The 559,032-nt window shown below is 33.9% G+C and overlaps 27 protein-coding genes, 1 long non-coding RNA gene and 1 pseudogene across 74 annotated transcripts; 18 read left to right on the top strand and 11 right to left on the bottom strand.

Annotated features, from left to right (window-relative positions):
* The first annotated feature begins 3,704 nt into the window (after window positions 1-3,704).
* Window positions 3,705-15,405, top strand: LOC128177731 (zinc finger protein 608-like). Of its 4 annotated transcripts, none has more exons than XM_052844563.1 (6): window positions 3,705-3,839; window positions 8,839-9,404; window positions 9,635-9,785; window positions 10,118-10,205; window positions 10,600-13,776; window positions 14,225-15,405. In XM_052844563.1, exons 2-5 carry the CDS (start codon window positions 8,949-8,951, stop codon window positions 13,769-13,771), a joined length of 3,867 nt encoding a protein of 1,288 aa, XP_052700523.1. In that variant the 5' UTR covers window positions 3,705-3,839; window positions 8,839-8,948; the 3' UTR covers window positions 13,772-13,776; window positions 14,225-15,405. The 4 variants fall into 4 exon arrangements, with proteins under 4 accessions (XP_052700523.1, XP_052700524.1, XP_052700520.1 ...); XM_052844564.1 differs by having other exon boundaries at window positions 14,228-15,405; XM_052844560.1 differs by having other exon boundaries at window positions 10,600-13,763.
* A 1,052-nt stretch (window positions 15,406-16,457) lies between these two features.
* Window positions 16,458-32,413, bottom strand: LOC128177730 (microtubule-associated protein futsch-like). 3 transcript variants are annotated; one of them, XM_052844558.1, is made up of 4 exons: window positions 32,213-32,413; window positions 23,920-24,012; window positions 23,526-23,558; window positions 16,458-21,772 (listed from the first exon to the last, which is right to left on the bottom strand). In XM_052844558.1, exons 1-4 carry the CDS (start codon window positions 32,355-32,357, stop codon window positions 18,063-18,065), a joined length of 3,981 nt encoding a protein of 1,326 aa, XP_052700518.1. In that variant the 5' UTR covers window positions 32,358-32,413; the 3' UTR covers window positions 16,458-18,062. The 3 variants fall into 3 exon arrangements, with proteins under 3 accessions (XP_052700518.1, XP_052700517.1, XP_052700519.1); XM_052844557.1 differs by having other exon boundaries at window positions 23,526-23,561; XM_052844559.1 differs by lacking the exon at window positions 23,526-23,558 and having other exon boundaries at window positions 32,213-32,412.
* A 750-nt stretch (window positions 32,414-33,163) lies between these two features.
* LOC128177733 (uncharacterized) lies at window positions 33,164-37,066 on the top strand. Its single transcript, XM_052844566.1, has 4 exons — window positions 33,164-33,360; window positions 34,019-34,059; window positions 34,795-34,924; window positions 36,383-37,066. Exons 1-4 carry the CDS (start codon window positions 33,274-33,276, stop codon window positions 36,482-36,484), a joined length of 360 nt encoding a protein of 119 aa, XP_052700526.1. The 5' UTR covers window positions 33,164-33,273; the 3' UTR covers window positions 36,485-37,066.
* A 1,915-nt stretch (window positions 37,067-38,981) lies between these two features.
* On the bottom strand, window positions 38,982-78,872 carry LOC128175542 (semaphorin-2A-like). 10 transcript variants are annotated; one of them, XR_008242697.1, is made up of 21 exons: window positions 78,739-78,872; window positions 71,660-71,811; window positions 64,856-65,048; window positions 57,605-57,698; window positions 57,140-57,191; window positions 56,911-56,976; window positions 56,196-56,303; window positions 54,604-54,697; window positions 51,947-52,099; window positions 51,387-51,508; window positions 51,183-51,291; window positions 50,434-50,485; window positions 49,726-49,879; window positions 47,899-48,091; window positions 47,251-47,363; window positions 46,247-46,401; window positions 44,447-44,532; window positions 43,800-44,033; window positions 42,313-42,424; window positions 42,147-42,197; window positions 38,982-41,754 (listed from the first exon to the last, which is right to left on the bottom strand). XR_008242697.1 is itself a non-coding variant. In XM_052841279.1 (20 exons), the coding sequence occupies exons 3-19, from the start codon at window positions 64,974-64,976 to the stop codon at window positions 42,318-42,320; spliced, it is 2,013 nt and encodes a 670-aa protein (XP_052697239.1). In that variant the 5' UTR covers window positions 64,977-65,048; window positions 71,660-71,811; window positions 78,739-78,872; the 3' UTR covers window positions 38,982-41,754; window positions 42,313-42,317. The 10 variants fall into 10 exon arrangements, 9 of the variants coding, with proteins under 9 accessions (XP_052697239.1, XP_052697247.1, XP_052697241.1 ...); XM_052841279.1 differs by lacking the exon at window positions 42,147-42,197; XM_052841287.1 differs by lacking the exons at window positions 42,147-42,197; window positions 78,739-78,872 and adding an exon at window positions 45,858-45,935.
* Window positions 78,873-93,574: 14,702 nt separating this feature from the next.
* On the top strand, window positions 93,575-150,552 carry LOC128175645 (ras-specific guanine nucleotide-releasing factor 2-like). 7 transcript variants are annotated; one of them, XM_052841431.1, is made up of 33 exons: window positions 93,575-93,967; window positions 95,531-95,818; window positions 112,406-112,447; window positions 114,191-114,306; window positions 117,392-117,539; window positions 118,851-118,928; window positions 119,244-119,497; window positions 119,688-119,767; window positions 120,056-120,249; window positions 121,389-121,499; window positions 122,166-122,283; window positions 128,218-128,372; window positions 132,131-132,148; window positions 133,812-133,890; window positions 134,665-134,870; window positions 135,365-135,447; window positions 137,748-137,771; window positions 139,698-139,773; window positions 139,966-140,156; window positions 140,672-140,847; window positions 141,103-141,786; window positions 142,327-142,468; window positions 143,310-143,342; window positions 144,390-144,559; window positions 144,808-144,911; window positions 145,043-145,135; window positions 146,213-146,302; window positions 146,772-146,869; window positions 147,084-147,366; window positions 147,646-147,725; window positions 147,854-147,971; window positions 148,329-148,397; window positions 148,651-150,552. In XM_052841431.1, exons 2-33 carry the CDS (start codon window positions 95,546-95,548, stop codon window positions 148,768-148,770), a joined length of 4,506 nt encoding a protein of 1,501 aa, XP_052697391.1. In that variant the 5' UTR covers window positions 93,575-93,967; window positions 95,531-95,545; the 3' UTR covers window positions 148,771-150,552. The 7 variants fall into 7 exon arrangements, with proteins under 7 accessions (XP_052697391.1, XP_052697390.1, XP_052697393.1 ...); XM_052841430.1 differs by having other exon boundaries at window positions 93,576-94,603; XM_052841433.1 differs by lacking the exon at window positions 137,748-137,771 and having other exon boundaries at window positions 93,576-94,603.
* A 2,676-nt stretch (window positions 150,553-153,228) lies between these two features.
* On the top strand, window positions 153,229-163,657 carry LOC128175211 (uncharacterized). Its single transcript, XM_052840663.1, has 4 exons — window positions 153,229-154,141; window positions 157,018-157,255; window positions 161,694-161,742; window positions 163,630-163,657. Exons 1-4 carry the CDS (start codon window positions 154,118-154,120, stop codon window positions 163,655-163,657), a joined length of 339 nt encoding a protein of 112 aa, XP_052696623.1. The 5' UTR covers window positions 153,229-154,117.
* On the top strand, window positions 163,604-166,310 carry LOC128175210 (uncharacterized). The gene has a single exon (XM_052840661.1). The coding sequence runs from the start codon at window positions 163,751-163,753 to the stop codon at window positions 165,830-165,832; it is 2,082 nt and encodes a 693-aa protein (XP_052696621.1). The 5' UTR covers window positions 163,604-163,750; the 3' UTR covers window positions 165,833-166,310.
* Window positions 166,311-177,727: 11,417 nt separating this feature from the next.
* Window positions 177,728-223,467, bottom strand: LOC128176438 (ras GTPase-activating-like protein IQGAP1). Of its 3 annotated transcripts, none has more exons than XM_052842770.1 (43): window positions 223,142-223,467; window positions 220,679-220,778; window positions 214,203-214,359; window positions 213,854-213,931; window positions 212,186-212,262; window positions 211,667-211,734; window positions 211,308-211,399; window positions 210,788-210,809; window positions 209,299-209,477; window positions 208,783-208,870; window positions 207,942-208,102; window positions 207,717-207,810; window positions 207,343-207,543; window positions 206,349-206,512; window positions 204,144-204,225; window positions 203,640-203,803; window positions 203,433-203,523; window positions 203,070-203,237; window positions 202,445-202,587; window positions 201,986-202,156; window positions 201,230-201,313; window positions 200,556-200,627; window positions 200,082-200,151; window positions 194,807-194,893; window positions 194,582-194,703; window positions 194,074-194,372; window positions 191,350-191,424; window positions 189,025-189,174; window positions 188,337-188,477; window positions 187,760-187,844; window positions 187,275-187,439; window positions 186,508-186,534; window positions 185,563-185,693; window positions 185,065-185,197; window positions 184,370-184,472; window positions 183,935-184,073; window positions 183,533-183,620; window positions 181,796-181,905; window positions 181,403-181,517; window positions 180,175-180,341; window positions 179,947-180,078; window positions 179,647-179,755; window positions 177,728-179,153 (listed from the first exon to the last, which is right to left on the bottom strand). In XM_052842770.1, the coding sequence occupies exons 1-43, from the start codon at window positions 223,182-223,184 to the stop codon at window positions 179,034-179,036; spliced, it is 5,067 nt and encodes a 1,688-aa protein (XP_052698730.1). In that variant the 5' UTR covers window positions 223,185-223,467; the 3' UTR covers window positions 177,728-179,033. The 3 variants fall into 3 exon arrangements, with proteins under 3 accessions (XP_052698730.1, XP_052698731.1, XP_052698732.1); XM_052842771.1 differs by having other exon boundaries at window positions 185,563-185,630; window positions 223,142-223,466; XM_052842772.1 differs by lacking the exon at window positions 186,508-186,534 and having other exon boundaries at window positions 185,563-185,630; window positions 223,142-223,466.
* A 65-nt stretch (window positions 223,468-223,532) lies between these two features.
* Window positions 223,533-236,408, top strand: LOC128176442 (protein FAM81A-like). 4 transcript variants are annotated; one of them, XM_052842785.1, is made up of 7 exons: window positions 223,533-223,646; window positions 231,526-231,933; window positions 232,034-232,282; window positions 232,594-232,836; window positions 232,931-233,041; window positions 234,297-234,320; window positions 235,364-236,408. In XM_052842785.1, the coding sequence occupies exons 2-7, from the start codon at window positions 231,559-231,561 to the stop codon at window positions 235,577-235,579; spliced, it is 1,218 nt and encodes a 405-aa protein (XP_052698745.1). In that variant the 5' UTR covers window positions 223,533-223,646; window positions 231,526-231,558; the 3' UTR covers window positions 235,580-236,408. The 4 variants fall into 4 exon arrangements, with proteins under 4 accessions (XP_052698745.1, XP_052698748.1, XP_052698746.1 ...); XM_052842786.1 differs by lacking the exon at window positions 223,533-223,646 and adding an exon at window positions 230,536-230,558; XM_052842787.1 differs by lacking the exon at window positions 223,533-223,646 and adding an exon at window positions 231,299-231,316.
* Window positions 224,115-229,885, bottom strand: LOC128176441 (protein FAM81A-like). Its single transcript, XM_052842784.1, has 6 exons — window positions 229,516-229,885; window positions 227,701-228,235; window positions 227,223-227,471; window positions 226,310-226,552; window positions 225,887-225,997; window positions 224,115-224,532 (listed from the first exon to the last, which is right to left on the bottom strand). The coding sequence occupies exons 2-6, from the start codon at window positions 228,136-228,138 to the stop codon at window positions 224,317-224,319; spliced, it is 1,257 nt and encodes a 418-aa protein (XP_052698744.1). The 5' UTR covers window positions 228,139-228,235; window positions 229,516-229,885; the 3' UTR covers window positions 224,115-224,316.
* A 1,063-nt stretch (window positions 236,409-237,471) lies between the features above and the next one.
* Window positions 237,472-254,964, bottom strand: LOC128176439 (heterogeneous nuclear ribonucleoprotein K-like). 10 transcript variants are annotated; one of them, XM_052842778.1, is made up of 16 exons: window positions 254,814-254,964; window positions 249,664-249,753; window positions 248,311-248,420; window positions 247,007-247,063; window positions 246,150-246,193; window positions 244,593-244,665; window positions 244,384-244,497; window positions 243,647-243,775; window positions 243,266-243,453; window positions 242,748-242,957; window positions 242,460-242,519; window positions 242,148-242,272; window positions 241,598-241,704; window positions 240,598-240,666; window positions 240,325-240,494; window positions 237,472-237,875 (listed from the first exon to the last, which is right to left on the bottom strand). In XM_052842778.1, the coding sequence occupies exons 2-16, from the start codon at window positions 249,674-249,676 to the stop codon at window positions 237,848-237,850; spliced, it is 1,497 nt and encodes a 498-aa protein (XP_052698738.1). In that variant the 5' UTR covers window positions 249,677-249,753; window positions 254,814-254,964; the 3' UTR covers window positions 237,472-237,847. The 10 variants fall into 10 exon arrangements, with proteins under 10 accessions (XP_052698738.1, XP_052698733.1, XP_052698735.1 ...); XM_052842773.1 differs by having other exon boundaries at window positions 242,136-242,272; XM_052842775.1 differs by lacking the exon at window positions 254,814-254,964 and adding an exon at window positions 252,758-252,898 and having other exon boundaries at window positions 242,136-242,272.
* Window positions 254,965-259,165: 4,201 nt separating this feature from the next.
* Window positions 259,166-277,087, top strand: LOC128176478 (pleckstrin homology domain-containing family D member 1-like). The gene is made up of 14 exons (XM_052842860.1): window positions 259,166-259,382; window positions 260,659-260,752; window positions 264,134-264,223; window positions 266,639-266,715; window positions 267,367-267,458; window positions 267,732-267,784; window positions 268,411-268,505; window positions 268,867-268,960; window positions 269,825-269,985; window positions 270,382-270,472; window positions 271,503-271,544; window positions 271,859-272,009; window positions 272,212-272,346; window positions 274,060-277,087. Exons 1-14 carry the CDS (start codon window positions 259,213-259,215, stop codon window positions 274,215-274,217), a joined length of 1,503 nt encoding a protein of 500 aa, XP_052698820.1. The 5' UTR covers window positions 259,166-259,212; the 3' UTR covers window positions 274,218-277,087.
* An 8,203-nt stretch (window positions 277,088-285,290) lies between these two features.
* On the top strand, window positions 285,291-292,856 carry LOC128176374 (NAD-dependent protein deacetylase sirtuin-2-like). The gene is made up of 15 exons (XM_052842651.1): window positions 285,291-285,580; window positions 285,769-285,860; window positions 285,973-285,997; window positions 286,395-286,553; window positions 286,653-286,759; window positions 287,135-287,191; window positions 287,312-287,380; window positions 289,357-289,480; window positions 289,668-289,733; window positions 290,070-290,125; window positions 290,402-290,478; window positions 290,709-290,766; window positions 290,894-290,958; window positions 291,044-291,110; window positions 291,468-292,856. Exons 1-15 carry the CDS (start codon window positions 285,556-285,558, stop codon window positions 291,801-291,803), a joined length of 1,383 nt encoding a protein of 460 aa, XP_052698611.1. The 5' UTR covers window positions 285,291-285,555; the 3' UTR covers window positions 291,804-292,856.
* Window positions 292,857-293,096: 240 nt separating this feature from the next.
* Window positions 293,097-301,847, top strand: LOC128176373 (uncharacterized). Of its 2 annotated transcripts, XM_052842649.1 has the most exons (6): window positions 293,097-294,340; window positions 294,945-295,099; window positions 295,373-297,378; window positions 297,530-297,764; window positions 299,212-299,313; window positions 300,700-301,847. In XM_052842649.1, exons 2-6 carry the CDS (start codon window positions 294,958-294,960, stop codon window positions 301,218-301,220), a joined length of 3,006 nt encoding a protein of 1,001 aa, XP_052698609.1. In that variant the 5' UTR covers window positions 293,097-294,340; window positions 294,945-294,957; the 3' UTR covers window positions 301,221-301,847. The 2 variants fall into 2 exon arrangements, with proteins under 2 accessions (XP_052698609.1, XP_052698610.1); XM_052842650.1 differs by lacking the exons at window positions 299,212-299,313; window positions 300,700-301,847 and adding an exon at window positions 297,815-297,930 and having other exon boundaries at window positions 297,530-297,782.
* Window positions 301,848-307,901: 6,054 nt separating this feature from the next.
* Window positions 307,902-313,543, top strand: LOC128177500 (uncharacterized). The gene is made up of 3 exons (XM_052844220.1): window positions 307,902-308,077; window positions 311,619-311,676; window positions 312,627-313,543. Exons 1-3 carry the CDS (start codon window positions 308,075-308,077, stop codon window positions 313,259-313,261), a joined length of 696 nt encoding a protein of 231 aa, XP_052700180.1. The 5' UTR covers window positions 307,902-308,074; the 3' UTR covers window positions 313,262-313,543.
* Window positions 313,544-318,296: 4,753 nt separating this feature from the next.
* LOC128177751 (protein FAM184A-like) lies at window positions 318,297-325,909 on the top strand. Of its 5 annotated transcripts, none has more exons than XM_052844590.1 (5): window positions 318,297-318,686; window positions 321,325-322,287; window positions 322,832-322,855; window positions 324,663-324,944; window positions 325,699-325,909. In XM_052844590.1, the coding sequence occupies exons 2-5, from the start codon at window positions 321,502-321,504 to the stop codon at window positions 325,828-325,830; spliced, it is 1,224 nt and encodes a 407-aa protein (XP_052700550.1). In that variant the 5' UTR covers window positions 318,297-318,686; window positions 321,325-321,501; the 3' UTR covers window positions 325,831-325,909. The 5 variants fall into 5 exon arrangements, with proteins under 5 accessions (XP_052700550.1, XP_052700548.1, XP_052700553.1 ...); XM_052844588.1 differs by lacking the exon at window positions 322,832-322,855 and adding an exon at window positions 323,684-323,707; XM_052844593.1 differs by lacking the exon at window positions 322,832-322,855 and adding an exon at window positions 323,684-323,707 and having other exon boundaries at window positions 318,298-318,686; window positions 324,663-324,818.
* A 1,252-nt stretch (window positions 325,910-327,161) lies between these two features.
* On the bottom strand, window positions 327,162-334,715 carry LOC128179102 (uncharacterized). The gene is made up of 3 exons (XM_052846600.1): window positions 334,609-334,715; window positions 327,548-329,538; window positions 327,162-327,448 (listed from the first exon to the last, which is right to left on the bottom strand). The coding sequence occupies exons 1-3, from the start codon at window positions 334,614-334,616 to the stop codon at window positions 327,366-327,368; spliced, it is 2,082 nt and encodes a 693-aa protein (XP_052702560.1). The 5' UTR covers window positions 334,617-334,715; the 3' UTR covers window positions 327,162-327,365.
* Window positions 334,716-363,511: 28,796 nt separating this feature from the next.
* On the top strand, window positions 363,512-371,346 carry LOC128175308 (chitin synthase chs-2-like; annotated as a pseudogene).
* Window positions 371,347-385,497: 14,151 nt separating this feature from the next.
* On the top strand, window positions 385,498-408,502 carry LOC128177628 (uncharacterized). The gene is made up of 28 exons (XM_052844426.1): window positions 385,498-385,640; window positions 386,215-386,350; window positions 389,694-389,759; window positions 390,613-390,840; window positions 391,598-391,712; window positions 391,824-391,971; window positions 392,128-392,248; window positions 392,355-392,547; window positions 393,542-393,686; window positions 394,027-394,252; window positions 394,369-394,530; window positions 395,452-395,594; window positions 397,784-397,976; window positions 399,015-399,070; window positions 400,334-400,483; window positions 400,839-400,947; window positions 401,766-401,819; window positions 401,955-402,481; window positions 402,627-402,804; window positions 402,900-403,037; window positions 403,190-404,142; window positions 404,274-404,516; window positions 404,625-404,704; window positions 404,813-404,918; window positions 405,038-405,191; window positions 405,386-405,710; window positions 405,823-406,023; window positions 406,137-408,502. The coding sequence occupies exons 2-28, from the start codon at window positions 386,252-386,254 to the stop codon at window positions 408,044-408,046; spliced, it is 7,023 nt and encodes a 2,340-aa protein (XP_052700386.1). The 5' UTR covers window positions 385,498-385,640; window positions 386,215-386,251; the 3' UTR covers window positions 408,047-408,502.
* Window positions 408,503-413,120: 4,618 nt separating this feature from the next.
* Window positions 413,121-445,400, top strand: LOC128176025 (probable helicase senataxin). 3 transcript variants are annotated; one of them, XM_052842011.1, is made up of 27 exons: window positions 413,121-413,359; window positions 413,940-415,333; window positions 415,478-416,587; window positions 416,765-417,181; window positions 417,514-418,228; window positions 419,007-419,120; window positions 419,956-421,820; window positions 424,145-424,319; window positions 425,630-425,641; window positions 428,269-428,405; window positions 430,016-430,142; window positions 430,473-430,703; window positions 431,886-431,995; window positions 434,809-434,958; window positions 435,220-435,372; window positions 435,847-435,952; window positions 436,746-436,853; window positions 437,470-437,591; window positions 438,476-438,556; window positions 438,682-438,852; window positions 439,460-439,567; window positions 440,116-440,291; window positions 440,915-441,010; window positions 441,227-441,367; window positions 442,337-442,444; window positions 442,907-442,994; window positions 443,362-445,400. In XM_052842011.1, exons 2-27 carry the CDS (start codon window positions 413,975-413,977, stop codon window positions 443,479-443,481), a joined length of 8,100 nt encoding a protein of 2,699 aa, XP_052697971.1. In that variant the 5' UTR covers window positions 413,121-413,359; window positions 413,940-413,974; the 3' UTR covers window positions 443,482-445,400. The 3 variants fall into 3 exon arrangements, with proteins under 3 accessions (XP_052697971.1, XP_052697973.1, XP_052697972.1); XM_052842013.1 differs by having other exon boundaries at window positions 416,765-417,073; XM_052842012.1 differs by lacking the exon at window positions 425,630-425,641.
* Window positions 445,401-446,860: 1,460 nt separating this feature from the next.
* Window positions 446,861-461,557, bottom strand: LOC128175459 (RNA polymerase-associated protein RTF1 homolog). Its single transcript, XM_052841091.1, has 16 exons — window positions 461,396-461,557; window positions 459,966-460,070; window positions 459,495-459,627; window positions 458,852-459,032; window positions 457,208-457,422; window positions 453,539-453,746; window positions 453,189-453,272; window positions 452,863-452,953; window positions 452,659-452,741; window positions 452,305-452,500; window positions 451,721-451,798; window positions 451,282-451,403; window positions 449,902-450,037; window positions 448,672-448,758; window positions 448,296-448,470; window positions 446,861-448,017 (listed from the first exon to the last, which is right to left on the bottom strand). Exons 1-16 carry the CDS (start codon window positions 461,471-461,473, stop codon window positions 447,911-447,913), a joined length of 2,079 nt encoding a protein of 692 aa, XP_052697051.1. The 5' UTR covers window positions 461,474-461,557; the 3' UTR covers window positions 446,861-447,910.
* Window positions 461,558-461,647: 90 nt separating this feature from the next.
* Window positions 461,648-471,191, top strand: LOC128175458 (zinc finger FYVE domain-containing protein 1-like). Its single transcript, XM_052841090.1, has 11 exons — window positions 461,648-462,510; window positions 462,780-463,281; window positions 463,731-463,936; window positions 464,205-464,302; window positions 464,679-464,787; window positions 465,066-465,163; window positions 465,613-465,727; window positions 466,110-466,280; window positions 466,972-467,146; window positions 467,683-467,790; window positions 468,638-471,191. Exons 1-11 carry the CDS (start codon window positions 461,764-461,766, stop codon window positions 468,868-468,870), a joined length of 2,562 nt encoding a protein of 853 aa, XP_052697050.1. The 5' UTR covers window positions 461,648-461,763; the 3' UTR covers window positions 468,871-471,191.
* Window positions 470,930-476,064, bottom strand: LOC128175460 (vesicle transport through interaction with t-SNAREs homolog 1B-like). The gene is made up of 7 exons (XM_052841092.1): window positions 475,853-476,064; window positions 475,296-475,354; window positions 474,622-474,732; window positions 474,305-474,364; window positions 473,913-474,086; window positions 473,180-473,241; window positions 470,930-472,880 (listed from the first exon to the last, which is right to left on the bottom strand). The coding sequence occupies exons 1-7, from the start codon at window positions 475,950-475,952 to the stop codon at window positions 472,790-472,792; spliced, it is 657 nt and encodes a 218-aa protein (XP_052697052.1). The 5' UTR covers window positions 475,953-476,064; the 3' UTR covers window positions 470,930-472,789.
* A 9,293-nt stretch (window positions 476,065-485,357) lies between these two features.
* Window positions 485,358-511,480, top strand: LOC128176100 (NAD-dependent protein deacetylase sirtuin-2-like). Of its 3 annotated transcripts, XM_052842170.1 has the most exons (17): window positions 485,358-485,538; window positions 487,408-487,439; window positions 487,636-487,663; window positions 488,886-489,041; window positions 489,797-489,903; window positions 490,582-490,638; window positions 490,945-491,013; window positions 492,296-492,419; window positions 494,015-494,086; window positions 494,504-494,559; window positions 494,848-494,924; window positions 496,467-496,524; window positions 497,218-497,282; window positions 497,593-497,659; window positions 498,470-498,554; window positions 504,011-504,066; window positions 509,174-511,480. In XM_052842170.1, the coding sequence occupies exons 1-16, from the start codon at window positions 485,526-485,528 to the stop codon at window positions 504,049-504,051; spliced, it is 1,107 nt and encodes a 368-aa protein (XP_052698130.1). In that variant the 5' UTR covers window positions 485,358-485,525; the 3' UTR covers window positions 504,052-504,066; window positions 509,174-511,480. The 3 variants fall into 3 exon arrangements, with proteins under 3 accessions (XP_052698130.1, XP_052698131.1, XP_052698132.1); XM_052842171.1 differs by lacking the exon at window positions 504,011-504,066; XM_052842172.1 differs by lacking the exons at window positions 487,408-487,439; window positions 487,636-487,663.
* LOC128176102 (uncharacterized) lies at window positions 492,667-493,767 on the bottom strand. Its single transcript, XR_008242746.1, has 3 exons — window positions 493,254-493,767; window positions 492,975-493,094; window positions 492,667-492,819 (listed from the first exon to the last, which is right to left on the bottom strand). It is a non-coding gene; the product is annotated as an uncharacterized LOC128176102 (long non-coding RNA).
* A 140-nt stretch (window positions 511,481-511,620) lies between the features above and the next one.
* LOC128176101 (uncharacterized) lies at window positions 511,621-518,936 on the bottom strand. 3 transcript variants are annotated; one of them, XM_052842174.1, is made up of 2 exons: window positions 518,848-518,936; window positions 511,621-512,627 (listed from the first exon to the last, which is right to left on the bottom strand). In XM_052842174.1, the coding sequence occupies exon 2, from the start codon at window positions 512,616-512,618 to the stop codon at window positions 511,995-511,997; it is 624 nt and encodes a 207-aa protein (XP_052698134.1). In that variant the 5' UTR covers window positions 512,619-512,627; window positions 518,848-518,936; the 3' UTR covers window positions 511,621-511,994. The 3 variants fall into 3 exon arrangements, with proteins under 3 accessions (XP_052698134.1, XP_052698133.1, XP_052698135.1); XM_052842173.1 differs by lacking the exon at window positions 518,848-518,936 and adding an exon at window positions 513,318-513,401; XM_052842175.1 differs by lacking the exon at window positions 518,848-518,936 and adding an exon at window positions 513,207-513,328.
* A 374-nt stretch (window positions 518,937-519,310) lies between these two features.
* Window positions 519,311-537,436, top strand: LOC128176512 (transcription factor IIIB 90 kDa subunit-like). The gene is made up of 20 exons (XM_052842914.1): window positions 519,311-519,478; window positions 519,685-519,749; window positions 519,902-520,096; window positions 521,125-521,202; window positions 521,563-521,736; window positions 522,164-522,195; window positions 522,488-522,560; window positions 529,426-529,575; window positions 530,172-530,265; window positions 530,474-530,609; window positions 531,892-532,003; window positions 532,369-532,626; window positions 532,963-533,021; window positions 533,460-533,544; window positions 533,875-533,936; window positions 534,901-535,115; window positions 535,297-535,339; window positions 535,596-535,728; window positions 536,073-536,165; window positions 536,379-537,436. Exons 3-20 carry the CDS (start codon window positions 519,910-519,912, stop codon window positions 536,411-536,413), a joined length of 2,019 nt encoding a protein of 672 aa, XP_052698874.1. The 5' UTR covers window positions 519,311-519,478; window positions 519,685-519,749; window positions 519,902-519,909; the 3' UTR covers window positions 536,414-537,436.
* LOC128176511 (BTB/POZ domain-containing protein 6-B-like) lies at window positions 525,967-528,779 on the bottom strand. The gene is made up of 3 exons (XM_052842913.1): window positions 528,639-528,779; window positions 527,657-528,111; window positions 525,967-527,313 (listed from the first exon to the last, which is right to left on the bottom strand). The coding sequence occupies exons 2-3, from the start codon at window positions 528,109-528,111 to the stop codon at window positions 526,281-526,283; spliced, it is 1,488 nt and encodes a 495-aa protein (XP_052698873.1). The 5' UTR covers window positions 528,639-528,779; the 3' UTR covers window positions 525,967-526,280.
* Window positions 537,437-538,351: 915 nt separating the features above from the next.
* Window positions 538,352-550,529, top strand: LOC128177103 (phospholipase DDHD1-like). Of its 2 annotated transcripts, none has more exons than XM_052843653.1 (14): window positions 538,352-538,974; window positions 539,739-539,897; window positions 540,144-540,272; window positions 540,394-540,532; window positions 541,097-541,212; window positions 541,831-541,937; window positions 542,360-542,471; window positions 542,691-542,767; window positions 543,239-543,303; window positions 543,639-543,717; window positions 544,807-544,956; window positions 545,525-545,771; window positions 546,557-546,694; window positions 546,800-550,529. In XM_052843653.1, the coding sequence occupies exons 1-14, from the start codon at window positions 538,530-538,532 to the stop codon at window positions 546,949-546,951; spliced, it is 2,115 nt and encodes a 704-aa protein (XP_052699613.1). In that variant the 5' UTR covers window positions 538,352-538,529; the 3' UTR covers window positions 546,952-550,529. The 2 variants fall into 2 exon arrangements, with proteins under 2 accessions (XP_052699613.1, XP_052699614.1); XM_052843654.1 differs by having other exon boundaries at window positions 545,525-545,681.
* Window positions 550,530-559,032: the final 8,503 nt, after the last annotated feature.

A 559,032-nucleotide genomic window follows, 5' to 3' on the forward strand; every position in this document is an offset into this window, starting at 1 on the left:
TTGGATATTTTCCCTTTAATCGATTTCAACAGCATTTCTTTCACAGGTATGTGTATTTTCATAAAAAATAATCAAAAAGTAATGGAAGCAATAACTTGGGACAGACTATAAGTGATTTTGTGTAGAATTTATGTTCTTTTGTATGTTTGGTGTTTTGTTGGATTTGTGATGTTGTTTGGTTTTTGTGAATTTTTGTTGGATTTGTTGGCTTTGTGACGATGCAGATTTGTGATGTGTTGGATTTGTGAAATTGTTTTGGATTTGTAATTTTTGTGAAGTGTCAGATTTGTGATGTGTTGGGTTTGTTATGTTGTTTTGGATTTGTGATGGTTTTTTGAGGGGGATTTGTATTTTTTGTGATGTGTTGGATTTGTGATGTGTCAAAAAGAATATGAAACATTGGCTAGCCTGGTCTAATCTGTGTTCCATGATGATACAGTAGCTGCTGACAACCAACAAAACAGCTGTTGTATAAATAAATTAAGGCAATAGCATAGGTTGTTCAAATATCATGATGAAGGATTGACAGTGGCCAAATACCACTGTAAAAGGTTTAGAAAGACTGGTGTCCAATTACATCCAAGGAATCATGTAATCAGTATTTAACAGACTAATGTTAAGTAAAAATATTTGCATTTCAACCAAAAGTGATAATAATATGAAATTTTAACATTAACTGTAAAACTAAGTACATGTTACAATTTCTATTCATGTTTATTTCGTCGGGTAAAAAGGTTGGACGGCTTATAAATTTGCTGTAAGAAATAATCGTGTTTGGAAAACAAAATGAAAACAATGTGTCGGATATATATTTTTTTTTTACATTTTATGACAAAGTTAATATTACACGTTGTGTTTAGATTGTTACAAATTTAGAAAATAGAGAATAGATTAAAACCACAGGCACCTGATGTTTTATATTTTTTCTTCTGAGAAAAATATATTACCTTGGGTGCCTGTGGTTGGAACTACGCCATATTCAGAATGAACATTAGTTAAAACAGTTTTTTTTCTGTAGACTAGTTATAACCCTGGGTTGATACACTAGACTATTGATGAGGCGATCGTGTGACAGTCCTGGATAATCATTAAGTTGGTTGGGAGTATCGTTTTCTGGGGAATATTACACCTTGATGGCAAACAAGAAATCTGGAAACGTTTATGAAATATCAATTTTATGAAAATAATGTATCGTAAGAACCTATTTAATATGTGTATATAAAATCATACCAAAATCAATAAATCAAAAATTATTTTTAGGTCCAAACCTGCGTTAGAAAGATGATAGGCAAATGTATTGAGTAACAATTGTATAGATGATTTTTAGGGATGAGGTCTATGCTCTTCCAGATCCATAGCAGACAACCAACTGATTAATCAAGTTGAAATCAAACGGGAATTAAGAATCTGATTGCATCCACCCCAAAAACATGAAAACCATTGTGTAATCTGAAGAGAGAATTATACTAAAATATGAACGACTTTGATTATCTAGAATAACCATTGTTTTTCCCCTCCACGTTTCTATTGTATGCAGTGTACGTATTACCATCACCCCCCCCCCCCCCCCCCCACCCACCCACCCAACACAACTTCGAGCTACATACGAACGTGAATAGTGAACAAATTCGATTTGTCACTGTAGCGTACTTTTTTTTTAAATTTCATTACAGTATTTAATTGCGAGTGAGAAAATGAGTGGGTAAATAACTAATTAATGGATATCCAAAGTGGACACCCTTTTTGACCGGAGTTTAAATCTAATTTTCTAGCTGTCATTTTTATGCTCAACCGTTAATTTGTTTTAATTTTTAAAAATTTCTTATGCCATCCTTCTTTTTATTTTCCTGTTTTAACTATAAACTGCACGGACTTCTTTCTCTTGGAAGCATCGTGGATCAACAGTACTTGCACATAGCAGATCGATAACTGGTATTTCCTTGATCACACCAAAGCATTACAGAACAAACGCCAGGAAATAATTTGATATCTTACTCAATCATGTGAAAAATAATACTTTCTTTATATTGAACACATTTTATTCAATCAGACAGCGGAAACCGGCTATGCACGGGACTCCGTGTACTTGTTTGCACGCAGTCAGTGCCCGTTACAAGTACGTAGCAGGGAGGAGGGAGTGGGGCAAGGTGGGGCTACCCCAACAACTTAACAAGCAAAATAAAAACTTGCTTCGTCAAATGAATCTTCAAACACCGTTTATTGTGGGGACTGAGTCAGTCATGGATGTGTCATATCTTTAAAAAAAGTGATCTATATGTTACGATTACCTAAAATATTAAGTTGTCCATAGAAAAAAAAAGGGGGGGGGGGGGGGGTTCGTGTGAAAAAAATAATGCTCAAAAATAGATCTGTATATTATTAGATTCCACTCAATCAGCGGGAAGTTAAAAGCGCTGTTCAAATTAAATTGTCACCAGTAATCGGATTAAATGTACTATCGAGTGGCAATTACGTATAGTAGTCCCAGTACATTCATATTTTGTTATATGTTAATATGACAGATTTGGTATCTTTGTGCTATAAACGTTTCTCAATCTGCCACCTGTTCACATATAATCACATACAATTATATATATTTACGATAGAAATACATCAGTAAAAATGCATGTATATTCATAATAGACGATTAAAAAAAGGGGGGGGGGGGGTACATGTATATAAATGCAAGTATATAGTTGGTGATTCCCTGTAGACCAGAAACTGTCATATTTTTATCACGCACGATTCCATTTTTAACGTTATATACATGTATGATAAATAATAGGAGTGTAAAGGTATTTCCACTATAATCTTGATATTATCAAGACCTTTTGTGGGCGAAAAAATAAAAGTAAGCATATTAGTGGGTAATATTGCAGCTATCGCCATTTGAAGCTTCTATTAAACCATCTGATTTGCGATCAATTTTGGGAAACGACATTAAAATCAGAAACCATTGGCTTCACTGGAAGAAGTCTAGAAGATCGTTGTTTTTACTTTAGAATTCTAAATATTTCAAATGCAACTGAAGCTACTCGAGAAGAGATGAATGATTTACAGGCGCGTAGCATCGGGGGGGGGGGGGGGGGGGGAGGGGGCCTGCCACCCCCACTTTTTCTCGCAGCAACTAATTTTTTAAAATTTACATATAAAAAATTGAATGATCATGGAGTTGCCCCCCTCCCCCCCCCCCCCCCCCCCCCCCCACTTTTTTGGGAGCATGTAAAAAAATTAATATGAAAATAAGGAAATTAGGATTGAAATTGAAGTTATATACTAAGCCAAATTACGTAAGACATGTACACATATATATGTGAAATCCTTGGGAGATAACTTGTGACAGTGTTAACTCTCCCGGAGAGTTTCCTATCTGGCTTTTTCATACATACAGATGTCCCGCTGGCTTATGAGAGAGAGAGAGAGAGAGAGAGAGAGAGAGAGAGAGAGAGAGAGAGAGAGAGAGAGAGAGAGAGAGAATGAATTGTCAAACGATGTCATTTTTAAAGAACTTTTTATGCAAACTTCATACCCTATGGTAAACAAATATCTGTTCAGCCTGTTTAGTGGTTACTAATTTTGTTCTGCCCGGTAGCTATCAACGGGAAATAAATATACAATCGCCTTGATCGTTCAGAACACAAAACTCGCAATTTCATTGGCCGAGGAAAATAGCTCTTAACCAATCAGATCACCATACTGTACACTCTAGTTTAGACAGTAGGAGCTGAGACGAACAAAGAAGGCCCGATTAAAAATCGTCATCTGTCGCAATGTAGACAATGTCTGGATTAAAACGAACTCATTTCTAACAAGGGACATCTTTATTCTCTCCATCAACAGTAAGTATAATTTGTTTTTTGACCAGACTACCATGTAGTTCGTGGAAAGAAATTAGATTGGTGAAGTGTTTCCCGGCCATATCTGTGTGTGCGACTGGGGAGTACTGTTGAACTCGTAATGCACGTCCGACGGCGTTACAAGATCACAACGCAAAAATGTGGAAACTGACGACATTTTCTAGACTATGTAAGAGTGGACTTATGTTTGGTTTGTATGAAGACTGTTTCTGCAAAAGATATTGACATAAAATTAGCAGATCAAATGTGTGCGTATTAGGCCAAGCAAATGTAAATGTGTGAGGAATTTTTACAGGTCAAACAGTTCTTTAAATGGCAGTCTGTAACTCCTAACGATATGCGGATTTCTCTTTCTCTTTTTCTCTCTGTGTTATTTCAAATATGTTTATATTTAGACAGGGTTTGTTACTTTTTGTTGTTTTTTAGGTTAAGCAACCAGGTATAGTAAGTGAACAGTTGACTTTAATTGCCTATCGTTTAAATAGTGAATTAATCATGTCCTTTACCAAAAGAATGTGTTAACATACCAGAGTCGCCTAACCATGACCCACTGGGCCCTTGTACGTACGTGTGGAATACTCTCTTTTAAAAGTTGTATTTAATCTTTAAAAATGTTACGCTATAGTTTACACGGCCAACAACTGGCTCTGAATAAAGAGCAAGGATTTATAAGTTACATAGCAGATCTTTATTTGTGTGCCTGGCAGTCAAGCATACAATCCCCTCTATTTTTCACATATCAATGCAGGTGTAATGTTCTTAAAGTGGTTAAAAAGAAGAAAAAGGAAAAAGGTCCCTGTCTGGTCAATGTAATTTATTCTGTTTTCATATCTACACCTATATATGGTGGGGGGATTTAGTCCATACAGCTCTATTTAATTAGGGAATAGTGAGAATCGAATGCAAACAGATAGGATCATTATACTCATGAAATATTAATGAACAGGTCTTTTTAAAAGGAAAAAAATATTCAATTAGCGAAAATTCTTCTTTGAAATTCTGCAACAATACTTGCAGTGTTACTGTATTTTTTGATATATTACGACAAGCAATGAAAATTTTCTGTTCAGTTGTATCATTTCAAAGTCCTGATTAGAGTCATAATCATAGTACATAATTAAAAGAAATGTCAATACCTACATCAAACAACCCAAAAAGAAAAAAGGAAGAAAAGAGAAAATTCTAATTGGCTTAAAAATTGAATACTAGTATAATGATTAATTAATAAATTGCAGTTAGTTATTGTAAAACTTTTTATTAGACAATTTTTAATTAATCAATGATAATAGGCAAATTAATATTACCGGGTGTGTGAAAGAAAGAAATGCAACAAACCTTCCTTATAATTGTCACAAACTTAATAAGCAAAATCCGGAAGACATGCATTATGCCAAATTTGTTTATAGGTTCTTATTTTGGGATATCGGTACTTTACATTGAATTGAAATGAAATAACTGGTACACTAGGTATGACTAATATTTAATATTATTTCAAAAACAATGAACTCTCTTAGTATACGTATACTCAGAAATTCAACATGAATTACTACCGGTAATTGAGAGAACATTTACACACAAAATAATCTGTCTTCAGGATGTGAAAAAAAAAAATGTGGCTATTTTCATCATAGCTATTTGACAGGATGTATCATTTGAATGTCAGAAATTCATTTCTAGTCTCTTTATAGCACTGAATTGGATATTTGCATTTTTTTATATTGAGGAATAACATTGTGAAGGGGAAGGGATATAAACATTTAGTAGTATTACTGATTCGAGGGGTACTTTTGTAATCAAATAGAGATCATTCTAGGCCTGAAAAAGAAGCAATTGATTACTTGATATCGCCTTTGTAGCTTTAAATAGCCCCGATATTGGCAAGCGAAACCTGTTACTTGCGTGAAAACTTCTCGCTCACTCATTTTAAATAAACTGAGAATGCATTTGTTATCATGTACCAACCTCTGGAAATTTACAAGTAATAAGTACAAGTAATTGATTGTTGAAGAGTATGATGGAATTTTAGGGTTGAGGGGAGAGGGAGAAAGAGGTTGGGGGGGGGGGGCTCTACATGGAGGGTGAATAAGAGATTCAGGAAGATTATCTCTTAAAACATATATATTACATGGATAACAATGAGGCCAATGGTGCATTGATTTTCTTTCCCAAGTGATTGTATATGTGGCCATGCAGCTATCAAGTTATGAGGGAATTTACTACTGCATACTAAAATACATTGCTGGGGGGAAACTTAAAGCATTATCATCTGTACTGTACTTGGTAGGGATTAAGAAAGACATGTGTTGTACAGTTTGGCAGGAGTATTAAGGTTTGTGTTTTTTTCTTTTACACACCTCTATGAATAAGTCTGAAGGCAGTGCCAGTTATGTGTGTAAATAGCCTTAAAATGATGTTAAGTGATATAATCTTTACCTGTGTAGAATGAAACTCGATAAATAAAGCTTTAGGTCATGCCAGATAATTACACCAGGCGTAGTCGTACATGTGTACACACAGAGGCGTGTACCATGCTTCAGTTCTCTTGATACTTCTTGAGGACGCGCTTTGTGTGTGTACAGTGTATGAATTACAACCGATAGTCAAATTGTGGGATCTTAGAGTAGCACTAGCACAGTCAGTTGTTCCGCGGTAGGAAGTTGGTATGAAGTACACGCATCATGACATATTGTATGTCAGTTCTATATCAAGTACCTTGTTGGTATAACATGTCATGTACATAGCTTTCATATAGAGGTAAATATTTATTTATTACATCAGCGTTATGAAAAACTTAAGTTCATTATCATGTGATCATCAAATAATTCTTCAATTTGTTGATTTAAAGGCAAAGCATTTGATCATTAATCTCGATCAGCAGTTGTTTTTGATGAAGTGACAAATTTTTTAAAATGTTTAAATGCATTACACAGAGATAGCTTATGTACTCCCACGATTACCAGAGAAGATTTTACTTAGTCATGTTAACGACAAATTTACTGGAAATGTGATGCCCGATGTGTTATGGTAGTTGAGCTTTAGTTTACCTGGCATGAAAAGCAGTTTAATAATCTCTTTAACACAAACAACCCGTCTACTTCATACACACAGCGTTTTTGTTTGTCTTAGTATTTATTATAACGCTGCGCTTATATATACTCTACAGATGATATTTAGAATAGTGACCAGACCTCTTCTTATTTCCACCACTGAGATGATAAAATTGATATGGGTACACAGTGAATGATCTAGCAAGTAATTAGCCTTCCAACATTATGATTAATTTTGATCAGTTATTTGATGTATTCTGAGAAACGACATCCCTAATCCTTTGTACACAGAATATGGTACATTACATCCAGGGCATTTATTCTATGATGTCAAGTGGTATGTATTTTCCAGGTAATCGGCTCTGTCAAATTGACAACAGGGGTACAAGTTCCCCATTGCAGATTTGTTGTTGATCAAGTTCACAGCATCAAAAAGTCACACAAGGTCATTTCCCTCTCAAGAGAGGAGTGCAGTTTTTTTAAAGGAAAAAATTGGTTTTCTGAAGAAAAGAGATTTGTTTTCTCTCAATTTTTTTTCCTTCAGTTTCTTTCAATTTTTACATGTAATTACCTCAGGCTATTCACACTTTTTATGAATGATTTTAATACATGTATATATTTAAATCTTTATTATTGCAATAATCTTCAAGCAGGTTGTTAATTTGAGACAGCAATTACCAGTAAAGGTGTCATGTGTGGATAATTATGCTATCTACTCAAGTTGAATGTGGTGGTTTTTAAGAAGTTGTCAAAATTCTTCATGATGGTTGTAGAATTGATCAAGTCATAGATTAAAGACTGTGCCAGAAATTTAATTTAAAGCTGCATGGTCCAATTTTATTGCTATTACAGTATCAAATGATTTTATATACAGACCATTATCTTAAAAAGTTATAGACTTTCGCCTATTTACACTTGCAGAATCGGTTTCATTTCAAAGTTAGAAATATTCAAAGTACCCGGTAAATAAAATAATTTCTTTATGGACATACAAAAAAACCCAAACCAAACTGCATCATGGAAATGTTTAGAAAATAGAACTGTTTGGTTCAACATCAGTGGCGAATTTTAATTTGAGGCAAATAAACGTGCTGTCACAAATTTTGTACATCATTTTTTCTTTAAAATATGACTGAATTGACCAGGAAAACTACTGCATTATCTTTTATTATACACATCTTAGAATAACCATGGTTTAATAGCGGTCCCAAAATTTTTATATAAAATCTGACCAAGCAGGTTTTAAAAAATCCTTCAATGATCATAGACTTACCTTAATATAAATCATATTCATGTATATTGTTAATGATTGTCGTTGAAAATATTACGTTTAGTCTCAAGGCGACCGACTTCTTTTGTGCCATAATTAAGCTTCATGCAAAGTCAGGATTCTGCTCTGGGTGTGTCCATTTTAAACTATCTTTGGGTAAATACATGTGTTTAGTTTGGGAGTGGTTTTCTATTTTCTAGCTCTTCCTTGCAGTACATGTAGTGACTTTCTGTGTGACAATATGTGTGAGGAGTGGGTAGTGGGGACATGAGGAACAAAGTCTGGTTTTAATTACATGTATTATGTTTCTAAGATCTTTCAAAATAACTTATTGTTTTCAAACCAGAGTTGATTCTTTGTATTACATGTGTATTGAAAAATTTACTTACAATGTAATGTAATGATGACTGTTATAATATGAATCATATAAACTGTGAATAGTTTAAGTATATTGTCAATAAGTCATGGAGTACATATAGTATATCATTTAAATTGTTTTCAAATCAAAAGGTACTCTGCATCATTATATTGTTTAGAGCACTTTGCTAATTTACACAAAATATAGGTAGGGTAAGTCGTCTTGTCTGTTGGGAGCTTTAACATTTAGAAATGACATTTTTACAAGGCTATACACTTGATAACCTAAAACTTTCATTCATTGCAGATTTGATTTGTGCTGTGGAAATTGAAAGCAGATCTTAGATGGATGAAGGACACACCCGGGGAAAGATTTCCACCCAGTTCTCCCTGGGACTGTAACTTCCCTCGAGAACGATGAGTGCTGAGCACCAAGCCACCGTTGATAAAGGCTTGAGAATGAAAATAACCAAACGCACAAATAAAAACTCAGCAGCCATGAAAAACGAAGGAAAAACGGAATCTCAGAAAGGGGGGGATCAGAAGAACTCTCAGGGTGATAGAGGAGAAGGGGGAGCAAGTGGTGGCACGGCCAACGGGGGGACAGGTAAAGCTAACCCAACCGGGGAGAAATCCCCCAAAGTGAAGGGTGTTCACAAAAAGGACAGGGGGAAGGAATCCAAGGGAGGCAAATCCAGTGAAGGGGGGACAACTGGGTTAGCCTCAGTGAGTGCATCACTAGATAATGCTTTTTCTCAAGTTTCACTGGAACCAAAACTAGGGGAAACCGCTGATCCATATGAGTTCAATGCCAAAGTTGAGGATGGCATCAGTATTCCTGTAAAAAGCAAAGGAAAGGGAGACAAAGAGAAGGTAGGTTTGTTGTGATTAAATGGATCTCAACTAACCATTGTAAACTTACTTTGACTAATTAATATATATGCAAGTCAAATACTGGCACATGTATCTTCAAACAAATGTCAAAAGATTGAATTGATTTCTGATTTGTCTTTACCAGTATATTGACTTTTTTTTTTCAATTTGTCAGCTATTAAGCATGATTGTGTATTTTTCGCCAAATGATTATCACTGATCCGTTTCAGGGTGAGGGTAGCAGCGATGGGGTGTCTGACCAGTGTGTTGGTACGGATACTTGCTCTGTTGCCACGGAAACAGAACCAGACTGTTTGGGTCCCTGTGAACCAGGTACACATGTCAACCTGGACGGCATTGTGTGGCAGGAGACAGAGAATGGTACATTATATCAGGTCAAAGCTGGCAGTGTATATGTGTGTGGTGGGGGGGGGGGGGGGTGCACAAAGCCAGGTCTGATTTTGTAGAGGCTGAATCAGTGTATGATTATCTGGTGTTTGTTCTCACAAGGCAAATGTTCCAGGATAATTTTGGAAATGCATGTGTAAAATTAAAATTGCCTAGGATATGGGCACAATTTAATTTATGGTCCTGGAATTGGATATTTTGTGAATGAGTATCTCACAATCTCTTATTTTAATGATGATTTTAATATTTCATTTCAATACAGTTACATTGTATGTTCTTACAACATTTGTACTATTCTTTTGTAGGTGTCTTGGTTGTAAATGTCACATGGAGAGGCAAAACCTATGTGGGAACACTGTTGGATGCCACGAAGCATGACTGGGCGCCTCCAAGGTACTAACAACTTGGTTTAGAACTGCACCCTGTATCAGTTTGGTGTAAAAAGAACAATGTATTCTATTTACAACTGATGCTTTATATTCATGTTTACACTAATAAAAATTCATTGGGATTTTTGTATCCTTGTATGTTAATAATTATGAAATTTTATGAATGATTGACGTTTTTGGTGATCATTTTCAATCAAACATGTTTCTATATGAATTACAAAGGAAATTGATACTTGGAAAAATATTATCCATGGATAAATGGGTTTTGTTCATTGCTATTAAACCAGCATTTAGAGAATGAAAAATGTTTAAACATCTGTATTGTAGTATTTACATCTGTGAACTGAACCAGTGGAAACTATTCCAATTGTATAATTTTGAATTCTTTTGTTTTTCAGACCAAACTGTGAATCGCCAGTGAGTGACTTTGAGACAAGGACCCCGAAAGGCAGAGGGGCCAAGAGGGGTCGTGGTAATTCTACAGGGACCCCAGTTAATGAAAAACTTATGGAAGGGAGGAAACTGCGTAAAGGCAGACGGGGGAGCGCATTCACAGCCCCACCCAGCCCTGCCAAATCGGACATCTCAACTCCAAGTTCTGGCGTGAAACGTAAGGGACGCCCAACAGACATAGATTTATCTGGGGAAAAGTCCAACAAGAGGAGTAGGTCTTGTTCCCGTGGAAATTCAGGCGAGGCCGAGAGTCCGTTGTCTGGACTACTGGAATGTCCTGAACCCTCATGTAATAAAAAGTATCGAAATCCAAACGGTCTCCGATACCATCAGTCTCACGCTCATTCCTCTGTGGGAAGTGGGGCGGACCTTGACGATGAATCGCGAGACATGATGGATAACGAGGATTCCAATCTGGATGATCTGGATAGTAACCTTGGTGATAACAACTGTGATGTAAATTCTAGTGCTATAAATAATGACCTCAATCCACTGGAAATGGAGGAGGAAAGTAACTGTAGTATCAAAAGAGTAGAAGATGAACTGTCTCGTGATGGTAGTGCAAATAAGACCGAAACAGAAGAGACCGATAGTGCTACTGTGACTCAAGTTCCTGTTAAACCAATCAAAAAGGACATCATAAGCGTGGCTCCACACATACAACCCACACCTACAGTGGCTGTGGCAACAGCCACTCCTTTCCATGTCGCATCTACACAACAGGTTTCACCGAGTTTTGGGAACACACTTTCACAATCAAAATCTGTGTCAACTGGCTTAGTAACCCCAATCTCTGCTACCATAGTAACAGGCACTCCTATACAGGCCTCCTTGCCAATGAACGATCAAATGGCAAAGCCGCTCATCAGACCAAAGACTGGAACTGGTCATCCCCGTCCTATCATGCCTTCAAATTTCATTGCCTTGACAACTAACACGGCTCACAGTAGTTTGTCGCCAGTGACAACACATGTTCCAAGCACAACACAACTGAAGCCAATTCAACCAAAGCCAACTGTAATGGGAGAAACGCCACCTGCTAGCACTGTTCTCCTTGGCCTCAACAAAGAAAGGAAACAGAAACCAAAGAAGAAAGCCAAGGATTCCGTGTCATCACCAATATCCTCTACATCAGCAATATCATCTACAACTACACCTACCTCATCCTCACCTTTTGGGCCAAGTCACAAAAAGTCTCTAGGGAAGTTAGATGGTGGCAAGCATGAACCTCAAGGTGTAATAAAAGTAGCCCCTATCATAGCTAAGCCACTCGAGATAAAGACAGAGAAAAGTGACCCTGAGCCTATTCGACCTCTTGGTGCTAATGTGGGAGTGATTCAAGCTCAGGTTCATCCAATGAAAGGAATCGACCTGTCATCCAGGAATTCTGAATCATCCCCAAGTGTTTTAAAAGTGACACCCTCTCTTCATGTTTCTGAAAGCAATAAGAGTATGTCAGAAAATGTGCAAAGTCCGGCATACTCAGACATCTCTGATGCAAATGACGGGGGATCACCAGGTCCCCCGCCCACTAGTGATAGCCCACAAATCAGAATCGAGGATCAAGTGCCAATCAACAAGTCGAAAGACTTGCCTGCTGATGGAAATTCTGCGTACAGCATGTATGGACAGTACTACTCCCAACCGAATTACATGTTACAAAATCTCTCTCCTTCAGCCCACAGTCCATCAGGCTCACAAAAACCTCCTAGTTCTGGATTAAACAAAGACCATACAGGAGATTCTATGCAATCCTCGAGTACGGATGCACCCCGAAAAATAAAGGAGGAGGTGAAAGACGACAAGAGAGATGGCGGTGAGGCAGGAAAGATGGAGCCTGTGCGTCCGTACTCTCAGTCCGATTACCATCAGCTTCAGCAACAAAAATGGATGCATATGTATTACATGCAAGGTATGCCCCAACAGTATCCTTACATGCCTAACTATGGACCAATGATGGATCCAGCTTACCACATGCATATGATGCAGACAGACCAAATGTATAGGCAGAATTTTGAGAAGATGATGGATGACCCACGCAGGATGGCAGAGTACATGAATGGTAGAGACTACAAACCAAAGTCAGATGATGGAGGCCCAAGGTCATCGTCCGCAGGGCCATCTAGCTCTGAAGGTCACAAGAATAATTTGGACAACAGAGAAGAAACTTCTGATGAGAGAGCACGAGACAAACAGAACGAGAATCACCAGATAATGAGAGAGAACCATGATCTCAAGACACAAATGGATAGAAATCGAGGGGAGCCTCCTTCTGGTAATGACAGGGTTCACCCAAGACTGACCGAGGAACAACAGAGGCGACAGGCCATGTTCCAACAACAAAAACACATTGAACAGCAAAAGCGTGAGGAACAAAGACGATCAGAAGTGAAGACTGAAAAAATCAGTGACTCTAAACGAGATGAAACCCCAAAACGGGAAAGTGAATCAAAGACAAAACTAGAAAATTCTCGTGGATTTGACGAGAAAAGCAGGGGACAATCATCGATGGATAAATCAAGAATTACAGACACTCCAAAATCAAAAATAGGAATCATGGGTAAAGACTCCAGGCCACATACCCCATCATCAACACTTCCATCTTCATCATCAGGGTATTACAATATGTACCATAACCAATTCATGCAGTCTCCACCCTACGGGCATGTACAGTTTGACCCCTCACATCCCATGTATCAGAGAGGCATTAACCCCAGCATGATGTACCCTGCGGGGGGCTACATCCAACACCCCTCACAGCTGGGCTACAGGATGGGTGAGGATTCTCTGGACAAGGACCCAGCTAAACCAAAAGTGCCATTGGAACCAGACGTCAAAGTCCCTCCAGAAACTACCCATAATGCTTTGTACCATTCAGGAAGTAGTCATAAAATTCATGAGCTTCAGGAAAAAGGACGTCGCAGTCCTCACCGGGCCTCTCCGGTGCTGGGAAAGTCCGACAGTACTGTCGCTGTGCCTCCCGTGTCTCTTTCAGGGTCCGTTGATAAAGGACGGGAGTTCAGCAAGTCTCCACCCACCCAAAGGCATGTTCACACCCACCATCACACTCATGTTGTAGAGGCAGCCTATCCTATGTATCCATACACAGGTAACTAAAAAAAGTACGATTCACTTTTTTATATTTTTTAATAAGTATTTGATGCATTTACTTTCATTAAATGGAACTTTAATTTTAAAAGAAATGAAGTCTTGTTGCATTTTCAAAATTTGTCACTAGAATTTGGATATGAAAAAAATGATTGTAATTTGTTTATGAAGTTCTGTACAATATTTGGCCTTAAAATTTAGAAGAAAAAAATTTATTGAATATGTTGATTTAACGTATGTATTTATATTTGGATAGCAAGAAACATTAAATTGGAATGATGATTTAATGTACAAATTTTGGCCTTGAAATTGGGATTATATGAAAGTTATTGAAATATGTATATATACACGTTGATATAATGTAATGTAGGCCTTTAAATTTGGAATATAAAGTATTACTGTATTAATGTATTAAATTTTTAATAGAGAGAATTATTTGATATATTTGTTATTTTATTTTAGCAGGTATTCTTCCTGGACCAGTCAGCCAGTCATCCACACCATCCTCCAGTTTAAGTCATCCTTCGTATCCACCCTCCAAGTAGTCCTCCTGTTGACCCCCTCCCCCCACATAGTCTGTTTCAACTAGTCACCTTACAACAAGTAGTTCAGCCTAGTCAACAGTTATCTTCCCCTGAACATCTCACAACAGCAGCAGTTATCTTTTCTTGAACTCGGAATTCAATTTTATTTTCTGCAATCATTTGAAGTATCAACGTGAACAGATTAACAAGTGTGTTTTCACTTGTTGTCTTATCAGTGTTATTTGTGTTCAGTTGTATTTTATGTGCTAGTGTCAAATCGAAGAAAATAAAATATGTTTCAATGGATATGCTAGCACTATATAGACACTTGTGTAGGTTTTCCAATTTTGAATGTAGGATCAACAAGAATTTTTAAAAAAATTCTTCTAGAAAGTATTGTATATTAAACTTTCAAAACACTTTAATTATATAAAACATTTGTGAAAATTTTGCACAGATTTTGAATCTTTTCACCCGAGTTTAAATCAATTATAGACAAGTTCCTTGATTGCTATACATATATCTTTATATGAAGATGCCTAGTATGATACAATACAGATATTTTTCATAACTATGTGCTAATAGAAGTAGCCAATATGACAGTATTATCACATTCTGAAATGTTGATTACATGTGTATACTTGTGAATCAATGTGGATAATCGAAAGTTGGTTTTTTTTTTCCTCACCAATCATACACACCACATTCTGACAATGTAATAGTTTTCAACAAAGTTTGTGGCTGCAATATACACATCACATTTGAATGTGATTTTCTTTTTTACAATCTTAATATTGTATATTCCTGTTGACTTGGGATCGTTATTTGACTTTTGTCCAGTGAGGGGTGTATTGTACGTGTACCGAGTAGTAGCAAATTCACTGCGAGTGAGACGAGAGCATGAATGAATGTGCAAGTTTGATAAGAATGGCTCTAAATATATATACAAATTTTGGAATTTTCCAAAAATGTGTTTGTGAGAATTTTTATATATGTAATCACTAGCTTGTACAGGATATGTTGATAGATTTTATTACAAAGAAACTGCAGCTTGCAGTTTAGCATCAGGGCATCTGTGAACCCTGTTTTATATATTGAATAAATTTTTCTGTAAAAATATTCCTGTTATGCTTGTCTATAAATTTGAGTTGCTTCCCTTTCTGTTGGGAAGAAAATGTTGACCAAATCCAGTACGATAACAACATGGTTGTTCGGAGCAATATTTTACTGTAACTTAACCGTGAACAGACTTTTCAAATTTTTCCTGTCAGAATAGTTTCCCCTACATTTACCACAAGTATCTATTTTCAAATTTATAATGTGCTCACACAGAAATTAAGGATCGATGGACAGCAATGTGGCATCACTCTTTAAAAAAATTAAGCACTTTGAAAAGTTTTTTCAAATCGCATTATATTTGGGACAAAATGAGCACACTCTGAAAAAAATTTTCAAGTCATGATGTGTGTACATTAACATTTTTTTTTATCATCATTACACTTGATTCGTTGACTATAAATCACAAAATATTGTCTTTGTTTTTAACCGACTTCGTTTAATTCAGATAGTGTTTATATTTCTTTGTAAACATTGTTCAAAGATACAGTGCAATTACCAAAATAATATACAGATTGATTTCTTCAAGAATGCATCTGCATCTTTCCTTCTAAAACATCATATTCCAAACATACCTGTATATCTTTCTATAACTTGCATAACTCAGTGCTGTGGTTTGAGCAACTGGAGGCGGCTTAACGGATAATGTTTGAGAAAAACCAATATTCCTTCTAAAAATTGTCACAGACTACACGAAATTTTGCCTTTGCATACTTTTGTTGTGATCGAAGCAGTTTTTTTGTTCCATCTAATTATTGAACAAGATGGTTTTAATTCTGTTTATCTAAAGTTCATACATGTACTGTATACAGGGATATATTCACTCCTATTTAATTTTCACCCCTTTAGCCCTAGTTGTCAGCAGGCAAATTTAAGAATGGGCAAATTCTGATTTCTCAAATGATCTCTTTTTAAAGCGAACAGTGTCTGTGCAAATTCAAAGCAGGATAACTCTTTACAAGTGTAGAAGGGCGAAAATTACAGAGAGAGAAAATAAGCAATTATACACTATAACGTATTCATACTAAATGTTCTTTGCAATAAAAATCAACCAGTTATTAAATGAAGGCCAGATTTATTTGCTTTAATGCACAGTGAGATATTGGCACAAAAATGGTTAAGGAATGAAAAAAATGACAAACATTTTATAAATATGCGTACAATAAAAATTTACAAAATGTAAAAAAAAAGAGAAAAGATATCGACAACATAGCACTATCATTCACAACTACATGTATTAATACATCAAATAAGGTGTTATCTTTTATACATGTTGAAAATAATGGTACATGTAGTAAGTCACCAGCTAATGTTTTTCTTGAAAAAATTCATGTCAAAGACACAATATCAAGCCTTGTGACTTGCCACAACTTATTACAGATGTTGCTTTGGTTAATACACATTTTCATCCATGATTGAAATATGTTGAACTTATAATGCATTTACAGAGCCCTCATTATATGATAATAAAACACCTCCTGGTTATCTGAACTTTGACATTCGAGGTGCACTGGTTATCTTTACACTCAACAAAAACAGTAAGTACTGAAAACCGACACTTCTGATTACTAGATATTGTATTTCCTTGACTAGATTTATATTATTCTGTTGACAAAAATCCTATTGAAAACCAAACAAATTCAGTCTTTTTCTTGCAGAAAACCCATTCCTCACAATACAACATATACAATTTAATACATTTATTTCAGCAGCCACAAGTAAATTAAGAACCAGTCTGATCCTTGTTCAAATAAAAATCTGCACCTCACAACTCCACTTTTCGCTACAGTGATAAGTAGAATATTAGTTGCACCACGTAATTAATCTCCGATGTGCATGTCATATACTGCATTACAACAAAACCATGTTACATTACAATCACCTCACATTTTACAATTACCTTATTTGCATTACAATTAAATATTGCTCCGAGTCACATTAATGTTACAACAGTCAGGTGCTATATCAAAGTTAGCAGGATTAAGTTTTCACAAAATCCACAGTCTGTACATGGCAAAACCTACAAATATCATTTGTACTGTAAACATGGTAATTGGACTCGCACTGCAGCAGACACAAGTTATGTATTACTCTCTTTTACTCATACATTCCGTTACATATCTGACAAGCTTCATCTTCCAACAAATAAGAAATAATCCAAATACAAGAAAAAACAAAAAAAACTAAAAACAAAATTGAAAAACTAATTTGCTTAACAACCAGAAGCTCAGAGACTGACCTTTACTTGTGCAGTTTATTTTTCACTTGAAACTCAAAGAAATGGAAGCGAAAATGAATTATTGCATCAACACGAAAAAAATCACAAGTCTTGTATCACACCCATTATATGACTCTCAATCAATGACATGGACCCATCATTTCTGAATATAACGAAGAATTATCACAACACAAACCATACGCACTGCCTTTTCATCTCCACAGCATACACTGCATTCAAATATAAAAGTAACGAAAAAGGCCATCAAAGCAAGCACTACAATGAAACATGTCACAACTAACAAGTGCTTGATAAACAAGGAACATTTTATGTTCCGCTGAAACTTCACACACAGAGAATTTAGGCACAGTCAACTAAGGAAGCTTGCACTTACATCGTCATCAACCGATTTCATGCATCATTACACATCTGTAATCTTTCTTCAACTGCACAGTTCTAACCTATAGGCCAGACAGCAGGTCTCATGCTCTTGGAGCTGTACTGTACATCTGCTTGCAGAAGGTGCTACCTCAACTTTTAATTCTGTCAACCTCTCTTGCTTTTCCACCATCCACTGTCTGAGGACATCTGTATCGTAGGTGGGAATCAGTGTGACTTGTAAGTCTGGCTCCTGCCATGATGCCTTAGCATCTAGGAGAGCATTCAGGGTTTGAGTGTTGGGATTCATGGAACTATATACATAGTGCTTAGCTCTGACTCTCTTGAAAAACTCCACATCACATGTGGCAGGATTGCCATGGTTAGGGATGTAGGCCAAATCCATGTAATAAGCATGCAGGGCGGGCATGGATGGCATCTTTGTAGCTGATGGAGAGGCACGAGTAGAGCCGGTGGCAGTGGCTGGTCTCTTCGAGGCTGGTTTAGTTTTGGGCTCTCCCACTGTTGCACTAGCCGGCCGGGGCTTGGAAGTGGTAGAGGAGGATGTTTCTGTTCGAGATGTGTTCAACTTCTCTGTTCTCGTGGTGTTTAGACCTCCCTTCTTTTCCGTCAGAGACTTGGAAGTTGCAGCCCTGCTAGTTGATGTCTTATTTGTTGTATTTGAACTTTTGGCTGGTTCTTTACTTGAACTTGCTGGCTTAGGGTGTTTTCCATTGGCCACTTTTTCAGTCTTCTTTACTTCAGCCTCTGCTTTTTCTTCAGGTGGAGGTGGGGATGGTAATCCCATAGGTCTTCCCCAATCTTTGTCTGCATCAAATTCGCCGACGTCTTCTTCCCCACTATCACTCTTGGTTTCCCCTTCACCATATGGATCAAATTCATATCCTTCCTGGCAAGGAATTTGCCTCATGCTAACTGGGTCTTTTGCAGGTTGATAACCCATACTAAGCTGTCCATGGAATGGGTCATCTGAAGCAAAAGGTTTCTGTTCTGAAGAAGGTTGATTTATCTGAGCTTGGTCTAATCCGTTAAATGGATTGAGACCCATTCCCATGGAATCAGTCATTCTTCCATGGCCTGCATCATCTTCCTCTCGAATACTGTCTAGTGGTGCTCCATTGGCCTGATAATTGATTTCCCTTTGTATGCTATTTTCGTTTTCATGAAATCCATCGTCAAATATGACTGGTTCAGTGAAAGGTTTATCCTCTGCTGGGACTTCCTGGGGACCACCACCATGAGATTCGTCATCCTTTTCAGATTCACCTTTATCTTCAGCCTCACTTTTTTCTTCAGATGTATTGGTCTGTTCCGACATTTCATCTACCCCTTCATCTTGGTTTTGTGAAAGGTCTGTGAAACCCTTGTTTTCAAATGCAAATGGAGAAACATCCTCTTCTCTGTCAATTGGTTTGGCATCCTCCTGACTACCTTGACTCTCTGGGTCAGCCGTCACTTCTGCAGAATCACCTTGACTATCCAACTCATCAGCCGAGTCCTCGCCATCTTCCACCTCTGCATCTTCCTTGTCCAGTGCATCCATGGTAGCAGCTGCTGGCTCCACAGGTGACTGTAGAGCTCTGTCTGCACTAATTGCATCAACTGATGTACCTTCATCATCCATCAAATTGTCAGAAAATTTATCAACCTGGCCGGGAGGAACAACATCCGGTTCTCCCATCAGGTCTTGTTCTGGCTGGCTGAATGATTTAGCCATGTCATTGGGAAATGCTTCTGGGATTACATCCGGCTCTTGTTGAGAGAATGCCACTGGTGCAGAAGGCTGGATGAGATCTTGCTCATCTGGGACAGTATTATTCTTCATGGAAAATGGATCATCCATTAGGTTTTGTTGCTGTGCTGGGACTCCACTGTCAGTTGGTAACCCTTGTGAAACATTAGAAATTGGATCAAAGTCCAAAAGATTTCCAGTGGCTGCTACCTCTGGTTCACTTGGGACTTTGACATCTTTTTTATCAGGCTCTGCTGTAACGGGAGGTTTTGCAGAAGCCTCTGATGTAGGGGTTTTCGGTTTAGTGGGAGTAGCAGTTTTGTTTTTGACTGGACTCTTTCTGGTTTCTTTCTCAGGTGAAGCCTTTTTAGGAGTAGATTCAGCGACTGGTTTTATATCCTTTTTGGGTGTTGACTTTGAAGGCGTTCCTTTATTGGAGGACTTCTCCTCTGGAGGCTTAGAGGTCTTTTTTGGTTCTACTTTTGCTTTCGGTGCAGTATGTTTTGGAGATTCAATGGGTTTAGCTTTGTGCTTGTCTACAGTTTTATTTAGGTCTGACTTGGAGCGTTGGACATCTTTCTTCTCTGGTTTAGTTGCTTCAGCTTTACTGGACACCTTGGTGTCACTTACAGACTTTGGTGGAGCTTTATGATCAGTGGAAGGTCTTGCTTTGCTTTGGCCATTTAGAGATTTAGAGGAAGCAGCTTTGGTATCATTTGGGGGTTTTGCTGCAGCTTTTCCAGCCTCAAGAGAGAGTCTTCCTACTGCAGGTTTGCCAGAAGATGGTCTTGTTGCTGCAGCTGGTGGTTTCTTCCCGGCTCCTTTTGAAGACAAGTCTTTAGCACTGCAACTAGGGAATTTCAAAAAGTCTAAATGTTTCACTTTCTCTAGGCCCTCAGCAATTTTGTGCTGAGGTGCATTTCCAGGGAATAAGATTCTGATGATTTTTTCACTGGGATTAGCTGGTTTCCAGACTAAGAGAGCACAAATGGACACAAGGTTTGGCAGTGGCATGCCTTGAGAAATTCCAAAATCTGCACCATTTTTCTGCCATTGTTGTAAGAATTCCTTCAACTCTTTGCTATCAGCGACTGGATTCAGAACATACATATCCAAAGTGCCATGTCCTACTTTATGATAAAGGTTGACAGGTGCTAGTGGACTACTGGAGTTGGCTCTTGTGCAGGGATGAGGAGCAAGTCCAATCTTCTTGCATGCCTCTACGATGCCTGTGCCCTCTTCAGCTACATTGATTTTCAGACTCGCCAGTTTCAAACCATTCGGAGAGGCTGGCTTCTCAGATGCATTCATGTAAACATATCCTATGTCAGTGCTGACTTTTCCTTCTGATTTTCTTTGTAGTAATGAAGACATACCAAATACATTATCAATGCCTAAGTGGGTAATCAACATTGCGTCTATTCTTTCAAGGTGTCTAGCAAAGTCCCAGAAGCATGACTTTCTGCGGAATCCACCATTGATAAGCAGGTTGAATTCTCTCATGGCAAATAGAGCCGAGTCGCCTTCACAACCTGGGAATATATACATGGTGGGGCTAGTGAACTTTAAACTTCCTACTAGGTCTGTGGATTTCATTAAATCAGTTATGGTCATGGGTTTGACAAAATTTGATATGTAAGCAGCAAACTGGATAATTCCATGATGGTTTGTCTGTGTCTCTGTCGGAGTAACAGTAAATCCGTGATCTTTAAATCCAGCAACTTTCAGGAGATTAACTTGTTTCCATTCTCCCTCCTGGTGACATTGAACACAGAACTTCTTACTCTTGACCTTGAGCTTGGGGTCATTCAGAACACTGACGACCTTGGAAACGGAGAAGATGTCATCCTGTAGGACCCATGCCCCACTGCCCTCCATGTAGGGTCCAGCGAACACCAGGTACTTGTACGGCATGTCGATGCTGAAGAAGTTCTTCAGGGCTGCGGTCAGGGTCTGTAGCTGGGGGTTGACCAGGATTTCAGACGCCATCATCTCAGACCTGTGGCGAATGACCCTCTCTCCTGAAAGGAAAAACACACAACTATAAGTTTTGATGTGAAATTTAGCAGACAACTTAGGAAAGAATATTGATGTATCAAACAAGATTAAATATAAAGAGTCAATAATATTCAAGCAATAAATGGACATCCTGTCTCCTTGATAATTAAACCCCTTTTAATTTACAAGACTGAAAAAATATTCATTTAATGTGTCTGCCATCTACTGTCAGGAAAACACTAGCAAATGAATCCCTCCACAATTAATCACAAATTTTAGATATATTATACATGTACTGGTATTGAACAGTTCTTTGCAGTTGTTACTAATTAATAAAGATAACAATTTGTCAAGAAATTTTACAAAAGGATGATTTACAACTTATAGTACATATATATTGTTGCAATATAATATATAGCACATTACATTTTTTTTAATCCATTGAAAGTCACATGCGAAATACTCATATAATGTCTAAGTAAACATTAATTATAGTTACACTTATGTTCAATGACCACCTACTAATGTATATACAAATAACAGGCTAAACTGTTCTGATACTTATGAGCACTATAAAGCACTTAGTTTGTTTATCAAAATCCAAAATAACTCCCAAAGTACTATATTTTTTATGGCTTTAAATGTTCGTTCATATATCTATACATATACATGTATATTCTAATTGATATGGAAGTCAAGACTACTACATTGAGGAAATGAAACCCTGTTTGGCCTCTGGTGGGTGCTAATTAGAGCAAAGACTACAGGAAGCAGAATGAGAGCACTGTAACAGAAATGGGAGTAAGCTCTTACAGATGTAGGAGTGTAGAACAATTCACCAGATGATCAACAGAAGCTCACCACATCTGTTGTCTGTCAGGACATACTGCTGTAATCAGCAGCTGAAGCTCAATCAAGCCAGATCTACCCCCCCCCCCCCTCCCCCTATCTACTCTCATGTTTACATATCCAGTCTGCATGAAGCAATGATCCAAAAGTTCACCAATGAATTTAATTCCTTTAGTCTCCATGTCTTCTATGCAGTGAAATTTATAGTATAATAGTGTGTATTCATTCATTAGAGTTTACAACAAACATGCATCAAATCAAAGCATGAAGAACATTTTTGATTTGCTCGTTGTATATAGGGAATACACATTTACTATACAACAAAATCATACTACATCTATAACAAAAATTAACATTATTGTACCATAGCCCAAGGAAAATGGAAAATAAAAATTTGACAAAAAAAATAATTTCCTGTTTGAAATAAAAAAAATATGCAAAGCGGGATTTGTTCCAAGGTCATGTTCGCAATACTGCAGGAAATTCTTTCTAAAACATCTGTAGACTTCAATGATGTCATTTCCCACTTGGCACTGCACATTTTGGTACTTACGTAATTTTTTTTTTAAATTTTTTTACTTCCCTTTTAGGCTTTTAATATACAATTTTCTCTTTGCTCAAAAGCACTTTTGTTATAAATATAAACAACCTTTTCAAAATGCTTTGTAACAGCTAGTCAATGTGTTGTACTCAGAAAATCATGTTACAGAGAAAATACACAATTTTCTGCTCTTGTACTAAAGTTTTCAATTTTCTGCTTTCTTAATCAAGTATCCTTCAGTGATCACCTGACTACCACCAACTTGTGCCATTTACTTCTGATTTTAATTAACCACCTGTCTAATTGATTTCCTGCAGTAAAACAAACACCTTGTGTAGACTGGAGGAGAATTTCTCTGTCCGACAAAGCTAGCAAAGTTTACTTACTAGCACCATCTTGGTGCGGTCCGACAGGGTATACTGCTAAAAATGAGTGATTTATTAGAGACTCAATCCTTCTAGTATATTCAATCTAGCATCAGCATTACATAAACCTACTTGCTCTGTTATATGTGTCTAGCATCTATATGTGTATTAAAAATGCATCTGTAGGTCAATACAGGACAAGATTGCCTTTTACCTACACTAAGACTTGTAAGTAATGTCTAAAATATTCCAATGCATCTATTATTCAATTTCTGCTCTATATATGGTAAGACAATGTGCATTCATTACCACTATGTCAATATTCTTAGTTCAGAAAAACCTTGTTCTGTTCAAAATGCTTATATCAGATTGAGGTGGAGAGACATTGAGACAGAGAACTGGTGAGACAGATTACCATTGATCCCCTCCTCTCCCAGCGCTGCCCGGTTGGCGATGCCTGAGAGTTCCTCATTGATGTCCACATCCTCTGATCCCCAGTACTTGAAAGCTACAAAACAAGATTCAAATCTCAGTAAGTCTTAAATAGGCCTGCCTCATAAAATAAGTTACACCCATGTCATTTTAGGTTTACTTTAGACCACTTCATATCCATACAAAGTGTAAAATACACTCTTATTCTAATACTGGTACATGTACATGTGCAAATTAAGGTACATAAATTGTACATGTAATACATTTACCAGGTAAATGTAGTACCTGTACATTATGTATTACTGAGGAGTGGGAAACCAATGTTTGTGCCCTAATTGTTTCAACATGTTGTGGGGGTGTATTAATTTTCTTAATTTCACTTTAATGAAAACTATAAGCAGATTACTGTGGATGTAAATTTTTGGAGGAGAAATCAGTGAGAATTGAGCTACCACAAACATTAATGATTCAACTGTACTCCAATTAAAACTCTAAAAATAATTAATGAAACATTAAGCCAAGATGTAAAATACTGTTCATGCCGAATTATGTTTCAATTAAATGAATACGAGGCTGTGATGACGAATATTGACCCTTTAGGTCAGTCGCTCTATGAACAATGGAGTGCTGTCCTGAATTAATTAGTACAGCTAAATAAATTATGTTAATACAACAGAGATTCATCAAATTTCCTTGCTTTGTTATATTTTTTTTGTATGACTCAATGATCAGAAAATTATGTTTGTCTTGGCACCAAAAAGGCATATGACAATGCACATCTGAAGCCAAGGGAACTGGCAGACTACACTTGACAGGAAGTGCTGTATCTGCTGCATCCTGGGATACATTACACAGACAACTCCCAAAACAAGTCCATCTGAACAGATCGAGACACCAATTATTGGGGATGTTCCTGGGTATTATGTACATAGCCCATTACGCTGGCTATTGATTTACTTCTACATTCGGAATAAAAAGCTTCAATTGACAAATAGTGTTTTAAACACGAGACATGATCTTTATCAGCTGTTGAATGCAATCTGAACAATGCTGAAATGTATTATTTACTTCTAAGCACAATTTCAAGCGATATATCTTGTAAATGCTTTCATACTGTTGCTGCAGTAAAACTGATATTTGACATATTGGAGAAATGATTTAAAAGCAATTAAAAGGTTAATTGGTATAACAAATGTGGTTATATATTGATTATGAAAAATTACATCAATGAAGGAGGGAGATTTAGGAAAGGTCACATTCATTTGAAAACTGCCAACATGGCAAAAGCTTTACAATTCACATTGTTCTAAATTCTTCCTGTTCAAGTTTTTAGACATTATAACAAAAGCATATGAACAGCATATTTTCCCTTCTTAAATTCCTCTATAAATATTTGGGCAAGTTTAGCATCTAATGAAAATGTAATGTAAAGATACAATGTTACAGATCTGTAAATAATACCCAATTTCACCTCTATAAGTCCTTCAGATAGGTGGTCTTTAGTATTACATTTACTTAATATTCAAAATTACTAAATTTCACATGTTTTTTAGTCCATAGTTCTATCAATGACTCAGAAATCCACGATTTAAGACAAAACATTTCATAGGTTTGAGGCTTTTTTTAAAAATCCTCAACATGACATATACACAAAGCTAGACAATAAATAAACAAATTCAGATTATTCTACAGTCTACTCTCACCAATTATACAACTATGTTAGCCATGATTATTTTTTATGCTTATCAATTTAAAGTTATTATTTCAAATGTAAAGGAAAGACTATTTCCAACAAAGAGTCTATAGAATTTTCAATGTGAAAGGTGTGACATTCATTCAAACAATGATATAATGGTGAGAGCTCTGGGATAGTTGCGTGAGGTTTCGTAGGTAAAACACAGAACCCATTGAGGCCGATATATTATGCGTGTTAGACATTAGTCACCATTGATAAAAACTCGGCAGTCAGCGGTGGAAATAGGAGCAAACAGGTACATTCCAGCGAATACCTGGGTAAATACTCACTACCTGTGGATATTGGAGTGAGAAACCCAAGCACTTAACACACCTATGTCATTCATAGAGCTAAACAGATTTATGGTGATTTTAAAACTAAAGTGATCTCCAATGTTTGTCATTGTCAAATTTCACCTGTGAAAACTGTTCTGTCAATTCCCTGAATACTTAATTGTCTGCACACTTGTCAAAATTTGCAATATCCTTGTCTTGATTAAATAGATGGAGTATTTCAGTTGGGATTACTGGTTTTTTGGGGGGTAACCTTACCTATCAAAAAAAGTCAATGTTATTTTAGCCTCATATCCTTTTTGAAACTCAATGAAAATTGAGGCAAGTACATTGTATTTCAAGGGAATGAGAACAATATGAGTTCTGAATGAATAACAAAGTATCAAAGGAGGATATTTTTTCATATTTCTAGTAAGAAAATAATATTCTTTAAAAAAGTTTCTGAACACCATATACATTGCTTTCTGATTCGGTGGTGCATCGACAGCTTAATTTCTTTTAATATTTCATTTTGACTTTGAGAAGTGCACCACCATTGTGCATATACAATAACCTCCGCAGATCTATTTAAATCTATGTATGATTTAGAGGATTGTGTTTACTTATAATCTCCAGAACTTGGTCCCCCCCAAAAATTTATAGGCGCCCTGAAAGCCAGCCACTTAAGCCTCGGGACTGGCTGACTTTATGCCTTGGAGATAATCTATTTGTTGTTGGATGATAAATAAAACTTCCCCTGTCCGTCAACTGAACTGTCGAAAACCCATTTCTTCAGAACAAGCCTGTCGTTACTTGTAAGGGGGTAAGTCTTGAGATCGAAGTTGGGGGGGAGAGACCTGGCCGTCCCGAGAATCATGTCCACCCTAAGGAGGAAAGTGGAGGAGAAAGTGAGAGAGATCAGATTGGTAAGATGTCCATTTCTTTCCCTGTCCAAATTCTTGTGTCATTTTTGATGGATATGTGGTATACATGTATATTGGTATATTACATGTAGTACATAAAACCACAATGATTTGAACCATTCTGTGACACAACTTAATTCACTTATGTATGCATGCATGTATGACTGACTGGAATTTTGCACATGTAATTATTGATGATTGGGTACCCTTATCTCAGTAATTTGTAACTGATAAATCAGCCATGTGTTGAAGTTTAGCTGATAACAGAAGATATGTGTTAAAGTTATGTAAAGAATCTTCATCAATTTCAAATACTGATAAAAATCCATAGGATGTATAGAAATACATGTACAAATATCAAGAATTTGTATAATTCGAAATATTGAATGTTTCAAATGTTCTGTCAAAAAATGGATCATATCAAGATGCCAAGAATTTTTTATGACCAGCAAGCACTGATTGATGAAAAAATTTCTAGCATCGCGTAAAAGTTTGTGCGCTTTGAGATGGATGGGCCAGATAAATTTTGTCACCATCCCCCTATCCCCGCATAAAGAGTAAGTACCCAATGTCTGTTTAACATGGCAGTTTATGGATAATCACAGGTAATCAATTGATTAATGGATGTGTTCACAGACCCTGACATCAGATGAGAGGCCCACTGCTCAGTGTGGTCACTGTGTGACCTTACTCTGGCCCTTACTTCCTCACAAACACCATGTTGACACTGAATACCATCTCCATTCTATCATCTAAATTAAACGAGAAACTTTTAGAGAGCTTGTGTCAATTTTAGAATTATTATCAAATTTCTACCAATTTCTTTGATTAACCTGATATCAAATATTAAACTTCTTGGGTTATAAATAAGATAAAAGACAAGATCCAGCCAAGAAAATTTTGCTTCAGATCAGAGGTCCATATCAAAGAGAGGTTGCATAATGTAGCAATACATGTACAACTTCTCTTACCCCCCTCCCACCCCCCCCCCCCCAAAAAAAAAAAAACAATCATTCAATAGATCCAACTTTTTGAGTTCAAGATATTTGAAAACCATTAGAGTTTTAACCTTTTACCAAGTTTGTTGTGATACATGTAGCACAGAGAGATAGACGATAATAGGTGATGACATCTGGCATAGTGAACAATTCTGCTTATAAAAACAATGTTGCTTTATATAGTTTTGTAAAAATAGGGGAGAAAAGTATTCGATTGATTTAGAGTCTCTTTCAATAAAGTCAGATGGGGTTCACCCAAATCAGAGTTAGATGGTACAATAAAGTAAGTGGACAGGAAATTTGAAGAGAAATACTCAGAGCCTCTTGATAATGGAGCTATATTAAGACTTGTATCACTTCATTTACATCATTGAAATCTTTTTGTCCATGCACAATGTACACATATGCTGCAAGAACAAATCTGATAAAAATGTCAAATTATAAATCTGTTTGAGTTCCAGTGACATGTTTCAAGTCTGCAGTTTTTTTCTACATTAACACATATTTAGGAGACAGAGACAAAAGTTTGGAAGAACGCCCAGTTATAAACTAGCTAGCTAACAATTTTTTCCCCTCTCATGATTGATCTTTAAATCCTTTCGTTAAGGATTTCCCTCTAATGATATACCACACTGGTAGTGCTAATTACCCATGAAATATATTGCCCTGATTAACATTGAGCCCTAAGTCTGGATTTTCTATCAGATTCTTGTCTTTTATAGACAAGATAGAACTGTTATCAGTGCTGGTGTAAACACGTAGATCTGTCATTCCAGTTTGCATCTGTGCATAACTGCAGCAAGCAGCCTCTGGAATGCATGCCCCTTAGGGTAGGGAAGATCTCAAAACATGAAAAAGATAACACAGATGGTTTAGGAGTCTGGATTAATGAGAAGTGTATCAAACTCTCTTAAATCCTCTTTACTTTTCTTCTTATCTAGGGATTTTAATGTGTAGACTTACATATGAGTAAATATATATCTGTTACCAAAGGTAGAAAAGTATCTTGGGGCATCACAACTCACAAACAAGGACACAGCTCAAAAACTTCAGTTTAAATATAAACATATCAAGGGATATCTCAGAGAGCATCTCAAAACTTAAGCTGGGCTTTTCAATTTCAACCCATAATCTGATTTTTGGCCTGCATAAAATAGCAATATATTGATGGATTATTTCCTGATGAAGTCACTGATCCCTAATCACAGTCATAAGGTCAAGACCCTCAGGTTAGAGCCAGCAACATCTGCACCTTAACTAGGAACATGATCCCAACAGACCTGTACTGGACAATAAACCATCTGGCAGACATGTTTATGATAGAGCAGAGTAATTAATGGAAGTTATAGAGATGCTTTTCTGATCACTGAATCCAACAAGCCAGTCTGTCTGCAATTCTTTTACAATGACCTTGACCTTTGACACCTACAAATAATAACTTACCCAAGGCAGCAATTCCGGCTGATCTAGACTTCTCCTAATATTATTTACAAAATGATTTACAGCAAATATTGGCACTGACAGCTATGATTATTCATCAATAAGCAAATATCTACAATTTCGTATCATTGTCACTTGATGTGATCAGCATGGCTATTTTTATACTACTTATGTCATTATGGGAGCAATCTGATATCAATGGAGCTTGATAATGGATGAAATCACTCACCCCATGAACAGATACAAAAATCAATATATACAGCAATACAGATTACAATAGTTTTCTGTCACTTTACTAATCCTTCTTCAAGTTTTGACAAATAATGGTTGTAGAGGAAACTTAATCTTTTTAATTTGATTGCTGTGTCTGTAAAATGCTGATTTGTTTATGTATATATAGTTGTGGCCCAATTTCAAAACAAGGTCGGAACTTCATGATGTGCACATTTCTGCTTTTGCATCCTTCATTCATCTAATGAGAGCTTTGAGTCCTTGTAATATGTTGTATTCTGATTTTTTTGCCATGATGGCATGTTTTTGGAGGGGTGGTAAATGGTAATGTTTTGAGACCCCTGTGCCTTTACATGTTCTGTGAAGCAGAAGAGACAAGCAAGCTCTGAAGCAGTGAATGATCAATTGTTAGACTCCTGTTTCTGCCACACAAACCAGAGAGCTGATTCATCCCCAGTCAACCTTCTCATCTCCATACAGAAAGCTCTGAATTGGGGGCAAACATACAATCTGACTAGTTAATGAACAGTAGGAAAAGCAATCTCTTCTTGTATCGCCGTTCTGAATTATTTCTTTAACAAGAGAAGACAGCCAAGTTCAAGAACTTGACATTACATTGTATTTTGTTTCACGATAGTCTACTAGAGCTAGAATGCACAAAAGGAACATCTTTTCAATGGAATGTAAAAATATAGGATGGATGGGAGTGAGGGTTGATTAAACAAATAAGTTCATCATGAAGTTACACACAGCAAAATGTTTTCATCTAACTCCTGTCCATGCAGTCTTATTTACACAACATAAAACTTCTCTTCACTGTCTAACATCATTCATGGAGAAGATTTCCAGCTTCAATGAGAGAGAGTCTAAACACTTTACATCTGTTTCTCTTTCACATTCTTCCAAACTTGTGTTGATTCGAAGAGCAACAAACCAAACCCACTCGAAAAACAGTCAAATCTTGACCTACTCTGTACCAGAGTGTTCCAAATCCTGGGGTTGTCAATAAGAATATACCAATATTCCCCTCTCAGATTCAAGAGATCAGCTGATATGTCAATCAAATCAGCTCAAAAAGTAGTGTAATCCTATACCAGCACTGTGTGTGTGTGTGCAGTAGATACCGGTACTAGCTGCGCCCATTTTTCACTGTCACAGCTGCCACCATTGATATTTTCTAAACACAGTTACTTACAAAACAGCCCCCTTACAAAGCAGGTTGTGTTACTTCACAGTTTCCTTGCTTTACTCCAACAAAACTTTTTACCTGCAGGTGTTGCATTACAGTTATTGAAATTCTGATAGCAAGATTGTGTTGCACTTCATATTTAACGGAAAAACTAAAATATTCAATATCCCTGCACAAAAAAGAATCTGTTCTTCTCTTATTTCTTCTAAATATGTGCATCACAAAAATCTGCTAAAAAGTAGGTGGGACAAAAATTAAAGTATAATGCACTGTGAGGACCTGAAGTTTGCATCACATGAAAGTTCTGTTAACATCCATGCCATGTGTGTGATCAATTTATATTCTTGAATACACAGAATTTCCATTGAAATACAGCACTTTACACATTTACTCAGCCTCTTAAGAAGCTTTTAAGCTCTCACATCCAACTGTATGACTTTTGTCGGTCTTTATTTTTTCCCCCATCTAGCATAAAATTTTAAAGAGCATAATGTAATCATACATGTGCCAGTGAATTAATTGACTGCCATTACTGCAATGGCCAACGGAGAGTTTTGTTTTTATTCACTGCTGTTAATTGCTGGTGCAGTGTCTTCATCCTCCAGTGAACTTGTTGTGATTTCTGACTCTATAGGTATGGTTTAACAGATAACTTTATCAATCTACTATTACACAAGGGGTAAACAGAGAAGGCAGAGTGAAAAATCAACTTCTTTGGTGATAAACCATTGAGCTGTTATCATTACAATTAGAGAAAACCCGCTGGGAGGCTGATAAATAGGACGATCTGAAAGCCCAACAAACACTTCCCCCATCATCAGAGAGTTTTGAAACATGGTGGGCTGATAATACAGTTTAGTATCATCTCTCATAATAAGTTATATGTACCACTCACACTGATAAACAAAACAGAATATGCCTGACAGCGTCACTCTGTACAAAAAGGGGTGTGGAAAGTATGAGTGTACTTTTAAATAAAAGCAAAAATATGCCATATTTTGCCTGGGCTTCAGAGCATGTCTATCATGATTAGGATACGAGACAGCATTTAAACTTTGTCAAATCTAGTTTCATTTTCAAAAGCATATGAATCATCCCAATCGATTAATGTAATGCTGGCAGTCTGAAAAAGTTATGTCCCCAGACAGAGACGAGTATAACAGCAAGGGAATAAACACACATTCTGTTATTGCAATGTTTGTTTACACATACACCGGCGTACAATAACAGTCGCCGAGGTGCTTTTTTTCACTACTCCATTATCATAATCTATGTCAGCCTGGATTGCAGTGACTCACGCCCGTCAACACTCGACAGAGCTGGAGATCACTACACACAAACCATTTAATTCTTTCTTTTTTTATATTACAATTTGTATAAGGTCCGAAATTTCTTTTTATAACTTTTGCTTTCATCTAGCATTATTTTTATAACAATCGTCGCATAAATTGTCACTTTTGAAAAAAAGGTATATTTGATGTCACCTACCTCGAGTGATCTCTCCTAAAATTTGAGTTTTCTCATCTTCTGTGCTGGGTTCCCCAATCACAAGCAAAAGTGCCGCTCCCTTATCCACACCTGGAACAATGCTGTCACTCCCCGCGATAGCGCCTGAACCGTTCTCAGACTCCATCTTTTCTGCAATAAACCGGTGCGAGCTCAACAGGAAGTACGTTCACTTTCGGGGAACTTCTGTTGTTATCGCCGTCTGTCACCAGATGCTGTGCAGTGTTCCGAATATGCATTAGGTCATACTTTCTATCATACCGCTAACAATATTGAGCCGAACAATTTTACATCAGAGGTTATACTAAATATGAATAGATAAACAAATACAAGTGTAGGATATTTAGGAGCTTTAATTATCACATGCATAATGTTACTCATATAAAGTGTAACGTATTATAAGTGCCAACTATTTTTTTAGACATTCAGATTATGGATCTGTGACAATTTATCAGTCAATGATATAATTTAACAGGGCTTTATTGGTCTATTCACAATATCACTATTTTAGAATTTTTATTTATACTCATTAACACGTTACGTACGTGTTGACTAATTAAAGTGGTTAAAAGAAATATTAACAAAATAAATATTATCAAGTCAATAAATATATAATTGAAGAGAATAAAAACCATTATAAATATTTCATAGTACTCGATAAAAAGTACATTGAAAGTAAATTTAAAAGAAAGTTGAGCTATCAACGTACTTAGGTATAGAAACGAATTCAATCAAGAACGATTTGTCTAATTAGCCATTATAATATTCATACGCTTACATTTGAGCTGGGTATCCTTTTTTGGAGGGAAGAGGCGAATTAAATCTGTATTCTCTAGAAAAACAGTCGGTTAAAATAAATACTTCTTTTGCAAATTTAAATGCATAACACATAGATAAAGTTAGTAATGATGAAATGTCTACGTGATTATTTTTTATAGCGGCGTTTGTTTACTGTAAGTGAGTAAATTGGTCGATAGCAACCGAATAGGAATAATTTCACCCATTTATGTAAAAAGAAGTTATTACACACTAAAGCCTCCAAAATGAGTATGTCAACAACTTTAAGGTTCGAACTGAACACGGGTAACAATATGAAGGATGCGTTTCTAAAACAACAAGAAAGGATTCAGGTAAAAGTCTACAAACATGTTTCGAATTTTCTCAGATATATATATTTTAGGAAAGATAGCGGAAGAGAGAAAGAATGAGAGAGAGCGAATCAGATAGACAGGAAGAAGAAAAAACTCATTAGTAGTATGCCAATCGTGTAGTGATTGGTTATGTGTCATGTGTCTGCTTCTGGATTTGATCTTTTCAATAACTATTCCTTAGAACTACTGTCATAAGGACTGATAGGGTTGAAGTTTTAGTTTACCATATTATCAACAATTTTGCAATATCATATAGTGCATGGAGTACGTACCTTCCAAATTCAGAAAAAAAACATGATACAGTGCATTTTTACGTCATTTTTTGTATTTAATTTTATGTGTTGATAAAATGATGTAACAATGCACTGGTGAGAAATGGTGCTTGGCATGTACTGGTCGCATGCCAGTAGTTAATTGTTTTTAAATGGTAGTATACATTTAATTATACAATTCCCTTTGCATAGGGGCCTGAACATATACAGGTAGATAAACAACTTTATTTGACTTGCAAGCATTCATAGTTTATTATACACAAATTATGCACAAAATATATTTTCACATACGAATGTTTTCTTGTAACAATTCTCAAAGATTATAACTCTATGCATAGTTGACATATTTCCTCCTTTATTTGTAGAAAGATGAAATGATGGCAGAAAGAGAAAACATTGTAAGATTGTAAGTAAACGGAATCAGATTTAATTTGATATATAATGATCAAATATAAGAGTATTTTTTATAATATACATTCTTGTCTATTAATCCTAAATTTGTGATAACTGTGTTTCAATCATAAAATTAGTAATGGATCAATTTTTTAAAACGAATTCATGGGTTCCATACACTCACAAATATTCAATTTACATTCCCAACAAATTATGAAACTCCATAAGACTCATGACTGTATCTATTACATGTATATGTACGATTGAGCAAACCAGCAAGATTTAATGCCCATGAATCTGGAAATAATTTCAAATAGAAACAAATCAAAACAAAAATATATACTAGTACTTAACATTGTATAGTGGTGATTTTAGGTAGAATGCCCAAAATGTGAGGTAATAGACATTCTTTTATTAATTTTATTAATCAAATTTTAATTTTAATAATGTATACATGTATATTGACATGTACATGTATATGTGAGAAAAAAAATTGTTTTAACCAATATATCTAAGATTAGTATACCTATACATGTACAATGTATTTGGAAGACTGCTTATAAAAACAACGTATACCGGTATATTATTTCACCTGTTGTATATTGGATCTTTTAATTAATATGCTATATATTTATCTCAAAGACCTTGAAACCTGCTCCCTTCCACAGGACTGTTAATACAGATTTTACAGTACCCCTATAATTAAATTCTGGTTTTCTAACTGATTAATTAAATTGTTCATATTTAGAGAGAAAAACACCAACTTGCGAGCAGAGTGGAATGAGAATTTAGAAAAAGTTTCCTGGAATAAAAGAATCCAAAATGAAAACAAAAAAATTCAAGATGAAGTCAGACTTGCTGCAAAGGCAGCTATTGCGGTAAGTTTAAATAAAGCTTATTCAGTTAATTAAACTTGTACTATACCAATATCTTGGTAAGTTCAAAAGTTTATTCATGCAGTTAAACTTGTAATTTGCCAAGGGAGGATAGGCTAGTTGGTTGGTTTGTTGGAGTACCAATATAAATTCAAAAGGTGGAGGAGGAAGAGGGTAGCAAAGATTTTTTCTCTCAGATGACCTATTGTGATCCATGTTAGTCAGCTCATCTTAACATCTGAATATATTCTTGAAAGAAGTCCTCACTTCTGTGTATTGGATCAGTTCAAAACTCCAAACTTGTTGGTGAAAATTCACTGGATATCAAAATGTATATTTTGTATTTACATGGGCATAATATGCAGATTTTTAGTTAAAGGAATTATCAGGCTATGACATGAGGTCAATGTATTTACTGGTAGTTGTAGTTTGATAGAGAAATATATCATAAATGGATAATTCAATGAATTGAAAATAGTAAAGACCTTGCGAGCAGAGTGGAATGAGAATTTAGAAAAAGTTTCCTGGAATAAAAGAATCCAAAATGAAAACAAAAAAATTCAAGATGAAGTCAGACTTGCTGCAAAGGCAGCTATTGCGGTAAGTTTAAATAAAGCTTATTCAGTTAATTAAACTTGTACTATACCAATATCTTGGTAAGTTCAAAAGTTTATTTATGCAGTTAAACTTGTAATTTGCCAAGGGAGGATAGGCTAGTTGGTTGGTTTGTTGGAGTACCAATATAAATTCAAAAGGTGGAGGAGGAAGAGGGTAGCAAAGATTTTTTCTCTCAGATGACCTATTGTGATCCATGTTAGTCAGCTCATCTTAACATCTGAATATATTCTTGAAAGAAGTCCTCACTTCTGTGTATTGGATCAGTTCAAAACTCCAAACTTGTTGGTGAAAATTCACTGGATATCAAAATGTATATTTTGTATTTACATGGGCATAATATGCAGATTTTTAGTTAAAGGAATTATCAGGCTATGACATGAGGTCAATGTATTTACTGGTAGTTGTAGTTTGATAGAGAAATATATCATAAATGGATAATTCAATGAATTGAAAATAGTAAAGACCTTGGGTCTATACTTGGGGGTAAGGGTGGGGGGGGGGGGGGGTCTTGTATACAAGCACCTGTGGATGAATGTAGTACTCTTTTAGGTTAGTATGCTTGGGCTATCATCATTGTATTCCCTCCATAATTTATTAGTAGAATTTCTTTATAAGGTTCAAGACTCCAACTCCATAACCAGGTATCTTCTAGATGGTCGCAAAGTTTCATGTTTACAATACACTCAGGTGACTGTTAAGGCCCTTGGGCCTATTGTTTATAAAAGTTATTTTTCTGTTTTAAGATGTGCAAAGTGGTCTGAAAAATGCAGCTACTGTACAAATAAAATTAAACATGAACATGTGAACTGAATTTTCTTATCTTTAGAAGTTTTGTGTTTTTAGGTTCGAAGGAAAGCCCTGCAGCAACTTATCCAAAAAGAGATTGACATGTATGAGCAGGAACTTAGCTTACTGGGTAAAACTTTCTTCAAACAAAGGATATGAATCTCTACAAGTCTGTTATCTAGGACTATCACTCTGGCTGTGAAACTTTACTTGTTTGTAAATGAGAACTGATGGAATTCTTTGTGAAAATGATTTGTCTCAAAGTGGGGTATATCAAAACATTTTCCAGCATTATTATATATTTTTTTCCCTGTTGATATGTGCCTGTTTTTTAAATTTAAAAAAAATTGCCTGTATTAGTTGCAGGTATAATATTATACTGCTGATAATGTATTTTTTATGTAATTTACTCTTCCTTAAGATTATATGTTGTGTGCCTTAAAATTATTTACTTTTCATCTGGATTATCATATTTAATGCATAGATTGAATTTTTTAATCTATTTCATATTGCCATATAATATTGTTTAAGTCACTGTATGTTTCTTTTTAACCCAAATCTTCATTAGATGTACTTTAAAAAAAAATGTAAAAAAAAGGTTAAAATTTATTTATAAAATATTAATGATTGAATATACACATTGTGCTGAGACTCGGGTGGTCTTCAATGATTACAGAACTTTAAGTGTCAAACTGTTATGTTGACTCTTGAAATAAAAATGTTTCATTTATGTTACAACAATGTAGATTTGTATGTGGTATATTCCATAGAGTTGTGAAAGTATAATATACTGTAAACATATTATATTTAACATGTTTGATATTTGGCAAAAAATTATTTTTTAACAAGTTTATATCATGGATTTAAATTAGCATATTTTGTAATGTGCTTATTCTAATACATAAATGCCTGACATTTAGCAATGTACTTGATTAAGTGGAAGCAGCTTACTGCCAAAAATGCTTTAAAGAACACGGCCAAATGTAATATGTTTACAGTTGTGCACACCATAAGTCCTAATGACAGCCTTCAAAATTTAAATTGCATTGGCCAAAGTACAATATCCAGATATATTATACAATTACAGTCTTTTGATGAGGTCAATTTACCTAAAGAGAAAATCGACCAAGGACAAAATCCATGCAAGGTTGATATACTCTCATTGGGTCTATAAAAACATAAATTGACCACTATATGCCAAACGGTTGTAATTGTTTTATTGTACCAAATCTAAAACTAGTATTTCTCATGATCATATCAGTAAAATACTTGGTTCACCATATTGCTTTTTTGACATCATAATATCACACCAGAGCCTGCAAGGTTCAACACAATCATGTGACAACAATTGACTAATCATATCTTGGGGGGGGGGGGGGGGGGATGATGTAATAATTCCTGCTGCTTTGAGTATGAATGTACCTGATCTTATACTAATGATAGTGTGAATCTATCTAATAAGAGGTGCTGAAACAAATAAATTGCCCCTTATGATACAGAAGCCAGATGTACCAGTGTTATATATATTTTGATACTGCGAAATATTGAACTTGGTTTCAAAATATTACACAATATTTTGCAGGGTTCAAAATATATTACACAGGTACTCATTCATTGGTTATTGACTCCTACAGTACAGTGCACCAATTCACATCATAGTGTAAATAATGATTGTATGCCACAATGGGAACAACTTCTTACAACTTATCTACCACCCTCTCCCTTTCCTATATTTCCCAAATTGTGCAATATCCTGAATACTGCACCATCTACCCATAAATCTCCCTATCCAAGCATCGTAAGTAAAATAAATGTAATGCACAGCAGAGCAATTCATATCCTAATATTTAGCTGATAATTAAGGTGTTATGGGCTACCGGTCAATGTTAATGTAGACAAAAGTACATTATAATCAAAATACTTTCACCATTTCAGAATTTTCAAATTTCATGATATTTAACCAAAAAATTTTTGGAAAGGTAAAAATTATTTTAAAATATCAGTGGGATTCAACTCAGGAGTTAGATTGATAGCTAACCCTCAAATCCATTGCGCTATGCTGTTGGGAAAGAAAAAAATATACTTGATTTTATTGTTTTTATCGATAGGAAGTAAGTCATCTGATACCACCTGAAGGTCCATGAGCCTGTATTTCCGGGTTATCCCCTTGAAATATTGTGCCTTTAATTTGACAACATTGAAGGGTTTTTATCCAAGGATTTGTGGCTTTTTGACACATGCACTTGGCCTTATAAACATATCTTTTTTATAAATAAATATGTATAGTTTCCCTTACTATAATTTTAGTAAGGGAAAATATCTATCATTAAAAAGAAATGTTTTTAGCTTCAGTTACCAGTGCTCTAAGAGTACTGTATACAGCGTTATTTTCGCCCTGTGTAATTTTCACACTTCTACACTTGCAAGCAGTTTTGTCCTGTCTTGAATTTGCCCAGACTTTGTTGTGTTTAAAGAAGGATGATTTGAGACATTGGAATTCGCCCAGTCTTAAATTTGCATGCCCACGGACAACAAGGGTGAAAGTGGTGAAAATGAAACAGGGGCAAATATTTCCCTGTATACTGTATTAAAATGTGTAATTTAAGCCCCCAAATATATATGCAAGACAAATACCAATAAAACCTTAAACACAAAACAATGTCATAAACTTTATTCAAGACATGCAATAGATTTTATAAATTAAGTAAAATAATGATCTGAACAAACTCAAGGTTAAGCTCTTGGATGAAAGGAAAAACATTTTTACATGTAAAATTACCAAATTCAAATCTCTTAACTTTTACATCTGTGAACACAAAGTATATTACAGCTGTAATGATGACCAAAGATTTTGTACACAAAGGAGACTACATCAGAGATTCTGAAAAAATGCAGTAGACCTTATGTTGCAAATGTAAAATGATCCTTTGAATTTATGCCTGAAATAAATAAACACAACTCTTTCTTGCAGCAGCAAGCTCCAATTATAAAAAATGCATCAAACACTGATCATAGATTGTGAGTGAGTAACAAACTGTGAACAATTAATACATGTACCAGATTAACTCTTACTTCGTTTAATATCAAGGTTAATAACGATTATTTGTTGATCTATCAATTTTGGAAGTACCATCAATATGACATTACAAACTTTGTTTCATGCATTTATAAACAATATAAATTTAATCAATACAAATTCTCAAGTTTTTTAAAAATTGAAATGCAGACTATACCAGTACTTGTATCAATAATTAGATTTAAATGCACATGCATTTTCCCATCATAAGTACAAGCATTTTTCCATCTACCAGTTATTGAGTTAATATGTTTATACATGTATTGAATAAATCCTAAATTACATGCAAAATATAAACTTAAGATCTGAATGTTTATCTTGTTCAAATATTCTGTTCAAATCATTTCAGTTTGAACATATGCCTAAACATCAAATCTGCCAAAGTTTTACTGATGCAATTTAGTTAATGACTGATTTTGACTACTAACAAAAACTTAAAAACAGAAGTTTTCTTCATTATACCAAACATATCGCTGGTCATCTTGCCTGCACTGGTTATTAAGTCTAGTAGATACTGCACCAGTACTAGGGATATGAAATTCAAGGCTGATGCATAAATCTACTTATATTTCTAAAGTTGCAGTCTTTTACTTTATGTAACTACATGTATACCTCTGAATAGCAAGCCACATACCAAGAAGCCTCAAATATGAAATTTTAATTAAGTCTTGTACATACATAGTTTGCAAAAAAAAATCCCAGTTATCAGTTAACATGGTTAAAGTATCTGTAAAACTTGTGCTTTGTAGTTTAACAGAGAAATAACAACGATGGTTCGAGATTGCAGAATGTGGAGTGTGTTAAAAACTTGTAAATCCGAAATACACATTCATGTGTCAATCAAATGAACTTGCAAATGAACACAGTATCATATGGCAAGATATATATTGCAACCAAAATCAGATTCATTACTTGTTGAATCTTAAATCTTTTTTATTTGTTTTTAATTACCTGACCTTGAAAGTACTTGTACACAAGATACAGAACTTCATTATCATTCTGCATTTATCAATAAGTACAAATACACTAGTTCAAATTAAGAAAAATATGATTAAACTTCTACAGAGGTTGTTGGCTTTGAACACATACATATTACAAAGAAATTTGTATATCACGAAAGTCCACTAAAAGCCTTCTACAGTGCTAGCTGTTCTGAGGATGGAATAAGCACTAGCTTTAACTAAACTTTAAGGCATTATATAATGCATTATTGTGTATTGTCCATTGGCTAAAAAATAATTCAAACTAAAACATAATACAAATTCACATTATTTTACTCGACAAGTAGATTTCAAGAAGAAAATTCTTCAAAGATTTCTGCAGATACCAGTAGACTGAAAACAATGAAAAGCGTAAGTTATATCATTTTGTTAGCTGATTAATTACAATACTTTTAATACATGAGACAATAAAAGTTTAATTACATTTTATTTATTCATGAGTTAAAAGTATTAATACCAAACTTAAACCTTAATACTTATTTGTTAAAAAAACTAGTGAGTTGATTGTGAGGAGCTATCACTTCTTTAGGTAAAACGGCAATTAATACAAGGCAAATCTACTCGTTCATACTGGAAAAACCAAATTCTAACATAAAATGACCCATTTGCTACTGGCCAAACAAATAAACAAAAAATGCAAAGATATAAACATATGGCTAACTCACTATGGAAGCAAACACTACATGTAGCAAATTTGATTAAAGCTTTGATTCTAGCATGTCCACATTGCTATCACAGTGTATTTATCTCCCCTTTCAATGCTCGGGTTGAGTTTCTTAAGTGGAAAACACAGGTATATGTTGTATTGGATTCCTCTTGAAGTGGACAACACAGCTACATTTTGTATAGATTCCTCCTCACACACATCAATTATGGGATTTATCTCTGACTAGACAATTCTTGCGTATAAATACTGATCCTGTGTAGATCCTGTGTTTCTTGAATCCACATCAATATGAAATATTCTCATATAAATGGAAGTTAGTCGCATTGCGCATTACAGCAACTTTTGTAGTACCATGAAAACAATTTCCGTGCTCAACAATAACACAAATGTTGATTACACACACACAAACAGATAGACACATGTACTAACACACGCACATATCCCGGTATGATGCATGTTTCCATGGTGACACTTATTCAAAATGGCAGAAGTTAAAAACAAAAAATTTTTGAATGACTTGGACATGTTCCAGTAATAGTATATGACCTGGAATAATCTTCTTTCACAGTTCTCCCTCAGAAAAGACTGGAATTAACCAGTTTGGATTGATCCAAGCCCATTCACACTGATGTAAAGTTTCATACGAAATATCCTAAAATCCAAAGTTGAATGCGCATGTATTTACCTAGAAGGAAAAAAAATTTATCATTGATGAAAAAAGGCAGCTATAGTTTGACTTCATTCCAACTTTGTACATTACTGGTAGTTTAAAATTGTAGCCAAGTGGTCTTACATGCAACAAAATATCTACAGAAGGCAATTCATATAGTTACCTACTTTTGATTTGTTTACAATGACTTTGCACACTGATATTTACTTGATCACACATTTGCCTAAACATGGCGTTAATATCACTTAAGTAATGAATTTTGATACATGTACTACATGTACATATCTTGATTTGAAAATGAATATTAACAAATTCTGCTGAAATTAAAGTATTTTATCATCTCAAAAGATATTATAAGAAACAGCGTTAAAACATATGTAATGAAAATATTCTTTCGTGAACTGTACCTGATGGAATATGACATTTTATCCGAGTAATGTGTTTTTCTTTCCCCCTTTCTGAGATAAAAAAACACACACAGCTTGTTTGATAAAAAATTCCATCATAAATTATTTCAGATCATGTGTTGATTACAGGTTATATGACTGAATAAAGAAATGTCTGTACTACTACCTTTGTTAGCAAGATCCTTGATTGCAGCTGGCAGAGTATTTTTTCACCTGATCAAAGACTTCACACCACTCTGTAAACCTAGCTTTCCAGGCATTCTCCATGTCCTCGTTTGCTAAATAAAGCAACATGGTTTGAGTTTAAATATTTCAATTTTTGATACATTCCTTTTTTACAAAAACAGAGTTCTAGATTGGGCAAACAAAAAGTCCAAGGTTTGCAAGGGTACCTGAGTATAATACAACCTAATACATTTAGTGATTCACATGAATTAATAGATCTGTTCAGTCAAACTGAAAGACTGCATTTAAAACATGAATATGGAACTTCAAGAGAAGCAAAACTTCAACAATTTTCTTATCTTTTAATCCTGGAAGATATTTATCTACTTCAAGGATTTTATCAAGTTTCTTTTCCATGGTATAACAATACATGCATACATAGTTTTAATCTCACAGAAATATCAACTCTCACACAAATATCAATATTCAATGAACCATTGAATTTTGAGAGTGTCATTTTGTTGTGGATTGCTAACTTTTTTTCACAAGTTCATGGGGACATATGAGAGGTTTAGCAGACCAACGGGTATGTACTTGTACGTGTAGGTTACAAGTTAAAACTATGCATACCAGCTCACATTACTTTTCTTGTTTAGCAGTTGTAACGTGTACATGTGCATGTAAATGTTTTCCTCTCCAACTAAACTGAGAATTTTAGTCACAGTCAAAAATTAAGAATTCTGCATGTGTTAATTTTATTATACATCATTGTTTACATATGTATATTTTCATTTATCACAGATGAATAAAATAACAGTCATTGCATGTTTTGGAGATATGTGTATTTAATCTCCAATACTAGTAACATATTAAATATTAATGAAAATTTATGTTTGTTGACATCAGTATTCGCATTTAACATTCATGCTTAAGGAAAACAAACATATTTGTTAAAATAAATAGACAACAGGGAAACAGGAGCTACAAGTTCCTCCTTATGGGTACTTTGCAATTCACAATTATGTTCATTCATGTACATACATGTAGAAATTCGTCATTACACAAACTGATGACGTAATGCACATATTTTCCTTTCTACACATACATCTACGCGTTCACGTTGGTTTGCTAAACCTCTCTATTATCAAGTATTTACATGTATGACTACTGAATTAAAACTGTGAACCATAATTCTGGAAGATGTAAATTCATGAGTGAGGGATATCCAGAATATCCATGAGAAAATAAGTTGGTATGGGACATCCGTTGATATTAATGTGGATTAAAGTACATGATAATAAAAATACTTTCACTGGTTTAGAATTTTCAAATTTTACAATATTTACGGTAACTCCTTTTGGAAAGGTAGAAATTTTAAAATGCCCAGCGGGATACGAACACATGACTTTCAGATTTGTAGTGATGCCTTTGGGTCAAGTTACTGTTATGCTAATGCATATTTATATACCGGTAGTTAATTGTACTTACAAATCAGCAATGTAACTTTCACTGTATTAAGCTTTCTGTCTCCAAGATAAGCAACGTATGTTCCTTCATCCTTCTCTGTAGCTCGAGACAGAACCAGATCCTGGTTACATGTCTTCATATTGTTTGTATCCAACTTCACTTCCTCATTTGTTTTGTTATGTCGCCATGTCACCTTCTTTCCATCCAAGGTAAAAGGATAGTAATGGGGCAGAGTGGTGGACAATCCACGGCCAACTGTAATCAGAATCAAAAGTCAAATAACAGCTTTGTTGTTTTCAGAGGAATTACTTAATATAGCCTTTCTAAACCTGGGGTCTTTGGAAGGCTACTGTCCCTCATCAAAAAAGTTACCCCAAATGAATGTGTTTACTCTCTTAGGTATTCTTAACCCTCAAAGCTAAGAACACAATATATAAACTTCCTATTGCTGTGTCTGTGTATTGCATAACAGAATTATTAAATTTAACCTAAACACCAGAAACCATTTATTACACATGTGAAATGATTTTCCTGATACACGTATTGCCAAAATGTTGAAAATTTTCCAGGTTTTAATCCCAGGACCAAAATGTGGTGTAATAGCTGATACAGCATGTAAACATTTTAGATTTTCACTTCTTAGCATCAAAGGAACATCTTTTGCTTACCACTTCTATCGGTTATGTCTTCTCCTGCTTTCTTGAAGTAATCTTCCATTAGCTTTGGAATGCTCTCATGAGTGTATAAATTCATACTAAAATTACCAAAAGATTTCTTAGTGTATTTCCCCAATACAAAGCAAGCAATGAGCATACTTACTCTTTTCAAAATTAAAACCTTTACCATGATACAGTTTTGTTAATATTTGAGAATGGTGAATACCATATTATTCCTTAAAACTAATCACAAGAATTATTCATTTTAAACTTATCTGGTTTTACCTAAATGATTAAAAGTTCAATTCAATTGCTGTAGATTCCTAATGAAACGTGAGGAATTAATCTCCGTGTAAAATCGCAAGAAGCACATCTCGCGAATTTTAAAATCTCGCTTTTATTTTTCGGACATATGTAAATTACACGAAACTATGATAAAATTTCGGAATTTGCGATTTTGTGTTCTTGTGACTTGATGGGAAATGGTTGAATCGTGGAATTAAGTACTCACGTAAAATAAGAAATCTACAGTAATACTCTTTATTGCTGACTTTAGTCTACCTGCTCCAATATAGGGTACTAGTTTTTTGGACAGCAACTACCATTATATCAATTCCAGGCCAATAATTTCCTTTAACTACATGATCAAATTAAAAGGTCTTCCAATAAAGATATGATTTAGGAATACATGTTAATTACTGGCTAATCTTTCAATCTATGTACCTGTACATGTAGAATTGTCAAACATAAGAATTGTGGTAAGAAATCAAACTCTACATAGATCGTGCTCATAAAAGGTAATGCAAAATTTACACATGACAAATAGAAATACATGTGATTATCCAAGCCCCAATCAAACTTTTTTCAAGTAAATTAAGCATGCAATGATAGGATGCTGTTAGTGTAAAGCTGAGAATACAATGAATTAAAATGATGTGATCTTGCCTTGTTTCAACATCTAGTCTTATCATTTTATATAATCCAGAGTTCTTTTAAGTGATAAACCATTTTTTAATAATTATATTTTTGACTTGGCTGTTTGATAACTGCAAAATATTTAAGAAACTAACAAGGCAGCATAGCCGCTGTTGTCTTTCTCTAACAAACTTTTAAGCTCAGGACTTTCTGAACCAATATCACTATAATTCTTATATAATTATAATGAATGTAATTATGATATCAGTAATCCAATTGGAAAATAAATTTTAACAAATTTATAAAAATAAAATAAAACACAAAATTAAAACATATTAATTTTATGACCATGAAACCATCCTTAACCCCTCCTACCCCCCCCCCCCCCCCCACCCCATCTAAATGTCTTGTAAAAAGAGGAATGACAATTGAGCAAAATGAGTATGATGAATGTTTTTTGCAAAACTTCACAGATTCAGAATTCTACACGCAACGTTTCATTCCTTACGGAAATTTATTGATGAAACCACTTTTGGTGTTTTGTCCAATGATATTTAATCCTTTACTATCAAAAACCTGAGGCATGCTATAAAAACACAACAGATCCTCAATTAATATAAAATCATGCAAGGATTTAATACAATTAAGTAAGTAAATTAATGTAGATTTTTTTAAACAATGGAATAAAAATATATACACAACAAAAGGAAAAATATCTACACAATAACAAAATTACAAAAAAAAAAAGTTATTCTCAGTTTTCAAGACAAGTACTTAAAAATCATACGGCATTCACATGAAAAATTGCCACAATACTTAACACAAGACATATGCTTCAATTTGATTTGCAAATGCTCATACCACCATATACTGACATTGGAATATATTGATTCTTACCCTGGTTTCCTGACTTGACAAACTCCGGCGAAGATGCTGCCTTTCCAGGTGCAGTATGGGTCATAGAGACAGGCGTCAACCTTGTTGTACTTGTCGCACACAACCACACCAAACTGTTTGACAGACGAGTCTGTGCTGATGTACAGAGTATCATTCTGAAAACAACCAAAATAAAATAAAGGCAAGGTCAGAATAGTAAAGGTAAGGTCAGAATAGTGAAGGCAAGGTCAGAATAGTAAAGGTAAGGTCAAAATAGTGACAGTAAGGTCAGAATAGTGAAGGTAAGGTCAGAATAGTAAAGGTAAGGTCAAAATAGTGACGGTAAGGTCAAAATAGTGACGGTAAGGTCAGAATAGTGAAGGTAAGGTCAGAATAGTGAAGGTAAGGTCAAAATAGTGACGATAAGGTCAGAATAGTGATGATGAGGTCAGAAGGAAGGTCAAGGTAAAAAAAATATGACTCAGTTGCTCTCATTAATTTGCTATGCACATTGCTGGAGTTTTCAGGGTCAATTTTTCCTTGGATACATCAATCAAAACAAAATAATAAAATTTATTTTTTAATCAACAAATAATTCAACAGGTTTTTTTTAACTGAGATAAATCCTGGTTTTAAAACAATGAGCAATGGATGAAAAGATGGATGGACAGAGGGCACACATGAGAAACACTGTATCCATGGACATACATACATGTATATGACAGGCAAAAAACAGCAATATTATACCTACTGATTTCAGAACTTATAAATAATTTCTTAATTATTATTAATTTTTTATCTATTGGCCATAGATAATTTAATCTATCACCTCTTATCAAAAACTTCACAAAATATTTGCAATACTGAATCACTAATATTGCAAATATTTTTTACATTAATTGGTAGAGCAGAGCCAATTTATTATCTTTTTTCTCTTACAAGAAACAGATCACAAATTTGTAAAACAAGTATTATAATACAAGAATTTTCATGGCCGTAACAATTCATGATGGATTGTCTCTTACCAGGAACTTCATATCCCGGATGCCCTCATAGCTGGTCAGGGGAGAGAACACAGTAGCTATAGCCTGTTTCTTGCCGCTGTCCCATGAGTGAATCTTGTACACATCACCAGTGTCTGAAAGCACAGGTGTTCCATACAAAATATGTCATACAGATAAATCATTGTGGTTTCATTTCAAAGAAATACAACTTTTACAACTTACTAGTACCAGACACATTAGCATTTCTCTTTATCAAGACACATATATACTAAGTACAGTATATCTACTGTAAACGTACTACATTTGGCGGTGTATTCTATTTAGCGCTTTTGGCGGAATGCGGCCCTCCGCTAAATCAAGTACATCCCTAAATGCCATACATCTATGTATAAGAATAGTCACATTCAGGAATAAGCAAATTCAAATCCATGCCAACTTGTTCAAAAACTAATTTCCGCCAAATATCGTACACGCCAAATACAATACGTTTACAGTAAGTCATTATGTAAATAAGTACATGTACCAGTATTCAAAGTCATACAAAGATATCATTAGCAATGCACAGTCTCTGCAACCTCTTTTTACTACACTTCAAAAATTCACCTAGTATAAACTTAATTAAAAGTGTACAGTTTTCTAGCGTAGCATTGTGACATTTTAAAATCTTACTGGAGCCAGCATACAATATGAGGGACCCTCCCTGTTGACTTCGCTCTTTGTCTATCTGCAGCACATGCATCTGAATGTCGTCCAAGAAGACGAGGGGAGCACCCCCCTTCTGTTGTACAGGGGCATCCTTCAGTGGATACTCCATCATAAAGTTCTCCTCAACGTCCTTCAGGGTCTTTGAATTCTCAATACACTGTAAGAAATAAATAAATCAATTAATAAATCCATTCATTACAGGATAGTCATAGAAACATATGTTTGAATTAGAAATTTAAAAGCAAAATTTATAAATAATTAAAATGAACTCCAACATTTAATAACATTACTGTACATAAAGCCTTGTGAATTTCAATGCTGTTTATACATGTATTTGTTCTCATAATTTTTAAAAATAAAACAAAAGTTTTTTAAAATTGAAATGCATTTAATTACATTTGTCAACTAATCAATTATCAATTGAGAGTAATTAATTACATTTGGAAAAATCAATGTAATTGTAATAGCAAGTAAATGACAATATTATCAATTTGAAAGTATTAAATTACATTTCAAAGTTATTGACCCCAACCCTGTCTGGAACCATTTAAATCAGTGGGGGCTAATATTCATGCATTAATCATTGTACTGATACTTTATACAGGGTTATTTTCGCCGCATGTAATTTTCCCCCTTTTATACTTGCAGTTTCTTTCCGTCTTGAATTCGCCCAGAAACTTTTGTGTTTAAAAAGAAGTAATTTGAGACATTGGAATTCGCCATGTGTTAAATTGGCCTGCTGACAACAAAGGCAAAAAATGAACGAGGGCGATTTTTTTCCCTTGTACAGTACATGGATTGGCTGTTTTGAATAATGAATACAGAGAGTACTTAACATAATTTCTTGAGGATTTAAATTTGCTGTTAAAGAAATTCATGAAAATTGAACCTTATAAAATTAAATATTTCAACTTATAAACAAAAGCAAATCAAATTTTACAGAATGAAGGCGGAACTTTAAATCTAATTAAAATTAGACCGTAAATCTCTTCTCTACTGTACGTACGCTATACAAGCAGGGTTTGACACTAACAGTAGCCAGCTAGCTGTGGACAACTGAAACTTGATGTCAAGCTACCAACAGTACATTGTAATACAGGTTGTCCTGTGGGGCTACTGAAATTTTCAATACCATACTACCACTGGAAGCAATGTGTTAATATTTTTAAAATGTAACATACAAATTCAGAATATTCCCTACCGAGATTTTGAATCGTCGTTGCGAGATAACTCGGTCTCTCTACTATGTTGTTGTTCGACATTGTTTTGGACCGACTTATCAAAAATCTTGATTATCGAAGTGTTTGAAACATTAGTGAATTAACAGAGAATGCATGCAGTGCACCGACGTATAGGCCTACTTGCCTATATAAAATTTGTTTCTTCCATTATGGTAAAAAAAATCATCTTACTTTTTATTGATAAAGTTACAATTTTTCTCAAGAATACAGCCAGAATGCAGGATTTGGCATGTTTATTTCCAAAATTTTCCGGGGTGTCCCCCAGCCACTAAGTACATCAACTCAGGATGAGGCTTTATACATAACTTAATTGTATGTTTACCAGGTACATGCACTGATGTGTCTCAACAAACATTTGCAACCAAGAAGTAGTTGAGAATATTGCAAGTTTTACTTGAATGCCTTTGAAAATGTTTCATAGTTTACCAGTTTCTCGTTCTACAGCTTTTTTATGATAAAGCACATAACAATTGATCTTTGACTGATTTTACATTACTTCTGAATAGCTATATTTAAGATGACCCTATGTTGTTGATAGACAACCACTAACCTTGCCGGGAGAGCTGTCGGCAGGGATCTTTTCTGCGGGAAGGGGGGAATAGACAGAGGTCAAGGTCTCTCTGTACTTGTACACTCGGTCAGCAAACCGGTCCTTGACAGACTGCACAGTGAAGGCACAGATAGCTGAGCCTGACGACCCATTCCTGGAACAACATAACATAATACAAATGGCTAAGCCTGACAACCCATTCCTGGAACAACATAACATAATACAAATGGCTAGGCCTGATGATCCATTCCTCCATGAAACAGTAACAACAAAAGATTGATACGAATAGCCAAATAGCCGGGCCTGACTACTCGTACCTGCATGAAACAACAACAACAAAAGATTGATAAGAATAGCCAGATAGCCAGGCCTGACTACTCTTACCTGCATGAAGCAACAACAAGACAGATCAACAACTTCCTTGCTTTAAATTTGTTTGTGTGATAAATCTGATTTGGGTGTTTCAAAATACCCATTATTGTTATTTCAAAAATCAACAGTTAACCTGCAATGGTATATAGTTGATAAAAAGAAACGTTATCCCTTTTTTTCCCCATATTTTTCACATACAAATATGAATAGGTCATTGGAGTTTTAAAATTGACCATATCAGGTGAGGTGGACAGCTTCAAGGAGTTTACATGTAATAGCTATAGTATACAATGTATCAAGCATTTTTGTTTAAAACAACTATAAATCTTGACTTACGCAGACGAGATGAACAATGCATAAAAAGTGTCATTCACCAACTGAACATCCTCTGAAAAACAGAAAATATCTATCATTCATGAAAGGATGCTTTCTTCATCTGAAAAAATTATTCTGTATAGAATCAGTTTTCAAAATAAAAGAAAAAGAGAGCAAGCTCATTTACCCTATGCTCCCCCAATACCAGGTATCTGAGTGATACATATTATGACCCTTAATTAATATGTACCGGGGGGGTATATATTATACATATTATGAATGACAAGGTATGCATTAAATACACAAAATGATTCGATACAGAGCATAACTTGCAAAAAATAATCAGCTTAAAACTTCCTACAAATATGCACATCTATACCATTATCCTTAATGACTAAGAAAATTTAAGTTCAAAAGTCCCTAATTAAATTCCAAAAAAATAAGCGAATCAGAATATTCTGCTAATATGTACATCTACACATTGTGTCCTTAATTCCTACAAAGTTTTACAAAATTCTGTCCAGCAGTTTAAGAGGAGTTGCACTTACTAACTGTTCATTGATATATTTGCACATCTACACATTGTGTCCTAAATACCGACAAAGTTTTATGAAATTCTGAGCAGCGGTTTAAAAGGAGTTGAGCTTCCAAAAAATGGACTGACTGACAGGCCAGTCAAAAACATTGAGCTCCTTAAAAGTTGAAATTTTGAAAGATGAGTACCAGTAAAGACTCTTTCCAATTAAAATATTTTCAATGTTTCGACTTACGAATTTCATCAAAGTAAAATGGAAATGTTCCCGGTAAGGAACAGTTAAGTCTGGCTTTCTGATATGTTGTCCATTTGTTGACAAGTAAACTACTTCCTCCCAGGTCTTTCTGCAAAAGAAACATTTATTCAAACTTGAGCTTTTTTCCTTGTCCTCTCTCTCTCTCTCTCTCTCTCTCTCTCCTCACCTCTTTCTGCCCCTTACCTTACAGACCTGTGCCACTCTAGATACAATTTTTTTCATAAAACCAGTGAATTCTACTGCAATTTCTCGGAAGAAGAAATAAACAACATCATCAACTTCAAAGGATGCCACAAACTGGGGCTCTACAATTTGAAAATTCATTTAAAAAAATAATTTTCAAAAGCATCAATTTTCAAAATTTCATTAAATTTTGATTTCAATTTCTAAAATCTTCAGCTGAGAGGTTAGTTCATTTACTTTTCAAATTAAGGTGGAATGCTACACCCAAAATTCATTTTATGGATTACTAAAGTATCATTTCTGAAACATGGTTTCATTATTCAAAGAAGGATATATGCTCTGAATTACATGTATTTAATATAATTTAATTGAATTAAGAGCATACATCCTTCTTTGAACAACAAAATCATGTTTTAAAAATGATACTTTAAAAACTCATACAATAAAATTTGGGTGTAGCATTCCACATTAACATTTGTAATTAATAAATAAATTATTCCTTTCAAACATAGGGTTTTATTTTACTGCAAGAGCATTAACTCTGGTATCTTTCAGTTTACCATTGAGCCAGTGAAGAGGATCAGCATTCTCAAGCTTATCGCTTAATTTAGTCGAATCAGACGTGATCAGTTCGGGTCTAGAGATGGTGGCCTTTCCATTGTCATTGATTGTTGCTGCATAGAGAGCAGGCAGGTCACCCGGATTACCAGTTCCTGCAAGGAATTTGAATGACTCAATAGTTGCATCACAAAATGTTCTGACCGATTCTAAAAAGTAATCAGAGTCACATAAACAATTTCTCTGACATCACTTGTAACACTTCAGGATAAAATAACCAGTCTCATGTATCATGCCAAACCCTGTATATGGTACATTTTATTATGATTTAATGTGATTGCCAACACAGTAGAGAATGAATGTGTGCCAATCTGTTACTCTGGCTGGATTGTTTACACTAGATGATGGTTACCTGCTGGCAGCGTTGTTTACTTGTTAAAGATCTAGGTCACCTACTGCCTGCAGACACATTCTTGGAATCATCACAGATCAATATGAAGGATGTTTCAAGGGTGCTTTTTTTAACCCAGTTTGTAGTACAGAGACTTTTTTAAAACATCAATTGTATTTTTATTTGACACTGACTTTAAAGATTTATTGATAAGCAGAAATAATGCTAGAATCTCTTGAATTAATCCAATTTACTGATTCATTACCAGAAATATGTTTGTTAATGAATGCATATAGATGCCATGAAAAATAAAAGTGAAACAGTCTCTGTTGTTTTAATGAATATGTTAAATGCTTTGACAAGATTTCGCCTGCTTCGTTTCACATGGGCTTGTGTCTTCTATACTAATTAAGTCTGAATGAACATAAACTGCTGTATAGATTTCTGCATGGACAGAGACTTATTGACATATACTGTTGTAGTGTTGTCTGTATGGACAGAGACTTACTGACATATACTGTTGTAGTGTTGTCTGTATGGACAGAGACTTATTGACATAGACTGTTGTAGTGTTGTCTGTATGGACAGAGACTTACTGACATAGACTGTTGTAGTGTTGTCTGTATGGACAGAGACTTACTGACATAGACTGTTGTAGTGTTGTCTGTATGGACAGAGACTTACTGACATAGACTGTTGTAGTGTTGTCTGTATGGACAGAGACTTACTGACATAGACTGTTGTAGTGTTGTCTGTATGGACAGAGACTTAGTGACATAGACTGTTGTAGTGTTGTCTGTATGGACAGAGACTTACTGACATAGACTGTTGTAGTGTTGTCTGTATGGACAGAGACTTAATGACATAAACTGCTGTAGTGTTGTCTGTATGGACAGAGACTTACTGACATATACTGTTGTAGTGTTGTCTGTATGGACAGAGACTTACTGACATAGACTGTTGTAGTGTTGTCTGTATGGACAGAGACTTATTTACATATACTGTTGTAGTGTTGTCTGTATGGACAGAGACTTAATGACATAGACTGCTGTACTGTTGTCTGTATGGACAGAGACTTACTGACATATACTGTTGTAGTGTTGTCTGTATGGACAGAGACTTACTGACATAGACTGTTGTAGTGTTGTCGGTATGGACAGAGACTTACTGACATAGAATGTTGTAGTGTTGTCTGTATGGACAGAGACTTACTGACATAAACTGCTGTAGTGTTGTCTGTATGGACAGAGACTTATTGACATAGACTGTTGTAGTGTTGTCTGTATGGACAGAGACTTACTGACATAGACTGTTGTATAGTTTTCTGTATGGACAGAGACTTACTGACATAGAATGTTGTAGTGTTGTCTGTATGGACAGAGACTTACTGACATAGACTGTTGTAGTGTTGTCTGTATGGACAGAGACTTACTGACATAGACTGTTGTATAGTTTTCTGTATGGACAGAGACTTACTGACATAGAATGTTGTAGTGTTGTCTGTATGGACAGAGACTTACTGACATAGACTGTTGTAGTGTTGTCTGTATGGACAGAGACTTACTGACATAGACTGTTGTAGTGTTGTCTGTATGGACAGAAACTTACTGACATAGACTGTTGTAGTGTTGTCTGTATGGACAGAGACTTAATGACATAAACTGCTGTAGTGTTGTCTGTATGGACAGAGACTTACTGACATAGACTGTTGTAGTGTTGTCTGTATGGACAGAGAATTACTGACATAGACTGTTGTACTGTTGTCTGTATGGACAGAGACTTACTGACATAGACTGCTGTAGTGTTGTCTGTATGGACAGAGACTTACTGACATAGACTGCTGTAGTGTTGTCTGTATGGACAGAGAGTTACTGACATAAACTGTTGTAGTGTTGTCTGTATGGACGGAGACTTACTGACATAAACTGTTGTAGTGTTGTCTGTATGGACGGAGACTTATTGACATAAACTGTTGTAGTGTTGTCTGTATGGACAGAGACTTACTGACATAAACTGTTGTAGTGTTGTCTGTATGGTCAGAGACTTACTGACATAAACTGTTGTAGTGTTGTCTGTATGGACAGAGACTTACTGACATAAACTGTTGTAGTGTTGTCTGTATGGACAGAGACTAACTGACATAAACTGTTGTAGTGTTGTCTGTATGGTCAGAGACTTACTGACATAGACTGTTGTAGTGTTGTCTGCATGGACAGAGACTTACTGACATAGACTGTTGTAGTGTTGTCTGTATGGATAGAGACTTACTGACATAGACTGCTGTAGTGTTGTCTTTGGGATCACGAGGACAGGCTGTGGCCTTGGATGATTTACTGGTAAATTCATAAGAACCTGTAGTTACCTAGAATATTTAAATACATCATTTTGAAAACATATCTATGAACATTAAGACATAGGTGGTAAATACTGTTAAAGCAGAAAAAATTGTAGTACATGTACTGGTAATTAAATTTCATTTAATATGTTGATAAAATCAATCAACAAAATTTATTTATATACATGTATATACAAAATGGTTAATTATCACTATATGTTCAGTAAGGTATTTCTGCAACAACTTAATCAAATCCCCACGTAACCAATCAAATATTATTGTTTTCAAGTTTCACATTTTTAGACCAACAAAATTTTCTGATATTACTGTAGATATCACACACATTTATAGCAATGTTTAATTCAAACATCAGTTCTATCTGATAATGTGTATGGTACATCAGACAAAGTCATTAAAACATCTCTTATTACTTAATTGCTATAAATAACCATATTGTTCAATAGCTTATATCAAGGTCCTGCAATGATTTTTTAAAGAATGACACCCTTATATAATATTTTATATCTTTACAATGTAGTTTTCTTATAGCATTAAGGCACTGACTAGCTATCTATTAAGAATTTAAAGAGCATTTTTTATGACAAAATATTGTGTGTCCTTTTGGCAGCCGTTTGCCCACCCGCCTGCCATTTTCACCATTTCAATAACTGGATTTTTCCTTTGGAAAACCTCGTTAAAAAACCTGAGAAATGTTCCTTATATAGGGTGACGGTTTATGTGTCAAATTTTTAACTATACTGCAACAAGGATAATCTTATATTTAGGCTAATAACAATACACATATGTAGTTTATTTGTTATTTTTTTCTGATTACCAACAAAATACGATGCATGGATAACTACACAGGCACTTAGAAAAATTGTTCATCCTTCATTCACATATCGTTCACCGTGCATCAGCGTTTACTTTGAGCTCACGTTTGTGCTCTGCATTTTACTCACAGTTCATCGTTTCATTACCGCTCAGCTTTCAAGTGGAAGAGTAGAATGTTTCAGGGACTTAAGTTATAGAAAAAATGCTGTAATTATGCATTTTTATTGTGTATCAGGTATACAAAAACCCTGTCAGGCCTTATTTAAAGTTAATTGATGTTGAAATCCTGTGATTCTGATTTTGTTGCGCTAAATGTAGGTCCATCAAGAATAACAAAACTTTCATGCTAGTGTTATCATCACAATAACTTCAGAAAATGTAACTTATGAATTTTTTATGGTATAATTACGATTTGTTTCGTGACCACCACTGTGTAAAGTTATCGTACATTATTTTACCATAATTAAAAACATGCATGTGTTTTACTTCCATTTGTCTACTGTATCCAGGAAAATATTTGCCCCCGTTTTATTTTCACCCCTCTCGCCTTCGTTGTCAGTGGGCAAATTTAAGACTGGGCAAAACTGTTCACAAGTGAAGAAAGGCGAAAATAACATGGGGCGAAAATAACCGTGTACCGGGTATACAGTATTTACTTGCACTGCATTAGGTACAGTACTGTTATAATTACATTGTACGCTGCCGTGTACTGTGATGGAGTATTGGCATCTGTACCACAGAAAGACAGAGTGAGGTTGTCCACTCGCACGACGTACTTTATATAATTCTGACAGTATTCCTAAAACAAAAATAGAAGATAATACATGAATTTATTATTATATCACATAATAAACATAATAAATATGTTTTTCATCATCACATACAGTCATTAATATTCATAGGCATCAATTTTACAATATGTTCAAAAAAATTACACTTAGATTAGGCTACTTTTTTTAACTTTAGTCTGTCCCAAGATATTCATGCCAAACATTTTCTTTAATCAGACAATGTTCATCCAATAGTATGTTAAAATTCCAAGATTTCCCTTTTGTCAGGTTTCAATACATGGCTCAATTATTAAGTCTATATGGAGATTTTGCATTGCAAAAGAGATGAAGGTACCCGGATGTAATGTTGAAAAAATGTGCGAGGTATTCCGAGTGACATCTGAATGGAAAAAAAACATTTCCCATTATAAATTTCCATAAGAAATCTGTTCCTGTGAATTTTACCACATGAAAAATGATATGTCAATGAAGATATCTTGGATATTTTCCTTTTCATTTCAATTGCACTTCTTTCACAGGTATGTGTATATAGAAATCCTCCAAGAGTACTGCATAAATATCTTGGGACAGACTATAGATGTTTTTCAAGACCACTTGGTCACTTCAGACACTTACATTAGACTTTCCATTGAAAAAACATGGTTTCCTATTTGATTCAGAAGCTGGAACTTCTAGTATTTTCTATATGGAAAAAAAATCAAATGATAAGAAATAATGAATGAACGTACAAGTACTAAGAAACAGCGAATAGAAGAAAATACATTTATCAGTGCATCCATGTTATAATTAACAGTTTAAATACATAAGATCACATTTTTAATACAGCAGACCCACAACTACTTACCACGCTATCTGAAGCATTGATATTAATTAAACTCAACTGTACTAAACGGTTCCTGGAAAGAAAAAAATACAGAAACGATCAGTCAATGCTGTATTATCTAAAGGAAAATGAGTGGGATATGAAATATTCCTAAAATCAGATTATTTATTCTTTTGTAAGTTGAATATATGAGGCTAAATTTTATTTTCAAATTGTCATGATCATGCAAACCGTGAAACCAGTTCGCAACTGACTTAATTTATTTTTGTTGATAAAGCTATAACAATATACAAGCCCATATACACTTTGAATATATTCTTCAAAGAAATCAATCCAAAATGCTGACATTAATGCTTATATATGTAACTCCATCATCAGATATTCTCTCTAGAATTTATGTTGTAAGCGAGTATCATCCAATTCCTAAATAAATATTTTTTTATTAAAATGTAAGGGTATATAAATATGTTTCAAGTGAAAACTTACCTAGCACCAACAAATAATGACCCTGTGGCATTGTCAATATATAAATAACTGTAGTTCCTGATGCTAGGATTCAGGAATGTGTGTATCATCAAATCTACAAATTTAATTAGAAAACTGTTAGATCATCTCATTCATCTGTAAAATACAGTCAATCCTTAGGAGGGCTGGGGGGTCGTGGCCATTTTTTGACTGTCTTGATTTCCATTAGAAGAAAAGCTCTATATAAAGGAAAATACATGTACTTAAATTTAAAAGCTAAACGTTATGGATTTTTTCTTGACTACATCATAGTTAATAGCTTAACAAATCATATCTAAACATTTAAGGTAGATCTGATGGCTAGTTTTATTGACCACCCAGCCTCCTTAAAATAGAGAAACATAGTAACACTATTAGTACCGGTACGACCATTATTTGTTTTACACCGGTACCTAATTTCATTATAAACCTGATTCAGAAGAAAATTTTCATTCGTTTTCACTATAAGTATATATTCAGAACTTCCTATTTTGCTACAATAATGATTCACGGTAACTATAGACTCTGTACCATGTTTGCCAAATATTTTATTGCATATGACTTCAGGTACCTTATATCAAACTTAATACATGTAATTGGAAAGTAATTAGTATAAGAAAATGCTGTTTGCTGGGTTAAAATACTAATTAATATAGATAACTTAAATTGACCTTTAATTTTCTTTGTGAAATGGATATCGAGACTTAATTGGTTTTAACATTTACAAATGCTTCAATGCCAAATCTCATTAAAAAGATAAACAGGGTTTGTAGTGGGTTTTTTTTCTTTATTTATTGAAATATTGCTACACATATCTTTACCTATGCAGAAACCAGTGACCACCCACAGTTGTGGATCATCCAACCTCTAAGACCAAGGAACTCCTCTCCTTGAGATACAGGAGAGAACAACATCAAAAACATCAAGAAAACCTCTAACAAACACGATTATCTTAAGATCACTGATCTTCCTAATTGCCAAATGGCTTCTGGACCTTGTTCATAGAACCGTACTCGTTTGTAGGGGATATCAAGTTTTTTTTACGTTTTTGGGTTGTAAGAATATCTTATTTGCCTTGAGAAGGCCAGGCACTTTTTTGACTCATTCAAATGTCACCTTAGGTCTAAAATCTTTCTGAAATTTCATTAATAGTTCGTTAATTTCATGGGCAGTGCCAGCATTGGGGCATTAAAATTTATGCACTGAATATAAAGTTACAAATTAAGCTCTGAAGTTTATACTATGAGAAACTTGGGAAACAAAGGCGTGATTATTCTTGAAATGAAGTCATACTGGCAGGGACCCAGATTCTGTAATGCTGAGAAGCAAAGTATGTCACAAACAGTGCCTACTTTATTTTTTTTCCTTCTCCCTTTGAGCATCTTTAAACAATATTTCACATGTATGTGTGTACACTTTGTAGGAGAACTTCATCTGAGGTAAACTGTGCAAGATTATAGACAGACAAAACTGTCCTGGAATGACTTCACAGTTCTGATTGTAGTTTTGTGTCCTACACTTCTTATTCCTATAGAGACAGTCTAAAACATCAACCAGTTGATTCATGAATAATGAACTGCAATGGCATGGAACAATGAAAAGGTAAAGAGATGTTAAAGAGATGGAGATCAGACTATTGAACAGTCTGGTGTACAGAAATATACCGGTATATCTATAAACCAACCATATGGCTCACAAAATCAATAGGGTGTGTAAGGAAAGAAATAAGAAACCTTTATCCAGCAAAAATGAAAAAAAACTCATCTCCAGCATAAAATACAAAAGTAAAATCAATACAGCTTAATATGTATCATCATGGCTTCCACAAGCTGACTGCCCGATCAAGCTTGTCATGTTAGAAGTATTCTCTTTACATGACTATGCAAGCAGACAATTACATTTGAATTTATGTGATTTTTTTGGAAATGGTAGAGGCAGTGACTTTAACAGACATTTAAACCAATAAATTTTAGCTGTAATCAAAGTTCATCATTTTAAATTTACACTGTAGATCTATGGAAACCAGTATTTCATCTCACTGCAGATTTTTAATATGCACCAATTTGTCTGAAAACAATGTCTGGTGACCGAAAAAAATAAAACCTCCCACAGATTCTTTGCTAAAATCAACATTCCTGTACCAGTTCAATTGTGCATTTACAAAATTCATTTAAAATGTCAGAAAAATAATAATACAGTGGAGCATATGGCTAGTTGATTTGGCTTACAATGTATAATCACAAATACCCTTTTATTTTCATAGGTCTGCTTTTTATTTTCATAAGTCTTCTTTTTTATTTTCATATCAATAAGTCTTCTTTAATAGCCCTTCTGACTTGTAAAGTAAATGCTAAGCAATAGAGAATACTTATAATTAATTCATTAAGTGTACATAACATAGAAGTAAGCATGAAAGACTTGGGATTAATGGTTTCTTAATCTTTGCAGGTTTCTATATCTCTAAACTGACTCTTTTCTTTATTCACAAAACATCTAAAACAAATTATGCTACGTTCTGTGCATCATTGCATGACCTAACTCACATACACAGTCTCTAATTCATGTACAGCCTGGCAGTGTTATCTTTCCACCTCATAAATTAACTATTATCGATAAGAAAGTAATTTGGTAATTGAAAAAGTGATGAAGTAGATTAAACATACAAAGGTGAGATAAGGATAAGCAGTTAAGAAAAGAGAAAAGAAATGTAAAGAGACTGGATAAAAATAGCAGCCAATCACAAATTGTCTGGGAAATTTAATTTGTTAGAGCTGCTTGAAGATCAGTCAAGTTATACAGTGTTTCATTCATTTATAAATTGGCTTGTTTGGGGTATTAAAAAACTTTATGATATTTTCTTTGCAACATTGTTTATTTATTTATTTATATACTATAACTGCTTACAACCAAAAAAACCTGGCATATTGCAAACAGTAGAATTGAAGCATATATTCTTTTTATCAAAACTTCCAAAACAATTCTTTAAATAAGTTGAGGAGACCTGAATAAAGTAAATAAGCCATTCCCACAACTGTAGAGGAGGCACATATCTTTCATCCTATGAGAGCTAAATATCAAAATATCAAATTTGAAAAATCCAGCAACTGATGATTAACATCATTGCATGCAATTCACACATAATTTCATGAGCCAACATGCATTAAACTTAAGCAGGTCGTGCACAGACAATTATCTTCAAAGTGCAAAATTTAGAGTCTGAATCACATTTAAAGCATAGCATTCATAAAAAATATATCAAAGATCATATCAAGTCCAATTCTGTTTACTTCATACACATATTTCTAATATAATTATTTCTCATGAAAGATGCATGATTAACTCAAAAAAACCCAATACAGCTAGGTTATTCTTAAGAACAAACAAACAGAGAAAATTTATAAAGAGGCTTTTAGGGACTTCAACAACTATGTTTAATGAACTCTCTGAGTCTACAGAGAAGGTAGATGAACAAAGAGGCAAAAGAAATGGTGATGGATCAAGAGTAAGAAGCCATACTAGAAGTTTGTTTTTCAGATGAACCATTGCAGGAGAAAATGTGGTTGACTACTGGTGATGAACTCAAATGCTTACAATTGTAAGTATGTAACATCACCAGAGAGCCCTCCCACCAGAACCCCATGTACCAGGAAGAATGAATAACTTTCAATCTCCAAAAGAGATGAGATTTAGTATCAAAGTAAGCCATCTATTGTCTGAAAAAAAAACTTATATTTTTTGGAGTGTTGGATCATGCATACCTGGTACTCACATCTTGCAGGGCTAGCTGTCAAAATGCACCATTGACAAGCTAACAAACCCTTTTCTTTGAAAAGAATTGTTGTCTGAGAAAATTTTGCTTGAAGTAGCATTTCTGCCATGAATCGGTAACCCAGCCACACTTAATGTATCATCATTGATGAATTTCTTTAGGCACTGGGACACGTTTATGGATTCTTCATGCAGATAATATTACCGTAGTATTCATATTTGTTGTATGACTCAAAATTGTGCAAATTTTGCATCAACCTACGTATTGCAAGCTAAAAAAATCCCTATTTTTTAGTTCCACCACCAAGCAAAACCTATTTACACTTATTATGCAAAAGTTGTAATTACACAATATTCATGTAATAAAACCAAAATACAAATTTTCCTAATGGGTGAACCTGGCCCCACCCACACATGTAGGCTGACGGAGAACTAATCGCCTAATTGATCACACTGAGGCATATCCATTGATGAATCAGTCCTACTGATGGGACGATTATTTCTCGTTTGTCACGAAATCTACTTCATTATCTTAAGAGAGAATTGAATTCTCTGGACTGACTTTATTGACACTGTCCCCACTTAATCAATAAGTGACTGTCATAGTACTCCAATCCATCAAAGGGGGAACCATATTTGTAAATAAAAGTATGTAATATGAAACCACCGACACCCCCCCCCCCCTCCAACCCCACCAATACTGCTGCCTCAAAACACAATTAGAAAACCTTTTCTATGGGTCATTTTAGTTACAAGACCTTGCTTTTGTTATGAGAATTATCAAATTTTAATATACAAAATGTTATTCATCATAGTTTAAGATCTCACTTTTGTGGTAAGTGTAATCTTAATATATTCATGCAAATGCTATATGCTATAAATTCAAAATATGCTACATTGCTTAACCATCAGGGAAAAAATGAATGAAAAAACTTCTGTATAATTTCTCTCAGCATGTCTGCATGCATTGTGACCTCAATACTGATCTTCCTGAGAAACATCTCCTCTTGCGTATTTTTATCATCTGACTTTTTCCTCAATACCCCATCTGCCTTTTTGTATCCTTAATTAAAGATCAAACCTCAGACAATTTAACAGATACACGAAATATCACTGAAAATGTGTTGATCCGGTGCATCGTATAAATGTCTACCAACAAAAATATCGGGCTGATTTTATCGTGTAAACTGTAAAATAAGCCTGATTTAGAATAGAATTTTTCTGTAATCTGTCCCTGGGTACAGACGTTTTGTTGTATGGCTTTTATCTGAGGTGACAACCTCACAACGGGAATCTAGCTCCACCCCTGAACCTCCAAACTTGTTCTCAAGATATTTTGATGGCTATAGCTCTGCAATGGACTGAGAAAATCTCCAGAATTGAGACATTTTTTGCATACAAGTTTTAGTTCTCACACACTTTATCGAGATTTTTTTCTTTTTTCTAGAGTTACCAAGTTCTAAAATTCCAGTTCCCATTTTTCAGCACCCCCGCAATTCACATTTTGTACTTCTCAGACAAAAAACATCATAAAAAAACATTAGAGTTGAAATCTCTGTTCTTGAACAGCAATTGATAGCTCTAAGATAATCATCTTCTGATAACCAAGAAATATTAATAATCAGGAACAGCAACCACCATCAAGATCTGATGTTTGCCAAGAACCCACGCCATTGTGGTTTACATACGTAAAACCCTCAACCATTTCTATCTCTAACAATTCACCACTTCCCCATACAAACATAAACCACTTTTCTATGCAATTATATTCCCCACTTCTATCTGCATCCATTCACCATTTCCTATACAACTATCCAATACGAATGTATTATTGATGATTGCTTGTTATCACTCATTTCCTATCATTGAACGCACACATTTGACTGTGCAAACTATGAAGCACATTTGCATTGCATCCTTGTCCGACAATATACTGAAAATTATTTTGTTCATCACCTACTAGTAATTAATTCAACAAATTATATTTACAATGTCATGACAGTGATAATACATGTAAAATATAACAAAGTAACACAACTTTTGGCTTAATTTAATTGACCTATATTCAATATCTTGGGTTCTCAAGGAGTGTAAGTAGTAAAAAGTATGACATCAAATGGCAGTTGAACTCAATCAAAAGCATTACATCAATGTGCTGTTGCCTAGCAATTTATATGAACTACCAATTACCTACAGAACTCTTTGGTTATTTCATTAAGTAATTTTTTTAATATTACACTCAGAGAAACAGCATGAAACTTGGATAGTTCTTAATAAATCACACATTTTCCCTGTCTGATATCAGTACCTAATGCTTCAAAATTCTTTGTTCCAATTAGATTCAGTTATACATACAAAAAAACACCATGGGTATAGCAAATGAGAAAATATTGAAAGCCATGAGTATATATGAATTTGTTATATTCAGTAGTATATTCTCACTATATAACTCTATATAGACGAATAGTCAATAATTGTAATATCAGCTCGTCCGAAAAATATTGACCGGTCAATATTTTTTAGATATTGACCGGCTAGGAATAATATCTAGAGAACATTCCCTCTATTTCAAATAATCGCCTCTGATTTGTTGATTCGTAAACGGTGACGTAAATAATTCTTCGCGACTCCAAAACAAGGTGACGTCATAATAGACAGTCAGTCAAGGCAAGTAAACAACGAACGCGCAATTGCAACGGTTTGCTATCATAACGGATATAAGGATTTGCGAATTACTGTGAAGTAAAATCAGGTAGAACACCTGTCTGATAATTCGTACGGTCGGCGGAATATCACAAGTGACCGTTTGATGCTGAGGATATTTTGGAAATGAACTTTGCACAAAATTGAATTCGTGAATTCTTTGTTGAGCTGAGAAAATTACGGCGATCTGTTTTCAATTAATTTCTTAAATTTTGGTTTGTTTCTTCATATAACAAAACAAATGTTGACTGTGTTTTCGGGCAACATTGATTATATTAGCCCCCTTGGGACGAAAATATTGCCCTCCGCTTCGCGTCGGGCAATATTTCGTCCCTCGGGGGCTAATATAATCAATGTTGCCCTCAACCCCAGTCAATATTTGTATAATATATTAATGTGCCTTGATTTTCCTTGTACTAGTATTAATAAGTATCGGTCATCCTACTTTCGATTGGCAGTTGAATTGCCATTACATGTTTTAATTTTTCCTTACACTTTAAATGTTTTGATACTCAACTTTGCCAGTCAACCATCTAAAACCCATGTATATGTACGTCACTACAGGTACTTCTTGATTGAATGCACATAAAGTAAACCTTTACCATTCAGAATGATCAAAATTATAACATAAGAAAATACTTTCAGTAATGAATATGTATTTGTTACATTATGTAACCTTCTACCGGTATATTTAGCAGCAATGAAGGCAGTGTTCTTTCTGATGATTGCATGAATTTACAGTTAATATCTGAATATCAATACCTTTTTCTTTAAAATGGTTGGATTTTTGGGCCTGTCCCAAAGCAGTCATGTACAGAAGGAAGAAAACACAGTGTGTAACGAAATCCATCACCCGGCATCTCACAGAAATCCGGACTGCCATGGTTCACAATATCAGTGGTAGAATAAGAAACAGTGGAACTGGCAGTCAGTCAGGAATGTTCCTATACATCATCTGAAAAAAAAGACCAAACAATTAATTACTGCAGGTTTTGTGCATAAATCAGTGGGTAAACAACCATCAGTGAAACATGTCAATTACCGCACAGTTCGAAACCATTTAAGCCACATACCGGTGCCTCTTCCCCTCCCAATTCCACACAACAACAGCATAGCTTATATTTTTAATGATATCTCAGGCGGTCTATTTCTGATATATTGTTCACATGCATACGTAATTAGGATACTGTCATGACTTTTTCCTCATTTATATATATGGAAATAACTATAAATTGACAAAACTGTCATGTGATCATATTTGAAATAGTGAAATACACACACTCGTTCTCATTACAGCCTTTTATGGCAATTTCTCATCTCAAAATAGTTAACATTTTTTGAGTACATGTACTAACACCCAATGTGTTCTATAACCCTTTTCATTTCAAACCACAAAATAAACCAAAACAAAATACCAGCAGTACATGCACAGAATGATACGGATAAGGTTGTAAAGTACTCTGATTAATTAGTGATCACTCATAATCGTTTCCTTACAGTGCTTCTTACAGTGACATTACCCAATAGCTGACAACTAAATTCACTCTCACATACAGCCAATTCAAACAAACTGGTGCTCTTGTTTTTGTACAAACTTCCTTTAATCTAAATAACATTTACTATTGTAATTATAAACTGTGTATAGGCCTGCCTTTTATACGCCTGCGAGTTCAGTACATGCCATACATTAAACCTATTTTATTTTTCAGATAATTAAATGTTTTATCAAGATAGTGCTGAAATACACATAATGGTTCTGAGCATGTAAAAGACCAAACCTCATTAAAAAGATTTCTCACGGATGATTTTGGCAATTGAGTGATATTATCGCTAAGAAAAAGTCTCAATAAAAGTTCTTGTTCCCACAAGTTTAGATTTGTAACAAGACAGAACTCAAAATAATTGTCACTTCTGCAATGTTCACTGTCATAATCAAGTCTAGTATGTTTAAAATAACCTTGACCCTGGAGCAAGATCAAACTCTTTTCTTTCCAGAGTAAACCTACATGTGGACAACAAAAGTCAGAAACAATAATCTTGACTTATAGGTCATATACGTTAGGAAAAGCTGAAATATGACCCGATATATCAATTTCATCAAAAGCATTTACCCTTGAGATCTACAAGTCACATGACCTTAAACTAAATCAGTTACTTCCCCATCTCAACAGAAATCTGAGTGAAAACAGAAAACAGAGTGGAGATAGATATAAAAGTCCATCACAAGAGGTTTCCATCATTCTCAGAGAGTACCATACATCAAAAACAAAGCATTGTTTCCTAAAACTACATGCCTCCTCTTGGACTTCAAAATGTGAAACAGATCACTAGATTATATAAATATTATAGTACCAAAGAACAAGAGTGTGACATTATCTTAACTACCATCTAACCAGGAAGAGATGTTCAATCACATGTTGACCTATATATTGGTCTTCAACATATATGTCTGACCCACTTACCGATTAATCTATAGACACATCAGTTCCTTGTTTTTTTAAAATGTGTCGATGGGGTTTTATGGTGGGAATTAAATATCTGGTAAAACTTCATGGCAATGTATTGATTCTATCTCATAAGGAATTTTTTTCAATATGACACATCCTCATCTTATGAAAACGTCAAATATCTGAACATGCATCAAATGATACAAAGATGACAGCTCAGAATTTCTCTCCTACTCGAACTCAGGAAAAGGAAAAAAAAAATTTTTCCTGTTCATTGCCTGATGTAAAATAAAATAAAATAAATTATCAAGTTTTTATTCCAAAAGTACATATGTGGTCATGATAAGGATGGGTCCATTCACTCCCTGGTATATTTATTCCACAGGTGTGTCAATTGAGAAATGCTTGTTAAAAGTCAACATGTTGATAATCCCACACAAATTTGTCATAATGTGTTGAAATTAAACCTAGTATTCAGAGAAGTATGAAAATATACTTTTCAAAATGCTCTAAGATCCTTTTTCAGCTTTTGGCATTTAAACTAATAGTAAACATCCACAAAAGTTTATCAGATTTAATTCAACTACATAATTCTATACAAATTGTTCATGTACCCTCTCTCCAGGAAGTCCACCATTATTTGCACTTATGTTAAGTGCCTTATAGAAACTGCTTGACGGTATCTATCAGAAAAAATGAACTCTACCAGTATCCATAAAATGATTTTTGATTCCATAACCCATTACATCACCTGAAAATTGGTTTGATGTAATTCACATGAAAACAATCTAACAGGTGCCCCCATGGAGTGAAATTTTCTGATCTTGATGATGCTTTTCAACAGGTGAATGTTTTACAAAATGTACATACCTATTACATAATATGCACCTATTACATCTATGCACCCAAAAAGCTCAAATCAAAATATCTAATAAGAAAATTGCAGATATTTATTAACACACACTCAACAGTATAAAACTTGTATGAAGAAAACATCAAAGCTGATTCTCTTACAATTTTCAACTTTACCCACATTTCTGTTATCACCTAATATTAAACGACATTTTTATGACCTAGGGCATTAACAAAACCTTTGCCCTTTCTGTTTGCTGCTTGCTTCACTGCAAGAAAAATAATGACCTGGTATTAATTTCCTTTTTGAAGTGCTCCGTGTCATCTGTCAAACTTTTCAACTAGGTCAGTAAAAGCTTCAGCTTCTTCGTTATACACTATATACATGGCCTTGTTAACAATAGCCTCACCTCTGTTTGTGCCATCATAAGAATATGAGAACGCCTTGTCCATGTCGGATAACTGAAGAGGTTTTGGGTGTTCCTGCTTCTACAAAAGTGGCAACTCAATTTCACATCAGTAATTGGCAAACAGCAGTGGAATTAAGACAGCCATATGCATGTATTGTTATATCACATCATATCCCCAGTCCCTTTAGCTATAGTACCTGCATGTACTGAAAGTTTTGATCTTTGGTAACCCTGATCACAACAGACCTTTATTGAACTGAGAAAAGGAAATCCATCCCAAATTCCACAGACTTTCATATCACTCTGGACTTCCTGTCCTTTTTTCAACTTCCTCTTTGTTGGTTTAATATTAATGATTCTCTTGATCCATTCAGACACTGTACATTTGAAATAACTTTTGTAACAATATCATTGGATGGTGATTTTTAAACACTAACTGCCTTTAAAGCTAATTTTTACCATATAATCTGTGACTTTCTGATCATCAAAATGACTGAACATTAGAAAAAATGTGAACAAATTTAAATACATAATGTTAATTAAATTTTAAAGTCTGATCCCAACACAATCTTCAAGGCCACTTTATTCAAGTGAAAATATCAGAGTAAAACCTTGGATTCAAATTCAAAGTACAATTCTTTGCCATCATCAACACAAAGAGTTTATCAAAAAATAAGAAATTTATCTTTAATTTCTTTTGAATGCTTAATTGACATTCATATAGGTGAGGGCCAGTCAGTTCACACCATATCTCCACATAATCATCAAATCCTAGCAACTCTTTTGATCTACAAACAAGTGAAGTAATCATACCTGCAAGCCAATTCCTTCCCTCAAGGTTGGTTTTTTTTTCAGAATTCAGATCATAATTTTGTTACAATCCCTGCTCTCTGTGTAATATCTTCTTAAAATTCATCCACTTATAATAACTTATTCATAATAACAGGTGGTTTCCACAAAAATCTACTCAGTTATAATGACCTTCCAAGAAATGGAGATGCAACATATTGCAGGATTGCAACTGATGCCATCTTGTGTACAGGTGATTTGCTGTGAAATACCTGGGTTATTTCTACCTGGTTCATCAATACCTACCCATACCTGTTTAGTAACAGTAGTCAGTGGCCCAATCTCACTGCAAGCACTGTGCAGTTTTATATCAGGCTTAACCCTGCATCTTTTGCTTGATTTATTCTCTTCTTCTTTAATTAATTTGGATGCGGCATACAGAGTATTACACATCAAACACATTACATCACATGTCTGGCTCTAGAGAAAGATTGTAATTCATTGCCTGAGGAAAAAACTAAGAAGTTTTAGATAACACACACTCTCTCTCTCTCTCTCTCTCTCTCTCTCTCTCTCTCTCTCTCTCTCTCTCTCTCTCTCTCATTTACAGTATAAAATGATTATTTCATTAAATCTAACTGACCTATGAAGATTTATTTCAAAACAACAAGAACTTCCATCAATATTAAAGTGTTCAGAAAAACTGTACTTTTATTATCAAAGGGTTTTAATTGTGAATCAACATTCTTTCAAGCCTTCAATATAGCAACCACAAACATTAAATTGGTCTGTGTACGTAGATGAAACATTTTCAAAGTTTTCATTTTGTTTCTGAGTCTAGTGCTTCCTCAAATTACTTTGAAATCAAAAGATATTTCATTTCATACATGAACTTGTAACAAAATCCTCTCAATATATGATTATTTCTCAGCATAATTTTATAATAATCATGCTATTTCTGATACATCTCGACAAATGTTTACACGGATATTATATACAATGCATAAATATAGCATAAAAATTACTTCATATAATTTTTCAAATTTCACTTTCCTTCCTTACTTTACATAAAGCCATTAACATTCATACCAGCATGCATATCTAAAAATATTATCGATATTATATTGCTTAACTGAGAATTTCCAGAACATGTATGCACAATTTCACATTGCACTTTGTTCTCAACAGTACACATGATTTAGTCTACAATCTACACCACACGGCACCAACACCTCTGCTATCTAGATCATACAAGTTGGTATGAAAAGCAAATGATTATTAGTACAGATAGATGCCCTTTGCTGTACTAAAATCAGTTTTAGGGGAAAAATTAAAACATTTTAAAACATGAAAAATACCACGGTTAGCACTGAATGTATGTTATTTTAAAGCAACAAATTGAACCTCTGGGAACATTATAAAATTCAGGACCTCCAGTCCTGATTGAATAAGTACAGTACAAAGCACTAAGCTATTATTTTTTCCCCATCATTAGATTACAAGTAGATTTGGCCGGTCAATGCACCCTGTGTTGGGCATAGTTTACCTTTTAATGACTGTAATTAATGAGATTTTTTCAGTGCCTGTATATCTGGTTACCCTAATTACCCTGGGAGCCTGATGGTACATGTACATACCCTGGCCTAACTACCCCAACTATATTTTCACTACCATCGGTACGTCCGGTAAACTCATCAATCACTGTACCTGTACTGCGTGTCTGTTATTTAACAAGATGGAAGCCACTGATGGGATCATTACATACGTCTCTCCACTGAGATTGTCCAGCACACCTGAACTCAGGTGCAACATATAAAGTTCAGATCATAAAACCCAATGGAAAGTTGATAGTTTTTTAACGGATTCAGCCTCAACCCATCACATTAAAAATAAAGAAGTTTCTTTCACAGCATTGTTAGAAAACCTACATAAAAGCTTATGTACATTGTTTACTCTGATCCAGCACCTGTGAGTATGTAATCGATACCTCAGACTAAATTTTTACATATTATAACCACCCCTAGAAACTGTGATAACAACCAAAACCCTGTGTGGTCTGGCTTAATAATTATTTCATCAACAAAAATTAAGTTTACAGCACCACTCTGTACATTGATCCATCTGTTACCATGTTGATGGTATTCCCACCCTCATCTAAAACTATGATACGGCTTACTCGAACACCAACATCCTGCATGTTTTATAACAGTATGATTATGAAAAATCAATCATGTGGTACATGTACATGTATTACTAATAAGCAAATGAGCTACATGTATCAAATGATCTGAGATGAATGTTATTTACTGCATAGAACAAACCTCTTCATTATTAAGAGCATGAGGGAAGGTCCTATTGACATGCACTTCAAAATGTTGAGGAAACAATAAGAATCAATAATGAAAAACCTGGCTTTAACAAGGATGGACCCTATAAATTATGATAATTTCCAAAAATTTAAAAACCTAACACTATTCAAGGTTTGAGTCACGAACATTTCAATGACAAAGTATTCTGTAATGTCACGTTTTAATGTTAATTAAAACAAAATTTAAAAATCATCAACATTTAATTGCATCAATATGAATCGGGGTTAAAATTCTTTCATTCAAAACTAGGTAAATTAAAATGATACAATACCTCTAAAAATGTGGTCAGTTATCCTATATAATACATACTTTATCAAATGTCACTGTCTTTTGAAGTATTGGAGTCAATGTCTTTTGAATAACCGTTAAAATCCAATTTAACAACGAGAAACAAAATAATGACAGTCATTTACACCGGCCAAAACATCAACACTAACTCTAATTCAGCTTTATCTCTTGAGAACATGTTCCACGTGATAAAATGTCTGGGCAGCCATATGGTATGATTAAAAACAATTCATTTTCATATGTAAACATTAAATTCTACACTTAGTATTCAACCGTACGTAGCTGAGGGCTATATTTGATTCTACCTCAAGGTGAAGCAGACAACTCTGTATAAGTTACATGTCAGACATAAATCTCTCTCTTTCTTTCTCTCTCTCTCTCTTTCTGTCTGTCTTTTCTTTTTTTTCTTACCTCATTTGTTGATCAATAAACATATGGGTGATAATCCAACATATAACAGACTGGCAGGTCTTTTCCGACAACCAGGGTGAACAAGGATGTTGTGTGTGTGTGTGTGGATCACTCTACAGGAAGCGAGTCGTCATCACGCCTTCGCCTTTACCCTACAGCAAATCAAAAAATGACGTTTAATCAGCCTGAACAAGTGAGGTTTTCTGAAAAAATTGCAGGGAATTTATATATTAAGTGATAATTAAAGTACACAGCAAATTGATCTCAAACAACCATTTACTTTCATTACTATAAATTTGACTACAATTCAGTATCTTCAATTGTATGCAATATGTACGGTATACACACTGTATTCCGAAATACCTCTAATGCAACTTGGAGGATTATACATTAACTGATGTAGCGCAATAACGACACGGCTACAGCATGTTAGTTGATGTCTACATTTTTTTTTTGTAATACTCTTTTTGTAATAATGTTTATACACTCAACACTGAGTCTGCAAAAATGTTTAATTAATGTTCCCTCTGTTTACTGCATTCCTGCCATAGCTAACTCAAACAGGAACACCCTTCTGAATGGAATTAATCAATTCTATGAAGATTCTGGGAAAAAGAACAATGAAACCTCAATATTAATCACTGTTTTCACTTAAAACAAACAGTTAATGGGATGTTAAGGCAGATGAAATTCTTTCTAAAGTTAGATTTACAAATCTGCAATTCTTGAAAGCGCCAAGACCATTTTTAAATTCTTCTTTCAAAATTTTATAACCATGCTAAAAAAAAATATTTTACAATTTGCACATATAAAAGAAAACAAATCAAATACATGTATAATTTAGTGTTTTGAATGGCAAATATGGATCTACATATTCATCAAGTTATTCTTTATAAAGATGACACATAATAAATCTACATACTGGTACATGTATATACTTGAATAACATAAAAATAAATGTATACATATTCATGCATGCATTTATTTATCATTAATGTTTCAGAAAGATCATATGATTATAAAACACCAGTTTTGTATTTAAGCAACAAGTAATGGTCCAAAGTTTCATATTAATTGTTGTTGTTATCATACGACACAACTTAGCAATCTGCACTAGTCATAAGGCATATCAATAAAAATAGAATCCTGAGACCAAAGTTAATAGAAGTCACTGGTTCTCTGCTACATGAAATAAAACTAAACAATGATACTGATTCCAACAAATAGGGGTATTGAACAATCCTAAGGGTATTCAAAAGAGATTGAAGGTACACATATATAAACATGAATTGACAGAAAATGTTAAAGGAAGAAAGAAATGGACATAAAAACTTAGAAGAAGTTCTGGTACAAAAAAAGATTAAAGATCTGACATCTTACAAGTCAGCGTGGTATTTCATCAATATACACCAACAGAACTGTAACTGGTGTACCTGGTATATGTGGTATACAGGTATATATATTGCAGGTGTCATAACAGTATTTCACTGAAGGTTCACGTCAAAACATGGCTGAGCCAAAATAATTCCCGAATTTTCCTTTGAATTCGGAGCGGTTCCGCACGCGACAGGAGCTGATTTTGTTTATGAGATGAAAAACAATGTGTAAGAGGTCTAACTATCCCATTTTTGTAATAATGCGAGGTCATTTGAATTTTTGATGCGTGTTGTTTCCGGAGGGGGGTGAAAAGGCCCGAGCTTGATTTTCAAGCACATGTGTAACTTCGAGGTAAACAAAGTCTCACGCCTTGCTGGATGCACATGTGTATTTTGCTAGAAAATTGTAAATGAAGCGTTGTTTAAAAAGATGTCAAGAGGATTTTTTCCAGAAGTTCGATTTCAATTTTTAATCTGTATCTAAAGTTGTGTAATTTTGGTAAGAATATATAGTAAAATTTAATACTGTAGTGACACCTTTATATATTAACAATAAGTTTATAACTGAAGTAAATACACATTGAGGAACAGTGATGCCAAAGTGAAGACTTACATTTATGAATATATTTGTTTTAAAAGAGGCCCATGGACCACATTGATCACCTGAGGAACATTAGGTATGATAAAATCAGCTTGATGGAATCATAATACAAACTATCTGGACAATGTTGTATAATACATGTAGATCCTCTATAAATAAAAATCCATTTTCCCCCTTGGATATTCTTATTCTCATTACCATTCGTCCCTTTTCTAACAGGATAATTTCATTGTCATAATTCATGTGGAGCATTGCAGTTCTCAAAAAGATCCTAAACAATTGTTTATGTATATGGGATATAAACCTACATCAAACTATGAGCCCCTCCTGACACTCATGAACTGTCCTGAGGCCAAAGTCTACACAATTTAAAAGAATCATCTGGCTGATAGGTTTCTGAGAAGAAGAAGAATTCCCTTTGCCAAAGGGTGCTTTGTGCCAAGTATGGTTGAATTTGGCCCAGTAGTTCTTGAGAAGATGTCGAAAATGTGAAAAGTTTACGGACAGACAGACGGACGGACAGATGACAGAAAAAAATGTGATCAGAAAAGCTCATATAAGCTTTTAGCTCAGGTGAGCTAAAAACAATATTTGCAAATATTTTTACCCAAATAAAAGTTTAATTTCTTGTAGAACAACTAAAAAACAACTAAATCTTCATTTGATTCACTGCAGATGAATAATGAAAAGGACAAGATCATGATTTATACAGTCATAGCATCAAATTTGTATCCTATTTTATGGCAATTTAAAAATGCCAGTGTGCTTAAATCACGTGTCAAACAATGTAAAGCCCTGGTTTTGCTCACTGAGAACATTGATATTAGCCCTCTCTGTCACTAGCCACATTATATACAATCAGATTCATTACATTTTCATTGCTTGTTAACATTTCGCATGATTTAACTGAATGACTGAACCACTGCATCTTCTGATAACTTTGGGGGAGAGCTTAGATAGGCAGATTTATACATAATAAAATATTGTTGAAATTAACTTAATCTTCTGATAAGTAGTTACTCCTTGATAAGAATAAGGTACTGGAATACCGGTACCAGTTCATGAATGTGTCGCATGTTTGTTCCACATGACTCTGTTGTCACTGGCATCCAATAAGTTGAGGATTTTGTGACCTTAATTCTGGTTATCAATTAAAGCAAAATAATTTTTACCTGGTAACATTTTTCTCAAGCAAAAAATTTGAAAGTTCAACAGAAAGATAAGCAGGGTTTGGAAAGGGGAATAACTCAATTAACATTTTTTTAAACTAAAAATTGAGTATCTTTATTCCTCCTTTCTATAAAACAATAAAAATCAGTCAATGCAGAAGCACTTGACCTGATGCCAACTCTAAAACACTCATTAGTTTTGGTTAAAGCCAAAATAAAGTTTACAGCACAATTAAGACAAGATTAACATGCCTTGGACACACAGTGGTTGCTTCAAACTCTCTGTGTTCTCTTTTTGTCGAAGACTTAAAATGACCAATTACTTTGGCAATGGATAGGGCATACTTGCCAACCTCCAGCATGTGAAAATCTGGTCATGACCAGATGTGGAAAGTAAAAAATCTGGTCATAGCGCGTAACGACATTCACGATATACTAATCATGCATTTCATAGGTATATACAATAGAAATATGTGTTAAAACTTATGTGTATTACATGTACTTTATTGCAAAGAAGCATTTTAACTAACAGTTGCTGATTTTGAATTTTGTAAAGTGATCTAACACAGAAAATAGTAGGTTGTGTTCAGCTGAAAAAAAAAATGCAAAAAGAGTTTCTGCTACATTAACCTTGCTTTTGAACTCTGTAAATGATGGCATGAAAGTTGTAAGCGACTTGGAAGACTTTTGTGTATTAAAAAGCATTCTATACATGACTTAGCGTTTTTGAATGTTTAGTCAGATCATTTTGAGCACAAAATCCAATATTCAAATGTGCGTTACATAGAACGCAAAAGCCTCGTTTTGTACTCGATTACTTTGTTTTACCTATGGAAATTCATTTTCCCAGATATGTTGATAGGTAGCGACAAAAATATCGTTTTCTTTTTGTTGGTTTTGATTCCGTTGGCCCCGATGAAGACCTTTTCTTATTGGAAGCCATCAAACTTAATGATTTAAACCTTCGCTTAGTCAAAACAACTCACGATAATAATTACACTTATTAAATAATGTGTCTACTAAAGCCATCGGCATTGTTTACGCGTTACGTAAATCCAAGCTTAGCTTGGGTTGATAACTGGAAGTCAAACGCGCAACGTAATTTACGAACCAAATCCGGAAATCGGGAGATTTTCGGGTTGTTCGACAAAAATCGGGTGAAAAGCATGACCCGCCGGGTCATAAAAAATAATCGGGTGAAGGGTTGAAAAATCGGGTGTGACCCGACGAAATCGGGTCAGTTGGCAAGTATGATAGGGTTTGGCTTGACTTGTTACAGAGCTTTTATAAAAGTAAGAAAGGTTAAAGATATCTTAGTGTTTATACATATACCAGTAATTAATATGCTTGATGGGACTCCAATGTCTGATGGTCATGCCAAAGTTAAATGGTCTTCGCCAATTTTTAAAATACCTCAATGGCTTGACATGCCAAAGTTTGATGGTAAGAAATGCAGTCGCCAAGGTCCGAGGGTGTGAAATACACCAAAGCCTAATGGTCTTAAATAGACACAGCACAAATATTGTTCTCTTTATTCATCATTCCTCACAATGAAATTGTAATAGCACACACAAAAGTAAATTGAATGTAGAATAAAGAAGAAAAAATTATGTTATTTTATTTTCAGCCCCAACTGGTTTGATTGATTAGATTTGATCATCATTGCCTAATTAATTCATTAACTCTTAATTTTCATTTCTCCTCCCATTCTCCATTTTTAAATAGATAGCAGCAATGTCACCAATGATATTGCCATGAAGTGACTTTACAAATATATTACGACAACATCCAACTTTGGCCTTGCAGGCCATCAGGCTCTAACACAGACCTTCGGACTTCAGCATGACCATCAGACTTTGGAGTTTGTATAATTTAAGAAATTTAATTAAAGAAAAAGTACTTATTACATGTACCAAGGTTGTCTGATTTTTGACACCGACTTACCCTCAAAATTATTTTTTTGTTTTGTATAACTTGTTCCCACTTTAAAATGTATTGAATTGAATTGTGATACAAGTCTTGCAACCCATTTTGTATTGTGAAGGGGGCATTTAAATTTTGTCTCAACAATCATTTTTTGATAGAATAATCAAATATATTTACATTTTTAACTGTCTTTGTCTGTGATAACATTACCAATCAATTTTGAACCCTAAAACCCAAGAACTTCATGAAACATGAGACTGTGACACAAAATGGGCATGTCTTATAGCATAACAGAAAAACGGCATTGGCAGCACCGTGTAGTAATACATAGCATGTGCTACATTAAAAAATAGTGGTTTTAAAATAATGTTGTTTTAAAGTGTAAAAATTGGAAATAATATGAGTAATAAGAAATCATTCTTTGAATATTATGAGGTGATATTTTCGGTCGGAATGTGGTCAAATCTATCATAAAGCCCTTTGAGTTTTATTGGATTTGACCACGCCCTGACCGAAATTATCACCTCATAATATTCAAAGAGTGATTTCTTATTACTTAAATATAACACCTGTTGGCATAAAACACTTGTATGAATTTGATCTGAAAGATAGATAAGTTGCAAGACAGCAGTGTACTCCATATAACTTTGAGTTGAAATACATTGTGTTATTATCTTCTTATGATGCTATAGTCTGTCCCAAATTAATGTTTTGGTCACATACACATACCTGTGAAAGAAGTACAATTGAAATCGATGAAAGGGAAAATATCCAAAATATCTTCATTGATATATTATAATTTTTAACTCAGAAAAAATCACAGGAATGAAGTACATTTCTTTAAAGATTTATAATGGGTAATGTTGACATCTATATTTTCTCCATTCGGAAGTAACTCGGAATACCTTGCACAAATTTTCAGCGTTATCATCCAGGTACTTTTAAGCAAAATCCCCATCAATTCTGTATAGTCTTGTTCGACCGGAGGCCAAGCTTCCTTTGTAATTCTCTGCTTGTCAGAGATTTACATAGACAGCCGAGCTCTTTGTTGAACCAGGCTGCATAGACTCCTATATTTTTAATCATGTATTTAAACCTGTTAAGTCAGACAGGTCCAGTTCAATCTCCTGATTTAGCTATATAGCTTGAATAAGGTAGCTTAATAAAGCTATTTTCTCATACATTTGTTTTACATATGTAATTTTTTTAGCATGTAAAAAAAAATGAAAGTGATAGTTTTCAACTTTGAACTGTTCTGTAAACAATGCATGTAAAGATCATGCATCAAATAATGTGTCTTTCAGAGACTTTGCACTTAAAGCTTTAGAAGTTTTGGGGCAAATGATTCATGACCATACAGTTACTTGAACTTACATGCATACTTCTTGATTGAAATATAGCTCAAAACTGCAATGTTTAAATTGTCTTTAATTATGGTTACTTTTTAAAGGTCCATAGTACAAATATGAACAGAAAGTAAATTGCAATTTTTTTGTCTATTTCTTACCATTTTTATTTGTGAAACACTGCATGTAAATAGCTTTATTAAGCTTTTTAAGTTATAGTATTTAAACATCAATCAAGAGATTGTACTGGACCTACTAGCGGGGACATCTCAAAGGAAAAATTTTGGAAATTTTTCATAGTTTTGAGTGACATTGTTTGAACTCCAAGGTTTATTATAGTAGGCATATAAGGGATAAACATCATGGCATCGGTATTAAAGAACATGCCCCTGATTTAGTGATTTTTTGCATAATTCTCTATGAAAATGGTTACCCATGTTATATCAAAGTAAATGATCAACTAATACCATATAAGGCGTACATGATCATGATTAGCTTTGAGTCAGTTGACGAGATGTGTACTATACATGTTATTTCTCATTTTTGAATTAACGTATTGTACGTCGTCGAAATCAATCATTATTTTAACTCTGCAGACACCGGACCCCGATAGTCATATACAGATTTCACATTCTTTGAAAAATCATGCAAATATACACACCTTTTTCTCGGATCTCGCTTTGAAATAATATGCATCCTAATGATCATAACCATGATTGGCAATGAGGAGAGGTTTAACATTCGGAAAACAATCGATCATATAATAAATCTGAGGTAATCCGAATGAATAAGTCTCGTTCAACCAGACGCTCGGCTGTCTCCGTATATCTCTGCTCATCGGAGATTTACGGAGACAGCCGAGCGTCTGGTTTTCAGGCCCCAAGATGTTTAGGTCCAAGCAAAGACGTTTAGGACCCAAGATGTTTAGGCCCCAAGATGTTTAGAAGAGACATAAATGAAATGTTATTTATGTCTCTGTTGTTTAGGTACCTGTTGTATTTAATATACTGTTTAATTATGTATCTCTTGAGCAGCTTTAAGCAAATAAATGCATTTTTGTTTGGAGAAAATTAATTACATAAAAATTGCGATGTCCGAGCTGCCATTATCATGATTATGTGATTCATGACTAAAACACAAAATTAAAGTTATATGAGGGTATGCATTATAGTATTCAGATTTGAAAATTGGTTTGCTGCCTATCATCATTGAAATTATACAAAGTTTGAATATTTAAAAAACAATCTTTTATCATTGATGCTCTTCACACAGCAGCAGATTTACCGATTTATAATTAAGAATAAAATCCCTGAAGCAACTCTCTGCTCAAAGTTTACACAAGTTATTTCTGTAATCATTCCAGTAGAAAGATATCTCGACAATTATACAACTTGGCTGTTATAATTACGCTTATTCTGAACTATAGATGCAGGTGATGAATATATTTCTTAGGGATATTTTTGGAATATTCTTTTAATGAAATTTAATTAACAGGCATGCAAAGCAAATACACATTAAATTCATGTTTGAGTTAATTTATTATTTTCAATAGAAAACCCCATATATGTACAGAATATGTGATATTTATAACAGATTAGATAAATAATTGCTTTAAGAATACTTTATCTCGTAATTACAAGACAAGATCTCTTAATTATGAGAAAAGATCTCGTTTGTTACGAGTTAATTATCTCGAATTTACGAGAAAAGATCTCGTTATAACGAGTTAATTATCTCGTTATATTACGAGAAAAGATCTCGTAATTTCGAGAAAAGATCTGGTTATTACGAAAAAAGATTTGTATTATTATTTATTTGGTACGTTTCTGAAAAGACCTCCAAGTCGACTGGTTCACCCTTTCAGTCTATCTTAATCTTTTCAGATTTAATAAATTGTTCAGTTGATCTAATAATCTAATCTAATAATCAATTTGCTTTGCTCCTCCTTCTGAAATTTCTATAAAACTGCTTGGTCCGATTTAAATTTTGTGTACGCTTTCAAACGATGATTATGCTAAGTATGTGTATAATAAAAGACATTGCAGTAGTTCATACACTTTACATAAAGAGAATAGAACAATGAAACGCGCCATTTTAGATAGATCTTTTTTCGTAATAACGAGATAATTAACTCGTTATAACGAGATCTTTTCTCGAAAATACGAGATAATAAACTCGTAATAACGAGATTTTTTCTCATCATAACGAGATCTTTTCTTGTAATAACGAGATCCTTTCTCGTAATTAAGAGATAATTAACTTGTAATAATGAGACCTTTTCTCGTAAAAACGAGATAAAAATATTTTTTTTTTACGTGACCCTATTCGTTTTTCGTACATATGCCTGTAAAGTGATCCTCCATATTGCGACTTACTTCCTGTCGCAATAAACAATAAAATTAATTAGAACTAATTATGATATTAAAATTTTTAATCTTTCTCATAATTGATACCAAATTGTGTAGCGCGATATTGATAGGTTAGAGAGTTAACAACGAATCTGGACGTATATAAGTTCGAATTCCGTTAGGGCTTTTATTACTTTTAACTTTATAAGAAGTGTTAAAACAATTCTTTTTGTTCAAATGTTGTAAAATTTGACAATCTGACAACCTTAATTTCTAACAAACAAAAAACTTCACTCGGACCCCCCCCCCCCCCCCCCCATGCCTGAAAAAATCCTTGATCCATCTGGAACACAACATGCAAACTACATCACATACATGTACATGTGGCAATCGGAACATGGCTCAGCCTTTTCCGTCAAGTCGATGTCCCGACTGGTACATGTGGCTAGAATGGAGTTATTTCCCGTTCACCATTGCAGAATTTTATCTATATAGTATGAATACGGGACATATGTGACCGGGAATGAACCAGTGGTAATTGTATGGGAGGGTGTTGGGACACCTGTAGCATTAATCGTTTTTTAATTTAAACTGCTTTTGGATTTCAAGATACATTTACATGTAGGTCTATTATGAATATCCACAGTGTTCGTATAATTTATTATTTTATTTTTTTTTATCACATTGTAACCTCTATTAAAATAGTACCGATCATGGAATTTTCAAGTATATAATTTTGTAAAAAACACCGCATAAATCCCGCTTACATTCAAAAACGTAAGGGTACTAGAGAATCAATATTGAATGTACATGTACTTTTGTTGCTTCACCCTTCCCTTTTATATCATAAAAAGGATATGCAACTATATCCAATATATGGGGAGACCTTCAGTATTCTGTGTCCTCTTCTAGTGGACATGATGCCAGCCATCTTCCCAAGTCAAGGGTTTCTGATCCGCTGTGCTCTACATCAGAAACCCTTGACTTAAGATGAAGATGGATGCCAACTGGGTTTTGGTTTTGTTCTTTGTAGGTTTTTTTTTTGGGGGGGGGGTGTTTTGGGGTTGTTGTTTTTTTGGGGGGGGGGGGTGTGGGTTTTTTTTGTTTTTTTTTTTACATGTCTTTATTATTTACACCATCCAAAATGTCCTCTATTCAAACATTTTGAGAACTTCATTTTGTGACGTATTTTTCGTCGTCTTTTGATCTGTTGGTCACTGGTTCGACACTTGCCGAGGCTTTTGTATTGTCATAAATTTCAAACGGTCATTATGTTCTGAATAAGATGTTATTTCATACATCTCAATATGTCAAACTGTTTCATACCGGCGTAATGTATTTTGAAATGCATGGTAGCGACAGAATATATAATTCAGGGGTGGGGATGCGGTAGTTTTCAAAATGATTGGGGTATATAGGAAAGAGGTTGAGGCACTTACGTCACACAAAACTCATTGCCACTCTAAACAAATGGCATTAACAGACTAATGTGTGACAATCCACAACAATACCATCCAGTGTCTATACTAGTATACGGTTTACCTACAAGGGTTGGGATCCCAACCAATTTTAAGATGTCTTAACTACATGTAAGTAAATGTCAAAAAATATATTGGCCATTCATAAAAAATGAAAGATTGGAATGACTGATTTGATTTGAACATGTTTTTATTGTACATAAATACATTTGGGATTGGGTACAAGTTCCATTACTTAGACCGCCCTCTCCCGGTACAAAGATAAAATACAACAGTTGTATACGCAACATCAGTAAAGGCCAGTGGATCAAATGGCAGTTTACATATCTGCAATTAACATGTTTATAATTAACAGTGGTGTACTAATAGTATACTAGTATTAGGATCAATTAAATCTTTGAGTGTTTTTTATATAAGTATAATCTAATGTAAATTAATGCTGTTTTTTGACACTTATTGCACTCTCACCCCACAGTGAAACATGGTTATTGACAATGTTTAGATCTATGAAAAAATTCATGAAATAAAACGTTTCTAGCATCTTTATATTTATTGCATGTAAAAATTAATGGTAAGTACATGCATCTTGGAGCTTACCACACGAACAGAGTGGACTGTTGATAATATTACATCGAAATAAATCATTATTTAGTGCACAATTGTGACTAAGTCAGGTATGAATAATATTCAAATATCTATTAACATAAATAAAAAAAATTAGGTCTAGTTCTACAAGTAAGTACATTTTTATTTTTAACAGGAACGTGTATTTTTTCCCCTCAGAAATACGAACGGAGTCACTTTCACGGACATCTGTTGAAAGCGCATTCCATTCAATTTATACAATTCCAAACGATCGACATCTTGGTGTATAGTCTATCCCAAGTTATTGCTTCCATCATTTTTTGATTATTTTTAATAAAAATACACATACCTGTTAAAGAAATGCTGTTGAAATCGATAAAAGGGAAAATAACCAAGATATCTTCATTGACAAATTATCATTTTTCAATCATTACAGTTCACAGGAACGAAAACAAATTTCTTACGGAGATTTATGATGGGAAAAGTTTACATCTTTTCTCCATTCGGAAGTATTCGGGACACCTCGCACAATTTTTCAACGTTATCATCCGGGCTTATTAATGGCTGATGCAATGCAAAATCCCCGTAGACTTTTTATTTTGGGATGTGTATTGAAACCTGAAGCAGTAGAGGGGGCGTTTCAAAACAGATAATTTGGACATTTTTCATATTAGTGATGAACGTAGTTTGAACTCAAAGGAATTTATGCTTATCGAAATATCAAGCGAAAAGTGGTGGAAGCAAAAACTCGGGACAGAGTATAGAGTAATTTTGCGCATTTCTGTAAGTATAGTTAGATGCATTAACACGCTTTTTTGGAAAAATATCCATTGCATAACTGGGTAAAATGTTTCCGTCAATTTTATATGCATTGTTTTTAGCCTGGATATTTTCCTTCTACGATATCGATAAAGCGTTCCACCTTGTTTCAAGGTAAAGATATTCCCAAAATCAAAAATACATTGTAGGTAAACCTGTAACAATTTTTGCTGCAATCAATTGTATTTTTTCTAATTGTTCAGAATCAGTAGTTATCACTGACAGAACATCCGCCCTATACATGTACATCAGATGCATATTCTATCTGACGCCTTATTAATGAAGTATATAATGTGATGACCAGTGATTTTCTGTTAAGTTTAGAATTGAGTTTTTTCATCAATCCCGATTTCTTTTGATAGACTTCAAATGAGATGACCAGTAAAGGTAATAAGAAAATATAACACCTAAGTGCTTATACGGGTGGATACGAATTCCAAATCACATCCTTGAAATTTTAACGCAGGGGTTACTCTATTATGTTTATTATAAAAATAAACAGCCTTAGTTTTTAAGGATTAAAACTCAAGAGATATTTCTTAGACCAAGCTTCTGAATTTAAAAGATTTTGATTTAAGTTGAATTCCATATTGCGTAAATTGATTGGAGCATGTTGAAAACTATTATCATCTGCAAAAAGTCTGCAAAATGTTTGCATGTTATCTGACTGGGACCACATCTTAAGGGGGATGTGCTGCCATCTTTTACTTTTGAGAATAAGAATGTAAAATTTCTTGAACTGGCTTGTTTCTGACCAAAATTGACCAAAAATGTTGCCTAAAGGTATAAAAGCACTAAATATGAGATTCTACATCTTCTTAAAACAGCTGTCAAACTGCGCAGCTACAGAGTTATTTTGAAGATTTAAAAATCAGAAAAAAAATATGAGGGGGGATTCATTGCTGTCCTCTCTACAACCATTTGTTGAGAAAAAGATTGAAATTTGCACATAAATGTAGAAAATTTGCCTCAAAATAGGGCACCGTATTTTTATCTGTCGGCATGGTATCTATTTTTAGAACAAGAAAATTCCAGGCTATACTTGCAACTCCTGTGTCTATGGAGGCACATTGACATTATATTTTCATTGATTAGAATAAATGTCAATTCAAAATAATCTGAATTGAATGTGACAGACATCTCTATACCAGTTCCAATTGTATTGTTTTAGCTCTATTAGTTTAAGTTAAATTCTCTTTAGAAGTAGGATAGGGGTCCAAAAAATTAATTGCCTTAAAGAAAAAACATATTTTTCAATGAAAATATAACTCTAATGTACCTCCATAGGCACAGACAAAAATATATCCTGCAAATTTATGGTTTTTTGAGACTTATTATAAGAATAGTACCCTCATTTGAGAAAAAGTTACAACTTTAATAAGCAAGCTTTGACCTTTTTCTCAACAAATACTATTTTCATATTTTTAAATCTTAAATTTTAGTCTGTAGCTGCGCAGTTTAAAGTGATTTGCAAATGCATTTTTCTACACTTGTATGCATAATTTGCATACAAAACAACATGTTGAACGTCATATTTATTGCTTTTGTATCTTCTGACAACAGTTTTAACAAGTTTTAGACAGAAACAAACCAGTTAAAGAAATGTTTACATTTTTATTCTCAAATGTAAAAGATGGCAGCACTTCCCCCTTAAAACGACTATCTATTTCCAACATTAAACGTCATATATATACATAGGGCATGTAAAATTAAAGTGACGTTTCAAAAACCCTGTTTACAGTAACCACATTCTCAATAAGTTCATTAGAAAGTGTACTGTTTTGGAATAAAGATTTTGGCTGTTTTTAAGCTACATGTAATTAACCAGTTATAGAATGAGGAGGGTGGGCTTGTGAAGACCTCTACGGCACTTAAATTGTTTAATCAATTGTTCTGTACATCTTTAAATCAGCAGAAAGAATGTATAAAAAAGAAGAACTAAGGATGGGATAGTTCAATTCTTTGTAAGATGTTAAACCATGCGCAAATGCACAATTTTTTTCCGGAAGAGGGTGATGGTGGGGGGGGGGGGGGTCCAACGGTTGTTTGAGTTTGCCCGGGAGGGATTGTCTGTGGCATATTTTTTGTAATTTTATGTTATTTCAGGATACCTGAATTTTCGGGGGGGGGGGGGGGGGGTGTCTGGACCCCATGACTCCCCTCTAGATCCGCGCATGCTTAACCGTCCTTATTTAATTAGAGAGGGGACCCCCCCCCCCCCCCTCCACTCACCAACCCCACCTGGAGACTTGATCTTCATGTGAACATTGCCTTCTCTTACCTTATACATGTACTTAGTTTTCCCGAAAAATGCACCACAATAAAGAATCAAGATTTATTTTTAAATTCTAGTGTATTTTTCTAAGAAAATGACCCAGAACAATTAAAAATACTTCATAAGTCTCTATGCTATATATTTCAAGATTAGTTTTGAAGTAATATTTAGATGAAAGTGACGACGGACTAAGACTGCTTTAAATACTAGTATATGCTATCAGAGTACCTCATGTAAACTAACAGATAAAAAAAGGTCCATGTCTTACATCGATCACATTATCAACAATGCTAAAATTCTTTGAAGTTCATTGCAAATGTTAAATCATTTTATCATATGATAAATTAATATTTGGCTCTCTGATTGGCTGAAATCCAACATTCTAGGAAAGTTCATATGCACGTGACATACGAGGTGAATAGTATACAACATTTCATTTCTTCTTTTACATTGCTACGATTGGTTATCACCATTGCTCTCGTCCAATTAAATTTCGCATTTCTCACTGGGTTCAGCAATTTTAACATGAAGTTAAAAAAAAAAACTAAGATTAGATAACAATCAATTTGTTATGCATGTATCAATTTGTCACTGAATCATATAATAAAACAATTATTGCTTTTTTCGATCAATGCAATGGTTTAGCAACCTTTGGGTTCTATTAATATTATAGATCATCTTGGGTAGCTAAATCATCGTACAGATCTCAAAACAGCAATATTTGTATAATTTATCTCTTAAAAATGGAGAAAAAAAATGTTTTTCTTAAGTCTTCGCATAGGCTCGGTTTCTGATCTATTTAACTAAACCTAACAAAACGCGAATATATTTTACTGTGTATATGTATTTTGACCCGCTTTTGTACTCTTCTCAAACCCATAGTGTTATGTTTGAAAATAGCTTTAAACTATATTGCACTTGCTAATTTAAGAACTTTATCCAGGTTGTCGCTGGAAAAGTACATTATAAATTATGATATTTCTCAAAACTATGTAGAATAAAAGTGCATAAGTTCATGATGTAAAAAAAAATTAGAAACACGATAAAAATTATATCAAATTTAAACGAACCTTGTGTAAGAGAGAGAGAGAGAGAGAGAGAGAGAGAGAGAGAGAGAGAGAGAGAGAGACAGAGAGACAGACAGACAGACAGACAGACAGACAAAGCATTTCTGGCCTTGGCTGAGACATTTTGGAGATATTTAGATACAGTGTAGGAAATAAAGTACAAACAATTTTCAATCTTAATGTAAGTTGTTGATGCTTTCTAGTTTTTGATGAAAACCATATACACCTTCTTCGTATGGAATGAGATCGAGTTGGCTTTGTTTCCTCTTTAACACGGTTGATGCCATGGGAACACACTCAACTTTAACTGTAATTAACGGCGAACAGTCTAAAACAGGATCAAATGGATGCAAATCACGACACTTTAGAAAACAGTGTGGAATAGCATGCTCATCGGTTCTAAATGTTAGCTGATGTTTTCCGCATCCGGTCTCCATTAGTCATGTGATAACACCGATATCCAATCACAATTTTAACGACGATCGCTAGATATCACATTCTTTGCCAATTACCCGCTTTTTGTATCTCAATTTGCAGCTTTCCTTCCAAAAATATCGATAGTACTTTGCGGCAAATGGTTTCCATAACGAGAATAAAAACACAGGAATCGAGAAAATGAAAGCAAAGACACGAGTAACGGCGAACGGATTAATAGAATCCCAAATTTTCCCCCTGGGCTTGTAAGGACAATTTCTGTGGCTGTAATCAGATAAAGTTAGCTCACGATAAGGGAGGATGATTGTTTCAGGTTTCTTCACAGAGAAAACCACAACTTGTCGCAGTTAGCATCACGACTAGGGGTTTTGTTGTTTGTTTAAATCAGATTTCTTTTCCATCGTTTATTTTCAACATGCAGTTTCCATGACAGACGATTATCAAAATCCAGACCTTTTTGTTTAATGTTACTTTACGCAAAATATCTAGTTCTCTTGATTGGGGAATGATCTCGTACAACGCAATTCGATTTTTATTACAATACATCGCAATGCAATATGGTGTAACTAGGTAATGTTACAATTATTACATTAATATGATAAGTGAACAAAATAACACATTTAAAATACATAATCATGCTTCCCCAATTTATCAAAGTCATATAGATGTTGAATATCAAAATACATGTATATAATAAAGTATATTTATTACAATTTAAAGATCGTTGGATGGCCGTGGCTTGTTTTAGACAATTTTGAAATCTCTTTCTTAAGATATAGAAAAATATTACTTGCTGTTAAAATATATCAATTATTTTTTTTCAGTACTAAATGATATAGGGAGATCTAATTGGTTATTTATTGAATACCCAGTCTCCTTAAAGATTATATGTTCCGTAAAACAATAGAAAAAATTGTGGGGTACAGTGCTTGTGGATTGCCAAGTCTTTAGAGGTTTGTTGGGATGACATTTCGTGGTAACCGTTGAGCTTGTTATGTACGCATGATTACTCAAGGTATCACACCGGTAATCGGCCAATCAAATGAACTCAATTGTAGTTCCACATATACTTCAAAATTATTTTTTTCCTTGACTGCATTTTTACATTTTCCTTTACTCAGTTTTAAAATTTTTTGTACCACTGAGTAGGATATTTCATGTATTTTGCTAGGTGATGATCTTTTTTCACAGGGACTACTTCTTTCAGGGCACATGCAGCAGCTTCCTGGGGAGTGTGCAGTCTCTTTACATACAAATGGAAAACACGTGGTTTTGTGGGTAGACCTTTTTGGAGCTAGATATTTTGAGAAAATGCCGTATCGCTTGCCCTTTTTATGGTGGTAGCTGATGAGATAGGTAACAAATAACATTTCCTCCTAATATTTTGTCATGAGGAATACAAACTGATTTTTAAGAATTTTTTCCCCTCTAAAGTGCTATATAGTGAAAACAATTACCGGTGTGATACCTTGAAGACGGAGTGACGATTCGTGGGTCGGGAGTCCCCACGAAATCAACGAATAATGAGTCGCAGTCCAAAATCTCTGCAGTTTTCCTGGCCTTTTTAATGATTTTGATATTTGACGAGTTTTCCTGGCACATCAAGTATCAAAATCGTTAAAAAGGAAAGGAAAACTGCAGAGATTTCGGACTAAATGAGCCCCTTCGAAAGTCTCGTTCAATCATACGTTTAGTAGCAAAGCTTCGCTTAGAGAGACAGTGTGGTTGAACGAAACCAATTATGAAATCTTATTTTAAAAATAACGAAAAAGCAAAATGTATTTAGAACCATTTTAACAAGGCCTTGGACTTTCCGTAGGACGTAGCTATCATTTCTTGCGTCAAAACATGTTAAAAATGACGCTGGTTTCAAGTAAAATATACACCAATTGCGTAGTCTTAGCTCAAAAGCCAGACAAATCTTGTTGATTTCAAAGAGCAATGGCCAACAATCATGAAATAGACAAGCCTACGTCACAATTTGACACCAACTACCCAAAGTCCAAGCTCTTGTTAAAATGGTTCTAGTAAAATAATGGTATTGTGTTTCTTTGCATTGAAACCCTTTAAAAAGAAAAAGAAAAGAAAAAAACATGTAAACTATAAAGAAAGATTATTTAATACGTGTATTTTACTGATTTTTATGCTTATAATTTGATTAATAATTGGTAGATTGATTTTAGACCACTATACGATTACTGTGCTTAATAAATATCATAAAACATGAACTGACTTATGATTTCAAAAGTCTAAAGAATAACAACAGAAGGATCACAATGGTCATGATACAATACATTACTTGTATGACACAAAGATATAATTCACCTGCGCAAAATGCAACGATATATACTATAGAGGATGAGATATGTAATAGTAAAACAGTTGTAATAGAATACAGCTGAATGAAACATTCTTCAAATAAGATATATATATATATATATATATATGTACATGTAGAGCACATACTAATTGGCTAAAGAGTACAATTATTTAACTTTATCTTTAGAGTGGTACGTGAACATACATGTATTATACAAATACAATGAAGACTTAGTATAGAAAGTATATAGTTTAATATTTCAAGGCTGAATGCAGTTTCAAAACATTTCAAAGTTTTCATTTATGTAATTTTTATCTTGATTTTATGACTCATTTTGGCTTGAAACTGTGGAAGTAATTAGTCTGATATGTATGTATACTAGTATGCAGAAAGATGAATTGTTAGCCCAATATTTACCAAGTAAGCGTATACGCCTGTAAAATTTTGTTTACGAGGTCGGCCATATGAACCACGCCTGTTTGTCTGTTTATTTTTGAAGTAGCATATGATTCAATATCACAGCTGATGTTTACCAGGGAATGTTCGTGTAGATCAAAATCATCTTGTTTTGTGCAGACAAAAAGTTGCTCACTTTGAAGATAAATTCATTTTAGATCGAAGACGGGAAACGTAGTCCGAGTACATTTTGGTTACGTTTCAAGCTTGGACATATTTTTGCCTTCGGGTTGTATCTAACTGTTGGGGATTAGGGTTATTTCGATTGCAAAGAAAAATATGTATTATATCCCACAAATACTACAAGTTAAAGAAAATAAAGCAAAAAACATCGTATCACAACACTGCAAATCTCTTAACGCCAAGCACTTAACATACAAAATACGTACATGTACATCGCCACAACAAGACCTATTCATCAACTTGAAAATGAATATAGAGAAATAGAACAAGCAACAATTCATCTATTGATAGAATATGGGCCAACGAACCGAATAAGAAACAGAGAGAGGGGAAAATCGTAAGTATTGTTTTAGAGTAATAGCTTCCCTCCTGTCTTCTCTGAACGTGTATTCAAGGTTAAGGTACAATTTATACAGACTCTATGGAACGTTTGAAGCAGTGCTGTAAGGAAAGTTAATTTTTGTATGCGTTTATCAATGTAAGTATTAACGAAACTCATGAAGACATGCAATCGTTGCAATGTAAAGAATATAATTAATATAAGATATACTTAAAATGTATCTTTAAATGATAATTTGCCTCATATTGACCTCAATCATGTCAATATCAGAGAAAAATATACGTCATGTCAGCTTATAGATAGGGAAGATATTCTATCACTCAATGGTTAAAATTAAAAAGAAAATAGCACCAAGATTCTGGAGTAGTTTTTATAGAGATGTTTCCCATTCTAGTACTGTCTGCATATCAATGAATTTCTCTAAGACTTATTTCTTTGCAAAGAAAAAAATCTTGGTCATTGTGTTAAGATTTAAGAGATTTTCCTTATATAAAACTGTGCCGGATAAATAGGTCTGTGCCATTGTGGCATTTTTGATCTCATGCACTTAAGATGCAGTTTCGTACAAACCCTAAGAACATTGCCTAGAGAGTATATAAGCGCTTTTATTTTTGGTGTGTCTCACCTGACAGGTAAGATATTTACCTTCAAAAATGAATGTCCCATAGGAAAAAAGTAATTCCATTAGAAGAACAAACATTCCTGCGAGAAAATATTGAAAATCGTAAAGTATTTTCAAAAAATCATTATTAGGAATTAAATTCCTGCAAGAATTTAATTCAGATAGGTAATTTTATCTATAGAAAATTAATCTCTCCATCGGATTTTAAAATCCTATGGGATTTTGTTCAAACCTATCTAAATTTAAATTTCCATAGAAAGTTGTTTTATTCCGCCGAGAATTTCCAAATATTCTACACGAAAACTGTCTTTTCCTATGGGAAAAATTATTTTCCCGTAAGAATTTATATTTTGAAGGTAAATATCTCAACTGACAAAAAATCCCATAGAATTTTCTAGAAACTCTATATAGGAATTACATTTCCTACACTTATTTAATTCGGATAGGTGATTTTACCTATAGGAAATTGATATTTCCCATCGAGTTTTAAAATCCTTTGGGATTTTGTTCAAATTATATCGGAATTCAAATTCCTATTGGAAGTTGTTTAATTCCTCTAGGAAATTCCAAATATTTTATTAGAAAATTGTTTTTCTATGGAAAAAATATTTTCCTGTAGAAATTTATTTTTTGAAGGTAAATATTTCACATGACAGGCGAGATACATCAATAGCAGAAGTGATTAATAACTCATTAAGCAATAATCTATTATATTATGTATATGTATTTCAAATTTTTCGATACATGCACCTTAGACGGATGCAAAAATGTCGCCAAGGCACTGACGTACTATTCCGACAAAGTGTTATATATTCAAACATCTTCATCACGAAAAGTATACCTATATGTAATAGATCTAATAGTTGAATGTACACTCTGAAAGATTCCTATGTTAAAAAAATTACCAGTAGGTTTGATCATATTACATGTAATATTGAGAGAGAGAGAGAGAGAGAGAGAGAGAGAGAGAGAGAGAGAGAGAGAGAGAGAGAGCAAGAGAGAGAGAGAGAGAGAGAGAGAGAGAGAGAGAGAGAGTTATTGGGTGGAACATTGAGCACAATCGTTCAGATCAGTTGAATGTCGTGTGGATATATAATTATCCGTTTCAATCATCAAGTGCCACCATGCTGTCTGCGCGAACAAAGTGACTGAAATGCAAGGTGAGACATCTTGAGGTCGAACCTTGATTAACCTGCAGCTCATCGTTGTCTTTTATCTGGCAGTTATACATACATGTACATTCCAATCATTATCTAGGTTAAAGAACGGCAGAGAAACGAACAATTCTTAGAAGTCTTGAAAGTGGGTACTTGAGAATTATTTTTAGCAAAAGAAGGGGACAACGTTTGTCCGTTTGTTAGAAGGTTCATTAAACATATCGCCACACCAGTTTCACCAATAAGTAAGTTATATCATATTCCCGACTAAGAGCGTATTTAAAGGTTTTAAAGCGACGACACACAATTCTTCATACAAATTTACATAATTATGAATACAAATATAAACATTGAATGTTTATTTTTGGATGTCGTCCTATAACACACAAAGTGGTGCATACAAATTATCATACCGCGATAACGCGCGGTGTTCAATTTGTCTGCACCACCATGGTGTGTTATAAGACCAACGACATCCAAAAATAAGCATTCAATGATTAAATGACCGAGAGAGTGTTTGCTTATCTATTTTTTGTGATCGCTAGCTTTGTTTTGTTTTATTGAAATCGAATACTTTTTACTTGTGAACTCCATTTATCATCGCTTTTCGCTACTTAGAATCAGGAACCAGAATATATAGATTATAAATATCAAATGATCAACACTTCTTCATTTACCAAAAAGGGCGATGATTTTCAAACTTGACAGAGCCTCCTGGATCTAGGTGGCGTGTAATGTTGCTTGGCCTTAGCAAAAATTAATGTTTTTGGATCAACTGCATGGTGGAGGAATACATGTAACTGTTTTTCTTCCGTTGTCATTCTTGGAGTACCCAAATACAGCTGATATATTTGGATGTTTTTTTTAGATAATAGTTTACGACCAAACATATATGTTTAGGGCAGATCTGATGGTTAATTTATCCATCCAGCCCCTTAGGGCACTCTAGTACCTTGATTATTAGGATGAATAGGCACTGCGGATGTATTTTCATAGGGAAAATCATATTACAGGTGACTTAAAAACATGGTGCTTTTTTGCATATATATTCTGTCAAATTACTATTTAAGCAAAGACAATTTAATAGTTGAATATTTATAATATTTGTTATTCATAACAACAGAACAGTTATTTATATTCTTAAACATGTTACCACAAAGAATAGATTTTTACAAAACAATTAAAATATTTCGATTAGTCTAATTTCTTTCCCCGCGGCACCTTCGATGGGAAAAATTATAAAAATCTGTTGCATCACGAAGTCTAGAATCATACAGCGCGATGTAGGCAATACATGTAGATGTTTCTCAGAGCGATCGTTAACCCACTTAGAAAAGGGGTTTGCAATTTGTGTTTTTAAACAAACAACATCAGAAACAATCTAGGTTAAAATCAGAACAGAGAGGCTGTTTTAACAACACCGTTATTGATATTTCTAACAATATTGCGGAGAAAATCGTTATATAAGAAACAGTGCTACCGATCATTTAGGTCGGGTATGCATCGAGAACAAAGCAAGATCGCACCGTCAATGACAAAATCTATAATTTCTAGCGGATACACCATTATGCACACGAAATGGCTCTGTGAAAGCTGAGAGAAACGTCGCAGGTTTAGGATTTTTTTTTCATCAACGAAATCGTATCACTGCGTCGCGTTCGGAGAGCAGTTTGGTTGTAATAGAGTGAAAATGATTGTCCGGAATTTGATATAAATTTGCGTTAATGACATTGTGACGCGCGGTGTAAAATCAAGGCGATGACAACTGATGTATCGCCAGAGTAGCAAAGGGACAGGTGCAAGTGGTGAGTGTATGTAGGAAAATCTATTGTCTTTGTGGAAAACTATAACGTCATGTGATTTCAACGGCTTATCGACAAAAGCATTTCACTGCTGCAACTCGTTGTATACAGAGTAGATGTTAAATTTACGTGCACCTGAACGGTTTGTCAAAGCGCGCGAGCTGATCGCGTGCAGATTGGACATTTACTTTAAAACAATGTAAATAGGAAACGAGCGCTATATGTATTATTAATTGAATTGTATACTGTGTAAGAGCACGAAGGAGGAAATATTTGATGATGTTAGAATATACACCTGTTGTTTCATACATCGATTCTGGTCGTCTGCTGGATTTAAGCATAAATTAAATGATATAGAAAGAGTCGCCATTCTGGTTTTAAAAAAGAATTGTTTGTGACAGAATCTGATTTTAGAATTTCACTGAGAAGTTTTCTGCTGTGATTCGGAACATTGATATATATCAACATTAACGCAATACAAGCCGTTTGCGTAATTTTAAGCCTTTTCTCTGTTATCCGTCATTTTCAACTTATCGCGACGGACAGAAATTCATGTTTAATGTAATTGATGGATGTATTTTTTTCATAATTTGCCATGATAACGAGGAAAAATTTACCAGAAATTACAATTGCCTAGAGGTAAGTAGTGCATATTTTTTTAATTTGCCGACCTCTCGTAGATCTATTGATTCAATTCACAAAGTATCTGATATCACTATGTAAAATATTTGAAATCGTTAACAAAAGAAAGACTTTGACATGAAATTATACAAAATTAATAAGGTTATTGATCAGGAGAGAGGCTCTGATGTTTTCTCTCTACTTTTAAGTACCACACCGGATGGTAATTCCGGAATGTGTCTTTTAAAGCGCTGTGATTGATGTTACAAAATGTGAAATTGTCACTGCAAGCCAAAGCGAGCGTCGCCGTTTTCAGAAGAGAGAGAGAGAGAGAGAGAGAGAGAGAGAGAGAGAGAGAGAGAGAGAGTTAAATGACAAGCTATCCAAAGGCTAATGGAAAAGAAAACCTCGCTACTGCGAAGCCTTTTTGTATTTCTTGTAGAAGCAAAAGTATAAAAGGAAATAAAGTGAAATTAATTATACTAGCGTTTCAATAACTTCGGATTAAAAATGAGATGGGAAATGTCGGAACTGTTGAAAAAAAATCGATTAAGAGATGAAACGGGGTTGAATTATTTGTTTCATTTTAATCAAACCTGGATTAGTTTATTACGTGGATAACTAGACATTATATGGTGGCATGTATGATGTGCTGATGGAGAGGCGGAATAGCATCACACTGCAGCCTATGGTAGCCTTAATAATTCCCTGCATCAAATTAGCTGTAATTTCCCAGGGGCATTATTAAACTATATTACTTTCTACGAATAATGGAGGAAAACAGTCAATATTTTCAGATAGATATACATGTACATACTCTTTAGAATGCAAAATTTAATCATTTAAAAAATCAATACGGTTTTAGTTGAAGAAAATTTGATGCTTGAAAGTCTCAAACTTTTTTGTTTAATTATTTTTTTTTTTTGTTTTTTGTTTGTTTTGCAGTAAACACTTGAGGCCATGCAGAAAGGTATTCGGTTTAACGAAACTCAACTGCAATATCTGGCAGCCAAATCCCGCCGAGAGAATACCATCTCCGGGTACCTGCACAAGCGCAGTAGTGACACGGGGAAATGGCAACTTCGGTACTTCGTATTGTACCAAAACTTACTATTTCACTTCGAGAGCGAATCAGCTCAAAAACTCTCTGGGGCTACTCTATTGGAAGGAAGTTATTGTGAAAGGGTGCTGAATCCGGCCGCACTTAAAGCCGTCAAAGACACAGAAAAACAGGTATGGACCGAAAGCATCGACAATAATAACAATATGTACTTTCATGTCGTGCGTATTATTTGTAGGTTTACACAACCTAACTGAATTATATCTTGCCAACAGGTGCGCGGTTTGTTTGTTTTTTAACTCTGAAGTGGTATACTTAATAAATGAAGTCAAAACGGTTACGGTGATCACGCATAGACAAGAAACAAAACATTCATAAAAATAGAACGAAGTATGCATGTGTTTATTATTACACAACTGGAACAAAACCACAGTTATATTCATTGTTTTTCGAAAGATCTCTTCGCTGCGATGGCCTTTTTTCCAGTTGCCATCGTAATATGTAAACTAATCTATAAAAATAGCCGAAATAGATGCTGTAGCACAACGTATACGTTAAATCACCTGAAGCAACTCAAATTACGTTTATAGGGAAGAAGATTATTTTCTACAACTGCAGATAACGCAAGTATTTTTAACTTGTTAACACGAAGGAGCAAGTCATGATGATCTTTTCATTTTACGTTTCGTTTCAAGCTATTTGTAGAGGTTTATCTGAAATGCAATTATGAATTTAGCGTAGTATATGTCTTGCAGTGTTGTAAAAGGATGTGAATTGTCTTTACGCGTGGTTTTGGACGGTCGTGAGCATGGCGAACAATACAGTACCATGTTCCAAATGACTACTCTTTTTTTCCACTTTGAACAGACAATTTGGAGACTCAATTTGGAATATAACATATATGCTCTAACTTCCTGCATGCATAGTGAACCATAGACATGTATTCAAACCATAAGAAAATGATTAGTTTGTTGGTTCATACGAATATTACGGTTGTTAGCATTGCTGACAGACAGACAAAACTTGCATTAGTAGCTTTTTCAGCATTTCAGCATTACATATACCCTCTTAGAACGCAATTGAAACATCAAAGATATCATTTTTTTTTCATATTTCACATTTCTTTAATTAATAATTCAAGTACGGGAAATTTTGAACATGAATTAGTATGATGTAATGTAGCTGCAGGTCTGTAGCTAATAGTCTGGACCTCCCAGGTCGTCCTTCCGAATTTTTCCGGACCGGGAGTTATATACAGATCTGCAGCTAGAAGTCATGACAAAGGACCAATTCGTACACACTATAGTATCTTAACTTGGTCGTGTCATTGGCTGATTGGTTTTTTTTTTTCCGATCTAGTTTTAATCGTATACTCCAGTAAGCGTACAACCTCTATTGAGCAGTTATCAGTTTTATGACAAATAGCTCATGCAGTTTATATATGAATTGTTTATCATTTTGTGCAATTTTGATTCTTGTACAGACTTGGATCTTTCTCCAGTTAATTCAACCTACCAAACGATTTTATTTATTTATTTAAAAGAGAGAGAGAGAGAGAGAGACAGAGAGAGAGAGAGAGAGAGAGAGAGAGAGAGAGAGAGAGAGAGAGAGAGAGTTCCCAACTAAGCATTATCTCCGATGAATCTAAATAGTATCTAATGACAGACCATTGGGCATCTATAAATCCGGAATAGTCGCTGTATATACGGGAGCTTGCACGCTGCACGTCTATGTTACAGTTAGAACAGTGTTACATTTGCTGATTAGTATTCTGAAAGTAGGTGACGATAGTCATGCATATTAACTTTCGGAAAAGTTTAGTATTATTTTACATGAAACTGCAGATATTATCTTTCTCACACACTAAATGGAACAATACAAAAAAGCAGCAAGGATTTAGTCATTCTGCTCTCATATTTGGACTATGATGTAATCGGGAAAAATAATCTGTACATCAATCCTAGTAAGGTTTTATACATTTATACAACTTAGGTATACGGGTCACTTTTCTTCTGAAGATGTCTCACTTTTTCTACAAAAACTTGTGCTTACGCTCTCTCTCTCTCTCTCTCTCTCTCTCTCTCTCTTTCTCTCTCTCTCTCTCTCTCTCTCTCTCTCTCTCTCTCTCTCTCCGATCATCGTTGTATACAAAAGTTACAACTGCCTACGTAATAAATCTCATGCACGCAATGCACTAGTTTGGTCATCAGTTACCGTTTATCACTGCAATAATTTCTACATTTACTTAGTTTTGTGTACAGTCCAGTATATATCAGGACAGCAAGCAGGTGCTCATCGTAAACATGACCATGATCATTATATATCGATTAATCGATAACCAATCAAACTTTATTGACTTTGTCGTCTGTTGTTGTCTATCCATGAGTTTATGTGATGTACATGTATATAAACAAAAAATGGGTATGCAGTAGGTACATGTACACTTATTAGTACGTATTTTTGCAGAAGATTGAAAAGTGCATACCGACACCTTAATTTACCATACCGGTAACATGATTTACCGTTAATTAACACACCTTTATGAGTTGAAGTGATGTAATCATCCATTGAGAATCACCAAAAACAGTTTTGGAAGAGTACATGAAACAACAGGCCCTGGGGCCATAAAACTGAGACGAGCTTACATTTGATCTAAGTGTCATGTTGTAAATTTTGAATAAATTTACAACATGACATGAGTCTCACTTTTACAAAAGGAATATACAGTGAAAAAGTGAGACAGATCAAAAGTGAGCTCGTCTAAGTTTTATGGCCCCGGGCCCAGAGAGAGTCTGTGTTGGCTTAGGATCCGTCCCCTGTAAACAGGGCGTCCGTTTCGTTTTGTTTGGCCGTTGGGATACATAAGTAGCGATGTTGTGTTTGACAAATCAATATTTTACATTGACGAATTTATAATACCTTCGACGTGACAGTTGCTAAAAACAGCGTCATTTTCCGGGCGGAAATTGTTTATTCCTCAATATTTGCTTCATGGCTCTGTTTGAACGCTAGTGTTGAATATTCCCAGGAAAACAGAAAAATGCATTGGGAAATTGGTATTAAAAATCGCGAATGCGAGTCGCCTTTCTGTTCTTAGTATTGACTCCCTGTTGCGTTTGTAGCATTGGTAAAATGTGATGCATGCGACGACTCTACAGAAACGGAGACCATCTAGCCGTGCCATAAATATCATAGAAACCATTTTTTAAAACTGTAAACTTCCGCACCAAAACAGTGTACGGAGGAAACTCTAGCTTTCTTGTATCTTTTGAAATTGCATAACATGTTTGAATCTGGAATTTTTCCTTTTTTATAAGTGTTACTAAAGGTACATACGTATAAATTAGAACTTTCGATATTTCAAATCTGACTTCAAATCATAATATAGAAAATATACAACTGTATATGGTAGGGTATTCAGCCTTGTTTGTGCCGAGAAAAAAACATTGGTATATGTTGGTAGTTTTTGTTTTGAATGTTCGTAACTTCTTTTGATATGTAAAAGTATTTATATGCAGTTGATTAATATTTCGGGTTTTTTTGTGTTTTTTAAATATATTAAACTGTAGAAAAGTATGCAAGATACCGACTGGATTTGTTAAAAAAAAAACTACAGAAATTTAATTTCATGTAGAATACATCCATGAGTATCATAGAGTATTCTTACAACTTGGCACAATCTGGCGAGCCGCTGGGAGACATGTACCTTTCAGTAGAGCCTCGTCTTTCCTTTTAATTGGAGAGTCGTCTTTTAAATCACGTAAACAGACTGAATTTCGAGAAACAGAGGAATCGGTTGATCAACCTTCTGAAGTAATGGAGTGCTTTGTCTTTCGCTTAAAAAATCAATATTTGGATCTTAACCGTATTGTCTGTTTTTTTCCTCTGAAAGTTTCCAGTATCGAAGATTGGTAGTCTTCAAAATTTACTTCTTTAACCAAACGATCCTCTGTCTCGCTGATAATATGCCAGTGTTCAAAGCAACCTAAACAACAAATAATCATGTAAAGTTTTTCAAGAGGTTGGACTGACTCCATGTATATCTGGGAGTATCGTATGGTAGATAGTCCATGGTATTGAGACTCTTTGGCGGCATGAACACAGATTGCTTGATTTATTTTCCCTTCGCTATACTTGATGTAGTTTCATACATGATGTATTTCCCCCTCGCTACAGTTTCCATGAAGTAGTTTCCCTTCGCTATAGCATACTTGGTGTATTTCCCCCTCGCTACAACATACATGATTTAGTTTCCCCTCGCTACAGCATACGTCATGTAGTTTCTCTTCGCCACAGCAACTAGTTGCTGGGGAAAATATTCATTACCATGCAAAGAAAAAAAAACAGAGTAAAAACACAGTATTAAATCAACTAAATATCACGACATAATTTCTCTGCATATATCATGGTTAACCATAAAACTGGTTTTGGTCACGGTGAGAGGAAATTTTCCTCTTCACAAATTATTTTTAAAAAGGCGCAAAAGAACAACGTGGTTGTTGATAAGAAAACTGCAATGTGGATGTCGTCTGTTTCTTTATCGTTTTCTATTGAATATCAGTCTGAATCTGCAAATCGCAGCAAAGGGTTTTCCGTCAATGAATAAAGAGAGGAAACGGATAATGGGAGTAAAATATAAATAGGACGATAAAACTGCCATTAAATAAACAGCATTAATACTTTCTTTGGTCGAGAAATTGTTCCTGCAAGACTTGAAACGGAAACTTTGGTATTTTTGACCGAACACAACCATAACGAGTTTATTTATAACTATGACGTCAACATCGGTAGATGACCGCTACCGCGAAATTAAGATGGTATGGGACATCTTTCGATATTAATGTGGATTAAAGTACTATGAAATTGAAAAACTTTCACCGATTTAGATTTTTCAAATTTTACAATATTTAACCAAAAAATAGCTTTTAAAAATATTTGAAAAGGTAACAACTGTAAAACCCCCAGCGGGATTCGAACTCATTATATACATGTTCGTAGTAAACCCTTTGACCCACTGCGCTACGGGGTTAGGTGACCATTTTGGGAAAGAAACTACTTATATAATTACATTTTTTATTGTTTATTTCGATAAACAATACGTCACAACATGGAAGTGTCCCATACCACCTTAAGTCACTTTGAAATCATTGGTGTGATTTCAAGGAAACATATTTTGACGTCAGGGATAAAAGATATTATCTTAATGTATACATTGTCATTTTAGCAATTATTTCAGTAGAGCATGTTGTTATCAAAAGTTTGTTTTGGGTTTGCCATTCAGGTCAGTACATTGCTATCAACAACAATTATTAAGAGCTGAACTGAAAAGGTACCTTTGTATTAAAACATGTGTAGAGCTTTTAGTTTGTTGTTATCTTGACATATATTTTTATCCATCATTTTTCATTCTTGTAGTCGACATGATGAAAGATGTAATAAATTGAATTTCTTTCTTGAGCAAATTACTGAGCCAAATGGATTATATTTGCAAAGACAATTCCCAGCATGCTAAAGTACATTAATTAAATGGGTGTTGATTTCCAAGTTTATAACAAATGTAGGGACATTAACTGAGGCTCTATCTCCTTGTCTAGCCCATGGCATTTGTTTATACGTGATAGAAATGAATGATACCCGTCTGAGAGTCGCTCTAAATGCAGTTTATGTACAGTTGTTTTAATAACGCCTCGAAGTATTTAAGTAGTAGTAAAAGAGTTTCGTTATGTACTGTATGAGGAATGTTCATGCAGAATTTGTGTTGTTCACAACATACTCTAACTTGCATCAATTTAATATATGGTAGAATTAAAAAAAAAACTTAAAGTAAACAAACCAGTAGCACTATAATATATCTGTAAAGGATTCTTAAATGACATCCTGTACCATAATGGAATTTTGTCAGATTGAGTCAAAATTGTCAGCTAGAACGTGATACACGAGTAATTATATAAGGTATGAAATTGTTGTCACAAGTACACACACAACAGGAGCGCATGTCATTGCTGAAGGGTCTAACAATTTACTAATAGAGAAATGGAGAACTATTTCCAGTAACCAAGGTGTCACAAGTCACATAGCTGCTGTCGGACGTTTGTGGAACGGCCGCGTCCCTGGCGAACGGAGATTTTATAGAACAGCTTCTAACGAGCCACTGGAGCTTATCTCGTTGAATCAGTGTAATGGGGAAATTAGCATTATCCAATACTTCGCCAACGGCATTGGCTAACACTGCTTTTTGTTTTGTATAAATTGCCTTAACGAAATATGGTTAGAAAATTTACAAGTCGCTCAGAAAATTGCGTGATTCTAACTTAAATTAATAAACGAAGCACATTCTGTTGTTCATCAATACACAAGTAACAGCCTCTCTTTCTCATTAACATACACCATGATGTCCCTTTTAATTTTCTAAACTGAAGTAACTTTTTACATTCCGATGTAGGGCTGAGGTCCTATTGCTTATCCCTACGTCTTACAATAGTTAACTTCCCAGTGACCGGTAATATCAAGATTATTGATAGAAGAATTGTTGTCTATTGTCCCGTCGAGATTTGTTTACTCTGATTGTGACGTCACAAGTTACTGAAATGACTATTAAAGAACTACGTTCATTCATTTTATGTATTGATTAAAATTTCGTTTAGAATTATCTTGTTATTTATTTATTAACGAATGCATTAAAAGGTCAGGTACACGTGATATATCATACAGTAGGAATTCTATGAAAAAATACCCTTGACACATTTTTCCAGAAACAGCTAAAGTTAGGGGGTTATTGTTCAGATATACTAGTAAACAAAAAAAAAAAAGATTTGTATGAAAAATAATAATAATGATAATAAAAAACATTACAATCACTATAAGGTCTTCCGTTGTAACGGAAGACCTTAATGAATAAGGAAATCTTTTGTTCCGAAGAAAAATATTCAAATGCATAATAGATGGGAACCATTACAAATAAAGATATTGTCAAGACATTCGTGTTTGGCAACTTGATGCGATTGCCGCCGATTCAGGCGTCATGCAAAGACGCGCTTCCGAGAGACGGTCACAATAAGGTGTAAGGCAGCAGTGCTCTGGTTGTATTTCGTTTGCCCCAAGCCGTATCGCGATATATAGACAGTCATTACTGTTCGCGCACCTGCCGTCACTGGTTGTAAATATTAATTAAACATATTCATCCATCTTCAAAGCCGTATGTACGCGAATACGGAGATCAGCTGGTTGCTACTTAAAGGTTTATCCAAAACTTCTACAGATCTGCTGGAAACTAGTGTACTTCATCAATGGTGATGGAGCTTTTAACCATAACTTCAAATGTTTTTCCCCTCCGATTGCACATGCGATACGTGTGTAAACTGATTAAAAAATATTTCTAGGAGGGGTGCAGGGACATGGTGAACAAAATGTTTCTTGGGTATATGGAAAAAAGATTGAATGACGTTGCATTAACAGCGTTTTATTCAGGCCAACCAAAGTTGCCCGTTTCAAAGTTTTGATAGAGTATTACAAATAACCTTCTTCGGGGCAATTTTTCATTGTCGTGTGACCCATTTTATATTTTTGTTGCGTCTGGCAAAAGCATTGATTTGGTGGTAGAGATTTTATGAGTTGTACAACATTGGAGGGTATATCTAGATGATTTTCAAAATACTGCTATTATTAATCATGGCAAATATGGATTATAAATCTAGTGCCTTCAAGGTTGTTCTTCATTCCGTAGTTTTATTGCTTATATGAGCTATTGTGGCATATCAAGAGTTTTTCAGTTTATTTTGCACCTTAACGGCAAAATGAATGAATGCAGACGTTTTCCCGGTTTCAGAATTTCGCAAGAATAGTTGATTAGCTCCGCAATAAACTGCGGTGATAATACTTAATTTATATCACGTGCTTTAATGGCCCTGGATGTTGGAACAATTGCTTTATCGAAATCGGAACAAGTTTATGAACCCGATCTTCTGTCGTCAGCTATCGGCAACAGCGAATCAATAAACAATGATTAATATGTAAGGAAATCTCAATCAATTACCATAAAACGACTGTAATTCAAGTCCTAGACGCTGTAGTGTGATACTAGATTTGACACTCATCCAAACATGGCTCTTCATAGTGCTAATCATTAGTTTCAAATGAAGCTGTCGATAAATTTTACTTATAAATTTTCATTTAAAATTAGCTCTTCATTATTTTATTGATTATTCAAAACACAATCCGATTCGCGGTGAAACTAATGGATCCATCAATCAAAGGGTCATAGGTCAATGTCCATTAAGTTCAAACCACAATGGAAGGCGATGGTATGATCACCTTCTATCAACTTCTTCCGTTTTCAGATGGTCGATTCGTGAAACTGCATTCATGCTTTAGCAAATTAACATTTATTCAGATTCATAGAATTGAATCCAAATTAAGTTAGAATTTTGAAAGTCAGCATATCGCAATTTTGTGATAGTAGGTCCTAGAGTCGTTGTTCCAGTTGTGGTAGCAATACAAATCAAAGTCGGGTGACAAAATTAGATTACGACTCTATTCGGAATTTGTCTGCTGTTGGGGTGTTTATTTGCTGCTGTTGAGAAAGGTCTGAAGCGCCAAACTCACACCTCGTCTGCAACCGAGATAGAATTCCCGCGGATTGTGTCACGTGATAACTCTCGCTAGATCGTTGGGACCTAATGTCGTTAATCATTTCTTCTGAAAATATCGCTGCTGTATTGAAATAAATGACCAATAAATGTTATTGACCTTCAAACCGAAATTCGCCCCAAAACAAGACTTTCCAGAAATTACTGCAAAGAGTCTGAACCCAATTGATTTCACTCGAGACAAGGTACTGGTATATGCAATCGTCCTCGGTTGCATTGTATATTTTTTTTTTTGTTGGAGTAACTTTTTTTCTAATGACCGAAATTTTAAAGCTTACGATATCTTTCCCATTGGTTAGCGAAGGACGACGAGACCAATCGGTTACTAACCTTAAAACATGCATGCTCTCTCTCTCTCTCTCTCTGACTAAATTGCGATTACAAGGACTCTCTCTCTCTTTCTTTCTCTCTCTCTCTTTCTCTCTCTCCTTGTGACTAAATTGTGATTACAGGGAAAACTCAAAATCTGTCTCCGACATGAAAGAAGCTCTGCCCTGTAATTGATTCCATTCAGATTACATATAACATTCTAAACCCTTGTAATTACGAAATTTATAAATAAGATTTAACGCAACCTATGTATATAACAGTATGCTAGCGACATATGTTTTATCTATATCATTGTCATACCGTAAAATTGATAGAAATATTCAAGCATTTGATTTACAGTGAAAACATGTAGACGGTATTTCGACCGCAAAAAATGGCACATTTTGATACGTTCTTCAAAATCAAACACGTGTGTACAATTATCATTTGTCTGTAATTATACTAGTTATATATTTGGACTGGAAATGTCAATCGATGTTGCCTCTGTGGCCAGAATCAAATTTCCTGGAAATTACGATATTTATATATAAGTTTTTCATCAATTATCTCAATGACAGTCAGTTGGAGATCAATTTAACGAAATTAAAATTTCAAAACCAGATACTGGATCACGTTTTTTTTTAAGGAGTTTAGAATCAAAACCAATACTAGGCAGTGTTTTGATGAATAATTTAAAGCACAGACAAGGGTCCGCCTTATACAATGGCAAATCGGCGTAGGTGTCGTCTTTCAGGAAGTTTCCCCAAACATCTGTTTTCTTTTCTTCGTGTGAATAAACAAACTGATGCTATGAAATGCTCGGAAAATGCTCGTATTTATTAAGCTATAAATCGTTAACTTTTTTCACTTTTATAAGGTTTTGGTTGTTTTTTTTTTCTTTCAAAAATTGGGTTTTGGAATTCTGTCGAAACTCATAACCCTTTGCCAGCATTAGAGATGCATGCATAACAGTCCCAATCTGAGCAGGGAATATTCACTTTTCTTTACAATATTACGATATACAATGGCTGTTCAAAAATATGAATAAAAGATAAAAGTCGAGTTGTAATTTTGGCAACTGGTTACTGTCTAGGCCTAATTGTTTATTGGTTTTTTCCCGAGCCTTGTCGAAAAAGCTCGACTCGAGGAGATTCGATTGCGAGAAGAGGTGGCAAGGGGAAGTTTCGTAATTTCGTGTAATAATGAGTGTTGTTGCATTTTAGGGCTCCTATATATTGCAAAAACATATGAAATGTTTTATTAATGTGTATTTATAGTTAAGCATATATTTTATGCCCCACATTTAGCAAAATCAGATGCGAAACTAACATTAACATTACTGAAAACTGCTAAAACTGAAAGTTATCAGGTTAAGTTACTGAGTCTGAAAGGATTAAGTTTCTGAGTGTGTAAAGCTGCCATATGTAGTCAAAGTCTCTTTTTAAACAGTAAAACGTATCATATGAAAAACCAAGGAAGAGTGAAAGTTGGGTAAGATAATTGAATAACTTTAATAAGAGTAGAGGAGGAAAATTCTGAGAGTAAGAAAGATTGATTAGCAACATACTCATCATTAACTGCTGATACCATGAATCACGATTTCCAAACAAATTGTCAATTATCGCATCTGTGGGCAAAAAATCGTAGTTGAATAGATGAATTGTTATAGAGTGTTTTTGACAATAGTGGTAAAAAACAAATTCCAGGCTTGTAAGAAATCATGTTGGAAACTAACTTACTCCATGGTAAATTCAGGGGAAAATTAACTGCATTATAAGGGTAAAAAAGGCTCTCTCTGTAGCACCTGCAGCATCTCTGTCTATATGAAGCACTAGGGATTTGTCCGAATTAATTTCAAATAAGAAATTGAATTTGTTGGAGCTATGGAGTAGAAGAAAGGCTGTAGGAATTTGAAGTGGTACGCAATGTGATCCATGCTGGGGGAAATGATTTTGGATGATTAGCTTATAATTAGAAGTTGTTGAGAAGATTCTATAGATTAGAAAATAATTATGTTTAATGTTTCATAAATGGTGAATATTGGGTATTAGAAATGCATGTTTATAGCTTTGAAAAAATGCTTACAGCATGTACATTGCAATTGTACATCTAAGAAAAGATGATTTTTGAAAAACTAAATTTCTCTCTTTCTCTCTCTCTCTCTCTCTGATTTAGCGTTCAGAGATCAGAGTCTTCTTTGAAGTAAAAATGGCAGGCAGTAGCCTCAGTAATAGTGCTTTTGAAGGCATGATTTACATCAAACTATAGGTGGATGCTTGCTTATATCTGGAGGATAAGATGTAATGAAAAGATACTACAGCTTCATTGATATTCTGTGGTACTTATTTTCTTAGATTTAACAAAATTTACAGTTTTAAAGATATGTGTTGTAAAGTCAAGGACAATATTCTATCAGTAACATCCTTTGTAACATATATAATTTCTATGAACATTGATTTTGTGCAAAGGATCCAACTCCACAAAAATTTGTATGAAACAAAAAATGATGAAATCTGAAAACACATCTAGCTTTTCTTTAGAGTTCTCTAAATAGTTCCAACACTCTTTACTGTTGAATCTTTGAAACTCATGGTGCAAAAGTTTTTGTAGATTTTATCCCCCCCTCCCCCCTTTGTCCATGAATTTATAACCTTAAATAATTAATTCCAAACAGAATATTAATTTTGTATTTACACAAGTAAATGCAAAATTTTACATCCTATATTATAAACCATTAAAAAGCTGTGAATGAAATGATCACCCACACATTTCAACAATTGACCACAGAGAAAGATTCTTTATTATTTTTGTGCTAAATCGCTGAAAGTCGACCTTATTGCCAACTTGATTCTTGAACCTGAAGTATTGTGAAGTACAATGCACCCAGATTTCATTGTGATTAAACTAACCTTCTAACCAACATTAGGAGCCTAGATAATAGGGGTTAAATTATGATTCAGCAGCCAGTAGTACACTAAATGTTATAACATGATGATGTGTTATTTATACTCCGTACTTTCAGTAAATATTAAAATATTGTAACCTTCTAACTGCAAGTAAATCATGAGCATACCAATACTTAATTCTTTGTACATTCTAGCTATTATTTTGTCATGCTGCTGAATTTGGATGAAGTTACTCCATCTGTATTGAATGATGAAGTAAAGCAACCTGAGAAAAATTGTATTTTTTTAATACGGGGTTGTTACATAATTCACAATCTGAGTAATTCATGAAATTGTGCATTTCATGTGAAGAAAGAAATTGCTTTCAACAAAAACAAGTTTCCTATCATAAATCTTTCTCTGTGTTTTTGGCTTAGTTAGAACTTAAAAGATTTCTGAAGTCTGATTTTCTCTACGATTTGCCAGTGTTTTTTAAATGCTTTTAAAAAGGAACCTGTGGCTTTAGAATTGGAGCGAATCTTCAGTATTTCGGTCACTTGATTTGATATACAAAGTAGTTTGTTTGAAAACTTACTAATATAAGTATACTGTGGAATCATTAGAATTCGAGGTGGCTCAATTTTCATGGTATTCGTGGGTAGCCCTCACCCACGAATTTACACCCTCCACAAAAACTAATATTAATAGATTTTGTTTTCCTACTGAAACTGAAAACCGTCGCATCCACGAAATTACATCCCCTTGAATAAGCAAAAATCCCATAATCCACGAAAATTGACCCCCACGAAATTAAATGATTCCAAAGTTACAGTGTGTAGCAGTGACCATGATGTTTTGACCATTTTGACCATTATGGTTAAATAGTACAGAGGATTATCAGGATTATGTATTTGCTATGCCCCGTCATATTTTGGACATTATGAATTTTTTTCTTCAACCTATATATTATAACCGTTGAACAGCAGTACATTTTAAGTTTTGCTTGTATACATGCAGATCTAAGACCCTGGGATTAATACTTGACAGCATGTACGGGCATTATTTAGCAAATCAATACATTGTGTTGTAATGTACATGTAACAGGTGGATTATTTTCTTTTGCAAGATGGATATATAAAAGAAAACCTCCAAAGCCAAACAATAGATGCAATTTTTTCAATACACTGCAATCGGTATGGTAGAAATAAATAATATTCACTGAATGTCAGGATTTTTTTTCAAAATGTCTTCTGGTAATGTTAATTAATGTCATGCCTTTGATTAATTAAGCTGCAAGAGATAATTACTGCAGTACTTTTAGGTACAAAGTTGTCTGTCGGTTGGGGTTGGAAAATTCATCAGGTTCTATTGACTGAAAACATGTAGATTTCTGCCGACGAAAATAAGGATGATTATCATCCAGTAAATGGAGAGATCTGAAGCACTTCATTTATTATTGTGAGTCAAAATATAAGGTTCATGAATAAATGATGAATCTTCTTGTTCCATCAGTGACAAGTGTCTGTGTCATTGATTTTTAAGGGCACCCTGATTGAGAAATCGTCACTGCGGGGATAGATTGCCTCTGTTCTTTATAAACAATTTGCTATTCTGCATTGTTTTACAAAGACTTGGGTTCTCTTGAACAATCATAATTGAGCCAGATGCCTCAATGAGATCAAACTAGTGTATGATGAATCTATAGATTTTGATGCAATATTAATATAAATGGCTGTTTTGTATTTGCAGTGTGATGTTAAGCTCAGAATAACAGCACATCATTTTGAATAGCAGTACAATGTACTTGTCTATTAACAACTTTGTTTCACACTTGACTTAAATCGTTAAAAACAGGTTTTTGAAATAAAAATGAATACTGTTAAGCAACTTTTATTTGTGTGCGAGAAATTTCACAAGTTTTGCTAGAGTTTTATCGCAAATATTTCTTGCCGCAAGCCAATTATTATCGTTTGGTTGTTATAACAAAAAGGGTGTTGATAAGGCTTGGTTGTGAAAATAAGTTTAAGTCTGTTGAATTGTGAAAAAAAGTTGTGGCAAATAAAAGTATACAGTAGTTAGTTAGTACAGTAAGTTACAGTAGATAGTATTAACAGTATATATCTGTTAATTGACAGTTGTTAAGAAAATAGAAACGTACTTCCATTTATGTTCCTAAAGTTGCATACATGCAAATGTATCTACCTTGCTATAAAAATAGAAAGAGAAAAGCCAGCAATGTTGACTTTCAATAATTTTTTGTTTGACATGGAGTTTCATATTTTCCTATTTTTAGAATTGAAAAGCCAGTAATGTTGACTTTCAATAATTTAAAAGTCATTGCAGTTCTGAAAAGGACTTTTATATTTTCCTGTTAAAGTTCAGTTTTGACCTAAAATTTATTTATAGTTATTGGTTCATGCAGTTTTCTCAAATACACAGGTACATGTATTCATTGAATACTTACAGTAATAAATACATTTTCTATACGATACAGCTAATTTTACAATATCTATATCAGCTTTCTCAGGGCTTAAGCAGATTTTGCAGAGTTGATATATACCGGTATATCCTGCTATGCTCACATGTATATATCAGGCTCATATGAAAATTTAAGAAAACATTTTGTTGCTAGAACAACAAATGCTACATGCCTGTCCTTATCACATATTACATATACTTGTGGACACCCTCTTATTTTTTTCACTTCAGAATTTGTTTGCATAGTTTGCCATTTTTGTTCAAATTCTCTGTAAAATTGCTTTTATGCAATATTGCCATTTTTGTTCAAATTCTTTGTAAAATTGCTTCTATGCAATATTTTTCATAATTGAATTATGATGAAAAGAATTCCCTCAGATTACTGTACTTTAAAATGTTCATACTGTTCTTTGTTAAAAAGGACCTAGACATATATGAGTACCAAAATATTTAGTGACGGTCCTGACTATTGTACATAACATCATGCAAATAGATATATGTGCCAGCTTTCCAAACATAATGAAGTTCTGCTAATATACATATAGATAAGCTTGACATTTTGAGTCCAGGGAAAAAATCAATGTGATTATGATATGCTAGCTACTGAAATAGATCTATTATGAGATTAAAAATAAATATGATTCTGAATAATAAGAGACTTCATATCTTATATAATCTTTAAACTTTAACCAAATTGCATCCAAATATGATACCAAATTTTGCTATCAGCTTGATTGATTTTTATTTTAAAGTTGCATTATCTGCACTTTTTGTGGAGTAGACAATATGCCATGCATTTGATTATTAAGTTGTAAGCACCCATGAATAATGAATAATGTTAGCCTAAAATCTGTTATGAATTGGAGTGTTTGATTCTCAGGGATTTCAAATGCTTACTCTCTCTTCCGTTGTAAAACCATACAGCATCATTCATCATTGGATTAGATCAACTCCCATGATGCATTAGAAACCTTGAGGAGTGTTCGATTAGTACTGTGAGACATACCTTAAAGGAGTCTATTGTATCTCCTCCTGTTGTCTCCCTCAGGGATCAAAACGCTACAGAAATTCAATATGGAATGTATGTTGTATTGATTTTGAGTTGAGAAGTTTAAATTATGTGTGAATTAAGGTTGAATTTTCCCACAACTTCTCTGTTGCAGAGAGCAGCCATCATTCCTTGGTATCAATTGTTGTTTCCCTGATGAATTGTAAAAATAATTGTCTTCTCTCTGTGTCTCCTTTTCTTTAGATTATTTAAACGAATTGATGAATCTTTACAGCAGAGATTTGTTTTGAGCAATAATAATAAATAATATGTTTATGCATCTATGTATAATGGTTAATCTATAATTATGAATATTTATGAATTATCTTCCTTATTTGGGAACTTGATCTGTTCAATCTTGTTAATTTTTTATTTCTATATTAACCATATTTAAAATAAATGGAAATAAACCTACGATATTAAAAGTGCAAGCTAGTGAAAATGTTGTGGTTTGAACTTTATGAAAAAAAGGTATGTTTGAAAATCACATATATCTAGCCAGTGAGTAATTTGCAGTGAATATTGGTAAGTTTTTCAGTCGATAAGAACAGCATAGAAAACCTAGTCCATCGTTTGCCAGATTTTTAAATGAGTTGTACAAACCCCATGGATTATTTCTTCGGAGTTCATTTCCTGCTAATTTCCTAACCTCTTGTAGAAATTACTTAGAAACATCAACTTTTCTGATCACCGGGGCACTGATGTGTCAAATCTTGATATCAAATATTCATGGTGACTTTTGAGGACTACAAGCCTCTATTTCCATGACAATCTTTCAGACTGACTTGTACAATAACAAAATTTTTATTGTTAGGTAGACTGTTTCAGGAAGTCATGTTTGATGGCATGCAGAAATGCTGCAGTTTGATGAATTAAAACAAATTTGCAAATAGCAGTGCTCAAAGGGGGTTTTGTATGTATACTATTGGGAATCAAATCAATTGGTGTGATTAATCACCCTGATCATTTTCCACTTGATGATGGGCAATTTTAATGCAATGGAGTCCTGTTGATAGCATAACAAATGTGAAGGTATATGCTCAGCTTCTGACAATGACATCTATTTTTGGAAAGTTAACCACTTAGGCATACATGTAGATTGAACAAAATCTCCAGAAATCATGAGTACATCTAAAAAAAAATAACTTGATGACTAAATTAATATATCTGAAGTAAACCATCAGCTATTCCTACCATACACATAGTGGATTTTGATGAAGTTTAAAGTTATGGATTGTTCATTTTCAAAGTATAAAATGATAAATTTCTTAAATAGTACATCATTAATCAAGAATTAAATTAACGCAGCTGAAATTTATTCCGAGTCCTCTTGATCCCACAATGGCATTTCCATACCATTTATGCTGCACATTACAGGCGATTTGATTTTTGTAGAGTCTCCCGAAACACTGGGCCGGATTATTTCACAAGTTAGAGGTAACTAGATGTTTGGTTCTCTTTCACTGCAGCCGTAGATTCTGCCAGGAGGCTTTCTATGCACAAGTTGTAGAATTTTAACAGCCTCTACATTTTGGTTTTCACCTACAGCACTGTTTTAGAAAAACATCTTCATTTATTTCTTTTTTCTCCTCAGTTTTTTTTTCCATACCACTTTTATATTCTTGCATTACACACATTGGTGCTCAGTTGTTTTTCTCAAGTTTTCTTCTTGGTTTTAAGTTTTCTATTTTTCTTGAAATAATTGATGAGAGTATTCATTTGGTAGATAAATCATGATTCTAGAATAGTTTTCATTGGGTAAAACCATTCGGATTTACTTGCTTTGATTTGTTAAGTATCTACAATTAGATCATGCTCTTCTTGCTCCAAATCTTGAATTTCTATTTCAAAATTAGGCAATTAATTAGCATGATTTAAGTCAAAACTATGCATGCTGATTTTATCTACAATCTTTTGAAATTGATGTACAGAGATTTAAGAAAATATTTCTTGAATATTATTGTAACTGCAGAACTGAAGCACTACTGGAAATTTTGGTATTGGTTGATGATCCATCAACCAAAATTTCCCATCAAGCTACAACTCAGCATCTAGTATTATTGTTCTTTGCCCTGTTGTATAATATATATATAAAACAGCAAAGGGAGATGCTTGATTGGTAAAATTTTGTTTTAAATTTTAAAAAATCTAAATTGCAGGATTTACAATCAGGACTTTATAATTACAGTACTTGAACCTTAGCGAACCTGCAGATATGATTCCTCTGAATTTTTTCATTAGTATCGTAGTTAACCATTCACTAAAACATGTTTATTGCAGATTACATATTTGCCACCAAAATCCCAAGTACCTGGTATAACCTCCAAGTTTCTGAGGTGGTAAAACCGAAGTGTCAATAAAAAAGGCCTGTTAGTATTTGTTTTCTGTCAGTGTAACAAACTGTTCAAGTCCTTCTGATTCCAAGAAGACTGCTAAACTAGCTGAAAAATATTGATTATGTATTTACAATCATAATGTCCAATGATCAGTGGGCATTAAAACTTGATCCCCGGAAAAAAAAGTTCAACTACAGAACGCAGTGTGGGAGTATTGTATTGCAGATGGAAATGTACAACACCTTGTTTGTATCTGGAGAGGTCAAGCCAAGGGCTAATGAGTGTGTTTGTTTATCAACATGCATGGTCGCCTTCGGGCCAATGAAGGGCGCAAGTCCATGTAATTAATACCTCAGCGCCAGGCGACTTTGGTGCAGTCCATCATTGCTTGACATTAATTAAGTAATTAAGTATGGTAGAAGTAGACTATAAACACTGTTAGTGTTGTTGACGGTTGAAACATGACCCTCAGCAGCTAGTAGATCCCGGCATTACTCAGTCAGCCTCAGCTATAGTGTTTGTCACAGTAATAATGGCTCCTTCTGAATATCACATGATACATACATGTATTTGGTCCTTATACTCCAGAATAAAAGCTGAAGATTCAGAAATTGCAAGTTTATAGGATGGAATTTAACTAATAAACATAAATTTTGTATTCATTAAACCCTTATCTATACTCTTTCCGGTTGCTTTAAATTAATATGCAGACTTTATTGTACTATATGGCCATCATGATGCTTATGATTACCAACAACATTCATATTTTTTAATTTCTTTTCATTTAATGTATTTGTCCTATCTTTAAAGGAAACAATAAAGATGTATTTTTTTTTCGTTTCAGTATTGTTTTACTATAACTTACAAGAGCCAAAAAAATGAGATAACCAGGCAGATAGACTTCCGCTCGGACACCGAGGCAGAGTGCAATGCCTGGATCGACCATGTCAAGCGGGCTCCGTAAGTAACCAATGGAAGGGTATCGTTGTCGCATCATCCAGCCAGCTAGTGCACCACACTAAAACATCATTCTAGGGTCATTATCACTGTATAACCTTAATATTGTTGGTCCAAATTTCCATAATCCATAAAAAGATTAGAAAATCCATGATTTTAATCCTTAATTGCTATTTTACAGCATTAGTGCATAGCTCATCGGTTCTTTTGAGTAATGTGACACCTTTTAAGTATTTTTCATGCATTCAGAATTGGTGTGTCTTAATATGCAACAAATTAATTGGATAAAAATTTTTAGAGAAAGAAAAAAAATTCTCTGTATTAAAATTTTTATGGAAAATAAGCTTCTACAGAAGTGAGGATCATTTACCTAAATATGAGGGTAAACAGGCAACCAATCACTCAATAATACAGTTACCCGGTATTCATCATGGACATGTGTTAATTAAGCCTATCAGATTAGAGACTCTAAGTCATAATCAACCAATCACTATTGATCATGAATATGTGTAGCCTATCAGATTATAGAGACTCAATGTCATAATCAACCAATCACACCTCGGAACCAATCCCATTCTACTAGAGTTATTTATCCTTAATCGTGCTAATTATACACATGTACTTATAACTGGAATCTAGTACATGAGTATAATTAACAGAATGGAGGATTAGGAACTCATTGCATAAAAAAATTATGTACCACCACAAATCAAGGGGAGATATAGTATATTTAATTAGTATGACATATGTGCTATACAATTGATGGTATATAGTGCAGTAGAAGGTACATGTACTGAGAAAAAGAAAACCCAACACATTTAACTAAAATTTCCAACATAGAGCTTGGAAAGAAAATCAGGGATCATGTTTCTGAATGTAGAGCATTGATTGATCATACCATGAGAGCTCTCAGTGCTATAATCATCAAATAAACTAGCTCATATTCACTTCATGTGTAGCAAATCATATCATTTATAAAAAGGCTTTGAGAGCACTTGATCAAAAACCAATCGCACTAACAGAATATGAAATACCAAATTCCAAAAAAGAGGTTTGGAATGGCAGGGTACTTTGTTGGAAGCCATGCAATTGCGAAGTAAGGATTTGTCAAAGTACACTTCATTTAAGGTAATTGCCTGTAATACCTTATATATGCTTAAGAGTACACCTCTCAGTTGATGATATAATATGCGCAGTCAACAATTGACTACCTGGAAAGACTCATCACATTGAACTGAAAAGACAACAGAAATTGATACTGAATTACCATGGTGACCATACATACCAGCGTTGATAAGCAACGGACATTCTTACGTACACTTACTGACCAATTCATTTAGAGTTTTTCTTGTTTTCATGAATATTTATTGTTCTCAAACTTTCAATGAGAGAACAAAATTCTTTAGTTTTCGGAAATACAAAAATAAAGATCATGTTATGAAAACATATTGTTGAATGATGCATAAACACATTTGATTAGGATCCCTTCATGAAAGTGTTAAGTAGCCAATCAGAATAGGGCATGATTTATACAGTTTGAACAAGAAAAAATTGTGAGTCGGCCCATGTTTAGTAAGCATGCAAATGCAAGACTGGCCGTCATATGTTTCTGATGATATTGCATCCTGAGCTGGTAACTGTATCATATAGAGAGTGACCTATTGAATCAATAGACCATTTAGTCAACCTGTATTACCGTGACACACCGTTATTTCGAACTAGATGGGACTGTTTAAAAACTTTGAGATATCAAAGTATTCGAGATATCGAGAGTAGAATACTTAAAAAATAAGTAGTTGGGACTTACAAATCACTTCGACATAAATTATACAGGTTAATGACATTCAGTCTGAGTCCATATCATACAGACAGACCACATCATGAATTATTACTGAACAATCATATTACCATGAACGATATAATTTGACCGTATCATACAAATTGACTTGTTCATGAATCATTCAGATAACCAGAAAAGAGGGCTGGATGGTCTCACAGGGGCCAAGCCCGTTTTCACATTAATTTCAATGTAACCATAAATGGTTAAATGGTTACATTGAAATTAATGTTAAAACGGGCTTGGCCCCTGTGGATTGTCTTGGCCATTTTTAGACAAAATAATGTTCATCTCCTTAAGAAGAAAATCTCCATATAAAGATTACGGAAAATATTCAAACTTATTAAACTAAAACACAATGTATATGAAAATAATAATTCATAACTTTAAGACTATGTTCATCTCCTTATGAAGAAATCTCTATGTAAAGATTATGAAAATATTCTAACTTAAAAAGCTAAAAAATATGAAAATAATGATTCATGACTCGTAATTTAAGGTAAGTCTGCTGGCCAACTTTTGACCAGCCAGCCTTTTTAAGCATAGATACAGATTAAAATAATTTATGTTTAAATGGTATTAAATGCCTTATCATAAGTTATTCAGATTATAAACATTGTGAATCATACTGATTGACCATATTATTTCATGATAAGTATGAATTTTAATTAAGAATCATAGAATTGAAGTTACATATCCTTCACTCCAGCCCTCGAAAAAAATTCCAAGATTTCAAGTAGTCCTACCAAAAAACCGTCTTTCAGCTCTTATAGATAGTTCATATAAAAAACGTCCAGGACAAACAACCAGCAGCATAAAAAGATAGATAACAAGTCCCAATCTTTATTCTTTAGGATAAATGCAAAGAAAAACAACTCTTTTGTATGTTTAGGAAGTGACCTGGCACTGAATTGAGAGAATTGATTTTATCTTAATGCATGGTGACTAAGCAAAAAACCAAACTAAAATGTGATTTGTATCAAGCCTACAGAAACATATGGTTCATTTTTATAGACGATATATCTGCTTCTGATGCAGGGTCACATATTTTGTGTTATTAAATTATTGTGTTATGTTCTCAATTGTCCATTATTGAAAATTCTAAATTCCTGATGAAACTGACATATTGGAAACTCCTGTCAGGCTGTTTAATACTACAGGTTATTTCTCTTTGATTTGGTGCAGAGAGGACAGAATTTCCATGACAGGTAGAGTGAGGAGCTCATTAACGATCCTATTAATCATTGTCAGGTACAGCAAGGTGCTTGAGCAGCGAGAGGAGCTAGAGCAGAAACACCTTCACCTCCTGCAGATACTGGAGAGTGAGCGGCAGGCTAAGTGGCACTATGTCCAACAGACGGAGGAACTGGCCACGTCAGTCAAAGAACTGCGGGCAGAGGTACTGGGGAGGGGCACAGATGTCAGAAACAGTAAAAGGGTGGGGGGGGGGGGGGGTAACAAGATGTCAGAAACAGTAAGGGGGAGGGGCAGACAAGATATCAGGGACAGAGGGAGGGGTAGACAAGATGTCAGAGACAGAGGGAGGGGTATACATGATGTAAGAGGCAGAGGGAGGAGAGGAGAATGGGCAGGAATGATGTCAAAACAAGGGGAGGGGATATATGACATCAGAGAAAGGAGGGGTCATACATGATGTCAAGAATGAGGAGAGGGGTAGACATGTCAAAGACAGAGGAGGGGGCATACATGATGTCAAGAATGAGGAGAGGGGTAGACATGTCAAAGACAGAGGAGGGGGCATACATGACGGGGGCATGCAGGATTTTAGATGAAAGGGGAAAGGGTTGGCAGACATGACGTCAGAGACAGAGGGGAGGGGAAGGCATGACGTCAGAGACAGAGGGGAGGGGAAGGCATGATGTCAGAGACAAAGGAGAGGGAGCAGGCATGATGTCAGAGACAGAGGAGAGGGTTGGCAGGGGTGATGTCAGTGACATAGGGGAGGGGGTAGCATGATGTCAGAGATATAGGGGAGGTTGGGGAGGCATGATCTCAGAGGGAATATAGTAGACATGATGTCAGAGATGGTGGGGAGGAGGAAGGCAGGCATAATTTCAAAGATAAAGGGAAGGATATAAACATTTCATTTGGAAAACATGCGTGCACACTGAAGTTAGGATTAATAAGCAGATTTGGTCATTATTTAGACATGTTACTTAAGGTCAATTCTATGTAAGAATTAAAGATTTATAAAAGGGTCTGGCCACGCATAGTCACCAATTTTCCTTATATTTCATACATGGACACACCTAAGTGAAAAAACGCAAAAAACCATTAATAGTTGGTTGCTAGGGGTTACTGTTATTGAGGCTAAAGATAGAAAAATAGCAATACTTACCTACTTGTGTGGCCACCAAATTTTGATTCTTACATAGAATTGATCTTAATAGATAAGTAATCACTACACTAAAAATAATTTTTTTTCACTTAGTGTATGCTGTAAAAAAATTGGTATGCAGTTCTATTCTAAATTTAGTCAAATAAAAAGAAAGGGTTATCTTCCTAAATGCATGCAATATACTGGTCAAAAATAAAGTCATGACTGTCAATTTCAAAAGTATTGTTTCTGTTTAAGTTAAGTAAACCTTAAGTTAATTTAAATTTTCTTATTAAGTGGCTATTTGCATTCCTCATTACTCATTATGTATGTTGTTCAAGTTTCAGATTTTGTGTATTTTTTCTTTGACAGCTTCAAAAATACAAAAAAGAGAGAGTGTCCACCACCAAGGTAGATGAAGAGACAGATGAAATTAAAAAAATCAAAAAGGTGAGTTATTTTATGTTTAATATTTACAACTATCATTAGCAATAATCAAACGAAGAAGGCAACATATTTATTATTTGATCATTTCAATGTGAGCTAGGCCTAAAAATCTAACATTTTTTCAAAATTATTTTTGTATGATTTATATATTTTAATTCTATTTATTTAAGAAGTGTTATTTATATTGTTTATTAATCATTTGAAATAAGGAGGCAAGGAAACTAATTTTAAAAGAATCAAATATTAATATTACTTATGCATATAGGGAATTCGAAAAGAATATTTGCGTGCTGACATTCTATAAACATCCTGTCACAGGTTCAGAGTTTCTTCCGTGGTTGGTTGTGTCGAAGGCGATGGAAACAAATTGTGGAGCTGTACATCCGTTCTCCGCACGCGGAGAGCATGAGGAAGCGGAACAGCATCGTGTTCAGTATGGTGGAGTGTGAGGAGGAGTACAATCGACAGCTCTCCACCCTCGTCACCTGTTTTCTCCGCCCACTAAGAATGGCCGCCTCCTCCAAGAAACCACCGATTACCCATGAGGACGTCAATTCTATTTTCTTGAACAGGTAAAATTTGTACTGCTTGTTTGTTTTTTAAAAGTTGTCAAAACCCTTTAATCAGAATTTGCTGTCTAGTTTTGTTTTATAAAAAGCAGTGAATTCTGTTTCAGGTTAATTATTGAGAGATTAGAGCTAAAGTTGAATTTGTTTATTGACATGATTAATGATTAATACATGTACTTTTTTTTGGAAACAGTGAAACCTTGCTATTTTTACATCAAATTTTCCTGAAAGGACTTTGTGCTCGACTAGAAAACTGGCCCACTTTAGTTTTAGGTCAGTACCTTCTTGTCCAGTTTTCTGTTATATTAAGTGTATCAATCCTTATAGCTGCAAGTGAATTTTAGATAAGAATAAGTATTTCATTAAAATAATAATGAATATCATAAAAGAGGATTCTGCATGGCTTTCATTTCACCATGTTCAGGATCAAAAATTGTTTTATGATTACAGCGAACAGTTAATCTGTAGAAAATATTGTTTCATGTTTAGTTTAATAGATTGATAAAATACCATGATTCCACAACTTTATCCTATTTGAATTTGAGATTTTTGTACATACAGGAGATCTGTTTGATATGCTGCTCCCAATGTTGTGTATATACCAGGAATATGTTAGAAATCACCATTATAGTCTTCAAGTTCTGGCCGAATATAAACAACGACCCGAGTTTAATACTCTTCTGAAACGCTATGAAGAAAAACCCATGTGTGAGAATCGTACATTGGAGATCTTTCTTACATATCCTATGCATCAGGTATAATGTTTTTTAAGTGAGTTAAATTTATTTTTTGCAATCAAATGTACTATTAAAATAATATTTATATTTAGATAAAAACAGCACAACCAAATTACCTTTTCAAACTTATAGAACTCATGTAAAATTCCATTAAGCCACTTATTTAATTTTGTAAATAAGCTGCACTGAATTATCTTTTAATTAGGGCCATGCACTGCGTGCGTCCTATAGTGATCAGTCTGTCTCTCTGTCCTTATGTCTGTCTATGCATATCAGATGACTTGTCCGGTGCATATCTTCTCTTCCCTTTGCTCAATCTAGCTCATACTTCACTCACATAGTGTCTATGGTCATAGGGTGTGCAGTGACCTTGAAATAAAGTTTGTAGGTCAAGGTCATATCAGACCTTGCTAAAATCCTATTTCAGAGGATATATACTTTCCACTTAGCCTTATTTCGCTCATACTTCAAATAAACAGAGCTGATGAATAAAAAGTGTGTAGTGACCTGGAACCAATTTTTAAGGTCAAAAGTGAAGGTCATATTGCAAAATTGTATAAAAAATCCTTATCTGGAGCATATCTTCTCTCCCTTTTCTTCAATCTGCTCTTACTTCACTCGTTTAGTGCCTTTGATTTAAGGGCATGCAGTGACTTTATATGATGTTTGAAGATTAAGTGTCAAGGTCATATCAGATCAAACAAAAATCTTTTTTTAGAGCATATATATACTGTCCACTTAGTCCTTTTTGGCTTATACTTTTACTTAAACAGAGCTTTTTGGTTAATTGTGTGCAGTGACATTGAACCAAGTCAATGTGAAGACCATAGTAGATCTCTTTATAATCAGTTTTATACCATAGATTATTTCCCATTTGGTTAATCTGTTAAGATTGAACAAAAATGCCTGTTTGTAAGTGGTAATGAGATTAAATTAGACATTCTATGCCTGTTGGAAAATTTCGAAGTTATAGGTCAAGGTCAAAGCAAATGTGCTGTTTATATTTACCCCATATGTATTTTATGTGGAAAACTTTAAAAACGACAATGGTTTTCGTGGTTTTGATAACCTCCTCAGCTATTTAAGGTAAAATATGATAGGAAAATTCACAGGACTTTAACTTTGGTGAGTTTGGTGATATTTATTGATTTTGACAGATCCCTCGCTACATCATCACCCTTCATGAGTTGCTGGCCCATACCCCTCATGACCATGTGGAGCGAAAAAGTCTGGAGTTTGCTAAGAGTAAGCTGGAGGAACTCTCTAGGGTGAGCAATTGGTCTTTGTCTATATATAGAGACATTTTAAACATGTTTATTGGTTCTGTTTATTTAAAAAGAATATATTCTTGGAGATGACTACTGGCTTTGTGTCTATAAAAAGAATCTTCAAAGATGAGAACTTTTTTCTGTGTCTATGCATTGATATGGACTCCCCAAACATAGTCTATGCATGTGCAAGGTTCCATAACTCATAAATCTGGAAACCATTTGTTTATGTCATTGAGTTTGGTGTTAATGTTAGAAAATACATGTGAAATTATATAGTGGAGTAGTGTTATTTAATTTAATTATGAGAATGATAGACTCAGACTCAAAATTAGAAAATGAAGAGTAGATCATACCTTATATCCGGTAATTTTCAAGATGATCTTGCTAACTTTTGTTTTTTTGCGATCACTTTTACATCATGCAAAATATTCTATACTCAGAAATCATATCCTCTATTATTTGCTTTCAGAAAAATATGAAATCTCAAAAATTGACTGATGAGAATTTAAAAAAGTTAATATATATTTTCTCCATTTTTGCAGATTTTGTGACATGCTTAAAAAAAACCCCTGGATGTACAGTAACATATTCTTGTAACATATTGACATCCCTCTTATAGATTATTTAACACTGATTTTATAGCCGGTCAGTATTGTTTTGTAGATTATGCATGATGAAGTGAGTGAAACAGAGAACATCAGAAAGAACCTGTCCATTGAGAGGATGATCATTGAGGGCTGTGATATCTTACTGGATGTCAATCAAACGTTTGTCAGACAAGGTGAGCTGTAGGGTACTCACGCTAGCCCCCTCTTCACCTTCTTCACCTCCCAAGCAACTGCACTCCTTGTTGTGTTTGAAGTAAACTCGTTATTTCAACATTGTTTGGACAGTTTTGAAAGTGTTTGAATTTATTTCAGTCTTTTAGTTTTTGAAAACATTACAGAGTGCTTGAACTTGAAGGTTGAAGAACTGTGTAAAAAGTACTTGAGTTTCATAATTTTCGATCCTTTCACCTATTTAGAATTATTTTTCATCCTGTCACTTTGTCCTGATATTACTCCAAACCCATCTATTTTGACAGAGTGTTCGAAAGATGAGGCATATGCATACTATCCCGTAATAGTGATAATCCAAGTGTTTTGACAAAACGTGTACAAAGAGCTGGTACGGTGTCATTTGAGATTTTGGTACTGCTGTCATATAATATTTTGAACCCCAAATAAAATATTGAACCCTGGGTTATATTGAATATTGGATGGCTTTATTATTTTATTGCTGGTCCTATCTTCACCAAACTTGGAAGGATGATGCATCTTGTGATAGATACTTACCGGTAGGCATTTGACAGCCTCATTGTTAACCTTACCTCAGTGAGCTCTGTAAAATTTGATTACCTATATTTTTTATGTAAAGATTAAAAGCCTGTAGGACCCATAATCAATTTATGACATGTTTAAAGAGTAATTCTATGTCATCTGATATTTCATCTTTGATACAGTCGAGCTTCAGATATTTAGATGCCACGTTATGACATTCAAAACAGTAATACATGTATTCAAGTTTGCAAAAGTCCCTGATTTATTCAAACTTTGGATCTGTGGGTTACTTGTTTGATGACGTATCCATTATGCCAATTTTTCAATGCAACTATGTTAAATCTGTTGCGATGCTCTGTCATAAAAAATGTGATAGTGTGTATATATACCAGGTATAGGCTCAATATTGCCTCGTTCCTACTAGCATTAGCTAGTAGCTTAACCTTTTAGCTTAGTTGGTAGAGCGTTGGTTTTTAAGCTGAAGGATCCTGGGTTCAAGCCTAGTTGTTGTCATTCCTCCTCTTCTGTTGCAAAAGTAGAAGTCATCTGATGTGGAGTACTCTTGATACCAGTTTCAGTTTGAATTAGTGTTCAAATTAATTGAGGCCCTTTTGACAGATGATTTAGATTAATTTAGAGTGGTATAGGACACCTCCATATTGTGAAGAACATCCTATCGAAATAAACAATAAAATCAAATATAATTTTCTAAATATTTTCTTTCTCCAAATTGTTACCCAACAATGTTGCACAATGGATTAGAGAGTTCACTATGAATCTGTAAGTCATGAGTTCCAATCCCACTGAGGCTTTTTATATTGTTACCTTTCTAAAAATTTCAGAACGTATTTTTTTGGCCAAATGTTGTAAAATTTAGAAATTCAAAACAGGTGAAAGTATATTGATTATAATGTACTTTTATCCACGTTAATATCAACAGATGTCTCATACCACCTTAAAGCTGTTCTAAATATGATTGCCATGGCTATATAGGGCAAGTTCTGTCATCACAATTTAGCTGAGGGCAATTGTTAAAGGGGTCGTAAACAGAAAGTCCTCAAATAGTGTAAGTAAAGAGGAGAGAGAGAGAGAGAGAGAGAGAGAGAGAGAGAGAGAGAGAGAGAGAGAGAGAGAGAGAGAGAGAGAGTCCCACAGTCCCACAAATTTTGCTTAATTTGACAAAGCATGCATAATCTCTTTGATGGTTAGTAAAATATTGGACATTATTTACAGATATTTTGACTCATCTGTCTTGCAAAAGTAACCCCTTTATACAAGTCCACCATTATTAAAGAAAAAGGACTTGGACAAAATTTGACTTCAAATTTTTATTTTTCCATTTTCAATGTATATAATGATAAATATAGAAGTTTATGATATGCTATGTCAAAATTTGAAAGTCAAATATCAAGTTATAAGCAAGATATAGAGTTCATAATTCTTTGTTTTGTAAACAAAGCTCGAATATTGTCATTTTTTACCTATCTATAGTATGTGGTGTAACTTTCAATCAAATGTATCTTTCTTTTGTTGATACATTGTAGTAGTATTTATGAAGATACTGAATTAGTTTAAATTGTTTTTTACGTGCCATTTTGTCGAAGAAATGGTAATTCTGTACAATACATTTTTTGTAAACAGCTTTGTTTACATAACAATCAATTTTTACCACTTTATCTCGCTTGTAACTTGACTTTAACATTCATTATTTTGGTCAATGCTTTAAAATGCACCAGTAATCCATATTATACATAATTTTTTTTTTTTTTTTATCACTAATCGTGTCCAAGTCCCTTTAAATCATGCTCCATTTTATAGTCATTGCAAATCAAATAACTAATAGTATTGAAATGCATAAATAAAGTTTACTGTTGATAAAATGCTTCAACAATGAGCATTCGCGTGAATTTCACTTGCATTTGAAATTTTTCTGTCATGATTCTTTGTGGGGGTTTTCACAAGAGACCATGTAAAGAATTTCTATGCTAATATACTACATTGTTTTCCCTTGGACTGAAATGTCACACTTTCATTGGTTTAAACATAGCACGTGATTGCCTCATATATCTCTATATTTGTTCAGTGAGAAATAATATTAGGCAGTATAGCCGCCATTGGCCAACGCTTCGCTTACTTATTTCGACATTTCATAGTATTTAATACATAAAGCGCATGCTGTAAGTTCTTAAAGTATTTGGAGTAGTTGCCCTTTGAAATTCTTTAAAATTAGAGTAGTTGCCCTTAGAATATTGACGTCACATTATTTTGTCTGGAGCAGAGCAAAATGGCAGCGTGGACATTTGCTCAAATCTCTGCAGAGGAAAGGGAGAAAACATTTAAAACTGAATTGCAACAAAACATTGTAAGTAAACATGGGTGAAGCAAAGATTTTTAAAGAGTATTTGAAAGGTGAGATTGAAAATTTTGAAGAGTTTCAAATATGCTTTCAATGAGTTAAATATGGATGAGACTTGTACATGGCTTTGCGTAGATCATCGCTATTTGTGAATAAATATGTCGTTTGATAGTCCTCGAGAAAACCAGACACTTATTAGGTTATAGTTACTGACTCACTACGGAAATATATTGGGTTGATCAATCTCATAGACGGCTCGGCTTCGCCTCGCCATCTATGAGATTGATCAACCCAATATATTTCCGTAGTGAGTCAGTAACTAACCTAATAAGTAATAATATTCACCTGACCAAATTCAGTTTGATAAGTACTAGGTATGTAATACCCCCTACCCCTCCTCCCCATAACATGGCCTGGGGTATATAGTGTTACCTTGTTTTGTCTTTCTGTCATTCCATCATTTTTCCTTTGTCCTAATTTCTCGTTTCATCATTCTGTCATCATTAACATTTTGTTCATTAATTAATGGCAACAGTTGGACATCTTTAACTCAAATTTGATGTATGAATGCATCATAAGTAGGTCAAGTTCAAATTTGGAAATTACATTTTTAGTTTCTGCACCCTTACTTTGGAAGGGATGGAGATAAAAAGTCAAAATTGCATATACAGGTATTTTAACAGAAAATGCAGGTCAAGCAAGGTCCGATGATTTTTGACAGAATTATGCCCCTTGAGATAGAGAAGTTTTAGAAATATCACAATTTCCAATCATTACCTCAGCTACAAATGTACATAGACAAAAAAGAAAAAAGAAAAAGAAAATTTCAGTGCAAACAAATGTAAAACTAAATATAATGGCATTTTTTTGGGCAATATCGGCCACCTGCGGGAGCATTACGACACATCTAGTCTGAAATAAGATAAGGTGGTCATCTGGAATTTTTAAAAAGAGAAGCAGTTTATTCAACTATTATAATAAAAGATTCAATAGTGAATAAATTCATGTGGTTATACTTTTGTGGCAATTCTGTATTAGTGTTGATTTATAATCATTATTTCCATTGGAAATAAATGATTACAACAGTGAAAGTACATTTTCTCTTTCTTGTTTGTCATTATTTGCATATGCCTAGTGTTTACTTGGGAAATATTGATGTCTCTTTGGGTATGAACACAGTAGGATGTGTGAACCTAAGCTATGAGATCAAGTCAGTTCTCGGGTTCATCGTCTGTTTTCTGTCCAGCAAGGCTCGGCTAACATCTCTGTCTCATTTAATCAATTCCCAGAAGAGAACCCTTTTCCCACTGAAGTCATCCTTTTGAATATTATTGGAAAGAAATATTGATCTGTTTAGGTAGAGGTACATTCACACATTGGCCATTCATTGCACTGATTGCTTAGATTTTCTCTGATACTGTTCAATGTGAAGCATCCTATCTGTTATGTAAGAGTTGTGCGCTTTTTTACCATATGCTGTCAGCAACTGCCACCATATTTTCATGTTTAAAGTGTGGAAAAATACTAATTTGAATTTAAGCAGATGTTTGCATGGACAGTAAACCCCTGTTTTGTACAAATATGGATATAGCCAATTCATAGATGTAGCAATTTTCCTTGTAAAATTTTATGGTTATAATGAACTGTAATGAAGGAATATACAAGTGAAATGAGTTGTGTTTACAATTAGAAATATTAAAGTGGAATTAATATTTGTAAGTATGCATGTCATATTTAGAATTACTGGTATAACTCTCCAAAGTAGAGCAGATATAGAATTAGTTACTTTGTTAAAAAACCCAGCAGTCATCTTTCATAAAGCATGTCAATTGGTAATACTGTATGCAGGGTTATTTTTGCTCCATGTTATTTTTGCAAAATGGTTTCTCCCTGTCTTGAATTCAACCAGACAAAGTTGTGTTTAAAGAGTGATAATTTAAAAATTTGAATTCGCCCATTCTTAAATTATATTCGCCCGCTGACGACGAGGGCAAAAGGGGCAAAATTAAAACGGGGACGAATTTTTCCCTGTGTACAGTATTTTTTTTTTTTTTAAGAATAAGATCTACAGATATAAAGAAACATTCAGATATAAAGAATTATCAAACAGCTTATGAACTTTTACTGGTTGATAAAATTTCAAGCTTTCAAAAGTCTGGTTTTTGTTGTCAATTTGGATCAAAATAAAAGGGATGCTTTATCATTTCACACACTGAAAAAATGGCTGAGTGATAAATTGAATATTGGTAAGCTGATGATTACCAAATGACAGGTTGATAAATTAGACAAGTTTTTGAAAAATCTATATACTTTGATGCAATTACCTTAGGCACGAGTTTGAAAAATTATTTTCATAAACATGTTTAATTTCAAGGTGAACATATCATATCGAGCTGATTATTGATTAGACATGAATATAATGTAAAAATATTGATCATTTAGACACGTATCACTTAATCATAATATAATATCATTAAGTAATATATGGTGATTAGATTGTGGAGATGCATTTCTAAAGTGTGTTTTCATAACTTAAATGGCTGTTCTGTAGCAGTTATTTTACACAGACTCCAGCTATCACAAACATGTTTTATTTTTGTATTTTTATAGGCTGAATAGCCTGTAACGGAGCTACAGAACAAGGCTGTCCCAATTAAGATTTAAGACTATTGATTTTACATGGAGTCTGCTATGTGCTTCATAATACAGAGTCCGATTTATCCCTACACAAACCAATTATTGGAAAATCTCTACAAATATTGATCATGAAGATCTATACCACACATATCTGTCACATCAGTAACGGGGAGAGGGTGCACTGAGTAAGGGGAGACAAATTGATCCTCCAGTGTACTGCTCCAAGGGTCACGGGGTGGCCACTAGGTGGCGAGTTATTCCCAGTATCCTATGCACATGCCCAGAGAGACATAAGACTACCAAGTCATTGAACCTCAGTCAACGTCTAAGGATCATAAAAAATACAGCAGATAGATAGGACTTATTGCACCAGGGAGTTATACCATCTCTCTTTTTTCTGCAGGTCCCCTAATCCAGGTCTTTAATGAGAAGAGTAAGTCGAGTTGGAGCCGCATTAAGGATCGCAGGGAGAAGGAAGTCATTTGCCAGGTGTTCCTCTTTACCAATCATATGCTCCTGACAACTCGGGCATCCAATGGCAGGCTTCATCTAGCCAAAGTGAGTCTATGTAACAATGTGTTTATCAGCGTAGAGATGTCAACGTTTATGGAGTAGACAAGTCGTAATATTGAGTCCGAGTACGCTTATTTCAATGACAAGTCTTGTCAAGTTAGGAAAGGTCTATATCAATGACACGTCTCGTTTTAGAGTTGAGATACACCTATGACAATGGAAAATCCCATTATGTTCTCCAAGTAGGTTTATAATTGAATTTGTAGGTTAAATTAAGTTACAAGTAAATCTGTGTCAAAGAGTAGTTCCCTTTATGTTGCAAATGATGTTACAAAGGGACTTTTTTGGTCAGTGGATATCAAGGGCAGTTTATGTCTAAATTTTTTAGTTTTAATGGAGACTTTTTGTGTTTGTGTAGAACATCTCTTATTTGACGATGTATGTTTGAAACAGTAACATATTTTGACAAAGAATGACTGAAAGAGGCATGTCATTGAAATAAACAAAGCCTGGCTTCAAGAAGACAATTATGTCACTGATGTAGACACACACAGACTTAAATAAGGCATGTTATAAATATAGACACCCTGACTTAGATAAGGCATGTTATAAATAAAGACACACAATTTAAATGAGACATTTCATTGATATTGACACACTGATTTAAATAAGGCATGTTATAAATATAGTCATAATATGGTTAGATAAAACATGTCATTGATATAGTCATAATATGGTTAGATAAGACATGTCATTGGTATAGTCATAATATGGTTAGATAAGACATGTCATTGATATAGTCATAATATGGTTAGATAAGACATGTCATTGATATAGTCATAATATGGTTAGATAAGACATGTCATTGATATAGTCATAATATGGTTAGATAAGACATGTCATTGATATAGTCATAATATGGTTAGATAAGACATGTCATTGATATAGTCATAATATGGTTAGATAAGACATGTCATTGATATAGTCATAATATGGTTAGATAAGACATGTCATTGATATAGTCATAATATGGTTAGATAAGACATGTCATTGATATAGACATACACTGACTTTCTTCGCCTATATCAATTTTGTCACATCCAAGTCAGTGTATAATGTCTATACCAATGGCCGGTCTTGTTGACTCAGTATTCATCTATATGAAAGACATGATTCAGTGTTTGTCTTTATTGTTAAGATGTCTCATTTAGTATATATCTATGTCAGAGACATGTCTTGCTCAGTCTATGTCATGCAATCTCACATTTAGTCAGTATATGTCAATGTCAGATACCTATTTCCTTTAGTAAGAATGACATGCCTCGTTAAGTCTGCTATGTCTATGTCAAAGACATGCCTCATTAAGTCTGCTATGTCAATGACATGTCTTGTTAAGTCTGGCTATGGCTATGTCAGTGACGTCTCGTTTAGTCAGCTTTGTCTATGTCAATGACATGCCTCGTAAAGTCAGCTATGTCTATGTCAATGACATGTCTTGTTAAGTCTGGCTATGTCTATGTCAATGACATGTCTTGTTAAGTCATCTATGTCAATGACATGTCTTGTTAAGTCTGGCTATGTCTATGTCAATGAAATCTTGTTAAGTCTGGCTATGTCTATGTCATTGACATATCTTGTTAAGTCTGCTATGTCTATGTCAATGACATGCCTTGTTTAGTCAGCTATGTCTATGTCAATGACATGCCTCGTTAAGTCTGGCTATGTCTATGTCAATGACATGTCTTGTTAAGTCTGGCTATTTCTATGTCAATGACATGTCTCGTTAAGTCAGCTATGCCTATGTCAACAGCATGTCATATTTATTCAGAAAAGGATCTATCAATGTCATGTTTTGTTTGTTCTATGTCTGTATTAATGACAACCTTTTTTGGTATGTCTATGTTAAGTCACTATCATGTCTAGTCAACATTTGTCCTGGACATTGATGCCATGCCTCAATCAATAAGTGTAGGTCTGTGTCGGTGACCTGTGGACTATATTTGTAAGCTTTAAATGAAGTAGTTTCCTGTCAGTGTTTATTATAAATTTCCAACTAGTACTGGCAACAGCTGTTTTGAACAGTTGTTTCACCACAAAACCCTCAACTCCTGTTAAATAAAATGACATTTGAATACATTTCACATCTAAATTGTATAAATTGTAATGAAAGCATTAAACTGCTGTTTGTCCCATCTTTGACCTTGCCAAAATTAACATGTACTAGCTTCCTGGTTCAAATGCTCATGTTTATCAAAACTGTAGCTGAAAACATCATTTCTATCATAGTTATTTACTAGACTGTCTTTAAAGTTCTATATAAAGTAAACAATTCTAAAAAGGAGAAATTATTTTTACAGTATTTTTAGCATGTTCCATGAACAATATGTTTAGTGTTGCTTTGTGTCTGTTATCTTTAACCATCTGCATACTGAGGACAAAACATTTTATGTGAACAACACAGTAGACAACTGTCTGCTTTGTTGCAAACAGGAACTCTGTACATTTAAGTAAGAGAGAGAGAGAGAGAGAGATAGAGAGAGAGAGAGAGCAAATATTGGATATGGAAACATTCATCTGAATTGTAGTCTGGGTTTTTTTTGTTTACATAAAGATAGCCATCTTTACTGTGTCAGGTTTATCCTTGTATTGATTGATACGTTCCGTCAACCAAATATCTTGCTTAATGTGACATCCATGTGTGTTTAAGAGTTTTTCAACTCTTGGACATCTGCTTCTGACAGATTGGATGGTTCATTGATCCCTACCTCATACAGATGATATGAATTGCACATGCACATAATGTTCATCATTTCATATGTGAACAAATATAACCTTGTGTTAAGTCTGCTCCTTCCCTGCTGCTGCACAAGCAGACGTTTTACCGTGAGGCCGGCAGGCTCCCAGAATTTTGTCCGGTCTAGGCGCGGTGTCAAGGGCACTGGAATTGTGATCCTTTGTAGTGCTATCGTTTTTGCCCTGTGAATGTGACAGGGGGCTGAGGTAACAGTTGGCATGGGCTGACACTTCACCGCTACATCAGTAAACAGGATGTCAGCGTAATGATTTCACGTTAAGTTTATCTGAAATTGGATTTTAAACTTCATATGAATATTTAATTGAAAATGTTCACAATCTCAAACCAACTTGTTATTATTTACATAAGGTAAGATATTTTGGTGGTGGTGAAATTTCTGCTGATTGCCTTGTTTGACTAGGATTTATTCACAAGTAGAGTGAAAAAAAGAATTAATATTGTGTTATAAAGTTCTAAAGCTGAAGAGGATATATTATACTAGTACTTTACAAACAGGATTGCTATGGTACCAAGCTTTACCTGGGGTTACTATATGTGTAATTGAATTGTATGTATTTAATGATAGTCCAGTTATTTAAGGGAATTGATTTCTGGATATGGAAAAAGTGAATCAATTCTCATTTTGTAGTTGAATCATAAATTGAAAAATGTACTGGTTAATTTTCTGTTTATTTGAAAGGAATTGGTACAGATTAGTCATAAACATAACCAAAGACAAAAAGTTTTGTACTGAATATTAACAAGATGTGTATCTACATTTTCTGTTGTGGTTTACAGTGTTGAATGTACAAACTTTTGTCATTTGATTAAGAAGTGACAGTAAAAAGGAAGACCATTTTAATAAGTTTTTTACATATATTGATTGCTTTAATGTTTTTTTCTGGTACGATTTGTCGAAAAAAAATGCCCTGATTGTTTTTTTTAACTTGATCTGGATGTTTTTAAAGAATAGACTTTAACTTAAGATCTGTTTTCCTTCCATCTTCAGATTTTGCCTAAAAGGCAGGTAAGAAAGCGTTTTCACCGTTGACATCACCATGGCAACACTGTCATCACTGGCACCTCTTTACTTCATTGTGTAGAAAAAAGACCAAAGTGTTTGGTTTCTGTTTTATTTCCACTCAGTCTCCACAGTCTCCACTTGTACTACCTGATTTAGTATGGTCTGTATCTGAAAACGTGAAAGCCCTCCTTAAAAGCTGCAAAAGATTTTTGAGCATTAAAAAGTTTCTAAGTAAAAAAAAACTTTCATGAAATAATGCAAAATATAGAGGAATTAATTTCCCAAAAAGTATGTTAATTGTACTTTCAGTGAATTATGATTCCCCCCCCCCCCCATTCCATTTTTGTCGTGTTAGTATATGCATTTAGAACTCTAGAGTAACCATTCTCTAACACTTGTAGAGCTCAAGGTTGTTTTTTCCAGCTCTGATCTACAGGATGGCATGATCTATCAGTCCCATCTCTTTAGTATACATTCCTGTTACTCTTGTGTTTCTTGCTGAATGATCTTTAGTAATTGATAGTTGTATACTCAAATCCATTGCATGGACCGTCATATTGAGTTGATTGCAACACCATACTTATAATTTATAGCTGTTAACTTTTAACATTTCATTTAGTTTTCAGATTCTCTTAACAAGCCTCTAATCTTGGATATATGCATTTTAATATCTGCAAAATAGTACTAGAAATTTTCTTTAGTTTTTAGGTACTAGACAAATACCTGTTTTCATTCCAGAAACTTCATGTATACAGTTTCACAGCAAGGATTCTGAGCCAACATGTATATAGTACATCTTGTAGCACAATGTGTAGCACATATCACTGCCTGGTAGACAGTGCTGAAAAACAACACACTATATCTTGGTCCAAAAACCACAATGTTCATGCTCACTTTGTAATGGCCAAGGTCAAGGCAAAATTACTTGAATAAATCTGGATAGCCAAAAAGATATAGATTTAATTTTTCATCGTCTAATGTAATCTGAATATGAAACATCATTGCTACTGAATTCTCCAGTGCATGAACCAGTACATATGTATTACCATAGAAACAAAATGTATCATTTCTACATGTTATTAATTCAAGGAATGGACTTTTCTATGAAATTCAGCAGAATTGTCCAAAAAAATAAATAAAACTCTATCAGATGTTGCCACATATTCATCTAGCACCTAGAGCAATTCAACAAAACCCTTTTATGATCTTGTGTGTATGGACTTTCATATTATTTCGTATATATTCAAGGTCTAGCTGGCGTATTGATCATTATCTGATTTTAGAGTTTTCATAATACTTGTATGCCTTTGTAGATTTTTCACTTACAGTCATGCAATAACATTGTTCTAGTTACATAAGCATTGTTTTTGTCAAGGGTTAAATGTTTTAAATCAAAAACAGTCATATTGACACATACATATAAATGGGATATTTGTGTAAAAAATTCATATTAAGTATTGTATAATTTTAATACAAATGATTAGTTATATATAAAAATGTCTTGTTTTTGTCTGATAGTAATGAAAATTGTTGCTTTTCAGAGGTTGTATAATGTTGCATAGGCTCAGTGTCATATATTTGGAGTTTCTTGGTAATGATTTTTTGGGGAGATCAAACCTAACATTTTGAATTTTAGTTTTAGATGATGTATTTGCTTGTGTTTCAGCACTATGGGAAGATCCCACTTATAGACTGCACTCTGATTGAAGATCCAGGAGCGGAGCCCTTTATAAATGACCCGGACAGTAAGTCGTTTGTTGTCTGACTTATAAGTCTAGTACTGTAATCTGTTGCAGCGTTATTTTTGCCCCATGGTTTTTTTTTTCCGCCGTTTTGCCCTGTCTTGAATTAACACAGACAATGGAATTTATGATAGATTATTTTTCTAATTAACAGTAATTAATAAATTGTTTCAAACTTGATCAGTCTTAATTTGCCCACTGAAAACAAGGGTGAAAAGGGTGAAAATAAAACAGGTGAATATATTTCCCAGTATACAGTATGTAGTACCATATTATTCATCTTTCTCAACAGTGAGCATTGAAATAGTAATTTGGTACCTTTCAAAATATAGACCTATTACAGTCATCTCTCAAAACTAGGCTAGCTATTTACCAAGTACTTTTATTGCTGATATAATGTATATGTATATCATAAAAACAAAAAACCTGGTATATTCATTTTTCCTGGAAGAAAGTTTTTTTTCAGTCTCGATCAATACGGGGTAACAAGAAATTGTAAACTTAGTTTATTGTGTCTCTCAGATAATTGTAGTACCACTGCAGTCATAACAGTGATACTGTTAAGACAATTATAGTTTGCACATGATATGTGCATAACTGGTCAAATCCTTCTGATTGACAAAAGAAAGGTAGTAACTGCAGCGTCGTGAAAATCAATACTTGTATCTATACTCTTAAACCTTTATGCAATGTTATTGCCATTTCATACTTACTGTACTCGTCGGAGATTTTATGACTAGAGATATTTTGGTCACATCTTTTTTGTATCTGTTATAGCATCTTCATTAGACTCTATAGACAGTCTGCGTAGTGCTGGATCTGTTAACACCCTGATACAACCGAGCGAAAAAGAAACCCGCACCGATTACAATGGACTAGACTTCAAGATCATCGTGGACACTAAAAGCGGCAACGGAACGTCAATTACACTAGTAGCAGCCACACGGCAGGAAAAGCTAGCGTGGTGCTCCGATATCAGTCAGGTAATATAGAGATATTTGGCAGTCTCAATCTATTTACCCAATCAGAACATCTGGATTATACTAAAACCATTCATTGTTTAGGAAAAAAAATTGTGTTAAAGGTTGCTCGACATAATGTACTCCACGTCTGAACCCATGGGTTTTCTGTCCGTTACACTGAAAGCAGTGTAATGGATAGAAAACCTGTGGGTTCCGGCAATGAGTGTACCATAATATTTTTAGATTGCCAATTTTTTGCATGAATGTTTTGTTTTGAATTATTCTTCATCAGTTTGGAGATGAAAAGAAATTATTTTATAAAATGATATCAAAAACATTTGGTGGTTATACACTGATTACAAATGAAAGCTGCAAAATCACATATACTGTTGCAAGTTGTATTTTTGGAGTTAACTGTTAAACTTGTATGAAGTGTGTATTTACTGTAATATTTTTCAAGGATGACTGTGTAATTTTGTTGGGGTTGTAACCATATACTCTTTTGCTATTGTCAGTGCATAGAGGATCTACACTACAGTGATCTCTTGAATACCTCAATGAGTGAATCATCCTCAGTCACCATGCCTCAATCTGTCAGGTGAGTGTACCTCCATTTACCTCACTCCATCCTCACTCATTACAGCTCATACACACTCATCACACACAGTAATCAAACAGTTAAACTGAACCTCAAAACTTACGGATACTTCCAGGCACTGACTGGTCTTATCTTACTTATTAAAAAAAATTAATATAAAAAATATAAAAATTAAATTGAAATAAAGTTACCAGTATTGCGCAGTTGCAAAACATGTTTGGCTTACTGTTGATATGTACAGCTGATGCACGTACAAATAAAGATCAAATAGATAACTTAGTCAGCTATTATTCATGGAATCATATCAACAAAATGAAATTTTTGTAAAAACTTTATGGGTCTGTAGTTTATGTTTGGAAAACAAAACAAAAAAGAGGAGGTGACACTTGATTAGACATATTACATCTTTCCCTTTATGTCATGCCAGTTTTTCTTGGCCTGCATGTTCTACAACTAATAGTTTATTTATCTAACAGACTAACACATGCATGCTATCTTTCCTATTCTGACCTTACAGGATATAATGACAATCATAAGTTCAGTACACTCATATTTACTTATTGTTTTATATAATTATTCTTCCAATAAAAAAAATCAGGCAATTCAATTTTAATTTTCTTTCCAAGGTTTTTAATACATTATACATTTGGAATATAATAAGTTAAGATTAAAAAGATTCAATGAAAAGATCCACAAATGAAATAATTAGAATATTTTAATTGATAGCAAACTCTTATGAATATGTAAAGAAAAGGGTTAATTAATTGTTTCCCCAAAACTGTTAGATCTGTATCAAAAATTAAATAAAGTTTAGGCTTGAGTGTGAATGGAGAGACAGATGCCTTGTCTATCTCTGAAAATCAATATCTGCACTTACAAAGCTTTTATTGTGTAAGTTTTTGCATTTAAGTTCAGCTTACTACAGCATACTTATTTTTAATAGATTTTTTAGTCTATTTGCCTTCTCTGCGTTTGCAAAATAATCAAACTATTTGTCTCCACTTAATGTTTAACTTACCAGAAACATTTTAAGCTGATTTTTAAAGTAAAAAAATATCTGTTACTAGTAGATTGAGAATTGTGTTTTACATTATATATGAAGAATTGATCTAACTTTAATTTTTAATTGGATATAAAGAATTGATATAATTTTAGCTTTTAATCATATATAGAACCGTGAAGACAAGCACCAATCTATCTGAAGCCATTTTCATTTGTTAATTCATGCAATCATTTCTATATAGCTTGTATATTTTATGCTCAAGCATTTTTGAATTAAAAAAAAAGAAAACCTAAATTTATTAATTTTTCACATCAAACTACATGTAAGTTTAATGACTAAATGTAAATGTTTCGCCTAATTTATAATGGTGAATGCATGCATAATTTACTAACTATTTACACACCATGAAAGTGTGATCAACCAAACCAGTTAATTCTCTGCAATGTTCTGGTATTATTTCACAATAAATTTTAAAAGTTAAATGTTGTAAAGTCCCCTATTAACAACCAGGTGCTCAGCATAATAATCCCTGTTATAAATTACTAGGTGGTTTGCTTGCCTGCACATTAATATCAAGCTTGGATCATCACAACTGAATCAATGAAGTTTTCTGTTCAACATTTGTCTGTCCTATCAAAATGTACTATAATTATATTATCAGTTCTTTTGTTTCAATTCCTTACTTAAATACCAAGAAATCATTAAAATATGTGATGGCCCATTTTTTTGTGAATTTTGTAGGAAATCTTTTCCATGAAATTTATAATCATCTTTATTAAATTATAAAATTTGATGTTTATTCACTATTATGAAAAGCAAATCCATGAAATTACTTCCCTGCAAGCCCTGCATAAGAAAACTTTGATGCATATGCACAAAAAATTTGGACTTCCAAAATTATGAATGATTCAACAGTATCATTGCTTGAATATTATTTAGAAAATTACTTTTTCTCTCCATTAACCGGTATTTGATAATTGTGGCTTGATAATGTTTCATTGAATTTAGATTAAAGCTATGAAAGAAGTTGTTTATGAGCATGCAAATGGCATAATGAAATGAGGATTTGCTCTATTACATGGTAAGGTTTCATCAAATTCATCGTTGGAAACCACGGCAAGTCTGGCATATGCTGCGAGACTTACCATGGGTTTCCGACGATGCATCAAATTTGATAACTGTTAGCCCCTCCCTCCCCAGCTTGCCCTTCAGCTTGTGACCTAAGCATCAGGTGAGCTATGTGGCCCTCAAGCTCTGTTTTGTTTATTCACTAGTTTCATTCTTGCATGCATTTCAGATACATCCACAGCACTCAGATATGGTGAGTCCATGTTTTGCCACTACAGGTTGTAGTTGTGTATTGATTTTTAACCGCATGTGGAAAGAAGGGCAAAAAGCAGCAATGGTCGCAAGGCTAAAAATAACGCATACAGATCGTAAACAAAGAATCTTGGAAATTTTTATATTGATTTTATTTCAGTATATGCAGTTTCATTTTTAAAAAAGATTTTAAAATTATGTGACCATGCAATTGCGCTGAATTTCTACTACATGATCAACAAAGGTTCGCTCGAAAGGTAGTTTGAAGATTTTGCAACCTGTAAGACTCTCTTTCAAAATTAAGACATGTTACAAATCACATTAAAAAGGAACATTGAAGCAAGCATTTTTATCAGATGTTAAAAATTTCATTAAACATTAATTATTGAACAGCTGGTAAAATTTCGATAATGAGGATTTTTCCTATTTTTCTCAGAAAAAGGATGAAATTGATACTCCATATTTAGATAATGCAAACCATGCAGCTCAGATCATTAAACTCTTAACATGAAAACACAATGAAAATTCAATGATCTCATCTGAAGGCTGTTGTTTAAATCCAATCAAAACTTGATAAGACAAATTTGTAAATAGCTTCTAACAGTACAGTGATCAAAGTCTAGAACTCCAGCATTTTATTAGTTGTAAGCAATATATGAAGTTAATATTTATTAAGCATAGCTAAATTTATGTTAAAAAAGGACAATGAACTGAAATTAGAGACAATTGTTTACTTGACACTCTATTGATTTCATTATCGATTTAAATATTATAGAGTTAAGGTCTGACCCTCTTGAGACTGCATGCACACTTAAATTTCAGAGCATATGGGAGTAGAGTTAGAGTCACTTGCTATTTTTTCTGTAAAATTTTTAAAGAAGCAACTATAATTTATATTCTTGTAATAATTAATAAATTTCAATCGGGCTCATTAGTCAGTAAATGCAATTTCCCCTGTACTGAAAATCTTATGATATTGATCGACCTTCTTGGATTTTAATAGTAGTACATATTCTCTAATTTAAAAATGCAATACATAAATTGAAATACATTTCTTTATACAATGAAAATTTCTCAAAATTTAGAAATGGGTATTTATTATTGTAAAAAGGGACCTTAATTCAGATTGTTAGTATTTCAATATACTGGTCTGTCTTAGCTCTAGTTGCCATTTACATTGTCTATATACGGTAAACTCATAGGAACATAGTGAAATCTTGGATATATTTTGAAGTTTTGTAGAGTTTCATTGTAATTGGCAAACTTGCTATCCTGTTAATTACGTTTATTTGTTTCACAGATATAACGAATTATAGATATGGCAAAGTAAATCCACTGGTCCCTAGGAATTCATTTTGTCCAAGTATTACTGTACTCAGTGTTCTGTTAGTGCAGTAATAGAACTGCATCATAGAGTTATAGATGTCCCACTAGTGCGGCTGTGTTATACTTATTTTGTTTTGTACGTATGTCAATATCTGTTACTTCTCTGACTAGTTTTAACTGAAAATAATGTTGATATGAATTCATTCTTTGATTATTATGAGGTGATCAAATACAGTCAGGCATGGTCAAATCTATCATAAATTAAGCCCTTTGGGATTTATTGGATTTGATAAATTTGACTGCATTTGATCACCTCATAATACTTAAACAATGATTCTTAAATATTTTTTGTAAAAGAAATTTCAGAATATTGGCTTTAAAGGACACAGTCTACTAAACAGAAGTGACTTGCATACAACATTGAGTTTCAGAATCGAGCATTTCTTCTCTTTTAACGATGGATTTTTAGCAAAGTTAAAAATGTATTGCTTCACTTGTTGTAAAAGCTCATGTCTATAGTTTTAAAAATGTAATTAAATTCTTTGGGAGGTGAAATTGCCAATTTCCATGGTAACTGTGTATGGATTTTTTCTGATTATAGGTCAGATCGTAGACTGTTTCTGGATGATGTGGACATCAAATTCAGCCGAACTCTCAACTCCTGTAAAGTACCACAGGTATGTCTACAACATTGGTCCTCACTAAAGATTTGTTATTTCAAAAATGTGTTAGGATTTCGAGTAAGTTTTTAACAAACAAATTAAATGTAATGAAATCAGAGATGTTGAAAACCTGAAAAAAATGAAATGTTTAAATTGTTTTAGTACAATTATTACACTATTTGAATTTATCTTGTATTTATTTTGTAGATTCGACATGCCAGTGTAGAGCGTCTTTTGGATCGTCTGACAGACCTCCGATTTTTGAGCATCGACTTTTTAAACACATTTCTCTTGACATACCGAGTGTTTACTGATGGTAAAACAGTTCTCGAGGCTCTGAAGCGAGTCTACAAAAACCCAGAGAGTGGAAACCTCGAGTCAACCCTGGCATCTTGCCAGTACGTATATTACATTATTTTTTGTCTAGTGATATAATATCATATCACATAAAAATTAAGTCATAACCTAGGACAAGTGCATAAGCTGTAATTGAATGAAGCATTCTTTTGACAAAATGATAGTTAAGAGTGGAACAGAATTACACACTGTATTTGCTCTATAACAATATACATGTATGTATAGAAATATATATCATATCGTAAACTAATATTTCTAATTGGTAAATGCTGATTGTAGAGGGATGGGGGAAATCACTCTGAGATATACTTTCTTTATGTGATAATTTATCACTAACTTTGTATATTAACATTAAAAAAAGATATCAAGGCATTTTACACAGTAATACACGTACCTGTTTGCCAATCTGAGTTTTTGATGAATTTATGATATCGAACAAATATGAAACCACAGCATATACAATTGTATTAAGTATCATTATTAAATTTACAAAGCATTTAGTCAAACAATATTTTGTCTTGATCTACATGTATTGATTAAATTTCTGAATTTGAAGGTCCCAGTCTGAAACCAACCTGTTTGCTGGTGGAAGCCCTCCTCAAGAAATCTCGGGGGAGCTGCCCAAAAACACAACTCACCTGGTGAAGCCGTGCCCAGACAACCGCCGAATCAGCACCGGGAGTATGCCAATCTATGAGACAAGGCTTCCCAAGCTGACTCAGGAGTCTTTTGGTAGGGGAGACCTTAGTTCACCAGTGCTAGACTAAGTGTATTAACATTAAATATTACACACCATTTCAAGTTGCTAAGAAGGCAGAATTTGGGTGATGATGACACTTTTTAAGGTAGCAGAATTCATGCTAAATGTTTTTCAAACGGTAGAGGCGAAACGGTTATGTGGCAAGTCAAGGTTACAACATTTCTCAACTTTTAGATATAATTTATCTTTAACCAAAACAATAAAAAGTTGAATAATTCTATTTTCAGCTGAATCAGAAGAGGAATCATCTGGGGACACTGGTGAGAGTGATGACGCACCAGACACTTCAGCCCTCGTAATCCCTGGGGCCCAGACGCTAGCTCCTCTTGCCATCTCAGAGAACCTGAGTGAGAATGATGTCCAAGGAATTATCTTGCCTGACTCCCTGCGCGGTGAATCCACAGCTGATAATTTTGACGAGCTGTACAAAGCAGACACAACTGTAGCCACCACTGTCTCAACAAGCTCATACACACTCAAGTCCACTACTAGCTCCGACACCCTGACCCCAGGAACCAGTCCAAAACCCTCCCCCAGGGTCAGTCCAAGGGTGGTGGTCAACGACCAGTCCTGTCAGACCAATGGAATGAGGTCACCCAGCCCTCGACTTGGTGTTAAGTCGGGCTTCTCCGGAGAATCCTTGTTGGAGTCGTTGTCCCAGATCATATCTCCGACCTCGCCTAAATCATCCAAGCCGATCCGCATACCTTCGCCGTCATCTAGAAGTGGACCTACCTCTCCAACGTTCAACCTTCCGTCGTCCCCACTTCATGGACGTACCTCTCCACTGCTTCGCCACACGCCACGATCTCCTAGTCTCAGTCCCAAGCATCCACGACGTACGCCGTCCCCGATGAGTCCCAGCATGTCGTCCCCTAACATCATGACACCCCACAAAATCAAGCAACCTTGTAAGTAAAGATGGACAGGAAATTTGGTATTATATAAATAGTGCCTGTTTGGGAGGGTAAGAGTTGAAATTGACACCCCTCGAAAACCATTGTCAACCGACGCAAAGTGGAGGTTGACAATGGTTTTTGAGGGGTATCAATTTCAACTGTTATCCTCCCAAACAGGCACTATTATTTTGTTATACTGAATGTCTTAATTTTAAAGAAAACATCACTGCTTTTAGATAGGAATAACATGAATTCTAAAGCGAACCGTACGCGCATTATTTTCGCGCATGTAACAATTCGTAATGTTACCCGTTGCTAAATGCGTTGCTAACGCTGAGGGTAATAAAACAAATTATGAACTGCGTCTAAACCAATCATATTTCAGTATTTAACTTGAAAGTATAACAAAAGCAATTGAATCATTATTGATATCATGAAGTTGAACATACATACAACAATGAAAAAATTTTGATTGTTTTATTTTTCTTAAACTAATGTTTGATGTAGATAAAAATTTTATACATGAATTCACTACATAATTGTGTTCTTCAGTTCTGGGAACTCGTGGAAGCCTAGAGGCAGAGTCCCTCATCACAAACACTCGTAGCTGTAGCCTGGTGTCCCAGATAGAGGGCTCCCCTCCCTCAGCCAAGGCAGGCGTGGTGGTCAGCTCCCACCGCAAGTCCAAGAGGAGGTAACTCATCCCTGTCTTTCTCCCTCTGTGACCCTGACAGTGTTAGTGTGTGCTCTCTATGTCATCAATCTTTTGAAATCAGATTCTTCACTGAGGATAATTATAAATATGCTCTCGCTTTTTTAACCAAATTTTTATATTTTGTGTTGTTTGATCTTGAAATTTTACCTGCTTTCACTTTCAGCAGCTTTTAAATTGTATTTCTTGACTGATGCAAGCTAAGCTAACTATCTGTAAGGCTTGTGTGCAAACTTTTACATTAAGTTCACCTTTGGAATGTTTAAAATGTTGGTATATTTGTAAAAGAAGATTTCCTTTTGCATTAAGTATTTACTTTTTACTCCCCAAAATCAACCAAACTGCATTGCAGTTTTTGACACCTGATACAAAAAAAATATACCATGCAGTCAAATTGAAATACTTCTCCTTTGCAAAACAAATACAAGTGTATACGTTTTACGAATTTTTGTAATTTTGTAAGTATGAAAAACATAAAAAGCTGGTTTTGAGCATGGAGGGCCGCAGATTGTTAATAATTACTGAATAATTCAGTGGGCTAGGGCTATATGATTGGCTGATTTTGAAAATTTAAACCACATAGTGTTGGGTATCATGATAATTCGCATTGCATTTTCAGAATAAAAATATCTTGCACAACATCACCACTACAACACTTTCACTAGGTTACAATTATGTTGAACGAAGGTAAATTATTTTGATTTGCCTTTCCTGCACACGGTACAAATATTATTCATGTAATTATTTGGTGTGTGGGATTGTGGGTAAGGTCTCTGTGGGCCTCTGTAAGTACGTTCTGTTCAGTGTGTCTACCCTTTTACAGAGCTACCTGGACCAGTTTTAGCCCAATGTTCTGGTAGGTATGAGGGACATGATGTAGAAGGCCAGAATCGTACTGAACTCTAGTCCGATAGTTATAGTCCATTAGTCTAGTTACACTACATAGTCACGCTAGACACTGTTATTTATTGCTCGTCTCTAAATTAACTCTATACTAACTTAGAGTAGGGATTTCATTACTAACTTCTTGTTTTTAACAGGGAACTGAATTGTCACAAGTTGGTTTAATTATTAACAACTGTATATGTCTGTTAGCTTTCATTGGCTGTAGTCTGACATAGAAATAGGTTACTATGTTGTGATTTTGTGAGCTTTTGTTCGTTACAGATGTGCACTGCAGTTTATGTGGTATTCTTTTATGAATTTGAAAAATAAAGATTTAATTGGTTATTTTTTACATTTATCTATAAAGATTTGCAATTGGAATTCTTTTTCACAAAAAAAACCCCAGATGTGGTAAAATACATGCTATTATTTTTGGTCCTTCACATAATGACCATCTTGCAGTCAAGAATAATAATATTGAAATAGTATATTGTCATTAATGTATTATAGGCCTAATGATTTATGTTTTGAAAACACAATCTCATTCTGTTCCACATCATTCATTAAATGTCATTCTTTTTTATCTTAGATTACAAAGTCAGTATCAATACTTGTTTTTAATGTGAAATGGTATCAATACTTAGCAGTCAATCATCAATTCTACCGAGCCAAGTTATTTCTCTTTTATAATAATAGATGTTCTCATTTTGTTATTAGACAGATACATATATTAATATGTTAGTCTATTGTTTCATATCATCCAATGTCTGGAATTGTTACTTTTTAAATGATGTATGAAAAGTTTATGAAAGAAAGGATCCAAGTAACCTTTATTTGTACAAATACAATAAAATGATGACAGATTATTAAAATTTTATTAATTTGTTTGAAGACCTATCAATGTATTTCTGTTTTTTACATCTTTATTATCTCCATTACAATTGAGTGAAATTTGATGATGATGATGATGATGATGATGATGAAGACAATATGTTAATGATATGTTCTCCTATCCTAGGTCCAGTTCTTCTGCTGCAGTGGCTGCTTTTGCTGCAGCAACAGCTGGCTCAGTGACCCCAGACCAGCAACAAGCACAAGGTCGTCTGCAGCAGGTCTCCATGGCAACAGGAGGTCAGCAGACGGCACAACAGAAACAATCACAATCCTCTCCTCGCTTTCTTACCTCAGGTACAATGTTAAAACAATTACTTTGACCAGGAAGAATGGTCAAATATACTGGATCAGGTAGAATGGTCAAAAGATAAATAAATCAGACAAAATGGCTAAAAGATATGATAAATCAGGTACACTGTTTCAAAGTTTTTATGAATGGGGTTGAATCGTCTATTTTGCTGTTTAACATTGTCATCAATTACAGTTTTTGATAAAACTTCATAGAGATTTTTTCGTGCATCTGATTCTTTTTTCTATTTTAGAACAATCAAGCAGAGTGGTTAAGAAGCGTGAGTCTGTGATCAGCACTGCTGCTACCATGAGAGTCCTGAACATCATCAAGCACTGGGTCTCCAAGCACCAGCAGGTAGCCATGGCAACAGTTAGCTGCTGGCTTTATACAACTGTGGCTGACCTTAAAAATCATTTGAGATTAAAAACTATTTAGTCTTATCCTATACTCTGTAATATAATGAACTTTAATGTTCTGTTTGATAGGACTTTGAGTGTGACAAGGAACTTAAAGCAGCAGTGGTCGACATGCTTCAGGAGATGGCCTGCAACACAATGCTGAACCCAGCAGAACACAAGGTACTTTTAATCCAACTTTTTTGGAGTGCTGCAAAATGTTTTGAATATATCTTGTCCAAACCAGTCCATTCCTGTTTCTTATATATAATATGCAAAATTATAGATGTAGGCTCCTCTTAGTACTGCAACTGGGGTATATATACCGGTCGAGAAAGTAACGGTCGGTTGCTTACCGATCAGAGCATTCAGGTTCTACACACTTTAAAATGCATGAACTACACACCGTAGTAAAATGTTTTTAATAAAGAATAAAGGAAACAACAATCAATAAAATACAAAATACATTTATTCTTTGAAAGAATTTCCAAGGTATCCGTTTTATTTTACAAAGATAGTGCTGCCTTTCTTCACATGCACATTAACAAACACGTGTGTCGTTCATACAGAGTTCATAAGGTCTGCATCTTTTTAAAAACCCCTGCAGCACTACATCCAACACAGTAGCTAAATCATGGTAAATCCAAGAAAGTAACATCGTAACATCGTTTCCATCAATTTTTACAAAAACACTACGTTTCTAAAATCTGTGCGATCATTGACATTGCTTGATCTGCCACAGTGTGTGGTTGCGCATGTGCAGTGTTATAACATACACAGGAAAACGGTCTACAATTATTGAGGATTTTTGAAGTATATGTGCTTAGATTTCGGTCTGTCTTGTTTTGTCCTTCATTTGATATTTCTTGCCAGTGCAGTGGTTGTCATATTATTTTTGTTCAAAACACGTTTTTACACGTCTTTTCGTCCAAGGTAACATTTCGGGTGTATGAAATACCTGAATGAAAGGAAGCATGAATATAGAGGGTGTGTAGCGATGAGCAAAACAATAGAAATCGACAACTAATATGGTGGTACATGTAGTCGGAGATAAAAGGGAATTAATGCATATTTTTGAATTCATGTCAGCTTTAACAGTGCCACATATGACATAGCAAGTTTTATAAATTTTGAGTTTCACGAATTGGTCACTTCATGCATAAGGAATGAGAATTTTTTATGCAATATGAATGAATGTAGACAGTAGAAGTCCCAACAGTGATCATTGGATCCTGAATTTTTGCCTTTTCGTTCCAACAGGTGGCCCTATCGTTGCTGAGAACAATAGCTAAAGACTCTGCTGAACAGAAGAACAAAGTGGACCTGGAGAAGTTACTGCAGCCACCAGAGGTCAGTTCCGATACTTAAGTGTGTGCATGGTTGGGGGTTCCTGAAGATTTAAAGAGAATTTGGACTGTTATTATGTATGAATATGGAAAAAGTGAGCCAGACAAAATGGTTCTCCACACCTTTGGGTAAAGTTTCTCAAACTAGCATCAACTAATAATTTATTAAAGGTATATAAAGTAGCATGTGTATGCCTTTAAAATGACAGGAAAAAAAGGGAAATATAGGTGGGGCATAATTTTCAAAAAATATTGTGCAATACAATTCTAAAACAAGAGTCCTTGCTGTATTTGAAATTGGGATATTCATGTTTCGGTGTACTGTCATTAAAAGCATTAGTCATAAGGTGTGGAGGACCCGTATACTCATGACTTAAAACACTGCAAGCTGATTGACAACAATGGGAGGGAGCTTGGTGTGTTAAAATTTGTTGTATAGTTTGTTTATGTTTAACTCTCTTTGTTTGGAACAGATTTCTACAAAAGAAAACTTTGACACCCTGTCAGCAATGGACATAGCTGAGCAGTTAACCTTTCTTGATCACAAGATCTTCATAAGCATTCGCAGCGAGTAAGATATAATACTTTCCTTCCTATATCCTTCTCTCTAATTTTTTTTTTTTATAACAAAACAAAACTCAACAAAGTCAAGTTTAATATTTTCATAAGTACTGTGAAGTGCACTGGTTATAAGTTGCATATCGCCATTTTCTTTAATACATAATGTAGATAAATAATACTTGGCATAGAAGTTTAGAAACAGTGTAAGAACGTTTTTGTTTCAGGGAGTTACTTGGTCAGACCTGGATGAAGTCAGAAAAGTCAACAAAAGCTCCCCATGTACTGCTGGTCAGCAAGCGATTTAATGAAGTCAGCCGATTGGTTGTCTCGGAGGTAGTAACTCGCACTGTGCTTCAGGAGAGGGTGGCCTGTATTGAGAAGTGGGCAGCGATTGCAGACATTTGTCGGTGCATGAACAACTACAATGGCGTCCTGCAAATCTGTGCAGCGTTTGTCAACAGCTCTGTGTATCGAATGAAGAAGACCTGGGAAAAAGTTCCAAAATCAGTAAGTTCAAAATAACTGTCACTTTTAGTTGGATGAATAAAAACAATTATCTAGTGTTGTAATTTGCAACAAAATATGCAACTTTCCTCTTGCAGTTTTATAATTAAAATCTTGTAAATACTAAATATGCTGGTACATATTTTTACTAAGAGTACACAAATACTTTAAAAATATCTAATATATAATAACAGATATTATCAATATTTTTTTAATCTAATTATTATTTAAAAAATATGTATTTCAACAAATGTGACGTAAAACGGTTGTTGTTTTTTTTAGACTAAGCAGACAATAGAAAAGCTTCAAGATTTAGTGTCTTCCAATGGAAGATTTAAGAACATGAGAGATGCTCTGCACAGGTAAGACACTTTGAAAAAATATTATCCTGGTCAAGGCACCAAATTATTTTTTTTTCCGTGGACATATTTTTTCTACAAAATGTATACAAACTCAAAGAATAACAACATGTTGTACATTGATCCTGTAGATGTGACCCTCCCTGCATTCCCTACCTTGGGATGTACTTGACAGACCTGTCAATTATTGAGGAGGGCATACCTGGAAACACAGATGAAGGGCTCGTTAATTTCTCCAAAATGAGAACGGTATGAAAACAAAGATATTTCAATAGTGAAGGATAATATTCCAAAGCTATTGCCAGCTGCCCCCTTTTTTGGATGAATAAAGAATAAACTTAATTTTTATTCTAATTTTCAAATTGTCAATAAAAAATGCCACTTTCAGAATAGTGTTAATAGTTTGGATTATTTAACATTATACAGAAAATGGTATCATCAGTTATTGTATTTACCTTTTGGCAGTAAAATTGTTTTTGAAATGACGATTGTAAGAATAAATACCCTTTATACCAAATACTTTGCATTAAAAAATTATTATAAAATCCAAAATATAGATATGGGTTTTTGATATCAATGTTATTATGTACCTGTATTCTACTGCAGATAGCACATGTGATTAGAGAGATTCGGCTTTTCCAACAGACACCTTATAAGATAGAACACATTCCAAGAGTAAGGAGGACATTTTTTTTCCAAATTTGAAAAAAAATCATGAATTTGTTTTTTGCCAAAACTTAGATGAATGTAATGCATAAAACAAGTATATGATTCATGTATAATCATATCATTTTTTTTTTGTAATATTTCTCTTGTTATGTCGTAAAAATACTGTTATTTGAACGTAGAAAGTAACAAAAATATAGAATTTTACAAATTAAAGTGTCATTCAAAAAAAGTCATATGATTATTTTCTATTTTGCACCAGGTGACCAATTACCTGCTGGACGCTAATCGTCTCCTTGACGACGACCAAACATACCGGGCTTCCCTGGAGATCGAACCCAAGCAGTCTCGTTTGTCCAACGTCTCAATCAATCCGTCCTGACGGAACAATATCACTGGGACTTCCATTGGAAAAAGCCAATCAGCAAAGGGCTTTTACGGGGGATCAGGATTCCCTTTCAACGACCCATTCCAGACTCTTTCTTCTGTGGTTGTCAAGGCATTCCATGCATAGTGGAGAAACATCGAAGATAGGATGTAGCTGTTGTGAATTTAAGGTGTTTTAAAAGGCTTTTCAGATTGCATTTTGATTGATTTTAAGATGTGCTTCACATCCAAGCATTGCGTATGGCATCTTCTGTTGGTAAAAACCGGTGACTTTCCAACTTTGTCTGAAGTACCAAATTAACCAGAAAACTCAATGATCTTGGATAATTCTTTTTATTTATACCCCAAAATGACACACCATCAACTGTGATCAATCAGATTTTTTAGGAATCACCATGGAGACACATTTTATCACACAAGATGAAAAGACAAAAGGATAGCTGAGTGATTTTTTTCTGCAATCTCTGTGAGCAAAGCGAGTCCAGGTTGTTGTGTATGTCAACAGTGATCTCATTCGATTTGATGTTCGTGCCATGGTGATGAGGCAATTTGTGGCGTCTCTTGTCTGTTTTCAGCTGTAGTTAACCAGTTGTTGTCATGTCCATATAGTCTCACTTGATATTCTATTTATTATATACTTGTTATATTTCTTTTACAGTTTTGACACTGCATTTGTGAAGATTAACACTTGCTTTAGACTTAGACAAAGTTATTCAATTTCTGGATTTGAATTGTTTGATTTTGGTTTGTAAGGCTGTCTGAGATTGGAGCACATTTGACCCTGAGTGGTGTTTATGTTGTGTGTCACGTTTTCTAACATTTATAATATTTGTAGTAGATAACTTGTATTGGAAAATTTTATATGCTATTTCCTTTCAGTTTTGGATGCACTAACTAAATCTTAACTAAGATAACAAATTGTAATTGGTGTCTTTGGTAATTGGTTTGAAAGAAAAGTTTGGCAATGCTCTTTAAATATTTTCTCCATTGAAAATTACATTCCAGTATTATGATCACCATACCCCAAAACTTTATTGGGTCATTCCAGATCTGGGCTGATTAGCTATCTGCATTTTACTAAACCGATGCAAAACTTTTTAAGTATGAAAACCAAAGAGCTGAATTATGTATATACACAAAGAGTTTGCTCTCAAATATATCTAAGAACCACAAAGACTGAATCAATGTGATACAAAGCTAACAAATTTTATTTTAATTACACACCAACTTAAACCAAACACAACATTTGACCTGCAAATAAGAAATGCTTTAACCCCATGAAATTGTTATCAATGATAAACACAAATGTTATGTCAGCAACAAATTTTTATAACAAGTGTATTAAGTGGTAAAGAACACTTTTGGAGCATTATTATAATATGATATTACTGTAAAAAGCAAAATTGGAATCAATTTTAAGTACCAGTATGTTGGGTAAAGAACAATCTCCTCTGGTTATGGATGGGAGAGAAAATTCAGAGTTTTAAAAACTTTAGACAAAAAATTACATGTATATATTTATATGGTTGTTTAATCCATGTTTTCTAAGACAAAATCGTTTAAATTGGTGGTCCAAGCAATTCCATTCCCCAAAGCAGTGTACACACTTTTTCAGACTTATTATTGTTGTGCTTTTTCTCTAGCCCTTCCGGAAGCAGCCTATATTATTATTAGTTGAATGAATGTACTGTTTTTATCTGACATGACACTGTTTATATATCTTCCCTGTCAACTGTTACTATATATATTTAATTCTATTAAAATCTTTCTTTACAAATCCGTTTTCTGTAGTTTATCATATTTTTTCGCCTTATTTAGTTGCATACCAACCATGCCATAGATAATATTAATTAAAAGTCATTGAACAGAAACTGGAACATGCCAACGCCCACTGCAACACAACCCAAATATATACTCGGTGTTTATTTCCCCTTGTGTTTGCATTTGAAATTTATGAGGTTCAACTTTCTATAACACGCCTGACTGATACTTACTCGACTTGATAGAACCGTTTCAACAAGAGTTTAGACTTTGGGCAGTACCTGATAAAGTTCGATTTGATAAAGGCGGAGTCTACACATGGTTAACTGTCCAGCCATTGGCTAATATATATGCATACATTGAACGCAATGAAACTCGTCCGACTTCATCCAGGGATGTATATATTTTGCTGAAACAGCGTCAGTTTCACACACCAGAACAACGGTTTTGACAGTCTATGAATATTAATGAAGTAATTAACGAATTAGAAGAAAGGAGGTCAATGTTTGACAGCTTGTTTTGATGAGCAAATTAGATAATAACATCCCACCGAAAGTCCAAGCTCTTGTTAAAACGGTTCTATATCCCAGTGAACTTGAGATAAAAGATACCACTGAGTCTGCGTCATTTGTTTCATATTTGGATATTTCACTGGAAAGGGGCGTTAATGGTAACGTAACAACAAAACTTTATGATAAATTATCCTGATGACTTCAATTTTTCTATAGTCAACGTTCCTTCCTTATGTAGCAATATACCTTCATCACCTGCGTATGGAATTTTTGTCTCTCATTTAATTCGGTACGCAAGGCATGTTCCTTGTAACCACAAATCAGAGCAGACACGTAGATTGAGACAATTTGCACTGCACAATATGAAAATCGCTATCTTCACATAACTGAAAGGTAATTTTCGGTCATCTGGAATTCATTCTTTCTAGAAAATCTTCTTATAACCACGCCGAGGCCATCAACCGCCTCCACACCCCTGGAACAAATTCTGCATCTGAGTCTGGAAATGCATTCTTTGTTATGGATGGCGTAACCATTCCATCAAATGATTTTGTCATTTATATCACAGCATTTCCATCCTACATATTTATCCTATTTCACTTAGAACATCGTCAGTATAATTAGTACTTTAACATATTTGTAGCTAAATATTACTGATATTAGTAATGTACATGTAGAATAACAATTGTATTTACCACATTCCATTCAGGGAAATTATTTCAAAATATTCAAAACGAGATTTTAACCTTTTACTTTCGGTAGGATGTTAGTATTTATTTCTTGCATCAGAAGAAGTTTGAAATGATTAAAAAAACTGATAAAAATTTTTTCCTTATGGTTGCATTCAAAATCTACGACGTTCAATTTTCTATGAAAACATTTTGGCGCATCATCACAAATAAAAACGTCATCGCGCGTTTTGAAAATGTTTATTATTTGTAAGATTAAATAAAAGGTCCAAACTTACAAAACCAGTTTGGTATGTAAAATAATTATAGAATCATATCTACTAGAACTTTAAAAATAGATTTTGCTCTACCTAGTTTCTGGCACTATATTTTTAGTCGCGGAAGCAAACCGGTAACTTGTTAAGGAAGGAGTCTTTTCTGGTTTTCGACTTGTCAAATGTAAATTTGATTGATTGTTCATTAAATCAAGATAAAAGGAAATTAAAATAGTATATTTTTCTTTCTTTTTTACTATCATACAACTTGGCATAGAAAAATGTAATCAATGTTTAGAATGAAACAAGGACTATATTTTTGGCGTAATTTTGGCGTAGGAAAATATCACGTGTTGCGCAATTCAGAATTGCTGCAGATTATATATATAAATATAATGAGTCTGTTTTAGCTTTTTAAAAACAATAACAATAATGTTGGATTTTTTTTACTAATGTGAACTAATAATATGATACTTGGGTTTCAGAATATGTTTTAAAATATGATTTGTCTATCAAATAACATTTTTATAAGCTTTTTAAAGCGCCCATTCTATACATTGATTTTTGTGAAAAAATCACTAAAATCAGTTTTTCTCTCTTATGAAACGGTCAATATATTAGCTTTTCTGTCAATTTATATCTTTATATAAAGTCTTCATAATACATAAAAATTAGAAATATTTTATTATCGGAAGCATAAAAAAAAAAAATCAAAATTTCTTCAAAATTTAAGAAAATTAGAGGAAATGCGGGCTAAGCAATATCAATTTTAGTATAAATATTTATTCCAATTTAGTAGTATAAGCTGATAGACACTCTCATGGTCTATGATTTCATTGAAGATTTGAATCTTCAAATCTAACAAATGTCTACAGAACTATAAAGAGCTACACTTACTTTTATCACTCTTTACGTTGAGGAAAAAGGTAGTGACCTTGACCTGACCTTTATCCGAAAACAAAAAGGTCAAATTTAATTAAACTGATAGAATCATTAAGTAATATGATCCGTTTGACTGTGTCAAAATTTCATGCATTTCTTATTATAAGAAGTATGTTTGATAATGAAAAGACTCCTTCCTTAATATAGTTATTCCATGTATGTTTCATATCCCTGACTAAGAGCATCTATTATGATTTTAAAGTGACGGTTCACAAATACTGCATACAAATAAACAACATGAATATAATTATAAGCACTTTTGCTCATCTTTCATTATTATCATACCGCACTAAAGGTAGTTGTCTGCACAGCCCAGGTGTGTTATAGGACCGACAACATCCAAAAAGAATTAAGGCTTATTCCTTAACTGTTTTCCTAGTGAAATGTGCACAGATTGCGCTGTCTTAGCTCAAGAGCCAGACAAGTCTTGTTGATTTAAAAGAGCAATGCCAATGGCTGAGTGGCCAACAATGAACTAGACATACCTACGTCACATTGCTGTTTGACACAACTACCCAAAGCTCAAGCTCTTGTTTAAATGGTTCTAAATCAGACGAATAGTTGAATTATGATTGTTTTATAATTGCTTGACAGCAGGTTTGGACAGTGTTGGATAGAAACAAGCAAATTCAATGAATTTTTACATATTTAATTCTCAAATGTACAAGATGGCCGCACACACATCCCTTTTAACACTTTATCCGATCAAAGCCATGAAATGATAATTTTGAAATGTAATGAAACATGATACAAACTAAAGCTACAACACCGCGTCTACGTCTGCATGGAAATAAAAAGCTGCGCAAAGTAATGGGCACTCTATAAAAATAGTTGTACGCAGCCTTGCTCGATTATTCATGGTTGAAAAATTTCCAGGTAATCCCTGATTTTAAGTTTAAACGTTACCACAGTTTAGCCTTGGTAATTTTTTATGAATTACATCTTTTATGAAATGTTAAACACTGACAACCCACCCATTTAAATGTATCATGGTCCAGTGCAGCTACTTTTCAAAAGATAGAGTAACAGGTGTCGGTAACATATATTTACCTTAAAAGAAGTAGTCCTGATGAAAAACGACAATGTACTCTTCTTTATTAGATTGTATTCGTATATTTCCAAGTCCATGAGAGACGACTAACTAAGGTGAAAGATGTTTTTTTTCAATTCTTAACAATGAAGTAATGGACAGCCCAACTACTATCCAGGTAAATTTGTTTTTCCTTATTTAAAACATTGATTACAGACTACTCGATTTTATTAATAATCCATTTTTTGTTTTGTTGTCTTCCTTTTATGAATAACCTAGACAATATACCTTTTTCTGTCTGTCCGTTCGTTCATCTATCTATCTATCTATCTATCTATCTATCTATCTATCTATCTATCTAATTATCTATCTATCTATCTATCTATCTATCTATCTATCTATCTATCTATCTATCTATCTATCTATCCTTTGGGTAATGAGTATATTATATTTGATAAAACAGATTTTTGACATCATATTAGTTTTTGGAAATGATAACCAAACTTTTTCTTTATCTAAAATTGTCTTAGTTATTATACCCCCGCTCCGAAGGAAAGGGGGTATACTGTTTTACCCTTGTGTGTCTGTCTGTCTGTCCGTCTGTTCGTCCGTAACAAACATTTCTGTCGCATTTATCTCAGCAACTATTTATCGCAGATGCTTGAAAGAACTATATATGATATTAGTCAAATTTGGCCCCCAAAATTCGCTATTCGGTACATTTACTTGTGTTATTTTGTAAAAGAGTTCACATGAAATATGTTTTTCACCCATTTATTTGATTTACATGCACTCACTGGTAGTATATGACGTCAGAAGTGATGCTATTTTTATAATTCAATCAAAATCAACCAAACTTTGAGATTTTTCTTATCTTTTTTCGAATGGGAAATATAGAGCGACTCTTTGAAGAAGAACGAACTTTTGTCACTTATAAGTATTGGAAAGATACATCTTTGGTGAAAATATTTTGTTTGTTCAAGTAGTCGCTCAATGTTTCCTTAAAGAAAAACTGCCTCAAAACAAGCCGTTTTATGCTAAAAATGAGAAAATGGCGGGAAAAGGTAAAATTTATGATGTCATATTTTTAAATTGTGGGCACTAAAATCAAAATGAAAATTATGAAAAAACTTCAAATGTATATTTGTACAAATAAAACAAAGAATTACAGTAAAATGACAATGTTCATTTTAGGGGGCCATTTTAAGCTCAAACCATATAGTCCTTTTTACACAGTGTTTGTTAAGGCATGCCATATCGTGGGATTTATTTTTGTACCAATCAGACGTCAACTTCCTGTTAAATGACGACTTTGTTTTATTTTAAGCAAAAATTTTAAAACAAATTTTTGCCAAAGAATTCTCAGCAACTGTTTATCGCAGATGCTTGAAATTTTTACACAGTATTTGTATAGGCATGCCATATCGTGGGATATATTTTTGTACCAATCAGACGTCAACTTCCTGTTAAATGACGACTTTGTTTTATTTTAAGCAAAAATTTTCATACAAATTTTTGTCAAAGAATTCTCAGCAATTGTTTATCGCAGATGCTTGAAATTTTTACACAGTATTTGTATAGGAATGCTATATGGTGGGATATATTTTTGTACCAATCGGACGTCAACTTCCTGTTTAATGAGTACTTTGTTTATTTTTAGCCAAAATTTTCAAACAAATTTCCGTCAAAGATTTCCCAGCAACTATTATCGCAGATGCTTGAACTTTTAACACAATATTTGTATAGGCATGCCATATCGTGGGATATATTTTTGTACCAATCAGACGTCAACTTCCTGTTAAATGAGTACTTTGTTTATTTTAGCCAAAATTATCAAACAAATTTTCCTCAAAGATTTCTCAGCAGCTATTTATCGCAAATGCTTGAAATTTTAACACACTATTTGTTTAGGCATGCCATATCATGGGATATATTTCTGTACCAATCGGAAGCCAGCTTTCTGTTAAATGTCGACTTTGCTTATTTTGCATATTCACATCAGAGCGGGGGTATCACTAGTGAGCATTGGCTCACAGATGTCTTGTTGCAATTGTTTTTTTTATCGGATGGCATGCTTGATGAAACCTAAGTGATAAAAATATAAATCAAAATAATATAGACACAATGCTCAATGATGGTTTTGTTTTATGTTTCTATAATCGGATGCTTGAGTTACTGAATACAATAGGTCAGACAGCGTGAATTACTTTTTACCAATTAACTTAGGTGCAATCGTTCTTGTTTCCCACCAGTGAATGTTATTTGAAAGTCTCAAGCAATCTGAAACCATAACACTTGCAAACAGCGTTATATACCGTGTCATGACCATAAAAAGTTGTTTTTTATTATATACAAATCCTTGAGTGCCTATTCAAAGAAGCTGTGCTTTATAGATCCACCCTGTTATAATCAGATAACATACTGGAAATACCAAAACGTGGAGAACCCTGGGAAACCGAGTAGAATCGGGAAAAGATTGTTCATCAACGACGTGAAGACCAGGACGATGATGCAAAAACATTCGACATAACCTACCAAAGAGTCGACGAAAGAGTTTTCTATTCTACAAAAATGGTATTGGTCTAACAAGATATATGTCAACCAACGCTCAGTAGTAAAGACCCCGCTCTGATATAAACACAGAATCATTTAATAGGAAGTTAACCTGGGATTTTCTCTCCAACATTAAAAATTTAAACAAAAACATGACCCAAACTTTGTTAACACAACAAAGAATTGTGAGCTCTGTTTATCGAAATCGTAACCATGCCCCTCTTTAATATCAACTTTCATTTCCACACCTGTAGAACTCATATATATAAATGGTTTTGCTATTGAAAATGTATGAGAAGCACAAAAGTATCCCTTTATATCTGAAATATAATCAGATAATTTACTTGTGAATACAATTATATTTCATAATTTTGAAGAAAACTTTGTCTAATAGAATTTGCAAGCTGTAGGGGAGCAAATAAAAATTGTGAAAAGTTTAAATACTTTAGAATTACAATTAGAATTAACATTTTCTGAAGCTTTAGTGTTTTTATCTTCAAGATGAGTACTAGTAATCCATCTTCTGCAAAGCGGCCAAGAGTCAGATTGGAGAGAGATATTAATACTGACGAAACAGCTAATCATTCCGAAGAAAATACGCACCCTTTCTTTGCTAGTGATACAGTTGAAATATACAGAAGACAGGGGAGAACAGCAGCAGAGATCGATGAAGACAGGGATGGTAGTCATCAGAAGAGACAAAGTCGTAAAAGAAGAAGATCTCAATCGCCCTCACATGGTATATCTCACTAACGTTCCAATTCATTCTACTACTTCTTATTTTGGTAAAGCTTAAGAGACGAGGTTGGAAGTTTTTGATTCAGGTCATACTTTAGGTAAATATTACTGACATCGGTAAATTAAATGTAGAATAACAATTATATTTACCTCATTCCATTCAAGTAAATTATTTCAAAATATTAAAAACGCGATTGTAACGAGCACAGTTTGCTTCATACGCGTATAAGCTTTCTTTTGACATAAAAAAAAATCGGCAAAAGAATAAACCTATTAAATGACTTAACCTTGCTTATATTAAACCCAACGAACTTTTGTAGGTAAAGGATGTACATTGACATTTAATCAATTCTTTGCCATAATTTCTTTGTCATAGGTTAAGGTCAAAGCGAATCCTATGAAATTGTTATAATTTATTACTTAAGCGGGAACCTTTGAGAAAGTCACCATCTCGATGATCTCTAGTTAGTGTTTATTGTAGGTGCCTTTTGCTTTCCAACAAACACCCTATTTGTTTTTGGTTGACTACATTATTTCCGTTTTTGACACATTGATATGTAAGCTATTTTCAAAGTGCAGACATGTCCATAAGTGTTCTCCTAATTTATTAAATATATTGAGTTAAATATCTCTAGGATGATGGACAAAAGTTGTAGATGTGTATGAAGGCGTTTAAATTTGTCTGACACAAAAGGCAAGCTTTGGCCCAAAATTGAGTAAAATAAGATTGGGGTGTTTCGTGGTTTTCATTGAATACTAGTGTCTCTTTTCTTAAAAAATATTTTATAAAGACAAAAAAGTTGATAAACCGTGAACGTTCATCTGATATCGAGAAAAAGGAATTATAGTCATCCAAATTAGAGGCGCTCTAGACCTCTAATTTGGATGACTATAGTCTTTAAAATTAATTACATTCACCCCTGAGAAATATTTGTTATAAAAGCAAAATGTTCATCCTTTTATTTAATCATCAAATGATTGATTTTTGATCATAATTGTGGAATTATGTGACTCCTAGCTTAACGTAATTCTTAAATAATGCATGAGACAAATCAATTGCTTATTTGTTTTAAGAAATATAAACCATATCATATCAACTGGGTATGCTTTTGGTATTTTTACGTATGATTGTCTTAATTTATGGTACTCGTTTCTTGAAGCTGAACACTAGTTATTATCCGCCATATTTTTCTTCCATACAACCCCCATATAAGCTGCAGACATTTTGACAATTCAAATTACATGTATTTCGTATATCTTTTTTCTTCTTCTTTTAGCTTTTGTCCATGAACGTGCGTATTGCGTTGTGTGTGTTTTTACAATGGAACTTTGAAAACAACGTTACATATTATTTTTTAATTTGGTATAAGGCATTTTTGGGCTGAGGAGTATATATAGTGTAAATAACTTAACTCCTGTCCAAACAGGGTCCTAAGAGCAGGGCCAAAATTTGACCATTCAACGAAAATTGTAAATTTTATGTACCGCGGGGAAAAGGTTTTGTTCTAGGACGGACCAAAATGGTCATATAGTTTTTTAAAAAGCATAAAAATCTTCATCTTTAACCAACTGCATATTTAGAAGAGGTTTTTAAAAACCCTCTTTCAAAATTTCAGTCATATTTCGCCCTGTAGTATAGTTATTTTCAAAATATCACAAAAATTGAAATGTAACAATTCTTTACACAAAAATACCCATGGTACTTGTGTCAGGGTTCAGGCCCTAGGGTGTGGCCAAAATGGACATATGCTAAGTAGTGAAAATGTAATCAATTACGGGTACGTTTGGAACGACAAGTTTGTTTACACCTACATATACACGTACCAAAATTTGGGTTATGTTAAGTAATCTGTACGTGTAAGCAAACGAGCAAAATTATTACATTCAACATTTTCAACATGTTTAGTTTACTCTCACTGTTTATAAAATAACTCGATGAATTTGATGAAACCAAATGCACAGTCGTCCTCAATTTATCGTCTGCTCTACATAAAACAACGCTTGATATACACAAAGTCTATATTTTTATTTATAATGCTACAAGATTTCACCTCCCTGTGCTTTTGATTCTACTGTATACTTTTTGTACAACTTGTAGAGTTTCGCGGATTGCAGAAATTATGACGTAATACATATAAAATTAGGGGATCCCCCTATACTCTGTCCCAAGATATCCTAGATTCACATTTTGCTTGATTGCTTGATATTTATAAATACACCAGGTTTCAAACATTGTTCATTCAAAAGTAACGATCCTGTACGCTTATCAGGTACCTATACAAAATGCTGAAAAATGTGATGTCTACGGGGATTTTGTATTGCAGCAAGCCCGGCTGATAACGTTGAAATATTGCGCGATGTAATCCGAGTGTATTCCGAATGGAGAAAAGATGTAAACATTCCCCATTATAGATCTCCGTAAGGAATCTGTTTTCGTTCCTGTGAATTTTTCCGAGTGAAAGATGATAATGTGTCAATTAAATTATCTTGGAAATTATCCCTCTCAACTATTTCAATTGCACTTCTTTCACGGGTACATGTATGTGGCTTTTTTTTTTATTAAAAAAACGTCCAAATGTGCTGCATAAATATCTTGGGACAGACTATAGTTACACGTATTCATACACGTAATAAATTATTTCAATAGTGGTTTGGAATGTATTTCATTAGAAGAATTAATAGTAGTTGCACTTCAATTTTGTATGTTAAGTATTTCTTATAATGAAAGACATCCCCAACTACTATAAAAAATAATTACTTCAATAGTAGTTGTATTTTAATAGTGGTTGCAAAGTGATTCTTCTAATGAAAAACACCCCAACCACTATTGAAAATATTTATTTCAATAGTGGTTTTATTTCAATAGTGGTTGCAAAGTGATTTTTCTAATGAAATACATTCCCAACCACTATTGAAATAATTTAATTCAATGGTGGTTTTATTTCAGTAGTTGTTGCAACAAAGCCCTCTACTTAAACTTTGAAATTCATTACCCCTGTCTTGGGCATTCAGATCGTAGGGCAGGGCCAATTATAGCGGTATCGTGAAAGGCATATAATATTTGAAAATCTTTTTTTTACTTACAAAGAATTGAAAGATAAATTGATGCACACGTCAGATGTTCATGAAGCCTTCAACAAAATTGTGAATTTCATGGCTCCTGGGTCAGATGTTCAGGCCCTTTGGTGGGGTTAATATGGCCATATATTCAAAATGTATTTAATTAAGGAATAAGGAATCATTCTTTGAGTATTATGAGGTGATAGTTTCGGTCGGGGCGTGATCAAATCCAATAAAGCCCGAAGGGCTTTATGATAATTTTGATCACGCCCCGACCGAAAGTATCACCTCATAATATTCAAATAATGATTCCCTGTTACTTATATTTATATAATTTTAAGCCATTTTACGATTAAATATCAAAATATAAATAAGCAAACCCCGCTGGCGCCCCAATTATACGCCATTTGAAGTTATAGGTTATATAGTATAATGTTATCACAGGCAAAGACACTGGAAAGTGTAAACATTCAAAAAATCTTCTTAACATCCACAGCAGGGGGATGAACTGAATGCATGGCGATAATATTCATGAAACCCTCTGCCTAAACTGTGAAATTTATTACCTCCATAGATCTGAGCCGGTGGTTCGGGGCCTGGGGTATGGCTAAGGCCAACATAAGAATATAATGAAAATGTATTGAATTTTATAATATAATTTTATTTCTCCTTCACTTCCACAGTCGGCGCGCATTATTACATTCATAATGTCCTGTTCTTGACTCGTAAAATTTGCTGCCTTTGGGGGAGGGATTGAAGGTTTAAAATGGGGGGGGGGGGGGGTGTGTACGGGTGTATAGTGAACATATAGTGGTAAGCTATTGTCGCTTGTTGTGAGTACGTTTAACTATAACAATATTACAATTTTGAAATCATCTTGAAAACCATAAAGTAAGCTGTCATTTGGCCATATTAAATTAAACACTTGGCAATATTATAAACCAAATATGTGTTCTTTATTAGGAATCTAATTCTATTTCCTGTGTGTTGTATGCTTGCAGTAATAAAATTTGTGAGTTTTGAGTATTATAAATGAAACCTGATAATGATGATTAGGGCCTGCAAGTCTCATTTAATCAAACTTTTACAATGAGCTAGGATACAGACAATTCCTCCGACCTCAATCATCCTTTATAAGTTTTTCAAACATGCAGTAATAAATGGGGGGGGGGGGGGGGGGGCAGTCAGAATTCGGATTAAATGAAAAAATGAGACCCACTGACAGGTCAATCTCAGGGCTATGGTACTCAGGTAACCGCCAAGGCCTGTAGGCCTCTTGTTTTATTTACTATCGAACCGCATTTTAATATAAAAAGCTTTATTCTTTTTTTCTTACTATGCTACAATATATTATACTTCATTATATTTGTATTACATAGGTAATCATGGCACAGATGTTAAAATGGCGAGACGATTTACAAATCCCAGGTATCTCTCTCTCTCTCTCTCTCTCTCTCTCTCTCTCTCTCTCTCTCTCTCTCTCTCTCTCTCTCTCTCTCTCTTCGTTTTATAATTCCCTTTACAGGCCGCACTGCCCAGTCTGAGTTATAACGAAGCTTATATAACACAGACATACTAGTACACGGTTTAATACTGAGAGTACATTAATATGCTGCATTCACCGTCTGTTGCACACTCTATCTGAAAATCGCTTACATCACTTGTCGAAATGTGATATCGAAATATTTCAGTGTTTTCCTGTCATTTGTTTCGTTTCAATCGGTGTTTTACCATAGTTGACGGAATTTAATGGCGGTGCGCTTTATCGCACTCTGAAAAATTGCGCACTTTGTTATAAGATTTAAATTGCTTTAATTTTAATTTGGGACCAATACAACGCGCTTTGAAAAATATAAAAAAAATTCAAAGTGCGTTGATATCGACGATATATTAATGACTTTTGAGAAAAAAACCATTCAGGGTTTAGGTCGAAATATTTGATATACTATATTTTTATAAACTTGGTATGAAATAAAGTGACACGCGCCTTTATCACACCCCTGTATCATCACCCTTTAATACACCTTTCCGGTACATCTTTGTACTTTTTATTAGAATTATTCCGGACCTTACACTTTTTTCTGTGCATATCTGAAGTCGAAACTATTATAATTACTTATTAGGTTAGTTACTGACTCACTATGGGAATATATTGGGTTGATCAATCTCATAGTTGGCGAGGCGAAGCCGAGCCGTCTATGAGATTGATCAACCCAATATATTTCCATAGTAAGTCAGTAACTAACCCTAATAAGTGTTTTGTTTTCCCGAGGACTATCAAGCGACATATTTATTCACAAATAGCGATGATCAACGCAAAGCCTATACAAGATGCCTAGCATCTTGTCCAATTTAACTCATTTAAACTCTTCAAAATTTTCAATCCTACCTTTCAAATACTCTTTAAAAATCTTAAATGCCAATCCAATAATGGCACAATAACCTTTGAACACCCATTTAAAGCCAGTGTTGCTCAGGTGAGCGATGTGGCCCATTGGGCCTCTTGTTTCAACTTAAAAATGAAAATAAGCATTATTAATTCAAATACATAATAAAAACAACAATACATGGCAAAATCTGTATCACATCCCATATCAACCCACGACCAATATCAGCCCTCTGGCCTTTGGCCCTCGGATTTTGCCATTTATTATTCTCTGTATATACAATAAGTCATTAATTGTTCATGTATTTACCTTGTTGAGCTCGATGAGATATATTTGAAAAGGAACCCACTGTATTCTCAACTATTTTTATAAACATTTTCTCGATTATTTTTTTTGTTCATATAAACTTACGTAGTTTGATAATTTACACATACACATGTAATTAAAGAACAAATATATGGGCAGCAGAAAATGCAAAAATATATTTTTAAAATAATAATTCAAATTCAACTATGCAAAATAATATCATTAATGACTATAAATACAAAACAAACGTCTTCTTTTTAACATAAATATACATAAAATCAACCAAAGGTATCTTTATACAAATCAAAGAAACAAAAAGTAAAACCAACATACAAAAATGCAAAACGAACAGACATCAACTTAAAACAAGGTGTGTGTGTGTGTGTGTGTGTGTGTGTGTGTGTGTGTGTGTGTGTGTGTGTGTGTGTGTGTGTGTGTGTGTGTGTGTGTGTGTGTGTGTGTGTGTGTGTGTGTGTGTGTGTGTGTGTGTGTGTGTGTGTGTGTGTGTGTGTGTGTGTGTGTGTGTTCGGAGGGGGGGGGTAGTAGTCGGGTGGGTGGGTGGGGTCGATCAATACGATTATTTAGCTACTCTCAAATTCCAATATTCAACTTGCTTTTTCAGATTCGTTGGTGATTGTATTCTCAGGTAGGAAACTCATCGCATTCAAATACTATTTGTATGTTAGTGTATATTGATGCTGTGGTGAGCAATGTTCCTATGAGCCTCTTGTTTAATTTTTAGGATGAAAAATGTACCTTGTCTGTCGAGGAGTGTCTATGAAGGACTTTGTGAGAAAGTAGGAAATTCAACAAAGGTGAACTTCAGAAGGGAAGTAATTGACATTACTGAGGACTTATTAAGTACTAGTAATGTATGTTTTGAAAACAGATGCTACAAATTTAAGTTGAGTGGAAGTTTCCGTGAAGGATTCAGACTAAAGACTTCTGATATAGATATGCTTGGATGGTGTCTAAGTGATAAAGTCGTTTCCAATCCTTCTCAAATCTGTCTCTACCATAACCCACACCACACAGTGATACTGATGGAGTGTGATGATCTACCCCCAGGGTTTACAAGACTGAAACTCATTGTTCCAGGTCATGTTTTTCATGAAATATCTTGTGTAGAAATTAATGATGAATTATATGTTCCTAATTATTCATTCACCAAAAATATGGTTAAAACATTAGAATCCACAGATTTTAATAGGACATTTTACCATGGACCTGCCATATCTATGGTATCTGCTTTACTGGAAACCGATATTGTTATTTGTTTGAAGTCAGACCACTGGCCAGATACAGCCAAACCATGGATACAAAGATGTCAACAATCAGGTTGGCCGGTAGAGACAGTTGTGTCACAAATAGTGAATTCTGGCTGCCATGTTGTACCTATTGGTAGTACATCTGATGAGAATTTGGAATGGCGAATCTCATTTTCAAATGCCGAACAAATGATTGTATATTCACTTAATCATTGCCAATTTATATGTTATGGTCTATTAAAAATATTTCTCAAGGAAGTCATCAATGAACAAAGCAAGTCGCCAATATTGTGTTCATATTTCATAAAAACAGTTCTATTTTGGGTCATCCAGAATGACAGAACTCTTAAATGGACCCCAGAGAACCTGCTTTGCTGTTTCTGGAACTGTTTCAAATTACTTATTCACTGGGTCAATACAGGTTGTTGTCCAAATTTTTTTATTCCACAGAACAATATGTTTAAAGTAAAAGTCACTGGGCATGCACAGGCTGCATTATTTGATCAGTTATATGATTTTTATGCCAATGGGATTGAGTGTCTGTGTTTAAGTCCAACAATCAAACTTTATTTTAATGATGCAATCATCAACAAAAATTTGCCATTCATGCAGGAAACAAGTAGATATCTGAATGACGTTCACGTTTTAGAAGAATTACAAACAATAGGAAAAATTGTAACACCACTTACTGTAAAAAATTTAGAAGAAGTTGTCGTGTTCATGAACAGAATAGAAAAATTTCTCAAAGGAAATATCACAAAATATCAAGCAGCGATAGTGCAATACATGACAGCATTAATAATTCGTTATGCTGGAATGATACTACAACGTATGTTACAAAAGAAAATGTGTAGAAAACACACTTATTTGACAAAAAAGTGGGCATGTTCCATGTTTAAATTTTCTTCTGCAATAGGCAGTGTGCCTGAGCATCTTTATCTAGCCATGTACTATTATGGAGACGGTCAGTATGAACAATCACTGAGATGTACACAGAGGGCAAGACCTTGCTCCGTGGAAGTAAAGTCATTTAATGCTATGATGAGAAAATGCATGATCTATTTCATTAATATAGGTAATGCGGACACGTTTTTCGGTGAGCTTGTGATAGAGCAGAATGCAAACGAAGAGATTAGTGGTAAATCTGGCGAATTAATCATTCCTTTTAATGTGATGTTACACATGATGTTGATACTGAATTACCATAAATTAGGTGCGAGAGTCTTGGCACAACAGTCTCTACAGGACCTCCGCACACTGCTGCACAATGGTAAAAGGTCACATGTTCCCACCATATTTAGAGAAATATATCCATACGTTTACGCTCGGCTGCGTATTTATGGTGATCCATACTATGATGTTCCGTACGCGGACATATCATGGCAGATACTTGGGATTTGTCAACATATCTGTGGGGACTACTTGGGAGCTCTAAACTCATACCAGCGTTCACTGGCCGTTAAGTCGTTTCATAGAATTCACAAGGCAACTTATCTAAGAATGCTAATATCACTCTTTGCTCTTATACAAAGCCGCTCAAAATACTGGGATGGTTAACCGCCAATAAGAGTTATTTGTAATACGAAGTACAGCTGCAATAGATAGCCCCTTAAAGCGTCTAAAACTCTTAAGAAATCTCATGTTTACATACGAGTTTACTAGCTGTGACTTTGATAAATAATATGTGTGCTTTTCAAAGAGCATTTCATTCTCAGTGTCAGGTAAATCAGCTGTGCTATGTGTATGTGTAAATACGATATGCATGTATATACATTATGATGTACTGTATTTTTTACAACTTCACTTCGATATCGGTTGTATATATTTTTTTAAATATTCATCATCAAGTATTGTATACATACTATGCTATACATGCTATACATTTTCTGAGTACCATTTGTTTTTATCCATCCCATTGTTTTTGCAATCAGTCATGAATTATATTTTTTTCGATTTCTGAAATGACACTCATAAGCAATTTATTTCCAGTCACTTCACTCGACGCCAAATCAGTGTTTCGATAGTTTGTTTTTAAAAAAAATTAAAGTAGAAAAAAAAAGAAATCTAATTTATCAGGAATATTTGCTCAGTGTATAACGGTAATCATATTTTTATTGAATTATCAAAGTGGTTGCATATCATTTATTCACTTACAAATTCATTAGTAAAGCATAAAAAAAACATTTGTATAGATTATTTGTACTAGTTGCTTATAGTCATTTATTTTCGTGGTTTTTTTTTTCTATTTTGTTATAATTATCTTCATCCTCTTCTCATTCAAGCATTATGTCTTAAATTGTCAGACAATATATGTATTACAATTTAGTAGTTTATTAAATCCAACCGTTGTAATGAGTCTTGCTAAATTCAAATTAACTTTTTTTTAAATTAAATGAGTGGTGTCAGACAGTATGAGCATGCACAGTTGACTTATAAAAATCGTAACAACAACAACTCCCTAAAAAACAAAAACAATTGAAAAAAAAAAACCACAGACACACACAAAGAAACAAAACAAAACAACAATAAAAACTTAAATGAATTGAACATTCCAAAATACACATATTTAAGACCTAGGACTCCTGTCCCTTATACCTCATTAAAATTTTAAAATGTTACCATAACAACAGTCACAGCACAAATTATTTTACATATTTATTGAATCATGAAGCCAATAAAACATCACACAAAATATTAACAACTCGAAAAAGGAAAATGGCAAAAATTGGCCGCATTGCATTACCCCAGGGTCAGAGGGAATATCCGGGATACCAACTTAACAATGAGAGTATAACGGGCAACATATGTCGATATTAATGTTTAGTTTAAACAGTATTTCATTTCAAAATGAAATAGGATCGGAAAGCAGGCATGGTTTAGTTTTGTCCTCTCCTTACAAACAAGATCAAGATAACACTGTGAAATTAAACAATAATATAAGTATGGTGCATGGAAATAAATAATGTTCAAACAGAAGATATTAATGTGGATAAAAGTACATTATAATTGAAATATTTTCACCGGTTTAGAATTTTCAAATATTTTACAATATTTATATAAAAAAAAATAGCTTTTAAAAATAACAAGATTCGGTCATTATTTAATAAATCTGTATCAGAGTTTAATTATAAACTACTTCACAACTTGTTGACCACGAATCTATCGGTTAGTAAATGGGATAAAAACATTAAGTGGAACTGTTATAATTGCAATAAGCCAGAAAATATAAAACATTTAATCTACGAGTGTGACTTGATAATGCTACTTTGGCGGAAAATGTCTCTGATACTAAATATTGATGTCACATGGAAATTGATTGTCATTGGTTTTATTTTCACGAGCAACAGATATACGTTTATCTTAGACAACACTTTTCCATTCATTGCATGCAAAATTTACAAATAAAAAATGAAACGTAGAATCTTAAGCGAACATGTGTCACCTGAGGGTATGCGCTTTTTTTAAAAATGCGCTTATGCAATTGTATCTTACTGTATAAAAATAAAAATGTGTAAATTTAAACTTTAGCATTCTTGAAAAAATTATCAAATAGTATATGATATATGAAATATTGTAAACTTTATTAATGTAATATTGTAATGTACAAGAGGGAGACCTGCCCCTCTTCACATATATGCAGTAGGCAATTTTGGACTGTGTGATGTTGTTGCTAGTCCTGCCGCATATTTGCTTTATGTTCCGATTGTATATTTATTGCTAACAATATTTTATTGAACAGGTATGTTCTGCAAATATATGTACAATGTTGATACGAATATTATATCAATTGACTGAATGATACCTCCCCAAATAGTACTCTTATTTTACTTTACTATTAACACTGTGCCGGATAATTAGGCCAGTGCCAAGGTGGCATTTTTGTACCCGCTTAAGATACAGTTTCGGAAAAATCCATGTATACCAAATGATAGACTATTGTCTAGAGAGTATAAAACCACTTTTGTTTTTAGTGTGTTTCACCTGACAGGTGAGATATTTACCTTTAAAAATTAATATCCCATCGGAAAATGATAATTCCCATAGGAGAATTGATTCTCCTACAGGAAATATTGACAATCCTATAGGATTTTTTAAAACTCCTACAGGAATTATATTTCCTACAGGAGAATGGTAATTCCTGTAGGAATTTGATTCAGACATGTAGTTTTTCTGTAGGATATTAGGTGTTCCTATAGGGTTTTATCAAATCCTATCGGAATTGAAATTCCTATAGGAAGTTCTTGTATTCCGATAGGAAATTTCAAATTACCTATAGGAATATTGTTTTTCCTATGGGAAAAATTATTTCCCTATAGGAATTTATTTTTGAAAGGTAAATATCTCACCTGACAGGTGAGATACAATGATAACAAAGGTGGTTGTTAACTCTTTAAGCAATGGTCTAACATATGGCATATTTAAATTTATCGATATATGCAGCTTAAGCGGGTGCAAAAATGCCACCTTGGCACTGGCATAATTATCCGGCACAGTGTTTATTACTTGTATTAAAATGTGTTAATTCATATTTACGTCTATTTACGCTTAAAAATACAATAATAAATACTGAAGAAAATAGATATTTTGTACATTATATATAGATAATGATTTATTTATATCGCTGAATAGCATTACTGATCCAGGGGGCCCCTGGCACCCCAGGTGATGTATATCTAGAGAGCCTCTGCGGAGGTTTTATCTCGCATCCAAATGTATTGTGTTGAATAAATACATACAAAAAAAAATAACTCGAATTTTTTTCCACAAAAAATCAAGAATGAGAGAAAATGTAAATGATGACACCTTGAAATGAAAATTTAAAAAATGAGAAATAAGAATAATCATTATTTCTGTTCGTTTATAATGTGTTCAAAACACAGGAGCAATGAGAAGCGTTAATTGACGTTGCGAAAAGTTTGCGGTTGCGCCGGGTCACTGAACGAACGCTCGTCGATCCGCTTACCAGGAATGATCTAATCATGCCATGGACAAGACATTTTTCACATTGATTAATTCTATCCTTATTTACGTTTTGCTGAAACAAGGGTTTATCTTTTTTCATTATTAAAAGAAGAAGAGAAAATGTCTCAATAATTTCCGAACAAACCTTGTATAAAACGAATACAATCAACAAGATTTTTGAAAGCGGCGTTATAATGATAATTCCGGTGTAACGACGAAAAGTGACCCCCGTAGAATATTAACTGGGGGTTATTTTTCTACGTAGAAAAATGACCCACTCAGTTGTAGAAAACTTGAATTACATCGTGAAAATTTTGGCCTTAAAGACATTTTTCTCCGTGTGGGTTGTAGAAAAATGACCCGTAGAATATTGACTATTTTATTACATATTCTATGTTTACGTGTTTTAGGTTCATTCTTTTTCCTTAGGGTGGATACAGTGATAGTGATAGTGGTGATGGGGTGGGGGGTGGGGGGTAAATTGCCTGTTTGGCACTTTGATTCTTATATCGTGTAACCTTGTACGAATAACCAGCTTGAGTTCGCTTTTCTGATCACCTGTCATTGTCTATCATCATCATTTCAGTCTGTTTTTTTTAATTTTTCAAAATAGAAAAACCATGACTGAAAAGGAATGATATCAATCTTAATGGAAAAAAAACTCGTAGAAATTGTAAACAGGTAATGATACCAATAAATTTACAGAGGAAGAGAAAATTATTCATCATGGTCTCTATCACAATGAGGGTTTTATTATTTACCATGGGTCTGAAATAGGCACAACTCATCACATGCATGAATTCAGAAATTTTATCCGCGGGGGGTCCGATGGATATATATGGGAAGAGGGTCGAGGCCCTTTATACGTAAATTTAATTAGTAACCTTAATAAATTCGAATTCCCCATCCCTTAGATCCGCGATCGATTGCATGCGTCATCTCATTTATATATTTTTAACAATCAATTCTTTATTGCTACAACGTGTTTAAAAAGAATGTATTTTAAACAAATATGAAAAAACCATGCCATGCTAATACAATGGCAATCAAATTCTATTAGAATCAATCACTCATAGCTGTAGTCAAAAAATATGTTCCAATAGTTTTGTTTGGTTCTCAGACATTCAGTGTAGCTAAATACATGTAGAGAGATACTAAAAAATCCGCTTTATTTGTCGAAATTTCACATCTGTCGTCTGTGCTTTTTCTTCTAAAATTATGCAATACGTAGTCATTTTATTTAATACAATTTATGTGAACTGGTGCATGCCACGGAAATAACACCATAAGGCGTTTTACTTAACTTAACTCTTTTATAATATCAATGCACAGTTGATTGTTTTTCTTTTATAAACAGTGATTTGATCTTTGTTAAAAAAGAAAATATTAACGATAGTGTCAACAGAACGGCCGCCATTTGTTTTTGTTTTTTTAACAAAAATATTTTTCTTTAAATGAAAGCTGCGATGCATAGAAAAATTGTCTTATTGAACTAGACGATCACAGTTGCTCAGCAGAGACACGCGGCTACTGTTTTTATTTCATATCACATAACTGATTTCCTTTTAACGACAGGTAAAAAAAATCAAATCTCAGTGTAAAGATTAAAACTAACCTAAAGTAAGAATCTCTTACCGCTCAGACCATTAGATTAATAAACATTTGTAATGATATTGAGGACTGACAAACTTAGAGTAAGAATCAATACCTACATACAAGAAAACATAATTGTCATTGTAATCCATCATTTTAGGGACCATGGTTTCATGTTTGACACATAGGTGCTTGAAGACAGGACCGACCCCCCCCCCCCCCCCCAACCCCCTATCCTTTTATGGCATACTTATAATCTGATGTATACATTCATTTCCCAGTCGTGAGAGATAAAGTAGATGCATCGTTACAATTTACATTATATAAATAGTGCCTGTTTGGGAGGGTAACTGTTGAAATTGACACCCCGAAATAACCATTGTCAACCGACGCGAAGCGGAGGTTGACAATGGTTTTCGAGGGGTGTAAATTTTAACAGTTACCCTCCCAAACAGGCACTATTTATTTTATTATACTGAATGTCTTAATTTTAAAGAAAATTTTACTGCTTTTATATAGAAATGAAGTGAATTCCATGGCGAACCGTACGCACTTAATTTACGCGCACGTAACAATTCGTTGTGTTACCCGTTGCCAAGTGTGTTTCTAACGCTAAGGGTAATTGAACGGATTACAAACTGCGTCTAAACCAATCAGATTTCAGTATTTAACATGAAAGTGTAATAAAGTGTTATGTTGTACTGTTCTTAAAATGTGAAATTTACCTCCGGGGGGGGGGGGGGGGGCAAAAATGTGGCCTTGTAGTGAACGTAATTTTTTTTTTAGGTCTCTCCAGTAACCTTAGGAAATCTTATTTTGATAATTTTAAAATAATTTCCTGTGCATTATATGCTTGTAGAAATAAAACTATATGCATATTAAATGCGTTAAAACTATAAGTGAATATTAGTATTATAAAAGATTGACATTAATTACATGGAAATTGACAATTCAAAATATGAGTTTTCATTGTATTTACCAAAAAAGCCCCGGTACATCTTCTCAAACAAAGCTATTGTAATGAAGCATCATTGAACGAATTTACATCGTGAATTTCATATGTATGCATCTTTCATTCACTAGATCTTGACCTTAAAGGCCTGCAGGTATCTTTTTATCAAACGTTTACAATTTTTGGCACTTGGAACTAAATGCAAAGATGAGACCCTCTGACAGGTCAATCTACGAGCTATGGTACTCTGGTGACCGTCACGGCCTTTGGGCCTCTTTTTTCTCCTTACAGATGATGTATTTGACTGAACCGATTTATTACAGTATGTAATTTGAAATAAACAAATTTATTGTAAATGAATTTACAAAATGTGCCTTAAATTTTTATTTCCTTACCTATTTGTATTACGTTTTGCTGTAATTGGTGATAGATTGTTAAAGTCGATGTATAAAGATATTTCTTTTAATGAGACTGTAAAAGGCAAGGAGGTGGAAATACCTTAATTCCCTTCTTTCTTGGTGATTGGAGTGAGAAACATACATACCTTTAGTGTGTTTATGTACCTTTTAAGTATATATGTATTGAAAGATAAACAAAATATATTAGTAATTTCTAGATCTCTGGTCGGCTGACATTCAACATTGAATTTCACTAAATTAAGGGTATGGAGTTTTTCTTGCTTGATGACAATTATTTCTGTATTAATTTGTCACTGAATCATTTAATGAAATAATTATTGCCGTATTTTTCATCAAAACTATAATTGAGTAAAATATTCACTTCGTCCTTCGTGCTTGGTTGAACCTCTCGGGTGATAAATCATCGTATTATCCTTAAAACAACCCAACAATAAATTGTTAATATAACAAACACCAAAAAGTTTTCATTTTATTTAGATTTGTAAAATATTATGAAGAATGGAAGATATATCTCGTCTGTCAAAAGCCGTCTTTGTCGGACTATGTAAAAAAAAATATGAACTCCAACAGAAGTGAGAATCAGGCGGGAAGTGGAAGACACTGCTAATGGGTTAATGAGAGCTATAAACAATAAGGAGGGATACTTTCAGAAAAGGAGTGGTAGTTACCGCGAGGGATTTAGACTCACATCGTCCGACCTTGATATGATGGGTTGGTTTCCAATCCAGAGAGTAATCAGTGACCTCTCTCTGGTCAGTCTCTACCGTATTAACCAAGACACGGTGGTTTTGATGGAATGTGATGAATTACATGTTCCATCAGGGTATACAAGATTAAAGGTGATCGATTGATATGACGTTAAGGTGAGATGCTGCTGTATTACAGTAAATAGTGAAAAGTATGTTTCCAGTTCTTTGGCCCAAGAAATGAATCTTTTTATCTACAAACAACTTAATCCACTTACAGCTTTATCTTTCCAGCACGGACCTTGTGCTACGTTTATACTTCAAAATACTGGAATAGATTTTGTGTGTTGTTTTAAATCGCAAAGATATTATTGGCCAGATATAGCTAGCCCATGGATACAGAGATCCCAGAAAAGAGGTTGGCCGTCAAATACAATCATATCAAATATACTGAGATCCGGTTTTTTTGTTGTACCAATTGGAAATAGTCCAGACAAGCAATTGGAATGGAGAATCTCATTTTCAGAGGCAGAGTATTCACTTGTATGTTATTTGAATCACTGTCAATTTTTATGTTATGGTATTTTGAAAATATTTCTGAAGGAAGTCATCAACGAGCAAAGCAGCTCGCCAATATTGTTTTCATATTTTATGAAAACAGTTCTATTTTGGGTCATCCAGAATGACAAAACCCTGATCTGGACCCCAGACAATTTGTTGTGCTGTTTCTGGAACTGTTTCAAATTACTCATTCACTGGGTCGATAGAGGTTGTTGTCCAAACTTTTTTTATTCCTCAGAACAATATGTTTAGAGTAAAAATGAATCCACATTCCCAGTCTAAATTGTTTAATCATTTGTATGAATGGTATGGAAAAGGAATGCAGAATTGTGTTTTATTAAGCCCTACTGTGGGACAATATCTCATTGAAGCCCTTGAACAGAAATCATTAGTATTTAAAACAAACGAAAATAGTTTCAGGACTTTCTCTGATTTTGAGATTCATGCTTTACAAGAGGTGACCGAGTTTAAGGTATATTTGAAAAATCGGCGTGATTTAAAGGATGTTGATTTGTTCATGAATCAGGTAGAGATTTATCTTAAAAGACGTTTAACAAAATATCAAGAAGTTACAATACAGTACATGACATCACTCTTCTTACGTTTTGCTGGAACGTTAATACAGGATAGACTGCAAAACAGTTGCAACAGGCACACTTATAGGACCAGAAAGGTAGCGAGTTCATTGTTTAAACTTTCATCTACTTTAGGTTGTGTGTCAGAGATTCTATATCTTGCCATGTACTATTACAAATACTACGAGTACGAAAAATCACTAAGAATTTTACAAAGGGCACAAGAGAGAATGTGTCGGCGATACGTCATATACAAGGGTGATTGCAATGTAGAGATGTACAGATATGCCTTGCCAGGGGAGTCTCTGAAAGGCAAAATGAGACAAGCATTTGTTGAAAATGTTATTTTATGGGATAGATAGACGTACATCAGCGAGCTTGTTCCTGAGCAGAAGATGAATCAGAAGAGTTATGGAGTTGATTCTGGTTTATGCTGCCCCCCACTCGTAATGCTACACCTGTTGCTGGTACTAAATCACCACAAGCTGGGTGATACAGCCAGCTTACAGCAGTCTTTACAAGACCTCCACACACTGATGTTGTGTGATGAAGGGCTACATGTACCTGTGCCAATGAGAGACATTTCATGGCACATACTGGGGATCTGTCAACAGGTATGTGGGGACCATAGAGGCGCTTTTGACTCTTACCAGCGTTCACTGAAAGAACGTCCTTTCCAGCAGATCCAAAAAGCCACCTATCTTAGAATGCTACTATGTCTTTTTGCATTTTTAGCCACACAGCCTTAGTTTTAGGATATTTATTATATGTTAACCCTTCAACGATTTTCAGATTACGTATTTTAGTAGCTTTAGCTGACCGAGGCAAAGTAAGGGGTAGCTTATGCTATGCCCCTGGCGTCAGCGTCCGGACTTAGTTAAAGTTTTTGTTGCAGGTCCTGTATCTTAAGTAATACTTGCCCCATCTTCACCAGACTTGCATTGATTATGCATCTGGGCCTACTTGATGGCTTAAAAGACTTGGATGCTGAATATGGGCCATGAATTTCAGATGCTGGAGGAGGTTAAGAATTTTGGAGCAGGTTTAATGTTTTAGAGCAGGTGCCCTTTGATGACTCTGTCCTAGTTAATTATTACTGGTCCCAAGTTACCAAACTTGCATGGAGGGTGCATCTTATGATATTTATGCACTTGACAGGCTTGAATACCGAATTTTAGCCAAAGGTTCTGGATGCTGAATAAGGTCAAGGTTTTTGAATCTGGTTATAGGTTTTGGAGAAGGTGCCTTTTGATAGAAATTCCTAGTTATTATTGGTTCAATCTGTCCCAAATTTGGATAGACGCATTTTGTGATACTGATGCACTTCACAGGGCTGGATGCTGAATCTGAGCCACAGATTTTGGATGCTGCAGGACGTTATGTTTTTTAGGCAGCTCACGTGTTTAATAATTAATATTACTAATTAATTAATAGTGCATGGTTGTTTGAAATATATAAATAAATCACAGAGGTAGCTTCAGATACAGAACGTGACCTTGATTTTCTAGTTGCTTAGACAGGGTTGAAATTTTAGAACAAATCAAATTGTGTTTTGCTCTAAGAGCTTGTTATAAAACGAAGTAAATGCTGACATACCTTGTCAGACTCACACAGTTAATACCGGTATAACTATTGGTGTGTAAATAGAGGTAGTCTCAGATACAGAGCTTGATCTTGATTATCTTGATACTGGAGCAGATGCAAGTTTTTTTTTATGCAAGTTAGTTAAATGCAGGTTTGAATGTTGAAAAAAAAATCTATCCAGAGTAACTTTCATGGTACATATAACTTTGAATTTGAAACATAAGGCTAGCTTTAGATACACAGCCTGATCTACATTATCAAGGATGCTAAAAAAAAACCTTGCACTACCTCACTCAAACTTGCTTGATATATATGTTTGTTGTTATATGATATATTATGAATCATATGACATTGTACTATATGATATGAAAAGGTATTGTATAATATAATACAATATTGTATCATATTTGTATGATATATTAATGTAAAATACTATGATATTGTATCAATTTTTTGTATAATTTAGTATGATAGTGTATCATATGATATTGTATCGTATGCTATAATCATTGTTATCTATAATATTGTGTGATATTATACCATGTTGTATAAATACAATATTATTGTATCAAATGATATTGCATCGTATGTTCTCATTGTCATTTTTATTACTGTATGATATTTTACAATTTTGTATAAAATAATCATGTATTATACTGTATCATATGTCATTGTATCATATGAAATATTACTCTGCAGTATCATACCCTATTGTATCATACTATACAATATCATTTTTAAGATTAATATTATTCAATACTATATTGTCCCATACGATGTTAGACACAATTTTGTATAGTATCATGGGATACGATATTGTATTGTATAGTCTTGTATTATAAAATGTAAATATTGTATCATACAAAATAATATGAAATTTACATATATGATTATTATATAATTTTGTATCATATGATTTATATGATAATGCGTCAAACCACACTTCAGTATCCAATGTTTTATTAAAGATACTTAAATATGGTCTCGTGAGGGTGATGCCTCATCTAGGTGAGCTTGTAATCTATGATTACCTATGTCTATTATATAAGGTTAACCCTTACTATAATTCAATTACAAATGGCAGCTACAGTGTCTTATTAAGAGCCGATTGTTCACGTTTTGTTCACTGCTATATTTAATTCTCGATACAACTATTTTGTATGAAAAGCATCCTGTTCTATAGATATTTAAACTTTTTCCCTCGCCATTTGATTTTGTGTCTTGCTTCTCTCGGCACTAAATCTCACAGTACTCCAAAAAAGTTTACCAACATTTACTTACATATTTTAAAGAGTGTTTCTTTATTATATGATAAGTATTATGACTGTGATCAATATTTGCATTTCAAGTTGGCTCCTATCAGGTGTATTCAACCCGGTAAGGTTAAACGATGTCAAGTTCTTTTTCAGTGAGAATGCAGTATTAAACTAGAATTCATATCAATTATTGAGGGGAATATTAACATGTACATATAATACCGAAGTTTTGTCAAGATTGTGGAACACCATAGTGAAATCAGATAAAATATACATTCTACAACCTTTACAAGTATATGCTAAAATTTAGTGTATATTTGTTTGTAAGTATATTGGTATTTTGAGATTAAACAAGGAAATTTTTTAACAGTTTCTTTTATACATAATAACATGTTTCTAGAAACCATTGTCACCCCTGTAGTAATTCATTTTCTCAAATTTCACGCTGGCTTTGCGTCTCCATTTTTTGTATCTATGGCATAATTCACTTCCCTTTTTATCGTATAAACTGAACATATCATATATATTGTGCAAATACTACATGTATTTCTTTAATGTAGGATTAAATGCCAAAAATAATATAAGATCAGAACTTTCCTTTCAACAAGGTATGTCTGCACATTTATTTTTTCCATGGATAATTCACAACTGAATAAAAGGATAAAACAAAACCTTTATATATATATTAAGTTTTTTAAACTCTCCCTCGAACATCATTTTCATTCTCAATTCTTTATCAACCTGTGGATAGTATCAACTTTGATAAATCATTCTGAAATAGAGAATGTTATTCTACCAATATCTTAATTTTTTTCCGGTTGAAAGTGAAGACAAAACTTTTACAAAAACATTAAATCAACAAAACAGGTTGACAGTGTCATTTATTGTTGAATAAAACTGATCCATGCCACTGAAATAGCACCATTAAAAGACTGTAGGAGATGACATTTCGTATACATGATTTGTTCATTGTAACAAGTACAGCAGAGGAGCAATACATATTTCTTAACAGACAAATGTATCCAATGACCATTTGTCATTTTTAATATTTTTAGAAAGATACAGGGCAGTATGAATAGAGTCCTCATAGCACATGTTATGTATAATATAAAAAAAAAGGAAATGGTGTTTTAAAAAAGGACAAAACCCCTGTATGATAACCAATACTACTGTCATAATATTGAGTCAGCACACAGTTTTAAATGCAGTGGAATGTGTTACAAATATTGGTCCAAATATGTAGGTCATAAGATTAATGACCATAGACTAGAGCTAAAGAAAGAGACAACACTATATACTTTCCAACATGTTTAAAGTTCAAATTTTTAAATCAAACTTTGAATTTTCTTGCCCTGGTGGTAGAAGTTTAATGTAAAAAAAAAAATCGTTCTATAATGAAGATAGGATAGTAATATTATTAAATTACTAAAAAATTTATTCCATTCAAAATTATTAATAAAGTGTTAAATCCTAGGCTTTAACAACTGAACGAAACACTGCATTTAATATAAGAGATTCTGCAAGCTGAGATTTACTATACTGTGAAAAATACAAGTACATGTATCTGTTCATATCTAAAAACAAAAAATAAATCATTTTTGATTGAACACATTACAGCCTTCCAATATAAGGAATTCTTCTATTTATATAAATATTACAATTCAAGACAATATCCAATTAGCTAAAATGTACTCTACTTCCTCATCAAAACGGTACCCAAACAATTTACAAAAATCAAATCTCTACTTCTAGTAAAAGTTTGGCAAATATTAAGAAATATAACATATATTACTGGCAATAAGTAACTCTTGTTACCAGATTGTAAAACAAACTAAAGGTTCTTTGCAAAAGCAGATCTACATGCAGTTTACATATATTTAAAGAATGATATTTAAATACTGGATATAAATATTCATGACCATGTAGCATGTAATTTAAAATTGCATAAAATAAAGCTAAGAAGGGCTCAGTGTTGGCTGTCCTTGGTCTCACACAATGCAGCATAACATGTTTCACTTGGGAGAACTGCAGTCTTCCCATCACAGTGTCAAAGCATTACAATCCGTGACAAGTCAATGATGTTGGACACAAGTTCCAACAGTTTATTGCACATAGAAAAAGCAAGAATATTTCCAAGTTCTTTTGGGAATTCCTGAACATCTTGTAAGGATTATTTTCCAGCACTGTAAAATTTTTTGTTCAGAAGGAAGATGAGCAGGTTGACGTTGACCTTGGCGTCGTTGAACAGTTCTATTACAGCCACTCCCTCATACTGTAGCTGCAGCAAGTCCTAATTTAAAACATCAACAAGACCCTGATCAAGTTCATCTCATTACAATATCTGGATTATGAAATATTTTAAGGTTAGATTCTGATGTAAGTTCATTTAATTACAGATTATTTGGCGTGAGGATCATAAAATATTTTGAGGTAAAGTCAAAATCTCTTTGTAGTATAAAGAAATTATTTAGAAGAACAACAGTCGAATATAAATCTGCCATTGAACCTTGCTTAATTTCACTTTAATTGTCTGCAAATTAAGAATTATTTATTTAAGTTAAATCTTGACTCTTGTCTCTTTTATGATTCTTGGGCCTGGTTATATTGAATAATGTAAATAATATTTCTATTTACAATTCATTTTTAACCGCATTTTGTGAATAACCAAGTGATTTTTTATTAGAGAGTGAACAAAAAACATAACATCTTTACCAATGCTCTTCATGCTGTTAATATGTCTTGAACATCAGAAAGTTTCCTACAACAGTAGCTTAGAACTTTACCTGGAAGACTAGGTCAATCTTTTTGACCTCCATTCCTAATAATTTGGCCTGAACTTCAAACACGCCAGGATCCGCTGTTTCTTTGATCTCAAACTGCATATTCTTAAACCTGCAAATAAAGAATGTTTTGTTTACAAACAATGTCACCTTCACTCAACATATTCAATTATTCTATATAGAATACTTAGTTGACATGGTTACAATATTTGCTATAAATAATTGGTTTGTAGTGGTCCCATTTCTTTCAACATACTAACGAGTGAACTTGATACTTGTATGTAAATCACTGAAATTACTCACTGATTGGTTGGCAGTGTGCCAATTTCAAGAATAATTCCTTTCTCGTGAAGCTTAGCTGCACTGTATTTCAGCGATTCAAAATGTGCTTTCTGTGAAGCATCTCTTCTGAAAATACCTCTGGACTTCCTATTACTAAAGACAACAAAAGAAGTAATGAAGTTTTCATTTCATATTGTATATACTGTAGCATAAATATCAGTAAATGGAAAAAGAAAGAGATATTCTTACTTTCCCTTTTGCTGGAGATTCTCAATGCACTTTTGAACATATCGATTATAGTAGTCAATCTGAGATTCATAAAACATCCTCTTCTCCTGCAAGCTTCTGACTGTTTCTCTCACTCTCATCAGTTCGTGCTTTCTACTGTTTCTGTAATTTCTTTGATTTCGAATGTCCTACAACAAAGGGTAGCAAGGATTTAAAATCATAATGATTCATGACCTAGGATTTTCCCCCTAAAGTCTTAAAATGAAATTTCGTGCTGTACCAATGCCAGTGAAGGACATTTATGGTTATTTGTTGGAATAGTCCAAGAACAACTTTTAAGACACTATTTTATTTGATTATCCAAAAGTAAATGTCTATCACAAAGTATGTCTAATCAGTAGAGCTTTATTCCCTCTAAAGAACTGTGTCATGAGGATCTTGCACTTGGAAAACAAGGTATCTGTGAGCCAATGCTCACTAGTGATACCCCCGCTCTGATGTGAATATGCAAAATAAGCAAAGTCGACATTTAACAGAAAGCTGGCATCCCATTGGTACAGAAATATATCCCACAATATGGCATGCCTAAACAAATAGTGTATTAAAATTTCAAGCATCTGCGATAAATAGCTGCTGAGAATTTTTTGACAAAAATTTGTTTGAAAATTTTTGCTAAAATAAACAAAGTCGTCATTTAACAGGAAGTTGACGTCTAATTGGTACAAAAATATATCCCACGATATGGCATGCCTATAAAAATACTGTGTAAAAATTTCAAGCATCTGCGATAAACAGTTGCTGAGAATTCTTTGACAAAAATTTGTTTGAAAATTTTTGCTAAAAATAAACGAAGTCGCATTTAACAGGAAGCTGACTTCTGATTGGTACAAAAATATATCCCACGATATGGCATGCCTTAACAAACACTGTGTAAAAATTTCAAGCATCTGCGATAAATAGTTGCTGAGATAAATGCGACAGAAATTTTTGTTATGGACAGACAGACACACAAGGATAAAACAGTATACTTCCTCTCCTTCGGAGCGGGGGTATAAAAAGCAGGGAAAGACTTCTTAAAATTAAGCATCAGTCATCCATGATCAACATTCTGAATACCAACTCATTTTGAAGATCATAGCATTGAAACCTTCTAAAATTAGACTTTAAAAAACATAGTTTTAGAACCCATTTTTTTTTTTAACAGAAAATTGGTAATGAATGCAATAGAGGAAAATCAGCTCTAAGTTACCTGTGCAATCATGTTGACAAGATCTTGGTAACCATTTTTGCGAGTGACTACTTCATGGAGCTCCAAGTTTTGTAGATTCTTCTTGACCTTTGTTTTCATCATGCTAAGTGGCATTCTATAAGCATCAAAACAAATTTATCATGCAGTTAAAATTTTAAAATTAGCCTCTATTTTGAAGCATTGTAATGTGACAAAATTATCTTTTCTACATCGTTTACTGTTAACCAGCACTTATTGACTTCTTCTTTCGAAATCATCAGGTTAAAGAACATGTAATTTTCAATAACTATTTTACAAAATTAAATTTTTCAAAGTGAGAGGTACTGGCAATGGCAACAAAAATCTGTAAATCAAATAAAAGATGGTTAAATTTTCGGGAGTCGCTCTTCCTACCGAGTATCGCCAGACATGCTCTGCTGTCGCATCAATCCGCCCTCACTGTCAATCTTAGCTCTATGGTCCCTATCATCTCTCTTCTTCACCAATGACTGATGCAGTTCTTCCTGTAAAGAGTTATCAAGTGAATATACGTATGGACACAAATGGATGGTCATTATTTAAAGTGTGTACAGGTGAATGTACTGCACATAGCTATTAGCAAAATTTTCCCATGGAAGTAATTTTTAATGCGAAAAAGTTAAATTTAATCATTTAACTGGTACTGATTAACTTTTTTAAATACAACCATTATTGAACAAAACAATTTCCATCATTTATCAAGATTTATTTGTCAATCTTTCACTTTAGCAACTATAAAGCCTTACTGTTCTTAATATCATTTCTGGTACTCATTTAAAAAAAAGAAAAGAGCCTTGTAAGTTTATTTCTACTCTGTCTGACTAGACTACCGTATTTTTCGGGGCATAGGCCGGTATTTTTTTCCTCCGATGAGCGAGCCCCGGCCTATCCCCCGGGATGGGCTATTCTTAGACTCAAAGTTAAAAAAATTTAACAGTAAAATATAAAATCCACTGTTTTTATCCGTTGTACTGTTGTAGCAATTTTATTATGAGGGTTGGTTTTTTTTTCATCCGTTTGAACTATTGTTCGATAGTTGTCCCGTTGATAAGTTTTGTAATGACATCGTGAGTAATAAAATGTACAGTACTGTACAAGGTATTTCTTTACAATCCCAATCAAAAGAATTTTTTCCCACGTTCGTGTATGAACCCTGGAAACTATTATTGCGTAGTAAAAAAGAAAACGAAACCGGGTAAAATGTAATATGACGGAATTTTGGTGAATTCTTCATTTCTGCGTTCGTAGGAATCACTGGTCTTGGGTGTAGAATAAATCAAATGCTATGTGTTTTTACAATTAATTTTCTGTTGGATGAAATAACGGTATTCTGGTGTCGTGTGTATATACAAAGGTGTGAAACCCGTGACTAAAACACAGCCTGGGGGCACGTAGTGTACACCGTTACACTTCATTGCATTAACTGTGTTTTTAACATTACAACTTCTCTGCATAACGGCAAGTCACTATTTAATTAATTAATGGAAAGAACACAAATTAAATATTTTATGTTTGGTAATTCGTTTTCTCATTCATAGGGATTACAGGGGATAACTCTATTTGGATATGAAACCACGTTGAGCTAATGGACGCCATACCCCGTATTTACAAGTAGCTTTCAAAGTATAACTTGATTAAATGAGATTTAGCAATAAGGTATTAATAAAATATAAAAGGTTTGGTAAAATATTATACTTAGTTCTACCAGACAGAACCACGGAGGTTGGTGTTGCAATTAAATTTACACTATGTAAAATTACGATACACAACGATACACCGACGAATACGGAAGAGACCAAACAGCCACAAAACACAGATTAATTTTTAAAAATTGCTTGAAATATATATGTTAAGCAAATTTAATAACTTTAATTACTCTTTTGACTTTCTACATCGATATTCTGAAAGTATATATTTAATACGGTGACTTTCTTAATCAGCGGTCATACTTTCACTATAGTAATCATCGATTGAAAATCGGCTTATCCCCCAATTAGGCTAGTCTAAGGATTTTTCTTGAATTTTGTCTAAAAATTAGCAATTCGGCCTATGCCCCACATCGACATATGCCCCGAAAAATACGGTAGTTCCCTATCAGACTAGTTCCCTCACCTGTTCCTCTGATGCCGGGCTGTCCAGGATCTGTAGTAGGTTATCACCGGTCTGACAGGCGATCACGTCCACCACCATTCTCTTTGTCCTGAACATAACACACACAATCTATATTGCTTCAAAAGCATGTGATGAATATAGTGACAATGTATTGGTTGGAAAAAGACATGCATTATTTTCACTTATCAAGCAAGTGCTAAAATCAATAAGCTACAACTTCTAAAAATATTGACAAGAAAGAAATTAATATCCCTGTTTGTTATGCAAAATAAAATTTGATCTAAATGGTTTTTTTCTTTCTTCATATACTGAACCTATATTTTATACAAAACCCTCTGTACAAGTGTGAACAACTCTATTGTTCATATAACTTCCCTGGGTCATGCATGACATTCTACAAACCTGACAAGCAGTTGTTGGACATCGGCCTGGTCATCCTCCGGAACCTCGAACTTATTGCTGAGGGTAAGCGAGATCTCCGTCTTTCCTAGCTGGGTCTGTAACATCTTCCGCATTTCTTCATCCTCGGGGAGGTCCGTACCTGATTCAAACAAAAAAACTCTCAAAATTAATAAAATTAGCAATACAGATTTATTGAGGTCATTTATCTCCAAGCCCTTCTCTATACAGTAAATATGATGAAAAAGAACATGCTTAGGATAAATTCTCAATTACAGCAAAGTTAGTATCATTCCCCCTGTTTTGAAACTTATTAGAGATAAACTAATTGGTTGTAGACAATTAAATTTACAATGAAACAAAATTGGTCATCCCTGGCAGTTATATTTTACAGTACATGTATCACAGTTTTCTGACAGACTGAGCAGTATGTCTTACCTAGGAGTTCGTCCACACTGGGGACCTCTCTAAGGTCCTCGAGGAGTTCGTGAATTGGATCCTGGGGATCTGGAGCTATCTGATCCTCATGATGTAGTAGCAACTGTTAATGGTGAACAAGATAGAAAGTTAAGGTGGTCATGTTTATAAGTATATCACATACTAGTATATTGCTTAAAATCATTAAGGCATTCTGATATTCATTTTACATGTATGTTTAATGTCACTTAATGCATTACATCTGAGGAAGGAAGACAAAATTCAAGCAAACAAAAAATATCAAAAAAGTTATTATTTATTTTCACAAATTGAATTAAATTATTGTATTTGAGTTGTATACATATATTTAATATTAATATTGAGTTCATATATTTTAGTCTGTTTCATGATTTGCTTTAGTCTAGATTTTGAAAGGCAACCTTGGTTAGTATCCCAATTCAAGATTGTTAAAGGTCCCAAATGTATAATTAATATTCCAACACACAACAGTTTTTTGTTGCTAAAAGTAAAACTAAAATGGAAAAGTCAATTTTTAGAAATGATTTTTTCAACCCCAAAATAGTAATTCTATCAATTTATATGCATGACTGATATTAAATGTACTGATGAAATCCTTTTGATTACCAGTACATGAATCATCTACAGCTCATGTTGTAACACTTTTCAGGTAATACCTTTACAGCCTGAAATCTCACCTGATGAGTGTCAATAATTTCTTGAACAGAGATGTATATGGATGGTTTAGCAATGGTGACTATGTCGGAATACTGGTCAATGTGAAAGAAATCCTCGGGCTCTGGGACGTCACAGGCCTCCACACAGTATTTCCTGCAAATCAATGATTGGTTTAAGAAGTCTTTGTCTAGAATGTTACCATTATTAAGTACATTTTATTTGAATGGTCTTTGGTTCCAAAACAAGAGGAACAAACCGTTTTCATAAGTTTGGTTAAAAATAATGCAATTTCTAAAGAGCAACAATATCTAGGAGGCATGTTCACCATTGATGCCATGCTAGGATATTTTCATTCCTCCTACTATGTTATTTTCATTCCTCAAACTAAGGTAAGTTTTAACAAATAAAGAAATACAGCAAAAATTTTAAAAGTTACTCCTTAGGAATGTTTTGTGTTGTTTAATTTCTACTACTGTTTTTTTAATTGAATTTTACTTGAAATTGACTTAAGTACTTACTTGAATTTTTCATGAGATTGTCTGATGTAATCATTCATGGCTGCCAAATAGGAGCTGTCACCACCAAACTGGAAGTCGTGAGATAAAAAGTGTTTGTATAACCTGGAGATCAGTTCCAGACTTTTTGTATGCTTTTGAAAATACATAATATGCGTCACAAGTACTTCAAAGAGGAAAGTCCCTGGGAGGAAAATATATACCGTAATACATATAGTACCAAAGTATCCTCAAAATCTTTTAAAGTCTTTTTAAATATCACAAATAAGAGGTTTTTTTTTTTTATCATATGTTATACTATATACCTAATTATTATTCATTCACAAATTTTACTCCTTGCTAATTCAAAATATTAAGTAAATGCTCAACAAAATAAAATTATTTTTAGGTGCTTTATATGATGAACTGAAACATGCCAAATACCAATAATCCAATCATAGAACCCTGTGTAATAAAAGCAATTTTGAAAGGCTTTACATCTCCCAATATATAATGCTGCCTGGTTGGATGAGTACTATATATACTATACAATGTACAGGTTATAAGATGGAAGTTAATATAAGAATGCACAGCTTCTTGAATCACATTTCATTCCCCCATTCACTGTAACAGGACACTTTCAATGCATGTGTAAATATAATCAGAAACGGTGCTTTTCATCTTCAATGTCACTGACATTGGTAGAGTCCTTTAATATACGGATGGAGTTAAGAGCTATAGATGTGAAGAAACTTGAGCATTTGTGCATGCTTATCATTAGGCCACAACTCCCCTGACTTCATATTTCAAGCATGCGCCTGCGGTGCTTTTAAAATTTGAACATCTTTAACCAGATTATACCAAGGAGATTCATTCGTTAAGACAAGCGCACTCTCATTGAGAGTCATAATTTTTTAGAGGCTTTGCAAAGATGAAGAACAGGAGAATAAAACAGGCAAAAATACATACATCTTCTGAATAATGTTCAAACGATGTCTAAAAATGTCATTTGTAAAGATGTTTTATTACATTAATGATTTGACATATTACTAAACATATTTCGAAGTAAATGTAAAATACAGATCATGGTATTTTAGATTTATTCTTAAACGGGAACTTATTCAAGAAATATATCTTTAAAATTGAATTTCTTGTGTATACATGTACATATTACCAGTATGTGTTGTTTTGCTTAATGAAATTGCACAGAGAGAGAGAGAGAGAGAGAGAGAGAGAGAGAGAGAGAGAGAGAGGAGAGAGAGTAAAAATGTTATTTATCATACAAAACAGAAATATCAAATATGCTTGCAAACAAGGCATTATGTGATGACATACAACTCTAAAAAACTTGTTTCTCAAAGTTTATGTGTAAAATATAGGTTGCAAGAATGACAATCCATGGCCTTTGTCTTAGCTAAACAGTAACTTGTACAATTTTGAAAAATCTGTAACTACCAAGCGAAATAGTCTGAAGATACTGGTTGAAAAAGATCTAGAGTTACTGTATCAAAAGATCGATGATTTGAAAGCTAAAAGATGAGCAATACTCCCCTTTTAATTACGAGAAGGCATGATACATAATTTAACTGCCAGGAAAATTTTTGAAATACCTTTGCAAATTACCGATAGCCATGTTTAATAAGCTGATGCATCTCCAGAATGAGTCTGCTGTATTCTAGGTCTCAACACTAGACAGTGACCAATAGTAAACATTGTGTGACAGTGACATTACCCACCCCTTTGTTTGATGCAGCAAACTGCAGAATCTTGGCCACAGATCCCAGGTTTCTTCGTTGGTCATTGGACAGCTGCTTGTCCGCCTCCACATTAATTATGTCAAATGCGTCAGGTGCCACAATAGCAGAGTTTATATATCTATAGTACAGCAAGTTCCCAACAATCTAACAAATAAATATCATCTAAATTAAAAAAACATTAATCAACATCAAGAAATCTATCAGGATGATAAACTGATAAACAACCATTACCCTGCAGAAAATAATAATCATTAAAAGCACATAATGTACGACAAAAAGGAGCTAATGACAAAGTTATCTGACCTGTGCGCAAATTGTCCAAATTTGTAATTTTAAAGTACACACATCTTGTGTCATATCAATTTAGTTGAGAATATCAATAGAAATCACAACTTCATAAGATCTAAGAGCTTGTAATTTAACTGTAGAAATGAACTGTCAAGGGAAATATTTTTGTCACTCACCTTTAGAACATCTTTTTCTGCAGCTTCAGGAAATTTCTTTTCTAAAGCTGCTTTGAGCACTTTTGCCATATAACGCATTCCATATCTAAATAGCAGATTAAAGATTTATCAAACTATTCAATGTCATCTGTTTTCTGGTTACCAAAAAAGCATAGAATTTTCTTGAACAATTATCTCAAAATCATATCTAAAAAATTTTTAAAAATGGTCATCGTAGAGGTATAAATTTTTCTGGCTCTTATAATTTCACTATCATTTGATTGATTGCAGTGTTCCATCATAAGGAGAAAACGTCACTTCAATAGAAAATTTCTCATTTGCAATTGGTTTTTCACCTTGCATTATTTTTGTCTAATCACTGACAGGTTTTAAAATTGCCCTCACAAAGTTGTGATTAAAGAGAGCTTGCAGTTCTCAAAAAGACTCATTTTAAATCTACCATATTCATTGTAAAACAATGACATTGTTAAAATGGAACAAATAAAAGTCAAAAGTTGAAATCTGAAAAGATGAAAAACTCCCTACATACAATATATTATATGTTCAGAACCTCAATCATTTACAAAAGTAAACCTACGGAATTTTATCAAGTGATGTGAAGATTGCGTTCAGGAATTTATCGGTGACTTCCGTTAGACGTGTAATGGACTCAGCCAAGACAGCTTTGACCTCCTCATGCTTGAGTGCTTGCTCCGTTGTAACGTCATATGGTAAACCACTGAAATAAACATATATGAAAAATCAACTATAAGTCTATCTACTTTACTGCAAACATAGTCCTATTTTAACTGTTCCTTTATTGCTTCTAACTTTACGTTATTAACTTTACTTTTTGCCAATATTATGTTCTACATGAATCATTTTTCATTGTGTGGTGCTTACCTGGTTACACCTGTGTGGTGCTTACCTGGTTACACCTGTTGACATTCACCTGTGTGGTACTTATCTGGTTACAAATGTCGACATTCCCCTGTATGGTACTTACCTGGTTACAACTGTTGACATTCACCTGTGTGGTACTTACCTGGTTACACCTGTCACATTCACCTGACATTCACCTGTGTGGAACTTACCTGGTTACAAATGTCGACATTCACCTGTGTGGTACTTACCTGGTGCCACCTGTGTGGTAATTACATGGTTACACATGTCGACATTCACCTATGTGGTACTTACCTGGTTAAACCTGTGTGGTGCCTACCTGTTTACACCTGTGTGGTGCTTACCTGTTTACACCTGTCAACATTCACCTGTGTGGTACGTACCTGGTTACACCTGTGGAGGTCTCTGTCTGGTTGACCCATGCTTTGTACACCTCCACCGGGTTAGTGTTTATCCTCAAATTCTTGTCCTCGATCACCTCAATTATAAGGGGGTTCAGCATTTCTCTCAGGGAATTCTGTCCTCTTTGGTTTCTAAAAAAATCATAGAACAAAAAATATAATCAATGATTAACTTACATGATTAATAACATCATAATCAATGATTAACTTACATGATTAATAACATCTTATCAAACTTTTCAAAATATAAGTATTTTATTTATTATTAGTAAGTGTAAAATTTGTATTCTGAAATTAATTTCAATTAGGAGCATATATATTTACAATAAATTTTAATTAAGCATGTAAATATCATTTGAAAACTAAACAAGTCTTTAAATCTTACCAAGTTTACGTATAGTACTAAATCTTATGCAATCAGCAAATATGTTTACATTTTCATAATTACATAAGGACACATATAAAGTAATAATAAATAAATACATGTTCTATCATTATTTTAACACCATTTGTATTACACACATACTAAGTATACTTGGGGAATAGAATATTTATAGATTTCTTCCATTTGAATATAAAATATAAAATACATGTATCATGAATTTGATATTGAACTGTACAATGTTTATCTTCAATGTTATACACATACATGTAGCAAAGATGTAAATTCAATTTGTTTACAAATCAAAAGTACAGTAGTTCTTTAAAAGTCCATCTCTGGCATTGTGAACCTGTATATCATTATGTGTATATTATTCATATAGAACATGTTTTCCCTTTTTTTAATAAAGCCAGTGTTGACTAAATGAATTCTAGGCCTTAATTGTGTATGATTAAATAATGGTTAAATGATATAACTTCACAACATGGAATGACTCATTTATTTCAAATGATTTTGTGCGTATGCTCATTCTAACCTAACATACATGTACTGGTATGTTGTTTACTTTACAATTTTTCTATTGAATAACATTTACAAATAATGTGTATAACTCAACAGCCCTAATTCTGTATACTAACCCAAACTCATCACTGTAAGACAGAACTGCTAGTATAGTGTTGCATATAACTTAGTTTAGTAAAAACAATTAAATCATTAAATGATTTTAACCCTTTTAGTTTTAGATGAATCAATAACCTTCCCACCATCTCCCCCCCCCCCCCAAACTTTTTAAGGTCATATCCTTGGACCTATAAACTTTTTTAAACAGAAATGTTGAATATTAGGCAGTGTAGGGACATGTACCATTTCTTTTAATACCTAGCAGGTAAATTTCTGTTGGACTTGGGACAGACAAAAAATAATTAAGTACAAAGAATCTTACACAAAAGTATGTTGAAAGTGATCGAAGTGGTTTCATATAGTGTAGAGACAATACCTCAAAAGTTGTACAATATCAGAATCATCAGAGATAAAATTGGTATGAGATCGGTAGACACACAGATAGACACACAGATAGGGATTACAACATGCAATGATTTCCACCTGGCCGTGTTAGCAGAGTAAATCTCGGGCAACCTGTAACAAAGCTAGTGATACGGTGACTGGTGACTATCACTTCAAAGTCCTCATACAAACAAAACTGTACAGTCAATACAAGCAAATGGTCAACAAAATGTCAATCTAAAAGTTCTCTTTATTTATGTTGTCATTTCAAAATTGAATACAAATATGAAATGATACACATAGCTTAATATGAAACAATTTTTTCAGTACCGGTATATACATGTATATGTATTTGTCTTTTGGCAATGAAAAGCCTTTTTCCTCAGCCTTTGTCGAGACAATATTTTCTGTTTCATGGGAATTAAAGTTATGAGGGAAAATGAAAATATTTTGAAAAGAGAGGTTGTTTTACCAAAGACCTCATTTTATTTGAAAAAGTTTAACAGTCAAAAGGCAAAAAAATGAATAAAGAATCGATCAAGCTCATAAGAGCAAGTCTAAACTTTGCTATAAAAAAAATACAAACACATTTGCCTTATATCAACCAAGAACCAATCTCTAACTCACAAAAACCACTTTTATCTACAGTGTTCCCAAATGTCCCACAATTTAACAGGACAAAGACCGAACATCAGCTATACTTTGCAAAACGTATTTATTTCAACTAAAATAAGCAAACAAAACCCAAAAACTGAATTTTACTAATGACACGGCCTTGCCTCTTACACATTTCAAACTTCATACTGCTTTACAAACACAGTTTCAAGGTCAGTGTTGATATATATTTGTGCATTTTGAAGTTTTAGATGGTGCAGCAGAAAAATGAGGAAGAAAGTAGTTTTTATAGAATATTAATTTACCTGTTGAAGCCGACTATCATTTTGACAACTAATGGGTTTCCTGTAACAAAGTCGCTCATTTTATCCACCTTGGATCTGAAATAAATGAAATTTACAGAATTAGTTAGTGAAAAACAAGTTCAGTGACAATTCTAAAAGTGATACAGCATAATTAGATAACAAACTAAGGACAACACTCTAAGTACATTCCCTTTTGGTTAACTTTGAATTGACTTTAATTTCATAAGGCCTTGACAGCAGACAAATGATTTGAATAATAAAATGTAAATTTAAAATTTCTTCTCTTTTTTAATTAAAAAATATAACCTTCTGGGGAAAAAAAGACTGAAAAAAAGAAACTGTACAGTAAAATTCTCTTTTTGTGTTCAAGCTCCAAATAAAATGAATTCTGTTCGTGTCTTTAGCTTTCTGCATTATTTTGCCTCTCTCAAAAGTTCCATTCCCCTCTTGTAAAAAGATTGATTCATAATTTGAAATAAACTCATAAACTAATAAAATATTTTAACAAGTTTATGATAATTTTCTTTAATAAGAGAAGGATGAGCAATTAGAATGTTCTGTTTTTCTTTTTACTCCCAGCAGAGGAGAAGAGAACTTTACAGAGGTGTAATTGCTGTATGCCTAATGGCCTCGTGCAAACTTCAGTAAGAAAATTCATACAACAAAACATCCAAGAACAAACTCCATAGTGAATATCTGCCTAAAATGAATTAGTTATTACTTATTTTATATTAATTATTAATGTCACAGACTGTGGGACAGACACTCATGTTACTAATAAGGGTAAACCCAAATTTACGATTTACTGGCATCACCAGACCATTCTATAAAAACCAACAATTAAGATAAGAAAACAGCAAGTCACTAAACACTACTGGAGTTGGTTCTGATTGTTCTCCTGTACACCATGGAGATAATATTTCAGGAAAATCACACAGTAATATTGGTCTCTAACATAGCAGCTCCTTCAGAAAAGTCTCCAATCAAACTCCCAACAGAGTGTAATATTGTAAGGAATTAGACCGCTGTGACATTTGGCAACCACTTAGGAAAATGAATTGTTTTTATTAATTTATGTGCATTGTCATGCAGATATACTCATTTAAAAATTGCTATTCTAATTAACATATCAAACAAATTATATCTTATATGGCTTTTTTTGGTTTTAAAAAATTTAGAAAATGGTAATTCTAAGGTCTACAATGCCTTTTCGAGTGTTTCTTTATCAAAGACAGAGTCGATGTAGGTAAAAAGTATAATTTAATTGATCACACAGAGTTTTTGATGTGTATCTTTCTTCATGTGAACTAAATGTCTGCCTAGATTATCATGCAATTATTCAGAAAGCAACCTATGTAAACTAGCAAATGTGCCTCTCAAACAATTTGGAACTAATCTGTATCTACAGTGTGGTTCTAAATAGAGCATGACTACACGATGTTGTTTAAAAACCTAATTAATCAATATTTCATTGATGGGCATGCCAAGCATCACAGGCTGTTACAGAAAAACATCTGATGTCAAGAAAGAGCATAAATACAGCATCATCCACTAAATTATAGGGCCACTAAGAGTTTCACCCAGTTCGGGGTCTTTTTTCTGATTGGTGGAAACACCATGCATGAAATATAAGCTGAAAATCAGAAGACACATGTAAAATATGGTATCCAAAATAATTCAATCCACTTTTTCCAAAATTGATGCCCCTTAGCAACAATCTTAGGTGTAAAACCCATTGTATTCTCCTAGTAGCCTTTGCATCGTTACTTTTTCATACGTCTGGTTACATTGGCTATCTCGCTGCCCTGGAATGGGGGGGGGGGGGGGGGGGAGGGGGGGGCTAAGTAAAAATATATAGGGGTCTTTTTAAAATTGTGCATTCAAATTCATTCCAGCTTGTCCAAATTTTTGATGGCATCAGTACAGGAGAATACTTTTTGGGTTTGATACAGCCATTGGTCACAAATTTTTAAAGTGCAGATTGAGCTATCATGTCTATTTTAAAACAGAATTTAAAGATTTGCACATCAATATGGGAAAATAATCTAAAACAATACAAGTGGTCTTCTGATTTTCACCTTTCATAGTATTTTTTCTTTCTAAGAATGCCTGAAGATACACTAATGATGTAGATGTAGCCCAGAAATCAGTTAAAATGTCTCTATTGATGTGAATACACAGTTCAACACTTCCACAAGGCATGTCCATACTTACAGTCGACTGTAGCATTCAATTAAATGAAACATGATGGATTAAAATTGAATTAGAAATCATGACGAAATTTTCAAAAATACACAATTTCAAATAAAGATCAGAAACAACATCACATGCAGGTTGTCTGTCATGCAATAAGCAGAGTTTTGCTGAGTGAAATATTGATTTTCTTCTATATAAAATGTTCTATGAAATATGTCTACACATTTTAAATATATTTACATTTACATGTATTAAAAGTAGACTGCATGAGTATACATTATACAAATTTCAATGGGTTGTTAACTTGTTATATGTCTATAATCATGATTTTGTGATGTACAGTATTACCATTCAATTGTAGAAAGTATCCAACAGTACTAGATTTTTAGTGCTATGACAGTGTGTACAGTATGTACTCATTTACTTGTCTATTTAATGTAAGTTAATTTAAAGTTATTCTTCCTGCCCACTACTTTCTTTCTCCCCTTTATCCAGGTTTCTGTACATTTAATCCATACCCTCACTTACTCAATTTCTTCCTCCAAAGCTTTATGGAACAGTTTCAATAGCAGGAATTCCTCTCTCTGGTTGGCTCCGTAATTAAAGAGAGAGTAAATTACAGCCTCCATGAACTTTGTCATTTTATTCTGGGGCATCTCGAAGATCAGCTTGGCTAGGTAGAGTGGATTGGTTTGCAGTAGATAAAACAGATGCTGGTAAGCCTCCAGGCGATCGTGACAGGCCTTGCTTAAGCCCTTCAGGCCCTTGGGCATATTTTGTCCATCCTCCCGATGTTTAGACAACTTTTTACCATGCGTAACAACATCCTGAAAACATTTTTTAACTTAATATTTTACATCTACAGAGTTTTTGAAAAAAATGAAAACAATCAAATCAGTTCACAATATAATTATTTAATATCTATGCTTATTTTTAATCCAACATTGCACTATAATATTTGCCAAGGTAAAGGTACTTATATATATTCTAAAATTGTTAATACACAATTTCAGGTAGAAAAAGTTTTGTAATGTACCTGTAGGGTGACCCGGTTTTTAATAAGTAGGCCAATTTTGATGTCCATCTGATCAAGGTCATCCTCGAGCTGTTTGGTGGACTTTATTTCAGAAACAACCTTCTGGCGGATTTTCTGTAATTCTGCAAAAAAAAAAAAAATCACACATTTATTGAGTGTTCTTAAAATTTCAGTTATGATACTACATAATGAATGCTCATTAAATATATGACTCATTGTTCATACCTATTTCCTCAGCATAGTCAACATCACTGAAATCCAACAAGTGTACGAATCGCTGAACTACAGGTAATGGTGGATTAGCATTATTCACTGAAAGAGAGGTCAGGACAGATATAAAACAGAAGTCAGGTATGTATAGGCTACATCACTGGAAATGATGAACATTAACCCTTGCTCTGCTGCGCGCACATATATGTGCGCATTACAGAGTGTGCGCTACCATGCGGGGCGCACATATATGTGCGTTTCAATGAAAAACAGACGATCACATTTTGTCTGGATGATTTTTTTTTATATTGCTCTTATTTTCCGGTAAAAGTCTCTGAAATATATAATACTGGTCCATAATTTTAAGATTTATTAAAATAAAATGATTACATACAGGTTTGGTTACATTTTTTTTGCATTTTTCTCCAGTAAGTAATGTGTTGTATCGGCGCCATTTTTAAAAGTGAAAGCGATAGTAGACGCCGACATTCGGTACCCTGATATGAATCAACCGATAAATTTTATCGCATGTTTATATCCCTCTTGTATTTATTAATGTTCATATCAAGTACACTTATATTTCTTTTTCTTCATTATATAATTTTTACGCATTTATTGATAGTATTTTTCTAATGTTATATGGAACATTTTGTATACAGTTAAAAATAGATGTAGGTGGATTCCACCTCGTATTATTCTTATAATTTTCAATACTAAAAGAAGAAAGAATCGATAAACACTAGCTTAATTGCCTTTCACGTTTAAAATTTGTATAACCATAACAAAACAATGGTGTAACACCTATGCTTTATTATTTGGAAATTTGGAGGGAAATTTAGTTAATGATATAGGCGTTTAAACAACGCGACAGAAATGGCTGCTGCACACGTGTTTTCGTTGTTGGTGTCTGGTGATCTAATTACGTAAATAGGAGATAATACTATAGCAAGGATAGTAAATCTAACATTTGAAAGGTATATATAAACACACCATTCTTTGTATAAACTAGTTTAAAGGAAATAACGCCGCAATCTTAGGAAGCACTTGATCTAACGGCACCGGAAGTTGAGATATGACGCGGCGATCAGCTGTTTTGTATCGTTTGGACTACCGATGATATATTGGCAAAAATATCCATTTTTATAAATTAAACAATGAAATCTATTGCTTGTTTTCGTTTTTTTAGTGTTAATACAAACTGAATTGAGTGGAATATTTGTTTGTTTCATGAGAGATATACAATTAAACCCTGTTGAAAATATGTAAACAATATGCCCTATAGACGTTATGGCCGACAGAGATAACATAATAGAAGAAATCTTTGCAGATAGCGATAGTGACGGTGAGGATAATTTTGAAGGCTTTGATTTAGAGGATTTAAATACTACAGAATTAGATGATGAATCAATTCATGCCAATTACAATGTTTTGAATAGTGAACTTTGGAATGAAGGTGATAGGACTCCCTTACCGTTAAGTTTTGAGCAGGAACCAGGTTTACAAAAAGAAGTTTCTGATTCTGATTCTCCGATCGAATATTTTGAACTTTTTTTAGATGACTTTGATTACCAAAATATCTCTGAAGAAACAAACAAATACGCTGATCAATTTCTTGCAAACAAACAATTAAAGGAAAAATCTCGCTTTAAAAAATGGAGGGATACAACATCTTTAGAGATGAAGAAGTTCTTTGCCATTGTAATAGCAATGGCCATCATAACACAAATGGATATTTCCGAATACTGGACCATTAATCCAGTGACATCAACTCCCTTTTTCCCCAGTGTTATGTCCAGGGATAGGTTTTTACTCCTTCTTGCCTTTCTTCATTTAAACGACAATGATAAATATATTCCACGTGGAGTCGAGGGCCATGAACCTCTATTTAAACTGGGCCCCCTATACCATAGAATCCTTACAAAGTTTCGTTCTGTTTACAAACCCAACCAAGCATTGGCCATTGACGAAAGTATGGTTGCCTGGCGAGGCAACTTATCATTTCGTGTTTATAGTCCAGACAAACCAGTAAAATATGGGTTAAAAGCATATGTTTTGTGTGACTCAGAAAATGCATATTGTTTGAGATTTAAATTATATACTGGTAAAAAATCTGTACAGCCATCAGAAAACGGGGCAACATATGATCTTATAATGGATTTAATGAGAAACTATTTTGAAAAAGGGCATATTCTTTATTGCGACAATTACTACAGTTCACCGCGTCTTTTTATGGATCTGTGGGTCCTCGGGACAGGAGCAACTGGAACTGTACGCAGTTACAGGAAAGGTATCCCAGACAAATTAAAGAAAGCTCAGCTTAGCAACAGAGGGGACACAGCAACCATGTCATATGGACCTTTGAGCTGCTTAAAATATCTAGATGCAAAAGCTGTGTACCTAATAAGCACCACTGACACCTCTGTCAATGTGGAAACTAGAAGACCTGACTTTATGAGAAATCATGAAGCAAAAGTTAGGCCTTCCATGGTTCATGTCTATGATCAAAAAATGGGTGCTGTTGATAGGAGCAACCAAATGGTGGAAAATTATAAACTTGGCATCAAAACTATGAAATGGTGGAAAAAACTTATTTTCCATATTATCAATATTGCAATTGTAAATTCTTATATTTTGTACAAAGAAAATTGCAGTATCAACAATGCCATGGTTCAGCGCCATTTCCGAAGAAAGCTCGTTGAGCAGCTCATCCAGAGCTCTGGAGGGAGCATTTCAACACCACTTGGACGACCTGCCCCCAGAGTTCTGGAGAGACTTACAGGGAGACATTTTTTGGACAAGTTGATGGAAGGAGAAAAACCTCTTCATCGCCAGTGCATTGTTTGTGGACCAGCAGAGAGGGAGATGCTACCCCCATTAAGACCAGGAGAGAAGCGGAAAAGGCGATGTGGCCACATGACCAGCTACAAATGCAGACAGTGTAATGTGTCGCTATGCATTTCTCCTTGCTTTGAGATTTATCATACAAAGCAGGAATTCCTTTTGGCCTACAAGAGAAGTCGATTGAGTTCAAATTCCTCAACAGAAGAGTAATTTCAATTGTATAAACTATACATGTAAGAGGAAAGCCAGAGTTCTTTTTATTGAAGGTTAATTGAGCTTTTGTTATTGTGGTACATGTCTTTTCCGCTTTTCTCTCTGTGTGAAATAAGTATGATATAAAATAGAAATGCTTTCATGATTATAATGATTATATAAATACATCAGAGTATTATTTGAATTCAGAATTATTTTGATTCTTGGAATTTAGAGTTTTTAAGAAAATTGCCCTTAGTTAGACTATCCATAAGAAAAATTTATGTTACCTGTCTAAGTTAGTCTAACCAAGGGCAATTTTCTTAAAAGCCCTGAATTCCAAGAACCAAAATAATTCCAAATTCAAATAATACTCTGTTTTACCGTTATACACAATTGCCTTAAATGGTTATTTTAAAAAACAACTGGTATTAAATAACTTTGCTTTTTAAATAGCAATTTCGTGTACATGCAAAAATATGTTAGATATATTTTTGTTGGTTTTGAAGGCCCTCAACTTGTCCAAAAAATGTCAACCACTTTTCAAATTTCTGAAAAGTTTAGTGACATGTATGTTCATATAAATGCATATTAGCTGAAGAATGCAGTGCTATGCAATGTTATGCCCGATTTATATTTTGTTGTATGAAGTTTTGTTTGAAGCTCAAGCTAACTTAGAGTACAGTGCCTCTTTAAAGTTTTGATGCTATTATTAAAGTAACTATCTTCTCTTTTTCTATCAAATGTACTGATGCATCAACAGATAAGTTGGATGGAAAACTGTGTCAGCGCTCAAGGTTTTCTGACATTATTTTTTGCTCTATGCACAGAATAAAAACCTGACCTGGTCATTTTATAACATATTTTTCCTACTATGCAAGTAATTCAAATCATTTCTGAAATTGTATGCCAATAATATTAACATAAATTTCAACAAACTGGAAGCACTGTGCATGAAAAAATGTAATTGATGAAGTAGTCAGCATAAATAACGCATTATAAATGTTTAAAATGTGGTATTGAGTTTTAACTTGCTTTGGTGACCTTGACCTCTTTGTATGTGACCTTGGGAAATATCTTCTTAAGAAACCTAGAAAAAATGCCACCTGTAAAATGATTGGTCTTAACTTTTTACAGTGATATGATAAAAATTCAATTAATGATAAGTGTGAAAATGTTCTTGAAATTGTGTCAAATCACAAGGTGATATTAGTTCATTGAAATGAAAATTTTATGACTATGAATTAATTTTGTATTATTTTGTTATTTTTGTATCATATCTAAATCAATTGTCCTTTGGTTCACTGCCATGAATAAAATTGATGCTAATTTAAAAGGAATTTTAACGTTTTTTCTGCAAATAGTAAATAAAATGGTTACCATGGCAACAATTCTTTATGAAATTAATGCAAACTTTTTCAAAAGTACAAAACAACCATGCTCTACAACTTTGGAAAATTTCATTTATATATCTTTGGAAATAAAGATTTTATGCATTGATGAAGAATTGATGTCATCAAAATGTGATTTTCCCAAAACAATTCAGCACAGGTGCTCTTTAAATTTGATAACAATATAGCAGAGCAAGGGTTAACATTCAATGACATACCATACAAGACCAGTTTTAAATGATACAAGTTTTAATCAACATGGCCACATTGAATAGGAACTAATCTAAACACCACAAACATTTGACCTTGAGCTTGATGAAAAAGTATCATCTCACCTTTGACCTTTACATTAAAGATAAATGAATAAGTTCTATTTTGTATGCAAAATGTTTGTGACAGTGTCATATGTTTGTGGGTGTTAAATTAGACTTACTGAAATGGTCATGCCTAGCTTTGTTGTATTGTTGTTATATTTGTTTGTGGCAGTGTTATATATTTGTGGGTGATAGATTAGACTTCCTGAGTGTGACATAGTCATGCCTGGCTTTGTTGTGATATTTGTTTGTGGCAGTGTTATATATTTGTGGGTGATAGATTAGACTTACTGAGTGTGACATAGTCATGCCTGGCTTTGTTGGTTGTATTGTTGTTATATTTGTTTGTGACAGTTTTATATATTTGTGGGTGATAGATTAGACTTACTGACATGGTCATGCCTGGCTTTGTTGTATTGTTGTTATATTTGTTTGTGGCAGTGTTATATATTTGTGGGTGCTAAATTAGACTTACTGAGTGAGACATAGCCATGCCTGGCTTTGTTGTGATATTTGTGGCAGTGTTATATATTTGTGTTAGATTAGACTTACTGAGAGTGACATAGTCATGCCTGGCTTTATTGGCTCTGAAGTAGGACTGCAGCTTAATAATCACTGCGAGCTACAAAACAAACCAATTAAATAGACTGTGCAAGAGATAAAAATTTCACATTATTAACGACAACTTTTAAAAGCGTTCCCAAAGTATAGTTTTAATAATCATGATAATAAGCAAATTTAGCACATTTTAAAATGACATGACAGCATTTTTTAGAATTCAATTAAGAGAAAAGCTTAGAAAAAAAGGTGAGTTAAAATAAAATATTTGTGCATAAAAACACCAAAATGTATATGATTATTGAAAATCAAATACTTGTATGCATTATAACTCATATTTTGCTTGCTGTACGACATTTTCATTTAAAAAATAAAATTCTCATTTTTTATCAATACTGTGAGTCGTTGAATGTACTTGCTACAACCATATTTGCTTTCAACATGCGTAAAAGCCAAATGAATATTTACATGGTCACAGAAGAATTTCTTTCTGCCCTGATACTCCTTCCTTGCTTTCCAGCCTCGCACCTGAGCTTGTAGCTGGAAATAAGAGAAACATTATATACATAATACTGTATAGAGGGTCATCCTGAGCTTGTAGCTGGAAATAGGAGAAACATTATATACATAATACTGTATAGAGGGTCATCCTGAGCTTGTAGCTGGAAATAGGAGAAACATTATATACATAATACTGTATAGAGGGTCATCCTGAGCTTGTAGCTGGAAATAGGAGAAACATTATATACATAATACTGTATAGAGGGTCATCCTGAGCTTGTAGCTGGAAATAGGAGAAACATATGACAGAGAGAAAACTGTATAGAGGGCTATTCTGTGTTACTTTTGTCATTGAAAAAAAAACAATTTGGTTCCATTTTAAGTACCCAACTTTATTATAATAAGAATTTAGTCTTGAATTAACCCTGTTTGAATATGCACATTAATGGCGCGGGTGAAAGGAGCCATTTTAAAATGGAGGCAAAATAAACACTAGTAACACTATGGATCAAACTTAAATTGCTAGTAACTTTTTTTCACAGATCACTTGGTGTATAAAATACTGTCTATGCAAATTATGTGTTTAATGACTAAGAAGAAAATTTTAGGTCAGGTTTTGGATATGCATAAACCATTCACACCTTAACTGCTGCTTTTTCATTATCCTTCATGTATTCCAGCCTCTCCCTGTACTTATTCTTCTGTAATACCATCTTCCATTTGGACTGAAAAGTGAAAACAATATCCAATGTACATCACTCTGATTTATCATTCCATGGTCGTAGTGCATATGCCTCACATTTAAAACAACAATCTATTTTTTATCAAAGTTTTTTTTATGTCAGAGTGAACTCGCCAAATTTCCAGTTTTTAAAAAAATTAAATTACAGAAAATATTATAATTATATCTTTAAAATGACAACATAATGTTCAGTCTTGATCCATATTAAATCCACCAACTCTCAACTGTCAAGCTGCTACCCTCCCCATACCTTAAGATAAAACTACCCAGATTAGAAGAATATGTTCTCTGAAGAATAGAGCAAGATATTCAATTAAATCCCATCTGTGTCTTCAAAGCTACAAAGCCACACAGTGCAAAAGACAATTCACGAGATAACCGAAACAATAAGATTTTATAGTCTTATGCTGAAAAACATGTTCCTTTTGCCTCAACTGCAAAATGGGTGTGCTACAATCATTTACTTACCAATGGTATTGTTAATATCAGTTTTTTTTATCAAAGTTTAATCAATCTATTACATTAAAAAAATAAATGATACAAAGATCACTGTCAATTCAAATACATGTACTACCTGTCAACGATTTATGAAGTGAATATCATTTGATCCAATAGGTATTGTGTGACTGTTTATATTAGAATTCCAGCCTTTTACCTGTATTTTAATAATCAGTGGTAACTGTCGCTTCATGAAGTCCAGCCTTTCTTTGTAAGCTTTTCTGGCCTGATAGCCTCTGTAATTTGCCTGGATTTTGACGATCAGGTTTTCATTGGCTTGAAACAAAAGTTCTCTGTCGTGTGCTGCTGTAACATCAGACACAACCCGCTGTCAAAGAGAGCAAAGATATATAAAAAAAAAGAATATCAATATGTGTAAAAAAACCCAAAAAAAAAACATTTAATTTGCCGATCAACCCCCCCCCCCCAAAAAAAACCCAAATCACATACATTTCACAGATCAAATGAGTACAAAGATATGATCTAATTGGTTAAAGAAATAGAATTCTATAGAGGCTTCATTCAAGACATATATACCTGTACAGCTCACCTGTGTCTCCACCTGCCTAATGACACAGCTCTATCCTGTTTTATCACATACACTTGTGTATCTTACCTGTATTTCCTCCTTATTTAGCTGCCCATGATCTTTGACCACTCCATCTGGCCTGGACCACTTGTATTCCTTTGTGTTAGTGTTGAAGTAGAACTTGGATCCATCCTTCAGTCGGTTCATCATCCAACCACTCCCACTTTCTCCTGAAATAAAGACCAACATTTTGTTTCCTTTATTTATTATTTCTTTTACTTTTGAAAAACCCATAACAACACACAAATACATGTACATACACATGGCAAGAATTTTAAGAATCCTTCATTACTCTCCTTATAATTGAATGATATCTTATGTACATTACATTCTAACAAATATTAAAATGGCTTGTAATTGCATAGAAAATTGCTGACAATATCAGATAAACCAAGTGTACAGTGTATGTGTACATCTAACTGCCTGTGCTGGTTACTGTAAATTACTTATTTTACACAAGTACTTAATTTCACGACTCACACTGTATCAAATTGAAAAAATATAAAATCGCGGTAACCAATTTATTGTTCTTATTTCCTATAGTTCATAACTGTCTGAAAATCAAAATCGAGATTTTAAAATGAGCAAGAGTTACTTATCGCGATTTTACGCGGAAATTCATTGCTCGCTTTTAATTAGTTATCTACAGTACCTTGACTCTTCTTGGCCTCCAGCGCCTCCTGTAGTTTCTCCAGATACATGCCCTTACAGTCTGCTATCACACTGTGGATGGCTAGTTCAGGGACGGCCATGCTTTCTAACAACTTGTCAGCATCACTTGTGTCCAACGCAGCATTTGTGCTCTCTACACCCTCTGACACTATAAATAGAAATTCTCTGTGTATGAGTTAATTCTTTCCCAATTCACTGTGAGATTAGATAGTTTCTCTTCAAAACCTGGAAATTAATACTCTTTCTGGTTAAAATTCTCAATGTGAGAACCGTATAATCTGATTAATTGAACCACATGTAATTCTTTTGTGGATTTTCAATGTCTAATTCATATATGACTTACATTTAAGTCCAAACTGTGCATCTTTATTGGCATTATCTATTGCAGTCTGAATTTCCTCAAGCCACAGTTCAGCTTCTTCATCAGTATGCCCCTGAAAAACAAAACAAATGTTCAAGCAATATATTCTTGTACATGTATATGGCATAATACAATGACATTAAATTTACATGTGCACTATCAGTAAATCTGTAAAATATGAAGTCTAACCTCGGATTTTTTGTTTTTCTCCCGCACAAGAAGCACTTGATAGCGGTAGGCCTGGGTATCCACAACAGCCTGGAGTTTGGCCTCGGGGACCTGTAAAGCCTTCAGTGTCAACCCAGGGTCCCCCTTCTCAATAGTGTTGTTTATCTGTTGTATTGCTTCGATTCCTGAAACAAAATCATGAAATCATCTCATTTCAGATTTAGATAACCACATGTGGTTTGAAGAAGCTAGAATTCAGCATTTGTAGTTAAACAAGTACATGTACTTGTGTATACATGTAAAGCTCCAAAATGCACTTAATATTTTGAATCAGATACACCTATATTTATCAAAATCAATAAATACATGACTAAGTTATGGCAGAAATAAATAAAAAAATATTGATTGGAAATTTTTCCATGTTTATGTACCACAGAATGCAGCATGTCCCTTGCTTTTCAAATTAATGAGTATCCTGATATTTGACATAAATGTTTATACAGTATAGTGTAACTGGAGACTTACTCTGGTGTTCCTCTATCACCTGGTCATTAACAACATCTATGCAGGTGCAAATCTCGAAGTGGGTCAGTAGGTCACATGGACTCTGCAACAGAAATATAGCAGAACATGTAATAGGAATTGAACTAACACAAATGCATAGTGAAGAAATCTCTATAGGCAAGAAATTATCCTAATGGTTAAAGAAAACACCAATAAGGCAGCTATAGTAAAGTGAAACAATATTTTAACTGTTGATTGAATTTCCAATTCAAAAGTGAAATTTCCCTGATAAAAACAATGATTAGTAGCACAGAAAGTGCCAGCACCAACCAATCCTATTTTCTTATACAGGATTATAATACATGGACTGAATAAGTAGACAAATGGCAATACCAGTGAAATAATTGAATCACCATGATGACTATACATGTATGGCTTGTTCTATTGATCAGCACAGAATAATAACATGAAATACAATACAGATGTGTGGCTCGTTGAATAAAATACAGTTGAACTTCGATATCTCGAACACTGATATCTCAAATACAATGGATATGTTAAAGTGATTAGTAAGTCCCAACCACTTATTTATTAAGTATTTTATCCCCGATATCTCAAATAATCTGATACCTCGAAGATTTTTCATAAACCCATCTAGCTTGAGATAGCGAAGTTTGACTGTAGTTAAAAATCAATACTAAAAAGCGGAGGGCTAACAGTTCCTTCAAATAATGTAGAAAATCTTAGTCAAATATCAATTTAAAATTTCCTTTGGGACATACCTTATCAATAGATTTATTTTTTTTCCATGAAATATTAATAAATTCACACTATTTATATTAAATTACATTTCATTTCACGTTAATTGGTCCCCAAAATTGAACTTATTCTGCAGTATTTATTTAACAAGGGCACCGCTAAGCGGAGCATCCCCTCGCGACATGAGTTATTGTGTGTAGGGATGCATTATTTAGCAACATATAGTTATGTTTATGAGAATACCACATTCTACTAACCCTCCATTACTGCAAAAACTACATTTTCTTTACCTGTACTAGTTCTAAATCCAAAAAATATCAAGTTGTTGATTTGAACTGCTTCCATTCACTTTGGATTCAAAGAAGTGAAGCGGAAGATTGATAACTCTTACTCAGAAATTTCGATTGATAACTCGTATACAAAGTTGAATTACGACATTGATTTAATGAAATAATAATTTGTAATAGTATTAATGGTTTGAAAGGCACATGCATTTTTTATTTGTTATTTTACAGAAGTGTGTGCAATCTATGATAAATATTTTTAGTTTTGAACGAATTTTGACCAATTAATATAACATTGCATTTGTTTTAATCTTTTACAATGAGGCATATTTGTGCAAAGGTTGAGGAAATTCTATTAGAAGGTTTTATTTTAATTTACTAGAAAATTGAAATGGAGTGCACACACACACACATACACACACACATACACACATACACACACACATACGAACACACACACGCATGGTAGCGATGCTATATCCCCTTCGCAACAAGTTGCGCGAGGGGATAATAAGTTTCAATCATCAGCAAATCATGTCATGGACTAGAATGGAGGGTGAGCCAATATTATCAGCCTTAGATTTTTTTTTGTACAGAAAGTCACAGGTGTATAATTTCTGCATGTGAGGATAACTGCACAGATACATGTATTTTAGGGTATTTTGTATTATGCATAATATACATGTATACATGTCCAAATCTTGAAACTTGTGGAGGAAATATGCAGATAGGTGTGAAATATGTTGAACTTAACATATAAGAGCCTGAAATATATACATGTGTAATATATATGTAAGAGTATATATGCTAGAAGCTTTCAGTATATCTGTTGTTTGTGAATTACAAAGAGATGAGAATCCTGTGCGGAACTAGTCTGAGAAAGATAGAGATCTTATTGGGAAATGAAAATTAAGCACTAAAAGCAGGACCTTATTTTTTAAAGACAGTAAATTCTTATATTTTTTTGAGAAAATATGTGGAATGATTTTCATATAAGACATTGACTGCAGGTACTGCTAATACTTACATCTGGGATCTTAAAAGATGAATAAATAATAACATCAACAATTTGGAAATATTGAAATAAAAGAAGTTATTAATTCAAACTTTCTGAGCTAGGGAACATAAAGTCCTTTTGAAGCTAAGAACCACTTAATAAATCATCAACACCATGAGGACTGACCTCGGATTTGGCCTGTTTGCTTTCCCGAAGCTGGGTTTGGTACCTATCAGCGTTGGTTTCATCCAGGTTAGGGATACAAGCCTCAGGAGAAGTGAGGGCTTTGAGCGTCCTCTCTGGATCTCTCACATCTATAGCTTCATTTATCTTTGCCACTGCAGAAAGCACTAGAACAGGAGAACATATTTTATGAAATCTCAGTGAGAAAATATGATCAATGTTTTTGTGTCTACAATAAACAGGTACACTGTACATTTATACTGAAATATTTACATTTTCAACTGTCTTTGTCTGTGGTAACATTACGAATCAATTTTGAACCTTAAAAACCAATAACTTCATAAAACATGAGTGCCATAAAATGGGCGTGTCTTATAACATAACCGAAAAATGGTACATGTATTTAGTAATACATAGCATGTGCTTCATAAAAAAATAGTGGTTTTAAAATAATATTATTTTAAAGTGTACACATTGGAAATAATTTAATCATAAGTAATAAGGAATCATTCTTTGAATATCATGAGGTGATAATTTAAGTTTGAACATGATCAAACCTATCATAAAGCCCTTCGGGTTTTATTGGATTTGACCACACCCCAGCTGAAATTATCACTTCATAATACTCAAAGAATGATTCCTTATTCCTTAAATTATTTCATAACTTACAGTATTTGTCACATACAGAGATGAACCTCTGATGTTCAAGGAATATTATTTTTGACAATATTTTTTGATCCACCAATTTGATAAAGACTGTTTCACTTCTGCACTTTTGACCAATCAAGATAGATGTTGATCTAATACATGAGAGCTACCCAGCAAGTTTATTACAAATTCTCAAAAGCTTCAGAAAAATAGTGCAGAAAACCAAGTAATAAGACTAGAAGACAGAAGGACAAATGAAACCTACGCTTTCATCCAGTTCATTGATGGAAGACCTAAAGTTGATGTCTGTGCTGCGATTTTATATACACATCTTTTGAGTTGGACTTACCTCTAACAGCAGCCGATATCTCGTCATAATCCAACTCGGACTGCTTCTCATCTCGCATGTTGTGGAACTCCTCAAAGTACAGAGCGCAAGCATAGTCGAACACAGGTGGAAGTTGTGCAGCGGGGTTCTGAAGAGCTTTAAGTAACTGCTCCGCATCACAGCTGTCAATGGCTTCGTTGATCAATTCTACAGCCCGGGCTTCTACAGAAAAAACATATCATTCCATTGTACTGTGGCTAAAATTTGCACATCTGTATTAAATGACTTTTATGATAGATTTTGTTTCTTTAATCTTTTGCTAAGTTTTTCATATGAAAAAAGAGTCAAATTGTCGTTAAGTATCAAGATAAACAAGCTCAGTGAGGCTATCTTACTCTGGTACTCTTTGTCAGCGTCTAGGTTCGCCTTGTTCACAGCTTGCTGGATTTCCTCTTTTTCTAAGGTCACCACTTCATTGCTATTGTTATTCTAGATTTACAAACACAGAAGTAGGCGAGAAATGTTGAAACTGTACAATTGCTATTGAACATCAAAGAGAAGGTCATGTACAATACATAATAAAACTACACAAAAAGTGATTTGATTTATCAATGTTCTACCTGCTTAATGTCCTTTAACTCATCGAGTCGCTGGACGTAATGATCTACATTTTCGTTCTGTACCCCTCTAATGGCCAGGCTAGGAGAGTTGAGGGTCTGTAGAATTAGGGCCCTATCACCCTTCAGTAAGGCATCCATTAGTCTGTCCAAACTGACAGTTGCTAAAAAATGTGATAGAAATGTACATAAATATCTCTATGAGAAAATCTTGTGTCCTTTCCTCTTGTTCAGAAGTACTTGCTGTCATACTTTTGAATTGAATTTCTTTGAAAATTATGTAACAGCCATTATTACTCATTTTTTTTTCTTGGTGATAAAGAGGCTATGTCATTTAAGGTGGTATGGGACACTTCCATGTTGTGACGTATTGTTTATCGAAATGAACAATAAAATAAAGTGTAATTATATAAGTAGTTTCTTTCCAAAAATGGTCACCTAACTCCGTAGCGCAGTAGGTTAGAGGGTTTACTACTAACCTGTAATGCATGAGTTCGAATCCCGCTGGGGTTTTTACAATTTTTACCTTTTCAAATATTTTTAAAAGCTATTTTTGGGTTAAATATTGTAAAATTTGAAAATTCTAAACCGGTGAAAGTTTTTCATTTATATAGTACTTTAATCCACATTAATATCGACAGATGTCCCTTACCACCTTAACTGACTTTGTTTAATACTGCACTTTCCATTTTGGTAGTAAATCACCATTGACCTAGCTTTATATGCATATTGCTCAAAATTTTACTGTAATTATGATTTACATTACATGTGTAAAAACTTTTTGTTGATGATTTGTGAAGCTGACTTAGCTTATATTATTGCCCTAAGTGTGGTTATGACTTACTATTGACTTTGTTTATATTGCCCTGGATTTCTGCTTGAGTTAGTAACTCATCATACACATCATGCTCAGCATTCTCAGGATCCAAACTCTGCAAAAAAAACATATTTATAAACAGTTTCTACATTATAGCCATCATTACATCTAGCCAACACAGGAATAATACACAAGTAATGGTACAAACAGACTAAATTTATCATTGCTGAATATAGATCTCTAAAAAGATGTCAATCATTTGTTATCATCAAGAACATAAGTATAACTAGTAGACAATAAAACATACTGTATACAGGGAAATATTCGCCCTTGTTCAATTTTCACCTCTTTCGCCCTCCATGTGATCGAGTGAATTTATGAATAGGCAAATATAAATGTCTTATATATAATTCTCTTTATTTGGGCAAATTCAAGACGAATTGAAACCGTTTGCAAGTGAAGACGTGCGAAAATAACGCAGGATGAAAATAACCCTGTAAACAGTTTTCTTGTCAACACTATATTAAAGTAAGTTGGGAGTACCTTGTTTCTAGAGATTTCAGATTTGGTCATTTTTGCCTCATACAGAGTAGTCTGGTAATTGTCAGGAAGGTCCTCAGCCATATTCACCAACATAGCAGAGGGGTTCCGAAGGGCCTTCATGGTTTCTTCGGGATCCTCTTTGTCAATGGCCTCATTGATTGCAATAATAGCTGCATGTACTGTAAGTTTAATAAAAATATTTCTATGTGAATTAATGTTCAATTAGGATTTAAAAATGCTCTGTAGGTAAAGAATCTAACTGAATTCTTTTTATATCTGGAGTAATAATAATTTATTTGATTCCAAGAGACTGATATGTGCCTTTATTTGAAAGATCTTTGAAAATATTGAAAATATGAGATACATTCAAGTGAGAATGGGAAAATGGCAAATAATAAAGGTAATCTTAAAATTAAAGGCACTGCAAATAGCTTGGGTATTTGATGTAATTTTAAAAAACTCTGCACAATTTCTCATAACATTAGAGTTTTTATTAAAGTTTAATCTCAGGCTGAAAAAAGGTTGAAATATTACAGTTTTGAGTTGCTATAGTGTTTCTTTGAACACAATTCAATTTAGTCATCTTTTTAAAAAATTACAAGAGAAACAACAAAAAAGTTCAATATACCATGCTGTGTTTGGGAATCTGATGTATATTCCTAAATAACATTATACATTTTTACACTTATGTTTGGTAACTTGGAGTTTATCAGGTAAACAGACCATCAATCAAAAGTACACTTGGTAGTTTAATACGAAGCAAAATATTTGATGTCATAAAGGATTTCTATAATAGTGATGTGTACTTAAACTAAATCAACATCCTAATATAATAGTTTCCTGTTTGAGACAAATTTAATAATGAAAGCAGAAAATTCCAAAGCCAGTCTTCATCACAACATGATGACACACATAGAATGTGGGTTTTACGACTAAAGATCTATCATGTTTATAAACACACCGCAGATTTATGATTCTAAAGATATATCGATCACTTTCCCTGCATGAAAACACGAGAGTTTAGAGCATTCACTGTGTTTACCGATTTTGGAAAAGACAATCTTGTTGGCTTTTCTTTGTGTACCTATAGTAATGATCCCCCACACTTCAAGAGGGAAACAATGCAAATTACTTAGTAAACCCCCTCCACTATCTTAACGCCAAGAGCTCCTATTCTATCACTTTAAACTAGAAGCAAGTGTTTACAGAAAATATCTTATCTCTGGCAAACATTTAAATGACAAAGATGAGAAGTGTCGGCTAAGTGTCATCTCTACCTGGGCGTGACAATTAAGTTATTCACAACTTTCATTTACTTCAAATTGTGATATACACTCACAATGCATCTGTTGTGAAAAAGTTTACCACTTAAATCTTTACTTCCTTACACTCAAAAATAGAAACTGATTTGAAGTACATTTATAAAAATGGGCCATAAAATAAAATCAATATTACCGATCAGAAGTAAAGACTACAATACAAAACTTACATGCTGCATCATCAACAGTCATCTGAAAAATAAAAATATAAAATTCAATTAAATAATACACAAAAATTCACTTAAGACCATCATAACATCCATGTATATCTTAAATGCCAAAGGAATTTTAAAAGATTTTGGATTGTTTATGCATACATACATAATCTACAACAAATCTGAAGACATTTATTTTGAGGACAAAAAGGACAAGAGCCAAAGCCCTAACATTTTGTTTGTTTGAAAATTACATGTACCCGGTAGATGCCATTTAAATTATTGTCAAAGGAAATGCGTGTGATTTCACGCTAGAGCAAGAACTATGGAATTGTGGAACTTTAATATATAACTAGGCATGTTTATATAATATCAGGGCTTAATTGATTTGAAGGTTTCCTTCTATTTTCATCATTCTCTAACTGCTAGAGCAAGTGGAGCTTCAGATTCATGTAATAAGTGGAACTTCTCAAATAATGTTTGGTATTTTCATTAACTGTTCCAGGTACAAACAGTATCCATCATATCTTGATACCTCATTTGCAAGAATTCCTCCAATTTTACTGAAGGCTGGCATCTGAATTCCATATTTCTCTAGTTCCTGTTTCATGGCACTGATTTCTTCCTCTAACAAAGAAATTTACAATATTAGCAAAACTTCCTTTTTTAAATCATTTATTATTTATTAATTTGCTTTTTTTCAAACAATGTGAACAAGAGAGTTTTAACTTATAAGTGTTTATTATGTTTTTGATCAAATAGTTGACTGAAGATGACAGATTTTGTAAACTGGAGGATATAAAACAAGAAAGTTAAAACCATAGTGATCCTTTGCGACCAAGCATTTATGATGATCGGACGGTGATTTATAATGATGTATGATGCGAACATTACCTGTGAACTGAACTTTGCCATACAAGTCTTCAATCTGAGGAGCAATGCCCAGTTTAAAACAGTACAGACTGGTAAAATAAAACAAATTCTTGATTAACATTAAATAAAATTTAGATGAATATCTAGCTGTACCAGACTTATAAACATCCAAATTCATCATTGCACATACACCAGTATGGCCAGTTAGTAGTTTTCTTACACATGCAATACATCAAACCCTATCCTACTTTCAAAAGTTTTTTTTGATATAAAATTTTAAAATGAATTTTTTCTCCAGAAATTAAATAAACTTTATATGAATTAAATTATCTTTGTGATTATTTTCAGCAATGTAAAATATGCACCCAGATCAATTAACTATGAAAAAAAAAATCTTTAAAAAAATGAAGTACATGTATATCAAATAACCTTTACTCTGCTGAATTTTAACCCTTAGATATATATTTCAAATAAATCTATCAAAGTGATTATAATTGTCTCCATTGATTGGACAAGAGGTCGCTTCGTTTGATTGGTTACCTGAGAGCATGCAGACAGTAGATAACTCGGGGCATATTTTTCCTGTCATAAACATCTGTCGTTTCAGGGTAAAATATCTATTTAAAAAAAAACAAACACAAAAGCTAATAGAGGGATCAATGCACACAGAGTTATAGTCAATACAACACAGATTATCTGTAGGGTTAGTATTTCGCCTTGTCTTGAGGCTGTGATGAATAATTCATCGTTTTAATCACACAACCCAGTGTTTTAGCAAGTTAGACCTAATGGACCACTTCAGCACATTATCACACTCTAAATACCCGTCCCTTTATTCTGGATCATAAAAATACTTATAGTCCTATTGAAACAAACTATATTGAAAATTAAATTTCAAGCAATACACACATTTTGACATACAAGAACTATACAATCATAGAGGCTTAATATAATATGATGATTAAAACTGATAGATAATCAGGAACAAAACACTTTAATATACAATTTTCTTGAATGAATTTTGCAATAGTTTATAACAAATTTTGTGCCAGTGGGGATTTAATTGTATTCATAAAAAAGAGTTCCCTTAAAAAAGTTTTGACTCCACTCTCAATAAAATGATAATTCTTTAGTATACTTCATATGGGGTAAAAGGGGTGGATTGGTACAAAGAAAAATTTGAAACAAAATGTTTTACATAAGCAGACCTAGACAATGTTTTAAAGGGGACCTGCAGTTCAATATACAACACTGATCAATTTAATATTTAAAATACTTTAAAACATAATCTAAACTGTGACACAGCAAATACTCCACAGCGAATCTTTGTAACTGTGTCTCCTAAAAACAGTTGTTTACATTTACAAACTTCCCTCGCCCGGCATAACCTCAGCCATTTCTAGGATGGCGGGAACCAATTTCAACCTAATCTTGTAAACCAAATCAGACCAAACTTCTGGTTTTTTGTGTTTGATTGCTAAGCTATGGAAACTTAGTTATGCCACCCCAAAGAAAGCTAGGTGGGCAAAAAAAAGGTGGACAGAAAAACAGTTCAACAGAAAAACGCCAGATAGATCTGCCAAATGCGATCAATGGAACTTTGTATTTGTCAGTAGAGACTCCTACTGTACATAGAGACACAGTGTGTGAATAATTCATTAACCTCTGCACTTGTCTTGCATGCTTCTATCTACATATCTAACTGTGTACATTGTATTGTCTCGTGCTTCCGAATATATTAAATCATTAATTAAAACCACATCTAACTACGCACATTGATGCTCTGTAAGGTGAAACTTGAATTAATGAAGTTCAACTCAATAAAATGCAGAATGTCAATAATGTTGTGAATTCCTACATTCTGGATAATAAAATCTGTCATGAATTTTCAATCCTTGAGATATTCTTGATTAGAAGGAGAATTGCTTTTTTTCTGAATTTCTCTTGTATAACTAAAAATAACAAGGAACCTTAACGAAAGCTTCTTTAACTGATCCCATTACTTCTTACCGTTGATCATGCATACTGACGCTTTGCACTTAGATATCCAGGTAATGTGTTGCCATATTATTTCAGTTAAAAGAGAACAATATTTCCTTGTAAAGCTACATCAAACAGATTTAAAAAACAAAATATTAAACAACTTTAACTGAAGTGAAAATTTTTATTGGTGAGGTTCAGAGAAAGAGGGAAGATGGAGAGCTTTACCTGTGGTAAGCCCACTTTCTCCATGGCAACAAACCAATGGTTGATATTATCGGTGTGTCGAAAATGTAACCCTCTGGACTGTAAAGATACAATTGTAAATTCATTTCTTAAATCAACAATAAAAATCTTTAACACTATTCAGAAGTAAAATCCACTAAGCAATTTCACAGCACTACTATTGAAAAATCAAATGTATTTATAATTTATGTTTAAACAACATTAATTTTCTAAATCACTTTTTTTTTTCAAAATGATAAGATATTGACATATATATATATATATATATATATATTTCATTCCAGAGAATGTAATGGGGGAATTCTATTAATTGTATTTTAATTTGTCTCACCTGATATCGAGACTGATCTTTGTCATAAATTTTCTTAAGGGGTACGACCTGAGGGGCCAAAAAGTGGCCCAGCTGGGCCAAATACACCCCATTTCTGAGCCCCTCCTCCAACTCAGTTGTGGGGGGCAATTCCTCATTAATGCACGCCTGAATCCATCTGCAAAAAAACACAATGGTTTAAATCTTGCAAAACAATATATTAATACTAGTATCACATATCTTTCACCTTGGTCATAATCAAACTAATATATGTCTTAGATTTTCTTTGAAGATATTCCCATAAATGTATTATTAACACTACAAATCAATGTTAGAATGGGAAACACAGTGGAAGCTTTCAATATTTCATAGATTATTTATATCATATAGTCTCAAATTCTGTGAGTTAATTTGCTATAAATGTCGGCTGTATATAGCCAAGGTCGCAAAAAACATGGCAGAAAACAACCATCATTATCATAATTTCCCCTCTGGCCTTCACCCCCAGACTACCGAAAGACTTATAGACCAGTAACACTACAACATATAGATCTACTTAGCTCCCCATTTATACATTATATGAAAGTAGTTGGGTGATCTTTTTGATACGTGTGAGAAATGGTGCAAGTGCGATGCCTCATAGGGGCGGTGTCGCTTAATAGGGATGTTACAGTATGAGAATTCATATTCCTTGTCGACCGATCAACTTGAAATAAAAATTAGGGTTGTGGTATGCTATGTTCTGTTGGCCAATCACACGGAACAAACATGTTTACATGTCACAAGGAACCCTTCAAACCTGTCGTAATGTATCACCAAGGAAAGGATTAAAAACTAGATGTAAGACCCATGGTTAGACTCATACCATCAACCATTTGTGGGAATTATTAATTATACATATATACCAGTAGATAGAGATACTTGCAGTTCTAAGTATCTCTACTTACAGCAAATCTCAAATGTCTAAAATCAGGGATTGGTTTAAAATCATGCAACTTAAAACATATCACCATCCCGGTGGACTCTGGAAAGTTTACACCACTTAATATAAGCTCTAGTTTTAAACCAATCCCATCACAGCTATATATAGGTCTGTAGACTATTAATCTGCGAGTCACATGAAACAGATTTCAGCAAAAAATGCTTGTACAAGCATCGAACAATGTTACCAAACTTGTTCTGCATTAGGACGCCTTGTTGTACAAGCTACAATTTATTCTCCTTTGGGTCACCCCACTAGTTGGTAGACCTAATCGTCAACAATTATTACAACACAACTACACTCTGTGTTGGGTCTAATTAATTTCGTTCTCAAATTTTCAAGTGCGTACTTGTGTTTATGGAATGTATGTTTGTTTATTTAACCTCTTTTTGCGCTGTAAATTTTAATCTGTTAATGTTGTTGGACTATCTGATGTGTATGAGAACTAATAAATGAAGTGTTTATCATTACAAGCAAAAGCCATCCATCAAACATGCTAAGGACCTCTAATCACAGTATTAAGAATCATAACTTTCTTTTAAGGAAACCTGTTTAAAGAAGTGAATAATTCATTTAATTGTAGTTGAAATCATGCTCTTTCCTCAGATTAGAGTCTGCAATTCCACCCTAATGATAAACATCTTCAAAGGTATAAAACATTTCAAAAGTCTTTGCAGGATTATGGAGTATATGTATATTATATGCCTCGTTATGGTATGTTTAATTACAAATAACCGAATGTATATTATTGGTAAAAAGATAACTGATCCATGATGCCAAAATTTTCCAGACCTATCATACATATAGGATACCATTGAAGAATTCTTTGGTACTTAAGGCAATTCCATCAAACCTATAGGGTTGTTGCAGAATTGCATGAAACACCTTGTGATTGGATCACTGATGATGAACACTCTATAAAGTGGGGAGCAAGGTTCACTTGTAAAACACTGAATAGGACACGAAATACTTATAATGTACATACTTGTTTCTTGTACATGTACTAGTACTTAATGTGACCCATGTCAGACAATAACTAGATCTAAAATCAGACCATAGAGATCTTTGTACAGTATCAATGCACAAAACCATTCATAAATTTCAAACTTAAAAAAAAAAAACAAGTTCTGACATCAAAATAGTTGTAAAATTATATATGGTACATAGTACTCGTGGTGAAATCTCTTATAAACACCTCGACTGAATAAAACCAACAATTATGGACCAATACGCATTTTCATCAATAAAAGCAACATAAATTGTCAATTACTCCCCCAAGCAATATACGGTGTCTAGATACGGTTAGTCTAAATCAATGGTACAAAAGCTGACTGACTGCTGACGAACTCCAGCCAGCCCATAAGGCTCGTTTAATGCTACGCTGCATTTCCACCTATCACGAGAAAACACTGGTTCTAGAGATAGGATTGAATCTACCGATTGAATGTTAGCTGTACAAATATGTCCGAGATTGGAATTCCAGCTTTCTATTGTGTTTAGGGTCACCCCTCTTGCCTGCTTTTTCATTAAATGAAGAGACACCATTTAAGACATGTATAGAGCAGGGGCAACAGATGTTGGTACACCTGTAATTAACACAAAATGAATTCTACCTGTCGACCTCTAGGGTCGCCAGAAACATTACATCTTGTTAACTACACAGACTTGAAGTTTGTTTTACATACTCCCACCTCTCACTACATCTGAGAGCCCTGCCCTAACACTATTTCCTCTCTAAACAAACCCTCCAAGACACAGTCACCAATGAAAACCAATCTAATGGCTACTCCAGTCTGCTACTCCCAAGATCCCTGAACTTTTTGGGCATTCATTGAATTCAAAAATTGTTTCAACTGAAGGAAAAAAAATTAGGCATTGAGCATCTGAAGATTCCAGCATTAATAGCATTTTTAGAAAATACCTAATATAAAAGAATCAAAGGCCTTAAGAAAGAAACACTCAGAGTTGCATAGTGTCAAGACTGAAGCATCCATTTGACATGTAACTTCTCTCTGTCTCTGTGCCCCTAAATATTTTTTATTCTTCAAAATATTAAAGGGGGTAACTTAAACTGCCTGAGACCAAATGGCTAAGAAAGGCAATTAATAGGGAAGGAGATCTTGTGATGAATTAAACTTGGCAATGGCTACTTATAATCCTGTGTTTACATCTGCAGGGTGTTGACATGGATTATAACAGTCCTCCACATGTACATGTATCATATCTACTTGCAGGATATATCAACTTCCTGTCAGCAAATCTAGCTTCCTGTCCCTAATCTGCAGCACAAAGAACAAGTTTCTGTCCTCTATCTGAATCAGACCAACTACCGCTGCACGGCAAGTCCTTGAACACAAAAGACTGATATCTTGTGCACACAAAAAAATAATTGACTTCAATCGAAATGTGCACATACTCTTTTGGTAATCAAAAGATTAGAATGCTCTATATCTAAAGCATACATCTGGAATTGACCCAACAAAGGATTGAACATGGCTTATCGTCCGTATGCATATATAAAACTTAAGTAATTCCTTTTATTAACATACTGCTTGTGTTCCACGTTCAACAAACTCTAGGGTCTAACAATAAACATGGAAATGAGCTAAAATGGCAATTGTCTGATATTCATTGTGCAATTTATGCTTAAATGTGCATGCAATAAATTTATATCTATTTGGACATCCCAAGAGACTGTCATTTAGTCAGATTCAAAATAGGTGACACACTCTGTAAAGTAAATTTTCAAAATGTTTTGTTCAAAAATTAAAAAGTCAAGATGTCTCTTCTCTTAAAGCTTATTGAATTTTATTCAGCCAGGCAAATTTATCCCTTTTATGTCAATATTATGACATTCAGATCACCTCATAATAAAATCCTGTGCTGACAAACTGAAGAGAGAGCTTGAGGGACAATTTCCTTGTGGTTTTACTTTTCTGCTTGACTGAATCCAGACATTTAACACAAATGAAGTTGATAAAATGTTTCTTAAATCTAAATCTTTGATCCAATTAAAAAGACAAAGAACCCTAGGGATGTGCAGTATCTGTTAAGTTGATTGAGCGTCTCTTTACAAACCATACGCCATTTTGTCAATAATAACCATCTTAGTTAATCTACTTCCATAAAAATATCTAACATCTCTCCCTTACAATGAGGCATCAATTAGTTAATTCTTTGATGTCTACACCCATTTATATACGCCCTATTTAGTGATTTCGACAACAATTCATGTGAATTTTTTTTTCAAGGACACTGACTCTGTTTAAAAATCTCTGTGTGGCAAGCTGAACTTTTGATATTCCTAAAAAATTAAAAGATTTTCAATGCCGACATTGAGACAAATAGAGAGATGAACAAAACATGCCATGGACAGATGGAAAAAAAGAATGTTTAAATCCAGCTACAGTTAGGTACCTGAATTGCAGATGGATAAGAAATCATTCATTCAAGTGTTAATTTATATAGGACACTTTGATATTTCAATGTGGAATTGAAAGTACACATACATCATATTAAAAAAAAAAGCACCTGCAGACGTAAAATAAATTGAATAAAGACATAAAATTTACAATTTTTTATCTTCGAATGCATTTTAAAATTGTTAAAACTCACTATCTATTTTGAACTCATGACTTACAGATCAAAAGCTGATGCGAACTATATTTAAAGTTTATTATAGTTAACATTTCCTTGTTAAATTTGAAAGAGAAACGCACAAAATGGAGGTGTCCCATACCTCCTCAATAGAAGGTCACTCAACCTCTGTGTTAATTGTACTTTGTATATATAGTCATATGTACTGTAGTGTGTAACTGAAGTTTCATTTTAAACAATTACTCTGAGTGGCACTAAGTTCAATTCTATTTTTGATTACGACAAAAAATCATTCATTCCGGCTCAATTAAAATTAACCAGTTTTTCTCAGGACCCCTTATAGTTATGTCACATTAAAAAATGATCCAAGTAGGAATGTGTACAAACAAGATATTTTCCTTATTGTCAATAAACCTGATACAGTACACCAAAACATCTACAGCATATATCATAAATCTTAAAACATCGGACTTCAAAAGGTGTAATTTTGCATGGAGTTACGATACAAAATACAACACACCTGTATTTAGGCCACATTTAATGTAATTCTACAGGCTGTGATTGGTTGACTACAGGTATACGATTAATTATTAATCAGTGCTGATCCTATGGATTAGTGTTACGCATTCTTGGCTTCCCAGCTATGTTAGCCAGAGGCTCTTGTTCTCATCGATACATCACATTTCTAATTATGGTCAATTCTACCCATAAATTTCACCTCTTCTACTTTTCTTTCCGCTGGTTTTAACATATATATACTGACATGTATAGGCAGCAATAGACGGCATTGCATGACAAATAGAAAAAAATTTGTGTCCTACCAATATATCTTTCTTATCAGTCTTACACAAAGTACATCACTCAAATTCTGTTTTTGTATTCTAGATTTCAGTGCAGTGGACACTTACTTATTCTCCCTGAACTCAAGGAACTTCAGTCATAAAAGAAAACAAATTTAATTTATTATCACAAAAAACCCACAAAGAATAATATCTAATCAGGCTATTTTTTTTTCAAATCGAGTGATTGGCAGCCAGCTCAGAAACCAGCCCTAAGGAAAACTTCAAAACAAACTTCCTTTCATTTCATTTCTTTGACACTCTCTCACAATAAATTAACTTGGTCAAAGTTGTCCCCTTCTCCAATTTTGACAAATTCCCCACCAAAGATTTGCAGAAAACTTATGGTTAGAAATGGCAGACTGGAGTAGATTAATGTGCAATGACACTTATAAACAAGGATTTAGTCATAGTGACTATACTTCCTTGATATAAAAACTCGACTTGTTTTGAATTTAAACTATGTACATAAAATACACTATGAAAGCATGGACAGATTGATGTATGTATATTTTGTACATATAATCTTCTTCCATCTTCAGTTTTAGTTTTTGCACCTCAAATGATATGCATGAAGAAAAAAAAATTCCACCTCACATTATACCAGTATCATATATGATATTACTTAAAACTGCACTTGTGATGGCTGGCAATTTTTAGCCTTTGTCTGTATATCAGTCTCCTCAAGAAGGACAGAGCTATATATGGCTATAAGAAAATATTTAAAGAACTATGTATGATATGAGTCAAATTTGGCCCATATAAACCGTGATTTTAGAAAGTGTTTCAGGTACCTTTTTTTTTTTAGAACAGCTGATATATGGTATGTTTTTCACCTATTTATTGAATTTATTGCACTCACTAGTAATATAACATCAGAAGTGATGCTGTTTTATTTTTTAATCAGCCAAAAATATATGACATATAGTCCTTTAAACTTAAAATATCTGAATTTTTTCTTTACTTAATAGTATAGTTTACAGCTGAAAATTAAAGATATAGATCTGATGGTTAATTTGTTGTGCATAACATATACACAATTACTGATATTAATTAATTACAACAATTAGAATACAAACACTTTGGCCTCCTCTAAGTGACAGAGGTACTCGTAGGCAACATTCTGTTTCCTCTGTTCATCCATTTCATCTGCTGTCATGTGGGCTCTCCCATCACCTGCTAAAAAAGGTCAAGGCCACATGAAATCTTGTTGAAAGTCAAGGTCAAAAACCAAGGTACCAGTTATGAGTATATTCATGTAATTTGTGAAAGGACCTATTCAGAATTGACATTCAGAGTTTCTTATATTATTTTGTATAACTGTGCATAAAATCTCATCATTTTCATTTGACAAAATACTACACATATTTTGAAGTACTTTTGTACCCAGTTTCACTTAAATGTACATTTCTATCTTAGTCATAATAAGACATTATAAATATATATATTTCAGAATTAGCCTGAGCAGTCTTTTAAACTTTATGTATTTTGAAATTTCAATTGAAGGTCTTTTCAATGTTGCAATGTGCACTTAAAATCACTCAGTTGACCTTGTAAATGATACTTTATAGTGATAATAAGTGTATTAAAGGTACCCAGCATAAAATTTCATTGATTTCGACAAAGTAATCACCAAGTAAATGGAATACAATCATGTGATCTTGACACGCAAATCATGCTAAAAAAAAAAAACTAACAGGACTAGAACTGGGACAATATGTCACCATTTTTTTTATGGAAAAAATCATTATTATTTGCACAATGTGTTGGATAAAGCTATGCTATCATCCTGCGGGAAGGCAGAACCTAAGAAGGAGTTTCCTGTCCTATTCATCTATTGGACTCTCCCAATCTGGTCACTTCAATCACTTCCTGTTTTTTGTGAGAACAATGGGGAAACTTTACAAATATATACAACCACCTTCTCAAGTCATTAAACTGGAAGCACTATTTATAGTGTGTTCTCATCATAAAGAAGACTTTATTATAAGTCAAGCTGTTAACAGAGATGCTAGCTAGTACATTTGTAATTAAAACCAATTTAAATATCCTAGCTTCCATATATTCTCCCCAAAATTTACCACACAACAAATTATTATATACTGTATACAATTCAGGAAAAAAAAGTTACTTTAGACTCGTTATTATTTATTAATCATTAGAAGCTGCAAATATCACCTCAGAATGTCAGGGGATCTGAGTCCACTTGTGTCCCACTGCATCAGAAGTGGACTCAGAACCCCTGGCATTGTGAGGATGCAAAAATCATTAACTTTGAAATGTAAGTGATGCCTTATTAATATTTACTGATAGCATGAACTTACTTTGCAAGGCGATAGACATGGCCTCAGCCCCAGGAACATTAAATGACAAGAATTGGTTTAGATTGAACCAAATCAAGATACTGATGAAGTGTGTGAGATAGTGAGCAAAATTTCATCTATAAATGCAAATGTCTACACTGCCTCGGGTCATTCAGAGTATCAAACATCCCCACCCACCAACCCCACCCCTTGGGTGTAACTTGAAGTATGGTGGGATTTGAATACGGATCAACCATCATGCGAGGCCTAGGGTGTTCATTTTGTGTAATCACAAACTAAAGAGACTGTGTTGGCGAGAAAAGGAAAACCCTTGACGGATGTGGCCACTTAATTTCTTCAGACACATTGTGATGCACTTTGGTTCAGGACTAGATTTACGCATAAGATACATAGTACAAACTTGGTAAAATTGTAGCTAAAAGTTTAACCCAGATCTAACCACTTCAGATTATGAAATCATAAGAAACTGAACACCACCTTTTTGTAACATTGCATATTAATCATATTAATGAAGTGCATTCTGATGACTAAGTTGGTCCTCCATTGTATTAGGCCTTGGTGCCCCTGTATCATTCTAAAATCTCAACCTGTGTATTTTCATTTTACACTCCAGTGATCATGGATCATGCAGGGTTGAAATTAAAGCTTTGCTTTAAAAGTCGATTCAAAATCAATTTTTTCCTGCTGTTTAAGGTACAACACAGATTGACACTGTGTACATATTTATCTCTCCTCTATTTATAGAGGAGCAGTTTTTTGGTCCAATATATATGCATGTACTGGTATAATATATTTTTTGATTAAATATTATAGATGGCGACATGAATTTCGAACAAAACTTGGGCAGATATTGAATTACATCAATACAAGATTTTATCATGATCTCGCAGTAACACACTTTTCATCACTCATTGATGCAGCAAGTCTCAAGTTCGTGTTAGTAATATAACAGTACAACACACATTGTGACATATGTAAATGGCTTTCAAGTTTATAATCTGTATTATTAATAAGGATCTTAGCTGTATAACATGTACAATAAGGATGTAATTTATTGGATATTTCTATAGGTCGATTAACCTACATATAATATGTCAGACTAATTAGAAAACATGTCAAGCTAAAACAGAACGGGGAATACTTTATACTTTCGTTTAGCGTTTTGGATTTAAATTAATGAAGTCAACAGGTCAATGTAAAAAAAAAAGTAAAATATACCACGGGAGGTCCGTTTTCCAGCGGTTCCGTTGTTGGAATCCATGACTGTGTGAAGCAACTGTTAATATCCAGCGATGTGTTATTATGTTAATCAACAATTACACAATTATTCACTCTGTGACACTTCACTCTTTCATCGCAACACATGTCAACAGCTGAAAATACTTCCTATAGAATTATCATCTATATATTCTATAGTTTTGAACAAATTTATAAACTTTAAAAAGAAACAACTTAACCGATGACTGTAAATACATGTAAATCCATTGCCACACACAAATGAGAATTAATTTTCTTCCTTTAAAATCCGAAAGGCTTTTCGGGCACCTGTTAGTAAGTTGAACGAGGCGCGACTGTTGATTGCGCGGCAATGTTGGTATAATTTGACCCCAGTTGACCTCGATTTGTCTCCTACCGCTAGAGGGCACAACGAGCACATTGTTTACAAATGGCGACGACGTAGACATTCAACAAGTGGAAAAAATTGATTATCAATACTTTGCAGGTAAAAAGTTAATATGGTGTTATAATTTAAAAAGTGTTATAGAGACAAACATAATTTTTGGGCACATGAACTTAAATGTCCTTTTATATCAAGATATCAACGGATAGAAATTATTTTGTTGGTGCGTTGCCAAGAGAAATCACCAAGAATAGGCCTTTTTAACCATGTTAACATCGGATCGTATTCAAATTTCTTTGATTTACACACATATCAGGTATCATAAAGAGTGGACATTTTCAAAAATTAAAAAATACAAGAAAACTGATAACTATATTTTACCAGGTTTATCTGATAATAATTGACCTACTTTCATATGCCATTCTAAAATTTTCATAATTCATTGAATAACATTTTTTATTTACACTAAAAACTATCTACTTGCGCTTAGGTCGATTATCATACAAGAGCACAATGGCCTTTCGTTGTTTATTGTAAAAATTAGTTAACTTGAAGAATAAAACTCAAACATTAAATAGATATGAATTTTATTTTAAATTCAACAGATAATATATATATTATATATAAATCATAATGAACAAACTTGAAGAATGTACTAACAGTATGGTGCTTTTTGAGTAAATAAATAAATAGGAAAGTTTATCACTACCAGAATTGAATTTATTTACATTATGTAAAGACGGCAAGTATGAAATCCCCAAATGACATAATATCAAGCCAGCACGACCAGTTTTCTGACTTGATTGATATCTTTCTTAAGTTTATCTTCCAGTAGCTTAGATTTTCCCTCTAGCACTTTCTTTGCATTTGATATACTGTCATGAACAGATGTAAAGCCTTCTCGAAATTCACGCTTTGCTTTTGCCAGTTCTTCCTGATGGTGTCGGGTATGGGTTTCAAGTCGTTGTAGGATTCGAGTTTCTACCTTCTGCAATGATAAATTCAAAAGTAAAAAAATCTTATATCTAAGTTTCATTTGAATATGTCAGTACATGTATCAGTAAATCTTAACTGATAAACAGAGAAAAAATTAAATTATTTCATACAATAATAAATAATTGAGGAATTAATACTAACTGAACCTTTAATAACTGTCATATTTCATGAAATTTAATTTTCTTTTATAAAAACTATAAGATTTAACATAACCCTAACCAGATTTGAACCAGTAACTGTCAAATCAATGTTCATAAACAAACTATAAGGTTTGACCGAATGGTCACTGAAAGACAAATTGTGTTTTGTTGAGAGGACCATTAGTCTGACAAAAAGTTTGGAAAGTGAATAGAATAAAAAAGAGCTATATATTAAAAGTTGGGCATTCTGTAGAAGTTACAAAATGGTGTTTTCATCTACTTCTGTATAAGCATACCATACACCAGAATGATTATTTTCATAGAAATGCAAGATTTAGAAAAACAAAGGAACTTTTTTCTGATTTCTTTGTGCTCTCAAATACTAGCAACTCAACAAACACCTGTCCAGTATAATAATTTTTATCTGCAAACTTTGCAAATGAAGGAATTTCTATTTCTAATATTAAGAACTGGTAATTTCTTACAGTTGTTGCATATTTTAATAGCACACATGAAACAACATATTTTCAGCTTACTTTACTCTTTTGAAATAAAATGAGATTGAAAACAGTAAAAAAAAAAAAAAAAAAAGGAAAGAAAAAAAGAAAAGAAACAGTTGAGTAATATGAAGAAATGCTGCATAGGCAGCTTAGAACCATTTTGAATGGAAGACTATCATTAATGGCCTATGTAACTTAGGCACAAGTAAAATAAGTATACTGTAAAGAAAATCACAAAAATCAAAGATAGATATATAGTAACCCCATTTGATACTGTTATTGAATATTCTACATGATTTTTTTAAGAACTGAGAATATGGAACATGTACTTAAGCTGTTCAAGCACAATATTTTTATGTTAACGAATCATTCTCCCCTCCATTTCTCTCATTTATATACCAGTACATATGGTGGTACTTGGACGTAATATAGCTGCTGTTTTAAGGGGAACAACTCTTACAGCATTGAAATCTCAATATTTACTTCATCTCTCTCTCTCTCTCTCTCTCCTTTTTTCTGTCTCTCTCTCCTTCTCTTTCTCATTCTAAGAGTCTTTTGATGGTGTTAATCTGTATAATGCATTTCATCTCTCTCTCTCTCTCTCTCTCTCTCTCTCTCTCTCTCTCTCTCTCTCTCTCTCTCTCTCTCTCTCTCTCTCTCTCTCTCTCTCTCTCTCTCTCTCTCTCTCTCTCCATATCATACTTACTGCCTGGAGATCTGAGATAATTTTTCTGTCATAGGCCAAGGCTTCCTCCAACTTTTGCATGCGGACCTCAAGACTATAAACATTGTCCTCAATCCGCTTATCCACCTTTTCCTGTATATAAAAAATTACAGAATTTAGTTTATAGAAAACAGACTCAGTCTACACCAAATGAACCAAGAGTATCATAGGTCCAGGTCCCTCATTAGTTTGAATGCCTCTGCTAGAAACAAAGCTCACTTTCCCGGAAATGTTTGTACAACTTAAAGCACCTTGCATTGCAGAATGCACCACACTAGTCCAGTTTGTCACAGGGATATTTTAACCAAATGTTCAGTATTTTTGTATTGTCATACATAAAAATGGGATGAAAGTTACAGTAGAAGCATTGAACACCCAAGCATTATGCAGACAGAGCAATCCTACCAGAAGACTTGTCCAGTTCCCCGTGGCTCTGTCCAATAGTGACATGACCCTCTCCTCAAACCTGTCCCGATCATTTTCAATGGACAGCTTGTAGGCGGACAGGGTGGCTTTGACATCACTCATTATGGCACTGTTCCTCTCCCCCACCAGGGCCAACTCTCGATTTGTGTCCTTCTTCATGTGGTTCAGCTCTGAGTTCTGTTCTCCATGTATTCTCTCCAGTTCTCCCATCATTGACAACATCTGAGGAGGAAACAAAAAGCATTGTATATATTTTATCCTCTCAGTTTAATATGCAAATCATAGTAGCTACCTAGTGCCATATAGCCTATGAACTTGAAGAAAAATGTAGCTTAGCAATAGCAGCATTAATTCAATTCATCAAATGCATTAATTAGGACCTAGATATCTCCCTTAGCAGCTAGGGTAGCAGCTATGATCTGGAATGCATCTCAGATATGTATTCTTTTAGTCCCCAAGCCCTCCCCCCCCCCATTAAACTTCTTATGATGGTTACTACCATAGATTTCAAAGATGTTTTTAGTATTTGAAAATGAACACTTATTCAAAGATTAGTGGTATATTGAGAGTCTTTTCTCATTTTAGATTAACTACCTCTAAACCTTCAGTAGTCATAAGACATATCTACTTTGTAATTTGTGGATTACAAACTATACTGGTTTAATTCTTTATCAACTTGATAGATAAGTAGATTGCAATACTTTGATCCTTCTCCTAAGCCCTCCCTTTCCATCTTAATCTCCTAGTAATAGATTATTACATTTCCACATTCAAAGATGTCTTTCCTAATTTGAGATTTAATGCATCATAGAAATCTTATTTTTGTCATAGAATAATTAATAGATATCCGCAATGACAGAATATAATTTAGATATTCTGCAGTGCCACTAACCTCTGCTTCCACCCGGTGAATGTGTTCCTTTAGGCTTTCTTTCATTGTCTGTTGTTCTCTTACAGCAACATTTATTTCACTGCGACAGTTGCCTATATCTGCTGTATGTTTTGATAGGGCCTGGTCGCAACGAACTATTCGGCTGCGTAAATCCTGCAAACTGGTCACCTGATGAACTTCAATTTTGCCAACAGCAGAATTTGTCCCTATAACTGCCATGTCTCGGTTACGTATTTCATCCTCCAGAGTCTTTACGGAAACAAATTAAAAAAAAAAATCAAAATATAATTGCTATTTGTGCTGTACAGCATCTTCACATCATTTGCTTCATTATCATTCTTTGGAATTGCTGAATTATATCTTAAATTATTAATTCATAAAGTAGTGTTCTCATATAAATCTTTTTATGTGCCGTACTGAACTGATCTGTATGATTTTATCACCATAACCAGAATTGCGTATTTTAAACTGAACTTACAGAAATATCCTTGTTCAGGCGAGACACAATTGCCGTGATGTAACTGATGTGGTTTTGAAGTAGATGTCTGGTATTTTCCTCCAGTCTGTCATTCTGTACCCGACTGAGGTTTTCGATGAAGTCCTCGCGGTTATCGAAGGCCTTCTGTATAAGTCCTTCAGTCATCCTCTGCTGGTCACTTAACGCCTTTGCCACTTGTTCTTGTTGAGATAGGACCTGTGTCTGCTGCTCCAAGGCTTTGGCCACTTTATCCTCTAAAGCCATTATCCTGCCAGACTTTGGAGTCACAACCGATCTTCCATCATCGTAAGTTGTGACTATCTTACGACGTGGACTCTGAACTCGAATCGCATCATATTCTTGCTCAACGACTTCGAACTGGTTCTTGTGATGTGAGCGACGAATCTGAGGTAACACTACCCCAGTCTGGGTTGCCATTTTGCTCAGCTGTCTTGGATTTCAAGTTTCTCTTGTGTCTTTTGGTTAAATCTTGTGTGTCTTGGTTAAATCAGCTCTTTGAATGAATTGATGCACTCTGAAAGGAAGAAACCCTTGTAAAATTTTCCTTTTAATAGATCTTTTCATTGAAATTCACCAACCGATTCTAATTTAACATCTATATACCAGTATATATAAGGGTAACTGATTTGCATATTAAAAGCTGCTTTATGTATTTATTTCTGGGATGAAATTGAAAGTGTTAAGAATTTTTTGTTTGTTGAAATGATCAACATGGTTACTGCTGAGTTTTTGCCATTGATCAAATGGTGTGTGGTGCTGAATATTGTATATCTGTGCTTGGAGTTTTAAAAACATACTCAGAAAAGTCATTAAAGTGAACAATTCAATAGATTTCAATTAATACTTATTTAAGTATCTGGTACACTCTTTAAAATTTTTTTGTCCACAGCACACTGAATATGTTTGATTTCCTTTGTCGGGATGATGAAAGACATTATTTGATCTGTGAGGCGATATTGTGCTGTGATAATGCGAGAGAAGGTATCATAAGGAAAAGAATAGAGGACCTCTCATGATCCAGCCTAAATTATAGGACATGTAGGAATCTGATTATCACCAGGGTACATGCACCCTCTCCTGTATTCAATAATCAACATGCTTAAATAAATAAATTTGTAAAGGTGACAATCAGATATTTGTATCAAATGGAGTTTGTGTTAATAATGTGAGAACGTAATTGTAATTGGTTTCAAAGAATAAAAACCCATTGTGAATATCATTATTTAGTTGTGAAACGGTTATGTACTATAAATATGGAAATTGATGATTTAAAATAGAATTATATTTAAAGATGTATGTTTAAATGTAAATGTACATGTTTTTACATGTATTGGTTCATTCTTTACTCAGAGAAGGAATCTTGATTGATATGCGCAATTTTTATGTTTCCAAACTCTCTCATTGTGTCAGAGCCATTTATTTAAAAGCTATTCCATTTGTTTAGAAAATTTCCTGTATTGCAAATAAGTTCTTTAAGTTTTTTAAATACATTATGACATACATGTAATACAGAGTGATTTACTTTACTTTAATTCCTTTTTTTTTCTTTTTTTTTAGATTTTCTTCTGTAAAATTCTTACAAATATTAATCAGGAATAAATAATGCATAATTTTTTACGTAAAAAAAAATAATATATACTTGTTAAAATCTGAAAGTGTTTTAAGTGTTTTACAATTTTAATCTGAGCAATTAAAGTCCAAAGGAAATAAATTACAAATTATATAACAATGTCAAATATTCTGAGTTAAAAGAACAATTCATAACCATCATAATATTTTCATAAGTTTACTTACATATATAATTGTACTCCTTTCACTGAAGTTTGAGTCTCAGATTGGTAAAGGATTTGAGATCATTTTCAGACCTGTTTTGAATCCATGTTTTTGATTGGTTGTCAGTGGGCTCTGTTTGTCATTGTACTGCACCAAGATCATCCCATCTCCGACGTAATACTGATGATTGACTCGAGGTATCTCTGGATCAAAATCTGTGAAAGCAGGCAAAATATTACTCACAAAGATTTCAGATTTTATGTTGTCATTATCCTTGATTTAGAAATGGGACTTTTATGGAGACTTTTGTTAAAGGAAATTTTGATCAACTGTAGATTCAATTCTAACGGCAGAGAATGGAATATAAAACACCTGTAGAATACCTCATGAAACACATACACTAATCATGTTTAAGTATAAGAATGTTGGTAAATAGTTGATGAAAAGATGTTTTATTCGATGATTTACCACTAGTCACCCTCTTTTACCTGTGATTAAATATATTCTATAACCTATGTAATTCATCCAATTTCCTGTTATGAACAATTTTCTCTATTGACATTTGATCAACTTCTTTGTAAGACACAAAGCGAACTTTTCCAAAGCTTCAGAGGAACAATTCAATGGAGATGCCATTCACGGCTTGTTCACATTTCTAGAGAAAGATAGGTCTGCACATGAAGTATAATGGTTCCTTTAAAATTTTAGTCTACTCTCTTTAGAATTGATAAATGGTTAACATGGACTATTGTGCTGTATTACTCTTGCAAATCAGTGGTTTATACTTTGCAAAAACTTGATGTGGCTTAAACTTTCCAAAAACTTATGTCGTAGGCATCAAGATTGAATGAATAAATTTTCTACTTCTAAATAATTATTCACAAATGTATAAACATTTTCAGCCCAAACTACATGTATGTCCTCTTGTATGTAAAAGTCTGAAATTGGAAAAAAAAAAGATCAATAAAAGATGTCTCTATAGATTTAAAAAAATATTTTGAGCAGTAGAGGGTGTGCGATGTTTGGGGTTGTATTCATATAGTGTCCTCAGGCGAGAAACAGAGGTAACCTTTTTAAATGTTGTTCTTCTATGTCTCCACAACACTTTCATATCTTGCAGTGGAATGAATTAATTTAATGGATGTCTTTGTCTTGGTTTTATGTAAAAGGCTTAAAATGTTTTCTTCTTCATTTCTGTTTGATACTAGGTATCTAATGCACTGAAAATGGTGGGGTATATTTAAGTTGCTTTTAGCATTCGATGAATTTAAATGGTGTATCTATAAAATATAAAAAGATTTTTTTCTACAGCATAGAAACTGAACTTTTGAGACTTGTTTTACTTTCTTTAATATGGTGAAGTCTTTTAATGTATGGGCAGGCTTCAATACAGATTTAATTCATAATATACAAACATGTACAAACATTTTACTCTAACATTTGTCAATAATCAATTTTTACCATAAGGTATATCATGTATGTGTCTTTCATCTTTAGCAGATGAAATTTCATGTAGATGCAAATAGATTAACAGCAAGATAATGAGGTTCCATGGCCCTTTGGTATTTATAATTAATCATAAACAGTATAGTGCAGGAGAAGTAAGACACCAAAATATCTGGGATACCCTGTTTACATTGTCTCTCAACAAAGAATATGTACATGGTACAATTCCATGTAAACTCAAAGGAATTACAATTTAAATTCTATACCCTTTCTATATGTTTTATTTAAAGGTTCACCTGATTAGTTTGTAACTCTTGATTTAGATATTTAAGGTTGAGCTTTTGATATCCTTTACACAGATTATTTCATCATTGAGGTAAACTTTTAAATCTTACATGTACATTATTGGTGTAGCAAAACTGTTTCATCATTGCTGCCAAGTTTCTAATTCATTTACTTAATTGTGTGAATCATACATGTATTGTAGACCAATAAAAATATACATTTACTTGGATAGTGGTTTCTGAAACATTGCACGTCATGATTTTGTTTATATGTCAGTAATGAATATATTTTTTTTTCCAGTTTTACTTCAAGAAAGTTTACTGAACTACACTCATGCAGAGAATGTCACGCCGTAACCAACTTCCTGTTCTGAGAGCTCCTTATGACACTCAAGACGAGCCATTTCAGCCCAGGCCCAGTCCTCGAAACAATGAACAGGAAACAAGAGTTCTGCCTTATACTGGAAATAACACGGAAAGACAGAGTCGTGGCCCCTCTCGGCTAGATCTACTGGAAGAGAGGCTCACACAACAAGAAAGAAACTCTCAAAATCTCGTTGACCGGGCGTTTAAAATCAAAGAGGATGTCATTGACAGTTTGAATTTTACTCATGGTACTTGGCAGGAGGAAAAACATGCCAGAAACATGTTACAAGAGCATATTCGCACAATAACTGCGGTGGTCAATCGACTCAACAGTGATATATCGGTAAGTAGACTAACTTGTCTAATGATAAGTTTTTTGCTCTGTTCTGTTGGACTTCACATCTCTGAGATAACCGTTGTTCAATCTTTCTATTCTCCAACAGCAATTAGAGGAAAGTATTCGCACTCGGGACAATGTTTCCATGGGAACCAACAATGCTGTGAAGAATCTGGAGGTGCATCATGTAGCATCTCTCACTGACCTCCGAGGACGAATCGTGAGGTGCGACACATCTATAGCTCGTCTGTCCACAGAGCTCAATAATGCAACTGCCGCCATTAAACAACTGTCCCAGCAACAAAGTGACATGCAGGGAAAAATCATAGAGAGAATCCACGATGTGGAGGCTAGGGTAAAATAGAAATAAAATATAAAATACTTTGGTTTCATCATTGTTCGTTCAACACCAATTTTTTGTGGATTCGATGTGGAGTAGATCTACAAAATCAAATGTTTTTCATAATTAGAAATAAAACATCATGACCACAGTTTTGATTGATAGGAACATTGTCAACAAATTGGCAAATCCTGAAAACTTAATTTCACTAAATCCATGAAAATTAATGCCTCGAATATGATAAAACCTTAGTATAAAGATTTTTAAAATTATGTAACAATAATTAACTAGGCAATTATAAGATTTCCACTCTGTTTCTTTTTTAGTTGGTCACAGTTCAGAACAATCAAGATAGAATGGCAAGCGAAAATAAAATGAAACTCCAGCATTTGGAGGGGGACACTGGTCAACAGATGGCGACACTGGACAGTCGGACAAAGAGCATAATCGACGACCTTAAAAACACCCTCAATATGTACCAGGCCAATTCAGATGCAGAGCGAGAAAAGCTCGAGGCTAGATTGTTGTCAAACATGGAAAGAATCTCTGCTGCCAAAGATGGTCTTATTGTAAGGACAAAAAAAAATGGTTGAGTGATAAATGCATGTTTGTTTGATGAACACTCTGAAAACTTAACTGACATTATGCTTTATTCTATTGTAGGAACGTGTTGAAAGAAAGGTTGACGAGAGCCACTATGTGACAGAAAACAGAATTCAGAAGTTGGATGAAGCAATACTAGAGGAAAGGGCCAAGATAGCAGATATAGAACATGTAAGTCTTGTTTATTTGTACCAGGTTTTTATAAATCTCTATGTATAAGTAAACAAAATTAAAATGCATGTAGGACATACAGGTCATAGAATATTGAATCAAAGGTAAATTCTGCTGTAATGTCAATTAAATTAAAATTGACTTTTATCCTTGTTATTATGAACTGAAACCTTTATACCCTAAGTTTAAATAATACATGTATTGAGTTTAATGCTGAACCAGGTATAGCATGTATAGATGGAAATTTCAATTCCTCAAGAGCTTATGGGCTCTATTTCCGAGACAGTTTGAGATTATTTAATTTAATTCTGCAGTATGAAATGCTTCATTTGAGTCTTTATCTTGAATGCTTGCATGAAGTTTACTTTGTATAAGAATGTGTAATAAATATATTTGTTACAAAAAATAGGTTAAGGTGGCTCACTACACCATGAAATATTTTCTCAAATCAGCAGAAAATTACTTGATTATCATAGTTATCATAATGGATAATAAGTATTTATGTCTCAAAGGCAAACAAATGTGCAATTTTAGAAGAAAAATTACTTTTTTAAAAAATTTAACTCAGTTAACATGAGCAAAAGCTCCGGGCGGATTCGAACTCATGATCTGCAGTTCAGAGGCCCAATATTTTAACCACTAATCTACGACGATATACAACTTAATCGAACGAAAAAAAGAGTTTAACAACTAATTTAAATTGCCATCTTGTGACGTAGTGTCTTAAAAGTATAAGTGTAGGTGTAGTGAGGTACCTTAAGAGAAAAGTTTCAGTTTTTGCCTCAGATATTGATTTCTACATTTGCCTTCCACCTGAAACACAAACAGGTACTGTAAATTCCTTATATTACGCGAGTACTTAATTCCGCGATCCCACTGGTTTGAATCAAATCCAAAGAATATAAAATCGCAAACATGGAACTTTTCTCCTTATTTCTTATAGTTTTCAACTCTCAAAAAATAATTTCGAGATTTTAAAATCTGCGAAAGACGCTTCTCACGATTTTACGCGGATATTAATTTCTCGCATTTAATTAGGAATCTACAGTACTTTTAGGATCAGTTGATGCTACAACAATATGTCAACAATGATATCTTGTCAAACTGGATGTGTTCTAGGGCAAAATGCTCTCTACGCTACAGATTTATCTAAAAGCCACTATAGTAAATTTTAAAATGGATTACAAGTTTTTGTATTAATGTGAACAAAAGGGCTATAATTTAGATAAATATGATCCCTCTGTCAACTATTCAGGGCTTTGGTCTGGGTGGCAGTAAGGTATTGTAGACCAATGGGTGGATCTAAATGTTTGTGTCAGGTGTGGCAGGCTTTTCTAACAGACCGATTGGTCATTGTCAATGTCCCTTATGTATTTCTTCATTCCAGTTGTTTTAATTAAGGTATAAAATAATGAAACTACATGCTCCACGCCATACACAGTCAACAAAAAGGAGAAAAATAATATTATCTTAAGTTTTATGCTCTAGTGGTTATTTTTCAATGAAAAAATGTACATGTATGTAATAGCTAACTAATATTGAAGTTATAATATTTCATGGAAACCAAAATACATGGATTTTGTGCATATACCCATAAACACTGTACATTTGTTTCATCTCTTCAAATTTTGGCTTTTTATATCACCTTAGCCGAAAAAATATTATCTTAAATATTGAGTTACCTGGTAGTCATTGGAGAAAGTATCTATCCATGAAATGTTCAATAGGCCACCTATCGCATATATATACAACAATCCTTGACAAATTTGCTTAGATGTATAATGGATATGATTTCACAGTATATTGATAAGGAATTAGTTTCATTAAAACCCTGTGATTTATGTAGGGCTTAGGCCTAGGTGCAGAAGAGGTACAGAATAATCTGTGGGTGTCAGAGTTTTAATTGTCAGTCCTGTGGCAGAAAACCAATAATATAATGCTTTATGGGAGTGACTCCAACTGAGTTATACCCCTTGTATTTGTTGACTTCAAGCTGTGGTGATTGTGTTTAACAAAGTCTGAAAGTTGTGATGATTTTGAAAACGTGTTTTTTAGAATGTTTACTTACAAGTGTGAAGTTCAGAGTTATTTTGTCGATAAATTATAAAGTTAGTGTAGCAGGTTATCTTAATGTAATACATGAAAAAGGTAGAATATATTTTTTTTTAAAGGCCTAATAAATTAATCTTTCAATATGTACAAGTATTCACATAACTTGCAATGTCAAGAATGGATAAGAATTTAAATTATAATAATTTTCCATTTTAAAAAGTTAAAAATGATCTGTAATCAAAAAATGATTTTATTAAATTTTTAATTCAGCATTTGGAAAACAAGATAGTAGCTCGCCTTGAACAAATGGCGGCCACACAAAAAGAAGAATTTGCTCGTCTGAAACGTGAATGTAGAGAAGGTTTCTCAACAGTTCATGAAAGTATCACCAACATGAAAACAGTGATGGAAGGAAAACGGAAAATTCTAGAGGACCAGCTACGAAAGGAAATCAGCCAAATCCGCAAAATGGTGGTCTTGGTGTGACCAGGAAACCTGTGTCTACAAATGACGACTGAAATAACAGGATGTGTTCAATCACGGTCCCTGACTGAGTTTGCATGTATATCTTATCGCCAACCAAAACCAGATCCATTCCAGTTGGCAGTGATGCCATAGTTTGAAGTAGTTAGACAATATGATAACAAATACACATTTTTGTTGCATTGTAACCAAAGATCACTCAGATAGGGCTACTGCCTTAAACATGTGCACAGTGTATGCACATTTTTTTGTTATTTTTTATTTTTTTTTATTTAAGGTTGCTTTACTATGGAATCCCCTTTTTTGCAGTATTAAGAAAAACAATCAAGTTTAACCCTTATAGTATATATATCTTACAACCTGACCACCAAATCTGGAGTATGGACTCATTTTGTGTATACCATGTGTACTCATTAGTACTAATTTTATTTAGGAATTCTGTTGTAGTACATGTACTTCCATTTAGTAATGTGGGTCAAATATATTTTGGCATTGTTGTACATATATTTTGTTGTTATCATTTTTCATCAATAAAAAACCACTTGTTATGCTTTCATCATCATGGTCATCATGCAATCAAATTCTATATTTACAGAGATATATATGTATATAAAATCTAGATGTACTGATAGTCATCTCATACTTAACAAGTGTTAGTTTTACTTTTTATTTTCCTTGAATCAAGAGGGTACACTAATACCTTCTATCAAGAGTTAGTTCCCTTTACACAAGGGAGTGTTCAACAACATCAAGTTCTTCCATTTATTTTATTTATCATGCATGTACAGTAAGCATGTTTATGTAGTTCACAATAAATTATTTAGTTTTCTAATATGTTTACTGGTCTTTCTGCCTGCTTGTGCTTGCTAGCCTATGCTTACATCCTAGATTCCAATCAACTATACACCAGTATGCATGTATAAAGCATAGTATTTATCAACCTTCAGATTTTGTAAACATCATTATTTAGATGTAACAGGATGGGAGAAATATTGAGATAACAGACCAGGATTCAAACCTGGGCCCCCTGAACCTTTAGTCAGGTGCTCTAACCACTGAGCTGACAAAGAGACGGTCAAACATTCAAATAAAAGTTAAATACAATTTTTCTTAATTTCATATCATAATATAAAAATTCTTGGACAATATTCTGTTTGCTGCTGCTATTTGTATACTTTTGCAATTCCTTTAGCATTGGAATTGATGAAACCGCTGATACATTTATTTACTCAAATTTATTACCGGTTCTTCGACTACAAATTTGCTACAATTTGAAAAATTCATTGTATTCTTTTCTACAAAATCAAAATTTTCTGTTACCACATTACAACACCACAAGAATCTTTTTAATAAGTTGTGTTTTACAAATGTGTTGGAAAATATGCTATATTCAGTATGTTGAATCATATTTTTTTATAAATTTCAAATATATGTAAGCATAATCCATTCAAGACTTCGTTTTAAAGTGGTACAAATACTCAAATCTGTATTTTTTCCAATGCAAACTTGTCAATTTTCCATTTAAAAGACCTTTATATGACATTGAGCATCGTAGTTTTAAAACTCTCCAAGCTTATGTTCCAATTTGCATTACTCTACTGCTATTTTAACTGCATACTGTAATTTCATTAATATTCGTTGAACATCATTTTCTGTGGATTGCATTGGGTTGATTCACGAAACTAACAGTTCATTGGTACATATATTACATTGATAGGATTATTGTTCTCAAATTTTTCCTTGATAACAAATATTAATTCAATCCACAAAATTTGATGCCCGTGAATATAAATGAAATTACAGTACTGAAAAATTTTCAAGACATTTGCCGGTCTCTCTATCTGTCTGCACTTTGTAGTCCTGCCTACATTATGATAGAAAAAGAAACAAGTTGACACTTTTATTATATTTAATGACTTTTGCTGCATCATTAAAACAACAAAAACATACTATAATGAAATACATATGTTAAAAGATCACCAGTATGAAAATCAAAACATAATTGTCTATATAGATATTAATCTACTGACATAATACAAAATATTTTTCTCACAGGAAAAAATGAAATCTGACATGATGAAAAACGATTGAGTGCACGCCATGACAATGACATCAATTCTGAATGAATATGAAAGGCAATGCAATACATTTCATGATTGGATAAAATGTCTATCAAGATGGTTGTTGGATTAAGAACCCATGGCAATTTTCTTTTTTCTGTTCATTTCTTCCCACTTTTTTTGAATATATAAAAATTCTTCACAGCATCTCTCAGTACTTCCCAGAGTATCTTTTAACACTAAAAAATAAAAACATTTAAAATTACCACATGAACATACAACATTACCACATGAACATACAATTAACAGACATGTTTTCAGTTATTACCAGTACATCAGCTTATTTTGTTTCCAGTACATATTAAAGACAATAACATTGACCGATCATCCTACAAATAAAGGGAGTATGCAAATCTTGCATTCCTCCTCCTCTATTCTTAGACAATATAAAAACTTAATATCTACAATCACAATCTAAGACCAAATAAAATAACTGATTTAGAACTAATGTAGAAATTGCATGTGCCAGATATACCCTGCATAACATTAACACCCCATGAACTTCCCTTCAACTGAACTGAGGATGAAACGGACTCTGATCACTTTCACATATCACAAATAAATCACACTAGAAGACAACCTCTGTAAATAACCTCTGTAAATATTAATACAACCCACAGTAGAAATATCAGTACATATGCCATGTATATTGCAAATTCCTGTAAACTTATCGACTGTATATACAGCTGTAGAACAATTCCGAGTCCAAATTCAGCAAGGAGATAAACCCTCTGAGTTTCAACAAAACTATGTAAACAGCTTTTCGATGTGTTTACAGCATGATAGTTACACTGACACATAAATCCAGTAAACCAGTTGTTTACAGCATGATACACTGACACATAAATCCTGTAAACCAGTTCATCCCAAGATCACCTTAGAAGTAATTCTAGCAGCATTGGATAGATAGGCTGGTTAGTAGCAAGCACCCATGTGAGATCAGAGAAAACTGTGATTTATTGTTCTGTGATATATATAACAACAAAATCACTAGTCTTCCAGAACTCACTGGATAGAGATTAATAAGCATTCCCATCACCAAGCATGCTCAAGTCCGAAAGTCAGTTAGGTTTAAATTCTAGCAACTAGGCATTCTTATATATTGAGGAAGGTATTCCATCACCATAGCGAAAGGAGAAAGAAGGTATAAGTTACTGACCCTAGACTTCTAGCTTAAAAGACTACAATTTATAACTCATTCAGATTACCATGCCATGAACAAAAATTCAATCCATTTTACCATTGTTTAAAATATATGATACATTCCAAAATGCCAATCTTAATAATGTTACTTCAAGTACTGAGTTAATTCCATCATGCCAAAAGACTAAAAGTTAAGTGTAACCTCAGGAAATATTGGTTATACAAAGTGAATACTATAGGAATAAAAGCATGCTCTATATTTCTCATCATACAGAAGGTTAGAATGTATCAAGTTTTATTATTGTAATTGAAGATTATTGCAAAAGATGTAATTTAAGCAAAGATTGTCTAGTCATTATAAAATAAGCAAGGGGAATATAAGTATAACATTTTCATTTTAAAATTAAGAAATGCATTGAAATCGGCACAAAACTCACCTTGAAACATTTCTGTGTTTATCAAATCATGCAGAGCAATGAAACCTCTACCTTCAACCCTTTGGCAACCAATAATCACCAGGTATGCATGTTTAATGAGGATCAAACCTCATCTAATGCCCACTACTATCTAATGACATGAAATTGTGTCATGTCACTCGTGTAAACCCACCAATCAATGAGCACATAAGTTCTGTCTCCCTAGCAACATGCTAACCACACAGATTGTCATCAAAGTCCACCTAATGACCATATTTTTATAAATATTTAATAGTGGTTTTAACCAGAAGAAATAATGGGTAGGTTTAATGTCACCTTGAGAATAATCTTTTCATGACAGGTGCTCAATTGAATTGTTACAAATGTCACAATTTACACAAACCAATACCATCAAATCCCACCTTGTATTGGACTCTCACTCAATTAGATATCATTATAACATACACTTCATGATCACAACTTTCCACAAGTGTTTGCCCCCCCAGAAATCACCTTACCTACATCTGGAGACAGCTTACAAACACAGACATCATCTGGTTATAAAAATGAATCCCATGCCAAAATTACAGGGTCTTCCCAACTTAAAGACTTGCAAATAAATCATCCTCCTTGGATTTTCATCCTCACAAACTTACCAGATCCAAAAAGATTTACTTCTCTCTATCTGACGAGAGACCACAGAACCCTTACGGGACTACAATGCTACAGTCCTACTTACCACATCTAGTAGTTGTATCCACCGCCCCCTCTGCTGTAGCGACCTCCTCCTCCTCCCCCTCCACTACTACCACCCTGGAAAAACACAGCGGCTCAATAACTGGCTGTACAAACCCAGCAAGCAGCCATCAAACAAGTCACCTCTTAGAGCCTCTTTGTAGAGATACCCTGTGACTTGTTACTAAAGGCAGTTGACCTTTCAGCATGCCTTTGCCAGCATAAGCCAATACCTCGGACGGACAGGACATTTGGCGAGGGAGCAGGAGGGGAGGGGCACACCTTTATGTGACAATCTTATTGCCCACAACTAAGATGGACACCTATTACCCACCTGCTTTGTAAAAGAAATTGGGCACTTTGAATCTGTTCATGGGTTCCAGTGATAGTGATGATTCGGTCGTTTGACCCGGGCAATCCCTCATCTATGACTATCTGGGCATTAGACTGTCGGCGTATTTCTTGTATTCGGGCACCACCCTTTCCTATTATAGCTCCTGCAAGCTACAATATGGACACAATTATTTCGGGTGAAGATAGTTACAAAATGCCAAATATTTGGGGTTGATGGTTGAATTTGACAAAGAATCTGGAGGAAAAGACTTACGTCCTTTGGAATGGTGACTTGGGTTGAGGGTAAATTTCCTTCGTTTCCAAACATCTGACCCATACCACCCTGTGGAAAGAGATTTAAGGGAGATTACTCATGGGTTTTGGAATAAGAAAGCCTATACCTGGGAGAAACCTATTCTGTTCATTAGTGAAACTGACCTGCCAGGGGAACCGAGATGAGCAAATGGGGTTTAGAGCTGGGACAGGTTTTTGAAAATGGGCACTGCCTTGATTTGATGGGAGTTTTGAGGGGAGATGACTGGAACCAACGGTCAGAGAGCCTGGGGAAGGGGCATAGGAATTGGGGTGAGGTATTGACTTACTTTGACATTTCTCTTCATCTAACAGGCTGTCTCGCTGTGGTATTTTTGATTCAAAGGCGAAGTGAATTGGTTTAAAAAACAAACAATGTTTTATAACTGTGAATATCATGCTCTAGACTTTCGACAAGTGAAAATAAACTTAAGAGAGGCAACACTGGTTAGATCCATAATCACCTTTTAAATCTTATTTTTATGAAACAATCTCATGAATATTTAGTAATGTTTGAAAATAAACTTTCGTGTCCATCCTTTAACTAAATGACTTACTTTATAGAATTATTTTTTCTTTTTCAATGTCAAATAAATTATTCAAATAATTTTATAAAATATTCTTACTTCAAATTTGTTGGTTTATGATTTAAAGATACAATAACATTTTGGTAATTTTTTGTATACATGTAGTATATATGTAGTTAGTGGAGTTTTTTTGTTGTTTTTTTTGTTAGATATTACTTCTTCCTACTCTAGAATGCAAGTTGTTAAACGAAAAAATAACTATTTTGACAGTTTAGTCAAGTAGTTATAATATAAAAACACAGTAAACAATTTTCTTAAATGTTTACCCAGATATTAACATCTCTTTTTCACAATAGTATTGTTATTAAAATATAAGAATTAAACCAATTTTTCTGGCTGTTCACTAAGACATTTACAGCATTACATATGACTCACAGAATTATCCTGGGAAAAGTTTTGTCCCATTCCTCCAAAGTTATCATAACCGTCGTCATAGCTGTCTCCTCCACTTCCAAAGTTATCATAATCTCCTCCTCCATATCCTGACAAATAAAATCAAAATGTACAGGTTCCCAAAAGCATGGCATACAGTTAATGGACTACCATTGGCAGTCAATTTGATCTTGAACTCCATAAATTAACATTGCAGTTAAAAATTGTTTTTTAATGCATTGTTTATATTTTTTCCCTTTTTATAATTTAAAGAAAACTGGAAACTGAGTTATACACTGAAACTGATTTCTCATATAGTTCCCATATTTCATCTTTTAACAATTTAATTGCTAGGGAACTTCAAATTTTTTTTTACAATCTTGTTGGAAGGGAACTTTTTTTTACGCTCTTACAATCTAGGTGGAATGGGAACTTTTTCATTTTAAGAAAATTTAAATGGAAGGGAACTTTTTCTTATCATCCAACAATCTAGGTGGGAGGGAACTTTTAACAAGGTGAAAGAAGTAAAATGTTTTCTTACTGTGTTCCTTACCTCCGCTGCTTCCCATTCCTCCGCCGCCACTTCCTCCGAAACTGCTGCCTCCGCCACTGCTTCCAAAGCTTCCTCCCCCTCCACTGCTACCACCACCACTTCCTCCACCACCAAAGCTACCACCTCTGTGAAAGAGAAAAATAAAATCAATGTATCTTTATAATTTCATTACCAAATGTCAGTATACATTCCTCTGTATGAAGCACCCAGCACCTATGAAACTCTACAATATAAAGTTGAACATTTATAGGAAGAGAGTTTGAGTTAGTTAGACTGGGACCCTATGGCTTAGTTCAGAGATCACCATCATACCCATATCCTCCCATTGGTCCACCTCCCATCGGCCCGCCGCCAAAGTTGCCACCTCCGCCCCTGAAAATAGGAAAAACCACCCATACACTATCCACCTAGGTTTTTCATCCTAGGAAAAAATATACCTCTCTCTACTTTCCTTTCTTCATTACTTTCCTTTCTTTAATGAACATTCTCTTACTATCTGAATATTAATTTAACACACTCTAGTGGATAAAATGCTGGGTATTTCCTTCTACAAACAAGAAAGATCATTCATAGTACATCTATCTCTGAATTGTAACATACCTTCCTTGGCGGTTTCCACCCTGGCGGCTTCCACCTCCAAATCCACCTCCTCCGCTTCCGAATCCACCACTGCTACTACCTCCTCCTCTACCTCCACCAAATCCACTGCCTCCGCGGCCACCACCTCCACCGCCTGACCTCATCATACCCCCACCTCCTCCTCCTCCTCGGCGGAAGTCTCCCCCACCGCCTCCACCACCTCGCATACCTCTGTGAAAGAAAATCAAATGCAATAATGATTACTAAAGGATCAACTTTACATCTTTACTGAGCATACCTTTGTCAGAGAAAAATTCAATGCAATTATCATTACGATTGTATCACATTTTATCTGAGCCCAGCACAATGTTAATATTTTCTGCATCCTTACAAGGAAAGCAGTAATCTTTTTAAAATTTTATCTCTTAACATTGAGCAATGTTAATTTTCAGCAATTCATACAAGAAATTATGAAACCCCATCATCTGGTACCTCCAGATTAATTTTGATGTTTCACATTATTGAGAGGCTGTCTATACCTGCCACCACCGCCAACTCCTCCTCTCATTCCCATGGGGCCACCACCCATTCTACCACCAGGTGGTGCACCTCTTGGACCGCCTTTGCCACGCCCTCCTTCTGATGCACTGTAACCACCATAATCAGGGACCATGAATTCATCCCAGTACAAAGGATCATATGGCTGGTTTGGACCTTTAGGGGGTGCCTGAAAAAAATGCATATAAATTTTTTGAAACTTTAAAATGAACTTATAAAATGACAGTTTTCTTACTCTGGTTGTTTTCCCTCTCTCTTTCTTTTTATTATTAAAACAACCATCACGATGCACATCTTTTTACCATCTAATTAAAAATCATTCATTGCTCAGCAACTGCACAATCCAGGAGGATTGGACTTACTGTCTGCAGTAGATCATGGATTGTCTCTATACAGTCCACCACTATCTTTGGTTTGCCTCCTATGGCGACCACACGTTCTGTGGATTCAGGACAACACTGGGAATAGACTTTGATTTGTGCTCCCGTCCTCTGTAAAAAAAATATACATTGACAATCAGATATACATTGACAATCAGATACTGCTACTGGTTTCACTCCCTTAAAAGAAATAACCATTTTTAAACATCCATGCATCTTAAGGTGGTATGGGACTCCTCCATGTTGTGACATTCTATAATGTAGTGTAATGTAATGTAGTCTACAGCTTAATTTTATAGTTTCTTTCCCAAAATTGTTATCTAACAGTGTAGCGCAATGGGTTAGAGGATTCACTACAAACTGTAAGCTACAAGTTCAATTCCTGCTGGAGATTTCAATAATTTTTACCTTTCCAAACATTAGTAAAACATACTTTTTGGTTAAATATAGTAAAATTTGAAAGTTCTAAACTGGTTAAAGTATTTTAAATTTCAATGTACTTTTATCCACATTAATATCGAAGGATGTCCCATACCACTTTAACTATTTTAACTCTTTTAGTATGAGTTGATAGTGTTGAAAGAAGCAGAAAAAACCTCTATCATTTGACATTTGAAAGAAAAATAAGATGTGTTAATTGGCTTTAAAAGATTTATTAGACAACTTCAAGATTTGTGCAAAAATTAACTTGCCACATTGAATACATAAACAGTTCATACCTCGCGGAGTTCCTTGATTTTGAATCCTGCTCTCCCAATGATACAACCTGCTTGACTTTGATGTACCAGTAGGCGCATCTCACAGTCAAAGTCATTGTTTTTGTAGTTTTTGTACTGAAAAAATCACAACAATTTATCAATCACTGTAAAAAAACAAAAGGTGCCTTATAAAAAAACAACCATTTCATCATCTTGCTGCACCAACTCACATCTTCCAGTTTAGGAATGATGTCCAGGACACATTCGAGAGCTGTACCCAGGTTAGCTCCAATGGTAAGAACTCTGCAAAAATACAGACTTAGATTACACAATATTCACATGTATCCCTATTATTGTATGCAAAGCAATGGCAGCAATGTTGGGTGCAATTTGTTCAATGAAAATTGAGAAAAACAAATTTGAGAAAAGTTGCATTTGCAGAGTGTCTTGCTCATTAATTAATAGGTTAAAGATTTTTTCTGCATTCCATTACATAAGCATTAGAAAAAGAAATCTCTTTGAAATATTCAGATATATATATAGTAATGCTTCAGTGTTGAGGAATCTGTTTCACGGTACTTCACAATGTTAATGGTGAGTCTAAGAGTCACGGCAGAGTGCAGTAGAGACAGCAAAGCACAACCCCTCACTCATGTAAAGGTCAATGAGGTCAAATGGGCGACCCTGACCTGTGTGGAACAAATGCTGAACTTTGACCCTACAACAGGCAGGGCTCTTGATTTGACCTTAACAGAAATGAGGGGTCAAGGTAAAGCTTGACTACTTCACTGGCAAAGTAGACAGAACCTTTAAATAGGTACTTAAGGGTCACATTACAACAATTTAGGAAAAGTCAAAGAGAATATGCATAAACATTTCAAACATTTACAAGACTGGCAAATTTGCAAAATATCAAGGCCATAAGGTCACTCTGTATGGGAATTTCATTTTTGATGTAGAGAAGTGTCAAGCCAATATTAAGAAGGCTTGAAAAATATTTCAGTGGCATCTCAAGCATCTGTTTTGAGAGTATAAAGCCCCAGGATTGTTTGAGCTGCTACCAAAAAACCCCCAAGAACTCTGACCCTCCCCGTGCACTATTCTGTCTGCCACAACGCCACCACTATATCATATACTGTGGGTCAGGCTCATAGCGTGTTATGATTAATTCTAGAGTACCTTCAATTTAAAGAATTTGCTATATATAGTGCACAAATTTTAAAACAAACTAGTTATGATCATCACAAAAATATAGAAATACCAACCAACCCAAATACTAGACCACCCTCATCACGAAAAACACAAACCAACCCTTTACTGTTAGAAGCTGGCCGAGTTTACACAAGGATTTCTATCACACAGCAATTCTACAGGTAGTATTAACAAGGCCAAGCAGTTACAGAGAAAGCACAGATCTGTTTACTTTCACAATCACACTGGTATGATTAAGGACTTCCTCATTTTTTTTCACAGACTGTCTAATGTGTATTAACTATTAAGTGTAAACTCGCTCAGTTTAAAAAAAAATTATCTTTAATCATTAATATATAAAAAGCTTATAAAACATGTAAAACTATATATGACATATGACAAACTAATTTAATAACAAACAAAGAACATGTAGGCTATAAATATTTTTGACTTTTGAATTTACAAAAAAAAAAGGTCATGATTCATTATATTCATGATAGCAGCTCAAGGGTGAGTTTATGATTAATCATATGATGAAAAGGAAAAAAAATGAAATGAACCAATTCTGCAATATCGAGAATTGGTGGATGTCATACCGTTCGGGACTTGTCGAGTCGGGCACTGTTACACTGGCTTTGTACTGCATCATGGGATAGGACAGACCATGTGGACCGATCCAGTGGGCGGGTCACGGGATTCAATTCAAACATTTGAATTGGACAGGGCGAGGGGTGGGAGAAAAGGAGAAAAAATTTCACATCAGTTATACAATGGGCATCAGCAATAATTTTATATCTAACGGCATGGTGTTTATATATCTACTGGCAACACTCATTCGCTCATCATAAAAACTTTCATTGGTTTTCTTTATTGTCTTATGTGAGAAACATTCCATTTTCTCTTCTTTTATATTTGGATAATGAATTTTGTTTGAATATTTTTTGACCATGGAAAAAAAAATGAGGTGAAAGACAAATGTTGATGCAGAAAATCAGATAGACATTTGATCTTCTGAGGAGCTTTACATTTTAAATCTGGAGGATCATTTGTCTGCAGAAAAGAACAAGACAGGTACATATCAATATTACAACAATGGCATAGTCATAATATACTGCAGATTATAGATATAACAAAGTCCCTGGTCTACAAGGCCCAGGAATCGAATCTTATGCTAGGATCCCAGGGATAATGTTCTATTTATAAGGATCAGACTACATGGATCTCAACTTATTCAAGGATCAGTAATGTGCATTGTCTTGAATTTTGTCACGATCAAGATCTCCAGGCCAACTTGCTCATTCTTTCTATGGAATTATTGGATCTTCTTGTTATTTTTTAAAATATATTTTCTTTTGCTTTTTTTATTTCTTTTTTTTTTTTTGGATGTTTTCCAAATAAATTTCTCATGTGACATGTGATGTGCAGTCATGTTACCATGACAACATATACTTACATCCTGCCTCAGTCGTTTGATATTGCTGCCTCCTTTTCCAATGATGGCGCCAGCATTCTACAAGAGGAAGAAAAACTGTTGTAACCTCTTGTATCTCTTCATAACGCTTGTAATTGCAACTCCTGAAATACTCTTTTAAAATAAGTTCCCCAAATTCTTGTAAATCTTAATTACACACACTTAACTAAACGCTATTTTTCTCTCAATTGACAAGGAGTGCCATCCCAACAAAATGAATTATTTGCACAATAGCATGACTTTCATAATTCTCCTACAAAGGGTTTAATTTTTCATTTTTGTTATAGTCTATCACAAACTGTTATCAACATGGCTTATCTATTATTGATAAACACTAATATCCATCCAATTCCTCTTAAAATCAAAGCCTTTCCAATAAAATCAATAACCGTATTTATAAAATTGATCCAAGCTGTAGCTCCTGGGCAATCCCTCCCAGATCAATATTTCTGCCTGTTTCACCCTAACATCACAAGCACTTCCCATTCTACGCCCTGCTGAATACCAAACAAGGCAGCCACCATATGTTCACTTAATTGTACACTTCTTTCCCTTTTTGTAACAGGAAGCAATATCAATGTGTGCAATGGACAACACTGCTTGTTCATTTCCTTGTATTTCTACTAATTACTGGATGCTGGAATTGCAGGAAGCTTGACTATGGAATCAATAAATCAGGCCCCGTTAAGGCCCTCAGGTGACAAACTTTTACCTGCAATAACCCGTTATCTGATCCTAACTTCTCTTATCTGGCTCCAATTTTTAGCAATTATTGAAAATAAAAGGGAATTTTGCCGAATGCAAGAAAAAACCCTGAAATAGTGTCCTACTGAAGCTTCCTTTTTTTCCAATGTAAAGAATAATACCATAGTTATCATTATACCCTTCAGCGAAACATTTTCAGAGAATAATGTTCAATAATTTTCACACTTAGCCAAGGTATTCTTGCATCTAATTAACATTATTCTCCACTCAGTAAGTGTTAATTACATCAAAGTACTGGAGGAATCTATAAAAGCACCGTGGCTTTCTTTCTACCTCACAATTAGACAACTGCACTTCAACTTTTCATAATTATCATGCAAAGAAGTTAGACTTAAGCCAAAAAAAAATGCTATTTTTCTAAATTTGTTCAAGTTCCAACCACATAATTAGTATCTTGTCCTTCCCACACAATTGAAAAATGCAGCATCAACAAGCTGTGTTTAACCAGAGTCTACCTAAACATTATTATCATTAGGATTCAATGCATTATGATATCTTTTAATATGCGTAATATATCCTACCTTGCTAGCCAGTAGAAACCTTAGCTCTACTTTCGGTCCATCACCCCGTCTCCTTTTATGGTCATCTTCATCTTCTTCATAATCATCATCCAAAGGACGTTTTATTCCCACTGTAAACAAATACAGCAAGTGAACACAATGGTGTATACATTTTGCATATATTTCCTAATTCAGTAAACCAGAGAAAAAATTAATCATTTAGGAAATCTTCCTTGGAGGATATAAAAGACATTAATTTTCTTGCATATTCAAAGTATAGAAAATAACAGTAAATTTATGCAAGCCCACAGTCATTCCTTCTAATCTGAATCTGAAAGACATAAACTACACTGATAGGGAAAAAAAAGGCCCTAGATTTCTTCAGAGAGATCCTTTAGTTGTGAGATGATCATTCCTATCCTCTCTTAATGTCACTAATCCTGCAGCAACAACCCACACAGAAAACATAAACTATAAATCTCCAGTTTGAAAAGAGACTCTTCATAAGACAACACAAGACATTCAGCACAGGAGAAATAATGAATGTGGCACCAAATCAATACTCAACAACTCCCACCTGATCCCGATTACCTAAGGCCATGTGGTACCCATTCTGTCTTTCTCCTTCCACATTCTTCAATCATTCTACCTGGCATCTAGAGATTCCAGGTAGCTCCACTGTCTCTCACCTGTCCACATCTACTGACTGCCCAGCTTCAGGTGACAACACATCATATACACCCTGATCAATTTTCCCTACCTTTCCTTTCTCTCTGTTGATGTGGTTGCTAGGTGACAGCCAATCAGGAGCTGCCACAAGGAAGGTGCTTGAGGTACTAACAGTATAGCTCGTCCGTCCATTGTTGTGGACTATATTACATCACAGTAAGACTATCAGATGATATTTCTCACAGCCCCTTTCCAATCAATAATAGGTACAAAGGAACAGGCTAAGTTTTGTCCAAGGATTTTTTTTTGTTTAATGCAATCATTGTTGTGTGCCTTGATCAATACAGTACAGAACACACAGCCAAAGAGTAGCAGTATTGATTTATTGGAAATTTTTTTAGTGGTTTCATCAATGTAATACACCTGCAGAAACATGAAAAATTGTCTCCGCTACACCCACACAGCACTTTTTTCACCCAAAAGCAATAGCAAAATCAAAGGGAAGCAACTTAAATCACCATTTTAATATTAATCCCACTGAATTTTACAACTCTACCCCGATGCAAAATTCCTACATAATAATGTTGTACCACATTGTTACTTCTGTGCATCATTTAAAATGCAACATCTTATAAGAAGTAAATTCAACGATTAAAAGCAGTAAAACAAATACTCTGACAGGGTTTAAATGAGAAAATATCTTACTGTCATCTTCCATGGTGTTAAGGTTGACTAAATCTCAAACTCTTGATTCCGTTCTCTTTATCCAGAAGCTTCTTTTGTAACCAAATCACTCTGCAAAGAAAACAAAAGAAACTCAACAGATTTACACAAAAAGGCTTTTAAAAAGGTAGAAATACATGAGAACGGGATTCTAAAGAAAGGAAATCAAGTATGAAACAAGCATAAAACAATGCAATTCTTGGATAAACGCTCCGATTTAAAAAAAAAGAAGCAAAAAATGTGCCCCTCGATTACCATTAGTCATGGCAAGTGTAGCTGGAATTTTAAGAGGAAGTGGCCTCTCTCGTGACGCAAGATCAAAGTTACCACTTCCAACATTTCAAATTTTCCCATATTGATTTCACCTTATCACTTGATCTTTCTGCTTCATTTCACAATTTTGCAAAGTGAGACAAGCTTAGGTATAAAATATTCAGTACTTGGTTAACAGGGGACAATTTCTGCACAGCATTTGAAAAAGAATTTCTAGTTCACCTGCATTTTTAACGCAGACATCGTGGTTTCGAGCCTTAAAGTTTACATGCACGTAACTCAGCGTCAGAGAGCAGAAGTATGCATCTTAACTAATCAGCCTTGCACAGCCTCTGCATAAATATACACTATGACTGCTTCGCAGTTTCTTTTTAAATGGTTTAAATTGATCCTCTAGAACTATTCTGTTGACAAAGCTTTTATTTGGAGACACCCTGGCCCTTTCCCCCGATCGACCTATTCCTCCTTGTTACACCGCGGTTCTTTGAAACGTTTGTCAGCATTGTTTTCACAACAAAGCACCTGCAATTTTTGTCCTGTTGATCAACATCCACAGCAAACAAGGTGAGAGTGACAGACATCAGGTTCCCAAATTTGGTCAATATTGGACAAACATTGTCGGTGCTTGTTTTAAATGGATGCCACAGAATTAGTTTTTCTCATGGTTAAATCAATAACTTTGAAACAGGTAACAAATGGTTTTTTTTCCATTGACTTACAAGAGATGTTCAAAAACTAAAAAAATATATCAAGAGATATCTTTTTTCATATTACTACAGAGAACAATGATTATCTTACATTAGAATAGAAGGCAGCTCAGACTCAAATTTATTATTCCTTAGAACTAAATGATAAGAAAATTGTCTAGTAATCAAATTTTCTGTCAGATGTATGGTTTTAAATGATATAAACTCAAAATCAATGACTACATGGGTTCCTCTCTTACTTTATGTTATTTTTATGCTACTTAATTATTTCATATTCCATTCATTTGTCAGTCATACTATTTCAAAAGTTTTTGGGCTATGTTTAAATTTAAAACCTTGGTTCAATCGTCTAGGCAAACGACAAGAACAAAATATTCAAAGAATGTTCCCAGGCTTGAACAGCCCCATTTTAAAAATCTTCAATTACCTTTGTGCTCCAATAATACAATCCAACGTTAACAAAGCTTTGGGATCAATTGTTTAAACTTCAAAAATTGTGCTAAACTTTAATTACAATACACTTTTGACATACTCAAGTGGTCTCAAATTAGAATTCAGATCTAAGCTTACACGATGTCTCTAAAATTTAACACTGATCATGAATTTTATTATTTACTAAAATTGCAGTAAAAGAAACCTTCATAACATTCTGACTGCAATATTTGAACAAACATAAAATTCATTAATTAATAAGCAAGAAAAGATTAAATTGCATACAAAAAACTAGTCATTACATTTCGACTATAAATTTGGTCTCTGATTTAAAGGGGGTGCAACTCACAAAATTGCACCAGTAGAAAAATACTAGCGTAATCTCAATTTACTTTATAAGAAGAGATCAGGTGAGATGAATTTCACATTGTACCATCATGCAGAATTTCAAGACAGACTTGTGAATATATACAAGGACAATTTACATCTATACCGAGAGTATAACATCACCTGGCAACCATATAAAATCAATACTTTAAACTCTACGGCAACTAAATAGAATATTGGCATCGTTGAATTTTCAAGCAGGGAAAAAAGTTCACAATCCCCTTTTCAATCAACTTCAATGCACACCTAAGAAAACTTGGGGTATTGTCTCCCGTAATGATTTTCCCCTCATCTTCAGGCATCTTTGTTGCTGCCCTGTTTTGAATTATTCATAGAAATTGATATAATGTAAAAAGTTGTCGTCCGCTAATGACTTTTGATATAAAAACAGCAGTGTTGTGGTATTGATTGAACAGGTGGAGAAAGCTGTCAGGTGAGAACATGCTCTCACCTTCGTCAGAGACCGGCAAGCCAATCCGACAAAATCACAGCTTTATTACACAGCTAAGAGACCCACACCAACTTTAATCAGCAAGTTTCCATATCGCCAGTTGTTGAAATAAAGATAGGTTCACTAAAGGTGTGAACTTCTCATTTTCCAGAATTATGACATCATTGATTTTTTGGTTACCTGATTTTGTCTTCTTTCCATTTGATGTTTACAAAAAAGCAGCAGCAAAAACTCCAAATTCTAGATCTAATATCTGATCTTCAAGATATCCAATTTTGATGGTTTTGCAATATTAGAGTGACTAAATAATCTGCAAGATTTAAGATTTCCTAGAACAAGTAATTAGTTACACAAGCTTCCTAATTAATCTGTTACAGAATTACACAAAACAAAATTACTCATGAAATATACATACAAATAAACAGCTGACACCGACTCTCATCTATGCAATCAGAAAAACTCTCATGATGCAACAAAAAAAATTTGAACGGGAGCACCTGTATTGGTGAAGGGTTGGTCGACAGATAATAGTCAAATGTTTCAATATCCGCTGTACAACAAACATGCTCAGGCATGACTTAGCCAATATATCTCCTGTTTCTAACTCATGCTTTCTCTAAGTTCCAACTTTCACAAAGTTCTTAAACATTTAGACTCCAATTCAAAACATAATGCAAAATTATGATAAAAATAAATTTTTATTTTATTTCCACTCCTTTCACAACCTACTAAAAACATACATATATTTTTTTAATCTATATCAATATACGCCCTAGTTCTTACTTTATATATTATCAAATTTTAAAACAGTTGAACTTACATGTACCTTGCTAACAGGCTCTCTTGGTGTTATATCACCAGCTCCAAATTTTCCGGCTCACAAAAGCCGAATAATTTAGCTATTGAAAACCAGGAAGAAGATTTTTTAACATGGGATTCCCATAATTTCTAGTTTCACTTTGATAATAGCTTGGGATAGCTTTCAGCACTTGAAATATTACACTAGGGACAATTGACAATGTCTAACCAAAGATTACATAAGTGGTATATTGTATCCATATTAAATGACACTCAATGTCTCTCTCATCCTATGCACATCTGCAGCACTTTCCAAACATTGTTGCAAAAATAAATTTATCAAAATATGCATGTGAAGTTTAAAGCCTGTCATTTTGTTAGAAAAGCATAAAGTCAAATGAAAGTATCATATCTGGACTTCATAAGTAACTTCCCGATCAGCAACTTCATTCAGTTGCAGATTTAAAGAGGGCAAAAAATTTGGATCGTTTCCTTGTTTGACAATACATGCAAACATACACCAGTGCACATCAAAAACTTGTCAAGTCATTTATGTTGTTCATTGATTTTATAATAAAATATCAAATATAGCTAGACTTCCTAGAATAGCTCAAGAAAATGTCCTAAAAACGAACCAAACTGTCGGTCTTTTGCCCTCTCTCCTTTTTTCAACAAATCCTCATTGTAATTCAAGTGTATCAACTAAAATTTCTTAATCCTGGATGGACTGTTTAATAAGAAGGATACAATTACAATACATACAATCTGTTGAACTGGAAATTATTTTTAGGGCTAGCAAGTGAAACGCAACAGAATTTTTAGAGAGATACAGACAGACACAGAAGATTTTACTTTTTTGTGCAAAGCTTATTGAATTACTTATGTCATCAATGTCAAATGAATATGGAACAAATGAACTATTATGCATAATAATGATTGTTACAAGGCTCAAAAGAATCGCAATAAATAATAGTATTTCGGCTAAACTATAATTTTTTATTACTGTCTTGGTAGTATCCTTACATGTGATAAATAAATAGCTTTAATACCTATCTACAATTTGGGATGAGGTACTGTCATACAGTAGCTGTGTCACTAAATTTTGAGCTGAAAACTCAATTATTTTGTCTTTCCATAGAAAATTGATGACCACTAGCCTTTACACATTCAAATACATACACATTCAGTGCAACACCCGAGGACAAAACTGTAGATTTGGGAGCATTACTGGCTACTGGCGTGCGATCAGTTCTCGCCGAGTACCATTTCTTGCCAGTACATTGTGACGTAATTTTTCGTCTACAATCTTATGTGTTGATAAAATGACGTCACAATGTACTGGCGAGAAATGGTACTCGGCAAGAACTGGCCGCACGCCAGTATAGCTAGCTTTCAAGCATTATTTCTAAACCAGTTCTTGGACAATTCTTCTGATCATTCCTTTTTATATTGGAGGGGGGCAGATGAAATGACTTTTCTGCTACAAATATCATGGTAAATAAGTGAGAAAATCAACGTTGTACTGATATCTTAACAATCTACGAATAGGTCAAATTATTTTTCTATAGCCTCATCTGCAACACATATATTCATAGTTATTTCTCTCACTGGTTATTTAAAAGGAAAAGAGACGCAGCCTTTGCTAATCATGTTTCCTTTTCCTCAACATCTTTTTTACATGATGAATTCGCTATGCTGATTTGATTTTTTTTTTGCCCGTTTCCACAAGTGACTCGCTTGAACATGTCAAGTCATTGATCCTCCCAATGCAAAAACCATGTGCTCGTTCATGTATGCGTCATAGTCATTATAAAATGCAGACAAAGGTTTCTTTGGTAATGTGTATTATTACCAATAAGCTACTTTTTCATCATTTTAACATAGATCGACCATTGGCATTCTTTAATAAAGACTAGCAAAAACATACAACATGCAACATTACATTACTCAGGAACTACAACTCCTGCACGAAGGCGTCAATCACAGCATAACGCACTAACGCAGATTTAAACGCTGTAGCAAATGGAAAAAATAAAGTATCGTTATATGAGAAATCAATGGCATAATAATCATTCATACAATACCTTCTGTCTTCTGCATGGATGGTATTTGTTCCTTTCTTTTCTTTGCCTCTCACAACAATTTAGGATCTACAACAAAATGGCTGCCGCGTGGGTCCAATCGTGTATGTCCGGGTTATTCCGTGAACTCATGACGACACATGAATTTTTCTTGGAAAAACGAATCGAGAAATTCCGAATAGGTGAAAAATGATAATGAATTTGATCTAATAATTTTTAAAAAATGTTTTTAAAAATTGTACAAACGACGAATGCATACAATGAGTCATGTACCGCAATTGCTCGCCTGGTTAGCTTTCAGCTTTCAGCAACCACGTGTCATGAGATTATGATATTTACATGCAACTTGATGATGCAAGTCATGCATCTTACAGCATTCTGTAAAGAGGTCTTCACCAAAATCTTACGACCGGCTGAGCAGATCGATATAAGAAATTTAAACAAAATCGATTACCAATTAAATAAACAATAAAATGGTTTCTTGGCGATTCATGCGGGATAAGAAGGTGGTCATCGACATGCGTTAGCAGACATGTGCAATGATCGCTACCTTCATAACCCGCATGAATCAGCAAAGAAAGCATTTCATTGCCGTTTATATTTACATGTACATCGATATTTCTTTTGAAAAAATTAAAGAATAGATTGCAAAAAGTATAGGTAAAATTCAATAAATTACGGTTAATGTACATCAGTACGTTAGCTAAAAGAAACAGCCAAATCGTCTCATATGAGAATTTGAGTCTGACATCATGATCATGATCATTTCGTGCAGTCCGTAATTTTTCTTATAGGTCGCTGTAGGTTTCGACCAATCGATAATTGGGGCGTGTAGATTTCTCGCCTGTCAGTTTCTGGTCAGTTTCAGTCGCTGTACATAGGTTTCGACTATAATCGATCAACGGGGCGTGTACATGTAAATTTTGGTCTGACTGTTTCTGTTGAGCTATGATGAATCAACTTTAAGTTTCCGTAAGAAATAGAGCTAGGGATTCATACTCTGTATGTATAATATTACACGTGCGTGTGCATTAAAGGGGCATAGTCACGATTTTGGTCAAGTTCTATTTTTCTGTATTTATTATTTACAGTGCTTTAGGAATGCATTCCAATGAGTTATCAGCAAGATACAGGGCTCACAATCGTTTGTCACTATAAAGCATTTTTATTAAGCATAAATAAACAGTTTCTAACGTTTAACACATTCATTTTAGATCTAAAGCTGGAATTTTTACTTCAACATTCAAAATGTAAATAAAAGCATTGTTTACATAGCAAAGAATTTTAAGCTCTCCAACTCACTTAAGACTCAACGAAGGACACTCAAATTTTGGTTGCCTATTAAAAACTCCTCACTGAACAGGCACGTAGCATCAGGGGGGACCGGGGGGGGGGGGGGCTCCTAATCCGTGGAGGGGGGGGGGGGGGCAAGTATACTTTTAACTTCAATTCAACTGTTTATTTCATTTTTTTCCAATTCATTATTTTTACATGGTCCATAAAAGTGGGGGGCCAACTCTATATGCATGTTAATTTAATTTTTTGTATGTAAAATAAAAAAAATCTTGTCAATATTTTTTGGATGAGTCTGCCCCCTTTCAAAAACGATGCTACGTTCCTGCTGAAACATTGTAAACTTAAACTTCGGAAAATGATTTTTGAATACATTCGTGACCATGTCCTTTTAAAAATGCTTCCAAGGGTGCGGACCGATAAGAGTACGTGTTGCTTTCTTTCAGGCCCAAAATGCAGACTTTTCTGACTATTTTCAAAAAAAACTTTATGGCGAATATTTAATGCATCAAAATCAGGAAAATCTATCCTTTATTTTTTCATTCTCATTCAACTTAAACCCACTAGCGATTGGTACTGACCCCCCCCCCCCCCTTTTTTTTTGAAAACCGATCTTTTTCTTATCTTTACATAAAAAAAATAAATACTTGGCCATGTAGTCTCAATTTTTTCGGACATGGTTAAAAATTATAAGGTTCACACATACTGGTAGATCAAATTTTAACATTCGTACCAAAAAATTGTCCCAGTCCCCCCCCCCCCCCCCCCCCCCCCTTCGCCCTCCCAACCGCTTGTGTATTACTGTAGAAATCACTATCACGAAATGGCCAGATATTATACAGGTGTTGTTGGATCTGGTTATTGTTGCAGATTATTTATTAAGTCTGATAAATTAGGGCCTACCATATCATCAGCATGCATTTTAAAAATGAAGATTTAAAAAGTATATACCTAAGCGTGTGAAAAAGACAATATCATACTAACAACATGCAAAATCTGAAATACCATACCACCTTAATTAAACATATTGTTTTGAACGATTTTAAAAAGTATTATCAAATTTTTGTTGTTGATTCTTTAATTTACAATAACTTAAATTATCCGTCTTAATATAAAAATATATGCATTTTACACGCATTACCCTTTCATCTTCTTTAAATTATATTGACTATATCTACCTAGCCCCCCCCCCCCCCCTTCCCAGCTTTATGAGAGATCTGATCACGCCCGACCGAAATTATCACCTCATAATATTCATTTGAAGAATTATTCCTTATTACTTATAGTTTATATAATTTTAAGCCATCGTACAATTAAATATTTAAAGAGGCCGACTTTAGTTTTCATCGCGCATGTTTCTGCTGCGCATTTACACTTGTATAATTTTTTTCGATGTCATTTATAAAATTGAACACAATAAACCAAATACAGATAAAAATATTAAATTGTTGACAGAAAAATTTATTTTTAAACGATTTTCATTGTGCATTGTGCTGTGTTGCCATTGTGCTTTTATGACGTTACGATCAAATGAAGCTTTTTGGAGTGCGTTATAAGAAATAACATAAAAGAATCATAGTACTGAAGTACTGAAAGCCGCGCTCTTTTGGTGTGTCTTTATGCATATTGTGTAGTAAAGACTGAAATCTCTCTCTCTCTCTCTCTCTCTCTCTCTCTCTCTCTCTCTCTCTCTCTCTATCTCTCTCTCTCTCTCCATATCAAGTGTATTTAGAAACCAACGAATACTGTGCTGTACTGTACATACAGAGTAGCTGCGAAAGACGCTGTATAATGCGTTGTATCATCTCTCTTTCTCTTTCTCTCTCTCTCTCTCTCTCTCTCTCTCTCTCTCTCTCTCATGCTTTTAATGTCGGCAAAGCGTCAGAGAGCGACCAAATTTTGTAAGAGGCTATAAACAATAATATGTCTGTCTAGAAGAAATTTTTTTACAGTTGCTGCCTTGAATTTTGCAACAAGCGTTATATTTTCAACCCCAATTTCTTCAACACGCAGCAAAGTAGTTCACGAAAATTCATGCGCATTGTATGTGTCCAAAATGCATAGTCTTGTATTTAAAACACGTTATTAATAAGAAAACTAAAATAAAAAGATAGACAGTTCTCTCGAAATTAAATTAAAAAAACATGCAGTTTTGACAAAACGTGGCTCTTTGTGTAACTATAATTTGGTATATCGGAAGCTTTTACTTTAACGCTGTTTGGTTTTTTGTTTACTTTTGAAGTTGTGCTATTTATAGTAACATTAGCGATTTGCCTGCCTACAGCCAGGACTCTGCTTTCAGCAGAGCCAGGCTAAAAAGTAAAAATCATATGCCGTTGAAATTTTATAAACAGAATAATGCAACAATCGGGTGTATTTTTTCTTATTTTTTGAATGAATCCATTATACCTGTCTACAATTGTGATACTCTAAATATATAGCAGAATTAATGGTGCATTTTAATATTTTGAATTGGTCCCCACTAAACACCAGACGGTAAAATTTACTATGTTTTATATATAAGGTAGAAAATGATAATACTAATCAAATATTACAATTTGAGAGAAAAAGCTATTGTAGTATTTTTTAAATCTGCTTCGAAGTGCAAAAAATGACAGTTTCCTATATATTCCTATAGTAAATGTACCTGTATTTTGACAGAGAAGTATATACGCCCCTGATTTTGAGATGGCCCCTAAATGAACCAATCGGCCAATTTTCTTAAATCTTCGCAAATAAACTAGAGTTGGTTTAAATGGCATATGGTTACAAAATAAAGAGTTTTGCTATTGTAGTTTTTCCACACAAGAAAACCCAATTCGGCCTCCTTATATATAAATTAAAAAACCCGGCTGGCTCCTCAATTTTGCGTCATTTGAAGTTATGGGTTATATATTACAAAATTGATTCATAGTGTAATCACAGGCAAAGACACTGGAAAAATGTTTATATATCAATATTAACTCAGGTGTAGGTTAAAAAAAAAATTCCCGCCAAAATTCAATGCTCATTCGGAATCTAGTGGAGTTTTCGGTATAGCAACACCCGGAAGTTGTGCGGAAATAACGCGGGTTATGACTGACAACATTCAGGAAGTGAGATGAAGTAGATGGGTTGTTTTTGTTTTTGTCGAGGATATTATCAACATGCCAGAGCAAACATGAACGGAACTCGAGAATCTCGTAATTCCAGCTCCTACGACTGGACTCAGGACATCCAGCTGCACGGACTGTTGTATAAAAAGCCCATCAACCACCAGAGCAACAAGTGGACTAAAAGGTCAGATAGACAACCTTCCGTGTAGTCTAACATTACTTCTTTGTGATTGTCAAGGTGTCAATTAATTTTATACTAGACACAGAAATCAAACAGTTCCGTAAGCATGAAAAGAGGGGCTATATTGTTATCAGCTATAACGTACGCATGTATATATGTACATGTATATATATCTATGAAAAAAAATATGTGTATGCATTCTCTTCATGCATATATGTACGACTTCAATAAAAGAAAGATACACCCTATATATGACAAAGAACTCACATCATTTATCATTCAGAAATAGCCAAAATGGATTCTCAAATTGGGTCTCTCTCTCTCTCTCTCTCTCTCTCTCTCATTGGAATACTTGAACTTTATCTAAGATGCCACCTTTCAAATTAACATCCATTTTTTTAAAACAGCATGCAGGCCAAAAGAAAACTCATCAAGCATTATAATATCTGGATAAACATTTATGTCTCCGAAGTTTTTAATTTTATTCATCCAACACCAAACCATCATCATTTATTTACATGATTTATTTATTTTGCAAACAGTACCATACTTCTGTTATAATATTTAAAATGCTTTTTCAAAAGTTAAGTTTTATAGTAAAAATTGTTTTTGTCACTCTATGTAGTGTAAGAAAGATGGACGTTTCTTTGTTATGTTTTAAGACATTTTTTGGGGCATTATATATACAAGCCAGTACATGTGCCTTAGATGTCCACCTGCATAAAGTGTTTCTGGTCATATGGTCCAATGATTTATTGAATGGTGTTTATGAATGTTACGGTTCATTGATTACCAATAAACCGTGGTCATGCCTGGTGTTACAGACTGGTACAACATACAAACATGATGAGTTATGTACAACATAGTAAAAAAAAACCAGCTTGTAAATGACAAAGATACCATGAAAAAAAGGAATAAAATGATTGACCTAACTAAATGGTACAAAAACAATGTTGAGTTTTAGTAAAGTCCAGTAAATGATAACACCATGTTTGAAATAAGAAGGGGACAATAGAAATGATAATGTTGGTGAGAAATGATAATGTTGGTGAATAATGTCTTCCCCTCACCTCAAATGAGGAACTTTCTGTTAGTGTTAGCCTATGTTAAGTGTGTTCTATATTGGGTCCTTATTATTATTACTGCATGCAAGTCAATGTACCGGTATTTCAAAATCAGTTTCTATAGTAATAGTTTTGCATATATATAAGTAGTGGTGCTTATTGATATTGGTTTAATAGACTACGGTAATAAGTTTTAAACTTGTTTTCATGTGCAGGTATTTCGTAATTAAAGATGGTTTCTTGTTATACTACCCCGACACTGAGAAAAAAGAGCTGGAGAAAAGGAAATGTCTGAATGTTCACCCTAAGGTAAGGCCACACCAATATAATTTCTTTTCATTGGACCCAGGACGCTCATATTTAAATAAAACTCTTCAAATAATATTATCATTGATTTCATGCATGCAGGAAATTCTGCATTGTTTTCTGTTATGTTTCCTCTCTATTTTTGGTATTTTAAAAATAGTTTTAATTAAAAATCAGAAACAAGATGAAAAAATATAACCGTGCGCACAAATTTATTTACATACCGCCTAAAAAGTTTGGCTATATCGGTAAAAAATAATAATTTTATCAATGAATGGCTCGCCTGCTCCTACCTTTTTTCACTGGATGTCTGACGAAGAAGAAATTTTATTGGTGTGGCCTAAGTACAATGTACCACTATAGTATTCAACACAGTGTAGATTCAACTTAACTACCATATATATATTGATTTATCAATGAAGTGTTCTGTTCTGTATTTGTTCCACACTGCCTGAAATAATTTTATAGATGCTATTAAAAATCTACCCTGCAGGTTTGAGAGAAGTTTAGGATGTGCACATGGATTATGAGCTGGTTTAAATAGTCTAAACTTTTCTTGGTTGTCGATTTAGATGATAAAATGTTGGCATTGGAGAGACACAAAAGATTGTTTTAGAAAAAATGATAAAAACAACCCACACACATGAATCCCAAATGATATTAGAAAGAGTCAGTCTATCAGGAGAACTCATATCCAAGAGAACTTGTACCCTGGAGAACTCAGACTTGCTGGGTGTTAAAGTCCGATAACAGTTACATATTTTAAATTAATTGGTAGATTCTGTTGGATTTTTGATTAAATCAGTAAGTGCAATATTGAATGAACAATCATAACCCGGTAACAATTAAGGAAGACCATCATAAGGATCCAAAATCTGAATGTTTTAGGAGCAGAAATTTTCAGCTCTATGTACCTTAAAGTTGATCAAACTGAAGAAGTAAGTTTTACACTTAAGATGTTTAATACAGTCATATTCAATGTGATCATGAAAATTAAATTTAAATATTTAGGTAGAACTGTACACGTTCTCTTGAAGAAGTGGTATTGGGGTATGAGTTCTTTGGAATTCAAGTAATGATAGAGGCTTTAGATTCCAGATTTTATTTCTATACTTCACAGAATGTCACTGACTCTCTTTAAGAAGTCAAACAGACTGACCACTGACCAAGCTGGTGATTCCAGTTTTGAAACATTATGTCTTAATTTAAAAAAATCATACAATATCTACCAAATAAATAAGATGAAGTGCTCTACATGTATTTAAAAAAAAGGGAGAGAACCAGCTTCTGCCTTGGTTTCAAATGGGCACTCCTGATACTTTCAACCACCCCCTCCAGCTGAGCATCTATATCCTTTCAGATTTTCGTCACCCATGGACTCATCTTTGAACCTAAAATTCCAACTTGCCATTTTGTTTTTCATAAGAATTTTTTTTAATATTGTTTAAGAAATGAATTATTCAGTGCGGGAAATAGTACTATGTGAGAATCATAGGATACCATACAAAAAGCATAATGTAAAGCAGTGCAAGAAACATTGCAGTTTGTGCTTCAGAGTTGTTATAATCAGATGTGTCCAAATTAAGACTCTCAACAATTTGATTAAAAGCATGTTGTTTAGTTGCTTCTTTTAATAGTAACTAACATTTTAGTATCAATCATCGATTAAATGTGCTTGAACATAAAAATCGAAAATTTTGTAAACAAACTGTTGTAGTGGCTGTTCTTGTGATATACTTCTCCAAGTACTGGTAAACTGGAATTCAGAGCCTTGTGCAATGAATATGTAAAGGTATTGGGTATGTATACATGTTCAGACTTAGTAATGTCCATGATAATTTTGTCCATTCAAGTCTTTTATTTGTTGGGATTTGTAATCACTAGCCAGTAGGGAAATGCTTATAGTTTAGAACCATGCGTGTGTGGTAAAAACCCTACATCTACCGAATACCTTGGAATCAGCTCACTACTTGGAACTTTATTGAAAACCCTAGGATCTTTATTTAACAGCATGGGATCCTTATCAAGGCCTAAAGTTGAACTGGGCCTTGTTTTATTGTCTGTCAAAAGAATTTTGTTTTCATTTCTTTTCTTGAAAACTGAATTACCTCGGAATTCAATGATAAAAGGACCCATATCTGTATGTAAATTGGGACTACCAACTAGGAAGTATATTCTGTAGAATGTTTATCGTAAGAAACTCAACAAAATCAGGGGACATATCTAACATTCCGTGTCATCTTGCCTTTTCTTATCTGTTTTGAGTGGTATGAAGTGGTCTCGTAATCTTATATGATATCAGTGCTCCGAAAATGTCTGACAGGAGTTTATGTTAAAGACAGCACAATCATATTTTAGAAGTTTGAATATTAATGTCTCTCACAGAGAGAGAGAGAGAGAGAGAGAGAGAGAGAGAGAGAGAGAGAGAGAGAGAGAGAGAGAGAGAGATGGAGAGAGAGAGAGAGAGAGGAGAGACTGTATTAGGAGTATTGCCCCACATTAGAATAACCATAATGTTATCTGGGGAAACCCCTTGCCCTCTGCCGATCTTTAATTTTGAAGATATTCATTTAAAAATTGGATTGGACAGCAGACTTGGAGTCTATGAGTGACCTCTCTCTTCACTTGTGGCTGTTGATGACTAAATCATATGGACTAAGCTTTTGGAACATGTGTTCATATATTTAGTTCCTCGAAAAGAGTAAAGAATTTTTAAGATTCTCTCTGCCCATGTTAGATTAAAGAGCTGATTTTCTACCTGTTTTTTTGTGTGTATATATTTTGGGTGATTATAACCCTTCGACATGCAATTGCTTTTAAATTGCCTTTGAGTGATACCATACTCTGACTCATCTAGATTTAAAACTTTGTGAGTGACACTGGAAAACTGACACGTCAGAAATGAATTCATGCATATGCACAATAGTAAACAATTTTATGGCAAAAAAATCACTTATTTAATTGCCATGATCTAACACTCCTGACCCCTGAGATATGTCTAACATTAAAGACCTACCATGCACCATTAATAATGCCAAATGTTTTTTAAAATCCGAGAAAAATATATGGCATAAAGGTGTGCATTTTGAGTAGATGTAGCATAATTTCATTTTAATTTCAATAAGGAAAAATCTTCCAAGACAAACAGGTATTAAAAAATGAAAATTGTCTTTTAAGTTACATTAATGGGGAAAATGCATGTTTCGTACACTTTATCAAGTTCAGAATATACTTGGATCGATTTCAAATTAATATGAAAAACATTGTAGATTGCAGTTTTATTGTATTCTACATCAAATGGAAGAATCCCTTGAAATACTTCCTAATATCAATGTGCAGTGTATCGAGAGTCCCCTTATAAAGACATTTTCTTCTTCATTGCAGGGGATTATCCCCCTTGGCGAGTGCACTATAGAAGCAGTGAGGGACAATGGACAGCCCTATGCCTTCAGTGTGGAGAGCTCAGAAATAACAGTGAGTTCTTACCCTACTTGTACAGTTATTATAGACATTAACTGCTTGTTAAAAACTTTAATTTGTAATGTTTACAAAAAATTAAAAGATTCTCAAAATGATCCTCACTTTGTGAACTATCAAAATCAAACATAATTATTGAAAGTGAATTCTTTTCTTTTTGGTAGTTGCTCTGATAAACACCCTTTTGAACATTTGTCTTTTATGCATCATAATTTTACCCTGTAGGAACATAAATATTTACATTAAAGTTCAAACCAGTTCACAAAGGATTAAGTTAGCATAGTAACTAATTAAATTGAATTAAATTGAAATTGAATTAAAAAACTGGCTTTACTTTTTTTTAAGTAGAAAGAGAGAGTACAAATAATATGTTTTAAAATATAGTAAGTCCAGTAAATATATCAAATATCAAGGAAGTATATATTAGTGTGTACATAAAAGAGACATCAAAGAGGGAAAGAAATGGTAGATACAGATGTGAGCTTTTTGAGGATGCACTCACTGCAAGTATCAGAACTAGGAAACAGGAAATTTGGGTGGAGCTGAAAACCAGTGAAACTGGGAACCGAACCATTGTTATTTTCATAAATTTGCAGTAAGCATATAGTAAATACCCAAATGGTTCAAACATTACCCACCCCATTTCTTGGAAAAGTAGACTTCAGCACGTGATATGAGCTTCTATTCATGTATGTAAATAGAACAAAGTTTGAACTTGGCTATTGACTTGAATGGAACCATTTTATTAAGGACTTGGATTTTCGGGAGGGCATTACTTTCTATTTCTTGCATCAAAACAATGAAACAGCAATGAAATAGAAAGGCCTATGTCACATGCTGTTTGACACAATTAACTACACAAAGTCCAAGCTCTTGTTAAAATGGTTCTAATGAAACCAGTGTTCACTTAAGAACAAATTTGAACATGTACGTAACCCAAATATTGACCATGCTTCCTTCTTTTTTAATTTGTCTAGGTCACTGTAAGTATGAGGACTGCGTGATTGTGAAGTATATATACTGTCATCTTTCTGCAGTTTAGCACAGTACTTTACCCTTGATTATTAATTATGAAATCATATCTAGTAGAGTATATACATGTAAACACAACATACATGTATAGAATATATTGTACAGTCTCATTTTATATATATACCCATGATGGTACCTAGGGTCCTAATATGTATGCTTCAGTGTTTTAAAACAAAATATGTGAATGTTTTATATGATTTAGCATGACACTATATTTTCATCATAGAGATTATTGTGCCTATTCACTCCATATTTATTATGTTTAATCTTTTACATTTTCAATGTGTGCATCTGCACTCTAATGTTACCTATAATTTTACATGCCTGTTTTCATTATAAGGCTGTGTGGGGAGGGGGGTGTACAGAGTTTGAGACAATGATAGTGGTTACAAAGCAGTGTGGATTTACATGATGTGGATGGCATTGTAGTGAACCCACCCAATCTGTGTGGCCCATAGAAATGTAGATGGTAGTGTTTATCCCTGCATGCAGCTACTGATGGAAGCTGTTGTGTTTTGCTACAGCGCTATCTGTTTTGTAGTTATGAAAGATTTTTAATATTAATCCCCACCACATAATGTTTTTATACATGAATATACCTTATGTTAGGATGGAATTCAAATTTACCTGGTAAATAACTGATGAAATTGTATATTGAAATCATGCATAAATGAACCTGCCAGTACTTGATAGTATTAATGCTAAACATCAGGACATTTGGATTCTTTGTCATATTCACGAAGAATTGCCATGAAAATATGGGGTATAAAACTTTCCAGTAACTATAGGTCTACCATAGTTAAAAAATCTAATTTTGATCTCTTTTTTATGGCTGTTATTTTACTTTTAAGTTTTCCTCTGCGAGAGTGGATGGTTATTGAAGAAATTATTTATTTAAAAAAAAATACTGGTACATTAAAATTAATATGATATATATAGGCACAAATAATATATCACTGAAAGGCTGTTAACTGTATATTTTTCAATGCTAAATCTTTAATTGTAATTATACTGGGCCAAACTGCTTATACTTAAGCTTTACATACACTGGTTTTCGCTTTTCATGCAGAATTCCAGATACCGTATTCTGAAGAGCAGAAGTTGTCTTTCCTTATTTGTTGTACTTTGAGTTTTCTAACTATTTGTTTAGTGAGCTTATGGATGATGCTGAATTTATTAAAAATATTCATCAATGTTTTAACTTGAATTCTTTTCCATTGAAGATAAATTTATATAATTTCCTTCTCTGTCATATTTCTCATCTTTTCAGGGATTTTTCCTCTGTCTATCTTATTAACCAATTTGTTGTGTTGAATTAATTTTAATTTTGACATAAAATGAACTTGATTTATTTGAAAGAATGTTTTGGTTTCATTAAAGGGTAAACTTCTGTTGGCAGCTGATAACAGCTTTGAGCGAGACAAGTGGATTGATATGTTACAGAAATCCAAACGCATGTTGGTACTCACTGATTATACTTAATTTTATTTCATTTGTAAAACTATTTTGCACACTATTAAAGCTTGTTAACAAAATAGTTTTTTAGCATTGATGTTGTTTTTTCAAGTTTGTATTCTACATTGTTTGTACGTATACATATAGATATGATAATTTATATTTATATATTTTTTATAATCATGCATTTTTATTACATTTTCTTTATTGATGAATGGTACAAGTATTTAATTAAAAATTTTTATCAAACAGAATTAAAACCAGTCTGATTTAAAGCAGCTCCTTGACTCACTCCTATGTATTAACTTCAGTGACAGTGGATCAAAGAGCAGCTGGTTCTAATCAGATTGGAATTAAAGCTGATATTTTTTAATGTCCTGTTGGATTATTATATTTTTATCATTTGGAAATATTATCATTATATTATGATCAAACATATGTATTCAATAAAAAAGTTACAGGCCTCAGTTATAATAACTTAAATATTTATAATGATGGTTGAATACCTGAAGTAATGAATGAATAAGATGTATAGATTATAATTTATAAAAAGGTGAAGCCAAAAAAAAAAGGGGGGGGGAAGGTTTATGATAAGTTTGTGTTTCATTTTTGTGTGATTTTTTGTGCATTGTCCATCATTTTTACTTGCCCAGAACATGGAAAAGTTCTAAGCTGGCCGATGAAATGATTCACCAGTTGGAGGAGCAAGGACTACAGATGGCCAAGCAGAGACAGGAGTATTTTGGTAACCTCACTCTTTATGACAACTTCTAGCTCACTCACATGATATAATGTCCAGTGACACTCTGCTTGATAACATTTTGTTTAATAATTTTCCCCACCTGAATAAAAATGCAACATGAGTTAGAACCATTCTACATGTATCAATCGGTATATCCTAAAGAAAGTTAACAGTTCTAGTCATTGCCGGCGATGGTTACACATACATGTGGCAATGACCCAAGGGTCTACTTTTTAGCCTCTTTTGTCTCACTAGTGCTCATTTTATTTTTGACAGACCAACTGCAGTCAGAAGTCATGGCATTGTCAGATGAAAAAGAGAAATCGGAGGTAAATCTTCGAGAGTCAAATGTTTGATAGCAAACTTGGGCAGTGAAACATTCTATAGAGATGTTCATTGTTTACTTTAGTATCTCCTCAATGTATGTAAACTTACTGACCCATGAATAAGAGATTATTTATCAAATTATAGCAATTTGAATTACAAGAAGTTTGTTTCAAATTCAGATTGTTAATATAAGATTGTGTGTATATCATATCAAATGCAACAGAGAGAGAGAGAGAGAGAGAGAGAGAGAAAGAGAGAGAGAGAGAGAGAGATTGAGAGAACAATGTGCATTGACTTGAAATAGGTACTGGTATGTTTAAGAAAGATGGAAATATTACAAAATTACTTTGGAAACATAAATATATGTGGGGGCTCAATTTCCAAGGATTTCATGATTTCTCCTTGCCCTCAAATTAACATCCCCAATAAACTATGGAACAGTTTTTTTTATTGTACAGTCAGATTCTGAAAGAATTTGATAAAAATAAATATTTAAAGCATAAAACATAATGCAAACAATTTTTGTTAAAACATTTACTTACTTGATAATGATCTGAATTAGGCATGGAGAGAGATATCAATAAAGTAAGGTAAATTTGTCACTATCAATAGTGTTCAAAATTTTTAGGAACTTGCCAGAATAAATCAGGAACTGGAAAAGGAAAAAGAGAAAATGGAAAACTATCAGAAAGAGCTGATGGAGGAATTTGAACAAGTAAAACAGTGAGTGTTTTCATATGTAAACCACAAATAAAACAGTGTTCTCATGTTAACCACAAATAAAACAATGTTCTCATATGTAAACCACAAATAAAACAGTGTTCTCATGTTAACCACAAATGAAACAATGTTCTCATATGTAAACCACAAATAAAACAGTGTTCTCATGTTAACCACAAATGAAACAATGTTCTCATATGTTAACCACAAATAAAACAGTGTTTTCATATGTAAACCACAAATAAAACAGTGTTCTTATATGTTAGCCACAGGATTTAGAGTGCATCATTATATAACTGTAGCCTGACTATTACTGTGCTGATTGCTTGGTGATTGTGTTGACAAAGTGACTTCCTCCTTATAGGGAACTAGAGGACACCAACCAGTACATGCAGGATGTGAAGCAAGACCGGGAGGCACTGTCTTCAACAATATCCCAGCAACAGGAGAGCCTTAAGGTACACCTAACTAACCAATAAGTCAAGTCAGTTACACCTAGCTAGGGAATAACTCAAGTTAAGTTTACTACACCAAGCTAATGCTAAGGTCAAATCAGGATATCTTACAGAGTTACATAGCTAATAGATAAGTCAAATCATGAAAGCTTACAGGTACACCTAGCTAGTGAATAAGTCAGGTCAGATACACCTAGCTAGTGAATAAGTCAAGTCAGGTACACTTTACTCTTACATAGGTCAGGTACACCTAGCTAGTGAATAAGTCAGGCACACTTTACTCTTACATAAGTCAGTACACTTTACTCTTGCATAAGTCAGTACACTATACTCTTACATAAGTCAGGCACACTTTACTCTTACATAAGTCAGGTACACTTTACTCTTACATAAGTCAGTACACTTTACTCTTACATAATATAAGTCAGATACACATCACTCTTACATAAGTCAGGTACTCTTTAGTAGTAAATAAGTTAGATACACCCTGCTTGTGAATAAATGAAGTCAGGTTCCCCTAGCTAATGAATAAGTTAAGTCAGGTACACTTTGTTAGTACCTTGCTATTGAATAAGTCAAGTCAGGTACACCTAGCAAGTGAACAAATCAAGTCAGGGAAACTTACAGATAAATTTAGCAAGTTAATAAATCAAGTCAGGAAAGATTAGAGGTACAGCTAGCTAGTGAATAAGTCAAATTGGGCATACCTAGCAAGTAAATTAATCAAGAATACAATGCTACTGAATAAGTCAAGATTCAGCTTTGACTTACAATTTAAAAGACCTCCTTGAGTTTCAATTTTTAGCACACCCTTTGAATTACATAGATGAAACATTTATCATTTCCAAAATATCATTATGCATTCAGAGTCTGGCTGAGGAGAAACAGAGGATTATTAGTAGTTTAGAGGAGCGAGAGAATCAGAACCAGCCGCTGCAGCAGACACACGGCAGTGTGGAGGATCAGCTGAGGAACATCGAGAGCCAGATGAGGATACTCCAGGAGGAGAAGGCGGATACAGAGAGAAGGTCAGAGTCACTGAGTATACAGCCATGGGGGTTAGATAATGCCTAGAATAAGATGTGGTCAAGTATACAGTGTATCAAAGACAGGTCAGAGTAACAGAGGATTGAGCCACAGGAATTAGATATTGCTTAGAATGAATTGTGGTCAAGTATACAGTATATCAAAGACAGGTCAGAGTCACAGAGTGCAGAGCCATAGGGGTTAAATGTTGCTTAGTATGAAATATGGTCAAATATACACTATACAGTATATCTAAGACAATCTGCTTACTACCATCAGTTATTTTGGCCTAGAATTAGCATATCTTGTCTTTGCTGATTTACTTTTAGTTGACTTCCGTTATGCCTTAGGTTAACAAAGAATATTAATAGAATTGTAATTATGTATCCTTTATTTAGATTAAAAGAAAACGAAGAGAAAGCCCACTCACTTGAAGAGGAAAAGCAACAGTTTGATGAACAAGCACATGAGCTCAATGAGACAATTAAGGTGATGCTAATATGAGTTCCAGTACTTCCTGGACTAATTTCCATAATAGATTCTAATATGCCTATTATACCCCACACATAAAGTTGGAAGGTGTACTCTTTTTTTACCTGTCTGTCCATTAGTCAGTCAGTCCGTCAGTCCTGATTTTTTTTATGTGTAACTCCTTTTAACCGCTGCACAGAATTTCAAGACACTTAGTAGGTATGAAAGACAAAATATGTAGATGTTCATATTACATGTACCAGGAAATTTTGTTGTTGTTAAATACAGAAGTATAAATGTGCATTTGTGCTTTCGAGTTTTCATTTGGTGATATTTTGGGAGTTATGCCCCTATATTTATTTTTTTTGTGAATTTAATGCTTACCCTTCCATTTATTATAAGTAGCATTGTCAAGTAATTAAGGAGCCTGGGGATGCAAGTTTGATCACTTTTTTCACTTTTATTAAAGCTATTTGTGTTCAGATATGACTCTAAAACATTGTTTTTCTTTTACTACTCATCAGTTGTCTGGCTTAATAAGAGTGAACCTTTTATACTTTTTGTGAAGCCCAGGAAATGAATATTTCAACTAGGTTTTGTATGTAGCCTCCTTCGGGGTAGGGAAACATATTTTGCACCGTCTTCTTACAAACATAAAGGTGTAGTGAAAAATTCCATATTTTGAGTAATCTTAAAAGCTTAAAAATTCTTTCTTTAAATTCATAGGCAAAGAAACTTTATGCATAGTAATACATGTAATCAGCAAGGTTACATCCACCAAAATTCTGAATTTTAATACTTGAGATGATCGCCATAAAATCTATTGGTGTTACATATATATAATGATTTTATTTATCAAATACTGGTATTTTTGAAAGGTCAAAACTTACCGGTAGTAGTTTCTTTCTATACACATACTAAAGTGACAATTGTGCATCCCTGAAGTCAGTGAGGGTTGTAGATTTTTAAAGAATAACTTTACTTTAAGAGGAAATAAAAAGAAGTGCTCAATTTTTATATTTTTAATTCTAATCTTTTGATATTATAGGACCTGAGGGCTCAGAAGGAGATGACAGAAGCCGAATTAAAGGTAAGGCATACATAGATAAACCTGAAAGATTTTATCAACATGTTTTTCCAATCATATTGATAATCATTTTGAGTTGTGTTACAAAAATAAATTACATCGTGGTTCCTTGCTTTTTTAAGAAACTGGGTAAGTTATTATAAAGTACACGTAGTGATAAGACAGCATCAGTGTATTTAAGATATTTCATAGGGAACTGTCTGTCTGGTAAAATTTGAATGGATAATTTTAACTGTTGTTAAAAGTTTAATTATTTACTTTCACACATGTTCACTGTTTATTTCTTGTACTAATTGCTCCTATTACCTGTGAACTAGGAGGAAGTGATGGCCAGAATGAATGCTGAGCGTAAACTTAGGGAAGCGGAAGAATCGTTGAGGAAGCTCGGAGTGGCTGTGGATTCACAGACGATGATTATCAAAGAAGATGTTCATCAAGAAATGGTTGTTAATGTCAAAAAATTGAAACGTGAGATTTTCTTTTTTAATTTTGTCAGTTTTAGAATACACAGAACCCACAATAAAAATTCATTTAGCAGAATATAGCAACTGAAAAAAACCCAAAATTTTATTTCCTAGGAAATTGCTTAATAATATTTTTAATATCTGGAATTTTGTCTTCTAAACTGCTCCTTAATACAATGTGTGTGTGATCCTTTTTTTTCTTTCAGAGTTTTTTGAAGGACTTGCTATGGAAGCTGAAATAGATGAGGATAAACCTATGATTGTCAAAAATTCCATCCATGCACGCAAAACATTGCAGCGACGAGCCAAAACAAACAAAATCAAGAAAACACGCTCAAATAGTAAGTCTTTGTATTTACTTAGTCTTTCATCATATTTTTAGTATTTTCATAGGGTGTTTCTTTGTGCTTTGGTTAATTCATATTTTATCTTTTGAAAAAAGAAAAATCATATGCTGCCATTATATTTATTTTTTTCTTATACATTGTAGATGCTCATACTTTCTCGATTCTTCTAGTTTATGGTACTGAAATGCATATTTATGAAACAACATGTTAATGTAAATGTATGATTTTCTTTCAATTCCAGAATCTTGTAGCTTTGACTTTGGCGAGTTCTTATATGTTTATGTTTAAGGTAGAAAACTCTGTGTGTAGAAGGAAATGGAACCTAGATCCTTCCCTTGTTAAATACTTATACCTTTTGCCGCTTATTTTGTTTGCAAATTCATTCTTTAAATTAAGTAATCGTACATGTACCAATACTTTAAAGATATTTTGTCAGATATTTAAATTTTTAGCTTTCTAAATTTTTAAAAATTATTTCATCTGATATATATACACACATGTATATATGAAAAAGCCACTTAGATTTTATAATGTAAATCTGTGTTATATAGGCAAAAACTTTATCTTGACAAAATTCTTTGGACTCACATTCCACCCCCCAAAAAACTCTAAAAAAAATAAATATAATGAATATTGATAAGAATAGGATAATGTTTGATCGGCAATTTATAAGAATTATATTTTGTTTATGAGTATAGAATGGTAACTAAATGATAGCACATCAGCAGTCTGACATATATTTAATATTTATGAATTCTGTTCATCAACCATATTCCCCTGATGTTAAATATTTGTCTTATAATAAAAACATACACCCCCAACCTCACAATACACCCTTGTGAGGTATACATTTCTATTACAAGAAAAATATATATATGTCACCCACATTGTTTTGTGTCCCACATTTAGACAATTAAACATATTTAGAGGTATCAGTTAGTCTATTGGTAGATTTCTAAATCAGTAAATGAAATTGGTTAATGGGATTTAATGTTTTTGATAACAAGTGTGTGAGAGTTTATTATAAGGTGATAAAAAAATCTCTTCATTATTTTTTAAGAAAAAGACCAATTATTGAGATTATTTTAAAGGTGAATCGAGTTACCAAAGGAGACTGAGGTATAATCACATAGTTTGAATAATTCAGGATTCTTCTTCACTATAAACTTAACTTGATGCAATTTTGTTGAGTTATGAATATTTATTAGATTACAGTTCATTAAATTTATGGTTCTTAATTGCATGGGTTGTAGATGGTGATGTGTTTTATCTACAAGTAATGAGTTTAAAAATACACAGACAACTAATCAGTTAGCAATATTTCAATTAATTAGTCACAACTTATTTCGATTGATTCAATGATAATTACAGTACATGTTCATGTACCAATATTTATTTCAACTGGCAATTTGTATTCTACAGGATTAGGTATTGTTAAGTTGATTTTCATATACAGTTGTATAATTTAAGATTCTTTCAAAGTAGCAAAACCTCACCAAGCCTAATCATGGCCTAAGTTGTGTTAGATTTATGACTAAATGAACTCACAAGTATAAAAATAAGTTTTACAGCAAGCTCTGACACATCTAAAACTCCTGATTTCTTTTCAGCAGATATAAATTCAAACACAAAAAAAAAGATTCTTTCTAAAGACCACCACCATTTCATTTTTTGATGCATTGTAATTGTTTATCCTTTACTGTTTAGGTTTGCGAGTGAGGTCATCCAATTTTGACAAAGACAAAGACGGCGATGGACTGGCCCCTATCAGGCGCTGTGTTACAACGGTCAGGAAGAACTTTACGCAATCTGTGAATTTCCCGTTAGGCAGTGGAGTTAAAGTGACTGAGGAAGAGTTCCTGTAATGTAAAATAATTTTTAATATACTCATTATGGCGGCCATAATCTTGGTTTGTTTTTAGCATAATGTTAAAACCAATCATTGTAGTCCTGACATAGGACTACATTATAGTCCAGACATTATAGTCCTGACCCAGGATTATATTACAAAGTTCTGGTAAATAAATCTTGTTCCTTTGTGCCAGCTGTAGATACTGGCATTGGCAGGAAAGATTTTCTTCCAAATGTATCAGTAGTTTTGAACCAGAAAATGTCATACAAGTTAGTTATTTTTCTCCCCAACAGTTGTTTTGTTACAAGGTTTGTTGTAAGTTTATGTATTTTCTGTCTCTTAATTGTTAAAAATTCTAGGGTTTGCTTGAATAAACAAATTACAATGTTATCTATCCAACAATTCTCCCATACATTGTCAGTGGTACAGATATATCAGTATGGGTATATATTGCTGCGTTATGGAGAATCTAGTGTCTTTTGCTATTCAACCTGTGATAACCTGAACTGTCCTCTGTGATCTGTTCAGAATGTTATAGATTTACATTGGTGCTAGGACTTGTTTTGTTTTTATGCAGTGCTTAAGTTTTGCACAATGTAATAATATATATGAGAGCATTTATGAGAGAGTGCATTTACAATGAAAGAATTTAAGTTTCTTGTCTCACAAACATTTATAGATCTGTAATATATATTGATGTATGTCAGAGATTCTTCGTTTCATGTACAGTTTTTGAACATCATATACCACAGTATATATATTCTTTTTCAATATCATATTTTCTTTTTCAGTATCATATATCACAGTACATGTATATATTTTCTTTTTCATACAGATAATCAGTTTAGTAGTACATGTACTTATATGTAAATCTATAGATGTATTTTTATACTTTGTATTATTTTGATATATTTATGTACCAAAGAATAGGAAAGTGCAACTGCTAGATCAATTGTGATGAAAATTAAAGTGCAAAAATATTGTAATGCAGTACGTAAGAAATAAGGCATCAAGTATGCATCATTTTCATCCCTATCTTTTAACCTGTGTACCCGTAATTCATTTATGGTGAAATTGGTGCTTTCCTTATCTATGCTATTTGCTATAGCTATTTAGCTGTTATATAATTATATAACATGTATTTTTAAAAGTTAGGGTAGAATCTTCATCAAATTGTATCTGTTAGAAAGGAGGAGGCAGATGGTCAGCAAATTAGCAATCAGATCTGGCTTAAAATTTCTGAAATGATATTTTTAGCCATGAACATCCAGCTCTCTTATAATCCTGTCTTTTTGCTTACCGTACTTAAGTGTTATAATACTGACTATTTTGAATATAGATGATATATTTTTATAATATTTAAAACGGTCTTTCATTTTCTCACATAATTTCAATTACCAGTTTATTCTTGTTCAACATTTCCATTCATCGGGGTCAGTTGACCTCAGATGACCTATTGCTATCCTTGTTGTCTGTTGTTGTGTGTCATTGATCGTCAGTGTTCATGCAATCACCAACACTCATCTCCTCTTGGGGATCAGAGAGTCTGTTGTTTGGGTGGGGCTACATTTAATCAGAATAATAAAATTAAAATATATTAATTTTAATCTTTTTCAGATTTCTTCTCCTAAGCATCTACATGTACATGATTATTCTTTTGCTGGTCAAGAGTGTCTCTACCAAAATGTTATCCTTCACAATTTGCTATTCTCATGTGACTCTTAACGCCTATGGGCCTCTTATTATTGAAGAACCTGCTATTTTGTAAAAATAGAGTTATTGTCTTTAAAACTGTCTCGTTTTTTTCTGAAAAGAATCTTTTTCCTTTTTAGAAATTATTCAAATAATGAATTGTAAGATGTTAAATGCACCTTTTTCGGGCATAAGTGTTATATATTTTAAAATAGTAATACACATACAAGTATGTCTATGAAGGTTGATTCTCCAGGTTTTTATATGGAGATGAGAATATACTGTTACACCCTTGTGTGTCTGTCTGTCCGTAACTTTCTGTCACATTTGTTCACAGCAGCTATTAATCGCAAATGCTTGAAATTTTTATACACTCTTTGTTCAGGCTTGCCATATGGTGGGAACGATGTCAACTTCCCGTCGACTCTGCTTATTTTGTATATTCACATCAGAGTGGTGGTATCGCAAGTGAGATTTTGGCTCACATAAATCTTGTTTCCTCTATTTGATTGAGCTGTTAAGGAGATTTCAGCCAATGTAGGTGGTAAATAATCTATTATTTATTTGTAATATTTTGATATGTTGCAAGTATGTTTTTCCTAAAACACAGAAAAAAGTTTCTATTTCATTAATATGTAGTATCGAAACTTTATGCAGACATGCCCGGTTCTTTTCTCATCTGACATTTAATAAAATTGAATGAAATGCAGATCACTAAATGGTTTTTGCATTCACTAGCTGTCAGTAATGTACTTCAAATATTTGCGAAATATTTATATTATGTTCTTTCATAACTTTGTTGAATAAAACGATTTTTGCAAAAAGATTTAAATTATGCGTATTTTTTTCTCTTCATTTTATAAATAAGCCTCTAAATAACCCATATCACAGGCGCCTGATTTTAAAACTATTTACTTTTTACTTAAGAAATCAAACGGGATATTTTCTTTTTATATTACCTGTGCTTCGTATAGATAAAAAATGTGTAGAAATTGGCCTGACGATTAAGGAGAAATCAAACATTTTTTTTATTCATTTGATATAACTGTTAAGACCCATATTTAAAAAAAAGGGGGCAGGTGTTTGATACAAGTACGATGAAATATCTGAAGTTCTGTCCACAAAATAAACAACCAAGAAATAAAAAATGTTCATGCATATAATTGTGTTATCAATAAAATTTAAAGTTTCCAGTGTCTGTGTTTGTGATAACGGACTACGAATAGTAGAAGCGAATAGTTTAATACATATCATCAGTGACGCAGAGAACCGATTTCCCCGTAATTACACGAAATGAATTTCACCAATCTAATATTTAATCTTACAGTGAAAATTTTATGAATATAAGTGATAAGAAATTTGTTATTGACTGATATAAGATAACCATTAGAACGGTCGGTTTAAAGATCGTTACAAAAAGTTCACGCGTATACACATACATGTAGATTAATTAACCCTATATCCGTTGAACATTATTTGTTAATTAATATTTTGCTGTTATTTAGGGAATAAGGAATCATTCTTAGAGTATTATGAGGTGATCTTTAGGTCAATAAGTGATCAAATTTAACGGATCTTTAAATCAAGATGAAATCGAAGATTTGGAATTATATGATAGGCATAGCATCCAAGTCTCAGTGATTATAATAAATGCAACTCTGTGCTCAGTTTTTTTTTTTTAAAATGGCAACCTGTTCAATCCAACATAATAAATCTTGATCAATAAAGAGTGTTTATTAAGACATTGTTAGAAACATTTTAACAAGAGCTTGGGCTTTGGATAGTTATGTCAAACAGAAATGTGACAAAGGCCCTGCATGGCTAACTCCTTGGTCCCATACAAACTGTGGATCTAAGAACCACGAGCATTATAATGGTACCTGAAGATGAAAGAACGCAGACAAAAGAGCCTGCATAACCACGAACTCGGTGTTACACACGAATACACGAAGGAACTTTGATCATACATACACTGGATATGTCAGAACCTCGAGTATACATGTCCTGCATACAAACTCGTGGTCCCATACAAACTGTGGATCTAAGAACCACGAGCATTATAATGGTACCTGAAGATGAAAGAACCCAGACAAAAGAGCCTGCATAACCACGAACTCGGTGTTACACACTAATACACGCACGAACTTTGATCATACATACACTGGATATGTCAGAACCTCGAGCATACATGTCCTGCATACAAACTCGTGGTCCCATACAAACTGTGGATCTAAGAACCACGAGCATTATAATGGTACCTGAAGATGAAAGAACCCAGACAAAAGAGCCTGCATAACCACGAACTCGGTGCTACACACAAATACAAGGACGAACTTTGATCATACATACACTCTATATGCCAGAACCTCGAGCATACATGTCCTGCATACAAAACTTGTTGGTCCCATACAAACTGTGGATCTAAGAACCACGAGCATTATAATGGTACCTGAAGATGAAAGAACCCAGACAAAAGAGCCTGCATAACCACGAACTCGGTGCTACACACGAGTACACGGACCAACTTTGATCATACATACACTGGATATGTCAGAACCTCGAGTATACATGACCTGCATACAAACTCGTGGTCCCATACAAACTGTGGATCTAAGAACCACGAGCATTATAATGGTACCTGAAGATGAAAGAACGCAGACAAAAGAGCCTTCATAACCACGAACTCGGTGCTACACACAAATACAAGCACAAACTTAGATCATACATATACTGGATATGTCAGAACCTCGAGCATACATGACCTGCATACAAAATCGTTGGTCCATTACAAACTGTGGATCTAAGAACCACGAGCATTATAATGGTACCTGAAGATGAAAGAACGCAGACAAAAGAGCCTTCATAACCACGAACTCGGTGCTACACACAAATACAAGCACAAACTTAGATCATACATACACTGGATATGTCAGAACCTCGAGCATACATGTCCTGCATACAAAACTTGTTGGTCCCATACAAACTGTGGATCTAAGAACCACGAGCATTATAATGGTACCTGAAGATGAAAGAACCCAGACAAAAGAGCCTGCATAACCACGAACTCGGTGTTACACACGAATACACGCACGAATTTTGATCATACATACACTTGATATGTCAGAACCTCGAGTATACATGACCTGCATACAAACTTGTGGTCCCATACAAACTGTGGATCTAAGAACCACGAGCATTATAATGGTACCTGGAGATGAAAGAACCCAGACAAAAGAGCCTGCATAACCACGAACTCGGTGCTACACACAAATACAAGGACAAACTTTGATCATACATACACTGGATATGTCAGAACCTCGAGCATACATGACCTGCATACAAAATCGTTGGTCCCATACAAACTGTGGATCTAAGAACCACGAGCATTATAATGGTACCTGAAGATGAAAGAACCCAGACAAAAGAGCCTGCATAACCACGAACTCAGTGTTACACACAAATACACGCACGAACTTTGATCATACATACACTGGATATGTCAGAACCTCGAGTATACATGACCTGCATACAAAACTGGTGGTCCCATACAAACTGTGGATCTAAGAACCACGAGCATTATAATGGTACCTGAAGATGAAAGAACCCAGACAAAAGAGCCTGCATAAGCACGAGCTCGGTGCTACACACAAATACAAGGACGAACTTTGATCATACATACACTCTATATGCCAGAACCTCGAGCATACATGTCCTGCAAACAAAATTTGTTGGTCCCATACAAACTGTGGATCTAAGAACCACGAGCATTATAATGGTACCTGAAGATGAAAGAACCCAGACAAAAGAGCCTGCATAACCACGAACTCGGTGCTACACACGAGTACACGGACCAACTTTGATCATACATACACTGGATATGTCAGAACCTCGAGTAAACATGACCTGCATACAAACTCGTGGTCCCATACAAACTGTGGATCTAAGAACCACGAGCATTATAATGGTACCTGAAGATGAAAGAACGCAGACAAAAGAGCCTTCATAACCACGAACTCGGTGCTACACACAAATACAAGCACAAACTTAGATCATACATACACTGGATATGTCAGAACCTCGAGCATACATGACCTGCATACAAAATCGTTGGTCCATTACAAACTGTGGATCTAAGAACCACGAGCATTATAATAGTACCTGAAGATGAAAGAACGCAGACAAAAGAGCCTTCATAACCACGAACTCGGTGCTACACACAAATACAAGCACAAACTTTGATCATACATACACTGGATATGTCAGAACCTCGAGCATACATGACCTGCATACAAAATCGTTGGTCCCATACAAACTGTGGATCTAAGAACCACGAGCATTATAATGGTACCCGAAGATGAAAGAACCCAGACAAAAGAGCCTGCATAACCACGAACTCGGTGTTACACACGAATACACGCACGAATTTTGATCATACATACACTGGATATGTCAGAACCTCGAGTATACATGACCTGCATACAAAACTGGTGGTCCCATACAAACTGTGGATCTAAGAACCACGAGCATTATAATGGTACCTGAAGATGAAAGAACGCAGACAAAAGAGCCTTCATAACCACGAACTCGGTGCTACACACAAATACAAGCACAAACTTAGATCATACATACACTGGATATGTCAGAACCTCGAGCATACATGACCTGCATACAAAATCGTTGGTCCCATACAAACTGTGGATCTAAGAACCCCGAGCATTATAATAGTACCTGAAGATGAAAGAACCCAGACAAAAGAGCCTGCATAACCACGAACTCGGTGCTACACACGAGTACACGGACCAACTTTGATCATACATACACTGGATATGTCAGAACTTCGAGTATACATGACCTGCATACAAAACTGGTGGTCCCATACAAACTGTGGATCTAAGAACCACGAGCATTATAATGGTACCTGAAGAGGAAAGAACGCAGACAAAAGAGCCTTCATAATCACGAACTCGGTGCTACACACAAATACAAGCACAAACTTAGATCATACATACACTGGATATGTCAGAACCTCGAGCATACATGACCTGCATACAAAATCGTTGGTCCCATACAAACTGTGGATCTAAGAACCACGAGCATTATAATGGTACCTGAAGATGAAAGAACCCAGACAAAAGAGCCTGCATAACCACGAATTCGGTGCTACACACAAATACAAGGACGAACTTTGATCATACATACACTCTATATGCCAGAACCTCGAGCATACATGTCCTGCATACAAAACTTGTTGGTCCCATACTAACTGTGGATCTAAGAACCACGAGCATTATAATGGTACCTGAAGATGAAAGAACCCAGACAACAGAGCCTGCATAACCACAAACTCGGTGCTACACACGAATACACACACGAACTTTGATCATACATACACTGGATATGTCAGAACCTCGAGCATACATGACCTGCATACAAAATCGTTGGTCCATTACAAACTGTGGATCTAAGAACCACGAGCATTATAATGGTACCTGAAGATGAAAGAATGCAGACAAAAGAGCCTTCATAACCACGAACTCGGTGCTACACACAAATACAAGCACAAACTTAGATCATACATACACTGGATATGTCAGAACCTCGAGCATACATGACCTGCATACAAAATCGTTGGTCCCATACAAACTGTGGATCTAAGAACCACGAGCATTATAATGGTACCTGAAGATGAAAGAACCCAGACAAAAGAGCCTGCATAACCACGAACTCGATGCTACACACGAATACACGCACGAATTTTGATCATACATACACTGGATATGTCAGAACCTCGAGTATACATGACCTGCATACAAAACTGGTGGTCCCATACAAACTGTGGATCGAAGAACCACGAGCATTATAATGGTACCTGAAGATGAAAGGACCCAGACAAAAGAGCCTGCATAACCACGAATTCGGTGCTACACACAAATACAAGGACGAACTTTGATCATACATACACTCTATATGCCAGAACCTCGAGCATACATGTCCTGCATACAAAACTTGTTGGTCCCATACAAACTGTGGATCTAAGAACCACGAGCATTATAATGGTACCTGAAGATGAAAGGACCCACACAAAAGAGCCTTCATAACCACAAACTCGGTGCTACACACGAATTCACGCACGGACTTTGATCATACATACACTGGATATGTCAGAACCTCTAGTATACATGACCTGAATACAAAACTCGTTGGTCCCATACAAACTGTAGATCTAAGAACCACGAGCATTAAAATGGTACTTGAAGATGAAAATACCCAGACAAAAGAGCCTGCATAACCACGAATTCAGTGCTACACACAAATACAAGCACGAACTTTGATCATACATACACTCTATATGCTAGAACCTCGAGCATACATGTCATACATACAAAACTCGTTGGTCCCATACAAACTGTGGATCTAAGAACTACGAGCATTATAATGGTACCTGAAATTGAAAGAACCCAGACAAAAGAGACTGCATAACCACAAACTCGGTGCTACACACGAATACACGCACGAACTTTGATCATACATACACTGGATATGTCAGAACCTCGAGCATACATGACCTGCATACAATATTCCTTGGTCCCATACAAACTGTGGATCTAAGAACCACGAGCATTATAATGGTACCTAAAGATGAAAGAACCCAGACAAAAAAGTTTGCGTAACAACGAAATCGGTGGAACATTGTATATACGAATACACGTACGAACTTTTATCATACTTACACTGGATATGTCAGAACCTCGAGCATACATGACCTGCATACAAAATTGTTGGTCCCATACAAACTGTGGATCTAAGAACCACGAGCATTATAATGGTACCTAAAGATGAAAGGACCCAGACAAAAGAGCCTGCATATAACCACGAACTCGGTGCTACACACGAATACACGCACAAACTTTAATCATACATACACTGGATATGTCAGACCCTCGAGCATACATGACCTGCATACAAAACTCCATGGTCCCATACAAACTGTGGATCTAAGAACCACGAGCATTATAATGGTACCTGAAGATGAAAGAACGCAGACAAAAGAGCCTGCATAAGCACGAACTCGATGCTACACACGAATACACGCACGAATTTTGATCATACATACACTCTATATGCTAGAACCTCGAGCATACATGTCATACATACAAAACTCGTTGGTCCCATACAAACTGTGGATCTAAGAACTACGAGCATTATAATGGTACCTGAAATTGAAAGAACCCAGACAAAAGAGACTGCATAACCACAAACTCGGTGCTACACACGAATACACGCACGAACTTTGATCATACATACACTGGATATGTCAGAACCTCGAGCATACATGACCTGCATACAATATTCCTTGGTCCCATACAAACTGTGGATCTAAGAACCACGAGCATTATAATGGTACCTAAAGATGAAAGAACCCAGACAAAAAAGTTTGCGTAACAACGAAATCGGTGGAACATTGTATATACGAATACACGTACGAACTTTTATCATACTTACACTGGATATGTCAGAACCTCGAGCATACATGACCTGCATACAAAATTGTTGGTCCCATACAAACTGTGGATCTAAGAACCACGAGCATTATAATGGTACCTAAAGATGAAAGGACCCAGACAAAAGAGCCTGCATATAACCACGAACTCGGTGCTACACACGAATACACGCACAAACTTTAATCATACATACACTGGATATGTCAGACCCTCGAGCATACATGACCTGCATACAAAACTCCATGGTCCCATACAAACTGTGGATCTAAGAACCACGAGCATTATAATGGTACCTGAAGATGAAAGAACGCAGACAAAAGAGCCTGCATAAGCACGAACTCGGTGCGTACCAAGGAAGAAACGCGTTTTTTCGCGATAAAACTTTCGCGAATAAACGCGTTTGTTTCGCGAGTAAACGTGTTCGTTTCGCGAATAAATGCATAACTTTTGCGTTATAACGTGTAGCTTTCGCGAATAAACGCGAAACATTTGCGATATAACGCGTAACTTTCGCGGATAAACGCGTAACTTTCACGATTTAACGCGTAACTATCGCGAATCTTTTGCGACAAAACGCGAAACTTCTATATAAATAGTGTCAATCCATTAAGAAATCTAATGAAGAACAATGATTGAAAACAAACACAGTTAATTTTCGATAAATACTTATTATTCAGTATTATTATATCATCCGTTTTACGTTGATTTATCATAAGAAAATTATCTATTTTTATATATAGATATAAATAAATCTAATGAAACTTATACAACTATTAAATGTTAGATGTTCCAAGTAGACATGGAGGTAGAACATCATTTTTCATTTGTTTGCCGACCCTGTACTTGAACAGGCACTGTATAATTATCTTTTTTTAATGTAAAATAAATATAAATTCAAACGTGAAAATCTTTAAAATCTTACTACTGATTGTCAAACGCCATGTGTGATAAATGTAGAGGACGAATTTATGTTATCTAAATTTGAACAAAGTGCCTAAAAAGTATATAATTTAAATTTATTTCAATTCACAAGTTGACTTATTTTTCTGATATAAAGCCGTCAAACTAGACGTTAACTTATGTCGCGGCGATATAACGTATATAACGTTTTGAACAATGATATTCTTTCAATTTGACAGTAATATTTAATGAAACTTTTAATTCGAATTAAAATTGTCATAATGCAAATGTTAAATAATGTATGATAATACAGCACTGATGAGAAAATTAAAAGTGCGATGCATTATGTCGTTTGAAAATTAGCAGTAAGATTTTAAAGATTTCCCAAGATTGAATTAATATTAACTTGTATGAAGTTTATCACATTTATTCATATCTAAATGTATGAAAGATTTTGTTTCATTTAAAACTAAAATGTGTTTGTTTTCAATCTTTGTTCTTCATAAAGGTCTTTGTAAAAAAATGTCAATATTTATAAAAAGTTTCGCGTTTTTTTGCGAAAGTTACGCGTTAAATCGCGAAAAGTACGCGTTTTATCGCGAAAGCTTCACGTTTATTCGCGAAAGTTACGCGTTTATTCGCGAAAGTTTCGCGTTTATTCGCGAAAGTTTCGCGTTTATTCGCGAAAATTTCGCGTTTATTTGCTAAACTAACGCGTTCATTCGCGAATTTTTTATTACCTACGAAAATGAGTTCAATGGGCTTTCGTAGACTACGCAATCGGTGTTTATTTATTTCGCTTGAACCAGCGTCCTTTTGAACTTGTTTTGATGCAAGAAATAGATAGTTACATTCTACTGAAAGTCCAAGGCCTTGTTAAAGTCAAAATGGTTCTAATTTTATAGTTGCTCTGCAATATTGGTCGGGATCGGTGTTCAATGCACATATATTATTTGTTTGTAAACAGCAACCACCAAATGACCATATAAGCTCTCAAATGTTAACCAACTACCAGGACTACTATAAGTGTTTGATTACATGTATAGTATAAGGGATATACACGTACATTTATTAGTATTATACTAGTGGTTCGTTTTTTATAAGGAAGATTGAAATTAAATGTTGACAAATAGCACCACCTGACCGATTATATAAATAGATTATGACGACATACTTTAAATACCCTATTTATATCGATTGCAAACTTGACAATCTATCAAATACCGCATGTGAGGATAGTCTTATTACTGTGTAGAGATGACAGACTTTAAAACTGAAAAAAGTAAGCATGTATACTCTCTCTCTCTCTCTCTCTCTCTCTCTCTCTCTCTCTCTCTCTCTCTCTCTCTCTCTCTTATTTAGTGGACAAACAAATTGCATGTCATTGGTAAAGATTTCATGATTATCTGTACGATATATGTTTTTCGGTGACGTTTCGAACCAATCTCGACACCTTGTTTTCTGGTGTAGTTACAGATCCAGAAAATGTCAGTAATCATTCTGATATTGAATCTAGTGGTTCAACGGAACTTCCTCAAGCTGTTTCCAAGAACAAGGACAAGGTCAGTTTAATCTGTACAAATGTGACTCAATCTAAATCGACCTATTATCTTTTTTTTTTTTACTTAAATTGAGGCATTTAATTTAACCTATCTATCTATTAAATTTGTTCAGAAACCGGAAAGGGAGCTGACCAAAAGTATGTCCTTTTTTTCTTTTACTCGCAAGATAAAACTAGATGCTAGTAATTTTTATGTTACGTGAAGATGAATATTTCGATATTAATTTGAATACGTGCATTTTAGGTTAATGGACAAGGGGTATTGGAATATAGTATATGTTCATAAAAGGGGTTATTCTATTGTGAAGGACGCTCTTCATAAATTGACAAAAAATTCAAAGCGTAAAGAAATCTTCTATTATTACAATAATAAAAAACGATCCGAACTATTGACACTATATGATCAGGATATGTTTGTTTTAATTTCTTATTTGAAAATGATCTAAATCATGGTAGATTCTTTGTAATTTGAGTACTAAAACGGACGCTGAAATGTGTAATGGGATGGAACCTCATCCTTTGTATGCTCGTGTAGGTGAACTATTTCTCCGAGAGTACATGGCAAGGGCGCTGGGACTGCGGCCGCCGCCCAAACAAATCCTATCTACGGTCAACCTTGAAGGAGTGGCCAAATTGATATCAGAGGGAAAGGTCAAAAAGGTCATCACTATGGCAGGGGCGGGTATCTCCACGTGTGAGTAAGAATAAAGTCTTCGGAAGAACACACACACACAGACAGAGACAGACAGAGAATTTTAGTAAAGTAAACCAACAAGTAATTCATTTTTTCCAGCTGCTGGTATTCCTGATTTTCGCTCCAAGGGGACAGGCGTATACTACAATCTCGACCAATTCAATCTTCCCGACCCCCAGGCCTTGTTTTCCATCAGTTACTTCAAGGTCGGTTAAGTCTCACTTATCACGTACGAGTATACCGTAACCTAACTAATATTCGCCGGCGATTAATTTTCACAGATTGCGTAGACCTGTAATTAAATTCATATACCAATAGATCGAGTTACTATGAATGGCATATTACAGGACTGGTACATGTACATGTATGATAAATTGTATATTAACTTTTTTTTCATAAACTACAAACACCCAATATTTTTGCTAATTCATCGAAATCCCGCTCCTCTTGTAAGAACGCTTAATAGTTTACAGTTTATACTATACAGCGTTCGGTAATATTTCTTGCTTTCTACATTTGGAAATGAAAATACATGTAAGAAATCGCAGTAAATTGACTTATTGAAACTGATTTGGTTTCAGGAGAATCCTGTACCGTATTACACAGTGCGGAAAGAGTTACTTCTGGGGAATTACAAGGCAAGTTTATACCCCCTTTGTGGCATTGGAATTTAACATTGACTCATATTAGTTAAAGGTATAGCTTGTTTGTAATAATGAGCTAAAAGATAATCCATTTATTTCATTTTTTTTAATTAGCCTACCCCATGCCATTATTTCATCAGAATGTTGGCAGAGAAAGGCGTCTTACTCAGACACTTCACACAGGTAAGTACAGGTATTTACCATTATTTACTATTATTGCTGAAGTTGAAGAGTTGCGTAGCGTTTCTAGTCTACACGCACTGGCCTATGATATGTTTTTAAAATTATCATGTATATTAATATCAAGTCCTGACACTTTGTGTAGTGGATAATGGGTTGGAATATTTCCCGTGACAAAAGAGGCTTTCATATCCATAAATGTACATGTAGATACGCGGGGGTGTTAAGGAAGCATATGGACAATTTAACGTCTTATTTTGACTGTTATATTAAAAATCGTGAAATTAAATAAATATTTTGAATAAGATCAAAAACTTAGTATTATCCTTTAAAACAGATGTCCGTGCAATAAAATCGGGTAGTACATTACTGCCACATTGGTGCATTATCACGTGACAACTATAAATAGCTTACGTATATTCCTTAACGTAAAATGTGATAGAACAACACTACCCCGCGGTTTCTAAAATAAAATAAACATACCAAGTGAAGGCAAATCATCTCAGTTTAATCAAAACCGCTGCTAGAATTCTATGTTCTTCTTAATTAAATAGTTATTCATCCGGCTCTCGTAAAACCTTCCCAACTTTTATTAGGTTTGCACGGAAAACGGTAAGTTCCATCAAAACAGCACAAAACATGGGATTCTAGCAGCACTTTTCAAATAAAGCATTGATCAAACTAACGATACGTATAAAATTTCAAGTTCAATATATACGGGGTAGTGTTGTTCTAGGCGGATTTTTATATCGTAAACAACGACAGAGGAAAGCCTGGCCGATAAATAAAAGCAAATTTACATACCTTTTAGCGAATGATTGATAAAACTAACTTCTTTCCCAGTATTCTTATGTTCAATTCTCAATAAATCACACCACAATACTTTATTAGAGTTCTTAGATTAGTTATATTTTGACTCTGTTTACAATGCTTTCCGATCAAATTCACACGACATTCAACTTTTAGTCATGACGTCATCAATGTGTAAATCTACGTAATACAAACTAATTTCTGAAAAAAAATTGTCTTCAGTATCTTTTATTAGTTTTTGGTCTACGTTTCGTTGCTTAGATATTTGAATATGTACATAATTAGTAAGATTTGTGATTTCACGGAATAACATGTAACTCAGATTCAATATGCTTCCTTAACACCCCCGCGTAAATATCCTTGTCCATTTATACGTCAGAAATCACAGTTTAAATGTCTATGCGCGCATGTTTGCTCTTTCTTAAAAAAAAAGAGTTGTGGGCGCTTTGCCAAAATATGCTGAACTCTACCAGGAAGTTTGCCAGTATATAAATAGTGCCTGTTTGGGAGGGTAACAGTTGAAATTGACACCCCGAGAAAACCATTGTCAACCGACGCGAAGCGGAGGTTGACAATGGTTTTCGAGGGGTGTCAATTTCAACTGTTATCCTCCCAAACAGGCACTATTTATTTTGTTATACTGAATGTCTTTTTTAAAATTTTAAAGAATATTTTACTGCTTTTATATAGGAATAACGTGAATTCTACAGCGAACCGTACGCGCATAATTTTCGCGCATGTAACATTTTTTAATGTTACCCGTTGCCAAGTGCGTTGCTAACGCTGAGGGTAATAGTAAATATTATTAACTGCGTCTTAACCAATCAGATTTCAGTATTTAACATGAAAGTATAACAATACAAAAGGCTACAGTTGTTAGGTCTACCAATGTATTGCACCTAGATATTTTCTAACGGTAAATCTATCACGGCAGTTACCGGACATCATTCATAGATCATATTTTAGTCAATTAACAAAAAGAGTTTGCATAAATTAGAAAGGTCAATTTATGAAAATTTAATACGTAATTCGACAGTTAGAATTTGTCATCTGACTTGGGTAGGGATCTCTGATCAAAGACCCTCTATGTAGTACCTCCAAACAGTTTTATTAATTCAGCCGTGATTACGGGCATCCATCAGTCAATTAATCAATTGATCACTTTACAGAATATCGATGGCTTGGAGAGGGTTGCTGGGATAGATCCAGATTTGTTAATGGAAGCACACGGATCAAATCAAGTCGGGCACTGTATAGAATGCTCGAAGGAATACACAAATTTGTGGATCAGGGGTCAGTGCATACCTTTAATACTTAACACAGCAGTTTCGTTTTACTTTGCCTGCAGGTTGATCAAACGAAATTAAAATTTTGTTGCGTTGAGAATTTTTATTTTTCACACGGGGAGCGCATGACCCGAGTATTCAAACCTGCGCGCGAAAATATTTCTCTTTGGAGCTTATTATTAGGAATTTTACAGATTGTTTAAAGAGAGACGAAATTCCAAAATGTACTATAGAGTGCTGCACTGGGACAATCAGACCAGGTATGTGTACTTACCTTTTCTACAGTGTACGTGAGGTTATATGCCACCCTGGGTCCAGGCAACAAGCCCATAAACTGAGACCCCTTGACCCAAGACAGACGAACAGACAGCGTGATTATGATGAAGTAGGCCGCAACTATTTTTTTCTCCTCTACTGTTTTGTTGTTTATTTTCATATTTTGAGTCGAACTTTTCAAAAGATCGTTAGATAAAACAATATTCAAACTATTTGAAGATGTACACGTAAAATATACTAGTACACATAGATAATTATATTTATTTGATAAAATATCAAAACAAGACGACTCCAGTGTAGTATGACCTTTCTGTTGGCAGATACCGTCTTCTTTGGCGAACCCCTCCCCAAGAGATTTTCGGAACTCGTGGACCAGGTATCAGTTGATTTAAAAAAATTACGGATTTTTATTCTTTAGTAATTGATACTTCACAGCATAGCAAATAATATCTAAAACTTTAAGGTATACCTGATAAGTAATGTTTGACCACTTAACTTAATTTTTATTACGATATGCATGAATTCCTAACTAATCTATCTCCATGGAAAACTTTAATTAGATTTACATACCGGGTAATTTATTTATTGTTTTTGAAATTTCATATCTATATAAAGTATTTCGCATAATTCTGTTGGATGCAAATATTTGCAGGATTTCGAACAGTGTGACTTGCTGATTGTTCTTGGAACGTCTTTAAAGGTTCAGCCATTTGCCAGTTTGATAATCAAGTACGTGTTTATAACTTTCACCCCATGACTCTTATATCTAAAGATTTTGGCCACAATGCAAACCACTAGAACTTTGAATATTCATCACAACCAGCTGGAGAGAGAGAGAGAGAGAGAGAGAGAGAGAGAGAGAGAGAGAGAGAGAGAAAGAGAGAGAGAGAGATTTTTAATCAAAGCAACATGCATAAGAAATCTCGGTGACTCCATCTTTTTCTGCGTTGACTTTACAGGGTTCCTGAGGAAACGCCCAGACTGTACATCAATTTAGAGAAAAACGCGTCAGAGGCGGTGCGTAATCACTTCAATTCTTCTTCTATCTCTATGCTTTCACTTTTGTCAAAATATAAAAAATTCTGTAAAGATTAATTAAAACTAAAAAAAAAATATATTCTTTCTATTGTTTTCTTGATTTTAGAAACATCCCCTTACTATTTTGGTGTTTGGCGGTGGATTTAAATTCGATGACGAAGATAATTACCGGTGAGTATACTCTCTCTCTCTCTCTCTCTCTCTCTCTCTCTCTCTCTCTCCAAGATAGTATCAAGTGTATCCCATTTGATTGTAGGGATGTGTTTCTTGAGTCTGCGTGTGATGATGGCTGTACCAGGTTAGCGGAACTTATAGGCTGGAAAGTAAGTTACATCACGTGACACCGATATCTTTACATATTGTATCTATTTACTATATGTATATACATTGTCGAATTTTTTGCAGTTGTAGATTTAGGATTTTTCAGAGGGGACAGGGGATTGTTCAATGTCTCGGTTTCTTATAAATTTTCTATCATGTAAATTAACTAACTCTCCCAAATTTCGAAGGCGGGTCGGGACCTCGGCCACACCCCTTTCTAGATCCACAAATGTTGTGATTTATGTGTAGTGTTTGTTTTAAATTTTTAAAAATTCCACAATATATTCTGATTCAATTAAAAAACAAATCGTCTGCAAGTCGTCATTTTATATGTATTTATACGTATTTGTGTTAAATAGGATGAGTTAACAAACCTCGTGGCATCTGAGCATGCTCGGCTCGATAAAGAGTTTTTAGAGGAAGCACAAAAAGAAGCCACGGAACTTCCGACGCAAATGTCCCATCAATTATCAATAAAAGCCGATACAAAAGTACCAGCCAATCAAATTCCGATGAAAACCAATCCCAGAGAATCACCCAAGCAGAAACCGTGCCATACAGAAAAGAAAGCAGAGATATCCAAAGCAACAATTACTTCTGTTTCAGCCTCGGGATCATCCAACCAAAAACCAGGCAATGACAAAAAGAAGCAACAAACCAAACTCTCCACAAAACATATGAAAACTAAAAAATGATATGGTTTTGTGGGAGAATTTCCAAATATTTTTGCTTGATAAGCAAATTTAAGGAAGGCACTTTACTTTGAGTTCGCACTCAGTATATTCATGCATCTTTTCATAGACAAACCTTTTCTGTGCATGAAAAGCAAACGGAATCGCCAATGGGCAATAACAGATCTAGAGCTGCAAAGAAATGACATTCGTTTAAATATTTTTGAATATATGTTTACTTACTGTTTATTCGAATGCCTTCAAAATATAATTTTTACATCATAAGATCATGCTGTATATTTAAACAAAAAAATGCTTTCTTTGGTAATTTATTCGGGATATGAAGGTAGCGACATTGCAGAAAAAATACAAATTTTTTCTGCAATGATCGCTACCTTCATTACCCGAATGAATCATCAAAGAAAGCATTTTATTGTTTATATTAACATCTTTCTTTTAGCCAATTGATAAATTGATTATGAAAAGTAAGTAAAATTCACTAAATTACTGTTAATGTACGTAAGTACGTTAACTAAAAGAAACAGCCAAATTGTCTCCTGTGAGACTTTGAGTCTGACGTCGTCTTGAATATTTCGTGCAGTTCGTGATTTTTCCTAGGTAGTTGTAGGTCTCGACCAATCGATAAACTGGGCGTGTCAAGTTTGGTCCCGTCACTTTCTTGTCAGTTTCAGCCGCTGTAGATTTCGACCAATCAATAAACGGGGCGTGTAGATTTCAATATGGCTGTTTCTATAGAGCTATGAATTAACTATATGTTTCCGTAAGAAAAAGAGGGAATAATACTTGGTAGATGTAAATATATCTTCGTGAACTTGATCGAAATAATTTTAGCGGCATGGAAAACAACAGAAAGCTTGGGCAGTCCTAATACTACATTCCGTACATGTAACATTGGTGTTTATACGGGTTATGAAGGAACTGATCATTGCAGAACAGTTTTGCTTGTATATCCTTCTTTTCCACTTTAATCTCTAAAAGTGGCATTGTGTACTAATAATACATACAAATGTACTTAGAATCTGATGCAAATATAACTCAATAATATCATAAAATTAATACTTTTGTGTTCCAATGACTTAATTTTATAATTTTTATTGGTTCTTCGATTATTTTCAAATATGCAACTTTCATGGAAAATAAATTATTGAGATAAATTTACAGATACTGAGTATAATTCCCCTCTATTTCTTACGAAACCTAAGGCGACTAAAACTGACAGGAAACTGACAGAACTGAAATCTAAACGCCCGGTTTATCTGCACGAAATGATCATGATGATGTCAGACTGAAATTCCCATAGCTGTTTCTTTTAGCTAACGTACTGATGTACAGTAACAGTAATTTATTGAATTTTACTTACTTTTTACAATCTATTCGTTAATTAAAAAAAAAAAGATGTAAAAATAAACAATAAAATACTTTCTTTGATTATTTATGCGGATTACGAAGGTACTGTTCATTGCAGAAAAAATTACATAACCCGCGTTAACGTTAGCGAGTTGCGTTTTTTTTAACATGAAATATCGCCACCTTCATATCCTTGTAGTAGTAGCATCTTATTTAAAAGATATTCCATTTTTTCTTCACATATTGTTAAGTTAAACATTGAGCTCCTTAGCGACAGACATCGGACAAATTTGGGGCATCAATTTAACCCAAAGGGACACAAAATGAACCCAAAAGGACTCGGGAAAATTCCAAAAGGAGCATAAAATGAATTTATAGATTTCTAATAGTACGGGGTTTTTGGTTTTTTTTTACTATGATTACACATATTTCAAATTTTATACGGAAACTAACAGGGAGATCTTCTCCAATCTGAAAACACATGCAACAGAATTAGAAATTTATTGATCAGTTCTTTGTGATACATGCATTACAACCTATGAGGATGAATGGGTTAAGTACATCTTAAATCGAATTATGCCATATGATATAATTCACTTCTACAAACATAAAGCAAGTAAAGAATTTGCATTTTTTACTAATGCAGTAAATGAATCGGCTCACGATTTCAACAATCGCTCAAAATACATATCAGTAACTGACTGTTATTAGTGGGATTGCAATTTCCTGCTAAAAACATTTGAGAAGTTGCAATATTGTGCAAGCATTCGACGAATTAATATTTAATATTTTAGAAATATTAGATGTTATGTTATCATTGGTTATATGTCACGAATATCATTATGAAAAAGATTGTCATAAAAAGCGGTCGGAAATGTTGACTTGGAAATCCCGCCACATTGTCAAATGACCTTGGGATGTCGAGCCCGATTGGTTTACAAATGAGAAAATAGTGCACAGTCTTTTTCTATAGGCGTCTCACCAAATACTTTGATAAAATATCACAGTAATTTGATTATTTTATTGAATATAACGTTGATCAAGGTCCATATATAACAATATATCAATGTGTTCTGCGGAATATATCAAGTTTTAAAATCCCTACGCAATTTCCTGGTGCTGTCTCCTGAACGAAAAGAGAACCAGTTTAAAAGACTTCGCCCATCACTCTATCCAAAGACGAACTGTATATGGTAAGGATTATTTCTTGTTTGTTTTTAATGAGTTGTCGGTCAGTGGTATTTTTATTATTACATCTTTTGATTAATTTGATATTTTATCCTTATAAATTGTATTTGCGTTTCCTTTTTGTTTATTGGCAAGTACGATTTAGCTTCACTCTTTCTGTCTTTGGACGCCATCTTTTCTCTCTTTCCATTCTCCCGAAAACAAAAATAGATGATCAAAACATGAAATTCGTGAAAGGGGACTGTATTTATTTGTTTCTGTTGTTTGAAAAGCATCAAAATCATATGAACCTTTTAACGTGACTTAATATAAATGCAGTCTTTGTCATAAAAAACTGGATGATGTTATCCAGGGGCGGATCTCAACGTTTAGAAAATTACATATTCTTAACCAAAATTGATCATCGATACAATGCGACATTTTAAATATTGTAGACTAGAAATGATTTTAAATAGTAGGATAATTGCCCATGATGAATTAATCATGAGTTTAATTTCTATAATATTATGAAAAAAACCCATATTTGCTTCAAACCTTAAACAGTTAACTGTTGACAGCATGTTTTCCACTCCAATGAGGCCACAAAATGCACAATACAATTATTTACAGATAACATGCCACAATGGACAGTGTCCCTGGACGAGATTTCCCATACCTTCACCATGACACAAACTTCTGTTCATCTCCAGACATGGAGGAGAGACCGACCTCAATGACCTACCCATATTTACCTAACCCAGGCCAGTTTCCCAGCTCACATCCAGGTATTTCAGTCAGTTGATTCCTTGATGATAAGATTTTCTCCTTTTTTCTCTTTCAGCTTTAACTAAAATGTAAATATGATGTTTGGTGTTTTTTTTTGATTTGGTGTCTAGTAGGGGAATGGTGAAAACTTTTAATGACATAATTAACAAAAGACATTGATATACATGTATAGTTAAGTATACATCGTCTTTGAATACACATTCATAGATATACCAGTATATATAACTGTGGATAGATATTTTATGATTTAGATTTTTTTCTTATCATTTCAGGACCGGAATTTCCATATCAGCGTTATGATGCCTCGCAGAACCTGGATGCAGTTAGGTCTACCCCTAACCCTCCTCCCCCACTTCTGTTCCCCCACACTTCAGAGGCCCTCAAGGAGGGTCCACCTACATCCCAGCTCAGTAATCTGGCTCACACTAAACTAGTCCCCAGCAACACTGGTGGCATCGACCTGAGCTCTTCGTCTTTGCAGGGAACTCATCTGAAGCCTGGAGCTCTTGTAGGGGGAATCCCTCCCTGCTCCCTCTCCGACAATCAGATAAAGTCTTCTCCCTGTTACAGCCCCTACTTCGGAGGCTTTCACAATCATCAAAATATGCAACAATCTCAGATTAACCAGCTAACAGAGGGCCTCTCCTATCTTCAACAGACAAGACATTTTGCAGAAGAAGTATTCTCATCCCACCATACTGGTGAAAATCTATCATATGGTCCAGGAAGGTCACTCCAAGGTCATTCTAAAAACAATGTTGATCTAGGATCTTGTCACGACAGGTCCGGTTCAATGGCTTTAGGAAGCATGGCTTCTAAAGAAAAGAGTCATTCCTCAAACTTTAGGATCAATGCAGATGCTTTCACCAAAGAAGTAGCTCACAATGGAATGGCAGACAGTCGGAAGTCAGTAGCAGCCAAAGTGTCTGATATGAGAGGACACCCTGGGCATACCACCCAACAGAATAAACCTTTACAGAATGTATCAAACCCCACTCAAAGGAGTCCTTCTAATAACAAAGTAAAATTTCTATTAAAAGGAAATCTTGGGAGACCTTATCCACTGCTGATTAACAACCCCAAACCATTTATAGACTTTTCATTTGAACCTTTCTACCAGTATGACGCAAGTTTGATTGGTGAGGATGTATATGGAATGGAATCCGGTACTCACAGTACATGGCCATATCATGAATCCAGGCGAAGATTTCCAAGACATATGAACCTCCCTGGAGGGCACTCTAATACCTCTTTCAGTGAAGCAGAGGAGGAAGATGTGTCTGCGAATCCACTGGATTTTCTGAGGGATTTTGTTTTGAATGAAAAAGGACAGCTAAATAACAGTGATCTCAAAAAACTCAAGCAGAAGCTAAACCAGCCATACGCAATAACCTCTCCGAGCTTTAACAGGGCAGCAGCTCGTGCTGTCATGACAACCACTGTTGCTGACAATGCTACCATGGTAACCATATCCATTGCAAATAAAAAGCAAGGACAGTCTAATTCAACAAGCACTGTTGATTCTGGTACTCAAAATGTAATTCCGTCTGCTGGTGGGAGCAAGGTTTCTAAAGATCTCTTTGATGCAAGAAATGAAGAAAAAGAAAACCAAAACCAATCCAATGCAACCAATCGGAACTCAGACCAAAGTTCAGGAGAGGACAACAAGGATAGGTTAGAAATAAATATCCGCATTGATGACTCTCAGTTAGTACAACACGGTGATCAGAAACGTTGGCAGTGTCATCTGTGTGAGAAGTCCTACACCACCAAACACAATCTAGTCACCCACATTTTGGACCACAACGGTATCAAGCCCCACTTGTGTATGGTGTGTGGAAAGTATTTCAAACAGTTGAGTCATTTGAACACCCATATGCTGACACATGATAATATCAAACCTCACGTCTGCTCAATCTGTTCCAAAAGTTTCACACAAGTGTCACACCTCAAAAGACATCAGGCTGTGCACCTCTCAGAGGACCGGCCTCATAAATGTGACGCTTGCGGACGGTCGTTTGTTTTTCCCGGAGAGCTACGATTACACAAAGAGAAACATGAAAAAGGAGAGGAAAATCGGTGCACTGAATGTAGTGAAGAATTCAATACAGTAAGAGCCCTAAAGCTTCACATGGGGTACCATGACAATTTCCAAAGTCTTATGTGTAAATATTGCAACAAAGTTTTTCGGTATCCAAGTCAACTTAAAGATCACCTCTTGACTCATGAGGGAGCAAGGCCGTATATATGTACAGAATGTGGAATGGACTTTCTTAAAGTAATTATGTTTAATTGCCTCTATAGTATAGGAAACAGATTATAGATAGTCATCTTTTGATAATACATGTAGGTGAACCAGTTTTAAAACAGCTATTATAACTATTGTGCTCAATAATATGCATGAATGATATCCTTAGATGTAATTTCAGGAACATCACTTGAAAGCTCATGAGTACACACACAGCGGGAAGAAGCCCTGGGAATGCCCCCATTGTGGGAGGTGCTTCAACCAGAAGGCCAACATGCAGCGCCATCTGTTGATTCACAACGCAGAGCGTAAATTTAAGTGTGAAACTTGCGGGAAGACATTCACGCAGCCACAGACTCTCAAGGCCCACATGGTGGTCCATGCAGACAAGAAACCACACGAGTGCCATATCTGTGGTAAGGAACAAATAAGTGGTCACTGTCGGCATTTGTTGCCTATCTTTAAGGTATCCCACTCCTCAATGTTCTTGTATCAAGAATTTCTGGAGAAGTATATCATTGAAATATGTAGACAAAACACAATTAAAAAATACAAAGATAATGGGAGGTCAGTGTTCATTCCTCTGAGTTATGGCCAAATTAATTTGACCTTTTTGCATCTAAAATGCAATTTTAGCCTGATTAGGATTTGTTTTTAGTATTTTTGATTAGCAAACTTTTTTCTAGAAATATTGTTTTTAATTAAGAACAATGGTCACACTGAATAGAGGGATTACGAAAAAAATTGTACGAAGCTGCATGAATTTTTGTGTGACCTTTCTGCACTAAAAATAGACAATTTCTATCAAGGAATGAATTCAATATTTGTTTTATACGATATAAAATGGTTTGGGGCAGTTTATGCTTCATAAACCGTGAAGCGGTTTATAAAAAAGCGTAAACTGTTTCAAACCATTTTATATCGTATAAAACTAATAAGTATTGAATTTGTTGCTTATAATTTAATTTTTTTACTCTTCATTGTAGATAAAAAAGGTCATCTGACCTAAAAAAAAATTTGGCCTAAAAAAGTTCAGACATTTTCTATATATTTGCATGATTTTATGCTAAATGTCTATCACTCTCTCAAAATTAAGTTTTGTACAAGTCACATGGGACCTATAGAACATGTCACAAACCTATCAAACATTAGAAATGTGAATAATGAATTAAGTATAATAAAGAGAAAAGTATACTGAAAATGAGTAAAATTGCTTGTTTCTGTCATTTTTGACTAAAAAACCTTCCGCACGAGAAAATAGTTCCCCCAAAAACTTGTTTGTTTCTTCAATTCAAAAGGATTTTCTTTATGAATGATGTGTAATTATGAAATGATGATCTTTCTGTGAGGTTTAAATTAATAAATCATATTCCTTTAAAACATAATGAACATTTGCGTAATGAAATCAAAATGTGAGGAGTGAGATACCTTAAGTCAAACTTTACCAATGCATGTGTAGAAGTTCAAAGATGGCATATGAGTTTTTTATTACTTCTGATACACATGCACAGTAGTTTTCAAACAAATAAAAAAAATCAAGATAACCATAGCTTGATACAGTAAAACATGGTTAAAGCGAACACTCTTATAATAAATTGACACTTACAGCGAAGTAATTTTCATTTCCAGAGACTGAAATATATGTTGTAACCTTGATGGATATAACGATTACGCTTATAACGAAGCAACGTTGCCCATCTATGGCACTTTGTTTTAATAGTGTTTTACCGTTACTGGTATTTTGATTTTGTTAATCAGATCGTTTAACCAGTATTCAATTATCTGGTTGTTTCTTTGTTATTGACAAGCATTCAATTAAAGATTGTTTATTTCGTATATTCATTTGTCATATTGTTTTTGCAGGTAAACAGTTTGGTCGACTTCACAATCTGCAAGGTCACATACATATGCACACAAACTCCAAGCCCTATGTCTGTTTCTGTGGCAGCTCTTTCACACTGAGAGGTACACTTATAATTTTTTTTTATTTTGATCAAACTCTGATAAATATGTATTAAAGATGTTCATGATACATGAAGAGATAGTGATAACCCATAGACATTCATTCTTAGATTATTTGTTCTCCCAAAGATAATGGGTACGCATTTTTGTAAAAGACTAACATGTCATATTTTTTGTGTCAATTTGAATATATTTTAGTATGAGAAAGTTAATGATTTGCTTTGATATGAAGCATTAAAAAGGTTGAATATAATCATACTACTTTGCGAGTTACCGTAAATTCCTTTTTTCAAGTTCATCAAAAACAAGACATTTATCAAGAATGTAAATCCCATAAAACAAACCTCTTCAATGAATGACAAATAGTGATGAATACCCAAAGTTAAAATATTTTACATGTAAATATTTTAGTGTGATGTATATCCACAATTTTTTTGGTGCCTGTCCTTGAATGCTAATTTTTTTACCATCAGGTCATACCGGTCATCATTAACAACTTCAATATTTATCAGTAACTATGATATTTACATTGTGTCCTCTCATGATAAATGAAATTAAGTGACTGTGTATATGTCTCAAAATCAAATATTTGTGAATACAAGAATAGTTGATAAATTTAATGCCAGCCTGTTACTTAGTGGAAATGTTGTGTATAGTGGTTTCCCCTTCCATTATACTGCCCATCTGTCACTATATCCCTTACTCAAAACATTTTTGATTTATTGCATTCAGCTCTGTTTTACAAATCAAGATAAATTGACATATGTGAGAATCTACCAGGCTTTTTATTCCCCCTTGGACTTTTTTGATTTTTAAACATATGGGAATTTTGCTTTATCAAAGATCTATTCAAATAAGAAATACCAAATATTTAGAGTTTTTATGATATGTAGCTATATAGTAAAATACCTATCTACCCGCAGAAATAAAGTTGGTTCTTATCTGTGGGTGTGAACTTTTAATGAACGATAAAAACTCTCAACTGTGACTCAGTCTCTATAGATTTTATAGGGTCTTCAAGTTTAACGATGTAAGACTCCAAACTACAGAATTAGAACATGGCATTTCTAATATTCCATTGAATTTTGAAGTTAATTGCACTTACTAGTTTTATTTTCTGTCAACATGATATTTATGTCACACAGAAGTATCAGCCTGTTTTAACTCTCCTCACCATTCTGTCAGCAGTAAATTCAAGATGTTTTCCAGATACAGTGTACTAATGATCAGACGAAATTAAAATTTTAGAAACAAACAATCTATTTCTAAATGTATGACAGCATTCTCACACTATTGATACTAGTAGTATAGATTTGATAGGACCTAGTTGTTATTATTTCTGATGGTAATCTATCATCATTATTTATTAATTAATTTTTTTTGTGTCAGGAAATTTGAACCGCCATAAAAAAGTGAAGCATGGACTGAATGAAAGCACGGAGAATTTGGAGGAGGAAGCAGTCAGTTTTCTGAGTGAGCTCAGCGACAGGACGAGGCCTGAGTCCGAGGTCAAAACAGAAGGACACAAGTCCAGTATCCCAGACACATTTTTATCAGACTCCGATGAAGAAAAGGATTCTGACCAAAGTAACTCTAAGTCCCCAAGGAAAGCCCGAAAGTCAATCCCCCGAAAATATACGTACAAACGAAGGTCACAAGCAGAACCTTCCAATGTCAATTACTCAGAAGACGAGGATGATGAAGATGATGAAGAAGAAGGGGAGGAGGAAGCTGAAATGCTACAGAAAAGCCCAGAGAAGAAAAAGAATCTGCGAGTGAAGAGAAAGAGATTCGAGCCGGAACGAGTGTATGCCTCCGAGGATGAACCTGAAGAATCAGGTGACGAGGATGATGATTATGACCCGAGTCAGGACTCTGATAGCATGGCAGGGAAAAAGCGAAGAGTGTGACCACAGAATGTTTAACAGACTCCCACAAACTCAGTCTCTCTCTGACTCTAACAAGCTAACACTGACTCAAAGTGTCTCTCTCTCTCGACCAAAACTAGTATTATATGCACGTTTGTATGCAGTTTGTGACCTAATTTACTCCAGGAAAATTCCCAATCACATTAATGGGGGAACAACCAAAAAAGGCAACAAGTGCAAAGATATTGTACTTTTATTTACAAATTCTATTTTTCTTTGAAAATAACCAAAAATATGTGTATTAGAGCACCAAATATGACTTTTGTTATCACTTTATTTAGATTTTTTGCAGAGGTTAGACAAATAGTATTGGTATTTTAGTTATGTTCAAACATGTTTTGCCTCAGTGTCAAATCAACAAGGAGTGGATGTTATTATTTATGAAAATCTGACGGATGTTAGAGAATTATTGGTGCTTGTTTCTAGTTGTAGGGACAACCATGTATTTTAATTTATTTCCTGTGTGGTTCTGCAAAAACCACATGGGCATCATTTACTTAACATTTGTATTTTTTTGTTTTTTTTGTAACAAGGTTACAGTCAATACAGTGTATCCAACTTTAGTTTGCATTGTCAATCAAATAGATTCCTTATTAAAGTTGACGTTGATATAGATCTTTTTTTTCTCTAAAATAAACAAATTAAACAGAACATGAATCATCCCCTGTCAAAAGCCAAACAATGCCCATCAATGTTTAAAATAAAAATCTGAGAAGACAATGCTGTGGTGTTTTCACAGAAACTTCCGAATCCAGTACATGTACATTTTTTAACATCTTCATCATAATTCTGTTCTTTAAAAGTGTAAAGAATTTTACAGTATTAGTCTTTATACTCTGAAGATGGCTTTATTAAACATAATAAGTGAAGAAGAAAATACTTATGACTTTTCTATACACAATAAGCTGCCTCTATTACATCTTCACGATGCCTAAAAAAAAACAATAAAAATTGTCAAAGAAAATACTGTATGTCAAGCTAAATATCCTTCTTTAACTTCTAACCGCATTGGAAAATTCAGAAGTATGATATGATCGCACAAGAACAATCCCTTGCTGATTTGAATCGGAAGTACCAGCGCAACATGTAAGGGTTGCTTGTGAGCGCGAGTGGAACATCACATAGACAGTGGTCCAGTGGTGATGTCATCCCAACACCCGCGTCACCGCCATCTCTCCATCAATTAACGATCGCAAGGTGTGTACATCCTTACCTGGTGATCCTAATTGTCTATAGGTAAAGGTATTTAAAAAATTTCATGTAGACAGAGTACGTTTATCTTCCTGCAAACGCAATCATGTACTCTCTCTCTCTCTCTCTCTCTCTCTCTCTCTCTCTCTCTCTCTCTCTCTCTCTCTCTCTCTCATGCGTGTTACATTTCAGATAGTCTTCAAAGCACATATAGCTGGTCTAGGCATGATGAGAAATAGCATTGATTATAGTAGTTTTTTTTAACTTTTGTTCTTTCTTGATTTTATTTTATGGAAAGCAAACAAAAAGTCGTGCATTTAGTTGGATCTGTTTGCCTTCCATATGATACTTTTTAACCCTTTTAGACTTGGACTTAGATATTATGTCCCCGATGTTGTCAGAGTCCTTTGACGGTCAACTCTATTCCTTCTCTGGCCTTTACCTCTGACTTGACCTTCTACTTGAAGTCTTTGTCTTGTACAGTTCAAAAGACACTGATAATTTAAAGGTCACCGACAGACAGACGGACAAAGCGATAGAAAAATACTGACTGTATTATAAATGGGAAGCTGTTTAAGATATACTCTCTGAAGATAATTAAGGTTAAAGTGTTTTGTAAGTTTTACCATGTAATTAAACGAAGTCATTTCAGGAAGCCGTTGTTTGTTACATAAAAGTGACATTTATTGGTGATATAGACTAAATACCTACAAGTTAATGATTATGTTATGGGACAGATGTGTGTAATTCTCCGAGTGATTGGACGAAAATGTATTAATGCGTATGGTTCTCACACAAAGCCACCATCTCCAAGAAATCAGAGAATCAGCTTTTTAATAAACCCCAAAACCAACAAATAAACATTGTGGTATCAATTAATTTGTGTCATAAAACTGAACGAGATTAAAAAATCGAGAGTTGTATCATTACCGAGGTCAAGACTCGAGGTGAATGCGTTGTTTAATTAGTGCGAGGGTGTGAAATTAAGTAATAAACTAATTAATGCAATGCATTATTCATCACATCAAATTAAATTCAAATAAGCAAACAGATTATCGTTGTGGCCACTTTAAAGTCCATAAATCTGGAATGAACATACACATAACAAAATATTATCTAACGATAACTCGTATACGTAGGTCAAACCAAATCTGCAATTATCTAAATGCAAAATAAATTTTAATCAAAGTACTGATAGTTCTGAAAAGCTCTAACCCAGCTTCTGTATGTATATAACAGATATATGTATATAACATTTCATCTTCAGTATACGCACTATATTTCCTCACCACTGCGTGGCAGCCCCTGCAATGATGTATGTAAATAAGCCCCGTACATTAAATTCACAATAGCCCGTACATTAGATTTACAATAGCCCATGCACTCCTGTTTAAATGATGTAAACTTCTGCTCATAGGGGGCGGTTATTCGATGCACCGGAAATAGAAGTCTAACGACAATAAAGCGCTGAGCTATGCTTAGCGCTTTAAAAATTGTCATTAATTATAGAAATGCGATTTTTAATAAATTCATTAACTGATATAGCACTGAAGTTTATCATGTATGCTTATGCATTTCTTACAGTGTAAGTGACAGTGAGTTAGTCTGCGATATCTCCATAACGGTCAAAATACAGAACAAAGCATTATCAATGTGCAACTATTTTATAACATAACACATCACTTTTTTCTGCAGTAATAGTTTCATTTCATTACCGTTTGAACAAAGAATCTCTCTCTCTCTCTCTCTCTCTCTCTCTCTCTCTCTCTCTCTCTCTCTCTCTCATAATAATTCCGACATAAATATGTTGCATGTTTGCATAATAATATGGACGCAGTTGTGGCAACGCACTTTGAAAAAATTACTCTTTTTTTGGAAATTTTTCAAAGTGTGTTAGATTTGGGATCAATATTCGACGCATTTTGAGTGCGTTATGAAGGTACATTGACATTGTTATCATCAAGACATTTAACACAATTTGAAAAAAAATATGTATAAATCACAGGTTTTTGAATTGAATTTCTAATTGATAGTATGAAGAATATACTCTTTTAAAATTCTACTCCAATAGATCACTTCAGTATTAAAAAAGGTACAAACATTTGACAAACATATAATTTTATTATACTTTCATGTTAAATACTGAAATCTGGTTGGTTTAGACGCAGTTGGTAATCCGTTCTATTACCCTCAGCCTTAGCAACACACTTGGCAACGGGTAACACAACGAATTGTTACATGCGCGTAAATTATGAGCGTACTGTTCGGCGTAAAATTAACTTCATTTTTATATAAAAGCAGTAAAATTTTCTCTAAAATTAAGACATTCAGTATAATAAAATAAATAGTGCCTGTTTGGGAGGGTAACGGTTGAAATTGACACCCCTCTAAAACCATTGTCAACCTCCGCTTTGCGTCGGTTGACAATGGTTTTCTCGGGGTGTCAATTTCAACCGTTACCCTCCCAAGCAGGCACTATTTATATAATAATGAACTAAAAAAGTAAGCATAAGGGTATGTGTGTGTGTGTTGTTTTTTTTCTAAAAGATCATATTGTTTTTGATAAACATAATAACGTATCATTTTTTTCACATCATGTTTGTTTACAAGCACATGCAATTGAATCCAATTTAAATATATTGTACATTGATCTTCATTATCAATGTATGAAAATTGTTTTCGTTTCTGGCATGGTCCAGTGTAATTTCCGGCAGACAAAAAAAAAGGAAGAGACAGTTGCTAAACGATGCAGTTTATGTCCTATTTAGATAATTCAAATCTCCCGAGTTGTTCTTGTATGTGTAGACTGTCAAACTACGTAAGCTTATGAGAAAAGAAAAACAATTCTAACCGAGAAACTGTTCATCAAGTTAGCTGAGAATGAATTGGGATATTTTTTGAATATATCACATTAAGCTAAAAATAAAGATAAAATAACCATTTAATAATGGTTATATGGTTATTATAAAGTATTATTCATTTTGACCAAACCCTGAACATTTTTTTTCAAAGTGCTTTAACATTCGTGATACGGAGGCCCGTTGGTGCCACAGGAGAAAAAATATTTTATCTGGCGGCCGCCATATACTTTTCTGATAAAACCTGGCTTCCTGATGCGCGCGCATGTTTTAATGGGAGCTTTTTAGGGCCGGAGTTGTGGATACACTCTAATTTATAAGTTTTATTAATAATTTCTGAAACTTGACATTAAATATCAATTGCAGAGCTTAGGGTTTTGAAAAACTGGTGGAGTTGAATGTATAGTAGACTTTGTTAAAATCTAAAATGATTTATAAATTACTTTGTGCCTTGTATTGTACATATAATATGTTGTAAACATGGTATTTTATAGATGATTCTGAACTTTTAAAACTGAACTAAACACCCGTTCAGGAAATCTTAACATTAAAAAACCTTAACTTGAGAGGACTGTTATGTAAACATGTATAAGTAAAGGAGCGCACTGCCTCCTATATGTTTTAATTTGGTATAAGAATTTACCAACGCAGATTAAAGTCAGTTTTATTGACAGCTAGTACAGGCAATATTATCACGAGAGCGGATCCTGCTATGACTTTATAAGGATAAACTAGGATAAGTGTGTACTCGCATTCGTGGCCATAAAAATGAAACTATTTAACTGACTGTGTTAAAAGCTTATTCCAAATCACAGTAAACTTGAAAGGCAGTACAATAAAAAGATCGTGATCGGCCACAGTCTCTCTGGGTAAAAAAAAACCCGTATGGTCAGTTAAGAGACTTTATATGAATGACATGACTGATGGTCAGCATACCAAATTCATGCGTGAGAACACATTGGCTAGAAAAACCTCAAATAACAGACACACTGGAATTACTTAATTTAATACTTTCCTGAGAGTTTTTTAACATCGACAATATCAACGCAAAAAAATGCGTTGACAAGGTCCCAAAATTAAAGCTCTTTAAAAACATTTTTCAAAGTTCGTAATTTTTCAAAGTGCGTTGTAACGTAGAAATTATTTATAGACTTAATGGCATGTCAGAAACAGACATAAATATGACAGTATACATGTGTATAGTTTTGATTGAATTTCGCGCTGTTTGATTTTGCATCTCAAAGTCAAATAATAATTAAGGTTTTTATTCTCGAAAGCCAGTAAAAGACCAAAAATAATGTGTTACCTAAATTTTGACCGTGTATTTAAAATCATCTAAGATATCATATCTATGAAATGCTGATTTCAACACATTTACTGGTTATATCGGAAAACAAAAGCTATCGATTCTTACAGCATATTGCTAACTTTTTATAACGATATATCATGTGATTAAAACCTGGTTTTACTACATGTATATATATCTTTTCATTAAATAAGCCTTTACGACTTTGGTACTACAAACCACATGTACGATAGCTTATTTTTACGTATCCATCATTATCATTATTATATTTTTGTTCAATACCTTTTTCATTATTAATAAAAAGTTTTAAAAAGCGGACTGAGGGAGACAGTCGGTGGATTAGCCCGGGGGGTATAAGAGATAAATCGTCTTGTTTACCGAACTGACTGCTATAAAACGCATTATTGATGTTGATATAATAAGGTCAGTCGCGTGATTGACACGTGCCCTGCACTGCACAAACGTCAGTTGTAGTTCCATAATTTGGAATTTATAGAAGGAGGTGGAAAGTCACAACCTTTGATGTTAAATGTTTATTTGGAAACCGATGAACAAACAAACAAGGCAACGCTGCAATTACTACATGTATTTGTATTATTTGATTTTTGTATCTTGTTTACTCTAAAGCCATAACATCCACAATATCTAAAATTAGATAATGTATGAAAAAAAAATATATTTACGAGTTGACTTATTGAAATTATACATTTTTTGTAATTTTTTCTAGTTCATTTTTTCTTGTAAAATAATAATTTTTATTTCAATGTATAAATAATAGATAATCAAACACTTCAGTAAGACAAGTACGATGGCCTTTTTCATTTAGATTCAAAAATTCTTTTTTCTGGAACGTTCAATTAATAATACCTAAATCGACTTTTATTTCAGTTTTTATGTATAATATTCTGCATGATAAATGCCACTTAATAAAATAGTTTCTCTAAAATTTGGACAACAAAACAGCTAGACTTTTACAGTATTCGGTTCAAGCTTGTATCACGTCGCATACATATCTTTACAAACAATATCAACCTCTTAACGACATAAAATTGATTTCTCAATTCCGTTCGACATAGATCGATTTGTCAATAAAATACATGTAAAGAATTAATTAGAGTAATTAATTAACTAGCGACGAATGACGCCTCATCACCCCCTTGAACTTCCCCTGTGATGTCTCAAAGCGACAAAAATCCGTAAATCTGGGGAGTGACGGACTGTGACGTAGCGCGCCTGCGTATTCACCTCCCCAAGTACTCTCACCTGTAAGGTGAGATCCCCGCGCCCTGTGATCATTCGCTAGTGTCCATCCGCGCCTACACGCATCGCCGAACGTATATATGTTCAAATAAGAGAGCTATAAGATAATAAGACAGTCCATTTTTCATTCATGATTCCAGGGAAGCTTGCACCGCCCGCTTTTATACACAGATTTATGTGATTTTGTTTTAGCTTGTGAAGGATTATCAACATCAAGAGAAATGGTGAGAAACTATTTTTATTGCAAGAGACACGTGCGACGGGAATTGAATGAAACTTTTAAATTCATCTTTTTACTCTAAAATAATGGAAATATACACTGTAAATTGTAATCTAAATAAAATTTCAAGTTTGTCTATTTACTCTGAATTTAAAAAAAGGTAAATTAATCGAAAAGAAAAAATATTTTGTGAATACTGTATACAGCTGAGTTATTGTTTTAAGCTGAACGTTTTTCTGTGTGTGTGAGGGGGGGGCACATTTTCATCAGAAAGAAAGAAGCATTCAGTTGTCTTATGATAGATCTAATAAGTTTTCGGCTTTGATTTAAGCCACTGGACACTTTGCTCTTTTTTCAGTAAAATTAATAACCATAGTGTTGACAAAATGACCCATATCTGACAAAACTGAGCTAAGTTTGTCATCCGAACATTAATTTCCGGTGAGAAAAGTTTCCAAAAATAGCCTATCATACATTTTTCATCGTGGTAACTGTCGCTGGACCATCATTTCATCAACGGATAGCTAGGCGGGTTATATATGATAGGGTAAATGGTCCCACTATTGACCCCGTTCTTATAAAAAAGACTGGATAGATATTGAAGACAAACGTTTACAATTTTATGTACAGAAGTTTTGGTTCTTCGTACAAGTCCCAAAGCGTTCAAAGGTTTTTTTTTATTGGTATCAGAATATAGCCACACTGTAAGTGTGAGTGGCATTGTTCCATACATATTGACTGCATGATGACAAAAATGAAATAAAAAACTTTCGAGATAAATGGAGATCTTGATCTTTCATATTTGGGTTTGTAACAAAAAAGATATAGTGTTTTCTGTAAGAATTTTTTTAGAATTTGCAACATTGAAATTGCACGTTAAACTAAAAAAAGGACACGAAAGGCAAAACAAAGTCCATGGTATTAAGAAAAACAGTATGCATCAATGCAAAACTGGACACATTTCACGAAATAAATGAGACAGTTATATTATATTATCGTCTTTTTTTGTTTGCCTTTTGCATAGTTTTTGCATAGAAATTCTTTTTCTGATTCATTTATAAACAGCAAATAACAGAAAAGTAAAAGTACAAAAGTTCTCAAGACAGATCAGTTTATTTAATTAATTACCAAAATATGATAAATCATATTTGTTTTTTTTTTTAATATCTAAAAATTATCATATCAATTTTTCATATTCTTTTGATCTTATTCCATTTTGCACTTTCCGAAATACAAAAATGTTGATGAGATTTTAAAAGTGCTTTTCTTGATAAATAATTGACAGCTAAGCCTAATGCTAATGCAACATACCTTTATGATAAATAATATATTTCCACATAATTACTCATTTAATGCCGCTGCTTCAGTGTTACGGCCATTGTTATTACGGACAAAGTTATCCGTCAAATTAAATATTTATAAATTGAGATGTATTATTCAGGTCGTTCTTGGGAAAAGACCTGTGAAGTAGATTTTCTTTTTTTTCTTGTCTAACATTTTAATTTCAACTTACGGACAATTTCTTATGCTCGAAATTCAATATGCATCTAAACAGCAAATTTTTGATTTAAGTAATTTATTTCATTGTGTGTCAAAGTAGCTTCACATAGTCCAAATTAAGTTTGCTACTCAATATTTGCTACATGTATCCCATATACATGAAAGTTACAGAAATATAAGAATATTAATTTACGATGATGCCATGAATATGATTTATCACTTTTCAATATTTTATTTATATTTTCCCGTAGTCAATATTTTCCAGATACTTAAATTAGTATATAGAATATACAAAGTATTTATATGAAACTAAAACCATGAACTGTACAAGTGAACATTTTCCTTTTTTATGCCTATTTGTTGTTTACACGGCCAATTAATGGCATTATGCAAGGAGTTGTCTTACATGCATTGTTCTTCACATAAAATGATTATTAGTTATGAGCATCGACAAGAAAGTTACAAGAATATTATTGCCTGTCATTATCAAGACACCGTCAATGGCTTAGAACGAAAATACGAATTGGCCAACGACAAAACGTCATTTTGTTTCGTTTGACCAATCAACGCCTGGTCTTGGGACGCCGTGTTTTACTTCCTCTTCATTGTGCACCTGTCGTTCTATAGCTATGGCGGGGGAGGCTAAGTGTTGTTGTTCTACTTAGTGGAAACATTAATTACAGGTTTTAGATTCATTAATACCTTGGTATCAATGTTAGTTTGTGTTATTAACCACAGTCTAGCATTGCATCCGATGGCAACAGCGTGGGACATATTGGTTTGGAATACAGATACTCACGAGCAAATAAATAAACTGTTATAGAAGATTACACTGATTGACAAATTCATTTTCAAACATTTGGACCTGCTTAATCAACAACTTCGAATGCAGTCCGATTTTATTAGATTTTTTTTATACCCCCCCCCCCTTGTTTTAATCAGATAGGACATCAGAAACCGACACATGCCAAGAACGGATAATATAGCATGTCCGCAAAGTTTTAAAAAAGGCGCACATAGAAATCATTGGTTTGGAGGAAATAATATATATGTCTGTATTTCTGCATTTCTTCACCTTTGAATAACGGACCACAAACGGCGAATATATGTCGCTCCATCAAAATATCGAAGTCTTTGATTTAGAAGACCAATAAATGTGGTCAAACTCCAAGTAAAATGACCGCCGATAGTTGTCATCTGTCAGTCCGTGGTCCCCAGTAGAACCAGTCCTGGGGGTGACTCATCTTGACCTTCACTAACCTGACACGGTGTGGTCTCACTAGCCAATGTGTCCCAATCAAGTGGCCCAATCCCCTTTGTCTTTTTTGTCCGGCTTGAAATGTTAGGGTATCTCCGTTCTTACTACATTGATTAGAACTGTCCATCTGTCTATCCGTCCGTCCGTACTTCAGTACTTTTGTCTGTCTGTCCGGCTGGACAAATATTTAAATATACATGAATGAAACAATCACACTGCACATATTTTGTTTATCAATGTAAATCTTGTAAAGACAATGTAAAAAAAATTCAAACATTCCCATATGTCGAGTTTCAAGGTTGATAATTACCTTATAACCCTGATCATCTCATGCATTAGTGTCAAAAAGATTCAAAATGAATCGACTAGATATTGATATTTCAGTAGCAATGTGACATCTGGCTTCAAGAATTAAGGTTAAATTTGACAGGTCAAGGCCATTTTCTGATGTATATTAGGAACATTCTAAAGCATTCTTTAACTACAGTAAATCAGCGATCTAAATTTATAAGTAATGTAAAACTTTAAAATCGTTGAAGAACATTTCCAAAATCAGACGAGAAATCTTTATTATCTCATATAAATGACAGTTAGTTCAGAATAAGGGGAAATTCATGATATGGTGAAATTCGGCAACTTTTTATCAATGTAATGTAAGGGAAATTTAGTTTAAATCCATGCAGTGTGTACAAATTAAACTAATGAAACACAAAAGCGTTGAATGTGATTATCGTTATGTTATAATTAAATTATGAACTAGTAAATATAATATATATTTATTTTGCAGGGTGTTTGGACTTTTCTATCGATATTCTTACTTCATCACATGGTTTCCGGTCATATGGGTAAGTTGACATGTAAAACGTACAATATTTACTTATACATGTATTTGACTTTCACATTCTATGGTATATAAGTACAATCAAAACAGAATCATTGCAAAATCTTCTTCGATGAAAGATATTCGTAAGTTTTTTTTTTAAATTTTGCATCATAGTCCTACTTTTACATCTCTTGTATAACAAATGTAATTTTACGTGCTTGACAAAATTATCTATCTCTAAGAGAATCTAAAATAATAAATTAGTTACCTTTATTCTAAGATCTTTTTTGGTCAAGATGCAACAAAATGGTATTGAAATGCATAGCTTTAGTTGTACATTGTTTTAAATTATGCGTCTAATAAGTTAAATTTCTTCGGATGTTTCCTTAAGGAGGTAGATGAGAAAATCTTTTAATTAAATCTGTTTTTACAGGGTACTCACATTAAGATCTGATCACTTTTTACTGGGCTCTTCCTCTTATTTTTTTCTACTTTTGCAAAACCGAATCTAAGATTTTTAACGCAAGGTTTCTTCTCTTTGTAATAAATATTTGCAACATTTTATTAGTTAAGCTTTAAATCGCACTTTGACAAAAAAAAATAACACTAAAGAAAATCAAGAATCTAACCAATTTGAAAGTAAAATTTGACGTGTAGGGACCTTCCACTAAATTCCACTGTTAGTATTTACTAGTAAATGATTTTATATTTGCTTCTTTCTTGATTGATTTTTCAAAATCTTGAATGCATAAAATACATAATACCAAAAATTCTTTATTTCGTGTTTTGTTTTCACAAAATCTACAAAATTTGAACTTTTTCATTTCTTGTTTTGTTTTCCTAAACCTGCATATTATGGACATTCACCGTAAAGAAAAGGAAAATGCAAGGGACTTTTCCTGCACGTGTACATTCGTTCAATTCCAAATTTTAATAACAAAGTTCATCAAAGTCCATGTTTTTTTGTTTTAGGTCGTGACCACTCGGAGGCCAGTCGCTGGTACCAGAGAACAGTGCGCGCCAAGGACCCGTTCGCCAAGTTCACAGAGGAGACTCTGAACCTCGGTACCAGGTTCCCGCGCCCGGGAGAGAGCGGCTTCAGTAAATCAGACACGATGCTACCCCCTACCACAACCCCGACGCTGCTAGACTCGTTCCTTAATTATGACTACAACTACGATTACCCCTCAGTGACCCCCGTCGCTTCTACTACGGATGGTAGCAAGAAAAGCACGACCAAAGCGACACAGAGCAACCATTTAGCGCAAAAACTCGACTTTGTGGACCCAGTTCAAGGGGATACGTTTTCGGTCACGTTCGACCCCTTACCCACACAAGTGTATCCAACACCCCCCGGAGGGTTCTTGAACTTTGAGAATACAAAGCTGTATCCTGAGACAAACAATAATCAACAAAACGTTGGTCTGAGTGATCTAGATAGCAACAGTCTGCACAACGACCTAGACTTCTTCTCCAAGCTGAAAAACGACCGGAAGAGGATTCTGGCTGAAAGGCTTGTGAGGAATATCCAGAGACCTCTCAGTTTTCAGGAAAATAATCACTTAAATATCGATCCCCTCTGGGTCTATCTTCTGGCGTCACAGTAACCGAGCTAAATGACGTCATTATCTACAAACTATTTATACTTCTGTGATACGTGCACCGTACATGGTTGTACAGACAGTGAGTGGTTGAACTGTAGGATAGGTTTACCTGTAGTTTGACCTAATTATTAGATACCCAGTTTTGTGATGTTGCAGCACGTATGACGATATCAAATAATCGACCAATGCACTTATTTAACATTGCTTGTTATATTTGTTGATGTTTTATTTCACATAAATGTTGTTCTCTGATGTTTTTGTTCATTAAACAGAATAAATATTAAGAAATAAGTTGTCTTATTCAATTCTCTCTCTCTCTTTCTCTCTCTCTCTCTCGTTTGAAGGTATATGAATGATATAGGATGATATGCTTTTTGGGAGTTGATTTTAATCAACTCTCCTATGCACTTACTCGGGCAAAGCGAAAGTGAAACAGTGTTTGGACCAAAGCACAAATCAATACCGCAGAAAACACTTAGTTCTTGAAAATAATCGATAAATTCGATGTTATATATTCTGAAGCACTGTTTTTCAAGAAAACTTATTTATCAATACCATGAAAATAGTAAGATTTTAAATTGTACAAACAGTTTAGATATTTCAGTTTAGATATTAGATATATATATATATTAAGTCGTATGTATTCCTACGCTAGATCAATTTAGTCTCGTTCAACCAGACGCGTGGCCGTCTCCGTTAATATCCGACAAAACAGAGCCTCTCTTGCTTGTCGGAGATAAACGGAGACAGCTGAGCGTTTGGTTGAACAAGACAAGAGTTCAATCTTGCCTGGATCCATACAATTTCTCAGAAATATTTCGATTACTGATACTTCTTGTCATGCAAAATCACATATTGGATTTTGAATAAATGATAATCGATAAAATCAACTCCCGTCAGTACTTCAGTACTTTGATTAAAGAATTGATTTATTCATTTATACATAAAATATATACAACGAACACGGAGTGAATAGCTGGAAAAAATATCTGCTATTAGTTCTTTCCGTGATCTATATTCAATGACTCACCACCAGCCATACTGTTACTTATACCTGCCTACAATATACATGTACATGTATATGACAGTCCTGCTTGAGAATCTATCGGACAAATTTTGCGCTATCGCACCACTAAATAAGCTGCTGTCATATTACTTAATTACAAGACTTGGTCATTGCAATCAATACATTATTTCTATGGTACCTGATTTACATGTATATGGACAGAGAAAGACAGAGAGGGGGAGAGTACACTGGGTTTTTTTTTCCAGACCAGTAAAAGTTTATTTAGTTTGTATCGGATGATTTTGATGGCGATAGCAGTGATTGCTTTATATATATATATATATATATATATATATATATATATATATATATATATATATATATATATATATATATATATATATATATATATATATATATATATATATATATATATATATATATATATATATATATATATATCTTGAGAATCTTTATAGGGCGAATCATTGTAGGTAAACAACAATCTTATAATGCAACACTGATCAAAAAAAAAATTACAGAAAATTTCATAATCAGTTGTGCGTTTTATTTTTCATATTTTAACCATCTCTGATTAATTTTTCAATACATTTTTAAGATAAAAAGAAAGAATTGGTTGATTAAAAATTTCATAATTTATGCTCATGTACATATTGTATGGCTGAACTCACTCTGTTTAGAGTGTCTCTTAATTTTTACATCAAACAATTCAAAAAGTGAACGTAGAATAAAGACAATAGTAAGTAAAACAAACGAATACAACAACTGAATCAAATATAGGTGAATTAGCAATAAAATAAAAGGTAAATCAATAATAAACCATAGGTATTTCTGAAACTAACTAAATTTGTAAAAAAAAAAAAAAACCCAAAAAACTAAAGGTAAGACATTTAGTTTTAAAAGTTGTAAATGAATACTAGATGAAACGCCACTTGTTTGGGACAAAACGTTATCTTTAATAAATTATCCCGACCTACGTACACCGCGTTAGAAATATGCCGTCCAATTGTAATGTATGAAGATGTATGCAAGACTGTATGAGATACTAGTACATGTGTTATTACCATTTCTTATTCAAGTCCTAGATTTCCCTTTGTGTTTCCCTGTATGTTGTTCTGGTTAGATATGAGTGTTATCTTTGGTATTATTCATACTGTTTATTTATCTCCAGTTCTATCTTTATGCGTTATTCTTTATTTTTTTTTCATTATTTATTTATAGTTTTATTCATGGGCTACGTATTGTACAACTTTTGATTTCATTTCAGAGCTTTCTATCATACAATTCAAACTATGGGTTTGATTTTAAGATCTCATAGTTTTACTTTTGGGGTTGTTTTTTTTTTTTGAAAATGGCATTAATTCGCTAGCTATTTTTTAAAGCGGATTATATATCACATTGATGCCCCATTGTTTTAGTCTGCCAACTAAGAAATACCCAAATGTTAAGTCTTTTTAGCAATTCTGATTAATGAATTTTCATCATATGTTTTCCGAAACTAAATTTAATTCGTTTTGGCAAAGCGTTAATCTTTTTTTTTTATTTTGAAACAATAAATTTTTTAAAGAATTATAATAATAATTCTGATATGTTTGAGACTTTTTAGTTTTATTTGAAAAATATCATATTTAACTTTCTCTGGTGTCTCTAGCTCTATGGACCATACAATACAATTTAATTGTTTCATATTTGTCCATCTTCCTAAGTTTAATTTTTTTCTAATCAGTTATCATTTCTTTTAAAAGTGGAATCAAAACTAAATGCTAAAATAAAAAAAATCATCAATTCTTCATTCATGGGAAATCATTTTTTTCAGTTTATATCATTTGAATTCACTTCTTTGTGTAATTATCAACATGATACCCCAAAATCCAAGGTCAAGTGTCAGGGTATACATTTAAAATTTCTATGTTAACTGACTACGAGTTTTGGTTTTGCTTGTTTAAAAAAAACCCAAGCCTTTTGCCAGCAGGCGCACTGGTTTCGATTTCATATCAAATGAGAGACTATTGAGAAGACGCCAAAGTAAAAAGTCAAACAGCAACAAAACGTAAACAACGTTAGACAAAATTACATGTATTAGGGAGTATTGAGGAAATAGTCACGGAATATATCAAATCTTCATTAATTCAAAGCACATTCTCTACGACATTATTTTTTTGTTTGAAATTAAGAACAAATTGATTTTGATTTTCATTACCCGCTCCTAGACTGGTCTGATTTTTATTGATGATACATTGTCTTTTCTGGCTATATACGTCTCACAAATAAACAACTTGTTTAATTTTTAATCTTTATTGTTTGACGTCAGTGGACCACTGTTTGATTTCAATTAGATGGGTCAGTCACTTCTCGTTTTATGATTGATTAATACATGTAACGTAAAATTTCAATTTAATTAATTTATTCTCTTAAGACAATAATTGTTTCAAAAGCTACATTTTCTCTGCATAAGAAGCAGAACCTGCTGCTTATAATCTTGTAGTTTTCTCAGATATAAAACTATATGTTCAAATCAAATCGAACTCTATAAAGTTTCTGTGAACATTGTTGTAATACCTGATGTCATTATACATTACTGTAACTACCCACATCGATTCTAAATCATAGACCAATTCCAACTTTAATAAAAACGCGCGCATCTAGAAAAGCGGGGCACACCCCTCGCAAAAAGGAAGTTTGTTCAAATCCACTGCAACTCTGGAATACAAAAAAGAAGGATCAGCCAATTTTAAACCAGAATATGCCTGGAAATTCGTCTTTCTTTCTCCGTCGTCGTCGTCGTCAATACACCAAAACAATTTACCGTGTTCTTTGTTTACCTCATACATCATGTAAAATGTGAGTTGTATGTACTCAGTGATATCAAATCAATCAATATAATGCCCCATCCCCTTGATCCGTAACAAGCCGCAGGAGGGGATAACAACGTCTGATTTTAGTATATCTAAAAATGAAACAGAGTACAAATAAATATATCATATAAAAATTTCTCCGTATATTTAGCTTATGTCATTATGCAAAAAATTACTAGATTTAGATACATGTACATGTAATGTAGGTTATGCAATATTTGCCGTGGGGAGATGTACGAAGACAGCGGGTAATGAAGTACCGTGGGAGCGATTGATGCGAGTTCACCTGTCCACGGTGACAGGTCACACGTACAGGTCATGACATCACAATCTGTGCAACGTCACCGGAGGGATACAGACGATCTGTAACACATCGTATTGCGAAGTTCACACGAGGCAGTTTTATCTGAACTAATTGACTGATTACAGCTAAGTTGTTTTGCACAAAACACCAAAAGATATAAATAACTTTAATCACAATTAAAGACGTAGAAATATGTCTGCACCACAGTGCATGTTGCTTGACAAGGCATGTGCTTGCATCAGCTGAGCTATACAAAAAGCATCGATAGAGGATTGATTATGACAAAAACTGCTTCAAACAGTAGATTTTCTCATATCTCTTAAAATTTCATGACATCTTTCTCTTTCTCTCCCCTTCCTTTCTGCTTTTCTGTCTGTCTGCTTGTTGATCCGTCGTTCTGTCTGTTGGTCAGTTCATTTGTCCGTCCGTCTGTCTGTCTGTCTGTCTGTTTCTCTCTCCTTTGTGTATGTTTGCAAAATATCCATAGCCATTGAAGTGAAGAGATGCAATCTGCTACGCCGTTATTCTGTGGTTATGTATGGGAGGCGATCCCTATTGCGAATTCACATATAAGCGAGTGTCTCGACAATTCTAAAGCAGACCAAATTATTCTCCCTATACTTTAATCCTATTTTATTTGATTTAGTAATTTTAGAACGACTAGGTCCGAGCAACAGAAAAGTCCTTATCGACACAATAGGTAGATTAGAACTTCATTGTTTCTAAGGACGCTACGAAATGACCGCACCAGATTACGAGATTTTTAAATACCCCCAAACAATCCCGCAACAAATAAAATCACTAAATATATCTACATATTTACATTAATGCTTTTTTACACTGCGGCTATTCTTGACAGCTCAAGCGATTGTCGGTCCCTTTTGTGATTTGATTCACGGGTACCAATTCTACCATTCGGGGTCTATCCTGCCTTTGCACCGTCGTGGAGGCTTTAAAACTCCACAATATTTCTCTCTCAATAGGTTGGTCTGTGTGTGATAAGCTATCACAAGATCGATCTTCAACAAAAATCCTCCCCGAAACAACACCAGCAGAAGATTTTGATAACTGGAATTTAACAACTGGTAACTCGAGTCGGCCATTGTGAATCGGATAACAACAAAATGTCTCCTCGAGAAACGGGATAGAAATCCCCTTACTGTTATTTTCAAATGAGAGGAAAAAACCGGATGAAAAAAATGACTAAACATAGACAGTTTATTCTTGTGATTTCATATCTCGGTAAGTCATTTAAACGAATGTTTAACTTTCATATCGCGCGGATATGTTGCGACAAGTTTAGTTTTAAAATAACAAGACTTACAAGGTCGAAATATCGTGCATACATTTTTGTTTTCCTCCCTATGTGTGTGTGTGTGTGTGTGAGAGAGAAAGAGAGAGAGAGAGAGAGAGAGAGAGAGAGAGAGAGAGAGAGAGAGAGAGAGAGAGAGATTTATCTTAAAAATATACGATCTTCGGATCTAACTATTCCTTCACGGAATGGTAACTATATAGTACACAGTAAACGTGTGACAGTATGTTTAGATCTTCTATTTAGTACACTTTTTCTAATCGTGAAAGTTGGAAAGTATGATTACGTTCAAAACGTGACAATTTAAATTAAATAAGGTTCTATGCTTGCTCTTGCCAAACAAATTAACTGCAAAATCAAGTGAATGGATGTTACAGGTTTGTGATATTTCAATGATGAGAAAGATAAATCAACCTTGACCGTTGCATTATCGTTTAATATCGACTCTGTTACACCTATTCAATTTCACACAAGTCTCAAAAGTCAATAAACTGCTAACGATACCAATACAACCACCATTTCTTAATGACGCCATGCCATTTATTCAAAGATTGAAAATTATGGCCCAAATCCATAAAAATTATTTTCCGTGTTAAAAAACAATGTTTACAATGCGGGCTTGGTTTTTACTTAATAAGAAGGTGCAAAGGTGTATGTTTCGGTTTCGAAAAAAAAAAGATTAAGATGTATACATCTCATTCATTATTCTCTCTAAAATCTGGGTGACGTCAATCAATCAGGGACAGCATCAGTTGTGCGTTTTGATGGAAGGGACGGCGGCTTCCTCTAGCCGTGATGGATGATGGGGTCTGACAGATTAGTCCCACAATCAACAAAACAACCTCCTTTTGTATTGAAGTAGCTTTGTACTTTCCTTTTAGATTCTTTCAAACCATTGAAACTCGAAACGAACTAACACCGATTTTATTAACAGACAAAAAATATTTATCTTTAAAATTAAAGAAGAAAATCATTTCTTTTCAATGGTTTTTTTTTTCAAGATATCAAATTTATTTCACAATTTTATCAAAGGAATTTATATATACGTACTATATCGAGCTTGAATAGTTCAGGGTTTTTAAATCAACATCAAGGTGCCTTAACTTTATACGTATCTATTCTGAGGCGGTAAACCTTTCCTGCGACGAACCTCACACCTACCCTCTGTATTTGGGACAAGGTTTAGGATTCAATTCATCAAAGTTAAAAACACCCGATTAATTGAACAACGGTCTTTGTCAACCGACTTAATTATCCCGCATTCTGTTTGCATTTTGTCTGGGAGACTACACATATTTAAGGAGCCCTGCTCCATGAAATTCACATCAATGTTATTCGTACCTTATCATAAGTGTATCTCTCTCTCCGAGTTCAGTTTAAACATATATTTCACTGAATCTACATGTATGTACAGAAAAAAGGGATTTAGCATCTATTTTAATGAAGGGTACAATTATTATCAAAACAAACTATGACGATAATCTGTTTCCACCTAATTGTACAGGAAAATAAACACGGGGCGTTTGATTTGTACAATATTACGCTGTGCGATCCGTACTTGGTATGGTTACTATACAGCATGATCCATACGTTCTATAGCATTAAATGTCGAAATCCATCCAGTTCTCTGTTTTCAATGTTTCAATATTAACGCACAAATCTCTATCACCACCAGGGAGTTAATCCGATAATTTTAAAACCAGATCATCAAGTAATGAATGATTTAAATTGCAATATACTCCGGATTTCGGTTTTTCATAAATCGATTCGATATTTTCTTTATTAGACTTAAACGCACTCTGAATCTATAAACCTTTTATTGAAGAGCTTTGTAAAAGACGGCCCCAGGGATCGATCGATCCAACCGAGTTTGTTCTGTACACCCATTATAGCAATTATAGAATTAAACATATACCACTTTAAATAATATCTTGACATAATCGAAAACCCTTTATTCATATATTTAAAAAAAGTTGCCCCAAACAACCTACTCTGTCTCCCTCTTTTTCGCAGTCATTCTGTCCGTCCGCCTGTCTGTCTATGTTTGTCTAAGTTTCTCTCTCTCTCTCTCTCTCTCTCTCTCTCTCTCTCTCTCTCTCTCTCTCTCTCTTTTGTGTAAAATTCTTAATTGAAAGATTTCGATTTATTCTGTCAAAAATGTTATGAAAAAATTTATTAAGACGCTATTTCTCGCCACAAAAGACATTTTCCCATTTACAAGCATGGTCATCCACTGTGGCCTTTCACAACCTTCTTATCTCCTTTAAGTGGGGTCGATACACCTGAAGAATACAAAATAAACATTCATGTTCGTCAATACAAGCTGCACTTTCAAGAGTTGCTGTTTAAAGCTAGCACTTGTCTGCAGTCAATAACTCAGTCCAAACCATTGTTGATGATTTATAACCAATACAATCTCTTAATTCCAATCAATAAATGTTATTGGATGTGTATTGTTACCAGCCCAATTTGAGCTGAAGGCATAAACTGTGTTCTTATTCTTTATTAGCACCAGAAATATGCCTAACAAGCTAAATTATACTTATTCATATTCTTTTATTTTTCTAGGACTTTTCTAACAAAGGAGAAATTGGGCCATTTCAAAAGGGGAACGTGTTTATCACTATAGCGGCAAAGGTTTGTTATCGGAAGTGATTTTCTTCCGGAAACTAGCCGTAACTGATATTATTAGCAAATCTGGATTCCAAAGAAGCTAAATCTGCCTCACAGCTTCTCTACCGTCAAATGACAATGACGTCGGAAAAGGAAAAGGCGAAAAAGACGTTCGACTTTCGAATGTCGAAAAAGGTGGCAGAATTGACTCAGGTAGTTCATATGTTGTTCACAAGAAACCACGAGAAAGAAGTGGAGATTGAAGCTCTTAAAGACGCGTATGAGTACGAAATATCACTAGTTCAAGAGGATGCAATTGAACAACTGAAGAAAAGTGAGGAAAAACGAAAAGAACTGGAAAAGTTGTTGGAAAATGAACGCAAAGTAAGTCGTGAGCGGGTAAAAAGTGCCATTCAACAGGAAGCATCTACCAAAGAGGAACAATGGAAAGAAAAAGTTAAACTTCTGGAGCAGCAATTAACAGACGAGAAAAACGAAAGCCAAAACCTGAGAGATTTATTAATAAATGCTCAAAAGGACATTGAAAAACTAAGACAAGGAGTAGCAGAACAACTACAGAGTAAAAATGAAGAAATTCACCGCAAAAATCAGGAACTGGAAAGACTACGACAGAAAGTGGCCAATCTGGAACACACACAGAGCGAGAGTGAGAAACACTATAAAGAGATCATCCGAGACTTGGAAAAGAGTAACGAGAAGTTAGAACGAGAGTTGGCACAGTTACAGGCTCTGCTAGAGGAAACCCACCGATCAAAAATGCATTTTGAATCCAAGAGTCAAAAGCTTGAAACAGATTTGAAAAATTTGAGAAAGGACTTCAGCAAAAAAGTATCTGAGGTGGTCGCTAGTCAACGGTCTCAAACCACTCACCAGCTACCGGCCCAGCGGCAATATACGGTAAGAACTAGTGTAAATGGACTAATGAATCATACTCCTGTGAGTTGAAGGACAACTGTATCCTTTTTTTTTCATCAACCTGAAGAAGTCTCAATCCTTGGCAATTATTTTTTTCGTTGAAGCAACAATTTGTACGACAGTCCATTGGTTTGTAGAACACCATATTGTGGTAGTTATTGTTTGAGTAAAACTGGCCGTATGTTTCTAAAAATTGCATTTTGACAACGCATACAATGAGATTGCGCTGCAACCATTTCAGCTGTCTCTATAAATACTCAATAACTTTTAAATGAAAAAGAACGAAAATGAAAAGCTTAAGTTTCAAAATCACTAAAAACATGCCAAGAAAATTTAACATTTGTCAAATCAACCTCAAACTCCGATGTCGCTTGGCCAGCATCACTAATCTACATGAAGTATGACTAATTAGAAAATGTAACAATACCCTGCAAAACTTCAACAAATTGGTGTACCATATTCTGTGCACATATAAATAATATTCACAGAATTGTGGCTTTTTTCATCGCCACGTGGTTTATTTCAGCCAACCGGAACAATGACGATAAAGGTATGACGTCATACTTGCATGGTGCTAGATTTTTATACATATATGAATTTTTACAATGTATTCAGCATACTGACACAAAGTATATTTCTATTGGTTTTTTTTATTAGAAAAGTTGGCGGTTTTGGCTGTTTGCCTTTATTTTTACCAATAAAGTTGTCCTCCCTTCTTCTTATTTTCTTCTGAACCTTCCTTAACACAGCTTGGATAGCTCTCCTTCTGTTCTAATTCATCATTCCAAGTGATGCCTTTTATGCTCTATTTACGTGAAGGTCTTCAAACTTGATCATGATGAAAAAAAGAGAATTGTAACCGGATTGGTGTTTCCGCTTTTTCATTCTCCCATCACGCTGAATTCTTAGTACAATTTCTTGAATGGTGCTTTGATGTCAAATAATAGACCTATGTAACATTTTCTTTGCTTTAGATTATCATTGAGTATTTTATATATTTAGCTGACCAATTGCAAATTAATTTTCGATTTGACGCTCTCTCTCTCCTCTCTCTCTCTCTCTCCATGTCTCTCTCTCACACATATATTTTTTCTGAATACATGTACATGTCATACATGATGTGGAAATTATTTTGTTGTTCCCATAATTATTTTGTTGTTCCCATATTATTTCCAAGATTCCAAGTACATAATGTAATTTATACTCTTTAGTCTAAATATACAGTGAATAAAAAAAGATAGGGTCCTGGTTTCCTTCTAGGAAAACAATTGTAAAAATTTGCAAGCATGGATAATATGTCAAAATGGTACATAGAAATGTATTATCATGGCGTCACTTTTCTTGTAAAATCCAATAGATCCGGAAAATTTATTTTCAGAATTATACGTCGCGTATGGTGAAGGTAATGGCCACATGTTTATTTCATGCCTCAGTCAACAATGAAATCCAGACACCGCATTAATTCTTTAAAAAAAAAAAGCACAACACAATAATTTATTGTGGAAATTTTCTAAAGTGCGATTTTAGAATTTTCAATCATTGTAAATGAATCGGGGCATGAAATACACAATTATCACGTTTTGGTTAGTTTTGTGAAAAATTACGTCACAGAGCACTTGTTAAGCATATCCGTTTAATTGTTTGCCTTGGAAACGAGGGAATTCTATAATTTATACCTCAGAACTTAACATATGATCACTCGTGTACTATTCAAATGGTTAATTTACACTGTATGACATACTAATATGCTCTCTATAAAAAAATATCGAAACTATCATTAGTCATTATGCATGAAATTAGAGCGCATGCGTAGTCATCATGAAAAATGAATTAACTGATGTACTCAATAAACCTTCCGAAATTACTATATTTTTACATACGGTACCGTTTAAAACTCACTCACTGTTTACGAAATGAAGAAATATAATAAAAATTGTCATTTACTTCGACTTGTTTCCTTAATATGTCAACAGAAATTTTGATGGTAGCCTTACAATTCATAAAATTTAAATGTGCGAAGTAATGTTTTAAGATTTTTTCTGGAAATGTGAGAAGCAGAAAATGTTAATCAACGAAATAGCATGAAGTACTCTGAGGAATGGGGGATGTTAATATGGAAATACATATTTACTTTAGGACTAATCAAATGCAAATCAAGGCTCTAAATAAATATAAATAATTCCTCTAAAAACCAATTTTCGTAAAACTAACTCCATAACAACAAAATAACAAAATCAACTTTATGAATGCTACATCTGGTATTTACAACCCTATCTTTCATATTTGTTAAATAAGAATTGGTTTGACAATATTGGACAATAGAATTAAATCGTCCTTAATTTTTTTCTTTCTTTCAGGATTACAACGAGGAAGTAGAAAAATTACGACGGGAAGTGCAAAGATATCGAATGGAACTCAGCAACCGAGACAACAACTTCAACCGGATGTTTACCGACGGACAACAGCTGATGGTGGATCCACGAGCAGGGAAAATCGCCATCACTCAACAACAGGTGCTTGCTGCTGGCCCCACCCAATCTAAGTCGGAACCCGTCCTCGGAAACAGGGAGAAATCGTTCTCCTATGCGTTTGTACAATCTCTGGACGAATCCGTAAGCACCGAGGGTTCCCGAGTGGCGGTAACGTTTGTCGTGAAGCATGTATTGTCCACTAAGCTACATGTATCAGCTATATACTGCATGTAAAACTTTGGCGGTGGTTGGTTATGCATTAACTGCTCCCTTGCATATATCTTTTCATATCATGTTTACCAAAAATATATTTAAAATATCACTTTTTCTTTAATATATCTTTGATTCTGCCTTAAAATCCGTTTGAATACTTTTGAGTTCTTACTAATAAAGTTGCTTTCAGTGATATGATATTTAATAAATACGGACTCAACATCGTCTTCAAATTACTACAACGCGGTTTTCGTCAAAGATATTCTTGATTTTCCTCTGCTTTTTTGTTTCGATTATGCCTGATTACCTTTATTGATCAAAGAATGCAAATAAATCAATAAGATGATTCTGACTTCGTTGTCTGATCTTGATGCATTACCGAAATCGAATCTTTCCTTCCGCTATTATTATTCGAGATTTATAGTTGAACTTTTACGGTCTTTTAATTAATTACTCTTTTTAAACGCCTTTTTTCCATTGCAGCCAGTGGCGCTAGACTTGTATAGAGATAACCGACAAAGAGCGATAATCACGATAACCATGACTATATACAATTAATAGTTTTTTAAAACTAACAATTATTAAACAAACATGTATCCTTCATGAAGTTATGTATATTTTTTAAAAATATATTTAAAAAATTTCCTTGTATTTTACAGAAAACTTAAAAAAATCATTATAAACATTGGTTCATTTTTGTCGTTGACAGAAGCGGCCAACAAGTTCCAGAGTTTCCTCAGCATCAGGGAGACTTCCGGCTCTTACCCAGGAACAGAAAACACGCCTCACCAAACTAATGAAGCCCCGTCCTCTTCCGAAAGAAATGCTTTATGGGAAATAATTCGATTTACGTCATAATTAACTGCTTTAAAATTTGTCTTCCCCAATGACAAAATACAACTTCATATTGGCATGTTTTTTAAGAAAAAAATCTTAACATTTGTCAGATGAGACAGATGTGATTTTTACAACTATTTATATTTGTTCTCTTTGTAAACAATTATGGAACAAGTTATTATCAACTTCGGACTCGATGTAAACATTTTGTTAATTTGAACAAGAAACAATAATTTTGAAGACAAAGTTTTTCCTTATACATGGTTTATGATTTATTTGTTATGAAGAGAAAGTGAATTCTTAAATATGAAAATTGAGAGAAAATCTTGATAGTTGGTTTGTTTTTGAAAAATTTCAACTATTTATCACATAAACCATGAAAAAAGAAATTGGATCAACACGTCTAAGAAATATCTCATAACACCTTTTTAATGTTACCTTTTGCATGTATAAATTGAATAAATATATTTTGTAGCTTTTTGTTTTGATTTCTCGCCTAAGTAATGGAATTTTAACATTCTGGTATTTCCTAACAATCGTCTATGGAAACAAATGACTCATACAGTTTAACCAAACACGCACATCTTAAAATATGAGTTCATTTCATCTCATGTACGGGATATATCTAGTAACAGTACACGATATCTTCTGGCGATGAATATTTTTGAAATTGATAAGAATATGATAAACACTCTCGATTAAATATAAATATTTGAGTCTTATCATTTCATTCATGAAAACATATAAAACCTATTTTGAAAGTTAACAAATATAGGAAAATTATTTTCTATCAGAGTCTTCCACCCTTTCAATATCATCAGGTCCTTTTATGACCTTAAAGATCTTCACCAAAGGTATAGGTTTCATACTGGCTTTTGAAAGATTTCAGACAGAGAGGTGGTCATTATTAGATTCATTACAATATTTTTTTTTACGCCAGAATGAAACTTAATGAAATGCATACATGAGATTCCTCGACAGGTTTGTGTATGAGCTTCGGTACTCAGTTGACCGTTAAGGCCCGTTAGCCTCTTGTTTAATTTTTAATTAGCATAGTTAGGTGCATTTGCACACATGGATATTTTGGTGACTTTGATGCCGACGAAGCGTCGACGTTCGACTGAAAATTGATGTAAACAAGACTGTCGTTAAAAATCGACGCTTATTAATCTGAAACATCATTTTGATAAACACATACTTTTCCTTTCTTGAGATTTATTGTAATGATTTCGTAAAGCTTAAAAACCACAAAAGCAAAGATAAGAAAAAAAAAATCAAGGATAATAAACAAACAATTCTTAATCACATGTGCACGCTTTTTCATAAATGTAACAAAACATTTAAAAAATTTATTTGTTCAATACTTAAGTTAAATATGAGCAAAGCAATTAATTTGGATACACACAATATATTTTTAGAACATATGTATATTAACAGTATACAACAACCTGTATATAATTCCTGGTCATCTCCACGTAAAGAACCTATCGTTTCTGCATCATCTTTACTTTCCTCTCCTGGTCTATTGATGACTTTCAATTACCAATCCAGGAACAAAATCACCATACAAAGTATCAAAGACGTTACAATGCTGTAGTTTGGCCCATTTGTTTTGTTGACACCTGTTCGTAACAAAGGGAAAAAAACCCATTTTTATAAACATGTAGCGATGACGCAAAGAGAAAAAAAGATACCTTAATACTTTTTAAAACAACTTCTACCATTATATCTCCATTTGTCTTTCGATTCGAACACTACCATTCCCATTCCATTTGTGTTGTGAAGGTCGATGTGGCAGTGGAAAAACCAGGCACCGGGATTGTTAGCTTTAAAACGAATGATAACATACCCACCCGTCGGAACAATAATTGTGTCTTTTTCAGGCGGATATTCTAATTGGAGACCAGGGATATTGTTTTCAGTCGTTGTCCAATTACTATTAGCCCAACTAGCGACATTGCAGTAGCTTTTGTTACCTAGGCATGCAATATCATCAGATGACAGCAAGAATTTACCAGATGTTTCATTATAGGTTCCAAATCCCATTTTCATGACATAAAAATAATGGCCATGTAAATGAACAGGGTGGGACCAGCCTTTTCCTTTTCCTAGATTAGTTAAGACAAACTGGTATACTCTGTTGGATTGCAATTCGACATTGTAAGTACAGCTACATATTTTATCTTCGCTACAATCGTTCTTTGAACATTTGGTTGTAAGTTTTTCTTCATCTGTCAATATTGGATATACAGGAGGAATGAACTGATGTCCGTTGACTGAGCCTGGTGTGTTTCCTGGTTGTCCCGGAAATGCAAAATTAAAGAAGAGTGTCTCATCGGCAGTTTGTATTTCTTGGAATTTTGACTCATATTCATTACTATTGGCTTTATCAAATGTAAGACACTCTCTGTTTTTATTTTTGGGATAGAAAAGATATGGGCAGTTAAATACTGGGCATGGTGTTCCAGATGTACAGTGACTCTGATCATCAGCTGGTTTATTTGGATACACTAAAGGCGCCCCTTCATACAGAATCAACGCTTCGGCTGCATGGTACTCAGGAGGTGTTTTCTTGGAGAGGTCTTCAATACTTTCAGCCACTAGAAGGTAAGTTCCAGGATCTGAATCAAAGTTAACTGTAAAATCCATCCTTTCACCGGGATGAATAATGAAGGATTCCACAACCAAGTCTTCGCTGTTTTTCCCTACGCCTCGAAGAATTTCGAAGCCGTCCGATGCTCGAATAATTAATCTATGATGATTTTGAACGTAGACGCGAAAGGGATACAATGTAGCAGCGCTAATTACACGAAACCTAGAATTACCAGACCTTTTTACTCGAAACGTTTCTAAAGGAGCACCATTATGTGTAAAACTGCTTCCAATATTATTATGTCCTGTGTAAAAGCGCCCTTTACCATTGATCAAGGCAGAATGGATATGAAATCTGCTAAAATTGGCTCCATCAACAGAAGATGTAGGTTCTATCAATGTGTAGCTTTTAAGATCATACACACCATTTAGCATGCGCTGATACAATGTCTCTGGCTCATCGTCATGGTTCCAGTCTTGAAGGATGACGGTGAATCCAACCTGTGGCTGTGAGTAAAACTTGTATCTCGGATAAATAATAAGCCCTCCATAGAGACCCATGCTACGTTGGTCTCCGATATGAGCATGGTAAAAATTGGTACCGTGCGGCTGTGCTTTAAATCTGTACGTAAACGTTCCACCAGGGAGGATGGGAGGCTGGCTGATGAAGGCCACGCCGTCAAACTCTGGAGTTCCTTTTTGATGCATGCCATGCCAATGGATTGTGGTGGAATCTGTGTGCATTAAATTGCGAACATGGATGATCATTGTCTGATCTTCATGTGCTTCAATTGTTGGGCCAGGAAACCTTTCATTAATAGTTATGACAAGACGTGATCCATATCCATCTGCAGTTATGACCTCAGCCATCTTCTCATCAGGTAGTGGAAATCTATAATTTGTATCGTTGTACAGATATAGACTTCCGTTGTATGGTCGAACTAGCATTGGCGGATTCTTTGTCATCATGGTAACTTTATGATCAATTGTAAGCGAACATTCACATGTCGCGTCTTTTTCTCTACAAGTATTAATTTTGCATGTGGGTCCATTTTGAGGACTCAGCCACCATTCCTCAGACGAAGTTGTTACAATGAAACAGAACAGGAGAACAAACAACCTGAAGATAAAACATACATGAATATGAAGCATACATGTTAAGCTGTTGACATCATTTGAACAAATGTACAAAATGAGCAGTATGATAATACCATCTAATCACGATATAACTTGGTTTTTCAGAGACCTTCCGTAACAATCAAATGATCAGATTCCATGAAACTTGTCAGTGTGAAACTTAGCAATTAGGAATAAAGCACGTTGAAAATACAGCTTAAAAACTAGAAAACTGACCAGCCAGGAAGGGCCCCGCTATGACAATTACTATAGAGAAGTGAAAAAAACTTTGAATTCCATCCTCTTTATATTAACAATGATGAAAAATAAATGCCCGGCATAAGATGTAAAGAACTGCAATAAACATGTATATAAGGTGGTAAAAAAAAAAATGAAAATTATAAGTAACAACTGTATTTTTAAAATTTCAAGATAATTCCTGAATGTCCAAAAAACTCTAAATAGTAACCTTTTATCTGCTTAAAACAGGGATAACCTCATGTCTTATAAAAATAATAAATTAAATGTGTATTTAAAATAGATTTAAACAAACTTCAAAACAAACATCAGTTGCAGACAAAATGTGTTCATTAATCTTCACATGACAGATAGAGATAAGCCTCTAAATTTTCTGCAGCAGGCAAGATAATTAATCCCAGGGGATTAATTGTTCTGCTCTCTCATCCTTTTCTTCTAAATTTACAATAAGATTTTTTTTCCAGAAATGACAGAATGGGGTTATTATCTGATTACCTGTTAAAATTAACAGCATTAAGGCAGAAAAAAAAAATAAATAATTAAAAAATAAAATAGTGAAAAAGGATATCTTAATATATATCTTGATTTTAGAATTCAATAAAATTATCATAAATCATTGTGTACGGTTATTTAACCAAAATAAAGTATGAATATTATATCTTAAATCCATATTTCAAAGAATGTACACAATACTATAGTACCGATCAGACCCAACCTAACAGAAAGTAAACCCCAACTAAACCCTGGGTTTACTTTCTGGGTTTACTAGAGTGGACCCAGAGTAAACCCCAAGTAAACCCAGAGTGGACACAGAGAGTAAACCCCGATCAGAAAAATACCCTGAAATCAGACGCTACATGTGTATTCGGAATATACAAGGGGCAGGAATTACAGGCAGTAGGATGATAAGATAAAATACAGGTCAACTTCACACTTCAGTGCGTATAGTTGACTCCAAAAGCAATTCTCGAGTAAACCCAAAGTAAACCCCGAGTAAACCCAAAGTAAACCCCGAGTGGATCCAAATTTTCAAAAAGTTAACCCAAAGTAAACACAGAAGATAAAACCCGGGGTTTAGTTGGGGTTTACTCTGGTGTTGGGTTGGGTCTGATCGGTACTGTACACATCATTCAAAATTGACCTTAACTTCAAAACAAAGTTCATTTGCAGACACAGGCAGTGCAGTAATTAATCTCAATGTGACAGATAAAGATAGGGCTTAGGATTTTCTTCCTGTGGAAGGTTAATTAATCCCAAAGGACAAATATTGCACAGCCTTCCAAGTATACAATGGTAACATTCTCAGCAGTTATCTCTCTTTGCCCATTCATTCTTATGCATAGTTAAGGAATCTACCCCACCACCCCAGCTCCAAACCAGAAGACATAGAAAACCAAACTTAGCATAAATATGAACTTGATTGGACAACCATAAAAAAGTTATTAGAAACAAACAGAAAATTTGTGGACGGAAGAGTGACAGACGGACGGACAGACAGAGTGATAACTATAGGGCACCCGCAAATCCTTGCGGGGCCCTAATAACTTAAACACTCGTGATACAAGAGAGTAACATTATATTAATAGTGCCCAGGTGCCTGTTTGGGAGGGTAACAGTTGAAATTGACAACCCCGAGAAAACCATTGTAAACCGACGCAATGCGAAAGTTGAAAATATCTTTCGAGAGGTGTCAATTTAAAAAAAAAAAAAACGATAGAAACGCAGTAACATTGTTATTTTCTTGGATTTACTTTCATTTATCTACTGTGCTGGATGTAGTGCCACTGGGGTCTTCAGAAAGATGCATCGTTATGCACTGTGTATGAACGATACTCGTGTTCGATGTGCAAGAGAAGTAAGGCACCGCTATTTAAGCACAATAATACAAATACCTTTGAAATTCTTTGAAAGAATTACTCTGTTTTGTGTTTTATTAATTGTAGTTTCCTTACTTTTTTATACAAACATTTTACTACAATGTGTAGATTATGCATTAAGAAGACCGTGCAAACTGAATGCCTCGATCGGAAAGCAACTGACCGTAACTTTCACCACTGGTGTTTAAACCCCAGTGACAGTTGAGGAGCGATCGAAACTAATATAGCGATCAAATGCTTTTATGAATTCTTGTTAGCTTGAAAAGCATCGTCACCATTTGGGTCAAATTTCATTTTTCTATTTTTAGCGTGTTCTATAAATATGCTATAGAATTGCATTTTTAATGATGTCCCAAAATTTGAGTGTCAGTCGTAGAGTTAAAAGCAAGATAAGGAGCTCACAATTCTTTGTCATGTTAACAAGGCTCGTGCCCTGGTTTTGTTTACATTAGTTCAATTTATCGGTAAAAGCTTTGTTTCAAGCTGATTTCTCTGTTATATTTCGTTTATAAGCCAAATAAATAGTTCCTAGCGTTTATCACATTCGTTTTGGGTCTGAAACTGGAAATTTTACTTCAACATTCAAAACGTAAACAAAGCTTTTACATGACAAAGAATTGTTAGCTCTGTATCTCGCTTTAAAACGAATACTGACTCAAATTTTTGGCCAAATTTTGACCACCAGAAATGCCTTACTGAAACATTGTATATATATGGAATTATAGTATGTCATCATTCAAAGATTTTGTTAAGATTGGTTTTCCTGGTATGAAAAGGGAATACAGGTTGTGCAAGATTTTTTTTTGATGATGATTGTAATCTTTTAGACTTTGGAGTCCTTAAAAACACATACAATCTAACTGACAGTTGTGTGATGTAATACAATAGCATTGTTACAGCTATTTCAAAATATTTGAAATCATTGTTAATAGATAGGACTTCTTTCAAAAGACTTCCTAATCTATATGTACCTTTATTTTTTGAACCACTCATATCTTCTGAAAAATGTTCAAAAATCTTTTATAATTTTTTTTTAATAAAAATGAGGTTATTTCAACCTCAATCAGCAAGTGGGAGGCAGAGCTTATGACATATGGAGTAGACACAATATCAGTGCAAGATGTTTTTAAAATTTGTTATAAAACCACAAGTGATTCTTCTGCCCAGTGGTTACAATTTCGAATTTTGCATAGAATTGTTCCTGTTGGAAAATACCTTTAGGAAATTAACATTAAAACTTCTGATTGTTGTGGTTTTTGTATGGAAAATGTTGATACAGTAATACATGTTTTCATTTCTTGTGATAAAGTACAAACACTTTGGAGTGATTTAAGTCTTCATTTATATACAGAAAGATCACTGAAAGAGTTGGTTTTAATGATTCGAATATTATTCTTGGTGAGCTACCATTGTCAAACAATAGCAGGGTTATAAACTTTTATGTTAAATACTGAAATCTGATTGGTTTAGACGCAGTTGATAATCCGTTCTATTAACCTCAGCGTTAGCAACACACTTAGCAACGGGTAACACGATATAAATAGTGCCTGTTTGGGAGGGTAACAGTTGAAATTGACACCCCGAGAAAACCATTGTCAACCGACGCGAAGCGGAGGTTGACAATGGTTTTCGAGGGGTGTCAATTTCAACTGTTATCCTCCCAAACAGGCACTATTTATTTTATTATACTGAATGTCAATTTTAAAGAATACTCAAATGCTTTTCTATAGGAATGACTTGAATTCTACTGCGAACCGTACGCGCATCATTTACGCGCATGTAACAGTTCGTTATGTTACCCGTTGCTAAGTGTGTTGCTAACGCTGAGGGTAATAGAACGGATTATCAACTGCGTCTTAACCAATCAGAGTTTAGTATTATACATGAAAGTATAATAAAACGAATTGTTACATGCGCGTAAATTATGCGCGTACGGTTCGCCGTAGAATTCACGTAAAGCAGTAAAAAATTCTCTAAAATTAAGACATTCAGTATAATAAAATAAATAGTGCCTGTTTGGGAGGATAAAAGTTGAATGTAATGGATAGAAAAAATAAAAATAATATAAGATAGGTCGCGTCTGACCGTAATGCCAATTTTCACATTGCTGAGATAGAACAATTAAAAATAAGGGAAGATGAGCCATGTCTGATCTTAATTAGACTATGGTAATAATAAGGAGCAATAAAAATGATGGCATTGAAAATTTAAAAAATTAAACTTTTTAAAGACTTTAGTTCCGCAAACATCAATTAAAATCAAAATGTCCCGCGTATCGGACATATTTAAGAATAACAACTCTATTTTATATTTAATGTAAAGTACATGGCTTGAAATGGATATTTGAAAGAAAATTAAAAGATATATTAATATCTTTTTAGTATCTTATCCATCCTAATATAGGCATTTTACTTGCTTGCCTTATTTTCCATATTCTTAACAAGAAGACACAGAAGTACATGAAAAGCTAGTTTTGCCCAATGGGAGCTCTATAAAGCATTAAAGTGAGGGGGGGGGGGGTTTCAAATAAACAGGAGGACTGGTGCACAATTTTAATGCAAAAACGCCATGATCTTATGCAATGAAGAAAAACCAACGTTTCAATTTGTTTTACAATAATGAGCGAATGAATTGCTGGCCAGGTAACCATGCAGATTAAAAAAATTAAATCCTAACCTAAAAGTAACAAAGTCTCGTTGTTGTTATGAATTGAAAAAAATAAAAAAACACATATTAGCAAAATACTAGTATATGTACACCCTGAACAAGAATTTTAAAAAGAAAATGAAAAAGCGTTCTTTTAATGGAAGAAACAACAACAACCCCCCTTTGATTTACTGGTTGTTGTTATAGTTCTACATCAAATATAATGAATTATTCTTAAAAAAAACCCAAATAATCGGACCTTCCTAAAACAAAATCAAAATAAAACAACAAACCTCGTCATTGGTTAGTATTACAGGAGTTGCTCTCTCACAAAAACTATAGTGTGTGTGGTACATGAAAATCTGGGTTATCAGTCACGAGAATGAGTGCAAAATAAGTTACTGTAAACAAAATTTACACCAATTTAGATTAATTTATTGAATTCCATTTCTACACTGAATAAGTACATGTAACAGTAATCTCTTTTCATTAAAACAGAAATAAATTGTAGTTCATTCAGTTTTAAATTTAACAAAAAAAGTTTGATTCATAGTCAAATCGGCCGGTTGTTTGAATGTGTACAGAGCGATTATAATCGAGTGTTTCCACGAAATGCAGCGAGTTTATCGGTCGGTATCCTATTACTAAATGCGGGTTTTTTAGTAGATATGTTTTTGATAGGTTATCAGCATGCAGATATCCTCCTGTTGACACTATCAAGAAGCAGATATATGAACTTAATCTATTTCAGCTTAGGATCTCTCACAAAATAGTTTATCTCTGTATAAGATTTATGGCAGTAAAACAACAAAACACCATGATTGTCGTCATGTTTCAGATTATTTATGAAGTTCATAAAGAAATCAATAAATGCATTGTTTGAATTTCTCTCTGAAGAGGCCATAATTGGATTCAGCTAACAATTATAGCAACAGAAATATGAGATTTACAATAAAGTACATGTACTCTTAATCGTAATTTAATCGCCTTAAGCTTCAACTTTTAAGTATCCATGTAATTACGGTCATAACGGAATCCATTGTTTCTTCTTCTTTTTTCTTACTATTATTAGCGATATCCTTTTCATACACGAAGGCCCTCTTGCTATTCTACAGTTTCTTTTTCTTTATTATTATTATTATTAAGGAATAACGGAAGACCTTATTCGTTCGTTTTCTTTTTCCCTATTTTAATAATGGAAGACGTTGACGTTAACAAAAAGACCCATCGAGCTTTGCTTGTTATAATTCTCTTTCCTTCTGACTCCTTGTTGACTCTATATCCCATAACATTTACACCAAATTTCTTGAAACTGTGAAGCATGATGTGGAATCTTTGTCTTTTAAAATCTGAAAGATGTCGTCATTTCCGTTTAGTAATAAGGTCAATTTTAAACTTTTCCAAATGTGATTATGTCCAGAATTATTTATAGAGACTTTATATTTTCTGTAATTGTGATTTTGTCAATATTTTGACCAAAATCTAATTGCATTTCGTCACTTTTGGTCGAAAGCAGAATCAATTCCATTTTTTTTTAAATTTTGTTTTTTAGCAAAATTAAAATTTTATATGCACATTGCAGAGATTACAAAAACGTAATACAATACTGAAACCGGTTTAAAAACGGGAGGATGCCTTGCATAGATCACCGATTTTTTCGAAAAAAAATTAATCCTTACCTTGGTTACGAAACTAGTATAAAGTTCAAAATTACTTTTCTTACTTATAAAAAATTGAAATTTCAATGATTTGCCCCCCCCCCCCCCCCCCCACCTGAACTTTTGTTGGAGCATATAATAAATTAAACTGAAAATGAGGAATTAAATTTGAATTAAATTGCAGCTACAATTAGGTTTTTCTTTCATGATTTTGAGAACTCATCCCCTTGCCAACATGTTTTGAACGAGGCTGTCCCGACATTTTTCCTTTACATTTCAATGTTAAAGTAAGAACCAATCTTAGGGCCCCAGTATTAGTCCAGGGTCACTATTTGATTAATTTAGTATCTACATTATATGAGGATGCTTGTATTGTAATCTCACATATTACAGCAGTGTAACTCTTTAGAAGATTTTTCAAAATTTTCCCTACATTTCTATGTTAAATAATGAATCCCTCTTGGAACCCTCGTTTTAGCCCGGTGTAAGAAAAAGGGGGGGGGGGTGTTTAACGATTAAGAATCTACAATTGTTGAGGATGATTGTATCATTCATTATTTATTCTAGCAGACAGTCCTAAAGTAATACCCAAGGGGGGGGGGGGGTTAAAGTGCGGCCACAATGGGTTATTGTCTGTATATGTTTAGCCTTTGGACTTTATATTGAAAAATCATCTTAAATCCATTTTTTTTATAAAACAAATTCTGAGGAAGCATCCTCAGATTGTGTAGAGTCAAGTTGGTTCAAATCAGGAACCAAAGGGGTAGAAATGGGCCACAATTTTGGGAGGGTTTATTTTTCACAAAGGAATAGAGGAAAGTCTTGAAAATTCCTTTTAAAAACTAAAGCAACAAACGGGATTTTATGTTTAACATAAGAATATGTCAAAGGCGTAGCTAGGGTCAAATAAAATGTAATTCTGGGCACATTTTTCAATTACTACGGCAATAATTTTGATTAGCATGGCCCTAAAATACATTAGCCATTGTATTGCAAAACAATTTTGTTAGATCATAGCCTAATTTAAAATTTTATGGTTTTGTCTTTTCAGGTCACCCGAGTAATCTCGGGTTACCTATTTTTATCTGTTTTCGTCCGTCGTCGTGCGTTTTTAACTTCTTCTTAAAAACTACAAGGCCAATTGTTACCATTTATAGTGCGAGTCATCTCTATAGTACGAGGAATCTGAATTGTGAAATTCATGGCTGTACCATTTCCGGGGTACCACAGGTGGGGCTAAATATGAAAAAAAAGCCAAATTTTCAAAAACCTTTTTCTCTACTCCCACACATGTAAGGAAAAAACTGGTTGCATGATTATGATTTCCATGAAGCCCTCTACCAAGTTTGTGAAATTCATGGCCCTGGGTCAGGGGTTCTGACTCTAGGGTGGGGCGATTATGGCCATTTAGTAAAATGTATTAAATCTTAGAAAATCTTCTTCTCTACTCCCATATGTATTTGTTAAAAACTGAATGCATGATTATAATGTCTATGAAGCCATCTACTAAAATTGTGAAATTCATGACCCCTGTGTCAGGGATTCAGGCCCTAGGGTGGGGCCAATATGGGCATGTAGTAAAAATGTATAAAATCTTAAATAATTCCACACATGTGGGCGAAAAACTGAATACATGGTTATGATATCCACTAACTCCTCTACCAAAATTGTGAAATTCATGGCCCCTGGGTCAGGGTTCAGGACATGTGGGGGCAATATAGTGTTAATGAATATAATGTTTAAAAATCTCTATTCTCACACATCTGCATGGAAAAACTGACTTATAATTATGTTTGCCAGAAAGTCCTCAACTACAATTTTAAATTTGAGGATAGGTTTTGACTCTGGGGCAAGACCAAACTGGATGTATAGGTGTTATTGCATATAATGTTTAAAAATAATCTTTACTCCTACACACCTGAAAGGAAAACTGAATTCATGATTTTGTAGACCAGATCTTTAAGTTTTTCGCCAAAATTATAGGTTTCATAGTTCTTTTTGAAAGATTTCAGGCAAGGAGGTGGTCGTCATTACAAATTTATAATTTTTCTACTCCAGAATGAAGTCTAATCAAACGCATATATGGGACTCTTTGACAAGTTTGTGTATGGGTTATATGCTACCCAGGTGACCGTTAAGGCCTATTGGCTTCTTGTTGAAAATATTTTTGTTTCTTTTTTCAATATAAAATCGAATATCATTTCTAGGAACAAAACAATAATAAAACATAAACACAAAATCAAATACAAAGATACATCCCGATAAACTAAAATCAAAGATGATTTCTGTGAAGCAACAACGACTGATAGTACGGTGAAAGTTGGATTAGAGGTGTTTGAAGACTAGTTGAAGTACTGAGTATATATACATGTAACCGATACCTATCTAATAAGGGAATAAAAGGTGTGATTTTCGGTTTCCATACGATTCATTGCCTTGTCAATGTCAAGCTCAATTTTCGGATGCACATGCATCACTGACAAACCACTAAGTCTGTCTTCCATCATTGTCGATCGAAGGTAGGTTCTGATTCGTTTAAGGGCACTGAAGGATCTCTCTGCGATTGCAGAAATTACTGGCATGGTTTAAAAAAAACCTTTTAAAGCTATTTAAATGTTAAAATATCATTCAAGTTTTGCATGAATAAGGGACTCGATCGGTGTACGGTTTATCTTCAGCAATTTGCCACTTGCACCTCCACCTTATCAGAATCTAAGTTTTCATCGGACGATCAACTAGGAATGGGACAAAAACGCTCTGTTCCCGTTTCTGGGTCAGAGAAGCAGGCCTTAAAGTAATAAGATATTGAAATCAATAAGAAACATTTCCTTGGGAACAAAAATAGGTGTTGCTAACACGCGGAACGGAACGGAAAATCTCAAATCACGTTTATCGCTTTAAAAGGGCATAGACTGGCCAGAAACGATTAACTTTGTATCATTTATTCATATCTTATGAATGATTATGAACATGTGGCTGTCTTAATGATATTCTTTATGATTTAACATGATTTTACTTATTTTTCTTCTATGGTATTACTGGCATAGCAGCGTAAAGTACACAGTTAGTGAAAGCGTTTCATGTGTTTTATGAGTATTTTTATATTTTAAATATGATTTATACACTTACATCAACATTGAATTTTTGGTGTTCTATTATCTTAAATCATACAGACGATACTGTATCATCGAGATAAAACAACGTACCATTGGCGACATTAAAAATCAAAATATATTAAACATTAAAACACCCGGTACCTAGTGAAACTAGTATTTTTAGCTATGCAATTTTGTTTGCATTACGTTGCAGTTGTTCATTCCTGCAGATATATACATATGATCCGAATAGAGAGCTCTAGACGTTGCCTGGTTTGATTTTCCGATTATAAATTGGGACTATAGTCTGTCTATCCCAAAACATTCATGCAGCACGTTTGGACGACTTAAAAAAATACACATACCTGTAAAAGATTCCATTGAAATAGATGAAACGGGAAATATCCAACAAAACTTTTTAATCGGAAAAATTCACAGTATCGAAAACAAATTTCTTACGGAGATGTATAATGGGAAATGTTGACATCTTTTCTCCATTTGGAAGTCACTTAGAAGACCTTGCTAAATTTTCAACGTTATCATCCGGGTCGGTTGAAATTCAAAATCCTGTAGACTATTTCTAATTTGCATTAAAACCAGATGGTGAGCTAGAGAGGACGTTTTAAAGAAGGAATAATGAGAATTTTTAAGTGCTTGTGAAAGAAAATCGCTTGAACCCTAGGCCTGGGGTATATATAAATATCGAGTTATTCATGAAAATGTGAATCGAGGTTATTTTGGGACAGAATATCGTGGTCAATGCATGAACAGTTAATTTTGAGGAAATAATTATTCTTGAAGAAATAATTTAATATTGCAAATCTTTCAAAGCGATATTAACAAATCTATGAAGTAAATAACATTAGATAAGATTTTCCGTTCCGTTCCGCGTTTTAGCAACACCCAAAAGGAATCTATTCTTTATGATCAAATGAAATTTGAGAGTCAGTCGTATAGTTAAAAAGATACAGGGCTCACAATTCTTCGGCATGTAAACAATATACCAGTAACAAAATCTTTTTAAAGCTGATTTGTCTATCTAAGCATAAATGAATATATAAGTTTTGGACCTTAAAAAGGTCCAAAACTGGTAATTTCACTTCAACATTCACAATGTAAACAAAAGCTTTGTTTACATAGCAAATAATTTTAAGCTCTGTAACTTACTTAAAACTCGATGAATGACACTCAAATTTTGGCTGCTTATTAAAAATGCCTTAAGTTACTGAAGCATTTTAAACATTAAAATCGTAGAAATAATTTTTGACCAAAATCGTTTCTATGCCTCTTTAAAGTCCTTACCTAAATTGCAAAATTCATGAACCTGGGTCAGATGTCCAGGTCCAAAGGCGGGGCCAATATGGTCATATAGTGAAAACGTATTAAATATTTTAGAAATTTTTACTCTACTCTCATTTATTTTTCAAACATTTCTTTTTTTTAGGAGACACAGACGTGCGGACGTGTTTTTCTACCGCTCAACCAAATCTTCTCTTTATATGTGTCTATGGACCATCTACAACTATACAAAGAAGAAAAGATCCTTCTAATGACCTAATATACCAACACACAGGGGAAACTTGGAAAATCAGGCTAATTAAGGAAGACTTGTAGTAGTGTAAACAGTGACACAAGTTGCGAGATTATAATTAGTGTTCACAATGGCAGTCTATTCAATGGTGCCAGTGGTGACGAGGTACTCAGCGAAGTGTTTCGGAGGCAACTGATGTTTTGTACGATGTTCCGTTGATGATTCGGAAATAAAAGCATCGACGTGTACAGACTACCTCCGATATTCGCGGAAAGCTGAATGAGTTATCTTAGCAATATACTCTAACAAATAGATGACATTGTTAGGAAGTTGAATAAACTTGACTCTATTGATCGCAAATGCACAAGGTTAGGAAGTACTATAACTGCGTAAGGTCAGAGAGTTAAGAAAATTGAGGTGAAACTTGAGGATTCTTTCGTGCATTTCAATTGGTCTGATCATGTTCATTAGAAGAATATTCGCAGAATGTCAGCAAGTGTGGTAAGTTAAACACATACCTGACTATAAGCAAGTTAAAATTTAACATAACGATGTCAAATTAATAGTAATAGAATAAATATTCACAGCTATGCCATTCAGTCACCTTTCCGGACCATTCAGTTAATTGAATGACCGAGCTTCATTATGCGGTACGTCATTCTTAACCAAGACGCTCTGTAGAAGGAAAAATACACTATATTCCAAGGTTTGTAATTTTAAGCTGTATTTAAACAATTGCTTTTAAAACATATGAAATGAAAGTTATTTAAGACTACCTCTTTATGTTACACGTGTTATAAATTCATGCACACGCGGGGCAACTCTAACAATCGGTATATTTACCGAAGCCAAGGCTTGTCAGCAGAGGTAAGAACTGTTTTACATTGCAATCGACAATTTTCAACAAAGATATTAATTAAAGAGGTTATAACATCATTTTGGTTATTGAATGTGATTGTAAATTGTTTTAGAAGTTTCTTGATTAGACATTTTATAACATTGGTATTATATGTAAAAAGAAAGCCAATCCAATTAGAGAATTCACAGCCTGAACCCTCAATAGGACCTGTGAGGTACCCTTCACCCACACGGCCTGTGCGTCAAGATGCCGAAACACAGACAAATGGCGTTAACGAAGACGAGGAGAAGTGCCGTATGTGTGGGAGAGGCAACTGAAGACGAGGGCACTTTGGGTAGGATGTTTCCAACCCAAGTACAGTTTATGGGTCCATGCCCGTTTTCTGCAGGTCAGAGCGAAAAGCCAAGGACTCTTTCCAAAATTGAATGGTTTTTCCATCAACTATGGAGGGATGAAATAAATAAATGTTTATCATACCCTCGTTCCGAAGGAGAAGGGGGTGCACTGTTTAACCCCTTGTGTGTCTGTCTGTCCGTAGCAAAAATTTCTGTCGCATTTTTCTCAGCAACTATTCATTGCAGATGCTTCAAATTTTAAAACACGATTTGTTGAGGCATGTCATATTGTAGGATATATTTTTGTACCATTCGGACGTCTTGTTAAACGACGACTTTGTTTATTTTTATCCTACATTTTCAAACAAATTTTCGTCAAAGATTTCTCAGCAACTATTTATTGCAGATACTTGATATTTTAACTCACTAGTTTTTAGGCATTCCTTACGTTTGGATCAATTTTTGTACCAATTGGATGCCAACTTCCTTGTTAAATGTCGACTCTGCTTATTTTGCATATTCACATCAGAGCGGGGGTATTACTACATGTGAGCATTGGCTAACATATATTTTGTCTTGATTATAGTTTACTTTTTCACTTTTTACTGTCCAGCTCTCTTAGGTCTTCCAGAAAGTGAATGATAGTTGACTTGGGCTTTTCTTTCACAGTCATCCATCTTTGTTTATAGGACAATACCAGACTAAGGCTTATGTTGTCCAGAAGATGTTCAGCCATTTTAATCAACGTTGCCCCTGTCTGGTTGTCCAATGCTTGGTGATTTCCTTCTCCTCTGGAAGAACAAATATTCGTTGGAATTTGCGTCTGGATGATAGATCATTGCCAAACGATTCCAAGAACTCTTGCATATTATCTTGGTATCTTCTGGAGACACTAACGAGTTCCTCATACAGTCTGACTCCGTAACACTGATCAGCGTGCGTGACGCAAGTCGTCCGCTGTTACATACCATTTTCCCTTTAATATAAAGAGCAAAAACATTTAAAGTAAAGAAACATTGTAACGATTTTGGTCAAGTTTGATTTTTATTGCTTAAAATGCTTTTTGAGAGCATTTCTAATCATCAACTAAAAATTTGAGTGTCAGTTGTTGAGTTATAAGAAAGATACAGAGCTCACAATTCTTTGTTATGTAAACAAGGCTTGTGCCATGTTTTTGTTTACATTGGTTCAATTAACCGTAAACAGATCTTTATCAATTTGATTTTTCTATCTGCTGATAAGTTTTAAACATTTATAAAACAGTTCCTAGCATTTGTCTTATTCATTTTAGGTCTAAACCTTGAAAATTCAAAATGTTAACAAAAATGACATGAGCATTGTACACAACAAATAATTGTAAGCTCTGTATCTCACTTATAACTCAAATTTGGGATGACTATTAGAAATGCCATACTGAAGCATTATAAACATTAAAAATGGTACAATAAATTTTGACCAAAAATCGTGACCATGCCCCTTTCAAGGAAGTAAATATAAGTTTATTAAAATTGCTGATATGTAAAAACATGACAAACCAAGTGTGTATGGTAATGCGTCACAGCCCAGAATTGCCCATTTTCTGTCTCAACGCATTGTGAGGTCTGATATTACTAAAAACCTGTAATATTTATTTCCAAGTATGCATAAACTAATCATTATACATGCGTTCGAATTTCCTCTGTTGTTTTTACGCACCAGAATTTTCTATGTTATAGACTTTATACTGTAGTTTACTTTATTTCATCAATTATTTCAAACAATTAAAACATGTAAGGTAAGATATACCTCATCAATAACGTCATATGAGTTTATACCTCATCAATAACGTCATATGAGTAAGGGTTTTCTAAGCTAGGCTACCCAAACAATACAGAATGTGGCTCTACCGGGTGTTGGGACACGAACATCTGTTATACTGAATATAGGCCATTCCGGCGGGTCATTTATTATCCCCTCGCGCAACTAGTTGCGAAGGGGATATAGGATCGCTCCTGTGCGTGTGTGTGTCTTCAGCTTGGAAGCAAGTTTAAAAGAAAACCCTTGCACGGATATTTATCAAACTGCGTACACGTATTTGGCATGGTAAAAAGACAAACCCCTTACATTCTCAAGTCAGTTAGTTGAGTACTGTTTAAAGCTGACATGAATTCATAAATACGCATTACTTCCTTTTTATCTCCGACTACCGCCATATTAGTTGTCGATTTCTATTGCTCTGCTCATCGCTACACACCCCCTATATAAGGCCGAGAGCCCTCGTCGTGCTTCACCGCATTCAGGAATTTCATACACCCGAACACGTTACCTTGGACGAAAAGATTTGTAAAAACGCGTTTTGAACAAAAATAATATGACAACCACTTCACTGGCAAGATATATCCAATAAACGACGAAACAAGACAGACTGAAATCCAGGCGCAGATACTTCAGAAATGCCTCGATAATTGTAGACCGTTTTCCTGTGTATGTTATAACATCGCACATGCGCAAACCACAACACTGTGGCAGATCGAGCAATGTCAATTATCGCATGGATTTTATAAACGGGGAGTTTTTGTAGGAACGGATAGAAACGTTGTTACTTTCTTGGATTTACTATCATTTAGCTACTGTGTTGGATGTAGTGTCGCCAGGGTTTTCAAGAAGATGCAGACGTTATGCACTCTGTATGAACGATACACGTGTTCGATGTGCATGCGAAGTAAGGCAGCACTGTCTGTGCAAAATAATACAGATACCTTGGACATCCTTTCAAAGAATAAATATATTTTGTATTTTATCGATTGTTGTTTTCTTTATTCTTTATTACTACATTTTACTACATGTACAATGTGTAGTACATGCAATTAGAAGTCCGTGCAACGTGAATGCCTCGATCGGAAAGCAACCGACCGTAACTTTCTCAACCGGTATATATACCCCAGTGGCAGTAGAGGAGCGATCGAAACTAATATGGCGACCAAATGCTTTGATGAATTCATGTCAGCTTTAATATATCGTTAAAAGAACACAATTTTAAACAGAATTTTATGTACGACTTGACATTCATTACTTCCGCTTCACTTTTGTGAAACCAAAGTGAAAGAAAGCAGTTCAAATCAACAACTTGATATTTTTGGGGTTAAGATCTAGTACAGGTAAAGAAAAAGTACTTATCGTAGTAATGGAGGGTAAGTAAAATTTGGTCTCCTCATTTACATTTACATAACAATATACTCCTAAATAATGCATCCCCCACACAACAACTCATGTGGCGAGGGGATGCTCCGCCTAGAGGTGTCCTTGTTTAAAAATGAAAAATGCTATACAATGTAAAATATCCACACCTCCATCTGTTCTATTTTTCAGTCGAACGTCGTTGCCATCTACATCTACATGGTCTGTCCCCAACCTATGCTCCTCCCAAAATCTTTCTATTTTATGTGCAATGAATTGGTCTCTGTATATGAGTTGTGAATATTTGAAAATAAATTTGAAGATTGTGTTTGATTCAAATTATTGTAATAATACACATTTTTTTAAATTTTTTTTTAATAATACATGTACCTTTATTTCCAGAAGTTTTCATTTATTTAAGTTTGATGCTGTATTAGTATCCTTGCATTCTTGTGACGCATATATGGAGATTGCGGCTCCTGCTCTTGTAGATTACTATTTTTCCCTGGAAGGATATGAATAATGTTTGTAAACCCAAACACAGTAGACTTGAAGTCATACTGGACCCTCCTTTTCTCTTCAGAATCTGTACATAATTTATGAAGCTTGCAAATATGCCATCATTGAAAAACATTCACTTTAATTACTTTTAGAAAATTTATTGGGCAATTTAAGTTAAAAAATTATATGAAAGAGGTTTGCACATCTGCATAAGGATTATTTATTAATAAATATAAAATAATATAATATCAAATAATATATGATTTAACCTTATTGTTGTCAAAGAATGTGACAATGTCAAAATCCAATGCTCTCGTATCCAACGCTAGAATAATTTAAATAATAATTTATTCATAAATCATCTTTACACCTATGTCTCATGGATAGCACTCATTTGGATATTCCCTCTCATATGTTTTAAAAGGATATATTGTAATTTATGTTAATTAAAAAATAACGGTTAATTTATTTCAACTGTGTATACACGTGTTTCAAACCCAGCTATAGAATATATGGATTATGATTCACAATTCAGTCCCAAAGACAACAAAGAAACTGACGTTTAACTACCTTTTGCAAAGTACAACATCAGCAAATTGGCAAAACTGAAAGGTGGCACAAAACAGCCATGACATACGTAATACAGCTGCTTCAAAGCTCACCATTGTGTCCCTGGAAAATTCGTGTGGTATTTATGAAGTACTGAACTTGCATCTTGCTTCCAATCTAAAAGTGAATGGCAGTACTACCTTTACTAGCTCAATGGTAAAGATTTATGAATTAACACTTCTTATTTTCATTTGTTTCAATACTACATTAAAACATCAAAAGTATTGTTGTAAGCATTATTAATAAAACTGAATATTATATAATATAGATCATTAAAAGCCTGCATGAAAGTCTGTTTTTATCAAAACCTTACAATTGTTGCCCCTGGAGCAAGGGTATAAATGATCTGCGAATCCTCTGATTCTTGCACCCCTCCCCTCTCTCTTTAAATGAATTGATCTTTGCAAGCAGCAAAAAAAAGCAGCAAAAAATAAAAGATGCGGTACGGTAAGGAAAGTCTATGAACGTTTTCGTTTTGACTACTTGATAAAGTAATGGAAGCAGTAACCTTGGGCGCAGATTATATTAAAACCTAGCAAATGTTCGATCATGGGATAGCTAACGGGTTGTTGCGGTTTTGATCATCTTCAGTTTTTTGACGTTGTAGAGTTCTTGGGCAGCACTGAACACTTAATACTTTTTCGGCGACAATAGTGAAAGAGTTTCCAAACTTCAATTAGCAGAGCATCAAATTCTTCAAGTGCTAAAAATTCTTTTATACAGTGATTTACACAATGTACAAACTTATGATTTCTACAATTAATTTGTATATGGTGTGGCATTTAATTTTGTGTCTGAAGCGTCTCTGTAACCAGGAGAGGAATACGAAAACAGTACGGTTAATTGTGTCACTCAATCAAAAATGAGTATAAGGACAGCTTTTTTCACCGTGCCATTCTGATTAAAGCTATACACGCTATAATTTACGTCAATTTTGAATGACAGTAAACACGCATGCATTTGTCTACTTATAAAGGTTATCCTTAATCTGTAAATTACAATGGTGAATTCCATCTCGTTACAAAGATATAGATTTTTAATTGTTAATTTTCCTGCCAGGAAAATATACCTTTTCATGAATATTGATGAAGGAAGAGCGAAACCGACCTCATTGCGCATGTCCGCGGAGAACTAGGTGGTCGTTAATGTTTGCCTAATTAAATATCCAACCTGATTTTTAATATGCTTAACAGTTGTTAATTTGAAATGCATACCTGTATAATGAGTAAAATACGTTTGTCATTCACGATACCCTTACTTCTGCATTAACACTTATAGGATCTATAAATAGCACATAGGGGAAAAACACAGGTCTACGTCATTTTTTTAAAGGAAGTATTCATATCTACTCACAGGCTTGTATTTTTTTTCTTTTGTTTGTACTCGTATATCGGACAAATTTATGCTTTACAGAAAATATCCTTTCCTTTGTGAAACTATCACAATTATGAATATGTTGACCCTTCACTAGTTGTGGTATGATAGACTAAATTTAGCTGTCGATATCACGTGATAGATTGATATTCACGAGGAGGCATTACTTTCCTGGCAGGAAAATAAATATTTTTTATTGTTTTATATTTGATATATTTGTAACGTGATCGAATTGAGCATTATAATTAACAGCATAAAGGTAACTTTTATTAGTAATCAAACACATACATTTTCCCTTTTATTCAAAATTGACGCAGATTATAGCGTGTATAGCTTTAAAGCGTACAAGCACGGCAAAGTGCTCTCTTTTCCCTTCATCTGATGAGTCATCTCATCTTTGTCCCAAATCTCTAATATTTGCTTATAAAGCCACATTTCGCTGCGCTAAAATAAAGCCAAGAAAACTGTTATTCGCATTTATTGCTGTAGATAGTCTATAGTCGATCTTCAATTCTGTTTACTTTATCATTTACATTATCAAAATAACATTCTTCATATCCATGGAACAACTAATGGCTTGTTCTTCATAAAATTTTACATCAGAACTGCCTGCAAATCACCATTAAATAATTTCAGCCAGACCATCATCTTCAACAGCGTATGTATCTATTTCGTTCAACGCAGTATTTTCTTAAAGAATGAATCACCTCTATCATGCACATGATCATCGAGTGAACCTGTACCAGTACTATTGTTACATTAAAAAGTTTAAATTCAAATATTTCTAAAACATTACTTACCATAACAATCTTTTATAAATTTAACCGGGACTTATTCCTTTGATATTGATGCTAATAAAAGATAAACATTATACAAAGCAATAGAACTTCTGAATCTACAATAAAAAAGTGACAATAACAAACCGTCAACCATCTCAGAAATCCATAAAACGAAATACAAATTCTAAGCAGAGCAACATGGACCTCCAAAAAGATAGAGGTAGGATCAGGTGCCTAGGAGGAGTGATTATCTTCTGCTGACCGGTCACACCCGCCGTATTCTCTTTGTAGTAATCGGGAAAAAACGGAAAAGTCTGTAGACAATAAGGTGATTAATTATGGTCTAACAACTAGTATGAAAAACGTCATTCAGTATGCGACCCAGTGGAAGATTGTATTTACTGACAAGGTCGTTGTATCGACCATAGAACTTACGAAAAGATGACTCCAAACGAGACTGTTGATATTCCTGTTTTATCAACTTGTTTGTCAGTGATACTATAGTCTATCCTAAGATATTTTTGCCTCACAAGTTCTAAAATTATTCGGTATTTATAAATACCTCTTGATTCAGACGATGTTCATTCAATACTATGAAATTATCCCAAGATTTTCCTTTTGAAACGCCCCCTCTAGCTTGTCAGGTTTCAATACACGGCTAAAAATAGAAAGTCTACGGGGAATTTGCATCGCATCAGCCATTATTAAGCCCGGATGATAACGATGAAAAATTGTGCTAGGTATTCCAAGTGACTTCCGAATGGAGAAAAAAATGTCAAAATTCCCCATTATAAATCTCCGTAGGAAATCTGTTTTCGTTCCTGTGAATTATTACGAGGGAAAAATGATAATGAGTGAATAAAGTTATCTTGAAAATTTTCCCTTTCATCAATTTCAATTGCAGGTTTTTTTTACAGGTATGTGTATTTTTTATTAATATTAAATTCCAAATGTGCAGCATAAATATCTTGGGACAAACTTTAGATGATATCCCGCTCAAGTGCGGGAATTAACCTTTTACACATAATGACACAATGGGTAAAATATTGAACCATATATTTTTTTTTTCATTTTCGTATAATTTTATATTGTGTCCGCATACATGCCAACTTTTGAAAATCTTCGTGGTGGATTTTACGCACGACGACATTTACCGGCGTGTTGTCGTGTAATTGGTTTGCATTAACCATTGTGCTCCTTAGATTCATCTATCTGTTGCTTTACCTATTTATCATATATCTTAGTGTGTTTATCATTCAATTTCCTCTTTCAAATGAAATCAAGAATAAAGTACAAAATTTTATTTTCATATAGTAACATCAATCTTTAAAAACTCAACAAACATGAATATTTTGGTATAGCATTAAAAGAAACAACACAAGGCTCTATCAAATTAAGGACTAATGCATGCACATAACTGTTTGTCTGATATTATTTAACATAGCACAATACTGACATCCCATGACACATCATCACAGTCACAATCCACTGTTATAACAAACACAGGCACTCTTGGCACACTTCAGCTGTTCTTTTGTTGGTTTGAAGCTGTGACACTTCTCTGTCTGGTTCAACTTGGAGGCCAGGAGGGCACACAATGTTGAGTTGTCTAGGTTGCTCCTCATGTCTGTCTGGATGTTTTCGTACCTGCTGTATGCTTGATTTTGGAATAAGCCAATCCGTCATTTTCACATTACAAAGTGCTGCAGCTTGTCTTTAGGGACGAGGAATAGCAGAGAATGATGAGGGTTGCTGGTCATTTTCCTTAGAGCTACTTACTTCTTCAAATTTCTCAAGTGGTGCTTCATCCTGGAACGTAATTGAAAGTTATGTAAATATTTGATTTGGTCATAGAGAAGATCAGTTTACAACACAAACAGAAAAATACATTAAATGAAGAAAAATATTGTAAGATAAAATAATGCTATCCCTAACTAAACCTTTAATAATGTTAGAATACTTTAATTACCTCACTAAGCCATGTAACTTCAACACTGAACTTGACACAATACCAACATCCCTCAAACATCCATAATGAAAATGAGAATACAAAGGCTTTTCCATCCCAGGAATAGCTACTTTAAAATATTCGGAGGAAGATGACATACTGCCAACAAAATTCATCAATATCTACAATTGAAATGTAAAATATGAATTATATTATAAATCCCACATGTAATATTTAGCTTTACAACATGACCTGAGGAGATTAGGCTACTAAAACAAGAGGCCCATAGGGCCTGAGGAACAATAGGTATGATAAACACCTGAGGAACAATAGGTATGATAAAAATCATCTTAATGGAGTCATAATACAAACTATCTGGATAATGTACAATTATATATGTAGATCCTGTATTAATAAAATCTATTTTCGCCCTGGATATTCTTATGTTTATAATCATTAGTCCCTTTTCCAACAGGATGATTTTATAGTCATATCACATGTTGAGTATTGCAGTTCTCAAAAAGATTAGATAGGGTTGACAATGGAAACACTCTTTCTCAGTCTGCATTAGAGTTTGGTAAAGTGAACACAGCAGAGATAACTTTTTTCCCCCCACGTTTTATTAATTATTGAACAGAACATGAAGAGACAAAGACAAATATATACACACTTATTCGCTCAAACACACATTCAAAATTTACAAAGTCTATTAGAGATAACTTTCTTCATGAGGGGAAACCTTGGCTTCTGGGTGATCCTGTTATTGAGATGTAGAATGGATCCCCAGAACTCATCAGTCCTCACATAATCACAGCTGGGGAATTCACTGGCTGGTGTTGTTTGGTAATCCAGGAATTCTTCTGCCAAGCTTGTGAAGTCCTCCTCTGCCACAGGATTGGAAAATCTTCTTGCGATGTCAGTGATTGTTGATGGTGGATGATCGCCTATGTTCTTTGAATTCAGCAGAGAAAGTCCACACACAACTGGATCTTCAAAAGGGAACTTGGCCAGCATCTTGGAGGTAACAAAGATGTAGAACTTCCTCACAGACATGAAAAATCTCGTGAGAGAAGATATTGGGATCTCATCCTCGTTGTCCACTAAGTAGGCCCTTGCTGCTGAACAATTGGCGATGATGTTGTCTTGACGTTGGTTCTGGTTATCTTCAAATGGCACATAAGTCAGACTCTGGCTGGTTTGGATGACTTTGGCCCGTACAAACTTCCCCAGGAACTTCCGCAGCAACACATTCATCTCATCTTGAAGATACCCAATTCTTGACTCATCAGCCTGGAACATGGTGTTGAAGTCGTTGAGGGGCTGCATGATGAAGCTCAGTCCGAATTTTTTCTTAGTTGTTTTCTAACCTATTCTTTAAAATTGAAACAAAAATAAAAACTGCATGATGTCCCATCCAATGTATGAATATCTACCTGCGATACATGATGAACCAGTTTCACTTTTCGCCATAACATTAGGTATCAATGGACAGTTTCGGATAAAGTACCCGTCAATATTTTTGTAAAATTGAGAATTGCTGTACTTGAAGGCTTATGGGTGTTGCTAATATTCATGAAATAATTTTTAATGATTATCATTTATAAGAGGGATGTCTCTTGTTGATATTGATATGCAATATGTAGGCCCCATGTGTTAGGTACATGAGAATTAGAAGTAAAATGCGAAACGTGCGGCTATGACTGATGTGTTGACTTTATGCAGTGAAATTGCAAGTTACAGACGGGAGGATAAAAAACACGAAAAGTAGATTAAGAATTAAATATTCATTTTTCTCACGGTAAACAGGAATGTCTTTGTTTGGTTAGCTCTGCACAATATATGGGGTCTGCTTTCCACTTCTCTGACAACTTGGGTACCCAACTAAGGGCAATAACTTACTCTCGGTAATATTTCATCTACTGGCTGAATCCTGAAACTTCTTGCCCTGGTGTCCAGTTTTTGCTTTTTGTCTGTCTTTTCTTTGTAATTAAAAAATATTTCTTTTCTAAGTGATATGAATGTTCAGAAGATGTTAGGATATAAATTATACAAAGCAATAGTAGCACTTTTCAGAATCTACTAGATGTAAATATACCACATTTGTGTATGCAGACTTACCTACTTTTATACCACATTTGTGTATGCAGACTTACCTACTTTTATACCACATTTGTGTATGCAGACTTACCTACTTTTCCATTAACCATATGTAATTTCTATGCTTTTTCGGGCATTTATGAAGAACAGCAGCCTGTGGTTTTGGATATATTAATGATGTAGCTTGTGTTCTAGGGGATGGATAATCTATTGATTCCAAAGTAAGGTTGACCTTCCAACCATTTTCGTAGCTAACAGTTTTTCAAAATGCATGCATCGTGCGTGCTGGCAGGCCAGTAAAATACAACTTTGGTGGGGATAGTTCTATGATCACACACACTGATCAATAAAATGATTTTTAGCATTGGATTTGAAAATTTGCTTTGAAATGGAAGCTTCGTTCTTTCCGTCTGCTCTGCAATGCCCGAGCACACTTATAACATATCTCTCTGACCCAATTATAACCATCATTTTGACAAGTGGTCGATGTTTGTGCGTACTATAGGAAACATGTTGGTAATGATATTCAGAACTTCTTTAATACCTTGGTGCCCCTTCCTTCATGCATGTTCTGTACCATCAACGCATATTAAAGTATTTGGCATGTTGAACTCGGAGAAAACCTTCTCTTGCCACCAATTGTGCTGTGAGCCTTATGGGAAAGTTAAAGGTATTATTCACACGTTGCGACGCAACACAAAACACCTAGCAACAATTATGTCTGAATTTCAGTTTTTGTAGTCACAGCAGCTACAAAATAAGTTTAATATTAACACATTCTTTGAAGAATATAAAATGACTCGAACACAAAAGTTTTAATCAGTCAATGTTTTTTGAATAATAAATATTTCATCAATATCCCTAGCAACACTAAACTATGCATTTTCAATGATTACAAACATTAACTGATTTATGTAAATGTCCCTTTCAATAATAGAGCACATTCAAAACAGGCATGAACAGTCTAATTTTTGGTATGCATATGACCTAGCAACCATAGGGTTCTACAAGAACCAATTCATGTTATTCAAGATCTGAATATGTACACATATGAGTTAACTTACATAGTTAGAGAGAGAGAGAGAGAGAGAGAGAGAGAGAGAGAGAGAGAGAGAGAGAGAGAGAGAGAGAGAGAGAATAGATTAAATACAATGAATTTAGAACTTAATTTTCAAATACACATTTACAGCATTACATAAATATGACAGCATTGAACTAAACTTATTCTTCCTCTATGCGATAGTGCGTGTCTTCAGGATCCTCTGCATTGCTCTCACTGTGTGTGTATGATACATCTTCAGCATTTAAAACACAGTCAATCATACTTCCTTGGGAAGGTCAACGTCTGTGTGTCGCTGGTACCCCAAGTACCACAAAACGCTAGCTACATGAGCGCATGTACCCACCACAGGGGAGCCGGATTTACAAGTACAGTTCCATCCTGAAATTGTCGAGTGCTCTGGTAAATACTTGATCTTTAACTTATGCCTAATGCAGTTTGAGTGTCTGGATTGAAATTTTACACGGATCAAATTTGGTAAATCTTTACATATAAAGAAAGAATAAAGCCGATTTTCTGCAATGTGTTCACCTGTGTAATACGGTGCCTGTTTTAACTAATAAAAGCCAAGTTATAGTTGACGGGGATGGTCCAGAGATAGTTTTCTGCCATGTGTTCACCGGTGTAATACGGTGCCTGTTTTAACTAATAAACGCCAAGTGTTAGTTGACGGAGATTGTTCAAAGATAGTTTTGGGCAATCGTTGATATTTTCGATAATATTTTTTTTCGTCTAAGTAAATTGTTTTCTTCCACTATCAAATTTGACAAGAGTTTGAAGTTTTGACATTTCTAACATCTCCTTGGCAATACTTTTTTCTTTGGGATAGTAACTAATGGAGGTCTAAATTGGTTACAAAGTGAACAGACTATTCGCACAGATACCTACTGAACTTGCATAATTGTTTGATATGACTTTAAGAGTTTCAAGTGTTTACACGTTCTATTACCCAGTGCAATTTAGTAACTAAGCAGGAGACATTGGCTTCTTCTGTGCTATACTGACTAGATCCTTTGCTCAAATGGTAAGGCATTTCCACTTGTAAACCATAGCTTTTCAAGAAATTGACAGAATCTTGAAATCCATTGTCCACGACACCGTCATCAGATATCAAGTCGGCAAGCATTAGCATTTGAATTACAGAGGCTTTAAAATGGAAGCGTCGTTCTTCTTTCCGTCTGCTCTGTTAGGCCCGAGCACACTTATAACATATCTCTCTGACCCAGCTATCATTTTGACAAGTGGTCGATGTTTGTGCGCACTGTTAGAATCACGTTTGGAATGATAATTAGAATGTGTTTAAATGTATATCTATGTTCCGTTTATAGCAAGTAGGTTCACCAAGTAAAAAGGGCTTTAGAAAGAGGAATTGTGTGCTATTCTGCGACGGTTTCATGATCAATTTGATGAAATCCGAGATGTTTTATAGCATGCTAAGAGGATTTTGAGATTTTTAGTTTTTGGATAAATTCATTGTATAATCTCAAAGAAAAAAGAATGTCTTAAAGAGTGAAGTTATCCCCAAGTTCTGGAGAGTAAATTTAGAAACTTTTTAATCAGATTATTTCTTACTTTTCAAATAATATATTTAATCTATGATATTAAATAGTTTTAAAACTGTATTTTAGAACTAATTATAGCTTTTAATAAAGTCAGATGGGTCAAACTACTAGCTTACACTTGATACATACCATAATCGTTTGCTCGGGTGATATGTGATTTTAGATTTCCCCCATATGAAACTCTTTGTTTTACGTTGACGAGTTCTTTCCCATTTGTTTATGCTGTATTCACAATTAATATTAACTTTTTCTACTTTTAAACAGGTTAACAAGGTAATAAGAGTTATCGTTCTTGTATTTGCTAGCTCTGAAGACTTGGACTTCAATATATCAAATAATTCAATCAAAGGAAAACAAGTCCTATTCCCTGATACAACACACTTGTCTCAACACTTACATAAATTTTACTCTGGAAATTGACCAGAAGTCGAAATAACCGCAGTGTACACTAATCGATATGCATAGTCCATTTGAGATATAATTAAGGGAAATACATCCAAGATTTTTATACCCCCCGCAAACGAAGTTTGGGGGAGGGGGTATATAGGAATCACCTTGTCCGTCCGTCTGTCTGTTCAATTCGTGTCTGGTCCATATCTTTCTTATGGAGAAACATTAGAAGTTCTTACTTCACATGAAGATTGCTTATGACCTAAGGGTGTGTCATGACCTTGAACCAAGGTCATTCGAGCAAGCTTAAGGTCACTGACAGAAAAAGTGCAAATTTCGTGTCCGGTCCATATCTTTCTTAAGGAGAAACATTGGAAGTTCTTACTTCACACAAAGATTGCTTATGACTTAAAGGTGTGTCATGACCTTGTCCTAAGATCATTTGAGCAAGGTCATGGTCACTGGCAGAAAAGTGCAAAATTCGTGTCCGGTCCATATCTTTTTAAAGGAGTAACATTGGAAGTTGTTACTTCACACAAAGATTCCTTATGACCTAAGGGTGTGTCATGACCTTGTCCTAAGATCATTTGGGCAAGGCCAAGGTCACTGGCAGAAAAGTGCAAAATTCATGTCCAGTCCATATCTTTCTAATGGACAAATATTGGAAGTTCTTAAATCACATCATGATTGCTTATAACCTGAGGGTGTGTCATGACCTTGACCCAAGGTCAATTGAGGAAGTTCAAAATCATTGTTTTAAAAAAAATCGGGCTCAGTATACCAATAATTCAAAATGTTTATATTAAATGGCTGCTTGACATGTGGAATTTTGTTTGATTCGAGTCATGTTGTTAACATAGGGATGCAAATGTCCTCATGCATTAACAGATAACTTGAACTAAAATGGAATTTAAAGAATAGAAATTGGTTTGTATACTCATATTAGCATTAACAGTTTTAAAAAATAGAGCAGTTATTTATTAAAAAAAATGGACGGTGAAATAGATTCATCCAATATTTTCTATAATAGAAAAAATACATAAGTTATGATTTTTCCTTAGCGGGGGGTATCAATTGTGAGCTTGCTCACAGCACCTCTAGTTCATTCAGACATATTTTTATTTTACTCGGAGAAATGGACAATAATGAAAACAATACTTTTGGAGATTTAAAGGTACATGCGGCGTATCTCAAGTAAAATTTTTGACAAGAATTTGAGTAAAAAATACATCATGCTTTTTATAATTAGACGTTTCACAAGCCTTGGGCCCATAAAACATGTTTTATCTTTAATTTTATGTCTCTAAACTTTGCTACATGTCGGATGAATATTAATGTGATCCGCCATTTCAACGCCTCTGCACATGAGTGCGGGAAAACCCAATTTTGAAAACACGATGGAAGAACATTTTTTTTTTTACAATTTATACAAATGTTTACATTAAATCTACACATAGAATCATATTGTATTGCCAGATAATAGTAGACAAATTGGTAGACAAATTTGTGTCTTAGAATTTTGATCCAGATGCCGCAGAAAATGGTGCTTTTACTTTATCTTGGTTCAATTTTTTCCATATTTATTTCCTCCTTTAATACTCGTTTGAAGAGTTCTAAATAAGATACTGTAAGACAAAGCAGAGAAAGCTATTTTAATTGTACCACTCTGGAACACAGAGTTGGTTCCCTTTGCTTATCCCATCTTTGATATCTATTCCTGCCAGGTTATCACGTCACAATGATCTTCTGGTCATGCCTTACACAGGAGAAAACCATCCATTGATAAAGAAAATGTCACTGATCGCCTGCATTGTACTGTCCACTCTACATTCTTCGACACTCCAAAAATAGATAATATCAGTATTTTGGGGGGAAATGGGTTCCTTAATGCCGTGCACGGAAAATAATACCTACATGTATCACCCATTTGAAGTAAATGTTTGATATTTAGGGCATTTAATGAAACAAAACTGTTTTTATTCTGTCATTATTTCAAATAAAGCTATGCTTATGCAAACCTTTTCTCTATTTTGGGTAGATTAAACTAATAATCATTTTTTTATACCAAAGCTACCCAAAGGTTATTACAATATGATACCACCAAGAACCAAGTGTAAATTAACATGGGATGTATTTAAAGTTTTACATTTTTTAAAAGACTTATATCATTTGAAAAAGTTAACTCTGAAAATATTAACATGGAAACTAGTGACGATGTGTACATTAAATACTACTAATGCCTAGGGCCCAGAGCCTCTCTGCATTGAACATTTATTATTTGAGTGTTTATCATGAAAAAAATAGTTTTCAAATACAAACACTTTAAAAACATCCAAACCTTGTGTTCCATTACCTTTTGTGTCAGTTTTTTAGTACAAGAAGAAGGAATTATGTGTATTTGAAACTATGATGGAATATTTGGATAGAACTAAAGGTGTCCGCAAATGTTCTGATTTGTTTATTTTATATAAAAGATACAATAATAGAGTGGATATATGATACCCCCTTGAGCCTCAGACTCATACATAGAATGTCTCATCCTTCACACCCCGAACCGTACTTGTATGCTTGGATGAGGGACCATAAATTTGCCTACAGGATAGCGCTTTTGAAACATTTGAGGCATTTTCTTTATTATGCAAATTTAGTTTAAATGTATTCAAAGAAACGCAAATCACACAGTTGCATGTTAAAAGAGTAATCTTACACAAGCTCATTAGAAATATGTGGATGTTGTTAGGGGTATAAAGGAAAATAGTTACATGTAGTGCGCGATAAAAAATTAGATATTTGAGTATTTCAACCACTTTAAACCAAAGACATCCGATTAGAAATTATGATCTACAGGTACTCTGATATTCATTTACATCGAATTAATTTTGGTTTGACATTGTTTTCTTACTGTGAATTATTTCATTTAGTGACTTTTCTCATACATTCATGTACATGTATAGCTATATAAAACTTTTAATAACTTTGTTGTGTACAGTGCCTAGTGGTAACGTGTAGGTCTTTTGATTTTGCAGTCGCTGGATTGATTCAACCAGGTAGTATATATTGTTTTCTTTTCACTTAAAACATGATAAGAATAGAAAGTTTAAATGAGATGAACCTAATCTGCTAGATTTTTCTTTAAGTTCTTTTGATCCTGAGAACAAGCACACCCAATTTATTAACCATATCTTTTCTATAATTCAATAATACTTCACTGTTGATTATATTATACATTTTTTTTTAAATAGATTTATTCATTATATCAGTTGTATATCAAATAAAACAAAAACAGAAATAACATCAACAAAATATAGAATATATATATATATACAAAATGTATATGGAAGTAGATTCTCTAAATTGATTTTACAAAATTTTGGAAAATTCTATAGACTGCGTATGAGTTAAGACTTTTTCAAACAGAAGCATAGAATAGAGTAGATGCCTTTACATGGCTCAAAATATTGTTATTTGTTTCTTCTATGGAATGTACCCGACAATGCATCTTAAATTTATAAATTCTGTGTGCTAAAAATGAAATGAGGGTATTCAATTATACGATTTTCTTTTTTGATCATTTAAAAAACCCATGTTTCCACTTAATTAATATGATTGTATTATACATGGCATTTTGCTGGAAGTAATGGCAGTTCAGAATATCCACTGACTTTATGTATTCCCACATTATATTTAGTTTTATGTATGATTATTTCTTGATATAGTTTTTCTGAAGTTATGAAAAATCAGTGATTACAGACAACTATTATAACATTTCAAAAATCATATTGCATCAGGTACTTGTATCTATTTTTAGTAAAAGATAATTTCTGTTCAATCATGGCTGTAGGCAAAATAATGAGGAAAGGTGTTGTACCTCTTTATGTAAATAATTTCCATTCAGTGTAATTCAGTAATAGTGTGAAAAACTGATCCTCTCTCATTTTCATTTAAGCCAATCCCTCAATTCAACAGATGGGTAAGAAGACTCGACATCAAGAGAATCAGCTGCGGTGTGAGGTATCGGGTATCCCATGCAACTGTTTAAAACGGGAAAGTAGCGCGACGAAGCATGGGATAGCGTGATAGGAACCTTATTGTGTCAGATGTTAAATTTCCACGGTCACGGTGATTAAAACTGCAAAGTTCTATCATTTTTCAAGAACCAATTACAAACTGCTTCAATATACAGAATATTTTTATGTTTTCTTATAATTTATACTGTCCTACTATTTTTAAAACAACTTTTAAATGAATTAGTTTTATAATTTTATTTTTGAACGAAATATAATTTTTATATTCCTTCCACGTTTATAGCACTTTGGATGAGTGATGAATATTATTTTATTTCAAACTCAAAAGTGGTTGTATTTTACAAAAACAAAATATGCAAATGCTGCGTTAGAAACGGCGCGAACACGCGCGTGTAATCTCGGCCTGTAAAATAAAATAACGTGCCTTACTTAAATAAGTGAACAAATATTTTCATTTAAAGACAAATGAATTAGGCTATTATTTTACAAAATCAATAAGAAATAGTACATTCATAAATTTTCACAATATGCAACTACTTTAAAAATCAAAGTACTGAAAGCCGGGCTCTTTTGGCGTGTCTTTATGCATATTGTGTAGTAAAGACTGAAAATCTCTCTTTCTCTTTCTCTCTCTCTCTCTCTCTCATGCTTTTAATGTCGGCAAAGCATCAGAGAGCGACCAAATTTTGTAAGCGGCTATAAACAAAAAATATTTCTGTCTAGTAGAAGTTAAAAAGTTCAACAGTTGCCTTGAATTTCGCAACAAGCATTATATATTCAATCCCCATTTCTTCATCGCGCAGCAAAGTAGTTCATGGAAATTCATGCGCATTGTATGTGTCCAAAATGCATAGTAATGTTTTAAAAACACGTTATTAATAAGAAAACTAAAAAAAAAAGATAGACAATTCTCTCGAAATTTAAAAAAAAGAAACAAAATGCCAACACTTTTGACAAAACGTGGCTCTTAGAGTAACTATTTGGTACAGCGGAAGCTTTACCTTGACGCTTTTTGGTTTTTTGTTTACTTTTGAAGTTGTGCTATTTATAGTAACATTGGCGATTTGCCTGCCTATAGCCAGGACTCTGCTTTCAGCAGAGCCCGGCTAAAAATTTGTCTAGTAGAAAAAATTTCAACAGTTGCTGCCTTGAATTTTGCAACAAACGTCATATATTTAATCCCAATTTCTTCAACGCGCAGCAAAGTAGTTCCAGGAAAATCATGCGCATTGTATGTGTCCAAAATGCATAGTAATGTTTTAAAAACACGTTATTAATAAGAAAACTAAAAAAGATAGACAATTCTCTCGAAATTTAAAAACAAAGAAACAAAATGCCAACACCTTTGACAAAACGTGGCTCTTCGTGTAACTATTTGGTATAGCGGAAGCTTTTACTTTGACACTGTTTGGTTTTTTGTTTACTTTTGAAGTTGTGCTATTTATAGTAACATTGGCGATTTGCCTGCCTACAGCCAGGACTCTGCTTTCAGCAGAGCCCGGCTTAAAACATCTAAATTTTACGACATACATGGAGACAGCAGGTTGAATATTTATCAATTTGTGGTTGTTAAATATAATAACGTACAAAGTTCCCTACCATTGCTCTATAAACATTTTTTTTTTCAAAATGTTACGTTTGCTTTAGCAAGTTTGAGATCGTGAAATTTTGTTAGCTCTTTATTCAACTCGGGAAAGTTAATTTTTTAATGGAGGATTTAATCAAATCAAAAAGGTTTCTAAACAATATTCTCTATTAGTTTATCATCGACAAAAATTATAACATACCACGTGACTATCATACAAAATATTCAGGTCGTAGTCCAAGTATAGCGGATGTGTCAGTATGAAAAAGAAGGAAGGAGTTCAAAAACAGTTTACCGAAGATTCACGAAGTTCGAACCAATCGACTGTGATCGAAAAAGACAAGCCAGAGGCAGAACAAGGGTGTGTACTCAAACCTGTATACGATACCATTATCCATATCTTTTTTCTTTTACAAGCACTTCATTTGCATTTTTTAGATAAAAAAATATTTTAATACACTTAAGCGTCCATACAACAATTTTTTTTAAAGATCCAGGGGCCTGTTTCACAAAGCATACATAGGACTAAGTTATATCTTAGGAATGAACTTTTCCTAAGTTCATTACTTATCCCTTTCACTATTCCAGTCTTATCTTATGAAATTCTTAAGTTATGTTTTAACTTTAAGACAGGTAAATCGATGTCTAAGGATTAATTTAACATGGCGACTATTTCTTTTATAATGAAACGAATTACATGCACATTAAAGTTGAACAAAATTACAAGAAAAAACAAATCATTAGGACTTGTTCACTTTACTTCTTAACTGAAAACTTTAGAATTATCAAAATAAACATATATTTCTTCAATTAATTTTTTTCGTGTAGACTTTTAATTTTAACATTTTTTAAAGATTATCTGGTCGCACGTGCAAATGGGTAGCGGGTATTGTTATACATTGTAGCTAGTGCGCTGATGATAATGAAATTAGTCATGCCCGAGAATCACTGATATCTTAAAGGGGCATGGTCACGATTTTGGTAAAAAATTATTTCTCCGATTTTAATATTTACAATGCTTCAGTAAGGCATTTTTAATGGGCAACCAAAATTTGAGTGTCATTTGTTATGTTATAAGCGAGTTACGGAGCTTACAATTCTTTGCTATGTAATCAAAGCCTTTGTTTACATTTTGAATGTTAAATTGAAAACTCCAGTTTTAGACCAAAAATAATGCGTTAAACGTTAGGAACTGTTTATTTATGCTTAAAATGAATAAGAACATAGACAAATTAGTTTGAAAAAGATTTTTACAGGTATATTTAACATATGTAAACAAAAACAGGGCACGAGCCTTGTTTACATTACAAAGAGTTGTGAGCCCTGTATCTTGCTTATAACTCTACGACTGACTCTCAAAATTCTTTGGATCATTAGAAATGCATTTCCAAAGCATTGTAAATAATAAAAACAGAAAAATAAAATTTGACCAAAATCGTGACCATGCCCCTTTAAGTAGTTCTATAAAAATGGGAATAAATACTAAATAAAACTCAAATACAGAATGACTGGATGATTTGTCCTATCCATCCACCAAATAAGCTCTTCTTTTACGAAAGAAATTTTAGGTGTTTTCTTTGGATTTGGGGTTGGAATGACCGGCAAATGGTGTAGGTATGTCGATGCTAAATCATCCTTAGGATTGCTGTTTCATTAAGAAATTGTTGCCTTTTATCCTCTCTTCCTCTATCAGCCAAGATGCATTTATTTGCCATGTTTCCTTTTGTTAAAAAACCCTTTTCGTATATCAACCATTACAAGAAAACACGCATTACATTAAACTTAGTTTAAAAGTTCCACATCTTTCCATTCTAAATCCTACTTGTCACTGCATGTGAGTATTGTATTCCATTTTGAAATATACCGTAAGATATAGTAAAGTCATAATATTTGGATATCTCAACGGGTATTTATAATTTAGGATTAAGCATATCTGTATTTGTTAACGCGGACTATTTACAATGGATAAACTGGACAAAAAAATGCACTCGGTCATTTATAAAGAATAACAGAAATTCTAGCTGTGACAAATGTTTTCAAATGATTCATGCTGTCAAGAATGATATGTACATGTAGCAAAAAACAAGAAATATACTGCGATCTCTCAAATTAAAAAAAAAAACGTTTTCAAAGAATATACGGTTTTATTACGTTATTTTTATCTACTCGTGTATGCACGTGAAGGTAAAATATTATACAAAATTTCAGGACATGCACATTGGCACTACACTATTTGCACTCTATTTACACGTTTTAACTTTTTTTTCTAATTTGTGTCTAGGTGAATCAGGGAATGCGGTTTTACGTTTTCTTAGAAAGTTTAAACCGTGCCATATTGAAAAGAATTAACATGATCGATAAATGTTAGGAATTAACAAAATGATTTAAAAGTGGCTTACAATGTATCTTAAGATAAGACTTAGTCAACTGCGTTACGCTAAGAAAGTTTTGTGAAACAGCTATGACAAATCTTAGGAACTTCCGAAGTTATAACTTAGACATATCTTAAGTTCTATCTTAGGAAACATCTTAGGAAATCTTTGTGAAACGGGCCCCAGTCCATTAACTCTATTTTTATTGTAGAAATGAATCATTGGCGTTCTCTTACAGAATTTTTTATCATTCAGGCGTCCGTACGATATTTTCCAATTATCAGAGAGGGAGTTTGATGAGGATTACTTCTTCAAGGAGATCTTGAAGGGGATTCGTCTGTTTCTCTACTTCTTCTTCGTCGTCATCATCATCGCTTGCATCGTTGCCAGCAAGCTCTTGCTTCTGATGTTAACTTTAGGGATTAATAAAGTATGACCACCACTTTGTTTTTTATCTTTCATTTTATTCTGGATTTTTGCATTACTTCAGCCTAATTCTTTACGTATTTGAACTAATTGTAGGGTGAGCAAACGAGAGGTCATCATTTATTTTCATTGCTTATTTGTCTCTGTGGACCTATTGCATTCAATTGGTTTATGGCATTCATGAAGATTTTGTTCGGTAGAAAAGAATGGCCATCCATGCAAACGTTTTTTGTTGTAAGTACTATGATTCAAAAGCACGGCAATATTTATATCGCTCAACAATTGATTATGTTCGATTTCATTTTGATATGGATAAGATTCAAAGAAAGTTTATTTGAAAAAAAATTTAAAATCCGACCTTTAACCCTAGGTCATCTTGTTTTTCAGCTTTTGGTGATAGAGGGATTACAGACATTCGGAATGTGTCTCTTACTGTTTCGAGTAATACCATCCACTGACTTTTTCAGAGGTTTAACTGTAACGTTTGCAGTTTGCCAGATTCCGAGTCTATTAAAGGTCATAAATCACGAGAAGAGGCCGAATCTCCGCATGAGTAAGATTGTGGCTATCATATTTAACATAGCAGCATTTCTAGTCCAAATCTCTGCCATTCCGTTCTTTTCCGTCGGCAACTTCATAATGCCAGGAAACTATTCCATCATTGAAGCTTACAACGAAACAACGACTTTAAAAACATGCGTGACCTTGAACCAGACCTGTGAATGGGAGATGCCGCTGTCCTTGATATTGTTATCAAGCGGTTGGTGGGAGAACTACGTTTCTGGAGAATGGGCCGTGTTCGGGCGTATCACCATCCCATTCAAACACTGGCGGTCTATTCTACAGAACGTCAGAGAAACGTCCTATTTTTTAATAGCGCCTTTTAAAATAGGCTTGGCAATCCTGATGGCACGACTGATCACCGATAACACAATCCTTGTTGTCCTTGGCACCGACGAATTCAACGCAACAACCAGCAAGTACTCATCAAAAGCGGAAGAAATAGGAGTATCGTACAGCTTGCTCTTTATAAAAATGGGCTCTGGGATAGTTTGCACATACCTAGCTGGTCTAGCGTGCAAATTGCACATGCAGAGAACGGCATTCTCTTTTCCACTGGTGATAGGTCCTGCAGTATCCTTGCTTTTTATATTCTTCCAGTGTGAGTTCGACTTTCTTCCAATCTGGCACACAGGCGGGTGGTTTTGTCCGAAATCAACAGATCTTTACTCACTCATGATTCCAATTATTTGCGCCATATTGGTCTGGTTGTCTTACTGCATCACAGTCTCTCATATCTGGTTTCCACAAAGCGAGAGAATGGCCGAAATTGAAAAGTAAGTCGATAAATAAAAATATATCATAATTCTTTTTTTTCATTAGGAGTCTGGGGGGAAAATGTCAACTTATGAATATACTATATGCATACTATAAAGTAAACTGATCGGATTATTTTTTCGTTTACCGCGCTTATATTTGGTCGTTTGTTCAAATCATCTCCGTTATTCTATATAGGTTAATATAGAAAAAAGGGGGTTATCATTTTCAATATAATATGTAAAAAAAAATTACAAATAACGATTTCTTTATTAATTTTCAGCAATGGAAAGTTATCGTATAGGTAAACTTTTTGCAAAATTAAAACAACATTGACCCAATAGTTTTTATGCTATCCGCCCTCATAGTTTGGTCATATAAACGTGTATTGCCAGCCATTTTACAAATAAAATTGTACAGAATAAAATGATGTTTACGAATCAAATTTCATTTTATTTGTAATAGATAAAAAAAAGTGCATTTCCACTCGCACAAGACATGAAAAGATTGCGCATATGTTATTATTTTGCAAATTATATTTTCAATTTTAATTATTGACGCTGCAATGAAGAATGCACGACGTTTACTTTTGTCAATTGCTACGTCAAAGTCTCAACTGACGTTATCGTAAGACCCTGACTCCGACGAGGATAACTTCCATCTTCGAAGAAGCGGCAAAATAATTAAAATACTTCTGTTCATTATTCTAAGGATTCATTTCACTAAAATATTTTTATGATATTCAAAATTAAAAACGTTGTATGATATTCTACATATTTGACCATTGTAATCTGCATTTGTTTTTACGACAGTTATGCGCAATACCCTGCGTAATGGGCGCAAAATTTTTAATCCGCGACCTGAAGTAAATTTTCAGATGGCAAATTACATCATTTTCTACATAGAAAGGTGTTTTAATTTATGACAAATTTTCCTTTGTAGACTTTTCGTAACTCCACATTTCGAAGGCATCTTTTTGGACTTTACCTTGACTCTTCGACGCCGTCGTAATGATAAGGAGGTCAAACTGACCGGCTTTTATACTTCCCGCTATGTAGGCGAGGACACTGATGACGTATACAGCACAGCAAACGTCACTCCACAGGTGTACGCATGCGCTACAATGTGGCACGAAACCCGACAGGAGATGACCCAATTGTTGAAATCATTATTTAGGTATCATTAGCATTATATGTGCATATCTATGTAAAAAGTTTTTAAATGAAATACATGTTATGTATAAATGCTTTTATAAAATTGGTGTCATTGCAGACTGGATTACGTTCATTGTGCAAGCAAACTTGCGCAGGAAAAGTTCAAAATTTATGACCCAGACTTCTATGATTTAGAATGTAAGTAAATTCTTTGACGCAAATCAACTGCGACTATTTGAATTATTTATTAAATTCATAAAAGTTTCATGTTACTTGCAAACATTGTTAAATTTTGATAACGTATAATGTTTTAAACTGGTCCATTTGTCAGTCAGTCAGTCCTGTTTTTGATAGCGCATCTCCTCTTAAACGCTGTGCGAAATTTTGTAAAACTTTGTAGATATTTAGGTGCATATTACAAGGAAATTCAAATTCCATTATTTTGGGGGTGATTTCGGCCCTTTTGAACTTAGAAAACTCCTTTTACACCGCTCAATGGAATTTAGTAAAATCATGTAGGCATTGTGGAAACTCTGTGCAGATGTGCATATATTACCTTAAAAATTCATATTCCATTATTTTGCTTAAAATTTCGGTCCTTCAAGGACAAATGAATAGATGTGCATATTTTCAGGACTTTTTTAAGTTATGCCGTTTATCAAATTATTTTGTGCATTTAATGCATACCTTGCCGTTTATTATGTTCTTTGTCAAGTATTAGGGAAGCTTGGGTAGTGAGCTTGCTCCCCTTTTCTTTCATTTAAAAATATTTTGCAGTGCATGTCATTTTCGACGATGCTTTTGAATTGGATGAAAAGGTGGATAAATGGGTTCCAAACATGTTCGTCCGCCAGTATATTGATTGTATGGAGGACGCGGCCAGGTAAAACTTGAAATTAAATGGAAGTAAACCCAAAAATTATGTGTTTGTGCCTGTGGGTGTTTTGATTATATTTGTACCATTGAACAGGTCAGTAGTAAAAGTACCAATTACCGTCCACCCTCCTGAGAAGACAGTGACACCTTACGGGGGACGCCTGACTTTGATAATGCCTGGACATACACACATGGTTGTACACTTGAAAGATAAAAACAAAATGAGACACAGGAAACGTTGGTCACAGGTATGTGAAAGGACGTGTATTAATAAATATGCTTACTTTATATCGGACATCTGCTTTGAATGACTATTGATGGCTTGTTGTGAATCGTATCGTCTTTGATTAAAATTTGTTCATCGTCTGTCGTTGTTCTTGTCGTCGTACAATTTTACATTTTTATCATCTTCAGAACCAGAACCAGTGAGTTTTTTTCTTTCTTAAATAAATGCATTGATATGTTAGAAATATTTTAAGACACATTTTATATCAATCTGTGAAGTTAAGGTCGGAATCAAAATCTTCTAAATTATACTAGAATAAATACGCTAACATTACTTTGTTCATGGTTTGTAATTAGCTGAATCAAATAGATTGACACTGTTAACTGAGATTCCATTGTTTGTATTAGACTGCATAGCCTGTCTTTGAATCCTAACGCTGCCACTAGCTGATTATGAATTATGACTTATGTTACTCAGGTGAGTATTGTGGTCCCTGGGCCTCTTGTTTTCTATAGTGGTGAGCCACAACAAAGATTATGATTCCCATTATGATTGATCAAGTCTGAGTAGATCTGTTCTGTCTCTAATTCCAGTGTATGTACCTCTATTACCTTTTGGGCTACAAACTTTTTGGATCCAGTGAAGCAGACAAATATATTGAAGAATGCAACGAGAGCTTAGGAACCAAGCTTAAAAACCGAAAAAAGGACCAACGCTCTCGCCCTCCCCGATCTCTCTTCACGCGAATGACTCCAGAACAGTATGAACAGGCAGAAAACACCTTCCTGTTGACGCTGGACGGGGATGTTGATTTCAAACCCGAATCTGTCCGTCTTCTGATTGACAGGATGAAAAAGAACAAGACAGTAGGAGCAGTATGCGGAAGGATTCATCCTATTGGCTCGGGTAAGACATAGATGGTAAATAAATGCAATAGCAATCTTTAATTCTATATGAATGGTTTCACATTTCTGGTGGTTGAAAGAAAGAGATGTATGAAAGAATATGAAACGTTAACTCTAGGTCCTATGGTGTGGTACCAGCAGTTTGAGTACGCGGTTGGTCATTGGCTGCAGAAGGCTGCCGAGCACGTTTTTGGCTGCGTTCTTTGTTGTCCTGGATGTTTTAGTTTGTTCAGAGGTTCTGCTTTAATGGACGATAACGTCATGAAGATGTACACAACAAAACCAACAGAAGCCAGACACTACATCCAATTCGAGCAAGGTATATTTTATTCCAATGCTCCAATCCTTGATGTTCTTTAATACATTTTAATATTGATCAATCTTGTTTATATTATTCATAACTTTTCTGAATGGTCCTAACTTGTTTCAATATAGGCGAGGATCGATGGCTCTGTACGCTGATGCTTCAACAAGGACATAGAATCGATTACTGCGCAGGTGCTGATGCTTTGACCTTTGCCCCGGAAACACTTAACGAGTTCTTTAACCAGCGTCGTCGGTGGTCACCTTCAACCTTGGCAAACATGATGGACCTTCTGTCGTCCTGGCGTGACACGGTCCGAATTAATGACAATATAAGCCGGCCTTACGTCCTGTACCTATTTGTTCTGATGGCATCAACCATCTTAGCTCCTTCCACTGTCATTCTGATGATCACCGGGTCATATCATTCTGTGTTGAATCTGTCTATCTGGCAAGGTTACCTCCTCAGTATCCTCCCCGTCGTTGTGTATCTAGTCATCTGTATGACGATGAAAAGCGATCACCAAATCACAGCAGCGGCCGTCATAACAGCTTTATACACGGTTGTAATGATGATAGCAACAATTGGAACCATCATTAGTATCGTCACTGAGAATTTTGGGAGTCCTAACGTGGTGTTTTTAAGTGGACTGGTGACGATATTTTTTTTTGCTGGAGTTCTTCATCTGCAAGAAATCTTTTGTCTCGTTAACGGTCTTCTGTATTTCTTGACCGTGCCATCCACTTTTGTATTTCTGACTGTGTATTACTTGTGTAACCTCAACAACGTATCATGGGGAACCCGAGAAACGCCGAAAAAATTGACGAAAGAAGAATTCAAAATTCAACAAGAAGAGAAAAAGAAAACGGAGGGAAGCAAGACTTTACTGAATCGCCATGGATTGACGAGTCTCATCAGTGACGCGCGGGAACTATTTCAAATCTTATTGGGCAAGAATGTCAATAGTAAAGTAGAATTTGAATCAAAAACCGAAGAAGTTCAAACGGAAGATAGTTTTTTTCTTCAGAAACAGATGTCAAGGAACGATCCCAGGTCAAAACAATCTCAGAAAACTCGACCAACTACCAAAGAGACTGAGGATGTTGTTCCCCAGGGATGGGAACCCGACCCCGACAACCCATACTGGACCACTATGGAAATATTTGGCAACGGTCCTGTTACCCGCTTAGAGAATTGCGAAATCGATTTCTGGAAGTTTATGATAAAGAAATATCTTCACCCATTGGACGAAGACAAGAGTCATAAAGAGAAGATCAAGCAGGATTTAATCTCCCTGAAGAACAACGTCGTTTTCATCTACTGAATGATTAACTTCCTCTGGATCATCATCACTTTACAGCTACAGGCTATGGAACACAAGCTGAAAAAATTCTACATCATCAACAAATATGAACCGTTCTCCCTCGTGTTTCTTTCGATTTTCGCCCTGTGTATTGTGTTGCAATTCTTTAGCATGCTTATTCATCGCTGGGGTACCTTTCTCCATCTCATGTCAACCACGAGAATCGATTGGTTTAAAAAAGTTCATACGGAGGAGGAATTTGCCCGGTTTGTTGTTAGCGAGGCTCAGCGATTACATAGATGGGAGCCCGAGCCCGACTACGATGATTTTCCTCTTCCGGATTACGATGATGACGACATGACAACGCAATCGGAACAAACGGAACTAAAGTCTCTCCAACCCACCCCTGGCTCAAAGTATAGATCAATTCAAAAGACAAATTTGTGCATGCATAGAACTTCTAGAGAAAGAAACGGTTCTGATACGCCCATTCTTCAACAAATATTTGAGAATAGACTTAAAAATGTTCACCGGAAGTGGAAAGAAGGCACGCTTGATTTCCGCCGTGCCAATAGAGTAAGTCGCACGGACACGCGTAGATTGAATATGAAGGAAATCGTATGAGACAAAAAATGTTCAAACAAAGTAAAGATGGAAGTGGTTACGACGAAACTGTCAATCCGTCTGTAATTGTATGATAATTCATCACGAAAATTCATAATACGGAATTGTCATCGTTGCAGGGACGATTTCATACCCCACTCCTGCTTCAAATGTAGTGCTTCAAGAAAGTTCTCTTAACTGAAGCGAAACCTTTTGGAAGCATGCAGAACACATTTGCACCCTTACCATTTAATGATGATCATGGGAAATTGGCTAGTGTGCGACTAAAGCGACAATCAAATCCTGTATTATTTATTAGTACTCAGGTTTTCTAGTTATTCAGGGAAATTAACCGTGTCAAATTTATATTGCTCCCAACTTTTCATGTTTTAACTTATCTTAAGGTTGTCTTTATTGTCCATTTAAGAAATATTGTTAATAAAACTGAAGTTTCCATTTTTTATGTTTTTACCACTTTTTTACAATGCGGGAATACAAGTCAATATACCAACAGTACCTCCCACCTTTGGCCGTGGAACCTCGCAACTGTCGCTTCCAGTTTGCCTAAGACCATGTTAGCTGGGACTATTATCCAGATTTTGTCTGAATTTCAATGATGGCCATATGATGTTTGTAAGGTGAAAGAAAAACGAGCGATTCAAGGACTCCTGCGTCGCTGGGTGTCCTGGTTTGGGCAGGCAATAGTAATGACGGTTCCACAGACCACTATGACATAAACAAATTTCCAATCGGTGTCTTTTACATGGATAAGATTACCTACACCACTTGTGATCATTTCGTTTTGAAGGATGATACTGATATCCTGTATTGATCAATATTTTCATTGGGTTTTTTTTTTCGACAACACGTTGTTAATATGTTTATTATTTGACATTTATTAGAGTCAATGTTTATTGTTTCATATGGATCTTTTTCTTCAACTACATTCACAAAATGATTTGCAAAATATAAACTTCTTTAACTGGCACTTACCTTTTTTTCTGTATATGTAACGCGTATGGGCTATAATACTCATGTGACCGTAAAGGCCTGTTGGTCTCTTGTATAAACTTTGCGTAATGAATGTTTTATTGACAGTATATATCTAATACACTTCCATTTTTAACTTGTATGTAGATCGAGATCGAAATCGACCCCTCTTGAATATACCTATCAGTGCTATGCTATAATTAAAAAGGATTTTCCGAGACATGACGTAATAATGTAAACTTCCACATTCAGCTATTTATCGCATTTCTACAGTCACTGAAAGAAAAAAAACCTTTGTAGTAAGTATTGGAGTAAATAGTAGCACATAAATGTAGTATTTTACAATTTTACCTGACACGCACATGCTTTAAAACTTCTCCAGTGTTTAATAGTCCTATCAAATGTGACATCGTATGTCACAGAAAAGAAGGTCCCTCATTTTTACATGTTAATCGGCAAATCGATAGCTTTACTTGCATTTCCATTGACTGAATATCAAATGCTCTGAATGGTTGAGTAAAACATGAAAAATAAAATAATTTTGATCGACAATTATGCATTATTACCAGTATATTATTTAAATCTGCAAACACGATAAATTAAATGTTCTGTTGTCAATTTATTAAGAATTAAAACATCCTTTGATTTGATGCACGCATAAACCTACTGTTAAAAACACTTCAATGATAAATATGCAGCGTTTTAATCATAGATAATGTGTCAAGAGTTTATACAATTTGTTTTATTCCCCTGAGTTTTAATAATTGCTAATTTTTTTTAACTTAAAAGAGGTTTAATTTCAGTCAAAGTCCATTTTCTGTAATGCGTGATGCTGAAACTGTTTTCTATAGATGACAATCTGTACATACATTACTTGCCATACGAAGATTTTATTGGACTTAACGATTCCCAAGTCAATTTTTGAGTCCAAAATAAACTGACATGTGTACTAATTAGCTCCCTAAGTAATTGCAATCAAACTTAAACCTAAAAATCATTTTAGATTTTGTATCAAATAACCTGTGTGTGTGTGTGTGTGTGTGTGTGTGTGTGTGTGTGTGTGTGTGTGTGTGGTTTTTATTACAAAATAGGAATATGAAAAATGTGCTGTGTTGTTTTTTTTTTCGTTTTGGGGCTTTTTTTGCGAAGGTGTGTTTGTTTTGCTTTTATATATACTAAGCTATATGTAAGCATTTTTTAAAAACTCTAAACTCTTAGAATTTTTCAAAAATCAAAGAAAAATTGTTAAATGTAATTTCATGCGAAAAACAATCTCATAATAAAAATCGCGGTAGGAGTGGGTCGCTACAACGGATGTAAAGGTAACGGCTTAAAATACATTGTTGTCATATTCATTACCTTGAGATCTCATTTTCCCCATCAATTTTTTACCATCGTTTAATTCATTAATGTGTCGTTCATTAGGATGTTATAAGCTATGATCTGAAAATCCTATAGTTATTGTTAAATTTTTCAAACTTTCCAAAGTAATTTTTAAATTGAAGGGTGCCTCAGTTAGGGCATAGTTTAAATTTGGTTTCAAGTCCCGTTGAGCATAAAGTATGCATCTAGTACAGAAGAGTTAATCTGACTTTGATAAAATATTTGTTGTTTCATTTTAATGTTACTTAATTCAACATTTATAATTTAATTGTTTTAAATAAAATAACAATTTTAAACGCCAATCACCAAAGCAAACGTACATTAAAGATGTTATGATAAAAAAAAAACCAAATCATACCATATATGTTTGCACTAAATTTTTTAAGATAGTTTTCATGCAGTTTTCTTCTTTAATGGTGTCAAAACCAATTCTCTCATTTTTAGTTAAGTCAATCTCTCAGATTAACAGGTTGGAAGGAAAACCCGACCTCGTGTTTAGTCACCTGCAGTGTGGTATCAGGTATCCCCATGCATGCTTAAAACGGGAAAGTAACGCGACGAAGCATGGTGTGGGGTAGCGGGATATTAACCTTAATGTTTCAGAGGATTGTCTCGGGAGTTTAAACTACAAGACTAAGATGGTCATGGTGATATACACTGGATATATACTGCTCTGTCATTTTTCAACACCCATCTACATGTACAAACCACTACAATTAAGAGTATAATAATATATTCTCACATGTATTTTATAATCGTTAATTCAACTTTATATTCCATGAGTTCTGACGTACTATTTTTTTTAAATAACTTTTAATTGTATTCTTGTTATTTTATTTTTGTAAGAAATATAATTTTTGATTTCTTGCACACGTTTACCATGAGTTAAGTTAAAAAAGGTTCATGTTTTTGCTCATACGTTATTACTCATTAACAGGATATTTTGTCACAGATACCGAAACTTTAAAAATGGAATTTTATTTTTTGGCAGATTTACAAAGAAATGCCCCCCTGGGAACATTTCAATGCCATTAATAAAAGGTCACAATGAACTCGTAAGCCGTTTGACATCAAATACATGAAAGAACAACATCTCAAGTAACTATGGCCTTTCATATTGACGCTTCACCTAGAAATATTTGTTTTGCAGGGCTAACTATGCATCTTGGATCAGGTTTAGATTACCTGCATTGATTGTTCTTTACTTTGATATGATTTGATGCATCTTCAACTTACTCTACTCCTTCACATTCTACTGTATTCTTAATGCATGTAGGTCACAAGACGTGCTTGTTTCCGTTTCATTTAGAAAATAAATTTGGGAACTAACAAGCATCATTAAACGGCTACATGTCGTTTGGTGACCGGGCGATTTGTACGGTGCAAGGAAATTCGTCTGGAACTGCGCTATTTGTGTGCAGTACAAACGGAGTAGTGGAATGTTGGCGTAGAGGGTACAATGGTATAAGATAAGGTGTGTTGTATTCTCGAAGGTCCACCAAAATACAATTCCAAGAAATAAACCAAGTGACGAAGGATTCCGATTTCATTGAATTCGATGGAAGCGTTAAAACAATTCGACAGACAGAATTGTTACATATGAGTCGGATATGGTGCATAATTACACAATGTTGTTATTACAGATAAGCTTGTCTTTAGAGACATAACTTTCTGTCTCTTTTATAATTACAAACATACACGTAGAGTCTGAAAAATGTCAATCACTAATTGAAAAAATAACATTTCAGCAGCATTTAATTGTGAGATAAAGATTGAATAACAAATGTTGAGTTTAAAAAGTAAAGTTCAAAATATAAATGATTATGAATTTTGCATTTGATAGTTTAGAATTCAGTTCCACGCCGAATAATTGAATAGTTCTAGGAATTCTTTTGATTGAAAATGATATATTTTTTTGCTTTTTCTGTTTATCATAAAACATACTAGTACTTAAACACTATGTGAGCATAGATAACCTTTAGTATTGATGACATCATATTACACAACTCCTGAACGACTTCGAAACGTGAATAAGAAAGAAAGCTATTTGAATGAAAAAATATTTTTAAAAATGCATAAATTAAAATGAGGCTTTATGCTTTGGTCTATAAAGTTTTCATTCTTAAAATTCGATTTTAAAAAACCGATCCTCTCTTACTTCGGTGAAGTTTATTCCTAAAATTAGCAGGTGAGAAAGAAAACTCGATACAGAATGAGATCGCATGCATAGTACGATATCAGGTATCTCATACCTATCTGCGAAAAACGGAGAAGTAATGCAACGAAGCATGGTGAAGGAATTGTGTTACATTCCTATTTGAATTTGAATTAAAAAGGTGTGTCTGCATAGTTCAAACAACTTGACTTACATGGTTGGGGTCATGTAAAATGCAGATGTGTCATCATTTTTCCCAAAGAACATTTTGCAAAAACATTCACATCAATTTTGAATATATTGATAAATTTTCTTCTGCTTGATAATTATAAATTCAACTATTGATTCGCCAACTACTGTCATACGTTTAAAAAAAATACAAAATTTAATAATTTTTATTTCAGTTTTGATAAAAAAAATCATGCATACGTTTATCATGAGTCAGTTATTAAATAGAAATACAGACCCCTTAATTTGATTTTTATCTATTTATGAAATAGTTTATAGAATTGAAAAGAGGTGTTTATGCATGAATAGGTTGCCACTGTGTGCATGAACCGGTTTTGTTAAAGTAATTGTAAAAAGGACGTAGTGAGTTCCAGTTGGTGACAAAGTTTCAAGTTACTATGGTCATGACCTTTCAGGTTGACTGTTCACAAACATTAATTTATTTTGCATGGCTAAACCATTTTTTCTTAGACAAATCAGACCATTCACCTTTGATCAAGTTAAGAATTGTTTTACATTGATTGTTCTTTAATTTGCTTCAACTCAATGGATACTTCTTCACCTTTGTTACACTCCTACACTTCCGGTACTTTTGTCATCGTACAACCAGAGAATATGTCTCGTAAAGTCCAGGACTAACTTGTTTCGCTTTCACCGGAACTACCAATTACCAATTACCTTAATCTGCTACAAAGAATAAGTTCAACGAGTTCTTTGTAATATCTATTAATTTATAGTTCCTAGAATTCTTAAGATAAACAATATAAAAGAAAGAGTTCTTTGCTTATTTTGCTTATGTTTATAAGGATAATGATACCATACTAGATAGTTAAATAATTTGTTGACTGTTGTTAGTATAGCAAATTATTTGAGTTATATAAAAAAGAAAAATGATCAAAAGTCAGAGACGATACCAATGAATATTTGTTCCACAAGTCCCACATATCAAGGTATGATCTAATATCGATTCACTTCATTGTTAAAACAGCTCAACAAGCAATTTGTAAAGTACAAAATGTATATCTATAAAGTCCTTTATATTTTTAGGGTTTCAATTTTTATGACAGTTTTTTTTGTTGCTTTATATAAATAAACCTTATTATATAATACATGAAGTAGTCTCTGGGATTAAAAATGTTTAAAATAATTTAAATACCCTGTGTAATTGACTGTCAATTTGCATGAAAAAAAAATAGGCATGAAAACATTTCTCAGCCTTAATTTGATAGATATTTTAATAAGTATGTTAAATGAACTTTAAGCGAGTGTTCAATCAATGTACAAATAAATATTTTTTAACCTCGAATGGGGATGTTATTCCATTTGCATGCTGTATTTTTGGTTATAAAATGTGGTGATGTTAGGAATATCAGTAAGATGCCGCATGCACTTATCGGTCATATTTTTATGACATATTAATTAGGGATATACCGAGCAGGAATATTCTATTTGTCGAATTTAGAATCAGTGTGGCTTTATAAATAGAAAACAAGAATATAAATAGTTACTTTACTATGAAAATTAGGTGTGGTTTGTGTGATTTTGGCTTGTAAAATAAAACTAAACACGTGCATTGATTAAATAAGTGCACAAAAAATTTTATTTATTGAAAAAAGAAGGTAGTTAATATCTTACAAAAAACAGTCAGAGATAGTACGTTTATAAAGTTTGACATTTTATGCAACTTTTTATAAACATAAAATATTACTGAAATGAAGATTTTACGAAAGAGGGTAGTATTGTTATTTTTTTTATATATATATTATAATGCACATAGTTCACTACCATTGTTCTTAAACCTTTATCTTCTTCAAAATATTACGTTTTCAAAAGCATGAGATCAATAAATAAATGATTTCTGTATTCAACTCAATAAAAGATCATTTTTAAAAAGAAGATTTAATCACATTCAAAATGATTTTTAAAATATTCTATACCAGTATGCCACAGACAAAGATCGAAATTCAAATAAAGTTAATGAAATAATCTAGAACAAGTTCTATTTCACTGAATTTAGAGTGGTTATGCAAGAGCCGTTAAGTCACGACGATCACGACTGTTTGTAATATGTCAATATTCACAACAAAAAACCAATGTTTTAATTAATTTTATTTCCTAATTGAATTAATAATTTCATTTACGACCATTATTATTTCTGGAGAAACATAAATCTCGTTTACCTCTTGACCTGAGTGAAGCGGTTTTGTCACAGATTCTAGAAGATGTTAATGTGGTACAGTCTAGATCAACACTGTGCCGAGGTGTTAATTACTTGTGTCTAATTAATACCATTTCATGTGGGTCAGCCATCTGATTACAATAATTTAAGTACGTTTTATATTGTTATTTAATTGTAGTGGTTTTTTGAAAAGGAATAGACTTATGGGGATATGTTTATCAACATTTTAAATTATAATACAATATATATAAGAAAATACCTCATTTCATTGTTGAATCTAAAAGACCCGAGCACTTATACATTATAATAGTACCAATTTATCTACTTCTTTTTTTTACAAATCTAGTTTTGAATTTAAGGCACCTTAGTGACTCGAGTGACCTTTCTTCTCTACTTCTTGATATTTAGTAGTCAAACGCTAATTATTTAACAGGAATAATCAGGAAAGCATCTACCGAGATAAGTATACAAGCCCCTGGTTCAGAGGTTAATATAAGGGCGTTCCATTTACAATAAAGTAAACAATGAGCGATTCTTATGAAATGTTCTTCTTTGATATCGAGCATATAAGAATATGATGATGATTATGATGATGATGATGATGACTTTGGAGAGCCAGTTTTGTGATTTATTTATACCAAGACCAGAGGTAGTATCTAAACATGGAGTCGTCTAAACAAAAGTTGACATTCATGTTTCATTGGTCTTGGTTTTTGTGGTGGGGCTGAGGGTGCATTGGTCTTATTGTTGAAATACATTTATGGTCTAAAAAGTCTTTTTACCATATTAAAGATTTCTAGCCGGCAAACTAAGTACATCATAAAGACGAGCAAGGAGGCTTTTAATCGAATTGCGAAAATCAAGACCCTTAATTCCTGGTTCATGTGGGGTTTTTTCGAAAAGAGTTTTAAAAGAGTTGTATTTGTCACATTGTGAATACGAACTAGAATAGTCCAACCCACACCTTGCAAAAGTTGTTTCCCAACTTTCCCCTTCTTTATGCAACCAAATATTTAGGCGTTCTGTGATTATATCTCTTTGAATTTAACTTATTTCTTCGAATTCGATGTGTGGGTTGCCCCGTCCTGGGGAAATCAAAATACACAATGGAAACGGATTTTTAATGTCAAATGACAAAGTTACAAAGTACAAAGGATACTGTAAGAAGTCTAAAGGTTTTTTTTCTCAAAGATGGCGGCCATCAGACATAGCTTTAATTTTGTTATGTATGAATTGATCTATTCCATATCTTTAAAGAATTTTGAATTTTGGGCATGTATGCAAAACTTTTCCCAAGGGTGCGGAGGACCCTTAATCGTCATTGTAGCCAATGACTTGAATAGTGATTGAATATTGAGTCAATTTTTAAACTGAACTGAACTGAACTGAACTTTATTTATTTTACAACGATTGATAAACAAGTTCTACAACTTATATTAATATCTCTCGTTGGCACGGATGTTTGCGCGAGGGGGTCATTGGTGTGGGAAGAAGCCGGAGTACCCGGAGAGAACCCACGTGTCCAAGCGGGCGACCGCCATACCCTATCACATACGACCTCTGTCGATCACGGGGATCGAACTCGGGTCGCAGCGGTGAAAAGCGAGTGCATTGGCCACTACGCTACCTGGACACCTCAATTTTTGGTTTATGACTCAATTTTGTATACTTACTGATCACAAAAATATCTACCTAATTTCAACAGAATAAAGAACCTTTGATTTAAATTCTGTTTTAATTTTGTTTTAGTTTTTATTTGGGGGAGGGGAGGGGGTAATTTACTGTTTTGAGAAGAGATCTATTTCTTTGATTATTCAGTGTGAATACTAGTAGTTTAGCAATCAAGGGGCATGGTCACAGTTTTGGTCAGAAATTATTTTTTCCGATTTTAATGCTGAAATTGCTTCAGTAAAGCTTTTAATAGGCAACCAAGATTTGAGTGTCATTCGTTGAGTTGTCAGCGAGTTGCACAGTTTACAATTCTTTGCTACATGTATGTAAACAAAACTTTTGTTTACATTCTGAATGTTTGAAAATTCTAGTTTTAGACTAAAAACGAATCAGTTAAACGTTCGGAACTGTTTATCTATGCTTCAAATTAATATGAAGATAGGCAAATCAGCTTGATTTTTTTTTTACTGGTAACCTATATAAACAAAAACAAGGCACGAGCCTTGTTCGTAGGACAAAGAATTGTGAGCCTTGTATCCTGTAACTCTATGACTGACTCTCAAATTTTATTTGATCATTAGAAATGCATTTCTAAAGCATTGTGAATAATAAAAACAGAAAAAATAAAATTTGACCAAAAAAGCCTTTTTCAAGGAAGTAACTCTTATTTGAATATCATGAACATAGAATAATTTGAACTTGCCCACTGACAAGGCTGCGATACTTAACACTCACGTGAGTTATTAATATCCTCTTTCCAGTCATTTGATTAATAAAAAAGAATATTTTGTCCTCAGTCTCAAAGTATTTTTTTCATCATAAAAATGATATTTTTCTTTCATTCAAACTTTTAAAAGAAACAAAATAAAAAGAAATTATTAATTGGTATCCATGCATTTCATAAAGTTATTGCAAATTTTCCCGCGTTTTGTACAATTAAATAAACAAACAAGTTGAGTTTTTCAACAACAAAAAAGTACCAGTGCATCTTTACCAACATGTAAATGAGTAGTAGTTCTCCGTGGAACCAGTACGCCATGCATGTAGTTATGTGGTTGATGGTACATGTAGTACTAATACTTGAATACTAATTAAAATTCTCGGTATAAAAGTCAGATTTATGGCATGAAAAAAAGAAATTCGGATAATTTATAGTTATCAAACATTGCTGAGGATCGGAGATCGTTAAGGTATCCGATGCATAATAGCCCCAGATTCAATGAATCTGAATGCATAACAGATCTACATGGGCTTAATACTCAGTATACTTGGACATAATTTACATGTTTAAGTATCAACATGTAAGGGCGGAATGTGTCCTGATAAATGACCTTTCCTTTTTCTTGAAGAATCCCCCCCAATGCTTTTACTCTATAAAAATTAATTCTGAAAACATACTTACAGTATAAAATTTATTTTCAATAGTTTTTGTATTCCTAATGATTGTATACATCTTTCCACCAAAGCATTTATTGATATTCTTAGTATCTACTTTTTTATTTTAAAAAATGTGCCTGTCTCCATAGACCATAATATTAATCCAATTTTTATTAATTGATTACTAGTTAATAATATTTTTGAAAAATTCTCTTGGTAAAACTTTTTCAACTCTAAAATGCTTTGAATTAATATAAGAGTATTTAATACATGATGGATGTTCAAGGTTAGCAAAGTTAGGTCCTAATATGGATCGGATATCTTACACAATGAATTTGTCCATCTATGGAACCCTTCCCAAGAGCCCCAAGTTTCTTCCGGTGCAGTTTGTCGTTTAGTTATGGAAAATGTTCAGTTGTATATTTCCTTGTATGCTTTAAGTTTTTGTCAAGAGACCATCAATTATAGTAAAGTATATATTCCGACTGTTCAGAAGTGAATTTTTAATATTTTCGTGTGCTGAAGTAATTTCTCCATACAAAATATTTCACCTTACGCTAAATTATAAATTATAAGTGAAATGATTTGACAATGTGTGTAATTTGTACTCACTTTTTTAAATGCAGGCTATTAATTTCCATATGATATTGGCGCCAACAAGTCATGTTTGTACCTGTAGCGAATAAATGAAGCCGTTAAATGTAATACTTCTTTCTAATATATAAAAGAAAAATTAAAATGTACTTTCTCTTTTTAGAGTGTGCATTTAAAATTGCTTTTGATTTTACTAATCATTTTTATTAGTCTGATTATATAACATTTGGAAAAATAAATTTTTAGGGAGGAAACTATGTTTTACCTAAAAAAATTGCAATTGTCCCCATACAAATGAAAATATTCTGATCTCGGGATTTTAAAAAATGATAACGAAAGAACTTTGACACAATCATTGCCAAATGAACATTTAAATAACATTGTTTATCATTTCACTTTAAATTGCTATCGCGCAAACTTTATATCCCCATCCTTACAGATTTTGTTATGCATAAGTAACAAAAGTAAAATGAGATTGTATTTCAAACATTATGAAATATATGAAAAAACATGCGACGGAAAATTTGCTTAAACATGTAACGGTATCTAAAATAGACACTCAAAATAAGTTGGCATTGTTATGTTTTTCATAACATTTCTTTTAAGTAGCAAAATTTTTATTTTTGAATAAAAAAATATTTGGTCTGCCTCTAAATATTTTTTATATATACTCATGTGTGTTTGTTCTGAAAGTATACTATACACAAATACCACAGACCAGTTTACTATCTGTGTGTTGTCATGTAAAGCGTATTTGGCTGTCTTGTCATTCTTTTTGTGAGTGACTAACAATGTATTACAAATGATAAAAATATTTTTTTGGCGGATGATACAAACGTAACTTCATTTTCTATGCAGAATAAAAAGTTAAAAACAGATATTTTATTTACTATTTTTATTGTGTAGACTACTATGAATAGAATTAAAACCTCTCGAGCAGCATATTATAAATGATGTTAATTTTCTTGTGATTTAAGGCAATTCCTTGCCAACTTTTTAAACAGAATTCTTTAATGACCGCAATTAGTAATATTACTTAAACCGAGATCGTAGGTTACAATTGCAGTATCCAAAGGTGTTATTAAATTCGGTGTTGAGTATTTATTCATGTTCGTAGATCGATTTATTCGGCAGGGTCATCATTCTATTTCTAAATCATAAAGAAATTCAAACAAGTAGAAAGGCTACCTGTTCATTTGTACTTTCTGTACCAAAACTGTATGTTAAGTGTATAAAAAAAGCAAAGCAAGCTGAATTGAAATTAGACATGTACACAGTGAAGTGGTTTTTCGTTGTACATGTATAAAGATATTCGGATAATTATCAGCGCTGATAATGTATTTTTGCATTAAGAATATTTGATTTGAAGCTTTTGTTGAATAATATCAATGAAGATACATGTATGTAAAGCACATGTTTCAATAAACAAACGGTTATACATGAAATGAATTATGTTTAACGATAAGCAAGTATGTAAGTAACTGTTTATAATAGTGACATTGTGCATATATGACATTTATGATACAAAGTTTACATATATATTTCGAAAATTAGTAATTTGTACCCAACCTCTTGGACCCATAAGTCATTTTATACACCTGTAACTTATGCATGCGTGATTTCAATTTTTTGGAGATTAATAAATCATATTTCTGATATACAATATTTGAAAACATCTATTGTTGAATTGTCTTAAATTATATTGTATGCTATTTCTTATTATGCTTTTCATTGCATTCATTCTTACATTGGCCTAATATGGCTCATACTTCACCTACAAAGTGTCTTTGGATAAAGAATATGCAGTGACCTTAAATCGAGTTCTATGTCTAAAGTCAAGGTCATGGCATTATCTGAAAAATCCTTGTCCGGATCATATATTCTTTCCCCTTGGTCCAATCTAGCCCATACCCCACCCACAGAGTAAATTTTGTCAAAGAGTGTGCTGTGACTTTGAATGAATTTTCTAGGCTAAGGGTCAAGGCCATATCAGACCACGCAAAGAAAAACAAAATTCAGAGCATATTTACTCTCTCCTTGGCCCTATCTGGCACAAACTCTTATAAACAGAGTTTTTTGGGTAAAGGGTCTGCAATAACTTTAAATGAAGTTTCATATCAAATGTGAAGGTCATAGCAGATCTCTTTAAAATCCAGTTTTTTAGACATTTCCAATTGGCTTCGCGGTTTATAAGGCGTAACTGCCCTAACCACTTTATGTCGTATAAAACTAATAAATATTGAATTCATTTAATTATTTCCAAGCAAATATGATTAATGTTTCTATGAATTGTTTATGATTTCTTGATATCCGTAGTTGTTGGTCATTGAAATATTTGCCATCATGCATGGTGAGTATATTGTGGTAGTTCCCCGTCCACTTTTGATACACTAGCATATAAGTATACTAAGTTCCTTATTAATATTTACTTACCATATTTGTCCGAATATACAAATGTTAGGATAATAAGAAATAATTTAATTCTGGTTGTAACGCGGCATTTGATTGGATAGAAAAATTTAGTTAAATTTGTATAACCTGGTTTGCACGTCACAAGACACGTCACAATGCACCAACGTACTAATTCACTTGACGTTACGTTTGAATTTTGAACAGATTTATATCATTTTTAGAAGTAAAACGGACTCAATTTGTACAGCAAATTCCAGAAAATTAAATTATAAGGAATGAACTCAATATCTACCCAAGTTATACTCGTATAACCTGGGTTAGAGCAATTTACGCTTTTTTATAATCCGCTTCGCGGATTATAAAGCGTAAATTGCCCCAACCCAGGTTATTATAGCATTGAATCATGATTTTTTGAAGTATACACTCTCATAACTGCCGCAGTGTGTGCATACAAATTGAGTAACGCGCGTTAGCGCGTTATGAAAATTTGTATGCACACACCGCGGCAGTTATGAGAGTGTATACTTCAAAAAATCATGATTTAATGCTTATATTTACATTTTTTAACTTTTTGCCTTGTCTGCAAATGTGAATTATACCTTAAAATTCCGATCTTATCCTAAGGGTAAGTTAACATTAATGGAAGAGCCACGGTAACAGCCACAAGCGTGAAGTTTGATTTTCGCTTGTGACGTTGCAGTTTACAGCGTTCAACGTTTGTGACGTCATATTAAAACTCGTCAATTTGACCTTTGACTACTTGTTGCATTTAGAGGCATTTAAACATCACGGAATTTAATGGAAAAACACAGTAGAATGTAAATATACGAGTATAACTTGGGTAGACATTGAGTTCATTTCTTAAATATTCGTGAAAAATACCATTACAAAATTTGTCGTTTTAAATCAGACCATGCAATAAAAGGATTATTTTGGGAGATGAAAGAGTCTAGTGTTAAAGTAAAAAGACTGAAATTGAAATCATATACACATCCTTTATGTTGCTTTAAGTAAGCGTCCGCAATCTGAGTTCTGCGTTGTAATAACAAACTAGTGTATTATGCAAATTATTTACATTGAATCCAATAATAAGTATTCCGCATATTTTTGATTATCTGCAATATTGTTTAATTATTTCATTAGGCATGAACCCTGATTATATAGGTCTAGGTAGGTACACGTGATTGCATGATACAAAGAAAGGTTATATTATAAGATAGCATTTGAATTTTGATTTTGATTTATCAGTTATAAACGTGTCATTCGAAGAGATTAATCAATTTCAAGCATATAGATAGAATCTGATTAATGAGCTTTTACACATTTTATTTGATTTACAATTACGGGATGAATGATCCTCATAAAACATGTAAATCATTATTTTTGGATTAATAATAAAAATTATAACATATATGTTTAATAAATCTGAAATTTTTGGTAGTAAATCTGAACGAAATGGAATATTGTCATTTTGCATTAATCATCTAAACTAATGCAATTATTCTTAAACCATTTTTCAAAAACTTGTCCATGCTTCTTACTCTGTGTTATGTTATCGGATAAAATTTTGCAGACTTTCATTAATAATGATCTTTTTCAATATCATTATAATTTTTGCCACCTCGGGCATCGCTTTATCAGAAGAGGTGGTGTTTTACTGATAAAGCGTACCCGTTAAGTCAACATACAATCAGATAAATAGCCTTAAGATTTTAAGAAAAAAGGTGTTAATTCTTCAATCGTGTAAGTCTTTGTAACCAGTTTGTAAAACTACAATCAAAACATCTCAAGTGCAAATATAGTCATGTTTCATATCATTTCCTCGACAGCGAAATTCCAAGTATGGTGGTTCTCTAAGTTTATAAATGCAAATTCACACTGCAGTCATCATTATTAATTATCAATGTTAATTGCTGGGAGCCCCGGTATGTAGCTTGACTTTTCATTCGTCTCTGGATGTCTCTGTTATATTACTTTACGTATAGAACCATTTCGTTTGACAGTTAATTATCAAACCGTACCAGTGGGCCGCTTATATCGCTCTGACGTATCTCACCATAAAAAATATATTTCTCAGCGCTTCCCCTAGTCACGTGGTCCTTCTGGCAGTTCTGTCTTAGTTTGGTGGTATTGTTTATGAGACTAGAGCAGTGATAACTTTGGGTTCGATATGGCTTCAATCCCAAGGTGACATTATGATTTCCTTGTGATAAATTTTGGAGTGGATATTATAAAAAAATATATACATTTACAATTGGTTTGAAGTGATTACAAATCCGTAATTAGGTAAGTCTCCATATAATCTATATTTAGTGTCGAAGATTTTACTCTCTCTGCAATATATGTAATATTTGATCAAGTAATCCCACCAAAAATAAAAGATTACCGAGGTCACATTTATTTGGCAAGAAAGACTAGAGGATCCGGATAGATTTATGTGATTCATTCTAATTAATCAAATTTTTAACATCGTAAACGAAGATAATACACAACAATGCGTGTAGTACGATTATGCATGAAATTCGTCATTTTTGGTTTTACCTTTACAACCAACATAGTCCGTCAACCGTTTCCTTGTTACGCAAGTAACATCCACGCTAAAAACAATACGTAAAGAGGTGACTTCTAATTAAATGCTTTGTACGGACTGTAAACATTTGAAATTAGTCCAAAGGATTGTCACCGTTTAGAAAGTTTTGTGCTGCAAAGGATTGTTGCACAATATGGTAATTCTTTAACAGTTATGGCTTGTTTCAGTCGTTATTTCTGTAAGTTGAATGTAATAATTCGCCAGCAAACATGAATTTGAACCCCCTTCTCGCTGAAATTCATGTTTTGTCATTCTGAATTTTTGTTTCAGTCATCCATTTGAACCTTGACCTCAGCCAGTAGTTACTATGGCAATGAACCCAGACGATCTTAGTGACTTAGAAGTGTTGGATGAGAATACTATTGTCCAGGCTCTAAGGACCCGGTACAACAGAGAAAAGTACTACGTAAGTTCCTATTTCGTCAGTATATAGATCTTTTTACGCCTTCTTAAAGTTATCGAATATTAATCAAAGTAATTAATTAATTAATTTAATTGAAACCACTATTGTTTAATGAATACAATGGATGCTAGAATAGGATTTTAATGGGAAAGTTTGAGGACGCGTCGATTTGAAAGTAATTAACATTTTCTTGGCACAAAAATAGCATACTAGACGTCAAGTAAAAAAGACACACTTTGATGATAGAATCTTGATTCGTAACAGAAGTTATTCTTGAGTCATTTTTGTTATCTTTATCTAGTTTTGGTCACATATTGTGAAATCTGTTTTTTTTCTATCAATCCAATCTTTGTTCATCCGCGTAAGAGTGACCATACAATACACGGCGATTATGACCACTACTTGTTTTACACCTGTTAATGACCCAGTAATGACAATGACCCCGGGGTCATGTAGAAACAAATAATGCCGACATTATGCAAATAGTTTCTTGTCACATACACCTCGTAAAGCACGGGCTTGAATGATATAATGAAGTAATACTCTATTTTGGTCAGAACTGATTGAAAATCCTTCCTTGCCAAGACATTTAATGACTGATATCATAAGGATATGGTATGAGAAGGACAGGCAGAAACTTTCGAATGAAAAATAACAAAAATTTCATCAATGATGACATGAAGTTAACCCATCAAATAAGACACTTATAGAATCTTTAGATTGTCATTCCCTCGCTGCAACCATGCAGTGGTCCCATTAAGATAATTTTGAGGACAAAAAGTGTTTCTTGCTCATTGGAGAACGAGCCTTAGGATAAATGTTATAATTTTTATTGGGTCAGTTGGTCTTTGTGTTAAAATTGCATTAGAAGGTGTGTTGTTAATTTTCTGTCCGACCTTATGTAAGGAAGCAGTAATTACCTAGAATCAGAATAATAATCGTTTTCACCTTGACCGGTGTTTTGTGATTACTTTCATTTTACTCATGTGAAATGTATTGAATCCTCATTATGATTCGTATTTAATTGTATTATCATAACACTTTTATCAATTACCATATTCAGTAACCGTAAATGCTCTCTAATATGCATTCAGAATATAATTACGAAATCAAATAAATAATATGTCCGTGTCGTGATCAAGGAAGGGTGCATTCTTAATCACACAATTCAACAACATTCTTCCAATAATTAATTTTTCATTCGACTGTCACTGAATTTTTGGGGCGTTTACCCCCTCTGTCAGGTTTCCTATAAGGAAGATCGGCGAAAGCGGTTCATTAACATAACAAGTGCCTCACGTCTGTGTCCAGGAGAGCGCGAGGATAAACGAAGTTATTTGGTTAAAATAAAAACTATTACGCAGTTCTCATCTAGAAAACCCTTTAGTTTTTAGATATTCAGACTTTACAAATCGTACTGTCAACTTTTAAGTAAAATGAAGTTAAAATGGAGGGGGAAAAACCTTACCACTAAAAAACTTGGTATGAGGATTAAATTTGAGACATTTCTTTACAACATTAAAATTATTGTGTATAACCGTGGTATATGCATTTGGTTGTTTTCTATAGTTAAAATGGGGATTGGGTCTGATATCGGAATGCATACATATTCAAAAGAAAATGATAACAGTATAAATTAATGGTAAATTCAGACTTTCGTTTTTGAAAGTGGGGGAGGAGGCAGATTCATCCAAAAGATCTTGACAAGCAAAAAAGAAATTTTTAAAAATCATAAAAATTTCTAATCCGTTTGTGTATGGGGGGGGGGGGGGGTCATGGTCCCCACAAAAATGGGGCAATAATTAACTTTTTATATGTAAGTTTAAAAAAAAATCTGCGAGAAAAAGTGCTACTTGCCTGAAATTATAGTTAGAGACATTGGACAAAGTCTAAGCACTTGCTCAAATAAAGGAGGGTTTCATTAAATATCAGAGATGACATCTCTTCGATCAGGAATGGTTTTTGAGTTACAACAGTACTTTTTAATAAAAATTGGTTAACAAATGACAATAGAAAGAGTTGTTCAGATATTAGAAGTAAAATTGATTTATTGACTTTCAGATGATGAAGGAAATAATAATCGTTGTACTTCAATCAGGTGCAACTTCTATCAAATCAAAATGAAACGCACGTGTATATCTTAAAATGGAATTACCTTAAACCTTGTGATTTTTCCGCTAAGATCTTTTCCCGCTATTTTCATGATTGTATCTAGATTAGACGCAAACAAAAGTTAGCAATTAGTTATATTGGTTAGTGTTTGACTTAAATTTAGAATCGTTAAGATAATCAGCGCAAATAAAAAGAATAATGCAAATTTACTATGAAACGCAACAGGTGAAAATTTATAAAGAGTACGGTTAACTTAAATCACATCTAGTGCCAATTTAGACTAAATTATTTTTTTTTTTTACCAAAGTAAATTTAAAATGTGTTGAAGTTGAAGATTTTGATTGTGTGCAAAGATACTTTTTGGGAGTTGATTTTAATCAACTCTCCTATGCAGTTACCCAGACAAACCGAAAGTGAAACAGTGTTTGGACCTCAGCACAAATCATTGCTGCTGACAAGACTTAGTTCTTGAAAATAATTGATAAATTTGATGTAATGTATGCTAAAGCATTGTTTTTCAAGGAAACTTATTTATAAATACCTTGAAAATAGTCAGATTTTAAATGGTACGAACAATTTAAATATTTTTTGTAGTCGTATGTATTCCTACGCCAGAGTTCAATATAGTCTTGTTCAACTCGACGCTCGGCTGTCTCCGTAAATCCTTGTCGGAGATTTACGGTGTCAGCCGAGCGTTTTGCTAGAGTTCAATATTGCCTGGATTCATACAATTTTCGAGAAATATTTCTATTACTGATACATAGTTTGATTGAATTAATTTTATCTTTAAATATTATTTAACATGATTCATGTGGGGGTTTCTCGACATTCTTGTCGAAAAAGTCCAAAAATTCATATTATAAAAATGTGCGTAAATCAAATTGGAAACTATATATGTACTTGTCATGCAAAATAACATATCATTGATTTTAAAATAAATAAACATCAAGAAAATCAACTCCCGTCAGTTCTTCAGTACTTTGATTTCTTCATCGTATACATGTGTTGATATGAAAAGTTTTTTTTTCATTCATAAGATTCAATGGTCTCCATTAATCTGGCCGACATGTTTGTTGATATTTTGTACAATAAGCAACTGACTTGTCGGAGCATGGTGATGAGAAAGTAGTTTTCTGAGTTACATTAAGGAGGGCGGGAAAAGTCTGTAACTCCCCCCGTGTCTTTGTGAGAACAATAACTGCTGGATACTGAAGTTGTTTTACTGTTTTTTCAGACATATATTGGTGATATTCTGGTCGCCGTGAACCCCTGCAAGCCTATCGGTCTGTTTGATGAGAAGGTAAGCTGTAAGCTTGAATGATTTATGACTCGCATTATATTCAACCCTCGAAAAAAGAAAACAGAGCGCAACAATATGCCAAAAAATAAAAACAATTAAAAAATAGTCGCGCATAACACAATAGAACAGTGATCATTTGTTGACCAGCATAATGTTAACAATCAAGGGAAACTTTTTGCATGTCAGAAAGGGTTTTGTTGAAAAGAAACGAATGGAGAAATCATTAACTGAATTTTCAGAATGTGGAACATCATATTTACATTAAAAACGTAGAAAAAACTCCATAAACTTCATATGATAATGCATATTTAGAAGACGTCCATGAGAAATAGTTGTCTTTTCTGACAATTGTTCGTAATTGTACACATAGCAATGACCTATGAATTGCAAAGCGTTTTATAAGTTAATTAACCCTGGTCCGTAGTTACTTACATGCGCTCACATCCAATCGCGAAATTATCTTTCTATCGACGACGACATTGGGTAAATAAAAGGAAGCCTTTATATGTATCTTACTAATTTTATGCGTGATGAAGGACAGTAATTCATATATGAATTTTTAATTATTATAATGTACATGTTTGATAAGTTAGAAATAAACACGTTGATCGTTATACAATGCTTTGATTCAGTTTTAAGAATTGATAGGTCGTTAAGCACGATATTCATGCAATGAAATACATGTATGCCCGCATCCAAATTCCCAAACTTTCAATTTATTTTTTCCTTTTGAAACTTTTACTTAGCAACACAACTTATCTCTTTTCTATTCGTACCTTTTGTAACACTTGTACTTTATTATATTTAATTTTCACTAGAATATAAGATAATGTATGACTTTCCCACCTTGTAGCAACATGAGGAGTACACAGACTTGGTTACTCGGACCCAGCGCCCACCTCACTTGTTCTGGAGCGCCGACCATGCCTACCGGGCGCTATGTAACACCGGAAGAAACCAGTGCATCTTGGTTAGTGGCGAATCGGGCGCAGGAAAAACCGAGAGCACCAAATACATGATCCGCCACTTAATGAAGATCAGTCCAAGTGACGACACACAGCTGCTCGACAAAATAGTACAGGTGCGTGCTAAAAAACATCCCACGTCTGATATAGGTGTATCTTAGACGAAATTATACATGTTAAGTGATCCATCTTCCGTTCAAAATTTTGTCGTTATGATGTGAAGTTATCAGTCATTGCCACTAATTAGCATTATGAAACCGTCAAATAAACGATCCGATTTTTTTTGACAGCATAAAAAACAAAAACAAAAACCATTAAAAAGGATTGAAACAAAACCCCACCTATAACCGCGACCAATAAAAAATAACAACAACAAGGATTAATACAGAGAAGATTCTTGATGTTCAATTTCTTAGAAAGGTTTTGCCAAAACCAGAAAGTCCTGCACGTTCTTGTTTTATTTTCGTTATTTCCAAATCCCGCTATTTATGCTCATTATGAGCTGTATATTATAATCGAGCTACTTGCTGTTAACGTACTTGGTGAGCCATGAGGTCTGTTCAAACATTACTGGTACATATAATGAGTGTTAGTACTGTTCTTAGGCAGGGAAACATGGTGTTTAACACAGACCGCGGAAAAAGCCACAGCGACATTGTAATTTACGACCGTGTGAGAACTATATATTCTCTCCCATTTGCAATATTCTGTGATAGTCAAAAACACAGTTACAACTTCATCAGACATACCCCCCCCCCCCCCCCCCCCGTTATTCTTTGTAGAATAAAGCAAGAAACTCAACTATGCATTGCATCTACTATTGAAATAAATCTGCAACAAAGTAAAAATATATTTTTCTACTTCTATCCTTAGATAAATCCTTTGCTTGAAGCCTTTGGTAACGCTTCCACTGTGATGAACGCTAATTCTAGTCGCTTTGGGAAATTCATCGAGCTCCACTACACAGAAAATGGCCGCCTTCTTGGAGGTACGAAAGTCATGGTAGTGACAAAAAGGCTATATCAGTTTTGATTTGAATTGTCCATTGTATGGAATGTCGTGTAGGTTAGTCAATAATTAATATCTTCCATTGTTTTAGCCAAAATTGACGATTACATATTGGAAAAATCACGTGTTGTACATCGTTCTTCCGGTGAGAAGAACTTCCACGTGTTCTACGCATTGTTTGCGGGTATGTCACGTGAACGACTTCTGTACTACTTCCTGGAAGACCCGGATTGCCATAGGTACATGTATATAATAATAGTTTGCTGTCCCATCAGTACTTGTTCTTTTATACTAATATACAATATATCATATAACTATCCTTCACGAGTTTATAATCTCAAATTAAACAATGAGCATAACTAAGACATTACAAGTCCATTATGGATTTATTTTAGAATCATGCGAGATGAGGATATCCAGAATGGCGTATTTCGAGATGCTGAGGAGTGGGAGCATTACAAAGCGATGTTTTCTTCTCTCACCTCCATCATGGCACAGACTGGTTTCAGCGAAGAGGTCAGTCATCTCAACAAGACTTAATGCTTTTGTTTTCACTTTTTCGCTATACCCAAGAAACATGTTTCATTTCTTTATTCAAAAAAATCGTATCGTCCTTTTGTAGCATATCCAAGTGATCTTTCTTATATTGGCTGCCATACTACATCTTGCCAATATAGTATTTATGCCCATTGAAGAAACAGATGGGGTTTCCGTTGCGGATGAATACCCGTTGCACGCGGTTGCTAAGTTACTGGGGATTGATGACGAGGTTGAACTCACAGAGGCGCTAATTTCAAACGTCAGCACAATTAAAGGTAAATTTTTAATTTTGAACTCTCGCCATTTTTGTTGCCGTAAATACGTGAATATTGAAAACGTAAATAACAGGGAAAATGATTGACTTAAGTATAAAAATATTCATTATATATCAAACTTGGAGACAAGATCCCCATAAGTGTTTCATTTTTGGAATAGTTTTTGTGTTGTTAGAAATGAAAGAGGTTGTCATTTGTAGAATGTTTTAACAATTCATTCATTATTTCATTTCTTTTGGCTTTGTGTCATTGCTCTACTTAAGAGCCCGCGCTATTAAGTTATGGCGTTTCCTTCTATCTCCCTGCGGTTTTGCGATAATGTTGGAATTCATCATTCATTAGTGACAAGTATCTCTCTGTTGAGTAGCCTTACACTTAGACGTTAAATGCCTTGGATATGAAATTACAATCAAGCATCTAGAATAGGAACACAACCAATATTTCATTTAAAATAATTAAACATTTTTTTCCGCCCTTCAAACTATAATGATATGCCAACTTTATCTATATTTCGTCGTTAACATTTGCACCTGATGTTATTTTTAGCGCAGCTTTGATTTTATTTCATATCTGTCGGCGAATATGCATTTTGTTGCACTCCAGTGTGACATGTCTAGAGATAAATTCGCTGCGTCTCAAATACATAACTGGACAATGTTTATTCATGAGGAGCTTGGCTGGTACATAAACGTGTCAGTTCTATTGCATTTTGCTCCGACCTTTGCTTTTGTTGCCGTCTTTGATTACCATAAACATTTTCTGCATTCATAACACAAAATTATCCTATAGGGTGTCACTGAGGGTTTTTTCCGAACTGATATATACTCAATGTTTTTGTTATGTCTGATAATTTGCAATAATTTACAATAACTTCAAAAACTATTGGGAAATATTTTTGAATAATCACAAATACGTCCACAAATGCACTTGCTTCTTTTATCCATACCATTTACACGTTAGCCGTGTGGTAAACATAGAATTTTTGTCATTAAAGGGGAAAGAATTCAGTCCTGGAAGAGTCTAAGAGAGGCCAATGACAGCAGAGATGCTCTTGCTAAAGACCTCTACTCCAGACTTTTTGGATGGATTGTCGGACAAATCAACCGCAACATCTGGCCGAATCAGCGCCGACAGAGCCAGTAAGTGACCACGAATCACCAAGCTCCGATCTCGGGCATTTCCGATAACTGGAAAAAAATTCAAATGTTTTTAAAGCGCAATCATCATCATAACCCCATTCTTATATAGATTGAACTGATGTATTAATTTAAAAAAATGTTGTTAAGTTCAGAGCTAACCTTTGTTAAATATGCAATGATAGTACCTAAATTATACAACAGTTGACCTTCTAATAAGTTAGCAGTGACAAAACCTTACACAGCCAATACATGTACTTAAAAACTACTTTGGATCAACTTTACTGGAATGGCCCGCTTATAATCCATTTCCCTCCTTTCATATTTGCTTTGGTTTTTTTAGATTAACACGAGGTTCTTCCATCGGATTGTTGGATTTATCCGGTTTTGAAAACTTCAAGCAAAATGGCTTTGACCAGCTTCTAATTAATATATCAAATGAAAAACTCCAACAATATTTCATGGATTACATATTCCCCCGCGAGAAGAAAGACTACGAGGCTGAAGGAATAGAATGGAGGGATATCGTCTACCATAGCAACGACGATGTTCTGGAGCTTGTGTTTAAAGTAAGCCATCTTGTTTTATGGCATAACTATGTATTGGCAATCACTGAATACGCATCGTTCCCAAATGTCGAAAATTTTTGCAATAGAAAAAATGGTCTATGTTTTTATTGTTTCAGAGGGACGGCATTCTTTCGTTGCTGGATGAGGAGTCCCATTTTCCACAGTCCAACGACTCTTCCCTGGTCCAAAAACTCAACAAATATTGTAAGGACAGCACCCGATATGCCGCAACAATGGGCAATAGAGTGGCTTTTTCTATTCGCCATTACGCCGAACAAGTAAGAAAACGTTCTTTTCTTTTTTCTTTTTTTAGCATTATTGATGTAATTTTTATTAGCAGGCATTCGGAAATTTTGATATTGGTCTAGCAAATATACGAATTATATAAATTGCAGAGAGATATTATACATGAATTCAATTTGATTTTTGACATGGATAATATTCTATACATGTATCACGTGTGAATTTTTTTTATCTATTTCCGTGAAAATTAACATAAGCACAAAAAACCTTTTCAAAAGAATTGCAAAGGAATTAATCACAAAGTAAATCAATAAATGAGATCAAGTATATTGAATTATTGGTTTTTGATAGTTGATTAATTTGACAACGACATTTTTTTGAGATGTCTCTTATTCATAAATTGATTCCGAATACCTTTGATCAAATATCATTACGTTTCAGTCATCTATCAATCAGTTTTCACTTTTGAAAACTGTCATTTATAGCGTACATTTATTTGAACCTATCAAAATTTGAATATCGACTTATAGATGTAATATTTGTATATTTATTCGTTGTTCTGAATCGTGTTTTTCGTTAACTATATTTTTATTCATTCATATTTTTTACATTTAAACAACATCTAATTCATAAAACTTTTGTCACATCAATAATTGATTTTACGATTGTATAAATCCAGCAAGTCTTACTCACCCAAAACGTGTCAAATTGATTGTAGAGATTTTTTTTTAATACTTGAACACCTCATAAATAAACAATTATTATTTTAAATAAATAATAAAGTTAGTCAATACATTTGTTTAAAAAAATGAAAAATCGACAACTATTTTGTTTGAGAGATACCAAGGAGAGAGAGAGAGAGAGAGAGAGAGAGAGAGAGAGAGAGAAAGAGAGAGAGAGATGACACATATCAACAAGTAAATTACATGATATCTCTTGATTTCGCTCTTTTTAAGGTAACTTACGACGCGGATGGATTTTTGGAGAGGAACCGCGACAAACTGAGTCAGGACTTGGTGGGCTGTCTGCTGAATAGTAACAACAACTTCATCAAGGATCTATTCACCGCCTCGATATCAGAAACAGGAACTATCTCGGAGTGAGTAACCTTACTTACACAATGTGTATCTATCATGACTCCTACACCAACCCTCTGTACAAAACATATGTTAATTTGGTTTTACTTTAAAACCCAAAACCACGTAAATCTTATGCAATTCCTATAAATTCCTTAAATTATGTTAAAATTGTCAGTCAAGATTTTTTTGTATTTGTTTAATCTGTCTTTTTTCAATGGTTTATGATATGAAATAGACTCAGTATTTTATATCGACTTGTTTTGTACAGTGTTAAAAAAAATTTAGTTTTAAAAATAGTTACAATTCGTTCTTTATTTGCCAAAAAGTAATTAAATTTTTTGGAAAATAGATTAATAATTGCATTTTGAATGAAGTTTTTAGAATGTGTGTATGGTTATGTAGCTATAAGAACTCAATATGTTTTATATTTTGAGTCCTTCACTCTGAAATTATACTTGTGACGGTCTGTAACGATCAAACTCCTATTCCTACCTCTTGTATGGTCATTTTCAATTCAAATACCATAATATAGATTCTGCAAGAAATGATCATATTTACAAAAATGCCTTCTTATCTTGTGTTGAAATGTTTAGAAAAATTAAGATAAACTCCGCTTGCATCATTTCTCATCGCTACAAAACCTGTTTGTCTTCATTCTTAATTTCGAGTTTACGTATGCTCCGAAACAAATAGATTGTGTCTAATGATTAATGGAAGAAAACTCCCTTAAGTTTTAATTTAATTAATATCGTGTACAGTGTTTTTCTGTTTCATATCTATCAATGTGACATTACGTCGTGACTTTCTGTGCTTGGGTTTTTACAGAATAACAGCGATGAAAAATTCATTTTAGGGTCTTAAAAACATTTGTATTTTTTAATATTTCAGAAAATAGTAGATTCGGGTCAAAATTTTCATCTTAAAAAATTGAATCATATTTACATTTTAACTACACTGTATTTTTCTTAATTGATAACGGAATTCAAACAAAAACCATTTACTATGTAATAGTCATTATTTTCATTCTTTAAGATGAAGAGTGGAGGAAAATGGAGATAAACTATTTCAAAACAAATAAGAATATTTTTTTAAACAAATCACGATCCCGTAACAATTTTAATCACGTGGGGCTATAAATAAAAATCTTGTTGCTTTTTGTACACACAATAATGAGCGATCCCTTGGAATATTATAATGCGGTTTTATAGACTAGATAATGACATTCAATCATCTCAAATCGATGTCCAGGTCCGCGTAGCGGGCATGAGGTGTTATATGTAACGGACATTTTGTCATGTTTACGACTTCCACAAGTTGGGCCTTTTTGGTCATGCTACCTTAAGTAGTCATTCTAGTACTGAGCGAGTCTTTTGTGGTGGGTCGTCCATGTTAAACGGAGGCTAACTGGTCAGGGATTTCTGTTTCTGTGGGTATGTAAGGTTTTGCTAATTAAGTTTGATTTTTTAAAAAGAATATTTAAGTTTTCACGTGCACATCAATTTAATTAGTCAATTTAAATCGATTCCAGTTTAATGCTTAATAAGCTCACTACTTAAACCTTTTATTCAGGGATTCGTTTGTGCACTTTCTGGACAAGCACTGTCATTGAAACACGACTATTTGAAATTGTAATCCATTAAAATTAATATTGTTGGATTACTTTATTAAAAACAATTATTACGATACATGTATATGTACAATTTCTGTTTTTCTATTATTCTTCCACTAACAATAAAAATGACCATGCAAAAACATCTTCAACAAGTCTATTTTAAAATAATTACCTGTATGTTTGAATTTGCTTTATTTATATTCAAAACTCAGCTTCTCTGACCTGATGATCACAGGTGTTGGTAGAGTATCCAGTAATATTCTTTTTATTACATGCATTCATCACAGAGTCGTGCATCAATGTAAACGCCCGTTTGATTGGTTCATTAACTTGACCTTTACTTTACCGACGTTCTTTCTATCTGTCAACATTCCCCACACAAACATTGCTACTGACCTATGATGCCGCTTGTTTCAGAGCATTGAATCTGATTACATATTATAATTTAAGAATTTGGTTCAGCACAGGTTAAGTTTGAAACCAAACCGACGTTTCCTCTTTTGGGCGGAGAAAATGAATGGTATTTTTCTATTTTAGTTTAATACAAAACTCCCGCATTGATCATATTTTCATTCATTTTTTTTACTGATTTTGTAGCTTTGCGAGCAAATGTACATCGCGGCCCAAACTCCCTGCAGTGTGGCCCTCACAGATTGACCCAGAGCGCCTACGGAGATCCCTTTCTCGAAAGGTCTCCAATCGCATCAAAAAGAGCCGAGAACTGTCCGGAGAGAGCAGCAAATACTCGTCTTTGGGTCGAGCATCGCCAACAGTCACCAAACATTTTAAGGTAGGATTTATGGAATGGAGATTCTTAGTTCGTGATAACTTTTTTCAAAGTCTTGCAAAGCATACGGGATCATAAGGTGTCTTCATTTTAAGTTTATGACTGACAAGGCGCTATATAGAGTCTTGGGCACTGTCACATTGCACATTTTGTAAAAAAAAAAAAAAAAAAAAAAAGAAGAAAATCATCATGCTTCAAAGGAATGACTTTTTTTCTTTAAAATGGACTTTTTGTTTTAGGATACAAATCAATCGGTATTTCCACCATACACCCATTATTTAAAAACAGCAAAGACGAAAATCCATATTTTATTTGCGCAAAACAAGGCATTCTTTATGTGGTAGCAGACTCTGGTAAACGGTCGTAAATTTTGATATTTCATATATGATTTCGTAAACAGTTTTTGGCAGCATACTGATAAACAACACTCACTGACACAAATTAGCAACCTTCCTTTTTAATAATAAAACAAATTATTTACTATTTAGAATATACATATTTATAATCCTGATACAGATTAACTATTTATTACATACTCTGTACCCCCGACATTCAAGTAATTTACTTCGTTTTCTTTCTCTTGTCTGTTTATAATTTTTGGACCTACATGAGCTCCCTTGATATGTCTAGTCGTGAAAAACCTACCACCCAAGTAATGATTTAGTGCAAACATTCATTGCATACGTCGTATTGTCAGACAACACGAAAAACGTCATATATGTCTGCTTAACCTGAAACCCTGTTTAAACTGAATCAAAATGGTTTCCAAAAGTTTAACGAAAAGTAAAGCTTACCATCATTTTATGTAAGCGGCGATATCTATTGATACACTAACTAGTATAAATTAACTAAAATGAATAATACAAACATAGAACATTAAATGAAAAATTATAATATACATAATGCTGAATGAAGTCCTCTGTAAATACACGTTACATCAAAATTAATGTTAAGTATAGAAAAAAGAAAGAGGTGAATATGGCAATTGATTCATACATTATGTATGGATATAATTAAACCGTTGTATTATTTTTATTTCAGAGGTCGTTGTCCGATTTGATGACCAAATTGTCACAAGCCCAGCCATTATTCGTCAGGTAAAGACGCCAATATTTACATGTATTTTAATGCTTGACAATAGTTTATTTCTGTACATCTCTATAAACGTTACATGTTTGACTTTATTGTTTGATAGAGAAAGTATACTTGAGATATATATAATACACCTATTGAAAGTCTCTGTTTTGAGTATTAGAACATCTGATGGGTAATTATTTCAAATTCCTTTTCTTCGAATCCATGAAATTTCTTTTTCTCTATCTACATTGTATTCGTGTTTCGTGTCTGTGCATTTGATTTCTTTTTCTCTATCTACATCGTATTCGTGTTTCGTGTCTGTTAATTTGGATTCTTTACGCATTATACACTTATGTGCCCATTTTTGGTTGGTATTTCTTAAAGATTGAAGTGTTATTGGATTGGTCGCTGTGTTTCTTTCTCAATTTACTAGTTTGGTTTACAATAACATCATATTTTTTACATCTCGAAGAATATGTCCGTTGAAATAAACTTTTGTACATTTTTTCAAGAATGTACGAAAGATTAAAGGGTTAAATTAGTTCTATGTTCAGAATATAAAAATCAACCACTTAAATTCACATATGTCAGTTATGCTAATGAAGAAATGATTTAAGACTCAAAAATTTAAGAATTATGTTTTTGAAGACAAGTGAATAGAACATCGCTCTTAAATTTTCAATGCAGTTTAAGCAATTGTATGTTTCGTAGGTCATTTATTGCTCCAAAGGACAAAATTAACGAAATAAATGACAACACAGTTAATTGAATTGAAGTAGGAGTAATAAGCCGGAAATGGGAAAATACTGTAGTTATATCAGGAACTGTTGCTCGACACGCTTGGGTGCTCGCCCCCAGCGCCTAGCAAAAGTGACTAAGAGAGGAATATGACAATAACTGTTGAGAACCGCTAAAACAGCACTAGTTCCCGAGCAGTGACAGGCTTAAAACCCAAGACTGATTGTCAATTCACAAAACTCGTATTGTTTTAGTTGGATCTGTGGTGTCCTAAGGGCAAACTCCGCCGCCTTAAGAAATAAATTTTAAGTAGGGCCTCTTGGTTTTAACACTGTGCGTGACGACGGTCCGTTTTTAAAATAAAATATTTTCTTAATTCGGAAGGATGATTTACTAGCAAACCAAAAATTATTACCTGTTCTGAGGATATTGTTGAAAATACATCGTGTTGTGTAAGAGGCTATATTTCTTGTGCACTTTGAGAAACCTTCATGTTGCATTTGGAAGCATGGAATTAAATTTTCACGCATTTCGGAATACTTTAGGTGCATCAAACCCAACCATTTTCTATCTTCTGGGAAATTTGACACGGAGTTGACCAGACGACAGTTGCTATGCAACGGTTTAATGGAAATAGCTGAACTGAGGAGAGAGGGCTATCCAGTTAGAATCCGATACGAAGATTTTGTCAAAAGGTAAATTTTACACATCTTCAAAAGGTACATCAAGTTCATATTAAACCACTTCTGAAGTGACAGATTCTTGATTGACGAAGAAGCTTTTAAATCACTTCGAAAAAAATGCTTGACATTTTGACATCAGATTTGATTTACTTTTTAAAGATTTGATTCAATAACATATGTCATAGCATATTACATGTACTTAATAAAAGTCAAAAATATTTCAAGGGTGATAATATATAACAATGACACACATTATTTAAAAATCGTTTTATTATTGGTATGATGTTTAATAATAATAAAAAAAAAAATAAAAAAACAATAACATAATTATTCCTGTTTAAAAAGTACAAAACTTCTGTGCCTATAGATATGCAGAACTTTGCCCTCCACTACCAAATGTTGCTGACGATGTTTCTATATCTCTTGGCATTCTAAAAGGGGCAGACATAGAGGGGTTTGGAACAGGTAGATCTAAGGTAATTTTTAACCTCCTAATTCACGTTTTCTCAATTTCAATCACTTGATAATCCACATTTTTAAAACAATTTTCTAGTTTCTTATGGTTGAGATTTTTACTTTTTTTTAAAATAATTTATATTTTAAAAGCTTTCCGAAATAACTTACATACTTTATATTGGATAATTTAACATATAATAAGTAGAAATTACTAAGAGTGGTAACTATTATTCATAAGGTGTTTTAATTACTTGTCAGTTCGTTCTGGAATAGTACTGTGTGTCGCACCAAATGTCATTCAAATCATAATGATATACATTATATTAAGCATATTAATGTACATAACTGTACGGCCATTGAAATAGTGTCCCCAGAAAACTTTATATTTTACTTTTAATTTAAGGCGTATAGCTGTAAGAAAATACAATAACGAATATGAAAAAAAAAATAATACCAATAGATTAATGTATGAGAGATTATTAAAAGAACGCGGTAGGCAGGACATTCTTCATGTATTACGCCATGTTTGCACTGATGGGATTGTCAATAAACGTTTTGTTTTTGTAATAATCAGGTGAAAGTTTTTGATTTTTTTGTTGGTCAATTTTGATTGTACGTCACAGGTGAAATTCATCAGGTACATTACCTGACGTTACGTACTCTGCCTCGCCACAATGCATGATGTTATTGCTAGCCCACATTCCTCGTCAGGATCTGGACAAGCATGATCGCGTCATGCAATACATCATGTTTTTCGCATACTTACTCAATGTTTCAACACCTTTTATGACCTACAGTTTTGTATATATCTAAACAATGTTCTATTTATTATTTTCAGCTGTTTTTAAAATATTGGCAACAAGATCGACTGGAAACAAATCTCAGAAACTTTGTAAGTTGATCATTCTTTTCATTTATTAGGTAATAATATGGTAGATAAATCCAAACCAAATTTTTATGCTTGCTGGAAGTAATGCGTATAAGCAATTTGATGGCTATCATTCAAAAAGAACCAAATGAATTGTAGATTGAAGAAAAGGAAAGACAACGAAAATTAGAGGAAGAAGAAAGAAAAAGGAAACAAGAATTTGAAGAAAAACAAAGGCTGATACAACGAGAGCAAGAAGAACAGCGCAAAAAGAAAGAAGCAGAGACGAAACGAAAACTCGAAATTGAATTAAAAACCCGAAAAGTTTCAAAACCTGAGAAAGATAACAGTCTGTTACCGAAATCAAGTTCCAAAATGTTTGAAATTGGAGTAGGCGATAGTTCTTCTCCCAGTGGAATGCCAATAAGAGGATCTCGCGATAGTGGTCTAGATTTTGATGACGTTCTTTACAGAGAAGCGATGTCTGAAATGGACAACGCAGACGATTACATATCACGTGACTATCATACAGATTATTCAGGTCGTAGTCCTAGTATTGCGGATACAATTGAGGACAGTGTCAGTATGCCAAGGAAGGGAGGAGTTCAAAATCAGTTTATCGAAGATTCACGAAGCTCGGACCAAACGACTGTAATCGAAGAAGACAAGCCAGAGCCAGATCAATGGTGTGTACCAAAAACGACATCAATCAGTTATACCATACCATTGTCCATAAAGTTTGTTTTACAAGCACTTCACTTCTTTTTTCTTTATACACTATAATGCCACAATTAAACTGTTGGTGTTTTCATTTATTTTTTATGTATTCAGGCGCCCTTACGATATTTTCCAAGTGTCAGAGAGGGAGTTTGAAGATGATGATTACTTCTTCAAGGAGATATTGAAGGGGATTCGTCTGTTTCTCTACTTCTTCTTCGTCATCATCATCATCGCTTGCATCGTTGCCAGCAAGCTCTCGCTTCTGTTGTTAACTTCAGGGATTAATAAAGTAAGACCACCACTTTGTTTTTTCATTTCATTCTGAATATTTTACATTTTTGCATTACTTCAGTCTTATTCTTTACGTATTTGAACTAATTGTAGGATGAACAAACGAGAGGTCATCATTTATTTTCATTGCTCATTTGTCTCTGTGGACCCATGGCTTTCAACTGGTTTATGGCCTTCATGAAGATTTTGTTCGGTGGAAAAGAATGGCCATCCATGCAAACGTTTTTTGTCGTAAGCACTCTACTTTAAACCACAGCTACATGTCTGGGGCTAAACAATTGATTTTATTTGATTTCATTTTGATACTGATTAAATTCAAAATTACTTCATTTGGATTTATTTAAAGAATCCGACCTTTAACCCTAGGTCATCTTGTTTTTCAGCTTTTGGTGATAGAGGGATTACAGACATTCGGAATGTGTCTCTTACTGTTTCGAGTATTACCATCCACTGACTTTTTTAGAGGATTGATTGTAACGTTTGCAGTATGCCAGATTCCGAGTCTATTAAAGGTCATAGTTCATGAGAGAAGGCCAAATCTCAGCGTGAGTGAGATCGTGGCTATCATAATGAACATAGCAGCATTTCTAGTTCAAGTCTCTGCCATTCCGTTCTTTTCCGTCGGCAACTTCATAATGCAAGGTAACTACTCCATCATGGAAGCTTACAACGAGACCACGACCTTAAGAACGTCCGTGACCTTGAACCAGACCTGTGACTGGGAGCTGCCGCTGTCCTTGATACTGTTATCAATCGGTTGGTGGGAGAACTACGTTTCTGGAGAATGGACCGTGTTCGGGCGAATCACCATCCCATTCAAACACTGGCGGTCTATTCTACAGGACGTCAGAGAAACGTCCTACTTTCTAATCGCACCTTTCAAAATCGGCTTGGCTATCCTGATGGCACGACTGATCACAAATAACACAAACTTTGTTGTCCTTGGCACCGACGAATTCAACGCAACAACCAGCAAGTACTCATCAAAAGCGGAAGAAATAGGAGTATCGTACAGCTTGCTCTTTATACAGATGGGCTCTGGGATAGTTTGCACATACCTAGCTGGTCTAGCGTGCAAACTGCACATGCAGAGAACGGCATTCTCTTTACCACTGGTGATAGGCCCTGCAGTATCTTTGCTGTTGATATTCTTCCAGTGTGAATTCGATTTTCTTCCAATCTACTGGCACACAGGCGGGTGGTTTTGTCCGAAATCAACGGATCTTTACTCACTCATGATTCCAATTATTTGCGCCATATTGGTCTGGTTGTCTTACTGCATCACAGTCTCTCATATCTGGTTTCCACAAAGCGAAAGAATGGCCAAAATTGAGAAGTACGTCGATAAATTAAAATATAGAAGGCATTTTTCCTTCATTAGAGTAAATTCTCAAATTACGGGCTGCGAATCATTTTCTAAATATTAAGCTGTTTTCATTATAATTCATTACATATTTTCCTTTTTAGACTTTTCGTAACTCCACATTTCGAAGGCATCTTTCCGGACTTTACCTTGACTCTTCGACGCCGTCGTAATGATAAGGAGGTCAAACTGACCGGCTTTGATACTTTCCGCTATGTTGGCGAGGATACGTACTTCACTGATGACGTATACAGCACAGCAAACGTCACTCCACAGGTGTACGCATGTGCTACCATGTGGCACGAAACCCGACAGGAGATGACCCAATTGTTGAAATCATTATTTAGGTATTCATTAGCATTATATGAGTTTTATTAACAAAAACCATTTAAATACATGTTATGTATAAATGTTTGTATGAAATGGGAGTTTTGATAAAGTGTCTTACTTTGCAGACTGGATTACGTTCATTGTGCAAGCAAACTTGCGCAGGAAAAGTTCAGAATTCACGACCCAGATTTCTATGATTTAGAATGTAAGTAATTTTTTTGACGCAAATAAACTACGCCTGTTTAAATTATTCGTCAAATCCATAAAAAAATTACTTTGCATTTATTGATAATTTTTAAAAAATGTTTTGCAGTGCATGTCATTTTTGACGATGCTTTTGAACTTGATGACACAGTGGATAAATGGGTTCCAAACATGTTCGTCCGCCAATATATTGATTGTATGGAAGACGCTGCCAGGTAAAATTGTAAAATTTGAAATTAAACTGAAAACCCCCAAAATTATGATGTTGTTGTGCTGATATCTTACATTTTGACAAAAAATTGGTATATTAAAGTATATTCATACTATTGAACAGGTCAGTAGTGAAAGGACCAATCAACATCCAGCCTCCTGAGAAGACGGCGACACCTTACGGCGGACGCCTGACTTGGATAATGCCTGGACATACACGCATGGTTGTACACTTGAAAGATAAAAACAGAATGAGACACAGGAAACGGTGGTCACAGGTACTTTTGTTTTATGTGTCCTTAGGGCATGCATTAATAAAAACACTTACTTTAATATCGGATATCTGCTTTGGATCACAATTGATGTCTTCTGTCTCTCGCCTTAATTTTTTCTATTGTGGTGAGCCACAAGAAAGACAATCCCAATTATTATCGATCAAGTCTGATAAGATGTGTCCTGTCTTCCATTTCAGTGCATGTACCTGTATTACCTTTTGGGCTACAAACTTTTTGGATCCAGCGAAGCAGACAAATATATGAACGAAGACAACGAGAGTTCAGTATCCAAGCTTAAAAACCGCAAGAAGAAGTCTAAGAAGGCACAACGCTCTCGCCCTCTCCGATCCCTCTTCATGCGAATGACTCCAGAACAGTACGAACAGGCAGAAAACACCTTCCTGTTGACGCTGGACGGGGATGTTGATTTCAAACCCGAATCTGTCCGTCTTTTGATTGACAGGATGAAGAAGAACAAAAAAGTAGGAGCAGTATGTGGAAGGATTCATCCTATTGGCTCGGGTAAGACATGAATAAATGCAACAGCAAACTTTGATTCAATATGATTGGTTTCACATTTACGAAAGTTTGGAAAAATGTACTGTATGATATGATGTGATACATTTATCTTTAGGTCCTATGGTGTGGTACCAGCAGTTTGAGTACGCGGTTGGTCATTGGCTGCAGAAGGCTGCCGAGCACGTTTTTGGCTGCGTTCTTTGTTGTCCTGGATGTTTTAGTTTGTTCAGAGGTTCTGCTTTAATGGACGATAACGTCATGAAGATGTACACAACAAAACCAACAGAAGCCAGACACTACATTCAATTCGAGCAAGGTATATTTCATTCCAATGCTCCAACGTTTGATGTTTTTTAATATGCTTTGATATTGACCAAACCTGTAAATATTCATAACTTTTCTGAATGTTCCTAACCTTTTTCATTATAGGCGAGGATCGATGGCTTTGTACGCTGATGCTTCAACAAGGACATAGAATCGATTACTGCGCAGGTGCTGATGCTTTGACCTTTGCCCCGGAAACATTTAACGAGTTCTTTAACCAGCGTCGTCGGTGGTCACCTTCAACCTTGGCAAACATGATGGACCTTCTGTCGTCCTGGCGTGACACGGTCCGTATTAATGACAATATAAGCCGGCCTTACGTCCTGTACCAATTCGTTCTGATGGCATCCACCATCTTGGCTCCTTCCACCGTCATTCTAATGATCACCGGGTCGTACCACTCCGTGTTGAATCTCTCTATCTGGCAAGGTTACCTCCTCAGTATCCTCCCCGTCGTTGTGTATCTAGTCATTTGTATGACAATGAAAAGCGATCACCAAATCACGGCAGCGGCCGTCATAACAGCTTTATACACGGTTGTAATGATGATAGCAACAATTGGAACCATCATTAGTATCGTCACTGAGAACTTTGGGAGTCCTAACGTGGTGTTTTTAAGTGGACTGGTGACGATATTTTTGATTGCTGGGATTCTTCATCCACAAGAGTTCTTTTGCCTTGTGTACGGTCTTCTGTACTTCTTGACCGTGCCATCCACTTTTGTATTGCTGACCGTGTATTACCTGTGTAACCTCAACAACGTATCATGGGGAACCCGAGAAACGCCGAAAAAATTGACCAAAGAGGAAGAAGAAGAACTCAAAATTCAACAAGAGGAGAAAAAAAAGAAAAGGGAAAGCAAGAGCTTACTGAATCGCCTCGGATTGACGAGTCTCATCAGTGACGCGCGGGAATTACTTCAAAACTTCTTGGGTCAGAATGTCAATCGTAAAGTAGAAATCGAAACAAAAACTGAAGAAAGTCAAACTGAAGAAGAGAGTTTTCTTCTTCAAAGACAGATGTCAAGGAACGATCGCAGGTCTCAGCAATCACAGGAAACTCAGCCAACTGCCAAAGAGCCTGAGGATGTTGTTCCCCAGGGATGGGAACCCGACCCCGACAACCCATACTGGACTACTATGGAAATATTTGGCAACGGTCCTGTTACCCGATTGGAGAACGACGAAATCGATTTCTGGAAGTTCATGATAAAGAAATATCTCCACCCACTGGACGAAGACAAGAGTCATAAAGAGAAGATCAAGCAGGATTTAATCTCCCTGAAGAACAACGTCGTCTTCATCTACTGCATGATTAACTTCCTGTGGACCATCATCACTCTACAGCTACAGGCTATGGAAGACAAGCTGAAAAATTTCTACATCATCAACAAATATGAACCGTTGTCTCTCATGTTTCTTTCGATTTTCGCCCTGTGTATTGCGTTGCAATTCTTTAGCATGTTTATTCATCGCTGGGGTACCTTTCTCCATCTCATGTCAACCACGAGAATCGATTGGTTTAAAACAGTTCATACGGAGGAGGACTTTGTCCGATTTGTTGTCAGCGAGGCTCAGCGATTACAGAGATTAGAGCCCGAGCCCGACTACGATGATTTACCTCCGGATTATGATGATGACGATATGACCACGCAATCGGAACAATACGATGAACTTCCGTCTCTTCCACCCACCCCCGGCTCTACGTATCGACCATTCCAGAAGAAAAATTCGCGCATGCACAGAACTTCTAGAGAGAGATACAGTTCTGATACGCCCATTCTGCAACAAATCTTTGAGGATAGGCTTGAAAATATTCACCGGAAGTGGAAACAAGGCACGCTTGCTTTCCGCCCAACCAATAAATTAAGTCGCACTGACACGCATAGATTTAGTGTGAAAGAAAATCTTATGAGACAAAAAATGTTTAAACGAAGTTTTAGGCGCATTAACAGTAAAGATGGACGAGGTTCCGACGAAAATGTCAATCAGTCTGTCGTTGTAGACATAAACTGAAACTACATCACACAAATTCATATCCCGGAAAGTTTTCGTCGCAGGCGACGATTTCGTACCCCATTCCTGCTTCCAAAGAAGTGCTTCAAGAAAGTTCTCTCAACTAAAGCCTATCCTTTGGGAAGCATGTAGAACACACCTGTACGCTTACCATCGAGGGATGATCGCGGAGAATCGAATAGTGTGTGACTAAACCGACAATCAAACCCTGTATTATTTACTAGGACTCGGGTTTTATGGTTATTCAAGGAAATTAACCGTGTCAAAGTTATACTGTCCCTAACTTTTCATGTATTAACTTATTTGAATGTTGTCTTTATTGTCCATTTGAGAAATATCGTTTACTTAGTAGAACTGAGAATTCCCAGTTCTTATGTCTTACTCACATTTCTAACTCGTATATACAATACATGTAAGATTGTATCTTTCACAAATAAAACTATGAAATATATATTATCACCGATATTGTGTATGTTTTATTTTTAGCTATTTACCTTGAATCCATTAGCAATATGGTATTTATAATGAAATTCTTCATCATGTTTGTTGAACACAATATACTGAACACCCACAGGCACACCCCTACCTACTTATAATATACTTATATATACATTGTAAGTAGGAGGTATGTTTTTTTACTGTGAGAAAAACATGACGTGAGGTGCCCGTGTGAATATCAATATGAAATGTCCTCAAGAATGCATCTGATACAACTATTGCGTCATCAAGTCATTTGCATTTTCCTGCAATCGCTACCTTCACAGTCCGTATGAAAAACCTAAGAAAGTTTTTTACTGTTTATTTTTACATCACATTAAAATCTCTCTTAATTTTCATCTTTTATGATACTTCTATTTTGATATATCGTTTCAAAAGAAAATATAGAATGAGGCTTTATTCATAGGCATTTAGTTACATTTTGCATGTTATAAAATATTCTAACTCCATACATAGCCTGGTTTTGGTAAACGCAAATAAATAAAAAATACATTTTCATTGAAACGTCTCGGGTTATGTAAGTAAAAGTACAAGTATTTTAAAATATCAAAGTTACAATTTACTCCAAACATTGTCATAGATCAAAACTGTTAGATTCGGTGTTGATCATGATAGACTGGTTAAAAAAAACCTTAATTATATAAAATAGAAAATACTTAATTCATGTAAATATATCCCTATGAACCATAATTATGGAAATACTATAGCGTACCTCGGGTGGATTTCATCAAAATGTAATTCAGGGTGCCAGAGTATTCGTGTGCTGATACGAGTATTGGCTCATCAAAAACTTATTAAAACCACGAATCTCTTGATACATGTATCCTTCGAATAATTTTCTGTATTTACTGTAGAGGCAGTAACTCTTGCAATGTGAACGTGTTAAGATATATGCGAGTTGTTAAATATTTAAACAATGTAGGGAAAGCAAAGATTAGCAGTTAAATTTCTTTTATAATCTTTATAATTTTTTTCTACTCTGATCAAATATATAAATGTGCTATATAGAACATAATATTGCGAAATCAACATAGAAACAATGTGTCAGAAGCACAATGAATGGTATAACATCAAGAAAGATTAATGTCTGGAAATCGAGGGGCGAAGAATAAATTAAACGAGGGGCGAAGAATAAAAGATGTACATATAATAATTTATGACAAAGAAGCGGATCAGAATACTATAGTCTATCCCAAGATATTTTTGCCGCATATTTTCTTAAATTATTCTTTCTTTTTTTTTTTTCTTTTTTTTTTATTTCACACATTCTGCAGACTATGATTATGATTATGATGCTTTAAATATAATAATTCAGAAGTGCAAATTTTTTTTTTTTTTTTGAGAGAGAGAGAGAGAGAGAGAGAGAGAGAGATAAGGAAAATTCAAGTAAAAATTGGATTCCAGATGTTCCAATGAGTATCAAAAATCTCATTTTCACCATTTTTATAAGAAATAAATTTCTGTGTTTCATAGAAGAGCTTTAAAGACGACATTGCATAAGAAACACTCAACTGTTTCTCGGTACACCTTGCTGTGTAAATATAGTACTTTAACCAAAGAAATATGATATTAAGGATATCTTTGCTTTTACCAAGGATGCCTAGAATGAAAGTTTTCTTGGTAAATGTAACCTGAAAATTGATTTTTTCTTCTAAATAATGTTTAAAATTTTCAAAAAAAGATTGAACACATTCACAATCCCACAGTATATGTTCTATAGTTTCCTCTTCTCTGTGACAAAAGGTACACATTTTAGAGTTCATTTTTTTTTAATTTTGAATAAAAAAGAGTTTGTTGCTAAAATTTTGTTAATTATTCTGTATTGGAACCATTGAAGTTTACAGTTTTTTGTTATTATGAAAGGTAGTTTATGGATTAATTTCCATTCCATGTCCTCTATATCTAATAATTCATTCCACCTTCTTTTACCTGTTGTCACAGAGGTATTATTGTTTAAAATATCATAAAAAAAACTTTCTTAAATTATTCAATATTTATAAATACCTCTTGGTTCAGACGATGTTCATTCAATAGTATGAAAAAATCCCAAGATTTCCCCTTTGAAACGCCCCCTCTAGCTTGTCCGGTATCAGTACACGGCTAAAAATAAAAAGTCTACGAGGTTTTTCCATTGCCAAGGAGTTGAAGACGCCCGGATGATAACGTTGAAAAATTGCGCGAGGGGTCCCGAGTATTTCCGAACGGAGAAAAGATTCCCCATTATAAATCTCCGTAGGAAATCTGTTTTCGTTCCTGTGAATTTTTACGAGGGAAAAATGATAATGTGTGAATGAAGTTATCTTGGGAATTTTCCCTTTCATCGATATTAATTGCACTTCAGTCACAGGTATGTGTATTTTTATTAAAAATCGTTCAAATATGCAGCATAAATATCTTGGGACAGACTATAGTAACAATTCAGAGAAACAGACAGTATAAAACACATTTCAAATCAAATCAACACACTCTGCTCTTTCCTATAGAGAAATGAAGTTATAATGTTCAAAATTTTCGACATACTCTAACCTACAACACAAAATATACTTAGCACAATATTCCACTCGGTGAAAATGTTGCATGGCATTTTCTTTTTTCAATTTAGGACGTATCTATGGTGTTCCGATGGAGCCATTTCGACCTTTGCACTTTCGCCTTATGGGGAAAAGTGCAAGAGTGCGAAGTTGCGAAGGCGAAAGTGCGAATGCGTAGGTATGGTGTTCCGATGGGGCCAATTCGACCTTCCCATTTTCACCTTTAGGGCGATTCCCCACAGCAAAAACAATTACCCCTCAGACCCCCCCCCCCCCCCCGAAAGAAAAAAATAGTGCTAAGGTGAAAGTGCGAAGTTGCGAAAGTAGTACTTACCGCACCTTCGCCTTCGCACTTTCGCCTTGGCATTGTCATGTTGTAAAATTTGAATTTACCGGGTGGCAGTAAATACAAAATTTATCATAATTTACTGCCACCTATTTTAGTTGTCATGTTGTAAATTGTTTATTTACTGCCATCCGGTAAATTCAAAATTTAAAACATGACAGGATCTTCGCGCTTCGCCGTCGCATCCTCGCATTTTTGTTCCTTCGTACCTTCGCGTTTTCGGCAACTTTTCGCTTTAGCAACTTCGCACTCTCTCATCTTCGCCCTAAAGGCGAAATTGCGAAGGTCGAAGTGGCCCCATGGGAACACTATACCAATGAGAACACCATTTTAAATTATACTACATATGTTGACATATACTACGTGTATATGTTTTACAAATGTTGCAATTATTCTACATATTGTTATACAGTCATGTATAACTTTAATTATGTCTTTTAAGCTTTGGTACTCAGCGGTTATTTATAATACACGCTTCCCTTAAATAATTGTGAACTGATACAATTTGTGTATTGGTCAGTAAGGGGGTTTGGCAAGTCAGGGAAGATGGGGACACCTACTAAGTGTGTTATTAATAGCCTTTTGATTATAGCTCCAGCATTTATATATAACTGCTTATCAGCTTACTTGAGAAATAATGGAGAAAACACACATTGGATATTAACATAAGGCAATCTAGCTATAACTAAAATAAGACTTGTTAGTACGTACGCCCCTCTACAATAGCGTACCGTAGAGAAGGGTTTTTACATGTCTAATTTTAATTACATAAACCCATATTTCTCTAAGGGTGTTATTTTGTGTTTGCATATAGGTTTTAGAATAGCTCTGGGTCTTTTGATGCAGATTGTCAAATGGATAGTTATTTTCAAATGAATATGGGTCCGTGGTTTTCCCAGCTCAGCTGGGTACTTTGAATTGAAATGTAATTGTTGTAATTTACTTATTTTAAAAGAACATCCTGGCATTATATAAAGGGTGCTGTATGTGACTGTCAATGATCATAATGCTTGATAGAACCTTTTCCGTCATATTTTACTTGATATACCCTATAACTCATTTAATAGAAGGGTGATACCAAATATCAAAAATGTCTGTTCCACCAAATACATCTAAGTTAGATTCATTTAAAACACAACAACCCAAATGTTTATTCGAAGGAAAGCCTTTTTTTATTATAAATTTTATTTTTTTCACAGATTGATTGAATTAACTTTTTTTTATTCACGTTTATTTTCTATTATGAATAATTTTTATAAGAACGTGGATCTTAGTTATGGATCAAAGTTCTGTTAATCTTATTTTTAAATCAATGTATCGCACCTTCTGGGAATTTTTTTTAGACATCTCCCTTTCCCTAGCTGTCAGGATACGCCCCTGTTCTTACAATAATTTAAACATCCATACGAAATCTGTCTGCAAATTATAATGGCACAACCCCTTTAGATCATTTCAAGGTTGACCATTAATTTTTTGCAAACTCAAGTTGATGTCACTAATCCGAGAAAAAAAACCCCACCGAACAGTACACTACTTTGTACTTAAATTCACTTTAAAAGCAAATTTAAAATAGGTATAGTTTCTGCAGGTTCCATAATATTATGTACACGAAAAATCAAAGTATAAATCTTATCGGAATTCAACACCAATTACAGTTTGACTTTTTCACAATCGTATTAATTTATCTCCTTTGCAAAAGAGTGTTACTTGGAACCGCGATTTTCCGCTCTAAATTATAAATGCAGAACTTTATGTCAAAGTATCATGTAGTCCTGCCATAATTTTTATTGACATCGGAGTTTTAAAAAATGTCCATAGATTCAACGTAGGGGATTTTTGGGATCTTGCCAATTTTGAGAAAAAGGCTAACACAACATTTTGAAAAAAGCGAAAGTGAAAGCACTACTGCAGTATTGTTATGTTCATGACTGTCAACATGTGAGTATCAACAATCTGGTTTACGTTATGTGCTTATACATTTCTTTGTTTACACAAGGCAAATATCTATCTAGTGACCTTTGATACTGAATAGATTCCAAGTTACCAGTTTACCGTAAATGAATAATTCAATAATTGTCGCCTTATAGTTACTTCCATCCATGATGTCTGCTCACTGATTTTGAGCACTTCCATCATATACGAAATCATTAAATGAAATTAATATATGTCCTTATCATGGATCATTTACAATATTAATTTATAATGATGGTGTTGACAATGTTCATTACACTATACACCTTTGCTTATTTCAAAGGCTAAATAAAGTTTATAAACACATAACATCATATTCAATTCACCCATTCCAATGAAGCGGCAGTTGTGAAAGTTAAACTGTATTATTTGATTTCAGAATTATGTATAAGATATTGTGCATGTAAAAAAATGTAAGGATGAAATGTACCAGTAATAAAAAGAAAAGTATCTTACAATGTAGCTGTTGCAACTACATCATTGATACCATAATAGTTACCATAGTTATTTTATTTTAAGAATGATTACCTACAATTTTTTCTTACAGGAAGATATTTGACTTTAGAACTGTATTTGAAGGAAATGGAAATATATGAATTTTCCAGCAGCAGTTCTATGATAGATATTGATGAAGAAGAAGAAGAAAAATCATATTCTTGCAACAATGTAAACAAAGTAAAGAACAAAAAGAGATGTACTTCCTCTGGAAAAAGAGAATATTTTTCCTCATCTGATTCTAGTGATGCCCAGAATGAAGGTAGTTTTGGCTCTAAAAAGAAAAAAATCAGGAAAAAAATTAGAGACATTGAACCATCAACTGTTGGGAGCAGTATTAAAAGTAGATCTGACAAGACAAAACCAGCACCCTCCTTAAAGCCAAGCCATGACACAGGTGCTTTTGGATTTGAAAGTGAAGCAATTTTTTCACAGGTGCTAAAATGTGAAAATGAAAGTGTATTTTCAGGGGAGGATTCTGATCAGACAGTCAAATCATCATGTGATGATGTTGACAAAAAGGCTGAGGAGAAAGTTAGTGTCCGAGTGCCATTCTTCAACCTTACCATCAGTGATGAAGAAATGGAAACAGATGATGGCTTGCCAAAACTTGTAAGGAAGCACAAAAAACATGACAAATCTAATGCTTCAGTGGTCAAAGACACTGCTAAGTCTGAAAGTGGCTATAGCATGTTCAATGGAAAGGGAAGAAAACTCTGTAAACATGACATTGAAGATAAAGAGTTCTGGTCAGACCAAGAGATGACCAGTTCAGATGATGATGTTCCTATTCTGCAACTCAATCCCCAAAATCTAAATGTGTCCTCTGATGCTATCAAATGTGTTGAACCTCTGGAGGAGGTTACAAAATGCAACTCAAAAGAAATTCAGGATAAAACTTCTATGGAGCAAAATCAAATTTTAACAAGCTCAAAAATTTCATCTGACTTTTCATCATTTTGTTCTAAAAAACTATCACAGCAGTCGAGTACATATTGTAAACAGAAGTTACAGATGGCTGCCGAATCTTCTACACAGTTGAACGATACATCTGAAAGTGAAGTTACTACAAATGATGTGCATGTTGAGAGTGATGATGAAACTCAGCCTTATGACGATTTTGATCTTCCTGATCTTTCACCTTTACATGGAGAAGAACAGTCAACAAATCTAAAAACTGAAAGAGAGCACTCACCTGACATTTTCAATGAGGAAGATTCACCTGATTGCTTGAATGAGACCATCTACACCCAGATGGATGACTGCATCTACATAGAAGATTCTGATGAAGAAAATTTGTCACAGTCCCTCTTTCAACAGGAAGTGAAACTAGAGCTGGATGACTCAAGTGAAGATGAGGTTTACTTGGTGGATGAGGAGGATGAGAGCTGGAGGGATATTCTCTCACTGGATGACTCTGATGATGACAATATTACACACAATGGGGTTTGTATATTGAAACTGTATTTGAATTATGTGAGTGATGGAATATAGGAATTTCTTTAGAGTAGTCATATGTTGGTGGTATCCAGATTTCAAAGAAGAAAATATAGAATCTTAATGATCTTTAATTTGTCATGTTTGTTTCAGAGAGTACATGAAATGACTGATCCGGACAAAACTACAGACTCGGTGTTCAAAGTGGTCACTCAGGTCGATGCGGACCCTTATGCAGGAGCTACTCAAGTCATCACTGACGATTCATACAGCAGTGCTACTCAGATTGATTCAAAGAACATGTACCTGAGTGAAACTCAGGTTGATAAAAGTGATCCATATTCAAGTGCAACACAGATGGACCACGATTTGCATTCTAGTGAGTCTGATGATGATATTTACAATGCTGCCACACAGGTTGATGTTGGTGAGGTAAAGGTTCGTAAAACTAAAAAATTAAGTAAAGGTCAAGACCTCGTGGGACGTTTTGCTGGTTCCAATTCAAATGATGAATCACCCAAATATGAAGGGGACCCATATGCAACTGCTACTCAAGTAGACCTTCCAAGCCCAATTGCCATGAAAATGATAAAGAATAAAATTTTAAAAGCTACGAAAAAGATGGATCCATATATGTGTGCAACCCAGTGTGACAAAGATTCTTATGTATGTGAGACTCAGGTAGATCAAATGGACCCATACACTGGAGCAACTCAAATCGACAGTCTTTCAAGAAAATCACCAATAAATAGTATATCCTCTCCATCTTACGAAGTTGGCAGTGAGAAAGATTTGTTTAATGAGCCTACTCAGAAAGAGGCTTCTGGTGTTGACCCCTATGACTTAGCAACACAAGTGGATTCAGCCAATCAGGGACAATTGTCAAATTACAATGCAGAGACTGAAGCTTTCTTTGACTCTGATGATGAAGACATTATTCTGTTGAGTGAGACAGAATCCCCAGAAGCAATTGAACTTTCTCAAAATCAAATAGAAAACAAAGCTTGTGTGGTAACAGAGACTTGCGCAGAGCTACAATCCAAGAGTGAGAAAATGATTATTTGTGGAGGTATAAAAAATGAAAAATCCACAGATGTAATAGAACTGGCAACTGGGTCAGATGAAGATGAAGATGGAAGAAAGACCAAGTCAAAGATTCCAGAGAGCATGGACACAAAATTCAAGAGAGGCAACCAGAAGGACCGAAATGATGATTTGTACGAGATGGACACACAGGTTGTTGAACACAGGGAAACTGTGCAGGTAACATGACCTTAAATTTCTGTCATTAAGAATTGTTTATGGTTTACGGAGATTGGTATAAACTTATGATGCGTAGAAAAATTGAATCATTTTGGCATGGATAATGATTTGAGCATTGAAAGTAAGACAAGTTATAAAAGATATTAATGTGAGTAATTTTTGTCCTGTATGTTTTAGAATGAAGATACACAGTCGAGTGAGTCCTGGAGTGATATGGAGTTCTATGAGGTAGACACTCAACTCGACTCATTATCAGAGCTAAAGAAAACTGTATCATTGAAGGAGACCTCTCCCATTGACACAAAATCTGAACCCCAGAAAACTGTGGCATCTACAGGAAAAAGCATCAAAGACACTTCTGACCAATCAGACCACTTGTTATTGACAGCTTCTTCCTCAAGTCACATGACATCCTGTTCTAAGACAGCTGCTAAATCATCCATGTTGCCTGAGTCTTCGGAGCAGTCTTCCAGTGACTTTGAGATAGTGAGTGATGATGGAAACAAGAGGAAAACTTGGGTTAATTCTTATCACCATTCAGAGAAATGTCAAACAAAAACCACAACGAAGGAATCAGAATTTCTGAGTATAAAGGTTCAATTCAAAATTGCAAATATTCAGCTGTATGCTAATAACTCCCACTTCAAATTATCGATAACTCATGATATTCAATACAATATTGGTGCTCTTTCATCTTTTATTTACTTATTTTGTAAATTAATATTTTTTTGGATTATTTTAACACAAACAGAAAAAATCAACTTATTCTGATTTTAAAAATCACAGAAGAACCATACATTTTAGATATCGAGGTCATCTAAATTCTAGCTTTTGTTCATGGACAGAGTATAAATTAGGATGTTGCTTACAATGAGTTACCAAACACACTTTTCTGATTTTTGAATAATTTTTATTGATATATGTAGGTAAGATCAGCCAATGAAGAAATGCCTGCAGAGAATAAAAGTAGATCTTCATGTCATTTTACCAACCATGTTCCAGAGTTTAAGCCTGAAATGCCTGCAGAGAATAAAAGTAAATCTTCAGGTCATTTTACCAACCTTGTTCCAGAGTTAAAGCCTGAAGTGCCTGCAGAGAATAAAAGTAAATCTTCAGGTAATTTTACCAACCATGTTCCAGAGTTTAAGCCTGAAATGCCTGCAGAGAATAAAAGTAGATCTTCAGGTCATTTTACCAACCATGTTCCAGAGTTTAAGCGCACCATATCCACCAACCAGAAAACAGCAATCCCAATCTCTCCTCAGCGGCAAAAGTCAACCAAGGAGAAAAGAGAGGAGTTCAAAATTACAAGCTTTTACTCCAAGAAGCAAATGGATTCGGAAACATCAGGAAGAGTTGGAAGATCAGAAAATGCTAAGGCAGAGACTTTCCAGAAGAAAAGAAGCAGTGTTCCAGCAAAGACGACTCCAGACGCAGGATGTCTCTCGAAGACCAGTGGGAAAATCAGTGATCGAAAAAGAAATCGAACAGCCAGTGGAGGTGGAACTCATGCCAAGAAACGAAAAGATGAGGTGATATCAACAGTCAGTATGGATGCTTTGATCAAAGCAAAGGCAGAGATGATTGCTAGGAGCTGGATTCGACCACTGGTACCAGAGCCTGTCAAAAAGCCCACAATTGGTAAGTATTTTACATCGGCCTTATTCAAAATCTTAAAATCTATATCCATGATCTGCATGCTGTATAGATTCCTAATTATAGGCCAGGAAAAATTGATAAACAATATATTTATATATAATGATAATAAAATGTGAGATTTTATAGCTTAGAGAAGCTTTGAATGAGGATTTACATTTGTATTTTTTGTTCAAATTTTTGTGTGAAGCAGGTACAGTAAAACTCGTTTAGTACCAACATGATAAAGCAAATTCTTGATTATAGCAAAGTTTCTTAACAAATCTTTGCAAAATTTTACGGTTGTAACGAATTTTGATATAATGAATTTACAGATATAGAACTGATTTTGAGTTCCGTAGAGGTGAATAATAACGAAATTTAACACTTTAATAACAATTTTTTTTACAGTTTAAAAACGTTTGCACTACTATTTAACATAATAGTTTGAATAAATCTATTTTCATATGAATTTTTCAATTTACAATCCGATTAGTATCAAAGTAATGTCTTTTTTTTTAAACCACAATTAGCAAAAACTATAGTCTGGTGAAAGAAAACGTGTATTAATGAATTTGCTATAGTCATATAGTGAATTTGCTATAGTTATTATTACTAGTTCGTTATACGGATATAACGAATTACGGATCTGATATAAAGAAGTAAATCCATCGGTTCCTAGGACTTCGCTGTAACCAAGTTTTACTGTATATATACTGTACAATCTTGTATGTATAAGAACAAATTTCAGTCATACAAATCTGAATGTCTTTTTTTTTCACAGACACCAAGTCTGACTTTACGGATGATGTAAGGATGCCAGAGCTGGATGAGGTCATCAAGAAACAACTGCCATTGATGGATGACAGACTTCTTCACCCCCAAAAAACAAAACAAGGTATACCTCAATTATCTTTACAATGTTTCATCAATTTCTGTCAGTTTGAGTTTGATTCAGCTTTCTTTTGCTATATGTTTTTGACAGTGTCAGTCTATTGTACCAAAAGAAATTATTATAACCCGTTCCTTAGGATAGGGGTATAATGTTTTACCCTTTTGTGTCTGTCTGTCTGTCCATTTGATCATAACAAAAATTTCGTCTCATTTTTCTCACCAACTATTAATTGCAGATGCTTGAAATTTTAACACACTCTTTGTTTAGGCATGCTATATGTTGGGATATGTTTTTGTACCAATTAGACGTCAGCTTCCTGTAAAATGACAACTTTGTTTATATTAAGTCTAAATTTTCAAGCAAATTTTGGTCAAAGAATTTTCAGCAACTATTCATCGCAGATACTTGAAATTTTAACACACTATTTGTTTAGGCATGCCTTACATGTTGACTTTGCTTAATTTGTATATTCACATCAGAGCGGGGGTATTACTAGTGAGCATTGGCTCACAGATATCTTGTTCTAGCTAGCATATATATTAAAACATGAAGATGTGTTTTGCAGGACATTACGTGTCGAAACAGTTATTTCATGTGGAGTAATGTGTCTGCAAGATTAGGAAATTTTTGAGACTTTTTCACATATTGTTCTATTCCCTTTTTGAAAGCTTAGAAAGTTCCTTTCAAAATGTATTCCTCTGTGCTTTTGCTGCATGTTTTCCATTGTTTTTCCTCTCTCTACTTGGATATCAGTGCAGAACAAGAATGGAGATGTAAGATAGAAATTATTTTTGATATCAGGATTTTAATTTCAATCAAAGACCTTCATCTATTTCAGATGATGTACAAGTAAGCTCTGATTCAGGAGACACTACAGTAGGATCTAAAGCCAAATCTAGTATAGATTCTTCAGGTTTAAAGGAAAATCAAATGGAATATAGTTCAGAATACAAGAAAAGTAATTCCAGATCTGGTTCAAAAGACAGGGATGGAAAAAATATAAATGGTGCTGAGATTTGTGTGAATGATTCAAAGAAGACAATACAGAAAGACAGACATCACTCAAAGCAGCACAAAAGTTCAAGTACATTTAGCTCTGTCGACATTGACAAATCGAGAGGGAAAACTGCTAAAGAGAAAGACATACAAAGGGAAAAGGATAATACAAGAAAATCTACTTCATGGGATAAGGATAGTACAAAACAAAGACTTTCAATGGAAAAGGATAGTTTAAGAAGATCAACATCAAAAGATAAGGATAGTTCAACAAAATCTAGTTCAAAGGAAAAGGATAGTTCAAGAAGATCAACATCAAAAGATAAGGATTGTTCAACAAAATCTAGTTCAAAGGAAAAGGATAGTTCAAGAAGATCAACATCAAAAGACAAGGATAGTTCAACAAAATCTAGTTCAAAGGAAAAGGATAGTTCAAGAAGATCAACATCAAAAGATAAGGATAATTCAACAAAATCTAGTTCAAAGGAAAAGGATAGTTCAAAAAGGTCATCATCGAAAGATAAGGATAGTGCAACAAAATCAAGTTCAAAAGATAGTTCAAGAAGATCAACATCAAAAGATAAAGATATAAGTTCAACAACATCTAGTTCAAAGGGTAGTTCAGGAAGATCAACTTCAAAAGATGAGGATAGTTTAACAAAAGGTAGTTCAAAGGAAAAGGAAAATTCAGTAAGATCGACTTCAACCAATATGGAAAGTTCAAGGAAATCTAGTTCAAAGGATAAGGACAGTTCAAGAAGATCAACTTCAATGGATAAGGATGTTTCTTCACAATCTAGTTCAGTAGATAAGGACAAATCAAGATCTTCTTCTAAAGAAAATGTTTCAAAAAGTAATTATTCAAGAGGATCAACTTCAAAAGATGAGGATAGATCAAAATATTCTAAATCAAAGACTAAGGATAATTCAGGAAGATCTAGTTCAAAAGAGCGAAGTAATTCATTAGACAAAGGTGTTTTCAAAAGTTCTAGTGTATTTTGCTCAAATCATAGTGATATTCTTAACTCTTCAACTGACAGAAATAGAATAGAAAGCGAAGCTTTGGAAAACACAGCTCATAGTGAAATTCTACCATTCGTTTTTAATTCTAAAACAGCACCAGACAATTCAGAATCATCTTCTGTCAGCTTAAAAGTGGGAGATTGCTCAGAAACACATAGAATAGAGATCTGCTGTGAGCAGGGTAATAAAATTCAAGAGGAAGAAATGGAAGATGTGAAACTAGGAAAACTGGCTAAAGCAGCGGCCTTTGAAAAACCTCTACCTTCATCGCAAGATCAGCCAGAGGAAGATGATGACACTCATGTGATTATTATAGATGATGAAGAGGAAATAGATGAAGAGAAGACATCGTGTAGGAAAGCCCCAGTGTCAGCCAAGAATACCTCAGAAATCAAATCCATCCTTAACAAAAAATTATGTACCTTCTTTGCTGATAGAAATGATGAAAGTACAAGAAAAGGCCAGCTTATCAAATTCAAGTTAGCTCCTGATCGCGTCTCAGTGCGGACACAGAAATACATTGATTCGCTCATTCAGAAAAAGAAAGGCGGAGTAAAGTCTGTGGAGACCAATAGACCTCCTACAATCAGTCGTCCACCACTGCATCCACTGTCCAACGCAAGGAGAATGAGTGCTACAGCAACATCACACAGTCCCAGTAACGTCCCTCAATTACCCGCAAAGGTACGCAATTCCCATATTAAATTCTGCATATTTGTTTTCTTTTTTTTTAGATTAAAGAAATGAATACTGAAATAGTGAAAAATAGATAATGCCAAAAAAAAATCCTGGATATATGGTATTTTTATTCTTTAGTCATATTTATACCCCCGCTCCGAAGGAGAGGGGGTATACTGTTTTACCCATGTGTGTCTGTCTGTCCGTCCGTCTGTCTGTCTGTCTGTCTGTCTGTCTGTCCGTCCGTCTGTCTGTCTGTCCGTCCGTAACAAAAATTTCTGTCGCATTTATCTCAGCAACTATTTATCGCAGATGCTTGAAATTTTAACACAGTGTTTGTTAAGGCATGCCATATCGTGGGATATATTTTTGTACCAATCGGACGTCAACTTCCTGTTAAATGACGACTTTGCTTATTTTTTAACCAAAATTTTCAAACAAATTTTCGTCAAAGATTTCTCAGCAACTGTTTATCGCAGATGCTTGAAATTTTTACACAGTATTTGTATAGGCATGCCATATCGTGGGATATATTTTTGTACCAATCAGACGTCAACTTCCTGTTAAATGACGACTTTGTGTATTTTTAGCAAAACTTTTCAAACAAATTTCCGTCAAAGAATTCTCAGCAACTGTTTACCGCAGATGCCTGAAATTTTTACACAGTATTTGTATAGGCATGCTATATCGTGGGATATATTTTTGTACCAATCAGACGTCAACTTCCTGTTTAATGACAACTTTGTTTATTTTTAGCAAAACTTTTCAAACAAATTTCTGTCAAAGAATTCTCAGCAACTGTTTATCGCAGATGCTTGAAATTTTTACACAGTATTTGTATAGGCATGCTATATCATGGGATGTATTTTTGTACCAATCGGACGTCAACTTCCTGTTAAATGATGACTTTGTTTATTTTTAGCCAAAATTTTCAAACAAATTTTCATCAAAGATTTCTCAGCAGCTATTTTTGGAGATGCTTGAAATTTGTACACAGTGTTTGTTTAGGCATGCCATATTGTGGGATATATTTTTGTATCAATCAGATGTCAACTTCCTGTTAAATAATGACTTTGTTTATTTTTAGCCAAAATATTCAAACAAATTTTCGTCAAAGATTTCTCAGCAGCTATTTATCGGAGATGCTTGAAATTTTGACACAGTGTTTGTTAAGGCATGCCATATCGTGGGAAATATTTTTGTACCAATCGGACGTCAACTTCCTATTAAATGACGACTTTGCTTATTTTTTAACCAAAATTTTCAAACAAATTTTCGTCAAAGATTTCTCAGCAACTGTTTATCGCAGATGCTTGAAATTTTTACACAGTATTTGTAAAGGCATGCCATATCGTGGGATATATTTTTGTACCAATCAGACGTCAACTTCCTGTTAAATGACGACTTTGTTTATTTTTAGCAAAACTTTTCAAACAAATTTCCGTCAAAGAATTCTCAGCAACTGTTTACCGCAGATGCTTGAAATTTTTACACAGTATTTGTATAGGCATGCTATATCGTGGGATATATTTTTGTACCAATCAGACGTCAACTTCCTGTTTAATGACAACTTTGTTTATTTTTAGCAAAACTTTTCAAACAAATTTCTGTCAAAGAATTCTCAGCAACTGTTTATCGCAGATGCTTGAAATTTTTACACAGTATTTGTATAGGCATGCTATATCATGGGATGTATTTTTGTACCAATCGGACGTCAACTTCCTGTTAAATGGTGACTTTGTTTATTTTTAGCCAAAATTTTCAAACAAATTTTCATCAAAGATTTCTCAGCAGCTATTTTTGGAGATGCTTGAAATTTGTACACAGTGTTTGTTTAGGCATGCCATATTGTGGGATATATTTTTGTATCAATCAGATGTCAACTTCCTGTTAAATAATGACTTTGTTTATTTTTAGCCAAAATATTCAAACAAATTTTCGTCAAAGATTTCTCAGCAGCTATTTATCGGAGATGCTTGAAATTTTTACACAGTGTTTGTGAAGGCATGCCATATTGTGGGATATATTTTTTTACCAATCGGACGTCATCTTCCTGTTAAATGAGTACTTTGTTTATTTTAGCCAAAATTTTCAAACAAATTTTCCTCAAAGATTTCTCAGCAGCTATTTATCGCAGATGCTTGAAATTTTAACACACTATTTGTTTAGGCATGCCATATTGTGGGATATATTTCTGTACCAATCGGATGCCAGCTTTCTGTTAAATGTCGACTTTGCTTATTTTGCATATTCACATCAGAGCGGGGGTATCACTAGTGAGCATTGGCTCACAGATATCTTGTTTCACCAATGTTTTGTGTTTTGTTAAGATGGCAGCACATTCCAGCATGGATTCTTCGTGTGTGTCTGTTCTGAGTGGACCGGCGAGGTCAAGTGCCAGTGGAGGGCCAGGCCCTGATAGGTCCTCAAGTCAGAATGTTGATCACTGTTCCCAGTTCTTCAGCCACCTGTTGAAGTGGAACCCAACCTGGTTTTTAGAAGCAGGTAATGTACAACCTACAATATGGACAAACTCATCTGTAATTATTTACTGTAATTATTTTGGTCACGAGCAATAAAAAAAAATTTAGCTGACTTTAGACAAGAATCACAAGGCCTGCTTTAAATGAAATTTAATGAGGAAATCTACCGTAGTTAAGCAAAGAGAATTCAGATTTGTTTTTAGGTGGTATTGGACATCTGTCGATATTAATGTAGATTAAAGTACTTAAGGTCAGACGACACGTTCCTCGAGAATCTTTTTTGTATCTCCTCGTAATAAAGAGTTCCAATAAAAAATATTAATTTCATAATTACTTTAAAAATGATGAAAATTTACTTGAATTTGGTTATATGTGTACATGGCCGAGTGGTTAGAACCGTGGCCGCTCTCTGCCAAAAGCGTATAGGTTCTAGAGGTCGTGAGTTCAAAGCCCCGCCCCGGCGGAGATAGTTCTAATTTAGTGAATTTTGCTGTGCTGTAGATGTATTTATTTTATATCAGCTATTCAAGTGTATTTTCAAGAAGATTATAAAGGAAATTGCATACTCTAGTATTTTGCAGAAATGCCTGGTAAGGTACCCTAATTTTTTGCAAGAAAGCTTGTCAAAGTAGTAGTAAACACTTAACAAATTCCTGGAAAAAGTTATCTAAAATTGAGGAACGTGTCGTCTGACCTTAATAATCAAAATACTTATACCAGTTTAGAATTTTAATATTTAAAAAAAAAAAACAAGTTTAAAAATTTTTTGGAAATGTAAAAAATTAAAAAAAACCAGCGGGATTTGAACTCATGACCTACAGGTTCGTAGTGAACGCTCGAACCCATTGCTCTAGGCTGTTAGGTGACAATGTTTGGTAAGAAAATTTCTATAACATTATGTTTGTTTTTATTGTTTATTTCAATAAACAATTTGTCACAATATGGAAGTGTCCCGTACCACCTTAATGAATGGTTATACCACTATTTTGACCAGCAAAAATGTTGATGTCTTTCAGAATTGTTTGACAATAGCTATATTTAATTATATATTATTATATTATATTTATATAATATTTTTAAATTTAGTTAATTCTGCATGCAACACTTGAAATAGATAGATTGAAGTATGTTCAATCAGGACAGAAGAGGCCACAAGTGTGAAAGTCAAGATAGAATGAATAAAAGATAAAAATTGATAAATAGTTGATTTTGTGTACCAGTTTGTATGAAGTGAAAGTTATTGATGGTAAAAAAGATGGACATTTTTAGATAATCAGGCAAGCAGTGTGTCTGATTGAATGTGCATCATGTTTTGAAATATCTTTTTTTCAGATAAAGCTAGAGGTAAAAGGAAAGAAATTGTTTGCTATTTTGAATGGTCACTGATAATCATGCGGAGTTTAGTTGGGTACCTTTCATCTTTAACCCCCACAACCCTTCATTTTTACCGTATTTTTAGGAAATTAGGTCGATACTTTTTTTTCCAGACACGTGGACCTCGCCCTATTCATCGCTTCGCTTAATTTATGTTTTGTTTTTTTTTTGGTTGGAAAATTTGATATGAAATTTTGCAAAAATTTATGCAACCCTCCAATAAAATCATGAGTGTTTACTATAATACTGCTTGAATTTCTGTGTAAAAATCGTATGGATTTTAATCAATATACTGTAGTAATTTATCATTTAAACAAAGTTAAATGTAAATAGATTTATTTCTTCTTACATTTCTTACTTAGATCACTGACTGAATCATCTTTCAATCATTATTATATGCTGTCAAGTTAGTTTTCATCGCTCGATCGTGTGCTTACGATAAACAGGAAATCGATTTCGCACGGTAAAAGTAAAATGAGAACCGTACAAAGGGTAATTACAGGGGAAAAATATCCTCGGGTAGAAAAAAAAAAAAAACAATTTGTTTTCATAATAGTATACATGAACAAGTTTTTTTCTGTATATTCAGCCTAAAACTTTCGATGAGATTTTAGCCAGGTGTCTCTGAAATCAGTCTGGGTAGCGCTTACTTTGTTTATAAACAGTTGAACTCTCGGCATGTGCTACTCATGCCCGCAGGCTTCAATAAGATCAGAGGTTGACTGGTGTGTATATACACAGTAAAAAGTCACACAGAGACACAAGGTGGCATGTGCTACCGTAGTCATGCCTCCAGGCTAGGTTACTATCCCCCGGTTAACACCAGTTTGTACACATGGCAGGGAAGTAATAAAAAACAATCTTAAATTAAAACCGGCCGTACTGAATTAATTGGTTTGAAAATTTTGATGCAATTTATTTATCTATTTATACTTTTTTTTTTTATATTTTTTGGCTAAAAACGGCCTCCTTCGCCCAATAAACCGTATCGACCTAATTTTCGAAAAATACGGTAGTTTGCTTTTTCACGCGCGCATGTTAAGGCTTCCAGATGGATTTTACAGCGATGTGTAAAAAGTCACTTGTCTGTACTTCATACGATATGACGTTATAATTAACTTTGACGTTACGATCTGCATTCCTGTCAATAGTTCTCAGGGAATGTATCTTAACGTTAAAAGTGAATTATATCAAACCACTATAAAACTGCATGTTTCGTTTATATAGATGCTGCCGTTAATGCTAGATGTACAGAATTCATTTATATTAAAAACCAGTATCAAATAATCTGCAGTTTTAAAGCTTCGTTTTAAGTAAAAGACTATTCATAAACTAGTGGTTTGGAGACTCTCCCTGCTACGTGTAAACAACTGAATGAAGAAATTTTAATGCATGTAAAACCAGCTTGGCGAAGGTGAAAGATCAACACAATTTTAGAATATTTTACGTAAAATTGATAGAGAATATAAGTACCAATGTGAATTGTGCTTGGGAAACCTACAGATTTACCCCAATTTTTTGTAACTCGCTTTTGATTAGTAAAAATGTGCATTATTTTGATGATTTTGTGGAATGTTTCAACAATGTCTTCCATAAACAAAATATCTATTTCTTTCCCAAGCAAGAACTTCAAAGTATATGGCGTAACAAAGGATTCTTCTTAAAAATATGTATGATTTAATGTCATTAATCACCTGCGCCGATGCGATTTAAATAGATTATTCGCAATATTAGGATTTGCCCGTCACATGATTACAAAGAACATATGACGTCACGAAAATGCATCAAATATAATGTTTAACAGCGGTGTCAATAAATGTAACATGGATTTGAAGAAATACTCCCGGTCAAAGTATTTTTGCGATGATTCAAATAATATCGTTTTCCAGTCGTATTTTAGCATCGGGACGCATTAACATTGCTGCGCAGTCAAATGATGAAGCATAAAGACACACAGTCATGGCATTAATTTTTTTATATTCTGACTCATTTTATGAGGAGTATACATTTATTTAAACTTCATTACAAAAGGGTTAAAATGAATACTTACCATTTTGTTATTGTTCATTTCACAAACTGCATCAAAACATTGAAATATAGTTGTATGTGTAACGACCTACATTGGGATATGTTTGTATTCCTTCGTTATTAGAATGCATGATGCTTTTTTACATTCAGTAAAATGCATGTGGTACAAGGTATTTGTTTTAATTTTGCCTACCTACTGGTATGTAAAATTTTGCATGTATAAACATACATGTGATTTGCATTCCCTTACTGTTGCATTATAGACCCCCCCTCCCCAATGCACAAAAAAACCATTTAAAAATATATCATCATTCAGACAGATCATCTTGCACTTTGTAATTTTGGACAGTCAGATAATTCAGTTGCAATTGTTTCTGCATGTGTTTGTACTTCCACTATAAACTTTATTTTTTAAATACCGTACGTCAAAATTTCCACTTTCGTCTTAACTGTTGACAAAATCACCATATTTGATTCAGAATTGCATAAAAAGTAAATGTGACATGTTAGCTAATGTAAAATGTATGCAGTTCTCATGTGTTGCATATCTCTGGATGTATAATTTTCAGATAAAAAGGAACAGAGGAAAGCTTACGAGCCCCCTCCTGTGTCCCCCACTGTGTACCCCATTCCGGAGAAGTTTAATAGTTACCAGGACTATGTCAACATATTCATCCCCCATCTCTTACAAGAGGCATGGGAACAGGTAGAACATTTAGGCATTTTAACTCTAAATTATCCAGATTTTTTTTATTCATTCCATAAATCTGCCTTTTATATTGAAAAATTTAAGAAGTCTCCTAGTGTTAATACCGATATTATGATCAGTTATTCAACAAAATGCTCGGCTTAGTGATCCTCCATGATCTACTACATATAGGTATTGCACTGGAACAACCTTTTTTTTTAATTTGAACTCAACTTGTATTTATTCCATTGAATCAATTGTTGGCAAGTTTGCAATATTGTTGTATGCATGGATACGATACCATCAATAAATTTGTTTTAATTTCGTTTCATTTTGTTTGAAGGAATAATAACATTTTTATGATAAAAAAAAAGATACTTTGAGGCTGAGAGTCGGAGGACCTTAATTGCCACAAATTGATTGATTTCTCATTGGAAGTTGAAATTTAACTCATTTTTTTAGTTTCTAAAACAGAGAAAATTTTGATGAGTTTATTCCAGATCAGTCAGCACAAGATTACCAATTTTTGTACAATTTACACGATTTTAAACTCTTGACTTTAAATTAATTCTTACAGAATGTTGATGGTTGAATTAAATGTCATTTGTAGCACATGTAGTACAAAAGAACCCTAATTTTCTTGTACAGTATACGTAAATAAGTATGTACATGTATCTAATTTCTACCTGTATAACATAACTTTGGGCAGTTTATGCTTTATGAACTGTGAAGCATTTATAAAAACGCAAAACTAAACTGAATTAAACTATGTTATCCTTGTATAAGATGGATAGAAATTACACTGTCCCTAATCATTTAATTGTTTATTACTAAGTTTAAAAAAAAATTATTATGATTTATAAATGACATTTATTTGATACAGTACAAAATTTGAATAAAGTCAATCTGATTAAAACATTTTGCATGTGCATTATATTGTAAGTTTTAAAATATAGATAAAGGACTATACATGGTTTGGGCCTAAAATGGCCCCCTAAAATGAACATTGGCATTTTACTGTAATTCTTTGTTTTATTTGTACAAAAATACATTTGTAGTTTTTTCATAACTTTCATTTTGATTTTAGTGCCCACAATTTAAAAATATGACATCATATAGTTTACCTTTTCCTGCCATTTTCTCATTTTTAGCATAAAACGGCTTGTTTTGAAACAGTTTTTCTTTCAGGAAACATTAAGCTACTGCTTGAACAAACAAAATATTTTACCCAAGATGTATTTCTTTAATACTTATAAGTGACAAAAAGTTCGTTCTTGTTCAAAGAGTCGCTCTATATTTCCCATTCGAAAAAAGATAAGAAAAATGTCAAATTTTGATTGAATTATAAAAATAGCGTCACTTCCGACGTCATGTACTGCCAGTGAGTGCATATAAATCAAATAAATAGGTGAAAAACATATTTCTTGTCAACTCTTCTATAAAATAACACAACAAATTAATGTACCTGAATCATTTTAAAAATAGCAAATTATGGGGGCCAAATTTGACTAATATCATATATAGTTCTTTGTTTAGCCAATCAAAAGCAATGTTGCAACTAGAATTGAATTATTGTTAAATTTATCAAATGTCACTGTGTTGAAATGCTCTGTTTGATTGTGTTCCAGTCCTATCAAAGCTGGAGTCAGCTGAAGACCCTGAACAGCTACCCTCAGATCTGTGCAGTGTACTCGGGAGTGGAGAGAAGCTCTACCACCACATCAAGTCAGACATTTGAAAAGTACACATGGTATAGTAAGTAGTCCCTGTTAAATCTGATGAAGCTCGAGCAGAGGAATAGATGATATTAATTTCTGTCTTGCTTATATAATATCTGACTCAAATAAGGTACAAAATCAGATTTTCTACTACTGATCAAAGTACCGGTATGTACTTTTAAGCCTTTTTCAATTCTTGCTAGTTATGAATTCCTGCATATCTTATGTGAAACTATGTATGTTTTTTGTTCAATCTTAAACCGAAATTACACATTACATGTACTTGTTAGTGTGAAAAAATTCATTTGAAATGCAAATAATATTTACACGTGGAGTGCTTTCAGGTTTCCATTGTTTTGTTCTGCAGGTATAACTACCAAAGACTCATATGAAGCCATGAGAAAAAATGATCATCTCGGTGAAAAATTCCTTGTGATTATAAAAGACTATGGTCATTACCTAAAGAGTAAAGACAGAGAAATTGATCAGAAGTACTACCAGCCAAATTACTTTGACCAGATCGGCTACATAGAGAAAATCCAGCTTCATTCCCGCCCTGGGAGCCTGGGACAGACCATTAACACTTTTAAAGTTTTAGGTCAGTTTTTTTTAGATAAATCGCAAGTGCTCTCTTTATAAATCTATCAGTTACTAGGGATTGGACGATCTACCGATGCACCGGTGCATCACGGTATTTATTTTGACAATATTTTGATCGATACATTTACCATTAATACAATGATACCTTATCGAAATTTTTTTTATTTTCCAAAAATATCTGAGCTTCATATATTGGCTATTTTTAGTCCTCGTGCCTAATATGAAAGTACAAAGATGGCGGAAAACCTCGTAAAGTTATCAAAATTGTTATGAAGCTAAATCTGGAATGTAGAAAACTTTCGGATTACTTGTTTATGAAAAAGTAGTGAATACAAGAATAAAGTAATTTGTAAATTGTGCAAATCTCATTTTAGATATAATGAAATCACTTTGGACATGCAAAAAAACATTGACAGATTCAATGATTTTTAAGCCCTTATTCATGTTTTCATTAAGTTGCAATGTATCGTGATATGTATCATATTGCATCTCATGTATCGTGATATGTACCGAATCGGCTTAGTAAAGTATTGTTCCAGCCCTATCAGTTACTGATACAGTATAGAGTAGGTACATGTATTTCAATACACATGATGTTAGCAAGAATCCATAGAGATACATAAATACAGTATGTCCAGGGGTTTTTTTTGCATGTCACAAAATTTGTGATATTTGGGAAAATTTGTAACTTTGATTTATTTGCATCATTCGTTTTTGGGGACTAAAAATTTCCTTATTGCAAACAATACAGAATATAATGTCTGCATATTGAATAAGTTGCGATGTAAAAGTGATCGTGAAAAAAGTAAAAATAAGATATACGGTATACTGTATACAGTGTTATTTTTGACCAATGGTTTTTTTTTCTTCACTTGCAAACAGTTTTGTCTTGTCTTGAATTCACCCAGTTGTATTTAAATAGAGATCATTTGAGACATTGGAATTTGCCTAGTCTTAAATTCATCTGCTGACAACAAGGGCGAAATGGGTAAAAATAATTGGGGGGGGGGGGGAATATTTCCCTGTATACAGTAGGTGAAGGGAAAGAATTGAGGTTTATATGTAGATCTAAATATCGATAAGGTTCACTAACTTTTATTCTCTGAAGGCCCTTGAGCCTGCTGATTAGATTTTTTCTGGTGTATGAACTCTGGTGATGTGGTTTTCTCCCTGTATTCAGGAACTGACCCTGCAGCCAGACAGAAGGGTGCTGTAGTGCTACGCATTACAGTCTTAAGCAGACGACGTCCTCTCTTCAAGCACCTGTTGGATAAGCTGTCTTTTATACAGGTACATATATCTAGTTTGTAGTTATTATTATAATATAGAAAAGATGCATAGTTAGATAAAAAAAATATATATATTTAAGAGTACCAGGTTTTCAGCTCCCCTGAACTGAAGATTCAAGTTTGCTCATCTGATCAAAATCTGTCAATGGCAGCTTTGTCTGTGCTGGTCTGAACTTCTCATATATTCATGTAATTATACCCCCGCTCCGAAGGAGAGGGGGTGCTGTAGTGCTACCTTGTGTGTCTGTCTGTCTGTCTGTCCTTCTGTCTGTCTGTCCGTCCGTAACAAAAATTTCTGTTGCATTTATCTCAGCAACTATTTAATGCAGATGCTTGAAATTTTTACACAGTGTTTGTTAAGGCATGCCATATCGTGGGATATATTTTTGTACCAATCGGACGTCAACTTCCTGTTAAATGACGACTTTGCTTATTTTTTAACCAAAATTTTCAAACAAATTTTTGTCAAAGAATTCTCAGCAACTATTTATTGCAGATGCTTGAAATTTTTACACAATATTTGTATAGCCATGCCATATCGTGGGATATATTTTTGTACCAATCAGCAACAACTTCCTGTTAAATGACGACTTTGTTTATTTTTAGCCAAAATTTTCAAACAAATTTTTGTCAAAGAATTCTCAGCAACTGTTTATCGCAAATGCTTGAAATTTTTACACAATATTTGTATAGGCATGCCATATCGTGGGATATCTTTTTGTACCAATCGAACGTCAACTTCCTGTTAAATGACGACTTTGTTTATTTTTAGCCAAAATTTTCAAACAAATTTTTGTCAAAGAATTCTCAGCAACTGTTTATCTCAGATGCTTGAAATTTTTAAACAGTATTTATATAGGCATGCTATATCGTGGGATATATTTTTGTACCAATCAAACATCAACTTCCTGTTTAATGAGTACTTTGTTTATTTTTAGCCAAAATTTTCAAACAAATTTCCGTCAAAGATTTCTCAGCAACTATTTATCGCAGATGCTTGAAATTTTAACACACTATTTGTTTAGGCATGCCATATGGTGGGATATATTTTTGTATCAATCGGACGTCAACTTCCTTTTAAATAATGACTGTTTATTTTTAGCCAAAATTTTTAAACAAATTTTCGTCAAAGATTTCTCAGCAGCTATTTATCGCAGATGCATGAAATTTTTACACAGTGTTTGTTAAGGCATGCCATATGGTGGGATATATTTTTGTACCAATCGAACGTCAACTTCCTGTTAAATGAGTACTTTGTTTATTTTAGCCAAAATTTTCAAACAAGTTTTCCTCAAAGATTTCTCAGCAGCTATTTATCGCAGATGCTTGAAATTTTAACACACTATTTGTTTAGGCATGCCATATCCTGGGATATCTTTTTGTACCAATCGGATGCCAACTTTCTGTTAAATGTCGACTTTGCTTATTTTGCATATTCACATCAGAGCGGGGGTATCACTAGTGAGCATTGGCTCACAGATATCTTGTTTTTAAGGCGTCGAGCTAATGCTCGGCAGCCTTCTAGCGATCGTCTGGATTGGCAATCGTCCAAAAATTCATGCTCTGCACCGCCTTTTAAATGAGCATAAGAAATAAGTTCCTTAAAGTATTAAATGTAATACAAGATTTTTTTTCCATTTATTCAACTAAATTGTGTACAAAAAACCCAACTTTGCCTCCCTGGTGATTGACAACTCATTGCATAAGAATAAATTTGCTTAATCAAGAAATGGCGGATGAATACAATCAGGCCTAAGTGTAAAGATTCACTAAATATTATTTTAGTTTATCGCTTATATTTTAATTGGAGACCGTGCCCGATAGAAATAACATTTTAGATGTAAATTTATTTGTTATCGGGCACGATCTCCAAAATAAATGTAAGCGATAAACGTATCTAGTAATTTCGTTGCAAAAAATAAACTTGATAATGCAGATGGTTTGGTCGAGTATTTTAGATAGCACGTGTTGTGGATTTGTTTGTAAACAACCATACCATAGGAAATCTTGTTTCAAACGGGAATTGAAATAAAGAAATGTACGTTTTATTATTATAATTAGGGACACACTATTGAATGTATTCAAATTATGAACCTGTGAAAGTTGTTCAAAGACTGTTTGAAGCAGATAGAAAAAAAATATTTTTGAACTTTGAAATTTCTTCGATTTTTGCAATTATGATGAGTTATTGTAATACAAACACACCACTACCTATTTTATAAGAAAATATACTGATTTTTGTTTTTAATGCAGCAGAAAACATAATTCATATACTTTTCTATTCTAAGTCTAATATCATTTGATATGACTATTAGTACAGAAATTCAAATTATTGGTATCATTCTATATAAAAGAAAAAAATGTCAGCTCGACGCCTTTGTGGTGTTCCGGCCTTTGATTTTATGAGATGTTTCACAGGTGAGCATTGTGGCCTATAAGCTTCTTGTTTAATATCTTTTCTGTCTAAAGTTGATAGTCTTTTCTAACATTTTTATGGTAAATCCTGGATTATCATCAATGATAATACACAGTGTATCAAAGACAGCCCAATTTGGACTTAATTTGGATTTAATGAATAATTAATGACCTGCTCTGATTGGCTTGTTCATACTTTTTGTAATGGAAGTTTCACAAATTGTGTTACAAATGAAGTGCTTGATTGTGGTCAAAGATACTGGTAATAGGAATGAGCTTGAAAATATATGCAAGACTGGGTAGTTTGTTGGTAACCATTAATTCACAATTGTATCAAAGTGAATTTATATTTATATATACGATTCAAAGGAGTTATAATGAAATCTGATTGGATTACAGCCTGTTGCTTCCTTGGTAACCATTGTGCGCCAATTCCAAGCTGTCAGTTTCCTTCCCAGGAGTCCTGTGTGTAAACACATTCTTCTACCAGGCCGGCAAGATGTATTTTACGAAAAAGTTACCATTTCAGATTCTGAGAAGCATTCCTTGGTAGTAGTTTTAATAAAGTTACTTTATTTCAATGAACCTAAGTATCCTATCAGCATTCCATCGATACTAGGCAATTGCAAGCAGAATTTAATGCATTTTCTTCATTTGAGACAAAAATAATATGATTGTTTACTTTATTTGCAATAAAAATATTGACTATAAGTGTGCATGTTAATGTATATACAACATACTAGTGAATAAGTGGATTTTTGGAGAATGCAGGTATGCATATATAGGTATGTTTGAATATTTTTGTTTCAGAAACATTACAATGAATCTCAGCGACTGGCAATCTGTACAGCATCTCAGATGATCCTGGGAAATCCCCAGTCCCCAAAAATAGGCCTCCTGCAGGGCCCCCCGGGCACGGGCAAGAGTTCCACAGTGGTGGGCATTGTAGAGAAAGTCCTACAGGTAAAATAATGATACAGGTACACCACTTACCTGGTACCAAGTGTTTATGGTTATCCAAGCATACTTCCTAGACTCACCACCAACCTTTGCTTATGTATACTTATCAATGGTGGCCACGGTTGAGTTCTGATGAGGATATATTGAAGAAAATGGAGAATGTTTTAACTTCAAGGTTTACATACATGTATTCATCTTTCTAATTTTCTTTTTTTTTTTTTTCTCAAAATTAGAGATTAAAATGAGCAAACGTGTCAACATTTGGTTGTTTAAATCAATATTTGTGTTGAAGATTAATCATTCTCAAAAATTATAAGAAATACAAAAATTTACTCCTTGTTGTATATTTAGTAAAAAAGTCAATTATTATCAATGACAAACATATTCAATGTGTTGAGTCAATTATATGGGTTTATCCCAAAGGGTGTGTGAAACAAGCTGTTTGATAAAGATGTATTCATACATGTATTTGAACAGTTTCTTGGATCCAATGTTCGGATCTGTTTGTGTGCGCCATCAAACAATGCTGTAGATCTTCTAATAAAACGTTTGGATGACTACAGAAAGAAGATGGTTAACACAGGTATGACTCTTCTCTGTAATTGGAGATGTTAATGTTTGTGGTTTGATTGTTAGAGATAAATGTACATTTATTATAAATTTTCTGACTCAAGAATATGAAAAACTCTGGAGGAGTATATCATCCTGTTTTTGCAATTTTAATAAAACCTTTTGATTAGGGTTGCAGTGACTTGATGCAGGAAGTTTAAACAATGGTGATTACTGACTTCAGTGATTGCAATGGATCATAATTATATTTCCTTTTTTCTGATCATTATAAGAATGATATTCAACAACTCTCGATCAATTCCAGCAAAGTCTATTGATAATTTAAAGCAATCATACATATACATCATACATGAGCATTAAACTGGTCATCACCTCCTTATAAATATTTATTGATTGTTATCAGTTTTCTTGTTACTACATGTATGTACTACATATGTTTTCTTGTTACTACATGTATGTACTACATATGTTTACTTGTTACTACATGTATGTACTACATATGTTTACTTGTTACTACATGTATGTACTACATATGTTTACTTGTTACTACATGTATGTACTACATATGTTTACTTGTTACTACATGTATGTACTACATATGTTTACTTGTTACTACATGTATGTACTACATATGTTTACTTGTTACTACATGTATGTACTACATATGTTTACTTGTTACTACTTTATGTACATGTATATTACCATATTGTATATGTCTTTTTGCACACCATATAGCTGACACATTTTTGCCTCACTAGTCCACTTCTGTTTACTTAATTGTTGACATGATCTGTTTACTGTTGCAGAGTTTGCCTCAGCCCTTTCCATTGTTAGAATAGGGAATGCAGAATGTGTCCACAGGGATGTGAAAAAGTTCCGTCTGTCAGATATCATCCAGGAGGAGTGCATTAAGTGTAAGTGTAAGCATAAATAGCTCCCATCACTAACTTACCTCAAACTAATACTTAAACGCAAGTCCAAGTATCACCTCAAATCTTTGCACTTTTCTTTAAAGGATTTGAGGTGAAAACTGATTTGACTGATTTTAAAATTTTGATTACTACCATTATGCCCATTGGAAATAAGAGACAATCCTTGGAATAAATGCAAATTATTTCTTTACAAAATTGATACAAATACAAAGTTGGTAAGCCAGTGATTCTGCCTTGCAGGCTTGTGTGTGCATTTCAAGGCATGCATTTTTTTTAAATGAATGTTCAAAGGAGTACATGGTACATCTGTATGAATTCTTAAGCTGGGAAGTATGGTGTACATGTATGCACTGAATGTTCCTGTAAACTGTAATGTTTGGGAACAAATACCAATTTTTTTTATGTTTTTGTACAAATCATGTACAATGATTATATGTACAAAACACAGACATGCATGCTATTAAGAAACATCATAAGTTAAATGTTTAGACGTTAAGGCATGAAATAAAATATTGTAGCCCTTTGTCAGCAGTAGTGTTTTAAGCTTCACACAGTCAATATGAGTTTTAAAGTGAAATGAGGTTTTTTGTCAAAACAGGGAGAACAGAAAAGAAGAAGGAAAACATCCCAAGGAGTGTCTTGGAGAACTACCATGAGCTGAAGCGTAGACGCGAGGAACTCCAAGAACTGAGGCGCCAGCGTCAGGGGCACAGAGAGGAGGTATTTCGGGGGATCAGTGAGGGGGCACCTAAGGGGCACAGTTATAAGATATATCAGGGCCACAATAAGGAGATACCTTAGAGCTCAATTAAGAATTAACCTCAGGGGCTCGGTGAGGGAATAATTCTGAGGGTCAGTGAGGAGATATATAAGGGACACCGTAAGGAGGTGCCCTAGAGGCTGAGTAAGGATTTACCTAAGGGATCAGTAAGGGGATATTTCATGGTCTCTGATAAGGGATATTTCAGAGGCACAGAGAGAAGTTATTTCAGTGGCTCAATGAGAGGAGGTACCTCAGGGACGCAGTGAGGTGGTACGTTGGGTGCTCAGTAGGGAGCAATTCAGGGGCCGAATATGGAAGTATTTCACAGGCTCAGTGAGATGGTATTTTAGGGGCCTAGTAGGGAGATATTTGAGGTGGTAAGCAAGCTAGGGGATACTTCAGGGGCTAATTAATGGGATACCTCATAGGCTGAGTGGTACATTAGGGGCCCAGGAAAGGGGTATTTAGGGGAACAATCGGAAAGTGCCCCAGGGGCTTATTAAGGGCTTATCTCAGGGGTGAAGAAAGGAAATATCTCAAGGGATTACCAAGGATGTATTTCTGTGTCTTAGTTACATCAGAGAGAAGATAATAGAATGTGAACCTTTTTAAAAAATAAAGTATACATAAAATATCTTTAGATGAAGGAAGTTTGTGAAAACATATTTGTGTATATAAATTGCTTTGAGTTTGGTGATTATGCATAGCATGACTTGATGCAAATTGTTTTGAAATAAAAAGAAATTAGGAAAAGTATAAATTTTTGTTGATTTGACAGTTTTTCTGTATTGAGTAGAAAAATTTGAGATAAATTGTGTATGACTGCTGTTCTTCATTGCAGGTGGTGAGAATAGATGCTGATCTTGAGAAGTTAGAGAAAAGAATCACAGACATGGAAAAGAATCATTTTAAACAAATCAATGTGAGTGGTACATAAATTCATATTTTTAAGTGGGGGATGGGGGGGGGGGATTTAGTGATGACAAAAAAAATACATGCACAGTGTATTTAAGTTAGATTCTGTGATTATTATTTCACATTTTACAGGATATCACCCTTTCTCGGCCGGAGGAAGAGCAGATAAAGCGAGGGATCCTGCAGAGAGCCACCATTGTCTGTGGCACCTTGTCGGCGTTTGGTCAACCCTTTGTCTCCAACCTACTGAGGAACAGCGCAAGGAGAGGCAAACCTATCTTTGATTGTATCATTGTGGATGAAGTAAGACTTTGTTGAGTTTGTTTAGGTTTGGCTAAATTTAAAAATGATTGGCTTTAGAATTATGTACAGGTTCAAAAGGGAATCATACAATGAGTTAGTACTCAAATAGAGTTTCCTACATGTAAACTAGAAAACAGTTACAGAGTAAAAGGAAATAAAAAGCAAATGCTGCCAATAAGTAGTTACAAAGACTAATTGTACTAAACAGCACAGAAGTTAGAGAGCTAGGGAATAGAGGGTACATTATTCACACACATTTGTTAATAAACGCAGAGATACATGTACATTGTATAATGTTGATAATCTAGTAGGTACTGTAAATTCCTATTTAAATGCGAGGAATTTATCTCCGCGTAAAATCGCGAGAAACACCCCTCACAGATTTTAAAATCCCACCTTTATTTCCTGAGAGTTGGTGAGTATAAGAAATATGGATAAATGTTCCGCATTCGCGATTTTGTATTCTCGCGATTTGATACAAACAGCATTAAAGTAATTAAGTACTCGCGTAATTTTAGGAATTTACAGTAAATGTGCAAGTTCAAATGAAAATATGTGATGAATTGGATCTATGGTTTAACACTGATTTGTTTCATTTGGACTGCAGGCCTCCCAAGCTAATGAACTGGACTGTATCATACCCCTACAGTACCAGGCAAACAAGTTAATCTTGGTTGGAGATCCAGAGCAGCTTCCTCCAACCATTAAATCCAGTGTGAGTGAATATTATACCTTCAATTTGTTTTTTGGAAATTGAGAATTCAATTATTTTTCAAAACTGCCTGTACATGTACATTTCTGCTGGGTATTAGGACTGTATTTATTGAATTCTTGTGTTTTTGTTTTATTTTTCATCAAAATTATTAAATAATGTGTGAAACATTCATTTAATATCAATTCATTTATTAGGCGATATTCATGTAATATACGCCCAGTGATTATTTCTGTGGTTGTGTGATATTAATTCATTATTATCCCTACTGGACCATGAGGGAACCAATGAATTTCTGTTTGCCTATTTTTCTTCAGCCGTTAGGTGGTTTTTTGTAATGAAATTTTACTTTGTAAAATTTATTCATACTTCTGGTAAGCTTTCTAAAGGAATGCAAAGATCAAGTCTGACTTTCTCCACTTTTGATCAACTTACAGTACAATCAAATTTGACAAATTATTTTTGGATGCTCTATTTATTTTACATTTAGTACTAAATCAATACCTATTAGTTATGCAGTGCTCTCTGATTGTTTATTCATTGCCTTGTAGAAAGCTGCTCAGAATTATTTTGGTCAGTCTCTGTTTGAGAGATTTTACCGCCATTTCCAGTCTTCTACCACGAACATGAGTCCCATTCTTATGTTGGACACGCAGTATCGCATGCACCCTGACATTGCTTACTGGCCGTCACAGTATATATATCAGGGGAAACTCAAAACCGACAGGTGAGAGTTGCAGGCCTTGAATTGTTGGAATGAGGTACTGCAGATTCCTTTTTTATGCAAGTACTTAATTCTGCAATCCTGTCTTTCTGTATCTAATCGCAAGGACATAAAATCGTGAGCACTGAACTTTTGTAATGTTTCCATAAAGTATGCAACAATGAAAAGAGCAGGATTTTAAAATCTCTGAGGGGAGTTTGTTGTGATTAATTCCTAACAGTTACATGTAATTGGTACCTACATAATATGACTGTTCTATCATACAGTGATGTGAATGTACTGTGTCATGCTTCTAGAGATGGAGATAATTCTCAGTGGAATACAGTAGCAAAACAATATTGTTTTAATACAAGACTGTAGAATGGTTTTATCTATGTTTGGTAGTCTTTAAGATGCAAACAATCCATATATTGTGATGTCATTACAGTGTAATTCATAACAAAAGATTTATTACAAGTACATGTAATTAGTGATATCCAAAGCATGTAATAAGTTACATTGTGTGTAATTCTGCCAAATTTTTACATAACTTTCGTAATTTTATACATTGTATGAAAATTGATAAGAATAAGAATTACAGGTATGAGTCTGCCCTCAAGTGTTTTTCTTTTCTTTTTTTTTAACAGGTCTGTGATAAATCGCTATAAACAGAATGCAAGGCTAAAGCCATTTGTTTTGTTTGATGTACAGGACAGCCATGAACACCTTTCTCAAACTACAGGGCAAGTACTGCACAGAGATTGCAATTTATTGATGAAAATTCACAGCTCCTGGTTTGATTATAAGTAGACTTACTAGGGATTTAGTGGAAGGAAAGCAGTTACTAGTATATGTTGATTGTTTACGCATGTGTTTGTAACACTGGTGGCATTTCTTAAAGCCACAAGCACATAGGAATTTGATGACATTTGATAAAATCCAGTTTCCTCTCTGTACAGATCAGTGAATAATCCGACAGAGGTGGAGTTTATTGTCCAGCTGGTACTGGTCATTTTGAGGTCAACCCGACCACAACATGTAGGAATCATTGCGCCATATAAGAGTCAGAAGCATCTTCTATCTACTAGCCTTGCTAAGAAGTATGTAAGACTTTTTCAGTACATTAGTTTTGGATTTGTTTTTTCTTACTATAAAATATCATTCACTCAATAAAGCCTTTGCCTCTATCCTTTACATCTGAAAACATCAAATTAAAGAAAGCTGACAATTTGTGTCAACAAAGAATTTAATAACTATTCATTATCTTAATTAATATCTTCATAAATTTCTTGTTATTTCAGTGGAGAATCGAAGTTAAGTTCAAATATATGCATCTAAAGTTTTGTCTAAGGAATCATCATGTCCTTTTGTCCCTCAATCCAAATGACTTTAAGTTGTCTGAAAAAATTCAAGGTCAAACAGTTACATTTAACAAAGTGAATTATGTTTGTGACTGACAATAGAGTATTAATTCTGACCCAATACAGTTTGACTAAGTATTGACCTTGACCCAATATAATCTGACGGGTTATCAGCCTTTGAACTAATTAATTATGACAGAGTACCGGTAATGACCAAGATCAAATATAGTCAGGTGGCATATTGAGCCTGACTCAGTATAGTCTGACACAGTATTGACCTCTGAACCAGTTAAGCATAAAAGACTATTGACCCTGAGTCCCTGACTCACTCACTGTGTTGTCGGAGAGTGTATTGACTGACCCAATTCAGTCCAACCGAGTTCCGATATTCACCCTGACCAAAATATTATCTGACAGAGTATTGACCAATATCCAATGTAACAGATGTGATGATGAAAGCTTTAGGTACCCATTCGTAAACTGTTCTTAGACATCTCAATTAGGTGTTTTAACTGTTTATCTGCTACAAAATGTTCTGTAATGTTAGAGTGACTTGGGAAAATAATGCATTAAACCAACTCTGTTAGATGTTTATTAGTAGTGTCATCCATCTGCTTTGGGTAGAAGCCTCTTCAGCACCAATTCTTTTAATTAATGGCAACAAACATTTTGACACTAGTGTTATTAACTGTAAATTTCTTATGACAGCGGTGTCAGGAACATAGAAATCAGCACGGTAGACGGATTCCAGGGCCAAGAGAAGGAGGTCATCATCTTCTCCTGTGTGCGGGCACAGAACCAGTCCAGGTCTATTGGGTAATGATCATAGTGTTATGTATGGTTGTGTGTGGACATAGAATTACATACAAATCATGTGCTGTCAAGTAGAGATGGCAAAAATGCAACACTTTACCAATTTGAAAATTTGAAATCGGTTAATTTGTTTTGTTTTATAAATAGTTTAATGGTAATAATCAAAGTCTAAAAAATAAAACATCCATTGAAAATAAGATTTTAATTATATCTAGTCTGCATTGTACATTCTGATGGAGGACAGGGCACTTCTTTACTCCTCCTGTAGAATGTAATAACATTGTCCTGTGTGTTTGGTATGGGCCATATGCATTTATAAATGCTAGTTTGATTTTAAAGTCATTCAACCTTGTAATTGAAGTCATTAGTTGTTGCCTCACATATGTCTTATATTTTCATGATATTTATTAATGTTATGTCCCATTCTGACAGACAGGAAGATTGTATAACTTTCTGTTTTTGTAGATTTATGGCAGACAAAAAGAGAATGAATGTTGCTCTCACTCGTGCCAAGTCTGCCTTGTATATTGTTGCACACATGGATTCACTGAAAGTAAGGCATACTTCTTTTCTGACAATTTTGAAATAACATGGAATGGACAACTGTTTTTAATCTAAGATTGCTAAAATCAGTTTCTCTTGTCGCATGCTGCACATATTTTTTGTGAACCAATGGGAAAGATTTATAAATGATGGTAAAGCATGGCAGATGTAGGTTTATCCATTATTCTGTGTTTTGATTTTTTTTTTTATAAATCTTTGGTTGTTACTGGTGTGTGATTGACTTTTCAGCAGAGTAACTGCCCTTTGATTTTGGAACAGAGATAACAATAGAATATGAAATTTATATTCTGAGGCAATTATAAAGGCTTCATTTTTTCGATTACATACATTATTTACATGTTTTGTCAATGTTGTAGGAGGCAAATGCTGATTGGAGGAATATGATTGAAGATGCTGAAAGGAGAAACATGATTTATACGGTGGCCAATACGAGGGAATTCCAGTCAGCTGTGACTCAGATTGTTCTCAAGAAGTGACACACTAAGTATCAATTATATCAATGCATATTTATGATTTATTATCAATAACAGATGTATAAACTACATGTACTGGTATGTACTTATTAGAAAAATGATTATTTACACATGCAACAAATTTAAACTTCTGAAAAACAATTTTAATTTGGATTAAAGAAGTTTGTGTATTATTTATGATTTTATTTAAGAGAGTTAGTGTATCCTTAATATGGACTTTTAGGTGAACTCTCTGTGTTATCATTGGTTGTTGTCGTTGGATATTGCTTGATGCGTACTTATGTTTTGATACTAGACACGTGTACATTAACTCAGTATAATTTTGATGCTATGAATTATGAATGGACTGTGATTTTTGTGTAAGCTGGTACTTCCAAAAAAATTAACCAATAGTTGGCTGATACGTCACATGTACTTACATATCTCCCTGAATAAATCGTGGTACACTGGCTGTACATGTGGCACATTCTTTCCTGAAACTATTCATGTGGACTTTAAGTGGGTGCAGTGTGCAGGGTTTAAATCCATGTTGTGCATAATTTTGTAGCATTGTTTCCTTGCTGACGCAACCTACATCTACCGTTACTTAAAAAAAAAACCCTGTGATTATATATGTTCAATGTGGTTAATAGATGGATCATGACACATGTACTTGAATGTTCATGCACTCTAGTCTATGAGATTCTTTGGTACATGTATTTAATATTGTATATGTTATAATTTATATAGTGCACAAGTAAATTGAAGCATATTTTTCTCAGAAACATTGGTTTTTTAAGGTCAGACGACACGTTCCTCAATTTTATATAACTTTTTCCAGGAATTTGTTGATGGTTTACTACTATTTTGACTAGCTTTCTTGCAAAAAATTAGGGTACCTTACCAGGCATTTCTGCAAAATACTATAGTATGCAATTTCCTATATAATTTCTTGAAAATACACTTGAATTGCTGATATAAAAATAAATACATGTACAGCACAGTAAAATCACTATATTGGAACTCTATCTCGGCCGGGGCGGGGCTTTGAACTCACCACCTCTAGAACCTATACACTTCTGGCAGTGGGCGGCCACGGTTTTAACCACTAGGCCATCTATATAGACAGATAACCACTTTCAATTAGAATTTTAATCATTTTAAAAATAATCATAAAATTGATATTTTTTATTGGAACTCTTTATTACGAGGAGATACAAAAAAGATTCCCGAGGAACGTGTCGTCTGACCTGAAGCCTGGAATTGTGTTCACTGTGGACAATGATGGGATACACACATATTTGTAGTTTTGTATGTTATCTGAAAAAGTCATTTAGCTGGATTTTATGTACACGTTCATTTCTTTAATTAAATTTATGTTTTATAGCCATTGTTAATTTATTTTCCATAAATGTTATGTGTACATCAACAGTTGTGTTCATATTTGTGTTCAAATGAAATACCCCAGCCGTTCATGTTCAACTTTTTTATTTTCAGAACATGTAAAAGTATGTGATAATCTATATGACAATTGTATAGAAAATTGGTTGAGTTGCAGACCTTTTGCAGAAGAATACTGCCACGGAAATGTTGTTTTGTGTTAGATAAGGGCATTCAGATTGATTTCTTTTAATATGTAAAACTAAGAAACTTCAGATCACCTCTTTTTTTTTTTTTTTTATATCAGCTGTTTATACCACATTGATTCATTCATAGTAAGAAATATCAGTAAATATCCAGCAGGACATTGTAGGTTGTGTAGTACAGTGATAAGTCACACACAGTATCTATAGCATATTGAAAGATGGATTGTATTTACATATTGTGAGTGTAATTTTTATTTTATGCAAGCAATCGAAAGATAGAATTCTCATATTATTGAAGAAACAAAATATATTGCAGATCATGATGTTACCATGAAATAATAAAATATGTGTTGTTGATTGTTCTATTGTTGTATTTTAGTCCTCTCCCACTGACTATCAACTTTTCAGCCATGTTGTATATGCCCAATTATATTATTTAAGCATAGAATCATTATTTTTATGCCCCCCTTCGAAGAAGGGAGGGCATATTGCTTTGCTGCTGTCTGTCGGTTGGTCAGTCTGTCGGTCGGTCCACCAACAGTTTCCGTTCATTTTCTTCGCAGAGGATGAACTTATTGAAATGAAATTTGGTATTTAGGTCAAGTTCGATATTGGGTATGATCGAGCAATTTTCGACAGAGTTATGGCCCTTGGACGTAGATAAATTCCAGTTATTTGCAGTTTCCACTCATTTTCTTCACAGGGGATGAACATATTGAAATGAAATTTGGTATACAGGTTTATCATGATAATATCAGGGTCAGGTTATACATTGGGTACGATCGAGCAATTTTTGACAGAGTTATGGCTCTTGGATGTAGAAAAATTCCAGTTATTTGCAGTTTCCGCTCATTTTCTTTGCAGAGGGTTTACATATTGATATGAAATTTGGTATACAGGTTTATCTAAATAATATCTAGGTCAATTTCGATTTTGGTATGATAGAGCAATTTTTATTATTAAGAGTTAGAAAAATTCCTAATATTTGCAGTTTACGTTCATTTTCTTTGTGGATGTTTCCAAGGGGGGGGGGGGGGGGGGGCATAAGTGTTTCACAAACATCTCTTGTTTTAAGATATAGTCTCACAATTGCATTCAAATAATGATTTAATTCTCTTACATGTAGAGTGTATTTACACTTTTTTTTTTAATTCCTGCATTGTCTGCAAATGTAAGGAACCAAAACCTGTTCTATCCTTAGGGTAAGCTCAGTTATTGGAGGGGCCCACTGTAGAAGCCACAAGCGAGAACTTTGGTTTTTCCCTTGCAACATTGCACTTTAACAAAGTTTAACAGTTGCGATGTCAATAGAACTAGTATTAATTTAACCTTTCAGCATCCTATCTGTTTTATGGTATTTTGAATACTATAACTTTTCATACATGTACTGTTTACAAAAAAATATATCTATGGAATTATAAATGTCAAATGGTTGTGCACATTGATATCACATCACCCACGTTTTATTTTCGTCCTTGGTTTCATCAGGCAATTTTAAGACTGGGCGTCTGAATTTTTCTCTATGGTATTTAATCACAACTGTGTTTGAGCGAATTCGAGATGGTGCGAAACTGTTTGCAAGTGTAAAAGAGCGAAAATTACAGTGCAAAGATAGCCCTGTATACAGTATATACACTTTGAATTCTATTGCCTTGAATACTGTGCTATAAACATTTAGATGCTATTGCTACTCACTTATTTGTGTTAGTTTGAAATGTGCAAACACAAAAATAATTAGCCTTAGTTAAGCACAGAGCTTAGCAATCCTATGACACTGATCTTTATTTTTAGGTTATAGAAAGAGATTCAAACATTAATTCATTTGTATAAAAAAAATTTATTCAACAAAAATTCACTACATTACATACATCAATATGCCATGATCTTTTCATACCACTGGACAAAGGTCTTGTAGGAAAACAGAATCTGGTCATTGATTTCCAAGTCTATTTTTACTGTACCAACAATTACATTGATTTAAAATGGTCAGGTGACATGTAATTTACATGTACAGAAGTATATCTATTGTACACAAAATATATTTTTTAGACTGGAAAACACCTATATAAAGAATTTACTTTAAGTCATCACCGAGACACAAATTAATTCCCTTTCTTCATGCAAAGAACATTTGTTACAAGCATTTTATGGATCTGTAAAAAAGAAAATTCGAAGTGTTCCAAGATGCATCAAGGTATCCTGTTATATAAAAAAGGTAAGGAATGACAAACATGATAGAGTGATGGCAATGTGTCACCTTGTTTCTCTATATAACACACACAAAATACATGTCATTTTATACAGTATTGTTTTATATCAGTGGTGTTAAACTGTATATCACTCAAACAAATGTTTTATTGAAAAACTGTACACTCTTAACACATATACATGTACATGTATCTCAAAGCAAACCACACAAAGATATAAAGGATTGTGTAGAAAAAATATTGTTCTAAACTTACAAATTCACATATTACTGCTTTCACCATTCTATGCACACTTGGGGAAAATAGTGATGAAAAACAACTACAAATTAAACTACATTCTTATTACAAATAGATTTGAAATTCACTTTTAAATGAAATACTCTTGCAAAATTTAACATCAATGTAAATACTTTGTAACAAAAGTCTCCAGTGTCGATTTCACTGATGATATTCAATAAACAACAACCTGTTCTACAAAGAACAAAAGAAAAGATCATGAAGCTGAACTGAAACACAACATCCAACACAACTTTACCTCTTACACACACCCACACAATTCAACTCAACTCTCTCTCTCTCTCTCTCTCTCTCTCTCTCTCTCTCTCTCTCTCTCTCTCTCTCTCTCTCTCTCTCATAACTCTCACTCAACCCGTCAATGTCCTAGATAAGTCCTTTCATCTTCTTGTACTCGGCCAGGTTTAGGGATCGCTTAGGAGCGGCCTCTTTGATTGGTTGGAGACCCCTGCTACTGGCTGCCATCGCCGGATCTGAAACAGTACCATGAGATAAAGCCATGACCTTGATCTTAATTGACACAGAGAGATATGTAAACTGAGAAACAAATCTACAAGCCAATATAACCAAATCATCATTTACATTGTATGTGATTGCATCAAGTTATTGATACACTGTTTGTTTCTATATATGCATATAAGGCAATCAAAATAGTTTACAAATCTGTGCTCTTTAGATTAACTTCAAAGGCAATCAAAATAGTTTAAAACTGTGGTATATGGGTGTGGTGGGAGAGAACCCCTGTACTCACTGCTGGCCGGCATCTCCAGATCAATTTCTATATTAAAATCATGAACGGCGAACAAGTCTTCTGAGGAGCGTCGCTTGTCACCCTTATCCGATTTATCCAGGGAGGTGCTGGATAAAAGGTTTGGATACAGGTTTTGATCACTTTCCATCTTCTGGTCTAAATTTCCCATTTCCTCCTGAAATGATACATGTTCATGAATATATTGCCTTGTGTTCTACTGTTAATTCCCATATCATGAAATAATCCTTAGAAATGATTACAAAATCCAATAAATTGAACATCACTGAAATGGTGACCACCTGGAAAGGTCCCACTTTTTGTAAAGGGATGACCCTGTAAATTTGACCATGTAAATACACCTATTCCTATTACTGACCAAGGATTTCCTGCGAGTGGCCTCATCCAGTTTGCGTTTCTCTGCCAACCTTTCTTGAACTTTGGCTTCCATTTCTGGATCCCTGGCCTGGAATTAATAAAAAGGTGTTACTATTTATATTACCAGTCATTGGATAACTATCAATATTACAATTACTATTACTGGGGTACTACCCGTATTACCATTCAATGGATTGCTAAAGATGCAAATTTCCTCCAAACACTTACGTAAAATTATCAGCAAGAAAAAATCTTACTCGAGGCTACACCAATATAATTTCTTTTTGTTGGACATTCAGTGAAAAAGAGTACGAGCAGGTGAGCATTTAAATAATAATTTATTTTTTTTTTTTTGTAGCCAGGGTGGTACATAAATAAAATTTGAGCGGATGGTTAAATTTCTTTCATGATACAGGGATGTGTTCTAAGACGGGTAGAGCCTAGACGTGTTTTGGTTACATATCCATTAGAACATCTGGATTTTTGTTATGTGAGGTTGCCCTAAATGCTGCTATTTGTTCTCTCTGGATTTTTATCAAAACAATCAATGCAAAACAAACTGATATAAATGGATCAAGAATAATGTTTGTATATAAATTCCTCAATTACATACACAATCTATAGCCTGCAAGATTCTCTGCAGAAAAAAGAGAGATAACCAAACCTCTATATGATACATGCTCAAAAGCAAAATATATTCTTATTACATGTACCGGTACTGTTTATCTGTTTATTAAACAATTAAAATATATTAACAAATAACGAATGAAATAAAACAGATTTGAATGATCATGTTTGGAAAGTTCAATTTTATTTTACATTTATCTATTAGAAGGATCAAGACAATCCCGATTATGATTTTTTTTTGGGGGGGGGGGGTATTTTGTTTAATATCAAAGGTAAAGAAGCTATAGGTTTAAATTAAAGTGAGTTTATTAAGAAAGACCTAGAGCCAAAGAGACAAAAATGATATTATAGTATCACTGCTGGAGATCATCACAAATTTGAACAAAGCAGTAATGAAAGCAAGAGATTAAAAGAAAAGATTTGTCCACATTTATTAGAGCTTTACCTAATCTACCAGTATTAGAGCATGAACTGGTTTGGGACAGATTCACTTGCCAGTACACATAATACAATGAGGCCATTACAGATTGCAAACTGTCCAAGTAAACGTACACCAAAATAATCAGATTTGATTTACTGAATGAGAAATGACTGGGTTTCTTGCCTTGGTGACAAGGGTGGGACGGCAGGAGCGTCTGGTGAAGGGGTCAGCCACTGCATTCTTCATCTCCAAAAACTCTTTCTTTGAAGCCTCTTCTGCTAGAATTTGGTTCCTCAGTCGATTTCTTTGGTTAATATAGCTAAAGGACAAACACAAAAATGGTCAGATCTTCATATACATACTTATATGAGCTTAATCTTAAAGGGGCATGGTCACGATTTTGGTCAAATTCAATTTTACTGTTTTTATTGTTTACAATGCTTTAGGAGTGTATTTCTAACGATCCTGTGAAAATTGAGAGTCAGGCGTAGAGTTTTGAGCCAGATCCAAGGCTCACAATTCTTTGTCATGTAAACAAGACTTGTGCCCTGTTTTTGTTTATGTAGGATCAATATACCAGTAAAAAATCTTTTTCAAGCTGATTTGTCTATCTTCTTTTTCATTTTAAGCATAAATAAACAGTTCCTAACGTTTAATACAATCATCTAGGAGAAGACTATCTAAGTTTTAGAACTTGTGTCTTATCCATTTGATTTAATCAATAAAATATGTTCAATTCAATTCATTAAATCATTTCAAGTCTAAACCTGATATTTCACTTCAACATTCAAAATGTAAACAAAAGCTTTGTTTACATAGCAAAGAATTGTAAGCTCTGTAACTCGCTTATAACTCAACGGATGATAATCAAATTTTAGTTGCCTATTAAAAATGCCTTACTGAAACCTTGTAAACATTAAAATCAGACAAATAATTTTTGACCAAAATCGTGATCATGCCCCTTTAAAAGTAAAACATACTGCTGTAAAAATTCTATCTAGATGCATATTAACAGTTACATGTACTGTAAGCTCACTCGGTAGCAAATTCATGTACGGTATATTAATAACATAGGTTTTCTTTTATCCTTAGCAATATTTCTATACATTTCCTTGCAAAAATACAGATGAACAAATCAATTGTAAAATTACAAAAATCTAGTTCCATAAGGAATTCAATGCATCAGTAAGCTATTCAAAATCAAAATTAGTGAACATGTATATTGCAAATTCCTAAATACCGTTGTAAGGACGTAAGTTATAGAGAATATGGAGTAAATTCACAAGTTCCCAGAACTTCACTATAACCAAATATTACTGAAATAACTTCTTAAGATTTGTAAGCATTTAAGCTCCTTGTTGATCACAAATTACTGGTACTGGAAAGTAGGAGAGTAAAGCAACAATTCTGAGATCCTGAAAATAGCTAATTCAAGGGCAAAATATATAAGGAAACACGTCAGGGGGAACAAAAAATGGCCGCTGATCGGAGGTGGCCACTGATTTCAAGTGGCCGCTAAGACAGTTTTGACTGTAATACCATTGGTAGACAGAGTAAGCCTACCTGATGGATGATATGTTGTTGGTTCTCCTCCTGTCTAATTCATTGGCCCGCTCTTCCAGCTCTTCCAATTCCTGGGAGATTTTATACTGAGCTGCTGTATCCCCCTCTAAATCAGCCACTTCCTGCAACAAATTTTTTAAAATTATAACAAATGTAATTACATGTAAATCTAAAGTCAAGCTACTGCATATACTGAGTAGTTTTGTGGAAAATTAATAAGAAATAATTTTGTTGGCAAAACATGTACATCTTTTCTTAATATTTCTTATAAATTTAATTTCATATACGTGAGCAGAAAAGTAAAGATAAAGACACTGATGCATCTTCTAGAGAGGATCCTGTCCCGTATAAAATAAAATATTATAAAAGTGCAGGGATTCACTTTATTCCCTTTTTTTGGTAAGGACAACACATTTTTTGATATGATCTGATCTCTTACTTTCTGTTTGAGTAAGAATGTTTTCTTTATGGCGTAATTATGAGGATTCTTTTTGAACTTCTGCTTTTCTGCAACAATCTGAAAATAAGATAAAGAAAAAAAAATGAACAAGTCCGTACTTGAAGATATCACTGAGAATGATTTCCTTAAATTTGGAACAATCTTGAACATTGTACCTACATATCTAATGCATATAACACATAGTAATTTACTCTAAATTTACAAGGTGGTTTGAGTACTTTCTAGTATCTTATTTATATTCCAATAGCTTTACTACGTGCTGATATGGTTTCACCTTATACATGTATACCAGCATGATACTGTAGATTCCTTATTTTACACGAGCGCTTTATTCCATGATTCAGTCGTTTTCCATCAAATTGCGAGAACATAAAATCGTTTTTTTATCATAGTTTCATGTAGTTTTCATATGTCAAAAAAATAAAAGTGAGATTTCAAAATTTGCGAGATGAGCTGCTCGCGATTTTATGCAGATATTAATTCCTCGCATTTAAATAGGAATCTACATTATACACTACTAGTGTATAAGAAGCTTCAACCCTTGTACTATGTACATTGCATACCTCTTCGATATCATTTTCTTTGAATTTGTAATTCAGTGCATCTTGAATAGACCTGGCCTTCTTATCTATGTCCTGCACTGTGGGGAGGGATAAATCCCCAAGAGTCATTGCTTCTCGCCACTTAAAAAACTCTGAGTCTGTGAAATCTTGATTAGAAACAAATTCCAGTCGATAAACACGTTCTGAATGACCATGCCTGAAATCATTAATATAAAAAATATTAATGGCCTTTAAGAAAATCGTTCAAAAGACTTATATTAAAACAAAAACGGGCAACAAAAAAAACACAAAGTAAGACTTCGTGTGGAAAACTTGAAAATGATAAAGGAATTAAAATCAATGAATTGAACTCACTTGAGTTTAAGTCCCTTATTGGTTCTTGTTGTGCCAAGCTGATATATTTTTGCAGTTTCTACTGTATCGATGATTTCTGCTATCTGGAATTGATGTGATCAGAATAAGCATATCAGATCAAGAGCAATGATATAAACTCTTACAAATGTAAAATCACTTTACAGCTTGTTTTGTGGTGCAGTTCGTGGAGCTATCGGAACTTACTCTATACACAGCTCGACCCTCGTGATTTCCAATTCCAATCCGGACGTAACAACCACAGACAGTCTTCTTGAAAAATGGCATGTGACACCATCTATAAATTGGGGAAAAACAACAATAAACATGAAGAACTGGCTAGTACAACATTATGGAATATCTGAGCATGAAATCATTAAAAGTCTTATTCCAAAGACATGACATTTTAAAATCAGACTTGGAAATAGCTTGAGTACCATAAGCAAGGCAAAACAAATCAACTTGCCACCTCAGTTTTCTCCTGTTTTTAAAGATCAAGAACACTACATGAACATATGCATACATTTTCTTACTTTTCTAACTTGTGTCGTGATAATCGTATCTTGGACAAATCTTCTTTACAGGTTATGAATTTTGGTTTCCGGGATTCATATGACCTGCAATAAATTTTTTAGGTAATGCAACTTTTATCAAAGACTGAAAGATGTTATACAACAACTCTTAAAGTTTAATTCTATTTTATATCAGCATAAATTTATTGTTTCTGAAGATTTAAAAGTGAATTATTGGTCATTTTTAACATTTCAAGCCAACCTGTACAAGTCATCAGAATTCAAAATTTTTCTGAACTATTCTATACAGTGACTATTAAAATCTACATTCTTCTCAGCTGAATAGAACTAAAGACAAATGGGCTACTTACTCCTCGCCCTCTGAGTCGGAGCGGGCCGATGACCTTGAAGTACTGCTGCTTTCTGATTCGGATCCCGAGTCTTCCTCCCGCTCCTTTTCTGGTTCAGACTTTGGATCCTCCTCTTCATCATCATCGTCATCAGAGTATATGTCACTGGTTTTCAGCAGCTTCTTTTTCTGCTCTTGCTTTTCTTCCTGTTTCTTGATTTGTTCTTCAGCTGTTATCATCCAAAATGAGTACCATATAACGATGACATAAGTTAATAGTATGTTTATGTAATGGTTAAAAAGAATGGTTCACAGCATAAATAAGAGTTCCCTCATGATCCTCAAAGGAGCACAACTCAATCATTTTCAGTAAAGTACATTTTTCCCTGTATTATCCTCCTTTTCATTAAATCAGCACATTTCAGTTCTAAATCTGTTTTCTTGCATGAAAAAATTTCAATTGAAATCGTTAATCACTGTTACAGAAAAAGCAAACAAGAGGCCCATGGGCCACATCGCTCACCTGAGGAACAATAGGTATGATAAAATCAGCTTAATGGAGTCATAATACAAACTATCTGGACAATGTACAATAATACATGTTGATCCTGTATAAATAAAATCCATTTTTCCCCTGGATATTCTTATGTTTATAATCATTAGTCCCTTTTCTAACAGGGTGATTTTATAGTCATATCATATGTTGAGTATTGCAGTTCTCAAAAAGATCCTTAACAATTGTTTATATATGGGATATAAACGTACATAGACTCTGAACCTTCTTATGAGGCCAAAGAATTGTCCTGGGGCCAAAGTCTTAACAATTATAAAGAATCATCTGGCTGATTAATTTCTGAGAAGAAGATTTTACCATATATATTCCTTTGTTAAACTTTGGCCCCCCATTGAGGCCCACCCTACCCCTGGGGATCATGATTTTCACAACTTTGAATTTACACTACCTGAGGACGCTTCCACACAAGTTTAAGCTTTCCTGGCTGATTAGTTTCTGAGAAGAAGATTTTTAAAGATTTACTCTATATATTCTTATGTAAAACTTTGACCTTCCATTTTGGCCCCACCCTACCCTCGGGGGTCATGATTTTCACAACTTTGTATCTACACTACCTGAGGATGCTTCAACACAAGTGTCAGCTTTACTGGCTGATTAGTTTCTGAGAAGAAGATTTTTAAAGATTTACTCTATATATTCCTATGTAAAACTTCGATCCCCCATTGTGGCCCCACCCTACCCCCGGGGGGTCATGATTTTCACAACTTTGAATCTACACTACCTGAGGATGCTTTCACACAAGTGCCAGCTTTTCTGGCTGATTAGTTTCTGAGAAGAAGATTTTTAAAGATTTACTCTATATATTCCTATGTAAAACTTCGATCCCCCATATTGTGGCCCCACCCTACCCCCGGGGATCATGATTTTCACAACTTTGAATCTACACTACCTGAGGATGCTTCCACTCAAGTTTCAGCTTTTCTGGCTGATTAGTTTTTGAGAAGAAGATTTTTAAAGATTTACTCTATATATTCCTATGTAAAACTTCGACCACCCATTCAGGCCCCACCCTACCCTCGGAGGTCATGATTTTCACAACTATGAATCTACACTACCTGAGGATGCTTCCATACAAGTTTCAGCTTTCCTGGTCTTATGGTTCATGAGTAGAAGATTTTTAAAGATTTACTCTGTATATTCCTTTGTAAAACTTCGACCCCCCATTGTGGCCCCATCCTACCCCCGGGGGTCATGATTTTCACAAATTAAAATCTACACTACCTGAGGATGCTTCCACACAAGTTTCAGCTTTCCTGGTCTTATGGTTCATGAGAAGAAGATTTTTAAAGATTTACTCTATATATTCCTGTGTTAAATTTCGACCCCCCCCCCCCCCATTGTGGCCCCATCCTACCCCCGGGGGTCATGATTTTCACAAATTAGAATCTACACTACCTGAGGATGCTTCCACACAAGTTTCAGCTTTCCTGGTCTCATGGTTCATGAGAAGAAGATTTTTAAAGATTTACTCTATATATTCCTATGTTAAATTTTGACCCCCCATTGTGGCAATACCCTACCCTCGGGGGTCATGATTTTCACAAATTAGAATCTACACTACCTGAGGATGCTTCCATACAAGTTTCAGCTTTCCTGGTCTTATGGTTCATGAGAAGAAGATTTTTAAAGATTTACTCTGTATATTCCTATGTAAAACTTCGACCCCCCATTGTGGCCCCATCCTACCCGCCGGGGGTCATGATTTTCACAAATTAGAATCTACACTACCTGAGGATGCTTCCACTCAAGTTTCAGCTTTTCTGGCAGATTAGTTTCTGAGAAGAAGATTTTTAAAGATTTACTCTATATATTCCTATGTAAAACTTCGACCACCCATTAAGGCCCCACCCTACCCTCGGAGGTCATGATTTTCACAACTATGAATCTACACTACCTGAGGATGCTTCCATACAAGTTTCAGCTTTCCTGGTCTTATGGTTCATGAGTAGAAGATTTTTAAAGATTTACTCTGTATATTCCTATGTAAAACTTCGACCCCCCATTGTGGCCCCATCCTACCCCTGGGGGTCATGATTTTCACAAATTAGTATCTACACTACCTGAGGATGCTTCCACACAAGTTTCAGCTTTCCTGGTCTTATGGTTCATGAGAAGAAGATTTTTAAAGATTTACTCTATATATTCCTGTGTTAAATTTCGACCCCCCCATTGTGGCCCCATCCTACCCCCGGGGGTCATGATTTTCACAAATTATAATCTACACTACCTGAGGATGCTTCCACACAAGTTTCAGCTTTCCTGGTCTCATGGTTCATGAGAAGAAGATTTTTAAATATTTACTCTATATATTCCTATGTTAAATTTTGACCCCCCATTGTGGCAATACCCTACCCTCGGGGGTCATGATTTTCACAAATTAGAATCTACACTACCTGAGGATGCTTCCATACAAGTTTCAGCTTTCCTGGTTTTATGGTTCATGAGAAGAAGATTTTTAAAGATTTACTCTGTATATTCCTATGTAAAACTTCGACCCCCCATTGTGGCCCCATCCTACCCCCGGGGGTCATGATTTTCACAAATTAGAATCTACACTACCTGAGGATGCTTCCACTCAAGTTTCAGCTTTTCTGGCTGATTAGTTTCTGAGAAGAAGATTTTTAAAGATTTACTCTGTATATTCCTATGTTAAATTTCGACCCCCCATTGTGGCCCCACCCTACCCCCGGGGGTCATGATTTTCACAAATTAGAATCTACACTACCTGATGATGCTTCCACACAAGTTTCAGCTTTCCTGGTCTCATGGTTCATGAGAAGAAGATTTTTGAAAATTTCTCGAAAATTTTCATAAATTCCTAATTATCTCCCTTTGCAAAAGGGCGTGATCCTTAATTTTCACAAATTTAAATCCCCTTAGGCTAAGGATGCTTTGTGCCAAATTTGGTTGAAATTGGCCCAGTGGTTCTTGAGAAGATGTTGAAAATGTGAAAAGTTTACAGACAGACGGACGGACAGACAGAGACAGACGGACAGACGGACGACAGACAAAATGTGATCAGAATAGCTCACTTGAGCTTTCAGCTCAGGTGAGCTAAAAAAAGTGTAAATTTCCCTCAAAAAAGGGGAAATGAAGGTAACAATAAAAATAACTGACCAATTTTCTTTTTTTCCTCTCGTTTCTTCATCAGGTCTGTTAGAGCAGAGAATTTCTTATTATCCTTCTTCTCCTCCATATTCTTTCTCCTTTCCATGCTTCTTTGACTTGCTGATTTCAGATCTTTAAGTTCTTGTGCAGTTGGTACCATACCTTTCTCTTTCTTTTTTTGTTCTTTTTTCTTTTGTTGCTTTAGCTTCTTTTCTATTTCAAACCTAAACAAGTAATAAACCAATTAAAATAAAAAATAAAACACTGCAATTTCATTAGACATTTTACCTTTTCTCCAATGACTCTTTGGCAAACAATACTGAAAAATTCAAATTTGTACTTTATTTATTTTTTAAGAAAATGAATAATTAGTGACAACAAGTTTTGCCTGTTGACGCAATGTGCGAAGTCGAAAATTTCAAGTCTTTATGTTGTTGCTAAACCCTCCTTAACATGTACAATAACATTTATGTTTTATATTTGAAAATGTCTTGAAAAACATGTTTTCTTAGAACATGTACACTGAGTGCACATTTAATATACATTTCTTGCTTTGTTTTTTAAAATATTGTTCGAGTACAGTGTACAACCAAATTTGTCAACTCCAAACTTGCCATGTACTACATGTTGTGTACTACATGTTGTCTATTGTCCGTCCTACCTAAATGTGTTGTTCAGCATTTTGACGTCCATTTCTATTGGTCAGGTTTTTTTATTTTCATTTATTGTCATCATCATTGTCCTAATATTTTTAATGTTGTTAGACTACTAATTATAAATATGCAATTCTAAGCAATTCTGTTAATTTTATTTACTTCAAAAGCCACTAAGGGCTTGTTTCAAGGTCTTTTCAAAATTTTATCAGTTGCCGCCGCACCACCTTAAACGCTGATGGCATCATTTTATAACCAGTTAGCAATTTAGCTTGTCACAAAACTCACTATAAAATCTTTAAAAATTTGTTATAGCTAAAACATTTTCTGGGTAATTGATAAAAATATTAACGAATTTGAATGTGTTTTTTATTTTGAACTTTTTCATTCGAAAAGTATTTTTTCTCTCAGGTTTAATTTCATTATGTTGATTTTAGCTTTTCTTTTTTGACATTGCGGCACATTTCGATTAAATGATCTTGAAAGCTTTCATTTTACTTATTTAATCTCAAACAAAATTTGATTTCAAAACATAATTTAAATGCAAATTACTTGAACTCTTTGTGGCAAAATTTCAGCTCCCTGCGTCTTTGATTAATAGAATAATGCCACTTGTCTAACCTACTTTGGGACAACCCTCGTAATTTATATATTAAATCATTTGGTTTAGATCTGCAAATGTTATTACTTTAAGCATTTCAATTACATTATTAACACATGCATACATTTGTATCAATGACGTTTTAAAAATGTCAGTTGAAAATTCTTTGCTATTTGGTTGCTTATTATTCATAGGAATAGCACTTTTTTCAGCATTTTACACCCAAATTTGGGGGTGCATATTATACACAGGTACGTGTTATACACAAGACTTTATGGTATATGTATTAAGGCATTTGTCATTTTAAATCCCATAAACTGATACCACAGATATTTCATCTACACTCTGTATCCTTAGTGTTGCACGTAAAAACTTCCACAAAAATCACTAAATGCAAACCTCATTTTAAGAGCCTGGCGTCTTTCAATTCTGTTGAACAACTCTTGTTCCCTTTCTTTTTCTGTCATCTGTTCTAAGCGCTTTTTGTCTTCGGCATCCCCAATCAGGTTTTCGTCGTAGCCATCATGAAACTCTTCTTCTGAGCCTGACGATCCGCCATCCTCACTTGAAGACACTTCACCTTGAAAAGTAAATGCATTATTGGATATATATCAATGTACCTTTTTTTTCCAACAAAGTTATCCCAAAACCTTTCATCCCATTTAAACATGTCTAACTATAAATAGCAAATAAAATCTGAATTCAGTACACAAGTCTTATAAAATCCCAATTGTCAACTTATATAAGGTTGAATAATCACTGTACATATGTGACTTAATCCATCTCCAGTATCACAGTTTGAACAGCCATCAACTTCTATAAAAGTGTGCTTAAAGCATATGCATAAAGTGATCTTCAAAATATCACTGTTTGCAAAGGACTCAGCATCACTTCTAAATTTGTTTTTCGTTTTTTCTTTTTTCATTTTGCTCATGAGCAATCTGTCCTCTATACTCTAAAAATGGGCAACTGTATACACTCAGGCAGTATTCAATAATGAAACCTAAAGCTATAATTACGGATTGATTCGAGTGTTTTGTACCTTCCTCTGGCTCAGACACATGCTTATCACTCTCTGCTCCACTTTCATCAGATGACACAGCTGCCTTTCGCTTGGCTTTTTTGGAGGAAGACTTTGGTTTCTTTTTCTTGCTTCCCTTTTTCCCAAAATTCCACTGAAATGATAGTTACAAGATACAACATACAAGTATAAGCTTCCTGAATTTCATAAAATATTTATGATATCTCTTTTATATTGCTTCTTCGTCCCTTTGCATAAATTTGTTGCCATGGGAATAACCGGTAGGTCAAAATGAACTTGATGAATTTAACAACAAATTGTTCAATCAGATCAAAATCTTATCAATAAAGCTGCATGCATCCTTGTATTTGATATCTAAATATAAGTGTAAATTATAAACCTCAGCCAGTAAGGTAATCTCATATGAGCAAATACCTGTGCAGTCGTCATATTATTTGTAAAATTATAGATAAGTTATTTAAATTTTTTTACATCATCATCGCTTTCTGAGGTCTCTGATTCTGAATCTGTTTTTGGCTTGGATGCTGACTTGGTTTCGGTATTTGGACGATTTCTCTTGGCCAGAGTCTTGAAATCCTACAAATATTTACAAGTACATTTCATTTACAAATACATGTATTTTCAAGTACATTTCATTTACAATTACAGACCTTTAGGTGTAAGGAATTTATCAGCTAAATATTGGAAAAGTTATTTTTCTTTCTAATAAGCAATTTGATGAAATAACTGATAACACCGGGCAAAATAACACAAGAAATATATATCATGTAAATGTATATTCTTATACAAGACACTTATATTCAATTTAGTTTATTTTGAAAAGGTAAAGAACATATTACAATAAATTAAAAATATTAATGAGACTGAACAAATTTTGAATATTTATATATTTTTTGTCAGACAGAAATAAATGTTATCAATTTTCTTGAGAATGACCAGAGACATAAATAACAGAGATTAGCAACTCCGCCCTTAGCGTGCTTTGTTGTTTAAATGGTATGGGACTAACCTTACTTTGAGAACTACATTTCAGTGAACTGAGATAATGATCTTAAACCAAAAGTATATTGTTTTAATGAAAAGTGCGCATAGGTTTTAGACATTGTTGAAACATAAAAAATTGAAAAATAAGATTTATAGAAAATATATTGGCCAGCTATAAAACATCGGCGAAATCTCGGACAATTGGTAGCCAACTGCCTTCTAAAACTCCTCTTAATATTGTTTATATGACATAAACTCATGAAAATATAATATTTTGAATGTTTTGGTAATAGGTTTTAGCTGTTTATATTTCAATATAATGGTTTATTAGAAGGTATATACTGATTTAAACTGGGAACACTTTACAATTTGGACCGCGGGATTTCGATCAGCTGCCAATCTCCGTTATTTATGTCTCTGGAATGACTGTTTAAAATCAACATAAATTTTCATTGTTTTTACCAAAATAGATCTATTTAGCACGGATACACGCAATTTTAACAAAGATATTGTTATAAAATATCATTGAAAAAAAAGTTTATTACAGATTTGTTCATAATTTTAATATTAAGATTATGGGATAATGTTGCTTTAACACACCTAAATTACAATAATATAAAACCAAGATACATTCATTAATTATGTCATGGGCAAACTAGAATTTTGTGTCATACCGTTGGCAGACACTTATAATTTTTTAAAAAGTCATCATGTATTTTGAAATTTTAAGATAACCCCCAAAAATGTTATATATACTGTGTGTTTGTTGAGTATATATGTTTGTGTATTACTAATCCATACAGCATGATACAGTGGGGGATGGGGTTAGTTTTCTAATTTCTCTTCCATTCAAACGACTGAGAAATAATTAATAATCCACATTTCTATATGTAAGTAAAACAACAGGCTCAACCTACTTCGTCAAGGTTAGAGCCACTTTCACTATCGTCACTGTCTGAATCAATCAGAGCAGTCGTCTTCTTTCGTTTCGACATAGCAATAGTTTGTATAGTTCGATTTCAAAACATGGACACTCTTTTTGGCTGCTCAATATCTCGGAGTACCACAATGCATTGCGAAGGTCGGTCACTCTTGACAATCACCTCTATGTTTTACCGGAACGGAGGTATCAGCGTTGAATTCATCAAGCGTCTGTTTAATCAGGATGTAAATACGGAAGTGAAGAAATAGCCAGTTCATTTCTTTTACATACAAAACATTCTGTCATAACAGCTATTGTGAATTATTGTCGAGGAATACGTAACCGAGAAAATGGTACACAATCATGGCAGCTGTTCTAAGAAAAAATTCACGCACAAGATCGTCTAAAAGATACTGTAAAGAAAAGTTTTGTTGCAAAACTGAAAACACAGAGGCCTTTTATCACTGCGAAGATTGTGGTACAGACCAGTGCAGTGAATGTGACGAAACGATCCATAAAATCAGTGTCAAGTTTGAATTTCACGACAGGAGGAAATTTGACCCACCTCCGTCTGAAGAATTGTGCCAAATAGATAAAATTCAGAATCTGCTCGTTTGTGAAGAGGAAAACTATGCAGATTTGAGGTGTGAAGTTTGTGCCTTAAATTTTTGCTTCAGTTGCTTTGATGACTATCACAAAGGCAATCGAAAAACGCACAGGAAAACCTTCTTTAAAGAATTCAGGCAAAGAGAGCTACAGAAACAATTGAACAATCCTATAAAACCATCTAGCCCTTTACAAAGCGACGATGACAGCCTGACATATATGTCATGTCCCCAACTTCTTGACCAGGTTATAGACATTGATTTACAATTGACGGAACATTCAGAAGCCCAACCAGCTGACACTACCCAGACTGAAAGCATGAACTCGTTTAGCAGTGCTCAGTCTGACCACAGCCAACACAGTAGCATTCCTGATATTTGTTTGTCAGCAGGGAACGAGATGTCAAGTCTAGAAGCTCAGCTTGCAGAGAGCATCATAGATCTAAACGATCCCTATGATAATGTAAAAAGCTTTATGTTGATAAATGACCAAGAAGTTATACAGGTATTTGCAATGGTTTATAGTTAAAACTCAATAACTGTACAAAATGAATACATGTTTAAATTTATAAAGTTGCATTTAACTGCCACTTATAGTCCATCAATAGCCCTGAATTTGATTTTAAAAAAATGTTAAAATGCAATTACTAATTTATTGGCAGGTTAATCTGAATTGTTATAACCAAACAAAATTTTGTGTTTTTCAGTATTTTGCATTTATATTATATATGTGATTTTATTTACTAATTCAAAGTAATGTATATATTTTTGTAGATAGGTGATGAAGATGAATTTATCAAGAAGCTTGACTGTGACAGCAATGAACATGTAAAAGTAGTCTCAATATTTGGAAACACAGGTGATGGAAAATCATTTACCCTGAATCACACGTTCTTTGGTGGAAAAGAAGTCTTCAAGACCTCTTCACATCAGTCTTCATGTACCGTAGGAGTTTGGGCAGCATTTGACCCCAAAGAAAAGGTCATCGTTATAGACACAGAGGGCCTGTTGGGAATTACCTCCAATCAGAACCAGAGGATGCGTTTACTGCTGAAGATTCTAGGAATATCTGATATCATCATCTACCGAACAAGAGCAGAGAGACTACACAATGATATGTACCAGTTTCTATGCGAGTCATCTTCAGCTTATACAAAGCATTTTTCAGACGAGTTAGAAGCCACTGCTAAACGATGTAACAAAGGAGTTGGAGATTTGACTCCAGCAGTGATCATTTTCCAGGAGACAGTTAACACTAATGTTCTTGGTAGCTCAGGTAGGAGATCAGATGGCTCTGTAACATTTTAAATTTTTGACCTTTGGAAATTGCTTTTACTACTCAAAAAATGGAATTTAGAAAAGTCCATATACCATTATCTCCCTGTTTAGTGCCCCTGCTTTTACAAGTGCTTTCTTGTTTCATTTGTCCATAAATAATTGGCCCACCTTCAATTAACTTTAAACATTTAACATATCAGAATGCATTTAATATATGAATGACATCTTGTTGATATGTACATGTAATAATGAATATTTTGAAAAAATATAAATGTTTCTTCATTGTTTAGGGGAAAACAATGGCTTTTAAGAATTTTAATGCTTCTAAATTTGGGTTTTTCATGGTAAAATATCAGTCATGAATTCCAAAATCTGTCCCTATTTGCTAATATTTCTAAGTAACTCAGACACTTAATACCATTCAGAATTCCCCTATAATACATACAGGTACAGACTCTGCTGAGAAGTTTATATGGAACACATTCCGGCAACTAGAGTGTCCAATGCACTTTAAGGACCTGACGTATGTGGGAATAAGAACTGGTAGACCCCCCACAGACTTCACTCAGTTCCAGAGAACCATGTCCCAGCATTTGCAGGATAAGTCAAATCGAGCAGCTCGTCGACCAGCTATTGTCTATAAGACACTGAAGGTTCGTATCTTTGTACACAACCCACTAATTTTCAGAAGCCAAGTTTGGTCAGAATGAGTAAGTGAAATTTAGAAAGATATCAATATATACATTTTTTATTTACTGTACAAAAATGTAGCATAGATTTCTTTGAAAAATTCTCAAATGTGTTCTCTAAATAGAGAGGAGATATATGTAATCATATACATGTAATATGTTAATTACATGTATGTTTCCTTTTTCAAAGTTCAATTGCTGTCAGTTTTATGTGTGATGTCTTTGATTTTAGAACTTGAATGACAAATTCAATGGAGAAGTGGAGAAGCCATTATATGGGACATTTCCTGACCAGTTGTTTTCTTGCTCCATGAAATGCTTGTCCTGTGGGTAAGTTTACCTACCAGGTACTAGTATTCAAAATCATGTACATGTACCATAATTATTACAAGTAAGGCAATACATGTTGAATTGTGTTTTGTTTAGAAGGTAAACAGACTTAATTTGATTTAATACTGTAAACCTATTATATTTACAACATGGGCTGTGTATACGTTTTAGTGTTTTTGGCAGAATGTGGCTTCATCTTAATAAAGTACATTGCTAAATGCCATGCTTTGTGTTTAAGAATAGGTGCATTCAGAAATGCGCTAATTCAAATCCACGCTAACTTCTTGAAAAATCAATTTCCGCCAAATATAGTACATGCCAAATACATTTATAATAAGTTAACAGTTTGTAAGTAATGAATGGTGTACTTTGACAGAGAGGGTTGTACTCGGAGTATGAACCACGACACCGACAGCAAGGCCCATGAAACAGACAAGAGGTGTAAATATCAGCATCAGTTTGAAAACAAAGTCTTCTTGTGTAAGGTAGGATCTCAAAGGGATCTCTCTAGTCACTTGTACATAGTTTTACGTTTGTTTAACAGTGCTGTTTCAGAAAAAAAAAAACCATATACACTCCTATTTGAAGGGTTGTCTGTTCTTGTTTGGTTTTACTTTCAACCACTATAAAAACTCACTGATTGAAGTTTGATTGTAATTAGTATTACAACTATGGTATACATGTTACCTGTGAGGTAGTTTTCAATGTCTGGTGATGATGGGGTACTGAGTGTGTTAGTGACTGTTTTTGTGTACATTTTCAGTCCTGTTATTTGTCTGGTAAAGAGCACGTAGTCATTCCTAAGACCTCCGAGTCCAGAGACAGTGCGTGGTCAGGACTCATCAAATATGTCTGGGCTGGGTGAGTGGTTTGCCAGTAGTTGAATGATATTTACTAATTCGTATAGTAATCTTTTAGACTTGCAATTTGACAAAATAGAGTTCTCAATGACATTTGTTGACACTAACAAGTCAATATTCTTGTCAAAATTATTTTTGCAAATTAAAATTATGTTTTGCAAACAAATTCCAGCTCCCATTAAAGTTGAAATAAAAAGTTGATCTACAGTCGAATGCAGTTAAAATGATAGGTCATCTTATGCTTTTTGATGTAAGCTTTGTGTTTTCATTGCTTTGCGGATTTTATATGAACATGTACATGTATAACTGATTCTTATTACTTTATCTTACCAAGGAGGCAAGGATTCATATATCTGAAGCCTAATTTCTGAGACTGACATGAGATTTAATTCTATGATAATCATATACATGTATTTCTTTGATATAATGATTTTAAGGTTTTTTTTTCAGAGAAGTTCTGGAATGTCCAAGCTGTGGAGTAATATTCCGAAGTCGTCAGAACTGGTATGGAAACAAAGAAGTTGAGGAAATCGTCCACACAGAGATACGCCATGTGTGGCCGGATGTAAGTCTGTACTAAACAGAACCTGGGTCAGAGTCACATCTCTTAACGTAAAAAATATAAAGGGGGCCCTGTCAGCTATAATGCTTCAAAAGGATATCCCTGTAAATGAGAACTATGAAAGAAGGAAATTGATTGGAGCTAACAGCTGTGCCTAGCTTTAGATTTCCTTGTATAAGAGAAGAAAAAAAATTAAACTTGTTTTCAGTTTTTCAAAGTCATGAACTATGTCTCGTCATCAGTCACTGACATCAATAAATGTTTTATAGTATGTGTTTTATATATAAATTAACAGTTAAGCCCCCCACCCCACCCTCCTCCGAAAAAAAATGTCTTAAGAGATAATCTGTTGCTCTGGCTAGCTTATACTTTACATCATATATAGGGCTACAAAATGTTACAAGGGACCAATAATGCTGCTCGCAAAGTCATTGATGGGTTCCACTACATAGCCGACTCAATTACAAGCGTTGGCTCGAAACCTACAAAGATGATCTCAGATTGGATGAATGATCGCATCGCTCCAGAATACTGGGTTCCCAATTCACAGATATCGGTGAGTTTACCTCCATGCAAAGTTAGTTCTATTGATAAGAGTATGTTGTACTCAATTATTTTTCAAAGTTGAAAAAAGGTTTGTTCATACATAGTACATGTACTGCACAAAACATTTAATTTAATATATGTGAATAATTTTACCATTCTTAATTCACAGTAAGAATACCAATTTACAGTTGAACTTTGATATCTTGAACACTGATATCTCAAATACGATGGATATGTCGAAGTTATACTTATTTTTTAAGTAGCGGTATTTTACCCTCGATATCCTGAATACTCGGATACATGTATCTCAAAGTTTTTAAACAGTCCCATCTTGTTGAGATAACAAAGTTTGACTGTATTTGTGTGGTAGTGTTCTTTTGTATTTCCTGATATTATAGTATGAATCCGTATATTCATAATTATTTGCATTTTAAATGGATTATGTACCGTAAATAGTGTTTGATTTTCATTCTTATTAACTGTTTCAATCAATAGATATTTTAGGTAGACAATCATTGTAAACAGTTCTTTAATATTGAAATACATTTTACCCATTCTGTTCTACATATACATATACAAGTATATGATTTCTTGTAACACTGTTCAAGAGAGTTGGAGACTGCATCAATCAGTACCATTGTTTCACCCCAGGACCTCTGACATTTGATTGTACATTACAAAGTATATGATTTTTTTTGTAGCATTGCCACCAGTGTTCAAAAGAGTTGGAGACTGAGCAGAAGCACCACTGCCGAGCCTGCGGTAAAGGCTTCTGTGACGACTGTAGCTCCCACCGTCGCCGGGTCCCAGAGAGAGGCTGGGGCGAAATGGAAGTACGAGTGTGTGACAAATGCTACGGGGGAAAGAAAATGTCAGGTACGCGATTATTGGAATATCTATCGTACATTTACTGGTACTACACAACTACATATGTTTTATTGGGTGATCTCCATGAATATATAAATTTCGACCACCTTTAGGTTAACTTTATAAAAGAATCCTATTCAGGATGGTGTCACACTCTCTCTTAGTATAACTTAAAATGTCTGTAAATTAGCAGATACTGTAAAGTGTAGACCAACTTTATTAGTGTGTGCAAAATTTTTGCAATATTTTGAGAGCCTTGTCGTCATGAATATTTCTCGCCACAAGCCAGTTATTGTTGTATGGTTTTTATAACAAAACGTATGTTGATAAGGCTTGGTCGCAATAAAAAATTGCCGCAAACCAGTTTATCTCTTTTGAATCGCGAAATAAAGTTGTTGCAAATAAAAAATGTTTTACAGCACATAGTAATACTGTCTGACTTGGAAATTTCTTAAAATACAAGTTTTGCATAAATAAGTTCTTGTATTAAACTCTGGTATTGTCAAACTGTGGTATTTGCTCAAAATTTTTTCTCTGATTTACAGATTCAAATGACAGTACAGGAAGTAATTCTCAGGTCACAGCTAGAAAGGTCGGTGAGGTTGTGACCTCTGCAATAAGTGTTGCAGCCTCTACTTTGAATTACCCAATAGGTAAAAACAGAATCACATATTCATAGCTGGTACATGTACGTACACATACAAGTACTAATCAATATTTTCCTCAATGATCTTTTTTTCTACTTTCTACACATGTGATTTTTTCTTCCACAGCTTCTTAATGCACACACATGAACATTTCTGTGATCTGTTATATCTGTCTAGAATAAGGGGGAGGGGAGAATATCTGTTTAATATTAAAAGAAACTTCCATTAAGCAGTTCTGGTGACATATACACGTATATATTTAATATTAAAAGACTTTTCATGTTACAGGATATTTCCTACATGTCTCCTAAAGGGACTTACATGTAGACACAATTTGAACTCAAAATTTTTTTTATCGATTTTTAATAGATCTTTTACCACAAGTTTGGTTACAAGCAAGATACAGAGAATTCTTTAAGGGAACAAAACTTGTCTTGTTATTGTTTATAGATGTGTTGTATTGGTATAAATTTTGATAAAATTAAAATTTTTTGTTGGCAATAGTATTTATGAACACATTTAATTACATGACTGTGCTTTACAGTATATTGTTTGCCATGAATCATTTTGTCCAAAAGAAATGGTTATTTCTTAATTTACATTATTTGTATTACTAAACAAAAATAAGACTAGAGCATCGTTTACGTAACAATGAATTCTTACCTTTGTATCTCACTTCCAACTTGACTTCTAATATTCAAATTTTGGTCAATCATTTAAAATGCACAAGTAAACCATTTTATACATAAAATATAAGAAATAAAGTTTTGAATTCAAATTGTGTATATGTCCCTTTGATTATCAACAAATATTAAGCTCACACGTATTTATTTGAGTCTGCTCATTTTTACAGACATGATCAAAGACACTGCCCGGCCAGGGTACTGGACTCCGGATGAACAGATCAAGGCCTGTTATGTCTGCGAAGAGTTGTTTGGTCCGAAGCTTAGAATTCACCACTGCCGAGCCTGTGGGCAGGGAGTGTGTGAGAGCTGCTCCCCCAACAAGCGGCCAGTGCCACTGAGGGGGTGGGATTACCCAGTCCGCATCTGCCGGAAATGCGTAAATAAGCCAGATCGATTGTAAATGCTGATCCAGGTCACACCTAATGAATTACAATGTGGTTTGTTTATGACTGGTGGTATGATGGAAAGGGTGTATAGATGAGTTACATTGACAGTACCAACTGACAAATGAATTGTTTGTGCAAGTGTAGGCACTTTCATTGTGATATGTTAATGGTTTAACAATCGTTGTTGAAGCGGTTGGTTTAGGGGGATTTGAAGGTTGACTGTTTAATGGTTGTTATTTACTGTAAACCAACTTTTATTCGCATGCGAAAAATTTTTGTGAGGTTTGCGAGAGCGTCCTCATTACAAATATTTCTCACCGCTTACTAGTCCATGTTTACCAGGACGTATTTATTACCAAAGTTGGTGTGGATAAAACTAGATTGCAAAAAGTCGTTGCAAAAGAGTTTATCTCTGATTAATCGGGAAATAAAGTCTTCGCGAATAAAAATTGGTTTACAGTGTTGTAAGTTGAAGGATAACCCTGCAAGTAAACTGTTGTTATTGATATCAATATAGATTGTTCATAATGTAACTTATTGTGTTTGATATACTACTGTTATGTGTACAACTACAGTGCATTTGGGAACAGTGCTACTCCAGTGCATAGTGTTTATGGTTTAAACAGAAATAGGTATTGTGTATGGTGTTGAAATACTTTCCCTAACATGTTGGTTCTAGTCATATGATATGTACATGTATTGCAATGGGGAAGTCATGAAAGTTGATTTTTATAATCAATTGCAATGTCCAGGAGTTGTACATGTAGTGATGTGATTGGATATTTTGTTAATTAGTTATAAACTAAAATGTGTATGGCTGACCATATCCCAGGAGTGCATCATTGTTTGTTACAGTTTACTTTAATGATCGATACTTCTCTTATTATGAAATGGATTGGGATACACCAGGTATATAGACACTTGACCTTTACCTGTAATGCAAAGTAGACTCACAATTTCAAAGCATCATTAAGGAGGTGTAATGTTTTACATTTAAAACATTATTGAAAGCCATTTTACCTGAATTCTTGGATAAATGAATGTAACTGAGCGAGATTCAAACTGGCAGTCATTATACTACTATATACATGTACTAGCTGGCTCTACATATGAGCATGATCCATCCAATCGTTTAGATAAGTACATGTACATATCACAACTTTTTGACAATAAAGAAGTCATATCATATCGGCATACCAGAAAAAAAGACTGTTTGTTGTAAACTGAATGGTGCCATTTAAAATTTTTGTTCAATGCTTATAATTTCATGCATTTTATGAAGAGCTTCCGTGTCTGTTTTTGTATTTGAGTTAGGACAGAAGTGGACTTCTGATAGATTTTATAAATACTGTAACGAGATAATATTAGCTGTAAGATACATGCATTTTTGAGAAGAAACTCACTGCTGCACCACTTTCATCATCTTATGCACATAGACTCGTATAATGGCCATGCATATCAGGGAACAAAACTTGCGTTAATGGATTTGAATAAAAATTTGAATAATAAAATTCATTAATGTTGTCCAAAGGTCGTCTAGATTTTGAGTTTTAAGGATAATTAGGTCAGATTTATACCAGAGATAGGTGAAGTAAGTTAAAGATTATTTTTATTTTTGTTACAATTTCAAAAAGCATGGTGATTAAAAAAAGGAAACTCACTTGATATGTTAGAAATTGCATATGAATGAATTTGCTATTCAACTTAGATTCTTAGTATGAATGTAATTTATGCCAAAGAAATTTTAGAAATTATGTTTCTCATGTCAAAAAATATTAAATGTTTACATGCATATTGCAGGAAATCTGTAGACACTGTCTATACTCTACTTGAAGTTAATCATTTTTAGGGAGGAGGTATACTTTTGTGATTCTGCAAATGTTTTATTTCCTATTCAATTAGAACTGCAAAAAATTCATTATTATGCCTTTTTATGAACAAAACACATCATTCTACATTTTTCAGTCAATCACTTGTTCATATTCTACAAGAGTGTCAATATCTAATGTTTCTGCTACTGCGCATACAGGATCATAGACTGAATTACACATGTAGGGTTTTTTTGGTAATTCCATTTGATGTAATCAGAAAATGAAGTGTTGCATTATCCTTAATAAATAAATTGTCTTGATATGATCAGACTAGACATGTCAACCAACATACCTAGTAAATTTTTGTGTGTTACCTTTTCCCCTTGTGAGCCAGTATTGGTCAGTTAATAAGGTTTTATTTTCCTGTGATAATGAAGTGCAATGTTTTAATTTGTAAGAAATTTTCAAAATATAATTTGGTTGTATTCATTCCAATTTAAAAATAAAATTGTTCAAAGCTCTGACACATACATTCCTTGTTTTACAGAGTATGTAATAAATGATCAGGTCCTCATCCTGGCTTAGTCATGAATTTTACTGTAAATCTTGGCTTATTCTATGATCCATCTATTATCCTCCACATTATCACAATGTAAGTGGTCCCGAGTCCACTCATAGCCGTCGTCCCACAGCCACAAGTGGACTCAGGACCCCAGACATTGTGAGAATGGATAAATATCTGCAACTTAAATTTTTTGTTAATAAAAACAGTTTTTTGGGGGATTGGTCAAAATAAATTGAGATTCTTAAGAAAAAGCAGAAAATGTCATAAGCAATCTTTATGTGAGATAGATTAAACTATTAAGGTGGCATTATCTGTCGATAACTAGAAAACTGACCAGTCAGGAAGGGCCCCGCTATGACAATTAATATAGAGAAGTGAACAAAACTTTGAATTCCATCCTCTTTATATTAACAATGATGAAAAATAAATGCCCGGCATAAGATGTGAAGAACTGCAATATATAGGATCTCATGATTTGTAGTTGGATATGATTTTCATCCAACAATTAAAGTGTTTTTTTCTTGAGCCTTAGTGAGGGGATATTTTATTATGACAAATAATACATCACAACATGGAGGTGTTCCATACCACCTTAATATTTCTCCATAAGAAAGGTAAAGAGGAGACACAAATTACGAACTTTTCTTTTATTGACCCTGAACTGGCCCAAATGACCTTGGATTGAAATCATGACACACCCTCATTTCATAAGCAATCTTTGTGTATTATTATTATAGGAACTTCCGATGATTCTCTATAAGAAAGATACGGACTAGACATGAATTTGGCACTTTTTCAGTTTCGCTCTTTAACTTTTTAAAGGATTTATTTATAAAGTTGAAATTGCACACACAAATATTTTACCAGAAAAAACAGGTCATATTAGAACTATTTAGAATTGTTAGATTATTTTTTACACAGTTATGCCTTTTGAACTTAGTAGATTAAAGCTTAAACTTGAAGGTTTAGGTAAGAAAATTCTCCCTTTTATATATCATCCAGAGTGCTTGTGGAGAAAAGGTGGACAGTGACCTTGAACCAAGTTTCTAGGTCAGAGGTTAAGGTAAAAGCAAAATCAAGACAATGATCAGTCAAAGTATATCTCTGCATGTGTAAAATATTTGTGCTTATTTTATTTTCCCTTTATCTAATCTGGTTCATCCTTCAACCATATTGCAATTAAGCATCTAAAATTCTAAATATATTGGTATGTGTTGGATAACATACAATTCAATGAATAACTTCAAGCATGTACCGGTATTACTTGTCTAAATATACAAATAAGTAAATTTGTTCCACACTGTTTATTATAAATATAAGATTTTATTAAATAAAACAACTATAAGTTATTTGATGTAAAATCTCTCTCTCTCTCTCTCTCTCTCTCTCTCCATGATACACTGTATTCCAAAACACTATATAATAATACATGCACATGTATATACTATAAGGTGATATGATAATCTTCATCTCAAGGAATCTTGTGAGATTTCCACATCCTTCAATGTGGAGAAATTGCCTGTGCCCCTCTCTATTAACATTTCCTCCAAGTTAGTGTTATTTGAAAAACTTCCACCATATCACTATTCCAAGAATAGCAAGTTCTATAAGGATCACTACAATCAGAATCATCTTGTTGGTCATCACCCTGTCAATGCAAGACAAAAACTAATCTGTACATGTGCCATGTGTTCCAATAAAATTCATTCATCTGACAATTAAGAACTCCTCATTGCTTGCAATGAGATATTGTCAAATTAAGGTTTATTATTTTGAAATTTTATCATAATAAAGGATATTGGAGACAAGTCACCTTTGACCTTGAAAGTCAAAGTTTCAGAAAATGCAGTGAATCCTCTAATGCATATTAAGAGGTTTTTTTTTAATGACCTTCAACTAAGTGCCCAACCTTTTATACCAGCTACCTATTAACATTGCTAGACATACCTCATGGCCATTGTTTTCAGGATCTTCCGACTTCGACTGAGGTTTGTGTCAGTATCAACCAGCTATAAAAAATATTTTAGGACATACTTCATTCAAGAAATCCATGGAAGTAAATAAAAATGTCTTATAACATCATCATTGATTAAATTTTCTCAATCTTCAAACAAAAAAAAAACATGTAAATTTTTTTTCATATTAACAGTTTATTCACTGATGTTCATACTACAAAATTCAATAATATAACCGTTTATTATAACTCTGCAAATATTTTCTATTAATTACAAGAAATTAACATGCTATTCTATCTCCGTGAAATAGTTTTCATGCTCTCTGCCCATGTTGAATAGTCATCAAAACTATTCATAGGCTGCATTCAATTTCCTTGTTTTTAACTCAGAACACAACTGGTTGGTAAATAAAATTTAAAGTCTGATATCTCTAACTTGTTTACAATCAAGAAAATCGTCATTGCTGTCAAATAATTAAAAGTTTTCTTCAGTATAAATAAAAAACTTTCTAGTATTTACTGACTGTCCAGACGATATCAAATTTATTGTCCCCTCGACAGCAACTATCTCCCCTAGCTTCGCCTTGGGAAATAGTTGCTGTGTTTGAGGACAATACACTTGCTATTCTCATAGTCAGTAAATAGGTACCGGTATATAAAAAACACATTTGCATAAATAATTAACATTGTTTTTAACACTTAGCACACATAATGAACTCATTTTACCCTATCTCTGGTCCTTTCTAGAACTTCTCTCTGTCGCCCGAGTTCATCGATTGTTTCTACTCCTATCTGGTCCGTTTCGGCTGAGATCTGGTGGGACCGTGCTATGCTATCCGTTGTTCGGTTCAATATCTGTGTGCCCTCCATCAGTCTAGCTCTCTGTGAGGCTTCAACTCTCTATCAAAAATATCAATCTCCCATACATCATAATTCTGAGAACAAATTCAGGAATGACTACACTTCACTGAGTTTTATCTATAAATTAAAATTTTCAACCATTAATATTTATACAAATGGGTAAATTTTTGTCTCAGCTTTTAAATTTCAAGTAGAGTTTGAACACAACTTCAACTCTTATTTAAGACAATTGTAAAAAATTAATTTCTAGGACTCACGTCATTTCTTTCAAATCCATAGGATTCAGATCCACCAAAACCTGAAGCAGTCCCTCTTTTCTGTTCAAAATAGATATTAAAGAATTTATAAAAATTATTAATTCTTAATAAGGTTTGTGTTAATGATCATGAAAGTTACAATACAGAGTAGTAATGTTTTATATTCATTAATTGTTATTAATTTACTTAATAAAAAAAAATATCAAAAGGCAAATCAAACAGAACAAAACTTACAATTAACAATGAATTACAGGTATTAGAGAATATATTTTGTATTACATGTACTTTAAAAATTCAGAATGCAGGAAATTACTTGCCAGAGCTCTGCTTAGCTGATCAATATCTCTGCGATAGTTACGCAATTGACTTAACATTTGTGTTCTATATGACATAGGTGCTACTTTGGCCTCTTCTTCCATTTCTTGGAGCTTAGAAATATGAAGGAAATTTAAATCATTTAAAATGTGAAAAGCAAAACAGATGTACTTGATGTGCCTGTACTATAAATTTTTACTAGTATTCTGATTTATTTCTACTATTGCTGTAGTGGTCACATTAACACATTATCTCCCTATCAGCATACACACTATATAAATAGTGCCTGTTTGGGAGGGTCACAGTTGAAATCGACACCCCTCGAAAACCATTGTCAACCTCCACTTCGCGTCAGTTGCCAATGGTTTTCGAGGGGTGTCGATTTGTTATCCTCCCAAACAGGCACTATTTATTTTATTATACTGAATGTCAATTTTAAAGAAAACTTAAAATGCTTTTCTATAGGAATGACTTGAATTCTACTGCGAACTGTACGCGCATCATTTACGCGCATGTAACAATTCGTTATGTAACCCGTTGCTATTAGCGTGTTGCTAACCCTGAGGGTAATAGAACGGATTATCAAATGCATCTAAACCAATCAGATTTCAGTATTTAACATAAAACAATTAGCTTAGGATTTAACAGATATATATATACAGTTATATAGTCTTACTATAATGTTCGCTTCTTCCATATTTCTTTCTGCATGTCGAACAGCTGTTTTTCTTTCCTCTGAAAATTAAAAATTACTTGGGATAGAATTATTTTCTCAAATTTCAAAGACCCGCATGTAGGCTCCATAATTTATTTACAATCCTGATTGTTTATATATTTGTATTGTCAATTAAGACTTCGTGACATTCTTTAGTCATCTAAATGATGATCAGCCTAGAATTTAACATTTTTAAGGTGGCATTAATGTTTGATCCCAATTCCTCTATGTTTCTTCAGTTTGCATGTAAATCATGAAGTGATTAGTTAATTAAGTTAAATCCTTCTCCAACCCATGCATGAAGGCCCATAAGGCAAGTGCTTAATACCAGTTCCCTTGTGCAAAGCGGATGAGTCGACTTCTATCGACTCCCTGGATGGGACACCAGTCCAAGTCTTGGTAAAATGGGTAGGCAAACCCTGGCCGGGGCACATGTGGATGTAGGCTATGCCTGTCCACTTCTCAAAAGAGAATAAAGTTACGCCCCCTGAAAAAAGTATTTTTAAAGATTTCCTTACCACCAGTATAATTTGGAATTTTTCTCTCTATTCTTTCTCTTAAACTGTCCAAAATCGACGTAAAGTCGTCATCCAAAGACTCAAACTTTTCTGAAGACATCGTCTACTCTATTGTAAATGTTCTATTTTGAAGTTGATCATCATGTGACGCAAACAAGGAAATTCGGACATTTGATAACTTGTACTTTTAGTATTTCGATTCAAGACCTACATGTAGATGAACATATTTTATTTCAAAGCAAAACTCGATTAAAAAAGATGAATCAATGCGCACAAGTTATTTCAATGCGATACTACAGAGTTGATGAAACCTTCACATTTTAAGTCGGGATCGATGTTCAAATTTCTATAGTCTGTCCCAGGTTCTCGGTTCCGGGATATTTTGACAATTTTTAATAAATGTCAGAGAATTTTTTAGTAAAATGAATAAAATTAAACGCTAACAAAAATTTCCAAACAAAATAACAGGTAACTGGCCGCATAAATGTTCCCTTAGTTATGTATGAGCCGATTTTCAAAGTCTACGGGACTTTACAATGTTAATTTCGGCCATTGCTGCCAAGCGTACGAGGGAGTAGTTATTATTTTTCATGCGCTTTAAAATAAATCGAAAAAAAATTAAAACATAATGTTTTATTTAATCTGTGCAAATATAAATGATAATTTAGCTATTTAGCGAGACTGTTAGTTATCCTTTTGTAAATTCTAAGTCAGGAAAACATAAATCCGAGTGTGATGCAGTACAACTAATGATGACCTATATATCGATACGTATAAGTTACGATGCGCTGACATTTTAAGCATGATGAGTGACTGTTGGGACTGTGAACGTTTCAATGACAGCGCAACTGGAAAGCTTTTTACAAAGGTATGTTAATATTTTGTTCTATGTATCGTAAATGGTTTGATAATAAGAGCAATCATAATACTTCAGTTGTAACTTGTTTATAAATGAATCTGCAGTGCGAAAGCGAAAGTAGGGTACCCCTGTGAGTTTTTGTTGAACACATACCGTTAAATCAATCACTTAATATATTAAACAGGAATAGATTGAAATCCTCACAAACTTGACAATAACCTACTGTTAATTTGACTTTGGCACACTTGTAAATCTGTGGGCCAATGATTATATCATGTGAATGAAAGTAGGGGTGGAAAAACATTCAAAGAATCAGCATTATAAAAGAGCATTCTTCTTGAAATTTTGTTCATTGCCTTTCTCTAACCCACAGCTTAAAATTTTAATTGTTTATTGATTAATTAGTTCAATTTCTAAACATGTATTTTACCTTACTTTTGAAATTTAAAAATAGAATTGTATTTATTTATTTTAATTTTATACTGTTATTAATGGTTATAATAACCAGGCCAAGATACATGTATGTATGATAATTTGTTTCATGTAAATTACCAACCATAAGCCAAAGAATTATTTGATATCTGCAGTATTTTGTTTCCTGTTCCATTTATGGCTTTAAATGATAATATAATTTCATTAATGAAATAGTTTCTTTTAATATGTTATAGAATTATATATTTTTTTATGCCATTCTTAAAAAAGTTTGTTTAGAATTGCCGCATGGAGGTTTCTAGACCCAGGAGAGAGGGGATGGGGATTTTTTTTTTAAATTTGAAATTTATCTTATCAAATTTTGATAAAAAGAAAAATCTCCATATAAAAACTTCTTTTTCGCAAATAAAATTTCATCATGGGGGAGGGGAATTTCAATGAGGTGTAAGGCAATTCCAAACAAACAATAATTTTACTTTGGCCTTATGCAAGATCCAATTACAAACATCAGAGGTCATCTAATTCGAGCAAGTTGAACAATTTAAATCAATATTAATATGCCAGCTGTTTTAAAATTTTGAACAGCAAGAATATTCATCAATTGAAATTAGTTCAAGAAGTCATCAATAGGACAAAATATTGCTGAACTACAAGTACCTGTATACAAAGCAGAAATTGTTATTAAAATTTTTAGCAACTTGCAATTTACAGCTAATATCCATATTAATCCCATTCAGCATCTACATTATAGTATTAAACATAGTTTTTAAAAAAAAAAAACAACAAGGAGAAATGTTATTATAATTTTATAATGTTTATTTTGTACAGAGGTCATTCATGATCAAACCTTTTGTTTTCATTATAACATGAAAGATAATCATTAACAATATATTTTATAATGATAGATGTGAAGTTAAAAATAGATGTTTGATATTATATTATCACAGATGTGCAGCATCACAGTCTTTACATGTGATATTAATAATGGAAATTTTCAATTTCAAATTCAACAACAAAGCGGCAGAATGAAGTTACTTGTATTTGTAAACTAAGCAACTAATCAAAGATGTGCAATATCACAGTCATTACATGTAATTATTATAATTGAAATTTATAATTGCAAATTCAACAACAATTAAAGCAGCAAAATGAGGTTACTTGTTTTTATAAAATAAGCAACCAATCACAGATATGCGATATCACAGTCATTACATGTGATAAATATAATTGATATTTACAATTTCAAATTCAACAACAATTAAAGCAGCAAAATGAGGTTACTTGTATTTTTAAAGTAAGCAAACAATCACAGATATGAAATATCACAGCCATTACATGTGATAAATATAATTGAAATTTACAATTTCAAATTCATCAACAATAAAAGCAGCAAAATGAGGTTACTTGTGTTTATAAAGTAAGCAACCAAATCACAGATATGAAATATCACAGCCATTACATGTGATAAATATAATTGAAATTTACAATTTCAAATTCATCAACAATAAAAGCAGCAAAATGAGGTTACTTTTGTTTATAAAGTAAGCAACCAAATCACAGATATGAAATATCACAGTCATTACATGTAATAATTATTATTGAAATTTACAATTTCAAATTCAACAACAAAGACGCAAAAAGAGGTTACTTGTATTTGTAAAGTAAGCAACCAATCACAGATTTGCAACATCACAGTCATTACATGTAATTAAATCAATTTAATTTATAAATTCATATTAATCACAAAATTTACAAAACGTGTGGGGAGGAAGCTACTGGTAATACATAATTGTGATTGAACTTGAATAACATATATACAGGTATTATAATGGAAGTCCCTGTTACAAAGAGAGAGCTGATCGCTATAGGAAGATTGATACTATAGATGAAGATCTGCTGACGAAGCCATTCATAACATGCAGAAGAAGAATAGTTGAAGTTTCACTTCTCAAAAGTCAGGTATACTAGTTCAGTATTGGGACTGCTTTTATAACTTACCATCTTCATATATATATAGTCATTAAAATCAATGAAAAAGATTAACAATGGATGGAAAAGATCATTTGTACAAGTAGAAATCATTCGTAGATTAATTTGGGAGTTGTATTATGTTTGATCACCCTAAACAAGCATGCATTATTAGCACATTTAATTTATCATTCATTTGTAGTCATCATGCTACAAGACAGATCTAGAAGGTAGGGGCCCATACCCCTTTGAAAATTCAAATATATTAATAGGTCTCAGATGCATCAATTATGATTTATCAAATGATATTTTGTCTCGTAGCAAAAAGTATACAAAATATTTATTTATGTGAGCAATACTAGTACTCTGGGTGCTGGATGGACAACTTTACTGTTTTAAATATTATGAAAGTCGAGACAAACTCGAAGAATGAATATTTGTTGAAGAGAAGGATTAAAGTTTTTAAAAATGATTTCAAACAGTATTCAGTATATTATTTAATCCTCATTGTTCAAAGAGAGGTAAAATATACTTGTCAATTATCATATTTACCTGTAAAAAAACTAATTAAAGATGCTTAGTTATAAATAGCAGTCCCATGAATAAAGAAATGAAACTAATCACTGATACAAAATTTCCAAAAAAGTTTAAATTACCAGTTCGTTAATAAATAATACATATACTGTGGAATCATTAGATTTCGTGGTGGCTCAATTTTCCTTGAATTCGTGGGTACCTCTCATCCACGAATCAACATCTTCCACGAATGAATATATAAGGGTAATAAAGTCATATTTCCTTCGTAGGTTTAAGAGAATACACGAAATTATGTCCCCATGAACCTGAAAAATTTAGGCAATCCACGAAAACTGCGGATATGAGAAATTGTTTTTACAAAATAATTGAAGATAGGTTGCGTCTGACCTTAAAGACACAACATTTTAAAATATTTGGAATGTTGTGTTTCTGTCAGAATAACAAAAGATAAGCTACATTACCGGTACGTAAAATATTCTTTAAGATGTTTTCAAATAAGTTTTCCCCCAAATTATGTGGGACTACATGTAAAGAATACTGGTACGCCACTTTTGAAAATTGAAAATTAATTATGAAATTAGGTGTAAATCAGTGATTAATTTTCTTTCTTTTACCTTTAAAAGGGAGCAGTTCTCCAGAGACCATGGGAAGGCTCATGAAGGAGCTGGATTCAGTCCATACAAAGCGTTCCAACATTGGACACACTTACCTGACTTTAGAGAGGGCTTGGTACATATGCGGTGACTCCACCTCTTACACACCTCACACTCAACCCAAACAATCTTTCGAGACTTTCCAGGAGCATTGTAATCACCACATATGCAACAAGTGACTTCATTGTCAGACTCCTCAACGAAGCCCATGGATTCGTCAGAGTCAGAGTCATTTTCGTCATCACCAGAATCTGTGTCCATGTCACTGTCACTGTCTTCCGAGTCCGTCAAGTCTATGACCACAGGAGCAACCTCCTCATCCTGGACTCCGTCGAGTTTCCACAGTTTTTCTTCGACCTCTCTTATCACGTGACTCTCTACCTTACGCCACTTCTCAACCCCATAAGTTGATCTAGCCTGATTAAAGAGTTCCTTCACTTTATCTTTCTTAAATGTGGAATTGCTCCTGGCGACGAAACTTTTTAATTCAGCCCAGACCAACTCAATAGGATTAAGCTCACAGTGATAGGGAGGTAGACGCAAAACTGTGTGACCTGCCTTTGAAGCCAAATCGTCTATAACATATTTAGGACGAGGCTTATGTTGCTTCACCAATGTGATCAATTCAGCCTTGATCATTCCCGGGGTGTAATGGATACCCTTTCTATCAAGCCAAGACTGGATCTCGGCCTTCGGTGTCGACGAAGTCGGACACTTAGACTCAGGATCCAGATGACTGTGATAGGAAGCATTATCCATCACTATGACTGAATTAGCCGGTAGGTTAGGGAGCAACTGCTCAGTGAACCACTTCGTAAAGTTTTCCGAGTTCATCTCGTCGTGATAATCCTGGTTGCCGGTTTTCGACTCGAAAATAAGAGCAGATCCCGGGATCATGCCCACAGCCGAAGAACCTGCATCCACAATTATCAGACGAGAGCCTTTCCCAGATGGGACAAAACGCCCATGACCTCCACGATGTGACTCAAAGGCAGAGGTAGATGTCCTAGGACAGTCCACCCAATCTCCCCTTGCTACATGATTGGTATTCAACCAAGTCTCATCCAAATACACAATAGGACGACCCTCCTCTCTAAACTTCCTAATGGACCTCAGGTAAGTATGTCGCATACTTACGATGTCATTCCGATCTCCAATGTAGCGTTGGTTGGAACCTGCTTTGTAGAACCTGAAAAAATGGATATCATGTTGTTATGCACCTATCATTTTTCATCACATAATTTTATTTTGGTTCGAATGTTTTATTGTCATTGGTCTTTGTCTATCATAGTCTGTTAAAATTTTACATTTTTAACATCATCTTAAGTACAAGATATATTGTCAATTTGCCATGTTAGGATGTAGACACCAATAATGAAGCTTTAAATGCAACCATGACACTCACTGACAGGTCCATCTATGGGCTATGGTATTCCAGGACCGTCATGACCTGTGAGGCATGTTTAATTGGCCATGATATGCTAAAGTAAAGTCTACCTGTAATTTTTATTTTTTCAGATCTAGAGTGCATATGACTCTTCAGTTTTACGTCATGACAAAGTGATTTGTCTTAATGTGCTTACCTGAACCCAAGATCCTTCACGAGTCTCCCCAATGAAGACTTGAAGAGCCTGACTCCCTTTTCTACCAGAACATCCGACAGTTGGCGCAATGAAACGTACTGGCCCTTCAACTGCATGTCATGGATGGTCCTCTTCACCAGGTCTGCATCGAAGTCATCCAGCTTCCTATCTGGTCCAGGTTTCTTCTTTGGAGCAGGGACTTGCAAATCCTCCACCACCATATCAACTGGGTCTTGCATAACTTTTCTCTTTAGAGTATTCTCAGATATTCCTATAGATGTAAAAACAGATTTTATTAAATATGTATTTACTAGTACATGTACCATGTAAACAAAACATTTGTGTTGCATGGATTAATACAAATTCATGCTAACAATTTTATAAATTTAGGTCTCTAAGCTAAGTCACTCAGAGAACCTACTGGCTTGCTATCTGTGAATGTAAGTTGTCATCCATGGTGCTTTGTGCCAATGTTGAATTTAATTTTCATCATTTGTTTTAGGAAAAAAATGCATCCAAAGTATCAAAAAGGATATCGATTTTTGAAAGGAATTTAATGAGTTTTCTATTTACAAAGACTTATTTTTACCAGTTGCGAGTGAGAGTCTTTTCAAAGGGTTTTTGATATTCTTCACCCTCCCCTGCTTGCATTCCATGGTAAAATGCTCATATATCTTCTTTAAAAGATCTGTAGGCTGTAGAAAAGAACATGCATGTTTTAGATTAAGAACACTAGAATCATTGCATAGGTGTTGGAAGCAGGGGGCTGGGGGCTTTTGCAAAGTTAGTCCTAACCATTAGGCATATAGCATCAGGGAGGGGCCACCCCCCCCCCCATTCAGGGAGGGGCCAACCCGCCCCCCCCCCCCCCCCCCACTTCTTCTCGCAGCAAGCATAATTGTTCATAAATTTAAATATCAAATAAAATATCAAAGTGATATTGAAAATTGGACCCAGGGATTAGGAATTTTTCATGATTCTGGAGAAAAAAAATTTTTGGTAGGTAAGATTCTTTTTTGGAGTAATAGTTATACCCCTCCCAAACGGATTAGAATTTTCATGATTTTGGGAATTAGGTTTTTTTTTTGCTTGTCAGATTTCTGATGATTAGTCTAGCGCCCCCCCCCCCACTTTCAATTTGCTTCCGACGTCACTGTATTCATTTGATTCAATACCTAATCATGTATAAAATTAACCTACAGAAAAGCAAAAAACATCGAATTCTATGTGAGCATTTTAATGATGTCAAATTCATTACTGCACACGCTTTAAGATTGCATGATTTTAACATTAAACACACTGTTATCTTCATATATCTGAATCGGATCAATTTGCCTTTTTCAAACATAGATATACCTGTATTAAGTAATAAACAGCTATGTTAAAAGGTTCACTGTGATACTAGGAACTTGTCACCCCAGACCTTGAAAGTGAAAATAAAAATCCTTGCCAATTTAACCTTTTTAAAATTTTGTTCTATAGGTTAAGCTTACTTTTTTTTAAACTGTCCCCAAAAATGTGTGGGGGGAGGGGTATCTTTATTTTAAATTTATTTTAAAATATGTCAAATTGCATTGTTCATTTTGAGAAAAATGCTCCATGGTGTATACCTGTTTATAGTATTCCAGTTTATTCTATTCATTACAAATTAAATTTTGCAGGACAAGTATCTTATGTTTGTTGAAAATATATTCAGTCTGACTCTCTATATGATAGTACACCTGAATATACACTCAAAAACCAAAGAATATCAGTTTTTCTTCTTTTCCCTTTACTATTTTAAAGTATTTTTCATGGAAAACAGATGTTGGCACTTGCAATTTTTTTAATATGTGAAAATTTTGATTTATGATGAATATTATTCAATGATTGCTCATTTTTAATATGTTTTTAAATTTCAAACCCTTCATTGAAATAAAATTTTAAAGCTGTTATTTCCCTTGCAGTTTGTTTATGCAAATTAACTGATCTGATTAAAGAATGCTTTTTGCACATTAATGTAATTATCTTATATATATCAAGATCAAGATGTAAATATAGCATTTATACACAGGTACCTGATATTTTTTTAAAATATTTTTTACAAGAAAATAATTCCATGTACTGGTACTATATTAAACAAAATAATTCCATGTACATAATACATGTAATTATATTAATTATAGAACATTGACAAGTACATGGAATTATTTTATTATAAAAATGTAAAAAAAAAAAAAAAAATGAACCTCAGGCGCCTGTGCATTTAAATTGTTTGTCCATTCACAACTTAATGTAGCATAATTTTGATCATTATAAGTTGTGAATAGCTCATATTGTTATAACATTTGAAGTGATTTTCAAGAACAATGCATGTTACAGTAATATAAATATAACTTTGTCCATTCACAACTTGTATTTTACACCCCCATACACCTTTTTTAAGAAATCCAAAATATTTCCATGTTATTGAAAGTTGTGAATGGCTCATGATATATCAGATTTACAAAAATGACTTCACTGTATTCTTTATGTATACGGATTTAATTAATTGGGGTCTAAAATGACATGGTACCTGTTGGTATTTAAACAAAGGTCATGGTCAAATTTTCGTGACATCATACAAAGCAGACAGCAAAGAAAACGTTGAGGATGTAACTTGAAATTCAAATCTTGCAGTGTTATGTCCAGGTGGTGATATATGGTCTTGCTTTTGGATTGCTATGGATGTTTAAAATATGATAATTGTGTTGTTCTTCTGAGGATAAGGAATAGTTTCAACGATGATTTCAAGGTAGGCCTATGTGTTTTCAAAATACTGTATTAATCTCAAAGAAATAATGGAGAAATAAAACATTTGGATGGAAGATTTTACCGTTAAACGGTTTCAAATTACGCTACGTTGATATCATTAACGTGTATACTGTAGAATAAATAGAAACAATGAAGTCCTTTTTGCAATACAATCGGAAAAACTCGAGTTGCAAGAAAAAAATTTACCTCCATACACTTGACTGTCTTCCCACCCTTAATCATAGGCATCTTTTTTTTTCTTCTTCTTCTTGTTTTTAAGGTTTTTTTTTTAAAGTCAAAAGCAGACTATATTAGGCCTATATTTTTGGTTATTCTCGGAGCAGATGTGTTAAATTAAACGGCAAGTACAGAAACTTTCCGAACGTAAGCGTGAACGAGATCAACGTGCGCGACGTTACATACGTCACAAACGTAAAATTACGTATAGACACGAACTTATGTGAATAATGACAGGCCCCTGCCGAAGTGGTAGCCATTTTCTCCAATGTTAAATTCCCGTAAGGATCGAATTTTTGGCTGTGTAGGTTAACTGTTAGACTTTGAAAAACTATGAATATAGCAGATGTCTTGGAAATTTTTCATATTATTGAATGGATATCTTTTTAACTCAGTGATATGTATAATTATCGAGTAATCGTGCAAAATCTGCATCCAAAAAATCTTGGGACAGACTATAGATTTTGTTGACAGTTTCAGTTTCATTGCAAATCGTATTCTGTTATGTATTATAAGCCAGTTTATTGATTGTGTCATTGTGTGACAACACGTGAAAATATTTGATGTTCATAAATTTCCCCCCTTTTTAAGTAATTTTTACTGTTTTGTTAGATTTTACACCCAATTCTACAATGGCAGAAAAAGGTATGTGTAATTCATGTAATATGATATGTAACTTAATTATGTCACTCCAAATTCACAAAAATGAGCTAAACATAGTTGATAAACTAGGTTTAATTACTGTTAACTCTTGTCTTGTGGTTAACGTTGATTTTGAAATAGTGGCAAAGTGATAAAAATACTTCTTGAAATTGTTTTAAGGCCGATTCATTTCACTAAAAAATAAACAGGCCTAATCGTTTTAGATTAAAGACGTTATATGATAAAAATGTGTATTTGAACTTTTTAACTTACATTTCCAATACCCTACGAAAGAGGAATAGGGCCAATAATAACAAGATAATTATCTAGTAATATGGAGATCTTTTCTCATAATAACGAGATCTTTTCTAGTCTTATGGATAATTATGAGATAAAATTACTTTTTTTTATCTGGATGTATTTGTTTTTCGCAATACCCTGTGCGAGAGGTGCAAAATTTTAAACCCGCAACTGACCTCAAGAACATTTTTGTGAATATCATTGCCAATTACTGATATGTCCGTCTCAATGTATTTATACAAAAAAATTCTGACAATTCTGGAGTCATAAATATGTATTAAATGTCACATTCTTTTGGATGAATATAGATTTTAAATGTAAGCAACAGTCATGTCACTTTCTCTCTCTCTCTCTCTCTCTCTCTCTCTCTCTTAATAACTTAATTTCTCAATATTCATTAATACCCCATGCTTTAAATGATATTCATTCAAAGGTTAATTGTTAAGGCCGTTGTTGTTGAGGTGAGCAATGTGGCTTCTTGGCATTTTTTTGTTCCCGTGAATTCTTCTGAGTGAAAAATGTAAATGTGTCAATCAGTGAAGAAATCTTGTATTATATCCCTTTTTTTTCCTTTCATTACATGTATAATTGTATATGTATTTTTTTATTAAAAAATTGCCAAAAATATGACTGAAACAGTTACTTGGGAAAGACTACACAAAGTTAAATGAACAAGACATCATACTTAAAATCATAAGAAGGAAGAACTTGTTAAGCTTCAGGTAACAATAACGATAACTGGCTAGTACACAGATACAGGATTGTCTGCTAGAATATTGTTAATCAGGGTAAGGGGTGACCTCAACTAATTCATATTTGATTAAACACAGAAACAATGAGAAAGATGCCATGACTCCCATAGAATAGCTCATGCAGTCACCCCCCCCCCCCCCCCCCCAAAAAAAAAAAAAAATACAAAAAAGATAAAATGAAACAAAGCTGATAAAAACAGCTTTATAATTGGGATTTTTCTACAGTAAAACGCAGTTATAACGAAGTCCGAGGGACGGGCAAGTTAACTTCGTTATAACATGTATAAGCGTAATTCGTTATATCCGTCAAGTTTTCACTTTGTAAAAAAGTCTTGAGGAATGAAATTCACTTTGCTGTAAGTGTTAATTCATTATAAGCATGTTTGTTATAATGGTGTTTTACTGTAATTGGAAACAAATGAACTGTATGCAGCTAGATCTAGATATGATTATAGAGTAACTGAGAGGAATGAAGATTGAATAGGGTTTTAAGGTGTGATATTTTCTTCAGTTCGATCTTCTGAATCAGTTTCATCAACTAGTCTAATTAAAATTTGATGCTAGATCCACTTGCATGCAGAAAACTAAAGCACAACTGAATAAAAATATGCCTGATTTTATAAATTTCTTTCCAGAACTTAAAGTTTAATTAATATATTCTTTTACTTGATCATGTTGATTATGGTTATTGATTACCAAAAATATTGACTGTTGCTTATTTATGTATCAAACCTTGGTGCTGCTGAATGTTTTCATCTTTGATGCTTCATATATTTTAAACTACTTCTCTGAGAGTGTTGAATTTATTTTCTTTCAATAGATGAGAAAAGTCCAAATGAGCCTGATGATGAGGTAAAGTTAATTTTTTGATAAGATATTGCGATTGGCTTTATAAGCTTTTAAAATAACATGTACCGGTATATAACATAAAAACAACCATTTATGAATGACTATTAAGAAGATAAGGTTTAGATGTATGATAAAAGCTCCATGATATGTAAACACTGTTTATTTAATCTTCATTTATTATGGGTTTTGTTTTTTATAGAAAAATCCAGACAAAAAGGTTGACCCAAGTAAGTCATACCTGTATTTGATTAATTTTGAGTCATATGAATAAACCAACACTAGGCATCATGCATTAAAATTTTGAATAGCTTTTCACTTCTTATGTTTCAAATGATTTATAAATATATTGTGTTAGTAATATAACCTTTAATTCTTAATGTTTCCTCCATCTCAACTATCCACATTCATCTGTATACTGTAATAATAAGTGTAGACACATACGTTAAGTGAATACACATACGACTTGCATTACAAGCTATATCAACTATTTTACCTATCTGCAGTAACCAGAAACACGCTCTGAAAAAATAGAGTAAATTTTGTTTCAATGTCCGTGTAAAATTTTGTTACAATGTTTAAACTAAGCTCCCCCTACTTTTGATTAAATTTTGGCTAAAGTGCATACTTTACATGATACAGTATATAAGAAAATCTAACATTTAGTAACAACATAATGAAATCTTGATACAGATTTAGGTCCAAATAAAACAAATTTTTTATGGAAAACATTCAATGATCAGAATCGTTTATCAGACGTGTAGTTTATATATACACACATATATATAGCCCATATAAACCACCAAATGAAAAAAAAGCTTTATATTGTTTAAATTTCAATTTCTCTTCAGTTATTCATATGAAGAATTCTTGAAATTAACAATTTATAAAGGGTATTAGGAGTGGCTAGATTTTGAAGAACTATTGGATTTTGTGAACGTGCTGCACACTCAACCCTACCCCAAAAAGTAGTCTACACTACACGTCCTCAATTCTTGATGAAAACAATTAACGGGTAAAAGCAACAAAAATATTTCCTTGATAAACATGTTTAGATATGATTTTCTAAAAATTTGATTTAATTAAGTAAGTAGATAGTGCAGGTGGAGGTGAAATTAGAGGCTTCCATTTCACATGTGTAGTGTAAACTAATAAAACTACCCCTTAATTTTATCAAGGTAAAAAAAAATCATGTATTATACTGTAGATTTCTAATCAAACTCAAAATACAATTATCTAGTACATAAAATATCAAGAAGTTCCCCTTATGGATTCTTATTAAATCTCATTTTTTTAAGGTGCATTCGATATGAATTATCATTAGAAATTCAATGAATTTTATACAAAATGGCAGGATTGTGTAAGTAAGTACTTTCATATAAAAATGGGAATCTACAGTACTGTGTAATTTTATTTTCTGTGATATATTAACAATTGATTAATGTTTATCAGGTGAGATGGGTTTAGTGGATTTGATGAAATATCTCGAAACGAAAGAACCACCAAAACAAATATTATCCTCTGTTGACTTGGAAGGGATTGTCAAATTGATCAAGGATAAAAAGGCTACCCAAATCATCACAATGGCTGGGGCTGGAATATCAACATGTAAGCTAAACCAATCATGTTATATATTTTTCTCTGGTTAGTAGAGAACATAGTATGACTGACAGAGTCTGTAGTTCTTAAGAGTTCTGTTGTTGGTCGTATTTTGCCTTAGTCTGCAAAAAGTTATCGCTTTACATTTAGATCTTCTCCAAAACCACTGCACCAATTTCAACGAAAATTAATGGTAAAAGCATCTCTGAATGAAGTACGTTCAATTGATTTTATTGAAGAATCACATCTTCATACAAGTACCCATAGATATGAAACTGTAAATAGGGTGGATGTGTTGAAATTTAAGGTCATCTCTAGAACTAAGGATTACAAATGCTCTTTATATGAATGCTTCTTTATAAAGTGTAGATTCAGGGGTTTTGTCTTTCAAATCTTGAAGTTTCATTTAATAATGAGGCCACACTAAGAGTGAAAAGTTCAACATAAGAATATAAAGTAGAAAATTTGAAAAATATTATTTTCAAAAACAACATGGGTGCATGCATGGTACTGTGGTTTCATTAATATTCAAGGGTATCAATTTTTGTGGATAAAGTGAAAATCACAGTTTCAAGAATACCTAAATTCGTGGCCAATGACCCTATCAATACAAAATGTTAATAGAAATTGCATTTTAATGAACATTTTATTTCATGGATCAACTTAAAAACGAAAATTGGTATTCAACGAATATTGATGAAACCACAGTATTTGCAATATTTCTAATCAAGCTCAAACATGTGCATGTGAATGAACAATTGTAGCTGCTGGTATCCCAGACTTCCGATCTCCAGAGACGGGACTTTACCACAACTTAGAGAAATATGACCTTCCTAATCCACAGGCCATATTTACTTTGGACTATTTCATGGTAAATATATACGGAAAATTTATTATAAACAGTTTTATTTGGGCTGACCCTTACCTGATTAACCCTGGTAGAGATTCAGCTCAACTTGATATTTGGACCAACACCTTTACCAGTAAAGGTATCGGCCCAAATATCAAGCGGAGCCACATCTCTACTGATATTGAGTGATCTTTAGAACTCTGAAAAAAATTTCTACAATAGGTCAAAATGTTATTGATGCTTTATACTATCATGACTATAGGATTCATATTTATTTTATATCCAATATTTTGTTGATAAAAAAATTCTCCTTTTTACCCCAAGTCGAAATTTTATTTCAGGTTGATAATATGCAATTTTTTTTTTTAGAAACCACCAATTAATCTCTAAGTTTTGTACAGCTGTTTTGTTAATTATCCAAACGAAGAACAAAAAACATGCCCATAATCAAGTGCAATGAACAAAAGAGTTTTGATTTTTGTATATTTTAAATTTGATTTCAATTGTTATATCTGATAATTTTACAATACAAAATATTTTTGGGAGATGAAAACGACTTTGCTGTAAGTGGAAGTTCATTAAAAGAGTGTTTGCTGTAACCATTTATTTTACTATTTCAAGAAAATAATGTTGCATATTGTATCTGTAATAGCCAATTACAAGGGAGAGTGATTTTAAGGTGTTGTGTGTATTACTCAGATGAACCCTGAACCCTTCTGTATGTTGGCAAGAGAACTTTGGCCAGGGATATTTAAGGTATTAAACAAACAGAGTTCATTGGTTTAAAGTTAGATTATTAATAGGACTTTTTGACTTAGTTTAAGTTTTAAAAAGAATTTAGTTTCTAGATTCATGTACATGTATGTATTTGAAAATAATTTGTGTAAATTATCAGTTATAGGGAACTACCCAACTAGTTATACCCTGTATTTGAAAATCATTATGCTGTTATATTTGGATCTGGTTGCCAGAATCGATAAATAATTTTAAAACTTTACTTTAATTATCATCATATCACTTAGTCAATTAGATACATGTACATGTACTGATTTTCTTTTCTAGCCTACTCCATGCCATTACTTCATAAAGATGCTGAATGAAAAAGGGCTGTTAAAGCGTCACTATACACAGGCAAGTACCTGTATGTGCTTGCACACTGGACTTACTACCTAATTACAATGTTAACAATACTATTTGACACCATTTTTGAAAAGAGTTTATTTTTCCTCATTGAACAGTCTAATAATCTTAGGTTTCCAAAGTAGTTTTTCATTTAATGCTTTATATTAATGCACATATAGTATGGAGAGAAACAAGTAAAGTAAATTGCAAACACTTCACATATCATTACAAATTATTTAAAACGGATGTAAGAAAGGTAGCCTGACTGTTGTGACAGCAGCATTTGAGAGAGCTTCCCTGTGGAAAAAGCGTTCCCATGAAGTTCCACTTTGGGATTGACAGTGCTCTCGCCAAGTGCCTGTGATGTGCTAAGAGTTTTTATCTCATGTTAAATGTGTCTTCAATGCACTGAGAGCATGCACGGAAGACATTTTTGTGTAGTAGTTGGGGCTATATGGACCATGGATATCAGCCTGGGTAGTTCAGTGGTAGAGCTCCGGTGTAGAGTTGCAGGGGTCAAAGGTTTGAATCCCGGTCCAGCCATATGTTTTCAACATATTATTATGCTTATTCCTCCTTTCTTACAACATCTGGTGCCGTGACCAACCCTGGAACTGACAGGTTAACTCCAGCCAGGGGAAAGAGCTTGGGCTGATTTTCGAGGGCAAAGATCATTTAAGGAGGGGGGAATGTAGTAGTTTGGGCTATATGGACCATGGATATTAGCCTGGGTAGTTCAGTGGTAGAGCTCCTGTGTAGAAGTGCAGGGGCCCCCCGGGTTCGATTCCCATTCCATCCATATATTTTCACTAAACTAATATTCTCATTTCTCCTTTCCTATAACACTTGCGAGGCAGTGACATCCTAGATTACCCAAGTGCACTAAAATTTTCACGTCTTCTATACTGCGATTATGTGTGTTACTTGAGCATGCCAACGGAGCTCTAGTGGTGCTGCTGGAGATCTTACTGCACTGTTACAGTGACTGCACTTTGTTTCTACAGCAAGTTTATCAGAACGCAGAGCCTAACACGTACTGTGTGCAAAGTCAAAGTACATGCCATTGTATGGCGTTTTTGATTTTAAAAATTGCGACATTTTTGACAAATGAAGATGTCACTACCTTATTGCACCTCTGTAGGAGATTCAACTACGTGCACCTCATCGTTCTGTATTTTTCATTGACGCAGCAGGATTGCTTTTTATAAAGACGCAGTTCCGGTGTGACAGGGGTTTTACATGTAAATGATGTATCATGTTACATTATATACACAGTATGTCTTTTCTACAGAACATTGACACGTTAGAGAGTGTAGCTGGACTGGAAGAGGAGAAGCTTGTAGAGGCTCACGGCTCGTTCCGCCTGGGTCACTGTCTGGTGTGTAATGCTGAGTACACTCAAGACTGGATGAAGGGTGAGTTAATCTGCAAACTAATGTTTATATGGATACAAGTGATCATACATGCCAACTTTTGAAAATCTCAATGGGGGATTTTACGCGCGACATTTTCCTAGAAGGAAATTTCGCGGCATTTTGTCGTGTAATTGCTTTGTATAAACAATTGAACTTTAAGAAATTCATCTGTTTCTTTATCTATTTATCATAATACATGTACTAATGTATTTATCAAACAATCTCCTCTTTCAAATGAAATCATAAATAAAGTACATAACTTTATTTTCATATATTAAATCAATCTTTATTAAATCAATCTTTAAAATCTCAACAAACAATAAATAGTATGGTATAGCAGTTCAAAAAGCACTAAGTTCTGCAACGCAGTTGGCAAACAGGACCTCTGCTCTTGTGACATCTACAAAATAAAATGAATAATTAATTAAATTAAATATCAAAAAAGCATTTATGGGTCAAGTTGCTATAAAAAGTGAAAGAAAGTAGTTATAATTGTTTCCTGGATTAAAATTCTTTAGAGATATTATATACTAGCTTATTAAAAAAATTAGTTACCTTCATCTTGCTCTAATTTTGATTACACAAAGAAGTTGATAGCAGCAGGTGGCTTGATGGATGGCTGTTTTCGTGTTCTTTGTAACATCATTCATTCCACCATGGTCTACCCTAAAATCCCTCAAAATAAAAAAATCATTGCTCATAAAGTTTAACATATCTATTCTTCTTGTAGAGATAATCATAATGTATTAGCTTGTCAGTTGTGTCATGTGTACACAATAGAATGTACCCTGTCAATAAATATATTTAGTTGTACTATATTTAAGTTAAACATACCTATTGCATGGCAATATACATGGTTGTCATCCAATTACGATCCCGATAGTCATCCCGAAAATCGGAAATCTGCCTCCCGATATCGGGATAAAAGTTTCGTTTTCTTTGGTGGTGTAACCCCCTTCTTGTCGAAGTTTGATTAAAAAGTGTGGCATTTTGCTATCCATCCCGATTAATTACTATCAAAACATGCTCCTCATTAGGTTTGCAAACACCCAGACACAGGTAGCGTACAGGAAATTACACCAATTCACACATCCCGATATACACACGCGATACAGGTAAACAGCAATGGCGGTCATAATCCCGCTTTTTGATTGGTTAGCGTAGACAAGCAGCGCGGGATTTGAAATTTTAGATGGAAATCGGGACTTATTGTCGTAAAACGGGTTGGATTTTTTGAGAATCGGGATTTCGGGGTATTTTGACAATCCCGATCGGGATATCGGGATTTGTATTTTTGACGACGTGAAATCGGGAGAATCCCGCAAAAATCGGGATAGTTGGCATGTATGAGTGATTAGACTGCATAACATTTAGTTCTCACCTGACATCCATATCACTTGACACAATGTATGTTTTAATGACTTCCATATCACTTGTATGTTTTAAATCTTTAACCTAATTTACTTTTTCATGTGGAGAATGCTGTATAATATGAAATTCATTTCTTTTGTAAATAGAAATCTTGAACATAATTTACTTTTTCATGTTGAAAATGCTGAATAAGGTAAAATAAATTCATTTCTTTTTGTAAATAGAAAGGATTCTTGGCAAGGACATGAGAATTCCCAAATGTGAAAGAGATGGTTGTGAGGGGACTATTAAGCCAGGTAAAGAATGCACATCTTTTGCTCTTTTTTACTGATCAAAACTAGATCACTGGTATATAAGGTATATATCAGTTACAACTACAAACATGTATATTAAATTAACTGTAAAATAAGTACTAAGTACTGTAAGTCATCTTTCCATAATGCAAGGAATGAAACGTTTTGAAAACTAATAATAGTATTCACAAAAGTTTAATTTGGCAGAAAAATGATAAATCGTGAAATTAAAACCATGATCATTATTTGCCAATCTATAGTATATGTATAAAAAAAAATGCAAACATGCAATCAGATGTAAATGGTTTAGGAAGAGCAGAATCTTTGGAAATTTCTTTTATAACATGAAACTGTGATGTACATACATGTATACATGCCATTACTTAATATTACATAATTACATGTCAACTTATTTTGTAGACATTGTTTTCTTTGGAGAAAGCCTACCCAACAGATTTGTACAGTGTGTCTCAAAGGTACAGAAACCAGTGATGCTCTCACTGCTTTAACTGAATTCAAGTAGTTTGGTTGTAGATAGAAATAATATTGTACTGTTATTTAGTAGAAAAGTTCAAAGAAATCATGTTGTACTATAGAAAACAGTCTGATTAAAACCACCCCCCTTCTCCCTACACTGTAAAAACTGTAAGATTAATTTTTTGTTTGTATGAGAAGATTTGATTTTTGGTTTGAAACAACACAAAATGCTTTTAGAAGCTTAAAGAGGACTTACCATAACTAAAACTTGAACATTAACTTTTCAGGATTTTAAAAGTTGTGACCTTTTGATAATTATGGGAACCTCTTTAACCGTGCAACCATTTGCATCACTGACAAGCAAGTAAGGGCTTTTTAATGAATATAATGAGGCTAAATGGTCAACAAATTAACCACTAGATCTACTCAAATTCTAGACGCGATTTATTTTAGTCTTAAATTATTATTTCACCAGTACAGGAAAATTCTTTAAAAGAATGTATATTAGCTTTAAAATTTGAATACTGTTAATGCTTTATTTTATGCAAGTACTTAATTACGAGATGCCGCCGTTTTTCAACAAATCGCGAGAATATGAAATGGCGAGCACCGATTGTTTTGTTATAATTTCATGTGGCTCCAAACTGAAAAAATAAAAGAAGATTTTAAAATCCATGAGTAATGCTTATTGCGCTTTTATGCAGATTATAATTTTTCGGGTTAAATGAATTAACAGTAATTTTCTTTATTTTTTCTTTATTTTTATGCAAATCTCTTCTTGTTAAGGAGATTAATTTAGTCTAAGAATTGTCATGACCATCCAGTCCCCTTAAAACACGTTACAAGGTATTAGCAATTATATACACTTCAATTTTCCTTACTTAATACTGTCAATTTAACAGAGTGTGATCCAATTAGCATGCTTTAAAAGAAATAATTTGTTTTAAAATATAGCTTTACTGAATAGGTTAACATCTTATCATTGATTTTGAAAAGATAGTTTTGTAGTTAAAACTTTTAAATGGACAACAAGCCTTAGGGTAATCATAAAGAACTAGGTACAATTTCAGACATATTTTGCCCTGTTTTAGAGTGAAATTTAAAAATATCACAAAAATTGAAATGTATTAATGTTTATTTACACAAAAATACCCATAAATTAAGAATCTATAAATAGTTACGTGATTAGACTTTCACAAGGTTAATTGTGACGTCATAAACAGTGCATGTTCCCGCAATTTTCATAAAACTGAGCAGAAGATGCAATTTCTTTAGTCGTTTTTTGAATAGAAAAATATGTCAGCAGCCGTCGCCCACGATGAAACTCATATTATAACTTTATCATGTGATATCACATAAAATATATCAATTTCGTCATGGGCGACGGCTGCAGACACATTTTCCTCTTCAAAAAACTATGAGAAAATGTGCCATTTTCCATCATTTTTGACTAAATCTTAGAAATATGCCAAAATGTCTAAGCCATAATTATTTTTTGAAACAAGATAAAAGTTTTTAACCTGGTACTTTATATACACACATGTTCAAGATGGTATATGTGTATTTTTATTAGATTTAAACAACTTTTGAATTTTAGGGCAAATATTGAAACAAGCTGTATCCTCTTCTTTATCATTGTAATACATGTAATAGGAACTTGATCCAAAATAATAATTTGAGTGTATAAGTAGAGTTGATGCTATCAGCTGAGTGCTTCTTATTCTCAGTTTTACATTAATTATAGTTAAGGCCTAGATTTAGCATTGCCGGCAAGTTTTTTTTTTTCCTCTGTATACAACATGTCTATCAGGGAACTAAGTTCTAGCAATTGCTTTATTGTCACTTAGTTTATACTGTTATTTCTTTTGACTTAATTTTATTTCTAAAAGTGTCTAAATATTTTCAGAGTTTCAGAGGAAACTCCAAGATTGTATATCAACCTAGAGAAGACTGGATGTGGGCCAGTATGTATTGATAAATTTTCCACTTTAAACTTTCCACTTAGAACTTAGTATTTTTTCCACTTTCTAGAAATATCAAATTGATTTTGTCATGTAAATAAAAGCACTTTACCCATGAAGGTGGCCATCTAGAAAATAAACCAACTGATTGTGACATGTGCAATTATCTTGCCTTGAACTTGAGAAGTGACCTTGATTTGTCACGTACAACAATGGCTTTGACAAGTTTGATACCTTGAATAGACTACACTTTACTGGTACAGCTGCCATTTTGATTTTGAATCTGTGTGTGAGTTGAGGTGGTTTTAAGACTTAGAAAGGTATCAACGCTCACAGCCACTACTATTTTGTTAGAAATGCGTTCCTGACGAGGCTGATTTAATAAAAGGCCTTTTCGATTTTAGTAAAGAGACATCAAATATATAATTTGATGTGCCTTTGTTATTGATAAAAAAAAATAAAGCCAATTAAGTTGAAATTTAGCAAGTCTTAACAAATATTATGTGCCTTTGGTTCGAAATTGAATGGAGCCCATTAGAAATGCATCAATATTTGGAAATCAGATAAAAAAATTTGTTAAAAGCAAAACACTTAAATCTTCCACAATTAATTCCCCCAACATAGAAAAATTAGGGAATTGCAAAATAAAGAAGCTACATAATCAGGAAAAAAACATTTTTTTTTTTCAAATTTCAGACCAATCCCTTTGCTATGTTAATGTTTGGAGGTGGATTTAAGTTTGATGATGAAGATAACTATAGGTTTGTATTAACATGTTCTTTGTATAGGTTTTATATACTTGCTAGTACATGTATTTGTTATAATCATGACTGTAAATGAATAATGAATTACCACTACTGGTTGACTTCTTTCTAGTAGTCTTATTGCTAACTTTATATGTCAAAAAGATCTCTTTTTCTAGTGTTTAAACAAAAAATAGATATTTGATCGTTATTCAAGGGGCCATGTATGCACCTGTCATTGTTAATAAATTATGCAATCATGCAGTCATTCCTAGACATTTACTTAATTATGCTGGTTGTATATTGAATTTTGCTTACAATTTTTCAGAGATGTTTTCTTGGAGGGAACATGTGACGATGGTTGTTACAAGTTGGCTGACATGTTGGGATGGGGAGTAAGTGTGGTGGCTTAATATGGAAATACAGTAGAATTGTAGAATAGGATTATAATATCTTGCCTTCCGTAGACATGATTATTTACACTCTCTCATATTCTGTCATATTTTCCCAGGTATGCATTTTTAGTCTATAGGTACTCTGACGAAGAGCAATTTGCTATATGCAAAAATACAACATCATTGAATAGAATCTATGTTTTTTTTTATTTATTATGAACGCCCACCATGTTTAATACATGTATATCAATTAGATTGAAAATAAAGGTCACTGTTATCAGTAAAAATAATCTTTCATATGCTTTAAAAATTTGAATAAAAGCATGTTGATAGCAAGTATCTTTTAAATTGCTGAATTAATAATATTGGTATGCAGTTTGGCAGATTTTCCCATGAAGATATGTGATCTACATGTAAAAAAAAAAAAAAAAAGAAACGAACATCTACAGTACATATGATTGTGTGAATCAAGATATTTCATATCATCTTATAGATAAAACAATTTTTTGGATAAATATAAATAAAGTAGTGTTGAGAAAATCTCAGAAAGTTTGAAAATCGTCTTCTCAAAAGTTGAATAAACAAAAGGGTCTCAATTAAAGAAAACCTAAAAATGTGGAAAAAATTTGAAAATCTTTTAACAAGATCTATTGGTACTTTACTTATTAAATGTTGTATTTAACACAATAAAGCTTATTTCATCAGCGGTACAGACTTATGGCTATTATTGCTCAGGTGAGCAATGTGAACCCTGGGCCTCCTGTTTGTTGTAAATATTTTAATATACCAGGGTATTTATTTTACATTCAGGATGAGCTTCGTCAAAAAGTGAAACAAGAGCATGAAAGAATTGATGCTGAAAAGAAGAAAGAGACCAAAACGACTTCTTCAAAAAGTTAGTCTTTTTCCATACTTAAAGTGCTTTGGTTCATGTATTTAAACATTTGAATTGTCTAAAATTCCCTTTATTAGTTGGCGTATCTTTATGAGTCAGAGTTAAATTTTGGGGGGTTTTTTGGTTCTATTTTAGTAGTCTACTTTTCTAAATACTCAAGTGTATCAACTAGTGCAAGTTGTGATTCAGAAAGACTGTGTGTTCGAAAGAAGGGTCAGACCCTCTTATCCAAGAGGATATAATTAGAAAATAATGAAAATAAGGTTGGCTCTTTTAAAACCTCATCTCATAGCCAGTATTATAAAAACTTTTGCTTCTGTAGACTTATAGTAGATTCAAGTTCGTTCAAACCATAACCCAAGGATTACAGGAAGGGTTACAATTCCCAATGGGATTAAGGTAAAATGCTACATCAAAATTTTATTTTATGGATCGTTATAAGTGTATCATTTCTGAAGCAAGATTGTGTTGTTCAAAGAAGGATATAAATTTTTTAACGATTTTTTTTGTATCTTTTACGAAAAGGTGGAAAATCTGTTTTGGTTGCAAGTTACGCACTGTAGAGTTTAAAATTTGATGTGAATAAATGCATTATATAAATATCAAATAAACCATGACCAGTAATGTCAACAAAATATTTTAATTTTTTTTAGCTCACCAAAGCTGAAAGCTCAAGTGAGCTTTTCTGATCACTTGTTGTCCGGCGTCCCTCTGTCTGTATATTTTTACATTTTTGACTTCTTCCCAAGAACCACTGGGCCAATTTCAACTAATTTGGCACAAAGCATCATTGGGTAAAGGGGATTCAAGTTTGTTAAAATGAAGGGCCACCGCTTTCTTTCAAGGGGAGATAATTAGGATTTATTGAAAATTTGTTGAGATTTTTCAAAAATCTTCTTCTCAGAAATCATTTGGCCAGAAAAGCTGAAACTTGTGTGGAAGCATCCTCAGATAGTGTAGATTCAAGTTTCTTCAAATCATTGTCCCTGGGGGTAAGGTGGGAACACAATGGTGGGTCAAAGTTTTACATAGAATATATTGAGTGAATCTTTAAAAATCTTCTCCTCAGAAACCAATCAGCAAGGAAAGCTGAAACATGTGTGGAAGTTTTCTCATAGGTGTAAATTTAAAGTGTAATCAAAGTACTGAAGTACTGACGGGAGTTGATTTTATCGATTATCATTTATTCAAAATCAACGATATGTGATTTTGCATGGCAAGTAGTATCAGTAATCGAAATATATCTGAGAAATTGTATGGATCCAGGCAAGATTGAACTCTTGTCTTGTTCAACCAATTGCTCGGCTGTTTCCGTTTATCTCCGACAAGCAAGAGAGACTCTGTTTTGTCAGATATTAACGGAGACAGTCAAGCCTCTGGTTGAACGAGACTACATTGAACTCTAGCGTAGGAATACATATGACTTTAAAAAATATCTAAACTGTTTGTAAAATTTAAAATCTTATTACTTTCATGGTATTAATAAATAAGTTTTCCTGAAAAACAATACTTCAGAATACATAGCATCGAATTTATCGATTATTTTCAAGAACTAAGTGTTGTCAGCAATATTGATTTGTGCTTAGGTCCAAACACTGTTTCACTTTCGTTTTGCCCGAGTGAGTGCATAGGAGAGTTGATTGAAATCAACTTCCAAAAATCATGACCCCCAGGGGTAGGGTGGGGCCACAATGGGGGGTCAAAGTTTTACATAGGAATATATATAGTATATCTTTTATAATTTTCTTCTCAAAAACCATTTGGCCAGAAAAGCTGAAACTTGTGTGGAAGCATCCTCAGAGGGTGTAGATTTAAATTTGTACAAATCATTGTCCCTGGGGACATTGGAATATATAGAGTAAAAATTTTAAAATCTTCTTCTCAGAAACTAATCAGCCAGGAAAATTTACATAGGAATATAAATAGAACTAGATACGATCTCGTTACGAGTAACGAGTAGGTCTTCCGTTCAATTTTTTAAACGATACCATTAAAATTTCAATGAAATTTCGGAATTTCCACTCAACCCCTCCCTTTCAGATAATGTATATGATTGTCAATATCCTTTCAAATGCTTAACAAAGAGTTTTGCTTTTTCACATACAGCACATTAAAGATTTAAGATTTAAGTCCCCCCCAAAATCTCTAATTACGTCATCAATCGGCGTGGCAATGAGTTTAACAAACTGATATTGTTACGATCAACAACTTTGCTTCTATAATGCATTACCAAATCTTTATCGTTTTTAAGGTATGTGTAAGAGATTTTACCAGTCTCTTGGCCCCTAATTTAAGGGGCCATCCCCTTTTTCTTGAGTTCATTCGAAAGGTCTTACGAATACTAACAATTTTTGTTCTTACAATCATCCTTAATGGGGACAGACATTGGTGCTTTGATTAATGGAATGGATTAAAATCATCAATAAAAACATTTTCTCTTCTACAATGCTTAACAAAATATGTCTCCTTTTCTAGATATATTGCATCAAAGTTTAAGTAATTTGGCCCCTAAACATCCCTAATTACGTAATAAATTGGCGTGGCATTTATTTTTTCTGATAGATATTGTTATGATCAACAACTTTGCTTCTATAGTGGATTACAAAATCTTTATCGTTTTTTAGTTATTTGAAATAGAGTTAACGAGTGTTTTGGCCCCTAATTAAAGGAGCCAGTCCCTCTTTCTTGATTTCTTTAAAAAGGTCTTTTAAAAGAATACAAACATTTTTTGTTCCTACCATCATCTAAAATTGCTGTTCATTTCTGAGATACAAATGATTGAATATTTTAGGGGCCAGCCCTGTAGATCCCTTATGGGGACATACATTGGCGTTTTGATAAATGGAATTCATTTAGACCATTAATGCAAACATTTTCTCTTCTATGATGTCTAACAAAAAATGTCTACTTCTCTAGTTATATCGCGTCAAAGTTTAAGTACTTTGGCCCCTAAAAATCCCTAATTGCGCAATAAAAGGGCTTGGCAATGATTTTTTCTAATAGATATTGGTATTATCATCAACTTTGCTTCTATAACGGATTACAAAATCTTTATCGTTTTGAAGTTATTTGTAATAGAGTTTACGAGTGTCTGGGCCCTTTAAAAAAGGGTCAGCCACTTTTTCTTGATTTTGTAAGAAAGATCTTTTGATTTTCTACTATTTTTTGTTATATGTGTCTTAACAAAATATGAACTGATAAAAAGATACAGATCAAAACGTATGGAAATTTTGAATGAAAATTGGTACCCAATATTCGTGCCTAGGCGAGCTCCAAGAAATGGCGCAACAGGCGTTAAACAACTACATGCTGCACAACTTCAAACAATAGTCTACATATCCTGAAAATTTCATAGTCATTTCTCTAATGGTTTCCGAGTTTATAGCTGCACAAAATGGGTTGTCAATAATTACAAAATGGCAGATAATTCGGTACAGGAAGTGATTACGAAAAAAATAACAAAAATGGATCAAGTTTTGAACACCCCCAAACATCTGTGAAAAAGTGGTAGAAATCGGTCGAATAGATTTCAACAAATCTTGTGCACAAAATTTGGAAGAAAAAAAATAATAACTATAGCAACAAAAAGGTCTACCGTTCTTCATGTATTAATCTGTACAAAAAATATATTTCGTTTGTAAACAGAAAATGGATATTATATACTGTAAAGTAATTCCCAAGAAATAAACAAAACCAAAAGAAGTTACGCTGGATCATACAAAACATAGTAAACAAAACTTCATACATTGTTTTGTCTTTCCCGAAAGGTCGGATGTTTTTGTCTTGGAACTGGAAATGAACAAACGGAAGTGATCGATTTAAGAAATTAAAAGTAGTTATTTTAGCACATTTACCTACTGTTCATCACGTTGAATAAAATGTTTAAAAAAACTTCTATCGCTTGAACGCTTCGAGTGAGAACCTGAAGTGACGTACGACCATATGAAACCCGTTAACACACGCCCAATCAAATGTCCATTATCCATATATGTTTTGTGTCTTGATCTCTCATAGTTTCCGAGATCTTGTGGGTACTTTGTTTTTAAAAAAGAAGGCTCTCTGAATAATTTGAGACGTCTCACCGGATGTAGAACTTTTTTTGTGTTTTTTTTACAATGTGTAGATGACCTTTTGTAATTCTAATGCTTAAATGTTACTTCCATGCTAAATAACCAAATTATAATTAAAAAATCAAAATAAAGTGTACTTCCTGTGACGACCGGAAGTTACGCCGGATATAACAATATAGTGTTAACACATGTACATACATAGGTGTATCATTCCACAAAGTTTGGTTGTTCAAGTCGTTACTGTTTTTGAGATCTCGTCGAAATAAGGTTTTTTGTCTCGGGACAGGAAACGGACAAACGGAAGTGCTCAATGTAAATTGTGTTCAATATTTCTTGTATACTTGCCTTCTGTAAATTATTGTTCATCGAGCACACTACAAATATCAAAGGAATAAAGTTAAACTGATAAACAGCTCGATTTTTTCGAACTCTTCCTGTGTGGACCGGAAGTGACGGAAGATAAAATGAAACCGGTTAAACACATCTTCAATCAAATGTCTATCATCCCTGAAAGTTTCATGCTTATATCATTTATAGTCTCTGAGATCTCATGGGAACAAAATGTGTTTTTAAAAAAATACCTGAGATAATTGAGATATCTTACCGGAAGTAGAATTTTTTAGTTGATATAACATCGCATAGATAACCTATGTATAGATTTATACTTATATATTTATAATATGGAAAAGAAATTTAATGCGTAAAATAATTATTTTTGAAGTGCTTCCGGTGACGACCGGAAGTTATGACAAACAAAACAAAATAGTTTAAACACATCTACAACAATAGGTCTATCATTCCACAAAGTTTAGATGTTCAAGTGTTTGCCGATTCTGAGATCTCGAGGGAACAAGGTTTTTTGACGTGGGACAGGAAACGGACGACCGGAAATGAATTTTGAAAAAAAACGCCTCGAGACATTAACATTTTCAATCATCCCTAAAAATTTGATTTTGATTTTGTTTTATACGAAATAAAATGGTTTGGGGTAGTTTGCGCTTTATAACCGCAAGGCGGTTTATAAAATAGCGTAAACTGTTTCAAACCATTTTATATCGTATAAAACTAATAAATATTGAATTTTTTGGTTATAGTTTAATTTTTTTAGTACCTTCATTGTCGATAAAAACGGTCATTTGGCCTTTAAAATGAGGTTAAATTGTACAAAATTCAAACGTAACGTCTGACGTATTGATACGTTTTTGACGTTAGTCTTACTATGACGTAGGCAACATTCTTTATACGATATAAAATAATTTTTTAGCCAATCAGAAAGCGCCTTACAACCAGAATTAAATTATTTGGGAATAAAGATAATAAAATGCAATTAATTTACAACAACAAGCATGTCAAAGAAAGTTGGATTTTTAACATTAAAATTTGTAGAAAATAATTCTACTGCTAAAAAAGGATGCTGCACTTCATGAAATTGATATAAGCAAGTAAGTATGGTGTTTTTAAGTAAATTCATTAAACAACCCCTGGAGGATCAGAAGAGCTGGCAAAAAGTTGGTGGGGGCCCTTACACAAAAAAAAGATATGTTGGCTATAATTTGTGAAATCCTAATGATAGCAAGATGATAGTATGAATATGTTGCAAGTCTTCGCAGACTGTGATCTGAGCATGATGTCGTGCCAAAATGGGGGTCAAAATTTAATACAAAAATATAGATAACATAAATATAATACTTTTTCAAAGAACATGGCTGTAAAAAAGTCTGAAAGTAATACATGTATATCAAAGCAAAGTCACCGTTAATTAATAAAGGTTTTGGACCAATGGTTGAATTTTATTGAGGAGGTGCCTTAACTTGGTGGCCATATCTAAGTTATTACTGGTATTGCATGGTTCTATCTTCACAAAACTTGTGATACATACCGGTATGCTCTCTACAGTTTGATACTAAATATATGATTCATTGGTTTTGTTTGCTCTATCTATGGTTGGATTATGCATCTTGTGATAAAATGCACTTGACAGGTTTGGCCATAGGTTTCAGGATTTTGGTGAAGGTCACATATCTAGGGAAACACTGTTACTTATAATTATTCAAACTTACATGCAACTTAATGTGTGTTTCATTCCTCGAGCTTCTTCGAGCTGATTACATTTTGAAGTAAATACTGGTCATACCCCATTCAGACATGCCAAGTTAATTCATGTATAACTATTGATGTGTACTATAGAAATAGCTTCAGATGCAGAACAGAAACTAGTTTATCCTGATGCTTGGGCAGGTAAAAGTTTTTTTTTATTAAATTTCAATTTAAAGCAGGTTTAAATGTTGGGAGGAAATGCTTGCCCTAAGCTAGTACAACTTTCATGGTTCACTATGAATATGAAATATAAGGCTAGCTTCAGATATGAACATGATCTTGCAGATTATCAAGGACTCCAGTGCTAAATTCTAACATGATTATGTTGTTCTCATATAGGTGTATGCCCTTGGTGAGCTTTGTATTCTTTGATTACCTATGTTTCTAAAATGAAATATAGCTGGTACATGTATGTGAATGATTTGTGAATCCTTTGTCTATTTCATCCTAAGACTAAATGTTAGAAATGGGTTTTAAATTCACAGGTACATGCATTATATTTTATGAAATGCACAGTTAGATCGAATGTATGGATTGGCTAATGATGTCTAATTAAATCAAAGTCAGCTTGTCCAAAGTAGCATCAAAATGTGGATTGGATATAGTTATTAAATTCACATAATTTTAATATCTCCTGAATCCTTTTAGGGGTTGTTCCATACAACAAAAAATTTTCTATTGATACTAATACATTTATTTTAGTGGCACTAACACATTTACTTGGCGGTGCTATATAGACTACTGACATCACATGATTTGAATTCTTTGAAAGATCAAGTATGAGTATAATTAGTTTGCTATTGATCATGATACTCTTCAGCCTCCGGCTTTCCACTCTAAGAATGTCCCTCGCATCCAGGGTATGCTTGGATAAAGGCTCATTGAATATTTTTTTTATCTTCACAATATGTCAACACAGTATTAAGATTATTTATAAAGTAGAAATATCATTATCACAGTTTTTTACATACTAACAATAGTAAATGATTTAATTTTTTTTGGTTCAAAACAGTTTCTAATAAATGTTGGTTTGGAGATTGAATCCCCTCTAATGAATGAAGATACCGGTATACATATATATGCATGTAAAAAAAAAAAAGGGCTTAATGGCATAAGTGAAAGATCAATTCAATCTGTAATATTTTACGTGAAATTGGGAGAGAAAATAAATACCAATGTGAATCATGCTAGGGGAAACCTACTAACTGACCCAATTTTGTGTAAATTGAGCTTAACAGGTGAAAATGTGCCCAATTTCAATGATGGTGCGAAATGTTTAATAATATTTCAAATAAAGAAAATATTTATATGAATCCCCTTAAAATACTGCAAAATACATTACTTATCGAAGTATTTTTCATAAAAATATTTTTAATTATGATATGCACATCACATGTTTAAGAAGAACATATGACATCACAAAAATGCATCAAATATGAGTGTTGGATATAATCGCTGTTAATTTATGTAATGAATATTAAAAGAAATTTGCCGGGTTTTTTTGTTTTTTGTTTTTGTTTTTTTTTTTTAATATATATTTTATTCAGTAAATTACAAAATAAGCGAGGCAACATCTCCGCAGAGACCCTCAGGTATATCGTCACCTGGGGTGCCAGGGGCCCCCTGGATCCGATAAGTTATAGCTTTATACAGTTTTATATAGTCTCATATGAATATTCAATATGCATTTGCAGTAAATGCATAAATACATATAATTATATTTTAAATGTGTCAATAAATTCACAACTTTCATACATTGTATTCCGAATATGGAAAAATATGTAGCATTAGAATTTTTTATATAATAAATATCAATCATATAATAATAATATATAATAATATTCAGTTTGAGTTATGTCATTAAATACATGTACATATAAAGAAAAATATTATGCATAGTTAATTTACAAAATGAGTTAGTTGGAGTATAACTAGTAGGGGTTTCTATGGACACTTTATTTTGAAACCCCTACTAACTAATTTTGGAAATTTGCCCTGTTAAAGTATTTATTCAAAAGTTAAACTAGTATCTGATTTTCAGATTTAAACTGAGCTTCAGACAGCCTTAATTTTTAATTAACTCAGCTGTGTTTGCTATATGCGTCAATTCATTATAAGCGTGTTCAGCTATAAACGTGTCTTACTGTAACCAGCTGAAAGTTACTTTGATTTTTGGGAGTTGATTTTAATCAACTCTCCTATGCAGTTACTCTGGCAAACCGAAAGTGAAACAGTGTTTGGACCTAAGCACAAATCATCACCGCTGACAAGACTTAGTTCTCGGAAATAATCGATAAATTCGCTGTAATGAAATCTGAAGCATTGTTTTTTCAAGGAAACTTATTTATTGATACCTAAAAAATAGTCAGACTTTAAATGGTAGGAAACAATTTAGACATTTTTTGTAGTGGTACATGTATGTATCCCTACACTAGAGTTTACTATAGTATCGTTCAACCAGACAATCAGTGATTTCCGTAATTCTTCGACAAGCAGAGAATTTTTCTTGCTTGTCGGAGAATAACGGAGACAGCCGAGCGTGTGGTTGAACAAAGCTAGAGTTCAATATTGCTTGGATCCATACAATTTTTCAAAAATATTTTGATTACCGATACGTACGTTGATGGAATTAATAGTATCTTTAAACACAACATGATTCATATGGGGTTTTCTCGAAATTCTTTTCGGAAGAGTCCGAGTATTCATATTGTAAAAATGTGCGTAAATCAAATACATATAAGAAACCACTTGCCATGCAAAATAATATTATCGTTGATTCTAAAATAAATAATAATCGATAAAATCAACTCTGTCAGTACTGCAGTACTTTGATATAGTACATTTAAACAAGAGAGGTCATGATTCACTGATCTGACACACTTATATCAGGCACGTAGCATCGTTTTTGAAAGTGGGGGGGCCAGACCCATCCAAAAAATCTTGACAAGCAAAAAAAAAAAGAAAAAAAAAAAAAAAAAAAAAGGGAAATTTAAAGTTTCCAAAATCTTCAAAATCCTAATCCGTGGGGTGGGGGGGGGGGGGACTCAACTATGCTTCCAAAACAATTTTTCCCTTCCAAAATATTTTTTTCCTCCAAATCATGAAATTCCTAATCCGGGGGGGGGGGGGGGGGGGGGCGGTACCTCCAATTTGACTACTCATTTCCTTATTTTCATATCAATTTTTTACTACCTTCCAAAAAAGTGGGGGGGCCAACTCCATTATAATTCATTTCTTTATATGTAAATTTTAAAAAATTTGTTGCTGCAAGCAAAAGTGGGGGGGCCAGGCCCCCCCTGGCCCCCCCTGATGCTACGTGCCTGTATATCAAACATCAAACATGTTTTACCTTTATTTTTAAATACTGATAGTAATCTACCAGTACATTTAATTTTTAATAATAATTTACATAAATTAAGTCCTTCAAGTTATTGTACTTACATTTATTGTAGTTTTTGAAGTGGGTTTATATACGGTAGATATTTTTTTTATTTGAAATGCTGTTAAACATTTTGCACCCAGGCACATTTTCACCTTTTAAGCTCGATTTACACAAAATTGGGTCAGTTGGTAGTTTCCCCTAGCATGATTCACATTAGTATTTATTTTCTCTCCCAATTTCACGTAAAATATACTAAGATTGAATCAATGATCTTTCACTTATGCTATTGAGCCTTTTTTTTAAAAAATGCATATATACCAGTATCTCCATTCATTGGTTTACAGGTAGCAGAGGGGAGTATCCAAACCAGTAGTTTATGAATAGTTTTTTACCTAATACAAAGCTTTAAACTGCTGATTTTATTAATTATTACTCAATATTGAAAATATTAAATGTCATATCACTAATAAATACAACAGTGTCTATGTAAAGGAATCAAGCGGTTTTATTATGTTCACAAAATTTACTTGTAATGTTAGGATATACATTCCCTGATAATGTTCAAAAGGAATGCAGATCGTGATGTCAAAGTTATTATGACATCATATCTTATGAATTACAGACAGGTGACTTTCCACACATCGCTCTGAAATGATCTGGGCAGCCATAACATACCCACAAAGAGATTTTCATTCCCTGTTGAGTGGCACTTACAAGTGTGCTTAACTGTATAATTATGTACTGGTAGTTTTAAATTTACCATGTTCAAGATCAAACATTTTTCTGTGTCAAAATGATATTTTATTCAATTAAATTACCTGAATTTCAGTACAAGGAATGAAAAATGGTTACTGCAGAGGTCAGTTTCTGCAGACAAAATCTGACAATACATACATATAAGCAAGAAACTGACCATATATAACTATATTCAATTGCCTTTTTAAAAACAAGTAAAGGGTAAAAGGAAAATAAATGCTAATATTTCATATTTAAGTGATGTTTATTTTTTTTTTTATTTTTTTTTTTATCCAGGTGATGTTTAATAATTCTTTTTCTACTTTTCTTGTCAGGTTAACATTACATGCATGGAAGCACTAGAGCTGCAGATTTACACCAATGTAACTGTTTGAGAAAGTTTATTTATTGGTATTAATAGAACAGTGTTTATTCATTTTAGTTATATTTTTCTTCTGTTGTTTTTTAAACTGTTTGTGGTACAATGTATATATATCCCTTTGACAGAAAATACATTGTGCATCTTAAATACACAATTTAATTTGCAGAGAATTAATATAAATGTATATTCTTGATGAATTATTTAAGGAGTGAATTTAATAGCTACCTAATTTATACTTCTATACAATGGGTTGGGGCAGTTTAATTACACTTTGTTAACCATGAATTTGATTAAATGAATTGATTGAAATTAATTTTTTGCAAAATCCAAACGTAATGTCACACGGATTGATACATTTTTTACTTTAGTCTTACAGACTTAAGTAATGTAGACATCTCAACATCCATTCTTTGCATCGGTATGATAAAAAAAATTATCCAGTCGGAAGGGGTGTATTAACCAGCATTAAATTATCTTAGAATATTTCATTCTGAATCAATGCTTTTTATCCTCTTTTTTTGTTTTTTGTTATCTTGTGATGAAAAAAAGTGCTATTGATTAGATTTAAATGAACATGTCTATTGATGAATACATATTATATATACCGGTATATGTAAAAAATTTTTTTAGTCATTATGATTATCAAAAGCATTTGTGCATGTGTATGCACGAGAGCAAACTGTGCAATATTTTTTAAGTTTTCTGTGTGTGATTTTAGTACAGTGTGTGTACATGTATTTTTCTGTGTATATGTTAACCTTTTTTTAAAATGTGTCACTAACATTTTGAAGATGTTCATTAAAGAAGGGAAGTTTTCAATTAATCAGTAATTCAATTATATGCTGATTTTCTCTGTCTCAGTAACTTGCACCTGTAAAGGATTTTTTCAACTGTGATATATGAATCCAAAATTTCAGAAAAGTAAATGTGTTTGAAATGGTTTAAAGGGGCATGGTCGCGATTTTGGTCAAAAAATATTTTTCCTATTTTAATATTTACAATGCTTCAGAGAGGCATTTTTAATAGGCAACCGGAATTTGAGTGTCATTAGTTGAGTTATAAACAAGTTACAGAGCTTGAAATTCTTTGCTATGTAAACAAAGCGTTTGTTTACATTTTGAACGTTGAAGTGAAAACTTCAGGTTTAAACCTAAAACGAATGTGTTAAACGTTAGGAATTGTTTATCTATGCCTAATTACATAAAAAGATAGTCAAATAAGCTGGAAAAAGATTTTTTACTGGTAAATTGAACCTATGTAAACAAAAACAGGGCACGAGCCTTGTTTACATGACAAAGAATTGTGAGCCCTGTATCTTGCTTGTAACTCTATGAACGACTCTCAAAATTTATTTGATCATTAGAAATGCATTTTTAAAGCATTGTAAATAATAACAAGTGAAAAGCTGTCAATGTGACAGCAAACCGGGTTTTCTTTTATGTGAACTGTATCCATAATCCATGTCAACACGTATCCAGTGAAATGGAGTACCCAATATGCAACATTTTGCCAAAAAATGACTAAGTTCAAAAGCTAGTATTTTTTTCATAAATTATCAGAAATCAAAATCCTAGCAATATGCACACCTCTGATATATGTACAATTGGTCTGCAAAAGAACAACTTCCTATCTTGAGAAATGTAGGAGGAGTTATCCGTACAATGAGGGTACCTTATATGCAATATTTTGCCAAAAAATGACTAAGTTCAAAAGCTGGTATTTTTTTTATGAATTATCAGAAATCAAAATCCTACCAATATGCACACCTCTGATATATGTACAACTGATCTGCAAAAGAACAATATCCTATCTAGAAAACTGTAGGAGGAGTTATCCGTACAATGAGGGTACCCTATATGCAATATTTTGCCAAAAAATGACTAAGTTCAAAAGCTAGTATTTTTTTGATAAATTATTGGAAATCAAAATTCTAGCAATATGCACACCTCTGATATATGTACAATTGATCTGCAAAAGAACAACTTCCTATCTTGAAAACTGTAGGAGGAGTTATCCGTACAATGAGGGTACCCTTTTGGCAGCCGCCCGCCCGCCATTTTCACTATTTTAATAACTGGATTTTTCCGTTGGAAAACCCGGTTAAAAACAGAAAAATAGAATTTGGCCAAAATCATGACCATGCCCCTTTAATATGTAATTGCCGAAATATTCTCATTTTGTTTCAGTATAAATTTACATGTACGAAGTATGTATACCTGCTTTCTCTCTCTCTCTCTCTCTCTCTCTCTCTCTCTCTCTCTCTCTCTCACACAAAAGTATACCTGCTCTCTCTCTCTCACACACAAAATTTGTCCTGCTATAAAAAGGGCTGTCATCAACTTTATTATAAGTGAAATATGAACTTCAACACAGAAAATTTGTTAATGAGTACATTTTATTCTTCTGTACATGTATATGTATACCTTTATATGTAGATGAATGCCTTTAAAATCTTATATGATTGATTATATTAGTTTTGATTATATAATTATATATATACATAATAAAAGCTTAAAATGCTAAAACAGTTTCTGTAGTTTTAAAATTTTCAAAAACACACGCATGTACCCGTATGTCGAATTTTTGGTGTAACATCATTACACTATTATAATAAATGTTTGCCCAGTAAATATATTATATACATGTAGTAATACAATATCATGGAGTAAAAGCACTTGAATGGTCTCTTTTAAAGTAAAAAAAATACGAATTCAAAGAAAAAATCAAGAGTATTTTTGGAAATTGTAATGAGTTTCAACTATTCAAGGTTGCGGCTATGTCCTATTATTTTGGCTAGAACTGCGCAGAAGCAGATAACCTGTTGCCTCAGGTCTACTCAGAGGAGGAAGGCCATGCTGTTCATGCTGTTCTCTGTAGAGTTCAACCAAAGCTGCATCAGCGTAATTAAAGTATATTTCAACCAGTTCCTCTGGCCTGACAGCTTCTATAGCTACACTTTCCATGCGTGCTCTTGCTAAGAATCCTACACTCAAGACCCCAGCTTCATCTGAATAAATCTGGTAAGTGCGGGAGTTTGCAAAAGGGCGGACTATCCTATTTCCCAAATTATAGTCATAACCAGTGGCAATTTGACCCCTTCTACCTCTCCTGTTAGGTGCTCTTACAAACGAATTTACCAAATCCGCTCGGATAACGGCACCAGGTACTGCCAAGTTTTGTGAGGAATAGCAGACCCGATCATACGTTGCTCCTTGGACCACTAGGTAGTTTCTTCTTCTTAGGAAGGCAAAGCAACAGCCTACACACTCCAGGTTGAATGGAACATCAATGTTGTACCTTTCTCTGAAAATATTGCCATCCTCTGTTAGGCCTGAGTCTCGATTTTGAGCCTGGTTGCAATTTCTATGGTGGGGTTGATCAGCAGCTACTTGAGCCATTTTAGCAAGCTAAAGATAAAAAAAATTTGATCAGAAAAGCTCACTTGAGCTGGGATCAGCTCAGGTGGTATAAAAAATAAGAATAATTTTATAATACAACTTGATCAATAGGCAGACAAAAGAAGCTTCAATGCACACAAACTCTCACAGAAGATATATAAAAACCTCTTGTTTTATTCCTTTCTTCAAATGATCTATAAATTATTACATTATCAACAGGGATTATCAGTGCATGTATGTAAATAATCTAAAGGAAATTAAATCCACCGAGGGGTGGGGGTCATGAATTTCACAATTTATGTTCCCATATAAATTTGGTCAAGATAATCTTGGCAAAGAAGCTGAGAATGTTTAAAGTTAATGGGTGATTGATGCACAATTGACAATGCATGACAAAGTGAACAAAAAAAACGTAAGCAAGAGAATTCATGGCTATATCTATGTGTTTATACCTCATATTTAAGGATATTTGTGTATAATATATAATTAAAAATAATATATATTTAAAAAATTCTGAGTATATAAATTATATTCTCTTGAGTTCCAACAACATCCCTTCTATTGGCCATTATATGGGATTCAACCTACCCCCTCCCCTGCCTATTAGTTTTTAACTTCCTTATCTGTCTCTGTATTTGCCTCGATATCCTCAATGATGAAGACTTTCTCAAATGTAAACATAAAAAGCAATCTCTTTACCTAAAATCTACAGTAGTCAATAGTCACAGCAATAGATATGGCAGACAAAGAAAGCACCTCGATTTGCAAAGCATCATGGGAGACCAATGTCAATCCCGAATGTAATGCAGTGGCGTCGGAAACAAATTGAAGGGGGGGGGGGGGGGGCTAGACTAATCCTATATCTTGACAAGCAAAGAAAAATCTTAATCCCAAATTCAGGAAAGGGGGGGGGGGGGTATACCTATAGAACCAAAAAAATTTCCCTAAATCTTCAAATTTCTAATCGAGGGGGGGGGGGGTATTTTTCTACACAAATTTTAAAGAACGTGAGGGAATACACCAATTTGCATGATGAAAATTTTTTGACGAAAATGTTATTTTGTACTAAAATGACAAAAAATATCAAGGTTTTTTAATTTCTGTTAGCCCTATTTTTGTGGGACAAGCCGTTAAGAAGCCTTGATTGAAGCAAAATTGAATAATTGTCGTCCTGTACAAAAATTGAACTGCTACATATTCCTTACAAGAGAAATCTTTCTTCTGATAAAAATTAATGCTTTTTCAAATCTTATTTATCATAAAAAATTTAAGTTATATGCAGACTTAGCATACTAGCAGGTTTTTGCAGCAAAAAAATTCTTAAAAATACAGCTCAAATTGCTTTAAATTTTATTTCACAACACGAAGTTATCTCCCTTTAATTAATAACAACTGTACTACTAACCACTAGCTGTTTACAATGTATACCTCCTATCATTAACCTGCGCTCTCTAAATTACACTAAATTTATTAATAAACGAAATATCTCAGCTTTCCTTCTCTACTTATAAAGCCTTTTACAATCTAGGTTCTCGGAGGTCACTAATACCGGTATTCCCTTATAATATCTGACTCGGTTCTTAATTAATCTTTACCATCCTTACATTACCAACTTAGTTAGTAACCTTCAACTTTAGGAAACCTTGTAAAATCTCTGTATTTGAAATGATACAAAATACAAATTTTACAATTTATTAAAATAATTATCTCAAAAGAACAAGCAACTACGCTCTATCACAGTCGGAGTCTCTGTAGACTTGAAGTCTAGTCACCTAGTACTCTATCTGAATTATTAAATTACCCAACTTCTCCCACAATGCATATATGTTGGAAAAGTAAAACGCCACAGTTTCAAATCCCTTATAACTCTCAAACTCTCTCCCAGGCCTCCTTGATGAAAGTAAAAACCAAAACTAAAACTTAATCCCTTGAACTTAATACTGTCCTAATAAAATTCTAGTATATTACAGGTACAAAGTTTGAATTCCGTAATAAAACAACAACAAAAAGAAAATCACTAGCTTCCTCAGCTAAGTTAATAAATTACCTAAATATTAATTATGAAAACAACTTGAAACAATTTCAACAGAGAAATAATGTTTATGTCTCTGATTTCAATAAATTAATTCTTGAAGTTATCACCTGTTTACCCAAAATCACAAACAAATAGCAAATTTCAACGAAGTCTTATTCCTCAATGAAAATTCACTGAAATGACCAAAATTTCCTATTAAGTTCCACAAATATTCCAAAAGTTTCTAAAATGTGCTGGAAATAACCCTGGCTCTTGATCTTTTTAAAATAAAATTAAAAGTTATTTTAAAGTCTAAATTAAAAGTAAAACGCCCAACCCATGCTAGCTTCTAAATCCTAACCACTAATATGCAGCTTTTGGAATATTTGTGGAACTTTATAGAAATTTTGCACAATACTAAATTGAGCTTTGTTATTTAAATGAATGAACACCTGTGATGCCGTGGTGTAGCGGTTAGGGAGGAGTACTTGGAACATTTATAAGGAATAAGGAATCATTCTTTGAATATTATGAGGTTATAATTTTGGTTGGGGCTATCCAATAATTAAAGCCTGGATGACTTTGATAGATTTGATCACGCCCCGACGGAGATTATCACCTCATAATATTCAAAGAATGATTCCTTATTACTTATATCTGTATAATTTTCAGCAACTGGATGATTAAGGAAGCTGGGTGGTCAACGAATTAGCCATCAGATTTACCTATGGTTTGTTTCGCTAAAGACTATAATTTCATAAAGAAAAAATCCATATTATTATTTTACCTTTTAAAATTGGGTATTTTTCTATACATGTATTTTTAAATCGAGCTCTTCTTTAAAAAGTAGATCAATACCGTCTAAAAATGGCCACAACCATCGTGCTATCTTATATTAGAATATTGACATACTTATGTGATTTTCATGTTTTTTAATTATGCAAACCCCACTTGCGTCCCAACAATATATGTCATTTGAATTTATTGCACTGTACATTATAAAATTAATTCATAGTGCTATCACATATACACTGAAAAATTTAAATATATATAGCTACAGTCTGTCCCAAGATATTTATGCTGCACATTTGGACGCCTGTGATAGAAGTGCAATTGAAATTGATGAAAGGGAAAATTTCCAAGATAACTTAATTCACACATTACCATTTTTCCCTCGTAAAAATTCACAGGAACAAAAACAGATTTACTACAGAGATTTATAATGGGGAATGTTGACATCTTTTTTCCATTTGGAAGTCACTCGGAATACCTCACACAATTTTTCAACGTTATCATCCGGGCTTAATAATGGCTGATGCAAATCAAAATCCCCATAAACTTTCTATTTTTAGCCGTGTTTTGAATAATCGGAGAGGCTAGAGGGGGCGTTTCGAAAGGGAAATCTTGGGATTTTTTCATACTATTGAATGAACATTGTCTGAATTAAGAGGTATTTATAAATATTGAATAATTTAAGAAAATATGCGGCAAAAATATCTTGGGACAGACTATAAACCCATCACTCTGAAATGACCAAAACTAATACACCTGCATATCTCAGTTTATAATATATTTAATACATGCCTCCTATGAATTTATAGATATCATACATTGTCCATGCAATCTTAGAAATGTTTAGAAAAACATATATACAATAAATTCAAACCAATTATACATTTAATGCATGAATAAATTCAGTAATTTATTAAATTAATGTACAGTATAATTTTACTTGCTTAATCGTGCCAATTCTTCATTAAATGTTTGAATAAACACTGGATCAATTTGCTGAAGTTGATTCATAAATTCATTCCTGTCTTTGGTGGACCATTCTTCAAACCACTGAGTAAAAAGTTTCACTTGGCACTGAAAGATACTGGGTGGTCTGTCTCTCACATTAAGAGAATGCATAGCATCAAAGAGAGTGTCCACATTGCAAGGACTGGCCTTCTCAAGGAGGTCTTTCATAAAATCAGCTTTCTGCATGGGTGACCAGGACTGAAACCAGTGTAGAGTGCATTGTTGTTCCTTCTCCACATTAGATAAGGACATAGGAACAAGCAGCAATTCTCCCCCAAGTTTATTTTCTTGATTTTGAATAAAATGCAATTATGCCTAGAACACTTATGGTTGCATACACAATCTATAAGTCATCTGATTTCATAAAGGGTGCTACAAAGAGAAAAAACACATTCTAATCAGTAAATGCATTCACGTTTATATCAAAGATAGTTATGGGGTTTTTTTCCCGAAGCTGTGCTTTCACAACTGTAACAAAGTCACCCCTGCGAATGTGTTCAGAATGTTTTCTTTATCGTTGCTAAGTATGTAATAAATCCAGAGGTGCTCGAATGAAAGTTCACGAGACTTCACCGAGATTTGTTCAGTTCCTGTGTTTCGAGCGGAAGTATAAGTGTTCGGATAATATTCTCAAAATACGTAAGTACTGGTCGATTTTCATATCATATCCTACTTTGGTTTATGTTAAAACATCAACATCTTTTAAGATGTATGTCTTATTTCACCATCTAGCGGTTTTTTAACTTAAGCGATGATACTCGAAACAGAGTTATCGTTCGTGTTCAACCACGTGTAAAGTGGTTGATAATATAAACATTGGGTTGCTTAATAAATTCATAGCCATGTTTGATGCTTGTGGTATGCAATACCATGTTTAAAAAAAAAATGGGTGAATGTTTTGCATAAAAACTTAGTATATCAAGCCATTTTCCAGGAATATTCTGCATAAAATAGTACAGTCTGTTATTACTAGGTCAGGCGCGGATCGAAAATTATTTCTTAGGGGGAATGTCTACTACGCATGTTAATTGTCGCAACAGCAGAAAAAACTATTTTTGTATTGTCACATTTATTTCTAGGACACATTTTTACCCACCAATTAATGAAGATAAAGTTTAAAATCAATAAACCTCTAGAATTTATATTTCACTACAAGTACTTAGATTCTCTAAAACAGACTATAAACACGAGGCACGATTTAATTTTACTGAGAAACTGAAATGGTCAAATAAAACCACATGATTTAAAATTTAAATGACAATAACATTCGCAGGAGTGAAAGTAACCTATATTTGTAATGCATGGCACCCAACACTATAATGAATTGTTAACTTTTGATTATTGCCTGACGTCATGACGTATGGCATATCTAAGGTTCATTCAAACCATCGGCTTGAGATCTCAGTCGTTACGTGAATGGTAAGGCAGGACTTCACACCAATATGTCTCATTCATGTTTTTTCGCGCCGATTAGTGGACGAGTCCAAATTGGGGTGAGAATTCTCAAGAGCACACCGTGTGTTTACATCACAGGCACGTAGCATCAGGGGAGGGTGGTGCCTCCCCCTTTTTTCGCAGCAGACACTTTTCTAAACTTTACATATAAAAACTTTTGTTGGAGCTGTATAATAAATGAAACTGAAACCAATGAATTCTTATTGAATTCAACTGAACTACCCTCCTCCCCACTATGGATTTGACAAGTATTTTCTTTCATGATTTTTTAAACCTCCCCCCCCCCCCCCCTTTGCCTTTTTTTAAAAATGCAATGCTTGTCAAGATGTTTTAGATGAAGCTGTGGGGGCCCTCTTCTCCACACACAATGCAAAACGACGATTAAATATCATTTCCTATTTCCTCATCTTAATACTAGCCAAGGGTTTTTAGTCCACCTTGCTCCCCATAAATTTATGGGGAGCGAAGTCATGGATACCGAAAAACCCTTGGCTAGCGAACTGAAGATACTATGGTTGGAAATTTTAAAAATGCCTTTGATTTTGGATCTTAATATAACAAATACAATTCATAATTTGACTGTTTTATCTTATCCATAATTTGCAATTATTTTATACATGTATACATATCATACATTAAATTCATAAAATAATTTGAAATAATTTGATTTTTAGTCATATACAACTAAGGTGAAAGAAAAGACTAAAGTTTCCTTTTATAGCCTAATTGATACATTGCATGCTTCAATTAAATAATTTTTGTTTAGTCAGGAAACTTAAAGCTTTTTGGAAAGCTATTATAGCCTATAACGTTATAGGCCTACTTGTAAAAGTTCATATGCAATATGCTAAAGAAAAGCGAACTTTAAATTTTCCGCATATGGTATCGAAACGTTAGAGTGTGTAAAACACCCAAAAGTCAATATACTGTATTAAAATCATTATACATTGAAAATTATACCTCAATTCATAGTTCGAGAAACTTTTACAATATTCTTCTTTTGAGGAAATTCTAGATGATTGCTTACTCGATTTGTTAACCCAATCCCCCTCCTACAACCACACACAAACACACATAAATGCATGCGTAAACAGTTAACTGTTTGCATGACTTGCTCATATCTCTATGTTGTTTTAATGGTTTATGTTTCTTGCACATTTTACTGTGTTTCAGAAAGAATTCCTGCTCTCTACCATTCTTTTTTTTTTTTTAAATGTTATCAAACATACCATGCATACAGTAGAGAGTTTTATTCTCTTTTGAGAAGGGGCTACACCTGTCCATTTCTCAAAATAGAATAATAATTTTCTTATCATGTATATGTAGAGTTAGCATCTATTAATATGTTCCCATAAGACACACCAATGAACATCTTCGTAAAAATTTGTAGTAAGATTACAGAATTTGAGGTGTATGCAACGACCCGAAACTGAACGCACGACAAACAGCGCCACCTATCAAACTTTCACATGTTTTGCATCACTTAGCCTTCGATGTAGAAATATAACGTTAAATATATTTCGTTATTAAAATGTGACTTTAAAGTTGTTTATTATCACTCCAAATCGTGGTTGGAACTGGATTATATGCTGTAAGTTTAGGCTTCTGAAATAAATGTTGTCTAGGGATGTTCTGTCGCCATTTTAGTCTCTGCCTTTTCTCCAGACTTAATTTTAGATCAATGTCTTCATTCTTTGTTAGAAAATGAGACGCACCTTCTACAATACCAGGTTATTGACGTATATATTATCTTAAGAGAATTCGACATTTGAAGATATATCATTGTTTATTTCTCAGTGGAAATTTCGCCATCGTGGCATAGTGGTTAAGCATCTGGAATTGTAAATTATATGATCAGAAAGGTAAGTGTTCGAATCCCATTACGGAAGACGATTTTTTTAAAAAAAAAATTTCCCATCAAGTATGTATATTTGTATTCAGAAAATGCATTTCTTGAATAATATCTGTGTATTTTTTATTTTCTTTTTTGTCTTGACTTGCTTCATTTCCTCAGCATCCACAATGTCAAGCACTGGTGTTTGCACCCACTGTGGTTGTACAGAAATTGACAAGGACCCAGCTAGAGGAGATGCTGTCTGTACAAACTGTGGGTCTGTGTTGGAGGACCAGATCATTGTGTCAGAGATTCAGTTTGAAGAACACGCAACTGGGGCATCCTCAGTCATCGGGCAGTTTGTTTCCACTGATGGTAAATAAGAAAACTAACTTTAATAAAAAAAAAACCCTGTTTATTTCATTACTTGATTTACATTGTATTCATATCTAATAAGATTTTTATTCTTTGTGTAAGTTTAAACAATGTTAATACATGTAATACATTGTTTATGATCATTTGCTTTAATCCCTCACCCCCACCCCACCCCTGGTAACCTCAAAAATCCTGTTACCTATGCTGAATTTTTATATGATTCTACTAGATCAAATAAGGAATGCCATGGATAATTTTTTTTCTAATAATTCCTAGTAGTCATCCTTGTGTATACAAAAATGGGTGCATGTCATCCAATATATGGACCACCAAATATCATATATCCGGTAATTTTCACGATTATCTAATTTTTGCTTTTTTCTAGACCTCTTTTCAATTGCAAAATATTGAATACAAAGAAATTATATCCTGTATCATTTTCTCTAGGACACTTTTAAAATTGCAAAAAATGACTGACAAAAAATTAGAAATGCTACATACATGTATTTTCCCCATGCATTTTCGCAAATTTTGTGACACATGAAAGATACCGAATATACAGTATGAAATAATGAATAAAAAATGTACTGGTGTGAGACCAATTCTCACCATTGAAGTACCATTTCTCACCAGTGCATTGTTTCGTCATTTTTCTAATATGATTTTATATGTTGATCGATAAAATGTCATAACAGTGTACTGTCAAGAAATGGTCCTTGGTAGAATTAGTTGTATGCCGGTAATTGCTTTGCATTTACTAGGTATAATGTGGTATGGGACACCTCCTTTATAATATTTTAAAATTTCAAAATTTTAAACAGGTGAAACTTAATTATGATCATGATAAAATGTGCTTTTATCCACATTAAATGTCAACACATGTAAACACATATTCAGCCTAGTCCAGTTAGAACAGTCAACAGGAACAACACTATAAACTCTACATTTTTTTATAATTTTTAATGACAGACTGGTTCACGAATGTGTTATTTTAATTGTGTACATTTGATGTATTACATCTTTTGCAGGTTCAAAGTCCCACTCTTTAGGAATCAGTTTTCCTCATGGAATGAAAAAAGAATCAAGGACAGTGACATTTGACAATGGTTTGATATTTTGTTTTCATATTTTTCATTACTATAGAAATCATTTGTTTCGTTCCCACTTTTTTAATTTTATATGACTAACCATTTACTGATTTTGCAACTATTTACAATTGTTTTGACCAAGTACTGTTAAACATAACACTCGTTAGAAATTGCCATTCCTGATACATGTACTTATAGATATTATGCTCCGCATGATTTCTGAAATGGATCGTATAATCATTAGAGGCTTCCGTTTCTAACAGAAGCTTCCATGAATGAATATATATGATCACTTTGAATATCTGTTTCCCTCTCTTTCTCTATCTCTCTTTCTCAGGTTTATGCTGATTAAATACCTTAAATATTTATCAATTTTAGGTAGGAAAAGAATCCAGCAGTTGGGAGTCCAGTTAAAATTGAACCAGCACTGTATTGACACAGCTTTCAACTTTTTCAAGATGGCTGTCAACAGAAGAATGACACAGGGCAGAAAGACAACCCACGTTATAGCAGCCTGCCTGTACATCGTGTGTCGGACAGAGGGTACACCCCATATCCTTCAGTGTCAATACACAGTTTTTGAGGCTACTATAATTATTCAATATGAATGGAGAGATAGAATCACCTGGGAAAAAAGGGATTTTGGGAAGGGTGGGGTAAGGTTTTGTCAGAGTGAAAGGTTAAAAAAAATGTGACTGACCTTCTACATACCATGCCATACATATTGATATGAATATATAGTGTAACATAAATAAGTTTGAAATTGTTGTTGGGTTAAAGTTTAAAAATAAGGGCAATTCAAAGTATCAAAAATATGTAAAGAATGAGCTTGTACATTGCATTAGAATACATTTGTAGTTTTTAAAGTCATGTACGGAATTCTAGGAAACTAAAAAAATAATTATTACTTCATACAAGTTCTGCCAACTTAGATAACAGGTGTCCATTCCTTGTTTTTAACCTTGACAGATATTTTTACATATGCTGCTAGATTTCAGCGACCAGCTCCAGGTGTGTGTATAGTTCATTCTTTTTATTTTTTTTTCTGACAATCTGTTATTTTTATCATGATATGCTATATAGTAAACCCTTTATAAAAAATGAAATTGGAATATTAGATGTACTCTCTGATTCACAATCTTGAAATTCACTGCTAAATCTCTAACAATGATATACCCAATGTTGCAATTTAAATTAACCTCATTGAACAATACTATGCCTTCATATATATTCATATGAATAACTTTGTAATGTAAGTTGTAATTTTGACATGGTAAGATAATCACACAATTGTTTTGGGCAGATCAATGTATACAGTCTGGGAAAAACCTATCTCCAGCTGTCCAGGGCTCTCTGTATCAACATCCCTGCCATAGGTAAAGTCTACTTCATTTTCCTAAAGACAGACATTAACCTTATTAAGGTATTGTGTATAACCATAACTTTTTTTTATTACATGTATGTATCATGTTTTTCAAAACATATTTCCACATACATGTATTACTTAAATAATTATCAAAAATATTTTTAAGCAATGGTTGTAGACTTATCACTTCAAGGATGGTGTGCTTCCCGACAGCCAGAAGATTATACAGTGGTACATATACCTTTCACTGAAATTGTAAAAATCACATAGAAAATATCTAATACCTTTCCCATTCTCACATTTTAAAACCATCAACATAATAACAAAGTTATATTTACGGTACATTTGCCTAGTATTTTCTCCTCTATTTTATAAGAAAACCAATTGTGATTCACAGCTCTGTAGAACTTACAGGGCTGAAATCTACACGATCCAGTTTTAACCAGTTTATTGATCTGTCAAAACCTTCAGCAACCGAAGAAAAATCATGAACTGCACAAATCCAACCTCGAGTGGACCAAAGTAAACCTGGGTTTAGTTGGGGACTGCTCTGGAGTTAGGTTGGGTCAATCTGATTAAAATAAGATCTTTGATCCACTCCAACAAATTAGATGTCGATCAAAGATCTTATTTTGATCAGATTGAGGTTGGGTCTGATTGGTACTGTATGTGAATTGATTAATGCTGATTTCTAACTATCTGCCTGTCTCTCCTTTCATCAGTCCAACATCAATGGTTTAGAGCATAATTTCTCTCCCTTTGACCGAAAATTTTCCAACATAGTGTCTCTGGGTAAATAGTATGAAGTGACCAATTTGTTTCTAGATGAAAGGTTAAGAAACTTGAATTGTAGCAGACAAAATATGTAGGTCAAATAATAAGGTCATATCAGACCATTTTTGTAAGCCTTATCTGCCTCTAGTCTTATGAAAACCACCCCCTTCTCCTTACACTCATTAGCCCTTTACTGATTGGTTAAAGTAAAGGTCATGTGCATGTGGCCTCTTGTCGATACCTGTCATACCCTGATGAGTGTATGGAGAAGGGGATGGTTTTAATCACACTGTCCTTAGAGTAAACTGAATAAAGGATGTGCAAGCTTTAAACTATATAGTAAAGGTTGAAACAAATTCCTCTAAAATGCTTTTCATCGAAGATGAATACCATTTTGTTTTGGTTTGTGATTTTTACACAGAGTTAAGGAAATTATTTCTGCCATGCAATACTAAATGCATGGTTATGATGTCCACTGACTCCTCTACCTAAATTGTGAAATTCATTACCCCTGGGACAGAGGTTTAGGCCCTAGGGTGGGGTCAATGTAGCCATAAGCTGAAAATGTATTAAATCTTAGAACATTTTCTTCTTTACTCCCACACATGTGGGAAAAAAAATGAATGCATGGTTATGATGTCCACAATCTCCTCCACTAAATTGTGAAATTCATGGCCCCTGGGTCAGGGGTTCATGCTGGGGGGGGGGGGGGTAATATGGCCATATAGTGTTAATGTATATAATGTTTTAAAAAAATTCTTCTCTACTCTCACACATCTGTAAGAAAGAGTGACTACATAATTATGTTAACCAGGAAGTCCTCTATTAAAATTGTAAATTTTAAGTCCCCTAAACAATGGGTGTTGAATCTAGACACTCATATAGTGTATAGGATTGGGATTCTTAATGCAGGGTGTGGCTAAAAGCAAGGTCATTTTAATAGTGTTAATGTATAGGGAATGTTTTACAATAGTCTACTGACACGGAATAAAAAGTGACTGCATATTTAGAAAAAAACATTAAGCTGTCATCTTTTATAATATTTCATGCCATCTACATGTAAGGCAAGTGCTATGGCTGGGAGAGAGGGGATATATTAGTCTTGTCATTTTATTCTTCTCAGGAATGTCAATGAAAGAAATGAGATAATTCACATAGATGTGTATTTAGAAAAGAGAAAGAATGAAGCTGTGTATTAAAGTTAAGATATTGTGAAAGTTAATTGGGTTATCTTCCCTTGCCTCTTCATAATGGAGTTATTAATCATTAAATATAATGTAATTAAGAAGTTGTATGAACAAAAAAAAACCATGCAAGTATTTTATTTATTGAAACAAAAACAGTTTTTGAAGTCTTTATATATAAATAAATAGACTCATTAATAGTATAATATGAATGGGCTAACCAAAATCACTGATAAACAGTACATGTAAAATGATTTTGGTATAAATACGAGATGGTTTTATAGTTGTGAATTTATGATGAAAATTCAGTAGTTGAACAGAAGTAAAGATAATTTTTAAGCTCTAATGTGATTAAGCTGTTCTCTTTTATGATTTTTGTTCAAATCCGCACAGGGAGAGTTTCTGTCTGCCCCTCGGGATTGGGAATGGGAGGTTGTTTTAATAAAACATGTCTACTAGCCACCTTTTTTAAATTTATCTATGAAAACATGTACACATGAAACCTATCTTGAAAGTAAACAGATATGGGAAAATTATTTTCAACTATTTTCTTGTACCTTTTCAATATCAGGTCTTGCACTCTATTATGGTCTTTTAAGTTTTTCGCTAAAGTTTTAGGTTTCGCTGTCCTTTTTGAATGATTTCAGGCAGGAAGGTGGTCTTCATTACAATATTATAATTTTTTTTACTCCAGAATGAAACTTAAGGTGCCTCACTACACCTTGAAATAGTTTCTCAAATCAATAGAAAATTACTTGATTATGATAGATAGCATGATGGAAAAGAAGTATATATGTCAAATAGGTGAAAAAATGTGCAATTTTAGATAAAAAATGATACTTTCAAAAATTTCATTCAGAAAACATAAACAAAAGCCCCAAGTGGATTCGAACTCATGACCTGCGGTTCACAAGCCAGATACTTTAACCACTGAGCTATGATGATATACATCTGAATCGATTGATACAAACAGTTTAACAAAACATTTAAATCGCCAACTTGTGACGTAGTGTCTTAAAAAGTATAAGTCTCGGTGTAGTGAAGTACCTTAATTAAATGCATATACGAGACTCCTCAACAAGTTTGTGTATGGACTATGGTACTCAGGTGACCATTAAGGCCTATTGGCCTTTTGTATAATATTTATACAACCTGCCTCCCGCCTGTACGTACCCATAATTATTGTAAACTACTGTTAATTGTAAAACGCCAATAAACTATTACTGCTACTACCTAATGCTCTTCATTAAAACTAGGCCTATTGAACTAGTTGCCTTTTCAATGTCTAGTTAGCAAAGGCTTCAGATAATAATCAAGTTCTCAAATGGTCGCTACATTTACCATATTTTAGTTTCTGACAATAATTCAGGAAATAAAAGGCAAATATTGTTTAAGATCAGGTATGCAAGGAAATAATAATATGGTACAATGTAATAGGAAGTGAATGCACAAAGAAACTTTGTTATTAAGCATGAATATTAATTCTTTAATGTTGCAAGATACCAGAACACATGATGACAACTGTTACAGAGATGATGGCACCTCAACTTTATGAGTTACAAGATGGGCATTACACATTTTACAACTTAACTGACGGACATCACACTAAATGTTTAAACTTAATTCAATCAACAACAAAAATTCATTTTGTTCTATCAATAAATGCACAATTTCTCTTAATTTATTTGAAAATTATCAGTCTTATTATGATGGAAAATGTACTGAAAAGACGATGACATGTACATGTCATTTACATGAAAGCAGTGATACAATTAGCAGTAAAATATAATTTCTGGAATCTGGCCCCCTTGTACACCTGTACCATTAGTGCTGTCAGACGAACACTGGAACTGAAAGGTGACCTTTCCGCACTGGATTTCAGTAAGCCCTTCCTGACCAAAGTAGCTCAGTTCCACTCCATCCAGCACAGCACTGGCAGTGTAAAATGTGTCCGCTTCAATCTGGATTGGATTTTCAAACAACACTCCAAACGTATTACTTGATCCGTCGGAGAAGAATTTTTTGTTCGTGTGACCGAGAATAACTCCATTTTTCTTCAGTTCAATTTTGACCTGATATTCTGCAGCACCATTACTGGAACCATACAACCCAAAGCCTGCCACAAAAATCCTAGTGTCAACTGCAAATTGAATGCTATCACAGCGCCCTCTGTATCTCCATTGGTTACTTCTGTAAGCTGAGGACTGGAAGCGATGACATTTGAATGGAGTCAATCCAGATCTAGGTTTCTTAGTGAACTTTAATTCTGGCTTATTCCTTGCTAAATAATGAAGAAAGATGTCATTTGCCTCTTGAAGTGTCAATATACCTGACTGAGACGGTCCATTGGCGTACTCATCGAGGCCCATTGAAGGCATTCTGATGAGATAAAGAGCATCCCCTAACACTTTACGTTTATTTTCAGGAGTGGGTTCCAAGTTTGAACGATTGCACTCAGCCTCTGCCCACTTACATGCAGCATTGAAAATTGATATTTCCCGTGCGTTGAGGGTTTCTCGGTTTAAGACAGTTTTTAGTGTATTTATGTCAATTTCACTGAAACTGTCAGAATAAAGGGCCTCTTCTGCTTGAGCATCGATGACCTCCCAACACCGATGCATCAGTTCTTGCTCCTCAAACAATCTACCTTGACTCAAAAGAATGCAAGCATTCCGAGCACTTAGACTTGTTTCAAGGAAACGCACACATGATTTTGCCAAATGCGGCACAATATACTTTTTAGCAGCATATAATGTTGCTAGAACATTGTCTGGTTCCAACTGAATGTCATCGCAGTAGATGTATCTATAATAAATGTTAAAATCATGAGTTTTAATACATGTATAAATTTATTCAACTTTTAAATAAATGGTCAACATTCCCTAATTTTACTTTTAGAATAAAAGACTAAGATGAGAATTTATAAAAGAAAAATCCAAAACAATTACATCCACTTCAAGAATTATAGGTCCACAAAATTTTTTAGGTCACCTTATACATGTACATGTATATGATTTTGGTTTGGTCAGGGAACCTTATATAAAATTCACTTACCAGGAGTATTAAAAATATTTTGCTCTTCTTAAATTTTGGACTTGGAAAATTTTCATAGGTTTTTGCATAACTAAAGTTTATTTACTGTTTATACCTTAATAAATTCATAAATGCTCCTGGTTCTACATCTGGAATTTCAATATCTCCCTCCTGATTGGCTAGACCCCCATAGAACATGGCAAAGAAGACCGAGCTGCCTGTGGCAAGAATATATTTATGTGCTGGAACTCTGTGATGGTTTGGAGTTGATCCCACCAGAAAGTAAACATCTGCCATAAGTTGATTGTTAAACATAACAGCATTTCTCTCTCTAACCGTTGGTAGAGTGGCTTGCCAGTTGAACTCTTCAGAGACCTTTGCTGTAGGGAGTTGTGGAGGGGGTGATAGAGGTATTTGCCAGGATGTTTCCTTTTGACGAATCGGGCGCTGAACATTTGTCAATTTCCCAACAACAAAGTTCTGTGGCACTTCTTGGTTGATTTCATCATCAGAGAACTCTCGGTTTTGTTTCAGACAGCTCTTTGCTTCGTTTTTCTGGGGACGGTCCATCTGAAGGAAAAAAATATATGTTCCATAAACTCAACATACTTTGACCAACGATAAGATGACTTGCCAGTGTATCATCACCGATCATGATTTTTCATCAGTGTTTTATTTTCCTCTAACAGTCTAATAGGTGTACGTTGATCACATGACCTCCCCCAAATAATAAACTTTCACAAGTACTAAACATGCTAAAATTACCCTGAATTCATTCCATACATTTCTCATCACATAAAATGAACAAGCACTGTAGGTGCACCTTTGTTCCATTTTTTTCAGTCGTATTATATATAGCCTACATGTTATATGCATTAATGTTATGAGATGCAACGTAAATGAAATAAGAAATTTGAGTTAAAGATTCTTTTGCAGAATACGTTTAATACATGCAACTATTTCAAAAATATCTAAATCTGCAAACCTAATAGAGTAAATCGATGAAAACGATCCCGTAATCCATGCTCCGAAAAAAAAACATGCTGTAAAATAATACTTTCAAGCAATTTATTGATTTACTTCAAAGTACAAAATACCTGTAATATAGCCTATTCCAGCGGAGATGAGTTACCAGCTTTAATTTTCAAAAAGACCCCAGCAAATATGATTCCACGACATATTTTTTTGTTTCTTTACCATCTGACGTCATGGCAAGAACGATAACTCTAGAATTGTAAATTCCACGGTAGACAACCCATTTTTTTTTTAAAGGGGGGGGGCATAAATTCAGAGACATAAATAACCGTTATAAATGTTATTTATGTCTCTGATAAATTGAATAAATTTTTTTAGAGCAAGTAAAATCTGTTATACTTTTTATTTGTATTAATATGCATTTAATTTCACATACAAAATTCTTTAATATTTCTATTTACCCTGTAATTTATCTTTTAATAATTTAAGATAATTTAAAACTTCAGTGGGTGTTGACATAAAGCTGATTAAATTTTTTACATGTTTCCATAAATTAATCACTATACATATTATTACATCTAATTGTCAGCCATTTTTTTTTGTATTCATTTACCGGTACATTTAGGTTACCGGTATATATATATATATTTGTAAGGTTTCATTTTAACCAGGATATTAATTCATCATGCCATAAGACTTGGTTTTTAAATAGGAAAGGAGTATAACTCGACAACTGACATTATTCACATAAGACCCATTATAGAACTTTGGCACATATTTTCAAATGAAATCGTGACCATTATTAAAATATATTCTAGATTAGATATACAGAATAAATTAGTACAGATTTTCATTTAAATAACAGACTGCTATCAAACTATCAATGTTTTGTTGCTTTATAAATTTCAGACCCCTGTCTTTACATTCCAAGATTTGCTCACAAGTTAGAGTTTGGGGAGAAGACTCATGAGGTTTCTATGACAGCACTTCGTCTTGTATCTCGAATGAAGCGGGACTGGATGCATACAGGTCGCCGTCCGTCTGGGCTTTGTGGAGCAGGTGGGTCAAATGTCACCTTGTCATCCCAATATTAATGCCTGATCCTTGCAGGGACACAGGTTCAGGGACCACGTGGCATCAAATGTGGACTCTGCACCTCTGTCACATGTTCCAATATAGAGGGGTAGGGGGATCAAACCCCTTTTGAAAATATGAATTTATTAAATTCACATAGTAGTTGCCAAAATAGGCCTTGGAATATTGCTAATGCCAAACTTCTGGTATTATTTCATATGTGTCACACGTACATGTCAAATAAAAAAATATATCAAAAAAATTTTAATCCAAGACGGGTGTTTTACATGATTTTATATGGATAATAATTCCTTGTTTTTAAGGATAATCAGGAAACTACAGTACATGTACTTTTCTAATCAGTAAAAGTTAGATAAAACTTTGGTAGGGAATTAGTTTAAATACTTTATTCTCCCAACTTTAGTTAGTTTAAGAATGATGAAAAGGTTGAATTATAACTTAAAGTATCAGTATCATTTATTACATGTAATTATCCTCTGCTTTTTTAAAATAGTTTTAGTTCTTGTTGTGTTTCATTTAGAAGTTTTATGTGTCAATGATATCTATGCTCTAATTTTTAGCTTTGCTGGTAGCAGCTAGAATGCATGATTTTTCCAGAAGTGTTAAAGATCTCATAAAAATTGTCAAAGTGTGTGACAGTACCATAAGAAAAAGGTAATTGTTGTTGGTGGTGAACAATTAGCTAAATTTGTAGGGGAGAAAGAGAGAGAGAGAGAGAGAGTCACGAGCAAGCCAATAAGAAATTAATTCTGTTGTTATTATTCAATGTAAATTTGAACGAAAGCAACTTTTACTTCAATATGATGAAATATTGTGATATGATAGGTAGATGATATGATTTCTGGTCTCTTTTACTGTGTAGATTGACAGAGTTCAAGAATACTCCATCCAGTCAGTTGACAATAGAGGAGTTTCAGACCATAGACTTAGAAGAGGAGCAGGATCCACCATCATTTACAGAGGGAAAGGCCAAGGCACTGAAAGCCAAACAATTACAGGTATACATGTAGTCCCTGCCTGTACAACAAGCACAAACAATAAATACCATTACAGGTATACATGTAGTCCCTGCCTGTACAACAAGCACAAACAACACATACCATAACAGGTCACAAACAACAAATATCATTACAGGTATACATGTAGTCCCTGCCTGTACAACAAGCACAAACAACACATACCATAACAGGTCACAAACAACAAATATCATTACAGGTATACATGTAGTCCCTGCCTGTACAACAAGCACAAACAACAAATATCATTACAGGTATACATGTAGTCCCTGCCTGTACAACAAGCACAAACAACACATACCATAACAGGTCACAAACAATAAATACCATTACAGGTATACATGTAGTCCCTGCCTGTACAACAAGCACAAACAACACATACCATAACAGGTCACAAACAACAAATATCATTACAGGTATACATGTAGTCCCTGCCTGTACAACAAGCACAAACAACAAATATCATTACAGGTATACATGTAGTCCCTGCCTGTACAACAAGCACAAACAACACATACCATAACAGGTCACAAACAATAAATACCATTACAGGTATACATGTAGTACCTTCCTGTACAACAAGCACAAACAACAAATATCATTACAGGTATACATGTACATGTAGCATTTGCCTGTACAATGACAAACAACAAATACCGTTACAGGTATACATGTAGTCCCTGCCTGTACAACAAGCACAAACAACAAATACCATTACAGGTATACATGTACGGTAGTACCTTCCTGTACAACAAGCACAAACAATAAATACCATTACAGGTATACATGTAGCATTTGCCTGTACAACAAGCACAAACAACACATACCATAACAGGTCACAAACAACAAATACCATTACAGGTAGACATGTAGAACTTGTCTAAATGTATGTAAGCATAAAAATCATACAAGTACATGTATACTTCAGCGACATTACAGGTATAAGAAACCTTTCGGGATTTTTTGATTACAGGAAACCAGTTAGTTCAGCAAATAATCAAGCACTATTTTAGCACTTACCGGTACTAATACATTCTACATTTCAGGTATAACAAGCTATGATTAACTTTTTGTATACCTTTACCACAAATATGGGTACATGTATAAACTGGTTTGTGTGTGGGTCTTACACAATAAATTGTCTTATCCTACCATCTACAGTTTCCTTCTAGAACAAGTACCTGTAAATTCAATAATACAAGGTACTGAAAGAGATTGTTGTTTTTTTTTTCTGTCATCAACTAAAAAAGAATTTTTTTTTCAGATTGAACAAACCATGTTTCCCCAAATTGAATCAGAAATGTCAGATCTACAGAAAGAAATAGAGAAGGGCTTGGTACCCGCAAAGCCTCGTGGAATATGGGCTTCTTATGCAAGTATGGAACAGGAGATAAATTATTATTTTTTGTTGTTGATTAAGCAAGAAAGATGAAGCTATAGGAAACGTTAAAAAAAAATTATAACAATAATGTCTGAAAAGGAAAAAAATTCATTGTCCTTAAATGAGCAGTACGTAATGTATGTAACTGTATTCTTATTTAAGAGGAAAAGACTCATTTGATCTTTCATTTTAATAGTTAAATGCAACTGAATTCCAAAAAGATCATTGATTACAAGTTTAATTTTCATTTATTTCTAATCATGCAATGTTAAAATATTTTAACTTATTTTGCTTTATGCAAGTACCGGTATATCTCATTGCTTGATTTCATTGTCTGTACTGGTATTGCCTCTTTTGAAGATGCCTCAAACTCACCAAACATTAGTGCAGAAAATTCTCGAGCCAACTCTCCTGATTTATCAGAGAGTGGAATAAAAAATGCCAGCAATTTCTTGGAGGATGAGACGTTAAAAACATGCCTTAATGAAGTTGATCTTGAGAAGGAAAAGTTGGAAAATGAACAGGAAGAGTTAAAGACTGAAAGGAAACCCCTGCAAGAAACCATTGGAATGATCGATGTTGTCAAGAAGTGTGTAAATGAAGACGAGGGGGAATCTGGTGAGATGTTAGGATGAATTGATAAAAGGAGAGAGAGAGAGAGACTATTATGTTATTCATTACATTAGTACAGCAGATTGATTGGTTAATTCAACTACAGACTCAAATTTCTTTGCATAATTTAGTTTCAGAATTGATTACTGAATACATGCATATGGAACTCTTTAAGCATCAAATACATAATTATGAAAAATGGAATTGCTGAGGCTGTTTAAAAAAGGACAGAAATACAGTAGTTATTCATCATATATTAAGTAGTATGGCTCCTGTGTAAAAGATGCATGCATCTCACATGGTACGTGCTTGTATATAACTGTTCACTGTGATTTCCCACAGAAAAAGCAGAGGATGGTGAGCTGGACTTGACAGGGATCGATGATGATGAATTAGAGAAGGTTAGATCTCCATAATTATTTACCCCCAAACATTAATGTAGAATAAATAGACATTTTCAGCATGTGTCAAAGATGAATTTAATTCAAATAATAAATACAAGTTCTGTGTTGTAATAATTTTTTTTTTAATACATTTATACTAAATATTACCAAACTTAACGAAAATTTTGCCCCCCCCCCTTTTTTTTTTCCATACCACCCTCATTTAAATACATGTATACATCTGAGTGAAATCCATTGCAATTGTGAATGCGCAGATACTGTACAGCATGGGGCAAAATTGACTGTATCCAGTTTTGATTTTTCGATTCAATGAAAAAAAATTATAGGTTGTTAACTATGAACTACTTAAATATTTGATTACCGGTATGAAATGTGTAGGTCTGTAAAGAAAGATATCAAAGACTAACAATGATAGGTGGTTTCTTTACTTTATAGCAATTTGTGCTGACAGAGGAAGAGATAGAACTAAAAACTAATTTGTGGATGGCAGAAAATAAGGATTATTTAATAGCTTTGAAAGGTAAGAAAAGTAATGCCAAAGCTTAAAAAAAAACCAGGTTTATTCTTAAATTGATATTTTTATAAATGTTTATCGACAACAGTTATATTTATAAATTTTTCATCACCATGATTTTTTTTTTAACTTTTACATTTCTTCAATTTTTTTGCCCAACTTTTAAAAAAATTTATACCTACCTACCCACCCAAATTAGGATGGGGTCATAAATATTTTTGTGTATGGTCACCTTATCTAAAGTTCTTAATCTTAGACTATTTTTTTACTCACCAGTAAGTGGCCAGGAGAATTCTAAGAAATTTTTCAAGTTTAGCTTTCTTCTCATCATTACAGAGAAAGAGGAAAGGCTTGCCAAGGAAAGAGAAGAAGAGGCTAAGAACCCAGAAAAGAAAAAGGTATAATGAGCTGCCATATAAACAATAGATGCACTTAGAACTCATGTTGTGTAAAGTGAACATGTAATACTATATAGATAGTGCCTGTTTGGGAAGGTAACAGTTGAAATTGACACCCTGAGAAAACCATTGTCAGCTGATGTGAAACGAGGTTGACAATGGTTTTCGAGGGTTGTCAATTTCAACTGTTACCCTCCCAAACGGACACTATTTATTTTATTTTACTGAATGTCTTAATTTTAGAGAAAATTTTACTGCTTTTTTATAGAAATAACGTGAATTCTACGGCGAACCGTACACACATATTTCATCGCATGTAACAATTTGTTGTGTTACCCATTGCCAAGTGTGTTGCTAACGCTGAGGGTAATAACGGATTATTAAATGCGTCTACACCAATCAGATTTCAGTATTTAACATGAAACTATAATAATTAATGTTATCTTTTTTTATTTCATTTTGATATATTTTGTAGTCCAGTGTAACATATAGATACTACCAGTAATGCAACCATCATTGTTGATCATGAGAAGAGTTTTTATTTGAATGTATCTAGAATTAAAAAATACTTGTACACTCTTTCGTAGTTCATGTACTAGTATAGACACAGTAGTGAAATACCAATTTTTGTAGATGCATGTACATGACCCATTGTTGAGTCAGTCTATTATTGATAAAACAGTTGTTCATGTAGTAAGAAATGTTACAAACATCATAAGTTGCTGGTCCACTGATCACAAATCTATGTATTCTCAGAACTGTGAATTTTACTTGAACCATGAAAAAACATTGAATCCACAATATTTATGTACAGGGATAGCCCTGTAAGTGTACATACATAGTTCTATGAAATTTCCAAGCAAGGCTGAAATCTTTTGTAAAGTGTAAATAGAAATAGACCTCACATGTTAAGACACAATATCATGATAATTAAATGATTATTTCATTATTGAAATTTTGACAGCCTAAAAGAACTCGGAAAAAGCGAGTGCCCATACAGGCAGCCTCAGCAGAGGAAGCTATTTATAAAGTCATTCATGAAAGAAAGATATCCAACAAGATCAACTATGACGTCCTAAATGATCTGAAGTGCCAGTCGGGCTTGCAGCCAGCCACTCCTGTGGATTCCCAGCCACCCCCTACACCCATACAAACAGAAGATTTGTCCGAAGCTAGCAGGTCTGGTTTACATTTTTTTTATTTTCATAAATGTGATCTGCTTCTGAAGGTACATGTATAAAAAAAAACCAGTAAGCCTTGCATTGGGAGAAAACTGGCAAATTTTCTTGAAGAAAAAATGTAAAAAGAGTAAAAATTCCTTACAAAGATATAAGGAGTGTATTCATTTTCTTTTTTTAAGGATGGTGGAAAGTAATGGAAGTCACATAGCAAGGGATATAAAGGTATTATTATTCTCTATTATTATGATGCAAGAAAACAATCACAATTTTTTTTTTACTTTAAAAAGTTTATGCATCCATTTCTCAGGATCAATTTCATTAAATTTAGAAATAACACAATCACAATATCATGTACATATGAAGTAAGATATGCTATTGTGCATTCAAAACATTAGTGAATGAATTATCTTGTACATGTATTAATGTAATATGCATGTACTTCAATGTGTATTTCATATACTGGTACGTAAAATTGTAGGAACCAGATAGAAAGAAGATAAAGCTGGAGAAGATGGACTTTAGGGATTCAAAAACAGAATCGATTGGAGGCGACACTTCTGCTGTGGTGGTGGAGAACGGACCTGTCCAATACATCGAGAATCTCAAAGAAGGTGAGACACATTATATGTTCTATGGAAAGTACATGTTTTATGGAAAGTTTGAGGGTGAAAGACAGTACATGTACTATGGCGAGTTTAAGGGTGAGAGACAGTTCATGTTCTTTGGCAAGTTTGAAGTTGAACGATGTACATTTTCTATGATGAGTTTGAAGGAAAGAGACAGTACATGTTCTATTGCGATTTTAAAATGCCAAAGGAAAGCTTCATGGAAATGATGGAATACTATTTGTATAAACTAATGATATAGATAGTTTGTGAAGTTGTGAAAATGGCTTTAGGTTTTAATTTTATTACGGGTAATAAAATGAGTATGGGTTTTTTGTTGTTTTTTTTAGAAGAAGCTGATCTGGAAGAGGAGGAGGAACTGGATGATGAAGATGAACCAGTCAGTGCAGCTAAACTTCTGGGTCATCATCACCAAGTTCAAGGTTCTTATGAATTTATTCTTCTATAACAGTTGATTTATTTCTTTGTTGAATTTTTTAACCACAATTTATATGATTTAGAAGAAAGACACAATTACACATACACCTATTTTGCTTTCTGTTTAATTCCTATGCTGAACCTTGATGTAGACTATGGCAATTACATGTACACCTAATTTGCATTCTGTTTAATTCCTATGCTGAACCTTTTTGTAGACTATGAAGATCATGATCTATATGATGACGACTGATGGACAGGAGTAAATAGATCTCTACAAAATGAAATCCTCAGCTACTCAGGTCTTTTTAAAAATGGATTTAGGCCAGTGACTTTTTCAATCCATTTGATGTGTTCACAATTTGTACATAGCTGTACAAGGTAGTTCATGAAACTGCTTGTTCAGTCGGTGGAAGGATCACTACTGGTTCCCACAAAAATGCGCCAGAATTATTCAGTGCATTGAATTTCAACGTTTCAGAAAGGAACACCACTTGTCTAGCAAGAGGATCACACTTGCTTACAAAAATGGGCAAGCTTGTTCAATGGGAGGACTGCAATGTTTATGGTGTATATTGAATAAGACCATGAACAGGGAGCCCTGGTTCTGTGGTTGTGGATTACTTCTATTTCACAAACTAAACCCATTTGTTCATGGGAAGGATAATTAGAATTATATGAGACAGATGGACTAAGACATTTTTTGTAGTTTTAAGAGTGATGGTAGTGATAGGTGTGTATAAATATAGAGATGTAGGGACTTTATGTTGTCGGATTGCATTTATGACTAGTCAAGAAATCGTTTATGATTAAAAATTCAAAAGAGTATGTAAATATATGTTATGGTGAGGTGATGACAGTAAATTATTTTTTTTATAAATACATGTATTTCAATAAGTATAGTTCAAATTGCAGTCATCAAAAGAAAATTTCCAAAGAAATTGAAAATGTCCAATAATTTCAATTAATGTGGAGTTTAAGATTAAAGTTGTTAGCATATTGGCAATACTATATGTATATCCATATAATTGATCCCTCTTCAGTGTTTAGTTTATCAGGTAGGCCTATACATGAACAATTTGGCAGACCTGTAAGGATGATCATGAATTGAATGATGAAAATAAATTAATTTATTTTTGATCACATATTGTATATTTAACTTATTTTAATTGAACTGAAAAGAATACTCTGTTTTAATCAACAAGTGTTTTGTATACCATTATTTGAAGTTTTAATAAAACTTTTTAACAAAATAAAATTTGTTTTCGGAAATTGTTCCAGCTGGTTTGACTTACTTTTCTTTGTTAAGAGCATGGTGTTCTTAATTTAACAGTAATTGTTGTGCTTGCACATTAATCATGATGAGTTAATTTTAAAGAAATATAATTACTGTGGTTTCATCAATATTCGTTGAATACCAATTTTCGTGGATTTCGTTGTTAGGTTGATCCACGAAATTTAATGTTCATTGAAGTGTAATTTCTATTAACATTTTCTATTAATAGGGTCATTGGCCACGAATTAACGTATCCTTGAAACTGTGATTTTCACTTTATCCACGAAAATTGATACCCTTGAAAATTAATGAAACCACAGTATATATTGCAGTTATTTAAAATTCCTTACAATGATGATTTGTATTTAAACTTTTAATCTATGATGAAAGCTCAATTGCATGTGCATGAAGGATGGGGCCTCAAAGTTTATATTGGATCCGACTGCATGATGCAATTAGTGCTCCTTTATATTGAACTATTTAGTTATACATGTATATCATAATGTAATTTATAACAAATGGTTATGTTTTGAGTTTGTTACTTGTATAACGTTAAAAGACATCTGTAATACAATTTTAAAAGTCCTAAAACTTATGACAGCATCATTCTGCAAGAGAAATTCTCCTGATAATGAGGAAATTAACCACTACTTGACACATCTTTTAAAACAGGACATGATTCCTTTTGAAGAAGGGGGGTGGGTTCGAGTCATGTCACATGATTACACGATCTAAATATAACACACTGCTGTTTCGAATTAAGGCATATATGATTTTTGTCCAAATGAATTTTTATATCATATTTCAAACTGTCTTAATTAATTTGTTTGAGTTGGGGTTTTTTTCAAAAAAAAGGATGCAACGTGGTTTTCATCGCAGATTAATAAAATACGCAAATAAGCGTGACGTTGAAAGGTGAAGGTCGTTGGACCAAAGTCCGAATTTTGACAGTTGTGTGTTACAGACGACATATGTTGACGACTTGATTGCAGACTGACGACTTGGTTGCAGACTACCACGGTTCATGAAATGAAAACATATATTTTATAGCATATGGAGAGGGGGAGTTGACAATTTTGTGCTTTGAAGCGACATGACGAGCGAGTTTGCATCGCTGGGTGATGGCATTGGAAGTTCTAGAAACACCTCTTCTTCGCGAAGTTCCAATGATCATAGGCTTTATCCGAGTTTGTTTCCTTCGGACGATGAGACAGAAGATGACAATACGAGTGAATTTTCAGCAGACAGTGAAGCAAGAGCAACTCCACCTTTAGTAAGATTAAAAAACCCGCTATTCCCTAAAAAAGAGTATGTTGACAAGTTGAGACCAGAGGAAATCCGGTGGTTCTACAAGCAAGAAGGAGATAAGGAATGGACACCATTTATTGGTTATGATTCTCTGAGAATAGAATGTAGATACCGAGCGTTACAAACTGTCGAGGATGAACAAGAAATTGACAATGATGTTATACTGGTTCGCGGTGGCCTCTATCAAGTAGATGTTGCTAAAAGGAAGTGCACACCTGTGTATTGGTCAGGTATGTGTTTGGTTCAAACATCAATATTAGCTTGTTTTCGCTTTAGTAAGATAAATAACCTATAAACAACTGATTATATAGTAATATACTCAATTGACTTCTTCATTAAAATAGCTAAATCTAATATTATGCACAATTAAAAATGTGAATATTCATTATTAAGCTAAATCCTAAGAGAAATGAATTTGTCATTCCAAGGTAATTTAAATAATACTATAAGATTGATGCATTTGCTCTACAGTTCACAAATGTAAAAATGTAAGTATATAGTACAGTACAGAAGCAATATTAGTGAGATCAAAGGATTCATTTGAAATAATTACTACTTCCATAAAGAGTACTTTGAAAAATTTCAATGTGGATAGTTCATCATTGAAACTGTTTACAGAGTAAGTAGCTACACAACAATAAATCTGAATCAGTAAGAAATCAATAGTAGTTGGCTTAAGTAAACAGAGTATTATTCAGAATTATAGGTATATATGATAGGGATGATCTCAAGTGCTTGAACTGTTTAATCAGGCTGTTCAGTGCAGTTCACATCTACTGTATATACTGAAAGTTACCTTAGTATTACATGTATCACTATATTTCCAGATAATAATAATAGTTTTATTGGGTTTAATCATGCAAGGCAAATTCCTCACTAACATAAGATATATAATCAAATCAACATATTTATTAGATGTAAATGTAATCAAATTTTGCAAGCAAAAAAAAAGAAGGCTATATCCTTTGAGTAGCTCTTTTTAATTCACATTAAGGTGACTTATCAGACATCACACAGGGACTCTGGTTTTATGAATACAATGGACAGCCATTAGAAGATAACTTTGGAGTGCCAATAGAAACGGAACATGTTGCTAAATTTCTGGGACATAAGATAGAGGAAGAGCACCCATCTCCACAAAGGTCAAGGCCAGGTCTGTGTGCCCCCTTACCAGAAAGTAGATTGCACAAAGTGTTTGATAAAACCCCTTCGAAATACAATTAATGTATCATGAAGTCTTTGAACTTATACCGGTACCTTAATTCAATTTGAAAGATGTCAAGTGTTTATGTTTTCTTTGTGCTATTGCTATAAATGTAGTTTTTAATACTGTACCTATGTTAGAAAGGAAAGTATCTCATCATCAACAAAAACTTGTAAATTATGAATTTTTTTTTAGTTCTCCATCGCATAAAATTTACTGACTTTTACATTGAGTGGAATTCTCCCAATGACACTTACCTGTACAGTGAGGCAGCCTCCTCGCGATTTGTCCGCGGCTTTAAGAAGAAACTTGGAATGCAAAAAGGTATGAAAGTGCATCTTAGTCAATATATGAAATAATCTTGATTGCTTGAATGACATAACTGCTTCATAATTAAGCATTAGATGTTGTATACAGAAAAAATTTCTATTCTATCTTCTCACAGCTGGCACCAGGTTACTACGAGGCTACAAATATGAAGCAGTTATGGATGATAAGCCTGCCGACATTTCTCATCTTGTGTTTGTTATTCACGGCATTGGGCAGAAGATGGAAACCGGAAACATTGTCAAGAGAGCGAAAGAGTATATATATATACTTTTGTAATGAAGATACCAGTCTGCTAAGTGTATACTACATACAGGGTTATTTTTGGCACGTGTAATTTTCGCCTTTCTACACTCGCAAACAGTTTTGCCCCCACAAGAATTCACCCAGACACTGTTGTGTTTAAAGAGAGATAATTTAGGCATTAGAATTCGCTCAGTCTTAAATTTGCCTGCTGACAATGACGACAAAATTTTCGAAAATAAAATAGGGGCGAATATTTCCCTGTATACAGTGCATATACCGTTGAATGTCATGACTAATGAGAACAATGGGGGAATGCTTGAGTGGAGCACATACATGTACTGTGATTGAACCGTTGTTGATGAATTTATACATGTATATTCTTCATACTTTACTAATTCACATTGTCAATGAAACCATTGTCTGCAGAGATTTTTTTTGTCCAAGTGATGCAAGGGGAAACAACTTAATGTCATACTTTTAAATCAAAAAATTTATCCAACAACATTCTAACATGGCAGAAATTTGTTTGGATCATTCTAACTAATAGATACATGTCTATATCATTTTCTTTTTAGATTGAGAGAGAAAGTATCACAGATGAAAGCCAAGCATTTTTGTTTGATTGAGAATACTTCACAGAGGGCTGAGTTTTTACCTGTGGAGTGGAGATCTAGCTTAAAACTAGATGGAGGTAGTTCATTAAGTACTGTCACAGGTTTTAATGCTAATGAGAGCATTTCAGTCTCAAAGTTACAACAATTTTTTATTAAGAATTAGTTTTACATCAAACTTTCATTTGACAAATGAGCAAACCATTCTTTGTTGCTCTAGATGATTTTTAAATCCAGACAACCATTATTGTCATGTCACCAGATTTTCTCCACCTTTAGTTTTTTGTATTAAGTTTGCATAAATCAATTGATTTTAAAATGTACCATAATATAAAATTAATTGATAAAACAGATGAAACATTGGCCATTAAGAAAAGATCTGCACAAACCTTAAAGCAATCGAATTACAGCCTTTTAATTCTCTAAAAGTTCTGGCCTTACTATACACAATGAAAAGGTTAACTTGGTAAAGGTTCCAGATCTTAATTAAGAAAATTGTATACCGAAGCTTGTGACAAGCTCCAGTAGGCCTAAATGAAAAGAAGTTTCAAGTGATAGGCATTGATGCATCAAAACTATCGTAACTAAAAATATACTGGGCAGAAATGAAGAAACTTTATAGAGAACAGTGGGAGAATAAATCACAAAATGCAAGTTGGCCTAATTGGCATTCTGTTAATGTCTTTACTCAACTGTAGACATGGTGGATTTGATAACACCACACAAGATGAGAGGAATGCGGTCCCTTCTCAACAACAGTGCAATGGACATTTTGTATTATACCAGTCCCCTGTACAGATCAGAGGTGTGTGGTTTTCTTCAGTAATGAGAACATTGATTTAGTTTATTAACCATTTACCAATTGTACCGGTCAAATTTGACAAATAAGCCATTTTTACACTTCATTATAGCATCATTTAAATTTAACATGATCAAAATATATTGATGCACAGAAGCCACATGTCTAAAAAAAAAAATAGCGTATTCATATATAATACTTATACATGTAGGTTCCCTTACTTTATTCATAAAGTAATTAAAAAAAATCTTTTTATTTTCCTTGAAAATGAGAACCCAAAAAAATGTCGAGAATGTGAAAGGGTTAGTCCAGAGTTTCACAGACTTTAAATGTGGTTTTTTAAAGGTTTAAGAGGGAGACTGTTGATTCAGAACTTATTTGATATTTAATGAAAGATGTATATACCGGTATATTTTTTGACTGTTTAGATAACCCACAGTTTACAGAATGAACTGAATCGACTGTTTGAGATGTTTTGTGCCAGAAATCCTTACTTCCAGGTCAATGGAGGAAAAGTCTCCATTGTGGCCCACTCTCTAGGTACAGTAAAGTTAGTGGATGCTGGGACATATTGGCGTCGTCTTTTCTATAGCTACAGTACTGTCAGCTTTTCTGTTGATAACACCAGTGTATTGATCATCATAAACATATCATTATAGTTCATCTATATTAACAAGACTTTTCATTACTTTAAGTCATTTTGATTCATAAATGTGTCAGAGCTGCATGTTATCATATGCTTGTGAACTTTTCCTGTAGGTGCTGTGATTTCCTATGACATCATCACTGGCTGGAATCCTATTCAGCTCTATGATCAGTTTGTCAACTCTGTTATTGTAAGTTCAACGCTAGTCCTCTCACAGTGGACATATTCAAATAATCATGACACCAATATTCTCTTATTTTTGAAAATTTGCAACTTGATTATACTGATACTTGTGGAAACTTTCTCTGTGTTGCATATTATTCTGTTGATGTTCATGGAAATATTTTGCCTTTCCTTAAAAAGTGTTTTCCCCCTTTCACAATCAACTGATGAAAAAGTATACAAATCTAGATATTTTAAAACAGCATCATCAGTTTTGTTTAGATACAGCTGTTTACCAATCCTGTTTCTCTTCAATGAAAAAAGTTTTATATTGAATGTTTCATGCAACTTTTAAAAAAATATGTTATAAAACAAAATCCCCAGTCTCAGTTTCATGGCTCCAGAGACCATCCTTTAACTCTGAACTTTCAGATTTCTGTTGTTGCTACTATAGAAATGTAGTCTGGAGTGAATCGGATGTTGGCTATTTTAATTGTAGGAAGGTGAGCAACAAGACTCCGATTCCAGTGAAATCAAGGAAGAAATACACGAGGCCAGGCAAAAGTATGTCAGCTTTATTGTTTGTTAAAAAATGTATGGCATTTCGCAATAATCTGATTCTCTTATTTTATTATCAGTAATTTGGGTTATGAAACTTAAAATGTACTGCATTAGGTTATGAAAATAATAATCAAAAGTATTTGTTTGTTTGACTAAGTAAATGTATTTGACACTGATTGTAAACCAATTTGTAATTCTAGAATATAATACTATGTCTTTAGACAGTGATAGAAATATTGTTGATCAGGCAAGAGGGGAATAATTTTGATGATAATTTCAATTGCGATCTTGTAACAATACCTTTATTGAGAAATACAAACATCACTTCTTGAAAACAGGGCCACTGCAGTTGAATCCATTCTCAAAGATGTTCAAGAGAAGCATAAACAAAAAAGTGGACCTACACTTTCTTTCACGGTAAATATTGGTCATAACTACATGTGGCTGTCATTGCATAAACCACAAAAAAATATACGTCATTTTTATATTCACATGAATGTAGATAGGACCTGTGTTTAACAGAAAATTGAGTTTACTTAAATTTGTGTATAAAAGTTTATCATGAAGTTTTTGACAACAACAAGCATCCTTTCTTAATTTCGAAATTAAAAGTTTAAAAAAAATCACCTTGAATATAATTTTGATTTCTGTTGTAAACTGTTTCGCATCAAGTAGTTAGCAACAATTTATGCGTGTATTTCAATCAGACAATGACATCTAAAACTATAGATGTTTTGATCAGACAACAGGATTTGGTTTGTAATTTAAGACTTTTCCATCATTCAGTTCAATTCAATGATTTTATATACTGTGGTTTCATTAAGGTGCCTTACTACACCTTTAAATAGTTTCCCAAATCAGCAGAAAATTACTTGATTATCATGATAGAAAGCATGATGGATAAGAAGTATATATGTCAAATATGGGACAAAATGTGCAATTTTAGATAAAAATGATATTTTCAAAAATTTCATTCAGTAAATATAAACAAAAGCCCCAGGTGGATTCGAACTCATGACCTGCAGTTCATAAGCCTGATACTTTAACCACTGAGCTAATACGATATACATCTGTATCGATTGATGCAAACAGTTTAACAAAACATTTAAATCGCCATCTTGTGACGTAGTGTCTTAAGAAGTATAAGTCTCGGTGTAGTGGAGTACATGTACCTTAATATTCAAAGGTATCAATTTTCGTGGAAAAAGTGAAAATCACCTATTCAAGGATACGTAAAATCGTGGCCAATGATCCTTTCAATACAAATTGATAGTAGAAATTGCACTTCAATGAACAGTTAATTTCATGGATAGACTTAAAAAGGAAATCCACGAAAATTGGTATTCAACGAATATTGATGAAACCACAGTAGACATCACCATGTTGGCATACAGTCAAAATGAAATCAAATGACAGACAAAAAAATATTGTAACATAAAGGCTATAGCATGCAAGACAGTTTTACACACTGATTCTTGTCTGATTTTGTTCTTCTGATTGTGATAGATAGAGAACATGTTTTGCCTGGGATCTCCTCTGGCGGTGTTCCTGGCTTTGAGAGGATTCCGACCTCAGGGAAAGGGAACCCTAGATCACATAATGCCTTCCAGTCTCTGTAAACGCCTCTTCAATATATATCATCCATATGACCCTGTTGTAAGGATGTTTTTATTAATGATAATATAGATACCTCGTATAGAATACATTTGTTAAGTTCAGGACATATCGTTCGATTAATATATCTTGTTAATATGTCATCATATTTATAATTGCTATTATTTAATAGAAAATTATTTAAGCTAAAAAAATTTACCTTTTCCACATTTGAAATTTCTACCTTAATTGTCTAGAGTTGAGAAGATGTTAAATAGAAATTTCAAAATTTGTTATTCAAGAGTTACCTGTAATTCTTGCAGGAGTTGTGATGTTTTTCTCTTCTCAGTCTTCTCAAACCTTAATTTGGTTTATTTCTTATTGATTGCCTTGCATATTTATTTATTGCATTGTATCTTAAAAATGTGATTATTAATATTTATTTTTTTACGAAGTTTACTTTTCATTTAGATTTGCGAATTGAATTGATAAAAAAAAAAACTGTATTATTTAATCTTTGATGTCATTGGATTTTAGGACTAAAAAACTTTTTATTGAAAAAAATCAGTAAGAAGTATCTAATTTTACTGTTCTTTGTAACTTTGCTTATAAATAATTTATATCATACCAGGCTTATCGACTTGAACCTCTCATTCTGAAGCACTACTCTACCATCATGCCTCTGCCGATTCACCGCTTTGACCACAAGCAGAAGGAACCCTACAACCAGATGAAAACCAAAGCCTACGCAGCATTTAAACCGTCAGCAGAAAAAATCACAGACAAAGGTGATCCGGTAGAGGGCGCTGATAACAATGACTCTTCTCCACAGCATAGTCGCGACTCCTCACCCTCTCGTAACCAAGGCTTTTCTGTTTGTGGGTATTCATTGGTGATGGCTAAATTTAGGGAGTATAGGACACCCCAATAACATATTTTCTTCAAATGAAATTGAAAATTCTCTTTTATGTCTTAATGTATTTGGATTTGAATCTTTTAGCAGGGTTTACTCATTGTTTAATGAGCACCTCATAAAAACTGTTTAACTCACATTGTTTTTATCTATAGCTTGATTTATTGTGTCCTATGCTTCTAGAATTCTTGCTTTATGTTTTCATTTTTATGTGGTGGAAGTTTACTTTACTGTTCTCATACATGTAGTATTATTTACCTTTGGTCTTAAACTGATACTAAAACTATTCCATTATTCAATACGTATATTCTATGTATTTTACAACTATTTACCTATACACAAATGTTTCATAAGTATTCAGTGAATGCCTGTTCTCATAAATTCCACTGTTAAGTTTATCTACATAATATAAAAATTGATAGCAATATTTATTGGAAGATCAATATTCAATGAATTTATGTATCTTTCAACCAGTGATGTTAACTAAATCCAAATTGATGTCCACTAATATTATCAGTAATGAAATCATGTCACACTTCAGGTTCAAGTACCATAAAACCTTTCAGATATGTTTGTAGAATAGATATCCCAAATTAAATATGAAAAACAAATTGAAAAACAAGTAGAAACATTATGAATGAAAGCTACTGTACCTGGCAACCTGTCCTTCAAAATTTCATTTCAAATGTAATATTGATTGACAAAAATTAAATGCAGTTGTTTTACTGAATACTTTAATGTATGCTTCAGTTAAATGGTTGAAAGGAAAAGAATCAGAAGATATGTCTGCTGAGCTAAAGATGCTGGAAAAAATGGAAGAGGATGTGCAGGAAATCGAAAAATCCATCAAAGAGCGCAAAGAGGTTCTTCAAGAAATTGACCAAACAGGTAAGAGTGATCCTGAACTCAATGAGGCAATCTGATTATTCAAGATTTTGTTTACGGTAAATCTAAACCACAGAGTAGAAGTTGAGCTTTGTGTTATGTTTGTAGATTTGGAGTACAGAATAGATTACCAGTTGAGGGAAGCCAGTTTCTCCAACAGCTACATCTCCATGCTGACCTCTCACACTTCATACTGGACGGATAGAGACGTGGCTTTCTTTGTTCTGTCGCACATTCATCCAGAACTTCAGGATTTATGACAGCCTAGATCTGCAGAATTCCATTTGAAAACACTGTATTACAATTTTATAATCCAAGTGTACAAATCCTGTTGTTTGTATTTATCCTTGTTTTTTAAGCCTACAAATTTTTGTTCCAAAAGAATTTTTTTTTACAATCATATATTGTGCTTCTATCTGCTCGATGGTTACTGTAATCCAAAGTCTTTCAAGGATCACAATGTTTTCCTCAATTTATACATGTACATTTACCTTGCAAAACTGTAACTGCATTATACTATGAATCAAGATAGGTTAAATATTTAGATGCTTAAGACTGATTTATACATGACACAAGATGGTAGCTACGTTAGCAACATAAAACCCTTTTTTCCGGTAGATTAATATTACCAGGTCCATGTTGTAAACTCTCTGTTTATTTGTTAATAACACAGCAAAATTGTAGTAAACATTTTCAGTGCTAAATTGTGCTCAAACTTTGAAGTTTGAAGTTCAGTCATTGAGTTAATGTACGTGTAGACCAGTATCTTTTACATTGTCTCTCGAGAGATGGGTTTTCCAGCCCGCTAGGATGAATGTGTTCAACAGTTCTCAGTAATTTTGATAATAAATGCTTTTGTTGTAAAATGGTATAAGAACCATATTATTTGCAGGCAAAAGAGATAATCTATGAGGAAGGTGCTTGTTGGATTACCTGTATTGTGTTTATCAAGGTTGTAAAGTGTGAGGCTTTATACACCTGCAAGTTAAATACTCTTGGTGTATAATGACATTAAGATCTGTTAGTTAATGAATTTCAAAAGTAAAAAATTTTTGGGGGTATTAAAATGTCATTCTAATAATAAAATGTCGTTTCGATCAGAGGTCAGCCATTTTGTGATGATGTGTTATTTCACCTTATGGCCATATAGAACATTCATCGTATGAATCATTCAAGGCGGTGGGATTTTTCACTCTATGGAATTTTATTTAGGAAACCATGTTAATTTGTGGGATTATCCGTAGACTTTATATATATGTTGTTCATATTAGAGTAGTCTCTAGGACCACCTGGTATCTATGGTACATGTATATGTATACATGCTCTAGTCTTGATAATCACAATACCTCTCTACTATTATTCTAAACTACATTGTTTTGTGGGATTATTGATATTAGATTCTTTATATTTAATTCATGGTAATACAGTATCTACATGAAGATGCTGTTTTATTATTAGGCTGCCAGTGTGTTTTTATTTTGTTGTTTGATGATGCTCGATACATTGAAGATTTGATGTTCAAAGATTTTTACAATGTGTTTGTTGTGTTAAGAAATGAACTGTTTCTCTCTCTGAATGACTTTTCAAAGTTTACTTCTTCTTTTTTTTTTATTTGAGTTGTATGCCAGTATATACTGTTAAAAAAAATGACCAGAACTTAAACATTCCACCTTGACATGACAATCGCAGTTTGTTTGTTGTATATGACCTTGGCCTCTGACTCAGTATATATACCGGTATCTATATATTTATAGAAATCCATGGACTGTTTTCAAAGGGTAAATTTGACAAGACCTAAGATTTTTTGGTTCACAGCTTTATCTGATGTTGTAGAGCAAATGACATGTCATTTATGGATATACTATTATACTAGCTAGTACCATATGTAGAATAACTGCTTAAAGCACAAGACCAGTCTAACTGTTTGACTCAGAGGAAAATAATATACACCTTGCCCTTTTGTTTGTGTCAAATATTCCTGTCGTTAACTCAGTCTGTGATATTTATTTTTATACCTTATTTATACAACCTACAAGAACTGTTCTTTGTTTCTTTATGGATTTGGTCATGTTATCAATACATGTAACTTTGTGTCTATTTAGCCATGCTGTTATGTTAAAGTATTACAATTTAATTAAGGCTGATAGAGTTGACCGTTATTGATTGTTTCACCTGCTGTCAAACTGCAGTTTGTTGCTTTTTGTCACTTGCTATCTTATTCTGCTTCAAGCTGCTATGGTGTACTACCTGGGCCACTGTAAATTTCGCATTGTAATCTGTATGTTCCAGTGAACGACAATTTGCAGTTCACAGGCACCTGCTGTTAGTGAAGGAGTGAAATTAATTTTCATCTACATCGTCTGATATATTTTGAATTAGGGTAGTTTATTTTTTTAAATGTGTAAACTGCCCTACGTTATGTTATACATGTGTATTATACTGTAGGTAAAAAATGAATTCATTCCTTTCAGTTTTTAGCCTTATTTAAGAGCAGAACAAATACTCTTTCTTCTGAAATTAGGGTTTGAATGTAAACAATTTTAATGATAAATCAATACACCCGTCCTACATGTAATGTAGGCAACATTTCGAATGCATTGTAAGCACATTTTATTAGCCTATTGAATAATGTGTTCCAACTGAGTTTCATATTTTTCTTTTAATGAAAAGTTAACACAGTTACCTGTGATGGAGCTGAATCCATTTAGGAACAGAACCATCAGTCATCATAAAAAAAGGTCTAGATATTATATAATTTATTTCTTGTATTAGTTTTTATCTTCTCTGTTTGTTCACGTCTTTTAAGAACATTTTTGATGCTGAGCAACTTGGTTGTGTGCTAGTAATCATCCTGTTTATAATACAAAATTTAAATGTTCATTTGATATTTTCTTCCAGCGAAAATAAATATGATAGTGTGTTTCTGGTTCCACAACTAACTTTTCATTACTTACTGTTATCCATTTCATCAGCATGTTTTCTGGTACATGTTTTTTACAGTCACAAAAACTGAATGTTCTATCTACATTTCTACAGATATATAAAGGAATAACAAATATAGGAAAATACAGACTTCGCTATAACTGAGTTTCACTGTATGTATTTAAGATGTTTCACGGGGTGGGTCAGACGAGGCGAAACAGCAATAGAATATTAAATGTACTTGAAAAAAATATGTTTTTAACAGTCCATGATTTTTTTTTAGGTTGGAATAAGAAAATGCTTAATTAAATAAATAAGAGGTTGAACCTAATGAATCTTCTCGCTTGAAAATTTGATGCTTTTTCTTTTTATCTGGCGTTACTTCATTGCTATTTTAGCCATTAAGTTTGTTAAATCATTTTGGACAAAAACAATTCTGTGGCGATGGGTAGTTTGAGTAATGATTCAGGGTATTTATTGTGCAATAATTTTAAAGATCAGTTTATTGCATACTTTGTTTTTACTTTTATTGTCTAATTCAATTCGTGAAAACCACACAATATTAGGTCTCATTCAATATGCATGTACTCCTATGAGCAGGTTGAATTCGTTAGAAAAATAAATGTAACAGCACAAGTTTATTTGTTTTATCAGAAATGTGGTGAATTTCAAATTTTGATAACTTTTGGGTCCTCCCAACCGTATACGAACACTGCTTGAGTTTATCTTGATTTTACTGTATTTAACAGTTTTTGGCTCCTTGAACAAAACTGATCAAGTTTGTCGCGATATAGTTACGTTCTATATTTTTGCAAATGCTGGTTGCAATAGAAGCTGTTTTCACTATTTGTCAAGTTATGCATGTACATGTAAAATGAACATTTATTTTTAAATAAAACTGAACTTTCAATGCAAAGTATTTTGTCCTTTTGTTTCAGAGGTCACACAACAAGTAGACTTCGTTAAGATGTCGAGTACCGATAATGCTGAATACCTAGTTATAAATTAGAACTGATCACCTAGCTTCCATTCATTTATAAATTAACTGATATAAAGAAAGTCGACGTGTAATAAGAGCAACGAAGATGGATGGATAAGGCGTGTAAAATGCCTAAACGTGAGGACGGATAAGATACTGTAAAATTAAAATATCCACAATTCTCAAAAAATCATTCAAACCAATGTATATTTACAATAACATCGATTTGTAACCCTTGAATATGTTCAATACTTGGATTATGTTGATTTAAACTGGCGTATGGGTATCGAAACCTTTCTAAGAACTTCAGTGCCTTTTTAGCTCACCTGAGCTGAAAGCTCAAGTGAGCTTTGTCCGTTGTCTGTCGTCGTTGGCGTTTGTAGCATTGTCTTCGTAAACTTTTTACATTTTCATCTTCTTCTCCAGAACCACTGGGTGGATTTCAACCAAACTTGGCACAAAGCATCTCTGGGTGACGGGGATTCAAGTTTATTCAAATGAAGGGCCACACCCTCTTTAAAGGGGAGATAATTTAGAATTATTGAAAATTTGTTGGTATTTTTGAAAAATTTTCATTTTAGAAACTATTTGGCCAGAAAAAGTGTAACTTGTATGGAAGTATCCTCAGGTAGTGTAGATTCAATTTTCTTTAAATCATAGTCCCCAGGGGTAGGGTGGGGCCACAATGGGGGATGGATTTTTACATAAGAATGTATCGAGAACATCCTTAAAAATCTTTTAAGAAACTATTTGGCCAGAAAAGCTTAAACCTGTGTGAAAGCATCCTCAGGTAGTGTAGATTCAAGTTTGATCAAATCATGGTCCCCGGGGGTAGGGGAGGGCCACAATGGGGGATGAATTTTCACATAAGAATGTATAGAAAAAATCTTTAAAAATCTTCTTCTTAAAAACTATTAGGCCAGGAAAGCTTAAACTTGTGTGGAAGCATCTTCAGATAGTGTAGATTCAAGTTTGTTTAAATCATGGTCCCCAGGGGTAGGGCAGGGCCACAGTGGGGGGGGGGGGTTTTTACATAAGAATATACAGAGAAAATCGTTTAAAATCATCTTCTCACAAACTATTAGGCAAGAAAAGCTCAATTTGGAGTGGAAGCATCCTCAGATAGTGTAGATTCAAGTTTGTTCAAATCATGGTCCCCTTGGGGGTTGGGCGGGGCCATAATGGGGGATGCATTTTTACATAGGAATATATAGATAAAATCTTTAAAAATATTCTGGGAAAGTTTTGAGTCCAAAAAGCAGTAACTTGTGTGAAAGCATGGGTTGTGCAGATTAAAATTTGATCAAATCATGATTCCCTAGAAAAAAGTGGGGCCATAAAGTGGGGGAAGGGGTTATTTAGGAATAAAGAAAAATCTTCTAACAGCTACAACAACAAAAAGAGCTTGATATTTACCATAAAAATATGTGGATAGAAATCGGCAGACTTTAAAAAAAATTGAGCAAGATCTACTGTACTTAGTTGTCAAGATATTTTGATTTTGATGCTGTTCTGCTAATTTGATCAGAGTTTAAGGCAATTGTTGCTCAGTGAGCGATGTGGCCCCTGGGCCTCTTGTTTTTTTTAACACAATCTAATAAGGTCTAATGGGAAAAAAAACCTCGATTTCACTCATCAAAAACGTGAAGAGATGACGCACTATATAGAAAAAATACCATGTTGCATCCAAACATTTGAACTTAAAAAAAAATAAATAAATAAAAGTCCGTATATTCGTTTAAACAACGCACTTTGTTGTGACTAAAATGGCTTAGTGGTTAAAGCTCCCCAATATGCATATAAATACACGCGTATTTACCGGCACACAAATATAATGTTATATGTATCATATGTATCATGCGCGGAACCAGAAATTTTTTTTCGTTGGGGAGGGGGATATCAATGGCAAGTTTATAACCAGAATTTTTTCGGGGGGGGGCGGGGCATGTTTTTCGGTAATTCTATGTATGTAAATTTCAGAAAATTTGAATAATCCAGGTGGTCCAGACCCCCCCCCCCTTCCCATGGTAATCATAATTATTTTGAGAACTAGAAATCAGTGAACGCAATGATTTCAATAAGATTTATAAGTTGTTGGTAATCGTTATCCCTTATACCGAAATATTCCTTTTTGCAAAGAATTTTAATTACATTTTGACATTCAGCCAATGACCAGTAGTTTTTTAACCTTAGTGTCGTAGTATAATTTTTAGTTTTTTGTTTGTTTTTTTTGGCAACTTAATAAAGGCTGTATGATTTACATTTGGATATACATGGAATAAATATTTACTGACTTTTATATGATTGTATATAAACAGTGAAACTCGCTGAAACCATCAGGATCAGTATTCCACTTTGCTGACTTCATTTACTTTACTCATTATGTACTTTGTATCGTCGGATACCCACGAATGATGACGTCTTATCCCGTTTGACAATTTGTGTCAAGACGTGATCACCCGTGTGAAACCGACATTACGTGTACAACTTCTGTCCTGGTATAAATGATTTAATTAAGTACACGTATCTCGATATACATGGAGAAACATATTGATTCTTGTCACGTTATACAGGAATTATTTTTTCGAAAAAGGGTGTTAATTGTAATCATTACATTAATTTACTTAAAGTTAGATTTAAAATTTATAAGATGTGTACTTTAAATGAAACTTTCGTAAGGTTTTTGATTCTAATGGTTCGACATCATATGCAAGGATCTATATAAATTCGCGATATGATCCCAGGTTCTTCAAATAAATTGTAATGTGGTAAGACAATAACTACAAAATTCACTGTACTGTACAATGTAATGGTCCAGAATTAGGGTTACAATTACAGTAGTTGTGTATTTATTGCGCTTGAACAAAACTCAGAACAAATTTAACAGTTTTCATCATTTAATATTAATTTTTTATATTTAATTTTATAATGCTGTAGATACTTCTTCCAGGAATCCATTATTTCTCTCCCGGTCATGATTACAATTTCGTCAAATTGAGTTAAGTTTAACATATTATAATACAAGTTATTCATTTCATTCGGGGGTTTTATAGCTATATGATTACTGAGGTTTAGTTCGGACGAAGAGTCATGACAACTCTCTAAATTACACATTAATAATAAAAAAGGGATTTTGTACATGGACTGATATATTAAAACGCGGAATTTATTTTTATATAGGGATACATCTTAAAGTAAAATTTACAAAACTCAAAACGCAAACTGCCTTTCTTTTTATTCATAAAGTGTCTTTGCTAAGAGTAAATTCGTAAGACTGAGTTCAATTCTGTAGTTCTGTCAGTTAACTAAGATCAAAGAACTATAGCGTTATTTTCCGCATCTTCGCTAGCCAAGGGTGACGATCTACGGTGTTTCTCTGCAGTTGATCGCCACCCTTGACTAGCGAAGATGTATTTTCCAACACTATTGTAAGCAACAAAGAAACGGGTAGTGGTAGTACAGAGAGAGAAAAAGACAATGTGTAACAAGTGACAAACAATGTTGTGTACAGAGTGACAGACAATGTTGTGTACAGACAGACAGACAAGAAATATTTTATACAGAGAGTCAGGCAGTGTTATGTACAGATAAAGTGTGATGGACAATGTTTTGTACAGAGTAACAGACAGTTTTGTGTATAGAGTAACGGACAGTGTTGTGTACAGCGAGACAAACAGTGTTGGACACAGATAGAGTGACAGTATTGTATACAGACAGAACGACAATGTTGTGTACAGACAGAGAGACAGACAATAATGTGTAAAGACAACGAGACTGACAGTGTTGCATATGGTTAGAGACCATGTTGTATACAGATTTAAGGACAATGTTGTATATACCGGTAATTATCAAGACACAATGATGTGTACAGAAAGAGTAATTAACAATGTTGTAAACAGACAGCGATGCAGTACAGACAGTCTTTAGATGTGTACAGATAGAGAGACAGAAATTGTTGGTACAGACAGAGAGACAATGTTGTGCACAGATAGAGAGACAGATATAGAGACAGACAATGTTGTGTACAGATAGAGCGTGTAGAGACAGACAATATTCTTTACAGGGAGAGACTGACAGTGTTATGTACAGAAAGACAGGAAGTCTTGTTGAACGACAGAAAGATTGACAATGCTGTGTCCAGACGGAGGGACAGCCAATGTTGTGTACATACAGAGATGGGCAATATTGTGTAAGAGACAGTCTTGTGAACAGACAAAGAGACAGACAATGTGTACAGACAGATAGACAGACAATGTGCACAGACAGAGAGACGAACAATGTGTACAGATATAGAGATAGATAATGTGTACAGACAGAGAGACAGACAATGTGTACAGACAGAGAGACGAACAATGTGTACAGATATAGAGACAGACAATGTGTACAGACAGAGAGGCAGACAATGTGTACAGACAGAGAGACGAACAATGTGTACAGATATAGAGACAGACAATGTGTACAGACAGAGAGACAGACAATGTGTTCAGAGAGACAGACAATATGTACAGATATAGAGACAGACAATGTGTACAGACAGAGAGACAGACAATGTGTACACACAGAGAGACAGACAATGTGTACAGATATAGAGACAGACAATGTGAACAGACAAAGAGACAATGTGTACAGACAGAGAGACGAACAATGTGTACAGATATAGAGACAGAAAATGTGTACAGACAGAGAGACGAACAATGTGTACAGATATAGAGACAGACAATGTGACCAGACAGAGAGACAGACAATGTGTACAGAAAGAGAGACGAACAATGTGTACAGATATAGAGACAGACAATGTGTACAGACAGAGAGACAGACAATGTATACACACAGAGAGACGAACAATGTGTACAGATATAGAGACAATGTGTGCAGAAGAGAGACGAACAATGTGTACAGATATAGAGACAGACACTGTGTACAGACAGAGAGACAGACAATGTGTAGAGACAGAGAGTCAGACAATGTGTACAGCCAGAGAGACAGACAATGTGTACAGATATAGAGACAGACAATGTGTACAGACAGAGAGACAGACAATGTGTAAAGACAGAGAGACGAACAATGTGTACAGATATAGAGACAATGTGTACAGAGAGACGAACAATGTGTACACACAGAGAGACGAACAATGTGTACAGTTATAAGACAGACAATGTGTACAGACAGAGAGACAGACAATGTGTACATACAGAGAGACAGACAATGTGTACAGACAGAGAGATGAACAAATGTGTACAGATATGGAGTGTGGGGTACAGAAACAGTGTAAAGAGACAGACAATATTGTTTACACACAGAGAGAGAGAGAGAGAGAGAGAGAGAGAGAGAGAGAGAGAGAGAGAGAGAGAGACTGACAATGTTGTATGCAGACGGATAGACAGACAGTCTTTTGTGCAGACAGAGAAATGGACGATTCTGTGTACAAATATATAGACAGACAATGCTGTGTACAGACGAAGAGACGGACAGACAATGCTGTGTACAGACTGCAAGACAAACAATGTTGTGTACAGATATAAAGACAGACAATGTTGTTTACATATTAAAACTAACAATAATGTATACAGACAGAGAGACAGACAATGTTATTTACAGATAGGGAGACAGACAATGTCGTATACAGATAAAGACGGACAATGTCGTATACAGATAAAGACGGACAATGTTATTAACAGAAAGATTGGCAATAATGTGTACAGACAGAAAAACAGACAATGCTGTGTACAAATAGAGAGACAGACGTTTACACACAGACAGTATTGTGTGCAGCCAAAAAGCAGACTATGTTGTGTACAGACAGAGTCACGGACAGAGTTATGTACAGACAGAAAGACAGACAATTTATGTTTTGTGTAGACAGGCGGAGAGACAATGTTGTGTACAAATAGACGGACACGTACAGACAACGCTGTACACAGACAGAGAGACGGACACAGCGTTGCATATAGACGAAGTGACGGACGGGTGGATGGATGTTGTACGTGTGCACAAACAGAAAGGTGGACATTATTAACAATGTACAGGCGACGGAAATATATAAGACAATACTAACTAACACAGAGTGCATGACGGACAATGTTTAATCTTTACAGAAAGAGACACAAACAAGCTAAGGTTGTGTACATGCAGAAGGAGAGGCGGACAAGATAGAGACCATGCTCTTTAATTCAGTTGCCGAGATCACTGATGGTGAGGAGAATGTGTCCATTACTGTCAGACACTGGTCACTGACCCAGACTCCAAGCTTAGCCTCTATGGCATTCTGTCAATTATTTCAGAAAATTGGTATTCCGATGGCACAACTTGTCAGTATTAAGCCCATATCGTCGCAAAGGCAGAAAGAGTTCACTCTTAGGAACTAGCCGCAGGGTCTACAGAATACTTCGGAGAGTCCGTGCAGCACGCTCTCCGTGCATAGGACAGATCGACACACAGAAACGCGGCGAAAGGAACAGTGCCATGCTGGAAATTTTGAATTTCAACGTTTATAAAAAAAATTTACAAAAGGACAACAGCGTCCCAACTCGGAGAAACACGACGAGACTTAAAAATTTTTGATTTTTTGTTATTTACACACGATTGTAATGGAAATACATTGTACATTTGTAATGATTTACTAATATATGTATAAACAAATTAATACTTGTATATGGAGTTGATTATAGAGATAATACATACACGTAATTTTCTTTCCAATGAAGATTGCTTTGCGCTACATATGGCTACAGTACTGCACCCTTGCATACATGTACTAGTATATCTTTCAATATCAATTCTAAGTGCAATTGATCCCATGCAAATTTTCCTCTTCTTTTTTTCTAAATATGAGTACTAGTAGAGTAATAATAACTAAACTGCGTTTGTTCTACTGGCAATTTCGCGTTGTCACTGTGCCAGCAAAACAACTGCGGTTAAGATGTAATATGTGCACGGGGTGCAATAGGTATACTGGTATATGCAGACATGCACGACTGGTAAACGATGTCTGTATGTGCATTTTCTTCTTTTTGCGTCCTTGTCGAGAGTAGAAGAAATCTGTTAAATTATATAAATAGTGCCTGTTTGGGAGGGTAACAGTTGAAATTGAGACCCTGAGAAAACCATTATCAACCGACGCGAAGCGGAGGTTGACAATGGTTTTCGAGGGGTGTCAATTTCAACTGTTATCCTCCCAAACAGGCACTATTTGTTTTATTATACTGAATGTCTTAATTTTTAGAGACTTTTACTGTTTTTATATAGAAATGACGCATAATTTATGCGCATGTAACAATTCGTTGTGTTACCCGTTGCTAACTGTGTTGCTAACGCTGAGGGTAATAGAACGGATTATCAATTGCGGCTAAACCAATCAGATTTCAGTATTTAACATGAAAGTATAATGATTTGAATTGCGTCCTTGTCGAGAGTAGAAGAAATCTGTGACATTATGAATAAAACGAGCTGCAAAAAACAAAATCGTGCAAATATTAGATAAAGTCAGGGTTAAGAAGCTATACCAAGACCTTTTCAACTGTTAAATAGGTTTATTCAACCTGTATTAATTAGGATGTGCAAGCCCTGAATGGTAATCGAACGTTTCCGATATTCGCCATTCAAGAGATGCAACGTTTGATTCGGTCCATAAAACCTATACTTGCATTGGTCCCACCCCCATAATCATGGGTCGGTCCATGAAACCTATACTTGGTCCCACTTCCATAAACACGGATCAGGGATCCCGATCGCTGCATGGAGAACAGACAATCCAGTTTGCATTGCGTTTATTCCCAAAAAGAGAGATGCCAATCAACTTGACCAAATACGTGGGAGAATAAAATATCAACGGTCAATTTCTCCCAAATCGATTGCAAAAAGGGATTTATTAATAACAGTAGCTCGTCTTCCACTTTGTTTAAGAGTATATATATATATATATAGTGGCAGGGTCGGTTCTGTGGTTTCTTACTAGCTGGCTATTTGGAGACAATCAAAATCGAAAATTGAAGATCCGCATGCGTAAGCATCATGCCTGTCTGTTATTAATTGTTGATTACTGAGAAAGAATTGACAGATTCTGTATAGATCATTAACAAATTTAACCACTACTATTTAGTCTATAGCTCTACAGTACATAACATGGAACATGTATTATATAGTTCCCAGCGACTTCAATTTAATTAACGGGGGGGGGGGGGGTTGAACGCATACTTAATTACCATGCATTGCATCATTCTCACCATGCAATTCAGTCGTTAAATAAATTTTGGAAGGTGTATTGATAAAGTGCAGGAGGGGGCGTGAATTAACATATGAATAATGAAAAGAAAAAATCGAATGGAAAGTTTGTAATATCAATTATTCTAGTTTACAATAAACTGTATTATCAAAGCCAGTTTATTAGTTAGCATATGCATAACTTACAGCCACTTTGATAGATATACTCCAAATTTTTAAT

This window comes from Crassostrea angulata, chromosome 3, assembly GCF_025612915.1.
Source record: "Crassostrea angulata isolate pt1a10 chromosome 3, ASM2561291v2, whole genome shotgun sequence".
NCBI classification, from domain to species: Eukaryota; Metazoa; Mollusca; class Bivalvia; order Ostreida; family Ostreidae; genus Magallana; species Magallana angulata.

Coding starts and splice junctions, on each gene's coding strand:
- LOC128177731 (XM_052844560.1), top strand. CDS start 8,949: ATGAGTGCTGAGCACCAAGCCACCGTTGATAAAGGCTTGAGAATGAAA. Junction 9,786..10,117: donor GTGGCAGGAGACAGAGAATG/GTACATTATATC, acceptor ATTCTTTTGTAG/GTGTCTTGGTTGTAAATGTC. Junction 13,764..14,224: donor TCCTATGTATCCATACACAG/GTAACTAAAAAA, acceptor ATTTTATTTTAG/CAGGTATTCTTCCTGGACCA.
- LOC128177730 (XM_052844557.1), bottom strand. CDS start 32,357: ATGGAGTCTGAGAACGGTTCAGGCGCTATCGCGGGGAGTGACAGCATT. Junction 24,013..32,212: donor TTTAGGAGAGATCACTCGAG/GTAGGTGACATC, acceptor CTTGTTTTGTAG/CTTTCAAGTACTGGGGATCA. Junction 23,562..23,919: donor GGGAGAGGAGGGGATCAATG/GTAATCTGTCTC, acceptor ACTCATTTTTAG/CAGTATACCCTGTCGGACCG.
- LOC128177733 (XM_052844566.1), top strand. CDS start 33,274: ATGAGTATGTCAACAACTTTAAGGTTCGAACTGAACACGGGTAACAAT. Junction 33,361..34,018: donor AACAACAAGAAAGGATTCAG/GTAAAAGTCTAC, acceptor CTTTATTTGTAG/AAAGATGAAATGATGGCAGA. Junction 34,060..34,794: donor AGAGAAAACATTGTAAGATT/GTAAGTAAACGG, acceptor GTTCATATTTAG/AGAGAAAAACACCAACTTGC.
- LOC128175542 (XM_052841287.1), bottom strand. CDS start 64,976: ATGGCAGTCCGGATTTCTGTGAGATGCCGGGTGATGGATTTCGTTACA. Junction 57,192..57,604: donor TCATTATTTGTTGGTGCTAG/GTAAGTTTTCAC, acceptor TTTTCTTTCCAG/GAACCGTTTAGTACAGTTGA. Junction 49,880..50,433: donor GCATTGTTCATCTCGTCTGC/GTAAGTCAAGAT, acceptor ATGTTGTTCCAG/GAATGGGTCGTCAGGCTCAG.
- LOC128175645 (XM_052841431.1), top strand. CDS start 95,546: ATGCAGAAAGGTATTCGGTTTAACGAAACTCAACTGCAATATCTGGCA. Junction 147,726..147,853: donor ATGAGAGATGCTCTGCACAG/GTAAGACACTTT, acceptor TTGATCCTGTAG/ATGTGACCCTCCCTGCATTC. Junction 148,398..148,650: donor AGATAGAACACATTCCAAGA/GTAAGGAGGACA, acceptor ATTTTGCACCAG/GTGACCAATTACCTGCTGGA.
- LOC128175211 (XM_052840663.1), top strand. CDS start 154,118: ATGGACAGCCCAACTACTATCCAG. Junction 154,142..157,017: donor ACAGCCCAACTACTATCCAG/GTAAATTTGTTT, acceptor TTTATCTTCAAG/ATGAGTACTAGTAATCCATC. Junction 157,256..161,693: donor ATCTCAATCGCCCTCACATG/GTATATCTCACT, acceptor TGTATTACATAG/GTAATCATGGCACAGATGTT.
- LOC128175210 (XM_052840661.1), top strand. CDS start 163,751: ATGAAAAATGTACCTTGTCTGTCGAGGAGTGTCTATGAAGGACTTTGT.
- LOC128176438 (XM_052842770.1), bottom strand. CDS start 223,184: ATGGATTCCAACAACGGAACCGCTGGAAAACGGACCTCCCGTG. Junction 185,694..186,507: donor TTGAACATTATTCAGAAGAT/GTATGTATTTTT, acceptor TATTTTCAAAAG/CATACAAAAAGTCTGGAACT. Junction 181,906..183,532: donor GCCCGGCATCAGAGGAACAG/GTGAGGGAACTA, acceptor AACTCTTTACAG/GAAGAACTGCATCAGTCATT.
- LOC128176441 (XM_052842784.1), bottom strand. CDS start 228,138: ATGGCAACCCAGACTGGGGTAGTGTTACCTCAGATTCGTCGCTCACAT. Junction 226,553..227,222: donor TTCACCGGGTGGAAGCAGAG/GTTAGTGGCACT, acceptor TTTCCTCCTCAG/ATGTTGTCAATGATGGGAGA. Junction 224,533..225,886: donor TTATCTCAGATCTCCAGGCA/GTAAGTATGATA, acceptor TTATCATTGCAG/AAGGTAGAAACTCGAATCCT.
- LOC128176442 (XM_052842785.1), top strand. CDS start 231,559: ATGCAGAGAATGTCACGCCGTAACCAACTTCCTGTTCTGAGAGCTCCT. Junction 231,934..232,033: donor GACTCAACAGTGATATATCG/GTAAGTAGACTA, acceptor ATTCTCCAACAG/CAATTAGAGGAAAGTATTCG. Junction 233,042..234,296: donor AGATAGCAGATATAGAACAT/GTAAGTCTTGTT, acceptor TCAACTATTCAG/GGCTTTGGTCTGGGTGGCAG.
- LOC128176439 (XM_052842773.1), bottom strand. Junction 246,194..247,006: donor TCAAACGACTGAGGCAGGAT/GTAAGTATATGT, acceptor CCCATGATGCAG/TACAAAGCCAGTGTAACAGT. Junction 242,273..242,459: donor GGACCAATGGGAGGATATGG/GTATGATGGTGA, acceptor TCTCTTTCACAG/AGGTGGTAGCTTTGGTGGTG.
- LOC128176478 (XM_052842860.1), top strand. CDS start 259,213: ATGGGTTGTTTTTGTTTTTGTCGAGGATATTATCAACATGCCAGAGCA. Junction 266,716..267,366: donor TTACAGAAATCCAAACGCAT/GTTGGTACTCAC, acceptor TTACTTGCCCAG/AACATGGAAAAGTTCTAAGC. Junction 268,961..269,824: donor AGCAACAGGAGAGCCTTAAG/GTACACCTAACT, acceptor TTATGCATTCAG/AGTCTGGCTGAGGAGAAACA.
- LOC128176374 (XM_052842651.1), top strand. CDS start 285,556: ATGACAGACTTTAAAACTGAAAAAA. Junction 285,998..286,394: donor GGAAAGGGAGCTGACCAAAA/GTATGTCCTTTT, acceptor ATGCTCGTGTAG/GTGAACTATTTCTCCGAGAG. Junction 287,192..287,311: donor TACTTCTGGGGAATTACAAG/GCAAGTTTATAC, acceptor TTTTTTAATTAG/CCTACCCCATGCCATTATTT.
- LOC128176373 (XM_052842649.1), top strand. CDS start 294,958: ATGGACAGTGTCCCTGGACGAGATTTCCCATACCTTCACCATGACACA. Junction 295,100..295,372: donor GTTTCCCAGCTCACATCCAG/GTATTTCAGTCA, acceptor TTATCATTTCAG/GACCGGAATTTCCATATCAG. Junction 299,314..300,699: donor CAGCTCTTTCACACTGAGAG/GTACACTTATAA, acceptor TTTTTGTGTCAG/GAAATTTGAACCGCCATAAA.
- LOC128177500 (XM_052844220.1), top strand. Junction 311,677..312,626: donor CATGGTTTCCGGTCATATGG/GTAAGTTGACAT, acceptor TTTTTGTTTTAG/GTCGTGACCACTCGGAGGCC.
- LOC128177751 (XM_052844590.1), top strand. CDS start 321,502: ATGACAATGACGTCGGAAAAGGAAAAGGCGAAAAAGACGTTCGACTTT. Junction 322,288..322,831: donor CGGCCCAGCGGCAATATACG/GTAAGAACTAGT, acceptor GGTTTATTTCAG/CCAACCGGAACAATGACGAT. Junction 324,945..325,698: donor CCGAGGGTTCCCGAGTGGCG/GTAACGTTTGTC, acceptor TGTCGTTGACAG/AAGCGGCCAACAAGTTCCAG.
- LOC128179102 (XM_052846600.1), bottom strand. Junction 327,449..327,547: donor AGACAAATGGAGATATAATG/GTAGAAGTTGTT, acceptor TGTTACGAACAG/GTGTCAACAAAACAAATGGG.
- LOC128177628 (XM_052844426.1), top strand. CDS start 386,252: ATGGCAATGAACCCAGACGATCTTAGTGACTTAGAAGTGTTGGATGAG. Junction 394,253..394,368: donor TTCTGGAGCTTGTGTTTAAA/GTAAGCCATCTT, acceptor TTATTGTTTCAG/AGGGACGGCATTCTTTCGTT. Junction 404,517..404,624: donor TTGTTGAAATCATTATTTAG/GTATTCATTAGC, acceptor CTTACTTTGCAG/ACTGGATTACGTTCATTGTG.
- LOC128176025 (XM_052842011.1), top strand. CDS start 413,975: ATGGAAATATATGAATTTTCCAGCAGCAGTTCTATGATAGATATTGAT. Junction 441,368..442,336: donor TCTACTAGCCTTGCTAAGAA/GTATGTAAGACT, acceptor TTCTTATGACAG/CGGTGTCAGGAACATAGAAA. Junction 442,445..442,906: donor AACCAGTCCAGGTCTATTGG/GTAATGATCATA, acceptor CTGTTTTTGTAG/ATTTATGGCAGACAAAAAGA.
- LOC128175459 (XM_052841091.1), bottom strand. CDS start 461,473: ATGTCGAAACGAAAGAAGACGACTGCTCTGATTGATTCAGACAGTGAC. Junction 453,273..453,538: donor TCCGACTCAGAGGGCGAGGA/GTAAGTAGCCCA, acceptor AATTTATTGCAG/GTCATATGAATCCCGGAAAC. Junction 450,038..451,281: donor AACAACATATCATCCATCAG/GTAGGCTTACTC, acceptor TTTGTCCTTTAG/CTATATTAACCAAAGAAATC.
- LOC128175458 (XM_052841090.1), top strand. CDS start 461,764: ATGGCAGCTGTTCTAAGAAAAAATTCACGCACAAGATCGTCTAAAAGA. Junction 466,281..466,971: donor TTCCCAATTCACAGATATCG/GTGAGTTTACCT, acceptor TTTTTTTTGTAG/CATTGCCACCAGTGTTCAAA. Junction 467,791..468,637: donor TACTTTGAATTACCCAATAG/GTAAAAACAGAA, acceptor TCATTTTTACAG/ACATGATCAAAGACACTGCC.
- LOC128175460 (XM_052841092.1), bottom strand. CDS start 475,952: ATGTCTTCAGAAAAGTTTGAGTCTTTGGATGACGACTTTACGTCGATT. Junction 475,355..475,852: donor AATTCCAAATTATACTGGTG/GTAAGGAAATCT, acceptor TTTAATTTTCAG/AGGAAAGAAAAACAGCTGTT. Junction 474,365..474,621: donor ATCAGCTAAGCAGAGCTCTG/GCAAGTAATTTC, acceptor TATTTTGAACAG/AAAAGAGGGACTGCTTCAGG.
- LOC128176100 (XM_052842170.1), top strand. Junction 487,664..488,885: donor AGACAAAAAGGTTGACCCAA/GTAAGTCATACC, acceptor AATGTTTATCAG/GTGAGATGGGTTTAGTGGAT. Junction 494,560..494,847: donor TTGTACAGTGTGTCTCAAAG/GTACAGAAACCA, acceptor TTAACTTTTCAG/GATTTTAAAAGTTGTGACCT.
- LOC128176101 (XM_052842174.1), bottom strand. CDS start 512,618: ATGGCTCAAGTAGCTGCTGATCAACCCCACCATAGAAATTGCAACCAG.
- LOC128176512 (XM_052842914.1), top strand. CDS start 519,910: ATGTCAAGCACTGGTGTTTGCACCCACTGTGGTTGTACAGAAATTGAC. Junction 522,196..522,487: donor ATTTCAGCGACCAGCTCCAG/GTGTGTGTATAG, acceptor TGTTTTGGGCAG/ATCAATGTATACAGTCTGGG. Junction 535,729..536,072: donor CATCGAGAATCTCAAAGAAG/GTGAGACACATT, acceptor TGTTTTTTTTAG/AAGAAGCTGATCTGGAAGAG.
- LOC128176511 (XM_052842913.1), bottom strand. CDS start 528,111: ATGGACCGTCCCCAGAAAAACGAAGCAAAGAGCTGTCTGAAACAAAAC. Junction 527,314..527,656: donor GCATTTATGAATTTATTAAG/GTATAAACAGTA, acceptor CATTTATTATAG/ATACATCTACTGCGATGACA.
- LOC128177103 (XM_052843653.1), top strand. CDS start 538,530: ATGACGAGCGAGTTTGCATCGCTGGGTGATGGCATTGGAAGTTCTAGA. Junction 543,304..543,638: donor ATACACGAGGCCAGGCAAAA/GTATGTCAGCTT, acceptor TCTTGAAAACAG/GGCCACTGCAGTTGAATCCA. Junction 546,695..546,799: donor TCAAGAAATTGACCAAACAG/GTAAGAGTGATC, acceptor TTATGTTTGTAG/ATTTGGAGTACAGAATAGAT.